General features: G+C 43.2%; 1 long non-coding RNA gene across 1 annotated transcript; it reads left to right on the top strand.

The window, feature by feature from the left end:
- The first annotated feature begins 231,586 nt into the window (after positions 1-231,586).
- On the top strand, positions 231,587-465,973 carry LOC141571362 (uncharacterized). The gene is made up of 4 exons (XR_012496120.1): positions 231,587-231,740; positions 238,036-238,163; positions 373,969-374,066; positions 465,869-465,973. It is a non-coding gene; the product is annotated as an uncharacterized LOC141571362 (long non-coding RNA).
- The last annotated feature ends 110,743 nt before the right edge of the window (positions 465,974-576,716 follow it).

The following is a 576,716-nucleotide window of genomic DNA, read 5'->3' as shown; positions in this document are numbered from 1 at the left end:
ACCCCAGATAGACATCAGCCTGGGCATTTTATACATATTTTCTTTAAAAAGCCTGGCTACCTCCTTGAGAAGTGGACATTATTATTATTATTTTTCCATTGTAGAGAGGTAAAAACTGGGACTCAGAGACTTAGAGTCTCTTTTCCAAAATCATCCAGTGGCTAAGTGACAAAAGCAGGATTTCAACTCAGTATATCTGGCTTCCTGTGGTTTAGCTGACCTAGACTGCATTTCATTGGGCAATTTTGTTCCAAACCATGGCCAGCTGTGCTTGGCTACAGACTCTGGGCTTCTTTTGGAGACGAGGATGAAGGACAGCAGCTACCTGGGACGCTCTCTCATGGTAGATCATGAGAACACATGAGTCCAGCCAATCCACCCAAGACATGCAAGGCCTGTGCTATCTTCACATCTGCTGGCATTCCTTTGGCCAAAGCAAGTCACGTGGTGCAGCCCAGCATCCCCTGGTCAGGAGGGGAGGAGAGTGAATATTTACTGAACACTAACCTGCACCATGACCTAGGCCTTCAAGGAATGTTGACTTAAGCTTTGGAACGTGACTTTGGGTAGAGGGCATCCCCATTCCTGGGCCAGGCGCCCAGAGACTAGGTTCTCTGATTCTTGAGAAACTAAGGATCACAGGTTAGGAGGAAGTCAGTCTCAAAGGACCGTCTCAGGACCATGCTTGGTGAGTGCCTGGCATGTGTCTGTGGGATTGTCCAGGCTTGTACCTGAGGGCAGCACAGGACTATGGGAAGAAGATGAGCTCTAGAGTCAGATGGACAGAGTCTTTCACATAAAAGAGAATCCAGACTCTCCTGTGACATCTAAGGGCCTCATGCCCTGGCTTTGCTCCCCTGTCTTATCTCACCTCTCCTTTCCTTCTCTCTCTGTCCCCTCATCCTGGACTTCCTCTGTCTGGTTCCTGGGACACAGCGAGCTTCTTCCTGCCTTAGCTTTCTACTTGCTGTTCTCTTTGTCCAGAAACTTCTCAGATGAAATGTTTACACGGCTGGTTCCTTCTTATCACCCAGATTCCAGCTCCAATATCACCTGTTCATGGAGGTCTTTCCTGACCACCTGATTTAAAATAGCACCCCCATCACATTCTCTTACCACTTGGCCTTAGTTTCTTTCTTGTCTTTGTCAGATCTAAAATAATCTTGTTTGTTTTCTTATTTATGATCTGTCTCCTCCTTCTAGAAAATAAGTTCTGTGAGGGGGAGGATCGAATTTGATTCAGTTATTTCTAGAGACTATAATAATAATAATGATAATAATAATAATAATAATAATAATAATTACTACCTTACCCCTGATGCCCTTTTCTCTCCCCAAGGCTTTCCTGGCAGATCTTGGCAGCTCCCATCTCTCCATCCTCAAGGAGCCGGGAAAGCCAAGAACATGGCTGCAGCAATGACAGGAGATGCTATTTGAAAGGATACTTAATTCTAAAGGATTGTCCCCAAACCCAGAAATGACATGTTACATCAGAGTTCTTCCCATAAGTCATAGTCTATCTCCATGGAAATGGGCACCATATGGAGTTAATTAGTAGAACAACAAAACAATCAATTAGTCCCTTAATTAGTTTTACTAAGAAATGATAACAAACAAATACAAACACTTTATTCCAACTAATGCCTGAGCTGCAGTGATAGTTTAATGGCCTTGGGAAGCCAGCGCAGGCACTGGGCTGCTGCGAATGGAGATTTATTCCCACGGTATTGACAGGTTCCCTGGTCTCTGTCCAGTTTGTGTGTTTCATCTTTATGATCAATTATTTACAATATCTGAACACAGCCAAAGGGTCGTCTGGGAGCTTTTCTTTCTAGAGAGGGGGGGAAATGCAATAACTCACATCATATGAAGCCAGCAGGCTCTGGAATGATCGTTCCCTGAATCGTTTATTTGACAAACATTTACTGAGCATTTTCTAGGTGCCAGGCAGGGTGCTGGGCCTGGGGTAGAGAGGGGAATAAGAAATGATTGGCCGAGGGGCTCCCATTAGGAGTGGGGGAGGCATCAGAAGCATAAATAAACACAGGTGCCACCCATCTGGTTATTGCTGGGGAAGGGGGCCCATGGAGCACAAGGGTGGGACTCGGGGCTGCGGGAGGCATCTGGGAAGGAGGAGGGAGGTGGTGGCCGAGCCTCCCAGGGGTGCATCAAATGAAGATCCTGCTCAGCCGGTGGCCTGATCGGTGGCAGGGGCACATGGCTGGGATTTGAGGACCTAGACTCTCCAGGCTCGCAGCTGCAGCAAAGCCCATCTCTTTCCTCATCTGTAAAATGGACAGAATGTCATGCAAGCTGCTTCTCTCAAAGGGTTGTTAGATGTGGAAGCATCTTGTAAACCACAAGGGGTTGCACAAAACCAGACGGATGATCTGAGCAGAAGACTGGAGGTGAAAGCTCGGTCCCAGAGATGCCCCACCTTCCTGAGGGATCTGTAAGAGAAAGGGACACTCCAGGGACACCTGGCATGTATCTATCTCTGTATCTGCAGCTCTATCTGTGCATGTGGATACATACATACATACATGTATGCATACGAGTCTATCTGGCCTACATGAATATATGAATATATCTCTATCATCTGCCTATCCATTTAGTTTTCTATCTATATATCTATCATCTATCAAGGAAAATTCATTTTTAAGCAATAATACATGAGAATGATAAAAATAATTGAAGCAGTGAAAATGAGCCTCCTCCTTCCTATTCCTGCCCCTCCCCCCAGTTGCAAAATCTCCAGAAACACCACTGTTACTTGTTTCTTCTGCCCCCCCTCAGAAGCACTCTGTTCAAGCAACACAGGTTCATGAACTCTTTTCCCTGAAACATACTGTTGTGTACTTTTGCTTTTTCACTTACTACGTCCTGGCCAAGGGTCCACATCAGGATCTTTGCACCTATAACATTTTTTTTAAATGGCTGGATGCTATTTCATCATATGGGTGTATCTTAATTTATTTAACCCATCTCCTGTTAAGGAACATTTATATTGTTTCCCACATCCTGCTACCATAGCAATGAGTTCTTCTGTTGATTACCTGTGAAACTTTGTATAATAGCTCTAATTTTCCATTTCTTGAGAGCATATCTGTTGACTCACTTGAAATTTTTTATTAGTATAATTTTATTTTATTTGTAAAAGATTGTTATTATGATATAGCTAACATACAATATTATATTAGTTTCAGGTGTACACTATGGTAATTCAGTATTTATAGACCTAAAGAAGTGATCACCGTGATAAGTCCAGCAACCGTCTGACACTGTGCGACCACAATATTACTGACTGTATCCCATGCTGTACATTACCTCCTCATGACTTACTTGTTTTATATCTGTAAGTTAGAACCTCTTATTCACCTTCTCCCCTTTTTTAATTTTTCAATTACAGTTGACATTCAATATTATTTTATATTAATTTCAGGTGTATAGCATAGTGATTAGATATTTATATAATTTAAGAAGTGACCCCCTGACTAGTCTAGTACCCACCTGGCACTATACACAGTTATTACCATGTTATTGACTATATTCCCTATGCTTTACTTTACATCCCATGACTATTTTGTAACTACCAATTTGTACTTCTTAATACCTTCACCTTTTTCACCCTGTCCACAAGCCCCCTCCCATCTATCACCCCAAAAAATCTAGTACCCATCTGACAGCATACATAGTTATTGCAATATTATTGACTATATTTCTTGTGCTATACCCTACATCCCCATGACTATTTTGTAACAACCAATTTGTACTTCTTAATCCCTTCCCCTTTACACTCACCTCCACCTGTCTGACAACCATCAAAATGTTCTCTGTATCTGAGTTTTTTTCTGTTTTGTTTGTTTATTGTGTTCTTTAGACTTCACATATAGGTGAAATCACATTGCATCTGTCTTTCTCTGTCTAACATCGCTCAGCAAAATACCCTTCGGGTCCATCCATGCCACTGCAGATGGCGAGTGCCTATTCCCCTCCATGGCCGAGCAATATTCCACTGTATATATGTACCACCTCCTCTTTATCCATTCTTTCATCGACGGACATCCCGGCTGCCTCCACATCTTGGCCATTGTAACCAATGCTGCAATGACAACATGGATGCACATGTCCCCTCGAAGTAGTGTTTTGGGTTTCTTCAGATAAATACCCAGAAGTGGGATTACTGCGTTCTTCCTTGTCACTTGTTATAGACTTTGTTTTAAAGTCTATTTTGTCTGGTATAAGTATTGCTACCACAGTTTTTTTTTCTTTTCTTTTCCCCGTTTCCATTTTCATGAAATAACTTTCTCCATCTCTTTACTTTCAGTCTGTGTGTTTTGATCAGTTGTGAGTCTCTTGTAAGCAGTATTTGGAAGGGTCTTGTTTCTTATCCATTCAACCAGTCTATCTTTTCATTGGAGCATTAATCCATTTATATTTAAAGTAATTGTTGATAGATATGTAGTTATTGCCATTTTATTATTCGTATTTTTGATCTTTTTTTTTCTCTTTGTTTGTTTTAAAGAAGTCCCTTTAACATTCCTTGTAATACTGGTTGGGTGGTGAGGAACTCCTGCAGCTTTTTCCTGTTGGGAAGCTCTTTATTTGTCCTTCAATTCTCAATGATAGCTTTGCTGGGTACAGTAACCTTAGTTGTAGGTCCTTGCTTTTCATTACTTTGAGTATTTCCCGCCAATGCCTTCTGGCCTTCAAAGTTTCTATTGAGAAATCAGCTGATAGTCCTATGGGAGCTCCCTTGTAGGTAACTAACTGCTTTTCTCTTGCTGCTTTTATGATTCTTTCTTTGTCTTTAATCTTTGGCGTTTTAATTATGATTTGACTTGGTGTGGGCCTCTTTGGGTTCATCTTGTTTGGGAGTCTCTGCACTTGCTGGGCTTGTATATCTATTTCCTTCACCAGGTTAGGAAAGTTTTTAGCCATTATTTCTTCAAATAGGCTTTCAATTCCTTCCTCTCTCTATTCTCTTTCTGGTACCCCTATGATGTGAACGTTGGTACACTTGATGTTGTCCCAGAGGCCCCTTAAACTCTCCTTACTTTTTTGGATTCTTTTTGCTGTACTGATTGGGTGTTTTCTACTATCTTCTAAATCACTGATTTGGTCCTCTGCTTCATCTAATCTACTGCTGATTCCCTCTAATGCAGGGGTGTCCAAACTGCGGCCCGCGGGCCAACTGCGGCCCACAATCCATTATTAATTGGCCTGCAGCAGATTCCAAAAATACATTTAGTTTACTTAAATAAACCAGGTGAGGCAATACGTACTTCACCTCGAGTGAGTGGCCCGGCTGTTTGTGTATTTTACCGCATATGTTCCTTGGTGAAAAACGAAAAAAGTTTGGACACCCTGCTCTAATGTATTCTTCATTTCAGTTATTGTAGTCTTTATTTCTGACTCGTTCTTTTTTATGTTTCCTATTTCTTCATTGAACTTCTCCCTGAGATCATTGAGCATCCTTATAACCAGTGTTTGGAACTTTGCATCTGGTAGAGTGCTTGTTTCCATTTTATGTTGTTCTTTTTTTGGAGCTTTGTTCTGTTCTTTTATTTGGGAAATGTTTCTTTGTCTCCCCACGTTGGCTGCCTGCCTGTGTTTGTTTCTGTATAGGGCCTCTATGCCTCCCTGTCTTAGTAGCGTGTCCTTGTGTAGTAGGTGTCCTGTGGCACCCAGTAGTGCCATCTCCCTGGTCACCAGAGCCATGTGCTCCAGCTGTGGGTTGTGTGTGCCCTCCTGCTGTAGTTGAGATTTGATTGCTGTTTGCATGATAATGGGAGGGATTGACCCTCAGGCTGATTGGTTGTGAGGACTGGCTGTGACTACAGTGGTGGAGGTGTGGTACAGAGGCTGACACTACAGAGCAGGGCTAACTTTAGCAGGCCTCTGGTGCCTTCCCAGTCTGCCCTTTGTGTATGTTATACTTGGAAGTGGCCAGGTAATGCTCCAGCCCAGTCCAAAGCTGGCCACTGGGGCTGCCAGCCCTGGGGACTCCTGAGTGGGGACCGCTGCAGGCCAAGTTCAGCCGCAGTCTGTTCCCTCCCTGGAGGCACCTGGCATGGGCCATAAAGAAATTCAGAGATAGCTATTGCCCATGCTGTGCTTGGAGGTGCTTTGAGAGGTCAAGCCATGAAATAAGGCTGGTTGTCATTAGTGCCGGGATTAGGGCTGCTCAGCCAGAAGTATGGGACACACAAAAGCCAGATGCTGCTTGTTTGGGTTTTGTGAAACTTGGAGAGATTTTAGGAAAGTCCAAAGCTTGAGCCAAGGCAGGCCGTTTATACGGAAAAACCACTGGAAGGAGCTTGGGTGTACCCGAAATTTGGGTGGGGCATGGTCTCAGGAAATCACGAGGGTGAGGCAGATGGAGACTCACAATTGGTGCCTGCACACAGGGAGGGGGAGGGCTCAACAAAGAAATAATGGCTTCTGTCAGCTCCTCTGTCCGGGGGAAAGCTGCCCCTCCAGCCCTCACCCTGCAGCCAGACAACGCAATTCCTCTCTGTATGTCCCTGGCGCCTTTCGAGCTGCTGCCTCAGCACTGGAGTTCACAGCAAGTGAGTCCATCAGTGAGTAAGTCCATGCATGGTCCCTGTAAGAGGAGCGCCTGGGAGTGCAGCTGCCCTCCATCTCACTCAGCCACATCTCTGCTGGTTTTCACAGCCAGAAGTTATGGAGACTTCTCTCCCTGACACTGGAACCCTGGAATGGGGAGGGCCTGGGGCCCTTCTAGCTCCTCAGGGTTGGGGAACTTCACAGCCAAGGTATCCCTCCTGATTTTTAATGGTCACACCGGGGTGTGGGACCAGTGCGTTCTGCGTCTCTGCTCCTTCTACCAGTCTCAAGGTGGCTTCTTCTGTATGTCCATAGTTGCAGCATTTTGGTTCAGCTAGACTTCAGGCAGTTCTCAGTAATGGTTTTTCTGTGGTTTAGTTGTAATTGATGTGGTCCATCTGAGAGGAGCTGAGCATAGCATTTACCTACTCTGCCATCTTGACCGGAAATCTTGACTCACTTGGTCTTGATTGACAGTCTGAGGAGTAATTGATACCTCTCCTTTATTTTTATTCCTTTTTTTGGTTTATTGTCAGTAAGAACTTAAACTGATCTGAAATCATTGATTAAAAAAATACACACATGACATTTAAGGCCAATGTTGCAGGTATCCTGGCTTAACTCGATACTATTGTAGGAACAGAAGCAGGTATTAACACACTTGAACAGAAACATTAAATAACAATCTAGTAAAGGGTGGACACAAGCCCTCTTTCTCTCCATCCCTCATTCCAACTCAGGACCTCACAGGTTTTGGGCCAAATTATCATCTTCTTGTTCCCCAATTGTCTGGCCTATGACCAATTCTCTCTTGGGACAATTTGAACAAAGAGAACCAGTCGTGGGCACGGGAGGGTAAGTGTTGTAGGCCATGGAGCTGCTGGCCACATTGGGCTGGGGAGAAGTGGAAGAACCTGGCTGAGAAAGGGAACAGGGAGAAGCAGAAGCCACATGGCCAGCCGTGTTGGCGTCTGGTACATTCCGGCTCTGCTACCCTGAACTTGTTGAACACTCTCCTTGTCTAAGCTAACGAGAGAGAGTGTGTCTGTTCCTTTGCTATCAAACAGCCACTAAGTCACACGGTATATAAAAATGCCATTCCTTTCCTATAAGATTGAAGAGACTGGAATCACATCTAGACACAATAGTTGATCACTAGTTAATTTGATCACTCGTCCTTCAGTGTTATCGGTTATGACTTAATCAAATGCTGGTTTTTCTCTCCAGGCTTGAGTAACACGTATCTTTCCATGTGGACATCTTTAGTTGAAGACGTTTTTTCTGGAGCTTGGCTATAAGGCTATAGGGTTTTTAGTCTCAAAACCTTTGAGAGGCAGTTTGACCCAAAGGTAGTAGCGTGGGTTCTTGTGCTAGGTGCCTGGGTTCAAATCCCAGCTATGCCAAGAGCTCTTGAGCAACTTATTTAATCCTTTTCAGTTTTCTTGTCTGTAAAGTGGAAATAAGAATAATAACCTTGCTGGGTTACAATGAGGCTCAACGTGCTCACATAGTAAATTACTTAGAAGAATGCTCTCCTGTGTAGAGAGTGGTGTGTTTGATTAGTTTCTCATACATGCTGGCTTCAGGATTGTTAGCAGAACTTCCCTTTGAATTATTAGTTTCTTGGTGAGCACAACAATCTTCCCTTCTCTCTCTGTTTGTTTCTCCCAGTTTCAGCTACCTTGAGGGAGAGTGTACTATGGAGAATGTAAAGCAAACATCTTTTCATGTGTTTTTAGCATCTCCAATTAAACAAAGAAAAGCAGTACAATCACAGCCTTTCTCCACCTCAGGAAGTGTGCACCTCTAGCCAGACCCCCAAGTTTTTCCCCAGTTTGAAGAAAATAATTTTACCTTCTCACATCCAATCAATATCTTTGGTGGGTCTATTGTGAGCTGATAATTTAAATACAATTGTCTCCTTAGCAACCATCCTTTCACAGTCTGTCTTCTTGCCTTTGAAAGAGCTTGCAGTTACAAAATTCAGTTTCAGCCAGAAACTTTTTTTTTCTCACAGGAACTAGCTACTCTTCTAAAATACACTCTTAAAACAATGGAAAAATGGAATGGGATTTCTAAAGTAAAAGTTTATTTATTTTTTAATTACAAAGGTAATTGAACAGGATTTTAAACAAAGCTGAAAGAGGTTTTATTGCCTCCACGGTTAGGTCCAGGATGGTTTATATGGGGCAGAGAGCAGAGGACAGGTGTGCCATCAGGCTCACAGAATGTTGGAGCTGGAGGAAGGTGTACAGACAATTGTCTCTGATCTCCACTTTCTCCCTCCTCTGCTTTACAGTTGAGGAAACAGGAGGCCTGACATTTGATAGCTGTGCCCAAGGGTACACAGCTTCTAGGATTAGAGGCCAAGCTGAGATGCAAGGCCTGTCCTCTGTCTCCAAACCCAAAGAGTTCTTGCCACCAAAATGTGCCCTCTGAGATTTCTGGGGGGAGGTGGCCATGTAAAAATACAGAAAGCACAGGACTTTGAAATCAGGTACCTGCATTTGAGTCATTGGGTATGGTGACCAACGGTCCCAGTTTGTCAACAAGGGAGGGAGTTTCCAGGACATGAGACTTCCAATGCTCAAACTAGGAAAGTCTGGACAAGTAGGTCACCTTATTACTAAGCCAATCTCCAAAGATTTGGGGAAATATGGGCCTTAATTTCCTCATCTGTGGTTAATCGTAATAGTTCACCTCTTGGGTTGTTGAGAGGATAAAAGAAAGTAACTACAGTGAATATCAGTTTCTATTCTTCCTTCCTCTCCTGATTTATTCTGTCCAGTAAGAAGCTCTTGAATTTCTTTAGCTGGAAAAAGCTGTACTCAGCTTAAAAGTGATAATGATGATTTTTCCCCAGGTTGGTTCAGGTTGGGGGAGGCAGAGAAATGAGACCTTCATTCCAGAAGGGCCGATATTCAGAGATACAGTCCTTGGAAACACCCCCAAATGCCACCCACAACGTGAAAAATCAAAATTAGCTTCTTGGCTGCTTTTGGCAGCTGTGATTAATCATTTTGTAATGAGATAGTCGAAGCAAAACTATTTATTTGCATTGGATCAGGAAGATTACGGAATATAACATTTTCATAAATTTGTTAGGATTCTAGATATACATTAGTGTGATGAATAGTTTAGGCTGCGATAGATGTTTTCGTTTCAATAAAGTTATTTTTGGGATATATTTACATGATGAAATAACCTATTATTTATTCAACTGCATTTTTATGAACTAATTTTTCTTTTTGTGCCGACTTGCAATCGTGATTCATTACTTTCTGCCCTTCAATTTTTCTTTCCTTATAAATGGTTTCTTGTTTATTATTTTAAAGTGTATGTCTCCCTCAGATCCATCGACCAGTTTTGCATGGGATCTTTGCCCTAAGGCAAACTGCTTCCAAGAACTTGAAGAATTCAAATAAAATGAGTCATTTTTATTTTAACTGTGTCTGGGTTATACCACTTTCTGGGTCTGTGACCTTGGGCTCTCTCTCTGAGATGCAGTTTCCTGATTCAGAGGGACTTTGGCACTAAACAGGTGCTCGATTAATATTTGTCAAAGGAATAAATGGGTGACTGAATGAGGTGAGAGTGAAGACATTTGTTTGGCTGTGGGAAAGGTTTAGGTTGGAAGGTTCCTATCAAGGCAGGCTTCTCTTGGTGGGAGTTTGTCTGTTATCTGCCAGACAGAAGGTAGACTGAAACATCTCTTTTCGTACTGGTCTGCGATTTTTCTTCAATGATAAGAAGAGGCAATGGATTATTTTTATTATTATTATTAAATGTATTTAGGTGACATTGGTTAATAAAATTATATAGGTTTCAAGTATACAATTCTATAATGTATCGCCTGTATATTGCATTGTGTGTTCACTACCCCAAATCAAATCTCTGTCTATTGCCATATATTTGACCTCCTTTACCCTTTTCTACATCCCCACCCCACCCCCGCTCCTTTCCCTCTGGTAACCACAAACGGTTGTCTGGGTTTATGAGTTTTTGTTTGTTTGTTTGTCTTGTTGTTTGTTGCTTTCAGTTTTATATTCCCACCTATGAGTGAAGTCATCTGGTTCTTGACTTTTTCTGTCTGGCATTTTTTATGTGGGGAGACATTTCATACCTACTTCCTTCAAATAAACCAAGCCAACCAGTAAAAACTGAAGTAGAAGAAGGTTGTAATTATATGCAGAGACTGTGATTAGGTAGGTTAGCTATCACGATAATTTGGAAGAGAAAGTAGATTCAAGAAGAACCAAGTGCCAGGAATTCCCGGTTCTGATCTGCATTGTGTATAACTTTGAGCAAGCCAGGCCACCCTCTAGGTCTCAGCTTCCTCATCTAGGTGACAAGGAAGCTGGACAAGGTGACCCTAGGTTACTTATATTATAGTTCTAACAGTTTAGTCCAGTGATTCTCAACCTGGGGTCATGAGACTTTGGGGTCTGCAAACATATTGTTGGGGTTCCTGGAGTTATGATAATTCTTTCTTTTATTTACCTCTTTATTTTTTACAAGATTTATAGCTAGAGCTTCTCTAGCAGTGCTAATTCATCATTCAAAGACGTTTCCATAGAATAAGACTGCATTTTATTAACTCAATGTTCTCCACACCCAGCTTAGAGGACCTGGGGAAACTGGGGTAGTCTGTAAGAAGTACTTTCCCTTAATGATTTCTATTTTCCTCAAATTCTAGAAATAGTAGTTAGCTTATAATATATCAACACAGAGTTTCCAAATCATGAGAAGGAAAGATGAAAAACTTGATTCATGGAAGGACCAAGAATGAGAATAAAATACTACAGGCAGGTGGTAGTGATGGGGTGATGGTGGATGTGTGTCTTTATTAGTGGTGGAAGGGAGATAGGAGACATCTTCAGTCACTCATTCATTCAACAAAGCGTCACCACGTGTTTACTGTGTGCTCAGCACTCACAAAGCACAAGCTCTGAGGAGACAGTAAAATTATTCCGTCCCTGCCTTTCAGACAGTCATGCTTCCGTGAGGCAGCTGGACTAGTAGAGCAAGTACTGCAGTCCAGTGTGATAAGGGCTGTGTGAGAACAAGCTGCGTTGCCATGGTGTCCACAGGATTTGGATGTGTGGAGAGAGTGTGGACAGCGGGAAGTAACTTCTGAGCCGAGTCGTGAAGGAAGAGTAAGAATGCTCTTCCTTCATGAGAAGGAAATGTGGGAGACAAAGCTGTAGGCAGAAGGAATTGCTTGTGCAAAGGGTGAAAATGAGAGAGAAGGAAGAGAAGAAGAGCCATCAGTAGTTCACTCTGACTGGAGTATAAGGGCTGAGATGGGAATATTCATAGGTCCGTATCTTGAAGGGCTGGGTAGACCAGATGGAGGAATTTGTTCCTTCTCCTAAGGCAATGGGAAGCCATGGAAGGTTTATAAATAAGACAGCGACATAGTCAGACATGTGTTTTAGAAACATCTCATTGGCAGCAGTCTGTATGGAGGATAGACTGGAGGGGGAGGGGAATGAGAGGGGGGCGTTGGGGATGGCTGCCATTGTCCGGGGAGAGATGATTTACGCTGGCCAGGGCTGTGGCAGAGGAGGTGGACAAGGAGCATGGGAGCTGGGCTGCGTAATAATTAGGGAGACTAAATGGAGATTAGATATGAGAGGTGAAGGAGCCGGAGACCGCAGGAAGACTCCTAGCTCCCTGGTGTGCACACTGTTTGTCATGTTGAGTCTGGAAGGCTGAAATAAGCTAATGCATATAGTAGGTGGACCAGAAGTAAGGGTAGTTCTCACCAACTTGCTTTGTGTTCGTACTCTAATGAGCTCTGCTCCTCCTCTACTTTTCTCAGTGTAGCAGAGCAAAATACTTAAAAGTTGGGGTGGAGGGGAGACTTGAATTTCTTTTGGGGAATATGTTGTCTTTGTTTAGGAAAATACCTTTGTGGGGTTTAGGAGCCACAGGAGGTAGCGCATTGGAAAGAGATGCAGTGCTCTGTTTTATGCAGGAAGAAGAGTTGAGAGGGAGGGGAGAGAGGGGCAAGGAGAAGAATCAAGAAAAAAAGGTAGAGGAGAGGAGGCATGGGGAAGAAGGTGTGAAGAGAAGAGAAAGAGAGATTGACGTGATAAGAAGGACGGGGGAATGGGGAAGTGGGTGGTGAAAATTCCTTGATGTGGGTGGGACCAGAGGAGATATTAAAAACTGGGATGTCTGATGTTTGATACAAAATTGTTTGTACTTATATAATATAAATTCCTTCTCTATCTCCTTATCCCAAGTGATCAGTAAAGTTGGCTACACCAACTAGAATGCTTTGTGCACATGAAATGTTTCTGGTGGAGACTGTGGAAGGATTTGAGTTTCTCCTTGGGTCTAGGTGATGTGGGATAAAGGCAAAACACCAGCGGAAGGGAACTGTTCCATTAATAGAGCAAATTCTGCAGAAGCAAGAGGTCAGAGTTAGGATGACTCTGGAGGGCTCTTGCTTCCACAGATGTGAAATGGAAGGTCAAGCTGATTATCATATTTGTTCATTGATTCATTCATTGATATCTTCAACAAATACTTACTAACTGCCTACTATGTGCCAGTCACTGTCATAGCACTGGGGATATCTTTGTAAGCATAACGAAGTTCTTACGCTTAAAGAGCTTGCATTGTTATCGAGGAGACCTACTAAACATTAATAGAAACGATGTGGTAAATGTCAGGTAATGATAAGAGTTATTAACAAAATAAAAGAGACTCAGGGAAAGACACAAGGGTGGCAATTTAGAAAGAGTGATACAGGAAGTTCTCCTTGAGGAGGTGGTGTTTGAACAGGTCCCGAAGTTAAGTGAAGGGGAAAGACATGGGAAGGCCCAGGGTAGAGCTTCGAGGCAGAAGAGTAAGGGCGTTCTCCTCGTCTTGCTTGTCACTTTGGACAAGGAACAGCCTCTCAGCCCTCAGTGTTCTCATCTGAGATTAGGGTGGATATCAACCTCCTATGGTGGAGGTATGGATTCCAAGAGATCATGGAGATTGTGGGGAGGTAGAAAACACAGCCCCCGTACAAGGAATTGTGGAAGACCCAGCCAAGGATGGTGTTAATTCTACTTTATTCTGGGGGGCCTGGTGTGGGCCATGCTCTGGGATGAGTTGTGTGAGTTCTCTTGGGGGATTTGCCAGGGATGGGGACTCAGCTCAAAGATGGCCCATGGATTAGAATATGAATGTCCAAACTCTGCTGAAGTGACCTGGGAGAAATGCCTTCATACAGCCTATTTCCAGAGGCTCATGAATTCTGTATTACAGTGAGTCGTCCCCTGATTTCGCAATTGTCTTGCTGATAATACAGTCCCTGATGTATTTATCATCACAACTCTGGCAGAAAGACCTGATAAATCTTGGCTGTGTAAGGACTTGACTACTTTGATCTCATTCCCCGCTTAACCCTTCACCCACTGCCCAATCCCTTTTGAAGAATTATGTAGACGCATTTGGCATTGTCTCCACCTTCCCCTGCCCTTGTGCATATTTTTCATTACTCTTGGCTGCTGTAGGGGACACTGTTTGTTGCCTATCCAGTAGCCATTATTCTTTCTCAGTACTGAGGCTGAAAATACCAGGTATTATTTTCCCAGTCTCCCTTGCCGTATGGATGTGTATATCAGTTATCTATTGCTGTAATAATGCTGTGTAACAAACCTCTCCAAAACTTGGTGGCTTAATACAATGAGCATTTATTTAGCTCATGAGTCTGTTGATTTAGTCAGAGCTCAGCTGTATGTTTCCTCTGGTCTTAGCTCGGCACACCCACATGTGTAATGGTTGGCTGGCTGCCACCAGGGGCAAGGGAGGTGACAGAGTTATATGTCTCTCCACCTCCATCAGGGTCTCCTAGCCATATTATCATGGCAATTGCAGAGGATTAATAAGTGGAAATAATATGGCTTCCTGAGGCCCAGGCTTAGATCTCACATATCATCATTTTGGCCACACTCAGCTGGCCAAAGTAAATTACAAATCCAGTCTAGATTCAAAGGATGGAGAAATGGACTCTACCTTTTAGGTAAGGAACAATATAAAGTGTCATGGTAAAGGGGACAAATACAGGGAAAAAAGAAGAACTGGGGCAGTTATGCAATCAACCAAACCCAGTATATGACCTAATCCTAGACGATGAGATGCCTTACAAGTGGAGACCATCTGGCAATCATGAAGGGATAAGCCTGGGGACCAAGCCAATATAATAAGAATAACAAAGCAGAAACTTGGGAAGAGCTCAATTTCTTGATGATGTAGTTGACCCTCCGGACAAACCCTAGAGTCACCTGTCCTTGCATATCTTGTTATGTGAAACAATTCATTTTTCTCACTGTTTAAGTCACTTAAAACTATTGAATAGTCTGTAATTTGCTGCTGAAAGCATTCCCAACTACTATGGCAACCAGTGGATTTTGGCCTCCCTTTTCTCTGTTAGAGGTTCCCCCACCTTATGAACAGAGATTGAATGCTATGACAGATGCTGAACTTGCTGGCTGCTTGTTTTCCCAGCCTCCTTTGCAGCAAGGTCATGGGCCAAAGAACCAAGTACTCACACTCACTCCAGATTTTGAACTAGAAAGCTGGAATATGAAGAAGCAGGGATTGACCATCAGTGCAGTGGTGGCCTTGATGGCAGCCGCCTCTTCTTTCCTGATACATCATTGCCACCTTAGAATAACCATGATGGCTGAAAACCCAGTGATGCACTAAATGAGATCTGAGAGGAGACTAATTTGAGCCAGAAAATGTTTTTCCAGAACCCAGAGAACCCCATCATGCTGGGCCAGCACCTACCCATATACCTGGCAGCTCTTACACACCTGTGGAGGACAAAGAGGACCTCTCCTCGTTGAAACTCATCATATGCATATTATTGAGCAGCAATGCCTTCCAGGGACTGGCTCCAAGAATCCCAGAACCCTTCTGACTCCTCTCTGCCTGCCCCCAAGGGCTGGTTTGATCCTTGGACTCCAATCTCTGCCTTTGGATAAAGACTGTCTTTAGTGTGGACTCTGGACATTTCAAAGCAGACTCTCTTACTGACCCTTGTTGACTGGTGAACCCCTAACTGTGGTTTCTTGTCCATATATTGCAATATCTGCCACATCACTCTAGCGCACCCTGTCCTGCTACCCATGACCCCACAGTGATAAGTAAAGGCATCGTCACGTGCTGTTGTGGTCACATGTACACTTGTCTTCACCTCTCACTAGACTCTGCCTTCTTTCAGGGAAGAAAGCAGTCTTCTCACATCACTGTATCCTTAGAGCCTAGAACAGCCTTTGGTACAGAGCAGATGTTCCACCAAAACGAGAGTCCAAACTAAGTTATGATAAAGTCAAACTAGAAAAGGAAACAGTGATCATTCAGACCCAAGGCAGCTTCGTTAAAAAGAAACTGGTTTTATTTATTTTTTCTTTCCTTTTCTTTCTTTTCTTTCCTTCCATCCTCCTGTCTTCTCCCTTCCCTTTCCTCTCCTTCCCTTCTCTTTTCATGTTTCCCTTTCTCCTAGAGAAACTAGCCTATCTGGGGGATACTTCCCGACTTTCAATCTTGACTTAAGGTATGAAGCAAGGCAGAAAGATACAGAAGCATTCTGTTTGAAGACGTTTCCCTAAACGTTAGTCCCACACTATCTCTGTTGTGATGCCATCACTCTTGGTTGGTGCCCTCTTCAGTGTCCTTTTCACTTGATGGTTTGTTCTTCAAAGGCAGAGAGAAGGTCTGTCATGTTATAGTATACGCAGACCCCAGAACAGGGAATGGCTCACAACAGGCACTTAACAATGAGTGAGAGCATGAATTGACACCATCCCTCTTGTAGTAATCAGAATAATGGTCCCCCAAAGATATCCATGTCCTAAGCCCAGGAACCTGTGAATATGTTAAATTATATGGCAAAGGGAAATTAGGGTAGCAGATTGAATTGAAGATGCTAATCAGCTGACTTTAAAGTGGGGAGATTATTGGGGGGGGGTCAAGGATCCTTAAAAGTGGAAGAAGGAAGCAGCAGAGGATATGAGAGTAAGGTCATATGAGACTGTCTCCACTTGCCATTGTTGGCTTTGAATGTGGAGAGAAAGGACCATGAGCCAAGGAATGCAGGTGCCCTTCAGAAGCTCAGGAGTAATACCTACTTTGCACTAAGCGCTATTCTAGGCATTGAGGATACAACCATGGGAGCTGGTGGCCTCTAGAACGGATTCTTCTCTAGAATCTCAGAAGAGAGGGCAGCCCTGCCAATACCTTGATTTCAGCCCATCAGATACCTACAGCTGTAGGACAAATACATTTCTTGTTGTTTAAGCCACTGAATTTGTGGCAGTTTGTTATGTCAGTCATAGGAAATGAAAACACTTCCTGCTATGGTCTGAATGTTTGTGCCGCCCCACCCCAATTTGTATATTGAAATCCTAATGCCCAGTGTGATTGTCTTAGGAGGTGGGGCCTTTGGGAGGTGATTAGGTCATGAGAGCAGAGCCCTCCTAAATGGGAATAGTGCCTTTACAAAGGAGCCTCCAGAGAACTCCCAGCCCCTGCTGCCATTGAAGATGCAATGAGAAGTCTGCAACCTAGAAGAGGGCCCTCACCCAACCAGGCTGGCACCTTGATCTCGGACTTCCAGCTTCCAGAAGTGTGAGAAAGAAATGTCTGTTGTTTGTTAGCTATCCAATCTGGTATTTCGTTAAAGCAGCCCAAATGGACTAAGCCGTCTCTTCTCACTTCATGCTCCAGGGCGATGCCCTGCTTAAGTTTAACGGCTACTCCCTGATGCGTGTGTGTGGGGGGGGCAACTGGGGCAGCTTGCCCCACCCTTTGGATCTCAAATCTGTTCTCCTAGTGGTTTTGACTTAAAAAAAAAATTCTTTATCTTTGTTAAGTTTTGTTACTTAAAAAACAAAATCCAGACCCAAACTGAAACTCGGGGAAATGTGTTAATGACGCCCAAGTTTGCTACTAATCAACTGGCAACAGATCAGTGTGTCTAATTAACACCTGGGACCTTAGTTTCTCCATCTGTGAAATAAGAGCCCTTTCAGCTATGAAGTCTCTGGATCTGTCTGGGATAGGCCCCCCCTTGTAGCCTGACAGTGGCCTTCTCTCCTCTAAGCCTAGTTCAAGTGTCATGGTCTCCTAGTGACCTCATTTATGTCACTACTTCCCCTCAGGCAGGGCTGGTCATGGTCTGTTTCATCTATCTATCAGCTATCATCTGTCTGTCTGTCTATCTATCTATCTATCTATCTATCTATCTATCCATCCATCCATCCATCCATCCATCCATCCATCCATCCATCCATCTATCTACCTTCTATCATCTACCTATCTATTTTCTGCCACTTTATATTATAGTCATTTATCTTCAAGCTCGTATTCTAAGTGCCTGGACTGACTTCTCTCTGCAGCCAGATGCCTGGCAAATAGTAGGTGCTTAGTAAACCTTTGTTGACTAGAATAGAATTCGATTTGAATTTCGTTGTTTAGAATCGTTTAGTCCTAAGCATTACAAACAGACTTCTAATCTCCTCATTTCACCAGCAGGAAAACTGAGACCCCGAGAGTAGGAAGGGCCTCACCCAGAGTCCCACACAGCACGTTTGAGGCAGAGAGTAGAACTCAGGTGTCCTGATTTATGATCCACGTTTTCTTCTTATCCTGCCGTGTGGTCTTGCATCTATCTGCCTTGGTTAAAGTGACACTAGCTGCTGCTAACGAGAAATCCGGAAACCTCTGTGGCTTCACACGAAAGAAGTTTATTTTGTGTTCACATACAGTCCTCTGGCAGTGGGCTTGACAAAGACTGCCATCTTCAACATGTGACCTCCAAGGTTACATGCTCAGCGTCTGTGTCCAGCTGGCAGCTGCAGAAAGAAAGAGAACAGAAGAACACATGGGGGCTTTTTATGGGCCAGGCCTAGAAGAGACACAGTCTGATTCTGCCCGCGTCCTGTTGGCTGGGACACAGCCTGGGGGATATAGTCCAGCTGTGAAAGCGGGAGCTCGTTTAAGGGACAGCTGCCACTCTCTGCCGTGTCATCTCAGTTCCTTGCATGGATTTTTATTCCTATCATTATGTATTAATTTTTTTTTTTGCACCTACTTAGATACCTCCCATAGGCCCCAAGTGAGCTAAAAGTATGTCAAGCAGTTTTGATATTATTATTATTGTTGTTACTTATACTGAGAGGGGAAGTGGCAGACGGGAACCAACTTGAACTACTTTGTAGTGTTTAACCCAAAGCACGTTCTGCCAGGCAATTTCCCCTTAATCTTTAAACCTATGTGTATTTCAAGGGAAATTTAATCCTTGTGTTTGATTCATTTGCACTTAACTCATCAAAATGTTGCTTTGTAAGTTGTGTTTGATGTACAAGAAGGCTCATAAGCCCTTTTATAAGCTTTTCAAATGCCTTTTCTCTTTGAAGCAGAAGTTTGCGCTCTTCCAGCGCTAAACAGAGTTAAAACCTGGAAAGTCTTCCGTTGCTGTCCCACCCCAGAGGCCACAAATTAGGTGGTTTGTACAGGTCAGCAGGGGAGGCTGCTCCCACTTCCTGGGTAGAGGGAAAACAACAGCCTGTGATTAAGTGCTGGTGGGGAGTGAAGACACACACTGCTCTATGCATCTGTGCCTCTAGGCCTTGGTGCCTGCTGGCCCCTGTCTGCAAAGCCTGAGCTCTTTCTTCACTGCTTACACATAGCAAAGGCCTCCTCCTCCTGCAGCTCTCAGGTTTCAGCACCTCGCTGATGACCTCTTAGGAAGAGCTGAGCACTCCTTCCTTCGGGTCTCATTATATTGTACCATAATAATAGTTAACATTAGCTGAGCACCTATTACGTGCCAGGCACTCTTCTAAGTGCTTTACATGTGTTAACTCATGTAATCCTCTCAGCAGCCCCATAAAGTAGATATTATTTTCAGCTTCCTTTTGCAGATGAGGAAACTGTAAAACAGAGTGAGTAGGTAACTGGCCCAAGGTCCCACAGTAGGAGAGCCAATGTAGCACCTACAGGACTGACTACATAGAACCATAGCGTCCCGTAGGCTCTCTGAAGGGAGGTGCCTATTCCTCTCTGTGTCTGCACCAATATCAGAGAGCCTGGCCCACAGTACACAGCTCTTAAAACACTGCCTGACCCATGGAACGTGCTCAGTTAATGTTAGACATTATAACTGAAGGAACAAAAAGCAATGCGATGTCAGGCATATCTCAGTTCTCCAGGGACAAGATGCTGGGAGGGTCAGTGAATTTGTGAAAGAGACTCAGCAAAGGTCTCAGCTTCTTACCACTTGAAATGGAACCTTACAAAGTGAATCATAGTGGGGATAACGACTGATCCTGTGTGTAGGTCTCACACATCCACAGCACAGGCTTAGGAGGGGGGCAGATGTGGCCAAGACCCAGCACTTGTTGGAGGGGTGCCGGTGCTAGTGTTACAGTCACCCCAAATCTGTGATGCGTTACCGTCCAGCTTAAACTCTGTCGTTAGGAATCCATTGTCTAGAACGGGGAGGAGACTGTCCTACTCTCTTATGTGTTCAATCCAGACCAGGAGAAATGCAGACATTTATGGGACTCCCACTGTATGACTTTTACTTCTAATATATCTTCTCCCAATTATAAATTGTCAGCGTTGACAGTTTAGAAACACTATAGAAAAATAAGCAAGAAAAATAAATCTTATCTGTAATTGTACAGCCACCTCTTAACAGCTTGGTGTATTTCCTTCTCTGTAGCCTTTTAGAGGTGTATTTATATCACAGATGTGAGTTGGAATTTCCGCAAATACCTTGGGAGCTTACATTGTTCTGCTATCTCTGACTTAGATGTCTTGTCTCTCACAAATTCTTGTTCTTGGATTTGTTTTTGGCTCTTTATCTTTGGAAGATGTCTTCCTGTCATGGACCAAGAGGATGGGTTGTCTTGCTTGTCCCCGCCAATGAAAACACATAGACATAGTTTGGCATCCGTGCAGAAGAGCCAATACTGAAGGAATGAGGACTCCTGGGAGGGGCAGTTGCGTGACATTGCACTTGGCAAACAACCCAAGAAATGACCAGAAAACTCCAAATCCACTTGTTTTTGTTTTCAGTTCTTTCAGCTGCCCTGTCCCACAGCTTTCTCACCTGCACGTCAGTGGGACTCAGACACCTCCCACCTCCCTGGTTTCCTCCTCTTCACACTCACACTTGACCTCCTCCTCTCCTAAACTTCAGCGTCTGACTCATGGTGGTGATGATGCTGGAGATGAAAACTCATGGGAATTGAGCACATACGAAGCACGGCACTGTTTTAAGTACTTTGTGTGCATTCATTGTGGTGAGGACTGTCATTATCCTCATCTTACAGGAGGACACTAAGGTAGGTAACTTACTCAAGGTAACTCAGTAGTTATTAGAGACAGGATTCAAAACCAGGGCTATTAATGATATTTATTAAGTGCTTATTATTTGACTTTCATATAACTTATTGAACCCTCAATTCAACTCTGGGAGGTATGCATCATTATCTCTATTTTATGGACGAGGAGATGAGTATTCCGAGTTATGGGAGTCCAAGGTCACTGAATTTTTAAATGGCAGAGCCTAGCTTTGAATTAGGTCAGCTCTGCCTTCAAATGAAGTCTCCATCTGCATTTCAGGGCTGCACGATATCGACAGATTCAAAGGAAATCATTAAGCACATAGCCTCTCCCGGCACCTACATCCAAGCATCACATGTGCTGGGAAATAGCTCTCCGTTCACTATGTGTGGCGGGTGAAGTTCATACATAAGGAACCGTGACACTAATGCCATTATATTAAAAGTGCGAAGATTCCAATAAGTTCCCGAGCACACGTGTTAAGTAGAGGCTGCTCTGTCTCCTCAAGCGAGTGTACAGTTTTCTGTTGATTTGCTTCACCTCACACAGTTATTACAGCAAGATCCCCCCCCTGTGTCTCAGCCTCCCTTTGGCTCTCATTTAGATTTTCCTCCTAGATGTGGCCATTTAAATGCATATTGGCAGTCATTGAGCCCACCAGATTTTTTTTTAACCCCCTGATTATCTGGGAAGATAGTCCTGTGAGCTGAGTGAAAAATCTGGCAGGCTGGGCAAAATTGCTTTGTGACCTGACCCGGTTTTGCCTGTGTTGGCAGAGGGATGCCTTTCAATGAGATCCTAGGTGATGTGGGAGAGAATCTATGAGAAGTGTGGGGGCTTGTTGAGGGGACACGGGGATGGAGGTAGGGAAGGAAATGGAGAGAGAGAGGGGGGTGTGGGTTTGGGTGTTTGGAGGATGGATGGGGTTAATATGTGGGATAGATTGTACATCGAATTAGATTTTAGATGAGGATGGAGATATGCACATAAAAGGTGGAGAATGGATGTAAATTGTTTGGATGGATGGATGAGTATGTTATTGGGGCCTCTGAGATACTTTGTGTCTCAGTGAGGGCCAATGGGCTCTGTTCACGGACGCTTAGCTTTAGGAAAACTTGCCCACCCAGATGAGGAGTGCTGGGTGGGAGATAAGCTTCCCAACATGGCAGCTCTCCTAGGCAAGATTTCGGGCAAGGAGGAGCAGAGAACTGTGCAGTTGGAGTTTAAGCTTGTTCCCAAGAAGGAGGGCTGAGCTGAGCATGCTCAGTTTCTCTTCCCCAATTCACAAATCAGATACCACAAGTCTCCCCATGACCCCTGGGCAGAGAGAGTAGAGATAGAGAGGACAGGCGTTACACTAATTGTGCTCTTACTCTTGAGAGGAAACATTGGGGCCCGGGAAGAAGGGTTCCCTGTTAGCACATATATATTGTGAGCTCTTCACTGTCATCCTCCCAGCACCCAGCACAGCGCCGGACCCCAATCAGGCGCTTCAAACACTCCATTGCGAGTGTTTGAAGAGAGTGACAGGGAGAGGGCAGTTACATGGGAGGGAGCCGTGGGCATGTGTGGATGTTGGTGCAGCATGTAGTATGTCGTGTGCAGTTCTCCTATGGAAGTGGTTGCCATGGGGGTAGACGGACAGTTGATCCTAGAGCTAGAAAACTGATACGGAGATTGGCTGAGCGGACAGGTGATTCAGTGATATGTGGTTTTGATAGTATCTGGGTCATGAGTGAGAGTTCAGGGCGCGAGGGAGGGTGACTGTTTGGAGAGGTCAAGGAGTGTCTAGAACAGGCTGTTCCTGCATGCAGGAGGGCTGTGTGCATGGGTGCACACTGGAGATGGTGGTGGTGGTGGTGGTGGTGGTGGTGTGTGTGTGTGTGTGTGTGACAGACACATACACACATACTCACACACGTATATAGACACACAGAGAGAGAAACAGCGAGTTTTATAGGTTTTTTCCTTTGTTTTTTCTGTCATTCCTTCAATTTTCCCTTTTCTCTTTCTGTACCCCTCACAGTTTTTCTCTTCCTCCCAAGGCTTTCTGAGGACGACAACACACTCACTTCAACATACACACTGGCAATTACTCTCCATGCTCACACATGACACTCATATTGACACGTACCTACACATAACACGCAAACACCGGCACGTGTGAATGAAAGACACACATGCTCTACTCCGAGCTCCTTGGGGCGGGTGTCCCCACCCAGGCGCTATTGGCATGCTACCACGGAGAGCACCTCTGCCTGCCAGGCTCTCTGCAGACCATGCTGCACCATCTCATCTAAGCCTGGTGAGTAGGTATTGTGAGCCCAAGTCTGAGAGGAAAGAGGTTCAGAGAGGAAGTGAATCAATTTGCTGACTCCTGTCTTGTGGATCTCAGATGTTACATTCCTTGACTATCTCCTCTCTCCCTCTTTCCCTCCCCAGGAGGCAGGGACCCTCTCTCCTTTCCCTACCTGCTCCTTTGGCCTCAGCTCTGGCCTGAACACCCCCCTGAAGGCCTGACAACAGGTGCCTATGGCATCACAGGCAGTCCAGGCCCGGCCTCAGACTTGGCCCCTGGCCTGAGATGCTGAAGGCAGCTGGTTGACCTGGCAGCCCAGCAGGCCATGGGAGGTGTGGAGAAGACCCAGGCTTTGTGGGCAGGTGGATTTGGGTTTGGATCCCGGTTTTATGACCTAGCGATGTGATTCTCTGCAGGGCACTCCACTTCTCTGATCTTTACGTGCTGCATCAGTGAAACAGATAATAAAACCTCCTTCCTGAGGTTGGTGAGGGGGTTGAACAGGGTGCAGCTCACAGAAGGCTTGGCTCAGAGAAAATGTCGAATAAAAGTCAGTTCCGTAGCTGTACACAGCTCCCTCCTGCCAGACCATCCCTCTACCTCCGTGGCACCTGTCACCTTTCTTCCGTTTGGGCACAGTTAGAGGCCAAAGTCTTGGCCCTCAGACAGGGTGGCTGAGGACATCAATTCACCTCTATCTCTGGTCTCAGTTTTCTTCAGGCTAAAGTTTATGTATTTATTTTTAAATTGTAATTGCCGACTCCGTCCCTAACATTTTTATCAAACCCCTAGACTCAGGATGTCTGAATTCAAACTCAAATCTTTGTCCCCAAGGCTGCTGTTATCTCACCTGTGCCTTACAAGAACCTTATGTAATAGGTACCATTATTTATTCTACAGAGGAGGAAACCAAGGCTCAGAGAAGGCAAACAACTCACCCAAGGTCACACAACTAGTTAAGTGTTGGAGCTGGAACTGAAGCTCGGGTCTCTCTGAACCTCAGCTCAGGCCTTCTCCCTACACCAGGCTGCCTGTCTTATGTGACAGTGCCAGTTGTAAAAGGGCACACAGATGGGAGAACATCACACAGATCTGCCCCTCCCCAGAGGGCCCAGCCCTTCTCTGGCCTAAGGTGATTGCTCTTGTAGAAGCTTGGAGGTTAAGCCAAGATCTTCTTCACTCCATCCTAGGTCATACCAGCAGCATAATCAGTCCATTAGCAAGTCACCCATAGTTCAGAGAAACCTTTCCTGACAAGCTGGCAGAGGCTGGCCTAGAGTGGGCAAGGCGGTCGGAGACTGGCCGGGGGAGGGAGCGGGCTTCAAGCCTGGCTCGATCCATAATTTACTACCAATGTGATATCTTTGACCAGCTTCATCTCTGCTAAACATTCAGTGCAGTTGTTTCTTTTCTTCTTACTTTGGAAATAACGGAGCATTACAAGGACAGGCAGCCTGTGGTCATGGTGAGAGCCTGGCGTTGGGGTCATCTACACCTGCTCTGCCTCTGGCTGGGCCACACAGGAGCGGAGCCACGTGGCCTAGAGCAAGCCCTTCACTTCACTGGGCTTCAGAGACCCTATATGCCGGGCGGGGATTCAAATCCGCACAACTGCAGTCCCGGTGTGAAGAAAACGTGCTCATCCTCCTGGGATGGGGGACCCTGATTGCCTTGCTTGGACTCAGGGCGTGGGGGAGAGCCGCCCTGAGCCAAGGGGTGGAGGGTATTTGTCTTCTCAGAGGAATTAAAGCAGAGGGCAGATTCCTCCCAGAGCTTGCAGGGTAACTTTGAGGGAGTTAGGAAATAGAATGGTGCAAAAGTCACGATTTACTGGTCAGGTAATTTCCACTAGGGGCAGTTCTGGGAGCCTGGTGCTCGGAGAAAGTGAGGTGTGGAGAGGTGAGCACACTGGACCTCTTACCTCACTGTACTAAAACTGCTGGGCATCCGCCTGTGCTTGCATTGAGTCTTGGTTCCCATCTGCACACCTCCCCAGACTCCTGTCAGCCTGTGGATGTGCCTTAGGCATGCACCGCACCTTGGCCTCTGACCCTGGCCCACCACGTGGCCACGGAGTCCCTGAGGCCCAGGGCAAGAGCCCGGGAGGGGAAGACATCCTTGGCTCCAGGTGTGCTCCTGAAAAGACCCCCCTAGCGATTTCCTCAGACAAATTCCCTCTGAAGGATGGCTCGCAACTGCCATGCGCAGAGTCAGTCTGCAGTGCTCAGGGAACCTGCTGCTCATTTTTGATCCTTCCTGCCAGGTTTGTCTGTGACAACCATCCCTCTTGAATCAGGGAAGGCAGAAGGGAGACCCCTCCCTGCCTAGGGCTGGGAGGGGCATGTCTTCTTAAAGGCAGTTCAGGCATCTGCTCTGCTCGCGTCTTCTCGCTAGTCTCCACTCAGGGCCTGCGCCTCTCCTTTCTTGGTTATGGGGACTTAAATTCCCAGGAAGTTAGACCAAGATGGAGGTTTGGAGATTGTCTTGCCCGTCTCCCTCACTTGCAGTGGGGCAACAGACTAGAGAGATGGGAGGATCTGTCCGAGCTCATGGAGGAAATCCAGGTTGCATTCAGGACCACAACCCATGCGTTTTATCATTCCACTCAGAGGGAGCCAGGGCCGAGGGCAAAAGCCACTGGGAGTCAGCTCTGAGCCCAGTAATCATCACTGTCCTTTCCCGTCCCCCTCACCCTCCTCCTCCTCCTCCTCCTCCTCCCTGTTTCCCCGAAAATAAGACCTAGACGGACAATCAGCTCTAATGCGTCTTTTGGAGCAAAAATTAATATAAGACCCAGTATTACATTATATTATTATATTATATTAAGACCCGGTCTTATATCATAGTAAAATAAACCTGGGTCTTATATTAATTTTTGCTCCAAAAGACGCATTAGAGCTGATTGTCCGGCTAGGTCTTATTTTCGGGGAAACACGGTACCATCTAAAAACATCACCAGCAGACAAAGCAATCCTTCAGGGGGAACTTACTGTGTATCAGGCATTGCACTAAATCCTTCTTATTGTTCATTTTAACCCCACAAGTCATAAGCTCACATGACAGATTTTATTTTCCCATTTCAGAGATGGGTAGAGTGAGACTTGGCAAGGCCAAGAAATTTGGCCCAAGTCACACAGCTAGCAAACCAGATCAGTCTGGTCAGACTTTTAATCACTCCGTTATGCTGCCAGCAACTATGATGGGAGGGTCACTTGAGAAGTTCTTTCATTTTTACCTACTGTGTGACCTTGGGTAAGAAGTCACTTAACCTCTAAGCCCCAGTCTCCCCATCTGTAAAATGGGCCTCTTAATGATAGCGTCTCTAGCTTGCTTCAGGGAGGCATTGGGAAGGTCTAGTGTGAGTGAAGGAGAAAGAGCTTTGCAAACTGTAAAGTGCAGTGGGTTTGATGAGAATGGGCACACAAGCAAGGTTTCTTTTGGCTGCATCTCTGTATGCCCAGGGCCTAGCCCAGCACCCAGCATGTATAAGTAGATGAATAATGCAGCCTTAAAGAATAAATGAATGATTTATCAATTGGTATCATTCATTCCTCTCCCCAGCAACCCTATCCCCCTGAAAACATGGGATTCTGGTCTATTGAAGAAGGCAGTGCTTTGTCAAACTGGAGGCAGGTGGAGGACCCTTTGTGCCTAAAACCTTTACATTTCTCTGCCCTGTTGCCTGTGGAAGGTCCAGGGTCTGGGAGGAGGTGTGGCTCTTGTCCTCCAGCCTCCGGGCTCAGCAGGCCCTGGGGGTTATCAGTGTGGGCTTAGAAAAAAGGCTGAAACTGTGGGTGAGGGAGGCAGGCAGGCTGTCCCTTCAAAGCTTTTCCTTCTTCCTTTTTTATTTTTTAATTTAATTTTTTTCTTTATCCAAGGGCTGCAGAGCTGAAATAATTTATTTTGGATTTGAATAGGATGCGATAAGCCGAAGAAGGGTGAGCCGGATGGACACGGTGGAGGCATTAGGTCTTACATTAGTCATTTGATGCTGGTTTGGGGACCAGAGCAAGGGCTCTGGCTGACACAGAGGCGCCTGAGTCCCCTTGGCTGACTGCAGTGGTGGCTGGGCGGAAAGGTATAGGGTGGTGCCAAAGGGGTGGCTGCAATGGATTTGGGGTCAGACATTCTGGGGCCACCTTCCTCATTTTACCTTATGATTGTCACAAGCCTTCTTGTCTACCTCCTTGCTTCCATTTACAAGCTGTGTGACCTTGGGCAAGTCACTTAACCTCTCAGAGCCTCAGTTTTCCTATGCATAAAATGGGGATAATAGTAGTTCCCTTTAACACAGGTATTGGCAAACTTTTTCTGTAAAGGGTAAGATAGTAAACCTTTCAAGATTTGCAGGCCACATAATCTCTGTTGCAGTCAGCTCTGCTATTACAGTATGAAAGCAACCATAGATAAGACATAAATAAATAAATGGGTGGAAACTGGGTTTTTAAAAAATGTTATTTACAAAAGGAGGCAGCAGTGACATTGGGCCCAGGGTTTGTAGTCGGCAGACTCCTGTTCTACCATCAGTAGGAGAGCTACAGGGGATACACGTGTGTAGTGCCCAGTCTGTTACCTGCCCTATAATAGGCCCTCCAAACGGAATTTTCCCTTAATATCTGCAGCCTCAAGTCAGTCTCCATAGACTGAGCTTTCTAAATCCCAGTTATGATTGTGTCACCTTATCTGCTGAAAACTCCCCTGTGGACCCCTGCTGAACAGAGGATGAAGCCCAAATGCCTTTTCCTGACACTCAAGGCCCTTCAAGATGACCCAGCCATTTCCGCAGTTCTAATCACTTTATCCTCTGGACTAAACAGATCCCTGACCCCTGGGGGATGAGCCAGAAGTGCTCCTGTTTCTGGTCCTTTGTATCTGCCGCATTGGTGCACCCTCTGTTCCTCTCCATGTGCTCTGTGAACTGCGTTACCCTTTAAAGCTCACTCAATGGTCCCTTATCCACCAAACCATCCCTGAGCCCCATGCAGGGCCACCTCGGCCTAGGAAGGGGATCCAGAGCGAAGGTCATATTTTATTCAGCTGAGACTGAGGACAGTGAGAGCATCATGCCGGGTCTGGGCACTGTGTGACCTCACTGGGGACAAAGAGAACGAAGGAAAGAGAACACAGGCTGTGACCATCTTTACCCTCCAGATGCCTCTTCCTGGGAGATCCTTTTTGCTTTTGCCTTGGAGAAAATTGGGTTTGTTGTATGAAAGACCACTTCCTTTATGCTCACCTTTATGCTTCTTGACCATCTGGGTCCAATGTTTAATCCCCTCATTGACTCCTAATGGACATAAGAAGTAGTGGGAGGTGGTCAAAAGTGTGGATGGTTTTGTGTCTGACAGACGAGGGTTTGAATCCTGGCTCTTCCTTCTTTTAACCTTGACTTCTCATCGGTAAAATGGGCATATCTGCCTTACAGTGTTGTTGTGCAGCTGAAATGAGATAAGGGTGCTGCACGTCTACCCTGGGCTTGGCACATGGTGGGTGCACAGCACGTAACCGCTGTTGTGGTGACTGAGGCGTCCTCCGGGCCAGATGGGGGAGGAAGGGCTCCTTCTGCCCCCCACCCTCATGGCTCATGGAGCTTTTCCTCTGTCTATTCTCTTCACCCCTCCTGTGCAGACATTAAAAGCCTCTGTTCTTCTCCTTTCCCTGTGCTCTGCAACTTAGCAGGGTCCTCCCTCTTTTCACTGGCCTCGGCATGTGACTTCTGATGGCCAACTCATGTCAGTGAATGTGACACAAGCAGAGTTTTGAAAAACACTTGTGCATTGCAGCTGGCTCTCACTCCTGTTCCTCTGTGACCTCCTGGACACCATCCCCAGAGGATGCTGGAGGATGGGAAGCATGTGGAGAAGGGCTGAGGTACCCACTTGTCCTGGTCCCTTCTGGACCATCTGGCCGCCAGCGGACACCAAGCTATGTAAAAGTTCCAGCCAAGACCACAGAACCACCCAGTCAAGCACAGACGCATGATTAAAGTGTGTGCTTATTGTGTTAAGCCACTAAGTTTGGGGGCGGCTTGGTGCCCAGCGGTTACTGTGGCATAAATAACCGATATACGACCCATCATGTTCTAGCCATCTTTCAAAGCTCAGTTCAGGTTCCCGCGCCTCTGGGAAGCCTCCCCAAGAACACCACCTGGAGGTGACCTCCGTCCTCCATCTCTTGAGGGCTCTATTCTGTAGCTACACTGAAGCCTGTGGGAGGTCTGTGGTTCTGTAAGGATCAGAGCAGGGTCTGACTCCCTTCTGTGGCTGCAGGGCCTAGCATAGGGCTTGAAGGAGAGCAAGGAGCGAGAACATTTAGGTGAATGAATGACTGTGCCCCACAGGGTGAGTGGATGATCACACTCGTGGTCCTCCTTGCCTCCCTTTTCCCCAAGCTGTCTGGAATAGGATGACGTTGGGGACTTGTGTTTCCTCTTGCATTCCCAGAGCAGCCACCGGGGGTCGCCCTTCAGGGTGGGCTAAGCCCTGTTTTGTGTGTTATGTGCTATTTACACGAACTCCATGAGGCAACACGAGCAGCAGTGAGTATTTAGGAAATGATTCCCATATGCCGGGCTCCATGCTTCACAGGCGTTATTTTGGTGAATAGCCAGATGCCCTGTGAGGGAGGGCTCATCATCACTCCCATTTCACAGCGGAGGAAGTAGAGGCTCAGAAGAGCAGAGTAGTGGATGGACATGATGAGTCCATGGGAGAGCCAGGGTTTGAACTGAGGTTTGCTGACGATGGCGCCCGTGATGGTGGGTGTGGTTCTTGGTTGGCTTTGTGTCCTGCAGAGTGACCAAGAGCAGAACTGGTGACAGTGGGTGGCTTTGAATGGAAGATGATTTCGGCTCCATAAAAAACAAACAAACATTCAAATCGATCGATTCAAACAATCACATGGGGTGGAACCAGGCTCCGCCTTCCCACGCTGCAGCTGGTGCCCTTTCCAGGACCTCAGACGTGTAAGGGAGGAAGCTTCCCCTGGGCTTTTGACTCTTGTTGGCCTTAGGGGGAGGGGTGAGTCCCCAACTGGGGAGAGGGTGAGACTGAATTCGTGGGTCCCTGCATAGCAGGTAGAGCAAGGGCCACATGCCACTCTCATAAGGCAGTGCTACATTTTTATGCCCTTTGGACTCAAGTGGGGCGTGAGGTAGTGAGGGTCGCCCAAGGAGCTGGGTGGCTGGGAGGTTGCTCTGAGACACACCTCTCACTGTCAGCTGGTCCTAGACTCTGGGAAGGCACAGAGAGCCCGTGATGGTCTCACACCCCGTCGGCACACTCAGGTTCTCCTTTAGGAGCAAGGAAGCTGGTATATTATCCCCCGCAGACTCACCAGTCTCATTGCTAATTGATTTAAAATAGGAGGGGAGAGAGGGGTGTGATTATTTCTCACCTCAAAGCCCCAAGAAAAAACTTTGGAGGAAGGAGACAGTGAGCTTACTGTTACGAGGGGTGTGCAGGGAGAGACTGAATCATGAGATCCTGGCTTTTTTTGAGGATGGATTAAATAGCTTTGGGTTCCTCTAAACTGCTGAAATTCTATGATTTTCCTTTGAAACCACCAATGGAAAAATGTTAGCTAGTACACAGGATTCAAACCAGCACAAATGCAGCAGCAGTTTTGGTTAAAGAATGGTTTTCCTGATTATATATACACTGCAGCCCAGGTATTATAATAAATAGCACATCAACGTGTTTTGTGTTTTTCTCCTTTCTTTGGTTCTGGCAGGATCATTAACAAGAGAAGAAAGGCTCTAATGACAAGTCTCTACATCTCTCTAAAAGGGCCTTTCATGTCTGGCCTCAAAGCAGATGCCGGGGAGGATGTCTAGCTGTGGTTCTTCGTGTGGCGTCCTCCCGCACACTCCCCGTCCTCTCTGCTCTGCTTGGTCCACAGCTGGAAAAATGCCTTTGCTGCCATGGGCATTGGCTGGTGGGCTGGTGCAGGGGGACATGTCATGGAGATAAAAGACAGACAGGGGAGAGATGAGTATGAAATCACAGTAGTGTGGACCCCTTGAGTTCAAATGAGAAAGAAGCCCCAAGTCACCGCCGTTCCTTGTGGGCAGATAAGGAAGGTCTAGCACTACATCCAGGAAAGAGCCAAGTCACATTAACAGCACCTCCTGGGGGCTCCACCCTTTACATACACGTTCATGTTTACTGTGACAACAACCCTGTGAGGTAGGATGATGACCCATTTTACAGATGGACTAATTGAGACTCAGAAAAAATGAAATGACACGCCACAAGTCACACAAGGACAGGTCTGAGGCGGAGTTTGAATATAAGCCATTGAGGAGCTAAAACCGATCCTCTTTTCATGGCATCAGGCCTGATGTGAGAAAAAAAAATCCAAAGGATGTGTGCTTTCCCTGTGTGATGGCTTTAACCTTTGATAGTCAAGGATCGTGTTATGCAAAGTATGGTCCACAGACTGGTGCTGGTCCATCAACTGTTGGGAAGAGAGCATTTACCTGGCCCTACCCCACCCACTGGTGCCACCACCCTCAGGGGAGGAGCAGTGATAAGCTCAGATAATTGGTGGAAGCAAGTGTTTAAAACTTTGCAGCAATTGTCATTGCTGAGACGACAGAGCATGTGCTCAGAGGGCTTCCCTTGTTGAACAGGGTACAGACCAGTTTGAGTGTGGTTGGAAGTGGGTGGTGAGTTGTAGGGAGAAGGAACAGGTCTTAGTCACATGCAGCAGTCCACACAATGGCCCAGGATGGAGTGAGAATCAATAACAGTCCTTTATCACAGAGAGTTTGAGAAGCATCAGCCTTATACATTTTATGGGCACAGAACAGAATCATACTAAAATTTGTACTCAGCTTTTGCTGACCTGAAGCCTCTAGATTGAGTTTCTCTTCTGGCTTGTAGTTGCTCATGGAAATTCTGCCCTTGTTTGTCTGTTCTGGTTTCTTCTACGAAGGTCTCTGTTTCTGTTTTCCATGCTCTTCTTGAGATTTCGGCTCCCTTGGCAACCCCACACCAAGGCACATGGCAGCCTTTGGTGGAGTTGGGGAAGAAAGGTTTTCTCCCTGATTCTGTGTCACACACAGTGACTGGACTCCCAAAGCCACACTGCTTGTGCCCTAAATCCCACGCAGCTTGTCACTAGAACTCCTTTGGCTTCTCTCCTAAGTCCAAACTCATCCAAGGCACTAGCGGGGAGGAGGACAGGGGCCACGCCACTGCCTCCATTGTTCCCATCATCTTCTTTGTTTCCACAGTCTCCTCCCTGGACACTGACGGAGGCAGTCATGCTCCAACCAGGACAATAAGACCTCTAGGACCTTGAGTGTAATCTTGAGGCAGAACAACAGGATTTGTGACAGGATTAAATGTCAGGAGGGTGGATTGGGAACTGGCAAGAGGCTGGGACGATGTCCATAATCTCACCTGGGTCCCCACGCGGAAGGTGGTTCCACTTACCAACGTGGGGAGCCCTGGAGAAGGGACACCTTTAAGGGGAAGACAGCAAAGTCAGCAGCGAACATTCCAAGAGCAGAATCCATGGCAGATACTCTACAAAACCGATGAGTTTGTATGGCTGTGAGAAAGTGAGGCGTGGCCTCTGAGACCTGGGAACTGGTCTGTCACTTACAGTTAGGCCTCAGTGCCCTTAGGAGCTGGCTCGGCACTCCCGTTGGGACGTGGCGTTTTCCCGTTGGACATAAACACCCGCATAGAACACGGGCATCAGACAGGGTCATTATCTGAGTGTAATGAAATGAGAAAATAAAATAAGATCCCCTTTATACTCTCGTCTGGGCACAGACCAAAACAAGGTCACTATGCAAATCACCAAGTGCCAAACCGCCCTCCCTTGCAGCTAATGTGAGAGACTGTTCTTTACCTATTTCAGTTTTAGCCTTGCTCTCTTCTTTTCTGCTTTTACATGAGATTTATTAAGTACCCAGTTGTAGAATGACACCCATTTCCCCAGCAGCCAGTCGAGTGCACTACACGTCCTTGAACCCTGCTCACATCACCTAACCGAGGCTCAGGTCCTACAACAAGTCACCCTCACACCCTCTCACTGACACGCCTCATGGTTCCCCTGTGGGCTGTGTTCTTCCTCATTGCAACGAGCTCTGAAGTCAACTTGGTTTGGCCACAGGTCCTGACAACCTTTTGGATGGGTGACATTGACAACTGAAGCAGCAAAAGCTATGGAAGGACAGCTAGGGACTGCATCTCCAGACAGCCTGACACCTGTTTCCCAGGGGTTCCAACTGGCCCTGACTGTGGGCCTTTCTCCAGCCATTCTGTTCTCCAGGCCATGACAACCCTACGGAGATTTGAAGGCAGTGGAATTGTCCCCCATTACTCAGCTCTCCGTTGCTTAAACTCCCCCAGCTCAGTCTCCCATCAACTCCTCATGCAGCTGTACCTCTCTCATTCCCCTTAGTCTGGTAGAATCTGAGATGTCTCAGGATAGTTTGTGGTTTTGCACAGGGGCTCAGGTGCTTCCCTTCACCCCAACTCTGTGGACAAGCTTTGTGGAACACATCAGTTCCAGGGAATAAGAAAAGCACACCCTTTGTCCGAATCCGTGTAGAACCAGGAAGCGGAGAGTCATGTCTCTAGGCCTCTCCCAGCAGCTCTGGCCATCCTGAGAATGCAGCTCACATCCCTGGGACCTGGGCTGCCATTGATCCTTTGCCGAAGTCTGGCAGTTCTGTTTGGCTATTAAAAAGAATCTGCCATGTTGATGAATTATTTAAACCTCGGCAGTACCCAATTTATGCAAATCCGATTATCTGTTTAAGGGCAGGTTGGCTTGGAACAGCTTGTAGTTGTGATACTTATTATTATTATTTTTTGGTTGAAAAAATGGCAAATTCAGTTGAAAGCAGAGTTTAATTTCACCCGAGGACTGTTTAGCCCAGAACTGCATCTTTGATGAGGGTGGGAGTTCCCTTGGTCTCCCGTGGGAATACTCTCCTTCCTGCTCTTTCCACATAACTCGAGGCTGGAGCAGAGCTTTAAGACCAGTTGATTCAATGCCTTTCTACTGTGAAGGAGGGAATGAAAGAAACATGACCTGCCCTTGTCACATGCAGGGTTTTCGTGGGACAAGGGCTCCAAGCCTTGCTGGAAATCTGGGCCACTTTCTCCCTAACCCACACTGCCTCTGTACTATGAGGACATGGAGATCCATACTAGCATTCCGTGTTTGGCATGTCAGCGGCCTTTCATCATGTCTGTGTGATTGAATGAGTGGCAGGTTTGTGGAGCAGTGCAGAAGAAAGAAGAACCCCTAATCTGGACACAAGAAGCCAACCCTGACTTTCTCTAGCTCTTGTGCATCTCTGAGTTTCAGACCCAACTCTCCAGTGAACAATGAAAGGGTTAGATTTGGTCTAAATAATCTCTATCCACTTTTCTAGCTCCAGCCATCTGAGAACTGGTTGTTAGTCGAAACACAATGCTCGGGCTGGCTTCATGGGTGTGTGGCCCGTGCCATCACTCAGAGCCCCACACTCAGAAGAGCCCATACTTGGCTTAATGCTCTGTTGTTGCCATCTTGAAATTCTTAATCAATTTTTAACAAGGGGACCTGAGTTTTCATTTTGTGGTGGGCCCCACAAATTATGTCGCTGATCCTGACAATACTATTTTTGGGCCTGGAACTGGAGAAGGTGAAGGACCAACTTCCTTTGCCCTGCATTTTCTCAGACAGAGACTGTGGCTTACTGTCCCAAGGAAGGAAGCACAGTTCACTCCCTCATCCCCACGACCCCAGAGGAACTGGGAGCCATTTGCTGTACCAAGCAGGTGTTCAGTGAAGGTTTAAATGGCTGAGCTAGAGATTTGGCATGGAGGAACTGACTAAATAGAGTTGGCTTTAGAAAGATCACTTTTGGTGACTGGGGTGGAGGATGGAACGTAAAGGATTGGACTGGAGGCAGAGAGGAGTGAGAAAAATGTTCCCAACACTTCCCGCAAGAAATGATGGGATTGAATTGAAGTGGCAGCAAGAGGAATTTATCACACAGGCAAAATTATAACAATGAAGGAAAATGCTCATTAAAATGGCATTTGGCTTCCAGGCCCTAGATGCAGCATCTTTAAATTCTTCACTAAATGCCTATGGAAACAAGAGATAAAGGCTCACAAAATGACCCAAAAAGTGGGACTGTTAACCAGCCTACTTCAGAATCCAAGAGGAATTTCCACTAACGCTAAAGCAGATGGAGTTGGACTAAGAGAAACCTGCCTTACTTTTCTTTTAAGAAACGGAGACCACTTGAAGAAAAGTAAGAAGGGATTTTGTATTCCTTGTCTCTGGGACCCTGGGACCGTAAAAATCAGAAAACGTGGCACCCATCTTTCTACTGTGAGGCAACCAGAATACTGGTCTTTCGCTCCCACTTATGACTTTTTCTGTCCTCCCTCCTCCCTCTCCCTTCTCTGTCTGCATTCAACAGAGGACAGGAACTTGAATTTTTAACAGATGATGAGTATGTGTGTGTGTTCACTAATCGTGCCATGTTCCAAACCATGGAGTTCAAGCCCTACAAATGGGATACTGTAGGCAAAAAACAAGCAAGCAAACAAACAAACAAATGAACACAGGATGTCCCACAATATGGCTGCATGCTGGGAATTGTAGTTCTTCTTTGGGTCCCACCTAATTGGAGAACTAGTCCTCAGTATAGGAGACGTCTCTCAGTCAAGCCAAGAACTGAGCTGTGAGCCGCTTACTTCAGTCCATCCTCCTGAATAAGACTGAAAAGGGGGTTTAGCCATTACTCAGGAGAAGAGAGTGGGGGACCAATATGTTTCTTACACCTGTATTTGTATAGGGTTTAGATAGACCAAATTTCTTGAAGATGCACAATAGGGAAAAAGCAATAAAAGTCTTATGAAAAAGTGTTACAGATCAAGCAAAGAGACCGATGAAGGAACATCTCTTTGAACTCCACGAACAAAAAAAAAAAAAAAAAAAAAAAAAAAGAAAGAAAAGAAAACCTCAGGAAACTATTTTGTATCCTTGGCAGACAGTAAAAAGACGTGGTCTGCTTGAAAAAAAAAATCAGAAAGCCAAAGGAAGCAAGTTGACCCGAGAAGAATGTTGGATGATATAAGGAAGAATTGCAATTACTCTTTATTCAATGATTGAATCAAACAAACTATAATTACAGACTCTAGAGAATGTACTAACAATGAGAATACAACATATAAACACTGATGGAATATCACCAAGGATTTACCCAAAGGAATATTCGTAGCCTTGAACAATTTTCTTATCAGACAGGAAAGAGAAAAAAATATATATATATATATGAAGTAGGCATTTAACTCAAGAAGTGGGGGAGATGACCATAAACTTAGCCCAAAGTAAGTAGAAAGAAGAACAGAATACATTTAAAACCAGAAATTAAAAATTAGAAAAGAGAAGAGTGGTCAAACTGGGAAAAAAATCTAAAAATTAACTTAAAAAAGAAGAATACTAAATAATCTTTGATATTCCTAACAGTTAAAAAAGAGAATAAAACATAAGCATTCAACACGAGATAGGACAAAAGGAATCTGAACTCTGATAAAGTGGAAATTAAAATAAAATACTATGTAAAACTTCTTGTTAAGGAATATGAAAAATCTGGATAAATTGAATGATTTTCTAGAAAAGGTAAAAATGATGTAAGTAGATGTGACATAATATGATAATAAATATGAGAGCTTTGGGCGGGAGAGGGGACCTCAAAGAACTACCTCCCCAAATGACGAAATCCTAGGTGGTTAGACAAATCCTTCTAAACCTTCATAACACAAATAACTCCTACTCTGCAAAATATTTCAGAGGATAGACAAATATGGAAAGCAAAACTATTAGAAGATGATGTAGCAAATTATACAGAATTCTGAGAGAAAAATTTGTGATTCAAGATTTTCATACCCAGCCAAACAGAAAGAACTTCATGGCTATGTAAGGCCTTATGAAATGCCACCCATGATAGAAGTGGCATGTCACTTTAGTGGAAAAAGTAGATCAGTCAATTAATGGTGTTGAGATGATAGGCTATTTGTAAAATACTTGGATTTAGATCATTACTTCATATAGATTACTCAATTTCAGGTAGACTGAAGATAAGAACATTTTTTTTTAGAAATGAAAGCACATTTGGTTAAAAATAATAAATATTTACATGATTGCAGAATGGGGAAAACCTTTCTAAGTATTAATTGCATATAATAAAATATTAACAGATTTAACTAAATAAAATGAAAACTACTCTGCTCCAAAATTGTCATAAACAAGTTTAAAAACTAAATACAAACCAAGGAAATACTTACAACATATATGGCAGACAAATGTCTGAAGTATACAAAGAAAATAAAAAAAGAAGCTCCAAGAAGAAAATGGGCAAAGTACCTGAATACGTAATTCATAAAAAATGAAATACAAAGTCCAATAGTTTGTAAGCAAAAGAAAATAATTAATCTCACTAGCGAGCAAAGAAACAAAAAACAATACTGATATGTCATTTCGCTCATTAAATTTGGCAAAGATGAAGGAAGATTACTATCCCCAGGGCTGAGTGAGCATGTCGAGGAAATGGGCATTTATTTTCATGTATGGCTGGTGGTGCAGTATCTGAAGACTGACATTTGCGCACATGTGATGAAAGCCTTAAATATATACCTATTTTTGACTCAGCAGTTTTATTTCTAGAAATGGATCCTGAAGAAATAGCCATGTAGACATGAGCAAAGGTTTAAGGACATGCATTGGGGCATTATTTACAATAGTGAATTTCAAAGTCAAGGGGTTGGTCAAATCAGTCACTCCCATAGTATGGAACAATACACAGCTATTAAACATGAAATAGAAGAACTTTCATGTCACGTGAAATGCTCATGTATGTGGTTGAGTAGAAAAAGTGGAGGGTGGAAAATCTGATGTATGTGACTTTGTATGTTTGAGTGTGTGTGTGCATGGGCAAGTGTGCAAGCCAACATGCATATGCGTGGGAGAAACACTCAGGCGACATACACCAAAATATTAGCAGTGTTTTTTTCTCCCTTACGCTTTTCTGTATTTTTTCAAATGTTCCGCAGTGCCCATGTATGACTTTATAAGTGGAAAAAAGTATTAGAAAATCAACCACAATTTTTTTCATGTAATATATCAGCCGTTTTGATTTTTTTCTTTATGTCTTTGTCCATGTATAAAAATCTAACCCAGATGTCAGCACTGGCCCCCTGATTCTCTGACTCAAAGCCTCAACAGTGTTTGAGCTGTTCTCATAACTTCTGACAGTTTCTGTGTTCCGCTGCTCGCTGGCCTTGCTCTGCTTCATGACCCTATGTCTGCACATATTATTTTTATTTATCTTTACATCAGTCTGAGCACAAAGTCCAACCACTTTCCTTGATACCCTAGCAAGCCTCCCATCACTAACTGTGCACGCCTTACTAAGTTGACCAAAGTGTGGGGGCTTGTGGGAAAGTGTAGCTTCCATAGCTTACTTCTTCCCCCCAAACTTACCCAAACAAATGCCATTCTCTTACCAGAAGGAATTCTGGAAGGGGTGGGAGGCAGGAGAGGTAAACATTTCCCTATCTTATTAGATGGACATATTGTACAAGCCTCATGCAAATGCAGTGTTATTCACTGTCTTCCCTGACCCCCTTTAATAAGATAAAATTTATCTTATTTTATTTTCACTGCCTTTTTACTTATATCAGAACATTTTTTATATTGTTACCTAGTTTCCAGAGTTATTATTTCTTTTATTCAAAGAATAGGTAATCTACTTACTACGACTACTTTTCTCTAAAAATATCTACATTTCCCTAATTCATTTTGGCCGCTGCATTCTCTCCACATTGAATTAGACAGAATTGCTGAGGTTTTCCTTAGGAAGGAAAGCTAACGTTGATTGAGGACCTATTACATGCTAAGCAGTGTGCAAAGTGCTGTGTCTACATTATTTCATAGGTGCTGCAAATCCTTTCTGGAACAAGGCAGGTGTGTAAATACGTTCTAAAAATACATTATTTCATTCAACCCTCATAGCTACCTGGATAGCATCCTAGTCATAGGTAAGGAAACTAAGGCAAACAGCGGTGGGCATTGCTGGAGACTGCACAGCAGGTAATTGTAGATTTAGGATTCATCTTAGACCAGCTAGCCCCTCCTGAGTGACTGCATTTTTCAGGCGCCAGGCAGCTCTCTCTCTCTTTCTCTCTCTCTCTCTCTCTCTCTCTCTCTCTCTCTCTCTCTCTCGTTCTCTCGTTTTGGGGACATGTGAACTCTCACCTGAAAGGAGTTGAGCTGAGTGTCCTGGAGCTGTCATTTTCTCCATCAACCTGGACTAACTCAAGGCTCACCTGAGCATCTTTGACATTCTCCAGCTCTGGAGACCACTTGACTCCCCTCTTTTCCCCAGTGGGCAGAGGCAAGGATCAAAACCAATGCACCTTGACTAGAAAAGGTTTTATAAATGCTGTATGAGACCACCTTCCCCTCTCCAACTCAAGATCATGGGTGTGACTCACTGCCAGGCTCCATGATAGGAGGTGGAACCATCTGGAAGCTGAGAAAACATTGTGTAGTCTCCCAGCCAGCGCTGGCGCTCGGCTCTGCCCGTACGGATGTAGCCCCAGGCCTCAGGCATATGCAGCACAGCGAAACCAACTCCTGCCTCCGTCATTCTCTCTGGGTCATTGGCGCTGTCCCCTAAGGGTCTCAATGTTTAGCCATGTGGAGACAACACACCTGTTTTCCTGCGGCAGTGTGGTGATGTGGAATGAGCCCCAACCTGGAGTCAGGGGACTCGGCTTCCAGACCCCTTGGAAAAGCCCCACTCGCTTCTCTCTGGGCCTGTTTCCTCAACCACATGAGCGGTGAAGGTCCCCTTTCCCACCACCCATGCGTTTCCTGACCTGTACTTCTTGTAGTGAAATTCACACAAAATAACCTGTGGTGAGGTCACTCAAGGTCAGGTAGGAGAATCTATTTTAGCATGATTAGGTACTGGAGAAATTCCAGCAAGAGCTTAATCTTCATAGTACAAATGTCTGATTTCTTTTTAATGCACTTCTCCAAAGAATCTCACCCCTTGTGTTGAAGAATCCCTCCTCCCCCACCCAATTCCTATCTACCTGCAACCTCAGAATGTGACATTCTCTGCAGATGAAATTAATTCATTTAAGGCAAGGTTGCACTGCACTTGGGTGGGGCCCTGAATGCAATGGCTGGTGTCCTTATAAGAAGAGGAGAGAACATAGACACACACACACACAGAAGGAGGAAGCCACATGAAGACAGAAATTGGAAGGATGCAGCTACAAGCCAAGGATTGCCAGGAGCCACCAGATGCTAGAAAGAGGCAAGGAAAGGTCCCCCCTAGTACCTTCGGAGGGAGCACGGCCCTGCTGACATCCTGATTTCAGATTGTTAGGCTGCAGAGCTGGGAGAGAATACATTTCTGTGATTTATGGTAATTTGTTACGGCAGCTCTGGAAATGGACGCCCCCTTCTCTTTTGCACTTGTGATCTAAATACCGTATCCTGCAGAAGAACCAGATGGGGCTGACAATTATTGACAATTCATGGACACAAGGTGGATAGGAATTATTTGGGGGAGCTGGGAGGGCATTGAGGAAAGACGTTTCAAAGGACCTAGGAAAAAGAGAAGATGCGAGGGTTGGGTCTGTGCCAAGACAGGGAGGTGGCCATGTAGAGTTCTCAGAATATTATAGGTCCATGGTTTCATGCTGAAGGACAGAGTTGGGGGCACACGATGAAGATGCCACAGAAGCACATCTGGATTCCTGAGTGGGGATCCTGTGGAGTCCTTATGAGTCGTTGTTTACTTGCTTAAACCTGAAGGACAGGACCACATTCAACAGTTCCCAGATCCCTCTCTTTCTCTCTGGCTCTGTCCTAGCACACAGTAAAACAGCTTTTGTAAGGACACTAATGCCTGTTCCTTTCACCACGGACAGTGCTGTTCTGTGATCTCTGAGACCGATTTGTGAAAGGAGGGTGTTCTCCCAAGGGTGATGCTCTTCCCTTTCTCTCGAGAGTTTTGCCATGAGCTCCGAGGTTGGGGGTCCCTTCTGTGTCCTGCTGGACACCATTCCTCATGGACTATTCAAGCCAATCTAGGAGCTGTGTTGTATGCAAGGGGCTTCATCAGTATTGCTGTGTGTTATGCTCTGAGAGAAATTCAATATGGCAGAATTTACGGCTGTGACAGCCACGTGCCTCTCTCCTCCCCTCATCCCACCACTTCTCCTATTTCAGCCTGGCTCTCTCGACAGGACTGCACTCAGATAGTGCCTCCGCAAAGGAGAGAAAATTGCTGTGTTTTGGATTAAGCTTGTAGATACAGGAGACCTGGTCGACAAGGGTGCTTTTTTGGACTTGTGTCCTCAGGGCCCTCGGACACCCAGGAGGTGTCAGAAGCAGAGATTGGTCTGCTTCCATTCTCTTCCCAGCCCCTGAGACTCTTTCTCCAGACGGCACTTGGATTCCAGCATCATCTATTCAAAACACATTCTGACCATGACCGCAAACTTCCCATGACTCCTCATTCCCTCGGGGACTGAGTCCAGCTCCTTGGCCGGCCTTCCCACCCTGCTGTGTGGGATCCTCTCCCTCACCCCCCACCTGCTCACTCCTGCTCCAGCCACCCCGTACTCTTTGCAGTTCCTCCATGCACCAGCCACATCTCCGTGCCACAGCACGGCCCTTTTTCTAGCTGGAATATTCTCCTCACTTCTCGAGCAGCAAACTCCTTTTCCTCATACGAGACTCAGTTTACCTTTTTCGATGTCTCCCCAACTCCCCTGGTCCCTTCCTCCCATTGGGTTCTGGGCACAACTGTACTCTACAGCCCTGCACGGTGCGGCCGTTGCTTTGTCGAGCTCATCTTCCCCACGGGTGGGAATTGCCTAAAGGACAGAGAGAACACTCTTCCTTTCTGTAGTCTCACAGCTTAGCACAGCTCTTAGTACATAAGTGCTTCTCAAATGAGCATTGAATGAATGAATAAATCATGTAATCTCAGAATTAGAGAAGTAGAAAAGATCAGCTGAGTCAATCCTCTCATTATTTACTAATAATGAAGAGTCTTAACTGGTTGGGATATAAACACGAACTGCTTCAATTTCCCCCCTCATAACTGCCAACAGCTGTGCCCGCTGCACCCCCACTTTCATGCTGCGTGGAGGGCTCTCCTAACGACAGCTCAGGCTGATTCCAAGACTTTCAGTTACTTTGGGCATCAAAATAGTCCTATTTTGATGATTAAGATTCAGGTCTGTGTATGTTTATAACTCCAGTTTCACGCTAGATTCAAAGCTCCCTTCACCACCCTGCAAAGTCTAGAGTTGAGACCTCAGTGGCTGGGGTGGGGTGTGTGAGAAGAGGTCCCCTCTCTCACATGTGTTCCCCTCCAGCACTGAGGCAGGAGGTGGGACGTGGGAAGGGAAGAGTGTGTTTCTTCACGTAACTGCCCGTGGAACTGAGTCTCCCTCACTTCAGTCGGTTATTAGTGATCCAGCTGGTGGCTTGTCAGCTCAGAGTGAACGTGGAGACTCCAACAGGTCCCCCTGTTGAAGCTGTCAATTTCAAACACGTCCGCTAGGCTTTGGGAGTACCTCGTGTGGCATGGCCAAATCCTCCAGCTGACCCCTCCAGGCAGCCTTGGCAGGACCCTCAGGTGGGAACCCCTCTCAGCTCCTCACCATGGTGGGCCCAGAGGAGTCTGCAGCCCCCAATTTTTCTCCATTGCAGGACCCCAACTCTGAGGTCTGTGACATACTCATGACCAATCAGTTACTAAGTTTTGGTACTAGGACTAAATCCCAAATCTCTTGTGTCCTGATCTTAAGTTCTTTCCATGAAATCACACTCTCTCCCAAGATAATGAGTCAAAATCAAGAAGGTGACTACAGCTAATAAATATATAGAAGTATGCTCAAAAAAAAAAAAAAGAATAACAACAGAAATGAAATCCCATTTTTCACTAAAGATGAAAGTGGTTCCTAATAGCCAGACCTGGTGAGAAAGTGGAAATGGGCATTCACAGGCGCTACGTGCAGGAGCTCAAATCGACAGCACCTTTTGGAGGGCAATTTGGAGAGATCTATCAGAATTACAGAGGCAAATGTTGTTTGCCTCTGTAATTCCACTTTGAGGAATTTATCTTACAGAGGTACTTGCCCAGTGCAGGGTAGACTGGAATGTTCTCTGTATGTTACTTGTAATGATGGAATACTGGAAATAAGCTAAGTGTCCATCAGTGGGGAAAGAGTTAAATAAATTATGACATAAGGTACTAAATAATATGCTACTCGTATGTATTTATTGTGTATTCCCCCCACCCCTACCTCCCAGATTGTGAAACTCAGTAAGGACAAGAACCTTAAGACAGTATGTGTTTACTTAAGAATCTGGGATCTGGAGTTAGACTGCCAGGAACTAATAGGGTGACCTTGGGTGAGTTACTTAACTTCCTTATACCTCTATTTCCTATCCTGAAAATGGGTATGTTCATAGTATCTATGTCGTAGGTTGTTCTAATAATAAGAGAAGGTCAATGTGAAGTGCTTATTTAGCACATGTCAGCTGCTCAGATGGAGGTGATGGTGATGGGAAGACCATTTCATCCGCCAGTGTATACTCAGCACCTCACATAAATATTTGAAGAATGAATGAATGAATGAATGAATGAAGTGTACGTAGTGGTATACGAGGATGTCTAAGGTATATTGTTAGAGGAAAAAAATCAAGCTGCGAAACAATTTGTCTAACTTAATCCTATTTGTATAAAACACATTAAAATTTCTGTTAGGTGTCAAGACAAATTATATATAGTGGTTACCTTTGAGAAATGGGTTTGGGAACCATATAAGAAGAGGGAAAGTATTCGCTTTATTCCCTTTTGTACCACTTAATATTATGACAATGACAGTGTATTAATGTTAAAATTAATATTTAAAAAATCTGTCAGGTTCAAAGGGCCATAGGATGAATTCTTTCCCAGGAATAGTTATTTTTATCATCTCAGGATTTTATCTTTTCATGTCAGTCATCAATGAGATTAAAAATAGACGTGAACCTCAGAGAAGAGATGTGGCAAGTGGGTGGGGAAGGCGTTTAAGAGAGGACGGGGCCTTCTATATGGTCATGGGGAATTGTGAGACCCAGTGTGTTGTATCTTCAGAGGCTGGCTGAGAACAAATCCATGTTTATTGTTTCATGGTAGAGGCCATGTGTGCTATTAAGAGCTACAACAGTGGACTTGTCTAGTAGGAATTAATGTGACATCACAGAAAGGGGCATGTGCTTTGGAGCCAGCAAACCTGGGCTCACATGGATGCATTCTCCCTTGACTTAAGCCCCAGTGTTCTCATCTGTGAAATGGGAATGTTAAGTACCGCGTTTCCCTGAAAATAAGCCCTAACAGGATCACCAGCTCTTTTGGAGCAAAAACTAATATACGACCCGGCATTGTATTATATTATATTATATTATATTATATTATATTATATTATATTATATTATATTATATTATACCCTATCTTATATTATAGTAAAATAAGACCAGGTCTTATATTAATTTTTGTTCCAAAAGATGCATTAGAGCTGATGGTCTGGCTAGGTCTTATTTTTGGGCAAACATGCTATCTCAAAGCGTTGCTGAGAGGATTAAACATGATGATACATTTTGGTCAAGAGGATGCTCAAGAGTCAGCACTCCATAAAAAGCAAATTTTGTTAATAATGATAACAGTGTGACCTTAGAAAAGCAAACCAGTCACAGCCTCTGAGCCACCATTTCCTCATCGACAAATGAAGATAATAATAGCTATTTTATGGGTAGATATGTAAACATATAAATGGTCCACCATGAGGTACATATATACATTTACTAAATTAGACAGTGTCCAAACATTGATGCACTGACATCCTCTTTGTCTGGAAGGTTCTCACTGAATGCTCACGTTGTTATCACCTTCTCCATAAGGGCAGCCCCTGCCTCCGACTGTTCCACGTAACCGTGAGAACGTGACAGGAGCTGAAGCAGAGGCTACAAGTTCACATATCGGTTTTGAGTGAACTGGCTTAGGCAAGGAGCTCCAAGGAAATGATAGCTGATCTCTGTTTTTGATCGGCTTCCATCCTGGTAATCCAATTTCACTTCTAATAGTCGGTTGAGAGAACTGATGTACAGGTCACGTTCCGAGCAGGAAAGAGAAATCACCCATGGTGAATTCTGGATGGTTCAGATGAAGAGTGTTTACTGGAGGGACCACTTACAAAGGGGTGAACAGGGATAAGGGAGTAAACACAGGAGGCTGAGGCACCCAGAGACCAGCATCAGTGGGAAACCATTAGCATCTCTGAGGATGAAGGAATAAGGGAGGAAGGACAGAGGGTTCTTGGGGCACCCTGGTGGAAGCAGCAATTGTGGAGGGGTATGGTTACTGCTACGGAGCTGGTGCTGAACCAGGGAGGGCAGGAGAAATGCCCCTGCCCTCTCTCCTTCCACCTGTGATCTCCTCGGGGGGCTCCGACTGGCTGAATGCAGGAAGGAGGAAGACTGGTGAAGAAATCCTCAGGAATGAGCTTCCTGGACCCTAGCGGAGAGCTGAGAATGGATCTGGAGAAGGGCAGGTGTGGGAGACGGAGAATCACCTGAACATTAGCTGTCTCCACCCTTCTTCCCTTCCCTCTCCCTTTATCACATCTTCCTGCTGGCCTGCCTCCCATCTTCCTCCCCTCCCTTTCTCTTGCCTTTTCTTTCCCACTTTCCTTTATCTGTTCACTAAACACTTACTGCAGTCCTCCTTCTTGTGCCTCAGTGAGCTCATCTGTAAAATGGGCAGACGTTCTCCTCCCTTGCAGAGTTACAGGGATCACTTGAGATAATGAATGAAAGTGCTTTGTAAACTCTATTATGCTGTGCAAAATGTAGCAAATTATTATTAATATTTTATCCTAGAAGTATCAATGTGAACAATGAATTAGGACGATTTTGCCTAAACTTCTTGCTTTGAAATTGCCACCAGAGATCCGGCAGGATAAAAGGGACAGCTTTCTGCTCTAATTTAGAAGTGATGTTAATGTGATGGTAAAGTTCTTTCTTCACCTGGGTCTTTTTTTTTTTCTTTTCTTTTTTTAATTACTGCTGAAGGGTGAAGACATATATTTTTTTCCTTCCTCTGGCTTGGAAGCCACAATAATATTTCATCGCCACTGCTTACCCTAAAAAATAGATTTCCTTTTCATCCTCAGCTGGTGATTTGGTTTGCATTAATGCCTTTCATAACTCATACTTTTTGCTATTAAAAATTAATGCTTGGCACTGACATAAACAAATGAAATTTGTATTATTAATGTTTTACATAGGTAAGGCTCTGTACTAACAGATTCATCATAGCAGACTTTTTTAATTAAAAGATTCACTGGTTCCTTGAACACATCTGAGAGACTGGTTTTGGGAGAACCAGGGATGTGAAAAATGATCGGTGGGGAGAGGGCATCTTGATTACTGGGAGATCAAGTAGTTTGATGCTATAGGTATTGAAAGTGACATCATATGTAAACACCTTCAGTAGGGCACTTAGCACAGGGTTTGGCTCATACTAAGCGTTCCATTAATGGCAGGACTTATTAAACTGCCCATTCATTCCTTCATTTAATGAGGCTTTAGTGAATGCCTAATATGTGTCGTTCTCGGTATTTGGGGATACAGTAGTGAACTAAAGATTGCTGCTCTCGTGAAGCCAACATTTTAGTGGGAAGAGGCAGACAACACATGTCAGATGGTGATAAGCCTTACAGAAAAAAATACAGCAGAGTCAAGAGTTAGGGAGGGATTGGCAGGCTGTGGGTAGGTTGGAAGAGAGGTTTGCAATTTTAAATAGAGTGGTCAGGTAAGGCCCTAAGAGAAGGTGACATTTGAGCACAGGCTTGGAGGAGATGAAGAAGCAAATTGCTATCTGGAGGAATGTTGCTCCAGAAAGAGAAGAGCAAGTGCAAAGGCCCTGAGGCAGGAGGGTGTGGGCAAAGCAGAGTGGCTGTGAGTAAGCATGGGAGGCGATGAAGTCCGAGAGGTGGGGTCATAGGACTTGATAGGCCAGGGTAAGGACTTTAGCTTTGATGCTTACAAGTGCCCTGTAAGGTTGGATATATTATTGCCATCTCAGGGATGGGAGCATTGAGGCACAAGGGGTTTCACCCACCGTGAAGGAGCCAGAACTGGGATTCTAACCCTGGCCTGTCTGACGCTCTTATATCCAGTGTGTTGCACTGGTTAAGGGCGTCAGATCAGTCATCTGTGTCCAGGAATAGACCCATACTTCTAACATCTTAGGTCAGGATGTGTAAATGGAAAACGGCTTTGGATTTCACCTAGTCAACACCGTAGTTTCACAGATGGGGCACCCGAGGCCTCAAATGTGAACTCTGCAAGTTAGTGGCAGAATTGGAACAAACATCTCAGAACATCAGGGCCACCTATACCTTTGGGGCTACCCGTGTCTCACCCCATCTTGATCAGGATGCAGGGTAGCAGGTGCTTATGATCCTGGGTTTTAATTGTTTTTCTGCCACTTACATGCTGGGTTGCCTAGGGCATGTTTCTTAACCTCTCTGAACCTCCAGTTCTCATCTGAATAAAGAGGATGGTAATAATCTGATTTGGAAAGACTTGTTGGGAAGACGTGGTGACAGGCCAAGCACTCAGCACTGTTTGTGACACATAATAAGCCTCCATTACTGGTCACTGTGATTAACATTATGAATATTAATCATAGGAGATTGGTGTCCTCATCTGTGGTTCATAGATGGGCAAACCGAGTCCCAGTAGGGGAAGTGGTTTACCCAACGGCTCTCAACCAATTGGGAGCCGTTGCTCCGGCTCCAGTCTCCCAGAACAGGGCTCCCATGAGATCACTTGAGCTTTAAAGAACACTTGGCCCTCTTCTTTGAATGGAAGCCTCTCGGTGGAAGTGATTTCTCCCTGCACTGCCTGCTGCAAGCACTGGGGACCCTGCAGTGGGGTTTGAGCACAACCCACGATAACATGGGTATTGGCGAATGTGGCGTGTTGAGGCAGTGTTGCCAGCTCAGCGCCCAGTGTGGAGGGGATGGCGCTAATGGGCTTTTCTCCTCTGTATGAAAATGTCAGTGACCCTGCACACATCCCATCAGGGCTGTTTCTGAAGCCCCCATTTTCTTGAGAGCAGAGGTGGCATCGTGCATGTGTGTGGGGGAGACTTTGCCTTGAAGTGCTCTTTAAATAATAATAACAAAAGCCCCCATTTATTAAGCAGCTATTACGTTGTCAGGCACTAAGTTAAGTGCTTCATATACCTTAGTTCTAATTCTCCCAGAAGCCCTGCAGAGTAGATATGGTAGTTGCCATTTTGCAAGGGAGAGATGAAGTATCAGAAAGTATGTTCCCTGATATCACACAGCTGATGAGAGCTCTTTATTTGGTCATTCATTCATTCAATCATTCAGTTGTTTGATAAATCCTCATTAAACACCTTTATGGGTCCAGCACTCTGCTAGATACGAGGATATGTGGGTGAACAAAGTCAGTGTGATCATGAAGCCTATGGTCTAATGGGGAAGTCAGAAAATAATGAATGACCACAGTGGGAAACCTGTACTAATGATTTGGGGGCTCTGAAGGATTCTCAGAGTGAGGCCCAGAGGGGAGCTAGTTAGGTGACTTGTGGGAGGTCCCCCAGTTAGGAAATGTCAGATCTGGAAACAGAAGCTCCCATGGAAAGAGCTGGTGAAGCGTCAGCTTTTCCCATTTCCCACCACAGCGCAGACAGGCTACCCAGGAGCCTCGATTCAAATCCAAACCCTTTAACTTCCTCGATGCATATCCTTGGGCCAGTTCGTCTCTTCAAGCCTCTGTTCCTTCCTTGAGAAATGGGAAGGATACACCCCTCACTGAGCAGTGTGAGAACCAGATGTGATAACACGTGAGAAAGTTTGGAAAAGTCAGAAGTGTTTTGCATCGCACAGCTATGGTGACATGAATGAAGGGCTTGCACAGCTCGGCCAAGAGACAGTTTTGCTGGCACTTTAGTCTTGTTTCCGCTGTGTAGGGAACAATCCCAGGCAGGGCCACCTTCTTGCTTTGCTTCAGGTTTCATAAAATGGGTTGAAGTCTGAGGTCTTATCTCTTGAATGTCAACAGCCGTGCCTAGAGGCCACAGAGAAGCCATTTGCCCAGGTGAGGGATGTGTACGGGATGACAGTGTCAGAAGTCCATGTGTATGTATCTCAAGATCTTGTCCCAACAAGATGAGGTGAGTTTTGTGATAGCGGAACATAGACGAGAAGGAAGGGATATTTTGACCTTCCCCCCTCCACTGTCCTCTGTCTGCCTTCAGGACGTCTGGAAGAGTCAGAGAGGGAAAATAACAGCAGCTTCTCAATTCCCCCCTCCACTTCACATTTCTTCCAAGAAAGTTGGGCGATTCCTCCAGTTGATAGGACGTCCTCGATGGGTGAGATGGTGACACTGCGGATTAGGGAGAGGGAAGTGGCTGTAATTATTGAGGACACTGCTTCATAAATGCACATTGTTCATTGATTTGAGAATTGCAGTGTAATTACATTAGTAAATGTACTGTACTCTACTTGGTAAAGGTAATGAAATTTTAATTGCATGCGACTTGACCGGCTTTGCTTGGGGTCCAGGCTCTGCAGGGATGTGTGACCAGTCAGTGGCATTTCTGGAGAGAAGGACCAGGACAGAATGGGAATGACTTGTTGGAAGTCCCACTATGCGCTAGCCACACTGCGATTCATGTTGTTTAGTCACCGCGATAGTTTCAGGAGGCAGCCCTCTGTTCTAGATGGGGACCCTTGGGGTCAGAAAGGGAAGTGTCTCATTTGAGTCCTCAAAAGCGAGATTAAACCATGTTGGTGGCGTCCAGGTCAAGAGTTCTTTCTTTCACGTTTGAAGCCAGGGAACTAAGGCATAGAATCTGTGTCTAATTTCCGTCAAATGTCCCATTTATCCAAAGGAAATAGATCCTTGGGGTATTACCCATTTGAGATCAGCAATGTTGAGTGCATAGAAGGGGGTAAAGGATAGTCATTTCTTCTCATCAAGGATCTATTGAATCATGTGACAGTGGAGGCTTCATAGGATAGAATTCAGGCTGCAAGGGTAATCTGGGAAGGCTTTCTGGGGGAGGTGATATCGGGGATGATGCCATCATGACGTGTGAGTGACTATCCCTGTGAGAAACTGCCACTCTGAGTTGTGTCCTTGTCTGTTTTCCAGTAGACTGTGGGCAGGGGGTGTCTTATGTATTTTTATAGGTGCCTATCACAGAGCCTGGCACATAGTAAGTGCTTAATAAATGTTGTTAAATCAAATTCAAATGTCACATGGGCTCTAGTAGATACTCCATAACTATGGCAGCCTGGGCAGGTGAGGGTTATATTGAGAGAGCGCCAGACTTTGGTGCGGATTTCTGCTGGAAGCACTTTCTTTGACAGGAGTAGGATGCAGTCTGAATTAAAAAGAATTATTAATACTATTATTATGATGACTAGTGATTATGATGATGTAGGTAATGATGACAACATAGCCAGTGATTATAGCTAATGTTTGTTGAGTATTTACTAAATGCCAGACACTATGCTAAATATTTTACATAGATTTTTCTTGTTTAATCTTCACAAAAGCTTATGAAGCAGGTGCTATTATTATTTCTATTTTACAGATGTGGAAACTGAGGCCCAGAGATGTTGGGATATTTGCCCTATCTCTCACAACTAGGACAGAATAAGGGCTTGACTCCAGATCTGTTGGATGCTAAACCTCACACTATTTCACTGCTCTTTACTATCTGCTCAGCTAGGAGGGCTCAAGAAATGGTCAGACCAATTTATGTTGACCTTCAGTGACATTGAGGGTCAAGGCAGGGTGTTCTAAGAGAAAAGCAAACGGAGGTTATCACCAGAGGGCATTGCTGTATGGATAGGAATGTACAGGTGGACCCAGTGCGAGGATCTGCCTAATTCAAAAGGACCAGGGAGTGCGACACTAACAAAGATGATTTGATTCCAGAACCCCTGCTGCCCAAGTGCAAATCCCAGAGTAGCTCCTTACATTTATTTGAGGCCAAGATATGAAACGAAGGCTGAGTCCATATGGGACAGTATTCACAGGCACATTCTTGTCACGTCCTCTAAGAGGCCACAAGACGATAAGAGGAGACCCGGAACTGAAAATGGGAGCTTGTGTCACACTGGCGCCTTGCTCCTCCAACCTCTCCTGAGAGTGCCCTAACGACGTGCTGTGGGTAGCTGGCCATTATGGTGATGGGAGGATAAGATAAGAAAGCCAGATAAGGAGAGGACCGAGCAAAGCTGAGAAAGGCTCAGGCAGGAGGTACCAAAACGGGACTCAAACCCAGCCTCCAAGTGGACTGCTCTTTCTCGTACAGCTTTATACATCAGAGAACTAATGGCCAGAAGTGGAATCCCGGTTTTGCCCAAAGTCCCTTGTATCTCAAATGTAAAGGAAATGGATTCAGTGAGCTTCAACTCTCTTGGGATCTGCAGAGTTGGTGAGCCCAGGAATGTAAGAATTTGTCAGCCTCTCTCCTCTAGGAATATGCTAAACCACAGATCGAGAGGGCAGCTCAGGATGGCCTGAACAAACCAGGAAGGCTTCCCGCAGGAGGTGATGTTTACTATACACGTTCCCCTGGGATGGGCCTGGGATGGCCATGGTCTGCTGCTGCAGTGATACTAGCCACCCAACCCTGTACATCCTGCCAGCCAGACCAGCCTCTCTTTTTGTTACCCAGAAACCTGAAGGAACAAGATGACCAGTGAGGGGATGGGGGTTCCTTGGTAGCTGAAACAGAAAGAGCACGGCCTGGGAGTCAAGGAGCCCGGGATGTAAGCCTGGCTCTGCTCCATCTCACGTGTCATGTGGGCTTGTTGGTTCTCCCCTGGAGCTCTCATGCCCTACGTGTGGGAAATAAAGACAGTGGGCCAGATTGCCTCCCAGGTCCCTTTCTGTGCTGAAAGTTCCCCTTTCTATGATGTGTTCTTATCAAAATACACGTACCAACATGCAAGTGGTGTAGTCTGTGGGGAGGGAAGAAGCTTGGTGAAGGGGGCAGTTGGCTGGGGAGAGATGGTCAGGGCAGACGCGGGACCATCTCAGGACAGGTGGTTTGGAGCAGGGCTCTGAACGATGAGGAGGGTTTTGTTAGATGAAGGGCAATCATGCAGAGAAAATGACCTGAGCCAAGGGGCAAGGGAAGAGAGTGCAAAATGTTGTTTTTTTTTGAAACAGTGAAGACTAAGCTGAGTAGAAGCCAGAGCACTAGGCAATCTTGGCCTCTGCGTCACTTCCGCATAACTGTACTTGACCACTGGACTCCGAGCTCCCCTGGGGAAGGGGCCACATTGTCACTTCTGATCCCCACAGCCTGGCATAGCAGCACATAAAAAAATACTTGTTTAATGAAGGAAGGGATTTCTCTGCATCCCAATTCCTAGCTGTATTTAACCAGATGTCTTTGTTTGAAGGAGTAAGTTGGCAAAAGCTGAATTCTGCTAACATTCCAAAACATTGACCCTGAGAGACAAACAGCATATCCTTTGGAAATTTGTGGGCCCCTGGGTATTCGGCATGATTTGGGAGAAAGTCCCTGGTTGTCAGCCTTCAAGCTGTTCTTCGATCCCATGGGCTTTGAGACTGAGGCTGGGGTGTGCTATATGTGCGTGAGAACTATTTTATTATATATTTCTTCTCCCATTTTAATTGTTGCTGAGCTCATGTTTTATTTTAATTAATGTTTTAATTTAGTTACATGCACCATGAGGCCCTTTCTCTCAGGGTATAATTAAGTTAGAAAAAAAATTGGCTACTCTGTTTGAAGCTGGGAAACCAAGGCTCAGAAAGGGTGGGTTTGTGGCCCAGAGTCGTTTGGAAAATTGAGGATGAATTCAGGGAGCCTGGTAGAACTTCGTCAGCCCCTTGCCATTTGCACAAACTCAGAGAGCAGGTGAGTGACATTGATGGAGTGCTGAGAAAGTGACACGCACTGTGCCACATGTATACAATGTGTATCATTTTATCTTCTCAACTACTCCACAGGCCAGTATTTCTTGTTCTCATGTCATAGATGGAGAAAGTAAGGCTCAGAGATTTAGTAGCCTCTTCAGATGCCAGCAAATGGGAAGGGATAGAGTCAGAATCTGAACCCACGTCAGTCTGTCCTCTAACTCTTGGTGTGTTTTACCTACCACCGTTTTTATATTTGGGGGTTACACAGGAAATAATAGACAGTCACACTGGAGCTTGGTAGAGGAACCCTCTAATCTAACTAAGAAGGAAGAGGCTCTTTGAAGCCTCTAGTACAGGGGTGTCCAAATTGCTGCCTGCGGGCCAAGTGCGTCCCACAATCCATTTTTAATTGGCCCACAGCAAATGCCAAAAATATATTTAGTTTACTTAAATAAACCAGGTGAGGCAATACGTACTTCACCTCGAGTGAGTGGCCCGGCTGTTTGTGTATTTTACTGCATATGGCCCTTGGTGAAAAACGTTGACAAAAGTTTGGACACCCCTGCTCTAGTAGAATGAGTTCATGTCTGGGGAGATGTTTGAAGTCCAGGTCAGTCACACACATTTTTGAGAGTCGCTTTAAAACTCTCACAACACTGTACCACCACCGTCACCACTCAATTATTAGCACTAACAACAACTTTGCCGACCTCTTTCTAGCACATTCTATAACAGCCCTAGGAGGTAGGTTCTATTATTGTTATCCTGATTTTACAGATATGATTCATGACAGGTCATGTTTTCAGAGATCACATTTCTTTCAAAGCTGGTCCCTGCTCATATCATTGTCTCTGAGGACATCCTGGATGGGGAGGCTCTGGGTTCAGATCTTGCTAGAATCACAGCCCCATTTCTTTCTGGCTATGCGTTTGTGTCCTTTACTGATTGGTACCATGTTTCTTGGCTCCTATTTTGGCTGTTTCAGAGGCTAGGAACACAGAGATGGCCCAAGCTCGAATGGAGGAAATATCAGATAATGATGCTTTGTGGAAAACAAAACAGGGTGATGTTAGAGAGTGCTCGAGGAATGTTCAGGAAAAGCTGTTCTAAGAGGATGACATCTAAGGTGAGGTCTAGTTGTCGAGAAGAGCTGGGGAAGGCACCCCAGGCAGGGAAAACAGCAGGCAAAGGCCCCAGGGTGGGAAGGCTTCTCACAGCCATTTTCTGAAATTTCCCACATTTTTTTTGCATTTGTTTCAGAACACGCTTACCACACTGGGTGTTTTCATATTCACTAATGGGACTGTTTTGTTAGTATCCACCTCTCTACTGATCATGAAGTTCAAGGGGCTAGGAGCCAGGTCTGTTTTGTTCACTATTGTAACATAGGGTGCAAAGATAGCACGTAGCTCATAAATATTTGCTGAATAAATGAATGAATGAATGAATGATTAGTAAATTCTATTCCCAACCCCCATTCCCTTTTGTAAACTGTAAAGCACTGTCAGTTGACTCTTGACAAATGAGGAGACTGAGAACTTGAGAGCATGATACCTCCTATATTGCATGGTGCTTTTCACTTGACCAAGAACTTTGGCCATGTTTTATTCATTCAAGGCATGTGTTGAGTGCCTACCATGTACCCGACCTTTTACATTTGAATCTGTGAGACACCTGATAGCTAAACAGCATGCGTTGCATTTATGCCCATTTCCCAGATGGGGAAAATGCCTCAGGCAATGATATGGCCAAGGTCATTGATCCTCCAATGCTCTATTGATACTTTTTCCTCTCAGTTGACCTGCTCCAGGCTTCGTCCCCTCATACTGGTCTGTGTGGGGATGCATTTCCTAGAACTCGTAGGCCTGATGTTTGCCTGGGGGGCAAGGCAGAAGTGCTTGGGGAGAGTGGGACAGGGAGTGTGACATCTTGTCTCTTGCAGTATTCCCAACACTTTCACGCTGTCTTCTCAACCTTTCCTCTCCCCCGAGGGACTGCCATCCACTCAGGATAATGTCCAGGCACTCATACCCCTTTGCCCTGCAGGCCTGCCCCAGCACCCCTAGCTGAGCTTTCCTAGGAACACACGGAGGACACGAGCACGTAAGTCATCGTCTGTTTGCTCCTTTGTGTTCCCAGGAGACTCTGGGTCCCTTAATGGCAAGGTCATCTCTTTCACCTCTGTGTTTCTAATGGCCTGGTGCATAGTATTTCCTCCCTAAATGTCTGTCTGAGGAATGGTTGAAGAGAGTTGGTCCATCTCAGGAGACTGTAGGGCTGGAGCGTGTCCTTTTTGTTCAATTGTCTGGTGTGAACTCTCTCCCATGGCGGTAACTGGTCTTTGCTGCACCTTCCAGCGTGCGTTGTGTCACAGGTCTGCAGCTGTGTGTCTGGCATGGGCTCGCATCCATCGCTGCAGTTTGTGAGCGCTGAAGCCATTTAATTAAATGGACAAAATTGAATCTGCGAGGTTGTTATTGCTGATATTGTTTTCTGCGCACGGCCGGCTGCTAGGGAACCCACGGGAAGCCTGGGAGCGAGCTCCCTGCTCATATTGGGCCTGCTCTCCCACCCCCAGCCCAGATGGCTTCAGGAAGTGGCTGAGATTCTGGGTGCAGATCTGAAGTCAGAGGTTCAAAGCCCCTCCGTGTGCATCCCCATTGGTGTGTCTGAGACGCTGACAGGTGCATGCCTCTCTCCAGGAGCCAGACAGAGCTGCATAAGCTAATTTTGCTGAAGGGAACCTTGCCAAGCCAAAGCAAGCTTTCATTTGCCCAAGTTTGCATCAATAATTAATCCAACCTGGTTTTACACAAGACTTGACATAAAATTATTAGCTTTGAGAGCATTCCTTGAGCTAGTCCCAGAAGAGGGCTATCATGAGCCCAAGAACAGACGACTCATGAGAGATTGGATGGGCAGCTCAGAAAGTCATTTTCGCCTTCCCCATTTCAAGATCCATTGGGGCCTCTGTCATTGTCAGCCATGACTTTCTAAGTCCAGGGTCCTTGCTGCTCAGAAACCTGCAATGGCCTTCTTCCATGCTCCTCATTCAGCACCGATTCCCACTGGCATTTCCAATATTTCCTACTTTCTCTCTCACCACTCCTTCCATCCTTCCTCTGTTTCTGCCCAGCTGCCTTCAGCCACAGTCCCTTGCTGCTGTCGTGTGTGCTCCTCACCTACATTTCTGTGGTTTGAACTCTTACTCATCCTTCAAGGCTGAAATTCAATGCCACCTCCTCTAGGCAGCCTCTTTTGATTTCTCCTATAAGGTACCCCAGTCTGTGTTGGACTACATTATCTATGCACAGCCTTCATTTGTAAGACAGTGTACGTTTCGAGTGGTCTGGTAACAATAATTCATAATGGAGAACCCACCTGACGTAGGGCACTAGTGGCTCTAACCAAGGGAAGGGGACAGAGATGCACTTCCTATTTGTTCCCCTGAACTGGATTCTCAGTCTTATTTCCAAATTTGGCTAACAGCACCAGTAGCTTCTCCGTTATATAAACTTGAAACCTCATTATTTTCACCACGTTTTTTTTTCCTTCTTTTTCCGTCCAAATGGACAGTAAGTCTTATCATGTTTCCATGGACAACTCCTGAATCTAGCCTTGCTTCCCAGTCCCTTTGTTATGGCAGCAGGCCTCCAAATCTCTTCCCAAGTGAAGTCCTCTCCCCAGACGTCTACCAGGGACCTGTCCTGTTCACAACCACCTCTCCCCTGCTGCCCAAGGCTGAAACCTCAACTACCCAACCAGGCGCTTACAGCCTCATTGCCCACTAGCGCCCAACCTCCCACTGAACTTCCGGCTCAAACCTCCTGCTCTTCAAGGACTCTCTGCAGTTTCTCCTATCTGGAAGGCCCTTCCAGCTCCGTGGTTCGCTCCACAACCCTCTATCCATCTTTCAAGGCCCAACTCAAAGGCCATCTCCTCGGTCAAGCTGACCCCATTCCTCCCTTTGCAGAGTGAAGGGACCTCCCCTTTGCTCCAACAGCGCTTTGCTGAGACCTTGTGGTGTCAGTGGTTGCACTGCTTATTTTCATTCACACATCTGTCCCTGCACTCTGCCTTTGAGGAAGGGCAGAGACCACATCTTCTGTTTTTACATTCCCTTCCCCAAAGGTCGACACCCATATTTGGTCTATAGCAGGTGTTCGATCAATATTTGTTGAATTATTAAATAAGCATTGGAGAAGGTGGAAATGAAGGAAGGCGGTCATGACCTACCAGGCAAGAAGGCATCTGCTGTCGTCATTGTCATTGTTTTAGTTGCGATTACTTCTCAGCCATCAAATCACACAGATGTCTTGCGTACATGTCCCAGGTTCTCAGGCAAGTTCATATTTCAAACATTCCATCTTGTCCCCCAAAGGACATTTAGACTTCTAGATCAGTTGTCTCAATATTTTGTTTTTAAATAAAATCCCTTCAAAAATAAATGCCTGCTGTGTTCTCAGCGGTGGGTTAGATGCTTGGGGGGGGGGGGGGCTAAAACAACATAGCTCCTAAACGAGCAGGTCACCATCTGCTTTTGGGACAGGCCCAACACGGACTAGTAGGATGAGAGTATGGGTGACCATGACATTTCTGATTATAGAGTCGGTCACCAAAAGTCTGCCTCTATGGTAACAGAGCTATAATGGCACTCTCTTTTTTGGCGGTCAGGGGTAGCAAGGAGCCTTAAGGAGGGAGAAGTAAATCATTCTTTTGGAAAGCCATCATGGAGGCGTAGTTTGTTGAGCAAGATGGATCGAAAAGGTCTGTGTTTTCTTTGTTGTTGGCCAGCACACTTTTTACCAGAACCGTTGTCTTTTCTCACTTCCACTTTTCATATTATTCCAACTGTCTTCTCTTTTCTTTCCAATAAATCTTCTTTTGTTTCTCTTGAGACTCTCCTGCCAGCCTGTCAGGAACTCTGCACAAAATAGTGTATTTCTGTCAAAAGTTCCATGTGAAGTGTTAACTATCTTTTGAACACTGGAGGCAGCTGAGGCGGTGTGTGGGGACACCCACGTCCCAATGCCTGTTTACTTCCTTTCTGGCAAGCTCAGAGCCAACTCCCGCCTGCTGATTCAGCTGCAGAGAGAGAGAGAAAGGGTTTCCGAATGCTCCCTCAGAAGGAGCTTGGAGCTGAGAGGGAGCCTGAGGTCCTGCCCGTCTGTGACTTCCAGCCGTATTCCCACCTCAGAGCCACTGGACAGCACTGTGCAAACCGGTCAGGTGAAGGGCTTAAGCTAACTTGCTATGTGTCCTTAGGCTGGATACTCACCTCGGTCTTTTGTTTCCCCATCTGCATGAAAGTGGGAATAGATAATCCCTAGGGTGCCTTCCAGGTCTGTCATTCCATCATTTTGTGAATCTATAGCAGCTAAAACTTGTTGAAAATATGGTTCTCTCTTGGGGATCCAAAGTCAATAGACAACGAAATGGTCTAGGTAATTCAAAGACCCAGGAGAGACATTCTTTTAGGACAGTAAAAGAACAATAATAATAAAATCTAAGATCGAAGTGCTTTTCCATCTCTTATCTTATTTGATTCTGACAACAGCCTTGTGAGGAAAGAGCCAGATACACAGGACTTTTTGCTAGACCATCAAAGCCACTATGTACAGATGTTCAGGTTGTGCACTGCACATCTGAGGAAACACCATCCATATTAGAAGTATAGACTCACTTCTATGAGAGGGTGTGCATGGTCATGAAGAACCCAAGCCTCCCTGCTGACACACAGGATTATATATACACCCAAGGGAGCCCACAAACAACACACTCACTGGTGAATATCCACCTGCACCTTGCTCTGTCCTGACCACACTTTGGATGACTTCTGAGATCATCTACCTACTCTCTTGGAGACCTAATTCCTACTTTCTCTCTCTCTGAACCTGACACCATTGCCTCATCTGAAGGATGGGTTTGGGGTCTCAGATAGCGTGTTCTGCAAATGGCATGTGGGCCTGTGCCAGGCAGGTGGGAGAGGATGAATGTGAGTGTATTTGCTCACTGACCTCTGAAACCTCCCCTGGGCAGAGCCAGGCCAAGCCAATGGGTACAACCACACAGTATCACCTGATTCTTAATAAGACACACATTCTGGCCATCAGTGTAAAAAGAAGCTGGAGCTATGGAGTTTCTGTGCCGGTGAATTTTAGCTGATAGGGTACATTCAAGTCTGGCCAGAGCTTTCTCCACCCTGTCTCTGTCCCCACACTTCCCTTCTTCCACCTCCCCCTGTCTTTACCTGAGGGCACCTAACAGAGTCACAAGGGCCATCTGCCCACATCCCTGCTGTGTCAAAGCTAGGCTGCTTGTGGTTTTTCAGGTTAATATGCCAACTTTAAAAAATATTGCTGGATGTAGGGCACCTTTTCCTTGCCAAAAGGCACCCTATAGGCTAGCAGCGGGCGTGCAAACTGCAGTGCATGTATGGGGCTCTCCTTGGTTCATCCTTTGCTGTAGATACCAAAGGTAGCTTCCCAAGATACAGGTTGGATTTTGCCCCTTCCTCCCTCAAACACATTCTATGGCTCCCCAGTGTCTGTGAGAGGGCTTGGCAAGAGTGGATAAGGAAAGCCTGTGCCAGAATTGCATGGTGCATAGTATGAAAATACACATTTCCACATTCCACACCATATATGAAATGTTGGAAATGACGTGGAGTGGGGAAGGAGGTGGAGAAAAAGGTATGAGTTCACGTATTACAAAAAGGTCTTCTTGAAGATCTGAGACAACACCCTGACTAAGAAGCACCATCCTTAAGGATATTGTTTAGACCCTGCCATGGCATTCAAGGCTTTCTAAGACTAGTCCTAGCTTGATTTTCCAGCTCTCCTTCACACATCCCATGCTTCAGATCACTCAGGCTTTCCCCCATTAACTAGATACCACAGTCTAGATGCTGCCACCTCTGTGAAGCCCTCCTTGATTCTCCAGTGCAAAGGGCTCCCTTCTTTCTTTTGTGCCTCCGCATCCTGACTAGACCAGGGTTGAGACGTGGGTACATCTGGGGTGTAGACGATACTACCACATTGCCCCACCTGGTATCTCCAGGGCTTCAGCTTTTTGGAGGATGGAAAAGAGAGGTGTGTGTGTGTGTGTGTGTGTGTGTGTGTGTGTGTGTGTGTCTGAGTGGGAGGGAAGAGGAAGGGGAAAGAGGAGTGGCAGGATTCCATGGCCTCTGTCCCTTGCTGTCAGCAGAGGCTACTGGTTTTGTGCATTGAAGGAGGGATGGCAGCTGGAACTCCAGAGGACCTGGATCTCTGCCTTGTGAGACCCAAGAGAAGGAGCAGCCCAGCTTCAGGTTCAGGGCGCAGTGCCATGTAGAGGCGGGTAAAGGATTTCTCTTGCTCCTGCCCATTCAGCCCCAGACCCCACCAACGCTCAGGTCCCCTAAGCAGAGTTTGGCATCACCAGCCGCTTGGTGGGTTGGTGTGCTCCTGGTGAAAGGTGAAGAACTGAGCAGACAGACTGATTCTGTAAACTGGTTTGTGGACTCCAAACAGACTCTGCGATAGGTGCTTTCCTTCCATAGATGTCACACTGCCTGTGGCAAGTGGCGGGGATGTTAAGAGGTGGCCCTCGATCTCACACACAACTTGAGATACTTCTTAATCTTGAAAATCTGGCTGTTGTCTCAATTTATCCGGCCATTATTCATTCTGTACATGCCTTGGTCACTCCTACTCACAAACATTTATTAAACACCTACCATGTACCCATTCTTTATATATATCACCCTGTTTAGTGCTTATGATAGCCCTGCATTATCATTCAGCCCCTTTTACAGAGGAGGAAAATAAGGATCAGAAACTTAGGAACTCCTGTGGGGATCATCCAGTTGGAAGAAATGACATCTAAACCCAAGTCTGTTGGACCCCGGGTATGCGCTGCTTCTTCCATGTTAATCAGGCAGCTGATCTCCTCTGCCTCCAGGTCATTTCCGAGTTCTTAGCCTCTACCTACTTGGCTCCAGGCAGAACTCACACCCAGGCCCAGATTTGTTAGGCTCCATGCACTTGTACCAGCTGGTTAAGAACACAAACTTTGCCACTGGACACACCTGTGATGCATCATGTGTTAGCCGAGTGACTTTGGACAAGTAGTTCAACTTCCCTGAGCCCATTTCCTCACAGAGTTACGATGGGGATTAACTAAGAAGATACATTTGAGAATTTAGCAGAATGCCTGGCACACAGCAAGTGTTCACTAAGTGATGGCTACTAAAGTTACTATTATCTATTCAGCAAACATTCATGGAGGACACACTATGGGCTATCCATTCTGTGGATGGATACTGTATTGCAATGCATGTATCCTAAAGAATTAAACTCTGCCCTGCCTCTTTGCCCGTCTTTCCCAGAGCCTGCACTGCATAGGAGTGGAGACCTTCCCCTCCCCCGACACCTGTGGGGAGCTGAAGCTCTTATTTATCGTTTAGGAAGCATCTGCTCTTTGGTGAAATATCACCCTCGCAAACAAACACAGTGCGGGCATTTGACCTTTCTTGATGAGCGCTCGCTTCTTTGCTCACCATCAGGAATGAAACACATTCGAAGAGGAGACATGCGTCAAAGGACCTTTCAAAGGAGTCGCCAGATGGGTGCCTGGTGATGACCCTGGGGCTGAGAGCAGCAGTTGAGACGGATTGGAGGCTGCAAATTAATAAACCTGATCCTGTTATTCCGATAGGCCAACAAATCTCCTCAGCATCTGCAGGTGCTACATCTGAAAATGAAGTCAGCCTGGCAGGTGCCAAGTATGCACGGCGGGCACCGGTTGCTGTGGCCCCAGCTGCCTCGCTTTGGTCTCCCTCTCGTGCCCTCTCAGGAGCAGCTGGCGCCTGGCAGGCAGAACCCCGAAGGCACAGCTGGCTGGGGCCTCCAGATGAGTCCACAGGTGGCATCGGTGAGCCCTCTGGAGTTTGCAGTGGCATCTCTGAGAAGCCTCCAGGTCCTGCCAGGGCCTGTGACCAGGAGCAGTCTGGGCAGAGGCTGGAACCACCGGAAGGGACAAAAGCGATTCTTAAAATAGAAAGCTCCAGACACAGCACTTGAACATGAGATTGAAGTTGTAGTCCTGACATCACCGCCAAGGGGTGATCTCTCCTCCCGGGGTCTTCGTGGGGCTCTCCTGGAGAATGGCTCATTCATGCAAACTGCTGTTCTAACATAAGGAGCCATTATTAAATGGCTTCTGGGATTCACAAGCATTTACTGAGACCTACTGTGTTCCAGCTTCTTCTTCAGGCACAGAGATATAGAAATGAACTAAATAATGAACTAAATTGCCTCTGCGGAGCTCAGTCTTTAGTGGGGTCAGGGTCAGGGTCAGGGTCAGGGTAGAGGTGGGAGAGGAGACATACAGAGAAAGTGAGAGAGGGATAAAGCCATTCGCACAAAATGAGAGGCTCGTGGTTCTCCATGCTATCCGTGAGATGACCCTGTGGTAGACTCAGGACCTGCAGGATGGGTCGGTTTGGGAACTGGGAACAAAGGGCATGAAGCAGGCATGGAGTAGGAAAACACTGTCCCTTTACAGAGAATGGAATACGCTCACATTCCTGGGAAGCAGGGTACAGGAGGCAGGGGGATCTAAGATTTGAGAGGCAGCTTGTGGCTGACCCATGGACACCATGGGGGAATTTCTTCTGAAGGTAGTCAGGGGCCACTGAAGATTTTCAGGTGGTGCTTGAGGGCATTTCCTATTGTAGCATTTTCTAGGCTGTGTTGGGAGGGGCTGCGAGACTAGAAGCAGGAAAATTAGTTAAGTGGCTATGGCACTCCGGCAGGAGGGCTGGAAATTAGTATCTCAGAATCTACCAATTTCTGTGGTCACCTTCATGACCCATCACCAACCAGGGCTTTGAAAATGGATGGGCTAAACATGTGGCTGGCATATTACAGTAGAGGAATTACGGAGGCGACAAGCAAGAGAGTGGAGACAGCAGGAAATATTTTCAATACTGGGAGCTGCTGAAAAGAGTCCGCCTTCTCATCCTCTGACCTCTCTTCTCATCTGCCTTATTTGCAGCGGGGATCTCAGATTCTGCAAATGCATCAAGAACAAACAAACACATGAAAATCAATGCAAACTAGATAAAAGACCTTTCTGGGCTGGAGAGTGGAGATGGCAGGAGGTCTCCATTAATCCCCTTTCCCATGGGTGGATGGGCTGGGTGGGAGGCAGGATGCACTGGGCTGGGATGGAGCCATCAGTTCTCTCTGCCACTTGGTTATTGGGTAACTTCCACCAAGTGCCTTACCACCTCTGGCCTTAGTCTCCCTGTCTGAAAATGGGGTGGTCGCCATCTTGGGATGTGGTGAGGGTTGTGATTTTCTGAGGGGACTATACATACATGGCCCTGACGACCAGGATCCTGATGACCAGGGCTTGTGGTGGGTAAAACACTGCCCGAGGAGTCACCTTGCTTTAGTTGAACTTTAACTCACGATGTTGATCTTTGTTAGGGGACAGTTCTCATGACAGAGGTTGAGTTTTTCAGCGGTGAGTAGTCATTTATACCATAGTATAAATACATCTTAATGTACAAGGTGTTCTGGTTGGAAGGGTCTTTACAGATGATCCCTTACAGACAACTCACGTGTTTGAGTACGGGGGCCCCTGTAGACTGGAGAGGGGGAAGAGAGGTTCTCAGGTTCTTAGAGGGAGGTAGAGAAAGAACCAGGATTAGAGCACAGGTCTCCTGTGGCTTAATTGCTACTCTTTCAGTTGTTCGTGATGCAATGTGCTCATTTTGTTCATTGTTTTAATAGCAAGCAGGTACTGGAGCCTGAGCGAGAAGGACAGAGATGGCTGAGAAGAGAACGATTTAACTCAAAGAGGTGAGGTGTGCTACCATTAATTTTCAGGGTTTCCTCTTGGATTTTGGGAACCGTGGAGACAGGCGTGCTCTGTGTGGTGCAGGATGGCAGTCCAGGCTCCTCAGCAGCAGAAGAAATGAGGTGCTCCTGAGCCCTTCAGACAGCGAGCTGAGATGTAAGACCCTCGGCAAATTGTTTTGTCACTCTGAACCTCAGTATCTTCCTCTGTATGGTAGGAGCATTTTGTAACCCTTACATCCCGGTCTTCTCAAGCATGTTGCCACATTAACTCTGCTGTTTGATAGCGCCAAGCCTTCACTGACAAGGCATCAGGACCTCAGCCCCAGCACAGTGTCTTCCCCAGTTTGGAGGAGTCCTCCGATCTGGAGTGTCCCCCACATCCTCAGGAAGAAATCTGTGGCTTTTGCCCTTGGCCTCTGGGCCTCACCACCATTTCTGCAGTGAAAATTCTGGTTTCTTTCCACGGGTGCTGCCTCCGAGTGTCCCCACGTCTTCTTCCACGTCTGCATGTCTTAGTTCTTCATCTTAGTTCTTCATGTCGCCGTGTCACCTGACCCCAGAACAATGCTCCTGTGCCCCATTTCATCCGATAACAGCTCATACAGTGGCAGAGTCTTCCCCTCCCCCTGGGGGCCCCAATCCACCCAAGGGTGCAATGGGGTCGGCTACCGTGCGTCCCTCCTCTGTCCTTAGCTTTCCCCACCCCTTAAGCTCTGTCCATGCCAAGCCCTTGCTCCTCAGCGCAAAGGACAGGCTCCAAAGGTAGGGTAGTGCGTGCGAGTGAGCCAGACTGCCTGGCTTCAAGTCCTACCTCCACCACACGCTAGCTCTGTGATCTTGGGCAGATCACGTACCCTCTCTGTGCCTCAGTTTCCTCATCTCTACAAGGAGATGATGGTACCTGCCTGCTGAGGCTGGAGTTGAGATTAAATCAGTGATACAGACCACCCTGTGATAGCTGGTCAATAGATGTAAGTGATTAATACGCATATTACATCACAGTGCATTGTGGAAAGAAGCGGGTGTTTTGTTCTACCCACTGTGAGCCCCTGACTCCACCTATGATCACATGGTCAGTCACGTGTCCTACACTCGGCCGGGGTCAGGACAGTGTTCCCGTCTCTTGTCAGTGGTGCGTCACTCGCAGGCTGCAGGATTCTTGGGACCGGACGAGGGTGGGAAGGAATGAGGACACCTGGGCTGGATTTCCTGGGAGGCAGACAGCGATTAGAAGGATGTTTATGAGGGGGTGCGCGTGGGAAGGAAGCAGGAATGGGCAGCGGGAGAAGCTGTGCTGTAGTCCCCATGAAAGCCGTCACCAAGCCACAGAGCACTCTGGATCCCGGCTGCCCCTTTAGAATTGTCTGAGTGAGAGTGAGGGCCATGGGCCTTCCTTCCCCGCCACTGACCAGTGGCTGGACACAGCCCACACCTGGGAAGGCAAGCTCTGTTTAGCAGAGGGCAATTTCAAGCTCATTCAGCCGCTGTGACAGACTGGACACGGAGGTCACAGGGACATTGGTTGAGGTTTTGCTTTGTGTCTAACATGGTGTTTCTGGCTGATAGTGTGGCACTTAATGCCTCGTTACCCCATCAGGCAGATATTCTTATCTCTACTCAGAGAGGCCAAGTGACTTATCCAGGGTCACACCAGTAGGAAACCGCAGGGTTGGGATTTGGATCTAGGCCGCGGCCCATCTAACTCCAGCGTCCATGCTTTGCCCGCAGTCTGCTCCCACACTGTAACAAGGTTTCTTCTGACAAAAGCTTCCAAGCTCTATACATACAGCAACCCCGTGCTGAGCTCTGCGTGTGGCCTCAGATTCCCAATTCCTCCCTTCCCCCACTGGTGGGAGCCCAGCTTCCAATGGTCTCTTTTACTTCTACTTTTAGAGAAGCCCCCTCTCCCACATGGGCTAAGAACGAAAAAGGGCTGTGACCCCTAAAACACCTCCCCCCATACCTCCCTTGACTTATTTCTGTCCCTCTGAAGCCCCTCACCGCATTGCCGGGGTGGAGAAATGCTTTCATAACAGAAGGCTTTGTTCCAGCCTCGCTGCCTTATTATTTGCCCAGGGTGGAGCGGTCCTATTTCAGGGGAAGGAGAGCAGACACATACTAAGTTACAAGGCAGATTAAAGCTCCATTTGGCTGGAAACAAAGTTGTTTTTGCAAAAATCTTCCCTTGAGTTCTGCATTGTCAGAGGCTGTTTTTAAATTTTATGTGTTCCGGTCTTTTAGCATTCTGCCTGGTTTGCTCTCACACTTTTCTGGGCAATTTTCAAACATTACACCTCACTTGTGCTAGACTTTGGGGGATGGGGGAGGTCAAAACTTCCAGGCTCTGATGGATGTAGAGTTGAGGAAATGGGCTGGAGTTAAGGAGAACCCAGGAGCTGCACACCTCCAACCCCGCCAGAAGCCTGACTATACCACGTAGGTGGCATTCAGTTCTCTTGGCTCTGCCCTGGAACGTGCCTAGCACATAGTAGGTGCTCAGTAAATGTCAACTCAAACAATCCTAACAGCTCTCCTTTATTGAGCACTTGCTGTTTATTTTATGTGTATCAACTTGTTTAATTCCTGTAAACAATACTGGTCTAGGGGTTGAGTCCATTTGACAGATGGAGAAAATGCAACTCAGAAAGGTTGAGTAACTTACCCAACATCACACAGCTGATCTGAGGGGACCAAGAATTGAACCCAGGTCTGATGGACTCCCATGTGCAGGCACTCGCACTTCCTACCTCCTGTTAGAGACATTTGAGTAAATGTTTTCTGTCCCCTGTGAGGATTTGGGTTTCTAGAGAGCAGAATCCTATTCCAGTTCACCTTTTTAATCCCCATAACACCTCTAATGGGACATTCTCTACAGATACTTGTGGAATAAGTTAATGGCCACAGGCAGAAAGGAAGCTAACATTCACCGAGTCCCTACTATGTGCCAGACGTTTTGCCAGGCCTCTCCTTAAAGTCGCATGGGCAGGTATTATCATTGTTTTACAGCTGAGAAAATGCCAGAGAACTCTCTTAGGTTCAAAGTTAAGAAAAGAGATTAGATGCTGGATGAACTTTTAATGGCCTTTGCAAAGATGGAAGAAAATGGAATTTTAATACTGAAAGGAATTGCAGAAGGCAAAGACAGTGCACTTAGCCACCGCTGTCTAGGATCAGGCAGTGCATTGAGGGAAGAATAGAGGCTTCAGAATAAACAAAACATTTCCCAACCTTGACTCTGTTACTTTGCAGCTGTGTGTCACTGGATGAGTTCCTTGACATCTCTGAGCCTTACTTTTCTATAAAACGAAGATGGTAATGTCCTACCCCCAGCTTACAAATATTTACTGAGTGTCTGCCATGAGCCAAGCCCAGCTGTAGGTACTGTAGATAGAGTAGTAAACCAGCCCCTACTGTCAACTGGGCTGGCACAGTTACAGGAGAGGGACATCAACCGCCACTACCAATACTCACATTTGTAAAGTAGTTTCAAGTAATGATTAGCACTTGAGACCACTTGATTCGAGTGAGCGTGCCTCGGGTGTCTGGAGAGGTTCCCTTTACAGAGGTGATGCTTGGCTTGGTCCCTAGATGATGAGAAAGAGCCAGCCATGCACAGTTCTGAGGTGAGAGGGCTCTGAGAGGGAGACACAACAAGTGAAAGACCCTGGGCTGGAAGAGCCTGGCGTTAGATGGCCAGCCAGGTCAGGGTGGCTGCAGTGGGATGAGTAAGGGGGGAGGGAAAGACTGAGGTTGCAGAGGGGGTGCCCTAGTAGACCTCAGGGGGGCATGTGTATTTCATTGGGATGCTGTGGGAAGGCCATCCAAGAGTTTCAAGGTAAATCAGGAGGCTGTGGTAACTTTCTAGGTAAAGGCTGGTTGTGGCTTGGAAAAGAGTTAAAAATAATGACAAGCGGTTGGATTCATCCCCCATCATAATAGTGGGGTGAGGGGGAGCCAAGAACATTTACCATCGGATTGGATGTGGGGTGTAAGGAAGAGAGAGCAATTCAAGGTGACCTCTCGTTCTTGGGCAACTAGGGAGATAGTGCTGTTCTTTATTAAGATGAGAAAGGCTTGGGGTGGAGGCAGGATGTAGGAATCAATAGTCCTGATTTGAGGATGTTAAGTTTCAGATACCAAATGGAGATGCCGGAAGGGAAGCAGATTGGGCAAGATGTACTGGGGATGTGTAAGATATGGCAGTTTAAGCCATGGGAGTGCTAAGGTCCTCTAGAGAGCGAGGCAAAGAGGAGAGCTGGACAGGATCCTACAGTGTGACAGCGTTTGCAGGTCTGGCAGAGTGGAGGGACCAGCAAAGGAGATTGAGCAGGTCAGACGGGAGAGGAAAACAAGGAGAGTGAGGTGTCACGGATGTCTAGAGAAGAAATATCTCAAGTGAGGGAGTCAACCGTGTCAAAGCTGGTGGAAGTTCAAGAGGCGGACAGAGACCTCACTACTGGTGTGGCAGGCGTGAGCCACAGCTGACCTTGAGAAGAGTCGCAATGAGGTGGTAGGACGTAAGCCTGATTGGAGTGGGATGAGGTTCGGACTGGAGGGAAGCAAGTGGGCATAACGTGTAGGCAGACCTTCCAGGTAATTTTGCTGAGGAACTTTGTAATAGCAGTAAGGGGCTTTGGAGCCAACAGGTTTGATGAAGGCAGGTGATATTATGACCATGGGCCCCTGATGAAGAAGAAATGGATTCGTATTTCAGTTAAACGATTAGCACACGGTACCTGAAACAAAGTGCTTGATAAATAGAAGCTATTATTATCATCATTCAACACACATTGATGGGCCATTTATTGTGCTGCAGGAGTTACTTCTTTGGTAGCTATTAGTGCTGTACCCCAATACCAGGAAGTCTGCACTTTTTGGCTGTGTTGTGTGGTCATGGGACTACATGACTAGTTCTGGTCAACGTTTTGTGAGTGGAGGTGATGTGTGACATGATCAGGCTGGGACATTTAACTACCAGAGTGAGACACCTCTTCCCCTGGTGGAAGGGGAAGACACCTCTGCCCCTTGAAGCACACATCAAGATAGAACTTCCATCAGCCTGAACTACTGATGGAAGAGTCCCCTGAAGACCCATGTATTGTAAATGAGAAATAACTCATTTTCCTGTGAAACCACTGCATCGTGGGTGATGCTCGTTTCAGGAGCATATCCTCACCTCTCCTGACTGAATCAGCAGTGCCCACCAGGGAATTAGACTGAGATATTCCTGTGCTAATGAGGCTGACTGCCCAGCAGTCAGTCCAGCAGCATTCACAGAAGTTTTGTGAGGGGTACTGAGTGTCACTCTGGGGAAGAGGCATAGGGTGCTATGGGAATGGATGGCAGGGCGACCTACCCTGTGTTGCAAATTTAGGAGAACTTCCCTGAGGAAGGATGAGCAAGCTGAGACACAAGGGGTGAGCAGCAGTTAGCCAGGTGACGGAGAAGCTGGGGTGAGGGAGCATTCCGAGAAGAGGGAATTGATGTGTTTGAGGGTCAAGAGGCAAGAGAAAGTCTGGCCCAATTTAGAGATGAAAAGAACGATATATCTGGAATGTGTAGGGAGTGAGGGCCAGAGTAACTCAAGGTGAGTGTGTAGGCATAGGTGGGGCTTAGATGGTAGAGGGCTTTGTCATTTTATGCATTTTGTACTTTGTTCTAGTCTCAGAACTGGGTTGAACATCTAACTCTGCCTACTTCCTAGGTTGAGTCAAGGAGGTATCTGGAGCTGAAGTGTTTAATGGGAACCACTTTCAAAGCAAACCCACTACAGGCCTCCAGATCCCCGGCACACGAAGGAGCCTTGGATTTTATGGTAAGTGAGCGAAGGCTGATTCTTCACCTTCATGGAGACCTTTGGAACTTATCCTCATGTTCTTAGGGGACTGCCACCAAAACCCTGGTAGCAGGAAGTTGGACATTATCATGCCCATTCTAAGTCTGGCAGCCTAAAGCGTTTCATGGATTTGAAATCCACCTTCTTCCCCTCTGGGATTTTGAGGGAATGCTGCACAAACATCAACAGACAAATGGAAAGTCAAGTTTGACTTTTTATAGTGTGAAATGGTTCCCCATACCCGGTGCAAAGTGCTGGTCAAACTGAACTGAAGAATATGGAAGGGGGTCTCCTACAGGAGGCCTGAGTGAGGCTCCCCTCAATCTCCTCCCAACCTCACCCCAAAATTACTCTGAATCTCTGCCTAGATCATCTCCAACTATACCCCTCCAGAAAACTGATGGCTGGATATTCATCATGGGAAGAAAGGCCAATTGGAAGCGTAAGTAGAACAAGCATGTTTACCCCTAAAGTGTTGATGCACTGAGCTGGTCCAGTTGCCTAGCCCTTGGCTGGGGCAGTCACCCTGGCCAGGTTGCCACCTGGAAGAAAAGACCACAGAAAGGAGATGACTGGGGATTGAGTGCTTTCCTGAGCCTTGGCACTCATGTCATTCCATAAAGCAGGAAGTACGCTGGAATGGGAAACAGTCCTCCTGCATATGAACATAAGTGAAATACTGGACAAGAGGGCAGGTCTTTATGCTGGGACCCAATCTGCCCATTAGCAAAACATGGCCTAGAGCTACAGGTTCCTGCCAATCAGATAAACAACTCCTCCTTCTATGGGCGGAGCTCGCAAGGGGTATCCAAAACCCCAAGTGCTCCTTCAATGCTGTCCCAGCAAGCCTAGGCTGATGTCCTGTCCTTAACATAATTGGCCTTTCAAGGCCATGTGGAGGGTGTGACATTCCCCTTTATGAACTGGCACAAACATACTCAAAGCTCTGCCCTCTTTCTTCTGACGCCTCTTTTCTATCTCTTTCTGCTGCCATTAACTTCCATGCCCAAGTCCCAAAAGATGGTGGGAAGATGGGCCCCAGGCTACGAGTGCTGGTTAAATAACTGCTCCACGTACATGTTTGGCTCCCACCTCAAGGCCTGGATGAGGTGCAAAATGGGGCAGTGCATTTCAAGCCCACATGATCCAAAATGTATCTCTTGTATTTAAATTGGGATGATTTATATATTCAACAGGTACTTTTTATAAATGCAAATGGAATGCCAATGGAAGTCCTCTTTTTATATTTTACACGGATGCCTCGACGTGTTGTATACCCTCTGGTTCTCCCATCCCAACACTTTGACCAGATTGTTCCAGTGTCTGAAGAAGGGGCGATGGGTCGGTCTTTACAAAGGCCTGTGGCATGGTGGCCTGTTAAATTTTCAGCACTTGGAGATCATGTTGACTCTGAAAACTTTCATAAAATGTCTGAGCAAGTTTATACACTTTGAACTTGAGAAGGTGAGGGATGTGGACTTGGATTAGGCCAGCATTCTACCCACCCAAGGTTAATGCAATATGCCACTCAAGGTCAATTGAGGTCAGAGTGTCTCAGGGTACTTCACGTATTCATTCATTTCAGCACGTATACTCAGGTGATACCAAGTGCAAGGAGTCTAACGTTACCCAAGGCAGGCTGGATCCTGGAGTGCATGAGTCTTGCATTCTAGTGGGTCATAGGCCCACCCAATGAAGACTCAGCCACTCAATGTCATTAAAGTCAAGGTCGTTCTATTCTGATACTGCAGAAGGTACTTGCGGAAACACAAAGAGAGTATTTGCTTTGGTGCATGTCATGGATTTATTCACAGGCCTGAACTCTGTGTGGAAGAGAGCAGTCGAGTGTAGAGATGGAATTGAGACTTTGAAATCCGTCAGACCCGAGTTTGAATGCTTGACTCACCACAAATGAGTTGGGTGAATGTTCGCAAGCTGTTTCACTGCCTTGCATGCCAGTTTGCTCATCTCTAAAGGGGGACATGAAAATACCAGTTTTGTGGGGTTATTGCTAAGATGAAATACAAGAGAATAAGTATAGTTTCTTGCATTCAATAAACGTTAGCCCCACCTGTCTTCCCATAGTCCCGTGCTGAGAAGTGCTTAAGAACTGCTGTCCTCAACAGCTCCCAGCCTGGACTGTAAGCTTTGAGAAGACAGATATGAGGTCTCTCTATTCTCTCGTGTCCTCAGGATTAAGCGCCACACCTGGTCCATGGTCCGTACTTGATACATATTTGTTACTGACTCAGTGGACTTTTTAAAAAAGAATATAAATCCAATCTTTTGGAGGAGGTACTTAGGGCAGCTACTGCCTTAGTGCTGGAGTTTCCATGTTGATCAGAATATAGGAAGAGGGAACAGTATTGCAGGGAACAGCTACATGAGATTGCTGGAACATAAAGTGCAAGGCCTCCGGTAGGGGGTGGGGGAGACGAGGCTGAGGAGGTAGGCAGGGCTAGGGCATGGAGGACCGAATTTGACTGTGCTGGAACCCTTTCAGGGCTCTACTCAGGGGTGTGACATGGTCAGACTTGCGTTTTGGTCAGATCACCTCAGATAGATGGGAGGGACACAAAACAGAGGCAAGGAGACCAGTTTGGGACCTGTTGCAATGGGCTGGGAAGATAAGTGTGACTTAAGGACATGGCAGTGGGCTTGTGTAGAAGATCCAGGAGAAGTCCATTGGATGCAGTCATCATGCAATGTCCAGTGCAAGTCATGGGGCCCAGGGCCTGCTTGGGGCAAAAGGTAAAAGCTTTAGATTTCTGTCCCCATCCGTGTGAGGGAGGTCTCTTGTATTTCCCATTAAGGCCTGGGCAAGTCCTGCTGGAAGGTCCTTCTCAGAACTCTCTGTTCAGGGGAGAGGAATCACTCTGCTATTTCTTTACTCACTGGCGCTGTCAATCTGATAAACAAAGGTGTTGTCACATGGCCTTATTGAGAAGTAGTTTAAATTAACCTTGACAGGTGGATTAATAAATAATAAGGCCTGAATGGCTTATAAAGAAATCAATTACACTATAAATTAAAAAAAAAGAAAAAAGGATGTGCTCAGCTCCAACCTAGTGAAGCTGCGGCATTCTCAAGCAATTTCAAATGTGCCCACACTCACTTCCAGGCAATTTCCTCATTCGGGGGATTAGGCAGGATGCATTCATTCAGTGATGTAGATTATTGTATCTCCTGGGATAGCTGAGGGACATTCAGTGGGTGAGGACAATTTGCAAAAAACAAGATAATTTATCCTCATTCTCTGTCTGCCTGTAATGTGTGGCATGTGATCTCGGCATGCCTCTCTTTGCATAATACCCCTACTTTGCTGGGGCTGGAAGGGACCCAGGGGTCATGTGACTCGGTGGTTCTCAACCCTTCCAGACTAATATTTTGTGATGCTCCCTTTATTATCCTGAAATGGATTTCATAAATTACCTAACCCACCTAGACATCTCATTTTAAAAATCTATATAATGCCCACACAGCAAAGTAAATGAAAAATAAAAGGCAAAGTAATTTATAATAAAATAATAAGTATGTTGATATGAGAATGAGAGGATATGACTAGACTGCTTTCATAATTGCAGTCAGATGATTGTTTGACGGAAACTGAAATGAATGTGTGAAACTGGCCACTCAGGTACATGAATAGCATGGCCTTCAGAGCTGTGATTTTCTGAAATAGTGGAGGTCTGAACAAAACAAAGTACAGTCCCTCCCTTATTTGCCTGGTAGTTTCATTCCTGGAAAATCCAGTGTCTGTTAAAATCATGCAAAAATTCTTTGTGTTTATATGTGAAATGGAACTAGGATCTACATTACAGCAGGGAGTTTTCATGTATATGTCGGGTGGGACATTCCAGAATTGAGTCAGGTGTGGTCAAATTCTTTACTGGGCAGGGCCTTCCCATGTGCTGCACGCTGCCTAGCATCCAATCTGTCTATTATAACAACCAAAAAGGCCCCCTGGAAATGCCCAAACCAGTCTTTGGAGGCACAACTGCCCAGATCGAGATCCACACGTCTTCCCCAACCTTCTCTTGGTTGGGATGGAGATAAGGAAGGCTGGCAAAGGGAAGGGACTGGCATAAGGGCATGCAGAAGGTTTCTGGTAAAGGGAGGCTGGCACCCTGTTTTCCTGATGACCAGGCCAGTGCCTTCCCATTGACCTTTCACCTGCAAAGTGGGTGTAGATTGGGCCCTCTTCCAAAGCCTTTGCAACCTGACCTGTGGAGAAATCCTTTTCCTGAGTGGATGGCCATCCCTTCACCTGCCTGGTGTAAATTCTAGGCTTCGGTTCTGTGTGCCTATTCTTAAAGTGAGATTCACCTGACTTTTAAGGTATTACCATGTTTCTCTCTGTCTCTTTTTTCTATGTCTTATTCTAAGCAAAGATGGGTAAAGGACTATGGATAACAACGTGTGTCTTGTGATTGACATTGAAAGCACTCTTTCTGCATCAAAATGTCTTCCCACCAGAGGGCTAAGATGCCGAAAATCCCCCCATACCTTTGAGTGAAGGCGTTTAAAATTCTCCTTTAAAAATGCAAGCATTTTTTATTTACTCATATGAGTTATTCAGTAACCTCTCAAAGTCCTCAATTTCAAAAATCTATCCTAGGGATAATCACACCTATTTCCAGGGTTGTAATGAGGATAAAACATGATTAATACACACAATTAAAACACTTGCCATGTAATAGGCAGCAAAATGTTGTTTATCTTCCCACTTCTTCATGTGGAGTTCTCCTAGATACAAGGCATACATTTTACTCCCCTTTAATGCTAATCTCAGGGCAGACATCACTAATCTATCTCAGCACTCATACCCGTGGACATCAGTGTGGCCTCAGATACCTTCTTGATTTAGAACTCCCGCCAGCAAATACTAATCCGAACCAGCACAGAAACTGACAGCTTTGCCCGTCTTTGCCTTAACTAATTACTGGACAAATTAACTGATGACAATTAGATCGGAGAATTTATTATTCTATAATTCCATGATTCCTAGATTCTAGAATTCAAAGATTCTCTGATCTATAACTTGGAGTGTCTAAGGTTCTGTGATCTCACACATCATTTTATTGTGCACAGAGTCAGACGCAGACAGGCTTTCCTGCGTTCTCCTTGGTGGTTCTGGGCAACTACTACGGCTTTCCTTGTCTTCTTGGTGTTGCAGCTGGTGCCCTCTAGATGGCGCCCAGTCCTCTGGCCAATACGCGGCACAACACTGGGCCCTTGAGATGGCACAGTTCCAGAGGGCTTTGAGGACCAACTCTGTGCTCCGTAACTTTATCCAGAAATCAAGGTAGACGTCCCCAAAACATGGGGAGAATGCTTCAACCCAGAAGGGAGTACTGTGGGAAGCGTTCACAGGAAGCATGGAAGGTGGCTTGGGAAGTGTCACACCAGAGAAGCACTCTGAGGGAGGGATTGGCATTACCATATTGCAAATGTGGAAACAGAGGCACTGAGGTGAAGTGACTTAGTCCAGCCCTCAGAGTTAGTAAATGGTAGAGAAGCTTTGAAGTCCAGCTCTTTTCTAGCCCAGAGCTTTCTCCTGCACAGGATGCCTCAGGAAGGACACAAGGAAGTGGGGAGAGAGCAGGGCAGCCCCACCAGCCATCCCTGGATGCAGGGGTCCCAGTAGTCCTGAGGGCTTGGAGGAGGTGGCTCACTCCACCCCCAGCTCAGCATCTCTCACCAGGACAATTGTGATCTCCCGCCATCAGGTTCACCCCTCCAGTTCTTCTAAATTAGCTGGGGAAAACTTTGTAATGGAAATCTGATCACATCACTTTCTTCTCACAGTCCTTCATGGCTGTGCATTTCAAAATCTCTACCTTGGAATTTAAGACTCTGCAGTCATGGACCAACCCATGTCGGCAGCCTCGTTTCAAATTGCACACTCATGACGAGCTTTCATCTCTGTATTAGTTTGTAACAAATCACCACACGCTTAGTGTCTTTAACCACACACTTATTTATTTATAACACAAATTATTACCTCCCAGTTTTGGAGGTCAGAAGTCTAAAATGGGTCTCGCTGGACTGAAATCAAAGTGTAAGCAGGGCTGCATCCTTTTCTGGAAGACTGGGGAAATCTGCTTTCTTGCCTGTAGCTTTTAGAGGCTACCTGCATTTCTTGGCTTAGGGCCCCTTTCTTCCATCTTCAAAACCAGCAATGGCCAGTGGAGTCTCTCTGACATTGTATCACTGACTCTCCTGCCTCCCCCTTAAGGATGCCTGTGATTAGTTTGGCCCACTTAGATAATTGGGGATATTCTCCTCATCTCAAGGTCAGCTGATTAGCAACCTTGATTCCATCTGTAATCTTAATTCCAATTTGCCATGTAACATTTATTCACAGGTTTTGGGAATTGGGACATGGTTATTTTGGGGGATGTTATTGTGCCTTTCACATGCTCTCTGTCCTCTCTGGCTTCCATGATTTTTCATGAGCTGTTCCTTCTGCAGGAAATGCAATTTCCCCATCCACAACTCACAAAATTCTAGTCTTTCTTTAAGACCCAGTTTCAATGGTATCTTCCTTGTGAAGTCTTCCCTGAGCCCTGAGTTGGTTGCTCCTTCCTCTTTTGTGTTCCTAAACACACACACGAACATACAATACATATTAAATATGTAATTTTATTATTTGTTCTCTCGAACATGAGCTGACAAGAGCAACTATGATTTACTCAGCTCTGTTTACTCAGCACCTGTTTACTGTCTGACACAGTGTGTTCAGGAAAAGTGTATTGAATAGGAAAACGAGTGTCGTGGAAGCTGGAGGTGGGGAAGCCTGCTATTTTAAATTATCTAATGATCTAATTTGATTGTGGACATCCCCTCAGCCCCTCTCCAGCACTCAGTTCTCCTGCCCTACAGCATTAATACCAGGAATCAGAGAAACTTGGTCTTTTCTCCCGTTAGGCTCAGCCGAGAGTACCTAAGCAGCAGCTTCAATGAGGTGGGAGCTTATTTCTCACTGATGTTAAGAGCCAGGGTTGTGAGGGGGTGCTACGCATATGCTATAGAGTTCTCGGGACCTAAGTTCCTTCCAATTCACCCCTCCATCACCACTATGGTGTGCCCTGTGACTTCAGGGTCCAAGGAGAAACACTAACCATCACATCCACGTCACAGAAATGTGGTGGAAGGTAGAGTAGAAAGGACAAGGGATACCCAACAGCTGTACTTGCAGAGAGGTTCCTGGAAGTTTCCACTCAACACCCATGCTTACATCCATTAACTAGAATGAAGTCACATGGCCACTCCTGATGCAAGGGAAGCTGGGTAACGTCGGCCATATTCTGGGCAGCTAAATTCAGTTGTTATGAAAGAATGGCAGCCTCCCCCATAAACTCTAATTTCCCTTCACACTCTGACATTTGGGGATTTTAAGATAAGACTATAGTTCAAAGGTTAAGAAGGTCCAGATAGGCAGGCTGGCATCTGTTTCTGCGGCATTGTGAAGCATCATAAAGAAATCTAGTATTAACACAGAACCACAGTGAATCTGGAGGAAGGCAGAAGGTTTTCATCTTAAGTCTCAATGATTGGCCACTATTGACATAATGACCTTCCTTTGTTCCTCTCCATCCTAGCTAATTGATCTGGGATAGTCCTGTTAAATAACTGAGCTTGGAGCCCATTAAGGCCCCCTATAAATAGAGTGACCATGCACCTGGCTTCCCTTGGACAGTCCTGGTTTAAGCCTGTGGTCCTGGTGTAATTATCAAGAATGCCCCCTCCCCACTTAAAGTTGTTCCAGTTTGACTGATAAATGACACAGTGACCTACCTATAGACAGCATAGCATACAGGTAGGAAAGGGGAATAGTGGCTCATATTTGAACCTCAGGAATATAAAATCCATCATTCAGGGTTTTTCTTAAGGTTTGGTCCAGCAGGGAGGCGGAGGGCATGACGTCAGGATATAAACTATCTGAGACAAGTCTTCTCACGATGGAGCGCCTCCTGGATAATAACATCCATTTGTCTTTTTGTTTGTTTGTTTGTTTGTTTTTGGTAAGGTTCTATCCATCTGCCTCAACTCTCACTTCCTCAGTGTGGCCTTCCATGAGAATCCCATCTGAAGTTGCCTCCCCCATCTCCATCCCTTCTTGTTCTCTTAACCTGGTTTTTCTACATAGCACTTTTCAATATCTAAAATTATCTTCTTTATTCATTAGCTTGCATGTTTATTTTATGTTTCTCCCCACAGCTCCCGCTACTGCAAATCTAAGCTACATATGATCCCAAGACTTATCTTCATTACTTTTGTGACCCAAGTGTTTAGTTATATATAGGACAGCTGGATGGTTGGGTGAATGTAGCTGGTTAAGATAGTTTGTTGGAAGGTAGAGGAATTGGGAAGAGGTCTGGAAGTCACTGAAATGTAAAACCTACACCATATTCCTGAAAACCCTCTGTGCGATGGACTGAGAGGTGGCTTCGCCTGATTTCCACGACATGGGACAGATCACATGGGTAGTAAAATCCACAAAGACTTTATCAGTAAGAAGGCGCCAGAGCTTCAGGGGAAGATGGACACTGGTGGATGTAACACCTGCCACTCATTTTTGGTTCTGCCAATGCTACTGTGTTCGTTTCCTGGGGCTGCTGTGATGCAGTACCACACACTGGGTGGCTCAAAGGAACAGAAATGTATTCTCTTATAGTCTGGACGCTGGACGTCCCAAATCAATGTATCAGCAGGGCCACGCTCCCTCTGAAGGCTCTAGTGGGTAACTGTCCCCGACCTCTCTCTGGCTTCCGGTGGTTTCTGGCAGTCCTTGGTGTTTCTTGGCTTGTAGACACATCATTCAGTCTCTGCCTCTGTCATCACATAGTGATCTTCCTGTGAAAGTCTCTGTGCCCACATTTTCCTGTTATAAGGACATCAATCATTGGATTAGAGTCCACACTAATCCAGTATGACCTCACCTTGAGCTTGAGTTTTCTAATCTCTAAAATGAGAAACCGAACTTGTACTACTTCCCTCCCAAGTGTGCTGTAAGGATTGATTACAAGAATAGATATAGATGAGGTTTATAAGCTCAAAAATTCCCTTCAGGGGAATATGAGTTGTGACTATTAAGACAGGAGAAACAAGGCCCAGTGGTTTTTCATTTTTTACAAAAAGTATCTACGTGAGCAATGTGGTGTGTAAGATCTGAAGCTCAGAGAGGTTAACTGCTATATTTAAGTTTGCACAGCACTTCGTTGGCACAGGAAAATCATCACACTGCCTCCATTTCCTCTTGAGATTTTGATCCTGCTGTTTGTCCCCTCAAAGTGAGGCAACTGAGCCCTTCTGTCTCCCCCACCTGCCTCTTCCCACCCTTCCTTGGGTTCGTACTGAGGACACGCAGGAGGCTTTGCCTTCCAGGAAGCAAGGCTCTCATGAGTTCATGGGAAATCTGATTGTGGTTGGCTTTATCTCACAGGAATGGGAGAACTGGCCTGTATGGAACGTGAGGCTGTGAGCAGGGACCCAGATCCTGCCCAGCTCAGGGGATGCAGCTGAGGTCAGGGACGGCAGGCAGGGGTGAGGACCAAGGTGAGATCTCTTGGGATCACACACCACAAAGCAGAAGGAGATCTTGAGTTACTGATGTGTGTGTGTGTGTGTGTGTGTGTGTGTGTGTGTTTTCACTGCTTTGTCTGTTTTCTCCCTAATGACTGGGATGCTTCTCCACATGACCACGAGTTTTAGTTTTCAAAGCATTTCCAGACGTTTCACTCAGTGTGATGTTCATTACGAGCCCACGAGGAGACTGGTTTTACAGTCCCCATTTTGTAGACGGGGAAACTGAGGCCCAACGTGGGAAGGGACTTGCTCAAGGTCATACAGCAGAGCTGGGAGAGTCCAGGGCTTTCTTTACCATGTGGCGGCTTATGCTGCAGTCCCCATGGCTTCCCTGGGAGTGGCCTGCAAGCCAATCAACAAGACGCTTCCCTGTCCCCTCCCCGACCCTCATCCTTGGTGCCCTCTAGGCTGCTTGAGCTCTCCTTCCAGACCAGTCTCCTGAGGTCCCCAGTCTGCTTTTGTGTCCCCCCCTCTAAACTAGGCACTACACAATCTTCATTAGCTACAGAATCATTCTCAACTTTTGTCATTCTGATTTTTAAAACTAGAGCTTAAAGTGCTGGTAGAGTAGATATTTTTCTAATCATGAGATGATGCATTTTTCCAAAGCACCTATTACAGGGCTAAGAACGTGGTAGATGCTCAGTAAAGGTCTGGGGATCGGTAATAATAGCAATAGTAATGGCCTTTTACTGAATGCTTATGGGAGCAGGGGAGGGAGATGCTAAGAAGCAAGGAGCCCCGAGGATGGGCAATGGCTGAGGGAGAACGAAACAAAACGCTTGCTTGCTGTAAATAGCTCCCACAAGCTCCGGGGAATAGCATTCAGGAACAGCTAGGCGAATCACCCAAGCTATCATATTTAATCCTTAGAATTGTGTGATGTAGATGCTGTTATTCCCACACTAGAGGGGAAGAAACCGAGTTTCAAGGAGGCTAAGTAACTTACCCAAGACCCCACAGTCTGAGCGGGGCAGAGTCAGGATTTAAACTCAATTCTGTCGGACTGCAAAGCATTTTTCAGAGAATTTTCTCAGGTATCAGTTTAAGAATATCTTCTTGCATACAGTAGGTGCTTAATCAATGCTAACTTATTAAGTGACATTGAATCTTGCAGCAGTTCTTAGAGAGACAATGCAGCTGGTGGGAGCATGTGTATTTGCATTCAGTCTCAAGCCTCTGACGCGTATTTAGGGCTCCATAAACTCACTTTAGAGTAGAGGAAACCCAGACTCCAGGGAAGGTCTGCAGATAGTGTCACTGGGGCTCCGACCAATGCCCGTCCTCTTTGGCCTGCTGACGATTCACAGACAGAGGTGTGTCTGATAGGATGGCACCTGGGGAAGCGAGGGGGCAGTGGAGGGAGGGCTGATTTCATCTCAGCGTTTATATTTCCCCGGAGTTGATCGCACTGCATTTCAGGGACAACATAACGCGCTCAATTGATATCTGTAATCCCAGTCTTCATTAATATCCAATCTCGGGAAGCAGAGAGCTCCATGACCAGTAGTGATGAGCAGGAGGCAGACGCAGGCCTTTAGAAGGGAACAGCAAGTCCCCAGTTCATTTTACAGTTGATTAGCATGAGTTAAACTTTGCCTTGCTTGTAAGTTGTATATTTAATATGAGAAGTTGGCAATATGTGAAGTTATCAACATACCACAGGTCCGCTGGCGGGCCTCCAGTCTGCATCACTCATCCTAAACAGCGTGGTGACCCCACCGAAATGGGTCAGGGACGCCATCGCACAAGATGGATAATGTGATTGATCCTAATCAGTCCCAAGAAAATGAGAGACCTTCATTAACTCACTACAGAGTCTCAAGGATCATGCATGGTAGGTGAGCTGGCCTCAGTGCCCCAGGCTGGCACAATCTGCCACGATCCATGGGTATGGCAGGATTTAGGGTCCCGGAGTCTCTGCTACTGATATGCCCCTATAGCCGTGGGCAAGGTTTCCTTCTTGTTGAGGCCTCAGTTTTGCCATCTGTGCAATGAGATAACTAGGCTTGATGAGATCAGACTTGTTATGATTGTGTATATTGCTCCTGGAATCCACTTTTGTAGGAGTTCTACTCTTCAGACCTTGTGGGAGGTGATTGAGAACAAATGCAGGCTTCTTTGCTTTCCCTCAGCTATTGCCCACCCTCTGGACTCCTTTCTTTAACATTTTCTTTCCTAGTTATCCTCTTCTCAAACTTCCTTGCACCTAATTATTCACATTGTACAAATATATTCATGTCCTGCATACTTTGTTCCAGTTCTTTCATCTATGTTTAGGTACCCTTTTCATCCTTTGGACACTCCCTCTATCTGGAAGACTCCTATTCATCCTTCAATACCTCAAATGTACTCTCTGATTGTATTAGTTTGCCTAGGATAGTAAAAAGGGCCTCAGTCACTAGGCAGAGTCATTAGGCCCAGATTTGAATCTGCTTCTACCACTTCTTTATGGCTCAGAGCCATTTGTTAAAACTTTTAGAACCTCAAGTCCATTAACTGGAAAAAACATGTGTTCACCTATTTAGAGGACTCAACACATATTAGGGACTCAAAATTTCTCTCCTTTCTTGACATCTAAGACAGAGTAAACCTCTTCCTCTACAATACATTGGCAAAAATGTTCTGTACAGGGCCACATAATAAATATTTTAGACCTTGGAGGCCATATAATTGCGGTTGCAGTGACACAAGTCTATAGTTGTAGTGTGAAAGCAGCCATAAACAATATCTCAATGAATGAGTGTGACTGCATTCCAATAAAACTTTATTTATAAAAACAGGTAGCAGGCTATACGGGGTTTATGGGTTATAGTTTGCTGACCTCTGCCCCACCACATCTCAGGGACAGGCTCGGCGTATTGACAAGCCCTGGTGGGTTATGTGTCAATCTCTCCTGCTAGGCTGTGTCTTCCTTAGGAACAGAAATTGCTTTATTTTTCTTTGCATCTCTATTACAGGGCCAATGCATTGTGCCATTTAATTCTCTCAGCAACCCTGTAAAGTAGACACTATTATATCTCTATTTTCTAAATGGGAACACAGAGGCACGGAGAGGTAAATAATTGAGCTGGTAAGTGGTGGAAGCAGGCTGGCTCCAGAGCGCCTATCTTAACCATGACCCCGCAGTAACTGGGACACAGAGGCCTGAGAGCAATCAGCTGACTGAACACAGAGGCCAGTCATACCATTATCCTGCTTTTATGTGTCTGGGTTTTAGAACCCAGACACAGGACTTAACTTTCTTCCAAACCCGCATTTTTAGAGCATCTGTCCCTGTTAAATGTTACCCTATTTGGCTCACCTCGCAGACCTGTTCAGATCTTTTTGGATCTCGATCCCTCTGTTTAAGGTGCTTATTCCCTCTGTCTTTTTCGGTGGAGCTGACCACCCTTTCCTTTGGAGTTGACCCAGCCAGAGATGACGGTTAAATTAATTTTGCATCAGTGAATAAGGACCCGGACAGAGATTGAGTTGGAAGTTGTGCTGGTTCTCACAGTGCTTTGCCAAGCCAATTTCCTATGGATTAACTCCTAAATCCTTAGAGTTGAAAAATGAAAATCTGTTACCTTGGCACCTCGGGGACTAAACGTCCTTGAAATTCTGGTCCTGTCCTCGAACGCTCAGGGTTGGAGTCAATGGGAATGTGAGGTATAAAATATGGGCAATGGAAACAGATGTGAACTTGTGCATTTCAGTTTTTCACGTACTTCGCGCTTCGTATGAACCAGGGTCTGTGCTAAACGTGTTATATGCGCAGCCTCCTTTGTTTCATGTTTGCTGGAGTATATGGTGTCAGCCCCACTTCACAGGTAGGGAAACTGAGGGTCAGCCACTTGCCCAAGGTAACAAAGGTATTAAGAGGTAAAGCCAGAATTCACACCTAAAACCCTCACTTCAACTGCAGCCATGACTTATCGGAGTGGAAGAGCGAGGAGCATGTAGGAATACAGTTACTGGAGTAGAGGGGCGGGGATGTGTGAGGTTTAGTGAATGTCTATTATGTGGCCGTGCTCTGTCAGCCATGTCACATGTAGGTCATCTAACATCTCTACAAGCCCCAAATTTTCTTCCCGCCCGATAGATTGGGAAATGGCTGTTCAGAGAGGTTGCTCGTTTCCCTCAAGGTCACAGGATTGGTAGTGGAGGAGCAACACAGAATTCAGGGATCTGACTGAACAGAAAGCTCTGCTTCTTGGAGCAGGGTTCTTGTTCTTGGCAAGTAGAGGGATCTGTCCTTTTTAATAGAGATGTCTGAGTTGGACCCTAGTAAATTTCTGATTTAGTGTGTGGGGGGTGGGGGTGGGCAGAGGTGGGGCCCAGGCATCGGCATGTTTACAAAATCCCAGTGTACAAGCAGAGTATGAGCCATACTCACTGGGTTAGGATGGGGCTGACTAGGGGAGCCCCTAGTCCCTTTTTACCTCCCAGGGTTTACCTGTCCAGTATCACAGGGAAGTGAAGCAGTCATTATGCTTAGGGTCAAGGATAAAGATCAAAGAATATAAATGCTTAGAGCAGAGTTTTATAATCTCAGAGTTACAACGAGACACAAAGTATGAAATCAAGGAGGTGTGGGGGCCCAGGATGCCGAAGGTCCTGGGGGAGAGGGGTCTGGATGGGATGGCTGAGCGAGGCAGCCGAACGTGGCACTGAGTTCAGACCTGGTCCCACCCACGTAGGTTCAAACCCTCACTAGCTGTGCAGCTGCCATCGAATCCCGCACCCTCTGGGCTTTTCGTTTCCACACCTGCAAAGTGAGGATGGAGATGGTGTCCACCGCACGGGGCTGTTAGGAAGATGGAGAGGGTGCAGAGCACTGGACCAACGCCCGTGTGCAGAATGCATGCTGTCCATGCCAGCGGTGGCTGCACCTGATTGCCAGCCTGGTGTTCTCTGCTATGACTCTAATACATGGTCACTCAAGGGCAAGCCTTCCTCTGTCTTTGACAAACAAGTTCAACTGGCTCGCTCATCCGAGGAGGGATTAAACACAAGTGAAACCAGTACCCCTTTTTACGCTCCTGCGATGTGTCCTGTGCTGGACACTGAGGGTCCGAGTGAGGGAACAGCGGTATCTACCCTGGACCTGCACCCTTGGGCCTGCCAAGGTCAGGAAGGGAGGAATGACAAAGGGCTGTGGGCCCCACGGACGGTGGCTGACGCTGGGGACCACCAACCTGTGAGGAGGATGATAGCCAGTGAATGTCCAGCCTCACTGCAGGGGCGGCAGGCAGGCACCGTGCTAAGGGCTCTTTGTGTGCAGGGTTCCATTTCACCCTTTCCTCACACACTGTCTGTCTGTGTTGGAGGCCATAACCTCCCCTCTCTGAGCTTCGATGCTTTCCCCTGCACAGCAGGCTTTTAAGACTCGATGATCTCTAGGGGAGCTAGGGGTGGGGTGGGGGGCACGGCTCTTTTATTTTCATTAGCTGTTGTACTTTCCTGAATAAAAATAATAAATGCAAAAAGAAACCTAATTTATACATGCACCAGCTGATCCCTGAGACCCCTTCTGGTCTCAGATGGACAGTGAAAACTGTAGGGCACAATGTTTATTTATCCACATCCCCCAAATATTGACTGAGCAAGAATTCTGTAACAGACACTGTGATCAGTGTTGGCAAAACAGTGGTAAGTCATGACAGCAGCTAATACTTATTGTGTACTTTCTGTGTGCCAGATTTAGTTCTAAGCTTTTTGCATGTATTAATATTTAATCCATGTAAAAGTCCTATGTCATTGTCTCCGGTTTACAGATAAGGAAACACAGAGAGGACCTGAGCCCCCTGTTGGGGCAGGGGTCAGACCTCAAGGTCTCCTGATTCTCCAAGGCCCATTGGGTTCTTGTTTAGTTTCAGAAACCCTCCAATTACATCAGTTCACTTCTGTATTGGTTCTGGGCTATTCATAAAACTTCAGACAAAGAAAAGAAAAGAAAAAGAAAGAAAAAACCCAATTCCAATAAAGAATCAAATTAGATGTGATTCAGAAGAGAGAATCAAAGACAACTGGATTTTATTTCTGAAGGATAAAATAAATTGCTTTGTAAAACAGAACAAGCCAGAACCATTGCTGAGTACAAGTCCCTTTTGTAGGAATGTGGAGCTATTGCGCTGTATAACCTTGATGCTGGGGAACGGCTGGAGAGTAGACTTCCTGGATAGATGAATTGCCCATGTAACCGAGGTATTAAACACTTCTCACTTAACAAAACAGTCTATGCAATGGTCTAGTCCATCGTGTGCTATTAATCTGAAAGCAATGACTATCATTCAGCAATTTTTTTTTTTTAAAATGATGTCCTCCATTCTTGCAATGGGGACTGCATTACCATGTATCTTCCTTTGGAATGAATCCTCACATTCTTGGCTCCCATGAAAAACACCCCACCTCTTCCTCTATCAAACACTAATTTTTGCCTGTCCTCTCTTGGAGCTGTATATTTCATCTGTCTTTTTGTAGGCGACTGTACGTGTCTCAAAAACAAAGACTGTGTCTTATTTTATTTTTCTTTATATGCTCTGTAGCATATAAAGAAAAGCGTCCTTAGAGACCACTTAGTCAAACTTTTCGACTCGCTGCTGAGAACTTAAGTGCTTTGGGGAACCAGACGGACTGGAAGGAAAACCCAGACGTCCTCATTCCCAAACCTGTGATCAGCCCCCATTTCCCTGGCTGTTGCTGGAGTCTGCAGCTTCCTTCTGCAGGGCTGCTTCTAGGAGGTTAGACTTGTGTTGTGAAGTTGGTGTAAATGAACCACAAGCAAGAATAGTGTTGCTTGCCCTGGAGAAGAACAGTCTAGCTGGCGACTCGCTCTTTGGGATGTATAGCTGTGGAGGTTATCCTTGTTTTCCATCTAAGAAGGTTATTAAGAACAAGCAGGCCCGTACACAGACCAGCCTTACCACTTACAGGCTGTGTGTCCCTGAGCAAGTTACTCAGGCTCTCTGAGCTCCTGTTTCCTCCTCAGCTAAAAGGGAAGGTTGTGAGGATTAAATGAGATGAAGCATTCAAGTGCTTGGCTGGACCTGCGTCTTTGGAGGTTGTAGCAGCAGATCAGGTTCTGAACAGGTGAGAATGTCCATTTATCTAATCCTTAAATAGGTGAGGGGTCACCAAATCAAAACATACATACACTTGCAGTCCTGGGATAGCACGTAATAAATGCTACCGTTTCTATGCCAAGCTCTCTGCTTGTCTTTTCCCCATAGAACATTGGGCAAGCCGCTGCAGCCATTTCACATGAGCAGGACCCAGGATGACAATTTTTATTATCTAAACATATAACCCAAGGCTTTTGGAAGGAGGCCAGAGTCAGGGAATTTAAAAGTAAGAAAAGATCTTAGAAAATAAAAGTGATTGTTGCTTACAGCTTTTAACATAGATTCCAAGGCTTTAAACATCTCAATTCACTCTGCAACCAGACTACAGCTGCCATATTGCTCAGAAGCCCCCAACTCACTCTGCCCCACACTCCCTGGGCGCATATATATATATATATATATATATATATATATATATATATCCTTTTGGAGGTGGTATTGCTTGCTGGCTAAAAGTGTAGAATTGAGTTCCAACTCAGCTATGTGCTTGCTGTGTGACCTTGGGAACGTTACTTAATATCTCTGAGACTCAATTTCTCTATCTGTAATATGGGGCTGAGTGTCTATGGCATGCAGTGTATGAATGAATTAGGATCAAGCTTTTTTCTTTTCTGATAGAAGATAGTTCAATTTACATCAGCTCAGAAAAGAGATTAAAAATGCCCTCCAAAGAACAAAATTTCCGGCTTCCAGAAAATTATAGATCATTATAGGTTTAAGGGACAGAACTCATTTGCATTATCCAAGTGGCAGTAAGATAGCAAAACAATCTACAGAGAAATTTTGCACTTTAATACTTTTTAATAAAAACACAGTGGGGCTAAATGTATGTTTATGTATCTTTGACCCTTCTCCAAGGAGCTTAAAGAGCATTAGAGACACAATGAAATACTCCCTCATAATAAGTGGGCAGGACCTGGACATCACTGTCGCCATTTTAGAACCATTAAGGTCCAGAGAGGTTAAAGACTTGCTCAAGGTCACACAGTGAGTCCCGTTGAAATCCCAGGCCCACTGACTTAGTGATGACCCATTAAAGCACTGTACCCTGTCCACCAAATAAAGAAGCCCGAGTGAAACACTGATTGTTAAGGAAGGAAATAGCTATTGAGCTACGGAAGTTGACATTTAGCCAGCCAGAAATCATTAATGTGGCCAGGTTTAAGGAGAGCTCTATTAAACTGTCCATCAAACACTTTACTCTTAAATTGATTTATTGAGAAAGGGAAAAGACCAGAGTAGAGAGAACATATTATAGGTGGCCTTTTCTTTGTCTGCTGGAGGTTTGCAATGAGTGGCAGGGAGCGAGGATGCCTTAGAGGAGAAGATTTTGCAAGAGTACAGGGAGGAATTTCTCAGCACTGCGGAACCAAAGAAAAGCAGGTGGGAATGCTAGCAATTAAACGGATTCGCTGTAGGTCATCCGAAAAATGTTGCGAGGCTCCAACGTGACTGTAATGCATGTAAAATATGGAGCCTGGCTCACGGTAAGCCCTGTGCAATGTGTAGCTACTTGATATCATTATTGCTATAGTTAGTGGAAAATAGAAGAAGCGAAGGGGTTGAGTCCCAGAAGCTGAAGAGACGTGGAGCCCGCCCAGCCCACTAAGGCGACCATGAACACAGGAGAGGAAAGGGAAAGGGAAACGAGTGTGCTAGCTTCAGTCTCACCCTCAGAGAGGTCCGGAAATAGAGACAACGTGTGTCTCATCAGGTGTGAGCAGCCCACAGATTTGGGAGTGAGGGCGACATCCATAGTTTTCTTTTCAAATGGGGTTACAAATTCTAACCCTCTTCCTTGCACAAGGTGGCCAGCGGATGAAGCTGGGCCTCCCGTCGGCATGCTCGCCCCTATGACATGTGCTGGCAACCCATAGAAACCAAGCTCCAGACCAAATTGCCATCATGGTGTCACTTCTGAACCCATTGGCCCTAACCCACTCCTCAACATAGACATCCATTCTGAATCCAAACCTTTCAGCCACTGACTTTTCATTCATCCAACATGGCCTGTGCTCTGAGCTGCCAGTCGCTGTGCTAGGCGCTAGCCTCCGAGGTGCACAGGTAAGGCAAGTGCTGTGGCTGAGGCAGGGGCCCTGGGCACACGGGTTCCCTGACCTAATCTGGGCAGCAGGAGAAGATGGTGCCAGAGCTGTCATAGAGAATGAGGAGGAGCGACCCAGGAAGGAGGTGGTCATTCTAGAAAGAGAGACTAGCATGAGCGAAGGCCCAGGCACAGAAATCACCTGGCTCCTATAGAGATTCCAACCACTCAAGTGACGGAGATGTCAGGGGTGGATTGGAAAGGGACAGGAGAAGGTTTGGAGATGATAGTTGGGTTCAGATCGTGAAGGGCTTTGTGTGCCATGTTAAAAAGTTTGAGCTCTTTTCCTGGAGGCAATGGGGAGCTGTGGAAGGGGGGAGGGGAGGGCAGAGCGATAGAACCAGATGTTTGTCTGAAAAAGCTAACCCGAGGTCTGTGGAGAGGAGAGTTAAAAGAAGGGGTGGAGACCAATGAGAATGCTGCCACATCCGTCCATCATTTCTCTGGCCTGGTCTTTCGGAGCTGACGTGTCCTGGCTGAGACGTTAACTCTGCTGGTCAAAGGTTCTCGGTCTCCACACTGGGTGTGTTTCCTTGGGTGGCCTCAATTAATTCTGTCTTCATGTTTGAATAGGTCCCCAGATCCTCCTGCCTGGGCAGGATGGAAAACCAAAGTACCTGATACCCTGGCAAATGGGTGGCAGAAATAGCCACAGAGTTACCGGAGGACTGAAAAGTCCACAACCCATCCCTGAGGGTCTGAGGTCCAGGGCTTGCATTCATTCATTCATTTATGCTTTCAGCATAGACGTGGTATAAAAGAATCAATATTGCTTAGACCCTGCTTTCAATAGGAACTTTAAAGGTGAGAATCCAGTAGAGTGTTGAAACACTGGAGTGGGGAGGTAAAGAAGGATGGGGCTAGTTTTATCCAAGTCAGGAAGGGTTTTCTAGAGGATGCAATGCCTGTGGTGCTTGTTCTCTGGAGATAAGAAGGTTTCCACCAGCTGGAAAGGGTGAAGGGCAGTCTGGGAAAATGTAGTTGTGGAAGCAAAGGACTTAGGATATGAAATAGCATGGCATGTTAGGGACAAATAAGCTACAGGACCTGGTGTATTGTTGCAGAAATCATAACCCCAGGGGCATCAACATTTAATAGAACTAGATTCTCACTAGTTTCCATTTCCACTACTTCCCAGATGTGTGAGCTTGTGCAAGTTGCTTAACCTCTCTGAGCTCCAGTTTTCTTATCCATAAAATGGGTGAACATGATGCTTAATTTGGAACAAATATGATGATATTTGAAAAACATCTAGCACAGTGCTTGTTCGACCAATGGTAGCTATTATTATAATACTTATTTTTACTTTCAGTGCCTAGAGGTTCAAAATAGAATCTCAAATCTGGTACTCCAAAGCTGTTTCACTTTAACTGCCAATTCTCGTTGATCAGTACTAGCTGCCTGGAGCAGAGAATTGTAAAGTTATGTGTGAAATCAGCAGAAAGAAGTGCTGTGATCAATTAGTAATGTCTGTACAGGGCAGAGAATGGAAGCGATGACATCTGTGACGTCGATCCTAAAATAAATGTTGCTTAAAGTCTTGAAGGCATAAGTACAGTCTGATGTGTTATGTGAGGATGCATGGAGGGGGTGTAAGACTGAATCGGCCCCTTAAGGATAGGTAGGTATGGGGCAGGTAGAAAGGAACAACCTAACCCAGCTGAATTCTAATTTCATCCTGTTGGTAACATGACATTCTATTTTGGGGCCTCAGCATCAAAAGCCGAAGTGTTAGAAACTCATCTCTTATTGACTGGCTACAAAGCAAACATATGTCCGTTTCCTTGGCAATGCAGGGGCTGCTCGAGCAGAATCTAAGAGAGGAGGGCAAGAGGTATGTGCTTCATTTACCAAACCCCCAGGTCTCTGGTAACTTTCCAGAACGCTAAGCTGTTTATTTTGGGAGTCTTTAAGCTTCGTCAGTTGGTATTTAGAGACAGATAGGAATTTTGGATTTCACTCTCATTCCAATAGAAAAGAGAAAAACTTAAATGCCTTCCAAATACGGGTAAGTCAAATAAGGACAGCCTGGTTCCAATCTGGCCTCACCATCCCCCCCACGCCCCACCCACTTCCAGAAACACAGAAGGAAAAGGAAAAGCAACATCATCAATGCACTGAGCCGCAAGTTACAACTTCCCCTGGAGAATGCTAGACAACCAGACTCCCTCCACATCAGCTGATGCAAAAAAAAGCATCCGCCAATGTTTGTGAGAGCTCCAGGAAAAGGAGGGAGCTAAGGAAGACAGCAAGGTCAATGCACAGCTTGAATCTCCATAAGGTTGGTTCTTCTGTCCTTCGCATGGGGCTTTGGTACAAGCTTTTAAAAGGCTTCCATTAGCAATGTAATTGATCTTCTGATGAAAAGCAATAAGAAGTCCAGAAAAAAAAAAAAAAAAAAAAAAAGTGTGATTACAATGTACAGAAGTGGGCACATATTAAGTAGCAGTTTTAAGGTTTACAGTCACCACCATCTACAAACCATGCTTAGATGTAACTTTCATTGTTTCTTTGTAACTGTCCTTAGCTCATGAGTCCATATTTCTGCCAGGGGCAGGAAACTTCATCTTGAACATTCAAAGAACTCAGTGACTTTCAGATTTATTTAAATATGATCGATTTGGGATTTCAATGAAGGCATGCTAAGATTTTATCTCCCTCCTCCTCCTCTTCTCCCTGAAGTGGGAGGGGCGAGCTAATTTCCAGTGGCCCTTGTTTTTTATCTGCCTGTTATTGGCAGTAGGGCATTTGGTCCTTGTAGATCTCCCTGAGGTGTGGCTTGTCCCCTGGTGGGTCACTGGTCTCCTTCCAGATGCATCTATTGTTGGTGGTCTCTCTCTGACCCCACAGTTGTCAGGCCCTCATACTTCCTCTCCTACAACCTGACTGTCAATCTCTCCAGGTCCCCCAGCACTTCCAGACCCTGCATGTTTGCTTTCTCAGCATCCCTTAGGGTCATGGCATTTATGAGTCTGACCCTGGCTCATCCACCTGGACATCGCCACAGCTATGGCTGCTGACCTAACTTTTATTAATTACTTACTATGAATTAAGCATTGTTGTGAGAGCTTTTGTGGACTACCCTCAACCATCACAAAAACTCTGATGGGAAGGTAATCTTACCCCCATCTTTACAGATTAATGAACTCTAACCCCTCCCCAACCTCAGCATTTTTACTGCTCAGAAAGTATTTATTTCTTATTTGATGTAGTGAATTCTATGTCGTGGAAGGTCTTTGAACAGTCACTGGAAGAATGCTTCTTACGGATTTTGTGTACTGGGCTTTTACCCACTGACCACTCTGGTGTCTAACCCACCCTGACATCCCTTTTTCTCTCTCTCATTCTCACCCCCATCCATCCATGTTCTTGGGCCAAGAAAGAAGGAGTCCCTTCCACTTACTGGGTTCCTGCTATGAGCCAGACACTTAACTATATCTTGTATTATCATACTGTCATTTAAAGCTCACCCCAAACCCCAGAGCAGCCTGCCATTCATTTGTTTGCCTGACAATTGTCTTCCCCACTAGACCACCATCTCAGGGGAGGTAGCCACTCTGCTTATTTTATTACTCTCTATCGCCGATGAACCTAAGAATCCTTCACTAAGCCAGTGGCCAATGAATGGGATCCACGTTCAGGGAGGCATGGCTGTTTTCAAAGGCAGCCACGTATAGTGGATAAGACAAGGCTCTGAAGCCAGAGACCTGGGTTCATATCCCAGCTCTGCCATTTACTGGCTGTGTGAACTTTGTGAAGTGAGCAGCCCCTCTGAGCCTCAAGGTTCCTTATATTTAAAAGGAGAATTACATTTTTACTGTACTGAGGAAGTTGAGACTCGTGATAAAAGCAGGGATTCTGCAGACAGACTGACTAGGTTCGTATCCCCCTCTGCTCCTGACCCCTGGGGCCTCTGGGGCAAAGAATGTTATGCCTCTGTTTCTCCCCCAAAATGAAAATAGGGATAATAATGGCAGCTCCCATCTCATGCTGTTGTAGAGGCTGAATGATCTAGTCCTTCTCACGCACTCAGAACAGGCTCTGACGCCGAGTAAACTGGCAGAATCAAGGTCACCAGCTAACATGCTAGTCAGAATTGGAGTCCCAGCTCACCTCTAAGTTCAATGCTCTTTAGAATACCCCCAAGTTTTGAGAAATGTTCTTTGCTTAAGTTGCTTTCAGCTGGCACCTCTAAGAGATCAGACTCTTCCCTCACACTATTTCTCTAATTGACATCTTGAAACATTTTCTTTTTTGTTGTTTTCTATTTGTTTTATTTCTTAAAGGTTTTTATTAAAATATAGCTAATGTAAAACATTACATTAGTTGCAGGTGTACACCATAGGCGTTCAACATTTATATACCTAGAGAAGTGATCACTACGATAAGTCCAGTGACCATCTGACACCATACTCTGCAATCACAATACTATTGACTATATTCCCCATGCTGTACATTACCTCACCACGACTTATTTGTTTTATACCTGGAGATTTGAACCTCTTATTCTCCTTCACCCTTCCCTCTCTTTCTTAAATTTTCAATTACAGTTGACATTAAATATTATTTTATATTAATTTCAGGTGTACAGCGTAGTGGTTAGACATTTATATAATTTAAGAAGTGACCCCCTTGACTAGTCTAGTACCCACCTGGCATTATACATAGTTATTACCATATTATTGACTATATTTCCTATGCTTTACTTTACATCCTCATAACTATTTTGTAACTACCAGTTTGTACTTCTTACTCCCTTCACCTTTTTCACCCACTCCCAACCCCCTCCCGTCTATCACCCCAATAAATCTAGTACTCATCTGACACCATACACAGTTATTACAGTATTATTGACTATATTCCTTATACTATATCCTACTTCCCCATGACTACTGTGTAACAACCGATTTGTACTTCTTAATCCCTTCGCCTTTTTTCACCCACTCCCCCAACTCCCCTCTCATCTGGCAACTATCAAAACGTTCTCTGTATCTATGAGTTTCTTTCTGTTTTGTTTGTTTATTTTATTGTTTAGATGCCACATATGAGCAAAATCTCATCTGTCTTTCAGTGTCTGACATACTCCACTCAGCATGATTCTCTCCAGGTCCATCTATGTCACCAGATGGCAAGAACGCATTCCTTTCCATGGCCGAGCAATATTCCATTGTATATAGGTACCACCTCCTCTTTATCCATTCTTTCATTGACAGACACCCAAGCTGCCTCCACAATTTGGCCATTGTAAACAATGCAGCAATGAACATATGGAGGCACACATCTCCTCTAAGTAGCATTTTGGGGTTTCTTCAGATAAATACCCTGAAGTGGGATTACTGGGTCCTTCTTTGTCACTTATTATAGCCTTTGTTTTAAGGTCTATTTTGTCTGATATAAGTATTGCTACTCCAGATTTTTGTTAGTTTGTTTTTTGTTTTCATTTCCATTTTCATGAAATATCTTTTTCCACCCCTTTACTTGAAATCTGTGTGCGTCTTTCAACCTGAAGTGAGTTTCTTGTAGGCAGCATATGTAAAGGTCTTGTTTTCTTATCCTTTCAGCTCTCTTATGTCTCTTGAGCAGAGCATTTAATCTGTTTACATTGAAAGTAATTGTTGATAGATATGTAGCTATTGCCATTTTATTATTCATAGTTTTTATCTTTTTTTTTTCCCCCATCTTAAAGAAGTCCCTCTAAGATTCCATGTAATACTGGTTTAGTGGTGATAAACTCCTTTCGCTTTTTCTTGTCTGGGAGGCTCTTTATCTGTTCTTTGATTCTAAATGATAGTTTTGCTGGGTAGAGTAACCTCTGTTGTAGGTCCTGGCATTTCATCACCTTGAATATTTTGTGCCAAACCCTTCTGGCCTGCAAAGTTTCTGTTAAGAAATCATCTGACAATCTTATGGGAGCTCCCTTATGAGTTACTAGTTGCCTTTTTCTTGCTGCTTTCAGGATTTTCTCTGTCTTTAACCTTTGCCGTTCTAATTATAATGGGTCTTGGTGTGGGTCTGTTTGGGTTCATCTTGTTTGGGACTCTCTGCACTTCCTGGACTTGTATGTCTATTTCCTTCACCAAGTTAGGAAGTTTTCCATCATTGTTTCTTCAAATAGGTTCTCAATCACTTGTTTTCTCTCTTCTCCTTCTTGTACTCCTATGATATGAAAGTTGTTACACTTGATGTTGTCCCAGGGGTCTCTTAAACTAACCTCATTTTTTATATTTTTGATTCTTTTTTCTTTTTGCTGTTCTAATTGGATATTTTCTGCTACCTTGTCTTCCAAATCATTGATTCAATCCTCTGCTTCATCTAGTCTGCTAGTGATTTCTTCTAGTGCATTCTTCATTTCAGTTATTCATCACATCTGACTGGTTCTTTTTTTATGGTTTCTATATTCTTTTTTATGCTTGTAATCTCTTTGTTGAAATTCTCACTAAGTTCCTTGAGCATCCTTATAACCATTGTTTTGAACTCCGTATCTGGTAGTTTGCTTGCCTCCATTGTTTAGTTCTTTTTCTGGAGTTTTCCCCTGTTCTTTCACTGGGATGTATTTCTTTCTTTCCTCATTCTGGCTGCCTCTGTTTGTTTCTATGTGTTAGGTCGATCTGCTTCATCCCTCGTCTTGGCCGGGTGGCCTTGTGTAGTAGGCGTCCTGTGGAGCCCGTGGCACAGTCTCCCTGGTCACCTGCTCTGGGTGCTCCAGGAGTGTGTCCCTTCTGTCGGTTTCATGTGCCTTCCTATTATAGTTGAACCTTCATTGCTATTGGCACATGGTGGATGGGATTGCCCCTCAGGCTGATAGGCTGTGGGGTTTGGCCACAGCTTATGTGCTGCTGTGCTGGAGGCTTATCCCACTGAGTGGGATTTGCCCCAGTGGGCTCTGGTGGCTGACCTGGGCCTGTTGAGACCACCCTTTGTGTATGCCACTTGTGGGGCTAATTGGGTGGTGCTCTGCTGTGGTCTGAAGCCAACCTCCGAGTATGTTTGTTCTGGGGTCTCTTGGGAGGCTCTCTGGAGCAGGCCCAGGTGAGCCACTGCCTGTGACCAGCCAGGGGCTACTGGATAGTAGCTACAAAGTGATCTGCAGTTGTTTGCTTCTTGTGCTAACCCTGGAGGTGTGTGGGAGAGGCCACACTGTGAGCCGAGGATGGCTGCCACCAGTACCAGGTCTGGGGTAACTCTGCAAAAAGCCAGGACACCTGGAGGCCTACTGCCACCTCCTGGCTCCCTTAAGGTTTAGCCACTGATAAAGCCTTGTGCAGTATGTGAGTTAAGTGAGGCAGGGTCTCAGGGAATCACTAGAGTGGGAAGAGTTGTGGCCAGCAGGTTAATGTAGATTCTGTTTTAGTGCCAGTGCTGAGCCTGGAGTGACTCAGCAAAAATCTCAGAGCACACTGAGGCCAGTCGCCACCTGCCTGGGGCCTGTGAATTCCGAATGTTTTCCTAGAAAGAATGCAATGTGGATGGTGCTGACTGCTCTCAGAGAAAGTGCCTCCAGGTGGGTGAGTTGGATAGCATGGGATCCCAGCTTAGTCAGCAGGGTGGAGCAGTGGAGCTCACCAGGCCAATCAGATTCAGATTTGCCTGGAGGTGGGTGGGGCTCAACATAAAAAAGATGGTGCCTGCCTGCCTGCCGGCTGCACAAGAAGAGGACGCCTCACTGGGAAAATGCTGACTGTCCCCTAGTGCTACCCCTGAAGCCACACTCCTCAGTCTGCCCTCCATATATCTCCGAGGCCCACTGAGTCCCCGTCCCTCTGCTGGAGCCCAAGGTGCGTTCCTACGAGCGAGTGTGTCTGTGCGTGGGCTGTTTAACAGGACGTCTGGGTTTCTCGCAGCCTTTTATCCCACCCAAACGGTTGCAATTCTCACTGTTTTTCACAGCCAGATGTGGGGGCTCCTCTTCCCAGCACCAGTACTCTGGGCTGGGGAGGCCGGTGTGGGGCCTGGGTCCCTGACTCCTTTGGGGGGAACCTCTGAGGCCGAGGTATCCCTCCCAGTTCTCAACCACCACACGGAGGTTGGGGTCACCCAGTTTCGTGTCTCCGCCCCTCCTACCAGTCTTGACGTGGCTCCTTCTTTGTAGCTTTAGTTTTAAAACTTCTGTTCAGCCAAACTTCAGATGATTCTCCAGGCTGATTGTCCTGTAATTTAGTTGTAATTTTAATGTGTTCATAGAAGGAAGCAGGCACGGTGTTTATCTGCTCCTCCATCTTGGATCTTTAGAAGGCATTATGTTTTTCACAATAATTCCATGTTATACACTGGCTAAAGTTTCAAAAATAAAAGCAATACTTAAACAGCAGAAGATTTTATTTTTTGAAAAAGGTTGCTTCTTTATAGAACAAGTGGTATTGGTTGGATTATCTGTTGAATGCCCCAAATTCAATTAACTATCCTGATGTAACAGTAATGCCTGGCCTGTGTTGCCAGAACACAAGACACGGCTGTTACCTGGTGTTAAGTCCTACCAGAACCTTAGGCACTTTGCCACTTGAATCATTTTCTACATCAGTAGAGACAAGCATATTTTCCACCCAGGGAGTGAGTGGGGCCTGCTTCTAGAAGGGAATGAGAAGAGTCATCATAAAACAGAGACCAGCCAATGAAGATGCAGAAATAATTAAAATAGGAAACGTGCTGCCATCTTCACAGGATTTCAATTTTGCCATTGCCTGAGGGGAGGGGTGGCAGACGTTCACTTTCTCATACTGATACACATTTTGATAAAGTGTGATAAAGACTTAGAAAAATTGACAGATTAAACTGCAGTAAGAGCTCAGGACGTTTGCAGCTTGTGAGGAAAGGCATCTGGTGGAGCTGGGGGCTCCATGAAAATGGTGCTGCTCTTTCCTGCTGTTGTAAGTAGAGGCCCCTGTGTGCCCTCCCTCCCCTTCGCCTGCTAATTCCCATGCTTCCGTGGGACCTCGACTCAGACCCCACTTCCTCAGGGAAATCTGCCCTGATCCCACAGGCTAGACTAGGCACCTCGAAATACATCCTCCGTGCTCGCTGCACTTTGCTCCATGGTACTTAGCATTCATTGTTGTGAGTACTGTACAGGTTTACTTGTGTGGTTATTCAAATTATGTCTGGGTCTTGTTGGAGATATTGGCATCAAAAGAACAGAGGGTGGCTTTCTTTAGTTCACCACGAATTACTGGTGTCTAGTACAGTGCTTGGTGCATTGCAGGCACTTCATAAACACATATTGAAAGAAGAAATGGGGACCAGCCTGGTGGCTCAGGTGGTTGGAGCGCCATCCTCTTAATGCGGAGGTTGCCAGTTGGATTCCCACATGGGCCAGTGAGCTGCGCCCTCTACAGCTAAGATTGTGAACAATGGCTTTCCCTGGAGCTAGGCTGCTGTGAGCAGCCGGAGGTCGGTATGAGCTGCCACCAGCTGCTGTGTGCTGCCATGGGCTTCTGGTGTGCTGTTATGTGCTGCCAGGAGCGGCTGGTGGCCAGTGTGAGTGGCTGGCAGCCAGAGTACCGATGACTGGCGACCGACTGCCTCAGATGTGGGGAACGCAAGGCTCATAATACCAGCATGGGCCAGGGAGCTGTGTCCTACACAACTAGACTGAGAAACAACGGCTTGAACTGGAGGGGGTGGGAGAGAAGAAGGTGGAAAAAAAAAAAAGAAAGAAGGAATGAAAAAGGATAGAGACATGGGATTTGAGCCAGCAGGACCAACAGTACTTCATGACAGAGGAACCCAATGTGGGTACTTGTTCCATACTGTGCTTTTCTGCATAGTGATTGATTCTGAGCCTGAGGAGTCCCATTGAAAAACACCTTAGCTGACAGGATTTGGTGGAAAAGGACTCCTCCTGCATTGCCCACGAGAATCAATGTAGACATTCTCATGTCGGGGCTGGGAGGGATGCAAAGTGATTGCGTCATGGGATCACAATAGGCGTTTTCAGCATGTTTGAGGATGCTACCTTAATCCTGCTGCACTGCATCATAAAGGGGTTTCCTGGCTCCCCCCAAACCACACAGCAAGGCAGCTGGGGTGCTTAGAGTTCTGGAACCGTGCTTTTCTGACTCTGGGTCTAGGTCCGGATTTAGTGATGAAGGCATGGAGTTTAAAGGGAATAAGTGCTCTCCTGTGGGTAGAGGGTATGTTTCCGGTGTGGCTGAGCTGGGATTACAACCGAGGCTTCCTGATCGCTGGTCCAGAGGTCCTCTCAGCCACCATTCATGCATCCCTCCCTCCATCCATTCATTTATTTAATCACTAAGTATTAGTGGTCCTCTGCTAGGTCCTAGGCGCTTGGTGTGAAAGAATTGGGTTTGAGACCAGCAACCACCAATGGCAGTTTGTCTTTATTTGTTTTGCTTTTCCTTGTTCCACTGAGAACGTTTCTCCTCCCCAGCCCTTTGCAATTCGCTGTCTCATGTGAGCACCAGGGCAAGGTGGCAGGGGTTGGCTGAGACTTCTCTTCATGTCCTAAACTGTCAGTCGGGCCTTAATAAAGTCCTTTACCCACCACTCTGTGGCTTTTATCCCCTTCCTGAGGGCCAGGAGGAGGCAGGACTGTGCTGGCACCCTCCAGGGCCCCATCCACCAGTCTCAGGTATAGGGAGTATAGCGTCCCTGGGTGCCAATTAGCTCCCTGAGTCAGACTGGGCATTTTCAAATTCCCAGAGGGCTGAGGCTAACAGACAAGTTGGATGTTGATATCTTTGGCTACTACATCATTAGTTCTAAAAACATGTTTATTGAGCAACTACTATATGTCAGGACCTGTGCTAGGTGGCTGGAGATGCAGTCTTTAGGAGCTTCCAGACTATTGGGGGAGGTGTTCTCAACAGATAATAATAACACAGAGTTCAGGAAGACAGATGACCTACACCTTTACAATTCAGGACTCAGTGCAGAGCCTGAGAAGGTGTTGTTTAGAGTGAACTGGACTTGAGTCTAAAACCCAGTTCTTCTAATAAAGACCTGTTTCACTTACTCTACATGAATCCCAATTTCCTGTTCTAGGAACTAAGGTGATGATACCCAACTCACTGAGTGGTTGTGAGACATCACGAGGTCATGTTTGTGAGCAGGAACATGGTAAGCCCTTGTCAACACTGATTTCTTTTCCCTTTCTTACTGGGACATGAGCTGGTTTTGTGCCTGTGAACTGAACCAGGCTTCTCTCCAGGGTGAAATTTCACAGCTGGCTGTGTGACCGTGAGCATCTCATCTGGGAGCGCCGCATAATCCAGACTCCTTCACAGGGTTGCTGTGAGTGGACTGGGATTAGAGGTACCTAGGGCCCAAAATGTAAGACGGTGGTCACTGTCAAGGTTGCACTTGTCAGTGCAGGGTTGGCACTTGCTCTGATGCTGACCACTAAATCCGTTCACTGATGCAAAGTGGGTGCTCCAGGTCAGGTACAAAGTGCTTTTGTCTGGGGTTATTTGCTGGAAAGAGACAGAACCCCCCTCAAACTATTTCAAAGAAAAGGAATTTATTTTAAAGAAATATGAGTATAGCAAGTGGTGGAACTGAATAGAAACAACGGGCTTTGTGCTTAACATGGAAAAGGCCATAATACGCTGTAGTTTAGGAGAAAAAGCTGATGGCAGATTGACCTCCTTGGGGCTACAAGGGCTTTGAATGAACCTCTCTCCAGGCTGAGGCTTCTTGTATCTTGGCCACTGAAAAAAGGGAGGCAGGAAACACACTGCTGTTTGTGACCATAGATGGTCGTGGGGTTTCCCAGGCAGGTTGGAGGCCCTGCCTGTACAGACCCTACAGGACATCCAATTAGCCATCCTCAGTTCTGCCTCTAATTTCATGGTGGTCCAGCTGGAGACATGCTCACATGCTCCCAGAGCACATGGGGTGGTAACCACATGGGGATCTTGTCAACTGGGAGGATGCACAGCCCTGCCAGGTGAAGACCATCACCTTAGAATTTAAGAGTGTGGGAAATCCTTTAGAGCCAATAGGGATTACCTGTCTCTATCTATCTGTCTGTCTGTCTGTCTGTCTGTCTGTCTGTCTCTCTCTCTCTCTCTCTCTCTCTCTCTCTCTCTCTCTCTCATAATATAGTACCGAATGCCAAGCAAATTCCGACTTATGTTTACTGAAAAGGTGTGGAACTTCTATCAATTTTCTGTTTAATTATCCTTTTCCCTCTCAAATGCAATTCATAGTACAGAATTATCTTTGTATAATAACACTTCCTTTTTTTATTTAGTGGGGTGACAATTGTTAGTAAAATTATATAGATTTCAGGTGTACAATTCTGTATTACATCATCTATAAATCCCGTTGTGTGTTCACTACCCAGAGTCAGTTCTCCTTCCATCACCATATATTTGATCCCCCTTACCCTCATCTCCCACCCCCCACTCCCTTTACCCTCTGGTAACCACTAAACTATTGTCTGTGTCTATGAGTTTTTGTTTCTCATTTGTTTGTCTTGTTGTTTTGTTGTTTTGGGTTTATATACCACATATCAGTGAAATCACATGGTTCTCTGCTTTTTCTGTCTGACTTATTTCACTTAGCATTATGTTCTCAAGATCCATCCATGTTGTCACAAATGTTCCTATATCATCTTTTCTTACTGCCAAATAGTATTCCATTGTGTATATATACCACAACTTCTTTATCCATTCATCTATCGAAGGACATTTTGGTTGTTTCCATGTCTTGACCACCGTAAACAAAGCTGCAATGAACATTGGAGCACACGTGTCTTTATGTATAAATGTTTTCAGATTTTTTGGGTAGATACCCAGGAGAGGGATTGCTGGGTCATATAGTAATTCTATTCGTAATTTTTTGAGGAACCTCCACACTGCCTTCCATGATGACTGCACCAGTCTGCATTCCCACCAACAAACATTTCCTTTTTAAAATAGCTTTTTGATAAATAGCAAAGGGCACATATTTAACCTGTACAGTGCCATGAATTTGGACGTATGCATACACCTATGACCCCATCACAGTAATCAAGGTATTAAGCATATCCATTACCTACAAAAGTTGCTTCCTATCTTTTTTGTTTTTGCGGTAGGAACACTTAGTATAAGATCTACCCTCTTCATGCAACGTTTAAGTGCACAACGGCTCCTGGAACTCATTCATCTTGCATAACTGACAATTCATACCCATTGGAAATAACTCCCCATTTCCACTGATGATGACAGACAACTAGTGTTGACCTCATGTTCACAGAGCACTTGGCAGTCTCTCACCTTATTCAGTACCTGCAAGTCCCTTGTTGTGAATGACAAAGCTGAGGCTTATGGCTAAGGGCCAGATCTCAAATCCATACCTTGAGGAGCCCTCTCTTACCCCAAATCCCACCAAGTTTTGCAGGACAATTTTGAACCATTGAACAATAATGAAGACAGTAGCATATACTGCATGCACATTGCAGGCCATAAGCTGTTTTATACACCTCATGTGGACTAATTCATTTAAACCTCTCCATACTCCTAACAGGTAGAAATGAGCATCATTCCCATTTCACAGAAAAGGAAACTGAGGCTCAGAGAAGTTAGGGCACTTATCAGGGTCACACAGCTTACAGATGGGAAAAGGAGGGATCTGAACAGGCTTCACAGGCTTAGCCACTGTGCACACCAGCCCCTCCATACGGCACAATGTGAACGGCACCCCACCCTTCCCGTTCTCCATATGGGGAACTGAGGGCTAGAAAAGTAAACCGGCTAAGCTGGAGATGGAACACAGGTATCCTGTTTCCCAGGCCACTGGTCCTTCGCGCCACCAGCTTCATCTTTCAGAGCTAATGACCTTCAAATATCCGTGGGCATTCTGCCCCTCCGCAGGAAGGATGCAGGATAATTAAAATCCCTCTTTCCCACCCTTCTCTCCCTTTCAACACTTTGTAAACTATTTTTTTTTCCAGTTCTATCTTTTTAGCCTTTCACAGCTGCTCATTTGGATAAGATCTCTACCCGGGGTTTCTCTGATGAGCAACATCACAGCTCAGTCCCCTTCCCATGGGAAGCCAGAGAGGGGACAGGGAGAACAGGGACCATTTCCCATTAAATTGGCTTCCTGCAATCTGCGGGGTTTAATCTTAACTTGAAAGTGCTTTTGATCAGCTTTCAGGACTCTTCCTCCTCCCGGACCCACCCCTGTCTTTGGGCCCAGCACCCTTACTCGCCCCTACATTCAGAGGCATTCAAAGTTGTGTGTGACTGGGGGCAGGGCAGGGTGGGGGGAGGAATTGAGTGGCCATTCTTTTATCTTCATCTTCCAGCTGCCTGTCTGGCCAGACAGAAGTGCTAACTCCAGTTCCTTTTCTGGAAGCTTAGGATCAGCTGCTATATTGAGATCTGACCTGGTGTCTGCATTTCAAAGGCATTTTCTGCCTGGTGCTCAGAGGAGCTGCCTCCTCTTTCCTAACTCCTTCATCCTCCCTCTTCCTTCCACCCCCTCATTCCCCTTTCACCCCTGACCTTGTCTTCTTCTCTTGGCTCTTATTCTTTTCTTCCAGTGACTGTTTCTGTACTATCCCTTTATGCTTTGGAATGAATCACTAACACACCGCCCCTGTCAAGCAAAGCAAGGTCTGATTTCCTTCTAAATGGTCCAGGATTTGTGGGGAAAATAATGTCTCAATGTTCTGAAGGCCTCATTATATATTCATTTGGTGGAAAGCAGGTTTACAGAGAGGGAGACTGTTTGCTTATTCCATAAATGAACTCCTGGCAAGGCAATAGCCATCCAGTCGAAGGTAGGTACCCTTACTGTTCTTCTGCCCAGGGGAGCTGGAAGGCATTATTATTCCAAAGAAACCAAATGCATTTTCATGACTCTGGGGTGTGAAAACTCTAGACTGGGAAAAACTAGAGGAGTCTAGTTTCCTCTAAGATCTGGCCCTGCCACCTCCTCACTGTGTGACCTTGGGTAGGTTCCTGACCTTTCTGAACCTCAGCTGCCTCATCAGTATAGTGGGGATAATGATACTACCTGCTTCCTACGTTTGTTCTGGGCATCACACGAAGTGACGCTCACAAGTTTTCCTTGACCATGGAAAGTGCTCAGTAAATATCAGTTCTGTAATCCTTTCCTTGGGCTCAGTCACAAGGAAGGACCCAATACCCTACCTCTTGAAAAGTAGCTACAGTTTCTGGAAGGGCATTGCCTTGGTCTAGTTGCTTTTTGAGGCTTTGTTTCCTCTTCTGTAAAACAAAGATAATTCTAGCTTGATTTGTGGGGAAGACTCATTTGCAATACACTCAATGCACCGTGAGAACAAGTCCATTTCGAATACTCATGCGGTGTTCAAGAAAACATGTCTGCAGTGTTTTCTAATGCTTAAAGCATTAGTTTCATGAACTCCATCTTATTTTGATCTAAGCATCAGACAAAGACCCATTCCCAAATCTTCTGCTAATTATAACCCATTCCTACGTATTCACTTAAAGCAGATCCCTTGGACACACACGCTTGCTCTCCTGTGCTATGAGTCCCATTTATCCTATTGTATTGTTTGAGAAGTAATCCTTCACATTTTTCTGCATTGTTTTATTATGCAAGAGTTTCATGAATTTGGATCTTCTGACACACACGCACATGCGTGCACACACACAGAGATTTTTGCTAGGAGAAAGGGGGACAACCATGCTTCTTTCTCATGCGAGCATCCTCAGAGAAGGAAAGAGTTCTGACGAAGTCAGTAGCAATGTGAAGCCCCAGTGACTCGGGCGTGTCTCCATCCTCAGGTTGATGTGTGAAATTCGGCCATCACCACTGCATCAGTTTATGTCTTGGATCCCTACATGAATACAACTGTCACTGGCCATCCGCACTGTTAGCAGTCCTTCATACCTTATCGATGCATAGTCTCAAATAGTGGGGATTGCAACGAGGGATGTCGAGACTGGGGACATAGGCTATTTTGGAGCAGATGAGGAAATGGTACCAAGAGCAGGAAAATGATTCAGAAGCTTGATGTTTTGGAAGCTTCATTGATATTTGCTTGGTTCATCTCTATTCTTTACAGATTTACTGGTATTTAGCCCAGGACCTTGGTATTCTTTATCTGGACAGTTGAAGTGGTCTATGTACCGTACTCTTCGCCTCCAGAATCAACTGCAATGGCACCAGCATGGTCTTTGTAACGCAAGTCAAACTAGAAGAAATGAGAACCATGTCTGTCTTTAGTGTTGGCTGGAGTGATGCATGACCTCTCAGGTCCCTTGCATGTCTCATAACCTGGGAGTCTAGATTGTTGGTGTCCCCCGTGACAGACATCATTGACCAGAGTGTCTCCTTACTGTGTAGGAGGAGGGAACAGAGGTTTGAGCTGAGTCCCCTTGGGGTCCCAGCCACCAGCTGTTGCTGTATCACCTCAATCTTCTGTGTTTCAGAAGTCTCCTGCCCACGGTTCTTGGCGGCCTCCTGGAGTTCTCCACAGCCTCCTGGTGTTCTCCACGGCCTCCTGGTGCTCTCCAACTCCTTCAGAGTTGCTCACCAAGGCGTAGGCCTTGTAACATGTGAGCAGAGCATGAATTTTCTGGGAGATTGGTTTCCGTCATCTTCTGTGACTGCTGAGTCCATTTGTATGGGAGGGGTAAGGTCTTTTGTCTCTGCCTATTCAGTGCCACATCTCTTAGAGGGAGAAACAGGAACAGGTGGTTGATTAAATGTTACTCTCAGTCAAGGGTACATGAACAAAAATTTGGTATCTGTTGGGACCTGTTAAAGGGCTCTTGATATGCAGTTAAGATTCTCATCTCGGTTCCATTGCTGAACGTGGACAAGTCACTGCCCCTTGCTGGGCCTCAGTTTTCTTTTCTTTAAAATAGGATGGAAGGATGGTTTGGTTTGATGAACTTTACATGTAAACCCTGTGCTTCGCTAAATTCCCAATGCATGTAATTCATGGGGCTTTCTCCCCCTCACATTTTAACATTTCTGAAACTGATTTGCATCTTATAATCAGTGGCATGTCAGAGTTGAATTGGCAACATGTTTTCTTTGTTCTTGATGCCTGTGATAGTGTGTCATACAGTTGATGGTGTCCAGAGTTGGATGAATTATATGATGTCCGTTATTCCTTCCTTCCTCGTGGGATCATGTGAACCAAATGAAGGAACCAGGTCTCATAGTGGATAAGGTCTTCTTTCTATATCACTCCTCAAAGTAAGCTGTCTGGTTGTAACAATTGGGATTAAGGTTAGCTGCATGTAAAAGAAGCCACCCAAATAATAATGGCTGTACAAAAATCACTTACTTCTTTTTCACATACAAGAAGCCCAGAGGAAGCCAGCCAGGGTGGGTGGGGCAGCCTCAGGGTGCCCGGGCAGCCAGCCCCCACCATTATTTTGGCTCTTCCATCCCAATGCCCAGCTTTTGTCCTCAAGGTCACATATAGCCCAAGATGGTGAATGGAGCTTCAGCTTTTCATGGCCAGGGAGCGGGAAGAAAGAAGGGGAGAGGGGCACAAATGGTCCACTCTGGTTGATTCAAGTCCCTTTTAACGGTCTTCTTGGAAGGGTCCACAAAAGTCTACTTACTGTCTCGCTAAAACTTGGTCACATGATCAACCTTCACTGAAAAGGAAGCTTGGAAATGATATCTTTGTGCTTGATGATTTGATGCTCCAAATAAAACGAGAGTCTGCTAGTGAGGGAAAAAACGGAAACCACATGGCTATCGGCTAGGCAACCAGCAGTCTCTGCCGTATCAGTGAGTGACGAAGACTGTGAATGTGGAGATGAGGAGGAAATTTGTCTAACAATTTTTTCTTGCTTGGCCTCAGTTTTCTTATGTACACCGTGTGGCTAATAATGTTTGTATCTAATAGAAATCATTTTTGTGCAAATCGTAGAAGACATAGTAATGAAGCCGGTTCTTAAACAAAAGATACTCTCTAAAACGAAGGGCTTGGGGATTTTAGTTTATCAAGAAAACCTTTAAGAAGATAAAGATCCTCATGGATAGTTCTGCTTCTCATTCTGCAGCTCTTCATTTCCAAACTTGACTCTTTTCCTCAAACATGGAAAGAGGTTCCCAAGCCTCCTCATCCATGCCTCCCCCAGTGTCCAGCCTAAACCAGATTCCAACACGGGCATCTATGTCTTTAAAAATGAGCCTGTCCTTGTTTGTGCTCTGGTACCTAGATACTTCCAGGCCATTTTTCCTTCTACTCCAATTTAAATTTCTCATTTAGCAGCTTAATTCCCTTTCCTTCCTTCCTTGTGCTAGTGAAAGACACAGGCCACTCGGTGGGTTCCGGTGGCAGGGGTGCTTTCATATAAATGTGAAGATGATTTTTGAGGTCAAGGGAGATGTCACGAGAGTCACGCCACTTGGGTTTAATCTCAGTTCTGCCTTTGATATCTATGTGACTTCAGACAATCACCCCCCACCCCCCCCCACCCATCACATTGCAGTTTCCTTGCCGGGAGCATAAGGACCATGTATCGGGAACATAGAAACCTACAGAGATGTGAGGATAAAATAGGTCACATATGTGAAAGGACCCAGCACAGTTCCTGGCCCAGTGAAGGTGCTTTCTATTGACTCTACAATGGGAGAGCCTAGAATGTCAGAACCAGGTGAGACCTTAGAAATCATCGGTTCCTACCTTATCACACTGGAACATAGTGACATGAAGGTCAGACAGGGAAGAGTGACTAGCCTGTGGTCACCCAGCTGGTGTGCGTGTCAGAGCTCTCAATCAAATGTGTACCTTCTTATGCATGAAAGACAACTTTTACGCCACTCCTACTCGGAACACCATCAAGCATATACATTTCTATTTTTAAATTTTGCATTATAAAACTAAATGTTTTGCTGCTTTGATCTCTTAAAAATGGCTAAAAACACAATTTTAAGGATAGTGCAATAAATCAAATATTTAAAAACCACACAACTAAATGCTTTCACTAGAAAAGAGGATCGGCTCCTTTTTTATCATATGGGATGCGCCTGATGGAAGGGAAGCAGGTGCTTGTGCCTGGTTCCATTCATCTCTCTTACGGCATTGGAAGGATTCTCCAGTGGTGACAGAAGCTACAGAGCACCCACGACATCAGCCTGACTCCCTGGACCGGGGGGTCAGAGTGGGGTTGTCCCCTAACAAGACTCAGAACAAAGCAGATGTTCTCTGGACCTGGTAGTCTCCGGGTGCCAGCAGCTGCCACTGTTGGGAAGTGCCTGGCTGGCAGCTGATGACAGGGTGAGGCTATGTGACAGCTGTGGATCTCACTTGTGGCTTTGGTTGGGAAATGCTTGTGACAAAAATGAAATCCCCTGAGACGCTGTTACCATGAAATAGGCATGTTGTGTAGGCTGTCTAACCAATGTCCATACGCTTACAGACAGCATTGGCTGGTAAATGTCCAAATTGGCCAATGGCCACTGCTGCTGCTCAGGTCCTCCTTCCAGAAAGAACTGGTGGCCCAGCAGCAAGGACTGCCGTTCGGTGACAGCTTTCAACTGCTAGATCCTTGGGCCGACTTCAGCCATGTTCTTCTTGGGGCAGCCCCAGTTTCTTAATAAATTCAATAGACATTTGCTAGCTCCTACTAGGTGTGTGGCACAATAAAAGGAACCAAAGGTAGAGATTCAAGGTGTTGTTATACCAGGAGAACAGGTGTGTAGTCACAGCCCCTGTCCTCCGCGAGCCCCATGTGCGTAGAGGGGTGCGGATGTCACGTGTGTCCGCTTATGGCAGTGATGCAAGCAAGAAGGAGGGTGAGGGGTGTCAGCTCCTTCCAAGAATAGGGCAGGTTTCCTGGAGGTGTTGGCATTCGCTTTGAACTTTGAAGTAAAGACTGCGTACACCAGAAGTGAGCAATCAAGCACCAATGTTTATATGAAGAAAAGCAAGGAGGCAGGAAACGATGTCTGGTGCTCAGTGAACTGTGAGTTGTTCCCTCTGTCACTTTGCCCAGAACTACCTCTCTAGCCTAGTCCACGCTGTCTCATCCTTGCTCTTTTCTTCTAGCCTCAAAGGCCTTTCAATTCCTTGGTGGCCCAGGCTCATCTTCACTTTTCAGTCTCACCTGTGTTGATCCCCATGTCCAGAACCTTCTCTTCCCCCTCCATCTCTTAGCTAACTATGACTGGACTGAAATGTCATTTGCTTGAGGAGATCCTTCCAATCCTCTAGCAGAAGTTGTGACCCCACATCAGACATGCCAGTTGCACCATGCAGCTGACTGCTGTGTCAGCCACCACTCGTGTGTACTCATCCTTCAAGCTCTGCTTGCCTTGCGTTAAAATCAAGCCCCGAGAGGTCCACCACGGTGTGTCCAGTAGCTAGCACAGGCCCTGGAACACAGTAGGTCCTCAATTATTATTAGCTGAATGGGTGAACAACAAGGATAACATTGGACGGGGGGTTGGGTAGTAACTCTTGGAAGTTCCTAAAAGCGGAGTCAGCGTGTTTGGGTTTTATTGTTAAGCAAAATGAGGACTCCTGTACGTATTTATGAAAACATAGTCCAGCAAACCTCCTTTGTGAGCATTAATGGTATTTCTTGTTTCTATGGTACTGTTCTACACCCATTATCTCACCGATCTTTTTGGTGATTCCTTGAGAATGTCTAGGAAACCCCTTTCATTCCCCTGAGAATAAGTCTGAAGCTCAGGGACATTGAGCGAGGTAACAAGGTCCCTAGCTGAGTGCATTGTCAACTCAACACCAGCTTTAACGATTCCACCTTCCTGCTCCTTCTTTCCTGGAATAAACATTTTGTACAATTGAAATAATTGGGAGACCGCAGTAGTCAGTAACTATGGATAAAAATTCTTGTATATTCTCAGGGGTCCACGGCATAGGGCAGACCAAAATTACTAAGAAGCTGGTAGCTTCATGGAAAGACTTAACTAGTTGGTCCGGTCAGTCCTAAGCCAAATAATGAGTAAGATTTGAATAGTCAATGAAAAGAAGAAGGTGGCACTTTATGTCTTTACAAATAGTTTTCGGGAGATTCCTCTTAGCTCCTGCTGCTGCTATGTTTTCACTCATTTCTCTGGCCATTCTGGTTTGCTGGAGACACAAAAGGAAACACAGGACAAGCACAGAGCCATCCCTTCCTAGTGAAAATGAAAGATTTCTCTGTGCAAATTCTAGTTCTACTCTATAAGCACCTTTTGAAATCCCCAAATCCATCCAAAGGCAGAGGTGGTGTTCTCCAGGTATGCTTTTTATTAAGAGGGAGTAGCAGCACTGATTATAGTTTTGGGGGGACAACAAGGGAGTGGGATACAGGATAGGGGTTCCAAACTGGCTCATCATTTATAATTATTTGGAAGTAGTATTTTAAAAGACAGGGGCCTCACCCTTGGAGACTTAGCTCCTATAGATCTGCGGCAGGGCACTGGGAATCTATCTTTAAACACCTCCTCAAGTGATTCTGATGGTCGCCAGATCTGAGCTCCCAGTTATAAGGAAGGAGCAATGAGATGATGTCCTTTTTCAGATACATCGATGTGTAAGAAGAACTATACGTGCTGGTAAATGAGTTCTATTGCAGGTAGGAAATGCTGTTTCAACATTTAAAATATATCAGTGTAATCCACTATATCAACAAACTAAAGAAGAAAAACCCTATCATATCAATTGACACTGGAAAATATGTGAAAAATCCAGGGCTCATTCATTATAAAAACTTTCAGCCAACCAGGAATAGAGAGGACTATCCTCAACTTGATAAAGAGCATCTACAAAACACCTACAGTTAACATAACACTGAATAGTGACAGACTGAAAGCCTCCCTCCCGAAATTGAGACCAAGGCAAGGTTTTCCATGCAATAGCGTTGTTAACTATAATCGCCATGCTTCATTAGGTCTCTCTATTCATCTTATAACTGGAAGTTGGTACCTTTTGACCAGCATCTCCGCATTCCCCCCATTCTACTCTCTGTTTTTGACTTCAGGGTTTTGGATCACACCTATAAGTGAGATCATACACAAATTGTCTTTCTCTGCCTGACTTATTTCACTTGGCATAATACCTTCTAGTCTATCCCTGTTGTTGCAGATGACAAGATTTCCTTCTTTCTCACGGCTGAATAGTATTCCATCGAATATATATATATATATATATATATATATATATATATATATATATATATATATCACATCTTTTTTATCCATTCAGCTGTTGATTAACACTTAGGTTTTTTTTTTTCATATCTTGGCTATTATGAATAATGCTACACGGCGGTGGGGGGGAGGGCGGGTGCAGATATCTCTTCAAGAACGTGTTTTCATTTCCTTTGGATATATACTCAGAAGGAGGATTGCTGAATCCTGTGGTAGTTCTAGTTGTAATTTTTTTTATTATTAGTTTCAGGTATACAAAACAATCTAATAATAGTTAGACATTTATACCTCTCACAAAGTGATAACCTCCTCTCCCAATCTACTAACCCTCTGACATATATAGCTGTTACAGTTCCACTAACTCTATTCCTCCTGCTATACTCCACATCCCGTGACTATATATATATTAAATTACAGTTGACATTCATTATTGTTCAGCTTCAACTTCAGGTGTACACTGCAGTGGTCAGGCATCTACACCATCCATGACGTGCTCTCCCTAATAAGACAAGTGTCCATCAAATACCCTACCAAATCTTTACAACATTATTGATTGTATTCCCCAAACTGTCTTTCGTATCTCTGTGGCAATTTTGTGGTTACCAATTGTGCTTTCTAATCCCCTCACTTTCTCCTTATCTATAATTTTTTGAAGAAGCTCCATACTGTTTTTCCATAGTGGCTGCACCGATGTACCTACCCACTAACTGTACACCGAGGTTCCCTTTTGTCCACAATCTCACCAGCTCCTGTTATCTCTTATCTTTTTGATGATAGCAATTCCAGGAGGTATCAGGTGATATCTCATTGTGGTTTAATTTGCATTTCCCTGACAATGAGTGACGTTGCACACATTTTTCTATACCTGTTGACCATTAATATGTCTTCTTTGGAAATATGTCTATTCAGTTCCTCTACCCATTTTAAAAATCAGATTGTTTGTTTTCTTTATTTTTTTAGTTCTTTGTATACTTTGGCTATTACCCTCTTAGCAGATATATCATTTGCAAATATTTTTTCCTATTTTATAGGTTGTCTTTTATTGTTGGTTTCTTTTGCTGTGAAGAAGATTTTTAGTTTGATATCGTCCCACTTGTTAATTTGTACTATCACCATGGATAAAATAAAAAACAGTTACAACACAAAATGCTGGCAAGGTTACAGAGAAACTGAATCGTATGACCCAGCAAATGCTCTCATAGGCATTTATCCCAAAGAACTGGAAGCTTGTGTTCACATAGAAACCTGTACACAAATGTTCATAACAGCTTCATTCATTATCACCCCAAACCTGGAAACAGCCTAGATGTCCTTCAACAGGTAAATGGTTAAACTCTAACTGTGGTACATCTATACCATGAAATTTTACTCAGCAAGAAAAAGGGACACTCTAGTGGTACATGTAACCACCTGGATGAATATCCAGGGAATTGTGCCAAGTGAAGAAAGCCAATTCAAAATGGTTATACAGTGTATAATTCCAGTTACATAACACTTTTGAAATCAGAAAGTTGTATAAATTGAGAAGAGATTAGTGATTGCCAAGGGTTCAGGATGGTGCGGGCAGGGTGTAGTAGGTGTGGTTATGAAAGAGCACCATGAGAGAACCTTGAGATCTTAGAAATGTTCATTACCTTGACTGAAGTGGTGGGGCCGTGAACCTACACAGGTGACAAAATTAAAACTGTATAGAGTGCAACACACACACACCACACACACACACACACACACACACACACACAAGTGAAATGGGGAGATAGGAATTAGATCAGTGGATTGCATCGATGTCAGTGTCATGGCTGTGAGGTTATACTATAGCTTTACAAAATCTCATCATTGGGTAAACTGGACAATAATACAAAGGATCTCTTTGTATTATTTCTTATAACTGCATGTGAATTAGAATTTTCTTAAAAAATATGTCAATGAAAGATGTAGCATATCTGTTTTTTGTTTTCCTGACTGGACTCAGATGATACCCAGTCTTGGAATAAAGCCAACATCCCAGAATGCAGAGCAGAAAGATTAAAAAATCAGGTTTATCATGACTTTGCTGAGCCCCAGATCAAACCAGCTCTGATGTCCATCGTAAGTCTGTGCTTCCCAAAGAGAAATGCGATGAAATGTGGAAGGTGGCGATGAGGTCGCAGAACTATAGTACTTAGAAGATGACCTCAGCTTGACATTCTTTGATTGAGGGGTGACCTTGGTCAAGTACTTATCTTCTCTGAAAACTACTGATACTGCTATAGTTTTTCTGGTAAGTCGTCACTCATGAAACACATGTTTACTGAGTGTCTTTTCTAGGTCTTGGAACAGCAAGAGAAATGCATCAAGTCCCCACCTCATGGAGGTTGCGTTCTAGCACAGGGAGACAAGCACTACACACATAACCAAATAAATATATAATAAATATAACCAAATAAATATGCAAAAATATAATCCGAGGTGGTAAGTGCTAAAGAGAAAAACTAAGCAAGTGCTAGAGCACTGTGGGGGTGAGTGGGAGGGTGGAGGTGGGTATTTCACTGTCTGGTCAGGGGAGGTGTGAATTATAATGTGAATACAGATTTGAGGAAAGTGAGAGAGCGCGTCCTGTGGCTGTCTGGATGAAGAACATTCCAGGCAAAGAGAAGAAAACATGGTTAGCTCTTTGGACATCTGTTTGTAGAGCTATTCAAGATGGACTTGATAATGTCTTGAATTTTTATTCTCTGTTGGAAATATTATATGAACTTTGTGGGGAGTAAAAAAATCTAAAATTCTGATTCAAAGGGTTACTTTTCAGTTGCCTGAGTTGGTTTCAGATGCATAACCTGTATGTGACCTCACGGCTCAGGTAGGAGGAGAAAACGTGTGAAATTCTGTAGCGAAGGCAATGGGCTCAGATGTCAGTTCTTCTCCTTTTTCCATCACGGAAGAGTGGCAGGTGGGGGAAAAAAATGAGTGGGTGTTGGTGGATGTGAGCTTAGAGTTGTCTGTGCTCTGTGTCTTCATCTATCAAGAAATCATAATTGCAAGGTGAACTTCACTGGGTTGCAGATGTGTGAATAAGTAAGGAAAAGGAGGAAAAGCTACTTTGTGAACTTTGTATAGATTGGTATATATCTCTGGTTAATGCGGTCATCCCCCAAACTTGGTGGTCCGAAACCTTTCTTGGGAAGAAGGGGCATAAGCATGAAATCTATGGACCGTAACATTCCATGGGGAAAAAATGTATGCATATCCCGTTTTAGGGGAGGTCAGAGACCCTCCGAAACCCATCCTATCAGGTTCAGGTTAATGACTCCTATTGAACCGTTGGGTTGGTTGACATCTCTTTTTTTTTTTTTTTTTCTTGTTTTAATCAAATGACACATGAGTTACTATGGGAGTAAAGTGGGGGAATGGACATAAAAGGACTGTATGTTGCAAACTGTATTGGTGTGGGTTATAATTAAACATTTAGGAGGATGCATTTGTGTGCAGAGATGTGTGAATTAGTGCCTTTGTGATGCTATGAGTGCCATTGTGGTGAAGGAAACAACGTACCGCTAGTCTGTGAAAACATCATGAGCACATTTGTGAGCTTTGGTGGTTTATCTTTCAGTTCAAACGCAACTTCGTGTGTGCAGGTGTGGGTGTGCTTCTGTGTCTACCTGCTTTTGTGAGAGCTTGTTGGTTGTAAAGTCTTTTGGATCAATGCACCAAAAGATGAATCTTGCACAGAGCAGGACCTAGCGCCAGGGGCTAACAGCCTGCGAGGTTGTCTGAAAACCCCTTTTGCAGGCAGATGCTATTTAGCAGAGTTTAGAAAACATTGACCATGTCCAGAATCGTGGCTGCTGATTTTCTGCAGTTTTAAAGAGAACAAGGAAAACATAATCTTCTTTTTAGTTTTCAGTCATTTTTACTTCTTTTGTTCCTTCTAGTGATGGAGAGCCAGCAAGCAGAAAAAATTTTCCATCGGAAAATAAATTCCTTCTGCATCCCTGTGATTTTCAGGAGGGAGAGTACAGAGCACAGTGGCAAGAATTTGAAATTGGAAGTTAACGTATTTGAGTTCTAATCCCGCCTCTACCATTCCTGGCCGACACATGTTGGACAAGTCATTGAAGCTTATCACTAGGATGGGGATATTATCTATTTGGCCAGGTTTTGGCGTTGTGGAGACTATTATATGAGATAACATATGGAATGGTTTGCAAAGAGTAAACATTTTATTAAAAAGTAACATTTCATGTCTAGTCTGTAAAATTTAAAATACTTGAAAGAATTAAATAGTGCTTCATTTTTTGGTGATTAATGTTGAAGAGGCAGGGAACATCTCATCGTGTACTTATTGAAAACAGATGTTTGCTCAGCATCTACTTTACGCTAGGCTCTATGTGAGGGGTCAGAGATACAGTGGAAAGCAAATACCGTCAGGATCCCTCTGTAAAGGAATTTGCAGTCTGCTGAGGAACACAGGCATTAAGCAGGCAAACAAACAAATACATATATTTGTGGCAAGAGCATTTTAGCTGTGACAAGAGCAATAAAAGTAATAACAGGAAACAGAGACCAAAGGGATGGTTACCAGAAGGGAGGGGGATGGGTGTAAGGGGGAAGGGGAACATAGTCCATAATATTGGGGTAAGCTTGCACGGTGGCAGATGTTTACTTGATTAGTGGGGCGATCACATTGTGAGGTATAAAAATGTCAAATCACTGTGTTGTACACCTGGAACTAATATATTGCGTACTAACTATACTTTTAACAAAAGCAATAACACGTACTATGGGAGTGACTAATAAGAAGGATCTAGTATAGCCTAAGACATCATGGGAGGCTTCTCTGAGGGAGTGACTTTCAATCTGAGACCTGAACAAGATTGATTGAATTGATATGGAACTCAAGTATTCTCTAAATTCTCCCTCTGAAGATCTGCTTTTTCCTCTGTGATTCTGTGGAACAAACATGAAATTGAATTCCTACGCCATGCTGAAAAGTGAGTCAGGGAAAGGGGTGGAGGGATATATGTAAGGAGACTATTAAGAGATAAATCTTATTTTTATGTTGTAATCTCTTTCCTCCAACTGTTCCTAATCCCCTGACTTTGGATTCATAAATAGATAGAATTTCCCCCACGTGATAGCCTTGCCTAAAGACAATGAGAGGTTTCACAACAAATGATTTATGTACTGAAATCTGCAGAGATTTTACTCAGAAAAATACTCCAGCCGTTTATCTTGATCATTTGATACAGCGGAATCTGGCTTGCATGCCTTGGAAGTAACTGCAGACGAGATGATTCAAGCCAGTTGGAAAAGTACAAAGGCGGAAGCAGGGTACATGGAAGGAGGCTGATCACCACTGCGATTGTATCATTATTTAGAAGGTGGAGAGCATGCGCTGTTCATGGCAGGATTAGAAGCAGGAGAGGTGCAAGTGAATGCTGGGGCCTTGGGGAGTTGCTGGGTGGGTGAACACATTTCCTGAGCCCTTGCTATGCGTGAAGCAGTGAGGATGTGGTGAGCACCATAGATATGGGTGCTGTTCTCGGGAAACTTACAGCCTGGGGAGGGAAGGAAATAATGAAGCAAACAAGATATCTACTAATGTATCGTGATCACAGGGTCAGACCATGTTGCAACCTTCCAGAAACCGTGGCTTTATTCCCTCTGCCAAGTAATTCTCACTCTCCTTGCATTCCTGTGTTCATTCAATCATCTACCTGCTATTCAACAAGTATATTTAATGAGCTTCTCTCCTGCTTTTTATTCTGTGCAACCAGCAGGAGCCCCAGAAGTTGGATGAAATGGGAACCCCACCTTTAGAAGAGCTCGCAGTCTCATGGGAGGAAGCAACCTTTCTTGCAAATCATGACAGTGCCAGGCAGAAACTAGGGAAGTGCGTCAAAAGTTTCATCCAAGAAGTTGTGAGTGTTCAGAGGGAGCAGCCATCTTATTTAGCTGGGTAATGACTTTACGGAAGCAAAGGACTCAGCCAGTATATACTCAGTGCTTTACTCTGATACAGGCTCTGTGCTAGACTCTGGAGTTACTGAGGATGATCGAACAGCAGTGCTGCCCAAGGGCACATTCCAGTGTTCCAGATGGGACAGCCGTTTAGATAATAATTTCAGTAAAATGAGGGTTTTTCATCACTTAAACATCTTCCAAGAATATACCCTGTGTCAGCCTTTGTGCTACTGTCTGTGGATCCAAGGTGAGCAGGACAGATATTTTTTGCCCTGCTGTACTTACATTCAGCCTTATAGTCTTGCAGATGTATTTTGTTATTTCGCTGGCATCACCAGTTTTAGTTATTGCCAGATGGGGCAGTCACTGATGAAGGGCCCATGGAAACTAACTCGTCTACTGGTCAACACATCGGATATCTGGTGACCAAGGTTAGAGCTGGGGGTGATTCAACAAACAGCCTTCCAAAAAATTTCCAAAGAAAAGGTGGGCTAGCAGGGCCAATGCAAAAGATTGGAGAAACTTGGAGGTCAGGTAGTCGGTGAGCAAATGGGAGGTCTACTGAGAGGGAGAGGGAAGAAAACTAACATTTTCTGGGCACATACTAGGTGCAGGCATTTTGCTAACTGTTGTCCCATGCATAGTTTCTTTCTGTTTTAACAATGGATAAATTACAAGAGAAAGTGAAGGCCCAGACTTATGTAGGATCTGGACATGTTATTAAAAAAACACTGACCTAAATTTCTAGGAAGTCATGCACACAGAGCTAGAGGAGAGAGAGAGGATGGGGCTTTAAGAAGGAGAAGGTGAGGTACCGTGATGCGAAATGCATCAAGGTCTTAAGGTTAAAAACGAGTGACATGTCACAAGATCAGCTGAAGATGCTGAGAGCCATGTCCCACCTCATGTTGGAATGGCCTCTCGAACCATCTGCAGGTGAGGGCCAATGGTGGCCTCTGCAGACAGAGGAGGGAGAGCAGAACTGGGAACCTCTAAGGCCTGGCTGGCATAGAGGAGCAGAGCCAGACTGTTTCTAATATGTTTCACCTCCCAGGATCTCTGTTCCTGATGTCTATATCCTCCATGTCCAGATTTGATGCTTGTAAAGGTAACTGAGACATAGACTCTCATGGCCCCCAGGGTTTTTATTCATAGCAATTATATTAGAAAGCACTCAGTTGCAAGTAACTAAAACCCAACTCCAAACTGACTTAAATAATAAGGGCAATTTATTCATTTTTAACAGCTTTATTAAAATATAATCCACATACCACACAATTCACCCACTTCAAGTACACCTACAATTCAATGTTTTTTAGTATTAATATATTCACAATCATCACTACAGTCAATTACAGTCAATGTTGGACTATTTTCATCACTGCAAAAAGAAATCCCATACCTTTTTAGCTATCACTCCCCTGTGCCCCCATCCCTCCCAGCCCTAGGCAACCACTGATACACTTTCTGTCTCTAGATTGCCTGTTTTGGACACTTTCTATGAATGGAATTATATAATATGCAGTGTTTTGTGACTGGCTTCTTTCACTTAGCATAATGTTTTTGAGGTCATAACATGTATCATTACTTCATTTCTTTGACAGCTGAATAATATCCCATTGTATGAAGTATTTAATTGTATATCATATTTTGTTTATCTGTTCATCATCAACTGACCGACATTTGGGTTGTTTCACCTGTTGGATGTTATGAATAATGCTGCTGTAAACATTCACGTACAAGTCTTTGGGTAGACAGGTGTTTTCACTTCTCTTGAGTAAATACCAAAGAGTGGAACTGCTAGGTCATATGGAAACTACATTTAGTCATTTCTCTTGCCAGACTCTTTTCCAAAGTGACTACAACACATTTCATTCCCACCAATGGTGTAGAAGGATCCTGGTTTCTCCATGTTCTCACCAGCATTTATTTGTATCTGACTTTTTGATTCTAGCCATGACAGTGGGTGTGCAGTGACATCTCATTGAGGTTTCGATTTGCATTTCCATGAGGACTAGTGATGCTGAGTACCGTTTTATGTGCTTATTGGTCATTTGTAGCTCTTCCTTAAAGTAATGTCTATTTAGATCCTTTGCCCATTTTTTAATTGGTTCTTTTTCTCTGTATTATTGAAGACCACTTTTTGTCTGGATATTCTCAAGGTATTGCAGGTTTCAGGTGAGGTCAGACCCAGTGGCTCCACAATATTACCAAAGACCCATTATCTTTATGTATTTCACTTCTGCGCTCCACAGTATTGGTTTCCTCCTAAGCTTGGCTCCTTTAGTGGTTGAAAAATGGCGGCTAACTGCTGCTGGGTCAAACATTTCCTCTGTCACATTTAGTGATAGAGAAAGGAAATTCTCTTCCTCACTCTAAAGGTCCTGCGTTTCCTTTTGATTAGACAGCTTTAAGTCAAGTGACCACCTGTGAGTCAATCGTAGTGGCAACAGACTGGACGTTACACAATTGGATTGGGCCATTTAGAAGGTATCTGTAGAGCTGAGATTGGGTTTATTTCCTACTCCCACCCCAAAAGCACATGGTTAGTACACAATGGAGGAGGGTTGGGACAGATGTTGGAAGGGCCACTAACATAACACACTGTAGCACTTTTGCAATTATAAGTTTATGTAGCTATTATTTGATTAACGTCTATGCTCTTCATTAGAGTATGAAGACGGGGTTCATGTTACTTTTGCTTACTGTCATTTAGAAAACCATCCTTATCCTCATCATATCAATGCACAGTCATGGACCAGGTACTGTATTATGTGTTCTGTGAGAATTAAAACACCATATGGCTGGTACTGTGCTGTTGTTATCATCTCGCTTTACACATGAAGAAATTCAGGCTCAGACAGATGAAGAGACTTGACTAACATCTGACATCCAGTGAGTGGTGGAGCTGGGATTTGAACCCAGGCGGTCTGGGTCCTGGTGTTCTTGACCTCCTTTCCCAGGATGAATAATTTTCATCTTTATAGCTCTTAGCCCAATGTGTGGCACAAAATAGACACGGGTGCTCAATAAGCATCTGTTGAATTGAAATGGAATCAAATTCTAATACTTTAAAATAAAGGAATGCGTTTCTTTTTCATGGCAGAAATGTAGTAGAGGTCAGAGTCCAAACTGAAGAGTCAGGTGGCTGAAAGACCTTCTCAGCCGCCCCTTCCATCACGTTGATGCTGCTGCGTCCCCTGCCCCTGTCCTCGCAGCTTGGAGACATAGATCTGGGTCAGAATGTCTGAGGTCCCATGTGTCAATGAGACACATCTTTTGACCTTCACTAAGCTTTCCTCCCAAGAGGTCAGGCCAGCTTCCCGACATGCATGAGTCAGTGTAGAAATCCAGAAGTCAACTTTGAAACCAAGCCTTACATGCCCTTCTGTAATAAATAAATGAAAAATCCCGTGGGTTCCCCACCCCCACCCCCACCCTTTGAATCAAAAGAGAAATAATGTGAGATCAAACTCCCAGAAGAATATGAAGAAAATATTCTGAAAAGATATGGGTGCTTGGAATAGAAAACATCTTTTTTCTATGCATCAAAAGAAGCTCCCAGTTTATCAGACATTTTCATGTGGGCTGCAGCACAGTGGGATGAGAATAAAAGCAAAGCAGTGAATTTTAGGTCATTAGACTAGAAAGTCCGCTGAAATGAAGCTAGATCTTGCCTTTCCTTTGAGACAGACACATTTGCACAAGATTTATTCAATTTATGACTATTTACTAATTTGTTTTCCCCACATTTGGGACTGAGAGGTACCTTATAAGTGTACAGCCTGCAAAATAAAGTCTTTAGGTGAATGGTATTCTGTACTCCTTACGGTGCTTTCATTTGCATTATCTCATATGATCCTCGTCAGAAGGATCATACATCCCTTTTGAGGTAGGAAAGGTTGGTATGGTTGGTCCCATTTCACAGAGGGTATAACTGAGGCTTATATTTATATGCTAACAAATAATTATACTAGAAGTAATGGATAGTACAGTGACCCACAGACTAAGAGCTTTAAGTAATAAGGGCTAGAGACTTGAGGGTTTGTGGATGACAGGCACAGAGAGGTGGCAGGGACTAATGGTATCAGCTTCAATTTTAATGTGTGTGTGTGTGTGTGTGTGGGGGTGTGTGTATAGGAGGAAAACAGGATGATCTAGAAAAGGTGATGAGGAAAAAGTTGAGCATCAACCCCAGCTTCCTCAGGCACAGTGGAAAAGAGGACTCAGAGAAGAATTTCCTCGGGGATCAGCTGGCGTCCATGGGGACCAAGGCAGTTGAAGGGACCTTCAGGAAGTGGCTGAAGTTCCAGCAGCTCTTGCTGCGGGAAGACTCTGATTTGTGGTGGGCACTGTGGAAGGGTCTGGGGAGGTGAGGGGAGGAGTGAGACTTGGGGATATCCAGAGCAGCGTGAGGATGAGAGTCTGGCTTTGCGAGACCACTTCCAAGTCCTGGCTTTTGTGCGGATTGATACAAACAGGGCTGCAGTGCACGGTGGGATTTATCCTGAAGGTCTCCGAGGCAGACTGTGATGAAGAGTCTTGAGTCTTCCAGGGAGAAGTCTTGTCCCCTCTTCACTCTCGTTAATGATGGTGTCAAGACAGAGGCAAGGGTGGCCTTACCGGGGAACAAAGTTATTTATAGTTCAGAACTGATGTGTGTTTTGATAGAGGAGAAGAACGTGAGTGATGACAGAGGGCTGCTTTGACGTGACACTCTACGTGCACGTGCAGTCTATGTCGATGACACCTCTGGGATTTGGGTGGCACAGTGGTCCTCCATGGAGAAAGGACTCACTCCCCGTGCAACCTTGGAAAAGTCATTCGCTGTAAAATGGGCAGGGCTAGGTGGTTTCTAAGGGATGTGGGACTCTCCCTGGCCTGTATTTTTCGTTCACTTGGGGTAGATGGGGCTGTCTGTTGGCGCCTTGACTTCTTAATTTGGGGGCCCCCAGAACAGTAAGATGGAAACAGTAAAGGGGATATAGATGCCATCTCTTTCCTTTGAGTTTGAGTTGACATGGGCCACCTGCCTGCAGGAGCTGCTTCCAGCCGTGGATCCATGCCATTCCCATGGGTGAGATTTCTACGGCAGCAGAGGCCAGCTGCAGGAATTAGTGGGGTTGATGTCTAAGGCAACGGCAGAGTTAGAAGACAATTGCCCAGAAAATGGAAACAGGGTCCAAATGCTCTCACACCCTCTGATACTACAGGATATGTTTGGCACTGGCAGATGTGTTGATGGTGTGAGCTGGGACTATTAGGCTGGGTTGCATGGCCGTGGTGGAGCTCTCAAAGGCAATCATCTAACAACAGGAGGAGGAAGAGCACAACCCAACAGTCCTCACAGACACATACCAAGTGTGTGTGTCTGACGCTTTACTATGCACTTGCCATGCTTTTCCTTTTTACAGTAAACCCGTGGGGCGGTACTGTTAGACCCATCGCATGTGCCAGGAGCTTCGGAGTGGTGAGAACACTTGCTGCTTTGCTCTTGCTGGTAGAGGAGGAGTGGAGACTCAACTCTAAGTAATTTTACTCCAGCGACTATGTACTTAACCACCACAAAATATAAATCTCCCGTCATACGTGGTCACCAACTCAGTTCAGCTCTGCAGGGGTCTTATTGAGCACCTCCTGTGCTAAGGAAGGATAAAGGGAACCAATAGTTTTGAGCCCCTTCTATAATCAGGCACTGTTCTAGGGATATTATTCTGTTTTTAATTAAAAGCATTATTTTTTCAACTTTACTGAGTTACAATTGACAAAAATTGTATGTATTTGAGGTGTACAACTTGGTGTTTTGATATACATATACATTGTGAAATGGTCACTGCAATCAAGCTAAGAATTCAAATATTCATCACATCCCATAGTGATGTCTCCTTTTTTGTTTGTGTGATGAGATTTTCCCTCTTAGCAATAGAGTATTATTAGCTATAGTCACCATGCCATGTGTTATTTCTCCAGAAATTATTTGTCCCGCATAAGTGAAACTTTGCACCCTTTGACCAGCGTCTCCCCATTTCCTCCTCCCCTCCGCCCCTGGAGTCCACCATTCTACTCTCTGCTTTTGTGAGTCTCTCTTGAATAATGCTGCAGTGAACATGGGACTGCAGACATTTCTTCGAGATCCTGATTTCATTTCCTTTGGTCATATACCCAGAAGTGGGATTTCTGGATCATATGGTAGTTCTATTTTAAAGTTTTTGAGATATCTCCATACTGTTTTCACAGTGACGGTACCAGTTTACATTCCATTCCCACCAACAGTTTACAAGGGTTCCCTTTTTTCAGTATCCTTGACAACATTTGTCATCTTTCGTCTTTTTGAGTTACATGTACGGAACAATGAGAGACTCTACAAGAGTCTCCTCTCTCAAGGAAAAGCTTTCTGATAAGTTAGATTCAAGTACATGGCTTGGACCAGAGGCCCACACAGAGGTCCCGATCCCTCTACATTATCTGTATTGAACCTACCCCTTGAGGCCAGGATGCTGAGGAGAGAGAGACGGCCAAAACTTGAGACCCACCATGCTTCAGCTTGTAGAGTTTTCTGAGTGGTGGAGAAGCTGGCATGGCCAGAGACTGGCTGGTCTGCCCCAAGAGACAGCCTTGCCTGGGTTTGAGGCTGGATATGCAATACATGAGCAGAACATGGGGCATGCTTTGGAGGCTCAGTACCCTCCCTCCTTAGTAAAATGTGACCCAAGTAGTTCCCTGGGCTCAGATAGCTCTCCTTTTACTCTGTGAGATCTGCAAAGGGGACTATCAGAGGGGACTCGCACATGGAAAGGGGGCCTCCCCTGTTCCCACACTCAGTATTCATATTTCCCATGGGGATCGTTTAAGCTGGTGCTTTGGTTGTTCTCTTCCCCTTCAAGATGGCACTTGTGTCTGGATTTCATCTTCCTTCCTATAGAATTTGAACAAACCTAGGAAATGGATGAATTCACTTTGAGCCTCTGCGTCAGGCTCTGGTTCTCTCTCCCTTGGGCTGATGCCACGGTTTCCTTACTCACCTCCTGACCTCCAGCTTCGCCGATCGCCTCCTGTTTAGTCTTCCCATAGCCACAGGTGGCTTTCCTAAAATATACTCCCCAGCTCAAAAGCTTCACTGGCTGTTGACCAGGATCACATCTGTCAGCATGACACCGTAGACCACGACATACCGACTTCGTCTACTCTCTTTATTCATGGAATGGTCAACTCAATGCATTCACCACATATCCTATTGTCATTATATAATCGTGCCTATTTGTTTCTCTCATTAGAATATAAACACTTTGAGATGGGGACTATGGTTTTTTAATCTTTGTAGTTTCTACAACACCTACTGCAGTGCTTAGCACACTGCAGGTGTTTAGTATATTGGAATAGACCTCTGAAGCCAGACTTTCAGTTTCAGATATGGTCTCTACCACTTACTATGTGGCTTTAGAAAAATCATTCAACATCGCCTTACCTTAGTACCCTCCTTTTAAAAATGGAGGTGAGCATAACACCTGACCCATAGGGCTAAGTTGAATATTACATGGGGTAGTATTTACAATTTCCTTTGACAAGTGCATAGAATAAATAAGTGTTAATAAGTTAGGTTAATAAGTTAAGGCTAGCTATTATTACTATCACCATTACTCCCAACTTTCTCAGAGTGGAAGGTTTACAGCAATTACCATGAGTTATATCCATCACAGTCCATCACTTTTATTTGGGGCTTTACTCTTTCATCACATTTCACATTGACAGTTTTCAATAATTCTCACAACCAATTCTGTGAAATCCTTTCCTTCAGATGAGGAAACTGAAATAGATAAGGGTTTAATGTCCTCTCCAAGTGATACAGAAAAGATCAAAAAATCAATCTTTGGAGATCTGGCTTATTATGACTTCCATTACATTGTGAGCATCCTACGAATTCCAGAAGAAATCAAGTGTAAGTCCTACGATAAACTGATTTCATTTACTCACATTTACATTGGAAAAATGAGATTGTGAATTTTGTGAATGTTAAGGCCATGTTTCATTTGCCTTCTTCTCCCAATCTCATGTAATACCAGGGACAAGGCACACACTCAAAATGTTTTTGAAAGAAAAATAGAGAGAAAACAATAAAGAAGAAAATATCTTAGGCGATCTAAAAAATCTCCCCTCCCATTTTTTCAGATACCTGTAAAATCACTTCTATTAACTACTCCTTCTCAGAAGTGAGGGTTCTTTTTTTTTTTTTCTTTAGTGGACAAGTAGGCATGACCAACCATCACTGACCCAATTCCCCTTCAGAAAATGCAGAGTGAGTAGAATAATTATTCTGTGTAAGAGCCCTCCTACAATTTCCCTGACATCGTGAAGACATCCATAGTACAGCTCAATATGAGTGAAACATTAATTATATTCAGAATTCTTGAGTATGTTTCTTAGGAGTTGCTTGAGATGGAATTAGCAAACTCCTTTATTTTAACAAAAATCCTAAATTCACAGAAGAGATTTATTCAGCTGCCTTTCTCTGCCTTGCAGTCGTCTTAGCTAAACTCTAGGAAATGAGAATGTCTAAATTATGTGTCGTTAGCATAAATGCTGCACAAGAGCAGAGCTTGCATGTCTGTGCCCTGGGGGTTCCCAGTGCCTAGAACAGTGCCTGACATATGAGTATATTCAGAGCACAGCAATTATTTGCTGGGTGAATTAAATGGTTCCAGTAAGGACATGTGAATGAGACTGCCATTGTTTTATTTGCTCAGTTTCAGTCAGAGGCACTGGCATTTGTATGATTATAATTCTTTAAAAATAAGTCGACCCCAATTCCTCGAATGATTCTGTGAAATCAGGTAGATCTGGCTGGATATTCATGCTTACCATACCAGTGAGCAAATAAATAGGCTTCTAAATACAAACTGCACTACCCGACTTGTGTATACTGCAAATCCAAATGTATTCAAAATGTTCACAGCACCACCATGTACTGAGCACCACACGAGGGAACTGCCTTCTTTTGAGCAATGCTTGATGTAACCACACCTCAAACTGCTTTCACAAAGCCCACCAGTTCCTTTTCTTCAGGGCCCAGGACAAGGAAAGGTATTGTCTTCAATTCTAATTGAAGGCTTCAATTCTGGGACATCTCAGATATTGCAGGTGACACATGCTGTCTCTTTCAAGGCCACATTTTGAAGGGTTTTCTAACAAGGAAGCAGGCAGATTTGAATACGGTGACATTAGACCTTGTCAGACAAAAACATCAATATTGGTGCATAATTAATGCTTGGAGCTTATCCGACATGGACAGAGCAGGCCCAGAGTGCTTTCAAAAATCAATTTGGTACCCGAATTACAAACATCGTGGATACAACCTGACAGGCTGATGCTATTAGAACATGGGACATCTAGAGAAACACTTGAGCAAATCAAAGATCTGATCTTTTTCATTCCTGATATAAAAAGAGATTGAACAGGGTTGAGCAAAAAAGAAATAACCTTTATTAAGGATCCATAACAATTGGGTGAAATAAGGGTCAAAATACTAATAATAAAGAGGGGAAACTAAGGCCCAAAGAGATTAAAGAAGGTGATCAAGATCACATTGCTAGTAAGTGACACAGGTGAAATCTGAACACAAATATGACCCCAAAATCATGTTTTTCCTTTACTTTCTTTCCCGAGGCTATAGCATGTCTATATTTCTGTCTTCTCTATAGTTCTTTCAAAGCTGTGTTCCGGGGAATGGTGGATGCTTCCGGACAAAAGCAATTGTGACAACACAAGTGTGTGTAAGTTAACTTAAAAAACTTACTGTAAAAACTATAATTAAAAATAATGTACACACTTCATTATATCATATAACCAACTTACATACAATGGCTATCAAAGAATTAACTTATTTTGTGCGTGTGTGTGTGTGTGTGTGTGTGCGTGTGCGTGCATCTTCTCCCAAAGCCTCTCCCTCTCTCTCTCTCTCTTTCTCTCTCTCTAAAACGTGAATGTGTCATTAATTAAAAGCCATGAACTCTGTACCCTGTAGTGGGATTTTGTTTTAATCCCAGGGTAGCACTTTTCCACTTCTGTAAAATTCTATAAGCGAGTATTACTACTTATCTATGTGAAAGAAGATTTTTCTCAATACTGCACAACGCAAACAAAATAACAAAATATATTAGATGCTCAAGCTGTTTTAAGATCATAACTCTTATCCCTAACTTCAGAGTTACTACTTTATCAGAATAGCCTCATTATTTTAATGATAGATTTTTAAGTAAGTGTTATAAAGAGGAACTTAGGAAGTAAATGCATATTGTTAAGATGTGCTCTCATCTGCTTTCCATATTAGGGTTCTATGCAAAATTTCATTTTTACCAAACAGCTCTGCTATAAAAGAAAGTTGAAAATCATTGAGATAAAGGAATTGACATCTACAAGCTCTATTTCTTTTGGCCTCAATGATTTCAGTTAATTCTGTATCTAAGAATTAAGTATGATGTTAACATAACACCGTCAGTGCTTAAAGCACTTGTGTATTTTGTGTATAGAAATCTACTTCTATTTCAAGACCTAATTAAACAACCTTTTGATGAATCCCCCCCCCCCCCCCCCCCCCCCCCCGAGATAACAGCCTTTCCACAATGTGGAAATGGCAAAGGAGTGGGGTTGCAACAAGAGACCTTGAGATAAAAGGTGGGAGGGGCTGCATACAGAGCCACAGGAGGCACTGTTCTGGAGAGCATCAGCAGCGTCCTCTCTTTGCATATGTATGAAGTTGGTTCTGGACCTCTTGCCTAACCCTTTCCTCAAGCCTCATCCGCTTACTCCTCTTGGCTTCTCCTTCCATTGCCGAGTCTCCCCTTTTCTCTATTGCATTCTTCAAATTTAACATATTTTTGTCTCCTTGACTGCAATCTTGCCCTCTATCACCCACCGCTTGATTTCTCCCTCCAGTTGAAATGCTTTACACTTCTCTAATTAAGCAACTGTGGTATATTGATTATGCTGAAAACACCAATTACTGGCCTCTTTGAATTCTCGTCCTTTTACCTTGTAACTTGGTCATTTCCACTCTCTGACTCTGGGCCGTGATTTGCTTTAGCCAATAGAACACAACAGAAGGGACAGTGCACGGAGTTGGAGCTGAGGCCTCAGGACGCCTTGTCTCCTTCCCCGTAGTCTCTTGCATAATTGGCTTTCCTATGCTTACACTATGGCCTTGACTTGAGAACATGCTAGAAGGATATGAGAGATAGATGGAGGTTGAGCCTCATGGAGAGCAGAGGAACTCCAGCTGACAGCCAAGCCAAGACCAAAGGAATTGTCCAACTGGATCCAGCATACACTAACAACCCTCAGAATTGTGGGATGCATAGCGGCCGTTTTAAATCACTAAGTTATAGGGTGGTTTGCTATGTACCAGGGTTAACTGATAAAGTAATCCTCTTAGATTTAGCTCAGCCCCATTTTTCCCATTGGCCTCAACTGAGTCTTGCCACACGTCTGGACATGCAGCCGTCAGTCTGTTCTTTTCCCATAGGAATTTAGTCCCTTTTTAAGCATTTTACTTTAAATTATCTTTGCTTCTATTTTTTTCTCTTGTCTACTAGATGATCAGTATCTTGAGGATGAGATTTGTGTCTAAATCACTCTCCAACTTGCTCTGTAAGCTCCAACCGCATTGTCCGTCTGACAGTTACTGGAATGTTCCCTGCTATGTCTTGCCTTGGGGTTTGGCACTAAAAAGCTTTCCCAGGACCCCTGCCTTGGGTTTGATTGATGTCCTAGAATGACTCACAGAACTTAACAACTCATTCACTCACGAGATTACTGATTTATTACAAAGGATATTAAAGAATACAAATCAATAGCCAGTTGAAGAAATACGTTAGTGCAAGGTCCTGAATGAAGGGACTTTTATCCTTCTGGAGCTTGGGACCTGGCACGTGGCGTGTGGAAGCGTTCTGGGCTCCCAACATGGAAGCTATCCAGAAAACAGGCTGAGGAGCTGTCCTTTGGGTTTTTATGGGCTTCATTGTGTAGTCATGATTGACTAAATCATGGGCCATTGATTGGTGACTGACTCAACCTCGACCCCTCACCGCTCCAGGAAATCAAGGGGTAGGATTGCAAATTCCAATCCTCTAACCAGGTGGTTGGCTCCTATTAGCAACCAGCTCCCACCCCTTGGGTGGGGTCCAAAAATCACTTCATTAACATAACCAAAGATAGTTTGATCACTCTCAGCACTTAGGAAATTTCAAGGGATTTGGTAGTTGAGAGCCAGGAATGGTGGCTATAGACTAAATATATCTGAGAAATACATTTCGGTCATCTGAATGTATATATGTTTCTTATATATCACAATATCACAGGCACTTACTATTTATGTTGCTGAAAACACTTCTCCCGGAGCATTTCCCATTCTTCTCTTGGCCAGCTTCTTTGCACCTTTTAAGGTTCAGTTTAAATGTCACCTCCTTGTAGAGTCTTCCCAGACTCCTCATTCTAAATCACGTCGCCTTCCTCAACCTTGGCATTCTCTACCATGGTGCTACGTTTCCCTCACAGGATCTGACCATGCACGGTTATTTTCTGTATTTACTAATTTTCTTGTTAATGATCAAGTTCCTTCACTAGAATATAAACTCTATGAGCACAGCCACCATGCCTGTCTTGATTTCCTCACTGCATCCCAAATGCTTAGCTTGGCGCTTGGGATATAGGAGATGTGCTGTTCATATTCATTGAATGAACGAGTGAATGAATGATGCTTTTCTATATCCCCCAAAGGGCCTTGTGCATTGTAGATATTCAGTGTATGGGTTCATTGATTGCTTGATTGAATGATTTCGTTCTGTCACTCAAAGTCTAATGAGGTCAATCCAACCTACAGTAGTGTCTTTATTTTCTGGATGAGGGAGTCCTGGTGAGGTTAATTACTTACCCTGACTCACTGCGCAAGGGACGAGGCATTATGCTGAGAATCCAGATTTTCTGAGCACCTGCCTGAACCTCTGTCTGAACTACTCCACAGTGCTTTTGCAGAGCAAGTTCAGTGGAAGGTTTGTTCACTTAAAAACACTCAGAAGTGCTTGTAAATGCCCAAAGTCTCAATTATAATTTAATGACAAAGAGAGTTAATAATTCTCAGGTACACAGCACAACTCAAACTGGGCTCATGCAATTGTATTTGGTATTGCTCCTCAGAGATCCTTTAAAGGGGGATAGATGAGAATGGTTTTGTAATTAGCCTGGTGATTTTATATGAATGGGTATCTGAATCCGACCTTAAGCCTTGACCCTCAGGACACATGACTCCTGTGTTATATTGGTCCAGAGAAGTTGTTTCATTTAAGGCAGTTTAGTCGTCTTCCTCCCTGTCTTGTTTAACAAAACTTTTAAAGCCTTGGTTGAATTGATAAAAAGATGAAATTAATGGATCTGGAGTTGTGAAGTCTGATTATTCCTGGAATGTTGGAGGTTGGCTGAGAAATGAGGCAAGCTTTTTAGGGACAGGGGAAGCTAGCCAAGAACCCCAAGGCAGGCGGTTGGGGGTGGTGTGGCAGTTCATGGACAGGATGTCACTCAGGCTGTGTCCAAGGGCACTGGGGAGGGCTTTGACAACCATTTCATCAAATTGACACTCACCCCGCCCTGCAGCTTTAATTCTGTCCCTGGAAGTCAGATGCTTAAGCAAACCAAGCAAAGTGTTTGCTCACTTGCAATGGGGTGATTCAAGGACAGGCAAGAAAAGCAAGTCTGAGTCACAGACTGTTTCACCTGGAGGGGCCCTTAGCCATCACCTAGTCAGGAAAACAAGTCTGGACCAAAATAAAGGAGGCAAAGAAAATGAAGTGTTTTGAATGTGAGAAAACCCGAGATGGACACAGATGGCGCCCTGCCTTCTGGTTGGCAGCATGCCTGGCTAAGAGCCAGGGAGTCCGGGCAACATCCAGGAATGTCCACTGCTAGCCTTGTCCCTGTGGGTGGGCACCTCCCCCGTGTGGACTTCACCTCGAAAACAGCGTAGGGGTGTGTGTGGAATATCGATTCAGACTCTCAACTCTGCGTCCTTGGAGCAAATGAAGACGATCCAAACCAAACGGCGAGAGGCTGAGAGAACCTGGATGCCAACAGGTAGAAGACCCCCCTTCCCAATCTGGATTTTTATGTCTGACTTCACCTCCCTCCCCTCAGAGGTTTTCAGAGAATCACAACTATCCTGGGGTGAATAATCTATCAGACAAGACTCAAGGTTAAAAAAAAAAAATCCCCAAAGTGTCTCATTAATTTCTCCTTAAAGTGCATGTCGCGTTAGCCTTCAACCTGATTGGCAGGAAGGGGTGAGAAAGGGAGACATTACAATTTGGCCTAAAAAGAGAGAATACAGGGTCTCCCATCTTTAAATCCAGCTTCTTGCAGGTACATGCTCTCCCTTCCTCTCTCTCCTTCCCAAGATGGTGGCAAGATGCAGGGAAAAGCTGGGTTTTACTTGTGGTGACACACAGGGGATTTGGACTCAGCAGCTGGCCCTTTGTCTTGCTGGGTCAGGAGTCTTGCCACACTTGTTTCTGGCACTTGTCTCTGTCCTTGCTTGACTCCCAGTGATGTAACAGGTCCCTCAGGTCCTTGGGGCCTCAGGGCCTGGGATGGCTTTGGCTGTTGACCTGGGAGTCTCTGTGTGACAGGTCCTCACAGGCAAGCCCCAGGGAGTCAATTGCATTCACTCTGCCAGGACTGGGTTCCTGCTCCGTGCTCATTGGTGCATTCAGTGAGGAAGTCACCACACCTGTGTTCTAATGGAGATTTCACTGTGCTATGCCCTCTCCTTGACTCTTCTATGGGCTCTGGCCCCCCGGGGGTGGGTGGGGCTCTGAGTCTCTTCTCAAGGACCCAGGCTTCCTCTCTACCTTGGTCTCATCCCTCCCAAATCTCAGTCCCTTGACAAACACTCCCCATATTCCTCTTGTCTGATGGAAACTTGAATTGCGTCATACCCCAAGTTCTTCTGCCTATGGCGTTGAAGTTAACTTGAAGCTAAGAGTGGCTTGGCTAGGTTCTTGATGCGCACTTTAGGAATTTCAAAATGCTTTTTCTTTCTAAACCAAATCTGAAGACTACTATTTCATGTTGTATGTAAAACATTTAAATGTGAGAGTCTAAGTTGAGGGGTAACTTCATTACTGTGGCTAGCAGCTGTCCTCCCCGGGATCTCTGCGACATGCTGATGCCATAGCTTGGACGATATAGTGCATCCCACATTGGGAAGAGTGGAAAACACATTGCTTTGTATTCTCAGAAACATTTTATGTTTTACATGAAGGCAAAAGTAAGAAAAGAGGAGCATGGTATAGTGTGGTATAAAGAGCAGTCGTCCCTGAACCTCTCTGAACCTCAGTTTTCCTACCTGTAAAATGGAGGTGTTGAAACTTCCTAAGTTTGTTGTGAGAATTAAATGATATGATTGGTCTCCCTCACTATGAGGGCAGGAATGTGTCTAATTTTACTCACTGTTGTACCTCTAGCCTATGAGAACATAATCAGTTCTCATAAATACGTATCTGTTCAATAAATAAAAGAGTGGATGATATATTTAAAATACATAGCACAGAGTTTGGGCATGGTGGGTCACAAGGTCTTTCTTCCCTTTCCCCTTCCCAGATCCTTCCCCCTCCCCTCCCCTCCCCTCCCCCCCATCCTTCTCTCTGTCTCTGTCTCTTTTTCTCTCTTCCTCACTTCTTTCTCCTTATTCCCTCAATCCTTCTCTTGAACTAAAATTCTCTCTACCAACTGCAGGAAATCCTGAGGTGAGGGGGCATCTAGCTATAGACGTGAGGGGACACATTCAGGCTGCCCTGGGTAGGGGTGTGTGGGTTGCTGGGCATCAGAGAGAAAGAGCAGCAGAGGGGGGCTGTGGGTGCCTGCCACCCGGGCAGCGAGCTGCACTGCGGGTAAAAATAGGCAGCATGAGCAGAGAGCGTTAGAACTGCCACGTCAGGATCAGTTCTCAGCATAAACAAAGCAGCATATGGTGAGCCTGAGTGGGTGGGGATGGGTAGGGAGGGAGGGGGGCGTACAGAGGGAACCAGGACGCAGGAGGAAGGAGGCAGGGCAGGAAACTCAACGAACCTTGTTCAGGCTGCCCAAGCGGCCTGTTCACGTTCCTTTGCGTGATTTTAGACCCCAAATCACAAACAATCCCGGAGCCTGACTTGCTCATTTTATAGGTGGAACTGCAGAGACTCAGTGAGGAACTTTACCTGCTGATGTCACAGAGTGAGGTCATCCATTCCTGAAGGGCCAGCAGGATCATAGAAGCAGTCAGTTGGAAGGCAGGGCTGGCCTGGGCATCAGGAATCATTCATTTCCGAGAAAGCACACACAACAAATGGGCAAGCTTGTAAAAGGGCACACAGATCATGGCACATCCCTGGATACTCCAAATATACAATTCCACTCCCCTAGAATACCTCAAAGACTTAGAAAGCTGCAGAATGCACCCAACGCAGGCTGCAAACAGCCCAAGAGGATATAATAATGATATCCCACCAGGGGTCCTGGGTCTGAAATGCTATGGCTAAATCCTCCTGCTTCTGGGGTGCATGCCCCACTGCAGAGATGGAAGCTGCAGGGTAGGAGTGGTGGGTAGGGGAGGCAGGACATTTAAAATTGAACCAGGAAGCCCAGGTACCTCATTTTTCTCTCTTTGACTCACTTGTTAGTAACATGGGATCCATATTGATTCATGGACACTGTCACTAGTCCCAAGACATGAGCTCTATGGAGACAGACATTTCTATCTTTTGTTTTATATAGTACTGTGTTTCCCCGAAAGTAAGACCTAGCCAATCAGCTCTAATGTGTCTTTTGGAGCAAATATTAATATAAGACCCAGTATTACATTATATTGTATTGTATTGTATTATATTATATTATAAGACCGGGTCTTATATTAATTTTTGCTCCAAAAGACGCATTAGAGCTGATTGTCTGGGTAGGTCTTATTTTCGGGGAAACACTGTATAAGACCTAGAACAGTAGTCTCATCATATAGTAGATGCTCAGTAAATGTGTGTGGCATAAATGAATATGGTTTGGAATTAGGTACAGGTGAATTCTAACCTCACTTTCAATCTCACCAGCTGTGTCACCTTCCCTTTCTGAACCCTCGTTCTTTGATCAGGAAATGGGATCGTCAAATCCAGTTTATAGACGTGTTGAGAAGATTAAATGAGATGGGTTACGGCAGGGATTTAGTAGAATGGTTGGTACACAGTTACATAACCATGACCAATATTCAGGTGTTGTCACCAACATCCCTGTTGAGGGGACTTTTCATGGGATAGGGAGAGGGCTCCCCACTTGGGTAAGGAAACTCTCCAGGAGTTGAATCTACTTTGGTTAGCATCACGTTCCCCTCATGCTCTTGTTACAGGCTTCTCTCAATGTGTGTTTTTATTTCCTATTCAACAGGGACGCTTGGTAATGACCTGGACCTCCTTTTATCTTCGAACTTCTCACTTTTCTCTCGGTGACTTGTACTGGTCACCAGAGCCGATCAGGAGGTATGATATTCCATGAGAACTCAGTCTATCTAGGCGAGTTCCCAGAGCTCATGGGTGCGTGGTCTATGCCACAACCTGCAAAGAGCCACCCAAGGAAAGACCAGTGCCTGGGTGTGACGTCTGAGGACAGACTCCTCAGAATGGAGCCAAGGGTTCTTTAGCAAGACCTTTCATCCTGCCTCCTGAAAACCCATCTCCAATTCTGGTGGGTTTTCCTGAAGATGGGTTGGTCTGCTGGTCAAACAAGGGTTCGGCAACATTGAAATTTGTAAAAGACTTTTGTAGTTGATGTTATTGTGGTCTTGACTTACACATGAAGTGACCAAAGTGTACTCTTTTGAGATTAACAGGTGACATTCATTCTGATAGCGGTGAAATCTCCTAAAATACAGCAAGCTAGAGTAATTTCCACCTTCCCTATGTTATTCAGAATCTAAAACGTCTTTTTGGTAGGGTTCTAGTTGGCTACACCACTTGCTCACCCACTCAGGCAACAAGTGATTTTCTGGTCTGTGGCAGAGACATGCATTGAACAAATAAATCTATAACTATACAAAAATTTCAAATTTTGAATCAGTGTCATGAAGTAAAAGGACAGGGTGCTATGAAAGAAAATTACACGGAAGAAAATTTAGGTGTGGGTCTTATGGGGAGCATCTTTGAGGAAGTGACATGTCAGCTGAGACCTGAGGGATGAAGAACTAGCCAAGAAAAGAATGGGGTGGAATGTGTGGGGGGGCAGGTGGGTGGGTGACTAAGTGTTCCAGGCTCAAGGTAAAAAAGAGTTTGCTGTGTCTCAGTACCCAAAACAGGGCTGCCTTCCAGAGAACAGTCCTGGCCAACTGTATATATTAGCACTGCAGCAATGTAGTGCTTACCTCCTGGAAGACTTGGGCTCTCATACGCCATGAAGTGTTGGAACGGCCCTGCTCTCCTTAAGCATCACCCTCCCGTAACATGCAGTTCTACTGCGTGATCGCTGACAAGCCTTTCTCTTTTAGTCATGACCTGGGATGGAGGAGCTTTCTTCACAATAGATGTGTCTGCCACCTTCAGAAGGTTGCTCTCAGGACCATTTTGGTGTCAAGGAGAGAAGCCATTTACCCTTCACTAACCTCAGCTGCTCAATGAAACAATAGCTTTTCTGGTTGTGAGTTGTCACCTGTCAGTGTCTCTCAGAGGTTCAGCATGGAGTTTGGTTCACATAAAAAAAAAAAAAAAAAATCTTTTGATTAAGGGAGAGGATGAATTGTATGGATGAAAAAGGAGTGCCTGAACTCTTGAGAGGAACAAGAATCTGTCCATAGGGGAGAGGACTGCCCTTTTAAGTAGATGCCAGATGTGCCATAAACCTCTGGATGCATCTCTGGTCTGAGCAGAAGCTGACACTCGAGCCAGTGGAAAGACCTGTGGGAACCCACAAGTGTCGGGAAGCAGATGGCTCCAAGTCGATTTGCAACGGCCATAAAATGGCCCAGAGGAGGGCCTGCCAGTGGGAATGGGCTCCGTCTATACAGCTGGGGATTTACACCCTTGCCTTCTGAGACCTGCACACACATCCCAGGCTTCCTGTTTAGTTCTTGGCTGGACCTTCGTACAGACTGGATGCTGCCATTCTCGCTTGGGTTTCCCTGGAAGGAAGCATCTATTGGTATTAAAATCTTCAACATTCCACTTCTTATTTAGCCCCTGGTCAGTTCTCCTTGCCAAGGGAGTCTGAATTCCCTCTCTCCACTTATTCTTAGATTCTAGCTACCAAATTCTTAACGTCCCTATGGGGGAGGTGCCATCATTCTTAATTTACTAGGAAAAAGAAGAGGCTTAGAAAAGATAAGCAAGTTGTTCAATGCGTGTAGTTAGCAACTGTTCATGCTAAGGAGGGTTAAGGCCAGGATTTGCACCCAAGTCTGCCTAGTTCTAAGCCTGGGCATTAGCCATCATGCTACACTGCCTCCCAATGGCCTAGACTTCCTCCCATCCCTTCCTCTTGGGTGAGTCCAAACCCTTGCCCCAGCCTTTCTCATTTTCCCATGTACTCTTCTCCAAATTTTCCACTTTTCCCCAGAAACCACTAACGTGAGGCTGAGGACGTGTCGCAGGGTAGAAAACCAGAGCTGTTAAGTCACTTTCTCAGCCTCTCCCAGCCACCAAGTGGTGAGCTGTGGACCTCAGCTCTCTCTCCCTCTCTTCCCCTGGTGGCAGTCATTATGCCAATTGCCTTTCTCTGTCAATGGCTGACAAACAGGAAACCGCATATTGCATCCTCCAAAATGTCACACATACAGTCTGCATGACGCTGAGGTTCAAAGAGCGGTGGGTGCCTGTGACACTAACAGTACTGCTTCCCCGCCTGTGGAAAGCACAGAGTCAGGGAAATTGCTGGGTATTTTCAAAGGGCGAGATAATTCGAATGACCAACAATAACATTTACAGTTATTTAAGCTTAGATAAGGGTAATTAAACCTCACGCTTCATAGGCTAAGCTGATTGCCTGCAGGGGTCAAGGAGGCCCCCCTGCCCAGCTCAGCACCAAGAGCGATTATCCAGATGCATTGTGGGTCCTCACAAACAGCACAGGTTTGCTCTAAGGTTGAGGCACCTGGGAGGGCAGCTGCCACCTCAGCATCTCAAGGGAAGCTCTCAACGGTTCCCACTCAGTACTTTGCTGCGTTGGGTAATTCAGTCTCTGGAGTCCAAGAGCCCTGGGTTTGAATCCCGGCACTTCAAGGTGCAGAGTGACTGTCATTTGATTTCTATTAGAATTAGTGTCCTTGCTTGTAAAATCGCGGGAGCATCGGGCCTTTAATAATATGACAAACTAGTATTTTGGGGGTGTTTTCTAGAAGCCAGACACTTGAAGGGCTTTTCCTCACTTCATTTTCACAACAGACATGTACCTCCCTTTCCTCATCCTGCTGTTATCACCTTCTTTAGGCAGGTGAGGGGACTCAGGTGTAGGCGAGGTGTGACTTGCCCAGGATCCTGTCCTTCCCTCCCCACCCTCCCTTTACTTTTCCCTTTTTTCTTCCCTCCCTCCCCCCCTTGCTCTCTTTCCCCCTGTGTCTTCCTAGCTAGCTATAACTGACGTAGAACATGGTGTAAACTTCAGTTGTACAATGTGCCCATTTGGTACACGTGTACACTGCAGTGTGGTCGCCACCGTAGCATTAGCTAACACCTCTATCCCCTCACGTTATTATCTGTTCCTTTTTGTGATGAGAACATTTCAGATCTAGTCTCAGCAACCCTGGGGTATGGGTACAGTCCTGTTGTCTCTCACCACACTGCGGGGCATTAGAGCTCCAGGACTTAGTCACCTTCTAACCATAAGTTTGTATCCGATGACCAGAAGCTCCCCAGGTCCCCCATTCTGGAAGTCAGAGTGTAGCGGGACACAGATGACACACGCAAATGGGAGTAACTGAGGCAGCTTAGGCTGGGCCTACTAACAAAGTGTGGCTGGGAATGTGGGCAGTGAGCCACCCCAGTCTATGGGGCGAGGGCAGGAGCAGTTACCAGAACTTGGAGAGGGTAGCTGTGACCGAGGAGAGGGCTGCTTCAAAGGAGCTGTGGTCTTGGCCAGGTGGGGCGTGAACTAAGCTGGGGCAGGGCAGGGGCCCTCACTCACCCTCAAGGAACTGGCTGAACCCATGCCCAACCAGGCCATAGAGGTCAGCTCCCAGGGCACAGAGCAGGCTAGAGAAAGGTGAAAAGGATCTGAAGGAGCAAACCAAAATGTCTAGTCCTCTGGCTCATAGGTGATGGAGCCAGGAGACGTCTCCGTGGGTGTTGCTTCCTCGGAGTGTATATAGTAAGTGTGGAATAAAGGATAGCCTTCCATGTTTGTCTGCATCTTTCCCTATCCCAGAGGAGAAGGGGAATGCATTGTCTCATCTCAGGTGCAGCTAGGAGCCTTTTCCCCACCTCCAGTTAAGAAGAGAGACTTCTTATTCCAGCTGGGGAGTGGCCCACTCCGTGAAGAAGATGGATAGTTGTCATCTTACCTCGGGACAGACAGGCCACTCTGGATATAGTGTGAAGTCTGGACAGTCACCAAGTGGAGGAATGGTGGGGAGGGCAGCTAGAACCATGATCCAAGCTTAGAATCCAAGGGCCTGACCCAGTCAGAAGCAGGAGGGATGCAGAGGAAGCAGCCGAGCTGAGCACGGTTTCAGGAAGTGATAACTGGATGCAGGGAGCAAAGGGGTCTGGAGTGAATGAATGCAGAGAAGTGGAATTGTGTCCCACTCTGGGATCAGAAAAGACGGGTAGAGAGAAGTGGACCCCCTTCGAGTGACCTAATGGCTGAGGACCAGAGAGATGGAAGCTGTCAGACAGCAGCTAATTGTTTCAGGAGGATGGCACAGTTAAGGGATCAATTTATAAAGCTAGGTTTTCCAGCTCCGGCAGGTAAAGGCAATTCAGTCCAATTTATGTCTGGTGAAAATGGACACTTAAGAGGAAAATATTTGCAGATCAGTATAAATTCAATCTTGCCCCTCACGCCAGCCCCAAGCTGAGGAGGAGGAGCGATTTCCTTTGTTTCCTTCTTTTTTGAAAAAAAATCTCAGGGCTCTAGCCCATGCTATGTCTGCGTAGAAAGGAAACTCAAAGTGCTTGTATTCTTTCTTCATCTGCAAAATGGGAGAATTAGCTACGTCCTCCCAGTGCCAGGGGCTGCTGTGAAGATCAAATGAGTGGTTGAGAAAGCCCTTTGTCAACTGCAATGGGACATATTCACCTGATGGATATATCGTTTGACTTTTGATATTCTTACTGTATTGCGTGTTGTAAAAGAAAACAGGAATCAGTGACTTAGGTTTCAAATGAACCTGATTTGAATCTTAGCTCTTCTACTTATTAGCTGTGTGTCTTTGGGCAAGTACTTTCACCGCTCTGAAACTCTACTGCCTCATCTGTAAAATGGGAACAACAGCACCTTCTGTGCAGGATTGTCTTACCATATGACGAGCTGTATGTAAGCAGGCGAAGACAGGGTCTGGCACAAAGTTACAGCGAAGTGTAGGCAGTGAGGCTGAGAGTTATTCATTGACTGATAAATCAAGGAAAGCATTCATTAAAGAAAGCTCCCTAAAGTGTCAGCTAGTTTGCTTCCTCTGAACACTGTAGCTTAGGGTTGGCTTCAGAGAAGTTTTTCAAGAAACATAAAATGAGTTAGTCTGTCGGGGAAGATAAAAACTGTCAGATGAGTAGATTCTGGGTAGGAGTGGAAGAGAAGAAAATCATACATTTTAGGATAGAGGCCAAAATGGGAGTAGGCATGAGGATAGAAATGAAGACGATGCGTTTGGACCACTGAATTTAGAATTTCTGGGCTGGAAAAGTCATTGAGATGAATTAGTCAGGAAGTCAGAGGGCCAAACACACAGGGGGACCAGGTGAGTGATGTACACGAGTTAAGATGGGGAGACTTCAGGGAATGGTGAGGATTGTGGTCACCCGTAGAGCAGAACATATGTTATACCTAAAAGTATCCACATTCAAATGTTACAAAACCCTATGAAGACAGACAAAGCACATGTGCCCTAAATCACAGGTTTCAGACCAATGATTTAGTCCAAACCTTCTCATCTTACAGAAAACAAGGACACGCCAAGAAACAGTGAATTCCCATGACTGGTGGCTGAGTGGGCACTTCTCCAGCCGCAGTGAGAAGATGTGCTATTATAAGTGGGGACCTCCACCCACCCAGGGAAGCCCTGAACAGATTTAGTGGAACAAGACACTTTTTAGAGGGGGCTGGGAGTTAAGCTTCACTAGTGGGATGAGTTAACAGGCATGAAACCCAAGTAGTCACCAAGGATCAGAATCTATGCTTCAGTTACGTTGTTTTGACTTAATATTCACAATAATTCTGTGATCCCCACTGTATAGATGAGGACACTGCAGCTCAGAAAGGGGAAGTGACTTTTTTGTGGCCACACGGCCTGAGTGGTGTAGGAGCCGAGGTTGGATCCAAGTCTGCTGGGCTCCCACACTCAGTTCTTTCTTCTGTCCCGCTCCTGATCAAACGGCCTCTTGCTGTACACAGTCACCAGTTGTCCTTTCTTTGTGCTAGTGAGAGCCGCGTGTTCCTTGGGCAGCCTCCTCTCAGTGCTATAAAAAGACTGGAACCCAAAGTGTTCTCTTGAATCTGTTCCCTGGTGGCTCCCTGCCTTTGTACCTTCAGGTTGGGCATGGACTGTGGGCCACCCACTGACACTTTTAATGAAGTGGAATAAGAACTAAGGCCAGTGAGTCAGGTGCTGTGGGAAACGTTGTGTCACCATCTAAAATAGGCCACAGGGCAGCGGGGCCCATGGGAAACTGTCACAGCCCCAGGAGGTGTCTGAGCTATTCAGGCCCTTCGCTCCGCCTTCTCTGTGTTCTTGGAAGTTCTTATTTCTCCAGAATATGGTGAACTCTGAAGACCTCACGATGCCTGCAGAGCTCCCTGCTGGTGGGCTCTGAATGTTTTAGGATTCCAGGACGGGTTTTCTATCACCAGCCTCATGGCTGAAGACCCAGCCCTGCAGGGTATGTCACTGAATCCTCGGACTCCAGCTTGCCCGTCCAGCCTCAACACCTGCCAGCTCCTGCGCCCCCTCACCAGACTCCAACACACACGCATGGCCACGCACACATACAAATGCGCCTATACACACACACACACACACACACACACACACACACACACACACACACATGCATTCATACACACATCCATATACACATGGGTACATGTGTGCACATACACAAATACACATCTGCACATACCCATATACACACGAACACACATGCACACATCACTTTATGCTGTAGCAAGAACAGATTCCTTCTGCTTTTTACATACCAGGCTTCCCCAAGCCACCCCACTGTATCCACTCTTCCTTCCTCCCAGAGCCATCAGCATAGTGGGCACCCCGCAGCTGTTTCTGTCCCTCACTTCTGTCTTTGGGGAACAGACCCTCTTCCACTCCTCATGAATCTGAGCAGGCTGTCAGTCATGTGGCCCTGACGAGGTGCCTTGGGAAACCTAACAGAGCACCTCACTTCCCTCCCCTTTCCCCAGGTGTGCACCAGATTGGTTTTGGGGCAGAGAGTCTTTTGTTCTTGAGCCCTGATGTACACGTCGGAGGAAAATCTCTTTTTTGCTATGTAGTCCCGTGAGCGTGGAGCTGCCCACAGCTGTCAGCCCACCTGTGGAAGATACCTGTCTGAGAATGAAGCCAAGCAGAGTCACGCTGGGTTGAGAGAAAGACAGAGACCTGAGAGAGACTTTCCTTGGGTGGAGCCATTGTGGAAGCCAGCTCTGTCCCCCAGACCTCCAGGTACATAAGCTGAGTGAGTCCCAGCATTTTCAGCTGAAGGTGTTTTAAGATTTTCTTGTTGTTGTTACTTGTAACCCAGAGTCCTGGTAAGATAAATAATACAGTGCTAATTGTTTTGTTATCCTCCCAACTGTCCTTTGAGGTACATAATATGGCCATTTTGGTGATTAGGAAGTTGAGGCACAGAGAGGTAAAGTCACCTGGCCAGGCCCTACCTTCTGACAGCCTCCATCATTTTAAAGGCTCTTGACTGGCAGTGACATGTGTCACTTCCACTCCTGTCTTGCTGGCTCAGGTGAGTCAAATCACCCTGCAAGGGTTCAGGCAGGTGAGGAAGGGGACTATCACCATGTGCTTGGAGGTAGAAAACCTGATATTTATGAGTAGACTTAATGATGCACCAGCCACAGTGACACAGTGAGCTCCATGAGGGAAGGATTTTGTCTTGTTTATCCCCCAAACCCTGGCACGTGGCATAGAAGCTGCTACAAACAGGACGCTTTCGGGATGTGTTCAGTGGATCACAGAACTTATCACATAGCGCCAACGTGCATCTCAATGACAGAAGCCTCTCGGGCACCGTTATCATTGCCGTCGCACCGCAGAACCTGGCGCCGTGCCTGGCCCTAAGTAGATGCTCACTAAATACTTACCAAAGGAATTGCAATGGAATTAGCAATATGTGATACCGGCTCACAGTGGTGGCTCTTGTTTCTTTTCACCTGGCTGGGTGTCATCTAAATGGACAGTATCAAGGCCAGAGCTGCAAATCCAGAAATGGGAATGCACTGAGATCAGATTCCAAAGACAGGATGGACAGCTCAGGCCAGCCAGCCTGGAGCAACAGGAAAGCTTGGGCAAGTGCAGTAGGAACCATACCAAATACCAAGAGACTCCAAGACTGCGTTGGACTGAGGTTAGGAATCCAAGTTTGCTGTCTCAAGTTTACAGATGATGGAGAATAAGGAAGCCATGATCAAGGGTACCAAAAATATGTGGGAAAATTACCCATTTTTTATGGTGGGCGGCTTATTTATTTTTGGCTTGTTCCATGGTATGTCTTTTTAATTTTCGATGAAACTAGTCTTTCTGCATAGTAAGAAAAAAAATATAGTTCTTGACTCCTGTCAGCATCTGACTCTCTCCCAGGTTGTAAAATCTGGAGTTTGCAAACAAAACCACTGTTATTTATTGCCAGTCCCGCATTACAGTATTACCCAGCTCAGGGCAGTACAGACAGCAGTAATTGAGTAAATGTTAGTTGATTTGTATTGAATGTGCATATATGAATCCACAGAGAACAGGCAGACGATTCCCAGCCAAGTAAGAAGATACAGAGGAGCAGATAAAACAGAGAGGTCTCACTGCAACGTGGTTGTGATACAGAAAAACTACTCGCTCTTCATTATCCTCAGGGGATAGGTGATTCTGCAGAGTGGGGATAGTTAGATAAATAAGGCTGAACTATTCAAACACAGAAAATGAAGGAAGGAAGGAAGGAAGGAGGACGGAAGGAAGGAAGGAAGGAAGGAAGGAAGGAAGGAAGAAGGACGGAAGGAAGGAAGGAAGGAAGGAAGGAAGGAAGGAAGGAAGGAAGATAATTGAGGCTGGGTAACCATCTAATCCCATCACATACATCCCTGGTTTTTAAGCAGAGCGTCAGTTCTACCATTTTGTGAAGGCTCAGCGTTGCCCCAGTGCTCTTGGGGACACTGGCTCATACAGGGCCACCAGGCTCTACCCTAAATGGCACTAGACTTGTGTGCTTTGCTTTGTTTTTCCGCTGTCCTCTCTTAAAGTCAGATTGTCAGCTAGCATTTGCATTTCCCCTGGTTTCAGAGTACTTGTCTGCTACTAGTACGCTGGGCTTCTTAAGCTTTAACATGCATTTGAACAAATACATAGTGAGAACTCCTATTGTGAGATACGGGGCAGTATGCAACCTGGAAGGTCTAAGGTCTCCTCTCAGGCAGCCTAACCTCAGGGTCAAGAGTGTGGGCTGCGCCGGAAGCAGGAGGCATAGTCCTTCTGCCTTTTTGTCGCTGGGCAACCTCTGGCAAATTAACAGCCTTCTTTTAGATACAATTCCCATGTCTGTAAAGTAGGGATAATAGCATGCCTACCTCAGAGGCTTGTTGTAGGGAATTAATTGCAGGATGAATGTAACTGTTGGATATTGTTTTATTTATAGGTAGCTCAGAGTCTGGAACTGGAGATAAGACTCTTCGATAAAGTTTGTGTGGGAAGGCCACTTCTTGGCGGTGGGGTGGGGCACCAAGCAAGAGGTGATGAATTGGAGGCTTGAAGAACAGGGAGGATGTTTGGGGAGGGAAGAGAAAGATAATCGAGGCAGAAAGCACAGGCAGGTGGTAACAGATTCTGGCAATGAAGGGGCTTGTGCATGGAAAAACTAGCCATTCATTCATACTGAAGGAGCCAGAGAAGCAGCTAGAGGTGGGCGAGATATGTAAGCTGAGGCTAGACCAGGGGTTTGCAAACTACTGTCTGAGGCCCACATTGGCCTGCTGCCTGTTTTCATACTGCCTGAGAACTGACAGCTTTTTTTCCCTTCATTTTTAAATGATCGGAAACAAAATCAAAAGAAGGACAATATTTTGTGATGCATGAAAATGATATGAAAGGCAAGTCTGTGTCCACAAATAAAGTTTTATTGAAACACAGTCCTTCTCTTTCAGTTATAATATGTATTATTTATGGCTGTTTTCTGGCTACAAAGGCAGAGTTGAGTCGTGGAGCCAGAGACCTAGGGCAAAGCTTAAAATATTTTCCGTTTTGCCCTTTACAGAGAAAGTTTGCTGATCCGCAGTCTAGACACTAAAATGACTTAAATGCCTAGCTGAGGTATTAGACGTTAACCTGGAGAGTTGGAGAGCTGGAGAAATGGCAGGGTCAGAAACGGTTATCACAGTCTCTCCATCCCCCCATTTAAGCACCCATCTTCTCTATGATATCCTCCAAATAGGCTTCCGACAAACTTCTTATCTTTTGAAGAGACAAATGCATGCTTCTCCATTTTCATGTTGGGAATTTTTTTTTTTTTAAAAGAATATTCAAATGAGCTTTTCTACCTTACATACGAAGAACCGTGAGCTCTGGGCCCCACACTAATCAGACTGGGTGCCATTCTGTAAGTCATTTTGTGCAATTTCGTGTTCTCTCTCCCTGGAAGGAGAATTACATTGATAGATTAAAGCCGTTTCCTTATTGAAATGGGCATTTTGTCTCTTTCTCTAGGCTCTTCTCCACAGTCTCTCCATGCCTCCCAGGTAGGGAGGCCCTAATTTCCTCCAGTCGCTTTTGGTGAAGCAATTTCCTGTCTCCACCGGCCCTACAGGGTTTCATGTGTAGAACGAGGGAGACTCTGGCTGGAGTAGAAAATGGAAGGCACTGGAAGGTTACCTGATCCTTTCTGCTGTGGTTTTGTGTTTCAAATATTTTCTACTGACATGTAGATGCTGCTGGTTTTGGGTCAAAGGGGTTTCTTTTAAATCTGGACTTGGCAAGGGCTATAGCAGGGCATATAGAGACTAAGTGGGCCCTGCTGTGGAATAAACTGGACACTGAGCTCAGTGAATTTAAACCTAAATAGCGACATTTACAACCCCGCATGATATACAGACATAATAGGCTGGTTTTAATCGCTAATTCCTCTTCACAAGGATTTTGATAAACTTGGTGCTGGTTATACTTCAGTGCTTTTAAGAATCACCTGAGGAGCATGTGAAGGTACAGATTCCTGGGCCCCAGCTCCAGAGATTCTGATTTAGTAGGTTTGAGGTGAGGAGGGAATCTGTATTTTAACATAATTCTTAGATGATTCCGAGGCTAGTTGTCTAAGAATGCCCCTTGAGAAATGCTGTCTCGAGATACCACTTTGTCCAGGTTACTTTTCTAAGCTTCCTTGAGGTACCCTAAGTGCCTGGCACATAGGGGGAGCATGCTAAATGGTGACCCGTGTCATTACTGTTGCAGGTTTTGGTATCCTATTGTCATTACTGCTATTATTATTATTGTTATTATTATTATTACTATAATTATTACTATTACTATTATTATTACTATTATTTTGTACTTTTGATCCATGCTTAACTTTTTGGGACTTTTGTTTCTTCCCTTATAGAACAGAAAGACACGTATACCTAACTTCCAGAAAAGGTCTGTTGTTGCGCTAAATGCTAGGAATTCTCAAGTAATCAGAAGCATTTCTATTGCTTTATTCCAGTTTCTAATTACCTTTGCATAAGTCCACGAACATGGACGCAGTTTATTTGGATGGGCCTCTCTCTGAGGCCTTCAGATGGAAATATGGTTTGCCTGGTAATGCTCTCTGCTAAGGAAGGGCTTGTTTCTGGGACCTCTCATGATGAAACACACACAATGTCATTCATCGCTTTCTGCTGCAAGCTTGGAGTGGAGGAGGAGAAAGAAGACTGTGCGAGGAATCAGGAAACCTGGGTCTGCCCAGGCGTTACACCTGGTGCTGCCATTCGTTTCCACAGACATGAAACACAGATAACATACGCCTTTATTTTTCTGTTCATACTATTTTCTATTCATACCATTCATTTATTTTTCTGTTCATACTAGTTTCCCTTCACACTATTCGGTGTTACAAAACTGTATTCTTAAAAGAAACAATTAGAGCTAGATTTTAAATATCCACCTAGGCACGTTGTTATGCCTTTCACGCTAATGTAACCATTAACTGTTGCAAAGACCACTTTATCTAGTCTTTGTTCCCAAATGGAGAGAAGTAACTCCCTCTGAGTCTTTCCTTGAGAGTGTAACTTCTCCAAGGTGTGCTCAGGGTTATAATACAGTTCTTTTTAGAATCACAAGCCCTTGGAACTTCATGTTAAGAGTTCTTTATACTTGAAGGAGTTCATCTACTGCTACCACGTTGCTTTAAAAAAATTTTTTTTTCAGTTACAGTTGACATTCAATATTGTTTTATATTAGTTTCAGGTGTACAGCACAGTGGTTAGACATTTATATAATTTATGCAGTGATTCCCCTCCCCCATTAGTCTAGTACCCACCTGGCACTATACATAATTATTACCATATTATTGACTATATTCCCTGTGCTGTACTTTACATCCCTGTGACTATTTTGTAACTACCAATTTGTACTTCTTAATCCCTTCACCTTTTTCACCCATCACCCCAAACCCCCTCTCATCTGGCAACTATCAGTTTGTTCTCTGTATCTATGAGTCTGTTTCTGTTTTGTTTGTTCGTTTATTTTGTTCTTTACATTCTACATATAAAACACTACAATATTATCCTGGGCATTGTCAGGCCACACAAAAATGAACAGGGCCACATCTCTGGCGTTGAGACGCTTACAGAACAGTGAGAAAGACAGACACATCTAAAAGAAAACAGGAGTTCTACGGGCTAAGCTAAAGGTTTATGAAAAACATCGGGGGCCATACAAATTAGCAGGTGTGATGAGGGCCTGGGGAAGGGAGTGAAGGGAAAAGCCATCCAGAGAAGATTCTACCCAGAATCAGGCTTGGAGCGGGAGAGGCACTTCTACATGAACTCTGGGACTACGGGAGAGTCCAGGCACGGCAGGAGTACGTGCAAAGGCCCTGAGGCAACGCATTCACTTATTCATGTACTCAGCCATTCAAACAAACCAAAAAAGCCAACCCGTTTTTGTGGGGACTAACTAGATCAGGCACGATGCTGTAGGTTTGCGTGGAGACAAATTATATGTTTGTTGTGTGGGGCGGCCTGCAGGGTCTCTGCTCCCGCTCCCCACATAAGAACGCAGGACATGGTGAGGCCAAAAAGGAACACCCACGGAGCCATAGGTAGGGGAGTCGTACCCCTATAGTCTCACTGGAGGCTGGATTCACATGATGTGCGACCTGTTGTCCGCTTTTCTGCCAACTGACCAACTCCCTTGCTGGCTCAGCCACCATCTTCTTGCTAGCCCCCATTTTCTATTAGCGTAGCCACAGCAGTCATATTAGTGGCCAATGGCTCACTGGTTACAGCTGACGGCCAACTAGCCACAGCTGATGGCCATCCAATCACAGTTGATGGCCATTTACTACCTGAGCCAGCACCTTTCTATGTGAGGACGAGAGCCTGGAAACTGCACCCTGGGGCTCTGTCCCCACAATGTTTGAGGAAATCGGATGAGTCTTATGTAGGGGGTGTCTGCAAAAAAAAAAAAAAAAAAAGAAAGAAACTGGAAAAGTGCTTTAGGGCATGTTATATAGAGAATTTTACGTGAGTAGAAGATATTTTTGGGCAGTGTAGACAGTGTAGAGACCCAAAGTGTGGCAGAAAAGGAGGGATTCAATCCAAGTATTGCAATGGGTAGTCAGAGAGAGGGTACTGAGAGATGAAGCAAGACCTAAGTAGGACCCCTGACATCCTCAGGCCTCACCCCCACCCTGCTTTTGTCAACAAAAGACCACTCACGAAAGCACCCACTGTGTCCTGGCTTTGAAGATCTCCCCAGAGGCTGGAGTCACATCAGCCTTCCTTTGGTGTCTTTGCTGTGATTGATCATTTGTACCAAGTCCATTTCGGGAGGTTGTTTTTCTTCCCCGACATACATCATAGGATATTTTTATAGCTTGATGAATCTAACAAATCTGTGTAATCACACAGTTTCCAGAAATCCAGATGTTCCCCAGAGCACCTCTGGCTCCCGTGTTCTTCCAAACATTTGCTGTAAACACCAAAGGCTGTTTGTTGGTTTTCACATTCTAGCTCATCTCATTACCCAGCGAAGGTGAAAGATTGACTCCAGATAGTGTTGCCAGTAAACGTTTTCGTCCCTAATGCTTCTATTTCTAGTGACTGATTAGTATGCACTGGGGCCCACCGACTGAGGCTGTCTAAATGGCCAATCGTGTTCTGCTTGCTGTGGTACAGAGAGGGAAGGCAGGCGGGGTGTGCAGCGCCCCTCCTGTTTTCTGGCCTGAGGTCCTCAACTGCACAGAGGGCTGAGCCAGCTGAGATGAGACAGAGAGAGCAACAAGGGTCCAATATCAAGTCCTGTACCACTGGGTTACTGACTAGCTAATGAGTGTAAACTGTTTAACCCTACCTGGAATATGGACAAATCTTTAACAAAAGGAGGCTGTTATTAATTATGATTATAACCATTGGTTTATAATGGAAGACGCACACCGTGTCTTTGAGAAGCTCTGAGGTACTGAAATTTAACTGCAAAGCTGGGGAAAGAGCACTGGAATGGGAGTCAAGCCTTGGGCTGGAGTTTCCTCAGGTCTTAGGCAACCCTGCCCCTTCTTTAGGCACCTGGTTGTCCATTTGTAAAGCGAAGAGCTTACCCCACTTGATGCAGGTAAGGGCCCTCCCCGTTCCACTGCAGATGATTCTCTTATCCTGAGAAACTGCTGCAATGTAGAGCAAGAGGAAGCATCTCTAACTTGAGAGGCTGTTAACTGATCACCTGAAACACAGCGTGTAGACGCTTGTCCTCCGAGAGCTTTAACTAGTAGGTAGGAGATAGTTTTGGGAGAAGAGCCTCCCCTCTATCTGTTCCTTCTGCTGGGAGGACCCTTCTAAACTTCCTTCTCTGTTCAACTCCTACACATGAATGAGGCCTTTCTTTGACCCCTGCCCTATGATTCCCACCAATGGGATGAATTAGACCCCCTCTGTTATTATGTTGTTTAGCATCACAGATCGAGACTATGTATTTTGTAATTATTCTATTTATGTTGATCTTTCCTTCTCCATGAGAGCCTGGACCGTGTCTGTTTTGACCGTCACTGTATCGCCCATGCCTGGTGACGTTCAATCAGTATTTACTGAATGAGTGAATAAATAAATGCACGAAGTCTTGCCTGGGGGAAGGGGGCTGGATTAGATAGCTGCTTTTGGAGAACGCAGAGCCCTGGGATCTTTTACAAAGCAAATATGGGGATGTGAAGTGATGAGCAAATGTGAAGACTGGCAACAAAAGCAGATTGGCAGAAAGGGGCCACCTATTGTCAAGGACAAAATTCAGCGTTAGACAGAGAGAATAGACAGCAGAAGGAAAGGGATGAATGTACTATTACATTGAGGAAAAACAACAAGAAGAGCAAAGAAAAACATATGCGGGGAGTAACGTTTGAGTGAGGGAAGGGCAGGGAATGATTTTTCTGACGGAAGCCTGAAGATCAAGGATGGCAACCGGCACATTAAATATTTCACAGTGATTATCAACTTATTAAGACAGAAAGATTGATTTATTCTTACGTTCTTGAGAGAGAATTGTGAAAAGCAATAACCCATCTTGAGCACAATAAGCTTGCCTTAATCGGAACAGATAAGGTTTAGAGGATTGAGGGAGATTAAATGATGAAAGAATGAGTCCCCTGGGTTTCTTGGGGAGACAGTACAGTGAAGAAGAGAGAACAGGTGGGGGTGTCCTACAGATGCAGATTAAAGACAGATGTGGCTTTATCGCTTGGCAGCTGGGTGACCTTCCACCAGTCCCTGTCTCTCTCTTAACCCCAATTTCCTTTTCTCTGGAACAAAGGTCAGCAAACCCCAAAAGGTTTTGGTGGTTGGTATGCTGACCTCAGCCTTTCTTCCTCAAAGGGGAGTGAGAAGTTTTACTTAACTTGACTCTGATCAATAATATTTGCAGTTGTGATAAAACAGTAACCACTATGGAGTGTTTGTTTTTTCAAAGTGCCAAACACTATGCTATGTACTTCCCAAACATTTTTCTATTTAATCCTCACAATAACCAAAGCGGTGAGGATTATTTTATCATTCTCATTTTGCTGCTGATGAAACTTCAGCGTGGTTCAGCGACGTTAGATAGCTTGTCTAAGGTCTCAGAGCTGGTAACCAGCAGACCTGGGACTCAAATCCCAGCCTAGCCAGGCTCAAAGACTATACTCTTCCACCATTACACCATCCCACCCCTATCTCTGCAATCAGCCACGCCTGTGGGGTCTCCTTTGCTGCATTAAACAGACCTGAAGGCTTTCTGATTCCACAGGGGTACTGCGCGCTGATTGTTTCTCATTAGCAGTTTTTTCCTTCTCTCCGCGGGCACTTGGTTACATAATACCTGAAAATATTGAATTAGTTTTCCTTTACAGGAAATTATGTTCCATTAGGGCCACTGACATAGCTATTCCGAGACCTCCAAGAGAGTTGTGTGCTGTTTGGAAATGTCTGACAAATCCGATTGCTCTCTGGCAAGAGGCTCTCTGAAGGCCTCGTGGCTGGTTGAGTAATTAGGCATTAAGTGGCTTTAATAATAGAACTAGGAGGCCCAGACAGGACAGTTGTACCTGTGATCATCAGAGCTGTCTTGGGTCCTGCTTCTGGTAGAGAAAAGGAAGGGGCCAGAGGCACGTGGTAATCTGCAAAACCATCCTCTGATGTCACCTCCCATCACTACGCTAGTCAGTCACTCAGCAAAGGTGGGAGAACGGCCCCAGGGAAGACACCCAGCCAAGGAGCCTCGTCTGCTCCAGCCCGTTCCTCTAGGGGGCGCTGCTGTGCTCAATTGCTCAAGGACTCGGCTTTGCTTGTCATACCTCTCCCTGTTCAAATACCTTCTCAAACTCCAGGGCAAAGTCCACCTTGGTTTGACATAAAAATCCTGCAAGATTTGGCTTCCACATATTTTTCAGAATGCTTCCATGCATGGAGCTAGTGGCCCTCGTGATTTCCTGTTCCTCCCCACGTTCTTTGTCAGACTCTTGGCCTTGCCTGTTATGCGTCATCCATCAGGGAGGCCCTCCTTCTATCTCTACATTTTCAAATCCTAGAGTTCAGACCTCAGCTTCAAGACCATCTCTTCCAGGAAACATTCTCTAAACTCTCTTGCCAAAAAACTCCCTCCTTTGCATACGCACAGCACTTTACAGCATGTAATCTAATCATCTTATTTCCTCTCACCTTGTATTATAATTCTGTTATACAAATCTCATCTCTTGCTATATGGTGACTTCTTAAAACGGAAGGAATATGTTTAATCCCTCTGCCTAGTTTCCCTGACTTCTCTTTAAAAACCTTGCATGTAGTAAGAATTTAATAAACACCTGCTACACCTATGTATCACTTTGATGATGGATAACATAACTAGAGACTCGTGTCCCTTCATTCATTGTCCCTCCAGTGGCACTTATAAACACCCTCCAACCTTTCTCCACTCTCATGCATCATATGTTTAGTACCAAGATGGTATTGGCGCAGGTGGGGAAGTGGGGTATGGGACGTAGAAACCCAGGATATGGACATACTTTTGGCACAAGTCTCAACACACAGATTAATAGGCAGGCCCCTTAAGACTGGATCCCCCTTTCCCTAAAGGAAGGGTGCATTTCACACTTCAGATAGATTTGATATTTTGCCTGGGAGAAAGGGCACTGAAATTGTGTGATAACTTGGAACTCACCTCCCTGTTTCCTAAGGCACTAGTTCAGTTTCCCAGCCTCATCTCCCACCGTCCACAACTTGTCCTGTGACCTAAGCACAGCCAACCACGCACTGACCCTGCACCACATGACGGAGGGCCTAGGGCTGCCACTCCCTGGTTCTTACCCCCTCTAGGTTAGACTCAATTAAAGATAAACACAGTGATTCAGGTAGGACATAAAATCCGATATCAGATTCACTAATGGCAGAACTGCACTTGGACCTTCTTTCCTAGATCTGAACTGTAGACCCCATCCACTCTGACAGATAGACAAGTTGGCACAGCAAAAAGAAGCCCATCTGAACCTGTAGGAGCAAGTCCCTGTGCCCAGCACCCACCACTCCTGGGCAGAGGCAGGTGAAGGGAGGCCAAGAGAGACATCTTTCCCAGGCCCGGAAGACACCGCCTGTCTCGGTCTTCCCTGTGTAAGAGTGAGATGACAGAAAACCTGCTCTTCAGTCTCACCAATCAAACCCATTGCTCCTCTCGCAGGGAGAGAGGAGGGTAGGAGAGGACAGATGACCCCCAGGTATCCCCAGTTCTCCTTCCAGGAGGGGACAAGAAATCTCTGCTTCTCTATAGATCTGCCACAGCAGAGCTTCAACTGATGTCCTCTGAACGTATATTGTGTATCTGTTTGCTATGCTGCCTTTGCCCAGGCTGGTCCTTTTTCGTAAAATGTCCCCATCTTCTATCTCTACGCTGCAAGTCCTTAACTCAAATGCTGCCTCTCTCGGGAAGTCTCCCCAGATCTGTCTCCATTCTTCTTAGATGGTAGTCAATAGCCTCCTCCAGCTTCCTTTACCACAGCACTTACCACGTCCTGCCATCTCCACAAAGGATGGCGCTGTCCCTCCTGTGACCACTGTGAACCTGGCACAGGGTCGGTGCTCACTAACTTTGAATGAATCTGCTCAGAGCATCAACTGTCCGGCAGGTCAGGGCCAAGCGCTGCGATGTGTGACCCTGGGCCAAACATGTCCCTCTCCTGCTGATGAGAACAAGGCTTTTGGTTGTCATTCCAGTTCCCACAACGAAACCCGTTGGGCATTTTTGCCGTAAACATGTTTGCTGCGTTTTCATGCAAACATTTTCAATGCATATCTAATGGCCATAAGGCAATTTTGCCATAAAAAATAAAATAACTAGTTAACTGTTTGGATTATGTCTGGCAGACTTACTGTGTTTAAGCTGGTTGTCAGTTCGGTTTCATTTGTCCATTGATGAAGTTTTGAAGTTACGCCCATTTTTATATTGTATAAGTCTTAGCCCTCATGATGCTCTACACAGTGAAGGAACATGGTGATTGCAAAATAGTGGATGACAAGTGCATAGAAAGCCAGATTGCAAACAACAGTAGACAATGATACAATCGTTTTGCAAAACCTTTGATGAGCAGAGTCATCGCCCCAATAGTCAAAACCAGAAGTTTACCAAGCTGTGGCAAGTACAAGTGCGGCAGCTACTAATTCACAACAGTGTTTGAGGGCATTCGTGATCGATTCTTCAGTTGGAAACTGATAACTCTTAAGGAAGGAAGACATATTAGAGAAAAAGAAATCGTAGCGATGCTGAACGAGGAGACGAATCAACAAGCAAAAAACACTGTAATATTATGAACAAAAGACTTCGAATGCAACGTATTTTTCATTTTTTTGCAATAACGTTTTCTTAATGTTATTATTTTTTCGTGTTTCGTTAGGTCCTTTTTAATGTTCCTTTTTAATTGTTTCTTATTTGATCTTTTACGGCGAAATTGCCTGGTGGCCAATTAGTACGATGGAAGCGCTTACAGCAAAGAGGCTTACAGGGAAAACACCTAGAACCCTCGAGACCCTGGACCACAGGACGCAGGAGAAGCTGCTGCGCTGGGCCAGCGCTGAAGTCTGTTTCACAATGGCCTGCCCCGCACCTTCCCTGGCTTCGCTCAGGATTGACGATCCTCTGGCAAAACTCCACTCTGGCCCTTCTGCAGGGAAAGCAGATCAGGGGGTGACCCCATGTCCTCCAGAGAGCACGTCTGTGGTCGCAGCCTTTCAGCAAGAGCTGGTTCCCTCATAATGGAAATGGCGGCCACTGTCATTTAGTGGGTGGATGTTCTTAACAGGGGTTCACACTTGGTGTCTGACAGCTCCAGGCTCGTGTAAAGTTCTTGGTGCAAACAAGTGGTCCATAATTGTCTCTTCAGCTTGAAAAGGGGCATCATCTCAGTTGATCCTCACAACAACCCTGAGAGAGTTGTTATTTTTGTCATGATTAATATTCATCTTTTCATTGCCTGGTTTAATCGGATGCAGGAGAAAAGAAAAATCTTTGCTTTAAAACAAATAAAAACGAATGTGGTTAGAAACAGAAAGACATTAGATGTATGGAAAGTTCATAACTGAGCTCATGGTAAGTGGACAATAAATGGCAGCCCCTATTATTATCATTATTATCTGAGAGAGGGAGTGACACACTCAAGGTCACACAGCTGGTTAATGACACAGCTGGATCTGGAATTCACACCTGTTATTTTAGGCTTTGAGTTCCCTGCTTTTCTCTTGCCTACCCACTTCTCCTATGGATCTGTGTGTATAACCTTATGACCTTTCAGATCCCTTTTAGGCTTTGGTCAGATTCATTCTGCCACTCAGTAAATAAATAAATAAATAAATAAATAAATAAATAAATAAATAAATAACCAAACCGAAAAAAAAAAAAAAAAGAAAGAAAAGAAACGAAACGTTCCACCACGATGCAGGGAAAATAATTACTGGGGCTTCTCTACAATTATAGGATGTGCATTTGAACTTTGAAGGGTCCTCTCCTGAGGATAACCTTTATTTGCCTGATTGCGTCTGTTCAGTTAATTCTGGCTAATTATTATTTTCTTCCTATTAGATTCTAATTATATACAGTGTTTTCATTATAAAGTGTAGTGTTTGCCAGAGAACCATGTCAATTACACAGGCAATATTACCGGAGGTCTGGTTTATCTCATTAAGCCCAAGTGATGAAGGCTTGCATCTGATTAAACCCACGGTTTTTGGGGTGGACTTTCACTCTATGTGGGTACCTAGAACTCTCACCTTGGACTCACTGGTGTGGGCAAGGGTTAGAGAGAGGTTTGGAGAAGCCCCTCAAAGGAGGTAGGGGTCCATTTGGAAGTCTTGGGTATTTTTCAGGAGCCACAAGCACTGACCCATAGTGTCCTTGGTGTTTGTGGATTTATGTCCACAGTTTTGTCTGTTTCTAAGCACCCTATGATTTTAGTTGGGCTGAGGCATGAATTTAAGGTGGTGATAGAAAAACAAGTCTTACCCTTGATTCAAAGACTTCTGGTGGGCCACCTGGCCACCCCTTAGTATGTTAACAACTTAGCATTCCTCTGAATGTTTGGTATCTCTCCCCAAAACAGCATTCTTGATTTTTGCCTTTCCTGAACCTAGAACCCAGCCTTCCTCATATTACTTCCATCTCAGTAAATGTCGTAACGATCCACTCAGATGTTCAGCTGAAATGCCAAGAGGTCATACTGATTCCTTTCTTTCCTTCGTCTCTCGTATTCAGTCCCTAAGTCCTGTGAACTCTAGGTCCCAGCTGTATCTTAGATCCATCTTCTTCCCATCACCACTGTTCCCCCTAGTCCAGGCCATCATCGTCCCTACTATGTGGTGGCCTCCTACTTTATATCCTTGTTCCATTCCCTCCCTCCCCCCCAGGCACCTGTATCCCTCCTCCTGACAGTGTATCAAGGTGATTTTTAAAAATCCAATCAGACCATGTTACTCTCCTGTCTCAAGTTCTTAGACAGTTTTTTGAGTTAAAGCCAAACTTCTTACCATGTTTCTAAGACACTCCATGATTCTTCTTTTGCCTGCTTACTCAACAAGTATTTACTGAGGGCCTACGATGCATCAGTTACTGTTCTGGAACAAATGGTTCCTGTTTGCTTGGGAATAAAATAGACAAAGATCACCCTCATTGTACCACTTTTTATATCATGTTGACAATACGTCATATTTCACAGTTTGTCTTGTCTAACAGGATTGTCTAAGAGGTCTGGGCCCATATCTCTCCCCCGTGCTCCTGACCCAGCTCCTGTACCTGGAAGTTTCCCAAGAAATTGATTTGACACATGGGCAGAAGTTGGAAAACAAAGTTGATTAAAAAACACACTTTTTATTGGATTCTAAAGGAATTAATAAAATTCTCCCTTTGGGGATTAATAAAGCAGGATTTTTTAATATTAGCTTTATTTTTTCTACTTTATAAAAGTATTTTAATCAATGTTCTAGGCTTTCAAGGATGGACTCAAGCTATGTTCTCTACTTGGGGTGGGGGTGGGGATTTCCTCAGCTCATCTGTAGATGCATCAACATTTTTTTGTATATTGGCTGCCCTGTCTGAAAAATGTTGTCATTGTTGTTTCCCTAATAAAAACCCCTGAAAACTATGAAGTTCAAGCAAAAAAATAAGTAGCCCTTCTTGAATATCTTATCCTCTAGGAGTTAATTTTTCCTATCAACTGCAGGCCATGGTAGCATTGCTTTTGTTCAGAGAGCTTCAGTGCACTGTCTAAATTCCTTAGTGAATTAGTTGTAATAAGACCGACTACGTGAGAGCCAGGATGCCTGGGTTCAAATTCCAGATCTTCTATTTATTACCTGTGTATGACCTTGAAGACACATGCTTAACCTTGTGCTTTACTTTCCCGTTTATACAATGGGGATGATAATAGTTCCCGCTTCCTAGCGTTGTTTTAAGACTTAAATCAGAGAATCCACTTAGAATCGTGCCTGGCATATTCATGCTCCACAAATGCTGGCTGTTCCTATCTAGGTCTAAACCTAAACAGATCTTACCCCAAATTACCATTCTTGCCAGCAATCAATACCACCAGCGGCATCAGTACCATTCATTGTGTGCTCTCTATCACTCAATCTCTAATCCTACCAAGACTTGTAATCCAAATTTACCTCCATTTACAGATGAGTAAAACTGAGGGTCCCTAAGGTCGTGTGTCCAAGGTCAAGCAGCAGGTGAGTGGGAGATATGGAAGTCACACCTAGTGATGCCTGTCCCCAAAGCCCATGTTCTTGAAAGTAGTTAAAATGGTTTTTTAACCTTCAAAAGATAACATGCTTTATACATGGAAGGTGTTACAGACTGAACTGTGTCTACCCCCCGCCCCATTCATAGGTCGAAGCCCTAAACTCCAATGTGACTATATTTGGAGATAGGGCCTTTGAGGAGGTGATTAAGTTAAAATGAGGCTGTTAGGGTGTGCTGCGATCCCAGCTGACTGTTGTTCCTCTAAGAAGAGAATGAGGCAGTAGGGATGCTTATACACAGAGAAAAGGCAGAGGACCCAGTGAGAAGGCAGTTGTCTGTAAGCCAACAAGAGAGGCTTCAGGAGACACCAGACCAGCTGACACCTTAAGCTTGAACTTCCAGCTTCCAGAATGGTAAGAAAATAACTTTCTATTGTGTAAGCCCCCCAGGCTCTGGCATTTTGTTATATGGCCACCCTAGCCTACGAATACAGAAGGAGACATTGTTAGTGACAAACAGAAAGAGATATCAGTCAGCCTGTATCTTATTTATCAGGCTGTTTCCAGAGCTTAATTCCATGCCGGGCTCAGTAGGGCCTTAGTTAGTGCAAGGACCAATGTATCGTAGAGTGCCTTCCTTTTCAAGATTGAGGGGGGTGCCTCTCGTGTGGGCCCCATGAGGTCCTAGCTCCTTGTCCTCTTAACACCCTGCATGGCAGTGACCCACCTTTCCCCCAGACTGTATGCTCCATGAAGACTAGAACCATGTGTGTCGTTTTGTTCGGCCCAGACATGGCACATGATAGCTTCCTGATAATTCCATGTTGGTTGCATGTCTGAAGGAGTGCTGAGCTCCGTGGCATGACTTCCAGCTCTGCAGACCTCTTCTCTAAGGAGCTGCCCTTGCTTGAGCAAGATGCTCAGGTGCAGGGAGTGGGTGTGCTGGAGCAGCCCTGCTGGGCCCCTGCCAGCGCGCCTGGAGTCACTGAGTCTGGGACACGCAGTTTATGGGAGCATTAGGGACCATTACTGGGATATGGTGGAGACGCGGGGCAGGCTGGCAGTGCTGTGCTTTTTTCTTCATTATCTTGGTGAGATCTCAGGTCTGAGGCAGGCATGGGAGCCCCTGGCAAATAGAACTGGAGCCTGCGAGGGGGCCATGATCCTCCCAAGTCTGGGTTCTCTGCAGGAGCACAGCTCCTGAGGAAGAGCTTGACATGCAGCCATACAGCAGAGGCACTGAGCCGAGTCAGCCCCCACTCCACTTCGGGTCTCGAATCAGGGAGAGAGAGAGACTAATTTGTTACAGGGGAAAAGAAAGTTAAAGAGGAAAAGTTCAAAAGCTTTTCCCCTTAAAAATATAGAGTGGGTTCAAGGTTATTGCTCTAATATCAGCCTCACTGTATTCCAGCTGCTTTTTTGAATGGGAATGATCTAGCTGTCTCCAGCATTGGGCCCCCTTTTTTATGTGTTACAAGTGAAGAGGCAGAAGAAGGGCTGAGAACCATTGAATTAATAGAAAAGACCATGTAGAATTATTAAATGAGCTTTTTGAAGGTTTCTTTCTCCCCAGTAATTCCCTCTTGGAGGCCTGAATGCCTTCTCTTTGAACTGTTTGGCTCTCAGAAATTTATCACGAGTAACAAGCATCCTGACTGGTAAGTTCCACGACAGATGTAAAATAAATAGGTGTTGACAGAATGAATAGATTAATATACAAATGGACTTACACTCTTTGAGCCTCATTATTACCATCTTTAGAATGGGCGTAATACCACCTGTATCCTGGAGTTTTAGTAAAGGTGAACTGAGATCATGTATACAATGTCCAACCTAGCATAGTACCGGGCATACGACAGCCCTGCGATGTTAGTTCCCTTCTGCCTTGATGGATAAGCAGTTTGTCAGGCTGAGAAGAAGGAAAAGAGCTGTTGCAGTAGAGGAAACAGAGTTGTACAGAGGCACAGTGGTGCATGTTATTTGTGGAGCCTGGCTAGGGAGGTAGGCATTACCTGTGAGGGTCTGGTGCATTTGGTGCAGAAGAAATAGAAAAGCGTCGTAATTGTGCCTTAAAGCCGTCATTAAGTGATGAGATTATAGACATTTAGCCAATAAAAGACACATGCTCATTATTATGAATTCATATGATGATGACCTGTGATGACGGAGAAGGCCCATAGGGGGCAGGAGTTTGCACGGAGGCTTACAAATTTCATGTTGCAGAAGAGCAGGGAGAAAGTCATTCCAAGTGGGAATCCCAGCACGGACAGGTGGGTGGAGGTTGGGAGACAAGGGGACATACCAGTTTGGCTGCAGAGGACTTTGTGTTGGGGGTTAACAGGATACTAGGCAGCACTGAACCAGATCGTTGGGGATCTCAGATGCCCTGTTAAAAGGCTTAGATTTCATCTGGGTTCCACTACATGGAGGAGAGAGCCGTCGAGGGCTTTAAGTGTTGTGAGTATCAGACGGTCATCCTTTTTTTGCCCGAACGTCCTTAGGAGGCAGGGGACTGGATCAGATGATCTCTGGAAGTTTCTTCCAACCTCAGGGCTCTGTGGTAGTCATAAGACAGATAGAGAGAAACAGAAACCAGGGACTTTGGCCTGGATTTCTCTCCCTCATAAATCTCCTGCACTGTTGGGTGTCATCTCTCTGGCCACAGATTAATTTTTTCTGGCTTCCTGCAGGAACAGAAGACCCTAGTGACCTCATCATGCTCTCCAGGCTGGGAGTGAGACATGGAGTTCTCAGACTGGCAAAGGCCTGGGCGTCGGCAGAGGGCAGCTGAGCCTGAGGCATGAGACCCAGGGGAAAGCAGAGCAAGCAGGTAGATCATGTTCCAGAAGGTCTCTCTACCAGGACTGGCCTAAGAGGCCAAACCAGATTAGGAAATATGCCTTGTCCTTTTGCATGAATATCTTTGACCTAAGATGGGCAAATGTTGGAGAGATCACAAACTCTTAGCAGATAATTTGCCAGTGCAAATAGTGATCTGGGCCAAATGTAATTTTTATGCAATTCTTTTTCTTGGTCATTTCTTTCTCCCATTGGCGGCTCAGTGAGGCTCAATAGTTGGGTAGAAAGAGCAGGCGTTTTTAAACAGGAAATCCTGTGCTCTGGCCTCAGCTGTGTGTTCTTGGTGCCTCAGTTTCCTCACATGTAAAATAGGAATAAGAATAGTGCTGATCTTAGGTGATTGTAGTGAGTACTAAAGCTTAGAATTGTACCAGACTCATAATAAGTATGGAAGAAGTGTTAACTCTTACTGATTTCCTCATTTATTAGAAATGAGGATAAAAATACCCGTCAGCCAGGGTTGTCGTGGGTCACGTTTATGCATTTATTTGTTCAACAGATATATGCTGAGCACCCATTCGGTGCCAGGCAATGTACTAGGCACAGGGGTGAGGTGTTGAAAACAAAATGAAACAGTTCCTCACTCTTTGGAGCTAACAGACTGGTGGGGGAGACAGACACTACAAGAAATGCACTAGCATAAATGTATAGGTTTGCAATAATGCTGTGAAGGATGGGTGGTGGGGGGTGGGAGGTGCTGCGGAGAGAATAATAAGGGGGCTACCTGAGGTTTGGTGGTGACGACGTCTTCTCTGAGGAGGCAATCTGTGAGCTCCCATATGAAGGATGGGTAGCAGTAAGTGTGCCAGGTACTCCTGGAAATAATACGCTAAGACTTTCAGGGGAAACAGGGTGTGGCACTACTGAGGGTGTGAATGAGGTGGTGGGGTTAGCAGGGATCAGGGGGGACAGTGGCAGAGGTTTATTCTGAGCACGGACTGCAAAAGCAATGGAGGTAAATGCTTTTGGAAAATGTAATGTCCATGCACCTATAACTTCCCGTGTTTTCCATCATAAAACAGTAGGAGTTGGAATTAATCGAATGGAAGCCAGTTGAGTAATGACTTTTACCCCCCCCCCTTGCCTTTTCAGGTTACACTCAGATTAAAATAATTGCCTAACAACTACAAATGCTACACCACAAAGTGTGTCTGTGCATGTGTGTGCACGCGTGTGCATGTCATTCTAACCCCAAAGTGGTGTTTGGAGACCTGCCATTGAACCCCATCTTCTGAATGTGCATTAGCTATGTAGAACCCTAGTTTCCTCCTCTGTAATCATGGGGCTGTTTCCTCCGCTTTGCTTTGCTTAATGGGGCTGTTCTCTCAAAAGGTTGTTATGAGGAAAGCACTAATCAATGTTGGTTCCTTTTCCTCTTCTTTCATCTATGGCTTAAGCTTCACTGTCTGGTGCGTCTTGATGACAGTCTGCATTTGAGAGAAGGCATTAAACATTCATAGCTGGCTTTTCATCAATATGGGTCCTGCCCACCACACAATCTGGGCAAACCCACTGGGGTCTGACCACTCTGGAAATTGCCCCTTTCTTGAAAGGTCCTGCTCTGACCTCCCCCGCTCAGTCTAAAATCCATCAAATTCATACACCATTGCTGTGGAAGTACGTCCCTCTTTTAATACTGATCAAATGAGCAAAAGGGAAAATAAGAAGGGATCCATCAGGACACCTCATGAAAAATATGGATGTTCTTTAAAGGAAGGTGGCATACAAATGGGATATACATTTTTTCCAAAAGGGAGGAAAAGAAAATGCAGGCTTTTAAACAGCAGATTCTAAGCAGGGAGTGAGAGGAAAAATATGTCTCTTAACTGCATTCAACGCCATTGCCACAAGGCTGCCGAACTAGGATTGTTTATTAGAAGATAAGATAGTGAAAAATGTATTTTGCAGAAAGAAAATAGTAAAGTCAGGTCTGCGGCAGATAAGAAGCCAAATTTCTATTTTATGCTCAATTGAGTGACTCAGTTACATTATCTGAGAAGCAGGGGTGAAATAACACCCTTCAGAAACGAGGCCTGGGTTGCTTCGGGTCTCCTTCCAGCTTTGGCCAAGCTGAACCCAGCCCAGCTGCAATGCCGCCTCCTCACAACAGTGCATTTGCAGGCTGGGAAGGAGGGAGAGAAAGGTTCTGATCTTTTCTCTTCAGCTCCTCGATTTCTGCATCGTGTTATATAAATGCTTCAGTTCAGCTTCATACCTCCCCTTCTGCCGTGAAGGTAGGAAAATAAAAACACACATGCATGCAAGATGAGGCTCTGCAAAGGCCAGTGGATATTAGAGCTAGAAGCAGTATCCCTGGAGATCCGTGGGTGTAGGGCATATAGACTCCTGGCTTGTGGTCGGTACTTTATTTGGCAAGTACAGACACGTCATTTGAATGCTTTTTAAGTAAGGCGTTGTTCTCCAGTTCGCCAAAAATCTCACCTCTTTCTTATTATGTGCCTGGTCTCTGGAGAAATGTAAGATGGGTATGTTATGCCAGAGGTGTTCCAAAATGCTCAGTGCAAAGATGGGGAACTTTGATCCAGAGATTTCAAGCGGCTCACCTAAAGTCACACAGCTAGGGAATTGCGTCCTTACGAACAGAACCCAGGATTCTGGGCTCCACGTCCTGTCATCCTGGCCCTTTCCGCATGTTCAACCCTGGGTCTTTTCTCCCTATAGGAATTCTTAGTTTATTAGGCAGCTGGAGGTTAGAGGGACTGGGAAAAGGAAGATTAATTTAATTCAACAAATATTTATGGGGCCAGCCAAGAGCTTAACAACTCACCCAGTTGTCGAACAGGCAGAATAACGGACGGCCCCAGAAGATAGCCTCATCCCAGAAACCCGTAAGTAATTTCGTAGCTATGATTAAATTAAGGACGTTTCTCTGCCTGTGGAGAGCTGCTAGGTGAAGTGGAAAGAACTGTCCGATGGGGTTGTAGTCAGGTGCCCTCTGGTCTGGCCCCTGCTCAGCCACTTTTCTGGTTTGCCCTGTGGGAGGCAAGAAACAGAAACTCCCTCAGGCTAACTCAAGGAAGGAAGATTTATTGTCTGGGTGAGTGTGGTGTCCTGCCCGGTACATAGTAAGCATTGTGATGATGGTTGTTTCCTTTCTTTTTAAAAAATATAATTAAGGTGGTTTGTTTCTTCAGCATCCGTGTTGTGCTACTGTGATTTGTAATATGAAATAGAGTAAGTCCTCATGGCATAGATAGGTTCTGTGATTTGAAGCGAACAGATATAAAACAAAACCAATTCACCATAGACTGACTGATACAAACAAGAGTTAAGTTTCTAGGTATCTCATCAACATTACACCACAAGGGTGTTGCAATGAAGTGACAGGACATTATTGGAGGATTTCCTGTATTTGGTCTTCCTCCCAGTTTCTGACACAGAGCTCCTAAAACCCTTGGAATTTCCTAAGTGATGAGCGCCAGACCTGTTATCTTTTGTTGTGTTAATGAGGTGGCTTTTGGAAAGCACCGGGAGGATGGGGGCTGATTGCTAGGGGACCCAACCTTGTGATAAAGAGTTGGAACTTTCAGTCCCACCCCCTGACCTTTGAGGCAGGGGGAGGGCCTGGAGATTAAACAGTGGCCAGTGATTTAATCCTGTATGCCTATGTACTGAGGCCTCCATAAAAACTGTGAAGGACAGGCTTCAGAGAGCTTCCAGGTAGGTGAGCACCTGGAGAGGCAGGAAGGGTTACAGGCCTGGAGAGCAAATGGAAGCTCTATGCCCTTTCCCCAGGCCTTGCTCTACGTATTCCTTCCATCTGGCTGTTCCTGAGTTATATCCTTTTATAATAAACCAGTGATCTAGGAAGTAAAGTGTTTCTCTGAGTTCTGTGAGTCACTCTAGCAAATTCATCAAATCCAAGAAGGGGGTCTTGGGAACCTTTGATTTACAGCCTGTGAGTCAGAAGTGCAGGCACCAACCTGGATTTAGGATTGACTTCCTGAGTTGAAGGAGGTCCTTAGAGCACCCAATCTATAGCCATTGGTGAGAATCACATGTGGCAACCTTGGGCTTGCTACTGGCCTCTGAAGTGTTGGGGGAGGGGCAGTCTTGTAGGCTTGAGCCTTCAATCTATGGAATCTGACGCTAATGTCAGAATTGAGTTGAACTGTAGGACACCCCGCTGGTGTCTGGAGTATTGCTTGTGGTTGGTGTGTAGACCAAGCCCCCCTTTTCCCCTCACACACCCCCATTGGAATTGGGTCCAAGGAACCCCAAATACCTTTTCTCTTCTTTGCTGTCTTTCTCTAAAGAGGAGGTTTTTAAGTGTGGTCCCTGGGCCCACAGGATCTGCACCCCCCGGGAAAATGTTATCTGCAAATTCTAAGACTGCACCTCTCATCTACTGAATCAGAAACCTGGGGTGGGCTCAGCAGCATGTCTTTTATGAAGCCTTCCTATGGTTCCGACGCACACTCAAGTTTGAGAACCACTGGCCTATGCTTTGATGACTGTTTCCTCTCCTCTGCGGGTCCCTCCCAGCTTCTACATTCTCATGTTACAATGGTCCTTGTGGTCTGGCTTCTCTCCTTACCCCTATCATCTGTTCTATACATAGCTTACTTTTTAAAAAATCCTACAATGGCTTCCCAATCGCCCTTAGAAGAAAACCCACATTTTAGACACATCTCAAAGGTCCTGTGGGATCTGAACTTGGCTTTCCCCTAATTTCCTCTCTCCCTTTAATCTCACTTAGTCACTGTCCATCCCCACACCCCTGTTTACCTTCCTGGTTGTTTTTCTCTTCCTCCAATACACTAAGGGCTTATGAGTGCTTCTGCCTAGAATGGATTGGTCTCCCTTCCAGACCCTTACATGTCTGGGGTCTTTTTATTATTTAGGCCTCAGCTTACATATTCCCTTTCAGAGAGCCTTCCCTGCTCTCCCTCCTTCAGTCTAAAGAATTTCCGCTGCTTCCCACAATCAAATGATCTTGTTTCACTGCTATCAAGGGTCTTATTACTACCCCACATTTTCTTGTTTGTCTGTTTATACGTTTGCTGACTGTCTTCCCTACTAGAATACAAGGTTCTTCAGAACACAGGCCTGGCTTACACTTTTCTGTCTATCCCAATGCTTAGAAAAATACCTGGCACAGAGTAGATGCTCAATAAATATTTATTTGTTAGAAGAATAGCTAGATGAATGGGTGGATGAATCAATGAGTTAAATGTGGCAGAGTGTTCTCCCAGCACAGTGACAGAAGGCTGTCATTGAAGTCCTTTCTAATCTAATTTGGCACTTTCATAGTTTTTTTTTTTTTTTAGCTCAGTGGTTTGCAAGAGAGTGGCACTGCTCCTCCTTTCTCCAGGGGGAACTTGGAAATGTGGACCCTTTTGCCAATATAATGACTGAGGACACCAAAGGCATCAGGCATCAGGTGGGTGGGGCTGGGTGAGCTAAGCTCCCTGCACTATGCTGAAGTCTTACCCAGTCATGCGTGGGGCCCTGCACGCCTCCCTGCAAACGCCAGTTGCACTCCATCTGGGAACAGTGTTGGAGCCTAATATTATTTTACAGTAGTGGAAGGCTGGGGTTTGTAGGTATCTCGAAGCTCCTAGTCCCTCTAGTCCCTCGTGTTCTAGCAGGGCCCGTGCAATATTACAGTTTCACTGAAGTAAACCTCAAATTGGTTCAGAAAGGGTTAACCGCAGCTGAGACAGCAGCTATTTTGCTTGTGAGCCTTCAGTTTGAGTGACTAATAGGTAAAAGGGACACACAGTTCTCCGGGTCTGTGGAGGATGCAGCATAAACGATGTCTCTGAGGTCCATTCCTGCGATTACTGAACTGAGTCTGAGCAATAGGATATTTTGAGGAGATAAAAATGTCTGACCAACTAATGACTACCAGACGCCAGCAGAGAGAGGGTTGGGGGGAAGGTAACTCCCTCCGAGACAGAGAGGCCTGGTGAGGAAGTCATGCCTGGCGTATACACGTGTGTGTATGTGTGCACACACACACATCAGACACACACACAATCCAGACACTAAGAGATGCAGCATGAACCTCACATCACACGTGGATGTAGAAAACAGCCTCCAGACAGCACTGACCACACCTAGACACAGACACGTCATATTTTAACCTGCAGGACACAGACTATACATGCCGGCTCACGCACACATGCAGTATACATGTATGTAGAACACACCCTCCTTAGACACACTGCACGGGCACAGGCAACACACAGCCTTCACCACTGAGACACGCCCAGACAGCAGAGGCACACACAACACACCTGACTCAACTGGCTCACGCAATCGATGGGAACACATATACAGCACATGACAGATGCACACCAATCACTGCTGTGACAGTGTCCGTTCATACACCGTCTGCACAAATAAGCACAATGCACAGACGTAGATGCACACAATCACACATAGTACGTAGAGACATGTGTATATAAGTGCAGGCCCAGCTAACACAGATGGAAACACAGGTATAACACATACATACACGCATACACACACCTGTATACACTCCACCGAAGCACACATACCATAGAAGTACAGAAACACAGAAGCACAACACACCCATACACACACACGCACCTCTTAGAGATACATAACCCTAAGATACAAACATCACACAAGACCTATACCTTCCATATGTGTATATTTATCCTTTGTGAACAATTGCTTTTTAAAAATTAGCTCTCAGATCCCTGCTCCAACAACAATACCCAATCGACACAATACACAAACATTATTTGGAAACTGTCGGGTTAAAAAATAATCATGTACAGAGAATTAATGGGTCATTCGACCCTCTCTCACTGTTACGGATGTTAAGGTTTGTGATAATCATCCTTACGAAAGGCAGAAAAATCAGCCCTTAGCACAGCTGAGATGGGGCTTGTTCATCTGATCTTCTCCTGCTGCAGGAAGAGGAGAGGACGGAGAAAAGGAGAGGCCAAGGACCTCTAAGAAGCTGTGGAGACCGTGCCGGCGTTGGTAGCAGGAGACCTGGGTTAGGGCTCTACAGTCTGGTACTATCCTGCTGTGTCACCTGGGGCAGGCTGTTTCCCATTTCTGAACTTTGGTTTTCTTCATCTGTGAAATGGGTATGAACCTACTTCAAAGAGTTAAGTCAGACAAACTATAGGATATAATCCAAATGTGAGTTGTGGACTTGACCTCTTCATATTTCTGAAAGAAGATGAACAGGCCGGTGAAAACCCAACAAAAGCTTCAATTGTCAGTTTCACATTCTCTTCCTCCCCCACCCCCCTTGCTTTTCCTCCCAAAGGAAATTCTGCATGGCCTAAGTAACTAGTCTAGCTGGGCTTGTCAACAAAGAAGGGTTATAGCTTATTTTATTATCTTTATTGAGTCTTTATTAGATGCCAGGTCCTGTGCCAAGTGATTTACTTGTATTTTCTAAGTTAATCCTCAAACAACCTTTGAAGTGGGTTCTGTTATTATCCCCATTTTACAGATGAGGAAATAGAGGTGCAGTTGGTCTATGTAACCTTGAACATACATTGAACTTTTCTGTATCTCAGTTTATTTCTATGTAAATTGGGGTTTAAGCACATAGCCTTTATGGGGTTGCCGTACAGTTGAAATGAGTTCATATTTGTGAAGTAGTTAGAATAGGGTCTGGCCCATAAATATTAGCCATTGTCATTGTCCGTACAGGCCTGTGGCTCCTTGCCTGGTTTCAGTGGCCTCTGCTCTTTGCTCTTTATTTCAGCTTTGGGTTTGGGTCACTCCTCTGGGGGGACCTTTCTCCAGCCAGCTTTGTCTTCTTGATCCCTATCCCCGACATCTCATTTCCTGAAAATAATAGGTCTCCAGCCCACCTTGACTTTCTCTGTCTCAGGATTCAGTGCAAACTGTTCTCTATGGAATGGCCTTGACTCCTTCTTGTTGAGGGTGATGCAACAGACCCAAATCCTGACCTTAGAGGTGCACGGTTACCCACCTATGGTGGTAGGAAGGTGACACCGGAGGTGGCATGGTTAGTTTTAGTGACAAGGTGCATGGGGACCTTTCAGCGACTGGAACGCATGTTGCTGTTCCCATGTAACCACGCTTCCTGAAGCCTTTCCCACCTTGCTCCAACCAGAGAGCTTGATTTCCATTCTCTTTGCTTTTTCTAAATTACCAACTTCTCTTTCCTTTCATTTACAGAATCCTCCCACCAACTTTGATATATCATGCAATATTTTGTCACAACAAGCCGTGTGTTTAAATGACTATGTAGTCCAAAGATTTAGCAACTTTGGTTTTTCTCTTCGATAACATTAGATCTTATCCAAGTTTACCTTTGGTGAAAAATTCACTGTTCTCGTAGTCATCTGCTGCACTATTCTGGTGTTCAGAGAAGTAATGTGACTTGGCTCAGGTCACGTGTGTTCGTGTATGTATGTATATGTACAAGCATGTGTGCACAATATAGTTCAGAAACAGTCCAATACTGGCCACTCACTATGGTTCAACCTCATAAGTTTTGCCCCCAAACAGATATAACAACTTTCCACTACCCCCAGGAGAGTACTCAGAGTTCAGGAATGTGGGGTTTCTAGCATCATAAATAGTCTACTCTTAAAATTCTTATCTTTGCTTTTTTTTTTTGACACTGGTTCCACAGCTTGTGTCTTTGTCACAGGCCATCTCAGGCTGAACTCCAACTTGCTAGAAATCCTGTCCACATACACATACCCATATCACTCTAAAACTACCTAAGATCAATAGAGACTATTAAGAAATTTAAGTGAATTGATAACGTGGATGATTACAATCAGACATCATACTTGATGCTAGAGAACATCACTGTCTTTCTCTGAGTTTCACATTCGTTGTCTGTAAAATGGGGACAGTCTATGGCTTGGTTAGTCATTGTGAGGCTTGAAAGAAGCTGGGTGAAAATGTACATGTCAGAGGTCATAGTTCTGAGGCTGGAACTAGAGCCGGACCGAGCAGGGCTTTGGAGGACAGGATAGGGAGTTTGGGATTTTATTCGGTAGATGATGGGCAGTGATACTCACTTACTCATGGACCCTTTCATTCAGCTTCTGTTCCCTGGAAAGGGGATGATGAATAAGACAAACAAGGTCCCTATACTTTTGGAGCTTAGAGTGTCTAGTGTGCAACAGACAAGAATCATATAATCACACAAATAAACATATACATTGATAGAATTTGAGGAAGGAGGGGGCTGATGAAGACTCGGGGTTGGGTTTAGGGAAGATTGTCTTGAAGAAGCAACTGTCTAGCTGAGGCAATAAGGTGGGTAGGTGAGAGGTGGAGGATCACTCCTGCAAAAGCAAACAACAGTTATGGGTAAGAGGGAGCGTGGCCCATTCACAGGAAGGGCTAGGATGTTTGGAGCCTGGGATGGAGGTAAGGGGCTGTATGGGAGAAGGCTGGAGAGGTAGGTGGGGCTAGACCAAGCAGGACCTTGTAAGACAACATAGGATTTGGTCTTTTCCTTGAGAGCAATGGGACACATGTGGAGGCTTGTAAGCAGGGGAATGGCAACCTTATATTTTGTTTATAAGAGAATCTCTTTTGCTGCTGAGAGTGGATTGGAGCAGGGCAAGTAGGGAAGATGGAGACCAGTTAGGAGGTGACTACAGTCGTCCAGGTGAGGAGTGGATGATTGTAGTCCCACCTGGAGCCATAATGGTCGAGCTAGAAAGAAGTGGATGGATCCAGCACAAATAGGAGATGAAATTGGCCATGTTGGAATAGATGCTGGGGTGGTCGTGAAGGAGAGAAAGGTAATGAGATGATTCCCAGAGGAAAGGGGCAGTGTTCACTGACGCTTTATTGAGAGTCGGAGAATGGCGTTTACCGGTCTTGTTGAGACTTTTCTCCAAGTAGCTATCCTCTGGGGATGCAGTGTCTCTCTCCACCTCCCTTTCCCTCCAGCCCCCTCGGTGTTTCTGGGCTCACAAGAGGACCTCTGGCAATGGCAAAGGGAGGGGTGCCCCAGAAACCAACCATCTCAGCACCCTCATTTTACAGAGAGACAAAGAGATCTGTGATGGAAGGCCCCAAAATGAAGGCTCCCCAGGGCTGGGCTTACAAAACCTTTCAGCCCGAGGCCTGCCGCCACCTCACTGCCTCTGCTGTTGTGTGCCACTTGACCAGACGACCAGAGTGCCACCAAGTGCTGCCCCCCAGCCCTCTTTTCCAGAACCCTCCGTACTCATCATATGCCAGTTAAAGGCCTTATTCTTTGAGTAAGTGCTCAGTCCTGGCTTTCAAGTTGGTTGTGAGGATAAACTGGGTTAATACAGATAAAGCGCTTAGAAAGTGCCAGGAAGAGACAAAGCGTTCTATAACCGCTTTTGGTACGTTATAATCCTATATGGCCCTGTGAGAAATCCCAGCATCCATTTACCTCTCTTTTAATGATCTCTTTCAAACTCCACTCCCCACCACCCCCCAAGTGGCTGCTCAGCTAGACGCTGTATTTCCCATTTAACCTTAAAGGTAGATGTGGCCATGTGACTAGGTTCCGGCCAGGTTCAGGCCAGTGAAGACTGAGTGGCAACAAAGTCAGTGCTATTCCCATTTATAGTAAAGGCCATTTCCTACAAAAGTCAACCCTGCCTTCCCTGGACTCCATGTCTCCATTTCCTTCTGGCTCAGGAATGGCAACACCTGGGCCAGCTGCCTTGGACCAGGGATGGAAGCCCCATTTTAAGGACCGCAGGGCAGACTCAGCAGCCCGGGTCACTGGGGACTAGGGCATCAGAGCTGCCCCTACCCTGTCGCCTGAGGCCCTGATCACTCATGTGAGGGAGACATAAACTACTATCTTATATAAGCACCTGCATTTTGGTGGTTTCTTTGTAATAGCAGCTTAATCTGAACCCCAACCAAGGGAGGCCAACCTCCCTTTCCTACCCCTTTCTCATGACTGCCTTTCACTTACTCTCTGCTCTTGCTGTACTATTGTTACGCTACTGTCACTGCCATTTCTCTACCATCAGCTTTTCCTCCTCTAGCACTTTGCTCAGGTTGTTCTTTAACTGGATTGTCCCTCCGTCACACATAGGAATGTCTAGAAAGTGTTGTTTAGTAAGAAGCATACAGACACTTAAATTACACAAGATTGGGTTTGAATCCTGGTTCTGGCAAGTTCCAGTTTGTGACTTTGAGCAAATCCTTTCAATTTCCTGAATCTCGGTTTCTCATCTGCTAAATGGGTCTAGTGATACTGTCTATCTCATGGGAATGTTTATGATTGATGTGGTGTAAGCACAATGGTTAGCTCTTGAACAAAGTTGGAGATTACTATTATATTGTCACCTGCTGACGAGTCCCAGCTTTTATGCCATTCACTTCAGAGTTTTCCAGATTTCTTCTTGATACAGATCCTTGGGTTCTTGTTACACATACAGCTTCCAGCTCATTTCCCAGTCCTTTCTGTGCCCACAGATCGGGTATGGGCTATGGCTGATGAACTTGTATTTAACAAGGCTGCCAAGTGATTCTTATTAGGAAATTTGGGGAGATGCTGACCCTGTTTGCTCAACTGGAAGCCGCTGCCTTTCTCTCCTTTGATCTGGCTGAGAACTCCTTGGATTCTTCTGCTTAATTCATTGCAACTTGGCATTATTGTTATTTTTGTAATGTGCATATCTTCATCTCCACTAATAAAAGGCAACACTTCTGGAGCCCTCATTAGGTGCCAGAGATGATGTGAAGTCCTTTATATATATTATCTTACCCAATCCCCTACCCACACTTTCATCAGCTGTTGATGAAGAAATTAATAGTAGCTATTCTCAGTTGTGCCTTTAAAGTGTTCCAGGCGTGAAGCTAGGACTCTGTCATACATTACCTCATCTGTTCCTCACGGCAGCCAAGCCCCTCTGGGACAGGAATGAGGAGCCCCGTTTCACTGGCGAGAAAGCTAGGTTCACAGAGGCAGAGTAACTTGTCCAAGGATGTTCAGCCTGAGGGGCAGAGAAGGAGAACAGGATAAATATCCCGACTTGTGCAGGGAGAACATAGCTTCTCCCGCAAGCTGGTGCCACGCATGACAACTTCATAGACTGTCCCCACCCAGAGGCCGTAACCAGAGACAGTGTACTGCTGTTCTTCTTGCGTGGCTAGAGGAGCAGACAGCTGTGGCACCCATCTAGGCACCTGGGGAGGGGAGTGGGAGAAGGGAAAGCAGTTCCTACACACTTCTGTTGGTCAGTGTTGGATTCAGGACATGACCTTCGGATGGCCTGTCTCACAGGGTGTGCGGTCAGGATTGACTCCCACACGAAGTTAGGGATGCCTTTGGGGAACTGGATGTACTTGGAAATTCTTCATACGATTCTAATGGTGTCTAGTTAGAGCATTCATTAATCAGATAGAAAGAGATGAATCGGGTACAGATTCCATCTTTCAGGAAGAAAGGAGAAGAGTCAACTGTCATCCCTTTTCCTCTTCAGTTAAAGAAAGTGAGTAAAAGGAAGTCCAACCCCCTGGCCGCCCCACCCCAAATTTCTCCATGCCTCAAAGACTAATGAGTGGCAGCTCTGTGCGCTGAACCCCATTTTACAGAATAAGACCTTGACTCTTCATTCCATTCTCCACCTCCTCTACATTGGGCCCCGAGGTTTGAGCCTTCACCGCCAGCCCCCGACCCACCCAGGGAACCAGCCCTCCTTTGGAGGGAGGCAGCATTGCTGTGGGATTATTCCATACTAGAAAGAAACGCAATCTAAATACATGAGCGTTTGCAGAATGTGGAATTTAGGAGGCTTGTCAGTCCTGTATGAGCGAAGAGAATAACTGATGAGCGGCAACGTTCTCTTTAAAAACACTTCACCTCCTAAAAGAGAACATCATTTACATGTGAACCGGCGCTTCGGAGTTTCTGCGCACTTACTGGGTGCCCATTATCCCGTTGAGCCATCCAGTAGTGGTGAGATGGATTAGGGGAGCTTCTGGGAGAGGTTCCCTCGTCACCCAGCGGCTCCGGAGCCTGGGAATTCATTGCGCCTTTCGCTAGCTAGCCAAGCCGCGCCTCTAATCAAATCACCCTTCAGATTTCTGTTTGCTTGACTGAAAACCCACATTTCTCATAGGAATATTTCCCCCTGCCTTCAATCATCTCTGATGTGGGGTAGAAAGGCAGCTATATTAAAGAATGATTCCATCAAATTCCGGAGCAGGAGCCCAGCACGAGATGAAGTGTTTCTGGTTGAGAGCTCCTCATTCTTCCGAGTTAATGCCAAGTACCGGAGGCTTCTTGTACCACAGTCAGGGAGGAGAAGTCACCTCAAGAAGAGACCTCTGAGGCGACCAAGCTCCAGACTGTGCCGCTGATTAGTCACCACCAGAACCGTTGACTTCCTAGCAAGCAGCTCACATTTAAGTCGCACAAATGGTAGGTATGTTTGGAAATAGATCTTCCTAGGATTTTCTCTGAACCCAGGTCCTAAGAAGCCACGCATGCAGCTGAGTCGTCTTATCAGCTTGGCTGTGTAGGCTGCCAATCTGAGTAGTGCAGCGTTAGGACCCCTGTCATGTCTGATTGACCAGTGGACCAGGAGTAGGTGGAAGACACAGGGCCTCAAAGATGCCATGAGGACAGCTGTGTCAGGACACTTCAGAGCCAGGGCAGGGAGAGGGAAAGGCAATGGGATTCCTGGTCAAGGCTGTGTAGACCTTTCCCTGATGGATGGGGAGAGATAGCAGATGGGGAGAGAGGGCAGAGTGTCCCCCGTGACCAGCTCATGAGAGCACCATGGAGATGCAAGGAGCTACCGTATAATGTCTGTCCCTCTTTTCTGTTTTCATGTGTCTATCACGGTCCTGCTTCCTCCCTGATCCCCTGCATTCCATTGAAGAGGCCCTTCTATGGGGTCCCAGTACTCAGGTATCTCCGAGACCTGAGCAGGATCAGCTCTCGGCAGCAGACTTTGCCACAAAACATTAGAGTAGGAAAGCCTCTTAGAAATGATGTTGCAGTCTCAGCGTTTGGTAGTGGGTGTTCTTGTCTGGGAGATCCCACAGCCAAGTTGGTATCTGTGGTCATGGAATAATTGTTAGTAGCATTGCTATTCATTCTTACAAGTGTCCCAGTTGGGGTCCTAAATTCGGGGCCACCATCCTGGAAGAGAAATGTGGCCGCAGAGAGGGTTGAGTATCCTGCTCGAGTCACACAGCAGCTTGGTGATGGAGCTGGGATGGGAACCAGTTCTCCCACTGCACCATTCCTTAGGCATTTATTTATTTACACCTTGCTTCATGCCAGAGAGGATTTCAGGCAGTCACTCCCCCACAAAGTTTAATACCTCATCGTTACCTTTGAATCGTAGAAGTTTAGAGCTTCCCCTCATAAAACCAACTTGGAAATGTGGCATGCTTGTACATCAGGAGCATACATTAATTCCAGCTCCTCCGGGGATTTCAAAGTTTTTCCGGAGCAGTCATTGTTTATGCTGGAGTTTTACAATGACTTTGGTCAGAGGCAGTAACGCTCTTAGCAGGATTCTAGTTGTTGGAAGGTTCTTCAGAGGCATGTGGAGCACCAGTTAGAAGCACTGGGTAGGGGATATAATTTTCCCAGGTTAAATCCCAGCCTTACCATTTATTAGATGTGTTACCTGAAGCAAGTTTTCGTCCCCTCTCTGAGCTTCAACTGTGCTGTCTGCAAAATGGGTGTTTAACAATAGCTGACATTTATTGGTAGGTGCTCAGGTCCAAGAGTTAAAAAATTTTACAAAAATTATCTCTTGTGATTCTTCAAACAACCCAATGAAGTAGACACCATTGGGATCCCCAGTTTATAGACAAGGAAATGGAGTGGTTAGGTAACTTGCTCGAAGTCACACAGCAAGAATGTGGCAGAGCTGAGACTTAACTCCAGGCAGTTTGTTTTCTAGAGCCTTTGATGTTGACTGTCACCCTCAGGGTTACTCTGACAATGAACTGAAATGACACCAGCAATAGCCAGGACTAGTGTTACTGAGCACTTGCTATGCACCAGGCACTAGTCACTTTATATGTATTAGCCTATTCAATCCTCACACGAAATCCATGAGGCAACTGACTCCTAGTGTAGATAGGTACTCAATATACAGAAATTCCTGCCATCTTGCCTTACACTTTCGGTTTATAGAGGGGCAAACTGAAGCCCAGAGTGGGCAAGTGATCTAATTTCCTAAAACCATACAGCAGGGAATCAAAGCTGGGATCAGAAGCGAGGTTTTCACTTCATCTAGAGTGACACTGTTCTCTCAGGGCCAGCTGAGAGCTGGCCTCCGTGGAGATGGGCGGCAGACGGGCCCCAGGAGGTGGCCTCTCCTTGCAGCTTTCATTGGCTCCCGTCACCTGGCCCAGGCTGGCCTCATCACTGCCCCTCACACCCTCTTCTTTCTGGTCACTCTTGCTGCCTCCCACACCTCTGCCTCGGTTCACTCTGTGCTCATCCTGGAATGCCGGTCCTGATTTGTTCACATGGGGAATCCTTGTTCTTCCTTCTAGAATGAACATACTTGCCAAACCTTTTCTGACACATGCTGCCCTTGTCTTCTCACACCGATGAATACCTCCTCTGTACATCTCTGCTGGGCAAACATGGCAGAGCGAAATGTGGTTAAGCTGGATTTGAGTCTGGCTCTATCCCACTGGGCAAGTCATATAACTGCTCCGTGCCTCAGTTTTCTCATCCACATAAATGTCTTCCTCCTGTGGTTGTTATGAAGGAAACACTCTGTAATGTGCCGGGAACAAAGTAAGTGCACAATGAGCAGGAGAGGATGTTGCATTTATTTATGTCCCTGTCACCAGACAGTGAACACATTCGAGGGAGAGAATACAGAGAGTGTCAAAAGTATGTGTACACATTTTAAGAAAGGAAAAAAAACTATATTCAAATTGTAATACTCCATATATACCGATCACAAAAGATGAATACAAGTCATGTGTATACGTTTTGTTGGCATTTTGGCAGCCCTGGTATATCTTTACCCTTTGTCCTCACTGTTTAATATTATGCCCACCTAGCACATGGCAGCCAGCTCTAAAGGTTGAATATGAATTTGGTTTCCCTCAGAAGTGTCTGCCTCTCAGCTGCTAATAAATGGGAAGGGGAGAAAAGTCCGCAGGCTAGTACAGAAGGTCTTCCCCAGGAGAAACCAAATACTAGTCATTCATTTCATTTATTCATTCACGTATTCAATGCATACTCGTTGAGTGTCTACTATTTGCCTGGGGTTATAGTGGTGGTAACTAAGATGATACGGTCTTACCCCCCATTAACTTATGGTCTGTGGAGAGAAAACAGACATAAACGTTCATATACCAGTAAGCCAAACCGCCTCCAAAATTTAATGACGCCCATTTATTTAGCTCACAATTCTCTGGGTTGGCTGGGCAGTTCAGGTCTAGGCATGCTCAGCCGATCTCTGCTGGGCTTGTTTATGGATCTGCAATGAGCTGGCTGGTTGGTCGGCAGCTGGAGGAGCCAGGATGGCAACACACGTCTGGCAATTTGCAGGATGTTAGCTAGGGAGTCGAGGCGACTGCTGCACATGTCTCTCACCCTCCAGCAGGCTTGCCTGGTGATCACACGGTCCCAAAAACTGCAAGGAAGAGTAATTCCCAATGCTTTTCAAGTCCCTGTTTGCGCCATGTTTGCTCTCGTCCTATTGGCCAAAGAAAGTCTCTTGTCCAAGCCCAGCAGCCCTGTGTCAGGGGACACACGGAGGGGAAGAAGTTGTGCCCATTTTTTTGCAATTGATGACGTCATCAAAGATATACCCTAGAATCTGTCACTTCACTCTCTTGTCACCACTACCTCCGCTGGGGCCCAAGCTGTCATCTCTTGTCTGGCTTGCTCTGTCCTTCCTGCTTTGATCCAGTCTATTCTCTACTCCATGGCCAGAGTAGCTTTTCCAAACCATAAACCTGACATGTCACTCTTTCTCTTAAAATCCTTCAGCCTTGGTCTGAGGATAAAACCCAAGAGCCTTACCTTGGCTGCAGGTCCCTGCATGATGTCATCCTGCCTGCATCACCAGACTCACCCCTCTCCCTGTCACTCTGGGTATCCGAGAACACGTGCTTCCTCCGGCCCCCGGGGGCTTTGCTCATACTGTTCCTTCTTTCTGGAAGACTTTTCTCTCCTCCTCAGCTGGCTGACCACGACTCATCATCCTCAGGTCCCAGAGTTAATGTCACGTTGTTGTGGAGTCTCCCTTGACCCCCAACTGGGGGTCTTAATTCCATGCTTTCCCAGCACCACACGCTTTTCCTCTGGAGCAGGTGCTTCAGGTTGTAATTGTAAATGTGGCTGGTTATTTGCTCACATCTGTCTCCTTTACTACATTTCAACTCCAGGGGAGACACAGTATCCATTTTGTTTGCCGTGGTATCCCTGGCACCCAGCACAGGATCCAGCACATAGTAGGTGCTCACTTAATGGCCGTTTAATGGTGAACTCTTAGGCACAACACACACTGCTGCCCTTATCGCCCTCTCACCTCTCCTCCATGCTGGTATGGAATTTGTCAGCCAAAGAGCCAAGAATTTGTCCTGAATTTTAAATAACATTTAATTCCAAAATGGAAAATTTAGCAGACAAAGCTCTTTCTTTCTTTCTTTCTTTCTTTCTTTCTTTCTTTCTTTCTTTCTTTCTTTCTTTCTTTCTTTCTTTCTTTCTTTCTTTCTTTCTTTCTTTCTTTCTTTCTTTCTTTCTTTCCTTTATTTTTTTTTTTAAACTAAGGCTGACATACTGCTCACCGTCTGGGGGCATTTCCACCCCCCTCTCTCCCCACAAAATGGGCGCTGTGAACTGCTCTCTTGGAAATCTCATGAAAAGGGCAGGGTATTGGAATTTGAGACAAAGGGAAGAAAAATGAGCTGGCTTGAAAAGTCTGCCGGCATCGTAATGAGCGAGATTATTCTGGGAAATGCAGGAGTCTGCTGTAAAGTCCCTGGAAAGAGGCAGTTTATAACCAGCGTTGGTCAGTCCCACAGCCCGCTCACGTACACACAGACGCGGCCACCCAGCCAGCCTCCCTGTGCTGGCGGTGGTCACATGCCTTACTGCAGCCTGGGAACAATGCTCAGCGTGGCTGGGGACCTCACCTGATGGGCAAAGGGGCAAGAGAGCTAGGTCTGGACCTAAGCTTACCTGCAGTCACTTGGCACCACCGAATTTAGGAATGGGGCCCTAGTTATTCTGATGCTCAGGTTCTTCCAGTCTCTGGGTTTATCTTTGGGCTACAATAGAGGGGTTAGTTCAGGGGGTCTAAGTCTGCTGGACTCAGCCAGGGACTTAGGTTCAGGTGTTTGCTCATTGTGAACGTGCTATGGGCTCTGTGCATGCCTTTCTCCTGGCCTCGGTGTCTGCATCTGTTTATTACTGCTATCTATATGTTTATCGAATACTCGCACATTACCTATATGTCAGTGTTGTGGGCTGAATGCTCGTGTCCCACCGATTCATAAGTGGAAGCCCTGACTCTTGGTGCAGTTGTATGTGGAGGTGGGGTCTCTAAGGAAGGAATTAAGGTTAAGTGAGGTCATAAAGGTGGGGCCCTGATCCGATAGGAGTAGTGTCCTTAGAAGAAGAGACACCAGAGAGCTCACTCTCTCCCACCCTGTGAGGTTACGGGGAGGAGGTGGGCATCTGCCAGCCAGGAAGACAGCTCCCCGAGGGCTTGACCGTGGGCATGCTGACACCCTGAATGAACTTAGACTTCCAGCTTCCAGAACTGTGAGGAATCAATTTCCATGTTTAAACCACACAGGCTGTAATATCTCGTTACAGCAGCCTGAGCAGACGCATACAGCCAGGCACAGGTGTTTTGAACATGCTTCATTCTCAACAATTTATACTGTAGACATTATTATTTTCATTTATACATGCAGACACCAAACCTCAGAGAGATCGAAATACTTGTCCTAGTAAGTAAGAGGGAGTGCTGAGATTCCGACCCAGGACTCTGTGCCTCCAATGTTGGAGCCCATGTGTCGACAGGGAGGCTTTGTGTCCTCCTATTAAAAGTCCTGAGTCATCCTCCTGGTTCACTTTCTTATCCACATTCAAGCAGAGTAGCGTGGACCTTCAGACATGCCTGCTTCTTGCTTAGACTTTGGATTGGTGCCTGGATTATTTCCATGGTCTGGAAACCATGCCATCTGATTGGCCCACAGTGGACAGCAGTATTATCCCTATCTTACAGGTAAGGAAGCAGAAGCTCAGAGAAGTGAGGTAACCTCAATTGAGATTTCATAGGACAGCCAGGATTCTAATCTCTGTTGGTCTTATCCCAAGATCTATGCTCTAATCCACACACTGGGCTTTAAAATTAGGAGACGGTTGAGCTAGGGGTCCTCTGAGGTCCTCTGTGGGACATGCACGAGCCTGTGAGCCTAGTGGCCTTGAGTGTCTGGACCGAGGGTGGACTCCTAGAAGGATGCAGCATTCTCTGGACTCTAGACCAGGGTGATGCAAATGAAGCACTCGCCTCATGAGCACAATTTGAGGGTGCACCAAAAAACTCAGTAATTATGATAGACAATACTTAATTCAATATTTTTAAAGTCAAAATTAATGTAAAATATCTCTGGATTGTTGAAGATAGAATCCGACCCTTTACTTGCACAACTCACCTCTCTCGCCTCCCACTAACCCTGCCCTGCCCTGAACAGGCAGAGGCCGTGTGCTCTGGGGTCTGGCTTCCTGTGGTTTGTGGTAGTGTGGAGGTCCCTGTGGCTGTGACCAGAGCAGAAACAACCTGGCCACAAGGGACTGGGCTATCTGGTGGCCATAACTTGGGCCACTGTGGGAGGGCAGTGGTGAAGAATGGGAACACATGGAGCTTGGAGACCATATCTCACTCAGCTTTCTTCTCTGGGAAAAAAAAAAAGGGTGGATAGACAAAGATGTCCAGCCTATGGACCTCCTTGGGCCACCAGGTAAACACCCCATGCCCTCAGGGGTTCCACTACCCCTAGTGGTTTTTTAACATCTTAGGGATTTCAATCCACAACTGAGAGAGTTGCAGCTGCATTGAATTTACTGCACAGAAAAAAATACCCATACATGAGCACATACAAAATTTTCACTCAAGGTCAGGAAGTTCAAGAATACCCTGAACCCCACTAATGGAATTCTAATAACCGCCATTTAGGGAGCTTTGGTGAAGTGAAAAGTGCATTGCCTTTGCATGGAGAAAAACAGAATGCACCGATTATAATTGGAGCAGGCCACTACTTTCTGAGCCTGTTTTCCTCAGCTGGTAAATAGAGGTGTTAGTAATACACCTCCTGGTAAAATATTGCAAGGCTCAAACAAGTTAATGAATGTGAAAGTGCCTTGTAAACTCCACGGTGTTTTCTTCCCAGTGGGCTGTCAGTTTGAACGTCATTGTTATCTCTGCTGGTCTTTGAAAACTTAGCTGGCCAGACAATCTACTGAGCTGGAAAGCAGGAAGCCGCTGCTGCTCAGATTGGGAGGGTGGGTTGGGCCTGGCTCCCCTTTGCCTGCGTCTGCCCCCCTCACCAAGCGCCCAGAGCCCCTTGGAGAGCTCTTTCATACAGACGTGAGCCTCTCTCTCTGCAGATTAGTCACACTAGCAGATAAAGAGGGTTGAGTGACTGACTGAGGCCACAAATGAGCTCCCATTAGTGCAGTCTGCATGTCTCTGGTGGAAGGGGCTGGTAAATAGTTTGTACTTATCTCGCTTTTCAGCATTTAGCTGATTTCCATAATGAGCTCCATTGAACTGAGAGGCTCCAGAGGTGTCCCCAGGCTTCTGAAATGTACTGTGTTCCGTAAATCTGATTTATAGAGAGGTGGAGACCATTGTGTTAACAAAGGGGGGAGTACATCAGTGCCAGGCTGCAGCACCTGGGGACACTGAGGCATGCAGGGCCTCCGCCAACTCTAGTGGTAGAGATATGGCTGTGAGGTTCTGTCATGGCCCCTCCTGGGCACAAGGGAGCTGAGTTTGGGACCTGCAGGCATGGCTGGTTAGGCGTGGGTCACCGACTCTGACCACACCCTGGACTGCCAACTTCTCTGCATGTTTCAAGGGCATATGACGTAAAGGAGATCAAGTGTCTCGACTCTTCCTGCATCAGTGCAGCTGGGACCAGCTTAGAATTTAAGGGCAAAGAGCATTTGTCCCATGCATTTTCCCTCCCCTCTCCCTCGCTCCCTCCCTTCCTTCTTTCCCTTTTTCTTTCATTCATTCAACAAATATTTATTTAGGGCCTACAATGAGCCAGGCACTGTGACACGTACTAAGGATAAGATGATGAGCTGTGACAGCTCTGTACCCTCCTCCCTTGGAATTTACAGTCTGGTGGGAGAGGTGGAAATTAATAAAATAAAAAAATAAATAAAGGTAAAATTGCCACTTTGAGAAGAGCTATAAAGAAGAGCTACTTAATAAAATGAGAGCCTCAGACAGGGGAGAATGACATAATTAGGGAACACTTCCCTGAAGAAGAAATGCTTGAGTTGTGAGACGGAAGGAGTTATTTGAATGGAGAGGGAAGAGACTTCCAGGCAGAGAGGTCAGCCTGAGTAAAGACCCTGTGGCTGAAGGGAGAATGGTTAGTGTGTTAGTCAGAACAGGCCAGCGTCTGCTGCAGTAACAAACAGCTCCCAGATATTAGAAGCTGAACATAATGAAGGGTTATTTTTCACTTTGTGCTACATGTCCATCCTTCGTTAGTGTGTTTTGTTTCAAATCATCCCCCTTCAGGAAACTAGGCTGCCAGAGCTCACGTCCCTGGGAACTTTGCAAGCTGCTATGAAGAAGGAGGACAGAAATCCTTGGTGAGCAGCACTGGTGACTGTGCACTGACCTGGTGGGAAGCAGGTCAATGCGACAGGACTGCAGGAACAAGGGGAAGTGTGATGTGAGCTGATGCTGGAGAGACCGACGGGTGGGGGCCTGCACGACTGGCAGGTCATTGGAAGGATTTGGAGTATTACACTAAGAACAATGGGCAGCTGTGGAAATGTGGTGAGCACAGAGATCTTACTAAGAGGAAGCCACCAGTATTCTCGTTTTGCAGACGATGACGTTGATATTGAGGGTAATCAGTCATTGAGTCCCTACCCTGCACCAGGCGCTCATTTGTCGTGCTCCCTACCCCCACCCGGAACTGAGATATTTGCTGTTTTTCTCTATTTAACCAGGAGGAGACTAAAACCTAGAGAAAGGAAACCACTTTCTCAAAGTCGCAACTACTAAGTGGGCTGGGCTTTTCCCAGTCCGTCATTCTAATCTGAGCCAAAGTCAGGCATCACGTAGGCTGCTGAGACTGGAGGTCACTAGGGGACGAACAGGCATCCAGGCCACACACCATTGACAGCCAGCAAGGGGGACCCAGGGAGGTGTCACATAGGGCAGCCATGTGTCCTGCCTGTCCTGAGAGCTGCTGCATCACTAGTCCCAGCACAGCGATGGCAGCGTCAGGAAGCTGACTAACGGACGGCAGCTTCCCAGACTCGCGATTAGGTACTTTCATGGAGAGCGTATCAGTTTTGCCAGTGGGAGGTGGGCGCTGAGAAGAACGAGAGTTGGTCTGCATGTGGGGGGGCCAGGGAAACCAGTCAGAACAGGCCTGAAATTTGGAGTACCCCATGTGTGCTAGGTGTTTTGAAACATTATCTTGTTTAATCTGTGAGTTAGGGGCTCATAGGGTAAAAAGAGACCTACATTCCCAAGAAAACTGGTATCAGACATTTTTTCCATGACAGGTGCTGAATTATCAGATTTTAGCACCATTGCAACACCAAATGCAGGCAAGAGGAAGCTTCAGCTCTGCTCTCTGAGGTCATGGTCAGCAGGATCCTTCCCGCAAATGAGTCTGCAAACAAAGTGTTCACCCGAAGGCTGCAACTCACGTTGTCCGGAGCCTTGTATCACTCACATCTTGTTTTAGTGGCTCTTGATGGGGTTACTGTTCCATAACACCCTTCTGGAATACACACCTAGACATCCTGCATGATTTCTATCTCTGGCAGGAAAGTAACACTAAAATGTGTCATTGGCGTGTAGCCTCTTCAGTAATCAACACATTGCTTTCTGAGCGACGTCCTTCATGCATCTTGCCCCAGTGTGCATCGCCTGCCAGGGAAACATGAAAGTCAGTCTGATTCCCTGGGCTGTGGGGGAAAGCACGAAGGGTGAAGAGAAGGGAGGAGGGCCTGGCTACGGCCTTTTCCATTACCCACTTCATCTAAGTCTTGGCCAAATCATTCCCAGCATCACAGCGTCACTAAGCCTAGCTCATAGTACCCAGTGGCACCCCAATATCTGCCCTCTTCCTCATTCACTTGTTTATTTACCTATTTATTCATCCAGCCACTCACTTTCACACTTAAGTGCCTAGTACGTACTAAGCCCACCACAAGGCTGGGGCTCCCCTTTACAAAGTCCTTCTGTGTTCTGTGTATAGATTCGTCTTTTTTAAATATGCTTTTTTATCATGGCTTTGCTTAGCGCAGGGACCTGCAGTGTTGCCTGTCTGTCCAGGGGTGTTTGGGGCACCCTGCAATCTTATCCCCCATGAGTACAATCCCGTCTTCTGATTGGCTGCTTTTGTTCTGGCCTCACTGTTCCTGACCCCCATCTTTACTCATACAATATCCCCCGGTGCCAAGGTCGCCGTGTAAATCCTGCCAGGCCTTTGAGACCTGAGACGCTTTTCTACTTTCTTCACAAAATGTTTTCTACCTACCAGGTAAGCTTTTCTCCCTGTGACCCCCAGTAGCAGTGATTTTTGCTTATCGCTATAGACTCGATGACTCTCTCCTGGAGTGTTATCCTGATTTATTAACTAGAAGGAAGCACTTTTGAGACTATACTTTTTAAATTTTATTCATTGATGGTATACTAGAAAGAACTCTGCTTTCAGAGCCTGAGAATGTAGGTAGTATTTGGCTTTTTTACTTACTAGCTGGGGACACCCTGGCAAATTATTAAATGTCTCAGAGACGGTTTCTTCTTCTGGAAAACCAAAATAGTAATACTCATCTTAAAACATTTGGGGCTACCAGTGAGTTGGTTCAAAGAACCTGGGACGTAGTAGGTGTTTACTGAATGTCAGCTGCTCTGGAATACAGTAAGTCCTCACTTAATGTCATCAGTAGGTTTTGTGACTTTAAGTGAAACGATGTATCATAAAGGCAGTTTCATCATAAGTTAATTGATATAAAGAAGAAATAAGTTCCTGTGGCATCTCATGAATGTTGTAAAGAAACGACCTTGAATGAAACGGTGTTATTCAAGGGCCTGCTGTAGATTCTTACGGTGAGTGCTTCCTGTGTGCCAGGTTCTGTGCAGAGCCAGCCTCCAGGCTTGCCACCAGGAAACCTACCGTCGTCTTGGGATGATGACACAGGCAAAAAGAAGATTAAATGAGATACTGAATGGAAGGTGCTTAGCACGGTGCGTGCTCAGTATGTGGTGCTGTGGTTTACTGATGTGCATTTACTCCTGTGTAACGGTTAACATACAGCATGTGTGAGAGGGTGTGGTGTGGTTATGCTCATAAATGGTTGCTCTTCAATCATAGAATGGTCCTGAGTTGGGGCTGATCTCAGAATATAAAGTCTATTAATGCAATATTTGCAGCTCTGTGCTATTAATGGACAGAAATGGTGTGAGAGAAGAGGCTGCCAGATTAAAATACAATGCCTCCAGGAATAGGGTTTAGCTGACAAAGGAATGGAGAGTGGTGGACAGAAAGGTGCCTGTGGGAATGAGGGAGCTGGCACCTTGTGCCCCAAGATCGAGCTTGTGGAGAGTTTTCTCTCTTGAGCTTCCTCCAATCAGAATGGGTTCCCAGAGGCAAGGCACTTGAGTGTTCCCTGAAATGGCACCAGAATCCTGGGCTAGGTGGAGTTTCCAGTGACTCAGAGCCATCTGCTGATGGCCAGGAGAGGGCCCTGCAGCAGACTGGGAAGGCTATGAGTTCCCAAGTCTCTTCCCAGCTGAGTAATCTTGACTGAGTCACTTCACTCTGTGAATCTCAGTCTTTTAGCTGTGGAATTGGGGCAGACTCACCCACCCACGTGGTCACAAAGCTCACATGCAGTAGAGTAAGTGGAATGGTTTTGTGGACTATCGATAAAACTATAGATAAGCTACCCGCCATTATTTTTGTACAAAGGGATGGGAGGAGCTATTTGTAAATCATATATCTGATAAAAGTTTAATGTTCAGAATATATAAAGAACTCCGAAAACTCAACAACAGAAAGACAAAGAAAATTTAAAAAGGCGAAAGATTTGAATAGACGTTTCTGCAAAGAAGATACACAAATGGCTGATAAGCACATGGAAAGATGGTCAGCATCATTAGTTATTAGGGAAATGCAAATCAATACCACAGTGGGCTATCACTTTACATTTACTAGCATGGCTGTAACCAACCAACCAACCAATCAAGAAAACCCCAGAAAATAACAAACGCTGGAGAGGATGTGGAGAAATTAGAACCCTTGTACATTGCTGGTGGGAATGGAAAGTGGTATAACCACTGTGGAAAACTGTTTAGTGGTTCCTCAAAAAACTATACAGAGAATTACCATAAGACTTAGCAATTCCACTCTTAGATAGATACTTACGAGAAATGAAAACATATGTTCACACAAAAACTAATGTCCATAGCAGCATTATTTATAATAGCCAAAAGAGGGAAACAACCCAAGTGCCCATGAGTGGATAATGTATAAACAAAATGTGGCATATACATACATTATTATTCAGCCATGAACAGGAATGAAATTCTGATACATGCTACAACATGTGCAAACTTCGAAAACATCATGTTAAGTGAAAGAAGCCAGATACAAAAGGGCAAATATTGTATGATTTCACTTTTATGAAATATTATTTATACAGTAAACAATAATGGCAGCTATTGTGATCCTCACCATTATAAAATAATTTACAATAAGCGTCTTAGAGTAATAACTATTGAAATAGGCAGAGAAGATATATTTTTATTTATTCAATTTATTTGGATGACATTGATTAGTAAAATTATATAGGTTGCAAGTGTACAATTCTATAATACATCATCTGCATATTGCATTGTGTGTTCTCCACCCAGAGTCAGTTCTCCTTCCATTACCATATATTTGACAATCCTACCTCCCCCTCTCCCCTTTTAATCTCTGGTAACCACTAAATTGTTGTCTGTGTCTATGAGCTTTTGTTTCTTTGTCTTGTTCGTTTGTTGCTTTCAGTTTTATATCCCACATATGAGTGAAGTTATATGGTTCTTGACTTTCTCTCTCTGACTTATTTCGCTTAGCATTATAATCTCAAGATTCATCCCTGTTGTTGCAAATGGCACTATTTCATCTTTTCTTATGGCCGAGTGGCATTTCATTGTGTATATATACTACAGCTTCTTTATCCAATCATCTATTGAAGGACACTTTGGTTATTTCCACGTCTTGGCCACCATGAATAATGCTGCAATGAACATAGAGGTACATATATCTTTACGGATAAATGTTTTCAGATTCTAAGCATTAATTATTAGATTTTAGACATTAATTAGGACCTACTATGTGTAAGACAGGAGTAGACACTGTGAAAGTTAACAACAATGGATCTGCAGGGGGCTGGGGGAGGAGAAAGGGAGAGTGACTACGTAGTGGCTATGGGGCTTCGTTTTGGGGTGATGAAAAAGTTCGGGAACTAGATAGTGGTAATGGTTGCCCAACATTGTGAATGTACTTAATGCCACTGAATTGTACACTTTAAAATGGTTAAAGTGTTAAATTGTTTTGTGTGTTTTACCAAATTAAACAACAGCACCAACGACAGATCAGATAGGCTCCATGTTCTCGAGGAGCTGACGTAAAAAGGAAGAGAAAGCAATTTTGTTGTCATATAAGCTGTTGTACCAGGGTTGGGAGATTCAGAACAGGATGGACCATTATTTCTGTTGCTGAAGGCAAGTGGCTCGGGACTCTGAATAACCAGGACGAGCAGTAGGTGAGGGGAATTGCTGGGCCTGGACCAGCATCTCTTAGACTCAGGCTGTTCCTTTTTCTGAAGAAAAAACTAAGAGTTGTTTTAAGAGATGAGCAACTCTACAAGGAAAACAGGAAGGATGCCTGCTTTTCCCACTCTGCTGCAGCCTCCGATCTGTAGGGTAATGGAATTGATGGTATGTGTGTGCCTGGAGGAGAGGGAGGCAGTGATGGGCTGCTTGGGTGTAATTGTGTATTTTGGAGTTTGTGGAAAGTGTAGCATGAGCTTTTCTTCCCACCCTCATTTAATATTCCACAAACACTCACCACATAAACAACATGTCTTTTCTCAACCCTTATTGTCATTCCCAGAAACACTTGCAGGCTTTCAGAAACCCATTATTATAATTATAATCAAGAATCTTAGGACAGAGCCATTTGTGCCAAAAATACATTTACACTTGGAATTGTTTGCAGAGGAACAAGAGTGAGAGATGTCGTTTTATAGCTCTGGAATCTATTGGTAGGAACTCCTATGCCGTTTGATTTTTTTCCCCTCCATTTAATTTCTTAATTTAATTTTTTGTTGTCAAATTCCTAACTAATATTTGCTTTAGTCTCTTTGTTTTTTTTTACCCCCTTTGAGTCTTAATTTTCAAAGCCTAAAAAAATGCACTTATTATCTTCACCCTCTTGGCTTTTCCATCAGGGACAGCCACAGGCAAAGGCGAAATGGGGCTGATTTCAAAACTATCAGCGGGGGTTCCTATAACCCCCTCTCCCACAAAAATAACTGCCTACACCCTTGATGCTTTTATATTAGAACAAAGCCTTTCATTCCATAATTAGAGATAAATCGATGTAGAATTACTTTAATTTAGTTCACATTTAGGGTTTTTTTTTTTTTTCCGTTTTTTTTTTTTTTGGTCTGTAGGCATATAGAGATGAATCAAACATAGTTCTTATCCTCAGAAAGAACATGGTTCATTACAGGACACAGACTGTGCATAAATATTCGTGATGGGAGGCAGGATGTAATGAGAGCCATAGAAAAAGCAAAAATAAAGAAAAAGCAAAACAAAAAAAATTCCGTGCTGTGGGAATGAAAGGAGGGGAATCTTTATGAGGCTGGGTTTGATGGAAAAGAGAACACAGGAGTGGGTTCTTTTATTATTATGGGTATCTGAGGTGGTTACTATGTGGCCAGATCAAACATCAAATCACGACCTCATGTTTACCACATGAATTAGATCACCAGCCAAAGTCTCAGTTTCCCCACCTGCAAAATGGGGACATAATGTCTACTTGATACCTACAAACATTGAGAGGTATACTTTGCCTAAAATCTCAGGAGTCCCTCCAACCACTGGAAGTCCAAAGGCCTTCTGGGTGCCGTAGGTCAGGTTCTCCAGGAAGCAGATTCTCATGGAGGATGCTTATTAGGAAGTGCCCTTGGGGTCAACAACACCACCCAAGGCCGGGGAAGGAAGCAGGATTGGGCAGAGAGAGAAGCTGAGCTGTGAAGCAGCCCCAGTGACAACCTCAGCTGACTCCACGGTGAGCTCTGCCGCTGAAAGAGCTCAGAGATGTCCCACCTGGGCCCAGATGGCTTGGCTTTAGACTTCTGACCCCATCAGTCACTGCATGGGGATGGTTTCGGACAAGGGAGCCCTGCAAAGGGGCAGTACCTGAAGGGGCTGACTGCTTCAGGCTGTCCTGATAGCTGGGATGACATGCCCTTCCCTGAAGGGAGATGCAGACAGTACATCCCCAAGCCCATCACGCTGGTAGACTAGTATCCTTAGTTTCATAAAGTGAGACTTACTTTTTAGTCTTACATCTAAAAGTACTTACTTTCCTCTGACCTCCCTGATTCCTGGATTCCTGGCTCCAGGTCAAATTTTCCTTTTCACAGGATTCCATGAGAAATACACATGCATTAAGCATGCTATAAGGTTGGTAGATTTCACTGATGGCTTGGAAGTCCAGGGGAAGGATCACGTCACAGAAGATGGGCTCCCACCACAGACTGGTGCCTTCTCCTCACGCTGGCCTTCCCTTTCCTTTTCTCTCTGTCTGGTACATGACAGTGCAGCAGGTAACTTATTTCTAGTACAGACCCTGCATCTGAAGATTTATCCAAAACACAGTGTTCTCACTTCTCCAGAATCTTGGAAAATAAAACTTTCTCTTCTGCTACACAGGTAAAGCTTTAAGCACACAATAAGTATTAGTTACTATCATGATTTATTATTATGAATCTCTGTGTTATGAGGTCAGATTCACCCATCGGTGGGCGGTCTCAGCCCCTCTTTCTGCACCTTTTGGTCCCCGTGCCTTTTTCCTTCTCTAGTTAGTCATCTGTGAACTCGTAGTTCCCAGAAGCGGTAAATCCAAGTCGGTGTGTTTTGGTTTAGTGAGATGAGCACAGGAGTTAGATCCACAACTGAGGGTGACGTGCCCTCTGTTAGGTCATTCTTTGATCTTGACAGCTTCTGTTTATTCACTTTGAAAGGGCGATGATAATGTTGCATGTTTTTCTGAAGACTGAGTCATCAAAGCAGTTCATTCATTCGTTCGTTCGTTCGTTCGTTCGTTCGTTCGTTCGTTAAGTCACTCGTTTATTCCTTCCTTCATTCAGTAATTATCAAACATCTGTGCCAGCACTGATGCTACCAGAGTGACTGGGACAGATGCATTTCTGTGCCTGTGGAGCTTTTGTACGATTGCAGCAGAAAGACAGGAATCGAGTAAATGAGTTGGTGACCACAGATTGCAAACAGTGCTGTAAAAAAAAATACAGAAAACAAAACACACACACACACACACACACACACACACACACACACCAGAGCACAACAATAGAGAAACACACAAGCAGAATAGATGGCAGGGACAGGGAGGGCTGTTGGAGGGGAGATCGTCTGCAGCAGAGTTTCTCCAAAGCCACACCACTTTGTAGCTATCTTTATTGCAGCACTTGTCACCTTCTGTAATTATCACATGGGAAACTTAATTATTGACCTGGGATGTTCCTCTTCACTCCTCCAAGATTCGGAAATCTATTAGAGGCAGCATGTAATGGTAGAAAAAATATGTCTTTCTAATCAACTAGATCTGGATTAAATGTGTATCCATCATGTCTAAGCCATGTGGCTGAGTGTAAATAAGGTACATAGGTAAAACTAGAGGTTAATGGCATCTGCTTAATGAATGGGACTTTCTGTGAGGATGAAATAACTTGAGTCTGTGGAAACGCACATAGTAGGCACCCAAGATATGTTAACTGAACCTGTTACTTTTAATCCTTAGCATGTATCCCAGGATTTCCTAGTCTAAACCTACCTTACAGGATAAGGTGAGAATTAAGCGAGTTGACGTTTGTAGTAACTACAGTGTCTGGCACCTAGTAGGTACTCAACAAATGCCACCGCATGATCTGGTTGGAGAGGATGGTAGAGCTGAAGCCCCAGGGGCTATTGCAGTGGTTGTTGAGAAGTTTGGGGTGGAAGAGACTTTGTGGGAAAACACAAATGCAAGCTGTTCCTGGGTTTTATTAGTCTGTCACCCACGTCTTCCCTCTCGAAACACTTTGCAATCAAAAGAGTTTGGAGTGGACTATTTTCAGCCCTCAGCCTTCACCCTGAGCTGCACTAAGAGGAAAAGCTGATTAGGGAAGCTCTGCGGTGTGCACATAACTCAGAATCACCAATATCCATCCTCTGCAGGATCAGACCGTTGATTTCCCCCCCAGAAACATTACAATCATGTTTTCAATACCCTAGTGTCACTCTTTTTAGGATTCATTATGGCAAAGACCCTGAAATCTATGACTCCTTTTAGCCAACTTCAAACTTCTTTCCAGACCTGGTTCCAAAACTCTTCTGGCCTAAGATGCCTTCTCTCAGTGACCCCTCCCTCCCTGGCAAGCTCCTGTCATCTTCCTGCCACCCAGAACCTCCGACTTACACCTGCAGCTCATACCATGAAAACTTGTATTTGATTGAATGTTTCCTCTTAGATCTCTATAAATAAGAGAACCTTGGCTTTGCAATTGTACCGCCTATCATTACTTCATCTCATCGAACCTCTGTTTCAACAGAAAAAATTATGTCATGATGCTTGTATGTCATCGTGAATGTCAATATTCTCAGGGAACTGTTGAGGACTCCGTAAGTTTGATAGTATTTTTTTTTATGTGAATATGGCTCGTCTTCGTAAATTATATTGTTGGATTCATGAGGTAAGAGACCAAATATTCTGTCACCGACTTTCTGTGTGACTTTCTGAAAGGTCCTTGCTATGGGCTTTGGTTTTCCCATTGTGCAATTCCGATTTTGAATTTGATAGGTACTTTTCAAATTCTAGTGCACATGAGAGGACATGGGGGGTGGGGGTGGGGGTGGGGGAGGTGGTGATTAAAAATGCATGTTCCTAGGCACCACTCTCAACAATTCTGATTGAGTAGGACAAGTGGGAAACCCGGAATGTATTTTTGCAGGCACCTTGGGAGATTCTGACATGTCTTGTCTGCAGACACACCTTGAGTAACACCGTAGTTGGGTGACCCCTAGCACTAGCCTTCCCCTCAGATGAGAGGTAAATGTGAACTTGTCCAAGACGGATCCCTGGCAGGCTGGTCTCTCAGAAAAGGAGCAGGCAAAGTCTCTTGGAAGCCAGTTATTACTCAGTGTCTAATCAGTCAATTCAGGTCAACCCCAGAGACTCCTAATCACAACGGAAGAGGGACGATGCTCCCGGGAGCCACGAATGCAGAACTAGCTGTTGTGTCCCAGCCCCAGTTACACCAGCAGCCACACTGTGCTTCTTTGATGGGACAACTTGAAGACGCATTAGGGAAATGCAAATCAAAGCCACAGTGAGATACCGCCTTACAACTGATAGGATGGCTGCCATCAAAACGAAATGAAACAAAACAAAAGACAGTAAGTGCCAGAGAGGATGTGGGAGAAATTGGAACCTCTGCATACTGTTGGTGGGAATGCAAATTAGTGCCGCCACTGAGGAAACAGTATGAAGCTTCCTCAGATAAGAAAAAAATAGAACTACCTTATGATCCTGTAGTCCCACTTCTGGCTATTTGATCCAAAAGAATTGAAGGCAGGATCTCAAAAGAGATATCAACACTCCTACGTTCGTTGTCACACTGATCACAATAGCCAAGATGTGGAAACATGTAAAGGACCCTCAGTGGATGAACAGATACAAAATGTGGCTTATCCATACAATGGAATATTATTTGGTCTTAATAAAGGAGTGTCTGCAGTATGTGACAGCGTGAGTGAATCTTGAGGACATTATGTTATGTGAAATAAGCTGGTCCTAGAAGGACAGATACTGCGTGACTCCCCTTAGACGAGGGAGCTAAACTAGCCAGACTCACAGAAGCAGAGAACAGAATGGTGGTTGCCCGGGGCTGGGTGGAGGAGGACAGGAGCTGCTAATCAATGGAGACAAATGTTCAGTGATGCAGGATGAATGAGTTTTAGAGATCCGCTGTGCAGAACTCTGCCTGGTGACGATAATACTGTGCTGTGCACTTACAAATCTGGGAAAAGGGTAGATCTCACCTTAAATGTTCTTACCACATTCAAATAAAATGAAACGAAAAACAAACAGAACAGTTTGGGGGCTGTCCTCTGAGTCCAATGTCTGGCCCTGCCGGACAGCTGTGTGTTGCCATCCAGTACTGTTTAAAGTGGGAGGCTGTCCGTCTGCTACTGCTCCTGATTCCGTGAGATTGTCCCCAATTAATGTTTCAGCAGGTCTGGGGTGTGTGCTGCAGGACTGCTTGCCTTTGTGTGCATGGCAGATACCTTGAAACTCGGCATTCCTTGAGTAATTATGTAAAAAGACACTCCAAACTGTGAAGAGTAATTTTTGTATTGTTACTGATATTCCTTTAGGTCTGGAACCTGGTTCTGACCATGCTGTTCCCTATGATTTCCCCTAATACTGAACTCAGAATAGTTCTTTATCATTCACTGTAGGAGTTTCCTATGGCTGTTGTAACAAATCGTCACAAACCATATGGCGAAAAACATCAAAAGAATGTTCTTTGACATTCTGGAGGTCAGAAGTCTGAAATGGGTCTTTTGGGTTAAGCTTAGGATATTGCAGAGCTGTTTTCCTTTCTGGAGGCTCTAAGGGAAAGTCTAGTTCCTGCTTTTCTGAGTTTCTAGAGGCCTTCTCTCCGTCGTCAAAGTACATCAGACTAACCTGTTTCCATGGCCCCATCTCTTTCTCTGATTCTCCTGCACCCCGACTATAAGGGTCATGGCGATTACATTGGATTTACCTGGATGAGCCAGAATAATCCCACCATCAGAAAACCCTTAACTTAATCTCCTCTGCAGAGTCCCTTTTGCCACATAGGGTAACATATTCATAGGTTCTGGGATTCAGATGTGGGGATCCTTGGGGTGGGGGGGCTTATTCAGTCTACGACATTCAGCAGATGTCTAACGAGCAGTCGTCAAGTGTCAGGTGACTGTCACTGAGATAAACATGGTCCTTGCCTTTAAGAGACTTAGTATCTGGCCTGGAAGATAGAATAGCAAACAGGTAATGAGAATACAGGGCAAGGAAGGCTTTGAAAGAGGAGATAAAGAAAACTCGTTTGGAACGTGATGAGTAGCAGAAGGGCTCCTGGGTGCTAACTACTTATCTAGACTGAGTCACGCTTCCAGGTCTGTGTTTTACATGTGTGGAGAGCTCTCCACAATCACGTATGGAAACTCCTGGCTGATTTGGGTCGCCATCCTTTCGCCACTCTGCCAGTGGGACGTCATGTCCAGCTGCCGGACTGGACAAGGAATACTGGGTCCCCTCTACCTGCATGATACCAGGGGTTGAATCCTGGTTCATTTTAGGGTCTGCCCTCATCCCACTCCAGGAAACTGGGTCATGTCCAGTCTAGTTCTAAGCCATAGCAGAGCTAAAATGAGGTAATCAGTGCAGGATAGATTGAAAACAGACACACACTTACAAGAGAGCCTTGTCATCCCATCTAGGGGTGATTATGTCTCACTCCCACCTCATCATGGCTCCTTGTCAGCTACTGTCACATCTCAGTTTCTTACCACAACATTCAAGGTCCTTCCTGAGCAGACACCTGCCTTCCTCTGCAGCTTCATTCCCCACCCCACACACCTTCAAAACTAATACTCTAATAATGCATTAATGGCTTGCACCATGAAAGACCTTACTCCTTCACGTCTAAATAGCTTTGTCCGTGCTCTTTTCTCCTCTTGGAACTGCAGTCCCCACCCTAGTTCTCCCATTGAGAGCTGCCTAGTGGACCCAAATCAGACATGACTACCTTTCGGAAGTCTTCCCTGACCCTCCCAGCGACCATTTTGCGTGGCTTTGCAATGCCTGTCTGCCCCGAATGAGCTTCTGTTGTACTCCTGCTGCAGGGCTGGTAATTCATGTGCCTATAAGTATTACTCTCCTACTTGACTGTGAGCTTGGGGGAAGGAGCCCGCATCTCACTCATTTCTGCATGTGCGACTGTCCCTTCCTAGGCTACTGTGTCTGGGGGCTCAGTCCTTAGATGGTGCTCAACCATCCCACAGACTATGAATGAATGAATGATGGCCCTGGAATTGTGCCTCCTGGGTGTCTGGCCACAGAGTCGATTCTCAGTCCTCATTTGATGAGTGACTGAGTGAACAAATGAATGACTAAAAGCACAGTTGGTAAGCGTCGCATGCAGTCCGGAAATGAGCTGTGTGAAGACAGTGACGTGTACTCTCAGCCCCAGCGTCACCTCCATAATCCCGACAGACTGTCGCTACCTTAGGGGTGGGCTTCCAAGCACCACTGCCTTGCGGGGGCCGTTCTGCACCAGTCCCAGGCAGACACTCTTCGGAGCAGTGTGCCTATCTCTGCCGACACCATTAGTGCAGACAAATAGGCACATAAAACAGTCATGTTGGCTTCTGCTTCATTAGAAACTCAAGGAGAAGGGGAAGAAAATCCATCCGTGTTTGCCACTCCGGGATCGCATCAAGAGGGGAAGGAATTTTAATTTTTTGCGTCAGTGAGAGGTTATGAGAGTAGCGCAAAGAAAACACAAGGTGGGATGTCACTGAGTGACAGTGTCTCTTCTGACTCAGAGTGACGTCCATGGAGCACTTCACTTGAGTCCTCCCCGCTGGGATGAGCCACCAGTTCTCCCTTCTGACCTCGAGGGCTTCAAACAGGTTTAGTCATTCATTTAGTCATCCGTTAAATATTCAACCAACACTGCAGTAGGTGGGCAGGGAGTTCAGAGATGAGTAAAAGCAAATCCCAGAGCTTAAGAAACTTGCAGTTCAGGGTAGGAGACAGGTGGAGACTCTGGTGTTAAGTTACACATTTCAAGTGATGGATGGTCAACACTTGCTGAGCACTCAGTTTGGAGCATGAAGTACATTCTTCACTTGGCGCACATGAACTCTTTGTTCTGTGAGATAAGCGCTGTGGTTATCTCAGCTTTGCAGATGAGGCAGTGGAGGTACAGAGAGGCTGAGTTGCTTGCCCAAGATCACACAGCCGCTGAGTAGCAGAGGAGGATTTGCATCCCGGCTGCCTGTCTCCAGAATCTGTGCTCTTAACCCTCCTGCTATTTTGCTGGAATGCTGATCAATGCATTTTGCTCTGTGATTCATGCAGTTTGGAGAGTTGGGGACAGCTTCTCAAAGATGATGATTGTGGAGGCAGGTTTTAAACAGTAAACCAGGGTCACCCAGTGGACATGGTACATAGGGAGCTGTGAGTATAACCAAAGGCTCCAAAGCAGGTGTGTGCAGGGTGTGTTCACCAAGTACTCATAGCTCTGTGACTAAAGCAGGAATTATCACCAAAGCAGCCTTGTCCCCATGCCACCTACTGTCACAGCTAGGGCAGCCATTGCCAGTCACACTCAACACTCTTTCTGAAGTAATGTCTAGGCAAAGAAGGAAAGATGCCCATTACTAATGATTTGTTAGTAACATCTGGGGATGGGCTGGGAGTCAGGGCCTCAGGACCATTTGCCCTTCCCGCTCTAGGATGCTTGAGAGGGGCTGGGGAAGGATAAGGCTGGACAGGTTGGCTGAATAAACTACAACAGGTGCTAAGGGCCGTGGGAAGAATTGGGGGCTCTGTCATGTCGGTGATGGGAATTCAGGAAAGGTTTGCAGAGGTTGAGAGGAGAATGATGTGCACACTGAGGGATTAGTGATCTCAGTTGTTGCCTCTCTGTTCTGTCTTTCTCCACCTTGAACTCTGGCAGGGTTCAAAATCAGTGGACACCACTCAGAAGAAAGGTTGTTGGACCCTCACTGAGAAAGACTCAAAGTCATGACAAGACTCCGGAATCCGCTAATTGTAGGTAAACTTGTTTGGGGAATATTTGGGATTGGTAGAACAACGCTCCAGCCTGGTGTAGCGAAGGAGACGAAAACTGGGAAAGAGGGGTGAGAGGATAATAGCCTCTTAAAATGGGCTAAGGATATTTGATTAATTCTCTTTGGGAGTTTAGGAGATTTGCTTCTTTATCATTGGGGTGGGACTTGCATTCTGCTCTGTCTGAACTGTCGGCTCCTTGATCCTGCCCACGTGCCTTACCCTCTTTCCTTAGACCTCCTCCATCATGGAAAGAGCACCAAACTAGGGGTCAGGAGGATTACATTTTGGTTTTGACTCTGTTGCTTATGCATTGTGTGACTTTGTGAAAGTCTCTCCCTCTCTATGTGCCTCAGTTTTTACATCTGTAAAACGAAGGGTTTGGATTAAAACATGAAAGCATGTAGACTCCCACTCCGCCAACCAAGACCATGGCAGACATTGTTCGTCAGTCATGGCGTTCATTACTCAGTGACCCTCGAACTGGCCTCGGGATCCTTCCCAACCCAGTGCTCTAAGATGCCAATCAGAGTTGGCATATGATTCCAGTTCTTCTTGCCCGACTGGAACAGATGCTCTCAAAACTCTCGTTTACTTCTGGTATTCTTGGATTCTATGAAAGATCATTCATGGGTGTGGAATTAGAACATTCTGGAAAGATATGTTGCTGCAGTTATTTTAGAAAGGCCCTGAATGCCAGTCTGAGTGTCAACATCTTTGTCAGTTCAAGCAGAGCCACTATTCAGTATGCTCAAAGCAACACAAAAGATGACAGCCCAGTGGCTTCATTTTAATCAGCCAGGGCGCAAGAGGCCATGTTTCTATTATAAGGCGATCTATAAGGAATCACACCCATTAATGGTTTCCATTAAATTCAGGGCATGTAGGGAAAATTGTAGGTTGATTTAGTTTAGCAACATGAAGATATTGGCAAGATAATGATAAAAGCGACACCTTTTATGGCTGGGTGATTTGATTTTATGTCAGCAGGTTTTAATTTCCCACATTTTTATGATGGCATATAGGTTCCCCTACCTAATGTATGCATTAACCAGAGTAAAGGTTAAATAGATGGTTTTAACACTCAGGATTCAAACCTGATAATAATGATAAAATAATAATGTCCCTTGTTATAGAATCCCCTTCCTATGTCCCATCTATCACCCCTCCTAAGTCACCCTCATGCTGAGGTGCAGCGGGCATAGGCTAAGCCAGTGGGGCAGAGAAGGAAAAGACATGGGCTGTGTGCTCAGAAGCCCCAGTTCAAGCCAGGTGGGGTGACGGCAGGTGTTTCCTCTCTGTGACATGACTCGTCTGTAAAATGGATACTGTGCGGTCTGTGTGCTAGGACTCCTGTGAGGAGTGAGTGGGACAGCGTATAGCACGCACAGTACAGTGCTGGGGTGCAGACTAAATCCCGATAAATACACACCCCTGCACTGCAAGCTGGGAAGGGGAGCAACAGTGAGAGACCGTCTTCTCAAATTAAATTTCTTATTTAGAAAGAAATGTGAAAGGGCCATTATTTCTTCCTTGGAACTTAGTTCTAAAGGCCCTGATGGTTTCTTGCAGTGTATCGGGAGATAACAGTGGGGCCAGGTCATCTGACCTCTTGGGGACTGCCAGAAATGAATTCCTCAGCAACAGAGACCAAGGCAATGGAGTTATTTAACGGGCATTGTTTTGGGGCCCAAAGGGAGGGAGGCCAGAGGGGAAGCCTATACAGCCATTCTCTTTTACCGTCCCTGCAGGTTCTGGGGACATTTAAGTCCTTAATTCATCTCTTTGTACCCCTTCCTTTCCCTGATAAGTTTTTGAGGAGTCTTTGAAAGAAAGACTAATATTACCCAGGCTGAATGTAATTGGCAGCCCCTCCCCTGCCGTTGTTGAAAATCTCACCCTCAAAAGCCTTGGTCTCTATCAGGGACTGAATCTCCAGCGATTATTTAGTGGGCTCCTTGAAGAGAATGCGAGCTGTCCCTTTAAATCCCTTCCTCTGACTTTTAGTTTGGCCCTGTTTAAATATTCCAGACAATTTCAAGACTTAATAATGATGAATACGATTAAGATTAGGGTTTAATAGGAGTGTTAAGAAAAGATTTTTCATTCCAATGGAGGTGGGCTGCTATGAAAATTGAATTGGCTGAGGCCTCCCAGGCCACGCTGACCAGGATGGTTCCTCACCTGTCCCTGTGTGTTAACTCTCTCCGTCCAGAATCCTAGAGGAATCCAATGCATGTATTCATGTTCCTTATAGAGAAGAGGTCCCATCCCACTGAGTTGGCCCCAGCCCACTCTCTCATCCCTCCCAGGTCACCCTTAAACTGGGCAAGAGTGAGGTCTCTCTGGGCACAAATCTTACCTGGCCACTCCCTCCACTCCCTTTGTTACAGTTTGTGTGCAGGCTTGGAGAGAGAGGCTTTGGAAACGACACATTTCAAACAATTTCTGTCCCAAACCAGGAACTGCTCCCTCCTACCCCCGCATAAGGGGGCTGGATGAGACGTAGCAAAGTTAGCAATGATGGATGGGAAGTAAAATCATTTGAAATCCTGGTACCTTGAGCTGCCTCTAAGTCTAAACCTGAGTTTGGGGATGTTTCTGGGCCTGGCATATGGGAGAGAAGTGGAAACAAATGAAGAGGCAAGCCCTGAGCTCAGAGAAAGGTCTAAAGGAAGGCGAGCAAATGTTTCCCTAAAAAATCAGGGCACGTATTTTAGGCTTGGTGGGCCACGTGGTCTCTGAGGCAACCACTTGACTCTGTCCTTGTTGCTGGAAAGCTGGCCACACACTTTATTTATGGACTCTGAAATTTAAATTGCATGTGTCACAAAATATTCTTTTTTTAACATTTTTATTGAGGACTATTGGGGCACAGTGTGTTTTTCCAGGATCCGTCAGTTATTGTCCTTCAATCTAGTTGTGGAGGGCGCAGCTCAGCTCCAAGTCCAGTCACCATTTTCAATCTTAGTTGCAGGGGGTGCAGCCCACCATCCCATGCGGGAATCAAACCAGCAATCTTGTTGTTGAGAGCTCGTGCTCTAACCAACTGAGCTATCGGGCCGCCCCACAAAATATTGTTCTTTTGATTTGTTTTCTTCCCCTCAAAAATGTAAAAACTATCCTTGGAAGGGTTGGACTTGGACTGTCAGCCGTAGTTTTCAGACCTCTGGTCTGGACCTTTTTAGTGTAGAGTTACCCCCACCCACTGGTCAGTGTGGTTCATTCATTGTCCTGAAATCTCAACAATCCAACTTGAAACTACCCTCCCTAAGGTTTGGGAGCTGGAGTGGGGGACTGTGACACACTAGGACTCTTTGATCTGGTCTTTAACTGCTTTTTATTGAGTTTCCTGCCCCTTCTTAATACCTAACATAAAGCCATCCATTCTGACCTACTCTTTGTTCCCTTGGCAATGCACCTGGCTGACAACAGCCCCTTCTTGCTGGTCCTTCCCTCGCTTTCTGCATTCCCGACATCCAGCCTACTGCCTCCGACTCATGGTGTTCCTCAGGCTTCTTCCTTTCTCTGGAATCTGCAACGACTCCCTGGGTCAGCCACAAGTCCTCATTCTGTCTTTCAGGAATCCCGTACGAAGAACCACCTTATCTACCCACCTACTTCCCTGACAGCTCCTGGGAACACATCCTCCACTCCTGTCTAGGCAGGCTCCCCACCTTTCTCACTTTCATGGCATGTGCTGGTGACTTTGTCAGATGACCACACCTTTTGCTGTCATTCATCCACTGCTTACCTCTGTGCTAAGCATTGTGCCAGCTCTCCCGACAAAATCAGATACGTCTCCTGCCTTCCAGGGCCCTGAAATTACCCCATATTTTGAAGCCCAGTTTAGGAATAGCCTGGTCCTGCTCACAGGGACATCGTAGTCATGCTGCGTTCGTACTCTCCCCTCCTCCCTCGCCCTAGGAGAGGTGCCTGCGAGAGGGTTGAACACATGGAAAGCATTAAATAAGTACACAGTATATTGGACGAATGGCTATTCTATGCATACAAATACGTGGCTTCCCACCGAGCTTAGGAAAAAGCCCCCACTCTCTAAAATGACCAGTTTGAGACCTTTCGTGATCTAACCCTTCCTCACTTCTCTGGCCTCTTCTCTCTCACATCTTCCTTCTCTCGCTCTCCATTCCAGGGAGGCTGGACTTCCTCTAATTCCTTCCACTCGCCACTCTTTTCTCCAAGGCTTCGCATGTCCTCTTCCTCCTGCCTTTCCCTCTGTCTCCAGTTCACCTGCCTAATCCTGCTCATCCTGCTGGTGTCAGGTTAAGAGTCTCCTTTGTGCGTGAAGTCTTGCCCTCGTGACAGTCACGAGACCACGTCTCTTGTGGGTGTCTGTTGGCTACACTTCCCTTCTGTTGTAGCCGTAACAAGCACCCAGAGGGCAGCGGCTTTGTCTGCCTGTTCCTATATCTGAATGTCTGGCAGAGGGCCTGGTACGTTTGTGGTTCACGCTTAACAAATGGATTTTTTTTTTCTAACTGAATGAATGTATAATTCAGGATTAATAGACTGGAAGGTTTTTCTTTGTTACGTTCCTTCTGGAGCCAGATGAACGTGTATTAAATATGAGTGCTATTAAGTTATGTGACTGTCGGTAATACGCAGAAGGGGTAAATGGGAATCAGGAGGAGAGAAGGGCTATAAAGCTGATGGTCACCCAGGGGGTAAAGAGTTTTGTGAATGAGTCCTGAGAGGGCCCAGGAGACTGACGTGGAATATGCCAGGATGAGGCCCAGGTTCCTGGTCTTCGTTTATGGAGAAGAAGCTGAGTCAGGGAGAAGGTCTGGCATGACCCGGTCTGTGAGGGTTACTGCACTCTGGCCTAGAATTACATGTCTGAAGGGAGGTAGTATATGTCATGTGTAATAAACATGTAATAGGTTCAGGTAGAGCTTCCTTATGTAGTTGAAGACAGGCTGACAGTAATGATTCCAGGAGCTTCTTTCACCTCAGGAATCCAAGTTATTACTTATGTCCAGGATAGCAATGGCCTCACTGGGCAGAGTTCACAAAGAAATCCATCCTCCGTTGTTTCCCCCACCCTCCGTCACAAACCAATTTAGCAGGTGGACTCCACGTGCAGTGAAAGTACAGTGGAAGGAAGGTTGGGTTCTCCAGGGGAAAGGCATCTGTAGACGTCATTTCCTGTGGTGGCACCTGCTCTTAGTCCCGGAAGGATGGCCATCTTTTCAGACATCATCGCAGCCCCTACCTGCTGGGTATGTCCCATTGCCATGCCTCGTGCTCTTTATGTGCATAATTATCTCAAAAACCCCATGTGGCCGGAACTCTAATCGGCTTCTCTTTACAGATGAATAAACTAAGGCTCAGAGGGGTAAAATCCAAGGTCATGATGCTGGTAGTGGTGGGGCTCGATTTGAACTCCAGTCTGATTTCAGGGCCACGTCCAGCCTCCACCACACAGCTCCGAGGCTCCAGGGTGGGAAGATGGTCTTCTAGTGCCTTCTTACAGCTCTCCTGGGGGAGTCTGAAAGCATAAAGAGCTTATCTACCAAGCCTCTGGGTAGGAGCGGAGGTGGAGAGTTCACAAGTGATCTGTAGAGCATGAAGAGCGCCACTGTGGCAGTTTGGCTGGGAAAGGGAGACAGACGGCAGGCAGAGGCAAGGAGCCATTTGGGTTCTCGAGATCAAAGATTTGAAGATATCTAGCTTTGGGAGTCAGGAAAACTGGATGCTACCTACTGACTGGGTCTGAGACCCTAGACACAGCACAGCTCCTTTCTAGACTTAGCTTATACACTTGGACTTCAGCACGTGAACTCCAAGGTCCCTTCTTGTTTAACCTCTGATCCATTGTGATGGTGGAAGAGCAGTATTGTCACGCAATCCCTTCACAAGTCGTTCCCACCTGGTTTTAGTGGCCACACCTCCCATGAATCTTTGCACCAGTGAGCTGAATGCCATAGTGGGGGATTTCTAGGGAAAAGGTTGGGCCTTTTCCTATAGCTGTAGGGCAGGGTTTCTCAAGCTCGGGACTACTGACATTTTGAGCTAGATAATTCTTTATTGTGAGGGGCTGTCTTATGCATTGTTAGATGTTTAGTAGCATCCCTGAACTCTACCCACTAGAGGCCGGTTGCATCCCCCTCCTTCCTACGGTTCTGACAACTGAAAATGACTGTAGATATTGCCAAGTATCTCCTGGGGGAAGAGACGGTCACTCTGTGTCAAGAATAGGCATTCTCTTCAAATCCAAAGATTCTGATTCTCCAGGTCATTTATTCACACCCCCTCACGTCAGTGATAAAGAAGCTGCCTTGCTCAAAGATTCTGCCACCTGTGGCCTCATTGCCCACCATCTCCCATGCCTCCCAAACTTGAACCCCACTCAAAATATGCTTGAACCGTCCTCCTTCCTTCAGGCCTGCATGCCTTTGCATGTAATGTTACCCCCATTTTCTCCTTTTCCCCCCTACAGCTAAAGAATGCTTACACAGCCTACAGGATGATGCAGCAGATACTGTGCTCTCATTCCTCTGCGAATGGGCTCATCTTGATGCCTCTGAACAACTCTCTCATTCTCTCTTCCCTCTCACCTATGAGCTTCCATGGGAGAGGGACCATGTCTGACTCAGCTTTGGTATGGTTCAGAGGCTGGCATGTAGCAGACACTTGGTAGCTATTTATTGATGAAATAAATTAAAGGTCATCTAGTTCAGTTGTTTTCAGGCTTTTTAAGCTAGAGTATTCTTTGTTTAAATGCATCTTGCATGGAAGCATAAATGAACAAAAGAGCTAAAAGTAGGCTGGTCTGATTAAAACTGGGAGGTGGGATCTAGACGCTCCACTTCCTTCCCATCACCCCTCCCTTCCCATGCCCCCCGTCCTCACCACCATCATGCAGCTGCTCCAAAGGAGCTTTAGGGAAGAGCTCGGTTTAAAAATCACTAATCTGGTCCAACCTCAACTTGATGTTGGAATTCTTGGCAATGAAGTTTATGATTCTCAAACTTGTCTGTTCAACAAAATCACCTGGATGGTGAAAGGTGCAGACTCACACACCTCGTAGTTAAAGATTCAAATTCAATAGGTCCATGGCTGGGCCTGGGAGTATGTATTTTAAATAATCTCAACAGCTAACTCGACAACGCAGGTAGGTTATGAGATCCTGTGGTGAACATATCCTATGGTGAACACTTCCTGTAGCCCATTTCTTTTGAAATTGCTCTGATGGTTAGAAGGTTGTTACTCTTAAGCTTCTCTTAAGTTTTCAGCATCCTCCATGGCCCCTTGGAGTTGACATATTCTAGAAAATATTATCTGGATGGTTGAACCTTGACTGTAAGCAATTTTCAAAAGGAAAGAACAGAAGGTAGGGCAGGATGTCATTGGATGTTATTGTTGTTATCCTTTCACATTATCCTTGCCTCATCCAGAAAATGAAATAGGCTTTCAGGTTTGGGACAGAACTGTCAGCTCTGGAGTCTGCCCATGGAAGGGAGAAGCTCCAGTGACATCCAAGGCTCCATGTCTCTCCCAAAGGCGGTGGCTTCCTTTGACATCTCCACTCACCCTGAGGGCTGGGGAAACTTCTTCAGAGGAATAAGGACCCAGGAAGAAAGAGATGCTAGTCAACATGGTCCTGTACCCAGGTTAAGCTGAAGAGAGGGTGTTCGTGTAGGAGAAAGGAAACCGGTGATTGAGGTTGGAAACTGGGTTCTAGCTCTAATTCCATCATCAGCTGGCTGTGTGATCTTGGACTCATCACTTCACCTCTCTTAGTCTGTGTCCTCATCTGTGAACAAGTCACAGTTACTTTAGGTTTTGTATCACATGCAGGCAAACCTCAACTGAACTAATATTGGCAAGTTGCTTATTTTCTCTAAACTTCAGTTTCTCCCTCTATAAAATGAAGACAATTACATAGAGATGTTCTGAGCAGTAAATAATGTCATGCATGTAAAGAGCATGGCACAAAACTGGGCTCATAGGAAGCACTTGATACATTTTGAGTTGTTATTACCCCCATTTTACAGATGGTAAAACTGAGCCAGGTGACAAAGCGGAAGGCTTGAACACACATTTCTCCTCAAAACCTGTTTTAACTGTGATGATACAGTGAGGTGCTCTTTCGGTAGAGGGAGGGGCTAGGTGAAAGTAAGGCTAGAAACTGGGTGAGTCTGATATTACATTTCAAATAGGGAGCCTGAGTCTGGGGCCATGGGGCGTCCTCAGATGCTCTTTGAAAAAGACAGGCAAGATTAGAGCCGTAATAATGAAGGCTCCGTGTCTTCCCTTAGGAGCTCCTCACCAAGCCCAGCTTCATAATCCTGGAGTGTTCAGAGGACTTCTTTTTCCTTGTTGTTGTGTTCTTGGTTCTGCCCCCCAAACACCCTTCTAGGGCAGGATGTGGGAAAGACACCAAAGCAGTAACTTGGATGTGACATACTTTTGACGTGACTCTTTGCCCGCGCTCATAACCAACACTGAAATCAGCCTTTTCACCCTGTTTTGTACGATCAGGTGTAAATATACATTTTAATTATTTACATAATTAAGTCAGTGATTTGCTGCTGATCCGATGTGTTTGACAATATTTCGGTGCCATCTGTTTCCTAATTGGACTTAATCTCCAAAAGATGTTACCAAAATAGCCACCAAATAATAACAACAAAAAATAAATAAATAAATCAAGTGACAAAACGACCTCCACTCCCCTTCACTGCATGCATAGATATTCATGAACACACAACACTATTGATCTGAACACCTGTAGTAGTTTTAGGCATTACATGCATGTGATCTGGTGGCTTCCATCATCGATCGAAGGCATCTAGGTGACAGAGAAAAAGTACATTGGCCCTGGAAGGCCAGTTCAAGAGCTGAGTCTCCATGTGACCTTGGCCAGGTCGATTTCCTTCTCTGAACCTCAGCTCTGATGTGCACATAACGTTCGACTCCATCTGGTGCTCAGATATCTTCTTCATTGGATGATGTCCTCATCATATGGATGCTATTCCATTGTTGGGTAAATTTTATTACTGAAAAGTTCTTGAAATAGGGTCTGGAGACCCCGGGTGAGGGCTGACCTTTGCTCTCTGAACTTGGGTGATTGATCCTCTTCCCTTCTTTGAGAATGAGCTTTATTGTTCCATAAAATGGAAGTGATATATCCAATATTGACTCTGTAACCTTCCCTTGCTGGCCAGGGTCATGCAAAAGAGTATTTTGGTCAAAAGAATAGGCTATGAAATCAAAATGTCTGGGTTGGAATTCCCACTTTCCACTTATTTAGCCATAAGTCCTTGAGAAAGTTACTTAATGTCTCCCAGCCTCAGTTTCCCCATCTAGAAAATGGGGTTCATGAAATAGTATGTTCCTCCTAGAAATATTGGAGGTTTAGGTCCCTGGCTTGCAGTTAACATTTTCATTATTACCAGGTGGCTGTAAGGGTTTCATGTGAAAATTTGCTTTGAAGGACAATGAAAAATAAGGATTGTAAAGAGTTTCTCAAAGTATGTGATACTTGTACATCAGTTTAGAAACATTGTCCTATGGACTTAAAAAAATGTATCCACATTTTATAGTTGAAAAATGAGGCAAGAGTCAGACGATGTTATAGGGAGTGGTTTTGAAAACTGTGTTTTTTCTACAAACTGAGAGAGTGAGCTCACGAAGACCTCATTTTTCTCTGCCAGAAAATCGTTGTCACAGAGCTGCCTTGTTTTCAGCTTTTTTATTTTTTTCTAATTTCAGATTGTTTTTTTTTTGAGAGTGGTAAATTATTTTTCCTGTGTGCCTCTCTCACCTGCTCTTCTGATTTCATCAAGAATTCAGCACATTTTTTTGAGCACCTACTACATACCTGAGAGCACAGCAGTGAATAAGACAGCCAAAGCCTCCTTCTCCGTTTCCGCTGTGCACCTTCTAATGAGGGAAGCACACGCGTGCAGCGCCCACCGCCACGGGAGGTCCAGCAGTGGGTCAGGGCATGGGAAGAGAGCGTGACGGCGGGAGTTAAATTTTCAGTAGGTCAGTGAGGGAAGACCACGAAATGGTGCTTTTTGAGAAACTTGATTGAAGCAAGGACATAACCTTGTGGATTGCAGGGAGAAGGGTGAGCCAGGCTGAGGCTACAGCCAGTGAAGTGCCCCAAGTTCATGCCTGCTTGCTTGTTAGAGAACGTCAAGGCCAGTGCAGCTGGAGCTGAGCAAGGGGAACAGTGGGAGGAGGTGAGGTCCCAGTGACAGCCAGGGACTGCACTCGGGGCCATCGTGAGGACTTAGGCAGCTATAATATGGGGGTGGAAGCCTTTGGAGGGCCCTTAACATGGGAAAGGCATGGGTACATTTGTGGTTTAATGTGATGACTGTGGTTCCTGTGTCAAGAATAGACAGTAAGGCTGTGAACAGAAGCAGAGAGACCAGGAGGGAGCTACTGCAGTCCATTCATGGAAGCAAGATGGTGGTGACAAGCGGTGTGGGGGAGATGGAGGCGGTGAACATGATTCATTTCTGGATGTGCTTTAAAACCAGATCCAATGGCATTTGCCAGCGGATTGGTGGGAGGTGTTGAGGACATGAGAGGACCCACGGGTGACTCCTAGGCTTTTGACCTGAGGAACTGGGGGGGGGGGAAAGGGGGACGATTTCTCATTCCTGAGTAGAAGGAAGCTAGGGGAGGACCAGAGCTTTTAAAGTTTCTTCTTTGTTTGTTTAGGGTGCGATCAAGGCTTCCATTTGGGATACACTAGGTACGTCTTAAATATGCAATGTGGACCCCTCAGCACATGGATGGTGTAGAAGCTGAGGTCCTGTCTGTGATCATTATGTAACAACTATGTGCTACAAGAGAGTTAGGAAAGGGGCCACGGTTTTCCCCTGGGCACTCCAACATGTAATGGTCAGGAAGGGAGACTGAGGAGCAACTAGTAAGTAGTGTAGGAGAAAAGTCTGGTAGCCCAGTAAGTGTATTTGGTTGCCTGAGCCGCTGTAACAAAGTTCCACCAACTGGGTAGCCTAAAACAGCAGAAATTTATTCTCTCACAGTTCTGGAGGCCAGAATTCTGAAATCAAGTTATTGGCAGAGTCCCCGTGTCCCTTTGAAACCCCCAGGATGATTCTTCCTGGCCTCTTCCAGCTTCCGGCCCTGGGTGTTCCCTGGCTTGTGTGGCAGCAGGACTCTTAGCTTCTGTTTTCCCCATTGCTTTCTTCCCAGCGTATGCTCTGCATGTCTCCAAATTTCTCTCTCCTTATCAGGACACCTGTCATTGGATTTAGGGTCCTTCCTAATCCGTGATGACTCCATCTGAACTCCCCCCTATTTCCAAATAAGGCTCACGTTCACAGGTACCAGAGGTTAGGACTTAAATCTCTTTCTTCGGGGACATAACTCATCCCACGACAGGAGGTAATATGGTCTCTGGTTGCTCTGTATTTTGTGTCCCCTGTCAGCAAAGCCTGATAATCGTCCTGAATATTCAGATTTTAACTCTTCCTTCATTGGTCATTTTGGGGACCCCAAACACAACAGCATTCTTCAAACAGTACTTCTGTGGGATGTTAAAAAAGTGTTAATCTGAACAAAGTTTTCTGGAGTCAGGTACATTAGTGAAATACTGTGATAAACACACATAGTTTTAAAATTGTGGGACTTTTCAGTCCTTTATCTGAATGAGCATTGGGGATCTCCAGGAACGGGTAGGGGAGCACGCAGCATCATTTCATTTCCGAACCTTTAGGTCACAGAGCAGACTATGTGCAGATGGAGGGGAAAGCCTGGGTGACTGGATGGGATTCTGTGGGAGAGTTGAGATACTGAGAAATCAGGGGAGACGGTCTTACAAATGATATATAAATAACCTTGCGTCCTTTACCCTCCATGACTGCTCCTGTGCACATTGCACCATCTATTCAAAATCGCCCAATTCCATTACGCAGATGAAATCCTGTGGAAACAAATCTGACATGAGGAGAAAGAGTGTGCGTGTGAGAGAAAAAGTTTAATCTACCTCTGACATTTGATTTCATTTTAACCTTCTCACAAAGATGTTTCCTCTGTAATGTTTCCAATGGATTTGAGTTGGTCCTGTTATGCCCTATATTGATTCGTTCTTTTCCAACTAATATTTGAACGTTGATTGGAGCCCACATTATGTATGGTATCCCATGTGATCCTTTCCATGTCCTAAAAGGCTTTCTTTCTTTTATAAATGGGGAAACTGAGGCTGAAAGGCTTGGAACAGCTTGCTCAAGGTCACACAAGTAAGAATGACAGTAATGGTATTCAATCTTAGGGCTGTCTTTAAAACCCATGATTTTTCTGCATGCTTCTGAGTGTTGTTGGCTTATTTTTCTGTTTTTTTAGATGGAGGGAGGGGAGAAGTTAATCTTACTAGGAACATCAAATAAGGGGAAGCAAGTTTCTAATGATAATAATAATAGCTAATAGTGATTGTGTTTTGACTATTGAGTAAGTGTTTTCTGGTTGAAGCATTGCGGCTCTCCTATGAAGCAGACATTTCAATTACCATTCTGCAGATAAGGAAACAGAAGCTGACAGTTGTTCTCTGGCGAGGAAGGGCTATGGTTGCAATTAGAATCCACGTCTAACTCCAGAATTCAGAATTTTAGCCCATTTATTTTCACTTTTGGTATCTTTAAAAGGAGTCTTTCATTTGATGGCAGTGGGAGGTAGTGAGCGTGGATGGTGGTGGTTAGTTGGAGCCCTGTGTTAAGAAGGATCCTGAAGCCCTGTCTAGGTTTAGTGAGAGAGAGTGATGTTTAGTGTGGTGATATCTCCCCTGGGCACAGAGACCACAGGTGTGGATGCCATCATCGTTACTCTGGCTTACCTCCCCCACTGTTCTGGGCATCTTTTGTCTTCTTTTCCCTTTTTCTCTTTTCTCTGAAGTGCAAAATAGAGAATAGGGAGTTTGCAGAGGCAGGGCTAGGTTAGAACCATTCTGAGAGCAGTGTTGCTTTAAAGATGCAAACATATGATTAAAGATATGATTAAAGTGGGTTTCTGCAGTAATTGTAATGCTGTCAGTATACTTTCTAATGGCCCTTTCATATCCATTTGAGTTGTTTGAGTCCCCCAATGGGCTTGCAAGTTAGACAGGATAGAGTTAATCTTCCCACTTTATAAATGGGGAGCTCAGGGAGGCACAGAAGCTTCCTGCTGCTGTCCCAGTTCCTAAGTAGCAGGAACAGGTTTGGGTGCAGGCCTTCCACCTTCGAATCCAGCCATCTTGCTGCTATACTAACACTTCTCTTGGTTAGGTCTGGTCATTACTGTAGGTGTGGTCGCTGTTGGGGTAAGACCGAGAGAGAGCTGAAGTTAGCCATGGGGGTGTAGTGTGGATGCAAGGAATGGTGAGCACTGTCAGGGTGGAGTCAAGTTTGGAGATGAAACCATTTCAGTACCTTCCCTTTTCTTCACAGCCACCAATTCTTTTCTGTATTGAATTATAATGTAATAGGAAGAACCAACAGTTATAGGGTGCTTACTCTGAACCAGGCAGTGGGCTAAATGTCTTAACTAGCTGATGAAATGTAATCCTAAAAACAACCCTGCAAATTAGGCCCAATGCATACCCATCCACCAGTCTACAGACGACAAAACTGAGTCTCACTGAGGTTTCATCTTTGCACCAGCTGGGAAGTTTCTGAACTGTGATCAGAATGCAGGGGATTCCGGAGGCTGCTCCCTTCTGCAGTATGCTTCTCTATCTCTGTTAGCTGTGCTGTCAGACAAGCTGGGAACCATGGACGCCCTTTTGGTATCTATTTTAAGATCTCAAAGCTGTTGTTTGCTTATAAACATCAGATCTGCAGCTGATGTAACGCACCGCACAGGCTCGCAGCTCGTCACAGAGCTGACTGCACCAGGCCGGGCCGGGACCCAGCCACATAGTCACGCGCCTGCTATAAATACAGCCGGAGATGCAGGCGGAGACTCAGAGTTCCCCCCTTCCAGAATTCTGACTTCAAATACATTTTTTTTCACAGGCTCTCTGTCTTTTCTCAAATACCCACATAAATCCTCAAATTTGTCGTTACCCTTCCTTGGATCTATTTCCCCCCCCCCCCCTTTGTATTGTTTTAAATAGAAAGAAAACTGCTTTTTAAACCCAATTTAATATCCCGTTTAGGGTTGTCTTGCCAATCAGGAAATGAAATACAATCACATCAGCCAAGGCTTTAAATTCAGCCCTGTCTTCATTTTTTGCCATTTGAGTCCTGAAATTTACACAGCCTCGCTCTCGCTCTAATTGATTCTTCTAACCTGACCATGACTTTTACCACCCCATGGTTAGAACACTCAACTGGCCCTATTTCTCTGCAGTCAGGGTATATATCACCTTTAAAGGGACCCGCGCTGTCAAGAAGTTTATGTCTCAAATTTAAGATTTCTTAAATGAAACAAGAACTGCTGGGCAGTTTAAAGAGCTTAATATGAATAATAAAACATTCAAACATCGGGGGTTTTTCCTGAAAGCTTTATCAAAAAAGACATACCATTTCCCCGTATCACGGGCACAACAAATGTAGTCAATTTCTTTCAGCCCCTGAAAGGACCGAAATAAGACTTTTACTGTATCAATAAAACTTGTAACTACAGAATCCATCCTAGCTCGGATGATGGTATCGTTAGACTTGGGATTGCAAAGGGCGACCCTTGCCCTGTCTGTTAAAACAAGAAGAAATTGGCTAAGTGGATTGAAGCTCTAAGAGATGATGGTTAGTATATTTAATCTGCTTTAGAAATCACACTGCTTAGACTCAGAGAATGTTCTGCATTATGTTATGCCATTACGTATGCAGATATGACCGAAACTGGCAAAGAGACTTGAGTATCTTGTTGGAACACACATCAGGCTGGCAGACGAGTCCTGGACTCTAGATTTAGTTGTGTCACTAAGAGCCACCACTGAGTACGCGATAGGCAGTTTTAATCTTGAGTTAAACCTTCACAAAAATCTATGGTCAGTATTATTATCTCCATTTGGCAGACAAGCAAACTGTACCCTTTAATAGAAGAATTGAAGAAAGCTTCGTGTGGACATGCAGCCTGTAAATGGCAAAGTTGGGATTTAGCACAAGTCAGTCTGATGACCAAGTCTCTCCTTTTAGCCACTGTGCGTCTTTGAACTAGTAGTCACTATCCACCTGGGCCTCAGTTTCCTTATAGTGGAATAAGGAAATGGACCTCGGTAATCTTACTGTTTCTCACAAAACTAAAATGTACTTGGAATCAGAAGACCTGATTCTTGAGCTCCAGATCCCTTTTACAGGTCGTTTAGCCTTAGGGAAGTTGTTCAACTCTTCTGAGCCTTAGTTTTTACATCTATGAAATGGGGGTAAAATGCTCAACTAGAGATCAAATTAAATAATGAAAATAAGAGTATTGTACACAGGTGTGGGCTTGTTTTTGTTTATTAAAAACAGTTGCAATAGGACCTAACCTGAAAAAAAACCACATGTTGATCATGTGGGTAGTTAGCTTGAAAATATCTATCATCTATCATCTATCTATCTTCTTCCACTTCCATCTAATACACAGCTGGGTGGCAGGGGAGTATTGTAGAGCAGTTAAAAGCAAGGGCTTTAAGATCAGACAGACTTATCTGCTCTATCATGTACGGGTGACATCTCAGGCAAGGGCGAAACCTCTCGAAGGCTTGGTATCCTCTGTGAATCGGAATCATAGTGGGGCAGCCCCATGTGGTTGATGTGAGAATTACATGCGATAATACCTGTGAGGCCCTTAGGCCAGTGCCAGTGGCTGGCTCGCAGAATCCGTGCTCAGCATTGGGAATCAGACAACATCTCGCTTGGTGGCCCACGGAGCTCCCTGGACTGCATCACAAAACTTGGGAGCTCTTGTGATACTTTCCACCAGTTTCTTTATGAAGTTACATAATCCACTTAACCTCCCAGGGCTCTTTCATCACGTGGGCCTCCCTGTTGCTGTCCCAGGGGGCAGTAACGTTACAACTGCATGACTTGAATCTTTCTGCAGGGAGGAACCAGGACAGGGCAGCTGGATCGTGCCAAAACAGGGATGATTTAAATTTCAAATTCAGAGATAATTAATTCTTCGCTAATTAATTCTTAGCTTCATCCAGTCGAATGCTCTCTACCGGGTTCTTCCATGCGCACGATACCATTTGTCTATAGAGAATCCTGTAAGTTACAGGACTGACACTGTGGACCCGATCTGAGAGGCCAGAGACTGAGCCTCAGGGGAGGATGAATGATTTGTTCAAGAGAACACGGATAATCAGTGTTGGAACCAGGGTGAAAGTTCAAGCATTCAACTCTGTGCGTGTGTGTGTCCCAAGTATTCAATTGTACACATATACATGCACATATGTGTATATAGGTAAATATATGAATATATGTATATGCAATATGCACACACATACACACATACATATATGTGCGTGTGCAAAATGTCACTTTCCCCCTGTTTGCTTGCCATTGAGTGATTGCTCCTCTCACTTTTAAAAGAGGGTGATTTGCCTTTAGGGGACTATAATGTAAGAAATACTTGGAACTTGTGGAAGAGACACTCTGGAAAAGTGCCTGGAATGTAGCACACAGAGGCTATCCCTCTAAAATACATACAAAAGCTATCCTTTCCATTGTTTCTGCCTGTCGCATGCAGAATAATCATCTTCCCTGTCTGTGGACCGTATGAATGTGTTCCCCTGTGTGGCAAAGGATATTGCAGGTGTGATTAAGTTAAAGGTCTTGAGATGGGCAATTACTCTGGATCATCTGTGTGGGTCCATGTGATCATGAGTCCTTATAAGAGAGCCTGAACGGGGGGTTCAGAGCCTGAGAGAGATGTAAAGATGCTGCACTGTTGGCTTTGAGAATGGAGGAAGGGGCTACAAGCCACAGGATGCATGCAGGCTTTAGAAGCGAGAAAAGAGAAAGGACATGGATTCTCTCCTAGAGCCTCTAGGAGGAATGCAGTCTGGCCGATACCTTGATTTTAGCCCATACTGGACTTCTGATATTCAGAGTTGTAAGATATAAATTTGTCTTGTTTTAAGCCACTAAATTTGTAGTAATTTGTTACGGCAGCCATTGGTAACTAATTAATACACCACCACCATCTCTTACCCGGATCAAGAGATGCCTGGCCAGTCTCCTTCCACTCTGCCCAACAACCACCCACTAAATCTATTTTTCCATGCGGCAGCCAGAGGGATCATTTCCGCCCTTTACCTGCTGATGTTTCTTGTATGTTTAAAACCCTCTACAGCTTCCTGTCACACTTGGAATAAAATCCAGACCCCTTATCGTGGCCTCATTTTTTCAGCTGAAGCTGAAAGGCTAATGGACATGCCCAACCAGTCCTGGGCAGTTAGCGGGGAGAGCTGAGCTTAGGACCCCCAGCTCTGGCCTAAATTCCCCTAATCTGAGATACATAAGCACATTTTTTGATCTGGAACTATCTCCCTAAAAGAAAGGAAGTGAAAAGCTTTCCCCAAAGAAATGTCAGGGCAATTGCTGCGTTGTTTGAAGCGTTTAGAAGGGAGGCTGGAAGAAACTGGAAAACTCCTTTTGGAATCTTCTCCCTCCTACAATCAGGATTTCCTGTACTCAGAGGTACAGCAAGTGCTGGAAAATCGTCCTTGGGGAATTCTCCAGGAAAAACAGGGGCCATCTTAACAAACTATGTGCTCCCTTATTACATAAATAGTAAACAAACAATAACAATAAAATACATACTTATTTATTCATATAAGGTTGTAACCTCAAATGCCTGCAGGCGCAGACTGGAAACATGTGAGTGAGAGGGAATTCAGGCCAAGTTTTGCTAGATCTTCTGATTTTTCAAGAAAAAATAGAAATCTGGAATTTTATGTGAAAAACTCCCCATTTTTAAATATAGGTAACGGGTTGCAACAATTCTTTGAACCATGTGAAGCCCTGTGGGCTTGACCGGGCCTGTGGCCATGGACCTGCAATGCCTTGTGCATCTCTGAGAACCACATCACCTCTCCTATACTGGGCTTCTGTGGTCAGATATGGCCTCGCTCCACTTAAATGTTTTTCTGCCTTTTGGATTTCATTGGAAAATGGGAATCCAGCAGCGCAGCCTAGAGTTGGGTGTCGGGGATCTCAGAGCACAGCACCGAAGTACCATGTCTCTGAGTCAGCTCCTGTCTAAGGAGTGTGTCACAATCATACTGGGCACTGAGAGGACAGTGATTGTGAAGAGCCATACCCTTTCCTCAGTTTCATTCAATTTCTAAAATATCTGATGGGCCTACTAATGCTCTAGGATCTAAGAGGTCTGACAATTAAGTTCGCAAACTCATCCTAGAAAAAGCGCTACATGCCTCATTACTGAATATCACTACGGTCACCTCCAAAGTACTCCCCTTGGGAAGCTATGCACCAACGCCAGCACCTAGTCCACCGTTCAAAGCGATTTTGGAAGTATTTTTCTGGAATGGCCATCAGAGCTGTCATCGTATTATACTTGATGTCCTGAATGTCATCAAAATGTCTTCCTTTCAATATTTCCTTTATCTTTGGGTAAAGAAAGAAGTCATTGGGGGTCAGATCAGGTGAGTAGGGAGGGTGTTCCAATACAGTTACTTGTTTACTGGCTGAAAACTCCCTCCCAGACAGTGCCGTGTGAGCTGGTGCATTGTTGTGATGCAAGAACCATAAATTGATGGGAAAACGTTCTGGTTGTCTAACTTTTTCATGCAGCCTTTTCAGCACTTCCAAATAGTAAACTTGGTTAACTGTTTGTCCTGTTGATACAAACTCATAAGGAATAATCCCTCTGATAGCAAAAAAGATTAGCAACAGTGTTGCAACAAGTTCACGAAGTTAACTGTCAGACCTCATATATTGGAGGCTTCAGTCTCTGAGCTAAGGAAAAGATGGGATCCTTGCATGCGTTGGATTCATGGTGGGACTGTGGGCTGGTTGAGAGACGCACAGATCAACAGGTAACCTTCAGAATTTGATCCGTGTTAAATGTGGATTTATAAGAATTGTATCTAAAACTACACAGCCCTTCCTTGGGGGGCTGGTAGTCCTGGTAGATTTCTTAGAGTAGGTGACTTGAGATGAGTCTTTACAATTTTTTTTTTTTTTAAATTGAGATGTAATTGATGTATAACATTATAGCAGTTCCGTTGTGCAGCATAATGATATGATATTTGTATATATGTACTGGAAATGATCACTAGTATAAGTCTAGTTACCAGTCATGAATCTTAAAAGACAATGGAGTGGGTTTTTTGCAAGGTAAAGGTGGGGAAGTCTGCTCCTGGAAGAGGGAACCTCTTGAGCAAAGGTCTTTGCTCAAAGTACAGCAGATATAAAGCCTAGTTAGGAAGAATGAATGTGCATTTGAGGAAATGAGATGATAAGATAGACAATAAGGTAATAAGATAAGTGGAAATAGACAAGATAAGATAAGACACCAGGAAGAGCATGGCAGAGGAAACATGCAAAAGAGATAGGGTGGTGTGCCCGAGTGAGGGTCACAGGTCCTCAAGCTAGTCGTCCTGGCTTTGCACTGGTCTTGCTGAGGGTCTTTGTCATTTCCCCGGACAAGTCCTATGCTCATCGTCAATGGGGCTCCAAGGGAAGGGACCTGTGTGGGCTCTTTGCTCCTGTCAAGTGCGCACAAATCATCCACCAGGGCACAGAAAGTGTCCCTGTTGGTGGCCTGGGGTCAGATACTGGTGACCAGTGTATGGATGGCATCCATAGTCAGGTCAGCAAGAACATGAAACGTGGGTCACATTGGTCTGTACTGGCAAGAAGGGGACCCTGTAAGGGGAAACCCAGACCCACATTTTTTTCTCCGTGATCCACCTGGCTCGGACATTCAGATCCGAGGTTGGCTGTCTTGAAATTCTGGATGATCTTCGTTCCAGCTGTCCTCAGAGTGGAGAAGGACCATTCTGTCTGGCTTTACACTGTCTTACTGCGTTTTCTCAGTCTCCTGACCCCCTAAAGATCATGTGCACTGGTTTACCATTGTCCACAAGGAAGCCCTACTCTTTCTGAACCTATCTTTCACGTTTCATTAGTAATTCTTTTTTCAAATGGCACCTTGGCAAGGTCCGTTTTGACCATCATATTTAAAATTGTAGCCCCTACTCTACCCCGTAACGCCCTATCTTCCTAATCTATTGTATTTTCACGAGAATACATACTCTAAGAGGGCCAGTATTTTTTATTGTTGTATTTACTGCTCTATTTCAGCACACACAACAGTGCCTGGCACATAGGAGGCTGTCAGTAATTACTTGCTGAAAGAATGAAATGCGATATTTACTGAGTCCCTATTATGTGTCTGAGGTCTGTACTTTCATGGGACTTACAACCTATCTGCTGTGGGAATGTCAGACGTCCTCCAGGATAATGACTACAGCTTATCCATCTTTGTATCTCTGGATACAGGATGAAGTATAGCACAGGGACGACGCTCAATGAGTTCTTGTCTAGTAAATGAATCTTCTCAACATAACCCCCTACAGTCCGGCCAAATTGAGAACTAATAATCTTTGGGGATTTCCATGCCTCCTGAGACCTATTGACCATTTTCTGCCCACTGTGCAAATTCTACCTCGAATATCACTCACTCATCTGCAGTGATGCATTGAAATTAGAAAGGTAAGCACTGAAGTGAGATAGATGTGGCTGCAGAATCTAGTACCTTCATTTACTGCCTCTGTAAGTGTGGCTGCCTCGCTTACCTTCTCTGATCTTTGCTTTCCTCACCTTCATGCAGAATTAAACAGTTGTGCCTTCTCACTGTACTGCTGTGGGGATTAAGTGAGGGTCATTCCGTATGAAGCACTTGGTACACCACAAAATTAATGAAGATTAACCATTAAACATATGTTTTCCCAAAACTCTATGTGCACGCTTATTGTACGTTTCCAGTGCCTCTCTAATAGTGCTTGGCTCAGTTTGTCTTGCAGTATAAATGCTTGCACATCTGTCTTCTTTCTGAGTGGTATTTTCCCCTGTACAGGACATGTTTATGACAGAGGGGTGAGGTGGTAAGAGTGAAAGATGGAAGCTAGGCAGGTAAGGGGTCAGACCTGAACTGTGCTGTAGGTGAACTCTGCAAATGGGAGCAGGTCACTGCATTTCTCTGACCTCTGCTTCCTCATCTGATAAATGGGTGTGACAATATTGACAGCACAGAGTTTACAAGTAAGTACATGCAACAGAATCCCATTTGGAAAGAGTCTGGAACATATTTGGTGGTTAGTACTATTAATACCCATCTTGATGGATGATGGGGTGTCCATCAAAACCAATGACCCTCCCCCTGCTTCCCTCTGCCATCCTGAACCTTTTACTCTAAGCCCTTTTGTCGTTCACGCAATCCTTCAGCAAAGGGAAAGTTGGATGGAAACATCTCCTTGCCTCTTGTGGGTGATTGGTTTACACCCAAATCACAAAATCTGATTATAAGTTTGTAAATGTCTTTGCTTACAGAAAGAGACCCATATTATTAATGGCCATAAAATTAAATTACCCAGTGCATTTCTATTCTGAAAGAAAAACCGGTCCATGATCACCAATCAGCCTGCATAGCGTGGACGGGTAAACAAAAATGGGGGGAGAACTCCAACCATGTTATTTATTCAGTTCCAAAACATTTGCCACACACCATATGGCAGGATTTTTTTTTTCCTTCTCGAGCTTTTTTCACAGATGTAATTATAATTCTTTTCACCTTCCCCAGAGAGATCATCTTGAGTATTGTAAGGAATGTGTGAAACTTGAGACCTTACAGGGAACTTTTTTACTCTTGCTCTCAATCTCTTTCTCCTTTGCCAAATTCAGCCACTGGCCCGTGGACAGTTGCTCTACAGAGCCTCCAGCCTGAGATTTTCCCTGGGGACTCTGAATGATGGATAAAGGTTAACTGCTTTCATGATCAATTTCTCACATGCATCACCGTCTTGCAGTAGGCATGCAGTTCAGCTGGACGAGTGGGTCCACTATCAGCCTGAAACCCACCAGCCCTCTTTTTCTGTGGCTTCTTTATCATCTTTGGGGTATTTTCTGATCCCATTGGATGCAGACCTTAGCAACATTTCCACCCATATTTGTTTATTTATTTATTTATTTATTCATTCATTCATTCATTCATTCATTCATTCATTCATTTATTTATTGGGGAACAGTGTGGTTTTCCCAGGAGCCATCAGCTCCAAGTCAAGTCGTTGTCCTTCAGTGTAATTGTGGAGGGTGCAGCTCAGTTCGAAGTCCAGTCGACATTTTCAATCTAGTTGTAGGGGGCACAGCCCACCATCCCATGTGGGAATCGAACCGGCAACTTTGTTGTTCAGAGCTCATGCTCTAACCAACTGAGACATCCAGCAGCCCACCACCCTTATTCTTAGCATGAGGGATCTCTTTTATGTCACTCAGAACCAAGCAAGGTATTGAACATGAGCCAGACATCTGCTAAACACTTGGTAATTTTAATTTTCTTAGTACATATTAATAATGATTGATTCAGGTCAGCCCAGAAAGTGTTTGCAGATACGACCAAGCATCCCTGAGATGGCAAGACCTTCCCCCCATTTATCAAACAGTCTGTGTTAGACTTTGTACTAAGTGCTTTCTGTACATGGTCTCATTCATGTTTGTAATAACCCTGTGAGGTAAATGTTCTCACATTCTTACAGAGACGGAAACTGGGGCTTACGTGCTGTGGTCAAGGTCATATGTGTTTCCTCTGCCACATGTTATAATAATAACTATAGCCACAGTGATCTAGTGTTGGACCCTGTGTACACATATCACCTCACAGTAGTCCCCAGCATGCCTATAAAAAGATCACTCTGAGTGACCTCCCCCTTTTGAAATAGGACTCAGGCAGCATAAGGAACGTATATGTTAGTTCCCACAACTAGCAAATGTATCCTCGCCCAGTTTTTACTCAGTTCATGATGCAAATACAGTGTGTCACACACCCTCTGAGTTTTGAAACATGAAAAACTAACCTCCATTTATATCCTTGTTTCTATGGAGTGATGTGTTTCAAACTCCAAACATCTGAGTTACAAAGGAACTTTTGGCAGCAGGACCTGTTTATGTGTTGAAGACTGTCTGTATCTTCCATATTGATAGGGCGCGTCTGGCAAGAACAAAAATTGTCTTGTGATTTACCAGATGGCAATTCTGTTCTCCAGCTGGATTGGGAATCCCAGAGGACTCATCTCTTCCTGTAGGAGTCCAGCAGTGCCACCTCTGCATTGCGGCTTCACCACCATACACAGGTCTCCTTAGGCCCCCTGGACTGGGTTCACAGCTCCAGGAGGAGGAGAGGGAGATAACCCAGGTCTAGGAGATCTCACACTTGACGTGCTCCTCAGGAACTGCATTAGTGGATATTCCCTGAAGCAGAATAATCACAGCCATGTGCATCCTCCAAAGTTTCAGATTTACAAACCATTGTGCTAAAAGGTGGGAAAAGCTCGTTCTATAAAATTCATCCAGGGAAGAGCTATGCTCAGTGGTTTACAGTAGTGTTTTTCAATTGTTTCTGACCACAGCTTCCAGAAAGATAAACACTCTTCATTGTAATCCAGTGCATATGCATGTATGCATGTAATTAAAATATCTGTTAGGTTGGTGCAAACGTAATTGCGGTTTTTGCAATTATTTTCAACCTTTTAAACCGCAATTACGTATGCACCAACCAAATAGTATCCATATAATGTGTTTGGTGTGTATAAGTGAAATGAAAATTTCATGTAATAATACCTGCCCTTATTGCATAAGATTCACTCTTATTTTCCTGTTCTAATCCGTTTCAATTCATTTCTTTCCGTTAAAAAATGTGCTGGTTACCAACCTCTAAATTGTCTGACAGCCTGCAGTTTGAAAATCAGTGTTTTAGTACGAGTGTCTGTTATAGCTCTAGACATAGTTTCTCTTAGCCTCAGTTTTCGCATTTGTAAAATGGACCTCATACCACTCGTTTTCTCTTGTGATTGTTGTGAGGGTTTAAATAAGATAACGCTTGTCTGTACATCCTTAATAAGTGATCCCTTTTGCAATACAATGATGAGTTATTATCTAACCCATATTCTTCACTTTAAAGATGGGAAACAGAGCCACTGGAGGGACGATGTTCACCAGCGGTCACTCTGGCCAGACCTGTGTATGGTGGTGAAGCTGCAATGCAGAGGTGGCACTGCTGGACTCCTACAGGAAGAGATGAGTCTTCTGGGATTCCCAATCCACCTGGGGAACAGGGTTTGGGACCAGAATCTAATCTTCTGTCACGTGCTATTACTTTAGGCCACTTGAAAAGTGTCCCACTTTTAGAAACCGCATTCGCTTCTCAAGATGACCAGCGTATCTTCAAATGTATGACTCCTTCCATGCCTTTCCCAGCCTCTTTGCAACCCATTCTCACCATGTGTCCTGCTGAGAGTTTTCAAAATGCCAGTGCCCCAGGGAGACCATGTGTTTCCCCACCTGCTGAGTGCAACAGCCCATAAATGGCTCTGTTGGTCAGAGAATGAGATCATGGGGGTGTTCAAGTGAGAGGAAAAGGACTCCCAGAGGGCCTTGCCATCTCCTTCTAACAGAGAGAAGGCCCTGGGAATGTAAGAGCGCAGAGTGTACTCTGGTCTCTAAGAACTGCAGTGGTGTAAGCTCAGGGTTTTGTGTGGAGGCTGGTAGCAGGGAGTAAGGAATGTTCCAGCATCTTTGCATAGGTGTAGGATGGGCAATGAGACCAGCTCTTCAGCCTGGTCGTTCCTCATGGTCATCCAATGCTTCCCCACCTCCCTGACTTTGCTCCGGCCGTTCTTCCGACCTAGAACACCCTCGTTTCTTTCACCACACAGTCAAATCCTTCCTGTCCTAACTAATGCCTTTCTGTGACACCTGCTCTTGTTCTGACTGTCGACTTCATGGCAGCTGGCACCTGTGGGGGCGCGTGTGGCACTCCCTGCCTGTGCATGGATTAGTATAGAAAATCGTTCTCTTCTGCTAATATAGAGGCTCCTTAAAGGTCAGAATCTGTATCTGAGGTATCTTTGTGTCTCTCACGGCACCAAGCAGAGTGGTTTGTTTGTGTATGTAGGACACTGAAATGAGTGTTGGGTGAATGAATGAGAGTATGGTGAGGTGCATGTTATAAGACCGCCTAGTATCACCAGGATGAATAATTGAGGATACGTGTGTGTGTGTGTGTGTGTGTGTGTGTGTTCCATAACTAAACTGTAAGCCAGAGGTTCTCACCCTTGGGTGCTCATGAGTGTTCCCTTGGGAGTTCACATAAACTCCTGAGGCCTCACCACCAGAAATTCTGTTTAAACTGGTCTGCACTAGGACCAGAGGAATGCATATCTTTAACATCCTCTCTTGGTGGTTCTAATGTGCAGCCGTGGTTCATAGCCAACGCTGTTAGCTTTTCGATTAATAGGAAGATGGTACATGAAAGTGCTTAGTACAGTAGCTGGTCTGAGGAGGCGCTCTTTAAATACGTCTGAACACTTTCTGTCCTCCTTCCTCTTGAAGGTGGGGATTTTATATTATAGTAGTACCTCGGTTTTTGAACGTCTCCGTTGACGAGCGCTTGGGTTTACGAATGCCATAAACCCAGAAGTAAATGCTTCGGTTTTCGAACACACCTCGGAAGTCGAACATGTCACATGGCTTCCGCTGAGTGCAAGATCCTGAGGCCGAGCTGTCGGCTGTTTTTGAATGTTTCAGAACTCGAACGGTCTTCTGGAACAGATTATGTTAAAAAATCGAGGTACCGCTGTATGCCTTTTTCCATTGTGCATGGAGCTGAGCCTGAGGGACAAGAGAGGACAGCAGATGTTTCAGTGGAGAATATGAGCTGGTCTCCAATGATCCAGTCTGGAGAACGGGTGCTATCTGCTCACAGAACTCGGGCAAAATTGGGCCAAAGTTGTAGACTTGGGCATATGGGAAAACTTGGTGAATAAGGTTAGATTTGAGTTGGGCTTCAGTGAATGGGCAGAATTTCACAAATTGTTGAAGAGCAAGCTGAAGGAAGGACATTCTAGAAAAGTGACACACAGCACTATCAAAGATAGGAAGAATGGAAAAGACTGTCACGTTATGTACATGACCTTATTTAAGACTCACAGGAATTACTACTGTCCCCACTTTCCATGTGAGGGAACAAGATTCAGAGAGGGCAAGCAGTTAGCTCAAAGTCATATAGATAGTAAGTGGTGGCACAGTGATTTAAAGAGGGGTTTGTCCGAGATGTTATGTTCTGGAAAATGGTAGGGGGGTGCTCTGTGTGCAGACAGGTCTGTCTGAGTAGGTGGACGTGGAGAGGGAAGAAGTAGCTAGCTTAGAAAGGCATGTTTGGGCTAAAATGTGGACACCGATATACCTGCAGATTTTGAACTTTACCTTGGGAGCCATAGGGAGTTGTACATTTTTGAGTGACACAATGAGTGTGGCTCAAAGTACAGAGAGACTCGTGAGTTAGCAGCGTTGACAGGAGCCTTGGGGTAAATTATTTAATCTACAACTAGCCTAATGAGAAAATTGATTTTACCTTTCCTAAATTATTCTTGCTGGGGATCAAACGCAACAATTCAACCCTTCTGAGACCAAGAGATTTGTAAGCATCAGCATGAGCAGGTTTAGCCACCTCATTTCAGTGTTTTCCTCTAGGGGGCATTGAGCGAGGACGTTTTTTACTGAACACCTACTACATGCCAGACCCATGCTGGGAGCTGCAGAGACAGAGCTCAGAAAAGATTGACTCCCTTCCCCTTTTCCTCTCCTTGGTGACGTCCTCAGGGACCAAGTCGGAATTGACTCATCAGATGCTTTGCATTATCTCCCAGCCATCTTTTCACTGAGCTGAAAATGCACAGAATTACCTTAAGATTCCCAACTGGGTCTTATTTTCCAAGCTGCTTTCATCCGTTGTCTTGCTATCCTTTGAAGTACATCCAATTTATCACTTTTTTTCTTTTCTTTCTGGAAACATGATACTCAAAATTGAACACAGCCGTCCAATTAAGTCTTACCCACAGCCAACTAGGGCATAGTAATTGTCTGGCTTGTTTTACATGGAGAAATATTATTAATAGGTAGATGGGGAGGTGGATGCGAGTATACTGGGGCCACTTGGATTTTTTTGAAGCAGCACATACAAAGGTGGACAGTAGAAACTAATAAGCCACCAGCTGCCTAGAAAAACTCTTCATATTTTTGGCATGTTTTATTTGGGAGGGCCTTATATTCACTTATTTTATTACCCTGACATTTTTGTAACACTGGTAACAATTTTATATATATATATATATGTTTAAGCTTTTACTTAGGTACAGTGTAAAGCTGTTCTTGAGATGAAAGCTGTTATCTGATTCAGAGCTTAATGGTTAAAAGTTCTCAAGCTGGTGAATCTAAAGACATTCCCTGCATAATTGTGTACTTAGAATTCAGTGGCAGCGTAAAAGAGAGAGAGAGAGATCTTCATGTTCTGTCTGGAATTACGAAAAAAGACAATTTATTTTTAAGTGAACTGGGGGAGAAGGGGGAAAAGACTGCGGCGGAAGATGTTTAGCTGAGTGACTGCAATACCATCTGGAGGCTCGGCGAGAAAGGAAGAGAAACCCTAGAAGGGACAAAAAGTGGGACACCTCAGCCTGGAAGGGACCGACACGCTCTGGCAGATGCAGTCTTAACCAGTGATGTGAATTTGTCCAGAGCAAAGCGTGAGGGAGGGGGCTAATTTGCCCCTGAATGGGAAGGCAGCAATTATTTAAATTAAAATTGTGGTCTAGTGTACGTAATACAAAATTTACCATTGTAACCATTTTTAAGTGTATCATTCAGTGGCATTGAGTATATTCACATTAGGGAACCAATACGCCACCCATCAGCGTAACTTTTTAAGTGGGAACTCTGTACCCGTGAAACAGTAACTACTGGTTCTCCCTCTCCGTGGTCTCCAGCAAACACCACTGTATAAAGGGAGTTATTTTATGATTAATATTTTACTAAAGCAGAGTTGACATACAATGGCAGTTATTTTTTAAAGAGGAGAAGGGTCTTTCTGTCAGGGTTCACCTAGTCATACACATTTTCTGCGACATCTTCAGACGCCTCCAGCTTCACCATGTCCCTCCAGCCTAGGGTCAGTCCTATCTTGTATGGTGGCTGCAGTTCTCCTGTCCTATGCTGTCTGTGGGCCAGGCTGTCATCTCCATGGGAGCAGAAGCCTCCAGGGCACCACCCTCCCCAGAGCTCAGGGAGGGATGATAACAGCTCACTCTTTTTTTTTTTTTTTTTAAATTGATTGGGGTGACAATTGTTAGTAAAATTACACAGATTTGAGGTGTACAATTCTGTATTACATCATCTATAAATCCCATTCTGTGTTCACCACCCAGAGTCAGTTCTCCTTCCATCACCATATATTTGATCCCCCTTACCCTCATCTCCCACCCCCCATCCCCCTTACCCTCTGGTAACCACTAAACTATTGTCTGTGTCTATGAGTTTCTGTTTCTCATTTGTTTGTCTTGTTCTTTTGTTGTTTTGGGTTTATATACCACATATCAGTGAAATCACATGGTTCTCTGCTTTTTCTGTCTGACTTATTTCGCTCAGCATTATACTCTCAAGATCCATCCATGTTGTCACAAATACTATTCTTATCATCGAATAGTATTCCATTGTGTATATATGCCACAACTTCTTTATCCATTCATCTATCGAAGGACATTTTGGTTGTTTCCATGTCTTGGCCACCGTAAACAAAGCTGCAATGAACATTGGAGCACACGTGTCTTTATGGATAAATGTTTTCAGATTTTTTGGGTAGATACCCAGGAGAGGGATTGCTGGGTCATATAGTAATTCTATTCGTAATTTTTTGAGGAACCTCCACACTGCCTTCCATAATGGTAACAGCTCACTCTTACTGTTTGCCAGCTGCCTGGCGCTGTGATCAATACTTTACGTCTTTGTCTCCAGGATCCTCACAGCAACCCTGCAAAGGAGACAATGCTAAACCCGTCTTAATAGATGAAGAAACGGAGCATATGACGGTTTAAGTCATTTTTCGAGGGCAGGTGGAGGAACAAGAATTTCAGTATAAGTCAATTTCTTCACCATTTTTCAATACCTTTCCTTCCCCAAACTGGTCTTTATCAGCACCTTCAAAGGAAGATGAGACTTTCAGACACAGGTGCCATTGAGAAGTTAGGAATCCATTTCCTTTCCAAGGCTGTGTTTCCAGAACACTAATTTTATAGGATGATAGTAGGGATTTCTTAAAACTGAAATGAGTTCGGGGGAGCGGGGAGGGGGGGGGCACTGGTGCTGTACAGCCTAATAAGTTTGGGAACATTGAGTTAAACACAGTTTAACAGAATTTTCCTCAAAGGAAATCTCAGAGGCTGGATTATTCATCCAGTCTGCAAACTTATCTTTCCTCTTTTTATGACAACCTTGTGAATCTGTTACTGCATAGACAAACTTTGGCAAATGCCAAAGAGGGATGACATTCAAAATATTTAACGACTGTTACAGCCTGGACATTGTCCAATCAGTCTGGATAGCTGCCCATACCGAAAGCACAGGAGCCAGCAGCTGGTGGGGGCACACCACTGTGTCCTAATGGGAAGTGTACCCTGCAAGGCATTGGGACTCACCTCAGCCAGTCAAGGCTCTTGGAAGATGGGCAATTCATGGCCTGGGAAATGACCAAGCAGGCCCACTGTCCCAAGAAAAGAAGGACACCCATTTCCTGGAATGCTTTTTGGGCTGTCTAGGGTGCATGGATTGGAAATGAGTTTTGTCTGACTGATGCAACCCCTACCTAACCTGTAAGTTAAGTAGAAGTTGGGAGGCCTCAGCTCTCCCAGGAGTGGCTGTCTTCTAAGCTCCATTTTATTTTGAGTGGAGGCAGCATAGGTCATTGGAAGGAGTGCTGGACAGGAGCCAGAGGGACTGGGCTCTGCCTGGGATGCATGGTGACTAGAGGCCAGTTTCCATCCCTTGATGGGTTTCAGTTGTCTGTCTTTGTATTAGAGGGTGTGGGCTAGGTTATCAGATGCTCTTTCTGCTCTAACATCTTACAACTCCATCTTCTGGGCACCACTTAGGTTTGCTGATTCCCATTTTTAGTAAATAACTAGACTCCCCTCCCCCTTCAAGTAAAGACAATGCATGTTTGTTCCTTACCTGACAGAGGATGCTGCTACAAAGATAAAGACCCCTGACTTTCAAATTCCATGTCTGTCTGACTTTCTTCCATGCTTGATACACTGCCAGGAGTGGAGTGGGGGAATGTATCTTTAATATTTATTAAAGGGCTCCAAATCTCTAATCTTCCCACTTTGATCCTGTTAAATATTCTAAACTCCTTTTTCATTTAAACATGTTTGACTGGTGTAATCATGGGCTGACTTGCTTCCTTAGCTTTCTCTGCATCTTCTCTAGTGAGCTGGGTAAGTAAGGACGCGGCTTATGGGAGATGTTTAATGCTTCTGTCAATTCCATTTCTACTTTGTCCAAGTTGAAGCAATCTAACTGTCCCCCACCCCCTCAAACAAGCAAACAAAAAAACACAAAAAAACCACCACTGAGATTGATGCTCAGGGAATTATCACAAAGGAATCCAAGCTATTTATTTGAAGGTATCTGTTGCCATATTATTTATAAGGGTGCAGTATTGGAGATATACTTACCGTATACTACAAAGAAGATGTTTTAGTCAATTATATCAAAATAATCATTTTATGCAGTTACTGAAATTTTAGTCCAGACTATGACATAGAATTTTACAGAAACTCTAGGGCTATAATTACATATAATCCACAAGTTCCTGTGTACTGGATGGAGGGGAATGTGGACAGATAAGCATGGTTGATTCATTAGGGTAGTAGAATTATGGGAATATGGAGATCATTTTTTTTTTTCCTGTTGGTTTCTGTTATTTTGGATGCAACATTGTTTATACAATATATAAGACATGGGAAATCATGTTCCATAAAGTGGAATGAGCATTGATGTTAGAACCAGACAAATCAACATTCAGACCCAGATTTTTGTTACTTCTCTATGTAGGAATTTGGGCAAATCTCTTATTGTTGCAGAGGCCAGTGTGTGGAAAGCAAGTTCTTTCCTTCTTTTAAAGTCAAGTCAAGTAAAATTAAGTGACGCTACGAGATTATTATAAAAGCATCTAGTATTGTAAAGCCAGAGTTTGACCTTGGCTCTCTCCTGACCATCTATATTTTAAAGCTACCCTGTTCTAGAATTAGTAGGAAACACTACAGCATTGTTGTAGGTTTGAACACCAGTTCCTCCACGTCTTATCTCTGTGACCCTGGGCTAGGGACCTCCCGGAGCTGTCGTTTTGTCCTTTGTTTTGGGTTTCACGTGGTTAGTGAGCATCATTCCTCTTTTTCTTGCCTGAGTTCAGAACCAACTAAGAGACACCTGAGTCAGAAAGATTGCGATCAGAATATTACCTTTATTCCTGTTCTTAAAGCTGTACCTTAAAGCTATACCTTAAAGCTGTTCAGAGAAGGCGACAAGGATGCATAGCAGCAGTGGGTTTCCTCCTCCAGATTTTCTCTGATCGGCCTCAGCTGTGAGCAGCACTGTCCAACCACAGGGGCTCCAGCCCCACAGGAGAACAGAATACAGACCTGTGCAGCTGGCAGATACCAAGAGAAACAAGACTTGCTGACGTAGCTCCCTCTTCCAAATGTGCCTTTAGACATTCAGCGGGATTGTGCATATTATTTATTATTTATTTATATTTAAGCATAGTTGGTATACAATCTTGTATTAGTTACATTCGTTTCAGGGGTGCAGTATAGTGATTCGACATTTTTATACCTTACAGTGTGGTCACCTGTGGGGGCAGAGCCCCAGAAAGTAGTTTACAGGCTCTCAGCCTCACGTGGAGGAGTGCTGGCTCGGGTAGTGGATGGCCGTCAGCTGTGGCTGATTGGCTGTCAGCTGTAGCCAGTTAGCCAATTAGCCGCTAATATAACTGCTGCGGCTACAAAGGAGAGCCGAGGAGAGTGGAGAGTGAAAGAGAGTCGTCGGTGGGTTGCAGACAAAACGGACAGCAGGCCGCACGTCCAGTGAACCCAGCCTCCAGTGAGACCGTAGTGGTATGACTCCCCTGCCTATGGCTCCGTGGGTGTTCCTTTTTGGCCTCGCCATGTCCTGTGTTATGTGGGGAGCGGGACCAGAGACCCTGCAGGCCGCCCCGCACGACATCACCCCACTACGATGGGGGGATTGTTGGAAAGGGTAAGGGGAATGCAGTCAATAATATTGTGATAGGTCCATGTTATTTTTTTTAAACAGTAGCTGGCATATAATTAGGGTTCAATAAATAGGGGTTTCTACTGTCCCTCCACTAGCTTCCTCAGGTAAAACCCTCCTGGATGTCTCCATGGATGAATTACCAGACCAGTGTAGCCACAGGAGAGGAACATGGCATGGGCTCTAGAGCACATGGCCTCTGAAACCGGAATGATCTGGGTATGAATCCTGGCCCCACCACTTCCTGGTTGCATGACCTTGGCAATTTCCTTAACCTGTGTGTATCTTAGTTTCTCCATCTGTAAAATGGGGATAGGAGTAGTAACTACTCGTGGGTCTTTATGGGAATTAAATAGGCTAATACTTGTAGATCACTTAGAGTAGTCTCTGGCACTTAGTAAAAAATTTTGCTAAATATAAATAAGTAATGAAGACCTAGGCTATAGGGCCTTCCCACCTCACAGCAAATCAGTGGATGCAGGGCACAGTGATGACATACTAGACCATCTCTATTAATGAGCATATTGGAGGGATTTCTCATTCCTCCTAAATCTTCCATCCCTTTACATTTTGTGGGGAAAAAAAGAACTCCGTGGCTGGCAAAGGAAATGATTCTGAGTTCAACTGCCCTCATTAGTACATGCAGTTTGAGACTCTGGGTCCACAGCCGTCTTTCTCCCTCCCACCACCCTAAATTTCTTGGTTAAATTCCCAACAAGATGAGTACTATTTATAATTTGGCCCTAACTGCAGCCCAGCAGGGGAACATGTTAATGAGCTCATTAATTAATTAGCTCGCATTTGCATAGTGCTTAAGCATTTGCAAAGCCCTTTCGGATTCATTATTTCATTTTATAATCACAATACCCCAGTGAGGAACAAGGCGGGGTTATCCAGATTTTCAGACAAGGATACTCTGGTCCTGTGAGGTTAACTGCTCAGTCTCAGAAAACTAGTTCTGTGTCAGAGCTGGGATCAAACTCAGCTCTCCACTCATTATGGGCAGGGACTGTAGACTTTTCCAGATTCTCATTTAAATTCTAGCTCCAATCTATACTAGTTGTGTGATCTTAATCAAGTTACTCAGCCTCTGTAAGTTTCCTCATCTGTAAAACAATGTGAAAAATATTGTCAACCCCGTTAGGATGAATATAGATGTTACCCAAAATAATATGCAGAAAGCACACACTATGGCGGCTTGGTCAGTGGTGCGGCTGTTACTAGACAGAATGACAATAAGCTTCCATTAAGTATAACGTGGTGTGGGCTATGGAAGCATCACACTCAGAGTGCAATGGGAGAAGGAAGCAGGAGGAAGTTGCAGCCACTTTATGGGGGGTGGGGGGGATTGGGAAAGTCTTCTCCGAGGCATGGGAGTTGAACTTTGACAAGTGAATATAAATTTTTCCAGGCAGAGAAAGATGAAAGAAAATTCCAGAGGACAGAACCGATTGACCCAAATCACAGTGTGGTAGACTTAATTGCTATCTGTAGGAAAGGACAGCAGTCTGGCTGGGGTGATGGCAGAAGGTATCCAGTGGTGAAGGTGACGATGGATGTGTTGATATGGACATATCATAAGATACCTAGTGATGGAGGTGATGGTGGGGGTGTGAGTGTAGGGATGGCATAGGGAATGCTTCGTTGTTGAGATGGTGGTGGTGTTACCACAGACTCAAAGGGGTCCACTTGCCTGCACGCATCCAAGCAAAAAACAACAACAACAACAACAACAACAACAAAACACACCACACACAAGCAGGAGTTTGCAGCAAAGGAAGTAAGGGTTTATTTAAGGAGTTGGAGCCAAGTCCAAAGACACAGGTGAGCTAGTGGTCTCAAAAACCTGGCTCTCCATGGCCTCTAGTGACTAGGTTATATAAGGGAAAAATCATTCATCATGGTTGCTTTGGGAGTTGGGGCAGGGGGCTCCACTGATTGGTCGGGGCTAAGGCAGGGGGCAATCGATCATGGCTTCAGGACCTGGTGTCAGTCATAGCATTGTTCCCAGGGGACACAGTCCGTGGGGCTGTTCTGCTCTCATGAGTCCAGAGCTGAAACATAACTGAGGCCAAAGTGTTAGCTTTGTCCTATTAACCCCTCACTCACTGTTTGGGGTTTAGTAATTATATCCTGATCATGCTTGATAGACCTGAAGCTTTATTTTTAAATGATTTTGGTGTTGACCAGAACTTAATGTCCCAAGGACTTAATGATTAAAAGGGGTGGACATATAGTATAGGTACAGAAGGAGGGTCTGGGGAAAGAATGCAAGTGAGTCATAGTTCCATCAGACTAAACAAAGCGGGCCTGGACTAAAGCAGAATGCATGCTAAAAAAAAAAGAAGTTCACAAGTACGGTTACAGTGGGAGTGTGGGCCTAGGGGTGGATAGACTCTAGTGACAAAAATGGCCCGCATGGCAAGGATTAAATTGCGAAGGTCTCGGAGTCCATGACAGTAGGTCTATACTTTTATGGGAAATCATATGAATGATGCTTATCTATTTTTTTGTAAGAAGAGAAAACAATTTTATCTGATCCTTGTTTCAGAAAGATTACACTGACGGCAAGTGCATGGGATGGGTTGAAAATGAATCTTTCTATCATAGAAACAATATTCCTAGCTTATCCTGGAATAGCTTTTAAAGAACATGTTTTCTTTTTCTTTTTCCCTCTCTTCCTCCCTGACCCCCTTCCTCCCCTCTTCCTTCCTTCCTTCCTTTTAAATTTCACACTATTTTCCAAGGATCTGTTTGATATCTAGGCCTCCTGGGTAAGGTTTACAAATGTAGACTTGAAAACACAGAATGTCTTTCCATCACCAAAATGCTTCGATTTATAAATTCATAGAAATTTAGACCAGCATGGGACCTTAGAGACCTCTAATTCCAAATTCTCATGGGACAACTTGGGTAACAAGAGTCTTTGCATGTTTTCCCCAGGCCTCTGCCTCTGTACACATGTGAATTGGAGACTCAGACTTGGAGTTACCTGGCTACCCAGGGACAAATCACACCCATGGATCACCAACTAGAAGATACATGAAAGGCATTAGAGCCTATGCATCCCAACATCTCCTACTATAAAATAGTCCCTGGGCAGGTAAGTTTGAGGAATGCTACATATCAAAGCCCTAAATCTGTCACACTCCCAGCACACATGCATGCATGTACTTGCACGTGTACATGCACACACACACACACACACACACACACACACTTTTATACTTTGAACAGTCACAATTCACACTGGAATATTAATGGCTCTGCAGGAAAAACAATGAAAACAGTAATAAAAATGGAACTTTAACACAGTGTTTCCAAAACTTAATCGACCATAGAAACAATATCATTTTTTTTTTAAGAATATTTTTTTACATCCCACTTTGGGACATTAGTCAATCCAGTCTCTCAGAATCAGATAAGATCAGTTTGCTGGAGCTACAGAAATAGTCGCTGCTAAAGCTCAGACTAGGATCCAGGTTCAATGCCTGGATAGTCTCATTTTTGTTAAAAATATTCTAAGTTCTGAGTCTCCTGGCCTGAGTCTCTATTATAAAGATATATTTGGGAGAGTATCAGGCCTCACGCAAACACAGCTATCTATCAGTTACGACTGTATAAATTGCTGGAGAGTTTTTCTCTCTCTAAGTAACTGATCTGTATTGAGACTCTCTTGTTATCAAATGTCTTAAGGAGTGAGGATTTTATTTCTATCTCATCTTCTCACCTGTTTCTTGCATTCGTAGTTTATGTTTTGTCCAAACAAATTATTCTTTCAGAGGATGGACTACTGGTTTGATTTTTTTTTTTTTTTTTTAGTAACGTGTTGTTTGTGTTTTAGTAAAGTCCAGGGGAGGAGTTCAAAAATAGTTTGCCCTTTTTGAAAACAAAGGTATAATGGGAACGTCACCACTTTCTTCTCTAATTTTGAGTACAATCAATAGACACAACGTGGACATCAGTAGTTTGGCAGAGACAGGCTGGATGTTAACCAATTCCACTTCTTCTTGGACACAAGGGAAGACTACATTTCCCAGCCTCCCTTGAAGTTCATTTGGGACCATGTAATTTGGTTCTGGCCAATAGGACGTGGGATTGAAGTGATTGTACTCAACTTTTAGTCTGGATCCTAAAATCTTCTATGCAATTTTCCTTTCTCTCTTCTCTTGGTGCCCATGAAGGTCTTGTGTTGAAGATGGAGGCCCTCCTGGGTGGAAATTCCTGAGTCAGTTTTGGAGGAGAGCCACCAAGAGAGTTACCCAACCTGTACACACGGTGGCTAAACAAGGAGAGGACATTTGCAGTGTGAAACCACTGAAATTCCAGAGTTTATTACTTACTTCAGCCGAGACTAGTCAATTCTGACTAATACAAGTAGCACGCCACTGACTTTGATTTTCCCTAACAGATTTGATTCACTAACAGTATAGCCTATTGGAAGAAAGCATTTATTCCTTGAACTCCAAACATTTGTACAGCACCTCACAAAGAGTTCCTTGTCTCTTCACTGCCTTGAGCCTTCTAACACCCCTTGAGGAAAATCAAGAGATGTTCATCATGCCTAATTTATAGGTGCAGCAGGCATGGTTAAAGATAATTGTTCAAAATAAGCAGCTCAGTGTCTCATCTCAATTCTCAACTCAGGCTTTCTATATCCAACTCCAGTACTCACTCACCACACACTTTCTGAAAACTGGAATGATGGCAAAACCAGCCTGGGACATCCAGAATGGCTCATTTAAAATTATCTGGATTATGAATCTAGGAGGAATTTAATTGTCACAACTTTAGAGCCAATGGCATTTGCAAGCTAAGGAAAACAAAATTATTCTAACCAATTTCTTGTATTTCACTTTTCCTGCTAGTTATACATTATTTTCCTATATTTTTAGTGTTACTCTAGAAATTATTCTAAGGTATTTTTGCCTTATTTAAAGACTAGTATGTTTGTACTTCTTCATTTCCTGGAAAATTCAAGGACCTTAGATCACTTTACTTACTGTTACTCATTTCACTCCTAGTCCTGTTTCATTGTGTGTTCTCACTTTATACATATTAAACCTCAAAAAGCATTATTATTGTTATTATTACTCTTGTTTTATGCTGTTAATGTTTGTATAGATTTACCCCTATCTATGCTTCAAGGGTTTAATAGGTATACTTTTCTTTCAGCCTGAAGTATATCCTTTAGTATTTTCTATAGCGAAGATCTACTGTTGAATTATTTAAGTTTTGTTTATCTGAAGTTATTATTTTGCTTTCATCTTTTTCACTGGATATAGAATTTTAGATTGACAGCTATTTTCTTTTAGTCTTTGAAGATATTCCATTTTCTTCTAGTCTCAATTACTTCGGCGGAGAGGTCAGCTGTAATTCTTATTGATGTTTCTTTGAAGATAATATGCATTTATTTCCCACTGACTGCTTTATGTCTTTTTCTTTGGATTACTTGTCTGCATGTGGTTTCCTTTGTGTTTATGCTGATGGGGTTCGTGACTTGATGTCATTGATCAGCTTAGATACTTCTCAGTCATTATTATTATTATTTTTAAAGATTTTATTGGGGAAGGGGAACAGGACTTTATTGGGGAACAGTGTGTACTTCCAGGACTTTTGTCCAAGTCAAGTTGTCCTTTCAATCTTAGTTGTGGAGGGCGCAGCTCAGCTCCAGGTCCAGTTGCCGTTGTTAATTGCAGGGGGCGCAGCCCACCATCCCTTGTGGGAGTCGAGGAATCGAACTGGCAACCTTGTGGTTGAAAGCCCGTACTCCAACCAATTGAGCCATCTGGGAGGCAGTGCAGCTCAGCTCAAGGACCGTGTTCAATCTTAGTTACAGGGGGCGCTGCCCACCATCCCTTGTGGGACTCAAGGAATCAAACTGGCAACCTTGTGGTTGAGAGCCCCACTGGCCCATGTGGGAATCGAACCGGCAGCCTTTGGAGTTAGGAGCATGGAGCTCCAACCGCCTGAGCCACCGGGCCGGCCCCTCGGTCATTATTTTTTTAAATATTATTTCTATCTATTCTCTCTTTCCTCTTCTTTTAGGACTCAAAATGTATATAATTTGTCATACCTTTTCAGGATGTCTCATTGTGTCTCACTTTCTTTTCTATTGTTTTGTCTCTTTGTGCCTTAGGCTAGATATTTTCATCTGTCGTGTCTTCCAGTTCAACAGTTCTCTCTTGTGCTCTCTCTAGTCTCTGTTAACCTATCCATTGTGTTCCAATTTCAGTTACTGTGTTTTGCCATTCTAGAATTCCCATTTGATTCCATTTAATGGCTTTAGTCCTCTGCTGAAATTATCCATCTTGGCATCAAATTTCTTAAAGGTATAGATCTTCTAGAAAGGATTTATATTTGCTTCTGATAGACAGTTAGATTTGAGGAAGATTAAACAAACTGAATCAGAGATTGAGCTAGTTTGAAGCTGGGTTTTAGTATTTTTAAGAGCTTTTTTTTTTTCAATTATAGTTGACATTCAATATTATATTATATTTATTTCAGGTGTACAGTATAATAGTTAAACATTTATATAATTTAAAAAGCGATCCGCCTGACTAGTCTAATACCCTCCTGGCACTATACATAGTTATTGCCGTATTATTGACTATATTCCCTATGCTTTGCATTACATCCCCATGACTGTTTTGTGACTACCAATTTGTACTTCTTAATCCCTTCACATTTTCACCCTGGCCCCCAAACCCCTCTCCCATCTATCACCCCAATAAATATAGTGCTCATCTGATACATACATAGTTATTACAATATTACTGACTATATTCCTTATGTTACACCCTACATCCCATGACGACTGTGCAACAGCCAATTTGTGCTTAATCCCTGCCCCTTTCTCACCCACCCCCAAACCATCTCCAATCTGGCAACCATCAAAATGTTCTCTGTATCTATGTGATTTTTTTTCTGTTTATTTTTTATTTTTATTTTTTATTTTGTCCTTTAGATTCCACATATAAGAGAAATCACATTACATCAGTCTTTCTCTGTCTCACATACTCCACTCAGCACAATACTCTCCAAGTCCATCCAAGAGGCTGCAGATGGAAAAACCCATTCCCTTGCATGGCCAAGCAATATGCCATTGTATATACTCGTATGTACCACCTCCTCTGTATCCAGTCATCCACCGATGGATACCCAGGCTGCTTTTACATCTTGGCCATTGTGAACAATGCTGCAGTGAGCATATGGATCTACACATCCCCTCCAAGTAGCATTTTGGTTTTTTTTCATATAAATACCCAAAAGTGGGATTACTGGGTCCTTCTTTGTTTCTTGTTATAGGCTTTGTTTTAAAGTCTATTTTGTCTGGCATAAGTATTGCTACCTCAGCTTTTTTGTTTGTTTGTTTCCATTTTCATGAAATGTCTTTTCCCCATCCCTTTACTGTCAGTCTGTGTGTGTCTTTTTATCTGAAGTGAGTCTCTTGCAGGCAGCATATGAGTATGTAAAGATCTTATTTTCTTATCCATTCAGCTACCCTGTTTTTTGATTGGAGAATTTAATTCATTTACATTTAAAGTAATTGTTGATAGATATGCAGTTATTGCCATTTTATTATTCATATTATTTATTTATTTATTTGTCTTAATGAAGTTTCTCTAAAGTTCCTTGTAATACAGGTTTGATGGTGAGGAACTCCTTTAGCTTTTTCTTATCTGGGAAGCTCTTTATCTGTCCTTCGATATTAAATGATAGCTTTGCTTGGCAATGTAATCTTGGTTATAGATCCTTGCTTTCTCATCACTTTGAATATTTCCTTCCAATCCCTTCTGGCCTGCAGTTGCTGTTGAGAAATGAGCTGATAGTCTGTCTTATGGGAGTTCCCTTGTAGGTAGCTAACTGTCTTTCTCTTGTTACTTAGATACTTTCTTTGTCTTTAACCTTTGGTGTTCTAACTATGATGTGTCTTGGTGTGGGCCTGTTTGGGTTCATTTTGTTTGGGACTCTCTGAGTTTCCTTGGCTTGTATGTCTATTTCTTTTACCAGGGTAAGGAAGTTTTTCATCATTATTTCTTCAAATAGGTTTTCAATTTTTTGCTCTCTCTCGTCTCCTTCTGGTACCCCCTATGATGCAAATGTTGGAATGCTTGATGTTGTCCCAGAGGCCCCTTAGACTATCCTCATTTTTAAAAAATTTTTTTTATTTTGGATTCTTTTTCTTGTTGCTGTTCTATTTGGGTGTTTTCTGCTACCCTGTATTCCAAATTGCTGATTTGATTCTCTGCTTCATCTAATCTACTGTTGATTTCCTCTAATGTATTCTTCATTTCAGTTATTGTATTTTGTATTTCTGGCTGCTTCTTTTTCATGTTTTATATCTCCATTTTTATATGTCTTATCTCGTTGTTCAAGTTTTCACCTAGATCACTGAGCATCCTTATAACCACTGTTTTGAACTCTGCATCTGGTAGTTTCTTATCTCAATTTTGTTTAGTTCTTTTTCTGGAGCTTTGTTCCATTCTTTTATTTGGGACATATTTCTTTGTCTCCCCATTTTGGCTGCCTCCCTGTGTTTGTTTCTATGTGTTAGGCTGCTCTGTGTCCCAGTCTTAGTAGAGTGGCCTCATGTAGTAGGTGTCCTGTGGGGCCCAGTGGTGTAGTCTCCCTAGTCACTACAGCTGGGTGCTCCAGGTGTGGCCCTTGTTTGGGTTGTGTGTCCCTTGTGTGGGTTATAGTTGAGTCTTGGTTGCTGTTGGCATGTTAATGGGGGGGGGGGATTGAGCCTCAGTCTAATTGATTGTGAATTCTGGACATCACTACAGGGGAGGAGCTGTGGTACAGAAGCTGAACCTACAGAGCACAGTATGCTTTAGTAGGGCTCTGGTGCCTGCCCAGTCTGCCCTTTGGGTGTGTTGTTTTTGGAGATGGCCAGGTGATGCTTTGGCTTAGTCCAAAGCTGGCCCCAGGGCTTCCTGGGAGAAAACCTGCTGCAGGTCAAATTTAGCTGCAGCCTGGGGCCACCTGGCATGAACCACAAAGCAATCCACAGATGGCTGCCACACACACTAGGCTTGGAGGTGTCTTGAGAGGCCAAGCTATGAACCGAAGCCAACTGTCAGTAGAGCCGGGCTTAGGGTTGCTTAACCAGAGCTTTGGGACACACCAAAGCCAGATGCTGCTTGTTTGAGTTTTATGAACCTTTGAGAGCTTTTAGGAAAGTCCACCACATGAGCCAAGACAGACCATTTGTATGGAAAAGCTACTGGAAGCGGCTTGGGTTGGCTGAAATTTGGGTGGCACAGGGTTTGAGGCAATCACCAGGGTGGGGTGAACAAATGGTGTTAGCCAGGTTCATGGAGACTTAGATATGGTGGCTACCTGCCTCTGCAGACTGGGGGAGGGCTCAACAAAGAAACAATTGCTTTTTTCAGCTCCCCTGTCTGGGAGAAAGCTGTTCCTCCAGCCCTCGCCCTGCAGCCAGACCACTCAGTTCCTCCCCTGGTGACTTTCAAGCTACTGCTCCAGCACTGGAACTCAAAGAGAGTTTGTTCATCAGTAGGTAAGTCCATGCACAGGCCCTTTAAGAGGAGCACCTGGAACTCCAGCCGCTCTCTGTTTCACTCAGCCACAATCTCTGCTGGTTTTCACAGCCAGAAGTTATGGGACGTCTCTCCCTGGCACTGAAACTCTGGACTCTTTTGAGCTCATCTGGGGGGTATCTTTGCAGCTGAGATATCCCTCCTGATTTGTAATGGTCACATGAGGGTGTGGGACCAGCCCATTTCGCATCTCTGCCTTTCCTATCAGTTTCAAGGTGGCTTCTTCTGTATGTCCTTACTTGTAGAGCTTCACTTCAGCTAGATTTCAGGCAATTCTCACTGATGGTTGTTCTGTAGATTAGTTGTAATTTTGATATGGTTGTGAGAGGAGGTAAGCACAGAGTTTACCTACTCCACCATCTTGACTGGAAAATCATGTGATTTTTTAAATATATTTTTTTATAATTGATCTAATTTTCTGGTTGTTCTCCATGGGGTTGTTGGTCTAAAACAAATTAGTCCACCATCGCCAGGAGCAGAATTCCCCTGCTAAGCAGTTTCTGGTAAATCTTTAGATTTCTTTCATTTAGTCATTTTCTTTTGCAGAGTCTCTGGTTGCATTTAAATGTAAATGTGTATGTTCACAACAAATTGGGTACTTATGGCCCCAGAATAGAATTTCTGAGGATTGGTATAATTAAGGGAATACATTGGCCCTTAAAACAACAAGAATATAACATAGTTCAAAAAAATGTTTCGGATCTGGGAAAGTAAAATGAACTTGGGAATATGAGAGGCAGAATCATAAGCTCAATATTGGAGTCTTGGTCTAACCCATGTCTGCCAGGTGTTCTTCCACTCTCCCCTTAGAAACCATCTCCTTACTTAGTGAAAAGGAGCCAGACTTGCCTTTTCACTTGGTATGGAGATTGGAAACATTCATTAAGAAATACATCATGCTAGAATTTAAAGAGATGAAGGATGGAATAAATGGAAGGGAAGCAATGGCTTTGGTTGCTACCTTCCAGACACAGAACTTAAAGAGTATCAACTGAGACATTTTAGTATAAACATGGTAGTATGACTTTCATAACAGCATCAAATACTAAGGAAATAAAACCTAGTCTTCAGAGTCTATGAGAACATGAGCTTTGGCTACTTTTCTTTCATAATACATATCCAGTGCTAACATCATGCCTGACACGTGGTGGGTTCTCATCATATTTTATGCAAGGAACAATGGTTGAAACTTGGAACCCTATAGTGTTTTAACCTTTTTTAAAGCTGGCAGTAGAAATTTTATACATTACCAGTTTAACATTCTTATTTTACAAATAAGGAAACTGTGGTTCATATTTGTTGGGTTATTGCTGAAATCAGTTTATCATAGCAAACAATAAAATCCTTATGACTTAGACTTTGTCATAAAGTTACAAATATAAAAATAGGTACACAGTACTCTAGGTACATAAGTACAACAGGTTCTGGAATAATGTTGTTTTATTCAACTTTGTTTTGTTATAACCTTGATGAGATTCGTTAGGAACTTAACTCTTATTTATATCAATGAGCCTATGGTAAAATTGGTTTCATTGTACATCATTTCACTTAAAGTTGCAGAACCTGTCAACAATGTTGAAGACTTACTGTATACGGAAACACAAATAGACACCCATGCATGTAATTTTACCTAAGAACCTTGGTGCAGGACACTAGGAGTTGTTGAAAGAAACTTTAAGTAAATCATCCAGGAGGTAGAGTGAGCTATATCCCATAATGTGGAAGATTATAAGAGTGAACTCTTCTATATCTCTATCTATCTATCTATCTATCTATCTATCTATCTATCTATCTATCTATCTATCTATCTATCTATATTTTTTTTGGAATGGGTTTAAGTGATGTAGCACAGGCAAACCCTGTATTCCCGTATTGGATGGTTGCCTTCCATTGTTTTGCTAACACTGTCTCTATCTCTGCCTTTCAAGGGAGAATTATCTTCTGTCAGTGTTTGGCTATTGCTATTTAAGTGCATGGAAACTTGGGCTTAAAAAAAGAAGACTATATTTAAGTCAAATGCCAAGCCTTATTTTTGAAATAGAAATTCCTATTGTTGTCTGAGATAGTTATCAAAATATGACTCGGAACAAAGTAATTTTATTTCCCCCAGTGCCCTATAAGTTCCTATCAGTAGTGGGTTAAGACTGACTTTTTATTTTTCTTTATTAGATTCTCTATAGAGAAAAAATAAAACCCCTCATTTTTAAATTGTAATAAATGACGCTTTGCTGACACGTTATCTGCTGACATCAGTGCAGCACCCTGGCTAATTTGGAGTGGAGTTGTTTTGCAACAATTTAGAACATAGCTTGGAAATTAGCGATTCAGCAAGCCTACATTAAAATTAACTTGATAAAGTATACATTAGCATCCTTGACAACTTCTCTGAGCACAGACTTTAATAGATTAGTGTATGGGGGGCTTGGCCAGTAAAATTAAAACCTCCCTCTATGCGATGAAGAGAGGAATTCTCCATCTCACCCTCCCACACTATGGGACTAAACCCTTCAGCTATCGGCACAGTACATCAAATTTAAGAGTCTTTAAATATTAAATATCAGTGTGCACCATGGAATGTAATAAACCCACTTTTCAAATAATGTTTCATTCCCCGACATCAAAATGTGTGAGGAGTTTTCTTTTAAATATACTGTAGAAGTTAATTAAGTTCACTCAAGTTTATTGCACGGATTCACTAAGCCTACACTGGGATATTTACGACCCACCCAGAATGCAACTCAGTGAAACTTTTGATATGTTGATAAGTGATAAGGATGTCATTTGAGGTTTATTTTTTAATAATAATTTAATTGTCATTGTAAAATGCCTCATAGTTAGGACAGATTAAATTGCCACCAAAACCATTACTAAAATTCATAACCTCTATAAATGTAAAGTGTTTGCTGCTGTGTCATAAATAACGGCACTTGTTCCAGGAAAATGAGGTCCCTGAAATAAATTAAGAAAACCAAAACATATAAATGCATTAGATTGCAACAATTTCTGGTCGCTGATGGGAATGCAGCTGAGTGGGGAGGTGAATTCTTTTACTGAGCTAGGATTACTTATGATTTCAATAAATCTTGGGTCCTGGAGGATTTCTACCTTGGTGTTTTTTGTTTGTTTGTTTGTTTTTGTTTTTGTTTTTGACCTTATTGGAACATTAGGAGGGTGCTTCCTCTCCTGACTGAGGAGGAGAAGAAGAATCTGGGAACTTTAGAAGAAATCACATCATTAGCAAGGTGACCTTGTCCACTTGCATGGTCTTCTTGAGTTTCATTTCTCGTCTGCAAAATGGGATCATGTTTTCCAATTGATTTGAGGACAGGGAGTCAAGCTGGGTTTCCTCATGGGGTCCTTTCTGTTTTAATATCAACTAGACTTGTCTGCATAGTCACCTTCCTTAGGAAGAATTTTCTGATTTCTCAAGTAAGACTGGACCTTCTCTCTCTGTCATTCATCTAATGATGTTTATCATGTTTCTGTTATTACCGTGTTTCCCCAAAAATAAGACCTAGCCCTACCATCATAACTTTTACTCCAAAAGACGCATTAGAGCTGATTGTCTGGCTAGGTCTTATTTTCGGAGAAACACAGTATGTGCTCAGAGACTGGTTTTGCTCATCAGGGTAGGAGCCACTTAAGGTCAGAGTCTGTGCTGTTCATCTTTGTATCTGCTGTACCACCAGACATATGCTAGATGCACAATTGACCTTAATGGGATATATATATATATATCTCAATATATCATTTGGTATATTTGAAAAAGAATGTTTTCATATATTTAAGGGGAGTGCACAAAACTGTCTTAAATTCTCTAATTTCACCTTTTTGACATAAGGCAATTCAGTGTCAGGGGCAAGGCTGAGCTGGTATTGGAATGGTTGCTTGTAGGAATCGCTGGGGAAGGAAAGGAGTGGCTGATTTATCCACAGAACTGGCATCTGTCTTAAACATATTGAACTGATAAGCAATGCAGCTGCTATGGAACTCACACAGAGAAGTAAACATGGAGGCCATATGTAATTCATTCTCTGCTAATTAGAAATTGAAAAAATATTATAGGAGAAGCAGGAAGGGTTTCAAGACACGGATCACTCGAGGCATGTAGCAGTTGAGAGGTTTGGTGCTCATCCTGGCTAAGACGTGTTACTTGGGATGATATCTGTTCTTGAAAGAACGCTAGGGTTTTATGCAGTGGGAAAAAAGAACCAACACCGAGTTGAGAGCTAAAAGATTTGGATTACATTCCTGACTCTGCCACTTTTTTTCTCTGTGACTTTGAGCAAATGACTTTCTATCTAGGCCTCAGTTTCCTCACATATGAAACAAAGGGGATTGTGATTGTCCACATCTTTCCTTCCATATCACATAGACCATGACTCATCTCTGGATGGCCAGATGGTCAAGGCGATGGGGGAACTGTCAGGTCAGAGATGTGGAGAGCTGCAATTTCCATTTTTGGGAAAATGGAATATGAGGTCATCAAAGTCAGGGGGTGAGGATGGCCCAGACTTTCCACTTCCTCATAGCTGAGTGCTTATTATTCTTTTGAAGTCAGAAGCAAACTAGAGAATGATTGGAAACTTGCAAGACACTCAGGATAAAAGGAGACTGAGAAAGTTCAACTTCCTGACCCTTACAGCCAATTACATACATAGCCTCCAAGTTGGGTGTCCCCACTGCATTTAACAACCCAGCAGGAAGTGGCCCTGGAGAGACTTCATAATTCCTCTCTCAGACATGAAATAAAACACAAGGTTCCTTATTATGAATTGAAAACTTAGGGACAGTAACCAGAAAAAAAAAAGTTATAAAAATTCTTTCCTTTTTAATAGAACTTTTTGTTTGTATTGTAAATTAATGTAACTGTCACTTTAAAAGAGAATACAGAATAAAATCCTAATAAAGTTGGATAGCATTGCAGGGGTGGTGAATAAATTGAGAGGATATCTGATTAGATTTCAAATGCCGCTTTTTAATTTGTGGGCCTTCTCTTCTCCCAGTTTATTAGATGTGCTGGTTCAGAGTGAATTTCCTGGGCTAAAAGGGGCTGCATCTCACTTACAATTCCATATTAACTAGTAGATCACAGAGATACTGTTTAGCATTTGTGTAGGTTCTGTTTCTGCAAGTGTTTTGACTTATTAAGTCAATTCCCTTGAGAAAGTCAAGGAGAAGTTTTAGCCAAGAATCTGAGGCCTAGAGAGTTGAAGTAAATGGGATCACACAACAAATTGAGAGTTGGGCCAGTTCCTGCGTTGTGTCTGTCAGAGCTGGTCCAGAAGCTGGACGGTGGAGCTGGACACTCACTTATATACCTGATCAGGCAGGACACGCAATAAATGCTGATTGAGTTGCAGGTTCTGCCAGTGTTAGGGTATAGAAACATCGTTTACTAGGAGCTTTTTAAAAGCAGAGAGACCCACATAACACCTTACAATTGAGACTTTGCTAATCCCGTCCTCACATCTCTTCAGAGCCACCCAACGACCAGGAGCCTTGGGAGGGAGACTTCTTCATAACTCATGGAAAACATACCTGCCAGCAGAGTCAGGCTATCAGGGGTAATTCTGACTTAGCCGTGCAGTACTGGGTGGCCTGGGGCAAGTCCCCCCTTTGCTCTCATCCCCATTGTTCTCTTTTGGACCAAATCCAGTGTATTCCACCCAACACCAGCCCAAAGAGATGCTTCTTGATAATGGCTGTGTGGTTAAGTATGTTTGATAAAGATGTGACCCACACCCACCTCTAAGAGATGCACAGAATACTAATACTCCGGTATGTTAAAGGCTCTGAACAGGCCTGACGTAAAGAACTCTGTTGAATATTAAGTCATTGCTACCAAATTGTGTCTGATTTAAGGACTCTGTTTCCGAGAAAAGCGCATTGGCATCCTTTAGATATTTTGTGGCGCATTCTTTGGCAGATATCAGACGAGACGATCTCAAAGAACCCTTCCAGCTCTAATGTTAGTGTTTGTAAGTGACAATTTCTTTTTTACATATGAGAAAATCTGAGACTCAGAACAAATAACCAAATCAAAGTGACACCTGAACAGGTAGTTAAACACCTCTTTTAAAATCTTAATATGAGTTCCTTTCTTTGGCAGCCTTTATCCTACAAACTGTGGGGACTCACATGGTCTGTGTATTCCACATGACCACATTTATGGTGAAAACTGTAATCCAACGTCTGATAGGTCCAAGGCTTCCTCCAAGAGCCTTCACGGAGGAAGGCCATCTTGGAAATAGGATAGGATGAGGGCAAGGATGGCTGCCAGAGTTAGGATGGAAGGCAGCCCTGAGGCAGAGCAGACTCTCCCAGGCTGAGTTAGGGAGAGTTTTTGTACACGTATCTCTGTTGTGACTCTTTCTGCATTTTCTTTTTAAGTTATGTATTTCAAACATATATATTCGCTAGAAATCCCTTTTGAATTCAGTGTTCCTAGTATAGTATCTGGGACATAGTTGGTACTCAGCATCATTTTGACACTGGATGAGGGAAGGAAGGAAGGAAGGAAGGAAGGAAGGAAGGAAGGAAGGAAGGAAGGAAGGAAGGAAAGAAGAAATGGTGGAAGGGAGGGAGGGAGGGAAGGAGGGTGGGAGGGAGGGGATGGAAAGAAGGAAGGAAAGAATGAATCAAATGCTAATTGAAACTAGACATTTTAAAGCTATGTCTCCACTGTCCCTGCTTTATGGAACAGGACTAAAGAATCCTTGGCAGAGAATCTGAGCCCAAGCTAACTTCTTTTATCTCATGTGTCCGCCTCTGGATCCCACAGTCTTCTGTTATTTTTCCAGGTTTGTTTTTAACTTTACCTGCAGCCATATTTTACCTTGGAGATCTTTTCCATTAACACAACACATCGATCCTAAGAACAGACAAGGTGTTTCTTGGCTGTGTCTTCTTCTTTTCTAAGGAAGGATTTATTTGTTTTTAAGTAATTGAAGCTACCCAAAACAATTTTCTGATGGGATGGCATTTTGTCAGAAAATGATACTGCGTACCAGGAATATGGTGATTAGTGAAAGGAAGAGGAAGGAGAAGAATTGGAATGCAAACTCAGTCTTGGAGGTAAGGGAAGGATTGGTGATGGAAATGGGAGCTAAACTGAGATCTGGAGAATAAATAGGAGTTAGCAATGGTCAGTGGAAGTGCTTCAGACAGAAAGCACAGCAGGTGAAACGCCTGGATGTGAGAAAAAACAACAACAAGCTACATTTGGGAAACTGAAAGGTGTTCTGTATGGCTGGAGTGGAGCCAGTGAGGGAGGAGGTGAGAAGGAGGTGGCTGGAGCTCTGAGCCCTGAGCAGATAACGGGATGAAATGCATGCCATGTTGAGTGTATTGGTGGGCGATGGTGGGGGCACTGGAGAGTTTCAAGCAGGTATATGATGAGAACAGATCGGCACTTTAGAACAGATTGACCAGGTCTCCATTCTGGCCACAGAGGGGAGAATAGGTTAAGGCAAGATGAAACTCAAGGAGCCTAATTGGGAGCTTGCTATGGTCATTGAAGAAATGGTTGCTTCATGAGCTAGGATAGTGACAGTGGGAATAATAATAATAAACTGTTTGGCTTTGAAGTTTGTTTTTTTTTGAAGTTGAATCAATTTGATGATTAAATGTGAGAGATGAGTAAGAAAGATAGATGAATTAAATATGAGTTCCACTTTTGTGGTCTGCCAACCAGGTGAGAATTGATAGCTATCATTCATTGATAATGGAAAAACAAGGAGTAGGCTTTGAATGTTGGCAGTTGCATGAGCTGGGACCTAAGTCATAGGTTCTTTTCCTTTTCAAAACTGTTTGCCAAGGACTGTCACCACTTATTTGTTTAATGAATTTACAGTCAGTATACAAAGTGTGATGTATAAATTTTCTTTTTAGATTCCATAGGTAGAAAAGAACCCATTTATTCAACTGTAAAGCTATCTACAAATGGGTTGGTGGGATCTAGCCAATTCAAGCAAAGCATTAGCAATATTTTGAAACAACTAATGGTTCATCATGTTTTATAAGTGAGGTCACTTGTACCTTTGGGCAGTAGAATAAACAAAATAAAAAAGCTTTAGAAAGTACTTGTGAACTATTTGGATTGTACGTACTTTTGGTGAGTTGGAAAAGCAGTGGAATAACTGCTGCTTCAGTATTTTACTTCACAACTAGTACTGGTTTCAGGGAGGGACTCCTTAACCCAAGTGGAAATGGGTTGTTTGAAATGCATTTGGACAAGGGTGACCAGAAGGCTGAAGGAATTCAGAGTTGGTGACATAAGGCACCACTGAAGCAATTTGCAATATTTTCTCTTGGAAAATAGAAGCTACAGAGAGGGAGGAATATGTGTTCACAAACGTACAGGCGACTTTTGCAGGAAGGGCATGGTTGAGGTAAAGTGGTGGGAAAAATTGTGTTGTAACGTTGGACACGGATGGGCTCCTAGCTCAGACATTAAGTGAGTTGTGTGACCTTGGCAAGTCCTTCAACTACCCCGAGGCCAGTTTCTTCATCTATAAAATGGAGATAATAATTACTTCCATTGCAAAGCTGAATTAGATAATAAGGAGAATGTGATCACTTGTCAACTCCATAATTTTATACTTCTACCTCATTAATCTAATTTATGTCATCTATCTGTCTTCTGACCTCATTGCAAACACCCTTATGACATCTTATAGTATTTATGATTCAGTCCTACCCTAGCTGAGCTCTTGGCCTCTTGTCTTGCTCTCTCCAACCACCAACTATGCTGTTCACAGAATGATCTTTCTAAATTCCAAATATGATCACATTTTCCACTGGTTAAAAATCCTCCAATAGCTCCCTTTTAGCGATACAGGAAAGTCCAAGCTCCTTGGTATATGTTCCAAGTCGCTAAATGATCTGGTCCCTCAACTTATTGTTCAAACCACTGATTTGGGCTTCTGCCATATAAAATTATGTGTGATTCCCCAGATTTGACTAGTATTTTTCAGATCACTATGCTTTTGCTCCAGTTTCTCCCTTTACTTGACATTTCTTTATTCCTTCTCTTTTCCCCTTTCACACCGACATCAAATACTGTGGTGGCGTGCTGGTTCACCACACCCACTTCATTTTACTCCTGGGGGACTACATTTCCCAGCCTCCTCTGCATTTACACAGGGTCATGTGATTGAATTCTAGCCAATAGAATGTGCAGGTAAGGTGGCTAGAAATATGTCAGGACCCTAAAGCCTTCTATGGAAACCTCACTAAAATTCTCTCTTCCTTGTCCATGGACAGAATGAAGGTAAGTTAGAGGAGAACTCTAAGGCTTTAGAAGATGGTAGAGTCTTTCAATGGAAGGTGTTTGGGCTCTTGAATGATTATATGGAGACCAGACCCTGGTCAGCCATCAACGAACTATGAGGGGAGTAAGTGGTAAACCTTTATCAAGCCAATCAGATTTGAGGGTGATTTGTACAGCTTTTAGCCAGGTTTAAATAATTATACCTACTCGGCTTTCAAAGGGTCACTGATTGGGCACAAATTCCTGATCTAACACCTTCCCCAACTGTTGCAAGTCTCTCAGCCCCTCTACATCTTGCTTTTCCCATTTGCCCATTGGTGATAACAATATCTTCTAGTTTATGGTGTTGACGGATGGTTAAATGAGATAACCTATGCAAAGCATCCAGACCAGAGTGAATACAGAACTCATACCAGCTTTCATTAGGATCTCTAATATCATTCCACCTTTGAGACTCTGGGTAATGATTTTCAAAACTCAGAGCCAGCAATCCTGAGATATGGCCTTAAGTGTTTTCCCCACAGTTCTGATGAAACAGTTTTAGAACATAGGCTGTAAGAAATCCACGGAATGTTAGCGAATACAAAAATCATCTGGAATGCCTTCCATAAAATCAGTCTGATGAAAAGACAGTTTCCTTTGAGTGACCATTAGGGTGTGACCTTCGAGGAGAAGCTGAAGCAGCATTTATGAGGAAGAGCCAGGGACTGATGACAAACATCATGAGACCAAGTTTTATTGTTATCTTTAGTCTGCTCAAAACTTTGTCACTGAAATAACACAGACCACTAACCATCTGTTCCCTAACAGCCATAATGCATGCGTTTCATGCTCTTCAAATCTAGTTCTTAAAAAATCATCAAGTTTGCAAAGTTGTTCCAAGAAATTCCTACCTGCTAATTGTATCCAGCGTTACTATTTGTTGTATATTCTTCCAACACTTATTGGGATGTTTTGCTAGCTGTCCAACCAAGGCTGTAATTAACTCAGTTTCCATGGTATCATGGAAAGGATGTGGCCTTTGGCATAAGGCAGACTTGTTTGGAATCCTGGGTCCATCCCTTATTATCTATTTGAAATTGAGCCTCAGTGTCACTACCTACAAAATGGAGGTAATGATATACATATCTTGCTATATATTTTTTTAATAATTTGAGATAATTAATGCAGAATAGCTCGCACATGATAAGCACCTGATAAATAATGATATTATGATAAGCACCTAATATATTATGATATTATGATAATGGTATTATGATACCAAATATATAGATATGTATAGATAGATATTTTTTCTCTTCTATTTAGATTATAGAGGGAAATGCTAAGATGACTAAATATTACAAGGCTTGCGCTATAAACAATTATGCAGTGTTTTATCTACAATATCTTCAAAATACTTCAGAACAATATTCTGTGTGTTAAGTGTTTCAATATGAATACCAGTATACGCTTTCCTTTTACTTATTCCCCAAGAAAAACAGGCTGAGTTGGCTTATGTATGAGTTAGGCACTGGATTTAGCTACGAGTTGCAGAGATTCAAAAAGTAGTGGTTTAAATTAAGTTATTGTCTTCCACGTAAAAGAAGTCTGGAAACAGATGGTTTTCATGGCTGGTATGATGGCTCCAAGGTGTGTTCAAGGATGTAGGCTTCCGTTCTTCCACTTTCCCATCTTAGGTATTAATTTCATCTTCAGGCAACTCCATGATGTCTAGGTCTTCAACAGTTACATTCATAACGTAAGTTGTAAAAACTGGAAAGGCAGAAGGGCTGAAAGGACAGCCCGCAAAATGAATCAGCTCTCCTTAGGTAGCCTCTCTGGAAGTTCCATGTGACATTCACTTGCATCTAATGGGTAGAACTTGACTGCATGGCTACAAATAGCTGCAAGGGAGTCTAAGACATGTCGGCTTTTATTTCTGGGTGTCAAAGTTCCAAACTAAAAAGTTGGGTTTCTGTTACTAAAAAGAAATAAGAGAAGGCATGTTGGGGGGATATGGTGAACAAGACCGGAAGACACTGGAAGCATAATTCCAACTAGACACTGGAAGCATAAACAGTTGTTAAGAGATTTTAACCCGTAAAATCTGATTCATAAAGACTCCTCAGAGCAGAGGGTTGAATGGGATGCTAGCCATGAGTAAGGACCCTGGGGAAAGAGTGCCATGATTTGGTGGGTGCAGGTTGGAAATGGGTGACAGCAGTCACTCATTATGGGTTTGCTATCCTTGACTTACTTAACCCAGAGCAGTAATGGGATTCAAGCCCGAGTGCTATTAGAAGAGTATTTTCACACAATAAGGATGGCAAATATTTGTGTTTTTTGCTACATTTTGAAGAATGCCTTCCAAATCATTTTCTTATTTGATCCCCCAGGCCCTCAGAAACATGGAATGGGCAGGGATTATTACCATCTGCATTTGGAAGTTGAGAAAATAAACTCAGTTGGGTGAAGCAAAATGCATAAGGTCACATAGTTATCAAGAGGCAGAGCTGGGATTTAAACTTCAGCCTCCTGATGGTAAGGGTGGAGCCATTTATATTGGATTTGGCAAACACTTAGAAGCAGTGTGGCTTTGGGGTCAGACAAAGGTGGGTTGGAATCCATGCTCTACCCTCGTGAGATCTTTTTGGTTTTAAATGTAGTGGTAATCACTGTATTGTTTTGTTTTGGTATGCAGTTCTATGAGCGTTAATACATGCATAGGTTCTTGTAAACACTGCCCTCAACAGGATATAGTGCACTGCAGACGTCTCAAATAGTCCCCTAGTCTGGGCCCTTGGTAGGCCCTACTGTGAAACTACCGGGGTATTTCTGCCTGTGTTGCTACTGATAAAAGTGACAATGAGGAGCAGACTCAGATATCTGAGGGTATGGTAGGTACACTGGTGAGGAAGGTTTCTCTGAAAGTCACAGAGAATGCCAATAGTGATGGCCGAGGCCAAAGGATACCGCTTTTCTCACCTCACGAGAAGTCTAAAGGTAGAGGGGTGGCACATGCTCCTGGCCCACTTCTCTGTGAGGCTCTTGGCTCCATATATTGGCTTCATTCTCAGAATGTTAACAGAATGCTATAGAGGTTCCTCCAGGTGTGACTTGCAAACATAATGTATCCAGAGGCATAAAGGTGCTGTCTTCTGCCCTTTCCTTCCTAGGAATAAAGTATCCTTGTCTAGAAGCCCCAGAGTAGAACATCCTTCTCATTATTAATGACCAATTTTGGGTCACATGCCTCTCGATTAACTAATCCTGGGCAAAGGGAATAGGATTCCCCTGATTGGCTTATGCAGCATGGATACAGCAAGTAGGCCTGGGATGTTGCCAATTTCTCATAAAGCCCTGGATTGGATAGTGGGTTCTGTTAAGTTGTGGGGAGTGGTGTTATGGATAAAGCATATCAAAAAACAGGAAATTTACAGGAGGAATCCTGCTGACAGCTCACTTCCCCTTGCCTGAGACCATTGCACCCCTCTCCAACAGGAGTCTTGCATCATGTTAGAGAGTGTGTGTGTGTGTTTGAGAGAGAGAGAGTGAGAAAGAGACAGAGAGAGACAGAGAACTAACTACTGGAAATATTATATGGCAGGTATGTTGCCCTATAGTGACAATAGTATCTTGTTTTTTTTCAATTGGAAATAAAATAAAAATTCCACCAAAAATACATTAGTTGCAAATCTCTGTATCTCTCTATTTTGCATTTCCAGTAAGACAATGCTTCCAAATCCAAGCAAGATCAGAAAGAAATAATTAGTCGATCTGGATAAAATAATATAATTTATTCAAGTATTTCCTTTTTCACTGTGTAAGTTGCAGGATAAAGTAGCTGTATAATCAGTGCCTAAGTGACTCATCTGAGAGGCTGAAAGTTGTTTTTGTTTCATTTTTTATTAGGACTTTCCAGTCGCTGGTTGGTAGGAGGCAAACATTTCCAATAAGTTTTAAAACAATGGTTTATGGGTTTTCATTTAGTGCTGACAAAGGATGGGCACAAAGCAGTAAAATGTCTTAACAGAGGTCAACTAGCAAGTCAACATCAGCTCTAGGACTGGGGTAGTTATCTTGATTCACAATCCATTTAATCTAGTCCATTCTCTTGGTCACTTTCACAGGGTGTTCCTCAACACGAGGGCTCCTGGAGGACACAAGCTATGTCTCATTCACCTCTGTGTCCCCAAGCATTGCCTACCGATCGGCTCTGGTCCATAGTAAGTGCTCAGTGGACAGAGGCTGACTGAACGTATTAATGTCAGTAGCTGTTCCTGGTACTTAGGATTCCATGTTTGTATCGTCCTCAGTGTGTCTTTGTATAAATCAAAATACATTTATTTTCCACATCTGTTCTTTTCACTGGGTCTGCCTCAGGTAATATAGAAAGTGAAAGCAATGGGAGATCTTGCTATTTGATCTCAACAAATAGGGAAATAAATGCTTTTTTATGTGGCAGGGTAACGTACAGCTTACCAACCATTTATGCTGATAGGGTAACTGAAGGAAGGGATTGAGTGATCTTGCCCAAGGCCACAATGGCCCCAGAATTTCAGTTAACTCAAGAAGCGTGTTCTGTTATCAGTGCTTTGTGGTACTGTTTGAGATACCAAGAAAAGTTTTCAACTAAAGGATGCATTCTGCCTATTGATGCTTGAAATTTCACCATGAGTATTTGGTTTCTTTACACTAAGTTTCGATGTCAAATATAATTTGACATTATATTTACATAACACTTTTGAGTTTACAAACTACTTTATGCATGATCTCATTTGATCCTCACAGCAGCCAGGGAGAAATGGGCAGGGCAGGCATAATTAACCCAGTCTTGCAGATGAGGAGACCAAAGCTCAGAAAGGCTAAATAACTTGGGAAACCAAGGGGCCTTGAAAGCTACGAGGATGTTGGCTGCAAAGTAACTAGCCTTTTGTTCACTGCCCCCCAAACCCTGTGAAACTTTCCTGTCTCTGCTAGTTGGAATTAATTCTTCCATGATTTGTGTGGTAGTGCATCTGACAGATCCTGTTACAGCATTTGACTGGTTCTGCTTTGTTTTTTATAGTATCCCAATTCTTCTAGGGAACTTGAAGTTAGTCTGGTCCAAACAGAGCTCTGCTGCTTGAATTCCATCTGTGTCATCCTTTCCAAGGAGTTAGCTAGGCTCCTTGAATGCTTCCACTGATAGGGATCTCACTACCTGTCAAGGCAGCCTACTTCTCTTAGCAGCCGTCTTATAAAATTCTCCATTTTAGATAGGTTTCTGCCTTCCTGGGAGAATGTGAGCACTTTATGGACAAGCCTGGGTGCCCTAATGCAAATATTTTTGAAATACAAAGTACAAGCCATTGGTCTGGCCCCTCATAAACTGGATGCATATCATAACTGAGTGTAAGGAGATGCGAGATATGAAAGCATAATAATATACGGAACAGCCAGCAGCAGGGAGATATAAACTAACTGGCTGCAGGGAGATAACAGCTAAGCTAAGTCAGGGGGAAAACAGGGATCTTGTTTTTTACTGGAAAGGTGCAAAGGCCAGAATGATTGGCTGGAGGCAGCAAAACGTGGTAAGAAAGCAGAGGTAGGACAGCCTGGTGGTTCAGCTCCTGAACATTCGCATACATGCATGCGTTTCCATCCTGGCTTTATTATTAGCAGCGTGTCCCTGAGAAAGCCACTTAATCCTCTGTCACCCAGCTTCCTATATAGAAAAGAGAGAGTAAATAAATGAATTAATGCATGAATAGCACGAAGAACAGCACATGGTATATCAGTTATCTTTATGACGGAATTGGTGGACTGGAAGCCTGGGTTCTAGCCCTGGGTCTGCCTCTAATGAGCTGTTTGAAGTGATCTCCACGTATGCTGTTCTTGAGTCATCGTCAATAATATGGGGATGAGTACGTTTACTGCACAGAGTGCTTATGGTGATTAAATGAGATAAATATATTATCCCGTTCCTTAGTTAGTTGCCCACTGCTCTGAGATTCGGGTGAAGTTGGTGGGAACCCTGCACATTCTGAGTCCTGTGCATACCCAAAGCCTTTCCCAAGATAGCAGGGAATTCCTGGGACACTGACCTCCCTGGCCCCACCTGGGACTTGCCAGTCTTGTCCTGTGGCCTCATGTGTACCGTGACACTAGACTGAGTCTCTTCTTCAGCTTTTGCAGCAATCACCAATAGTTCTCACTTTAGGTACTTGTGAATTAGGTGGTCGCTGCTGATGACTTGAAGGGAGCGTGTGTGTGTGCGTGCGTGTGTGCGTGATGGGGAAAAGCCACATCTACCGCGCCCAGACTCTCACCGTGAGTATATGTATATAGCCTTCCTCTGCTATCTTCTCTGTATCTCTTCACACCCAGATTGTCCAGGAAACCCCAAATTGTTCTCTCTTTTATAAAAAGCAATTGACCTCAGATGTTTTGGCACCATCTGCTATTCAAGTCTTAGGTCCCATCTTCTATCCTAAGCATTTATTAAAATAGTTTTTCCAAATAAAGACAGCCTCCTTCCCACTGTCTTTCAAGTGAACTGGTAAGGCTATAAAATTTGACTACGTTTCCAATAACTGTTACTTCTCCCACATTCACTTTCAATTGAATAACTCGTCCTCAGTCCCCTTCTTTCTTTCACCTGGTGAGACGTCCCCACATCGGTGAATTCTGCTCCCTGGAGAATAGAGACACATTGTCCTAAACACTGAAAACACAGTTTAGCCATTTCCCACAGGAAGCCAGGATAAAAGTCATCCAAACTTGTACTAAATTCTGACTCAGGCCCAGCTGACATTGATAACAAGGGGACTCGCTCTGAACTGAGGGTCTAAGTGTTCAAGGACAAAGGAACCAATCAGGCAATAAATACATAAAGAGGAGCGATCCAAGTGCAGAGGAAAAAAAGGAGGAAACAAAGTGGTCTGAACATTTTTGTCCAGACTTCGACACCACCTCTCTTATGCTCTGATAGGTCCCCGAAGGCCAAGCTTCCTGTTCACACAGGGAAAAATGCAACCGACCAGCCTTTTTTTCCCCCCTAAGAAGGAAACAAGATTTCTCCCAATCTGTTTTGTAAAAATTTCGGAAAGTGTTGAGTACATTTAAAAATGTAGAAAGATATTAAAATGATAGAGCCCTGTGCATTCATTGCTAAATTGCCACCATGTCCTCTGGAGAACAATTTTCCAAAAAGGTGAACTTTCATGCATTCAATTAAATGCACTGAGAACCCGGCACTGCACTAGGCTTCGTGAGTCCTGAAGACAGAAACAGTCCCTGCTATAATGGTGCTTATTCATTAAGCAAATGAGAATGCAAATGATGATTATTTGAATGCACATCTTGAAGGAGAACCCTACAGGCTCCCCTCAGAGAGCTATAGGAGGCCTGGCCTGGTTTGAGGGGCCAGGGTACCTGTGCTCAAGGAAGGCATATCTGAATTGACACCTGCGATGGTTAGTTTAATGGATCAACTTGGCTAGGCAACAGTAACCAGTTACTTAAACACACACTAATCTAGGTGTTGCTGTAAAGGGATTTTGTAGGTGTGGTTAACATCTATTAATATCATCTAAAGTTGACTTTAAGTGGTTACTCTTGAATAATGTGGGTGGGCCGCACCAAATCAGTTGAAAGCTTTAAGAGCAAAAACTGAGGTTTCCCAGAAAGGAAGACATTCTCCTTCAAGACTACAGCATCAACTTCTGCCACATGTTCCAGTCTATCAGCCTGCCTTGTGGATTTCTCAGTTGCCAACCCCACAGCTGCATGAACCAATTCTATGAAATACAGATAGGTAGGTAGATAGGTAGAAAGAAGAAAGAAAGAAAGAAGGAATTAAGGAAGAAAGGAAGGAAGAAAGGAAGAAAGGAAGAAAGGAAGAAAGAAAGAAAGAAAGAAAGAAAAGAACGGAAAGAAAGAAAAAGAAAAAGAAAAGAAAAGAATACATACACACACACACACACACACACACACACACACACACACAGAGTCTCCCATCAGTTCTGTTTCTTTGGTGACCTAGACTGACACATCTAAAGGATTTGTAGTATTTAGGCAGGCGAAGAGTGAAGATAAGAAGTTGGAGAAGGTGTTCCAGGCAGAGGGAAGAGCCTGTGTGGAGTCCTGCTCACCATTTCTCACTTCATGTTTTTCGTGCCTTCAATGACTCCTGGTTCTGCCTTTTGGATTACTTGCAGGATTTCCTCTACTTACCTTCCTTGCAGTTACCTTGATACCTTGATGCAACTCCAAGCCCTGCTGGTGTTGAGTGTCCCACTGACAACTGCATCAGTGGGGAGTCCAGGGAGACGCTTGTACAGGCAAAAAGGCCCTTGAGCTTGGAGTGTGGTGTCCTGGGTTTGAGCCCAGATCCCCACTTCTTCCTGGGAACGCTTGGGCATGTACCAAAGTCTCTCTGGGACTCAGCATTTTGTTTGTTTGTTTGTTTTTGTTTTTGCTGTTCTGTAGTATGAGACAAATAGTAACGGGTTAATATTTATTGCGCTCTTAGTATATTCCATGCACTGTTCTATGCTAGTAAGTATTAATTCAGATAATCCCCTCCATAGTCTTATGAGGCGGGAACTATTGTGGTCCACACTTCATGATGAGATGCTGAAGGGGTGAGGGGATGGTCAAGGCCTCACAGCTTGCAGGTCTCAGGTGCAGGTGTTGAGCTCAGGTGGAGTCCAGCTGTGCACCCTTTGCTCACAATCATCACGTTAACGATGATCCCCGTGTCCCCTACCTTCCAAGCCGGTTGCAAGCACTAGCTCTCAAATGGCTGTTTTAAAGCCCATAAAGCTTCATGAATGGAGATTATTATTATACTGTTTTCCTTACATCTCTGCAGAAGGCTCTGAGATGTTTTCCCAAATTGTTTTAAGTTTTGCCTTATTTTTACTGAGCGTTTATTTTCTGAGTGTCAGGCATTGCAAGATCTCATTGAATTCCAGCATCAGTTCTCTGAGGAAGACATTTGATCTTTGTTTTAGACCGAGGCACACTCAGCCAGGTAGGTAACGTGAGAAGCCAGTAATGTGTCCTTGGTCACACAGCTGCAATTTGGAGCCAAGTTGGTGGGAGAGGAAAGTCCGAGCCGATAACTACTTCCGATGTTTCAGGCACCCACCAGCCTCTGTCATTCATGCTTTGATGGGTGGGGTGGTGCCAGTCCCAACGCTAAATTTCTTCCTCCCTGGACATTTCATTTTGAGGGAAGAAACAGTTTCACTAGCTTTTTAAGAAATTTACGTTAATCACTTTTTAACACACACTCCCCAAGTTATGATTTTGATTTACAACTTGGAGCTGCCTTATTTCCTCAGCAATGTCTGCGGCTTGCTCAGATGTGGCAACGCAGGGAAACTCACCTCTGTCCCCTCCTTCATCCTCCTGCACAACCTGGGGTCCCTTCTTTCACGTGTGTTCGCTCTTCTCTGGATCGGTTGTTGCCTCCTCCCACTCACACACACCCCTGCTTGCCTGTTCATTATTTTACTGCTGAAGCTCCTGCGGCAGTGGGCTCGGAAGCTGTTTTGATGTTCTGCTTGTTGTGGAAATAAGCTCTTCCTCACACACTCACACACAGCTTGTGTTCTCCTAATGGAGTACGTGGTATACGTTCCTATGCAGATCTGGTGCAAAAAGGACTGTGGACTCCAGGGGAGACCGAGGCAGACGTTCCAGTAGCAGAGGTGTTTTCATGGAGAGGGCATCTCGCAATTCATTTTTTGTTTTAATGCAGTACCAGTTGACTGCCTACTGTGTGTGTAGATGATACTGATTTTGTTTTAAGCATAAATATTGTGTAGCTTTCTCCATATCAGAATCAATAAGGAGACTTGGGCAAGGGTGACAAGATCAGGGGATGAGGAGAACAGAGGTAAAGGAGATGTGTGTTGCAGTGCATTCTGGGAAAAATTAAGGCAGCCGCAGCACAGAACACCCCAGGTTGTGTCTGTAAGTTCCAGAGAGTGTGGGGTGGTTCTGGGGAAGTGTAAAGGTATGAAAAGGAACTGGTGGAGAGCGAAGATCTATTGAGGGTAATAAATCCCACAGGCTGGAGAAGAGGATTGAAAAATGAACATACGACACTTTGATGTGACTATTTTGATGTTATGGGTTTGCAAACATTTTGATGCGGCCTGAAACAGAAACTTTTAAACCTTCTGTTTTTCTTTCTAGTGCACAGTAATGTGAGTAGACATTGTCCTCGGCCCCTTCCTTATTTTTTCCTTAAGCCACAATCCTTGCATGAGGTATATTATCCTTTCCATGGTGTCTTTCTGTCTTTCTGTATATTGTGGTTCATCCCTAAGCCTGTGGCTGCCAAACCTCCAACTGGCTGTGCCCAAACGTCCTGCTCAGGGATCAACACGTGCGTGAGCAGAGAGTTCTTTTATAGCCAAGCTGAGATGAATAAGGTAAATAAAAATCTCCCAAAGCTTTTCTCTATGGGAAGCAACTGCATTACTCTGTATCTCTGAGCACTCTGTGAACCTTGCAAGGAAGGCATGAGCAGGGAAGCTGTGCTGGTTTTCGACTTAAAGTCTATTTTGTCGGATACAAGTATAGTCACTCCTACTCTCTTTTGGTAACCATTTACATGAAATGTCTTGTTCTAGCCTTTTACTTTCAGCCTATGTATATCCTTACATCGAAAATCTTGTAAACAGCCTTTAGTTGAATCTTGTTGTTTTTTTTAAATCCATTCAGCCACTCTATATTTTTTGATTGGGTAGTTTAATCCATTTGCATTTAAAGTAATTATTGGTAGGGAAGGACTTACTATTGACATTTCGTTAATTGTTTTCTGTCTGCCTTGCAGTTATTTTGTCTTTCTTTCCTCTCTTGCTGTATTCCTTTGTGTTTTATTAATTTTTTTGAATTGATATGTTTTGATTTTTTTCTCTTTTTCTTTTGTGTATTTTCTACAGGTATTTTCTTTGGGGTTACCATGGCACTTACATATGACATGGTATGGTTATAATAGCCTATTTTAAGATGATAAGAACTTGACTTTGCAAGAGCAAAAAGGAACATTATATAATGATAAAAGGGTCAATTCACCAAGAATATGTAGCAATGATAAATATATGTGCACCCAACATCAGAGCACCTAAATGTATAAAGCAAACATTGGCAGAATTGAAAGGAGAAATAGACAGCAAAACAATAATAGTAGGAGACTTTAATATCCCATTTTTAATCATGGATAGACTATCCGGAGAGAAAATTAATAAGGAAACAGTGGACTTAAATAGACTGAGTGGTCCTAACAGACATATACTAACACACACCAGCAACAGAACATATATTCTTCTCAATGCACACGAATCATTCTCCAGGGTAGATTACACGTTCGCTTCCAAAATGAGTGAACAAAATTAAGAAGATTGAAATCATACCAAGGATTTTGACCATGATGGAATAAAATTGGAAATCAGTAGCAGAAGGCACACTTGAAAATTCACAAATATGTGAATTTAAACAACATACTCCTAAACAACCATTGGTCAAAGAAGAAATCAAAAGAGAAAACAGAAAGTGTCTTGAGACAAACAAAAATAAGACCACCACACAGCAAAACCTAGAGGATGAAGCAAAAGCAGTACTAGGAGGGAAGTTTAAAGCAATAAATGTCTACATTAAAAAAGAAGAATGACCTGAAATAAGCAACCTGGCTTTAACTTCAAGGGTCTAGAAAAAGAAGAACAAACTGATCCCAAGGTTAGCAGAAAGAAGGAAATAATAAAAACTAAAACAGAAATAAATGAAATAGAGAATTAAAAACCGTAGGAAAGATCAACAAAACAAGGAGTTGGTTAAAAATTAAGAAGGAAATCGTACCATATGTGACAACATGGATGGACCTTGAGGGTATTAGGCTAAATGGAATAAACCAGTCAGAGAAGGACGAATACCATATGATTCCACTTATAGCAGGTTTCTAAAATAGTCAAATGCATAGGAGCAGAGAGTAAAATGGTGGTGGCCAGAGCCTGAGGTGAGGGGGAAATGGAGGAAGCTGTCATTCAACGGTATAAAATGTCAGTTATGCAAAATGAGTAAGTGCTAGAGCTCTGCTGTCCAACCCTGTGTGTGTATTTAACCATACTGTATTGTATGCTTAAAATTTTGTGGGGAGTAGGTTTCATGTTAAATACTCTTATCACATTGAAAACAAAACAAGTAACACAAAAACAAGAAAGTCGCATTGCAGTTAACTTGTTCCTTTTGTGCGAGAAAGGCTGCATGCTACAATGCAAAGATCTTCAAAAGGGACCCAGGGTGCGTGGTTCCAAGTCTCATTTCTGTCTCTTGCTAGTTCTGAATCATTTGAAAACCAATTTTATCTTTCTGACCTTCTATTTCCTCAGTCTGTAAATGAGAATAAGACGATCTGCCTGAACTGGGTCATCACAAGATTATTACTAATCTAGTGTACTTCCTAAGTTCCAAAGCCTTTTGAAAGATCCACCATTTAATTGGGTTCAGAAATTGTTTTCTCACCTTCCTCATGAAAATTCCAAGGCTCAGCGAGGTTCGGTGCCTTGCTCAAGGACACACAGCTAGCAAATCATAGAACCGAAATTTGAATGTAGGTCTTCTGCTTTCTAGTAGAAAGCTTTTCTTGGTATGGAGCTTTCACATTGTGTGACTTAAGGAAGAACCTTGCCCTCTTCAAAGATGTTTTCTTATTATCCTACGATTATTTCTTAAATTTCTAAAATTAGTGTTGAATCTTGATCAGTTTTCCGGAGACGAGCTTTCTTCCTGGGTTAAGGCATTTGAGAGAGGATGAAAGTTGGGTTCCGACTTAATGAAGCCCCCTAGAAAGCTGTGTGTGTGTGTGTGTGTGTGTGTGTGTGTGTGTGTGTGTGTGTGTGTGTGCATGCGCGCACACGTGTGTAATGCTATTGTTATTTAAGGGGAGGATGCAAGAGAAGTGGGAGGGTTTGATTTTTTTTCCCTTCCCAGTTTTCGTCAAGGAATGAACAAGATTATTGAGAAATATTCTACATGCAATTGACCACTTTTGCTTGGACATAGTCTTCTGAGCAGTTCCTAACATCTGATACATGAGTCAAAAACTAGCCTATCCACAGAGAGCCCACATGCAATAAGAGAACAAATTCCATCCTTAACAGGAACAGAGAAACTTGACTCATAGAGACTCTTGAAATTATCACCTTGGCTAGCACCCATCTTTTAGACTTGCTTATTCTGCGGAGCTCTCAGAAATAGGATCTTCTGGCTTAGGACCCAAAACTTTGCTGTTATTAAAAAAGCACATGCCTACGTAAAAGTAACAATCTTGTCAGGGAAACAGTCCATTTATTTCATCCCTTCATCCTGGAAAATCACACAGAATTCACAACTTTCCATTTATAAAGCTCTCGACAATATTCTTAACAATTTTACCATCAGCTGGTCCTGCTACAAGGGTCCCTTTTTATTCCTCAGTGTGGACATCCAGTTCTGTAGTGTCTGCAGCTAAGGGATAGGTGGGAATGGATGAAGAAATTCATACATTTTCATAGAGAGCTTCGGGGAGCTGGTGGGACATCAAAAAGCTCTTAGAGAGCAGTTGACAGATGACTTCGGAATAAACAAATCCCTTAAAACATTCAGGGTGTAAAATATTAATGGAACCAGTGCTCGGCCCCAAAAGCATTTGAGATATTTTAGTGACGCCAAAACGTTTAAAAAATAGTTAAGCAATGTTTAATGACCTAGAAAAGCTGAGCTGTTCACCCAGTCCTGTGTTATTTGTGAAGTGCTCGGAAGAGCCCCTGGCAGAACAGCCCATCTGCAGGGACTCCATTAAGGCAGGCCCCTTGGAGGTTCTCGTCAAGGGGGTGGGAATGAAAAGCTGACTGAGAAGCTCATCAGGGAAATGAAAAGATTGAGGAAGTGTTTCCATATTGAATTGAGTGGCATTAGTCACTCTCCTGGAAAAGGCTCCAGTGTCACCAGCAGAACAAAGGAAGAGTGTCTAAAATATCAAGATTCCAGTCTGCATTATAATGACTAGCGCACAGAGGGAGTTGCCCATCTGCTGTAATATAGGAATGAAAGGGTGGAGTTGTTTGGAGTTGCAGAGACAATTATTAACGTTAGGACATACTGAATCTGCTCCCCACCCCCCCTGAAATGATCAAATGCAATGACCTAAAGAGGATAGGGCAAGGAAAGAGAGATGAGCTTGGAGAACTTGCTGTGTGCCAGGCACTGTGCTGAATGTTTGCATTAATTTTTTCGTCTTACTATCACAAAACATTAGTGTATCTATTTTACAGACTAGAAAACTGAAGATACAGATGTTGAATAATTTGCATAAGGCCACACAGCTGATAAATGCAAGTACCTGGATTTGCATCCAGGTCTATTTGATTCTAAAGCCCATACTTAAAAAAAAAAAAATGCATGATGGATTCTTCTTTTCTGAAAATCAAAGATCTTCTAAGTCCAAGTCTTCTGTTGGGCTTGGTTTAGGTCTAGTTCCAGAAGGGTTGTAGACCAGTCTCTTTCTCTTTAATACCTTCTGTAGACACCAGAAGATATAAAGTAAAAATACCTACATTGGAAAGTTGTAACACAGGTTTTTTTTTTTGGTAATGCAGTTTTCTAGAGGTGCAGATGTCTTACCTTTTTTCTCAACTATTGTCTCTTTTTCTTTTTCCAAGATAAAGGAGAAAACCTCTGGTCTGGGATCCACTTGGTTTTTTTTTTGTTTTTTTTCATATATGTGGGGTGGAGATTTATTTATTTATTTTTTAAATTTATTGGGGTGACAATTGTTAGTAAAATTACATAGATTTCAGGTGTACAATTCTGTATTACATCATCTATAAATCCCATTGTGTGTTCATCACCCAGAGTCAGTTCTCCTTCCATCACCATATATTCGATCCCCCTTACCCTCACCTCCCACCCCCACCCCCACCCCCCTTACCCTCTGGCAACCACTAAACTATTGTCTGTGTCTATGAGTTTCTGTTTCTCATTTGTTTGTCTTGTTCTTTTGTTGTTTTTGGTTTATATACCACATATCAGTGCAATCACATGGTTCAAAGAAGTTGTGGTATATATACACAATGGAATACTATTCGGCAGTAAGAAAAGATGATATAGGAACATTTGTGACAACATGGATGGATCTTGAGAGAACCATGTGATCCACTTGTTTTTAATTCTAATACTGGCTCAGCCATTTCTTGTCTCATGAGTATGAGGAGTTCACATGACGTTTCTCAGGTAGAATTTTATAAACTATAAACTAGAATAACGTTTGCTGTGCTTTGCTTATGTAATTATCATGAAGATCAAATAAGATAGTGCAAAGTGATCCATCAAAGTATGAAATTAACTGTTGTTACTCATTTGTAAAGGTCCTGATATAGTTTTTTGAATATGGAATTTGGGGTGTATGCCTAAGTAAATGTTACACTGGAAATTAAGAATGATTGTTTTAACATTTTTCATGCCCTTCTGGACACCTTCATTTCTCTATGATTGGGTGTAACCTGGAAATTAATGGAGGGCACTGTAGGGAATCCACAAAATCTTTTGCTGCTACATTCAAAATTTTGTGAAAATATGGTTTCCGGGAAGAGATTTCTTAAGAGTCATCAGATTTCCAAAATGAGCTCGTGATCATAAAAATGTTTAAAAAGTACTCAGGGTCTAGTTGCACAAACTTAGAGACTTGGATGTTGGGTTTGAAAGGACTGGTGATTCCATTCACTTCATCAGTCAAGACCCAGTCAGGAAAGCGGAAACCACACAATGTACTTCAACGTAGGGAATTTAACATAGGAAATTAGTTGTACTGGTTTTAAGAGCTATGAGAGAAAAAAAAGCAAACATGGAGAATATGTCAGAGACAATAAATGCTGAGAGAAGCTACTACTCCTAGGGATGGGGGTGGGAGAAGCCAAAGGTGAGAGAAGTTAGGGTAACCAGAATTTTGGAATTTATAGGAGGGGCCCAATAGAGCTGGTGGTTAGACCTCTGACAATGGAAGTACCACACAGCCTCTGAAGAGGTATGACAAAAATGCCCTGGGGAGTGAAGGAAGAAGCGTGATGCTGGTGGAAACTGCCACTGAGATGGCTTTGACTACAACACACAGAGGGAAGGGCTCCTTTCCTCATTTCTTCTAATCTCCCTCCAGCGTTTCCTATTGACAGATCCTAGCAGGAAGCCAGGATGTTGACAAACGAGTTGAGGAAATGCAGTTTGTGTAGTTCTAGAACCAACTTCACAGGGCACAGAAAGTTAGCTTTGGGTACATAATTTCCATACTGTGCCTTTTAGTGCTGTCTATAAGGAGCACATAGCAGGAATTCCTTTGTATGTCTGAAAGGACCTCCTCAATATCCTTGAACTAGTTTGTCCGTGATCCTGCTGTTTCAGAGAAAGTGGAAACCACACACATCCAAACTTAATTGCACTAAAATCCTACGCCTATTCCAGACATCTTCCTGATGGTTTCTTCAGGATCCATGTCAGGACAAGTGTTACTGTTACTGCTTAGGTGATGTGATGGGACTTAGGAATGGGGAGGCATTGCCATCTTTCTGGTTGGCTTATCCAAAGACGTGAGTGTTGAGAATGAAGTACAGGACACAGTTCCGGTATCCATGTGGTCAAGATGAAGGTGGAAGAGTAAGATTTTCTGAGTAAGAAAGAGAGACGGAGTAAAGAATCTGGAGATTCAAGACAAGACCAAACAATAAGCAATTTTTCTTCTAAACCACATACCAAGACTTCAAAGGAAGCAGATATACTAGTGATTTACGAGGTCTGACAATTAAGTTTGCAAACTTTTGTTGCAATGATGTTGCTAACCTTTTTTGTTATCAGAGGGATTATTCATATGAGTTTGTACCAACTGGACAAACAGTTAACCAAGTTGACTATTTGGAAGTGCTGAAAAGGCTGAGTGAAAAAGTTAGACGACCTGAACTTTTGGCCAACAACTCATGGCTCTTGCATCACGACAATGCACCAGCTCACACGGCACTGTCTGTGAGGGAGTTTTTAGCCAGTAAACACATAATTGTATTGGAAGACCCTCCCTACTCACCTGATCTGGCCCCCAATGTCTTCTTTCTTTACCCAAAGATAAAGGAAATATTGAAAGGGAGACATTTTGATGATATTCAGGACATCAAGTGTAATACGATGACAGCTCTGATGACCATTCCAGAAAAAAGTTCCAAAATTGCTTTGAAGGGTACACCAGGCACTGGCTTCCCAAGGGGAGTACTTCAAAGGTGACCATAGTGATATTCAGCAATGAGGTATGCAGTACTTTATCTAGGATGAGGTTGTGAACTTAATTGTCAGGCTGCGTATATGGGTAGAGGTGCAAATACCAGGTTGGAAAACTCAATCACCAGACTCAACCAGATCCTTAGAGATTCCCAATAGGCCTTCTAAGCATTTTGTTCTTTTAAGTAGACTTGACCTTCCACGTAAGCCATGGTAGTTCCTTGTTGGATAAATCTCAGCGCCTATTAAGGCCAGAAGAGTGAATGAGTAGGTAGGTATGGGCTCAGCAGAGGGATTGGAGACCAGGAGAGCAGTAGCCCGCAGTTGGAGCTCTTTATTGTTCTGACATGAGTATCACACATGAGTCTATGTGCTGGTAACTCTAATGCTACCTTGCTGATTTCTAGGTTCTACCTTAAAGCTCCCCACTCTGGCAAGCTTGCTATTATCTTCCTCCGGATACTTAGGCTTTATATTAAACTTTATTAATAATAAAAACAAAAATTATATGGTGCTTACACCTCTTAAAAGGCCTTTCATGTCTATTAACATATTTAATCATCCCATTAAGCCATGAATTTGGAACTGATGATTTCACTTTTCTTTAAAGAAATGGAAGCTTCAAGGTTAAGTGACAGGCTTAAGGACATATTTTTAAGTGACTCATCAGGGACTTGAACCCAGGGCTTCTAATCCAAAGCCCCCGTGATGTTACCACTTCATGTGGTTACTTTGGGGACTGAAATACTCAGGCCCTGTGGCTGCTCAAGTCATTATTTTAAGTCGTTATGGTAGACACACATTGAAAAAGTAATTTGCAGTTCAAATAGATTTGGGAAACGTTAAATACTATATCCTCATCTATGTAATTCATAATGCACATTACAATATTAAAGACTCTTAAAAGCCTTACGGGAAAATAATTCTAGTTTTTGTTTGAATTAGAATTTTGCCATTGTTTTAGACCATAGATCATTTGTTGACATAAAGCATCCATTTATATCAAATGTGATGCCATTGTTTAATAAAACACTGGGGAAATACTGTCTCATTCCATATTCTGACACTTGACCTTTCAGAATCAAAACGTATCTTCTCCCGAGACTGTCACACAGGCATCGGTAATGTTCAGGCAAGGCCCAGTGGCTAGCTGGAGGGATTTTTCAATACTGGCTACACGTTGCCACACCACAGCTGTCCTCTCCCGAGGCTCAGAGACTGAAGAAAATGATTTTAATATTCACGAGAACTACCTTATAGAAAGAGATCCAGGGCTGATGATCCGAGGTGATTCCATCTATCTTATCGCCCATATTTTGTTTCTAAATTACAAGCTTCTAAAAGCCCTGTGGTCATTCATTATTTATCAAACTTCAGTGCACTCAATGTCTCTCTCCTGTGAAATGGCCAGCTTTGAATCAAGTTATTTGTGGTACGGTGGTTATTAGTAACTGCTCAGATTGAGAAATGTGAATAAGATATTAATTAGGCAACACAGCTGGAAAGAAAACAGACAAATAATGATGAGCAATGATAAGGAAACATGGGACATATTTAACCCCATAAGCGTGGCAGAACGAATCTACACTATTTTAAAAATTACCTCTCTATGTTCTAAGTCATTTGGGCTTTGACATTGTATGTCAAAAAGAAATGCATTGGACAGTCCTTTTGTCCTGGGTGTTGTGCAGGAGGGAGTGGAGGACGCAGAGATGAATAAGATTAATTCCTTGCCTTAACTTCTGTGTGCTCTAGTAATGGGGAGATAGTCAGGTACAACAGTGCCTATACACGCTATAAAAACAAACAAACAAACAAACAAACAAACAAACAAAACTGAGATAAACTACAGAAGAGGGAGAATAAGTTCTTACGGGGTGGTAGCCTGGGAAAGCTTCACAGAGGAAGTGACATTCAAATTGTGTTTTGAAGGCGAATAGGAAATCTCTCCCTGCATTTCTCCTCAGTGTCTTCTTCTGCCACTATGCCCTCTGCCTGCCACTTTCTAGCCTCAGTGTCTTTTCACTGGCTCAATCCTTGGGGCCTTTGCACACGCTGTTTCTTCTGCTTGAAGCCCTTGCCTCCTTCTCTCACCTATTTAACTCTACTTGCCTTTCACAATCCAGCTTACACTGGCTTTCCCTGATAAACCTCTATTATACATTACGTCTCCCATGTTGTTCTTCTCGTGGTGTATTGATAATTTCATTTATAGCAGATATCATACTTTTTACCTTTGTATTTTTTTTTTAATTTTATTTTATTAAATTTATTGGGGTGACAATTGTTAGTAAATTTTCACGTTAATCTGTCTTAGACATTGCTTTGCAACCTCCGTGAGATCAGTCACTGTGTCTGTTTTGTTCAGTGCTGTATCTCCATATCTCTTTCAGTGCCTTATACCCAGTTGGGTGCTCAATAACTATTTGTTAAGTGAACTCATGAAAGAAAGTGGGGCATCTCAAGGTGAATGAGATTCTCCAGCAAAGGCTTGTTGACATTACCTGAATGGTACATACTCCTATGTTAGTGGCAGGTTCTAAACGGTGTGTTTGGGGGGATGGGGAGATCCAGCCCTCTTTCTACCCAGGAACAAGAGAAGTTCAGATGTGGGTAAAGGTAAAGGCATTATTAGGTCACATACCAGAAAGTGAAGCACTCTTTGGGGCAAACAGAGGCTCCTGACAACATATTGGATTTGGGGATTTATCTTCTTGTGGTTCACACAGCTAACGTGGAAAGCCAGGCTTGGTCTTTCTTCCTATAGAGAGGTACCTTCGTTCTGGTGCCTTTACATCTCAGGAAGTACCTTTCTCCTCCTTTACATGGTGTCATTTTGGGGGGCTTAGCTTTCCATGCCTCCCAGTGCCATCCAAACGTAGGATGTCAAGGGAAAGGATGAGAGTGTGGGCCTAGGGGAAGGGTGAAGGATGAACTTGAATCTGCTTTGACTTAATACCTTAGGCCCGAATTAGACTAGAAATCTTCATGCTTTACATCGAGTCCAGCACAGCTCACCAGAATTAAGAGTCCACAGAGGATGTGGGAGAAAAGTTTTGCAGGAGGAAGATAACCACAGCTCACCTGTACTGCGCTCTAACCGTATGTCAGGCACTGTGCTAAACACTTTCTATGCATTTTTCTAAGTTAATCCTTGCAATGAGAGCCTATGAGTTAGGTCCTATTATTATTCCCATTTTATTGAGGAAAAAAGTTAGGCATTGAGCGTGAGGCCATCTGAGTCTCATCCAGCCGGAGGGCAGACGGATTATCGGACTGTTGCCTGGGTCCTTATAGGCCGTACATCTACCTCTGGAATCTGCAGTCATATTAGGCAGCTGCTCAAAGCTTCTGGGCTTGTGATCCCAGCCATCATTTCCTCTCCCTCCAGACCTTAGGGACAGGACCACAGGCCGGTGCACAGAGGGTGAGTGAGCTAAGGGGCAGGATACACGGTAGGACTGGTTGTGAAGTATTTTGAATGCTATGCTAAGAACCTGGATTTCATTCTGGGAAAAATGGAACCAAAGGAGTTGTTTGAACAAGGAACAGGCGTGCAAGAGACCAAAGAGACCAAAGAGAGTGCCAGTTGGGAGTTGGGAGCTACGGTGACGAGGCACAGAGAGCTCAACGAAGGCTGAAGTCAAGTTATGGTGATGAAGATGGACCGGAGAGTCATTTCAGGGTAGAATTGATAGAACTTGGCCGCCAGTTCATATGGAAAGAGCTGCCTCTTGTCACTTCATGATGAAATACACATTCTCACATTTCCCGCCACACACTGCATCTCAGCAAATACAGTTTAATGATCAGTTGGTATTTACTTAATGTCCTCACTTTACTAAGAAATATGAATTGGTTCCGTCTCTGAAGAAGGATGAGTTCCTGGGCTTCTTTGACTTATAAGACTGCTGTTAAAAAACGGCCACTGATGTTAAAAAATGAAATCCCGTATGTAGGATGCTATGCATTGCTTCTGTCACAGTAGGACTTAGGAGGTCAAACTGTTTTTACTTCTGTGTTATTACAACATAATATAACATTATGACTTCGCTCACTTAGGGTTGATGGTCTACCAACTTCTAAGTATTTTAGGGACACATTTAAGAAATAGAGAATAGGTAAAATAAATGTAAAGACAGATTTAAACAAATTAAAATGAGCAGAGGATAAATGCCAGGCTTCTGAGTTGACCCATTTTGCTAACACAGTTGACATGTACGTTACAGCATTAACAAATTAACACACACACACACACACACACATCTATACATCTATGTTTAGCTGTTGCTTTTTGTTGTTATTGAACTAATGAATGAATGAGTGAAAGAATGCACTTTCTGTGATCAGGTATTGAGTTTAGTTCTGAGTTCCCTGGTACCCAGGGGAAAAGAGGAAATATGATAGACAATATAGTCCATATTAAGTGACTAAAGAAAAATATATTTGTCTGAACAAACCGGTGTGACATTCAATGATGAATGTCTCTACATAAGACACCTTGAAGTAAATAATGTTAATTCCTCCTCCTCCTCCTTCCTTCTAAAACAAATTTTTTGATTGGTGCATTTCTTTTTTGTGTGTGCTTAAAATTTGGAATGTGGTCCAACAGTGATACAGAACTGCTGAGCTAGGATAGAAGAGCTCAGCAGGCAGAAGAAGCAGTGTGGACTTGTTGTTAATGCAATGGGTTTTAAAAGTGAGGGACTCACTTTTTTTACCAAAACAGTGGACATGATGATGATGATGGTGATGATGATGGTGATGATGATGATGGTGATGATGATGATGATTATGATGGTGATGATGATGATGATGATGGTGATGATGATGGTAATGATGATGATGCTGATGGTGATGATGATGATGGTGATGGTGATGGTGATGGTGATGATGGTGATGGTGATGATGTGATGGTGATGATGGTGATGGTGATGGTGATGATGATGATGGTGATGATGATGGTAATGATGATGATGGTGATGGTGATGATGATGATGATGGTGATGGTGATGGTGATGATGGTGATGGTGGTGGTGGTGGTGATGATGGTGATGGTGATGATGGTGATGATGGTGATGGTGATGGTGATGATGGTGATGGTGGTGATGATGGTGATGATGATGGTGATGATGGTGATGATGATGGTACCTACATCACGGGGATATGGTGAGGCTTAAATGCGATAATGGATAAAAATGTGCTTAGCATAGCAGCTGCCACAGAACAAATGTCCAATAAGTGATAGCCTCACATTGGAGGCTATCTGACCGGGTGCGTGTGACATAGGTAACACTCTTCCATTTGCATCACCTCCCTTTCCTCCTCTGTTTATGTCCAATTAAATGTGCGTAGCACTGCGGGTATTGAAGAACTAGTCTTGGTCCAATCCTTTTTTTCTTGGTCTTTTTTTTTCTTCCTCTTGGGCCCTCTCTTCTAAATGCAAAAAGACTGTGACTGCAGAAGTTCTACAGGACAGTGATGCTTAGACAAATAGGATGTCACGCATTTCCCATTGCATCGGATCATACATCCTTTCATTTGAGTATATCTTAGGACCTCATCTAGATTGCAAGTTTGTCCAGGGAAACTCCCAGGGAACTGCCCAACTCAGTTCCTTCAACACCCGTATTTGGAGCAAGTTCTAGGCACTGAGGCAGAACTGTGAATAAGCAAACAAAGTTTCTGCCCTCATGAAGCTTAACTTTCAGTGGGAGAGACCCATAAAACAAGTAACCAAACGAGTAAACATGACAGGTTCAGATACTAAGTGCCGTGCAGAAAGTTAAAAAGGAGAACAGAAAATAATTGGGAGATTATTGACTTGGGCATCAGAGACAGATGTTCAAGGAGGTGATAATTGGACCAGGCTCTAGAAGGAAGGAGCTAGAATGTCATGAGCTGGGGGAAGGTGTTCCCAACAGTGAAATAAGAGCCAGTGCAACAGCCCTGAAGTAGAGAGAGCCAGAAGTGTTCAAAGAGTAGGAAAAAGGCCATGTGACTGGTGTGTGCCCAGGGAGAGGGGCAGTGGGATGCTCTGAGGTCAGTATCCAGCGCTAACTCTAAAGGGAACCGGACAGACGTCAACGAAGAGATCGAGTGGCTACAGATTAGTCGGGACAGAGTGAAGTTTTAATCTGCATGGTGCTTCCCATACTTCTTACATCCAGACAGAGTTCCCTCTGTGTCTGCTACAAGTAAGGTCTTGAAAGATGTAACTCTCAATGCAAAGATTTCAAAATCATCTAACTTGGCAACTTATTGGGATTCTAGCTTTCGGAGTGATGGATCTATAATTTAGAGAATTTAATAGAAGCCTTGTAACTTTTAAGTGGTTGTGTTAGGATTTGAACCTTCTATTTCCAGGCCTGTGTTTCTGCCACTTAACTGAGGACACCTCTCAATTCTCCTGTGCCCTTCTCTCCTCCTGTCATTTTAAACCAATTTTAAAAATGGGTCTGCAGAGTCATGGGGTGTCGGTGGCAACACTTTGAATCAATTCAGTGAGTATACACCGTCGCCATCATCATCGTGGTCCAGAGAACAGTACTGAAAATAGACATAATTTATTTAGCACTTACTATGTCCCAGAAACAAGCTAAGCATTTAGCATACACCATTAGATTTTTTTCTCCCAATCCTAAGAGGTACGTACAATTATTATTGATACTTTATAGGTGAAAATAAAACGACTGCTCAGAAAGTTTAAGTAACTTGGCCAAGGTCACACAGCAGCTTAGTTGAAAATAAACTCAGACTCATTGCTGAAGAGTCTCTGAACAACGCTGTTGTTTACCTCCACCTGCATGAACCAGAGCCTGGCTCAGCCACTAGGGGCCACAGGATGGAACAGGATTTAGTTCATGACCTTCAGAAGGTCAAAGAATAGATGGAGAATCTACGTGAAGAGAGCGCAGGATTTTTTCCCTTGCCCAGCCCTCCCGGGCGACGTGAGAACAGAGCCTGGCTCTGTCTGACAACTCGGCCAGTTAGCATCTGGTCCTGAAGGCCGGAGAGGAGGAAGAGCAGGGCAGGAGGGAGGCATGCAGTACCGATCAGCACTAGCGTCTTGGGAGGGAGAGGGTGAGAATCCCGTGAGCAGTTAAGAGTCTCCGCCTTGGCGAGGGAGACAAGTGGAAATTCTAATTTCCCCAGGCCAGACTATTGAACCACAATCCAGGCTGTGGTTATTTATATTCCCCGAACAGCCTTGTTTACACAACCTGCCTGGATGCAAATCCGCGTGTGGAAGCAGTGGAGGCGGTGAGGTGTGCAGCCTGAAGGGCCTGGGGGATCGGTTTTACTCATGTAGTGTTAACACAGCTACACATGGCTGCCCACACTTCTGTGGCTGAGGGAGAGAATGCGAACACGGAGTCCCCAGGACACTTGCCCAGTCTTTCTGCCTGAGCGAGAGCTAACAAAAGAAGTGGAGTGGACTTCGATTATCCCAGTCCTTTCCTTCACAATCCACCCGACCTTTCTTTTCCAGCCCTATCATCCATTCCATCTCCCACCTACCCCTCCACCTTCCACTCCAGTCTCTCTTGACTGAATACGTCATGCTCTTCATGCTTTTGTGCTTTAGCTCAGGCAGTTCCCTCTGCTCAGAACGCCCTTTGTTCTCTCTCTGTCTCTCTCTGTGTCTGTTTTTCTCTCTCTCTTTAGTGTGTTATATGTATGACTAATGGGGTACCAGATGGCTTTAGGTAGTACACAGACAGAATTCTTATTTATGCAAATATTTGTTGTCTCAGACCCGAGTCAATTTGAACAAAGACACTGACTACATAATAGCAGAGGTAGAATATAGACAGGGCAAATATCCTGATGATCGTGTAAGGCTAACCGTCGTTTGAGAAACACTACTCTTGTTTACTGGACGTGGTCTGCCTCTTACAACATGGGAGGCAGGCTTGGAATTCTCTTTTGCTTTAAGGCACCTTCTCCAGCCTATGGAGTTCATACCATCTTGTTACATAACCTCCCTTCACTCTCCAGGGTGACACCTGCCATGGTCCCTGAAGGCTGTGTCCCTCAGAACTCTGTCTTTTCCCCAAACTCAAATCCTTCCATCACCAGTGGAACATACCAATCTCCAAAGAAAACTCTCCACAAACCTCACCTCTGTCCCTTCATCCTTCCATCTCTCCCTCCATCCTTCGCTTCTCCCCAATTTCTGGCAACCCTTAGTCTATTCTCCACTGCTGTGTTTTTGTCATTTTGTGTTGTGTAAATAGAATCATGCAGTATGTAATCTTGAAAGGCTGACTTTTTTCCCACAGCACTATTCCCCTGAGATCTATACAAGCTGTTGTGTGAACCAATAGTTTGTTCCTTTTCATTGCCACGTCGTATTCCACGGTATGGCTATACCAGAGTTTTCTTAATAATTCACCTATTGAAGGACATTTGAGTTGTTTCCAGGTTTGGACTATTATGGATATATAATAATACCATGAATGAAGCTGATTGAACATTTATGTATAGGTTTTGTGTAAACTAAAGTTTTCATTTCTCTGAGGTAAATGTTCAATTGCTTGGTTCTTTCTTTCTTTCTTTCTTTCTTTATTTTTTGCTAAATACCTGGTTAACATTAAAGAAAAATGTCATATTTACTTCCAGAGTGGCTATACAATTGTCATTTTCACCAGCAAGGTACAAGCGATCTAGTTTCTCCATATCTTTCCTAGTATTTGGTGTTATCACTATTTTTATTTTAGCCATTCTGATAAGTGTGTAAGTATATCTCATTCTGGTTTTAATTTGCATTTCCTTTATAATTAATGGCTGAACATTTTTTCATGTGTTTATTTGCACTCTTCAGTGAAATGTCTGTGTGTGTCTTTTGGCTACTTTCTAATTGGATCATTTGTATTGTTTTAACTATTGTATTTTGAGAGTTCCTGATATAGTCTAGATACAAGTCGTTTACTGGATACGTGGCTTGCAAATATTCTTTTTCCTGGTCTGTACCTTGTGATTTCATCCTCCTCAGTGAATATTTCACAGAGCACTATGTCTCTCTAGTCATTTAGATCCAGACTTCTTTCAGCAGCACTTTATAATTTTCAGTATACAGATTATATACTCATACATGTTTATACCTAATTCTTTGATTTTCCTTGGAACAACTGTAGTTTTTTTTTTTTGTTTCCACAAGTTCATTATTAATCATAGAAATTGAAGTGACTTTGTGTTTTGATCTTGTCTCCTCTAATTGTACTGAATTCATTTGTTTTTTTCTAGTGTTTTGTAGGTTCCTTGAGATTTTCTCTGTAGACCACCATGTCATTTGCAAATAGGGACAGTTTGTTTTATCTGTTCCTTTCCAATCTGTATGCCTTTGATTTTTTTTTCTTGCCTTATAGCGCTGGCTAGAACTTTCAGTACTGTTTTGAATAAGAATGGTGAAAGTAGACAACATTTCCCTGTTCCAGTCTTAAGGGACAAAGCATTCAGTGTTTCACCATTAAGTACAGTATCAGCTATACATATTTGTAGATGTTCTTTATCAAGTTTATAGAAGTCCCCTCTATTCTTAGTTTTCTGAGAGCTTTTTGTCATGAATGGGTGTTGGATTTTGTGAAATTTTTTTGTGTCTGATCATATGACATTTTTCTTTAACCTGTCGATGTATGATATAGTGTGTGTGTGTGTGTGTGTGTGTGTGTGTGTGTGTGTGTATAATCTCCATGAATGCCTTTCCTGACCCTTTAGAATTAGGCAGATTCTCATTGGAATTAAGGCCAGATGATGAATTAGGGGCCCTTCCCATCAGGATTGGATTTCAGAACCAAAGTAGGGTGATGTAGGCTTGTGCCATTGTGCTTACTTCTCTCATCTCTTTCTCCATCACCTGTTTCTCCTTTCCCCTCCTTCCTAAATAGAAGCACTGAGGTCTTACTTTGGGCAGTCAGATCTGTGGCCAAGATTCATTTATAGTTGTTGAGTCCCGTCACTGCCCACAAGCCCTGTGATCCACTGTGAACGTCAGCCGCTGATCCGGAATTCTCTGATCCAGGTTCAGTCCCTCCACTGAACCAGAGAAGGGGCTTTGCTTTGCCTCTGGGACCCAACCCGGCCTTCTCTCCATTGTTAAGACCCACCATTGTTCCTGAATTCCAAATTCAGAGTATTTCCTGCCCCCCTCTCACCCAGCCTAGGTTTCCTAAAGAAAAATAATGCAAAGTGGTACAAATTTACAAGTGTGGCACGGAATAATGAATTGGGAGTATAGTGACATACAAGCAATGAGGTTTGCTATATAGTCTTCATTTCAGCCTGCAATTCTTCTATACTGTTATTCACAGATATGCAGTTACTCTTGACATTCCTCACTATTTACCCTGAGCTCTTTTTAGCATAAAGCATCTCACAGCTTACCTGTGATTCAATAAATAAGTATGAAAAGAGTCTATCTTATTCAGCAAACCTATTCTCTGAGGTGTTTTTTTCCCCCATAGAAAATAAAATGTGCATTGTTGCATAGGAGTAAATTGGACCAGAAACCTTTTAGAATGTTGCAGTTTTTGAGTATGTCTTATGAACATTCATGTGTTTATATCTAAGCTAGCCCCATACACATTGTGCTGTGTTAGCTAAATGTTAAAGTCACCCCCAAGTCTCCCCAACAAGAGTGGTGTTTTTGAGGCAACTTGAACTTAGTATAAGCTTTATATATCGAATCAATTCTAAGGAAGCAGAGGCAGAGCCATGCTTCCTGCCAAAGGGAGGAAAGTAGGTTTATCGGAGCGGCTCAACCTGTAAAAAGCTGTTACTTTTACCTTCTCTCCCCAGGACTGGTTAACCAAGCAGGAGTTGATACAGAGTGTATAGGGGTAGTAGACTGCCGAAAAAATAGTGGAGCTCAGAAAACCCATTCATTTGTAGAAATTAGAAAATTGAAGCCCAGAGAATGAAATGACTTCCCCAAAGGAGACACAGCTTCCCTTGAACGAGCCCCCAGAGGGAAGGGCTCAAGCACATGAGCTCTGTCTGCCTCTGGGTTTGTGTGAAAACCTGACTCTACGCCCCCACTAGCAAAGGGGCCAGAGGCTATCCAACTTCTTAAAGGTGCAGTGTTGATCATAGATGAACACACAACTGAGACTAGATCTGAACTTGAGAAAACACCCATTTTCAAAAAAGATAATAATCAAGACATTGGACTGGATTAAACAGAATAAAAATTAGTCATAATGGGTCACAGCGATGGCCTTCAGGTCCAGAAAGGAGCTTGAGTTGAATCCTTCTGTTTTCCACTGGAATAGAGAAGGTTTCAGGCTCTGGGGATGGTGAGGAGGAAGAGGGATGCCCCACACCTTTTTGCTGTTACGGCCCACGAGATGGGAAATAAACATTGTATTACTGCCTTTGCATGAATAAGTGGACCATGTAAGACAGAAGCTTTGGGGAAGCAGGTCGGAAGAGGGTATACTTGGTGGAGAAGCTCTTTATTCCAGGTGTGTGTGTTGAGAAAATGTCGCAGTATCAGGTCATGGAATCCATGAATAAAAACCCTTCTTTAGCTTGACTCAAAAGGAATAAAGATTTATTACCATCCTAATCAGGAAAACAGTATTGACCCACTGGCTATTTGAGATTTGTAGCATTGTGGGCAAGAATATTTATTGCTTTCAATTACCATAAAGAAGCAAGGATCTTGTTTTTAATAGATCTTCTCCCATTCCCCTGATCTTGGTTTGCAATTCCAGGTGCAGGAAAGCATGGGGGAAATGCTATGTCAGTGGTAAGTAAAAGCTCTCAGACAAAGATGATAAATTAAAAATGACCAAGGCTTGTTTTCAGTCTCTCTCTATTCTCTCTTCAATCCCTGAAAATCAAAATAGGATTGTGTATGTGGTGGGGAACTGGCCGGGGCTTGCCGCGTGACCTTCAACAACTCAATTAATGTCTCTGAATCACAAGACTCTACACTGAAATAGGGGCAAGAACACAAAGGGCACCAAGGGTGGTCTCCTAGCTCGAGGAAAAGCTTTCCCGCTGGTGGCCTTTGGGGCAGGAAAGAAGAAGAGTGGCAGGACAGGCTGTCCCTGCGACCCAGTGAGTACCTACTTGGCCTGTGGAGCGTTCCTTCACCTCCGATGCCTCAGTTTTATCAACTGTAAAATGGGGAGAATAATGCTTCCTTTGCAGGGTCATCTAATGATAAAATGTGATAATGAATTTTTTAAAAATCCTGGCAGGGTTCTCATTCAGTAAATGATAGTCATTTAAAAAAATAGTTTTTCAATTACAGTTGACATACAGTATTATATTAGTTTCAGGTGTACAGCACAGTGATTAGACATTTTTATAATTTACGAAATGATCACCCCATAAGTCTAGTACCCATTTGACACTATACACAGTTATTAAAATATTATTGACTATATTCTCTATGCTGTACTTTACATCCCATGACTGTTTTTATAACTGGCAGTTTGTACTTCTCAATCCCTTCCCCTTTTTCACCCATCCCCCAAAACCCTCCCATCTGGCAACCAATAATAGTCAGTTTTTACATTAGAAGTTTGGATGCCTGATGCTCTGTTCTCTCTCTCTCTCTCTCTCTATCCCTCTCTCTCTCTCTCTCTCTCTCTCTCTCTCTCAGAGAAGATTCAGTCTCCAGGCAGACATTGTTGGATTCTGCCAGTTCCAAGAGTTCTTCAGTTGTTGGCCCAATCTGAACTCACCTGTGGGTATTCTGTGGCTAACGGAAGGAACTTCTAGTCGTTTCAGGCCGTGTGTTAACAGCTAACACTCAGTGTTATCATGGGGTTGGATCAGCTCTCCTTACTTCATATCCCCAATGAAAAACTAAATCCTGCAGAGGCAAATGGGCCCCACCTGAAAGAAGAGCACAATTAAGCTGTATGGCCCCTTGGGGACAGGATTCACAGGGAGGGCCACTAGACTCAATTTAAACACTGTTCCAGGTGTGCTTGGTCCCACCTGTGTGAGTGACCATCTCTTTGTTCTCTCATCCCCCCAACTGTTTGACCCTCAGGCAAGTTTTTAACCTCCTCAAGTGGTAGTTTGGTCATCTGTAAAATGGGAATTATAAGTATATCTATTCAGGGGATAATCCTGAGGGTTAAATACAATAATTTGTATGATGCTTACTTATCGGTCTCTACCCCCGAGTACATCAATAGATAGAAGCTATCATATGAAATCTCTGGATCATCACTTTCCTTTTCTGGAAAATTCTGGAGTCAAGATGCTCCCAAACTAATTTTCCAGAAAGAAAATAGCAACTTCAGCATGCATTTGCATACCATTGCCCACAATTAAAGTAGTAATTGGAGACCAGGTTAATATTTCCTAATTGGAGAACACCTCAACTTCCCTCCTGCCTTGGGAGACTCGATGTGGCTGTATTTTATGGAATGTCTGCGTTCACAAAGTGTGATATATACACACTGAGAGTGACAGAAGATGTTTGTGTGTAAAGGAGAGTGAAGAAGCTTTAGCATTGTGCAATTTTATGGAATGGAAACATCTCAGGGAACACAAAGGGTGCTGGTTAAAATATCAATACAGGAAATACTTTCTAACAAATTACGGTATTGACTCACTGATTGCCATGAGTGATAAGTGTCTTAGGTTAAGCGTCACTTAAAAAATGCAGCAGTGTAATAGACAGCATCAATTATATTTAAGGGATGGAGAGCAGGAAAGAAGACAATGGCAACTTGCGAATGAGGGGACTGAGAAATGGGAAATAAAAAAGGAGAAGGATAGAGATGCAAAGTTCAGGGAGAGAAGAGAGGGAGGGAGAGACCAGAAGAGAGAAGGGAAGCAGGAAGAGAGAAGGGTACCATAAAGGACAGTGAGAGGAAACACAAGACATAGCAAGCAGGCAGCAGAGCAGGGACTTAAAGGAGGGGCGCTGACAAGAAGGAGAATGGGTAGAGAAAGAAAAGAGGAGGGAAGGGGACCTGGACTTGTTGATTCCTGCAATAACGTGGTGTGCAGTTTGCCTGGTCCACCTTAACCAATGAAGTCAGTAACGATTTTGTGAAGTAAGGTGGTCCAGCTGTGCTCCCCTCACCTACCTGCTTCTTCTGGTACCTGCTGGGTACAAGATAGAAAGCTCTCTGCAGGTCGGGACAGGTGAGAGATAACTTTTCTTCCTTGCCTGACAACGCTCCCCTGGAAATGCTGCTTCTTGGTTTTGCCTTTCAGTTCTTTGGGAAGAAAGAAATTCTTTTATATTCTTTGATATTTTTACTGAAAATGACCACAGACAGGAAACTTTTCCAAGTCAATGTCTCTTGTTGGGGGCTTTACAATCCCTCTGTACCTCCGGACTATCTTCTTTATCTCAGGGACCCCTTTAGGGCTTGGCGTGGTACCATTTTAGTAATGGTGACAAATAGATATGTGTGTTTCAGGTTAAATAGAAATCGGCAGAATGACTTGGTATGTTGTGCAGAACTCTGACCTGAGCAAGCATTCAACCCAATAACAGATGCAAGGACTGATGTTCAGAGAGGCAGAGTGATTTGCTCCAAGTCACACAGTTGGTTAGGAGCAGAACCAAGTTGCCCTCTAGCCCATGGCTCTTTCTCTGGCATCCCTCTCTCCTTCGAACCCTGCTGGTCAGTCTGTATAACCAAGGAAAACATAATTTCCTTCCCTTAAAGCAGTTATAGCTCACTTATAAATTGGATATTTTTCCTATGAGTTAAATGTTTTAAAAATTTATTTAACAATACCTACATGCAATTTCTCTTCCTCCAGGAGCCATTACTGATATTACTTAATGACCATTATAGAAAGCCTTTCAAAGGATTTTCTAATTTATCCTCAAAACGTACATACAAACACAATTTTCTCTGTCAATCTTTTTCTTAGTGAAGTGTGCCCAGAAATATTGCAGAATAATAACAGGGATGGTTAAAGGTCCCATTGATGTCACATCCCATCTACCTATAAATATTTTGACACTCACGGTCTCATTCTTATCTTCACAGCATCCATTTAAGAGATAGGGAAACTGAGACACAGACTTTTTGAGTCTTCGCCAAGAATGGAATGGTTTGTAAAAACTGGCCTTCGAGTTAAAAGACAAAGGGGTGCATGACTGTTGATTTGGAAGCTGTTCAAATGACTGGGGTTTTGGAAATCAGGCTGACCTGGTTTCAGACCTTCCTCTGGTATCCATTAGCTTTGTGACTTTGGTCCAGTTTCTGAGCTTTAGTTTTCTCCTCTGCGAAATGGGGATATTAAGGACGTACACACAACAGGATTAAAGGTCCTGTATATAGAGTTCTCAGCACACTTTAGTCATTACTATGTACCACCTCCCCTCCCCACTCAGTTACTGACAGGTTCTCTGTATTTCTCCACTGCCTCTTAGATGCGCAGGCAGGATGCCATTTTGTTCAGCAGACCACAAACACCCGTCCACTTCTCAGTTTAAGAACGATCACTGCTGATTCATGCCTTTGCCTCGTCACTTGTTTAATCCCATTTCCTCTTCAGGGGAATGAATTTTCTGCCAGAGAGTCTCCTTTATAAAAGCTGTTATATTTGTGATTTTTAAATTTTTATGTTTCAGCAAGTTGGGCTCTCTCTTTGAAAGAAACGTAAAACATCAGCATCTCTACTTCATCCTGGAGGCAGTTGGGGCACCAAAAATAGTCAAAGAACAAGCTGAAGGTCTGACTTTCCCGGGGCTGAATGCAGACGGAGTCTTCTCTCAGGTTCTGGGGACCTCTGGGCATCAGGAAAGCTGTTTGGTCAGGAAGAATCTTGCCAGTCCGGATACCAAGAGACTAGATGTTTAGACGGGGCTGGGTTCCGAATTTAGCATTTGACCTTGGAGAGAAGGAAAGACCTTCCTGTAGGGCCTCATCTTTCTCACCTATAAAATAAGGAAGTTGGATCAAATGATCTCTAAGGTACTTTCAGCTCTTGCATTTTATTACTTCTGTCACTGAAATCCTGTCAAGGCCCAAAGGAATTCATTTTAATGATTAAATTCCAGACACTGTATAACGATGGGAGGCATAATTGGGGAACATGGTCAGTGCCTTTCCATCTATTCACACGGTGACCCCCAATTCTGCCTAATTGTCAAAAAAAGGCCCTTCAACCAATCTTCAAATAGACAGAATAATAAATTAGACTTGTGCATACCTAGAGGTACATATTAAGTAGAGATATTTTATAGACTATAGTAATTGCACATGGACATTAAAGTAAAAGCCAGTGCACCTGCCATTCTATAACCTAAACCCTTTATTACCTGGCAGGAATGCATTTGCCCTGTCTACATTCTGCTTTTACATCAAAAGGGAAAAAAAAAAGGTTACAAGTCAACAAGCTGATAACCTGGATTTGTCTTGAGAAAATAGACGCCATGATGTGCCCTGGGGTTAGTGTGGCTTAACTCAATTGTATAAACCTCCTATAGCTACTTCTACAGTACAGCTGTGCTATGGCAACAGACTAAAAGAACCACAAAATTCTGGATGCTTAGTTGTTTGCTTAAAAAAAAAAAAAATGGTGAGGAGGCTCAGTTCTGGTATTTATCTATAAAATAATAGCATAACAATACTGATAAGGATGGATCACTCATAGTTTCTTTAAAAATTATAAAACTTTTCACATGCATTCGCTTTTAGGACAGTTACAACCTCTTGAAGTAGGAAAAATAGTACTATCTTCAGCATACAGATGAGAAAACAAAACTCATAGAAATATAATTTAGAGGTAAGTTGCTCAGCACTTCACATGTCTGATTTCATTTAATGGTCACGAGAAGTGGGCAGTTACAGCTTCATTTCACAGAGAGATTACTACAGTTAACTGTCAAAGGAGTTAAGGTACAGGCTCAGGCTCACACCCTCATAAAATTGGAGCAGGATTTCACACCCACAACCATTTTTAAAAATTAAATTTGTCGGGATAACATTGGTTAATAACGTTGCATGAATTTCAGGGGTACAGCTTTATAAAACAACATCTGTACACTCTATTGTGTGCTCACCACTTGAAGTCTAGTCTCCTTCTGTCACTGTACATTTGACCCCCTTTACCCTCTTTGTCCTCGCCTGAACTCCCCTTCCCACAATGGAATACTACTCAGCTGTAAAAAAGGTGAAATATTGCCATTTGCGACTACATGGATGGATCTTGAGAGCATTATATTAGGTTGGTGCAAAAGTAATTGTGGTTCCTGCAATTAATATTTTTAACCTTTTAAACCACAATTACTTTTGCGCCAACCTAATACTAAGTGAAATAAGTCAGATGGAAAAGGACAAGAATTGTGTAATTTCACTCGTATGTGGGATACAAAACAAAAAGCAGCAAATGGACCAACAAAACAAACAAGATGTACGGTCCTTTGACTCCACAAATCCATGTTCTCAACTGCTCTCTTACCTGAAAATCTGGTGACTTGTCCAAGGTCTCACATCCGGCACCATGACTGGGCTATAGACAGAGCCCCATCGCCCTGCCTCCCTCTGCTATTTCATACTTTGCTCTCTTACATCTATGTTGTTGCCACATCTATGAAAACCAGAAAGCATCATATGGCTTGCTTATGCCATTTCTGTGAACCAGAGCTTTGTATTTCCTGGCCATTCCTGATAACAGCGAGTTGACTTTTAATGTACAAACTAAGAAAAGCAAAAGCAAATTGAAAGTGAGTTATTATTTAGTGTGTTGAGTATCTGCCTCCTGGTATGTTAAGGTGGCAGGTGTGCAGAATAACTTGCTTGGTGTGGGTACAACTCATTAGAATGTTCCGTTTCCAAAGGAAAACCTACTTCTACTTCTGGGAGAATGGAACACGGTGGAGGTGGGGGCTCTTCCAACCCTTCACTGGCCCCAGGTCCCAAATCCCTCTTTGTGTCTCCCCCATCTTTCTGCTTGCCTCCATCCCTCTTGCCATTTACTTTCCACGTAACCATCGTCTCTCTCCTGGATCATGCAGCAACCTCCTAAGCAGCTTTTTCATAAGAGTGATTGCTCCCTGAGATTCATTGTTTGCACTGCAACCAGAGAATTCTTTTCAACACTCAAATATGAGTATGTCCCTCTACTGCTTAAATCCCCCCAAAGTCTCCAAATTCCAAATCCTTATCCTGACTGACCTACAGGCCCTTGCATTCTTGGGCCCACCTACGTCTCAGACTCCTTCTCATCCCACTCCCTTCACTTTCTTTCTTCCACCTCCTGGATTTCCCATATATAAGGTTCTTTTCTGCCTCATGGCCTCTGCATGGATTCCCAACCCCCACACATATATCCATACACTCAGTCATACTTAAGAACCCTCGACCTCCAATTACAGTCACTTCCTCAGAGAAGCATTCGCAATGTCGGTATTAGGCCAGGCCACCCTGGTCCGTGTGCTCATACAGTTTCTTCACTTCTCTGTTGCACTCATCATAATGGTTAGTATTTTATAGTACATTCAGTTATTTAATTTCCGCGTTCTCCACTAAACTGTAAGCGGTAGGCTGTCAACCAGGGGCCAGATCTGTTTTCCTCAGCTAAGTATCCTTCGTATGGCTTGCTTGTGCCATTTCTGTGAACCAGAGCTTTCAGGTCCAGCGTGGGGCTTAGCGTACACTAGCTGTTTAATGATGCTCCATTTATTTGTTGGTGGAATGAACACATATTCAGGATTTTGCAGCTTTACCTCCACCTTGGTCAACTCCATCCCAGAACACAGATCACTTGACCTTCCTCTAGCACCCCGTTTTCCCCTCTCCCCCATAGTGCCTTCTCTTCCAACATACACAAATTCAGTTCCAAGACCCTACTGATTTGGACTTAGCTTTAGCTATTGTAAAGGTTGAGATGCAAAAATAAAATCACTTTTATTATTTCATCCACTTCTATTCCTTCCCTCTTCTCAACCCACAATTTTCTCCTTTGCTCAGCCATTATTAACATAATGTGTCTGGCTTACAGAGGAGAAAAACATGCAATTAAAAAGAACAGCTCTGTTAGTTAATATTTAGACTCTTGGGTTAATTTATATCTAGGTAGTGAATAAACCAAATAGGTCATGCCTCCAGAAAAACGCTGCGTTTTGAGGTGGTGCAAGCATTTACAGAAAGCTCTAAAAGACAGAATATTCCCTAATCGAAGAGTTGCTTTTCCTTTTCTATTTTTTTCCTTTGCAAAGAAAAATATTTTCAAAACATTTTTACCTTCCTAACAGCCAAAGGTTGTTAAGCAGCTTCACACATGTTTCCCTCTGGGGTGTTCATATCCACCAAAGTTAATGGATGGAAAATTAATGTTTCTCTCCAAATGTTTCCACAATCACAAAGCAAATAGTTGATTCTGCAAGATGAGAGTGTAAATCTGCCCTCAGGAAAAGGCTTCTGTCACCATTACCACACTAGTTAGCCTAAATCCAGAGACTGGCCTAATTGTCACGATAATTAAGGAAATGAGGATTTAGGTGTGTCTAAGGCCATACATACTAAGTATATACCTGGCCACACCCTTTGATTAATTGTCCACCCCACTGTTTTTAATGCCAGGTAGATTTAGTTCTTTTGCCTACAACACAATTTGTTTTTCTAAGTGGTGCTTTCCAAATATTGTGACTCAAGTCAACACAAGTTGAAATATTTTCTAGGCAAGTAAAATGGTTTAATTATGAATCACTTTCCAAGAAACAGTTTTCAACAAAGCCCATATGTCCACAGAATGGATGGAATGTTACCAATTTATGCATTAGGGTCCAGTTTATGCTTCTGTTTTCAAGGACCATCATTTAATTGGTGTTGATTATAAGGGAAATAACCTCAGCATGTCTCTTGAGTAAAATATAAGCTGTGCAGAGTCTAAAATTTGTAAATAAATTCTGATTTAATAAACCTATGGAAAAGTCATACTCACGTAATTTAATAAGGATAGTTCGAGCGTGGTAAGAACTGTTGGAGGATTGTTTTGTACCCCGATCTTGCTGAACTCCAACCAAATACATTCAAGGAACAAGGAGCAAGGGGATAACTAATAAAAGCAAACACTTCATTGAACATACTAAGGACCAGGTACTATGCCAAGTGACTTACATGAATTAACTTATTTAGTCCTCACAACTCACAAAAGTAGATTGCTGTTATTCTTTCCGTGTTACGGAAGAAGCAGAGAGGTTTCTTCCAGTGGTAGTACAGAGAGGTTAAATGACCTGATCAAGACCGCACAGCTCATTAGTGGCAGGTTCAGGATTCAAACCTCAGTGGGCTATCTTTTAACCATTAAGCTACACTGTTAGGCAAGTTCCAGGACAAAAACAAAACATTGAATAGTCTGTCTTACAGGGTCTGCTTTGAATTCCAGCTTTCTTTCCTAGAGACAGGTTTGGGCCACCTAGAGAGACTTTAAAAGTACGGTGCTCCCAGTAAGCCCAGCATGCAGGACCCTGTCTCTTCTACCCAAGCCTGCAATGTCTGGGCTTGTCCCTGCATTAAATGCATCTCTTAAGCCGAAGGTACTTTCTGGACCAAAATAAAGCAGGACAAAGACAAAGAACTGGCCTGTCCAGAGACCTTGAAGACCCATGGATTATCTAGCTGAAAATGTCTCAACAAAAGTGTTTCAGAATTTCTCATATGCTTTTCTCTTGCTGTCAGTCACTGTCTGGTAGTCCCTGCCTCTTGGTCTTTGTTGCCTGTCCCGGAGCAGGAAAGGAGAGAAGATTGGCTAAGCCTTGATCCCACGGGTGAGGTAACTACTCCCTTCTCCTCCTCCTCATCTTCCTCCTCCTGTAACTGTAGATACTGCCCTGCACATACTCGTTGGTTACGTCTGCCTTTCTTAATACCTTCTGATATAGCAACGAGGGCCCCCATTCCTTTGCGTGTGGACCTTTGGAAATCATGGGGTTACTTGAAAAATATGGACCAAATGTAATCCCATGGGATTTTATTGGCTACAGAATATCCCTCACTCTGTAGAGCCAGACTGAGTCTCAGTCTAAATTTGTCTCAAGAGGAATTTTTTTTTACCAAGATTTCATAAATCAAACTTACCCAGGCCCCTGGCCCAATTTAATCTTCTTCTCTCCCAAACAAATACTGTCACTATCCTTATAACAAACAACGGGGCAGGGGTGGAGAGGGGAAGATTATTGGGAGAGTTGGGATAATGAGTTTAATAACTTGGTACTTCATCCCTAGAGCTTTTTGTTTCTCTTGTGCCCAATGACATTTCCAAAATAAAGGCTATAATAAGCCTTTCCATGCTAAACAAAGCAATTCATTAGCTAGATTTCATTCCCCATAGGAGAAAGCAAGCATGCTTCTCCTTTACCACACTGTTATTCTCCACCGGGTTTGTAGCTGGCTTCGAGGTTGGGGAACATGACTATTGAATAGAAGAAGTCTAATTGAATTATCTGGGCAGCGAAGGAGCAGAGGGACGGTCTTATGTCTGTGGATGGCCAACCTGAGCCAGAACCATCCCAATGTGAGTAGGGCAGCAGCTGAGAGTGTATTCCTCAGTTATTAGACCTCCTTATAACGAACAGGGGTCTTAACGAGATAGCCAATGTTATACCTCAAATGCTTCATCGTTTGGACCCTTTTCTGATTGAAAGGGATTCTCACGAATGAGATGGTATGCATGAATAAATACGAAGATAATTGACACAATATTCATGTTATCCCAAATTTTTATTGAATAGTTATAATGGAGAAGGCATTGTGTTAGATACTATGGGTAATGTGGAGATGGTTATCATGTGCTTCCTGTTTTATTTAAAGTACATACTGGCCTATAGGGAATATGAAATAACTATCATAAATATAAGGTCAGTATCATAAAACCGATTCAGTGGCATGTGAAAAATATTTAAATTTCTATAGAAATTTTGAATAAAATATAGTATTTAGCCAAGGAATCCTAAATATAATAATAAAGGAGGTAGATTTTGAGCTGGGACTTAAAACATGGATTTAGAGAGGTGAAGGGCATTTCTGGTTTTAAGAAAACAAACAAAAACAGCATGAACAAGACCTGATATTAGGAAATGCAAGGTTTAGGATAGTAGTCACTGCAATTTCCATGAAATAGAGTGGGAAATTAGGCTGGAAGTATAGATTGGGGCCAGTTAACTGAAAACTTTGAGTGCTGAGTTAAGGACTTGGAACGTTATTTTACAGTCACTGCGGCCATAATAGGACTATTGGAAGAACAGTATGAAAAGATCCATTTGGTGGTTCCGCTTAATATGGATTCGAATGGAAATAGCTCCATGGGAAGACGGGAAAGGGAAGACAAGTAATATTCGTGGAAGTCCTACTGTGTGCTAGAAGCTTGGCTAATCACTTTGCTATGTCAACTCATTTCATTCTTACAACACACCTGTGATGGTTTTATTCCTATCCCCGTTTCTACACAACTTTGATGCCACCAGCATTCACAGAGGTAGTTAATGGGAAAGACAGGGCTAAAACTCAGATTTATGATGTGGGGTTTCTTGGCTTGAGTTCCTTCTGCTACACTGACTTAACTGCAAGAGAAACTGAGCCCTGAAATAGGGTAGAAGCATAGAAATGGGCATCTGGAACTTCTGTGAAATAGAGTTGCTTCCTGACCTTGGAGCCAGACACAACCCCCATTGAACAATAAACTGTGGGAAAGAGGACACATGTTTGCTCTCCCCTGTGGGGACTGGAATCTAGATGAGCAATGAATTGTTTGGGTTAGCATGGGCAGTCTTTGTATGGAGTCACATGAAGTGACTTGGCACTTGTTTAGAAGTCAAAGAAGAACTTCAAGGCACTCAAATGAGTTTATTAAAGCAGGAAAAAAACCCTCATAAATGCAAAACAGAGAAAGATATGCACGTTTTTGGAAGGGATATCCGTTTCATTTTAGACAGTTTGCAGTATCAGTCACACCGAGTTGAAAAGATCCAGCATGTTGTTGGAAACGTGACAGTGGCTCTTAGACGCTGGTCAAAGATAGAAACGGAGATTTCAGAGTCATCAGTATAGAGGTAATGATGGAAACCGTGAAACCGGAAGAGACTTCCATAGGCAAGAGTACCTTGAGTGAGGAAAATAATAAAAATGACATGCTTTGGGGAAGACAAATGCATTTAGGAGGTTAAAAATAAAAGGAGTAAAAGATGGGGAAGAGGCTGCAGATGAACAACGGAATATTAATGGCTGTGGGAGAAAAGAGCTAAAGGGAAACATTTTCCTCTATAAGGGACATAATTGTTAGTGCCAAAATTTCAGAGAGGTCACAAAATTTGAAGACCGGGAAAATGAATTCTGATATTGCAATCGGATGACTCTTGAAGGAGTGATAATAAAATACTTTTCAAACTTTTTATTAAAAAATATCACTAATTGCTGAGCATAGATATGAGGAGTATGCAATGCAGTGGACTTCAAGTACTAGCCAAATTTCTGTTGGAAAAGGGTAGCATTGAATTCATTTTAGACATTCCTGATGGAAGGCCAGCTGTTGTCCATGGTGCTAAAAGAGTCATCTGGCATTATAATATTGCAGCAATATGACCAGTATAGTTGGAGTGAATTAGGTGTTTCATTACGTGCCTCTATTTGGGGGATTTATTTTTCACCGAGATGAGATTTTTCATATATATTTCCCATCTGGAAGGTTTTTTTAAACTCCCCAATGGTTAATGTGTAGAAAGCAATTGCTTTCTTTCTTTCTTTTTTTTTTTTTTTTTTAAAGAAATCCCTTGAAACATGAGTATAAGAAATCGAGGTGAGGAAAAAACTGAAAATGGAAGACATGTTGAAAAGGTTATACAATTTTTTCTTCTTTCAAAATATTTGAAACCATAAACTTTCTACTCAATTCTACCCCTCCCAGTAGTACTCTCAAAGTAAAAAAAAAAATAAAAATAAAATAAAACTATATGGAATTCACACATTTTACTGAAGATCACAATTAAAAAGTAAAATAGAAGAAATATAATTGTTATAAAGTCATAAACTATTAAAATGGTTGTGGATGGAGTCATAGTAATATTTCTTGCATGTTCCTCCATAAAACACACTTTTTAATCACTGGAAAAATAGGCAATGCAGTAATATTCCTATAAAATTCCTGATCAAGTCAACATAGCTACTATTCAAGGTCGTCACATAGGTAGGATGTATTAGGCAGAGTTCCCAATTAACTCGTGGGTTTGGATTAAATCAATTGCCAAAATAGTTTCCTCCGATCAAAAATTCAGCAATTTGACTGATTGGAAGGCCAAGTTAATTGGGAAATCAAAGATCCAATTCTCATCTTGAAATTGTTGACAACAAAACGTAATCAGTAAGTCCATGATATGTTCGCGATGGAGGAAGAAGGAGAAACAGAACTCCCCGTGAACAGTTGAGGGATGGAGTTTTGGTTTATCCAAGAAAGAAGACTAATGGAATGCAATAGTCAACCACAGTTGTTCCATCAGCGCTGGGCACGGCGTGTTTAGCATGCTGTGAGGAGCTGTTGTAAGGAAGACTAGACATGGCTGTTTAGGAAGATAAATATTTAAAATTCTCTAAATAGCTACAGAAATCATTACGATTGTAAGTGAGTATGTTATAGAGTGCTAGCAAAAGACAGTTCCCTAATTCTACAGATTCTTTGGAGACTTCTCTGGGAAGTGATGTTTATGCTAAGATCTGAATGGTACAGAAGGTGACAAGAGAAAGACTATTTCAGGCAGAAAGAGCGCATGTGTAGAAAATGGAGGCCATTGAGGTATATCTATTGAAGGAAAATAAAAGGCCATTGTGGCTGAAAAAAAAGTGTGAGGGTAGAGAAGTGTGAAATGATGGGAGAGGGTAAGGAGGTCATAACACAGGCCCATCTCCAGAGCACATTCCAAACATTGGCCTTTATGCATTCAGGGAAACTGAGGGAGGGTATATCAGTCAAGGCTTGGCAAGAGAAGCAAGGTATTTAGTATAGGGACAGGACCTTACACAATCTTGGGAGCTCATTGAATAGCCTGTATGAGGCTCTTGTTTCTGTGTCTGCTTATGGAGCCTGAGGTCAGCTGGGCAGGCAGCTGGGAAGTGGAGAAGAACATAAAATGGAGGCAGGAAGAACAAACTGAACCTGTGAGCATGAGTGGGACTCCTGGAAGAGAGACTGGAAACCGTGTTAGATTTCTCACTGCCTGGCACTCTTTGTCTCAGCCAAACACACACCTGTCCCAGGATAGGAGAAGCTGAAGGAGGAGAATCATGAAAGGTGAAGGAGCCTGTGGCCTGGCTGCAACCCCATGCTATCCAGGTGAGCCGACAGATACGCACAGAGTGCAGGAGTGTGTATTAGTCAGGGTTCTCCAGAAAAACACAGCCAGCAGAATCTATAGACGTGGCATTGACTCATGGGATTACAGAGGCTGACAAATCCTCAGATGTGCAGTCGGCAAGCTGGAGACCCAGGGGAGCCGATGATAAGAGTTCCAGTCTGAATGCCAGCAGACTTGAGACCCAGGAAGGAAGAGCGGTGATGTTTCAGTTTAAGTCTGGAAGTAGGAAAAGCCTGATGTCCCAACTTGAAGACCATCAGGCAGGAGTTCCCCCTGACTCAAGGAGAGATCAGTCTTTATGCTTTAGTACATCTTCGCCTGATTGGATGAAGCCCACCCACATTGGGGAGGGCAATCTGCTTTACTCAGTCTACCGATTCAGATGTTAACCTCATCCAGAGACACCCTCCCAGATACACACGGAATAATGTTTGACCAAATATCTGAGCATCCTGTGGCCCAGTCAAGATGACAAAATTAACCGTCAAAAGCTGCAAGTGTCAGATGGGTAGTAGACTTATTGGGGTTATCACTTTGTTGTTTTGTACACCTGAAACTAATATATTGTATGTCAACTGTAATCGAAAAATAAATTTTTTAAAATTAAAAACGTCTGCAAGAGCACCTTGAGCTGTAATGACCCTCCAAATGTAAAAAGAATATGAATACTTCTTCAGTTTTGCCTTTCAAGTCATGCAAATATGTCTTCTGGCCGAAGCAGTCAGTGAAGGGAATTCTGGGAAGTATAATGCTGGTTCAGTTGGCATAATACAAATCCATCAGACAGGCGTTTATCAACACCGAGTGTAAGAAATACCACCCAACTATCAGTATGGAGGAAGAATTAGAGTGGGTAAAAAGTGGATATCTTCATCTTCTAGTGGGAGAAAGGATGAGAATGGCATTGTGTGAAAATATTCTTGTGTAATGCAATATGGCAGACACAGAACCATAACTGGCATGTTCCATTCAGAGATATCAGAGGTAGGAAGCATCCCATCACTGAGAAGTAGTTAAGCAGAGAAAACATAATCTCCTCTCTCACAAATGTTTCAAGGTCGTTTTTACATTTCATGGATATTTGGGCTAAATGATTGCTAAGTTGTTTTCTGACCAAAGCGTTAGTGGTTCCTGTTCTGAAGAAAATTTCACATCTCATAAAAAGGCAAGGCTATGACACTGGAAAAATAGCACAGTGTAAGACAATAATTTAAAGAATTGGGTTGTGGGCAAAAAGGAAAAAAAAAAAATAGGTACCATGTAAGGTGATAAAGTTGAGATGTGCATGTGAGAAGTTGTTGTTTCGGGGCTTCAGTGGGGAGGGGGAACCAAGTTGAGCATTAGAATAGACCTTGTTAAGAAGACATTCTGAAGCCCAAGTTTTGACCATGTCATCCTCCAGCTTAATTGCTTTAAATGCTCTATGGATAAGGTCCATGATCGTTGTCATGGGCTGTAATGCCAGGATGGATATGGTCTCTTCCTCACTACCCACCTCAGCTGGTGCCACTCCACCCAGCATCTATTATTGCAGCTATGCTGACTTTCTCTTATTTCTTGAAGTTGTCAAACTCCCTCCCACCTTTGAGTCTTTCTTTAATTGAAGTATGATTGGCATACAATATCTTATTAGTTTCAGGTCTACATTGGAGTGATTCAGTATTTATATACATTACGAAATGATCTGCCCAATAAGTCTAGTTATCATCTTTCACCGTACAAAGCTATTTCAGTATTATTGACTATATTCCCTATGCTGTACATTACATCTGCCTGACCTTATTTATTTTATAACCAGAAGTTTGTAACTCTTAAACCCCTTCACCTATTTTACCAACCTTCAACCCCTTCCCCCTCTGGTGACTACCAGATTGTTTCCTGTATCTGTTCTGTTGATGTTTTGTTTTTCAGATTCCATATGTAAGTGAAATCATATTTTTCTTGGTCTGACTTATTTCACTTGGCGCAATACCCTCTAGTCTATCCATGTTACAGCAAATGGTAGGATTTCATTCTTTTTATTTCTGAGTAATGTTCCATTGTGTGTGTGTGTGTGTGTTTACATACCACATCTTTTTCCATTCATCTATCTGTAGACACTCAGGTTGCTTCCCTATCTTGGCTATTGTAATCACCTTAGAGATTTTCTACATGCTACTATGATGACCTACAATACATTTGACCCCACTTTTGACCTGCCTGAATCTTCTCAGGCTTCAATGTCACATCCGGTATCGTTCCTGTACACTCTCTCCTGACCTGTGAACTGGGCTAATCCCTCAGGTATACATTCCTATTGTCCCCTGTACCTCTCTTTCATCACACTGATCATGACTGTAATTCCACGACTTATTTTTAAGATCATTAGTTTGTTTTTGACCCTACCCCTAAACTATAAGCTAAGCAAAGTCAAGTGCTGCATCTACCTACCTCACGTGACGTTCTAGAGTCGAATGGGTGAATGAAGGAAGGAGAGAGATTTTTTTGAACAGCTGACTCTTAGGATCTGTATCTTTGTAGATTAGTCATTTAACTCAAAGAGCAAGGTGATAACAGTTTTCAGGGCTGAAAGCATCATTATCTTGCACCGTTTTCAGCTTTCTTTTTGTTGAAGCCAAAGCAGTTTTTATTTTGGATTTGCTAAACATGGCCCAAGCGTCTGCAGCATCAGAATAAGCTGAGTACATCCCTTGGCATTTCATATCTTCCTTGGGTTGCCCAGGAATAGTTCATCATTTTCTTCTCTCATAATTGAAAAGAACTTTGAGAACATCTGCTGTGAGTCCAAATTCCTAGGGAAACAGGATTTAAGACAACATTGTGTCTCTATTTGTGTTTATCTCATTTCCTCTCAGAAGACCTTTTCCCTTGTGTTTCTGTGAAGCTAAGAACATTCTGCAAATCCTCATCTGGGAATTGGTCGCACAAGTTCAGGGGAGAATTCTCCTGTCAGGGGTCTTGGAAGTTTGGCGTTATCCCAAATGCATTCTGAATCTCTCTGGTTTAATCTGAAGAAAGGCAGGGAGTAAATCGAGCAATTAGTCGGTGAATTAAAATGTCTGTTTGGGTTTTTCAGGCTCGAATTTCTTTTCAGCCAAATAGAAATGTATGTAATATGAGCAAAGATCAAGGCAGGGCGTTTTTGACTCTGCGTGGGGGAGCCAGGGAAGAGACTGCTAAGGTGGTGCCATTTGAAATCCATCTTGAACGATAAGGAGTGTGTCAGACGGCTAAGAGGAAAAGGCATTCCCTTCAGGAGAAACGCCATGGAAAGACAGAGGACATAGGTGTGGTGAGATGGGTTGGGTGAGGTTTGGGGGATAGTGTAAGCAGTGAGGTAAAACATACGCATTTTTTCTTAGCTCCCTGCACTGGGGATGGTGAGGATCCTTTCCAGCCATTGGCAGACTGACTGGCCTTATGAGCTTCGTGGGTCTATAAACAGCCTCAGAAGTGAAATGCAAACTGAGACCACCCGGAGCTTTCTTTCCTGTCTCTGCTGAGTAAACATGGAACACCTACCTTAGGAACGTCATCCTTTTTCTCTCCTCACCTCCGAGGTGAGTTCATTTTCTGATTACTCAGACGCAGATTCTTCCAGCTTCTTTCCAGCTTGGACAGGCCAATGTCTCTTCTTTTGTTCTTTTCGATATGGGATTGGACTGATTTTTGCAAATGTAAAGAAATGCAGCTGATCCTTTTATGTTGATGTCACATCAGAAAACCTTGCTAAGCTCCCTTTTTATTAGTTCTAAGGACTAAGCTATTGACTGTTTTGGATTTTTCATGTAAATTAAGAAGATGACCATATTGTCTTAAGTAACAACAAGCACTTATGCAGAACTTACATGTTTTAAGCATTTTATAGACAGTAACTCATTTGATTTGCACACTTACTCCTATGAGTGGGTACAATTATTGTCTTCATCAAAATCTTAATTTTACAGGTAGAGCAGTTAAGGCAGAAATGTTAAGAAACTTGCACAGGGTTTCTCAGACAGTAAGTGGGAGAGCCAAGGTTTAAATCCAAGGTTTAAATCCAAGTTTAAATCATAGTTTAAATCCATACATTCTCTCTACCACTAGATCGCCTTGCCTCTCTCTTATTTTATCTCCTCCTTTCCAACATTTGCCTCTTATTTATTTTTCTCATATTATTGCATTGGCTAATATCTTTTAGGCTAATGTTGAATATTAGGGGTGCACTTAACTTTCAGGGCAATCCTTATAAAGTTTCATCATACAGTATGACATTTGTTATCCTAGTAGGACTTGCATGCATACTTAGACTTTTTTTGAAAAAATGAAACAAAACAGATAGTATTTTCAGCCTCACCCAGGAACTGCCATGGTTAAATCCACTCCACTTCCTACATGTCTCATGTTTTTCTGTTCCTCTGTGCCTTCTTTACAGCTTTCTTTATACTAAGTGAATATTTTCTAGTATAACATTTTAATTTTTAAAATACTTTTAACTATATATTTTTTCTTGTTTTAGTGTTTGCTCTAGGGCATACCATATGCATCTTACAGGTGGCATATTTTTATTTTTGTTTGTTTATTTTGTTCTTTACATTCCACATATGAGTGAGATCATATGGTATTTGTCTTTTTTCAGTCTGACTTATTTCACTTAGCATAATGTTCTCTAGGTCCATCCACGTTGTTTCAAATTGTAAGATTTCATTATTTTTTTATGGCCGAGTAATACTCCATTGTATAGATGTACCACATCTTCTTTATCCATTTGTCTATTGATGGACACTTAGGTTGCTTCCATATCTTGGCTGTTGTAAATAATGCTGCAATGAACATAGAGGTGCATATATTTTTTTCAAATTAGTGTTTTGGATTTCTTTGGTTAAATACCCAGAAATGGAATTGCTGAGTCATAAGGTAATTTTAGTTTTAATTTTTTGAGGCACTCCCAAACCATTTTCCTTAGTGGCTGCACCAATTTCCAATCCCGTCAACAGTTTACAATTGTTCCCTTTCTTCACATCCTCGCCCACACTTGTTGTTAGTTGATTTATTGATGATAGCCATTCGTACAGGTGTGAGGTGATACTTCATTGTGGTTTTAATTTACATTTCTCTGATGATTAGTGACGTTGAACATCTTTTCATATATCTGTTGGCCATCTGTATGTCATCTTTGGAGAAATGTCTCTTCAGGTCCTCTGCCCATTTTTAAATTAGATTATTTTTTTGGTGTTGAGTTGTATGAGTTCTTTATAAATTTTGGATATTAACCCCTTATCAGATATATCATCGGTGAATATCTTCTCCCATTCAATAGGTTGTCTTTTGTTTTGTTGGTGGATTCTTTTGCTGTGCAAAAACTTTTTAGTTTGATATAGCCCCATTTGTTTATTTTCCTTTTGTTTCCTGTGCCCAAGGAGATAGATCAGAAAAAATATTACTAAGAGCAGTGTCAGAGAGTTTACTGCCTATGTTTTCTTCTAAAAGTTTTATGGTTTCAGGTTTGATGGCAATTTTTAAAGCCCCTGTTTGGTTTAACATTTTCTGACTTTAAAACTAGCTCAGTTCTGAAGCAGCGGGTCTGCTGAGTACAAATCACAAGAGCTTCAGACTGACTGAAGTTCACTCTATGTGTAAAGTTCATCCTGATTTTGACCAAGAAAGTAGTCCCCCTTTTAGGTGGGATCTTTAGGTCTCACCCACAATCCTGAACTTGGACAAGGGACCCAACGCCAGTATTGCAGCAAGGCTGCAGTGGACATGGAAAAAGTTTCTTATTTTCACTTTGGTAACTTGGGGTTACACTCTCTATGAGTAGAAGGATTTGCTAAGCCAGTGTGTAAAGGAGGCAAGAGAGACGGTTCACCTACCTACAGAAGCCAATAGCTTTGAAGAAACAAAGTACATAATTAGAAAGTCAATGGATGTTCTTCGTTGAAAATGAGCCTTGTCTATCCATCATTCTCTATGCATCATATCTGTCACCTTGGTAACTGGGTGAGTTTGGGTAAGTCGTGAAGTCATTGTTACTCAAAGTGTAGTTCTCAGACCTCAGTATCACCTGGGAGTTTATTAGAGATTTTGAACTTCAGGTCCTGCCCAGACCTACTGTATTTTAAGAAGATGTCCAGTAATGATCCATTTGCACTTTGAAGTTTGAGAGGCAGTGACTTAAGCTCTTTCATTAGGGCGGTTGGGAAGATTAAATGGTACAACTATGTATAGCAGGTATGACAGAGGCTGGGCCAAAAGTAGCGGTTCTAACCAGCATTACTACAATGTCTGCTGTGGTCATTGCTGTCAGTCCTGGTTCTCCCCAACCCATGACCTGGAGGCATGCCCAGTGATTGGAACCTTGTCCACGCCATGGTCAGGGGACTCACAGCCTTCTCTGAGCCTATTTTCTAGTCTATAAAATGGGAAGATAGTCTCCACTGAGAGAGGGCTGCAGTGAGGATGAAATAAAGTGATGCACAGCGTTGTTTTCGGAGGTCAGGTGCGGTGCTCAGCACGCTATGCCCATTTTCTCCCGGAATCTTCACATCAGTGGCAAAACGTTCACAGAGATGATGGCATGTGCTCAGAGACACACAGCTAGTACTCATGTCTGGAGCCAATCTGAATCCAAAACCTTCAACTGCTTGATTCTGGGCCTCTCCTGCAGCATGAAAATTGTGCTGCCATCCTCCGGTGCTGCCATCATCAGGTGTCCCCTGCCACGAGGAACAATCAGCAGTGACTGAGTGATGGCTTTGACTTTCTACTCTGTTGTGCTGACCCCAGGTAGAGGCAGCTGTTTTGCTTTCCTGTCACTTGGCCACACTCGGATCAATCCAATTTCCTCCATTATCCCCCGCCCCCCTTTCTTTTCTCCAAGGGCTCTGATGTCCAGATTCAGTCAGTTGCCTGGGAGAGTCAGGTGTGAGCACTCTTGTTAAGGAGCCAGAGGCTGAGCTCATTATAGTGATGAAAGCTTCCTATTTACATAACACATCTCAGGCTAAGGAACACTGGGTTCTTCCAGGGCCACGGAGAAGGGGTGTCCAGCTCCCACACTGCTGCCCTGCTGCTTTCCTGGAGACCCGGAGCAGAGGCCTGGAAAGAGCACAGGCCTTTGTCACACGGGAACATCTCCAATGTGGGGAGGCAGGACGCACTGCTGGTCAAGATGAGCATCAGCCAGGCCTCGGAGGAGCCTAGAAGCTGGGCTCCTTCAAATCCACAGCCTGAAGCAATGTATTACCATGTCATTTAGCCGCTCTTATACAGTGAGTGTCTAACATTACAACCACCAGTATCAAGTACCCTGTCACTCCCATGTGTCTTACATCCATAATCCTTCCTCTTATGGGAGCCAGACGAGGTAGTGGTGCTTATCCCCATTTTACAGATAAGGAAAGTGAGGCTCAGAAAAGTTACCGAATTTAATCAGTGTCACACAGCTAGAGAGTGGTGTAGTTGACTTTTCCGCCTGAAGTATGAGGAATTGCAGACCCCAGGAAGGATCCACAAAATCATAGTGCCTCTTTCAAGAACTTTACCAGTTACCCAGCACTTTTCACTGTTAGTTACTCATTAGAACCTTATGACATGGGCAGATGTTATCTCCGCTTTGTAGATTGCACACACATGAACACACACACACACACACCCCAGATTCAGAGCCGTCTCACTTCTCTCCCGTAGTCATAACTGTGAAAGTGTGAAGCACAGCTTCCATATCTGAATTTATTTTCACCCTGGCTTGCTGCTTCTTTTGGCCTAACTTTTTATTCAATTAGTATGGTCTTTTCAAAAAAAATCAATAAATAGTTAGTGATGCCTTTAATAGATATTGAATGAATACAGATCTGGTGGTATTTATCACAGAAGGGATACTTTAATTATTTATTCCCATCAGAGTAACCCTGGCTACACCCGACAGGCTGGAGTTTCGTAAGTGGAACCCCATGACCTGATTCTGGGGTGGAGGCCAGTCTATGGTAATTTCTACCTTATCAGAAGAGTTATTTTTCACTCTGTCGCCAGTGGATCACTACTACTTGAAATAAACCTATTTGTTCAGAATCACATAGCTAACAAATGGCAAAAATGAGTCTTTGAATCCATTATCTTTCCACTTATCTGTTTCTGAAATAATTATCAAACTTGATGCTGACCTTCATTCAGGTGATAAATAAGGTGTTACAAGGCCGATTGTGCTCTGGGTACCATGCAGAGTTTGGAATACTGTCTAAAGGAAGCTGGCAGAGTTCAGATCTTCCTGAGAAAGACAGACAGTAAGCAAGTAACAAAACACACAAAGAATCCAAGTTGAAATAAAGACTGAAGGAATGAAGGAGGGTCAGTAACAGAGAGTACTGGAGACAGGATTATGGCTCCTATGGAGTGTGGTTAGGGAAGACTTTTCTAAGGAATTCTTAAGCTGACACGAAAGACTAAGAGGAGCCAGCCGTGCCAAGTGGAGGTAAAAACACCCCAGACTTAGGGAACTGTACATGGGATGTCACTCAGAAGAAGGATTTGGAAAGTTCTAGGAACTGCAATGAGGCCAGGGTGGCTGGAGCACAAGAGAAGCACAGAGTGGGACAAGATGAGGGAAGGCGGAGAGATTAAACAAGGGGGAAATGATGGAGGGCCCTAGAAACCATGCAATAATTTGGGGTTCTATTCAAAGTAAATGTAAATTCCAATTTGAAAAAGATTACTGTGGCTCCTTTTGTCTGGAAGAATGTAAATCTCTTTATGTTTTCAATTTCACAGTGAGGGAGAAACCAGACTTTAGAATCAGAACTATCCGGGTTTAATCCTACATTGGTCATGTTTGGCTGTCTATCCTTAGTGGGTTACCCATTCCCGGCTGAGTCTCTCCATCAGGGAGGCTAAGTTATGCTGCAGTAACAACACCAAACAGCTTCAGAATCTCAACAGCTCAATACAACAAATGTTAATTTTTCTCATTCGAAATCCACTGCAGACTTTATACAGCCCTCCAGTGTAGATCCTTCCTTGCTGGTTCAGAATTCCCAACTGCCTCCGTCTTGGGCACTTCATATCAGTTGGCGCTACAGAGTTGGCCACTGTGATAGAAAGTTTCCTTCCAGGAATGACATCCATCACATGTGCTCATATCTTGCTAGGTGAAGCAAGTCACACGGCCACCCTTGACCTAGGGACACTGCAGAGGCTTTTGGTTTACCAGGAGCTGCAGGCATGCAGACTTCAGTATATAATGGTAATAATACATTCCTTACTCATACGGTGGCAAATGCGAGAAATAGTATGTGCAAAGTGCCTATGCTGTATCTGGCAAATAATAAATGCTCAGTGAATGGTTATGATTATTAGCTCCCTGTCTTAAATTTCTGGTGCTGCTTCTCTGGGGGATTTCTTCCAGTGAGCCATACATTAGATATTGTGATGCTTTACACATGATAGAATAGCCGATGAGGGTAGGAGGGAAAATATGGATGTCACACTTCATTTTAGATCAGGGATCGGCTAACTAGGGCCTGTGGCCAAATCCAGCTGCCACCTGTTTTTTTAACTAAAGTTCTGTTGCAACACAGACATGCCCATTTATTTTTGTATTGTCTATGGTTGCTTTCACATAACAATGTGAGAGTTGAGTAGATGCAACTGAGGCTGTTTGGCCTGCAAAGCCCAAGGTACTTACTATCTGAACCTTTGCAGGGAAGGTCTGCTGACTGCTTGCTCTTGATCTAATTGCCTGGCCCTCCCTAGTCTTCAAATTCCGTTCTCTGGCATATTCTCCATCCTTTCCTTAGCTAAGGATAATAGTATTTTTTATCTGCAATTCACATCTTTATCCCTTAACTATATTTTCATGTTGATTCTCCACCGAATTAAAAAAAAAAAAAAAAAGAAAAGAAATCAATGATGAAGTTGAATTTGTCCTGGACTTCTAAGTTCTCTTTCCAGTGGTGCTGGCTGTGATTCAAAGACATGCGGGTAATCAAAGCCAACTTCCTCTAGAACCGAATCTCTGCTCCCTTGTGGGGATGGCTGCTATCGCTTCCCCTCCCTCTCTCTTATTTATCCATGGCACCATTTTCTCTCCTTTTATCTCTTGACATGAGCACTGTCTGATGGAGAATGGATCCTGCAAAGATCTGGGGAGTTTGTCAGCAACTGTGGTATTTTTTTTTTTTTTTGGAACCATGTTAGGGGAGAAAAACATGTTGTAAATTCTGTCCAAAAAATACTTTATAGAGTCCACCTGTCCACAATGGATAAATCAATTGCTCTAAATTAAATTCTCTAAACCTGAAAGGCCTGGGTCTGGTACTAGATTTATTCAGACACTAGGAAAATAGTAATTTTCTAAGTCAACATTCTGACCCCACTTGGGTTGGCGACCGATCATGATAAAGCCTTTCCTCACCACTTGCAGTTCCCTTTGAAGGAATTAGACACATGTCCTGGGGAGAAAAGTACCCAAGTCCAAGGGACAGAAACTAATTAAGATGTGTCAACCAAGGCAGCAGGCATGCTGTATCACAGACGCCCACTGCCTGGGTCAGTGGCTGCTGGCCCCTGCCCTGTGCGAGGATGGCACAGCCAGGAAGCTGCAGCTGTCCTGATGGCTCCTCTGCTTACCCAGTGCTGATGGGTCATTAATTAAGCCTCCTTCCTGCATCCTCTCCACTGGGTTTGAGGACATGATTGCTAGTCCTGTGGATCCCCTTGGAGGCCTGTTGTTTATTCTTTCCTTTAAACTTTGCAGGGCCCGGGATCTGTGACAGGTGTGGCAGCAACCTCCAATTCAGACTCTGAGCCATGATTCCAGAGGTAAACTTGGACACGAGTAGCCACCCGTGTGAAAGTATTGCAACCTCCTAAGGGCCCTGACCTGCCACACAAATCCACTTTTCCAGCATAGAAGCTCAGCTCAGTTGGTAGGTTTAATGTTTGAGCATCTATTTCTGTAGCTGGAAAAGAGCTTTCAAGACAATGTGGCTTGGGTCCTTTCCTTTACAGGGAAGAAGCTGCAGCTCGGAAAGCTAAGGTTGCGTAGTCAATGGTGGAACTACAGGTGGTCTTGTCTTCCTTTTCCTGTCTCTTCATCACAGTGAGTTTAAGTGTAACTGTTCCCCCATAGCTACAATTGTTTTAGCTCAGGGGTCTTGAAGAGTGAAAGACTTTCACAGTGATGGGGAATGAAATCATTACAAAGAACTTTTAAGAGCATCTGGGGCTATACTCTGCCATCTGGGAGATGTGCTCCCAGGTGGAGCCCACACCCAGGGCTGGGATTTATGCCCAGACTCCTGGGAGCTTCAGGGAGACCTGGAAGGTTTTCTATTTTTGAGGCCATCACCCGTAAGGCCATTTTGGCCTCCCATCTTCTGATTCAGGTAGTTTTAGGGATTGGTGAATTTCGTTTAGGAGCTACTCTTGTGATGAAGTCTCACCTTCATCTCCTGCGTAAATTGCCACTGCATGGCAAAAAAATTTGAGGCTCTCTGTACGTAACTTGAGCATTAGGTGAAATGGTTCTGCTTGTTCTTTCTCCCCTACTTTCTTTTTTTAAAATTAAATTTTATTGGGGTGACAATTGTTAGTAAAGTTACATAGGTTTCAGGTGTACAATTCTGTAACGCATCATCTATATATCACATTGTGTGTTCACCACCAGAGTCAGTCTCCTTCCATCACCATGTATTTGATCCGCTTTACCCTCATCTACCACCCCCCTTACCCTCTGGTAACCACTAAACTATTGTCTATGTCTAGGAGTTTTTGTTTCTTTGTTTGTCTTGTTCTTTTGTTGTTTTCAGTTTTATATCCCACATATCAGTGAAATCATATGGTTCCCTACTTTTTCTGTCTGACTTATTTCACTTAGTATTATAATCTCAAGATCCACCCATGTTGTTGCAAATGGCATTATTTCATCTTTTCTTACCACCGAATAGTATTCCATTGTATATATATACCACAACTTCTTTATCCATTCATCTATCGAAGGACACTTTGGTTGTTTTCGTGTCTTGACCACTGTAAATAAAGTTGCAATGAACATTGGAGCACATATGTCTTTATGAATAAATGTTTTCAGATTTTTGGGGTAGATACCCAGGAGAGGGATTGCTGGGTCATATGGTAATTCTACTCTTAATGTTTTTTTTTATTTTATTAAATATTTTATTGGGGAAGGGGAACAGGACTTTATTGTGGAACAGTGTGTACTTCCAGGACTTTTTTTCCAAGTCAAGTTTTTGTGCTTTCAATCTTAGTTGCGGAGGGTGCTGTTCAGCTTCAAGTTGTTGTCCTTTCAGTCTTAGTTGTGGAGGGCGCAGCTCGGCTCCAGGTCCAGTTGCCATTGCTAGTTGCAGGGGGCACAGCCCACCATCCCTTGCGGGACTTGAGGAGTTGAACTGGCAACCTTGTGGTTGAGAGCCCACTGGCCCATGTGGGAATCGAACTGGCAGCCTTCGGAGTTAGGAACACGGAGCTCCAACCGCCTGAGCCACTGGGCCAGCTCCTATTATTAATGTTTTGATTTCCCCTATTTTCATAGATTCTGGCCACCACTTCCGGAAGCATTAGTTTAATTCAATGCTTTGGGTGAAATAAACAAGTAATTTAACTCATATGCAATTTGACAGGTCTATATTTAAATAAGAATGTACTATACAGAAAACTGCAAGATTCTCAAGAATTTTTAATATAAGTAAAGCACAGGAATTCAAAGAAGCATCTGTTTGTGCCATGCCACTTTGTTTACTGACCCCTGCCCCAGACCCCCAACAGTAGCTTTTGCTTATTCCCTGCCTTTTGAGTTGTGTCTTTCTCAGCTGTGTGTCTTTGGGCAAAATTTTAAACTTCTTTCAGACATTTTCTCCAACCGTAAAATGGCTTACGATAAGATTCTCTGGATATTGAGTAAGATATTGTCTGTAAAATACCCAGCACTTAGGAGTTACTCTGTAAACTCCATTACCTTTCCCATGTGGCAGAGGCAGGAGTACAACTAAGCTTTTTAACTTCCTCTTCCTTTCACTAGGCCAAGTCTCTGGGTACATAGTTCTGTATTTTTATATCCCACTGCGCGTCTTCACATTTAGTTGTTACTGGTTATTAGAAGTGGTGGAGTTTCCATTTTTATTTACCATGTAAGCTTACTCCCTCTCTCTGCCTAAGAATTCTGCCACTGGTAAATTTCCACTCATTCATCCTTTAAATCCCTACTTGAATTCTAACTCCTTCGTGTAATGAATTCCCTCTTCCTCCCCGCCCCCAAGTCCTTATTTTTACCACTCTCTCAGAGCATTTTGTAAGTTCATCTGCTCGGATACTTAGCATATTGTGTTGTAAATGGTCTGCTCATGGGTCTGTCTTTCCGCTTGACTCTGAGCAAGACTGAACCTGTTTTTCTTCTGAATCTCCAGCCCCTAACAGCTGTGTGTAGGTGCTCAATAAACAGATGGATGCATGAATTGATGAACTGATGGGATATATCACTTTGCCCTCTCCCCCTACGAAGGAGACATTAAAGCCTTAAATGCCCTTAGAGTCTAAGAGAAAGTGGACCCTTGGCAGTAGGGGAAAACCTGGGGCCGAAAAGCGAATGTGCCTATGACTGGCCTCTCTGCCACCCTAGGAGCAAACAGCTCCATCATCACTATTCCTGTGATACATCCAGCTCCAAGTTCATTGCTATCCCCACCACACACAGACTTTCAAGGTTGTGGCTCCCAGGCTGCCTGGCCTCCCTATAACCTGCCACCCGCCACCCGCCAGTTCACCTCCCCTGCAATTAGCACCGCCAACTCCATCTCAGAATGCCAGGCCAGGACCTGCAGTAATTGCTGCTCGAGATTCCTCCTGACACAAATGTTGACATTCTGTTGGCATAACTTGCAATAATGTATGCAGATTGCATCCTTCCAGGGCCATAATTATTACTTCTCAGCAAGAAATAGGTTATTCCCTGGCTTGATTTCTAGGAGCCAGTTTCACTTTTGGAGGTGGCTTGTTTAGGGACATGAGGAAGGAAAGGAGAGAAGAGTCCTTGGGATGCACCCCAGGGATCAGAACTGTGAGTGGCCAGGTCTGGGCAGCAGGAAGCCGCTGGCTGAGCAGGGGACTAGGTCCTGGCCGACTCTGCCACCAGTTTGCCCTGATAACTAGCTGCATCCCAGGAATATGTATTTTATAAGATTCTCAGGTTATTCTTAAACACAGTAAAGGATCTTAAGTAAGTTCAAGGCCACCCCTAACCTTTCTTCACTTCTATGAATAAGGAAACTCTCATATGTGTTTAAGGTATAGTGGAATCCATAGACACACTGGGTTCACCTGCGTGGTGCCAGCTTAGAAATTTTTATAGGAGTGAAAAATTGGAAGCTGTTGGTTTTCATTGCTTACTCTGTATCCTGTAGATGGAAAAAATGTATCATCACATATTAGAAGATATTACCATCTGTTGACCTTTCCTTGTTCCAGTTAAATCACCAGCTCTTTGCATCTTTAGAATAAAGAAGTCTAGACCCGTGTGCTCTGTAATTAGAAATAGGCCCATGTTCTGTATTAAAATAAAAAGACCGAAACAGATTCCCAAACCTCTCACAAGGTCTATTAGCGTGTAAAATTGTATTCAGTCTATTTTATGACTTTTTCTGTCAATATATCATAGAATTGAAATTTTATTTGAACAGTTTGGACAATTTATTTATTCTGTTTGAGCTAAGCTTGGGATTCACTGAGATCTCCACATCTTTTTAAAATTCTTTTTTGCTTGCCCAAGCCTTCATTCTGTCTTTTTCTTTATGGGAGAGAAAGTATGTGATGACATCTCCCTTGGTGCCTGGCTTTATAATAGGTGCTCAAAAATAAAGCCATGAGTTGACATTGAGTGGAGTGTTAGCGGATTGGATGATCATTGTCTTAAAGGATGGGACTACTTTTCATTCTTGAATTTGCATCTCCCATCTTGGGGCCTCAGAGAAACAATCCATGGGTAGGCAATGGTGGTCAAACTGAATTATTCCCAGAGAAAGGGATACTTTGTCATCTATTTGTTTTTCTTCTTGGACTTTGGAGAAAGAAGTAGAGTCCGAGAAGTGAGAATGATAAATGGTGCTCGCCTGGCTCCCCATTCTGGAGAAGATTGTCCCCAGCTGAATGCTCGGGCCACTCTAGTCCCATAAAGACTTCATGGTTCCACCTGTAATGTGTGTGGCCGCTTCCAAATGGAGACCGAGGGATGGAAGTACACCGAATATTCTCTTCTCTTTCCCCTTTTCTTTTCCTTTTACAGGAAACCCACCGCATCATTAACTCTGCAGGCTATCTCCCTCGGGGCCTTTCCTTCTCTTGCCACCTCCTTCTTTACTCTGGCCTCCTGGGTTTCTGGCTGCCACTGCTGCTGACCCCTTGTCCAAATGTGTGAGGCAGCGGGGCCAGAAGCCCTTGCTCAAACTGCTCATTAATTTGCTTGATGGGCTGACTCCAGATGCAGCCAGACCCATTACGGGAGCATAGCTCATCGGGTGCCTCAGCCCCTCTGTGACGAAGTGAACATCCATGGGGTCCCGGGGCTGCCTGGGTGAAGGACAGGCTGTGGATGGCATGCCTTGCCCCTCCAAGCGTTGGCTCTCCTCTTGTTATAGAACTGGAGCCGAAGTGTTCAAATATCTCCTTTCTTATCAGACTTCCAGAAAGAAAGACAAGAGTATTTTCACCATCCATCCTCTGCCATGTCAGCCCCGTACTCAGACATACCTGGGGGCTCCCCACATCGTCCAGTGAATAAAATCTGAACTATGAAGCATGAGCTGCAAGAAACTTTATGTTCCACTGTAAACTTTCCTTCCAACTTAATTTGCCTTCCACTTCCAATTTCACTCCCTGCATTGCAGTCAAGGCAGACTGCTTCCCACACTAACACGTGCCCTTTGTGTTCTCAGCCACGTGCCTTTGCAAACCCAATTTCCTCAACCTAGAATACCCTCCCTCGACCTCACCATTTCAGTCTATCAAATTCCTGCATGAAAGGCCCAGGAAAATGTCATGTCCTCACTACAAAACATGCTTATTTCCTCTAATAGAAAGTAATTTCCCATTGTTATTTCCCCTCTTATTCTATTCAACCTGGACTTGGAGTTCTATAATTGTGTTTCCTAAAAGGCCCCCATTACGGGATTGTGAACTCCACGTATAGCCTAACTCCTGTCTTACTTATCTCACTCCTCCATGTGACTAATATGGAACCTTGACTATTTGAGGGGCTCAGGAAACATTTAAATTGAAAAGCATTTCTATTCTATATGGAAAGACCTATACGATATGACATACCAGCACTACTCTAAAAACGGACTCTCGAAGAATCCATATTTTCCTTAGGGTCATCACCTCCAAGGTTTGGAATGGGTTCAAGCCCTTTCCCGTTCACTGAATAATTCCACATGGATCACCAAATTGTCTTGAACTTTTGGTAGACCCAAACTGAAGTCTTCAGGGGATTTACATTTCATTAGTCACCATCTCTGCGGTTCTATACTTAGTGTGCTGTTGCCTAATGATTGAATTGGAAGGCAGTCCATGAGGCCTTTTCATTTATCCTGTAGCCTCTATCCTAAGCAGCAGCTAAGCCATCCCCAAAAGATGGCCCAGTCACGTTCACTTTCTAGAGCTTGAGCTACACTATCCACCCTTCCCGTTCCTTCCTGTCCCAGCAAGTAGATAAGAACATCAAACATGTTTTGTTACAAACAAATATTCCTGACATCTCATTTTTAGAAACTTATTTGCTCATGTATTCATTCTTACATTAAATAAATATGAGTTGAACACATGTCATGTGATTATTAAACATCTAATGTACTTATGCATTTCCCTGCAGACATCTAGCTGGTGTCTTTCAGTTCCCTACAGAATAAAATTAAAATTTCTGATCTTACCACTTCTTCTATCACAATATGTTTGCTGCTCTGTAATCCACCCTGGACTGCTCTCTGCACCCACATTTTCTTGTCTATGCGCCAATGCACCTGACATTGCCCATTCCTGAAATTTCTCCCCACCCCATCTCTCCCCAGTCTCATCATTCCTATGGCCGATTCCTATACTTTTGTATTATCTTATATGGAAAAATCCTCTAAAAGCCTTTTCTGAGTCTAAAGACTGGGTTCGTGCCTCCTCTGTACTGCCAGATACTTTTCTTTATCATAACACTTAAACACATGGTATTATACTTTCTGTTTACTTGCTTTTCTCTCCCGTTAGAGTGTAGGATTCCTGAGGCTAGCGATCATATTTTGTTTTCCCTGGCATTCTTAGAAGTGAGTAGCGTACCTGTAAATAGTAGATGCGTAAAACATTTATTTGCCAAATGGACGGATGGTTTTAGTGCTATTCTAGAAAAACAAATATGGTGAAAACATATCTCCTGTTTCAGGGAGTTCATATCTAGGGAGAAAGGCAGAATGTAAACAGAGCAATTATAATACATTTTTATAATTGCTGAAATGGAGTCTGAATGAACAGAGGGCTAGTATGTGTGTACCTGACAACTCTTCAGGGACAGGGTGGAGAATGGAGAGTGAGGTGCATTCTAGCTCAGTCAGGATTCAGTACCACGAACAGCAACAGCGTGTCCTTGTATGAAAGTCTGCCGAGAGCCCTGGTTCCTATAACAATTTATACATTGATCCACATCCACTGTTCTCATTCCTGTAGCCCAACTCTCCTTATGTGGTTACTGCGAGCTTTTGTAAAACCTTTCTACGCCCAAGGAATGGAATGATTTTTCCTGAATTCCAGTGTAAGTCCTCTGACCTCCCCGTCTCCTGTACGGACCTTCCACTTCTCAGTTGCCTACTTGTATTCTGACCACCCGCCTCTCGTAACGTCCAGGCACACAGAATGAGTCCCACCACTTTGTTCTGGCTTCAGATAGAGTTGTGGCGTTTGGGTGTTGTGTGCTGCCTACCTGGCTGTAGCTCCACCACTAGCATCAGTTCCCCCAGTGCTTGAATGGACATAGGAGACGATTTGGGAAAAGAGATCAATCTCTAAAGTAGCAGCCGAGGTTTCTGAATCATGGTCTTCCGGCTTATGCCCTTGACCGTGAGGCCTGTTGTGACCAACAGCTCCTGGTCATGAAGTGGGGATCTCCAGGGCATCCCAGATCCAGGTGACTGTGAGAAAGCTGATTCTAACTAAGACTAAACCAAAGAGTCAGATTTGTCAGTGTGACTGAAATAATAAATTAGTGTTAGGGATACTAATAAACATGTAGCATTCCCAGACCATTTTCTGTTCCGGGGCCACACAGGAAGTTGAAAAGCCAAAGATTTCTAGTGTCTGCCATATATCCTAGAGGGGAGATACAAAAATAGATCATTAAAATATAGTGGATTTATAACAATTAGGGGTTGCGCACAGGACATGGGGGAGTCATTGTCCTTTTTGTGTACAGGAAGTCTGGGAAACCAGGCCGAGCTGAGTCTTAACGGAGAAGATGAAGTGACTCAGGTTAAAAGGAGGTAAATGTTTCCCTGTGAAGCAGGAAGTACAGAAGTAAAGGCACAGAGGAAAAAAAGCAGTCAGGTGTGTGTGTGTGTGTGTGTGTGTGTGTGTGTGTGTGTGTGTGTGTGAAATCCGAGGAGATCTGTGATATTCGTGAGTAGAGTGTGGATCAAGACATGGTGAGAAATAGGCTGAAGAGGATGCTAGGGACCAGTTATTGGAGGGTCTTTAGTGTCAGGCTAATGAGTTTGGAATTCAGACCAAGGTTAGTGAGGAGCCCCTGAAGTGTTGTGAGCGCAGGGATACCACGGCCAGATTTGTCTTACAAAGGTAACTGGAGGGGGCCCTCTCTTCCTTCTCTGCCTCTTACAAACCACATCTCCCTAGAGCCAGTATAATCTCTCCTACACCTAGTCCCTAAATCTCCATGGTAGTTCCCCCCCCCCCAAGCAGAGAGGGAAACAGCTGGTCACCATCCCACTTGAAAACTATTTTTGAGATGTTTCCTAAAATGTGCTCTGTGTCTCATTCAAATGGGATCTATTCTGGTTTCCACAGTCAGTGCCCTAGTTTGCTATTTGATCAGAGGCCCCCAATAGATGCAGCACCGTCCCAAGAGCGTGGGATGCACTGGATGATGAGCTGTGTGTGGTCACTTTCCATTAGGAACTGAGTGCAATCATCCTGCTAGTTAATCAGTTAAAACTATCCCCATCATTGCCTCTTTAAGGTCTCACACAACTGCTTGTATTTATTTACTTTACACGGAACTTTCTTATTATACATGTAATATAGCTTCTCAGGGATGGTAGGATAGCGATATTGGACCCATTTAACAGATGAATAAAAAGAGACACACGAGATCACTGAGGTGGGGGGTGGTGGTAGAAAGAAAACCTAGTTGAAAAGCAGGTACCTAAGTGTTTGTCCTCGCTCAGTCATCAACTAGCTGTGAGCTATTGGTGAAGTGAGGGTATACGTTTATTCTAAGACTGCAAAACAAAGGAGTTTGGTTTGGTTCATTCATTCAATGCCTATTTATTGAGTACTTTGTTGCAGCAACTGTTCTAAATGGAAGTAAACCAAACAGAACTACCCCTATGGAGCACACATTTTAGCTAGGGAGTTAGATGATAAACAGATAAACAAGAGAAAATATAATATCAGACATATAAGTACAATGGAAACCACAGAGAATGGTGCCTGGGACATTATGTTAGATGGTGTTATTTTATATAGAGTGCTAAGAGATTGCCTCTCTGAAGAGGTAACTTTTGAACAGAGAACTGATTTGAAGACAAAGAATTGAGGCTTGCATATACCTGGTGGGAAGCATTCCAGGCTGAGCAAACAGCAAGTTCAAAGGTCTTGAGGTGGAAATGTGTTTGACATGCTCCAGGAACAGCAAGGTCCATATGACAGAGGCCAGACCATGTGAGGTCTTGCGGGCTAGTGTGGGAACTTTGGAATTTTCTCTAGGGTGATGGGATGCCATTGGAGGGATTTGAGAAGCAACTGACATGATCAGATTCAGCTCTTCAAAACACCACTCTGGCTGGTGTTGGATAATGGGGTATTCATCGGAACGGTGGCAAGAATGGCAACACAAACCCCCTTCTAAGGTGGCTGCATTACTCTGTGTCAGGGGTGTCAAAACTGCGGCCCGCAGGCCAACTGCGGTCCGCAATCCATTGTTAATTGGCCCGCAGCAAATTCAAAAAATATATTTAGTTTACTTTAATAAACCAGGTGAGGCAATACATACTTCACCTCGAGTGAGTGGCCCGGCTGTTTGTGTATTTTACCGCATATGGCCCTTGGTAAAAAGCGTTGGAAAAAGTTTTGACATCCCTGCTCTATGTGAACAACGAGGTGGTGGCCCCTTCAAGCCCTAAATTTCCCAATGTTGCTGCAGGCTACAGAGGGCCAAGCTAGGATTGGAATCCAGCTGTTTTGAATTGTGTTCTAATGTGCTCTCCCTTCCAATTTATTAGATATAGTTCAAATAAGCCAGTTTTATTCTCCAACCTGTCCTAAGCCACTCAGGGGCTCTTGTTACCAAGCTATAATTCAGTATTTTAGAAAAAAAAAATCCACGCATATATGCTGGAGTCCTCATGTGTATTTGTGATAAAATGAATGAAGGAGAGCATCAGAAAGCACTGCTCTGAGCAGAAGGCTTATTCTGAGCCTGCCAGTCTTTCGGGAGGCCTTTTCAGATCTTCAGATCCCACAGCCTTTTCTCTGCATCAAGCAACTTCTCTGTACCTGATTCTAGGTGCTGGACACTCAGCAGTGCAGGTAGGCGATTGGCATACTCCTTGCCTTCACAGGTTTATTTTTTATAATAACACTGATAATTAATGTGCAGACAAACAAGCCAGATAATGTGGGACAGCGATATGTGAGGACTGATGACTGTGCCATTACAGAAAGGACCTGTGACGATAATTCATTACAGAGAGACGGGTCAGGAAGGTCTGTTTCTGCCCAGGTTCCTTATCTGTTTAACGACAGTAATATCCACAAGGTTGCATTGATTGAGAAGCCATCCTAAAGCACCTGGCCAAATGCTTATACCGAGTGGACGGCTGAGCAATGTTATTAGGATCTGAGTGAAAGAGGGAAGAACAGATAGCCATAGAGGGAAGTCAACAAGGAAAGAGAGGAAGAAAGCAAGCATCCTTCTTGGTGCCGAAGGTAACTGAGAGGACGTGTGATCAAGCAAATGTATCCAATGTCTGCCTCTACAACATGTGTCTGTGCAGTTGAGTGACAATGGGACGCAGAGGGTGACCTGTGTATGGGGCTGTGGGAGAGGTTTTTAGTGTGTCCCCTCAGATGGGGTCCTTCTACATAGCACGGGGGACACAGGTCACCCTTTGGTGGGATACCCAAAGGTCATGTCAAAAGAGATGGGAAGAGGTGAAGGATGTATCCTCTGTCCCTCTAAATTATCTGGGGTCCTGTGTCTCATGCGCAATGTAGTGGAGGACTCTACTTTCCTCTAAAAGTGATTCCAGTTTCCAATTAATATGATGGGAAGAGAGAACAGACATAGGTTTCTGGGGAAGTTGTTACTACTCGGTGGCTTTTGTTAAAATTAGCTGAGGGGCAGCCTTCTTTACCCCGGAAGAGACCATGTAAAGCTCACGGCCACATTCACCCCTCTGACCCCCGCTCCCCATCATGGTTCCCAGCTGAATAAAATGTGACTTTTCTCCTAAGTAATTGATGTTCTGTCTCATTCCCTGAAGCAGTGTAGGTTTAGCCAAGGAGACCGTGTTTCATCTTCCTTGTTAGCTATTAAAATATCCTCTGGCTGGCAACCTAACAAAAAGGAGGGTAATGAGGCTGGGATTCTCATGTACCTTTTGCTTGCCCAGGCCTGGACCATGGTACTGATGACGCCTACTTAAAGAGTGGATATGAGAACCCAAGCTGTGGCCATATTCTCTCACTCACCCACCACCACCCATCTATTCACCCATTTATTTATTTATTACTAACTCACCTATTCACTCACTCACTCACTCACTCACTCACTCACTCACTCACTTTATCTACCAAAATTCTTTGGTTATAAGCAATCCAGCTCTGAATATTTTATGGAAACAAGAGGAGGTATTGGAATAATACCGAAATGACTCAGTCTCTAAGAGCTAAAAAGATTGTTATGGTTGAATTATGTCCCCCCAAATTCATACATTGAATTATTAATCCCCAGTACCTCAGAATGTGACCTTATTTGGAAAAAGGATTATTGCAGGTATTACTAATTAAGCTAAGAGGAAGTAGTCCAGTGGGCCCCTAATCTGACTGGTGTCCTTATGGAAAGGGGACATTTAACACAGAGACAGTCACGCATAGAGAAAATACAGTATGAAGAGACACAAGGAGAGGGTGGCCATCTACAAGCCAAGGAGAAAGGCCTAGAACAGACCCTCCCCTCACAGCCCTTAGGAGGAACTAGCCCTGTTGACTCCTTGATCTTGGACTTGTAGCCTCTTGAACTGTGAGGTAACACATTTCTGTTGCTTAAGCCACCCAGTTTGTGATACTTCGTAATGGCAGCCCTAGCAAATGAATACAAGGATACATATAAGAATAAGCAAAACCAAACCAAACCAAACCAACCAACAAAAAACCCACGAAGGAAAGGGCGGTTCCAGGCACTTCAGTAGTTAGATGTGTGTGATCTTCCTTGGGGCCTGCCGAGAGAGGACACTGCTCCAGTGGTCTTCCATCACTCTGGGTCCTTGTTTTGATTCCTACAGTGGAAATCTAGCTGGTCCACTTTGTCAGGTGCCTCTGCGTTTGTATCAGTTAACCTTGGCCAGCAGAGAATGGCATGGTGCACACACAGCCACTGGGGCTCTTGGGCCAACATCTGAGAGATCTACTGTGTTTACATTGGGCATCTGTTCTGGTCCCAGTTCTGGGCTGAGATCTGGGGAAATTTTACTTGGTCTGGTGGGAGAGACAAAACATGTGCTTGTCTAACTAGATGGAAAGGAAAACATGAGCGGTAAGTGATGCAGGCCTAGGGACAGGAGTTCACAGGTGACTTCCATAGGGATTCAAGTGGAAGTTTCCTGAAGAGGTGGTACCAGATTGAGACCTTGAGGTGTGGCTAAAATATGGACCTGAAGGTATTAAGAGAAGGGCTTTCGCATATGAAGAAGAGCACAAGCTGAGACATGGAAGCGACAAAGGATTATGCATAATGGAGGGCAGAGGTCAGTGTGGCAGGGCCTGGTGACAGGACAGTGCCAAACTCATCCAGAAATGCTGCGGCCAGATCCCAAAGGCTTAGGTTGCTGGCTTGGGGGCTTGAACTTTATCGAGCTGATAGTGGAAAGTCCACACATGCTCCTGACAAGGGCAGTGGCATGATTACAACTATGCTTTAGGATGACAGGATCCAGCCAGCAGTTGTGGGTGGGGTGGATCAGCTCTGGGGAAACTGAAGGCAGTGGCGTCCGTCAGGGGTCAGCTTAGTAAATAGGCAAGAGAAGCGGGGATGGGGCTATCAGAATGAGTCCTGTGCACTTGACCCACACTTCCCTGCCTCTGTGACACTGGCCTTGATGAGACCACCGTCAGGAGTGTTCTGTCTTCATCTTCTCTTCCTTCCAAGGCTCCTCGAGTCAGCTTTCTGCACAAAGCATTCTCTGAGTTTCTCATCTGGCAGGAAGGAATTTCTTCCTCCGTGGAACTCCTCTAGTGCTTTAACTATACTGCTCTTCATAAGCCCAGAAAAGTTTTGTTTAAAGTTCATTCATGAAACAGCGAATGCCTACTGTGTGCCACACACGACATTAGGAAGTGGGGCTCACGAGGTAAGTAGCCAATCTCTGTTGTTGGATGGATGTCTTTGTGCACAATTCCTACCCTTCCCACTAGACTGGAAGATCTCTGCAGAGAGAGACCACACCCACTTGTACCCTCTGGGCTTAGGAGGCCTCATGCAGTGCCAACTCCCTATACATTGGCAAATCAATGACTGATAGCAGCGCCTTTTTCTTTCAACCGGGTGCATTATTTCCTGTTAAACATATCAATCCACAAATATATACTCTATGACCTTGAACGCAGCCAGTTGTCATTTGCTTGTGCTGAGCTTATAAAGAAGAAAGCGTAGGTTGATTGATTCTTTATCTTAATTACAAATCTTTTTATGCTTTTCTATGCCCATAATATTATATTATGTACCCGAAATGTCTGCATATAAGTACCTCTCGATGGTGATTGAACATTCAACAGTGAGCTCGGAGGAGCGACAAATGGCCTTATTATTCCTTATGGCATCTTAGAGAGGCAGCTGAGAGACAGGCATCATTTTCTATGCCTCCTAAGTGAAAACACAGAGGTCCAGGTAGGTCTGGCGGTGGGACTGAAGGCACAGAACTCCTTCCACATTAGGACACAGAACCGTTTCACGGTAGGTATAGAAAGGTCCTGAAAGCCTGTCAAATGCAGCCTCCTGTTTACAGATAGGGATGGATGAGAACATAACTGAAGATCCAGAGTGAGTTAGCAGAAACCCTGGGACTGGAACTGCTTCTCCTCTTCCATCAACAATGATAAAATTTCACTCGAGATTCTTGCCATGCGAGTCAGAAGATAATAACTTCATTTCCTCCCATTATAAAGAACTAGTCAAAATTGCATTGACTTTAGCTACTACACTGCACTCTCTGTGCGTATTTTTATCTTTCAATATCTCTTTACCCCAGCCTCACCAGGGGTCTCTCACTGCCCCCAGCTCCTTGTGCCAGGGAAAGACATGGAATTAAATAGTTAATTTTAAAGTGTTAATGACTTCACATTCGTAGAACTTTAAACATTTGAAACTTTCATTCAGCCATCCATCTAGTGAAAGGATTCCTCCACAGTATATTTAAGAGGTGATCGCCTAAGGCGGTCAGCATGGTCTTGCTTGTATACCTCTAAGAAGGCGAACTTGTTACCTTTGAGTCAGCCCATTTCATTGGTGGACAACTCTTCCCTTTCAAAACATTTTAAAGCTAACGCTTACCTGACAGTAGCTTTTATCCATTGGACCTGCCTTCTGGGGACACACAGGAGGAGTTTGATTCCAATCCACATGGAAGCTTTAAGGTACTTGAAGACAACTGTCAAGCTATCCAGCCAGCTTTCGCCTTTCCAGGCTAAACATTCTCAATTCTGTCAAGAGATCTTCCTGTGATATGGGTTCTGGCCTCTCATCCAGTTCACTTGTCAAGAACGCCTTGTGGCCTTTGTTCCTTTCAAAATGTGGTTTCCAGAACAGAATCTGTAACTCCATTTGAGGTGTGCCTGTGGTTTCACCTCCTTTGTTCTAGGCCTTATGCCTGCATTAGTCTGGCCTAATGCCCACTTACTTTGTTTATATATGGATTCACGTTGGACCATTTATTCGGGACAACTACCAGCTCTGTTTCGTAAGGGCTATGCAAAGCCACATTTTCCATTGAATTACAAAGAACTTCTCCCAAGGATATTTACTTTCTGAGGGGCATCTGCATAGTTTGGATAACATTATACTCCAAGGAATGGCTTTCTAATGGCAGACATTTAGACACTGTGACCCCGAAGAGAGGCAACTATTTTGAGACAGGCGTTGTCTTTTACAACTCTTTCCCCTCCTTCTCTCTCCCACCCCCCCTCCCCGTTCACATCCCCTGTACACCAGAGGAATGATGGGCGCCCCAGCGGCATTGCAGCCTTTATTCAGGTCTTCTTCTCAAATGTGGAAATACTGACTCCAAAAATACATAATTAGCCATAAATCCAAGTAACTGTCTCCCAAGTGGCCGCAAATCCTGTATTGCCGGCGGTCATGGATTTTTACGGATATTTCATTAACACTGGAAGATGGCATTTCCTTGCTAATGATCGCCTAACATTTAATAAACACAGCCCAAGAGTTTTACAACCTGTTAACTTGCGAGTGGCAGTAATTAACCAAAAATGATAAATAATTAAGGCCTAATTACATGGTATCAGTCATTTCACTTTCCAGTCTGTGCAGCAAATGGGTTTGAGCTGCCGAATGGGGCTCTTTGCCTACCCCTGTGCCATTGTCAGAGCAGGGCTCGGGGAGTGCTGGGGCCACACATTCCTTTATGGGGGAGATTAGATGAAAATCGGCTCATTAGATCAGTAATTGGACGGCTTCCCTCACCAAGGCACAATCCCATGGAATTGTTTGCGTGCTGTGGGTTTGGAAGAAGAACAAAATGGCCATCCACGCGGTCCCTGGCTTCTCTGAAAGGAAGGCAAAGACTGCTTGGAGCACGCAGTCTGCGAGGCAGAGAAGAGAAGCACAGCCGTGAGAAGCAGCTGTCTGAGCTCTCCTCCAATCCCACAGAGGGCCTCAGGCCAGGGACCGCCCCTCCCTGGGTGCCGTACCCGGCGCATGTTTGAGTGTGTGTGGATGTGTGCGTGTGTTAAACAAAACATTGGGGGTCTATGTGTGTATCCTTTTCAAAATATTGAAAAGTCCGGAAGACAAATGTTTCCTCATTTGGCTGGTTATAGGCGCCCAAAGAATATCATCAGAATGTCTCTTTTCCTGTCTCCACGAGGCTTATTTTGTGCTGACCTCATTCACAGACTGAATGTCCCCTTGTAGTCACTGTTGGCTTCTATCACATTCTGGGGTTTCCAGGCTCATGTGAAGGTGGGGATCGAGGTCAGTTTTCTCACAATGAATTAAATGAAGATGATGGTGATGCTAATGATGGAGAAGATGAGATTGAAAACATTTCTCTGAGCACTTCCTCCAGTTCAAGCAGTTCAGTGAAACATGCTTCAGGCATTATCTCGCTGGAACCTCACAGTAAGACTATGAGATAGGTCCCATTATTGTCCCCATTTTATATATGGAGAAACTGATCTGGAGAGAGTTATTCCCACAGGTACAAAGTGGTGTAACTGGAGTTTGTGCACCACTGTGCTCCCTTACAGATATGCACAGCGGTTTGCAAGGCGCTTTCATATTCAGGACTTCATCAGGCCCTCCTGTAAAAGGAAGGGGTTCTGCCTTAATCTAAGGGGCCCTTCGCAGACTCCTGTCCTCCAGGACAGTGTTTGGACCCTCATCCTGTAGCATGGGCTTAAGTATATCCATCCGCAGTTCACAGGTGGCTCTGTAACTCACTTCTAAGAGCTTATACCCAGGCCCAAGGCTCAGCTGCTTAGAGCACATCATCAGTTTGCAGACTGTGGTCCTCAGGTTCTGAAGTTCCCCACAGTTGTCCTAGGGAAAGGGGACTGAGGGTCCACATGCCCCTTGGAGCCCTCACTTCTGACTTAAGTCAGGGCAGCCCAGCTTTGGTTCAATTTCCACACTGTGCTTTTGTTGATGACTGCTGTTTAAACTGTTGAAAGAAGAAGAGGGTGTGGCACTCCAAAAGAATAGATCCCTCCAAGCTCCTGACTGCTGCGACTCCACAGACAACTCTTGGGCCTGTCCTTCAGGGCAGACGCCCTGGACATTTGTCCCACCTGAGAAGCACAGGACAGGAATATCTATATCTGTGGCTTCCTCATTCAATAAGTGGCAGGCTGGCAGCAGAGTGGATTCTGAGCTTTGCCCAAGGGACAGGAGGGCTGAACTTGGGGGACTCCTGGGGCGGGACATCTTCCTTCAGGCATTCACATACATTACCACAGACTTGCTTTCTCTGAGGCTGTGTAGGGTAGTTACAGATAGCAGGTCTGAGTCCTGGCTCTGTTATAGGGTTCCTCTGGGACACTGAAGACATCGTGTTGTCCCTTGGGGTTTCCTTTGCATCATATTTAATTATTATGTATAGTCATTTCATGGAATGCATGCCTTCCCCTCCTAGACTATGTCGCACGAGACAGAGGGGGTCTTGGCCGTCCCAGCACTCGGTGCAGAGGCCACACCTAGGTGTTTGGAAGGCACGCATTGAATAGTTACGTAAAAGGAAGAGTTGTGCCATGATGCCTGGGGTCCTTCTTGGATTCTGCTCCTCCAGGAGCGTGTGTGGACTTCATTGAGTAGGGAGCAGTCTTGGGAGTGTTGTCTTTGGGTGAGCAGTTGGTGAGTGTCAGGTTGGGAGAAGGCAAACAACACGGAAGGTGAAACTTGGAGCTCCACCTCCTCACCAGAAGGAAGAGGAAGGGACTCGGACGCAGCCAGGATGGTGATGTTGGTACGTAGACCCCTGGGGGAGGCAGGAAAGGATCAGAGTTTTGGTCCAGAGAGAAGCAAGTTTGGGGTGCTCCCGAGACCGATTTCTACCCGCTCTCCCCATGTTCTAGATCAAGCTTGAGGCTGGGTGGCAGAAATTAGAAAGAAGAGAACAGCCTCCAGAGAGTGAGGCAGGCATCCATCTGTCCTCCCGCCTCCCTGGGGCCCTAGGGCCCGGGAGACGAAAGGCTCCATTGCCTATTATGCATCAGGGGTTGGAAGGATTCTGCTACTTGAAGTAAACAGCATCTGTTGCTGTGTTTATGTGAAGACTGCAGCTCGTGCCTGGGAGGAAGGTTAGGAAATACTTGGCTTACCAAGAAGCTGGGCACACCTACCACAGAGGTCTCCCCTGGTTCACCTCTCCAAAGCATCCACCAGCCCATCACCCCCTTAAGAAAGGAGGCTTGGACACCTCAGAGTGGGATGGTTGGAAGTGGAGCAGAGAATCCCAGATGGCCCCAGGAATCTGGCTCTAGGAAGACAGGGGTCAGGGAACCTGGGGGGACCTGCTGGATCTCTGTGGTGCAATATTTGTCAAGTGAGAAGACCAGGGCTCATTGTTGCTCTACCTTCCGGGAAGCTAATTAATAACTCAGCCTGGCAGAAAAAAAGAAAAGTTCCCCACCCACACCCCTGTTCCCTCACTCTGCTGCTGTCAGCCTTAGCTTCTCCCCAGGGGAGTGGGGCTGACAGATGGTGGAAAGGAACCGGGAGCAAGGGGGGCTTAAGTCTATTTTTGGTTCCTGTTTTAAAGTTCTTTGAGGAACTTGAGGAAGAGGCACGGCCTGCTCTGCTTGCAACCTGCTCTACAGGCCACACAGCCAAGAGAATGTCCTTTTCCAAGGCCTAGAAACATATATGCACTCACATACACACACAACATGTCCTGTCAGCATGTGTATTGTTGGCTTTAAGGATCATATAGTAAGTCACGTTAAAATTCCTTACCTTGGCATTCAAGACCCTTTTTTAAATTCTCGCCTGTGGATTCCCCTGTCATGCCCTGGGGTCTCTCTCTTCACAGGGTTTTTCACTGAATGGAAAGAGTCAGACAAGTAAAAAGCTGATTACAGTGTCAGCAAATCACCCATCAGGATGTGACCAGGAAGCGATTCCTCCAGCAAGTCTTCCCTGATTTAGCCTTGATTTAGCCTTGTACTCCCATAGCTATGTCCTCGTCCTGGTGCTGATGGCACTGCATGGTAGTTACCGAGTTACACCTTCTGTTGGGCAATGTGAGCTCTGTAATTCCAGGGCCACATCTCTCTCTATTTGCTCTGTGGTCACATAATCTTGACCCATTAAGGGTTCACGAAAATAGATGCTGTTCTTACAGCTTTCCCAAGAGTTGCACGCTCTGCTTCTTCTTTTTCTATGCAAGCTTCACCTTCCTAAATCCATACCCCTGTGAAAACATTTGTGACCTCTCAAGGGAATGCTCATTTTCTCCCACCTAAGTCTTTGTTTGGCGTGTTGTGCTCACTTCCTCAGTGGTTACCATTTTCCAGGTAGTCTAATGCTGCCCTTCAAACGAATATGGAAAGTGACAATAAAAATACTACCTCCTGTCCTTTCCACAGCAGTTTACATTTTGTAAAGCAGCTCATCTCTTCTCTTAGTTAAGCAACCAACCTGGGTTCAAAGGAAACCCAGGTCCCCTTAGAGAGACTGACACCTTTTGGATCTAGCTCTGCTTCTGTTCTCACTCAGTTGTCTCACTATCTGGAGCCTCCTTCCCTTAGCATACTCCCACCCTTGTATACCTTGATGTTGCTCCATTAAATATTTATGCCAAGATTCATTATTTATCCATTAAATATTTATCAGCTTGTGAGCCCGTATCAGACAATATGTATTTTCTTCTCCAGGAACAGTCTGGTAATTATGTCTGCAATCCATGAGTTTCTGGGCAGCCTATATTTTTTCCTCTGTCCTACCGCAGAAGATGGCCTGTCCTTTACAAAGCCAGTTTCCTACCTGACCTAGCTGTTCCTTTCTGCCAGGTTATTCGGCCACCTGTGGATGCTCTACTAAAGGTGGATTGTTCTCTTGTTCAAAGTGGAGTTTGGGAATAGGCTGACAGCCAGAGGTGCGATTCCTGGTGGTTTCTGAGGAAGGGAAGAGGTGAGCTTCCTGTTTGAGTGAGGTTTATGGTCCAAGCACACACTGCTTTCTATGGCATTTCAGGACAGAAACCAAAGGCAGGAGGGGGCTTTTCCATGGGGGAAGGGTGGTGCATAAAGGGAAAACATTAACTTGCCCAGTGATGGACTCTGCAGGGGAAAAAGGATTTCTCTTAAGGGAAGCCCTTTGGGTCCCTGCAAGAACCAGGATGCATTTCAAGTCATCATTCTAACTTGATGGTATGTGTCCCAGTCTTTCTATCACCTCCTTTCTCAAATGTTGCTTACTTTCATGGGGAGAGGCGAGCTGGACAGAGTCCTCTGTTGGATGCAGAAGCATAGCACTGTGAGATGTGCGTCAGGAAAGGGAGGCAGGAGAGTGGGGATTCGGGGCATGGGTTTGGGGCAATGATGCTGGGTTTGAGACCTAGTTTTCTCCTGTAGTGACTCAGTGACCTGTGTTATGCTATTGACATTCTCTACCTAAGGACTTGGGGCTTATTATGTCACGGACACTCTGGTAATCTCTCCACCTATATTATCTCGTGGAATCTTCACCGTGAGATGACTCTCCCCACCGCCCCTGTTTTACACATGATAAAACAGGTGCTTGGAGTTTCTGTGACTCATCCAAGTTCTAGGGCTTGTCAGAGGCAGAGCTGGGATTTGGACGTAAGCACTCTGATTCCAGAGCACCTGTGTCAACCAGACTCTGAGCCTGAGTTTGCTGGTCTGTATTGTAGATCAAGATAATCACACCTCCCTCACCGTCATGAGGACTAAATAAGGTTGGGTATTTATCATAGTTCATACCACGGCTGAGGCAGCGTTCCTACGAAATGGTAGCCTCTGCTATAAGAATTCATAATCATTAGCATAATACTAATGTTTTAATTGAATGGATTGTCCCTTGAAGGACTGGATTCCTGGCCTTCGGAATTGATTAGGGAATCTAGTCAAGAGGATCACAGTAATTGATGGAAGTTTGGCAAAAATATCTAAGTATTAATCAGAGGAAATTAAGGTCCCTCAGGTCCACAGTTGTGTGATTCTAAGAATGAAGCACCCAAAGAGCAAAACAGGGTGAGTGAAGTTACCTTGGATCCCCTTCGGCAGAGGCAGTCCTCCCGGGAGGAAGTTGGGCTCCTTAGCCCTCTCTTTCCTCTTCTCCCACCCAGGCTGCTTTGAGAACACAAGTTGTCCTTTCCTGACCCAGGACTTCCTCCTTCCCTGCCCCAACCAGCTCTGCCGCCCACCCCCTACCATGTGTATCAGGGATCTACCCCTCTGCCTCCATTCCTAAGAAAGAAGAGCCCTTCTGGATAGAGATGGAGGCTGAACCCTGAAGCCCATCTGATTTTGGACTAATTGGTGTAAAAATGTTAAGGAAGTGACAGAGTCCCTTCCAAGTACTATGCAGGGTTTTTAACAGGCATCCTGAAACATAAAAGAAATTGTTTGGGAAGGGGACCTTTAGACTACTTTAATCACGTGTGGACAGTGGCTGTATTTTGCACATCTGATGGGTCCATTTATTTAGCAGTATTTATTGAGCACCTGCGATATGCAAGGCACTGTGCTAAGTGCTGGGGCTACAGCTGTGGGAAATGAAGACTGAGCCTGTCCTCCAGGAAGCTTACAGTCTAAAGGGAGAGAAGCCACTCCAACAATTACGGAACCTCAGGTGTGTGGGTAACCATGGCCTTCACTCTGGGGACCCCAGAGACACTTCCGATGTATTAACTCACATTCTTACTTAGCCAAGTTGTAAGTGGTGACTTTTATAATTCTTGTAAGAGAGGAGATCCACCTCCTCCAGTTGCTCAGTGTAGAGTCTTGAGAAGCATTTAATACAAGTGTTAAAAACAAAACTTCTCACACAAATGGATAGTGAACATATGATATTTAACTTCTTAGTGAGGAAAACAGGTCTTTTTGGTTCCTGGGTGAACAAGTTGATCTTCACCTTGACCTGCTAATTTGCCAAATGTGTTGTGGGATTAAATGCGACAATGACATGATTCATAAATTCTCAAGGTCCTGGCTCTACTAGTAAGTTCTCAAAAATACCAGTTCTAGTCAGTCTAGCAAACTCCTTTACCCTCCCATCCAGAAATCGGTGCCAAAATATTTTCACTTACTAGTTGCCCTTCAGTTGAAACAACTTAAGTGACTGACAGCTTCCATGTCAGTGGAGAAGAATGGTCCTTGGGTCAACACCATTAGCGGCACCTGGGATCTTATTTAAAATGCAGCTTTTGGGGTCCCACCTCAGATCTACTGGATCGGAAACTCTGCTGTGTTTTAACAAGCCCTCCACATGGTTCTGACACAGTTCAAAGTAAATAAACTCTGGTCTACATTACAAAGAAAGAAGTTATTCCTTCTTAAAATAGATCTCATCCCTTCCCTCCTCCATCTCAATTACTTCAGTCCCTTAAAAAATCAGGAGGCAATAGTGTTATCGTGCCTCATGGAAGATGACTGATGCCTCTTGGGTCTTGGGTCATGGAGGCTGCTTGTCCATGCTCATCACGTTTAAGAGAACAGTTCTTGCTCGTGAGATGCAGAACCACCACTTGGAACCCTTGGCTATTCTCTGTCCTGCAATCTGTCCAGAAGACATTTGGCACTCAGACCCACTGTGTTTTCATTAGTGCCTCTGGCGCACAAAAATAGGAGCTGTGGTTTTAATACAATATGCTTTGCTTAAGGGTGGGGGTAGGGAGGGAGAGGGAGCACTCAGTGGGAGCTTCTTTCTATCCAGGCAAATGTCTTTAACTCCTCAAATTTCTGCACTCTCTTCAGCTGTGTTTCAGCAAAAATATCCGTCTCATCTCTCACAGACATGTAAGCATTGTCTTGATTACAATTGTACTCCAAGCCTCTAGCATGATGCCAGACACATAGTAGATGCTCAATAAATATTTGTGAATAAATGAATTACACTATGCTTTTTAACTGTTATCTTCAAGAAAAGACCAGTAGCACATCAAGAAGCTGCTCAAATTTTTCTTGAGATGAAAGGAATTCATGTGTAGTAACTGACCCTTAAGACGATCAACTGCTTTTAATAAATTCAACAGATGTCTATCACCCAAATAAAATACCAACTCCTGAACAGAAATGTCAGCATAGAACATCATTTGCCAAATGTTGATTTATATAGCTTATTGTACCTTCATTCTGCTAAGGTGGAATTTTATCAAAACTAAGAATCTAGCAAAGAGTTACAGATTCCATTATCACAAAAACTCGCTTCCTTAGGTTCTCTGAGAGCACAATAATTTAGTGGGTATAATCTGCCATACTTTAGAGAGAGGAAATGAGTGGTAGGAATAAACAGGAACTCTCCTAGCTTGAGAAGTAAAAGAAAGCATCCACCAGCATATGTACAAACATCCATGCACCCACACACAGACATACATGCAAAACCCTTTTTTTAAGACGAGGTTTTGTTCAGCAATCTAGAAATCATATACATTCACAGTAGAATCTCCAGCTGTGACACCACCAAGGGGAGGGGTTGGCATATGTAACCAGATGGGCTCCGTGATGAGTAAATGTAAGGACATGAAATTAGAGGGAGCACTGCAAGGGATATTCTTGAGATGATGGACTCACTCCTTACTCAGGATAGGGCTGATCAGCACGGTCCCAAATGTATTCTTGGGAGCACCTCACCTTTCTTGAGGTGATCTGCAGCAAAAGGTTTTCTGGTGGGTTGGATTTAGGGCGACCCATCCCCTGTTGGAGAGACACAATACACATGTGCCAACACAGGCTGATAAGTCCTGTAGTAAAGGGTCTTTTTTACCCAGTGATTTTCAAATGTAATCGATCAGCGAAACCTTTTGCTTGTGTATCAGCCTATTAACACTCTGCAGAACTAGCGTCCACCAGACGTACTCTGGGAAGCAAAGTACATCGCTGAGTGGTTGATCTTAGAGACTGTCCTTGGTAAGGACCACTTGTATCTGGAAATGTGGTAGAATTGCAAATGCACCTGCTTGTATCCTTCTTGTGCAGAGAACTTAGGGAGTCAGGGCAGGGCCTGTATCCTCTCTGTGTTTGGAATTTCAGCATGGATCTCACAGTTCTGACACACAGTAGGGATTCAGTAAAACTGGATATGTGTTTGGTAAGTGCTGGTCGTGAGACAGAGACCATGGAGTCGTCCTTTGCACAGCCGACGGCTCTGTTTCTGGAGCTCTGGCTTTTGCTCCTTGAAATGATAGGAAGATGGATTTATTTCAGAGAACAGTGAATAAAACGGCCAAAGGGAAGGAGGGCATCAATTATATCTTCTGGAGGGAGAATAACACTTTGTTTCAGAAAGATGAAGATTGATAGGGAATCACGATTCATAAATTTGGAGAACATGGAGCAGAGCTCTGTTGAGGCCCTGGGAGGCATAGCTAGATGAAAAGTTGAGTTCCTCGGGCCTCCAGCACATGCTATGCCCAGTGTCTCCAGACTGTCAAGATGAACAGAGGCCCACGCTGCAAATCTTGTGTTGTAGTACCTGCATAAATTTGCCTGAAACCAAAGCTTTGATTTAATAAAAGAAATCATAACTGCCATAAAATATTTAATACACCCATTGACTTTATTTCTCCAGCAAATACAGTGGGCAGAAAGGAGGTTCCCTATGAAAAGTTCATAGCAGATCATGAGAAGGATTTGGGGAAACAGTTCTGATTTTTTTTTTTTTTATGGTCCTATCAGAGAACTAACCTGTTATCTTCTTGGTGTGGACCCATCAAAGAAAGAACTCTAGAATGAAGAAAACATGGAACAATGGAACAGGTCCTATACTCTTCCCATTATTTGTCTAACGATAGCAATTGTCATGTCACACCTCTCATGTCACACCTCATTAAAACTTCCTATTACCAACAAGCAGGAGGTATACAAGACCCATTGACTTAATACCCAGAATCATCTCCTGGTACCATTCTCCCCTCTTTGTAGCTCTTTTTGATGATTTTGTGTCCGAGACCCATTGAGCTAATTCCATGTCATTATAGGGGCCGCTTTTCCTTGCACTGGTGTATGCGTTACTTATAAAGTCCGTCTGGGGAACTATGCCCTCTGTCTTTAAGACTTGGCCCAAGAGTTCCCGCCTCTGTGAAGCCATACCTATTTTGTAAGACTCACACCTCTCCAGCCAGAGGGGACTTTCTCCTCTCCATCCTACTGTAGCTCTTTGCATATGCCTCCCTTCTGGAGTTATCCCAAGCATTGACCAATGAGACAATGGTCACCAACTGTTGATCTGGAATGAGGTCCTGGGGTCCCCCTGCAGATCCATGAAGTCTGAGGGTCATAGAGGGCCTAAGGCTGGTAAGAGCAGTGAGAATGAGGCTAGTGGTCAGTCAGGGGCTCAGGAAAGCTGGTATTTATGAAAGGGTTCAGAGCATTTCAATATTTCATCAACCTGCAAGATCATACCAGTGCCGACCAGCTCAGTATGAGCTCTGCCTTTATTGTTTCTCATCATATAGATTTGGAATTATTTTCTTGTCTGCCTTACCCATCAGATGGAGAATTCTTCCAGGACGGAGACCTTGTTTATCTTTATGTCTCTAGAGCCTAGCATGGCGCCTGGCATGGAGCAGGCCTATTGATTTCTAGGAAGAACTTAAGGGCCATCCCTCATGAATCAAGATGAAAGCATTTTCTCCCATCCTCAAGGAGGAGGAGCCCTGTCCTCAATTGGTCATATGTAAATTAACCTATTGAGCTGTTTTGAATTTTTGTTTTGTTTTGAGTGGGTATTTTTTTTTCACAGTGAATTTTTAAAAAGTGAGTGATTATGGTCACAGCTTACTGTTTCTTTCCTCCCTTCCTGGAACACTGCAGGCCATTTCTTTAGTCATGGCAACAGCGGGTTGGATCGGCTTTTCTTTACCTCTTAGTGGTAAGGTTCAGGGATTGGCTTTAGCCTTCGCAGGTAATGAAATAGACAGAGCAAGCTCTATAGTCTGCTTTGATCTAAAACTATTTAGAGTAACACGATTAAAAAAAAGAAATGATTTGCCCCAGCTTACTAGAATTTTCAACATTGGGGTTTTGGGCTAAAGTCAGAGGTAACAATAGTGTCATTTTGCTTCATATTTTATCAGGCACTTTGTGGTGAGGGATTTAGGGCAGTATCATAGATCCCCAAGTCCCCTGGTCATGATACCAATTAAACACTATCTTAATAGCACCCAAGCCTCACCCCAGTTTCTAACACAGAGTAATATATATTGAGGGAACAAAGGAAGAAAAAAAGGAAAGAAGGAAGGAAGGAGGGAAGAGAGGAAGGAAGGAGGGAGAGAGGGAAGGGAATGGGAGGAAGGCAGGAAAAAAAGAAGGGAAAGAAAGAAAGGAAGGGAGGATGGAAATGAGGGGAAGAAAGCTATCTGTCGGTCATCAATCAGCTAATTAACAGACTGAAATGGTGGTAGTGGTGGGGAAATATGCTGCCTGAGAGTGTTCTAACAAGTACTAAGCCAGGTCTGATTTTAGAAAACAATAAAATCTGCAGTAGGGAACAAATAAATCCTTTTTTCCCTCTGAGAGACAGAACATTGGTATTCCTCTCAGAATCTAGGATCTTTTAGTTGTGTTACAGGGTAGTGTTTCTTTCACAAATAATATTTTTGACATCATAGCCCTTGGCTAACATTGACTGATCCAGATATCTCATTTTCAGGCAGGCAATGCGTCCCCTGCCATGAAGAGCTAAATGTGGAGCTATTGAAGGGACACTGCAAAGAAAACCCAGCCCTGTGGAGTCTGGCTAATCTGTTTACTTTGTGGGATTGGCTATTTGGCATGGGAGTGCCACAATTCCCTGGAGTTTCAAACGGGCATCACTTGTTGGGTCATTAATCATGGAGCAAAGTAGGAGAGAATCAGGGATCTGATAGCTCAGAGATGAGAAAGTCAGGCACTGGACTTGTGCTTAGAGAGTGTAAAGTTTCGTAAGAAATGTAGCCAGGCACACACATAATTCAAGGGAGGAGGGACTAAGTCAGATTATAAATCCAAATAATGTACTAGGGTGATACAGAGAAGAAGAAGGGTCTCAGACTTACGGAGCCTGAGAAGTGAGATTAAGAAAGGGCTTCAAAGAGGTGGAAGCATTTTGAATAGGGTTAGAAGTGTACAAGGTTTTCAGTGAGTGACGACTGGTGAAAAGGGCGTTCTAGGTGGAGGGGACAGCATGCGCTCATGCATGAAGTTTGAAAAGTGTGAAATGTGTTAAACATTCATAATGATGACTTTGATTTCTTCATAGAGTACATGGTGAAGAGAGCAGGAGCTATTCTGAATGGCTTTTTCTCAGAAGGTGATAAGATTAGAATTGTGTGTTGGAAGGTCTTTAAAAGTCTACTCAATGTATGGATCTGGAAACCATGATGACTCTAAGGCAATTACTTGGAATAATGAGATTAGAGATTTATATATCTATATATCTATCTCTATCTCTATGTCTATTGTCGACAGTAACAAAAGTCGGATATTCTGTCAGCAAGAAGAATTTGGGAGGGAAAAAGAAAGAACTTCAATGTGGTACAGGCAGCCCTGGAGAGCCCTGTGCAAGAGAGCAAGAGGAAACAGGAAGTTCTTTACAGAGGGAAGAGGAAGTTACGGGGAGGGCTGTTCCGACTGTAGAGCACTATTGTAACTGTGAAATTCTTCCCGTAAGCCTTTCATGACTGAGCCCCCCCAACCCTGTCTTGGTTAGCGTCTCTATCATACATTCTGACACTATATATAGAATCTATTACAACATAGGGAGGTGGACTGTTGAGAAAAATGGCAGGTTGCTGTAGTGGAGCACGAAGAGGAGTGATTTTAGAAGATTCGTATTTAAATCCCAACTCACTTAAACTTCTTAAGGTTCGGTTTTCTGATTAATAAAATACAAATTAAACAAATTATCTTGAGAATGTTGGTGTACGTTAAAGATGACACCTGGAACATAATAGATCATTGTTAAGTTTTGGGCTGCATCCGAGTCTAAACATCAGATGCTTAAATCTTACATGTCAAGGATTTCAGCATGAGTAAGAGTTACACAAAAATTACTCACTATCCAATTCATTTCATCCATTCTTTGTGAAATAATTGAAGACAAAGTGGGTGTTGAGTTCAGGTGTTCAGAGACTCAAAGTTCTCCACGAGATGAACACCATAAGGCAGATAGAGTTCTTGGAGGGAAGTAAACTCATGGGAAGAAGAGGCCTGAAAAATCCCTTTTCAGCCTTTTTCACCAAGACTGAACAGACACACTCCTTTAAGAAATGACCAAACTTACGCTGACACCCAAGAGCCCCAGTTTTACAATGAACGTATCTGGGACCCTTTAAGTATTATTCAGAATGTCTTAGACTGGATGATTCCATTTGATTTCCTTTCAGGTCCAGGCGTTAGACCTTTTAGCTCTTAACCAACAAAGACCCAAATGCGTACTTTCTTAATTAGTGTAATGAGGCTTTTGGCTCCTGCTTTGTGACAAGTAAATGAATTTGCCCTTTTGGTGACAGGTCCTTCAGGGAATGATCTGAAGACTTGTGTAACAATATCTCCCGCATACTAGGTCATTAAAAATAGTTGTCCAACTATGAAATTAGTTATTGATTAATATTGCAACAGGAAGATCATTACATTATGAAAGAAAGGGAAGTAACATTTATGCCTTTGGCCGTATCTTACTGAGAGCTTGAAACATGGAAGGTGTGAAATTATTGCTACTTGGCAAGAAAAATGATAGTTCAAATACTCACATAAATTTTAGGGGACTAAATGGTCATCTCGAAGAATGAGCATCTGGAATCTCAGAAGGGTGTGTGTGTGTGTGTGTGTGTGTGTGTGTGTGTGTACATCTAAAATACCTAGCCCTATTCTGTACTATCCTAGAGCTAAGTCTTGGCATGTATTGCAGTAAAAAATTATTTTAGAACCTGAGGTTTTCTATCATTCTCTTCATCACTACCAAGTAGTGTATCTCTCTGTGGTATATTATGAAATGGTCTCTGGACTGATGTTCTAATTTCCAATAATAGTATTTGTTGTGACAAACAGGGCTCCTCAGGGATGTCCATGAGAGCCATGCATGAGGAGTGAGAAATAGCCTTGTGGAATCAGGAAAGCTTTTCCCAAGGTGGTAACGTTTGAGTTGGGCTTTGACAACAAGTAAACATTTTTCCGGGGCAGGGGGACTACAGGGCACTTAAGTAAAAGAAATAGCATGAATCTGTTCAATAGATAGTTGTAATTTATGGAAGTATTACAATAGGAACAATGTAAGAGCCATGAGGGCACACAGCCAGGGGACTGAATTTAGCCTTGGTGATAAGGGAAGTCCTCGGTATGTAGAAGTCAGGTGGGCGAGGGGTGGTGAGACAGTAAAATTGCAGGCAGAGGGGTCAGCATGTGGGGGTCCAGAGGGGAGAGAGAATTTATTTTGTTGGGGAAAATGAAATTTTGACAGCAAAGCATGAGCATGCCATGTGAGGAAACAGATGATGCAGGATGACTTGGGAGCAGGAGCCGAAAGGTAGAGCATGGAAAGCCTTGTAGGCCGTATCAAAGAAAATCTGGATTTTGTCTTAAAGCAATGAGATAACAGTGCAGAAGTGTAAGCAAGGGAGACAGGCTGGGTTGCGTGATGATGAAAAATACTCTGGCAGCTGTAAGGACAATGGATTAGAATGAACAAAGATTAAGCTGCAGGTTGACCAGGCAAGAAATCTCTGAGTAATCCTGCAAGGGGAGTGATGGTGACCTGGAATAGATGGAAACAGTGGGATGGAGAGACATGAAACACGGAGGTGGAAGCAATAGAACTTGTGTGCCTGGGAAGCAGGAGAGCCTGCTGTGTATGGAGAATGTCAAATGGCTCATCATGGATTGAACACGGGGTGCATGGGGGTGTGTGAGGAGAGACGAGCTTGAAAAGACAAGTAATTGTCTTGAATCAGACTGTAAAAGGCCTTGAATGTTCTGAGGAGTTTGGCCTTATCATGAGGATTTACGAGTTGTGCACTCTTACCTCCCATGTCTTGGTAACCTAAACTGTTCTAAACATCTATTATAGGATTCCAATTTCATTAACATTTTAACACATTACCACATTTTCACCCTTGAGCAGCCAAGCATGGTTATATCTTCATATTGGAGAGTAAGTCATAATCAGACAATCCAATACTTTCCACTCCATAAGGTTATTTTCTCGACATTTCCCATTGCGTAATCGTCAGCTCTCTGCCCCGTTCATGTTGAGGTTTCAGTTACCCGCACTGGCAATTTCCATATTGTATCTCTGCGCACCAGAGCACTCAGCGTCGGAGCTGGACGTGATCACTGAGAACAGTCTAGTTCAATCTCTTCATTTCACAGTTGGGGCTCAGGGTGTTGAAATGATTGGTCCAGACAAATGCAACTATTTCAAGCCCAGGTGAGACTCATTCCAGTCTTTCTTCCAGCCACTCACCAATCCTGGGAAAGATAATACATCCTAGGTCCTGCTTGGGACAGCTGTCCACTCCTTGTTTAGTTACCTAGAAATGTGGCATAATTCTGGTTGAATTTTCTTTGGGCAGTTTTCACCACTCCACTTTGTCATCTACCTTTCTGCCTTAAGTATGTAGCTTACAAACTATGCTTCGATCTGTTGGGATGGGGGAATTTTAAATGAGCTATTGGCCCTTTCTGGGAAAGTACAGGGAGAGCTGTTAAAGAACAACAATTGTCATTAACATGTATTAGGGTAGTAAATGTGCCAGGCACTGAACTAAGTAGCTGTTACTAACCCTATGAGTTAGGTACTATTATGTACCCACGTTACAGATATGGAAACTGAAACCTTACCAACTGACCCCGTATCAAATTGTGACTAAGTGATGGTGCTAGGATTAGAACTTAGAGAGTTGGACAGTGGAGCCTTAACCACTTTTAACCACCAACTGTAGTGCTCTCACAATTAAGTTGCAAAGCATTCAAATTGAACAAAACATTAAAAACTCAAATGCCGATTTCATCTCATCACATGTTTGTATTAACATTTGCCAATGTGTTGACGTTTGAAGCTCCTTAGGGTAGTACGTATTGTCTGCAATACCACCTTTGGAATAGTTGACCTCTGTGAGCCCACAATAACCAATGGAAGATCTTGTTAAGCTGGGGCTGGAGAGGCTGTGCCTGGGCCCTTGACAAGCCATGAAGATGAAAGCCGTCCACGAAGAAAGAGGCAAAGGAAGCTAACCTGAAGCTTGGCCTGGGGGAGGGCAGCTGCCCTGATTGCCGATGGCTTTTCCGTCTGGGTCACTCCTTTGTGAAGCCCGGTTGAGCTTCATCTTTGTAGCTTCCATGGGGTAGCTCAGCATATTTCCTCTTTGTTCTAGAAAGGTTTACCAGCTCATCTGAAACAGCCCCGTTTCTGAACAATGGAGTCACATGGGACAAAATTGTCATCAAGAGTCAGTGGCTCAGGGAAGGAACCAGTGTTCAGAGAAGGAATTTGGAGTGAGGCATCCCACAGTGCCTGCCCCACCTCACACGAGAGTGGAAATGGAAAAGAGCTGACATTTAGCTTACTGCCAACTGCTGCTGGAAACATACGTATGGATAATTAATCTACAGATAAGATTAAAAAATGGTAGGCCTCCCTTTTAAGGCAATACTCTGAATATGGAGGAGGTTGATAATAATATTCAATTATCTTTTCTGGTAGTGTTTCTGATGTGTTTTTTCAGACCTTGTTTTCTCTCACAGTAATCTTGTGACATAGATAGGTAGTATTTTTATTTTATACATGAAGAAACCAAGGCTCATAGAGATAAAGTAACCACTCAAAAGACATGAAAATATTGAGAATGATAAATACTCTCCTAATAAGCTTCAAAATCAATACATTGATAAACAATTCCTATGTTAATACGGATGTGTAATGACATTGGTATTTCCGTATGGAATGCTACGTTCTTGGGAACTAGTAGCATAGCAAATTTTGTCCATGCTTTATGCATGAAGATAATTACTTCTATATTATAATCTCAACTTCCTATCTGTTTTCACCTAGAGAAATGGAATTAATAGATGGCAAGTGGATGCTTTATAGAGTCACGTTATTTGTGGTCTGGCCATGACTACCAGAATTCCAAGACTTTCTGGTAATCCATTCCCTCCAAATCTCATGTCCCTTGAATAGGACAGTGGCCAATGTGTACAGGATATTTATGTGCTATACACTCTTCATTAGTTCTGAGTCTCAAGCTGATTTAATCCCCTCACCCAAAACCATTCCACCAAATTCCTCCCCTGGGCCATAGGGTACTCCTCATCTCTGCCTCAGAACCTCCCTTATATCCATAATTTTTTTTTTGGAACATTTCTTTCATCCATTTGCCTTACTTGAAATGTGTCTGTACCCTGAGGGTGATGGATCCTTCACAGCTTTATCGAGAGCCTTTTCTCACCTGTCACATATCTCCAGATTCATAGTTAGTGTAAGTGGATTCTTTCCACCCATTGCTGCTCCCTTGCCTTTTGCAAAAGTTTATGTTCTTTGAAATACACTAACTGCTTCCTGCTTCCTCATCATGGTTATCTACCAACACTCTCATCACTCTCCCGTACAGCTCCTGTCTCTCTCTCGTCCTGTACCATTGCCTGTTCTCATTCTTGGCAATGTCAAAATCCAGATGGCTGACTCATCCAGTATTCAGATCTCTTAGTTTCTTGATGTTAATACTTCCACTCTACCGCAGCCACATGTTTCCATGGCCACACATTAGATCCGTATCACTTGAAACCATGTCATTTTCATGACCTTTGCTGCAAACATGATGCAATAATGAATCTTCATGTCTCTCAGTCCGTTGACCCCACACCACTTTAACACTACCCAACACTTCCCGTCTTTGCTTCCTTCCTTATTCTGCTGGATCCTGTGGGCCATCATTATAATTACCGTGTCATAAAAGCTCTCAGTGCCTTTGCTTCTTACGCCCTCGTATTATCTGATATCTAGATGAAATTGATCTTAAATACCTCCTCAGCGCCTGCACACAGGCACCTGAACAAATCCAGGGAAAACCATAGTCTCAGACTTCAAATGTGCTCCAGATGCTGTGCTTCAATCCTGTTTCTCTAGTCAGCTTGGTTCTGCAGACATGGAGAGTCACTCTGCCGTCCATCTAAGCGTCACAGATACTTCATCGATAAAGTAGACAACATCCAACAATCTATAAACCCATCTCTGCATGTACTTGTCTTCTCCATCCCTCCTATTACATCTGAGGAAGACTTCACTTTTTTCACATTAGAGGAAATTCTTTCCACAAGGTCCCTGATTTGATCTCTCCTCACTGCCTACCAGCACTGCATCCACCGAGATCCTATTTCATCAGCCTCTCCTCAAGGGATCCATCCTCCCTGTACACAGGTACCCTGTCTTTCTCAGTTAGCTTTCTCCTGGATTCCGCATCTCTCACAAGCTGCCACCTCACTTCTTATTTTAGTCTCATAGCCGGCTTCAGAAAACAGTTGTCTGATCATGCCAACTCTACTTCTTCAACTCCCAAACACTGCTCAGGGTACTCCAATCTGATTTTCCCCAACGAGCCACTACATCTGCTCTTGCCAAGATCAATAATAATCTCAGTTTTGTCAAGTCCAATGACCACTTTTCTGTCCATGTCTCATTCAATCTCTTAGTAGCTTTTATCAAAGTTATTCACTCCTTTCTCCTCAAACCACTCTTAATGATTCTTCTCTCTAGCTACTTTTACTTGGTTTTCTTTGTCTATTTTTCCCTCTACCTGATCTCTACATGTTGGATTCCTTCTTTCTCCATATACTTTCCTTAGAAAATCAACCATTTTCATTGTTTTAAATGTCATACTCACTGAGCACTCCTAAATGTAAATCTCCAGCACAAATTACTCCTTGAACTCCCAATTTGTATCTGTCCACCTGACAGCTCTTTTTTAACATGTTCAAACCTTAAAGAAGCTTCCTTTTTTCTCTGTCCTTCTACCTCATTAAATGGTGCTACCATCATTTAGTTACTCAAACCCAAAACCTGAAGTTATACTTACGTCTGCTCTCTCTTTAACATCCCTTTTCAAGGGTTGTATCATTTCTGTTAATGAAAAGTATTGCAGATCCATAGACTTCTGCCTACCTTTTTTCTCCTCCACATTTCCCCAGGCCTCTGTCATCTCTTTCCTGGACTGCTGCAGTGGCCTCTTTCCTACTGTTACCTTTACCAAATCTCCTCCTCAGAGAAGAGCCATAGGGATGCTTTAGGCACATAAATCATATGAAATCAGTCTCCTGCTTTAAATGCTCCAGTGGCTTTCCTTCTATTTAATATAAAGCTCAGCACCTACCAAGCCTGGAGACTATACATAATCTGGCCCCTACTGACTTATCTGACATTACCTTGTGTCCTTCCCCTCCTGCCCCAGGACCACAAAGAAAGGGTTGGGTCCCAGAATGAGTTTAGGGGGCTCATCTGGTAAAAATGAACCGTTTTATTATCCCCCTTCGTAAACCTTGTCTGTTTTGCCACAGTATTTTCAAATTATGATTTTAAATTAACCACGTGTTTCTGTCCTTCCTGTCTTCCTCTGTCACTAAATTGTGAACTCCATGACTTCAATGTTTATGTCTCTTTTAATCACTAATATATACCAGCAGGCAGTTGACACTTGGTAAATAATCCCTGAATGAATGAGTGTTCATGGACAATAATTATCAGACAGCGAGAAAGATAAACAGCATATCTGGTGTTTAAAGCATCAGTTTTTAGATTGTACTTTGGGTAACTTCAACATACATTTCAAGTGAATTCTAAGTTCCATGTGGCCCACACCATAGTAAACCATCTAACAATACATTAAAAACACAAACACTGTGACTGGTGGATTAGTATTAATATAACATCATCGTCATGTCGCGGTTACCACCACCGTTATCAGCAGTTTGTTGAGTATATTTAAAGAGTGTAATGCTAAGCGAAATAAGTCAGACAGAAAAAGCAGAGAACCATGTGATTTCACTGATATGTGGTATATAAACCAAAAACAACAAAAGAACAAGACAAACAAATGAGAAACAGAAACTCATAGACACAGACAATAGTTTAGTGGTTACCAGAGGGTAAGGGGGGTGGGGGATGGGAGATGAGGGTAAGGGGGATCAAATATATGGTGATGGAAGGAGAACTGACTCTGGGTGATGAACACACAATGGGATTTATAGATGATGTAATACAGAATTGTACACCTGAAATCTATGTAATTTTACTAACAATTGTCACCCCAATAAATTTAATAAAATAAAATTAAAAAAAAAAAAAGAATTCCAAGAACTATGCTAGGTAGAAAGTTGAAAAAGGAGGGGGCGACCCATTCCTTGTCTCAGTTATATGCACGGAAGAGAAAGTAGAGAGATGTTAAAAGGCAGACATGTACATGCAGAGAAAGCTCTGTGACTTGGACTTTTAATCAGGTTCCTTTTGATGAAATAGGAATCAGGACAAGTGGCTGCAGGTACTTTTACATGCAAATATTATCTTGTACTCAAAGCAGCACTTTAAAACCAGAAAATAGAAATATAAGTCATAGTCTTTTGTCTCAAGGAATTCATATCCTGGAGAAATTAACTCCAACATTCTTATTATATTAATCTACACTCCAAATAGAGGATGTATTTCTGTTTTTATCCATAACATTGCTGCCAGATTAATAAGAATTTTTAAGATGTTAATGGACTGATTTCAGCACAATTGTAACTATATTAATTCAGTGCAATTACCTCTCAGTAAAATTTAAATGAAGTTAAATTGAATAAATTAGAAATATTTGAAATCTTCAGTTGGAAGCCTGGAGGCATTGTAACCTTGTCTATTCTCATCTCAGAGTATTCGTAGTTAAGCTCCAGGAAAATGACAAAGTACCTTGCTTGCAAGGTGAAGAGTTTCAAACCCTATCAGCACTTTAGAACTTGGATTTAGCAAAACAATCAAGAGAGGAGGAAAAAAAGAAAAAGGAAAAAGAAAAAAAAAACAAACTCCTGAGCTGCTCGTTGAGACAAATATGCCCAATCATTTAATACATTTGTAAGAGCCATATTACACGTAGACACCTGCAGCGAAGTACCCACACATAGGGAAGCTGATAGGGAGCAAAATTGGAGGTACAGGGAAAAAGCCGTCACAATGCAACATCTTAATAAAAACTCTTACTTAGAGGCATCAACATAATGTGGTGAAAAACGCCCTGGGCCCAGACTTAGAGGATGAGCTCTGCCATTTATTAGTAGTTCAACTTTGGACATATCACTTGGTCCCTGGCTTCAGTTTTCTATTGATTCCTGCTCTTCTAACTTTGCAGTGCAATTGTGAAGATCAGATGGCTGTGGAAGCCCTTTGTCAACTAGTAAAAGCTTTACAAATGTAACTACAGGGGATGATTGGACAAGCTCTTCAGAATTGTAATTAAACAAGTAGAAGGACTCTGTTAGCAGAAACTCCTTGAAGACAATGTCCAATTTGTAAAGATGGGCTCAAAAATATCTCAACAGTCTTTGTTCCTGTAAATACGCTTGTGCATTTCTTTCGACTACTTAAAAAAGAAAGTTACTTAACTCTTTTATTTCACATCCACCATGTTCAAGGCTCTCTGATAGGGTCCATGAGGGCTGGAAAGAGGGTATTGACATTGCGTGTTCTATATGAGTTCAGAATCAAATCGCAAAAGAGGGGGAAGGTAAAGTAAATGTTAGCATTGTGGTAGATGCTCTTTATACTATATCTCATATAAATGTTGCAATAAATTAGGGAGAAGTTTTTTTTTTCCATTTTAAGGATGCAAATGGGTCCACAGATGCTAAGTGAATGTCCAAGATTGGGGTTCTAGAAGTGGAAAAAACCTAGACGATAAAAAAGTCACAGTGACTTTATTTTTAAGTCACATACTTTCTATTATACTCAGTGCCCTTCTGTTAAGTTAAAAACAAAGAATTATAAATAAAAGTATTTTAAAAATAGGCATTCACTGTCAAGGTCGTGGTATAAGCAATAAGCTCTCTGAATCTCTTGCACCCTCTCCAGTCCCTTGCATGGCTATTTTCCAGGTTTCTGCTCAAACATCACATTTGCACACAGACCTTCCTACCCACCCTATCTAATGACAGGTGTACACCCACTCGCTTATAGACATGTTCTATTACATCACTGTGTTATTAATACCATAATGCTCATCATTCTCCTCATTATCTTTTTTTATTTATCTCTTCGTTGAGGAGGTAATACAGCATAACGGTTAGGAGTGCAGAGTGCAGACCAGTACTGTTCCACAGATATATAATCCAACTCACCTGCAATTTTAAGTTTCCCACTACCCACATCCAAAAAAAGTGAAAAGAAATAGGTAAAACAAATTTTAATAATGTACTTTATTTAGCCCATTATTTACAAAGTATTATTACTTCAACACATAACATATACACATAAGCAAGATGGTATTTCACATTTTTCAACTGTCTTCAAAATTTTGTGTGATTCTACATTTACAGCACAAACCAGTTTGGACGAGCTACACATCAAGGGCTCAAAAGCCATATGAGTCAGTGTCCAGGGGCTTTCACAGTGGACAGTGCAGCTTATAGAGTAAAACGGCTTGGGTTCCCCGCCAGCTCTGCCACTCCTTAGCTGTTTAACCTAGAAATTAAACCCCATTAGAAAAGGGACCTTATCTGCGCTGTACATCTCTGTAACTCCATCACCTAGAATAGAGATTGACATGCAGTAGGAGTTACCAATTAAAGCAAATGCTGCTGGTTGACATGCTGGAATAAGCCAGCTTGGAGACTAATCTTGTAGTGAAAGTAGGATGGGGAGACATGCGTAGAGGACAGTGAAGACAGATCTAGGAAATTCAAGATTCGTGGCAAATGGCCTGATTCTTATTTAGAGAACAATATACGGAACCTTTTATATGAAGAAATGTAGGGGCAGGAGGCTGAATGGAATGGCTGTTTACAGTTGATACTGAAAATTCTGCGGAGTGATTATGATTCTGAAAAGGGGATTGGGAATCCGACAGACCAGAGTTGGAATCTCTCTTCTACCTGGGTGGACAGCGTATCTGTGCCTGAGTTTCTGCCTGTGCAATGGGGAGACTGTTAATCCTTAAATGTTTAAGGATTAAATAAAATAGTCTATGCAAATCATTGGACATATAGCATCCATTCAGCAATTTTCATCGATGTTGCTGATCTAACTGTCGTTATTGCTATTTTATTCCTATTTCTGTGTAGACGGAGGGATAATTTGAAGCTTTGAGCACTAGACTGCACAGTCTGTACTGCAGCCTCAGTGGCCCCAGTGCTGGGAATGCTTATGCGCCCCTGTGGCTCCCCTGATGAAACTCTTCAGAAACTCTCCATCGCCGGTGGAGAAGCCCACATTCCTTGCCAGAGCACCTCCACCTTCCCACATCTTGGGCCTCGCCGACCTCATCTCCCTCTCCTCCTTTCCACATTACAGTCTAGTCAAACCGAGTCGTTTAGAATGTTCCAATAGGCTACACTATGTCTTGCAACTTGGTTCAGCCATCTTGTTCCTCTGCTCTGTCATTTGCTTGTCTGTCTGGAAAACTTCATGCACTCCAAAATCCAGCCCCCCTCCCGCCCCCCAGATTTCTCATTCTGAGAAAACACAGGGATATTAGGCCACCTCTTCACAGAGCATTTGGTAATGCTCTTTCTTGTTTGCACGTCAGTTTCCCTCACCAGATTGCCATAGGCTCTAGGGAAGAAGCCGCCCTCTATTTATGTGTGTACCACCAGTGTGCAGCACAAAATAGATGTTCAGTAAATAGAGGTTCACTTGTTAAGTGAACGAATGTTTGTGCTCCAGGCAACGGGAAACTTGAAGACTGCTGGGCTCCCAAGGTTTTTGTGAATGTCTGCACTACTATATCTCAATTCCTATTTGCATAACTCTTGAACTGATTATCCGGGAACCCCACTCTCTCTGCAGCAACGACTGTCGGTGCCTCACATATGAGAAAAAGATTAAAACCCGAACCAGCTTTCCCATATTCATCTTCCTCAGCAAAGCTTTAACGGCTCCTTACTTATAAGGTGGGGTTTCCTAATTGTGTTTAAATCTCCTGTCTACTGCTGGCCTTACGCGCGCTAACAAATGAAAGTTTCTGCGTGGGGGAGAAAAAGAAAGTTTTGCCCATTATAGCAGGGAAATAGTTTGAGGCTATGTTTTAATTAAAATGAATATCTGCGCTATCTTAATGTTATTGCCAGTTAAGTGTAGCAGGATGATTTAGACTTCTATAACACAATTATGCTCTCGTAATGAAGCTCTGCAGAATTATCCTCGGAATTTAGAATGCAGAAGGGAGCAGTAGCTCTCATTTGTAACCGTGTTACGGCCTTTATTGTTACAGTATTTTCTGTTTTCTTCAAAGATTAACTCAGTCGTATTTAAGTCTCTGGCTACATTACAGAGAGAGAGAAAACGGGCAATGGGAACTGTTTTACTGTCCCTGCAGCCCAGTCGTAATGTTCTATGGTGAGGACAAAATCGCAGAGAAATTTCTCCATAACACCTCCCTTCTTACTGTGCTTGCTGTAGCCCTCCTGACTAAAGCTCCCCTCGGGCTGGTTGTGCTTCCCCGCTGATCTCACTTGAGATTGCGGGACGGTGGAAACAGAGCTTAGACAGTGAGCCAGGGATGGGGGGGCTGTGTTCCAGGAGGAATGGACACAAGGACAGGAGGCTGTGGGGTCCTTGGTCCTGATTTCCCCTAAGACGTTGGGGGGGACGGGGTGAGGGCTGCTCTGGCTCTCAAGCAGTATTAATCGTGGTTAAAAGTGTGAATTCTAGGAACAAACCCAGAATCCATCACATATTAGCAGCTGTGGGATGTCAGACAAGTCATTCAGACTCTCCAGGTCTCAGTTTCTTAATCTGTAACGTGGGGTAATAGTATTACAGAAACTACCTCATTGAATTTTTTTGAGAGTTCACATCTGAGAGATGTTATACCTATAACTTAGAACAGTGACTGCAATATTGTATGTGTTCAGCAAGTAGTAATTAACTTAATTACTAGGGAAATTCTAAGTCTGGAGTAACTAATTTGGAGCTCAGTTTCTCCCAGGTGACATCATCTGAACGTTGGCAGAACCCAAATCATGCATGTGTACGTTCCCTACAACTCACACTTCTTTGAACAGCTCAACAATAGCTTTTGATTCAGGTTAACCAATATTTAATACCTATTATATGTAAGACCTTACCCTAAGCATTTCCAGTTATACGGACAAGAAACATATGTTGGTTCCATCTCCAAGGAAGGATCTCCAGCACAGTAGGGAAACACAGGCAGAGGGAGATGTTCTAAATAAAGGAACACGGTGAATCGTAATGCAAGGTAAGACATCATTTACCCCAATTAAGGACTATTTTAGTGATGGAGTGACATTTGAACTGAAACTTGGGGACAAATAAGATGTTCATAGGCAGAAAATATTGGGAAGGGACTCCATGCAGGTTGAGAGATAATCTGACCCAAATTCAGATTTAGAGACGGAGAGGGCATGATGAGAGAACGGGGGAAATCTATTGTGATAGTAGCATAATACAATGTGTCTATTTGGGGAAGGGCTGTAACATGGGCGATTTTGCAGAGTTAAAAGTCCAATCATTTTTTTTTATTTCTGAAAGTCAGGTGAAGGAGTTTTAATATAACTGTGTAGGGAGTTGAGTGCTTCTGAGTGGGACCACCCCGTGATGTAACCTTTCTATATTTGTTTCTGGGTTGACTTCTGCTCAAGGATACAAGATGCCATAATCCTGTAATGCTGTCCTTACATCATCAGACTCAACTTGGAGAGATGTAGCAACCTCACCTTCCCCTCGTTCCCCAGAAAACTTTTAGGCTAAACTTTAAGGTTACGAAAAATAATTCCTTTTTCTCCTCCTCCAAACCTCCACTTCTTTCTTTTCCTCCTCCATCATAATAAATAATGTTTATTTAGCATTTACTGTATTCCAAGCACCCCACTTAACTGTTTATATGCTTTAGTTCATAGAGTTGCTATGAGCTTCCTGTTATTACTGTTTTTCAGATGAGAAAATTGATGTTTCTAAAGATTAAATAGCTGGCGTACCATTAACTCAGCTAGTAAGCAGTACCACTTGAGACAATGACCGCATTCAAACCCTGTAAGCAGCTACCATGAATAGGATCCGGTAACTGACAGGTTGTTAGTGTCTTGAAGGTAAAGGTAGCATTTTGTTGGCTTTGAACTTGAGATTGAAGAGATATGAATTTTACAACCAGATGACACCAACCAGTTATGTGACATTTCCCAAGTTGCTTGATATGATCCAGGCCCTCACTTTCTCCAAAAGTAAAGTGAGATGATGGATCTAAAACTTTTCACATCTGTGTAGAATTCAGCTGTTTGTTCTTTCATACCTGTTCACTTATTAGCTTTGGTTCTCACAATTATCTATGAGAAAAGCGTTGCTCCATTTCACACAGGATAAAACTCTGGCTTAGAGACGTGACTTTCTCAAGTCCCCTTAGATAGGAAATATCAGAGCCAAGACGAGCACAGGTCTTCTGCCAACCAGCTCGTGCTTTCCCTACCACTTAACTCTCCTGTGGAACCATATTTGGAAAACTCTGAATCTTAAATTATCTCTTAAATTATTTTTTAAACCTTCGCTGACCCTTTTAAAATCAGCATATAGCACCATTCCTTCAAGTTATCTTTGCATAAGCAAAATAAAGACCCTCTAATGAGTTTGTGCAGAATGCTTTTCTTCAATATGTATGCTCTGGGAAGAGAGTTATAGCACACGTATTTTTGTGCCACTGAATGGATGGTGATAATAGTAATGCCCCTAGATATTTATATCACAAATCACCCCGTGTCCACCTTCCAGTCAAATGCTATTAAGCCAAGACTCCCATTCCTGGTTCACAATGATGTCAGAGAGTACAGTCAAGACATAGTCAAATCCTGAGCCCTAGAATGTCACCGCAGAACCCCCAGGGCCATGGCTGGGTGGAGCATCTCAGCCACAGAGCCATTAGCAGTTCGTGTGAGTCTCTTTTCTTGGGTGGGGGAACCTTATCATTTGTCTGGAAAAACCTCCCTGGGCTCTAAAATAGACACACTGTAAATAATTGGTGCATTAATGAATTACAGTGAGAATCTACCTAGCTTGTCAGGATTCCATCCCTTGTTTTCTGCCTGAAAATCATTTCCTTTATGGTGATTTAAATGATTTAATCAGGTGTGTCTAAGTTGACATGTAGAAATATATGGTGGCTTACCCTACTTGGGGTACCCGAAACTTGCTCCTTTTCTACAGGAGTAGTCCTTTCTGCCTGCCCAATACTGACCTGACTGCCTATGCCCAAAGCTGATTGGACAGTCAGGAATATGCCTGGGGAACCAACCCCGAGGGTGGTCTGCGCCATTCTGGTTCTTTCTACCAGAAATTTGGAATTGGGATACAGACTGGGTTGATGACCTAGGAACTGGCAGGTCCTGGTGGCTGGAGGGCTCAGACTGCCATTGTGTGGTGAGGTCACGATGAGTGTGGCACAAGTGCAAGCGTTGACCAAAGAAGATGGACTCAGGGAGAAGAGAATAAAACAAACAAGCAGGAAGGGGAAGACATGAGACTCCATGTGGCCTTGAAGAGAAGATGTGAGAAAATACGTTACGTAGTTTTTGGCCCTGCTCTTTTGGGAACCAGATATACTTCTCGTTCCTCGGTGGAGAGGTACCTTCCAAAGTTTTCCAATGCTTTTCAGTAGTTTATTTACGCTAGCTTGAGGGGTTGGCTTTTGCTTCTTGAAACCTTACAGATCCTGAAAATACAAGTTGTTTAAGATCATAAAAATTAAGCACTATTAATATGCGTGACATTTCATGACTTACAAAGAAACAGATGTCTCACTGGTGACGGAGACTCACTGCCTTATTTCTACACAATACTCATTTGGGGCAAGTGGCTGCCACCGTTTGTTATTGCTTTAGTTATTAGGCTTTGTGTGGTGTTCTCTGTTAATAGTAATAGAAAAATTTAAGTTAATAATGGTATGTCCTGTTTATGAAATACTTACTCTTTTGCAGCAATTAGCTAAGTGCTTATATGAATTTGTTCACTTATTTATCAAATTCACCCAATGGAGTAGGTGTTATTATTACTCCAGTGTACAAATTAACAAAGTGAGGCTTAGAGGTTAAGTGAATTGCCTAAAAATTCACATTTAACAAAGGGTCAGGGTGTGGGACAGTGAGGCAAACTTGCCCAGACCCTGAGTCTGTGTTCTTAATACCTCTACTGAATTCCTTAAATATATAGACTGGGGTTCTATGTTTGGGGGGAAAAAAAAAGAAACAAATGAAGTCTCTGCTTTGAAGTGGTGGCCCAAACTATGTCCAATATGGATGCTTTATTTTTAATATTGAAAAATAATCCAGTGAAATTCTTGGGGGGAGCATAAATAGAGGGTTTAACACAGAGAGGAAATTTGCAAGCAAGTGACTATTCCAAGTGATTTTCATCCGCTTTCTAAGAAGCCTGCAGTTCATAGTGGTTAAGGGTATGTATTTTTTCTGTCTAGAGAGAACTGTGTTTGAGTATTAGAACGGACATATGTTAGCTATAGACTTTGGGGCGAGTTTCCCTGCCTGCACTCCAGTTTCCTCATTTATGAAGTAGAAATGATTATATATCTACTTCAGAAGGTAATAGTAAAGATAAAAGAACAGTATAAATACAATATGTGGTACATAGTAAAGTACTTAATAATGAGAATTCTTGTTATTCGATCCTTCATAAGTGATGGTTATTGATATGGCTGGGGTCCAGATAATGGTGCTGCTAAGATATTTTCTCTTTTTATTGAATGCTCACATATGCTCTTATACTCCTTCTAATAAACCCTCATTTTAATAAATAACCTAATTGTACCACTAGCGTGAGTCCCTGACAAACCAGATCAAGAAAACCTAGTCCAACACCCATAATTCCATTTGAATCTTGGAGACAAAGGTCATGTGAATCAGAAACCATAATCACCATTTTACAGAGGAGGGATCTGAGGCTTAGAGGTCAAATGACTTGTCAAAGGTTATACAACAAGAAAGAGCCAAAAGGAAGACTTGAATCTAGCTGTTCAGATGCTTTACAGTCTTGACAGCTTGCTGAGCAATAAAACATGGAAGCCTGGTGAGATCTGGCCATGGAATGAGTGTTCAGAGGAAGAGGGGAGCGAACAAATCAGGTGCTGAGAGAGTGTGTAGCGATGACAGCGACACACTTTGTTTCCTGCCTAGAGAGATTTGGAGATATTGTCATGAAGGGAATAGTTATTAGCACTTGAGGCTGTCAGGAAAATTGTGAAAGATTTGGAAATGAGCTAAAAAGAAAGATGATTGGAAGTCCTGTCTGGCCCACCCTTCTGGGTTACATCTGCCTTTCATTGCCTTTGAGCTATTTTAGCACTTTGTAATTTAAAGAAAACTGATAATAATGCAAATGATTATTATCCAAAGGAATGCAAATGGTGTCCAGTGGAGATGAACTGATTATTGCCCTATGGATATTAACCAGTTTTGCATCTATTTGTCGTCTATGTCGGCTTCCTGGTTGCCTGTGTGTGTTCTTTAAATCCACCTTTGAATGGGTTGTAACGTCTTACTGGATCCTTCATTAATTCATGAGTTAAATAAAATGTTTGGCGTGTGTTTGTTTTATATTTATCTGAGAGTCGTGATTTTATCTTTTGCTAAAATTGTCCCTAAGTAGGACAAAGCTGTTCATTGCATTATACGGCAGATCCAATCAAGTACAAGCAACTGTTTTAGAGGGAAGTCAAAAGCTATCCTTTGCTTAGCAGATGCAGTTGGACCAGAAGCATCCTGCTCATTAGAGGGAAGGGAATGAGAGGTGAGAACTGTGAGGGACAGGGAACAAAGGCTTCCCTATCTGTTTCTGGGGGTTGGTTACTGAGAAGCAAATGCTACAGCTGCTTTGGTGATGGCTGGGAAGTCTGGGGAGGCAGCTTGAGGAGCAGACAGACTATGGAACCAGGAGTCTGGTGAACTGGGGCCCAGGTCCAGCTCTGCCATTAACCAGCTGTGTGACCTTGAGCAAGTCACTTAACACTCTGTCTCTCCATCTGCAAAATGATAGGCCAGAGCTAAATTATCTCCAAGGCCCCTTCCAATGCTAACTGGCCATGGTCCATTGATTCTGAAGACACTAGGTTGTCATGGCTCAATGCCTCCTGAGCAATTTTTAGTCTGGAAATTAGCGGGCTTGTGGCAGAAGCCAAGGATTCGATGGTTTGTGGAATCTGGAATGAACTTCTCCCCTGTCGTCTTTCCTTCCATCACAAGTAACGGCCTCTGGCTAGCAGAAGAACATTAGGTGGGAGACACAGAATCATCTTCGCAAAAGAACTTAAACTTCAAAACTAGGCTTATTACAAGAGATATCTTTGAATCACTTCAGCCTACTATTGTAGGGGATATATATTAATTGCTTCTAAAAGTGGGATTGAAAGTCATAGTTGAGAGAAACACAATACTTCTGAGAGGTTTTACTACACACTGTTTGATTTTACCTATAGTTACTTGTAATCCCCCATACCTAGTGTTTTCCTAGAGTTTGGGTAATGTCAGCTGAAAAGGTGACAAAAGATTAAGCGTCAGTTGGGGAGCTGGATGAGATGACCTCTAATTTTTTTCTCTACCATACCTAGATCCAACTATTAAGATTGGAAATAATTACTCTTTGTTTCTTTTCATTTCACCGTCAAATGGCTGTGCTTTATATAAGGTCTGACAGTTAAGTTTGCGAACTCATCCTAGAAAAAATGCTACATACCTCATTGCTGAATATTACCACAGTCATCTTTGAAGTACTCCACTTGGGAAGCTATGCACCGATGCGATATCTAGTCTACCCTTTAAAGCAATTTTGGAACTCTTTCTGGAATGGCCATCAGAGCTGTCATCATGTTACCCTTGATGACCTGAAATCATCGAAATGTCTTCCTTTCAATATTTCCTTTAGTTTTGGGTAAAGAAAGAAGCCATTGGGGGCCAGATAAGGTGACTAGGGAGGGTGTGCCAATTCAGTTATTTGTTTACTGGCTAAAAACTCCCTCACAGACAGTGCCGTGTGAGCTGGTGCATCGTCGTGGTGTAAGAGCCATGAATTGTTGGCGAAAAGTTCAGGTCATTTTCGTCTAACTTTTTCATGCAGCATTTTCAGAACTTCCAAATAGTCAAATTGGTTAACTGTTTGTCCAATTGGTACAAATCTGTAATGAATAATCCCTCTGATATTACAAAAGAAAATGGTTAGCACTATCCTTCTGATTCTTGATTTGGACTGATGGAACATTTTTAGTCATGGAGAATTGGCTGACTTCCATTGTGCACTTTGATGCTTTGTTTCAGGCTCATATTGGCACACCCATGTTTCAATTCCACTGATAACATGGTCCAAAATATCACCTTGCCTCTCCAAAAGGTCTTGGCAAACTTCGACTCTCCTTTGCTTTTGTTCATCGGTGAGCTCCTTTGGGAGCATTTTTGCACACACCTTTCTCAGGCCAAGACTTTCAGTTAAGATTTTCCTAACTTTTTTCTATGTTTACTTGGTCTGCTATGCTTCTCACAGTCAGCCGACGATTTTGACACACAATTCGATGAATTTTTGCAATATTTTCATCAGTTCTACTCGTTACTAGCCACCCTGATCTTTCTTCATCAGTGACGTGTTCTGTCCCCTCAGAAAAACGTTTAATCCATTTTTACACTGCCGTTTTCTTCATGGCATTATCCTTATAAACTTGGACTAACGTGTCCCTGATTTCCCTTCCACTCTTGCCAAGTTTAACACGAAATTTAATGTTTGTTCATTGCTCTAATTCAAGCTCAGACATTCTCAAGGCAGCACACCAAAACACGCAACAATAGTAAACACCACTCAGCAAGACACCGCCACATGTCAACACGAACACAGCTGTGAAACACTGACATACCAAGGTTATGACACCTTACCGAGCTGTTTGTACAGTGCTGTCAATGTAAGTGCACGGTGGCAAGTTTGCGAACTCAATCGTCAGGCCTCGTATGCAGTGTGCACTGGGTGTGGCATTAGGAGACTTTTATTTGAAATGTCACTTCATCTTGCTAAGCCTTGTTTTCATACCTATAGAATGAGGGTACTGGCTTAGATATCATTAGGGCCCTTTAATTTCTGACGTGAGAGTCCTCGTTAGCACTGGCAGTGTGCCTATCGTCTGATAGGAGGGCAGAAAACAGAATTTAGAAAAAAGACTCTTGGCCTCAAAGGGTTTACACTTTAATTTTCCAGGAATATTTGTGTCCATTAATTTCTGCCTATGAATTGAAAATATGTGCAGGGTTTTTTATTGCCTCTCAGAATAGGTTCCAAATTTCTGGATTGCCTTGAAATTTTCCTCCCCAATCCCAGGCAGGCATTTTTTCAGATATGCAATTGATACATTTCTCCAGCTGTTTCCTCCACATGACATTGGAATTGTCAAGGTTCAGAGTTGCATTTTATTCCATTCTGGGAAGTTCAGTGGGGTGAAACTTCAGACTTCTCAGGGTACAGACAGTGATGAAAAAATTTATAAAGTAACTGCAAATCTCTGGTTTCCTCTCAATCAGAAGCAGTCCCATGATTTTAGTGACAGCAGGCCCTTATCATCCAGTGTTGCCCGGTAGTTACCCCCAGGAAGGTTTGGAGTCAGCCAGAAGCTGACCACAGTCTCTCCTCCTCCACTTCCTACTTATGTGACCTTGGCCCGTTCCCTAACTTCTCTGAGCCTCAGTTTTCTCGTCTTAGAATTTTCTGTGAATTAAATGAGAACATGCATGAAAAAAAAAATGAGATGAATTAAAAATGCATGAATTAAATGAGAGAAAGCGTTTAACACAGTATCTGACTTACAATGAGCAGTCAATAAATGGTAGCTATTATGAGGGTTGGAACCAATAGCATAATTGAAGAGTCACCAGAATGACTTTATTTGCCACTAACCGTATTTTCAAAATATGTGGATCCTAGACAAACCACTTCACTTTTCTTGACCTCAGATCCCTCATCTATAAAAATGGGGATAGATGAGGTGTCCCCACAAAGTACCTTCAAGCAATAATGTTCTATAGTCCTATAGCCAGAGAAAATAGGTTTCATCACTTTCATCTCTTTTGTCAACTCCAACAGCTGATAAGTGGTTTTCTGGAATGTTCTCTTAGAATAGCATAGTGATTAAGAGCACAGATTCTGTGGCTAAATTGCCTACGTCTTTGCCCAAGTTTTCTAGTTGGTTTGCTCTGTGGCCTTAAGCCACCTATGTACTCTTGCTGTGCTTAAGTTTTCTCATCTACAAAATAAGCATCGTAAGAACACCTGCCTCATAAGACTGCCGTGAGGGCTGAGTTCGTCTGTAATAAGCCTTGAGTGTCTCACACAGAGTGAGAGCTACATCAGTGTTAGTTATCACTGTATTATTGTTCTGATTGTCGCTGTTAGGCACTGAGGCCACTTCTGGATTCAGGAGAACAGAGCACTGTGAGTGGCCAGCTATGTTCACCAAAGGCCTGGAAGGGGGAATAGCAAACATTCCTTTTCTCTGGGACCATGACATCATATGTGATTAAAACAGGAACGTTACTGGCAGGCCTTTAGGTAGGTTATTCGCTCTGAAGGAGAGAGAAACAGCCTGACCTGCTGTTATCAAAAGCTGATTTCACTGAAAGAAAGGAAATTGGGATTTGGGCCGTGAAGGTCAGCTAAGAGTTGGAGGGAGAGGCAGAGTGAGAGAGAACTTTCTCTGTTTTGGATGTGTGGACTTGAATTACATGTGGCAGGACATGGCATGCAAAGCAGGGACAGACGCACAGAGAGGTGGCATTTGTGGCAGAGAATGTGGTAGAAGTGTTTGTATTTTCAGGTGACTCTGAAAATTTCCAGATAAATATATACTGGAGCATTGTTATAGATCTTGTTTCTGGCATAGACTATTCCTTTGCAGAGGATCAAAAGGCTTCAGCCTCTCAAGTCACCAATTATCAAATTTGGCGCAGTGTAAAACTCTCATCTTAGTTCTGTACTGAGAACAATGCTGTGCTTCATTTTGCCCCACTTTTCTCTCAGAGAAATGGGGATTCTCATTTTTATTAGCCACTTTCTGATGATGTTGGTGTTTACTTTAATACAATAACTACCAGGTAGTTGGTGAAACCCTGAATTTACAGTGCAGCTTCCTTATATTGGTGTTGTGTGTGAGTAAGTGTGGTTGGAGTATGTGGAGAGGGCATTTGGAAAGTGTGACACTCTAGAATCACGGGATACTTTCAAAGAAATACAACTCCAGCACATCTTCCTAAGTTGGATTATTTTGATAAGAGCAGCCATTAATGGAATACTCACTAGAGTTCTGTGTGGTGCTAATATTATTATTCCCATTTTGCACATGAGGGACCAAAGGGTCAAGGCGCAGAAAGCTCTTTAACTTGCTCTAGGTCTGTATTGGTTAAATATTGCTCCATGTAAAAACACCTTCCAGAGCTCGGTGACTTAAACAATAGTATTTATTATTTCTTATAAGTTATTAGGTCAGTTGGGTGGTTCTAGTGATCTGAGTAAGGCTTGGCTAATCCTGATTAAGCTCAATCATGCATGTGGTGGGTCAGCTTGGAGTTGAATGGTCGAGGGTGGCCCTGTTCACATGTCTGGCTTTGTCTGGTTGTCAGCTGGGGTGATGAGGGTGACGAGACCACATGCGCTTCATCTTCTAGTGGGACATTCCAGGATTGTCCCTGTGACAGTGGCAGGATTCTGCACATGAGGGAGAGTGTGCCAAGAGGAGGAGGAGAATGAAGAAGAAGGAGGGGGGAAAGAAGGGAAAAGGGAAGGAGAGGAATTTTCTTCAAGGTCTCTTGAGGCCTTTGCTTGGAATTGGCAATGTCACTTTTGATGCATTCTATTGGTTAGTCCAGTCACAAGGACAGTCCAGATTCAAGCAGTGGGGAAACAGACTCTTCCTAGTCATGAGAAACGCCTGAAAGTCACATTGCAGAGGGCACGGATATAGGCAGAAGTGAAGAATTGCAGCTTTTTTTTTTCCCTTTTGTAGTCAGTTGACTATTAGGTCCCATATAGAAAACAAGTTAATCCCAGACTGAGAATCACTCCAAAGCCCATGCTTTTATTCACTCTGCTGTATTCATTTAACACGTTTATCATTAGAACTTGAATTGCTGGCAAGCTTCTTCCCTTCTGGGAAGGTTTAATCTCAGTCTTAAATTTAAACCATCCACAGAGGGTTAACTGTGAGCTCCAGCTACCCCAGTATAAGCAATCTGCTCGCACTGATACACTCTCCTCTATGTCTTTATTCTTTCCAAAGTAAGAACAAACACAGCAAAACCAATTGACAAGAACCCGTTGTCTGGCAGAGCTCTGTGCAGGAGGACACGTAACATTAAACTAGGATTCAGTAATCAGTTGGGGAGGAAAGGCACATGTGTCCTCTTTCTTGACCTTTTGATTGAGAAACCAATTATCAATCAATCTTTAACTTCACCCAATGAACCAACCTGTCTTGAACCAGCATTTATGGGAAATAGAAGAAACTATTACCGGAAAAAAACCCTCATTTTTCCCCTTACGGTGGAACTAAGTCATTAGAAAGCACAGTAAGGATGGTAACAGATGCCTCTGCTCTGTGAAACTAGGTTTTGAAGCCTTCAGTCTGCAAGTGTTTTGTTCTTTTCAAGGCAATTTCACTTTTATTATCTCATTTAATTTTTTTTTAAGCTGAGGTTTCTTTTTAAATTTTATTTATTTTTTATGTTAGCTTCAGGTGTATCAAACAACATACTGATTAGACCTTTCTACCCCTCACAAAGTGATAGCCGCCGCCCCACAAGTCTACTACCCCTCCGACAGTATATATAGCTGTTAGAATATCTCATTTGATTTTCACAAACCTTCGAGGAACAGAATAGAAATTGAGACTCCCACATGACAGTTGAAGAAACTGAGGTATGGGAAAACTGAAAGGCTGTGCTCAATCACATATGATTAGAGATAAACTGAAAAAAAAAAAAGAAACTTGTGATCTTAAACCCTACTGGGGGCATTTCTTCTTTGCTCCACATCACCGGAGTATTGAGATGAGTGACCTATTCTCACTTATTCTGGTGCCAGTAGAAGCAGCCAGGTGAGTAACAGACAGGCTAAAATACCAGCATAGAAAAGATTTTGAACAGAGGTTGCAAAATAGCAAGCTCTGAGCCATATCTTCACTGCAGATATTGTATTTGTGCCATACAATGTTTAAAAGTAAACACTTTTAAAATATTTGAAAATTACGCGATTCCTTATAAAAAACCTAGATTTTGTATTCTTTTCAAAAATAAGATCTAGAAACACTGGTTTCACATTTCTATACAAACGGTAACAATATGGCAGAGTGCGAAAGAGGCCGCACTTGGCAATGGCATCCCTTCTCCGGTTTCCCACCGTCTCCACCTGGCCAGGTGCACCTTTATGGTGCCTGTCGGCCTCCTACAGGCATTTCCATATACACTGTCTTTAACAAGTGACACTTCAAGAAACAAAGCACACACACACACACACACACACACACACACACATCCTATCCTGAGGTGCCATTGTATCTTCTTGGGAATATTTTACCTCATCCTGTAGTTGAGAACAACTTCACTTTCCACCTGAATATGAAGATATCAGGGAAAATTCACTCATCTGTGAAGAACAGACTCTGTGCTTTTTCATTTTGATCCGAACCTGACGTATCAGGGAGGGCTTCCTCTAAGAGCTATCCCCTGAACTGGGTCTCGAGAGGTAGGTAAGAGATAGCTGGGTAGAGAATAAAGGTAAAGAAATGCCAGGTAGACAACATACGCTCAGCAATACTTGTAATACACAGACTATTGAATAAGAGGAAATCCGAGCCAGCCCTTCCAGTGGAGGAAAGAAGTAGCGGGAATTGAGATCTGTGAGATTGTGGTGTTGAGGACATAGAGCCTTTGCATGCCAGAGAACAACAATTATTTTACAGACAACAGGAAAACAGTTAAGTGTATTAAGCAGAAGATGAATTTAACCACAGGATGACAGTAATATTTGCATTTCAAATAGGTTATCTGGCAGCCACGGAAAGGATGGATTTAATGGCAGGTGAAACTGGAAGCAAGGAGACCGGATCAGAAGCTACTGCAAAAGCCAAGTAAGAGGTCATGAGGGACTCATTTGAGAAATCCTATGGGAAGTAAGATCAGGGAATCGGGAAATATATTATTTTGACATTTATTGAACGCTAATTGTGTGCAGAATGCTATGGGAGAAATTAACTATCTGGTCCAACTTTCTATGTAATGCTTTAATCTGCTTTACAACCTTCCCAGTAAGCGGTTCCCCAGTCTCTGATTGAATACTACCTAATGACAGAGAATTAACTCCCTCAGGCCTCAGCCAATTCCCACTTTAATTATTAGAAATGACTTCCTTATATATTACTTCCCTATATAGAGTCAGAATTGCCCACCACCACCCCCAACTTCTGTCTCTGTCCTGTGGAGCTGCAGTGACAAAACTTAATCCCTGTTCTGCATGACAACATTTCAGGTATTTGATGACAGGAATCATGTTTCTCAAAAATCCTCTACTTTTCAGCTAAAAAAAACCCTCCTTAGTTCCTTGTAGGAGGCATTGTCCTCCATCTGTCCCCAGCACATAGCATGTTCAAATTCTACCCATTGTTTAAGGTCCAGGTTCAGTGTTACGAGAACGCCTTCAGCTCATGTAACTACGGATGGACTCCAGCTTCCCATGGGCTTCTAAAAATGTAACACTCAGCATTGCACCATCTTTCTGAGCAATCTAACTGACACAAATTTAAACAAGGTTCCCTTGTCAAATTTGAACAAGGTTCCCTCCTCTTCGATCGTTTCCATTTTGAGATACAATGCCATGGCCAATGCACTTGTGTATGAGAAAGTTTCAGTAGGTTCAGTTGGGACAGGATCATAGAGCAGGAGTGCTCCAAGGTCCTGTGCTGGGACCAGCAGCATCAGCATCATCTGAGAGTTTACTCAAAATGCAAATTCTCGGGCCCTACCCTGATCTGATTCAGAAACTCCAGGGCATGAGCCCAGGAATCTGTGTTTTTAGTTTTCAAGGTGATTCTGACACATGCTGAAGTTTGTGATTCATTTTTATAGAGAGTCTTTGACTATGCAAATGAGGAGTTTAAAAAGCCCAGTTACTTAGCTTTAAACAAAATCCTGCTCCTTCTCTCACATGGGGGCTTAAACAACCTTTCTGGGACCCTGGACAGTGTCGGGACCCTGGACAGTGTCAGGACCCTGGACAGTGTCGGCGTAATACCCTCATCTTTAAATGCTGAGGGAGGAAACCTCAATTAGGCTAATCAAATTTTACAATCAAGTGGTTGTGAGAAAGATTTAAAAAAAAAAATCAAAAGAAAGAAAAAAGAAAGGAAAAAGAAAACAAAACACAACAATATGCCTCTGGTCAATCCATTACAAAGAGAACTGAGCTGCTGACCTTTTCATTCTGCCTGTGCTGTGTGCGTAGCAACTCTGTAACCTTTTCCAGCTGGAATAGAAAGTTCAATTAAGTTTGTTGGCTCAGAAATCTGCCCGTGTCCCGGAGAGCAGATTAGGCACTTAGGGGCTGCAATTATCCATCTGCTGTTTCTGCAAAACTGAAAAGCAGGCACCCGTGCTATACCTATCGCGGGCGTACGCAGAGGCAGTTATGTGTGTATCTGTAGGCATGTGCGCACATGGGAGATACACACAGGCAATGGCTGCAGCTGAGAAATTTCATACGTTTCCAAATTTGGGTTCTTTATGCATCGCTGGTGATGGTTTAAGTTAGACAAGAGCCTGAGAGTTGGGACCTGCCCCGTTCTTGGCCAGCACATGCATTCTCTCATCCTTTCTTCCTACCTGGGTCTTCCAACCAGCATCTCAGTCCTCTCCCAGGTTTGAGGGCAGAGCGTGACCTCGGCCGTGGATAGGGGTCTTTAAGGAAGCTGCTTTCAATATTCAGGTGACTAGACATCAAGTCTGCCTTGTTTGGGGAAGCCCTATGTGTAGTGGTTGAGAATACCAGCTGTGGGATTGTGTCTGAGTCTAGTGCAGGGAGAACAAGCTGTGTACACTTGTACAGGTCCCTTTAACTCTCTGAGCTTCAGTCTAGCCATCTGTAAAATGGGATAAGAGTATGAAGCTCATAAAGTGGTTGTGAAGATTCAACAAGCCAGTGTATTTGGTTGTCTGTCGCATAGTTTATGTTTAGTAAGTGCAGCTGTGGTTTTAAGAACATCGTTGAGAGTCACTCTGACATTAGTCTGTGATTTTGGCGCTTGGGTCTTTAAGTTTCCCCTCTTTTAAAAGTGTGAGACATAAAAATCAGTCTCCCCATTCTTATCCCATCCCCCAGCGTAAAGCTCTCCAGTGGTTTTACATAATATTTAAATACAATCCAGACTCCTCCCAGAGGCGTACATGGCCCACTAGGACCTGGCTCTAGCCTAACCTCATTTCACCTTCCTCCACTTCTGGCTGACAATGCTTAGTCCTTTGAATGTACTCAGATCCTTCTGGCCTTGGGGCTCTCGTGTGGCTGTTCTGTCTGCGTGATGTGCTCTTTCCCTGGGACATAGCATGGTTGGCTCTTTCTCACCATTCACTGGCACCTCCTTGGAGGCCCTTCCTCGCCTGCCCTTTCTAAATCAATCCACACAGCCTCCCCACTCTCAGTCACTTGCTTTCCAGCCCTATGCTTTATTTTCTTCGCAGTTTGTTAGTTACGTGTTACATATATGTTAGTTACGTGTTACATATATGTTATTTATCTCCTGGCCACTAGACTGTGGACTTGATTTGTTTTCTTCAACACTGTATCTCCAGCACTAGAACAGCCAAACCCTGATGTAAAAAAAAAAAGAAAAGGTCAGTAAGGATTTGTTGAATTAATAAGTTAATGGCTCCAAGTCTGGAGCCTGACATCCTTCTTTGATGGTTTTCCTTGGGTCTTTGATTGTCCTTTCCTTCTGGATTCTCTTGCTTGGCCCAAAACCCAATGATCAAGGCATATCAGCACTTTTTGCTCAACCTCCTCAATCCCTTCTGTCTCACTAGTTCACTTCTAGTTATCTGTCATCATTGTTTCTGGATACCATGTGTTACGTGATAGCTTTAACCTCACCTCTCTTCCATGCACGTGTCTGTATGCCAAGCACAAGGTCAACTCCAAATGGCATGCATGGAACAAAATTCTTAATGAAATCTAAAATGCTTACTGAAGGAGGTGAGATTTGCTTCCTGTTTCCTCCTGCAGCCTCACTTGGTACCATGCTGCCCGAGATACTGAATATATAAAAGGAAAGTGGCCAGACCATAAATGACAATAGAACTCTAGGTGACCAAACCAACTCCGCAGTAATTGGCCCCAAATAGTCAGGCTTGAATCAATCACTGCCAGCTTCCTTAATTTTTGTATGTGCCTCCAAGTCAAGACCAACCAGAGAAAGCCAAATACGGTTCCCAAACAAATCACATAGGATATCCTTTTTTTCCATCATAAACCTTTCCCACTTTCCTGCCTGCCTTTGTGTCTCTGCCAAACACAAGTGATTGGTGGCTGAGTCCCTTGCTAGAGCAAGTTCTGAATAAACAGCCTCTGTTTCTTCTCCCTTGGTTGTCTCCAGTTATTTCCACATGCATATTCTGATTATGGCTTCAAAACGAATTGTCCTAAAACTTAATGGCTGCAAATGGACACTTAATTTTTATCATAAGTTTGGAGTTAAGGATTTAGGAAGGGCTCAGCTGGATAGTTTCTCGCTGGCCCACATGGCATTATCTGGGGAGCTGAGTCTGGAGGCTTCCCTTCAACATGGTTTCTTCTTGGTCATGGTGAGGTGTGCCTTACACGTCAGTGTGGTTTGGCTTCTGTCCCATCCACGACGTCTCACCCTTCAGGGCCCCAACATGTGTTATTCTTAGGGTAACCACACTGTTTGGCTTCCAAGAGGCAAGAAGCATAATGACTCTCTGTCCTCGCCACCATATTTAATTGGTCAGATCAAACACAGGGTCACTCATATTCCAGGGGGTAAAGAACATCAGATTATGGAACGGGGGAGTGGAGTGAGCACATCATAGAAGGGCATATGGGATAGGAGATATTGTCATGACCATCTTTGAAAATACAATCCATGTCTCCCGTTCCTTTCTGTTCTCCAGCCATGCTGACCTTGTTTTGTTATCACAGATGCGTGATGTGTCTTGAATGCCCAAGGTTTGGGATCTTTGCAAGCACTGCTCTCTGGCTGGAGTGCCTTCCGTCCTGATACCTGTCTAGTTAAACTTGACTCCCACTGGAAATTTTAACTACCATGTCACTTCCTCTTATGTCCTCAGGGGAAACATTTCTTGATACCCCAACCCAACACCCACACATAGAAACTAAATTAGATCTTTCTCATTTTCTTCCATCACAGCATTGGTCAAAGTTTGGAATTATATTCTTATACTGTCCTTAAATTAATCTCTGTCCTGTCCCCGCTGCCCAATCCCACGATGTACGCAGGGGGCAGTGTCTGGGTGTGCGGGTCACTATTGTACCTCCAGTGCCAAGGACAGCTACTGACACATAGTAGGTGTTTAATACATTTTTATTAAATAAATCAATGCATGTATTTAAACTTTCCCATCCTAGCAAATGCCTCTAACAAGAGCTTAGTATTTGAACTTGCTGTTAGGGTCTTGAGCTTACTGAAGAAATCAATTCATGTGGAATTTATTACTTATGACATTAAAACACAAAGATCTTTTACTAGTAATTTTCATTTAGCTCCTAGTGAATGCTACTGACAGTACCCGCTAAAGGCCTCAGTTCAGCCTACGATAGTGAAAATAGCCTTGACTTTGGTGTCAGGCAGCCCTGGGTTTGCCTTTCTACACTTATGACTAATTGTGTGTAGATTTAAGGATTTATTTAGCATTTTTGATTATCCTATTTTCTCCATTTGTAAAGTAGGGGTAATGATCCATGCTTTATCGAATCTTAAAGAGTATGCTAGCTAATAATCACAAAATAGTTAGCCCAACGTTTCACCCAATACTCACTCCAGTAATTTAAAGCTTATACACACAATTACAAATACAAGCTTTAGCATAACCCATTACTCTTCTTTCTTGATACCCTCTATGCCACTGGATGATGTAGTTTTTGTTTAAATTAATCCCTGGCCTCCAGCGTTAGTGTGATCTAAATGTACTTTTTAAGGTAACTAGAAAATAATTCATTATTAAACTTTAAAAAAAACAACAAAAAACTTCAAATTGACTTCTATTAAAATCAACCTAACTGATTTATTGACTTTAAGATGAAAAATACAAAACTTGTTCTCTGTGGTTATTCTATGTAGTTGTAAGATATTCATCAACTTGATGTGTAGTCATTGGGTGAAGCAACAGAGATAAAAATTGTTTTCAAAGGCATTCCCTTATTTGAGGGGAACAGAATATATATGGGGGAATGACTGCAATTTAGGAAAACTAAGGTGTTTATGCCAGAGACCTAATTCTTTGAAAAAAAAAATCTCCTACCACCAGTGACTTAGGTTGCCTCCAATTCCCCTAAAGCGAGCTTTGCGTACGTGCCAGGAAACTTTAATTACATGACCTGTCAGTATGTCCCCATTTTAAAGTGGGGGGGGGACTGAGGGTCAGAAAAAAAACATGGCGCAGCCAGTAAGTAGAAGGAATCGGATATAGTTCTGTGTTTGCATTCGCAGGCGCTCTTTCTGCTCTGGATCCCTGCACTCCTTGTAGCAGCCGTGAAGAGATAGGCCAAGCAATAGAGAGCCATCACAGCAGAGAAATGAATTTCAGGTTGCCGTAGTCATTGCTGTCAGACTCCAAAGCCCTGACATGGATTAGCGGCCTGTCCACTTCCTCCTCTGAAAGGAAACACCAGTCATGCTCGTGTGTGACCAGGGTGGCACCCCCAGAGCCTCTGCCAGTCCCGCCATCAGACAGGATGTGTCTGGGAAAAAGAATTTGCAGCCAACTGTTCTGCCATTCAGGTCCCCATCTGTGTCAATTGAGTAATTTATGGATGCACTTTTTTCCTGCACTGCAAAAGAGATGCACAGGACCTTTGGAAATAATTCAATCTCTTTCAAGGGAACACATTTGGGGAAATTATTGTTAATGCATCTGAGTAAGAGGTGCTCAACCCCGACAAATATTTCATGCAATTATAGCAAAGATGAGACAGTGACAACCAGTGACCATCAATCATTCCCCAGATCAATAATAACCATGGAACATGCAATCAAACCTAATCAACACCCGGTGATTAAGGAACAGGGCCTCTCTTCTTTGCTCTCAGGGTCATTGTCTCTTGAAACGATTGGCTCAGCGTCCTCGAGACAGCACATAATACAGATACAAACACACAAATACGGGCTTTAGAATCTAGCAGATCGGGGTCAGATCCTAGAAATACTTGCTTCTCAATCTTGGACACGATTATATAATAATAATCATTAACATTGATTGCACATGGTTTTGGGGTGCCATACAGTGTGCTAAGGCTTTCATGGGTATTATCTCATTTAACTTGATAATAGATGTGTGACGTTTGCATTATATACCCTCTCTACAGTGAGGGAACTGAGTCTCAGAGAGATGGATTGGCTTGCTCAAAGTCACATTCACAGCAAATGACAGCTGTGACACAAATCCAGTCCTGTCTGAACAAAGCTTTAGTAATTTTCAAGTTGGCCCCACATTAAAATCCTCTGGGGAGCTTTTTAAAATAATCAGTGACTGGGCCCCACCTACCCCATAACACCTGAATCGTAATCTTTGAGGGTGAGAAACAGGCATGTATTATTTTAAGTAAACACTTTAATACATTATAGCAGATGTATATAGCAAAGTGAAAAAATGGAGTATAGCACGGTGTATTTTCACAAAGTAAGCATTCCATGTATACAGAACAAAATCAGCCCCCACCCCCGCGAGGCCTCCTTCTGTCCTTTTCTAGTCACTATCACTCTATTCTGCCCAAGAATAATTGTCTTCCTGACAAAGCAGAGATTCATTTGCCCTGTCTTTGACCTTTATATAAATGGAGTCGCATAGCTGACATACTTCTGTGTATATACTTCATGTTATATTTGTGGGATTCACCCACACTGTGGAGGACAGCAATACTTCATCCATGTTTGTGGCTGTAGAGTATTCCGTTGTGTGAATATACCACAATGCATCTGGCCGATCTGCCGTTGATGGGCATCTTTCCCATTCTGGGTGTTACAAATGCTGCTGCTGCTAACAGTCTTGGGTAAATCTTTTCGTTAGCAAAAGTGTATGCCTTTCCTTTGAATATCTCCCTACGAGTGGAACTGTTGGGTCACAGGTTCAGCTCTAGTACATCCAGGCCTGCATTTTTTAAAAAGTTCCCAGGTGATCTGACACACAGTGAGGGTTGAGAAACCCTGCCTAATCCTGTGTCACCTCCCTGAGGTAGAACTTAATTGTTGTTGCTTTCTGGAACAACATCATAAGGTCATACTAAAGTTCTCGATGGAATATTTTACCTTCTACTGAAGACAGGCCTCTCTTTCTACCTCTAGTCCTTCATTCCATTGCCCTGAACCAAGGCATTCCAACTTTTTAATATCTAAGCCCCAAAGGCTAGTTAGTCCTGGAGGAAGAAAAAGCCTGAATGCGTGTGCCTCTTAATCTTGGAAACGGGAAGATTTTGTCACTGCAAAGAATAGAATAATGTAAAACTATCATTTTTTTTTCTTTTCTTTCTTTTTTTTTTTGCACAAAATCTCTTAGTTGCTAAGGGCCCACAAAAGGAACTGATGATGCTAGGAGAGATAGTAAGCACACAAAATGTATAGTCCATAGCCCGACACTCAGTAAATGGTCCTGTTATTTTGATTATAATTGCTGTTATAAATAGCAGCAATGGCAAATAAATGAAAATGTACTGGTGCTGTGGGTTCAAGAAGCAGGTCTGTTCTGTCATTTCTGAATACTTACAGTGTGTACCATGGACCAGACTCCATTTACGGTGCAGTGAATTCATGGAGGAGCAAGCCGGGTTGTCTTGAAGACACTGTCCAGGGGAGAGGGTCACTGCATCTCTCAGCTTGTTCTATCCATGCATGTTCAATGTGGTGTGGGAGGGGGCAGACACTTCAAGAGGTGGAAGTTTCAGAAGAAGCCCATATTTGCTGTTCTAGAAATGTGAGGCAGCAGATACCTGCTGGGGGTGGGACAACAGCTTTGTTTCATGCATGAAGGAATCTGTACACAGAGGCCACCTTCTGAGAGACTGTATACTTTAGCTGGGGTGATTTTAGCCTCGAATAAGAGAGAATAACTCAATTTGGCTCAAGGAGAAAAGGGTGGAAAACATTTTGGTTGAAAGTTTTTACATGTACAAGAGCCTCGGCAAAACTGAACCACTGGGCTGCAGGTAGAGGAAGCGGGCAGCTGCAGTGATGGATGGGCCTGTGTTTTGGTCTCTCTGATCTGTTTGATTTTAGCTCTGACTATCTTTTTCTCTGTGTCTCTCTCACACTCTCCTCTCTCTCTCCAGTTCACAGGCCCTCTTCATCTCCCTATGCCTCTCTGCTCTTTCCTCCTCTCTTCTATCCAGTCTCCTTTGTTTACTCAGTTTCTGTTTCCCAGAACTTCAGCTTTCACAGGACTTTGGCTCGTTAATGTCCTTAAATCTCTCAACTCAGCCTCAGGTTCTCTGTGTCACTTCATTCAAGCTCCCAAGAGTATCTGAATTAAACTTTTGTGCTAGCCACTTGAATCACAGGTTGATCTCCAATGTATAGAATGGTATCCCCTGAGTTAGGGGCTCAGTTCTGATACAGACAGCTGTGGCTAAGAAAAGAGGGCTACTTGGCCTAATGCTTAAACTTCAGCTACAATAGGGGAAATTCTCTTAAGAGAATGTGGTGAGTGCCACAGGCAATGAAACATGTTAAGAAACCTCTTACACTTCAGAGTCCTAACATCTGACATTTTCTGGGTGGGTGACCAGAGGCTCCTGGGGCAAGAAATTTTGTCTTAGGCCTCTTTGCATACTCTGCAACTGATTCTTAAGGCTCAATCGCATATTTTGGAATGAATGAATTCACTTCTCTGTACTCTACTATAAAAGTGGCCTCACTTCATTCCCCAAGACTTGGGGTTTCACTCCTTCACTTACTAATTCAGCAAATATTTACTGCGCATCTGCTTTGTGCCAGACACTATTTTATACACTTGAGATTTGCCAATGAGTAAAATAGGCAAAAACCCTGCCTCTGTGGAGTATAGTAACAAGTATTACGAAGAAGAATAAAGTGATAGGATGGTGATAGGGACAGTATTTTACATAAGGTGATCAGGTGATCAGGGAAGTCTGGTTTGTAGAAGTCACACTGAGTGGTTGATTGAATAACACGAGGGAGCAAACTTCGCACAAATCTAGGGAAAGATTCCTTTCCATTGAGAAGGAACAAGCAACAAGTACAAAGCCCAAAGTTGACCATAAGCTCCGTAGGTTTGTAGGACAGCAAGATGGTGGAATAGCCAGCTTCTCAAGATGACCCCCAATGACCTTTGCCACAGAGCATTTCTTCTCTTGTGTCCCCCCACCCCAAATTGATTCAGAGCTGGTTTGTGTGACCAATAGAGTATGCAGAGGTGATGGTGTGACTTCCAACAATAGGTCATAAATGACATTGGCAGTTCTGCCTTGGTCTCTTGGATTACCCACTCTGGGGGTAGTCATCTCCTGTGTCATGGGGACACACAAGAGCACTGTAGAGTGGCTCATGTGGAGAAGAATGAAGGCCTTCAGCCAACAGCCTTCACCAACCATGTGGTGAGCAGCCTTGCAAGTGGGTGTCCAGCCCCAGTCAAGCCTTCAGATGACAGCAGCCTCAGCAGATATCTTGACTGCAACTCCATGAGACCCTAGACCAGAACAGTCCAGCTAATCTTCTCCCAAACTTCTGATCCATAGAAACTATGAAATACTACATCTCTACAGTTGTTTTAAGTTTCTAAATTTGGGGATAATTTATTAGGCAGCAACAGATGATTACTGCAGATGGCCAGAGTTTAGAACAGACTTAACGTGTTTCCTTGAAAATAAGACCTAGCTGGACCATCAGCTCTAATGCGTCCTTTGGAGCAAAAATTAAGACCTGGTCTTATTTTAAAATAAGGTCTTGTTAAAATAAGACCTGGTCTTATTTTACTATAAGAACGGGTATAATATAATATAATATAATATAATATAATATAATATAATATAATGCCAGGTCTTATATTAATTTTTTTCTCCAAAAGATGCATTAGAGCTAATGGTCCAGCTAGGTCTTATTTTTGGGGAAACATGGTAGCTATGGGGGGAGATGCTGTAGATTAGGTCAGAGAGGGAGCACAAGTTGATTTCATGTAAGACTTTATAGTTCATGATAAGGAATTTGAGTTCATTTTGAATTTGATGGAAAACTATTGGAGGCTTTGAATCACGAGAGTATGGCGAGCAGGATTAAGGGTGGGTGAATGCAACATTTAGAGGTCAGTAAGAGGAAGAGGAGCCAGCCATGAAGACTGAGTAGGAACAGCCAGGGAGGTCGGAGGAAAACCAGGGGAGTCCTAGAAGTCCTGGGCAGAAAGTGCTGAAAGAAGCAAGGAGGGAACAACTGGACCAAACTCTGTTGAGTGTGTCAGTAAGATGAGCGCTAAGAGCTGACTACTGAATTTGGCCTGACGGAGTGTTGCTCACCTGGGGAACAAAAATCACAGCCTTGCTGATGTGCTTATGCATTTATCAGCCCCAAAGTGTGGTCTGCTAGCATTCCTCTTTCTTGGGCTATGATAAACATCAGTGTGGTCAGTCCCATTCGTCCCCACCTGTCGCGTTTACCCAGTGGTCTTCATTTTGTGACTCTCATCTGCACACTCACCTATGAACAGTGTCTCAACGTTCACCCTTGGAGGCTGATAGTTAGAATCCAGCCTGCATTGGGAGTTGAGAGGCCTGAGCATATATTAGCAGCAGCGAGAGCTGGAGATGAGAGGGCCAGCTGGGGCTGGGGTGAGATACTGAACCCTTACTCTAGTCTGCGGGCCACAGGGAACCACTGAAAGTTGTCCTGCAGGTACTTGGCGTGTCCACTTCGTACACTGTCAATCTGCCAGTCAGCAGAACAGAAAGTAGTGGAGGTGGGAGAAAGGGGATATTAACTGAAATTAGGAGGCTAAGAAGGATTAGAGTCATACAATTATCACTAAAGATGAAGAAAAAGTTTTTGCTGCGTTTTAGAGATCGATGAAAACCCAGGAAATAGGGAATAGAGACGGTGTCGTCAGAGGATTTGTATGATGAAGTAAAGCATCACAGTTCCTTCTGGACTAGAAAATTAAAAACATCAGGCCTCTTGGAAATTCTTTGCCTCAGTCTCCCCACCTGGAAGCAAGTATTGCCCCACACCTGGTGTTTGAACACAGGCTTCTCTGAAAGAGGCTGGGAGAACGCCTGCCTCCTGCCTTGTCAGCAAATAGCCATTCACTCCCAGAGAGAGCAGCTGTTTATGCAGGTGAGCAAAGCGAACAAAGCAGGCGAAGGATGCCTCCTCCTTCTCTGTGATTGTACAGCCTTTGCATCTCTCCTTCAGCACTTGGAAATAAGATCACATATGTTTGGTGTTGGCCCTTAGACGGAGCCCAGCCAATGGCACTTATCATTATTGGTATTGCTTTCTTTATATCCCAGGTATCAGTGTACACAATTTATTTCCCTACCAGGCTGAGTAGCACCTTGAGAGGAGGACTGCTTTTTATTCACCTTTTACCCCCATTGCCAAGTGCAGTCTCTCTTACATAGTAAGTGCCCAGAATAGTGCTGAATTTAAATTTGAACTTAATGAGTGTCTGTCTTCACAGTTTTTGCCCTGCTCCCCAAAGCCCACTGGCCCCTAATTAATTTCTGACTTCCCATAGAATGCTAAGGCATTGTGGTCACTCCTTCATGGACACATGCATTCACCCAATAGATATGAATTATTTAGTCATGCCAGATGTTGCACCCAAGTGAATAAGACAGAGGTCCCTACCCTTACAGAGCTTACAGTTTAATGTCGTAGTTTCTCCATCACTTTGGGAACTTTTAAAAAAAACTCTGACTGCCACATTTCCACCTTATTGGTTAGTAAGAATTCAGAATAGAGTCTGGGGATTGGCATTTTCCAACAGATCCCATTGATTCTGTGGGTGGGACACAAGGGGTTATGTCAGAAGTCATGGTGTGTATATTATTCCTGATTCTTGAACTTAGTTTGGGACCTTGGCAGAGTCTCTTAACCTATCTAACCCCCAGTCTCTCCAGCTGCAAAGTGGAAAACAATGTCTCTCCTGCCTACCTCTAAGGGCCAGTGTGGGGAGAATATCAGACTATAAATAGCAGTGTTCTTAGTATATTTTACCTTCCGTTATACTCAAACTACATACATTGTTGTTATTTGGCATTAGCCAACGTTTGGGACTTCTACGTAGCTGATTCTTACTTACAAATATGTAATTGGAGCACCTGCCATATACAAATTAGGGTCTTTTATCTTCCTTTGACTCTTGATAAGGATTCACTAAATTGGCTGTAAAATTAGTAGCTGATGGCATTTTAATGTACTGCCTCTCTGAATCTGTTGCATTTAACATCTTGAAGAAAATCATAAAATAATATAATTGATAATAATCGCAATAGTTTTATTGAAATCTTATGATGTACCAGTGCTGTGATAAGCACTTCACTTAGAGCTGTAAAGGACTTTTGGAACTGTCTACTAGAGGCCACAAATCAATGTATATCTGATCACTTTTTAAAACTTAATAGGGTTTTAAAAGGCAGTGTAACTAAGCATGAGACGCATTTAATAGAAGTGTAAAAATCATAATCCCTATTGTTTCGTAGCAGATTCATGGCTCACGTGCTTGAGCCCCAGACTAAGCACAATCCCCCCATTTCGCAGATTGAGAATGTGATGCTCAGGGAAGTTATGTGGCTCCCATAGGATCATTTGGGTCTGTCTGAGTGCTCTGGCTTTTAACAAAATCGCTTCATCAGTGTAGCAGTTGTCAGATTCTCGGGTTCAGTCAATTAAGTTGGTGCCTCAGCTTCTACTCAGGTACCCACCGCAGGCTCAGCAAGCGCTTTCCTTCATAGCCATGACCCGCCATGATCTCCAGCCCTTGCTGTCTCTCTGGAGGCTCCTTCAAACCCTCTGTCTTTCACATGTTCTCTCTCCTGCTCCCGTGCACATCACAGAGAAATGTGCCATCAGGCATAAGCTCCTGGCGTTTCCTCTCATGATCTCCTCCTCACCTCATTAGTCACTTAGTACCCGTCGTCCGGAAGATGGGTTTCTGGCACGGCGATTTAAGCAGTCAATTTAATTGGAAGATTAGAAAAGACCTGGTGTCCGGGCCATCATTGGAGACTAGACTGAAGTGGAAGTCCATTTTAAAGCATATTTCCTGCTCTCAATTCTTGCATATTTTCCACAGTTCCCAAACTCTAAAAATTCCAAATGATTTTTGACCCACTCGTTTCTTTATCGGTTCACATCCCTGCCCAAATGTCACTTCCAGAGAGAGAGCTTCCTGTCTGTCCTCTTCTAATGTGGCCCTCCATGGTTTCCTGCCACTCTACAATACAATGGTGCACTGACTGTTGGCCTCAGATCTCGCTCCGAATGGGCTGTGGCAGACAGGCTGGAAGGTGGCCTCACAAGAGCTCACTGCCTAGACGTCACGCCTTTGTATAATTCCCTTCTGTTAAGTGTGGGCAGGACTTGTGGCATGTTTCTCACCAACAGAATGTGGCAATGGTGAGGAATGTGCTTATGTGATTACGTTACATTATATATACTTGACCTTGCCAGCAACTTGCTCTCTCTGCCTTGCTGGCATTGAACAGCAAGCTACCATGAAGGAAGTAGGTGCCCCATTGGAGAAGTCCATTTGACAAGGGACTGTGGGCAGCATCTCGGAGCCGAGCAAGACACTGAAGTTCATGGACTTACAGCCACCAAAAGAATAGAATTGCCCAACAACCTAAGGAAGCTTGGAAGTTGATCCATTGCTATTTGAGCCTCCAGATGAGAACTAAGCCTTGGCCGACATTTTAATTACAGCCTTTCAAATTACGCAGCTAAGCCTTGTCCAGGCATTTGAACCACGGGAACTATGAGATAATAAATATGTGTTGTTTTAAGCTGTAGGTTGTGGCCATTTGTTGCAAAGCATAGCAAACAAATATGGCCTATTTCCCCACTCCTTTACCTTGGGTTTGGCTGTGTGACTTGCTTTGCCCTGTACAACATGGCGGAAGTGTCATTATACTGAGGACTAGAGATTCCCCAGTGAAATCAGCTTAGACTGTCCATTTCTCAGTTGACCTTCAGATATGCAAGAAACAATGCTGTTATTGTAAGCCACTGACTTTGGGTCAGTAGGATTCAGTGGGTACCTGGGCAGAATTGAGACAGGAGCCAAGATTTTCTGATTCTTAGTGTGGTGAGTTTTCAGTAAAAAGCAACCTAAACTACATACCAATACTTCTATTGGCATAATACTTTGGGGTCTGGAATTTTAATAGGAGCCTTGGGGGAGTTATTTAAGACACTTGAAATTGCACACTAAATTTTATATTTTATGGGTGAGACAGTCTTTCATGGCCTCATATTTTAAAAGAGACCCATAACACCTCACCTGTTTAAGAATCACTGATACTAATAGAAATCACTTTCTCCCTTGTTAAGTCCGGGGAATGGTGTTGTTCACTTAAGAAATCCAATTTCCAGGCTCAATTCATTCTTCTTAGTTATTTGTCTTAAAATTTTATGGATTGGTTCTTGTGGCTTTCAGACAAGGCACTATTTCTTTATACACATACATTTTCTTATCAGTCAAAAAATATCAATATTTCCCTAAGGAGAGTGATAATAAAGATCTTTGTAAAAATTTCAACACCAAGACATATTAAGAATGCTAATTCCCTTAAATTATTTCAGTTCTATGTCTCCTAAAGAGATTACTTTCGTTTCTGTGAGTATGACACATTGATGGGAAGTAGGGTAGGGTGTTTTTAAGTACCAAGAATAACATATCAGGGAACCCAAAGGAGTATGGGGTTCAGATCCCCCCTTTGCTCCCACTTCCTAGCTGTACAGGTTTACAAAAGTCACTCCACCTCTGCACTTTAGTTTTCTTAGCCTCTAGGTTCAGATGGTCATATCTGTATTTACAGGTTTGCTGTGGGAGTTAAATGAACTAATGTGTAAAATGTGGTTGGCACATAGTAAGTGCTCAGTAATGTTGAAGATTCAAATAATAGTCAAATGTTGAAGATTCAAATAATATGCTTTCTGTGTTTCTGCTCAACTCGCAACTCTTCAAAGTGGGAAGAGCAACTTCTTTGTCTCACAGTGATCACATGGGGAATAGAAATGGGTTGTTTATTGATTGTTCAGCCATGCTCCTCCCTTCCAGAGACAAGGGCTATGTAAATACCAATGTTATTATATTGTCCAACTGGCACTGTGACTTTGGAGTATAATTAGCTATTGTGGTAAATACACAGAAGAAACAAGGATCCAGGATGGTTTAACAATAGTAGCAATTAGCATTTTTCTTGTTTTGTTAAGAACATAGAGTTTTTCCAAATATTAAAGAGACTTAAAGATAATACACTTTTCTCCCCTCCCATTGCTATGGCCCCAGTCTAGCTATCAGTCTATGTCTCATCAAGATTATTCCAACAGGTCCTAACTGGTCTCCCTCTGTCTAACCTTGTTCCCCGCCCCTTTTTTTACTCTCGTGCCTTTCTTTTTTTATTATTAGTTTCCAGTGCACAAAACAATGTAATAGTTAGACATTTATCATTTATATCTCTTTTAATTCACTGAGTATGCTGAAGTCAGAATGATCTTTCTAACATACATGTCAGATATGTTCTCTTCAAGGCCCTTTGGTGGCTTTTCAATGACTCAAACATAAAGCCCAGATTTTGTCATGTTGTGTCCACAGCTTTTCTGGGCTGGCCCTTGCCTCATCTCTCATCATCACTCTTCTCATTCACTGTACCTGCCAGATCAAATTTCCTCTCCTCCTTCCAACCATTCACAGCGCTGATGCTGGTGGCTGAGGGAGTTGGGTGCATTGTATCTCTCTAGTCCATGCCTGGCTCTGGGGTAAAGTGAGTCACCATGGGACCTGATCATGCTGTGAGAGAACATGGCGGTAGGTCCATTAGCCAAGGGGCCTTCCACTCCTTCATCCCTGAGTTATATACACTCACCTGCTCCTGTTCCCCGTAGAGCTGAGCAACTACATGCCTTTAACAGTGAGAAATTGCCCCTGTGAACACTGGGGCATGGAGGACCAGAAAATCTTTGGTACTCTAGAGATTTCTTAGATAGGACACAAGAAGCTCAAGTCACAACAGAAAATAAATCATGAGTTGAACTTTATGGAAATCACTGTTCTTTAAAAAAAAAAAAAAAACCATTAAAAAAAATGAAAAGAGGAGCCACAGACAAGGAGATATCTGATAGAGAAAGTGTATCTAGAAGACATACAAAGAAAAAAGAAAAGAAAGAAAAAACTTGCAAAACTCATTAGTAAGAAAAAAAAAGAATTAAAAAAATTGACAAAAACTCGAACAGACATTTCACCAAAGAAGAGATATGGTAATAACAACAAAAGGCCACATGAAAAGAAGCTTAATGTCATTAAATAAATACATATTAAAACCATGATTAGATATCACTGTACAAGTATTAAAATGGGGAGAAAAAAAACGAATACCAGTAGGACAGGAAGTGGGAAAACTGAGACTTTTGCATTGTTTATGGAAACGTAAATCATGTGTATTCGTTTTCTAGGGCTGCCATAATAAAATACCACAGACTGAGTAGCTTAAACAACCGAAGTTTATTTTCTTACAGTTCTAGAGATTAGAAGTCCATGATCAAGGTGTCTGGTAGTTTGGTTTCTCCTGAGGCGTCTCTCCTGGGCTTCTAAATTGACCACTTCCCCTCTGTGTGTGCACACTGCTGATGTCTCTTTGTGTGTCCAAATTTCCTTTTTCAGTAAGGACACCAATCAGATTAAATTCGCGTGCACCCTGACAGCCTCATTTTACCTTAATCACCTCTTTGAAGGCCTTATCTCCAAATACAGTCCCATTGTGAGGTACCGGAGATTCAGGTTCAGCATACGAATTATGGGAGGTGCAATTCAGTCCATAACACCCTACACGACTCTGATGTTCCCACTTCTGGTGTTTATCCAAGAGAAATAAAACCATAACATCCACCCAAAGGCGTGTATGGGAATGATTATAGTAGGTTTATTCAGAATCACCAAAAACTGGAAACAACCCTGACGTCCACCCACTAGTGAATGGAGAGACAAATTGTGATATAGTCATACAATGGAATGCTACTCAGTGATAAAAAACAAACAAACAAACAAAGCCCGAATACAAGCAAAAACAGGAATGAATCTCAAAAGCATGACGCTAAGTGAAAGAAGTCAGAAACAAAAAGCTACATATTATATGATTCCATTTATATGGCGTTCTGGAAAGGGCAATGCTGTGGGAAGAGAAATCTGATCAGTGCTTGCCTGGCACTGGGAGTTGGGGGAGGGAATTGAATGCAGAGGGGGTTGAGGGAACTTCTGAGGGTGGTGGGAATAGCTACATCTTGATGGCAGTGGTCTTTATATGACTTCAAATGTTTGTCAAAACTCATAAAAAATGTATATACCTAAAAATGAATCCTATTGAATGTAAATTTTATTTAAATAAATCATGCTTAAAAAGAAAGGAGAAACTAATCAGTCTCAAAGAGACTCATGAGCTTGCTCAAAATCCCCCCGGAAGTTACTTACTGCAGGTTCAGCTAAGACCCAGCATCTTGTTCTAAGTAAAATAATTGTGTGTGGAGAAAACTAATTGCCCCACCATATAAACCAAGTAAACTCGTTAGCCACTCTCTCTGAGAAGAGAGTGACGAGAATCCATGGATGACATCACTGCCCATCAGGGTCTCCATCTGCCCTGGTGACAGTCTTGCTCAACTGTGATCTCAAGTAGCGCAGGGCCTTTGCACGTTGATCTAAGGACTTCTGTGACCTTTGATTCCACTTCTGGGAGAGTCACATGTGTTCCACTGCTAAGTTGTCTTATTTCTCTAAAGGAGTCACTGGGTATTTCTGGGCCTCTGTCTCCCCACTCGTAGGAAGTATAAGTGCCTTGAGTTACTCAGACACAGATCCAGTGTTTGTTATAAAAGAAATAATGACAGCCCACTTTTTTTAGTGGCTTAAGATGTGCCACCCACTGTGTTAGCGACTTACTCGTGTGATGGGTGCTCATTTAATTTCAACAACCTCCGTTTGGTGGCTCAGATATCTGACCCTTAGAGACAGGCTGGAGAGGCAGGCACGTGGGAGATGAGGTTGGTGTCCTGCCCATTTCCCCTCGCCCTGACCACTTTTCTGCTCCTGGCGTGACTTGCAATGCCCTGAGATCTTTCTCTATTGAAACCTACTTTTCCCACATGTGCAACAGGCTGGAGACAACCCCAATGCACGATACTTCACAGGAGTTGGTATATATTAATATGTGCAGCTCTTCTGCCCCGTTGGTGGGATAACTCTGAAGTCTATGCTAGCTTCCTGAATTTCCACAGGGAGTTTACTCTGCGGGCATGCATCTTTCATTGGCTGCCTTCCTTTCCCCCATCTCACTTCTCCTTTGTCCTACTGGTGTTTACTTCCCCATACAAATGAACTACTCACACTCCAGCCCTGACCTCTTGGTCTGCATCTTGATTAACCCAAACTTATAGTCATAATGGCACCTTGGAAAGTTACTGCTGAAATGAGCATGAGAACCGCTTCCTAAAGAAGGCTCAGAGACCACACGTAGAATTAAAATATATTAAAAAAAAAAAAAAAAAAAAAAAAGTGGAGCTAATGTCCTAGAATGTCAGAAGGAAGAGAGTTCATGAGAGTTGTCAAGCTGAGGAACTGCTTTCTGAAAGTGGTGGGAACTGAGTTCAGCATTTAACCACGAGTGAGCATTTAGGTGTCTCTTTACTTGCTGAGGACAAACATGTGGGTGGATTGTCATGGGTGAGGAAAGAACGCAGCAGTGACATTAGGGCCCAATGTGAACAGGTTGACTCTACCTGGCTGTTTAGCTTCCTTCCACGATGCCACCCCTTTAAAAGCCAGTCCTCTTCCAGGAAGCGGAAAGAAAGCAAATGCATTATGTGGCCAACTCATGTGCTGACATCTCACAGATGGTTCCAGATCCTTGAAAGTCTCTGAGCTCCTGGCCCCCGAGCCAGAGCTGGATGAGCTGCAGTATGTGGAAAAGGTAGTGGCCCAGATTCTAGGAACAGCTTCTTCATTCTGATTCCAAGGAGACAAGCTGGAGTGATGACATGGCACATGTGACAACCTTGGTGATCCTCTTTCACATACACATCATAACGCCCACGTCCTGAGACTGTCACAAGTCGTAAATGACGCACTGCCTGTAAAGCTCATGTCAGTGCCTGGCACATAACACATGACCAGTTAATGTGACCCCAACGAGCAAAGTGGCTGAGCAGTAGAAAAGTGATCTTGTCCTTGGTGTCTAGGTCGTGCTAGAGCTGGTCCTTGGAGAAGTGACTTGACTCCAATGTCTCCATAAAGTGGAAACCATGATCTCCACTCCCAGCGTTTATGAGCTGAGGCATGTGGAGTACCAGACGGATGCTCAGTAAGTACCGTTAGATCTCAGTCCAGAGACAGAGAAGGAGGTACCAGTGTTGGAGAGAACTGGACCAAACCTTCTCCAGAGTGGTCTCTCTCACTTCTCCTATCCAGTGTGGAACAGAATTTACCCTGAAGCGAATGATCTTGTACTTCACAGCTCCTCACTTACACAGCCTTCCCAAGGCTCAGCAGGTTTTATTCATACTTTGGCTTATTTTAAGTAGAGCTCCCTCCCCCAACTGCATAGGCTTCAACCCCCACTACGAGGATTCCCCACAGCCCAGGGGCCAAAGTTCTTGATGGGAACATTCTCTGGGCTCACAGGGGAAATCCAGGCGAAGCTACAGGAGTGAGTCCAACCAGGACCAGCCTCATCGGCCCATTGTGCCTTCTCTCAGGTCTTTGCTTCCATCTTTCATCCTTCTCTCCTCCGTGCCTCCTTCCCATAACACAGTCACAGAACGTCCACACATAGGAAGCTATGAGTTTTACCTCCCTGTCTCTGAAACAAAGGAAGGAATTTGCTTAGTGACTGAGTTAGACAAGAACTTAGCTTTCCTGTCTTCCAGTTTACAATGCCTTTTCTCATACTGTACCCTTCCTTCCCTTCCTTCCTTCCTTCCTTCCTTCCTTCCTTCCCTTCCTTCCTTCCTTCCTTCCTTCCTTCCTTCCTTCCTTCCTTCCTTCCTTCCATGCTTCCATTTACTTCCTAGAAATAAAGGAGTTTTATCTTTTCTCTAAAACGAAGTCACTTTATGAAAGTGGCCAACAAGGGACAAAGAGCTGTCTAATTTTTTTGGCGTCCTGCTCTGGGATTCAATTGTTTTCACTGGCCTTTTGTGCTCTTAGTTTATGAAAAATCAATAGTTTAATATAGAAAGAAAGTCCCCTGGCTATCTATTTAGAGTTGTATTACCTTCATTGCAGGGCTCTGACTCTGCCTGCCTGCCTGCCAAGAATTTCTAAGTTAGATTATTTAGTGCCGGCCCAGCTGTCTGGAGCCATCCACCAGACACAGGACGATTACGATAATAATACCAGTAGCAGAACTCAGACAAGTGTCCAGGGCTGAGCACTTCTCGGAGACACTTCATGTATGATGGCACTCATGCTCATAGTCGACACTCAATAAATGTTTAAATTGCTTCAAAGTAGTAATTATACTACCCAAATAGATAGAACAGACAGCATGATCCTTATAGTGGTAAGAGAAGCAGTTATGTAGTGAGTATCTACTGTATTTCCTACTGTCTATATTAATTTTTCACCAGCATCGTCACTTAAAGAAAAAAAATATTATCCCCATTTTATAGATGATGAAACTAAAGCTTAGGGAGTTTATATGACTGACCAAAGTCATTGAGGGAAAGCACAGCTGGGTGATAGTACCCCTTCGTTTTGAGAAAGCCCATATATTTGTTTGTTGTTTTGCTCAACCTTACCATCTCTTGGCACAAGGGGTAATACAACCCAGAGAGACTTAATGATGATCTCCTAAACATCCATGTCTTGGAGTTAACCATTCCCTTTGTTCTCTTCCCACCTCCAGGCCACAGAAGATTGGATTGAGCAATGTGGATCTTGAATGGAAGGCAACAAATCTTTATGTTCCACAGTGACCCGCCATCCATGCTGACTCCAGATGAGGTAGGCCAACCGGATTCTCTCCAGAGGATGTTAGTCGTGAGAAACTCGGGGACTGAACCAGTGGGGAGTGACTTCTGGTGCAGGAAAGTCTTGCAGACACTATGACGGGGGCAGTCCTCATGGGTTATGCTCAAGAGGAGAGAGCAGAGGAAGCTTGGGGGCTGGGAGAGGAGAGACAGGGAGCAAAAAAGAGAGGGTGAGATTGTTCTGCACGTGTGGAGGAGAAAGAGAGAGAGAGAGCTAGCCAGCTCCCCAGCTGCCTGCCCACTTCTTGCTCCTTCTGAAACCTGGTGGTGTGTAATCTCCTAAAATCTGAAGGAGATACACTCTTTCAGCGTAATCTCCTCCCCTTACTTCCTGGTAAAAGAACCAAGTCCAAAGAAGTGACTTGGCTAGATTCATGGAATATGTTAGTTATGGGCCCAGGACAACTCTGGCACAGTGTCCTGAAACCAGGACAGTTTCCCTGTCACTAAAGCTGGGGGTCAGCAAACTACAACCTGCAAGCACAGTCTCACCAACTGCTGACTTTTGTAAAGTTTGAGTCGAACACCAGCATAACCTTTCATTGGCATATTGTCTATGGCTGCTTTCAGGGTAAAAGGACAGAGTTGAAGAGTTGCAATAAAGATCAGATGGCCCACAAAGCCTAAAATATTTACAGGTTGAACTTTTCCAGGAAAAGTTTGCTGACCTCTGCACTATGCTCAAGAAATTCATGGACTTGGGCTGGACTCTGTTTATAACTCGGGGGGTTTTCAGGCTGTGCAGACCTTGGACCTCTTACTTTGGGAAAATCTGTGAAGTATTCGCATACTCCACATTAAGTATATTTCCTTAAAATTGTCAAGACAGAACCATAGTTGCCATAGTTGATATAATGTTACATTTTAGAGGCATTTAATTAAGCAATTGATTGTGATTATACAGATCGTACTGGTGTGTATTTTGAACCTAATAGTTCCTCCCTCCCCCACCTCCCCAGGGTTCATGGGCCCTTGCAAATCTCATAGGCTTTGGCCTTTTATCTATAGACTCTTGTGGATAAAGTGGCCCAGCTCATAGTAACTTCATTGCCACCATCTCCCTTTATTCTTTCCATCCTATTGTTTTTAACAGCTTTATCGGGATATAATGTACATGCCATAAAATTCACTCATTTTAAGTGTACAGTTTAACGATTTTTAGTAAATTTACAGAGGTGTGCAACCATCACTGTAATCAATTTTCCATCTAATTTTAAGGCAGCTTTTGGTCGTATCTTACAGTGAACTTTGCCTTCCAAACGGCATATCACCTTCCAAGATGTGTTCCTTGAGGGTACGCCAGTGTTTTGTACAGCTTCAGCAGCTAACACTTGCTCTTTGCCTGGTTTCAAGATTTACACTTAATCTGCATTATTTCATTGCATTCTCACAGGCCTCTAATGTGGTAGGCATGATCATTCACAACTCACAGATGAGACATGCTTTGTGTTTAATCATTCACCTGGTATTGACTGTCCAGCTGACAAGTGTTAGACACATTCCTAGGCAACATGAGAAGGTCATCAACATGGCCACCTCTTGAGAAGTTTGAGGAGAGATCAGATGTAGACATACGAGTTAATAACAAGTAACTGAAAGGAGAAACCTATGCTTTTTAGGAGTATAGCATTGTTATAGTTAAACCTGGGTTAGAATCTTTGCTTTGCCTCCCATTAGCTGTACAATGTTGGGCAAGACATCTAGTTTCCTCAACTATAAAAATGGGCAATAACAGGTATATGGTTTCTGTGAAGACTGAACTAGTTAATCCATGTAAAACATGTGTAGTGATGCTCAGAACATAGTAAATTGCGATAAACTAAGAGAAAGCTCTTAGTGACTGATAGATTTCTTCTTAGCATGTACCCAAAATTATTTGGGAGAATAGTTGATGAGTGAGCTTGACTGAAAGGCTGAGGTGTTCAGAGCTGGCAGAAAGGCTTCAACCAGAGGTGATAAGAGAACGGAGGAAGATGGTGGGGTGCTCTGCAGTATGTGATACTGCCCCCTCATGGTTTGGAGGAGAGCAGATCTTGAACAAACCCTTGAGAAAAACAATGAAAGGTCTAAGTCAACAAGGACAGAAAAGAAAAATTGAGATAGCATATGTGATGTAGGGGCTGTGTTAAATTCCTTAGATTTGAGATTATGGGACTTCCCCATGCTGGGAAATTGAAGGTGTTCAAGGACATTTTGGTTAAAAAATAAAGAAAAGACTCCCTCAGCTGACATCCAGATTAAGGAAGTAACAACATAGACAGGAAGTACAGGTGCCGTTTAAGGGAAGGGCTTATAAATGGCCCTGTCTTTTCAGAAGAGGGAGAGGCCACTTCCAAATGAGAGATCTTGGGAGGCTCCCTGGAAGAGGAAGCTTTTAAACTTGGTCTTGGATCATATGTAGGGTTGTCATATGCAGAGATGAGGGGCAAAGGCATTTCAGAAGATGAAATAGTGGGTGTAAAGGGGGAAAATTGGGACATTACCAAGGCAATTGAGTAAAAGCAAATTCATTTTTGGTTGAATAATAATACAAATATTAACTGCTATGTATTGTGTTATGTCATAAACTTCATGTATCTCATTATTTGTTATAGTAATGCTGTAAGAAAGATACTGCTATCCTTATTTTGTAGACGAGGGAGTTGAGGTTCAGAGAGACTAAGTAATTTGTTCAAGCTCACATTTCTGGGATGCCAAGATCTTTTGGATCTATGCCTAAAACCTGTGATCTCTGTTACTTCATGAAGAGCTGAGGTGGGAGTTCCATTTGGCAACGCGGGCTGGGGCTGGGCAGAGGACCACTAAACTCCAGGTTGAAGAGTTTGCTTAATGCAAACTCTGTTTTGACTGCTTGGTGAAGATAACTCAATCATCTGTGAGCCTTAGGCAAGTCGACTCACTTCTCGGATGTGTGTCGTTTCCTCATCCACAAAAGTGAGGGATGGGCTAACCACTTTTCAGATTTAATATGAGGATTGAAGGGGACCATGTGAAGTTCTCATATAGTGCTGTCTGGAGAACATACTCAAGAAAGGACAGCTAACATCATTGTACTCATTGACTAGGGTGTCGTTACAAATTAAAACAGCAATGGATTCTCTCACAGTTCTAGAGGCTAGAAGTCCAAAATCAAGGTGTCCGCAGGGCCATGCTGCCTTCAGGGCTCTAGGGGAGAATCCTTCCCTGCTTCCTTCTGGCTTCAAGTGGTCCCCGGCAATCCTTGGTGTTCTTTGGCTGGTAGTTGCATCTCCTCAGTCCCTGCATCTGTCTTCACATGATGTTCTCCCTTTGTGTCTGTCTTCATGTGGCATTCTGTTCTCTATATGTGTCCAAATGTCCCTCTTCTTATAAGGGATCCCCGTGATTAGGTTTGGTCTCACCCTAATCCAGTATGACTCCATCTTAACCTGATTACATCTACAAAGACCCTATTTCGAAATAAGATCATGTTCTGAGATGCTGAGTGAGCTGGGAGAGGGTGCTACTCAACTCTTTGCAATCACCATCATCAGTATATAAGAAGTGCAGAGTGCCTGGTAAAATTCTGGCACAGCATAAATGCTCAGTAAACGGTAGCCTTGAATAATAACAATGGCAGTGGCAATACGGATAATAAAAAAGATAATGTGTATAAGGTATTAGTATCGTGCTTAGCATGTACTAGGACTGTCCGTTCTCTTCGTCCCCAAAGGCTCTCGCACATATAAGTACACACAGCTTGGAGCTCAATAAATATTGGTTGAACAAACAGCACATCTTAGTTTCTTGGAAAAAGTCCCACTATTTGTCTCCAAGAAATTGTCATCAGAGGTGGTCTGGCACTGCCGGTGGGGCTGTCACCTGTGAGCAGGAGGTGTGAGCAGATGACGGGCAAGCTCCCTGCTGCAGGCGCTGATGGCCACTCCTCATGAGACAGAGTGAGAAACGAGCTCAGTCCGTGAAGCTGTGGTTTAATCTTTCCCAAGCCCACAGGGTCCCAGCACAGTGACACCAGCTGTTTTCAGAGTCTTTTCTGGAAAAAATACAAGCTGTTCCTGGTTTAATAGTGCACAGGGGACCGTCAGGACCTGTCCTGGCACTCAGCATGGTTTCCAGTACCGCAAGGCAGAGAGGGACATGGGGAGGCCTGGCTTCCAAATCTGGCTCTGCACCAGGATCTGAATGGCTTCAGGCCGGTTCTTTTGTCTCTGTGACCCTCAGTCTTCTCATCTGTGAAGTGGGCATGACACACATACCACACTGGGCTGTCTTAAAGATTAATGAGGTAATGGTCTGAAGAGACCTTTCCAAACTGGAGAGAAAAGGAAACATGTCATCTGTGTAGCAGCCCACCCGGTCAGATCTAAGTTTTTTTACTCACCTGATTCTCTATGTTGATGTGGATTGCTTGTCCTCTGTTCATCCAATCACATACTTAGGGAAACATTTGAAACTGATTTGAACTCCGATATTCAGGAGCAAAGACAACTTCAAGTTTTACCTCCCTAGAGGTTTCTTCCCAATTGGGACCAAAACCTTAAACGAGATAAATTTATTAATTCATTCACCCATTTATTCGTTCATCTATGCATTTATTCATTTGTTCTTTGATCCATCATCCATTTAACTATAATTTATTGAGCATTGGCTCCGTGCCAGTCATTTCCTAGGTATGAATATGCATCCGGCAAGGACTATCATATTTTCATGGCATTCCCAGGCTCAGGAGGAAAGTATATGAACAGAAATCACCCAGGCAGGTCATGTGCTGTGATTTGGGGCACGTCTTTTCCTCTCTTTGGACCTCAGTTTCCCATCTATGAGACAACTGGACCAATTCTTCTTAATTGTTTCCCTAGCAACCTTAGAAACAACTGTACTATCGGAAAGGACACAAAACTGGGATTCAGCAAATCCCGATTGTGGTCCTAACTCTGCGACCAACTCAGAAAGGTTCTAAGCCCCTTCCACTGTGTGTGCCTGATCTTATCATCTTATAGATGTGTGTATATAATGGGACAGGGTGAAATAACCCCCAAGGCCCTGGAGGCATTAGAGACTTTCACTTCACGAGATCACTCAGCTCCGTGTCTGGAGGCCAGTGACACAGCAACAGCAGCGAAGCAAAGATTCAGAGGAAGATACCAAAGGGAGTTGCAGGAACGGGGCTCCTAGGAGCCCTTCCCGATGGTCAGTAGGCGTTTTCCTGGGGTGCTTGGCATCCTGCTGAGGCTGGTGGCCTCTAGCTTCTGCTCTCACAGGCTGAGCATGGAAATGTCAGAGGCAGAGCACAGACATCTCCTTTTCCTCTTGAGCCATCCTACCCCATCTCTATATCCTAACTCATGTAGTGTGAGTCTGTGGGAGGCATGCTGGGACCTCTGCAGCTGGGGGGTAAGGCACTGGGCAGTGGACAGGCCAAGGTCTGCTGGACTCAGACTTTCAGGGGAGGAGGTTCTGTGGGGGTCATTCCACCACTGATTTGTGTTTTGTTCTGGCTGCTTTGGTAGCACAGGGTGCCCAGTCCGAGAGGAGCAGTTGGCTCTGCAGAGGTGGGTGCCATGGGTTGGCGATGCTGGTCGATCAGCAGACACACAGCTGCCTACAATAAGGGCTAACACAGCAGTTCCCCACCCAGTGTCTGAAAGCTTCCAGAGTAAAATCTCAAAGACCTTCAGAGATTCAGAAGACTTTTTCCGTTTATACAAGTTGTGACAATTAAGTTCGCGAACTTTGTTGTTACGATGTCGCTAATCTTTTTTGATATCAGAGACATTATTCATTATGAACATGTACCAACTAGACAAACAGTTAACCGAGTTTACTATTTGGAAGTGCTGAAAAGGCTGCGTGAAAAAGTTAGTCGACCTGAACTGTTCACTAACAATTCATGGCTCTTGCATCACGACAATGCACCAGCTCACACGGCACTGTCTGTGAGGGAGTTTTTAGCCAGTAAACTAATAACTGTATTGGAATACCCTCCCTACTCACCTGATCTGGTTCCCCAATGACTTCTTTCTTTACCTGAAGATAAAGGAAATATTGAAAAGAAGATATTTTGATGACATTCAGGACATCAAGGGTAATACGACGACAGCTCTGATGGCCATTCCAGAAAAAGAGTTCCAACATTGCTTTGAAGGGTGGACTAGGCATAAGCATTGGTGCACAGCTTCCCAAGGGGAGTACTTCAAAGGTGACCATAGTGATATTCAGCAATGAGGTATGTAGCACTTTTTCTAGGATGAGTTCATGAACTTAATTGTCAGACCTTGTACATGCTCCATGGAATGCTAATTCTTGAAAATATCTTGGCACAATCCAGTGGGTAAGAGAACTGGCATATGACCCAACCTGTCTGCATTGAATTTCAACTCTCCTGCTTTCCAGCTGTGTGACCTTGGGAAATGTCTTCACCTCTCCATGCCTTATTATCCTCATCTAGAAAATCACAGCGATAATTCATTCCATTTGTTAATGCCATTAAATGGCTTGATGCTTAGAAAGCATTTCGAATAGTGAATGGCATCTGGTGCATAGTACGCAACACGAAAGTATAACTTCCTTATAAAGTGGAGAGGGAAAAATACAAATACCAACAATACCAATAAAAACTCCCTCTTGGAGCTTCCCAGGACATAAGAGCATTGTCAAGGTTTTGGGAAGTGGTTTTACAACACAGAAACTCAAGTTTCTTTAACCCAGTGTTTCTCAGGTAAGAATCTTTTTTCCTTATATAACATGTACGAACACTTCCGAAAATGTTGTAGCCCAGCCCGCTCATTTTAGAGATGGAAAACCTGACGCCCAGAAAAGGGAAGAGATTGCCAAAGGGGGTTGTGCTCAACTTTTTCTCAAAGATCCATGGCAAAGCTGATATGAGCGTGTCCCTTAGGTTGAGGCAGGTGAAGCCCAGAACTGGTCAAACCAAGAGTGTTTATGGGAGGAGCAAGGACAGGGGCAGCCCTGGGCCTGGAGGAAGGAGGCCTCCTCCTACTTGGTGGGTTCAGGAGGGCTTCCTGGAGGAAGGGCACCTCCAACCTGAGATCTGAAGGACATTGGGTGATGGGGGTTGGAGGGGTGGAATTGAGAGAGAACAAGGTGTGCTCTAGGAACCGATAGAAGTTCAATGTGGCTGGAGCATTAAGTGCTGAGACAGACACACCTAGATCTTGAAAAGATCTCAGGAAACAGATGAGCAAAGTTCCCAGCTCAGCAAAGCGGTGAGCTCACAGAGTAACCTGAGACACACTTTGGAGTCTCTCTAAGCCCTGGTTCCTCCCATATAAAACAAAGAATACCTTCTCTAAATGAGAAGTCCTTTTGAGTTCTCTGATTTGATGGAAGCCTCTCTATACTATTTTCAAGATCTCTGCATCTATTTGGCCTTTACTTGCTCTGCAGCCTTCAGGCACTGAAGACTGATTCTTGACTTGAGCTCAGTCAACCACCCATCTGGGTGAACAAAAGAAAAGCTGATTGGATGTGGCTATCCGGGGTTCTTTTCTCTTAGGTCTTCTGCATTTGTGACGTCCATTTTTTCCCAAGTGCATTTCAAAAAGATGTGATGAGTGGAGCCACTGAGAGGAAGAGGCTGAACGGATGGCCAGAGAGATTAGATTAGAGAAAGAACAGTCCACGTTACTTTTAAGGTTAATGTGAGCAGACAAAAAAGGGTTAGTCTGGAAAATCAGGTTAAGAGTGAGGAGAGGGAAGAGGGATGCATATTAATGGGGACAGGTGGAGAGCTGTAAAGGACATTTAAAGAAGAGGAGGCAGAGGAGAGGAGCTGGGAGGATTAGATGGAGGCCCTTGAGATCCTGCAGGAGAGAGGTCTGCTTTCAGGCTGCATGGTGTGGGAGCTGCTACTGGAATGTCCCCAGCTCCACGGAAGGGTCTTTTCAGAAGCCACCTTGAGGAGAAATGGAAAGAGCTTTGTCTTTAGCGCACTCGTAGGTCAGGCCAACTAGGTCATTGCTCACCTGGCCTCTAAGTTACCTCCCTTTGTCTGCTGAGTTTCCTCCCATGCATCTCCACAATGCAGCCAGAGGATCATTTAAAACACAGACTGGACTGTGCTACTCCCTGGATGAAAAAATAGTCTCTCTACCATCTACAGTGTGAGGTCTAAATTCTCTTAGTTGGGCAGTGAAGATGCCGTATAAGCTGCCCTCTAGCTGCCTCCTCTCCCTGTTATCCCAGGATGCCGCTCTCATACACATACACATCTAGCTGCTTCCTGAGGATTTTGCACCAGCAGTCCTATCTCTCTACTTGATTGCTCTTGGGGGCTGGATGTGTCCCTCAAAAAGATGTTGAAGTCCTGACCCTCCCATATTTGTGAATGTGACCTTATTTAGAAATAAGTTTTTTGCCAATGTAATTAAGTTAAGACGAGGTCATACTGGATTAGGGTGGGTCATTATAAGGAGAGAGAAGACTGCAGACCCACAGGGATGAAAGCCCCGTGACAATGAAGGCAGAGATTTGTTGGAGTGATGTAGCTACAAGCTAAGGGACACCCAAAACTGCTGGCAACCACCAGAAACTAGGAAGAGTCAAAGAAAAGTTTCTTCCCTAGAGCCTTCAGAGAGAGCGTGGTCCTGTCGACAGCTGGGTTTTAAGGTTCTAGCCTCCAGATCTGTGAGAGAATAAATTTCTGTTGTTTGAAGCCACCTGCTTTGTGATACTTAGCATCAGCAGCCCTAGGAAACTAATATAGTTGCTTTTCTGTTTGTTTGGTTTTTTTAAGTGAACAGCTGTCATTTTTGCCTGCTCAGCGTTTCTTCTCATCCGGACTAGGGCACCTGATTTCTCTATTTCTAACTAACTCTGCCCCATTGTATATGCTCTGTTTCAGCCAGAGGGTGGGTGGACTCTTGACCTACCGGGCCATTCAGACACTCCCTGAAAATCTGAATCTATACAGAGTGGTATTCTCTGGATAAGTGGCTGGCGCTATGTTCTCTCTACGGCATTGTTCTGATGAGAATGTCCATTTGTTCCTCCTCCCTCTGTCCCTGGAACAGCCTCTGTTTCCCCCTTTGCAAGGCCAGGAATCAATCCAGTAATTCTTGCTTGTTTTTTGCTTGTGTTCTTTTCTTGAGTTTCGCTTGATCTGAATCCTGACGGTTGCAGTGAAAGAAGCCTAACATATTGCTGGCCCTCCCCCCCTACACTCAGGCACAGAGGGGGACTCCTCTTTGCATCCCAGGCACCCTACACACATCTCCACTCTAGTGCCCATGTGGTGATCAGCATATGATGCCTCCAGAGAAGGGACTGGGTTTCTCTTTGTGTCACTAGTGCTGGGGAAATTAGAGACAATCTGTGTGCTGAACGGCCAAAGGAAAGGTTCTTTCTCAGACGCCTCCACAGTGTTGTGTGTGCTTGTGGTTCTGTGCAATGGTAGGTTGATATGTTTAAGGATATTTCCCATCACAACTCCCACAGGACTTGTTTCATGACCCTCATGAGACCAACATTAATATGCTTCAAAGCCAAAGTGAAGGGAGTAAGGCTCCTGGGGTTGGGGGTGGGGAGCCAGCAAAGTTTAAGGAGGTGCTTCCTCTCATCATCAGGGTCGTGCAAGTGCTATCCCTAGAAGTTAGTGCTTTATTAAATGTTGCACGTTAGTTCTGGTCCAAATAAGCTCTTTTCTTAATGAAACTACGCAGCACCCCAGAGCTTCGATATGAAGTCCTCAAGCCGCCGGCCTAATAACTCACCTGCACGACTCCGTTTCTTTAGTAAAGGACAGACGTGTGATAAAATGTGGTGGGTGCAGTGGAAAACAACTCTAGACTAGGAGGCAGGAGGAACGGGTCTTATTTTTGAGCTGCCATGTAATAGTTGTGTGATTTTAGTGAATCAGTCTTCTGTGTCAATTCCATCATCTCTACAATGGGGATAATAATAAGACTTACTATTATTATTATGTTATATTGTGAAAATTAAGTAATATATTTAAAGTAGTAAATACAATATGAACATTAACTGTTATTGCCATCATTTGATGGGCTGGGTGGTTCTGAGTTAGTCTCTTTTCGGTCTTTTAAAGTAGAGGTAATACTATTCATGCACATAACTTATAAGATTGTTTTACCTCTTCACATTTTTTAAAAAAGGTACAAAAGTGAAAAATATGGAGCATTATGTCTTTGCCAATGATAATGGTTTATCTGTGATGTAAGTGTTTGGGTTCAAACTTCAAATAGAGAAATCCCAACTTCAACACCTATTTGCATTATGATCTTGAGCCAATCAGGCTAATTTGCCAAGACTCCATTCAGTCATCTTTCAATTAGAAATACTAACAGTCCATAACTGCACAGAGTTTTGTGAGAGTTAAATGGGATTATAGATACAAGCATTTTACATATAGATTCTAATACAACAGGTAGTGGTCAGTGAAACATAGCTGGTAGAGTTGTTGTTGTTGTTGCTGAAGGTCTGTCGCAGTGAGGGTTGAGATGGCAGTCGACTATGACTTTGGAAGATGATTTATGGAAGCCAACGCTTCTCTTCAGCGGACAAGAGAAGGATATCAATCCACGAAAGTAAGCTGCAAGTGAAAATTGAAACTGTCAGATGGTGTGGACTCCCTGCTCTGTCTCTGGCAGTTTTCTCTCTCTTCTTTTAATTAAAAGTTTTGTCTTCTGATGCAGAAATGAAATAGATCACTCTTAACCTTAGCACACTCAGTGCCTACCTAGAACTGAAACCCACCTTTGTGGGCACAGATACCTTCCTTCTGGGGAGTCCAGCAATGGGACCGGCTCCTGAAATTCACTCAGTTCGCAGGTCACCCAGGACGGTGGTCGTGATGGCTTCGGACGCTGACCTGAGTTTAAAACCCAACTCTATGACTTCCTGGATGTTGAACTTTGGTACATTGTTCTGAAACAAGCTTTTCTTTTTCTTTTATTGAATGAAATGGAAGTAATAATGCCTGCTTTAAAGGTTTTTGTTGTTGTTGTTGTTTTTCAGGAATTAAATCAGAAAAAAGTATTTCTAGCACAATGACTATGTACAAAAAGTCCATGATCACTCTTCCTCTTCTCCCTTCCTCACTCTGGGCATTTGACTTTTTTAACTCTACCAACCCACATTCTCCACTTAAAGAAACAGCATGGCCCCATAGTGAATTGTGCAGGCTGTGGGATCATATCACCTGGCGTTGCCGCTTAGTTTCAACATCTACTATATGACTTTATCAAGTGTTTAGGTTATCTATTTTGGCATTAAAAAAAATCTCAAAATTTAGTGGTTTGCAATAGCCATTTTATTTTGTGCACAATCTATTGGGTCAAGAATTCAAAGTTTAGCTGGGCAGTTCCTCTTGGATCCGTGTGGCATCAACTGGTCAGTCCACTTCGAGGATGGCTTCTTCAATCACATGCCTGAAGGCTCAGTGTTCCTTGGCCTGTGTCTGTCTCCATATTGCATCCCATGTTCTAGGACCTCTACCCACGGCTTAGGCTTCTCGTAGGATGACAGCTTCAAGGTTGTTGGACGTTTCATAGTTTCTCAAGGCTTTTAGAGAGAGGATATTCCAAGAAAGTCTTCTTCTGACCCAGCCTCAGAAGTTCCAGAACACTGCTTCTGCTGCGTTCTCTTAGTTGAACAAGTTTTTAAGGCAGCCTAGATTCAAGGAAAGGGGAACTGGACTCCATTTCTCAGCAGGAGGAGCAACAGAAAATGTACAGCCATCTTTAATCTACCACACCCCCTTGTGGAGACCTAAATGAGATAATGAACAGGAAGCATTTAGTGCAGCACCTAATATATAACAATCCCTCAGTAAAAAGTTACCTGTTATTGTTATTTGCCTCTTCCCTAGCCAAGCCTTCTTTCTCATGGCCACGCCGTTCCTCCCCCCCACTTTCCTCCAGCACACACACACAAATCAGTTTTTCCCATTTTGAAAATGAATGTGAACGATGGATTTAGGGGAGAAATGGGAGCGCTCTGGGATCAGAGTTATGTTCAGGCTATGGTTTAGGACCGGACAATGGTAGTCGTGGAGAGAACGGGAAAGGTGGACATGTTCAAGAGTTCAGTAAGAGTTACGTTGATAAGAGCTTATTTGATGGAATGGGTGTGTTAGGAAGAAAAGAGATGAATCAACGATAAAGCCCAGGTTGCTGACCATGGTGACTGGTTGGACAGCAATGGGTTTTCCAATGACAGGAAATGCAGCCTTTCCGTTCTGTTGGCGACTGCCTCGTTTTTCGTACACTAGTCTTCCCCATATCTGGGCAGCATGCAGACATCCTAGGAATTTAGACATTGTTCTTTCAGTTACAGGGAGTCCGTGAAGCTTAGTGATCAGAGGACGGACACGGAACAAGTTGTTCCTCAGGGACAGTACATGGATGATACCAATGCGAGACAGATGGCCCCTTGTATCAGTATTGGTCTATTTATGTTTAAGACCCGTTATGGTATTCCTACGGCCTCATATTTTGCACAGATAAGTTACAGTCCTCTAGTGGAAAGTTGTAACTGTAGGAGAATGTGGAAACAAACACAAACAAACCCTGCTTTGTCGGCTGTCCAACTTAACGAGAACACAGGCTTCCCAAATTCCCAGGACGAGGGTTATCTGTCAAGTTGATTATTATTATCCTGAGGTCCTAGCTCTTACGTCTGCATCAGCCTGAGGTGCCATCCCATATGACGTCTGTCTGTCACAACGCATTGTGTACTCCCTCCAGATCCTTCTTTACGGTCTTTCACTCAAGTCATTGCTCCTAGCTTCTCCAAATGCCCACTGCCAAGGACGGCTCTTCTGTGATTCTTAATCTGCCTTGTGTGACTCCAACTGGTGCCAAACAGGTCTAGTTTTTCTGTAAAGTAAATGCACTGCAGTGAAACCCTATAAAAAGAGGTATCATGATGATCTGAATTCAGATATAATGTGGTAGCCAATTTTATCTTTCTCCATAGTAGCGTTACTTTAGTTTTTTTTCCTTAAATTTTATAATAATGTAATCCTACATTTTATGCAATTGAATTTTTGGACCCTATTTGGAGCATTATAGTGGAGCATTCTTCTATAAAATGACAGCAACAATAACAATAGCCGTCAAACCAATAACAATTAAACTAACAACAGCCAACTTTAAAGTGTGCTTCTTACACACCAGGCATTGTGCTAAGCACTTTGTACATGCTTATCTCATTTAATCATCGTGAGAATCCTGTGTGACAGACTATTTTTATGTCCATACTATAAACAAGATTTAGAAAGGTCAGGTAATTTGCCCAAACAGCTAAATTAAGTAGTGAAGCTGAACTTCAGATCCAGATTTTTCTGACGCGGTGTCCTGGTGAGCAGGGATATTCAAATTGTACTGGAAAGTCATATCGTACGGCCCTAGAAGGTTCTTGGATGTGTTGGGTTTGACCTGAGCTTCGTCACAGTGAAGAAGTGGCAGTCTAGACTGGTTTACTTTATTGAGCGCTGTGCAGGAAAATGATAGAAACATATTAGGCAATCAAAATGTAAACGTTTCCACTTAAAGAGCAAATTGTGGAACTCGTCAGGGACTTGAGATGCATCACACTGGAATTCAGCAGCATGGGTAAGAGACCCAGGGCATGGTAATAAGTCGCAGACCCAGGAAATGTCTGAAGGGTGGTGATTTAATTAAAGATAGTGGGATAAGTTTCATCCCCTACTGCTACTGACACAGGCAAGTGGCCAGGGCTCTAGAGGACAGATGACAATCAGTGCCATTCTCTGGGGCTCCAGGGGAGATTTGCAGAGACTTCTTGTCTGAACTCTCTTCCGGCTAAAATCTTAGACCCTATTCATGCATTTATTATGCCGTAGATGCCAGGCAGGGAATGTAAAGAATGAAGAGTGCCAGGTCTAAGAGTGCTGGGAAATAGGGCAACCAGAGAACACATGTGCCCATGGAAGGAGCGGCCACCATTGAATTCTAGCTCACGGTGGCATATGGCTCTTTTCATCTTTTAAGGTAAGTTGGACATCAGAACGTCTATGTGAAATATGCAGATTTGTAAATACTGAAAAAAAAAAAAAAGAAAGAAATCCTCTGGTCCACATCTGTTGGGCAAATAAATCCCATGTTTCTGCCTGGAAATACAGAATGTACTCAAATGTCACTTCTTCCAGGAAGCCTCTGTATTACTTTGCGAGGACTACCATAACAAAGTACTACCGACTGGGTGGGTAGAAAAAATATACCTTTCCTCTTGCAGTTTTGGAGGCGAGAAGTTCAAAATCAAGGTATGGGTAGGGCCATGCTCCTTCTGAGACCTGTGGAGGAGTTCTCCCTTCCCCCTTCCTACCTTCTAGTGCTTTTCTGGCAATCTCGAGGCAGGACTGAAAGTTGCAGTCCTCTAATCTAATCCTCTTGGTTGGCTCCAGGGGCAGCCAGACCCCATCTTTAGAAGCAGTCCAAAAGTAACTCATTAACATAACAAAAGACACCTTGTTGCTCTCATCACAGGAAATTCCAAGAGTTTTAGGAGCTGTGAGTCAGGAACCATAGACAAAGACCAAATACATATATCTTGTTATAAATCACAGTACCTTGGGAGAAGGGCTCTGAAAGTCTTCACAGAAGACTCCTTATGCTGGAGGAGTGACGTCATGATGGCTAAACAGCATTCAATAGGTGGGGAGGAAAGCTGAGGAATGGAGCATATTCCTGGCCAAAGCAAAGCCTGGGAAGCGTTGTAAGCGTTGGTAAGAAGTTGGGGAAACATTCTAGGTGGAGAACAAGGTACAGGCAAAACAATGGGAGTGTCAGAGAGCAGAGTGGCTTGAGAAGCATGACTGAAAGTGATGGGGGCGTGTCTGGGAGGGATGAGAGATGAGACTAGGAAATCAGGGGGAGCCCCATGTTGAAGTGCCTTGAACCCCAGGGTAAGGAGTCAGAATTAATGAATCGGCCATGGATGGAGAGGAAGAGATAAGACTTAGGAGATTTTCTCCGGAGGAATAAATTAGATGTACCCTTTAGTCCACAAACTTAGTGTAAAAGATACAGGACTTTTTTTTTCTCCTATAACTGAAAGTAAGTCTATTTTAAGCTACCCTTTTATGTGAACAGATATTTATTCACCAGTGACGTGAGCAAATTTTTCCCCTTCTGTGTAGTTGTGTCTAAGATCTGGGGGACTTACCCAGGGTACAGGCATCCTGTGTGGAGTCTGTCAAGATCTACACTCGGTTTTTTTTTGGCTGCTGGAATGAGTTTATCAGGCCATTGATGAATCCCCCATCTTTTCACCACAGACCTCTCTTCACACCACATGAAGAGAGCATATGGCTCTCTTCATATGCGTCCAGGAAACATTTTCTTGACTTTTGGGTAACTCCAGGAGACTGTCTCAGTCCTGTCTGCCCAGACTTGGTGGTCTTGTAAACTTCTAAGCTTCTACCCAAGAAATAGGAGCATGTTTACTCCCTATGCTAAGAGTCCCTCAATCTACGTGGGGTTTCTCTAATTTCTTCGTTACAGTGGGGGAGAGAGAGCAAAGGGCTCCTTCCTCAGATAGCTCAATAATGTCGACCACATTTAATTTATATTACTTCTCATCTTTCCTGTTCTTCCAATTTGAGTTATCAGTTTTTATCTCAACATTAAGAGTGAAGGGGATTTTTTAAAAAAATTAATTCAGAGATTCTTAATACGGGGTTTGATAGAATTCTAAAGGTCCGTGAACTTGGATGGGGGAAAAATGCGTCTTTATTTTTACTAACTTCTAACTGAAATGTATCATTTGCTTCCCTTATGAAAGTAAGCAACACATCACATTAGTTTTAACAATCCTTGTAGCTTTGTCACCTACAGAAATAACAGTTTTATATCATTTTATAGTCATGGCAGATATCCTGAAATATTATTGATGCACATGCCTCCTTCAAAATTTTAGCAGTCATTACGATACCATGTTTAATGAATATGTCAATAAAAAGCACATATATTACTATATCACACAATTTTAAACTGTTTTAATGAGTATATTTCCATATAATTGGCTTCATCTGTGTTTGTATATATTTTGGCAGGAAAAGTTATTTTAAAAATGTTTGAAAAGGCAGAAAATGATGATGAGTTTCCTATAGAATGTTACACAACCGCCAGCACATCCTTTGGTTGTCTGATTCTATAGTTTTTACCTGTCGTTGCCTTTGAGCTTTTTTGCAACTCTGAAAGTTGAAGAAAACAGAGAGTATTGGAAATAACTCTTGTCCTCAAAGGTGAAATTTGTCTCATAGAGATACAATTAAATCCAGCTCCCTCCCTGACCTCTGTGCTTCCAGACTGTCCCAGCTACAGGCAAGCGATGCATATATTAACACATTCATTTCAGCATCTCAAATTGCCTATATATGTTTCTGCTCTTTGAATTCCCCTTTGAACAGGTTCATAACTCCCTCCTGATTTCTTCATTCATTGAATTAAATAGACGGTTTAAAACGTGTTCATTTTATAGTTGTATGAGAGACATGGTTTTACCTCATAAAATTATTTTGCAGTATAATTTATGCATGCAGCAACATTATTCTGAGAAAGAGTCTGTAGGCATCAGCGAGATGCCAAAGGGATGCCCGGTACAAAAGAAGGCTAAGGAACCCGTGTAATCCCGCATCCTTGGGTACCTTCGGTCCCAGACAGTTGACACTCAGAAAGCCTTTTCTCTTCTTCAGTAGCATCCCTTTGTTGAACCAACGCGAGCCAAGTGGTCTAGCTGCTGCTTGAAAGAGGAAAGGTCATGTTAACAAGAAAGAGCGAGGTGGGAATGGAGGAAGCAGAAGCATCCGCTAAGACTTCAAAACCATCTCACAACCAGAAATGAAGTGTTATTATTATAGTTCCATGTGACAGAGAAGGAAGGGTCTAGAGGGATGTGAAGAGCTGTGTCTAAGTCGCTCTAGAATCCCAGTCACCATTTTCACAGACTGCATTTCTGGGGCATTCTGGCAGGGGGTGGGGGGAGTCACTGTCCACAGTTTTCCATGCAGGAAGAGCCAGGGAAACACTGGTTACAGTCAGCAGCTTTGAGCACACCGTTGTTTGGGCTGAGCAGGCGTTTGGCTTTTTATTGTAGCTGTCAGTTTTCTCGGCAGGGAAGTGTCAAGCTGGTTCCCCATTGTACACATCAATGTAGCTGTGTTGTTGCTGGTGTATTTTTTTTTTTTTTTTTTATCAAAAGTCTGGGCCTCCTGGTAATAGACTAAACACGAGCTGCCGCTTACCTTCTTCCCTCCGTGGCTGCCATCAGTGTAATCAGAGAACAGGTGGGTACAGGAGATTAATAGGGTGGAAGGGAGGAGGAGGAGAGGGGATCTACTCAAGGGCGGGGGGAGTTAATTTGACCCCAAAGCTCAGATGCACTGTCCCCTCCAGCAAGACTGCCACAGCACTTATCGGTGGGAACAGCCTTTCACCAGCCTCATAGTCTCATTTCCAGTCGGGGCACGCTTGAGAAGCCATTACCATATTTATAGAGCTACCTGGCCCCACAGCACACGCATGAGAGGGTTAGAAAGACCTATCTATTTTTCCAGCTGTGCTGCTATCCTCAGAGGCCAGGCTGGTGGGGGAGAAGGGGGGGTATGATCCCAGCATTAGACGGACAGAAGAGGATTCGGATGCAGGGGCTGGCCCCAGAGAAAGTACGCGCTGGCCTCTTGCTTGTGTCCTCCAGCTGGTTGGGCCGAGCCTGTGTGGCTAGCCTTGGATCCATGGGCCCTGAGAAAGAAGCATGGTGGACCACTGGTTAGGTAGAGATTTGCTGGGGAGCCAGTGTCAGTGTCTGCTCCCTCTTCACCCTCAGCCTGGTTCCCTTATTGAAATGCAAAGCTGTCAGTGGATGGGGGGGAGGGGGCTCTGGAAGCAGTGCTGGAAAGTGGACTGAGCATGAACTCAAGAGTCAAAGAGATCTTGTTTGTTGTATAAGATGATCTATTTCTCTGAGCCTCATTTCAGTCATCTGCACAAAGGAGATAATAATGGATTATTGGGAGGATTTAATTACAGACACAGTTAAATGTATCTTAATAAATGTTCCTCTTCCTTGATCAGGCTATTATAGCACTGCACTATATAGTAATGCTTTGTAGTAGTAGCCAGAAATGCCTGTCTCAATGTATCCACCCCTCACTAGCCCACCCCATTAGTACTTGTGTTCTCTCTCTCTCTCTCTCTCTCTCTCTCTCTCTCTCTCACACACACACACACACACACACACACTTCACATACGTTTGTTCTGATCATCGCTGTGGCACATCTACCCTGTTCTTTATACAAGGCAGTGGGCCTTGCAACCGGGAGAGTAGCTTTGAGTCTCAGGGTTGTAGTACTGTGACACGTCTGATTTGCTGTGTCTCCTGGCACCCCATGTCTCCATGCCTATCTGGTTACAATATCAAGGTTGCAATGACAGCAATTGACAGTATACTTGACTCTCTGCCTTCCATCCCGCTAAAAGCCAACTCAATTGGTAGCAATTGGCGAATATCTTTTTCCACAGGTTCTGACTGGCTAATGGGAAAGGGAGCTCAGGCATCTTGAAGCAAACTCTTAGTTCTACAGAACTTGAAAACTGAGCCACAGAAGAAACTGTGGGTTGGGACCACCTTTTAGTGATATTTACAACCTCCCTTTTCTCTTTCCCTTTTATGAGAACTGGATTCTAGCTGGAAGCCTTTAGTTTGCTGATTAGAAATGTTGGGTGAGGAAGCAAAATGGAGAAACCAAGCTGAGGGAAGGCTAAATACATTCCCAGAAGGAAGGGAATGGTGAAACCTGGAGGGAAAACACACATGGGGAAAGGAAGAGGAGGCAACCAGAAGGCGTACGAGAGGCTAATGGTGGTGGGTTGATGTGCCAACTACTGCTGGGGAGAGGGAGATGATAAAGGGGCTTCTGGAAATTGTTTTGTGCAGTATGAGATGTAACGTCTCATTTCTGTCTCCCCATAATCAGTAGTGTGTGTGTGTGTGTGTGTGTGTGTGTGTGTGTGTGCGCTGCAGAGACTGAGGAGGTTGGGTTGTAGTTGGGTCATAGGTACCTATTAATAGGTCAGCAGAACCCTAGCCTTTGACAGCTTATCTGGATGGACTCTAGAAGTGTGAGGCCACAACCAATATTCACAGAAACAGGAGCTGGAGAAATATCATTAAAAGGCAGCAGCAGAGAGACCTCTGCCTCCAGCTCACAAAAACTGTATCTCTGCTGCAATGTAGTATTTTGTTCAACAGAATGTTTAGGTTGGTAAACAGGAGAGGTGGCAAATGCTGCGTTTGCTTCTGGAGCTCCAAATCAAACATGACTCCATCTCTCAGCAGCCAAGTAGGAATAAAGCAGGAGACCTGTGCTTGGAGAATCCCTCTAATGGCCACAAATCCACCTCTATCCACTTCCATAATATACGCATGCAGCTATAATGGCCTGTCGATCCAGATAGATTTCTTTTCTCAGGCTCTAAGGAAATGCTCCCTCCTCCACGAAGGATGTCTTAGGTACCAAGTTCTCACCAAGCTTTCACTTCTCTGCAAAGCTGCAGAAATGATGGTTGTCAATACAGCTCACTTGAGTCTCATGTAGACTGACACTCTTTTGTGTCCCTCTAGGTCATAGCTTCAGTCTTAACTTCTCAGCCTCTCGTCCAGTGAGTACATTGTACGCAGGTGATACTGTTTCCTCCACGTGATACTTCCCTAGGGAGGAAGTCTGCTTATCTCTTTGTCTTTACACAAAGTCTCTTCCTAGTTTATTTCAAATATGAATTAGTGTTTGAGTAAGACACATTTGTCTAAAATAAATTCAAATAACATTAATTGTGCATGTTTATAGAGGTTTATAGAGGTCATGTGACAGAATCAGTAACAAATGAGGCAAAGACCTTTACCATAGATTGGTGATTATTCATGGGGCTATGGCAGTTGCACATGTTGGATGTTATTGTAATGAGTCTTTTAAAGATCACTCCAAAAGGCAATACAACAAATTCTGGGAAGATGACATTGATGACAGAGTTTTTACATCTCTCTAAATCTTACCCCCATAAAAACAGCTAGGATATCAAAACCAAAAACCACTGACAACATCTATTAAAGGAAAAACTGAATTGTTAAGGTTCCTCCAAACCTCAAATTATGAGCAGATGTGGATGACACACCATCACTTTGAGATCTACATTGCATCAGAACATGCAAGGGAGGAAACCAAAGGGGACAACAGGTTCTCTGATAATGCTAAAAGTAGGTCAAGAGCCAAATGTCCACCTGATATTCAAGAGGAAGCAGGTAGAAGGATTTGAGAGCAGCAAGTGTGCTGGGTGTTTGTACACGCCCACATGCAGGGAGCTGAATTCCTCAGCAGGTCTGAAAGAACTGGAATAGCCTGAATTCAATGAACACTTAAAAGGATCTAGTTATGCTCCATTCTAGGACAAAGTCCCACCTGGATGCAAAACTTCTGGAAACAGAATCCAGATAAAGCTGGACAGAGATGACAGGGCAAAAGAAAGAGAAGACGAGGTAAAAGTGGGAGAGAAACAAGAAGATGGCAGAAAGTACAGGTCATATTATGAAGCGAAAAAGAATGTTCTAGAGCCGTGAAGCTAGAAAATCAGGCCTAACCCTCTTATTCCTCCCAAAAGTTCAAGAAAATGAATTTCACAAAAGAATAGGTAATAGAAAAAGATCAAGTTTGAACGCCATATGAATTTATTAATAAAGAAAATGGAGAGAAAGGGGACAGTAATATCTCTATTGGCAATGAAAACACACCACAAGGATGTATCTATAAAAAAAAGGAAAACTGTAGGCTAAAGTTTCAAAAGGTACTAAAAGAAATTAAGGTGATCATGGAGAAATGAAAAAGAACAAAAGAACATGAATCTGTAAAAGAAAAACTTAGTAATGAAGTTATAGAACTCAAGAAAGAATTAGAAATAAAAGAAAAAAAACTCATTTCAGAAATAAAGATTTAAACTGGTAAGAACACAAGAATGAATGAAAACAGCAAAAACAGCAGAAAATGCCTCAAAAAGTAAGAGTGGAAAGGGGTAAAATTATAACATCAAAACAAATGACAGAGGAAAAAAAGGGTTTAAGAGAAAGTGACAAATAAAAGATAGGTAAAGAACAACTTATATATTATAAGAATTCACAAAGAAGAAAACAAAAGGGATAATAAAAAAGAATAGTTTAAAAAAACTTTCTTAGAAATAATTAATAAAAAATGATTTGAAATGACATACTGAAAAGGAACACCATGGACCCAAGAAAAATGACCCAGGACAACCAATAATGAAATGTTCTGAAAAATCCTTTGGGCGCCTAGGCAAAAGGACTAAGTCACTTAAAAAGGGAAAGAAACTCTGATGGTCATGAGACTTCTTGACAGCAGCGCTTTATATCAGGAGACAATCGAGTGACATATGTAAGATACTCAAGGAAAGAAAATATGAGCCTTAGATTATAAATCCAGCCAAACTTACTTTCAAGTATAAAGACTGCAGAAAAGCTGCTATCCACAAGCAACCACTCAGGAAATAAGGTTCCCAGGAGCCTTTCCTGAGTAAACTACCAGAGAATTAAAATGACTAGAGAGACATTGACATAAGGCCTGGTGGTGGGTATTAAATATATAACTACCTGTACAACTAAGTGTAAATGGTGGTTATAAGGGAGAAAGTATAGGCTATAACAACTATATGCTCTGAAATTGTAGGAACAATGCATCTACTTTTGAAAAGGGCGAGAGCATATGAACAGTAGATTAAGCTTATGATTGCTTTGTAGTTATTACCTGGGATTAAAAGAATATTGTTTCAAATCAATTCCTAGGATAGAATGTGGTGAAGAAGAGATTAACAGCAAATTTCAACATTATTCATATTAGTAAACCAATAGTAATCGCCCAAGGAGGACACTAGAAGCATTATAAAAAAGTATTAACATAAACGAGGCAATTTGAACAAACTTAAAACTTTCCTAAGTACTCCATCCCTCCTAAAAAACTTAAAAACCTATAAATAGGTAAAATAGACCAAATTATGAAAGACCACTTGTATGAAAGATAGAATATTTATAAATATAATACAAAACAATATGACAAAGCAGAAGGAAACCTATTGAATAGGTTTCACCTATTGAAACCATTTAGATTTATTAACAAAACAAATTCTACACTCTGATATAAATAAGAGATATAGACTCTGGAACTATGAAATATGGACAGGTTAAAAATAAAAGGATGGAAGAACATGTAACAGGCAAATGAAATAAAAATAAATCAGAGCACACTGGTATTATCCCCAAAAGAAACACATACGCATTAGCCGCCAACTCCCATTTCCTTCAAACCCTCTAGACTTAGGCAAGTACTAATGTACTTTTGGTCTTTATAGAGTTGCCTATCCTATGCATTTCGTATCAAAGGAATCATATGCTAGGTGCTCTTTTGTCTCACATCCTGGGAAATCCCTGAGTAAACTGGGATGTTGGTCACTCTAAACTTATGCCAATGCAATTTGAAAGAGACAAAGAAAGTTATATATAACATTACATTCTGTCTTCTTTCACTTAGCATGACACTTTCAAGACTCATTCATCTATATAAATAATAACATGTATTATCCTTGGCCCTTTTGATTGCCAAGTAATATTCCATTGTGTGGATAATTCATTGCATGGATGGTTGCACAATTCTGTGAATATACTAAAAACCACTGAATTCTTTTTTTTTTTAAATTAAAGTTTACTGGGGTCACAATGGTTAGTAAAGTTACATAGGTTTCAGGTGTACAAAACCATTGAATTCTATACTTTAAATGGTATAGGAATTGTATCGCAATAAAGATGTTACCAAAAAAATAAATTAAAACATTAAATGAAGTTCACAATCTTTATGTCAGAAAAGCTAGAATGTAGATAGGAAGATCGACTTTTTCAGTTTGCCGGGGACTTGTCTGCTTTCAGCACCAAACTTCTCACATTCTGGGAAGTCCCTGGGTGAACTTAGATGTTGGTCACTCTAAATTTATACCAATGCAATTTAAGAGAGACAAAGAAAGATATTTATAAAGTTACATTCTGCAAAGCACAATAATGATAGCACTGTTATTAATAGTTGTGCATCCAAACACACAGCAAGAACATAAAAGAAACTACAGAAGATACAAGAAAGAACAGAAACTCATAGCAGTGTCCATCGGACCTGACTCAATCCAAGACACACAAAGTGGACAAGTTTGATAAAATTTAGAAGACCTAAACAACACAATCACTAAAATAGGTATCTGAATCTTAATAATTCAGAATACCAATTATTTTCAAGTGTGCATAAAATATTCATACAATTGTCCGTATTTTAGAAAACATACACACAGATATGACCCTCAATAAATTCCAGATAATAGAAATAATGAAAATGTATGATGATAGTCAAGAAAAGTAGAAACTATATAAAAAGCTTTCTCTACCAAGAAATTTTTTAATGTGGTTATTAAATGAACCTTGGGGAAAGTGAAACAAAATTATAAAAGTATTTGAAAATAACGATGATTAACATATAGCATGCAAAATCTATGGGATAAAATTAAAGCATTTGTCAGAGAAAAGAAATCATAGCATCAGATACCAATATCAATAAATTTAAAAAGATAAAAATAAATGAATAAAATACCCAAGTCAATAACACTAGAAAAACTAGAACAAAACTTAAACTAATAAGTGGAGAATGTCAATAAAATAAGCCATTAGCAAACCTAATCAAGAAAGTGATGGGAGACAATATAGATATACAAAATTAGAAATAACAAGAGGGAAATAACTATTAAAAGAAAAGGAAAAATTCCAAGGGACAGCTTTGCATGATTTTATGGAATAAATTTGAAAATCAGATGAAATTTATATTTTTAAAAGAAAACTACAAGTTACTAAAATCCAGAAAGTCCAAGCAGACCATTTGTCTCAGAAAACTAAAGTATTGGGTTAGTGCAAAAGTAATTGCGGTTTTTGCAATTATTTTTAACCTTTTAAACCGCAATTACTTTTGCATTGACCTACTAGTTACAAAGTTCCTTGTACAATATCACTAGGACAGGTGGTTTCACATTTGACTTCTACCAAACCTTGCAAATCAGATTATGTCAATGCTACTTAGATTATTGCGAAGTACAAAAACATAAGAGACTTTTCCAAATTCATTTGATAAGATGAGCATAATGCTTGCTCCAAAACCTAGCAAAGATTCCACCAAAAAATAAAAATATAAATCAATATTATTTAAGAATATCAATGCAAAAATATTAACATCAGCGTATTAAAAAGACATGTATCACCATCAAGTGTGTTTTATTCCAAAAATGCATGAGTGGTTCAATATTAAGAAATCTATTAATATTATCCAGCATATTAATAGAACTAAGGAGAAAAACGTCATATGACTTCTCTATAGATGGATGAGTCATTTAACAAACTCCAACACTTTACACTTATTGAATATACTAAGTGAATAGGAAATATCAGAGGATGCTTCTTTAGTCTGTGCCAATATTTGCATTCATTATCCAAATTATTCCTAATGAGAACCTTACAAGGTAGGTAACATTCCCATTTTACTAATAAGAAAACTGAGGCTTTGAGAGGTAAAATAAATTATCCAAAGACACATAAAATTAAGGGGTGGAAAAGCTGGTATTTTAATTTATGCTCACCTGACTCTAAATTCTATAAGCATCTATACCTACATGATTTTTCTGTCTACTGCCCCTTCACACTTTTCCTTGATCACCATAGATCCCATATTCTACTTCTCGTGGCCTGCCTTCCCTTCCTCCTTTCCCTTTTTCCTTCCTTCCTTCCTTCCTTCCTTCCTTCCTTCCTTCCTTCCTTCCTTCCTTCCTTCCTTCCTTCCTTCCTTCCCTCCCTCTCTGCTTCCTTCCTTCTTTTTTCCTTTCTCCCTCCCTTCCTTCCTCTTCCTTTCTTTCCTTCTTTCTTTCTTTCTTTCTTCTTTTTTTTAAAATCTCTTTTGTTTGTTTTCAATCATAAAGTTGGCATACAACACGATATTAGTTTCAGGTGTATAACATAGTGATCCAACATTTATGTAACTCGCAAAATGATCTCCTCAATAAATCTAATACCCATCAGGTACCGTATATAGTTATTACAATTTTATTGTCTATATTCCCTATGCTGTACTTTACATCCCCGTGACTATTTTATAACTACCAGTTTGTACTTCTTAATCCCTTCCCATTTTTCACCCATCCTCCCAAAACCCTCTCATCTGGCAACCACCAAAATGTTCTCTGTATCTATGAGTTTGTTTCTATTTTGTTTGTTCATTTATTGTGTTTTTTAGATTCCACATATAAATGAGACATGGTATTTGTCTTTCTTTATCTGATTTACTCCATTCAGCACCGTACCCTGGAGGTCCATCCATGTTTTTCCATATAGAAAGATTTCATTCTTTTTTATGGCTGAGTAATATTCTATTGTATATATGTACTGCCTCTTCTTTATCCGTTCCTCCATTGATGGACACCCAGGCTGCCTCCACATCTTGGCCATGTAACTAATGCTGTAACTACTCCATATATTTATGAATGCTCACGTCCCTTCCAAGCAGTGTTTTGGGTTGCTTTAGATAAATACTCAGAAGTGGGATTACTGGGTCCTTCTTTGTCTCTTGTGATAGACTTTATATCAAAGTATATTTTATCTGGCATAGATATTGCTACTTCAGCTTTTGGTTGTTTGTTTCTATTTCTATGAAATATCTCTCTCCATCCCTTTACTTTCAGTCTGTGTGTGTCTTTTGATCTGAAGTGAGTCTCTTGTAGGCAGCATATGTAAGGATCGTATTTTCTTATACATTCAGCCACCCTGTGTCTTTTGATTTTAGCACTTAATCCATTTTCATTTAAAGTACTTATTGATAGATATGTAGTTATTGCCATTTTATTCTTCAAATTTTTATTTTTTTTCTCCTTCTTAAAGATATCCCTTTAACATTTCTTGTAATACTGGGTTAGTGGTGATGAACTCCTTTAGCTTTTTCTTGTCTGGGGAGCTCTTTATCTGTCCTTTGATTCTAAATAGTAGCTTTGCAGGGTAGAGTAATCTTTGTTGTAGGTCCTTGCTTTTCATCACTGAATATTTTGTGCCAGTCCCTTCTGGCCTGCACAGTTTCTGTTGAGAAATCAGTTGACAGTCTTATGGGGCTCTCTTGTAGGTAACTAACTGGTTTTCTCTTGTTGTTTTTAAGATTCTCTTTGTCTTTAACCTTTGGCATTTTTATTATGATGTGTCTTGTCAAGGGCCTCTTTGGGTTCATCTCGTTTGGGACTCTCTGTGCTTCCTGGGCTTGTATGTCTATTTCCTTTACCAGGTTAGGGGAGTTTTCAGTCATTATTTCTTCAAATCGGTTTTCAATTCCCTTTTCTCCTTCTGGAACCCCTAGGATGCAAACATTGGTATGCTTGATGTTGTCCTAAAGACCCCTTAAACTATCCTTGTTTTTTGGATTCTGTTTTCTTTTTGCTGCTCTGATTGCATGTTTTCTGCTACCTTGTCTTCCAAATTGCTAATTCAATCTGCTGCTTCCTCTAATTTAATGTTGATTCCCTCTAATGTAGTCTTTATTTCAGTTATTGTCTTCTTCACTTCTGACTGATTCTTTTTTTATGGTGTCTATGTCCTTTTTTATGCTTGCAATCTCTTTATTGAAATTTTCACTAACTTCCTTGAGCATCCTTATAACCATTGTTTTGCACTCTATCTGGTAGGTTGCTTGCCTCCATTTTGTTTAGTTTGTTTGTTTTTGTGGAGCTTTCTCCTGTTCTTTCATTTTGAATGTATTTCTTTCTTCCCTCATTTTGGCTGCTTCTCCGTTTGTCACTTACTGGGTACTGAACACTGAGAAAGGCAGTGGTCAAGACAGGTGACAGGACAGATATGCTCTTTCTCTTGGAGGCTTGATAGTCCTCAAGGGAATTTAGAAGTAAGCACACAGTTCCAGGTACCAAGAGTTCTATGAGAAGGTAAACATGACAAGCCAAGGGGGCACCTCAGTGGGGACTCAGGAAATCTGAGGAGTCTCTTCCAAGGAAGTGACATCTCAGACAGATTTTGAAGGGTAAAGTGGGGTTTGACTAGGTGAAAAGAGCCAGAAGGGTATCCAGGCACCAGGGACTTTACCAGGTAAGCAGGACAAATGCTATCATTGCGGTTTTATAAATGAGGAAACTGAGGCTCAAGGACATGAAGTCACCTGCTCAAGATCACATTGGTGAAATGGCACCATTTAAGGGAAAACTCACAGAAGTTTGCTCTGTGAGAGCCTTCCAAGCAAACAGTTCTCCTCAAAATGAAATAGCATCTAATTACACTTGCATTAGATTTAAAACAGCTCCTGGCTAATTCAGCCGGGGGCCTGATTATGATATCAACAGCAGGGCACCTGGGTACAGCTCACCATCTGGGGCTAAATCTGGTGGGCGAGTCTACCAAGGTTTTGATTGAAATCCCTTGTCCTTGCTTTAGTTTCTGCTATCTCTATCCACTGGGAAGCCATTAGTAAAACACAATTGAATCTTCAGGAACTGAAATATTCCTGCACTGACCTCCAGGAGGCCACAGCTTCCCAGAAAATGTCCTGCCCATGGACATTTACTTCCCTTTCACGGCCATCAGTCCAAAAAAGGCCTCCTTATTGGAGAGCTAGTTCCTGGGTGAGAGAAACTGATGGTGAGAGTGCCCACAAAGAATGAGAAAGGCTCATGTTTCAAATGTAATGGTACAGGAGTCATGTTCAAATGTCCTTTTTAGAAAATTATAGCAGTGTGGAAGAAAGAGTGGGCTCATTCAGTGGGTCTCAGAGGCAGAATGAGACCAGTGGTTGGAGCTGCTGGGAAGTCGGTTTTGGCTTCGTGTACCTAGGGACTCATTGGAGCTGTTTCGTGCTGTCCCTGGCTGCTGCCTCCTGGGAGGCAGGCATGGAGAGTTCTCCATGCTGCAAGAGCTGTACAAGAGAATGGGTCATCGTCTTTCAAATACGTGTGAAGGAAAGTTTTATTCTGGGTAGAAAGTGAAACTCTAAATCCTTTAAGAAAATGTTAAAGCTGGGATTCATCTTGTTTTTGGAGTGAGTAGCCAAAAGACATAGAGGGTGTTATGCCCTCCATTCATTTTGTTCTCTCTCCAGACAAGCTCATTGTAACCTTCACATAGAGTGCCCAGGGCCCTTCTTAGGACATTTCATAAGTGCCTGTATTTCTGGAAATTTCTGCAGACTCCAGACATTTCTCTCCTGTGTACTAAAATGTGTATGTCCTATGTCACATCATCTAAAAATCTTTAAGGTATCCCTACATGGCAAAGAATGGTCTCACAGGTTAAACAAATGATAATATTTGTCCTCCCAGGTCCTATATGTTCACAGAGATCTTTACTGCCTTTATCCCCAAAGAGAGAAGCACAGAATGTTAGAAATCAAGCAGCTCAATGCTCTCGGTAAATATGTGGGAAAAATATTAAATGAATCCTCATAGGGAGTAGATATTGGGAATCACGATACCTGGATTTCAGCCCTAGATTTCCCCCTCTGAAATTGTGTGGTCCTGGGAAAAAATCAGCTCTGCCAGAGAAGGAGAAAGAGAAAAAGACAGGAGAGCAGTGAGAAAGATGTTAGGAATGAGAACTTCTCTCAGTGAGGGTGGAGGGGAGGGAGTGTCATCGAGACTTGCTGGGAACTCGGCTTGAGAGGTGATTTAGGGCCAGGCTGTGAAAAATGTCGAATGTCTTATAAAGGAATGTGACCTCGGTCTGGAATAAAATGTGTTTTCACTGACGATGTTCTAGCAAAAAAGTAGCATGATCAAAGCAGTATTTGACAAAAAAAGAAAAAGAACAATTACAGAGTGAAGGACGGATTGTCTTCGGCAAACACTGGGATCTGAGAAAACAGTTAGGAGGTCCCAGTCCAGGTGAGGCATGATGAGGACCTGACCTGAGATGGGGACAGTATAGGAGGCAACGTCAACGTGTTTGGGAGTGAGAGTCCGCAGAACTTCAAGTGATTGCCTGGAGGAGACAAGAGCTAGATGGTGGTTAAATGCCGCTCTGGCATGGCCAGCATAGATTTTCAGGAGCCTTTGAGGGAGAGAGTATACTTGCTAAGAACATAGAGTTGCCATCAAACTCATCCTTATTTAACTCCTCACTCTGCCGTTTTATAAACATATGAACTCATCTGAGTCTCCTCTCAGAGTCTCAATTTCCTCACCTAAACTGGGAATGACAATAATAGCAATTTCATAGGATTACTCTGAGAAGTCAGTTAGAAAATTCATAAAGAAATGTAGCAATGCAATCAGTACATGAAACAACAATCAATAAACATTACATGTAATTATTAATTATTATATAACATCCAGAGGACGTAAAGTAAAATGGGTTTGAAGGTGACATTTTCCAGAAGTCAAATTTGCTTAGGCAGAATCGGGGACTTTGTTTTTTTTTTTTGACAATTAAAACTCCCAAAGGGTGACAAAACCAAGGGTTTAAATATCACAAGGTGTTTCCGTCTATGTTTTTGCTTTTCTCTTTGTGAGGGTTTTGTTCTCTTGAACGTCTTTGTCCCTATGGTGAGAAGCAGAGTTGCAAGTGGCCTGTCACCAGGCATCTCAGCTTTACCAACAGTGGCAGACTGGCTCTCTGGACCATGCTTTAAGACTTTCTAGGAAAACTTTCTGATTGGCCTCATTTGGCCAGGTGCTCACTTCTGGGGCCACCAGCAATAGCCAGGGTATGGCTAGTGGGCTCAAACCCTCATTCTTATGACACGGTTTGAGTGGGGGAAGAAGCATTCCCAAAACAATGACTCTATTTAGAGACCTGTTGATTTTACTGAGCATATTTATAATTTTGGGGAAGGGCTTGTGTCGTGCCATGGTGCGCACATTTCCTTTGTCTAGGCTTTTTTTGCTGGGCATGGGAACTGGAAAAGATGGAGTCCTCTCTCCCCTACCTCCACCTTGCTTCTTTACAGTGTTCCCATTATAGGCTCAGTTGGCCGGCGAGGATGTGCTGGGTGGGCATGGCGTCTTTTCCTGGGCCAGTCACCCTACCACCACTTGAGATTCTAGGCAGAGCTGTGAATGAACACGTTTCAAATGCTATCAATATTTTATGAATTTCCATCCACTTACTTTAATGGGGAACTATAAAAGCATTTAACCATATTACACCCCATCTCTCAGGCACTGCATTATTCCACCAGAGCTATTTTATTAGAGCCAACCACCAGGGTAGTTGGAATGGCTTTATTCACCACCACCCCCCCATCTGTCCATCTGCATATGTGTCAGTCTGTTTGTCTGTCTACAAACCTATCTCCAATCTATGTATATGTATCAAATAAAGACAACCAATAGCAAAGTGGACATAGTGTTGGTAATGCATGTGTACACCCCCCCCCACATGTGCACACATTCATTCGCACACACACTAGTGCACTAAGAAGGGCTTCATCTCATGGCCTTGCTTGACTGGACTGGGTTTGAAAAGGACTTTTGGTTTTATGGACTCCCCTGGGTTCTCTTCTGAAGCATTCACTCCCTTGTCTGCTGGGAAAATCATCTTTGGGCAGCATCTTACAGAAGTTGGAGTATCTGAAATTAATGGTTAAGCGCGTCCAGGCATCAAAGTCAGAGGGACATTGGTTTCATAGCTCAACTCCAACACTCTCCTTATGGTACTGGGCAAATCACATGCCCTCGCAGAGCTTTCTCTGTAAAAGGGGAATTTCAGTAGCTACCCTTCGGGGAGTGGTATGGATCAAGTGAGGGAGCGTGTAAAAGTATGCAGCGCAGTACTGCACAGCAAGGGAACGTGGCAGCCACATGATTCCTGAAAATGAAGGGCTCAGGCTTTTCCCTTTCCATTTCCTGGATATGAAGAACTTCCAGGCTAGAACATGCATTTATACTGGAGATAGTTTCGGTTTGTGCCATATACCTGAGTGCGGCTTCCCTCCCATCACAGTTTACCCCCCACCCAAAACCCTACTCCACACCCCAGCTGGGCCAGCTCCTTCAGGACTTCACCCTACCCTCATCTGTTCTTAGAGGCCTCTCTCAGTCCCCCCAGAATGGGTTAGAGACCTTCCTCTGAGTTTCCCCATCACCACCACTCTCTCTCCATACTGCAGCGTTTATCTCCCTCTGTTATGATTGCCTTTCCTCTTTTGGATCATAAGCTCTTTATGGTCAGAGTTCAGGCATTATTTCTTCGCACAACTGAAAAAGCCCCTCAGGATCTGAGCTCTGCCAACCTCATCTCTCAGAAGGCTTCTAACGAGCCCCCTCTTCTCTGTCCATTGAGTCTAGCCCCCATTTTGTCCAGCATCCACTCTGCACCAGTCGGGTTCTATGTGGTATACACAATAACTCATTTAATCCTTACATCAGCCTTACGACATAGGGACCATTGCGATCCCCATTGTACAGATGAGGACACTGAGGCTCAGAGCGGATAGGTAACTTATACAGGTCCCCAGCAAATAAGGAGCAGAGCCAAGGTTGGCACTCTGGTGGTCTCATTCGGGAGACTGCAGTCACCATTCTGCTCCCCTCCTTATTTATACTCTGTTCTAGCCCATTGCTTAAACAAAACTGACCTCTGCACAATTCCTCTTATCCAGGCCATGTTCCGTTTCAACTCAGTGCCTTTGCACATGCTGCCCCTTCTCCCTGGAGTGCCTGTCTGCCTCCCTGACTTATCTCCCTCCCTCTTGTCCTTCAGGAGGACAAGACTTGCCTTCCTAAGTGCACTCTCTGTGTTTGTCCGTACATGGCACTTGCATGTATAGTGTATCAGAGTCTGTTTACTTGTCTTGTTGCCCATTAGACTGGAGGATTCTTGGGGTAGGAGCTGAGCCTTGTTCATGTTGAATTCTGGTACCTAATGTAGTTTCTGGCCCCTAATGGAAAATTAGTACCTATTTGTTGAATAAACTCTTTTGACATTTCTGGCATCTGAAAAGGCTTTTCCAATATTGTTATCTTTTTAACCCTGACTTCCACATAAATTGTTTATGCAAATCTCTATCTTTGATAACATGGTTATCTGCACACATAACTAACTAAGATGCCAGATCAAATGAAAACACTGCTAGGTAAAGGTAGCTGCCTGTAATGTGTGTCTGTCTGCATTGCTTCAAGACCAGCCACATGAGACCTAGGTTGGTGCATTTATGGTGTGTTTGGGATAAAGGTTTGGTGTTTCATCGCTAATCTCTCTGGGACTCTTTGAAGAGGAAACTGCTCACGAGGAAAATGGAGAAATGAAGGAACAAAGTACAGACTTTCTGCCTAAGCATCTGGACCCCTGTGTTGCTCTGTACATGCCAAACATCTTTGATAAGAGGTGCTGGTGTACAAAGTTTATGGTCATACACTTATGGATTTCCTAAACCACTGAATCTAAATGGTAGGGTCTGCAAGGCAGACTTTGAGTCCACTTACCCAGAAAGGCTCCTGGACAAGGAAGGCTGCCTGCTAATTCAGCAGAAGGGTGGGTAGGTGGGGGGAGATTGACAGTGGAGACTGAGCATAAGCTTCACCTTTTAGCATCTTTTCAGAAGGGTGTGTGTGTTGGGGGTGGTATATCCTTTGCAGGCTAAAGTACTGGACATGGGGCAGAAAAGTTCTCCTACTTAAAGCATTCAACTCACAGTGTCTAGGAGTGGAGAGTGCCAGAACAATGGGTCTGAGACAGAATTCTGACATGGGCATTGTCAAGAGTCACTGCTAGGAAAATCAAGCTAAGATATGACGTGGCAGAGTCAGAAGACATGTAGACTTGGAATAAAATGGTGGCAGATGAATCATGAAAAGAGGAAGGTTCTAGGTGTTTACTATCATTCGAAGTAGACCTTGCTTTGTCAACTTTCTAGTGGTCAGGGTCATTGACAAGTACAGGACTCACAAGGGTACCCCAGGAGAGCGATGATCTTTTGAGTTAATGGTCAAGGGGAACTGTGGCTACAGCAAATCTGCTTCTCTTTGAGTCCTGTTCTCATCTATCTCAGTGGGCCTGGTGCTGCCCTCTGGGTAGCTGCCTTCCCTCCCCCACCTCTCTAAGCCCCTCCATCCTTAGCACAAGAGTGAAGACCATTTCTGACAAAGAAATGAAATCAGCAGCCAACCCCCATCAGGAGCCTGTATTTCTCCCCTCCCCACTTCCAGCAAAACCTTTCTCCTGAGCAGACAGAAAACATCTCAGCCTCATGACAGCCCCCGTCACTCTGACACCCTGTGTCTCACTACTGACATGATAACCAAGCACATGAGACAGGCAGCATTTCTGTGGTGCTGGCGGCTTTGTAGTGGAATCCCAGGGCTGGGATGAGGGGGGCAGGTTAGCGGTGGGAGATCCGGGAGCCTGGATCTTTTCCTCTTCTGTCTATCACCTGCCCCGTACGCTGATGCAGCGGCAACAAGCCTTCTCAGTGGAGGAGAACCCCAGTCCATGTTCAAGGAGTCTTGAGCTGCACAACTCTGCTTCCAGATCCGATGGTTTTCAGTAAAAACTAGCTCAACTCAGGTCAACACACATTTGCTGAGCTCCTGCTGTGTGTCATGCAAAGGTGTTAGATGCTGAGGGACTATAAAGGTGAAAAAGAAAATGGGGAAGAAAAAAATTTATAATAACAGCTCCCATTGAGGTCATGCAATGTGCCAGATTCTGTGCTTACTGTTTAGGTAAATTTACATTTAATTATCTCAATAACATTGTGAGTAACGTATTAATAGCCCCTATATTACGGATGAAGGAACTCAAGTTCAGAGAGGGAAAACAATTTGCCAAGCTCACACCAGTAATGATCTAGAACTCTGGTTTAGGTTTCTTTGGTTCCAAATCTTCTATCTTACTGTTCACATTTACGTTCTGTTTTCTCTAGTGAGTCCTGTGTGACAGGCTAGAAAATTATATATGTGTCTGCAACTCAATGTAATACAATGCCTATATGGAAGCAAAGTCTCATTGTAATCAGTGGGAGGGAGCATGCCACATAGCTTTCACAGGTCCTGGAGTGAGACAGACTTGGGTGTGAGCTCCTCTTCCATTTCCTAATAGCTGTGTGACACATTAACCTCTCTGGACCCCAGCATCCTCATCTGTAACATGGAATAATCATATCTATGTTGTGGAATTATGGTGAAAGTTGAATAAGAAAATGTATGCAAAGTCTACATAGTTAACAAGTGTTGAATTTTACTTCGTACAAAGCCTTTTGATGAAATCTGAATTTGATCCTAACAACACTTTGAGCAAGACACGAATATTATTATTGTCATTATTATTACTATTAGTATTCTCTTTTTACAAATGAGGAAACTCAGGCTTAGGTAAGTTGTCTAATGCAGTTAATAAGTAGCAATGTGGGACTCGAATTCAGTCTGTCTGACCTCAAGAACTACTTGTAGGCAGACAAGTCAGGCTCCATTGGGAGACCTGGTATCTTAAGATCTGTCAAACACTACAGAACGGACTCTGGTACCACACCAGCTGTCTTCTTTGACAGGAGGGACTACTGGGGAGCCGAAACCATCCTGTTGACTCTGTAAGAACATTTTGTTATACATACGATGTTGTTTGGAAATTTTCCTAATATTCTCTTTTAGATGATGTGTGTATGTAGGTATGTGTGTATGTTTGTGTGGGTATACATATATGCATATAGTATATACACATACATATACCAGGGATGCCATAAAATGTTTACAAGTGGACACTTTGGTCAATGTGGCTCAAGCAGTAGTTCGCCGTAATCAGAAGTGTCTGGATGCTGATGGGAACCACTTTGAGCACCTCTTGTAATTGCAGAAGTCAAACGTGACTTGTATTCATCTTTTGTTATCAGTATGTATTGAATGTTACAATTTTAATACAGTTTTCCTTTCTTAAGATGTGTGTACATTTTTGGTACCCTCTGTATATATTTATACATACATATATTTATACATACTTACAAAGATATATATCAATTGCATGTATACATGGTGAATGAAAACAGAACTTTCTTTTCAGTATCCACGGATGTTTCCATAGCTGGCGCCTCAGAGTAGAGTGGGTTCAATTACTAAAGATGTTTTTCTAAAAGAGGTAGATTAATTCCAATTAACAGGTCGGGATAGGAGTTGAGACCTTAGCCTGTTCACAGAACGAGTTGTGATTTCCTGTCATCTGACACATGCATAATTACACACACCAGGAAGCATCCACCAGCGCTCACATCACAATAAATGTGTCCTTAATTACAAGTCACCATGCATATATGCTTAATTACACATCCTGCTACCTGCACGATTAATTACATGTCGTGTTACATGCACACAATCAGAAGAGGTGACATTTGATGACATTAAAAGAGCTAGGAGACCATAAAGGAGCCGTTTTTAAACAGTTGCATAACGTGTACACCTTTTTCCCCCTTCTCCACAGAAATCATCAGACATTAATTTCTACTCAATCAATCAAGAGGCACTTATTGAACAAGTCCTGTCAATTTTACTTTGACAGTGTCTCGTGCATCTATCCTTTCCTTTCACAATCATTAATGTCATCATCTCTCACCTGACAGTTCAAGGTAATGGGAAGGACACTGCATTAAAATCTTCTGTCTCCCTAACCCTTGGCCAGCACCTTGTCCAGGGCTCTGTCATCTTTTACCTGCATTGCTGCAGAGCTCCCTAACAGGGCCCCTAGCTCCTTCTGGGTCTTAAACCCATCAGCAGGGAATCCTCTAGAAACGCCATTCTCATCATCTCAATCCCTACCTCAATCCCTCAATCCTCATATAAATGACCGAATATATAGAATAAAGCCAGACATTCTGAGCTTGAACTCCAGGCCCCTGCCCACCTCTCCAGCCTCTTGTCCTCTTGACCTCTCTCTCCAAGGTCCTGAAACACTGTTTTCTCTCCCTTTCCCCAGCAGAAACATAATTTCTCCTCCCCCAGAATCATTACACATATATTGATCCTTCTGCCCAAAAAAGTTCTTCTTCCTGTTTATTTATCTAATTAAATCCTATGTAACTCTCAGATCTCAGCTCAAATATACCTTTCCTCGGAAAGCTTTCACCAGTGCCCCAGACCAGGTTAGACCCCAGTACTAAACTCTATACTTTTCCTTCACAAGAAATTATCACAATACACTTTAGGGTAATCTGTGCAGTATTTCTATGAATGCCTGCCTTGGTCACTGTTAGTTCCATAAAGATAATGGTTGAGTATATTTCATTTTCCATTATGTGCCCAGCAACTAGTATAGTGCCTGGTACATAGTAACCTGTCAAAAAAGGTTATCAGATTTTAAAAATAAAAATACAGAATGCTCAATTAAATGTGAATTTCAGATAAACAACATTTTGTTTAGTTTAAGTATGTCCCACACAACATTTGGGACATACTTGTACTAAATAGTATTTGTACATATCTGAAATTCAAATTGAACTTGACATCCTGTATTTTATCCGGCAACTCTATTTCTAAGCACTTAATATTTGAAGATTGAATGAATAAGTGAATGTGTAAATAAATTAATAATTAAATGAAGATTCAGAAGACCTTGGTTGTACTTCAACTCTGGTTACTGATTTCTCCTCACCGGTCATTTCATTTTTCCTCACATGTATAATGAGGGTCAATGACATATAGGAGATCTGACAATTAAGTTTGCAAACTCGTTGCAAAATGTTGCCATGTGTTTTTTATATCAGAGGGATTATTCATTATGAATTTGTACCAACTGGAAAAACAGTTAACCAATTTGACTATTTGGAAGTGCTGAAAAGGCTGCATGAAAAAGTTAGATGAAAATGACCTGAACTTTTCGCCAACAATTCATGGCTCTTGCATCACAACAATGCACCAGCTCACAAGGCACTGTCTGGGAAGGAGTTTTTAGCCAGTAAACAAATAACTGTATTGGAACACCCTCCCTACTCACCCGATCTGGCCCCCAGTGACTTCTTTCTTTACCTGAAGATAAAGGAAATATTGAAAGGAAGATATTTGGATGACATTCAGGACCTCAAGGATAATACAATGACAGCTCTGATGGCCATTCCAGAAAAAGAGTTCCAAAATTGCTTTGAAGGGTGAACTAGGTGCTGGCATCAGTGCATAGTTTCCCAAGGGGCGTACTTGGAAAGTGACTATAGTGATATTCAGCAATGAGGTATGTAGCACTTTTTTTAGGATGAATTCACGAACTTAACTGTGTGACCTCGTAACTCAGACTCCTATAACACTGGCATGCAGTGATGGGAAACTATGGCAGAGGCCAAATAATGATCTCTGTCAGCCACAGTTCTCTCCAGGTTGGTTTTTTGTTTCTAAAATGATCTCACTGATTGGATTAACCCCATTTTCCTCCTCCAAATTCTAACTCTCTTCAGTGGTCCCCTGAATTTAAAATTTCCCCATTTTGTATGCTCCTCTAGGTCTTTTGTAACCTGCGACAGTCACATTTTAGATCGAACAGGCAGGGCAAGGACCGGTGTTTAATATTAATGCTTAAGAAAATAAAAATCAATGCAAAAAAATCCATGATGAACAAAATATCAAAAGTTTAAATAAAAACTGAATCAGTATTACTGATTTTCCCTTTCGCCTCGGGCTCCTATAGGTCTTAGCACAGCAATTTTTATTTAAATTTTTGATATTTTGCTCATCATGGATTTTTTACATGTGATTTTTTAAAAAAATACATTGAATTAGAGTATCACTTTTCTTGATTACTAAGTATTTTGGCATACTTAGCACGCTTGAATTTAGCATCCAATTTGAGTGCCTCACCCTAGTTGCAGCCCTGATACACGGAGCCAACCTTTGGAAGGTAGTCAACCTTTGGAAGGTAGTCAGGAACAGATAAAGTAGGGTCTAACGTGCCGTGCTGAATTTACCCTGTGGGTCAAATGAAATAGGAAGATTTTGAGCACGAGAGAGACAGATTCTGATCTGAGTTTTAGAGAGAGATTCTGGCTTCTGGTCTGGTCCAGAGAATGGATGGAGGGATTGTGACTAATGCAGGGAGACCATCAAGGAAGGTAGCACAACGAGCGACATGTGAGATGGACCAGGGAGGAAGCGGTGAGGATGGAGGGAGACAGAAGCCAGTGTAATGAAAATAAACGAGATTTGCTTGGAAGGAACACCCTCTCATTTACCTTTACTTCTCCACGGCCTCTTCTCTGTTCAACGTAAGCCTGTTTTGTTGGAAAAGCGCAGGGAGGGAAGAGCACAGAGGGTGGGCCTGTTTGCTTGAGGACCTGGGACTCTGACCACAGGGATGCTTCCTGAGTTATCTGTAGATCTTCTGGGTATTTGCCCAGCCTCTCCATAAATTAGCTCCCCGGAGATCCATACATTGGCTATCCTACTCATTGTTCCCTGCATGGATGTTCCCACCGGTAGGCCAACAAACTCGCTCTCTGAAATGGTCTGGAAAGGGACTGTGTTATTGACACTCTCTCCCGTGGATTTTTGTATTTCATAACGCAACGTGCTCAGGAATTCATCATTTCAATTAAAACTCATCTAAGCCTCCTCTTAAAAAGAAATATCAATATTGCAGAGTCCCCAACCCAGGAGGATTCAGATTTGGCTTTCTGCCTGAAACCACCAGGGACTTGCTGTGCGGCCTTGAATACACAGTATGGTTTTCCTAAGCTTCAGCCTTCCCTTTGGGAGGCCGCTTGTAGTAGAAACATGATCCTGAACTAGAGAATTTAAATCCTACTGTTGCTGCTCACCAGTTATATGTCCTTGGTCAAGATATGTAGCCTTTCTGAACCACTCTTGCCTTCTCTTCCTGTCAAAGAGGGAGAATGATGCCCTTCCTTGTAGGGTTGTGATGAGGCTGGGAGGTGTCAAGGCTGGAAAGTGCTTAAAACTTAGCAGGCATTCAGTACAGTTAGCCATCCCTCCCTGCAATGGTTAATGAAGACCAGGAAAAGAAAAGAATGTGCCAAGAAAGACTGGAATGCTATTTCTTTCAGCTGGTGAAAACTAAACGCAATTACGTGCCAAGATTTGCTGATACAATGAATAATTTGAGAGTAATTTTACAGTTGTGTATACAGAATGCCAAAATTCAATACGAGAGTGAGTTTGGAGGAGGTGGAGTCACTCAAGCTAATTGTAGTGCCAGATAGAAAAATGCTGCTTGTGTTGGTGTCTTAGTAATATTTTTTTAACTGTGTACTTGAAAAATAATAATTTTCCATCGGCGATCTCTTTTGATAATTTTAGACACGAGAGAATGGAAACACAAGTATACTGTCTCCAGACCATTAGGTATTAATTATAATCCTAAAGTTAGGTCACAAGAATAGGCAGACATTTTAAGTCTTTGTTATTTCTTGGATATTCAACTTAGTTATTCCTTTAGTATGTTTTTAAGTTGTGTCTCAAGTCAAGATAAATGTAGTCCCGTACCACAGTGCCATATGACATTTTCAAGTTTGAGGATTTCCCCCTCCCCCCCCCCCATCCATAAAATGAAATCCATACCTGCTTCCCAGGTGTGGTATAAAGACTAAATGAGAAAATGCATGAAAAGAGTTTTTAGCTTAGTGTCTGATACAGAGCAAGAATTCAATGACTACTTGTAGGGACTGTCATCATTATTGTAATAGTGATGAATACATGAAACAATTTCTTTATTTTTTCAAACATTTTCTGACTTTATATTGAAAGATTTCTCCCAACAATGTAAGTGGGCCTCAGTTTTAACACTATGGCCTTGTAATATGACTTCTGCTTTATTTGTTTTTAATATGCCACAGAACAATTACTTTAAGTTTTATATATTGATCAAACAATAGAATAAAATCTTTTATCTTATTAAAAATGCACTTGTTCATGGCAAAGTGAGGTTCATAAGATTCTCACAACCTGGAATGCTTGTAAAAAGTTTATCGAATTATCTAATCACTAAGCAAGATCTTTGATCCAGAACACTTTCCATTATCCTCCCAATTTTTGAAATTAACATTATCTCTGTGGATTTTTTTCCAGAATATTTAAATTTAAATTTACTTTTATATCCTTTGGAAAATGGTTGAGATACTCCCTTCCTCCCGCCCCCCCCTCTTTCATTCTGCCATTAGTTGGCATGTTCTCAGTGAATGCAAATTCATTTTTACATCAGCAAAAGCAAAATTGAATAAGGAAGGCCATCTGATATGTAGTAAATCAAACAAAAGCACAATGAATTTCAAAGCCAAGAGTAAATTTAAGATGCAGAATGATGTGTAGGAAAGAGAAATGAGCTCAAATCAGGCGATTTGGAGTCCAGTTTAGACGCTATCCCTGACTCACTGCATGACCTTGGGAAAGTCACTTTGCTTCTCCAGGTTTTTAACTTGGTAAAATTAGGTGTAATGCTAGATAATCATGAATTAATCACTGATTTCAATTAAAAATAGTATATTCCCACTGGTGGATCTAAAAAAAAAATTAAGCCTGAACCCTATCAAGTGTGAGAAAATAATTTGAAATTTTACCAAGATTAAGTTATATATTAAAGTAACTTACTTGTCTTTTATTAAATTATAGATTCTCAAGTATAACATGTCTCAATTTCAGCAAAGGACTTGGTTTCTCTTTATACCCTCTGGACAAGTTAGAAAAATATGGACTAGATCAGTTGTAAATAAACCTGAGCCCTGACTATAATCTCCAGAGGAGTTATACCAAAATATATATTTCTGAGTCCCATCCTCAGATTCTGATTTGAGATGGTTCTGGGTGGGATCTGGGGATTACAGTGATTTCCAGTTCATTCTGCAGCCCATCTTGGTTTGGAAACCACTGGACTAGATTATACCTAGGTAGATTAGTTAGTAGTCGAATTACCAGGGTAACCTACCAGAGTAAGTTACAGGTTTCCTTCCTGGCCTGGCGCTTATAAACTCACGTACGCATGATTGGACGTCAAGATATAGAGGGACACTGATCGGGTAAGTAGGTATTGCAGACACACTGGATGACAAAACGAAGACTCAAAACCATCTCGATGGGTAGCATAATCAGTAGACACATCCAAAGTGAAATTTAAGGGATGCATAAACGCCTGTACTTTATTTACATTTAAAAAAATTTTTAAATGTAATATTGGATCAGGCGATTAACCTGTGAATGTCTCATATGGAATAGATACTGAGGTTTTAGAGGACTACAAGTATAGCATCTTTCTGGAAGTAAAATAGTTTACATATGAAAGCACTTTGTATGTGGGAGTTATGTTTTTAGTTATTTGAGGAACCTCTACACTATTTTCCATAGCAGGAGCACCATTTTGCATTCTCAACAGTGTACGTATTCCCTTTCTTCCACCTTCTCACAAACACTTGTGGTCTTTTATTATTTATTTATTTATTTATTTATTTATTTATTTATTTATTTATTTATTTTTTATAATAGCATGCTAAAAAACAAATGATGTCTCATTTTGGTCTATAGTTTCATTTCCTTGATTATTACCTGCCATAAGAGTCAATAATCCAACTTCTTGGTATTTACCCAAAAGGATTGAAATCAAGATCTTGAAGAGAGATTAGCACGCCTGTGTTTATTGCAGCATTAGTCACACACCCAAGATCTGGAAACAATCTAAATGGCCATTGACAGATGAATGTATACAGAAAATGTGGCATATACAAACACCAAAATATTATTATTCAGCTTCTAAAAGGAAGGAAATCCTGCCAGATGCAACCACATGGATGAACCTTGAGGACGTTATGCTAGGTGAAATAAGCCCATCACAGAAAGACAGATACTACATAATTCCACTTCCATGAGGTGTCTAAAATAGTCCAACTCATAGAATCAAAGGGTGGAAGGAGTGGTGGTTGTGAGGGGTTGGGGAGAGGGGGAAATGAAGCGCTTCTAATCGATGGGCATAAAGTTTCAATTAAGCAAGATGACTGGAGATCCGCTATCAATACTGGACTTATAGACAACAGTGCTGTATTGTATACTTTAAAATTTGTGAGAAGGGTAGATCTCATGTTAAGTGTTCTTGCCACCAATAAGAAAAAACAACAGTATAAACTATAAAGCAAATATTATAAACATTATAAAATGACAACAACTGATCTCAGGCAGAGGAAGAATAGAATGGTGGTTAAAAGTCAGGGTCCAAGATTCAAATCCTGACTTTACCTATAGACAGTCCTGTGGTCTTGGGAAAATTATTTAACTATTCCATATCTTGGCTTCCTCATCTATAATATGGGAATAATACCATCCTCGAAGGGTTGTGTTAAGGATGAAAACATTTAGCATATTGCCAGGCACATAGTGACACTCATTAAATGGTATCTATTATTTGCAATATTGTTATATGGTGTCTAGGATGAAGGATGAACTAGGCCAGCTGTACTCTGTAATTGCCAGGTGACACTTGAAGAATTCTGTCCTGTTTGGGATACCATACTTGTGGAGATTTATAGACCAAAAGGAACATGTTCAAAGACGGGTGGTGGAACATAAGGCCGGGAGGGTGAGTGGTTGGTAAGTACAATCAAATGCATTCGATGGTGTTTTCTCTTGCGAAGAGAAGCCAGAAGACAACATAAAACTATCTACAGGGCAAATGCAAAAAAGCTGTTTTGCTTTTTGACTCCACCAGGCAGGCTTCACTAGAGGGTGAATATACAGGTCTGGAGAGAATGTCTCAGGAGACACTTCCTGTAATTAGAAGAAGAGCATGAGTTGTCTGGGGTAGGAGGGGGTCCCTTAGTTCTTACTGTGTTCAAGCGCCATGGTCAGGATCTGTGTGATGGGCGCTCCTTCTCAGGTCAGAAGTTGCTTGCTTGGACTAAGACCTCGAAGCCCCTCTCAGATGTTAGGGTTGCCCAGTGGGCGGGATGCTGGCATTCCTGACGCCTTCATTCCTAAAGCTGTCATGTGCTGGGTGAGTGTACCTAGAGATGGGTGGGGTTGCCAAGGGCTGCCTGCTCCAAAGTTGGAAAGTGATTTGTGTTTCCATCTAGTTTAATGTATCTGTCTTTTCTCCCAGGGCATCAGCCAAGTGCCTACATATTGGGCCCATCCGTCTTTCCTGAACTACTGAATTGAGGGGGTACATTTGGCTAATGAACCTTTTCAGAAAAACATACTTCCCCAAATTAGGTTCTAATTGCATTGGGAAGGGGCGATTGCCTGTAACCTCTTACTGTTTTAGGAAGTTGCATCCACTTGAGTGATTTGAGAGTCAACAGCCTTGTGGAGGGCGGACTGATAGGCTTTCGGACTGACCCCCACCCCACCAGCCTACCCCTTCTTTCTACCTTCAACCTTCCAGCAAGGATCTGAGTCTGAGCCTGAAGCAGTTCTGCTTCATCAAAACTGGACACTGATGGAATCTTAGTATCAGAAAATATCACTTATAATCAAGTGATCTCAAGACTGTATCTCAAGACTTAGAATCTTAAGACTGGAATGGACTTAGGAAAATTGTGTAGTCCTACCCCTTATTTAGTTAGTTTTTCCACTTGACAACATCCCTGTGCAGTAGCCTTGCACTCCTCCTTAAATATCCCCCAAATTGGGCAACTCATACTGTCAGATATCTCGTTCTATTTTTGTACTATCTGGGAGCTGCACCAGGCTGGATGCCTTATGAGGCTAGTACCAGCTCAGCCAGCACCTGGCTTACACTGAGCTCACAACAAATATCTCTTAAATGAATGAATGAATGAATTTGACTTGTGTTCTCTGCCCTTTTGTCCTGCCTTTCTTCCCAGGAGAGCCAACACACACACACACACACACACACACACACACACACACACACACACCTTTACCTTAAAATGATATCTCTTTTTACCTACAGGCAAAAATATGCACTGAACAGCCCAGAGGACAGTATGCTAGAACTGAGTGGTAAAGGCAGAAGTTATTTTTTAACACAAGAAGGAGGTCTAAAAAATTGGATTTCAATTCAGGGAAAGGGAGAAAAAGCAGAAGAGAAAAAGAGGAGGAAGGAATGAGGGAGTTGAAAAAAATAGAAGAAAGGAGTGGAGAGAAAGAAGGCTGGGAGGAAGGAGGGAGAGAAAAATCAGTTGACTGACTGCTCTGACCAGGACTGAGTCCTTGTTGGGAGTGCTCTGGGAAGGTCAGCTACGGGACCTCATTCCATCAAATTTAACTTACTTCCCTATAAACTCTATCATTGCATAGTCAAGTTATTCTTGGACCATGGTCAGCATGTAGGGATAAGGCTTATCAAATGGCCCCTCTCTTTGTATTTGGATGCAAATTGCTGGAAAGACCCAAAAACGTGCTGATCTATCACCTTTGGGAACCATCCAGATGGGAACCCTTCTCTGTGCTATGCCCCCCCCCCCCCCCGTGCCTTGTTCCCCAGACTCCAGGGCAGTGCAGGTCTGGGCACCCCTATTGCCTTCCACTTCTTTCTCCCTATCTAAAGAAACATGACAGATAGGTACCAGCGCTGGATTAAAATGATTAGTGTGACCTATTGAAGCTCCACAAAGCAGATGACATTTGAACAATAGGTGAGCTTTCAGCATGCCGAATTGGGGCAGGGCAGAAGAGCTCTTCCATTCAGGAGAATCATAAAACATTCCAGGCTCTTCTCCCTATCTCTGCTGCTCTGGCATCCAGAAACTACTCCACCTGGCCTGTCCCTCGCTCCCTGGTGAGCTACCAGTAATTGCTACTTCCATAAAGATGTTTCTGGCCTCAGCACAGAATGGATAAGGGATCTGGGTCTCTCAGCCTGTCTGCCTCCTTGAATGGATGCATCACTCCCGTCTCTTTCTGACCCTTGTTTATCTCTTCTTTCTCTCAGTCCATGCTCCATTTTGTTGTAATTTCAGCAGAGGGAAACAAAAGTCAGATATGGAGATAACACTGGAGCAAATGGTATTTACTGTTAATGTGGCAGCAAATGGCCTCTTCCCTGACTTGTGCTGTTTTAACTCTCTATCAAGGAGGGGATACTGCACTTGTTCTCCAGGCCCAAAGGCCGGGGGAATGTTTTCATCTGGATCACTAATTCTGAGGCATGATTTTAGCAACCACACCATTCGGTAGAGCAGGTGAACTGTGGGGAAATTGTGATGCAGCAGCATTTGCCTGGCAGAGCCCGGGGCAGAGCGTCGGGACCTGGGGTCTTGTCCACATCTGCTGCTCCCAAGCTGTGCTTCTCTGGGTTAACTTTCTTGAGCCTCAGTTTTCTCATCTGTGAAATGTACATCATAGTCTGTGCCTTGGCTGCTTTGAGTGGTGATGGTGAGGGTATTATGATGAAGTGTGAATGCTGTTGGAAGCTCAATATTATTTATATGTATGGCTATTATTTTTTTGTTTGTATATCTACAGATTGCCCATTCTGCACTTTTTGTTTTCCTTTGCAGTACCAGCTGCACAACACTCTTCCATCTCTAGCTCTCCCTGGATGAAATCTTCCTCAGAAAGTTTCTGGTAACCGTCATTTCCACGTAACATCATTCCACCTCCTTGCCCCTGGTTTCTCCAGGTCCAAACCATTCTTCACCATGCCAGCAGAATTCATCTTTCTGATACACACACCGGACTCTGCCAACCTCCTCCTCCTAATGCATGATTCCAAATGCCTATGCGTTTACTTACTTAGATACAGTCGGCAGAACTTAGCCATCACCGCTCGTGAGTGCCACGCTCTGTTCTAGGTGAGAGAACTACAGCGATCGACGAGACAGGAAAGGCCTCTGTGCTCCTGAAGTTTACATTCAAGGAAAGGAGACAGAAAATAAACAAAAAGAGAGACAAAGAAAATCATTGTAGATAGTGATAAGTGTCATGAAGACAATGAAACCAGGGGATGAGACAGGAGTGATAGAGGACTGGGCAGCCTTGAATATTTGAGCTCCACCCAAGCACGGGAAGGAAGTGATGGTAGTGCTGGGGTGCGAGGGTTAACAGGATAAGAAAACAGCAATTATAGAGGCCTGACAATGGACAGGCTTGGCCTTGACAATGGGATGGAGGTTGGTGTGGTGAGCGAGGGGAGAATGGCAGGAGGTGGGATACATGAGGAAGGCAGGACCTTGCAGACTAGTATGATTCTCAACTGTATCTTAGTGCACAAGGAAGCCTTAGCAGGTTGTAAAGCAGTGAAATGACACGATCCGATTTACCTTTCAAGAAGATCACTCTGGCTGCGCTGCAGAGAATGGAATTTCTGTGGATGAAATTCCAAAATTGACATGCAGCGCCCTTCACCAGTTGGGTCCAACCTAACACTTCCAGCCACATTTCCTACCACAGTCATGCATGCCCTGTGCTCTTGGCGTGCTCGACGGTTACTGTTTCCTCTATGCCATGTCCTTTCACACTTCTAATTCAGCTATTTCTGTCCTTTCTTCTGATAATACCCTCCTTGCTGTCCCAGGCGTTCTAACATGCTGACCATCCATTCTGCATGCTTCGTTGCCAGGGGGTTCTCGAGGCATTAGAACAGATCAGAGAGATAATCTCGCAATAGATAAGGTAGCGCTTACCCGCCATGTACTTGGCACTGTGCTGGGCTCCTAGGGTTCAAGGGGGAATGAGACAGTCCTGCCCTCATGGAGTTTATAATCTGAAGGGCGAGACAGGATAACAAGGAAAATATGAAATATGTTCAGGAGCTTATGTCTTGAAAGATAACCCAGCATTGGGGGTGTGCATCTTGGAAGCACAGAATCACAGATTTTTAGTCTTATGGCATCTTAAGCTTACAGAATCAAATCATACCAGGAGGAAAAAAAATCCGGCATTAGAAATGAATATTTATCAAATTTCTGGAGGATGGGGTGGCTGTACAGGCTTAGAAGTGTTCAAGGAAGAAACCACAAAGGGAAAGACGTAAAGCAAACTAGAAAAACACCCACAGCAAATATGACAAAGGCTCACTATCTTTATCATGTAAAGAACACATGCAAATCAACTAAATTCACTAAGACCCCTGCCGATAAGTGAGCCAGGCACACAGAGAGACAATGCTTAAAAGAGGAAATACAACTGGTTAACAAACACGAGAAAAACATGTTCATGCTCTCTAATAATCAAAGAAACACTTATTAAAGCCATGAGATAACATGTTTCACCTATTGAATTAACAGAATTTAAATAAAAACAGGAAGAGGAAGGCCAGTGCTTTGAGAATGGGGTGATATATAGAGACTCACACATTGCTGGCAGACCACGCAAACTAGGGCAACCATTTTGGAAGACAATTTGGCAACATGCGTAGAGTCTTAAAATACGATTTAATTTTAGTAATTTAATTTCCGAGATTTTTTTTCTAGATAAAGATTGCAAATAGAGAGAAAAGATCTATGCATGAAGTCCCCTCCCCCCCCCCCAGTATTATTTGTACTAGGACAAAATAACTATCTAGAGAATAGAAGACCCATATACGGAAACATTCCTTGGTCATTTAAAAAGATGTTTATGACATGCTTGTGCTCTGTGCTCAAGTTAAGTGAAAAAGGTGAAGAGAAAAAGAAATTTCATGTTCAGTGTGATTGTGCTCATAGGGAGAAAATCATAGATTCCCACGTTGTTAAATAGATCAGAGCGTCCCTGGGGACGTGGTTTGGGGACAGGAACATGGAGTAATTCACCCAGTTTTTACTCCCTTTAAAGCAGGAGGCTTGGTAAAGGAAACGGGCAACGGTCCCAGGCTTCCTTGGGGGACCTTGTTTTCATTGTCCAACTTCTGAGTGAGTGTGTGCATGATTTTAAGAAACCAGGCTAGAGACCATTTCACAAATAAAGGAACCGAGGTACAGAATGGTTTGGTGATTGTTCAAGGTTGCACAGATTCGTGGCAGAGCTCATACTGGATTTCAGGTCTCCTGAATTCAAACCAGTGCACCTCTTATCTCTATATGCATGTGCATTTGTGGATATCTATTTGCATTTATTTGAGAGTGTTGTGTGTGTGTGTGACACATGCACCCACGTTTCGTCTACATGCACGCTTGTCAGTGGACAAGTAACTAAGCACCCCGGTCTGCCTGGAATGCTGTGGTTTTAACACTGCAAGTTGACCACTGCAGGCACCCCAAATGTTCCTGTGCTCCACCCTGCTGTGTTGTTATCTCTGGGTTGGTTTTCTACTACAGACAGGCTGCGACCCGTTGGCTCCCGTCACTCCAAGTTTGGCTTCACAGCATCTCTAGCCCTGGGGCCAGACTTTTCCTGTGCTGTTGGCTCTGGGAGGAGGGACTCGCCAGAAGCCCCTGGGCCTCTTTCCCATAGGCCAGTGTTCCGTTGCAGGCAGCCACCACGGCTCCATCCAGCTGGCTTCTTGGAAGCCGATAAACATCCCTCCTCTCTGATCCCACTGCTTGCTCAGCCCAGGAGTAGATCTGTTTGCTTTCATCACACAGAAATACACTAGCCTCTTGCCTCGCGCGGCTTAATTAGCTCTAATGCGGGGGGTGGAGGCTTGTCCTTGGACGGCTGCCCGCAGCTGCCCTCTGCTGGCCAGTCGCCGCATTGGCAACTGGAACCGGGGACTCAGAAGCTGTGGTTTCTGCCTCAGAGACTTTGGGGGCCAAGAGGCCTGTTTCCCAGAGCGACCTGAGATGAAGAGGTAGTTATGACCAAAGACCTTATTGCCAGTCCTGGAACACTGAACAGCCCCAATATCTCCCTCCTAGACTAAGAATGTACAAAATGCTTTCCTTGTATCCCCTAGGAAGGTGTGGTTATTAAAATTAGACTGTTGAAAGCACAGTTCTAACCTTTATGACTTTGAGCAAGCCGCTGTGCCTCTCTAAGCCTTGACTTGCTCATCTGTAAAATGGGCACCACGATGGCATCTGTCATCAGTTTCTTGAAAGCTTTAATTAAGAATGTCTGCAAAGAGCCCTGACCAGTGCCTGCCATACGGGAACACTGATAAACGGTGACAGTTATTGTTCATAATGACACTATTATCATTGCAATGGGAGCCAGCAATGGGACAGCGGAGTCATCTCTGCAGTGATGGGAAAAGGCTGTGTGGATCAAATGCTTTCCGAGCTGGCTCTTGACACATTGTTAGGATTGGACAAACTTTTTTTTCTTTTTATGACAATGTGCCAAGTGTTGTCCAAGAGATGAGACGGGTATAGAAATGAATAATTCACTGGACCCAAGGCAGAGTAACTGCACTAAATCTGAAATAAAATAGAGAATTCTTATATTCAATGGAAGCGTGTTTTTAAAAGAATAATGGTAATCATAACAATCTCATGTTTGTCTAGCATTTTTCACATTTCAGCGTCCCTTTCCACATCCTTCGGGGAGATAAGGGATGTGAGCACTTTAGAAAATAGACAGCTTTCTGCAAAATTAAGGTGATTTGTATTGAAGGATAAAGTTTGTCTATATCCTTCATTGACTAAACAAATCATTTGCTCTTGCTAGATTGACAAAGACGATCACAGAACCATGAGATCATGGACCCTCAGAGCTAGGAGAGACTTTATCTGTTCCTATCTCCACCCATTGCTGTCTACAGAGCAACTGTCAGGCAGGAATCTATATTCTGTTTGAATGCTTCTGGGGATGGGGCACTCACTTCCACTCTAAGTAGAGGTCAATCTATCATTGGATAAGCAGATACACTGAGTGTTCTGCCTGTCTTTCCCTCTTACTGCCTAAATCTAGACAACCAATTATGTTAATTTTACCCCTATGTATCTCAGTATCTTCATCACTGCTGCCCCTGCACAAATATCACTTCCGTCGCAATGTTAGTAATTTTCTAATTGGGCTGTCAACTTAAACTCACCCCTCCCTCTTCGTCGCCCAATCCGTGCTCCACTTTGCTTTGCCACATGCAAACCTGATACTGAATTCTCCTGTTTAAACCCCTGGCCTCGCCCCTGCCTGAAGAAGTCTCTAACAAAGCCGATGATACCTTTTCCAGCACAGACTCTAGCCTTCTCCTGGAACAGGGGTAGGCAAATGATAGCCCCCAGGCCAAATGCAGCCCACAGCCTGTGTGTATTGTGAACACAGGATGGTTTTCCATTTTTAAATGGAAAATGTGAAATAGACTGTTAGCCTTTTGGTGAGAATGGTGGCTTAAAGAGTTGAGGATATTTTATCTTGGCCTATAAAGCCTAAAATATTTACCATCTGACCCTTTCCTGAAAACGTTTGGTGACACCTTCTCTGGATGGTCAGCTCCTGACACCCCTGCACACTTTACTTTCCAGCCACCCAGGATAACTCACCTGACTCAAAGCATAACATGCTTTGACACACCTCTGTGCAGTTCCTTCTGACTGCAAAGTCTCACCCTGCCTGTAACATCCCACCCTGCCTGTCTCTTTGGTATGCCCTTATTAACCTTTTCGTGATGCTGCTGCTGAACTGACAGCTAATGAGTATTGGATACTTACTATGTGCCAAGCACAGTTTGAAGCACTTTACATGTATTAACTCACTCAAGCCACACAGCAAAGCTGTGAGGGAGTCACTATTATTATTCCCATTTTACAGAGGAAGAAACTGACACACCAGAGGTCAATTCACGTGCTCTAAGTTACCAAGCTATGAAGTCGCTGAGCCAATGAAAGACTCAGCTCTGGTGTCCTCTGTGCCAAGTTGTCCAAGAGATGAGAGGGGTATAGAAATGAATAATCCACTGGACCCAAGGCAGAGTGACTGCACTAAATCTGAAATAAAGTAGAGAATTCTTATATTCAATTGAATATAAGGACTCCTGGAGGTCATTTGCTGTTCCCTTTCCTCAGATAACATAGTGTTTACATGGGTGACAACACACTCTCTAGAAGGTTGATGGCATCCTTCCTAGCCAGAAGGTGACCACTGGGGGCGAGGAGTCTTATAGTTTGCATTTCTCATATCTTCCCCAGTACATGTCCCCAGACCCGGCTCACTGTTGAAAACTGTTAAAGTGAACAAATGGCAGGGCTTCCCACAGGCAGCCCAATGGGCTATTTTAGGGGTATGTTGTCAGTGGGGGCCCAGGTGACTTCCTGCTTCAGGAGGGGGAGTGTCGACTCAAGAGGCAAGGGGTCAGTGAGCCTTGAAACTCTTGCTCTAGGAGTGGTTGAGCTAGGGGTGGAGATGGGACAGAATCTTCTATGGTGAGGCTCCCTGAAGAAGACATTGAAGCCAGGAAGGATCAGAAGAATGCCAGCTTCTATAAGAACAGCAAAAAGAGTAGCATCTCCGGACAGAGGTCTTGTAAGACTCCTATATGACACCGGGCACTATTAAGTTGGAAATGCTATTTAATTGTAGGGAGCAATGTATTATTTGCGCTCTTGAGTTTAGAAGCGGGGGTTCAGTCAGAAGCGGGCGGCTATGAAGACTTATCAGAAATTCTCCTCTGGGCTATTATCCTGGAGTCTTGGACGTCGCAGGATGACGGTGCAGTAGGCACTTCAGTCCACACTTAAGAACTGCATGCAGCTGGTTAAAGAATATGGAAGCCTTACGACAACCCAGTTTAACCCCATGGCGAGAACGCCTTAGGCAGGAAGAGAATAATTCATTAGATGCGGGGGCATCTTGCAAGCCTTGGGGGGGGGGGTGTCTGGATCCCAAGGACCCGTGGAATCAGGAACTTCGCACAACTAGGACAGCGGCTCTCATGCATCTCTCTCATTTCTGCGTGTCACTTCCAGTCTCTACTGCTGGCCTCCTCTGTGAGGCACAGAGCACGGCTCCCTGGGGTTCTCATCACTCACATCCCACGACCTCCACCAGAGAAGGAGACTGATGAGCCTTTTCTTTCTGGCATAAGAAAAAAAAATCCCCGGGAAAACTCTGATTGACCTGGCTTATCTGCAAGACTTGTCTCTGGGCCAGCTGGCTTTGGCTTGGGCGTGGTACGGCCACCAGGGTCCCACCTCTGCCTATTGAGGACATTCCCCAAGTGGACGGGGTGGTGGTCTTGTGAGCTGGTGGCTGCTTCAATTGGTATCGACTGCACACGATGCACAACAGGGGCCCAGCGAGGCTGCTACATGCTCACCACCCCAAAATCTCAATTTTTCATAGCATCTGGGACTAAGGAGCACTGTTTTGAGTGTTGGGTCTTCCTGCGCGAAAGAAAAGTTATAGAAAGCCTCCCACATGCTAACTGTTTTATATTTAATCCTCAAGGCAAGCGTCTAAAGAGGTCATGTGTACTTCTGTCTTACCCACGAGGGAAGAGAGACTCGGGGAGGTTCAGTCCTCTCCCTGAGGAGGCTGGGCTGGTAAAGATCGAGCTGGGAGGAGAGTCTGGGTCTCTTGGTGTCCTAAGCCCTTGTTCCTTTCTTTATACAGCTTTATATCTTGCATTAGCTAGAAAGGTACCGTACACATTTGGGCATTGGTTTCTTCTTTGACGGAAGGCAATCCTTTTCCATTTAAAAATTAATCTTTTCTATTTAATTTTTTTTTTCTGTTTGTTCCAGTCTCAACAGACATACATGTCTGTAACTCTCTGATTAATGGACACGTCCCCTGGTATTACCGAGGCAAGACACTCTTGCCTTGTGAGTTTCTAGGTGGAAAAGTAGTGGGGCTTATCTTTTACTCCAGGTTCACGGGAATGAGAAGGTGTATGTGGCCAAAGTAAACAAGCAAACCAAACCAAACAAACAAACAATCTAAAACCCAGATTCTAAGTTTGGCTTTCAGGTTAACTTCTTGTGTGAATGTCAGTCAGGTGCTTCCTCTTCTGAACCTGAGTTTAATCATCTGTATAGATGATGCCTGTACTGCACAGACCCAGGACCTGTGTGGTTGGGCTGCTAAGGAATCTCTCTAAAACCAGTTTATGTAGGTGGACTTTCAGTTGTAGAAGCCTCCCCTTCCCCATTCCTCCAAATCCTCAGTTTTCTCATCTGTATAATGGTGGAACTTGGACGAAACACATTGCCTCTTTCCAGTTCTCTAATTCTAAGCCTTTAGTTTCTATGCCCATGAAAATGCATGCCCAACCCTTGCCTCTCCCCTTCTCACCCTTCTCCTAACCCCTAGTGGGCTTCCTGTCCCTTCACGGCCCCCTGAGCTGGTTGCCTCCCCTCCCCTTCTCTCTCTCCCAAGCATCCCCGTGACTCACTCACCCCCTGGTGCTCCACAGAGAACTCCCCGCAGAAGGCTCTCTCCTCCAGCTCTTAAGGTGGCCACACACTGGGCTAAGTAAGCTGCTTAGCAGCATGGAAAGGATGGCATTTAGAGTATCACATCTTTTTTTTTTTTTTTTTGCTTTGCTTTCAAAAGAAGCTGTTTTGGGAATGTGTTTGGAAGATGTCTCTCTAATTTGGTTAGCTTGGGGCTCTGGGAAGGTGGGGACACAGGGAGAGTTCTTTTGGGTCTCATTTGGTGCTTCCTAATGGCTAAAAAGATCAGCGATGGTTTCCTCACTCCCCAAGCTCTTTGTGACTTACTTGGTTTCACCCGGAGCTGGCCCTGTCCCTGGTGGCAAGGGTGTAAAGCTCTAGACATGAAATTAGGAAGTCTGATTGGTTGTGTGACCTTGGGGAAGTCATTTCACTTCTCAGAGCTTTGGTTTCCTCATTCATAAAGTATTAACATAATAACTGCATTTACTAAGACACTCAGTAATAATAATCAAAGCCGGTATTTACTGAGTGCTTGCTGTATACGAGGCACTGTCTAAGATTTTTTTCATGCATCTCACTTAATCTTCGTAATTCTCCGTGGATTGAAACACTGTCATTATTACTAATTTACAGATGAGGGAAGTAAGGCTCAAAGAAGTGAAATAACTTGCCCATTCTTGAAAATGGCGTAACCTAGAATTCAGACTCAGTTCTGTGGGACTCCAGAGCCTGTACACTTGACCAGTAGCTATGCTATCAGGAGAGACTACGTGTATGGCAGTCCAGTTCTCTGTTGCTATGTAACAGGGCACCCGGAAACTTAGTAGCATAAAACCACAACCATTCTATTGCGCTTGTGGGTTCTGTGAGTAAGGACAGTGGGCAGGGCACAGTGGGCACAGGACAGACTGCCTTGTCTCTGCCTCACAGTGTCTGGAGTCTGGGCTGGGGAGATGCAAAGTCTGGAGGGTTGTCTCTGGCATCTGAGCTGGGATGACCCCAAGGCTGGGCTCACTCTGAAACTGTTGACCAGAGCACCTACATTTAACTCTCCTTGTATCTTGGGCTTCAACACAGCATGGTGGCCTCTAAATATTTGAACTTTTTACATGTTGCCTCAGGGGCTCCAAGAATGAATGTCTCAGTAAAAACAGGTAGAACCCGTGTGGTCTTTTATGATCAAGTCTCAGAAGTCACATGTCATGTCACTACGTCTTCCTACTCTCTTGGTCGACGTAGTCATAACCCTACTCAGATTCAAGGGGTAGGGACACAGACTTACCTCTCAATAGATGGAGTTTTAAAGATGTTTGCAGTATGTTATACTGTTACCATCAGTCAGATCAGCTATGAGCTATGCTGGGGCATGAGGCTAGGTTGATGAGGAGACTAAACAAGCTGATGGGATCAGGGCCAAAGAGACCTCATTAGCTATGTGGTTGGCCTAGAAATGAGCTTTCCAAGAGTGCAGAGTACAGTGGCCTGAGTGCTGGAGAAAGCTCCGTTTTGATCTGCGCCAGAGCTGTTATCCCAGACAACCTAATCCAGTGTATCTTGTGATGCTGCAGCGGTTTCCAGGCAGTGGTGACGGGCGAAGCTGATCAGGGAGCAGATTATGATCATATCATCGTGTTTCCTGACGATGGGTCACAGTTGACATGGGCTTTGGAATCAGACAGATATGGTGCAAATGCAAGCTCGACTGTTCCCTTGCTTTGTGCACCTGAGCAAATAACTTGACCTTCTAAGTTTTGGTTCACTCTTATGTAAAATAGGGTAATAAAAATAGTACTTCTCTCATAGGGCTCTTGTGAGACTTAAATGAAAAAGAACTTCACATGGCACCAGGAGCACAGTTAACGCTTACAAAATGTGAGTTACAGCATCTCCCCTTACCACAAGGGACATGTTCCACGAACTCCGCTGGATGCCTGACACCAAAGATAGGACTGGACTTTCACCTTTTCACTTAAAGGAAGCACATTGCTGCTTTTTTAGGGCATCTCTGAATTGCCAGCATCACTCCTCTTATGCTTTGGGCCCCTGATGAAATAAAATAAGGGTGACTTGATCACAAACACTGTGACACTGACAGTCGATCTGCTAACAGCTACTAAATGACTAACGGGCAGGGAGCACACTCAGCATGGAGACCCTGGATACAGGGAGGATTGACTCCAGGTGAGATGGAGCAGAGATTTTGTCACACTACTCAGGACAGCACATGATTCACAATTGTTTACAAATTGTTTATTTCTGGAATTTTTCCATGTAATGTTTTCGGACTATGGTTGACCTCAGGTTAACTGAAATATGGGTAATGGGGGGCAACTGTGCAATTTTTTATCCATCCAACCCCTCATTAAACAAACATCTATTGAGTGCTTACTATGTGCAACCATTGTTCTGAGTGTTTATTATTATTGCTGTTATAACTGTTGCTGGTGTTATCAGCAGACATTGTCTGCCTGCTTGGAGAAACTCTTTAAGACAGAAGCTGAGAGTTCAGGGGAAGGGTTGAGCCAACAGGGAAGTAAATGAAGGCGGCTGGGTTTCAGGGAGGCAAGACCAATAGCCAGTTGTACAGACTGGGTAATGCAGGGGGATTGAGAAGGCCCCAACCATTTGGGTACATAAGTACCCAAGGGTCTCTCCAAGCATGTCAGCAAGACCGTTTCCTTTTTGGGGGCAGATGTACCTAACCTGGATGGACTTGGGTGGGGGGCTTGTGTGTATCTGCAGCGCTAGTCGTCAGTGCCTGGTACTGTGTGACTGGGGGGAGGGAAAGATGGAGGGGCCACACTTTCCTCTTCAATGTTGTGAGTCTCAGAGGAGACAAGGGGTGAGGCTGTGCTTTGCAGACAGGGAAGGTCAGACAACATTAGGGAGGATGGCCCTCTGACGCGGCCATGCTGGGTGCAGTGGTCACCATCACTTGACTTGTTGCATCTGGAAAAAAGTAGGTTCTGAAGTCAGTCGGTTTCTTGTTATTAGCTGTGATGACTTCGGCAAGCTCTGCTTTTCTCTGCGCCTCAGTTTCCCCATCTGTTAAATGCAAATAATAACAACAATACCATCTTAATTCATATTAAGTGAAATCTCCATGTATAGATTTTGATACAGAGTAAGCCAGTGTTTTTCAGTGTCCGTGGATTACTGCATTAGAATTCCTTGCTGTACCTGTTTAAAATACAGACCCTAGATCTACTCCTGTTAGGGTCCCTTCACCCCTTATTTGGCTCCATATTTTCCTGTAGCATTGGCCACCTGATACATTGTACACTTATTCATTTCTTAATTGCCTGTTTTCTCCAGTTTTTCCCCCGTGAACTCCATAAAGAGTGACTTTTTGCTGCTATGCCTGAAGCCCCTAAAGCAGATCTTGGTGAGTAGGCATGAATAAATGAATGAATGAATGAATGAATGAGAATATTTGGAAGTGAGTCCTCAAATTAGCCTTTTCTAAAGTCACCACAGGGGATTCTTATACACACTCAAGTTTGAGAACCACCATAGAAAGTACCTAATCAACATTGGTTGTTTGTTTCCCCTTCCTTCCTCCGTGTCTTAAATTTGTTTAACTTGCTTAAAGAACAAAATTACCGTGGAAGGATCACAGAGTGCGTAGCTCTAGGACAGGAAGGGTTATCTGGTGAACCCATTAGCCTCATCCTCTGTTGCAAATGTAAAGGTCTTGATGGAGGCGCTCTGGCTGAGTGTATTCTGATGGGAGAAGGGTACAAGTCCCGAAGATACTGATCCCTCACAGCTGGGTGCCTGGGGTAAGGATCCTGGGAGTTCCGGAGAAAGCAGCCTACCTGCTGACCCCACCTTCTGCTCCATGTGACTCAGGTCCTTGCTTGCCTGACTCTCATCGCATTAGAATTGGGAGGTGGCCCAACTCTGGATCAAATGGGGGCATGGCTTCAGCCCCAGCAGGATGGACCAAAGTTCAGAACTGCACCCTGCCTCCTGGGCTGATCTGGCTCTAGTTTGGAAGAAAAGCCAGAATGGCAGGCTGCCCAGCATTCAGAGGCTATGGGAACAGATGGAGGCTTAAGGTCTCACAGGGTGCACCACAGACGGAAGGAGACAGGGAAGGGAGCTGGCGTGCATGGTGTACATACCGCCCTGCTGTTCACATATCATCTCTTCTGGCTTTTAAGTTTCCAGCAGTTATTGGCTGTGTGACTTTGGGTCAGTGATTTCCCTCTCTGAGCCTTGGTTGTTCCATCCATAAACTAGGGGGTGGTAATAACACCATCTCATGGGGGTCGTCATGAGAATTTAATGAAGCGTAGAGGACTCCACTGGGTATAAAAAGCACTAGGTATATTTCTTCTTCCTTTTTTAACTTCTTAAAAACTGAGGTGTTTAAGGGAAAACAAAGAACATCAGATAGAGGAGGGTGGCTGCTGCCAGAAGCAGACCATGCAGCTCTGGGGACAAGAGCTGTGGGGAGGGACGTGCACACTGGGGAAGCACTCAGCTTAAGAAGTTGGAGCTAATCAGTCCCTCTCAGCTTATCATGGCCTCGAAATCAGGGCTCCCCCTGCTCACCTGCTGCTTTGCCCTGGGGAACGCTGCCAGGGCCAATCATGGGGTATTGTTCTCCCAGCTCTACTCCTTGGAGCAGCACTCTGGGGCTTGGCCAGGGAGAGCGGGACTCACAGAATCCCAGACCTGGGGTTTCGGTCTGGACTGCATAGTGCAGCACCTTGTTTCCTCATGAGAATAAGCAGGTAATGTGACTTGGCCAAGGTCATAGAGAAAGCCAGATCTGGAAAGAGGGGGGGCTTTTTATATTCATCCCCCTTTACATTCATTCACTCAAGAAAATGTATTCATTTCCTATTATGGCCCACACAGGCCACATTGCATTCCTAAGCCTACATTCTTTTCCGTGCTTCTTGCTTTCTTCTCTAAAGACCCAACGCATGCCCAGGGTGACTTTATGAAGACTGGATGGGAGCCACAGAGGAGTTCCTGTCTGTGCCTCAGTCCCCCTCCCCGCCCCCTGCCCCAGCTCAGTCCTAGGATCTCAAGCCCTAGAAATTGCTTAGGACACCCGGAAATCATGGATCCAATTGGAGTCAGTGGAATTTAGTTTATGTGAATTGATTTGAACCGAATGAAATAGAATTACTAAACTAAATGGAAATAATTGAATTGAAATATGGCAAATTGGATTGAGTCGAGAACAATTGAAATGAAATCATTTGAGAATGTATTGAATCATGGTGCTGGAAGATATTTGGACATCACCTCCCCAACCCTGCTCAATGCATAGAGGGGATTGAAGCTCAGGAAAGGGGTGGGAGGGGTGTAATGGAGGGTCAGTGACTTTGACAAGGTCAAGAAAGTAGCAGAGCCTGGCTTGAAAGCCAGGCCAGCATCTATCTTACTATACCATATTTGCAGAATTGGGAGGGTCTGTCTGAGGCTGGGTTTCTGAAAAATAGGTCAGAAGTCAATAGAAATCAGGAAGTGAAAAATATTTGGGGAAATAATTAGGTATCAAATTTTAAAAGCATTCCACACTTTTCAATACATAATCAAGCTTGTCGTTTCTCCTCTGAGGTTGGTTTTCCATGGTACTTCCTGCCTGGGAAGTGGTAGAAACATGAAGAAAGAGAAGCCCGAAAACTCTGAGCCTAGTGGTGGCAGAAAGGATGGCAAGAAAGTTCTTTGGGGGTGATCCTCTATGAAACTGCATTTGCTTTGAGGAATAAAGACAGGATACTCACCACTGACTACCCTCCTTGAATTCCAAATCGTAAGATCATTGCACCTGAAACTCTACTGTTAATAGCATTAGTCCTTGGGTAATGGTTTTTAAAAAACCAATTAAAATCTACATGTGGTAACAGAGAGAGATAGCACATTTGATATCCACATGTTGGTATGATAACCTTATTGGTATGAGCACCAGAATGAAGGCTTGTGTGGAGGATGGAAAGAAATATGGTTTGAAGGAGGGAAGTTGGATCAGGGGCCAATGTTAATTTTAAATACTGGCATAAATTACTCTACCCAGGAATTTAAATCTGAAAGTCTCTATAACGAGGAGGCATTATTCTTATGAGAAAGTGGTATGTAATGATACTAGCCTAGAGTCCTAAGAAGAAGGCAAATGGTAGCCCATTGACCTCTCATGACCTTCTTTCCTTGCAAATAGTTACAAATAATAATCAGTGCTCCACAGAGTATACAGAGTTTCACAAGTAAACTTCATGACAACGGGAGGAAGTCAGGCAGGCAGGCGTGACCTCATTTTACAGAGGAGAAACTGAGCCCGCTTTAATAATCACCGTAGCTCACACCGTAAATCAAAGGCAGAGGGAGGACCAGATCACCTAACGTGGCTTCCCAAAGCCCAAGCTCTTTCAGACGTATCCTAGGCCGGTGTCTACAACTGAAATCGATGTCCCCATTGTCATGCCTTGGTTGTGTGGGATGGGGGTAGGGCCCTCAGAAAGCTGCATGGGGCTCCAGTCCATTCGTAGACTTGGAGCCGCTGGCAGGGCAGCCTCTGGGTTGTGTAATCACCCTAATGAGCCTTGGGGCTTGTCAAGGTGTGTGGTCTGGAGCTTGTTGCTGTGATAGGGAGATAATTGGTCCTGCCACAGGAATGGCATGCTGGCCGACAGGCTCTTAGCAAACGGCAGGCAGGACAAAATGACACACAGTCAGCTGCCCTGGCTCTGGGTTTCTCTGATGTCTATGGTCCGTCATCTCTTACCTCCAGGCTCTGAAACCATAAGTAAGGGCCATTTAAGAGTAAATGGGTGGGGCACTAGGGATAGACTTTGGCGCTAGGGTACGAAGGTGGTTCTTCACTCCATCCCCCAAAGGTTTTAGATGAAAGTAAGTTGGACTCAGGAAGATCCACAAAGGAGAATTACAGTCGTGTACCTTAGACACACACAGTAGGGCCCTGTTCGGAGCTTGCTTGGCCCTACCCTGAGCTGTGCGTAAAAATCCATGAAAGAAGCCTCAGGCCAGCCACTAAGTGGTATTCCATTACTTTGGCCTAATTCCAGTTTCCAGATTTACTCCAGTTACAGTAACTGGGTAGTTTTTATGTTCCCTGGTGATCAAGCCCCTGCTTTGTACCATGTTTCTGCCACTTGACTCTAATAATCATTCATTCCACGAATATTTAATGAGCACTCTTTGTGTAATACTGTTCTAAATCCTGGGGATATAGAGGTGAAAAAGGTAGACAGTGTCTTTATGAAGATTATATTTACAGGGAGGCAAATAAAAAATAAACAAACGAGTGTATACTGTAATATCAGGCAGTGGTAAGTGTTATGAAGACAAAGAAACAAAGAAAAGCACCCACGGTGTTAATCTAGATGGGGGTGCCTTCAGGGTGGGCCTCTCTGAGAGTGTGGCATTTGAGCTGAGTCCTGTGGCTGTCTGGGACAAAGGGTTCCAAGTGACCATGGTCGAGGGCAAAGGCATTGGGACGGGGACATGTGGGGAATGTCAAGGAGTCATTAGGAGGCCGGCCAAGCTGCAGCACGATGAGGGCAGAAGAGACTGTGGGAAACGGAGTCATTTAGGGGCTTGGACCCAATTTCCTACAGAGTCTTGGAGGCCAAGTTGAGCTTGTTGGAGTTCTCAGTCCTGCCTGTGTTTTGCCAAACTCCTCCATTATGGGGACATCTGCCTGAAAGCAAAGATGGCTGCCTCTGTGCTTTTGCCCAGTGAAGCTGAGGTAGGCTGATTTCAACCATGACCTTCTTTCTCCAAACCCCGCCATGCAAGCCAGGAGCAGCAGCTAAGGCTGAAGGACTGTTTGTTGTATACAGGTCTCAGACTGTCGATAAGCAGTGTTGTGGCTGGACCAGCCCTTGTGGTTCTTATTATGACTGCAAGATGCTCTCAGCAATAACCTTCAGGGAACTCTGAAAAACAAACAAAAAAGGTTTATTACATAAAGCTTCTGGAAATTACATGGTGGCATCCCTGGGGCCACACAGCGAGGGAGAAGGTAAAGAAAGACTGAAAGATAGAGACAGAGATAAACATAGGCATAGACAGACATAGGGAGACAGAGAGAGAGCAAGAGATGAGAGAGAGAGAGAGAGAGAGAGAGAGAGAGAGAGAGAGAGATCTAAAACAAAGGACGGGGCATTGTGGGGGGGTGGGGGGTGGGGGGTGAGAGGGGGCAACGTCAGACTAGCTCTGTATCTAGTCCTGTGGCTGCCTACGGGTTTGTCTGAGATTGCCATCATCGAAGTGGATGCCTAGGCATTCAAAGCTTAAGTCAGGCACTTGTGTTACACAAATGAAAAGCCATCTGTCAGGTTTTATAGGACAAGGATGACTATGGGTTCATAAGACCCCTTGTTTTACTCCTGGATTCTCCCCTTTCATCCCCCCCCTCCCCCATGAGCGAGCTGAATTCCATTTCAGCTCAAGACTAGTCCCTGCTCCTGGCCTCTCTTTGTCCCAGTGGGTCTGTCTTACTGTTGCTGCTCCCTCTGAGGATTTCCAGAAGTACTCGGGAAGCTGGCTTTGCTCTAGCAAAATGAGAGGACTTGGTAATGGAGATTGTAATCAGAAAGAAGTTTGAATAATTGATGTGTTTTCTTCATTATTGTGGATGGGCAGACCTGGCCCCAACCAGACTTTCAGGCTCACTTCACTCACTCTCTCCAGCCACATGTCACCCTGTGAGTTTGCACACGTGGTTCCCTCTGCCAGGAATGTATATCCCCCACTCCCTCTCCACTTAACGAACGTCTCACAAGAGGACCTTTTGGGGGGACGTCTTTTGACCACCCCAGGGAGTGATGCAGTCTTCTGGTGAGTTCTTTGTACACTCTTGACCATTTATGTGAAACTCTAATCAGTTAATCCCAAACCCACTGTCCTCCACTAGAGAGGGTCTACCTCAAGGGCTGGGATGGGCAATATAACTCAGTCACTAAAAGTTTGCTGCCTCACCGCACTGCCTTGGTTCATGTTCTGGTCCTGCCATTTACTAGCTGTGTGATTTGGGGTACAATTATTGAACTCCTCTGTGTCTCCATTCATCTCTAAAACCGGGGTGGCAATAATGCTTCCCTGTTAAGGTTGCTGAAGGTGATAATCCCCGTCAATTGATCTCCTTGCTTCTTCTTTCATCCCTCTACATAGCAACCAGAGTGAGTTCAAAAAAAGAAAAAAAAGAAAAAGATGTGTTCTTTCCACATTTTTCACATGCTTATGACCTATTTTTCATCATTCAAGTCTCAGCCTCAATAACTGCTCAGAAAGGCCTTCTGTGGCCTTGAAATTTAAAGTAGCCCCTCCCCCTGGCAAGCCACTCTGTCCCTTCAGAGTAGAGAGCAGAGCTACAAGTCTTTACCAGATGTTTACGGTTCTGCCTCCTTCTGTGGACTAGATAGGCTGACGCTCTTGGTTCCTTTTTGTTAGATGGGAACATGTGCCTAGTCTGGTCAATAAGTTGAGAGCAAAGATAACATTAGTTATTGAGAGCATTTGATTGCCAGGTCAAGACCTTCCAGGGTCTCTTTTTCCCTCTGGCATGGTAACTGGAAGTAGTTAAGATGAGTCCGTACCTGATGATGAGAAGAGATTCTCTTGTCCTCCCGACCCATGACGAAGCATAAGCAACAACAAATCTCAAGCCACTAAAGATGGGGGAGGGGGGCGGGGGTTGTTAGTGCAGCATAATCTGGCCTAATGTGGCTGATACACCCTTTGTATTACTTATCATCGTCTGTGAAAGCGATTGATAGTTATTCCTCAATGTCTGCCCTCCCTTTCTTCAATAGTAACAGAAGTCTTCATTTGTAATGAAGGAATGGCTGCACAGAATAAAGACTACATTTTCCAGGCCTCCTGGAAGGTGGTATCATCATATGATAGCTCTGGTCAATGAGAAGTGAGCAGAAGTGAAGTTTGCCTCTTCTGAGCCTTAGTTTTAAAGAGAAAGGTGTGCCCTTTCCTGCCTACTGGCTCGAAGGTGGAAATAATGATTCCGTCTTTAACTAAGTAGACAGGGGAAATGCCCTAGAGATGCCAAAGCAACGAGAAGGAAGGAACCAGTTTTTCTGACCCTGTGGAATCATCATACCAGCCCTCGATTCCTTCTGTCGGGGCTGTTACATGATTAAAAATAAACTTTTTATCTTATATAACCTAAGGTTATTTGGGTTTCCTATTGTAGCAATCAAGTCTATTTGCTCACTAATACGCTGTTTCAACTCATCTTGCTTACTTATTCCATTGATTAGTGTCTATCCTACTGCCCCAACATGCGCGCGCACACACACACACACACACACACACACACACGGGGTCTACGAGAACAGGAATTGTTTCTGTCTTGTTCATTGCTATAGTCACAGAACTTAGTTAGCACAGTGTCTGTCATAGAGTAAGTGCTTAAAAATGTTTGTTGAATAATGGAGTGTAAATGACACGTGGTAATCACTGAATAAATCATTATTAGCTGTTCTTAGATATTACTCTTCATTATATCTCAGAACAGGCTTTTCTACTGTCCATCATGAAGATTTGATGATGTTCCTGAGGCTTCTGGTATTTCTTCTGCTTGTAAAGCATTTCTCCCCTTCCCTGTTTGCCGCAGTCCTATGAGACCACGTTTTGGACATATGTCAGAGGCGTGTATGTAGAATGCTACGGCTAGAAGGGACTTAGCGGCCATAGGACATGGCTCTAATTTTACAGGTGTTTGAACAAGCTCAGAGAGGGGAGTTAACTTGTCAAATCTTAGTCAGTTTGAGCTGTTATAACAGGATCATATAGATTGGGTTGCTTATCAACAACAGACAGTTGTTTCTCACAGTTCTGGAACCTGGAAGTCTGAGATCTGGTGTCTGGGGAGGACCACCTCCTGGGTGCAGACTGCCCACTGCTTGTTGTACCGTCACATGATGGGAAGAGGGCAAGAGCTCTCTGGGGTCTCTTCTAAGGACACTAATCTCTTTCCTGAGGGCTCCGCCCTTATGACCTAATTATCTCCTAAAGGCTCCACCTCCTAATAACATCACACTGGGGGTTAAGATTTCAATGTATGGATTTAGGGGTGACACAGACATCCAGTTTATAGCAATTTGTTACAAGTCACACAGTTCATTGGTGATAGAGAGAAAGGCCTAAAATACAGGGTTCTTACCCTTCTTTTAGTGTACCTGTTGTCATGAGACCTCCGAACTCCTCTTAGGCGAGACAGCCATTGATTAGGCTTAATGCATGTGGATAGACTGTCTTCTGAATATTTCTTATGTTAGGACTTTATAGCTATTATGCAGCAGTGTCCCCGATTTTACGCTTTAGGACTGGTTCACATTTGGAACACAAGAGGGCTGAGACCAGAAAAGCACTTAAAGGTGAGTTATCGTGTTTCCCCAAAAATAAGACCTAGCTGGAGAATCAGCTCTAATGCGTCTTTTGGAGCAAAAATTAGTATAAGACCCGGTCTTATATTACATTATATATATTATATTATATTATATTATATTATATTATATTATATTATATTATACCAGGTCTTATAATAAAATAAGACCGGGCATTATATTATATTACATTACATTACATTACATTACATTACATTATATTATAGACTCAGTCTTATATTATAGTAAAATAAGACAGGGTCTTAAATTAATTTTTGCTCCAAAAGATGCATTAGAGCTGATTGTCCGGCTAGGTCTTATTTTCGGGGAAACACGGTAGGTAGCTGCTTAGTTTTGCACATGAGAACACTGAGGCCCAGAATGATGAAGGAACTTTCCTGATCACACTTATTCCATTGAGAAGCACTGGGAGGAATCTCTGGCATTCTCTAAGGAAATGCTGCCCAAAGTGGGAGCTCGTAGTTTTGGAAGATTCCCGCTCCCCTGGAGGTAGCACAGCAGAGGCTGGACACCAGGTAATAGGGATCTGGGTAAAAGACTCAGGTATGATGTGAATTTCAATAAGATCTGCTGCTAACTCTGACAACGAACACAATTCAACACAATAAATACAATATACAGTAAAATCTAATACAATAAAGTCCATTAGGTAGCTTGAATCTCCTTTGTTCTCCAATTTTTTCTCCTTTGAGTCCAGGAGACGTGAAAGAGAAACGGAAAATAGAATGCCCAGCATAGAGCAGGTGCCTCGTACATGTCATTGAATCAGGTATCTGGCCCCATGCAGCTTTCCTCTTTCTCTGATTCCCACTGATCCCTTGCAGTTATAGGCAGTGAAGGCTTTGGAGTGATCTCCAACGTCATCTGGTCTAGAAGTTCCCAGGAGATTTGATCAATAAGATCCTTTGTTTTAAAAATGCTTGATTGATCAAATACTCACAATGCAAATGAACACATTAATGGTCTTAAGATGTCCAGTGGTAAACAAAGAAAAAAGACTTGTTGAACTTCTCCACCCCATATTTCTCCACAACATTTTATCATGAAATTGTTTTAGTGTTTGTTTGCACACCATGAATATGTCAGCACACTGTTTGGAAACAGCGGTCTCGCCCAAACCCCTCATTTTGTGCATGGAAAACTAGAAGTTGAGAGAAGAGAAGATTGTCAGAGTCAGGACATGAACCCAGGTGGTCTAACCCTAAATCCTCTGCTTGCACAGTGTCTCTCCGTGAGACCGCACGTTCCCGAAACAGTTCTGAATGGTCCAGGTTTCATTTTAATAGCTCATCTGCCAATGGATCGCATCACAGAAATATGTGACCAAGATGATGTGTCGTGAAATGAATGGATTTACAAACCAGGGGACCAGCCCTGTGGCCTGCTCATTAGGAGCAATTTGCATGTGGAACATCAGTATGACAGGCCCAGTGAGGGATTTGTGCAGCTCGTTTAGTGTAATGGAGACAAGAGATTAATCACTTGAGCACCGACGTGTTGTGCTCCTGCGGCCCCAGCGTGCATGGCCACCCAGCCGAACCTGATCGGATCCTATCTTGCCTCTGTTCCTGATGCCCTGGCCCCTGCTCTCACCTAATGGCTTTGGGGTCTGTCCCGAGGCTTCCGTCCACAGCACCTGGACCAACCACATGGACTGCAGGAGCAATTCGGAAGTCAGTCCCATCTGTCTTCAATTCTCCCACGCTTCCCTTCAAAATGTATGACTTTTCATACATACTGGATATGGAAGCACAGGTGGCCTCCAGGCCAGGTTTCTACTAACTCACATGGGAACCCTACCTGTATCTGCTCCCATCCTTGACTTCACTCCAATGCAGTAGGAACAGCTCCTCCTGCTGTCAAGGACCACTCCCCCTGCCTGGGCTCTGTACTCCCATTTCTGCCCACCATCTCTATTTGTCATCAACTTCCATTCTCCATTATCAACATTCCCACTCTATGGTTCTTCTCAACAGTTTACACATCTATTATTTTCCTTTTGCATGTATGTATAAACAGAGAGGTTAGTTAACTTGCCCAAGGTCACACAGCAAATGTAACCATAATAATAAACTAATTTCATATTTCTCTTTAGCCATCAGCAAATTTCTCTACCCTCGTTCACATCCAGACTCCTCAAAAACATTGTCTAGTACTTAGTTTCTATTCTTTACCACCTTGTTCAATTTTCAACTCATTCCAAACAGATGTCTGCCTTATCCCCCTATCCTAAATTCACCAGCCACCCTCATGTTACCAAATCTAAGGTATATTGTGAAGTCTTCATTTCACTTGACCTCTATACCATTTGAAAAACATTAACCATTCTTCTTAGAATCCTCTCTTGATTCTCCTCCCACTTGGCTGTTTACTTGTTTTCAGTATCTACTGCCAGCCCCTCCTTTTCTACCTAAACTGTTGAGGTCCCAGGGCTTGCGTCTCCTCTTCTGGATTCTCCGCTTTGCTTTATTGTGCTCTGCTCTTCTCACTGTTCCCCTCCTCCTTAGGCAATACAAGCCATTCCTGAGGCTTTAAGGGTCACCTGTATGCAGTGGTTGCCGAGTTTATCTCCACAGCCCAGACTCTCTTCTGAGATCTAAACTCATGACTGTCCTTGTGACCTAATATTGCCACATGTCCCAAACTAACTTTACTTCTCAGCTAGCCTCAGACACATGCCTTTCTGTTTCTTTTCCTCTCATGTTTCTCATTTTCATTAATCACTTATGCTGGAATGTTGGGAGTAATTGTTGACACCTTTTATATTCCTTTCCCTCTCCTATCATAAATCATCAATCACCAAACCTTATCGAGTTTACATCACTTTTTACCACTCTCACTGCCTCCACACTAGTCAAAGACAGCCATACTTTGCTTGGCGCCCTTCTGATCTGTTCTCTGCATTATAGGCAGCACGCTTTGTTTAATTTTTGAATCACAGATCTGATTATTTTGTTCAATCACCTAATGCCTTCAGCTGCTTCCTTTTACTCCAAGAATGAAGGTCGCAAGCCTTCTCCTAGCCTATAGAGTCCTGCGTGACCTGACCCTACCTAAGCCCCTCCTCACCTCACCTCACTCCACTCACCTCATCTTCCACACTCACTCGCTGGGCATTTTGTCTGCTACCCTAACACAACTTGCTCCTACCTATCACAGGGCATCTACCCCTCCCTGCTGGTCTCTTCCTCCCTTTATGGAACATTCATTTATTACCAGAACCCCTGACAGAAATGTTTCCTGACTTAGATCAAGTCAGTTATCCACCAACAAAATCAGAAACTCTTATGACCTGCTTTATTTTTCATTTCATTTTTCAGTATATTAATTATGTAATTATATAATTATAGACTTCATGTCTGCTCCCATGATGAGCATGTAACGTGCATGAGGGCAGTCACCAAGTCAGGTGTGCTTTATTATTCCAGCACCAAAATTGTAATTGGCCATAATCCCTATGCCACGTGTGCATGTAGGATAAATATAAACGAATCTCACCAAGCTTCCTTTGAAATGAAGGGGTTGGTTTCTCCATGATCTCTAGCAACTTACTCAGACCTAAGAGTATTTCAGTCCAATGCATTTTATTTCTCTGGTTGTCCATTGCCTTGTCTGGGAAATGGAAAAACAAAAACTGCCTTGTCTATCTCATAGGGCGAGACATAATGAGAAAGTGGGCCAAAAAGGGCTTGGTGAGTCTCTGTACATATGCAGCAAACTTTGTAAGTGCTTTGTGCTTCGCATTGGCTCTCTAGGGAGAACAGTGGACTGCTTTCATGCTGTGAAAACACAATTTAGGTTTCTGATGGTGCCGCACCTGCATGGCTTTGGGACCTCAGTTCTTCCAGGTCTAAAATGAAGCAACTGGGCCAGACGGTCTCTAAGGTCCGTTCCTTTCGTGTTATTCTATGACCCCCTCCTGTAGACCAAGATATAGAGCTGGTTTAATCAAATGCTTTGGCAGACAATTTATATTTTCCTCTAGTATCACTAGGAAAAGGCAACACTTATCTCCAAAGACACCCTATTAGTATGCAGCTCAGGCATTGCCACCATGTGGCAAGTCCTGTGTGACAAGTCCCTGACTTGGTTTCAGGAGCCAGGATTTCAAATCCAGGTCTGCTGGTTGTCAGCTGGAGAACCTGGAGCCCCTTTCTTATGCTCTTGGAGCCTCAGTTTCCTCCTCGGAAACACAGAGCTAATAAAACTGACCTCACTGAGCCGAAGGGAGGAGCGAATGAGACCATCATTGGAAGAGTCGGCCATGATTTCCAGCTGCTCTGCAGGCAGTGGCTTCTTCCTAATTGTGTTAAGCAGGCATAGGAACATCTCCTGAAAAGCGGAAGTGGGTCCTATTATCTTTCCAGGCAGTAGCCTGCTTGCTACAGGGCTTTAGAAACAGAGGGTGACACAAGAAGCCTGAACACTTTAAAGCAGCAAATTGTTGAGCCTGCAGTGCACAGCACGGTTTTTTATCCCGAGATGGCAAAATTGGCCCTGGGGTAACTTGATACCGCAGGCTATTGTCTCACAAATGATTAATTAGCTGAGGCTGCTCTGAGCTCAGAAGTTTGCATGCTGCCCAGGGCCCCTCTCCAGAAGGGAATCTTGGCTGCCCTAGGGAAAGACTCTCTGGAGACAGATATGAAAACTGTTTGTCCCCTGCCACTCTCCTGGCAGCTCCATTTTTGGCTCTGTCCTAAGGTCATTCTAGTGTCCACCCAGGTGGATTGGTTAGAGAGGAAAAGAACCTCCTGGTAAGAGGTATGAATTAGACTGTGTCTACTAAAGAAAGAGCATTTTTGTGTTTGTGTGTGTGTGGTAGGACATCAGCTACATTTTAAAATCCAAACTCTGCCATTTACCATCTTGATACACTTGGAGAGATTGTTTACTTGTTTGCGCCTCTGTTTCCTCTCTTATAAAAGGACTATATTAATGTCTCTGTGATAGGATCTTGTGCGAATCAAAAGATTAAATGCAGGTCAAACCTTTAGCTGTATGTGTGACACATTGCAGAGGTTTACCAGGTGTCAGTGATTTTTCTTCCTGTAAGAGAGAACAAGAGGTGGCCCAGGCCATGCAAGCTGAAAGGTAGTGCCTACATCAGATATTTCTCATTTTTGTTGCTATATCAGTCACCTATTGCTGCATAACAAGCAAACACAAGTTTCAGAAACCATGCGATGAGCATTTATTCATCGTAGATCTCTGCTGATCTTACCTGGGCCCCAAAAGGTGGCTCTATGCTGTAGATTGGACGAGGTCTGCTCCACGTACCTGTTATCCTTGGACCAACAGGTGAGCCAGAGATGTTTCTCCTGGAGAGAGTGCTGGTGCCAGAAAACAAACAGGAACATAAGATGACTTTTGAAGCCTAGATTCAGAGCTGACCCCTTGTCATTTCCACCTCTGTACTATGGTCCAAAGCAGTGTCATGTCGTTCAGCCCAAATTTAAAGGGTAGAAAATGGACTTGGCCTTCATGGAAGGAAGTAAAAACCACTTGGCAAGTGTTACGAATACAGGAAGGGGTAGATAACTGGGACCGCTACCACAGGTGCTACCTATGCACCTAGGTGCTCTTCATGTACGTGGAAGGGGAATGTACCATATTGTTCCCTATTTCTAAGCAGCGTAGGAAGACAAGTATTTTTTCCCCCTGCTTCCAGCAGCTTAAAACATGGAAAATAAATTAAGTAGACCTATCATGCATTCCAGCCCAGGATATTGATTCTTTCTATTCTATTTATTTTTATTTTAAAAAATAACTTTAAATCCATCTTTTTATTAGGTAATATATACACGTGGTGCAAAATTCTAAGGATCTAAACAGCCATATACAGCAAAGGGGATACCTCCTTTCGCCCTGTTTCCCAGTCTCAGTTTTCTTAACCATGACAGTCTATAGCTTTCCAGGGACACATATGTAGATACACGCATCAGTGTATGATGCACGCACTATTCTGTACCTTGAGTTTTCACTTAACAATATCTTGTGGATCTTGCCAAGGTATGAGCTACCACTTTCTTGTCTCAAAGAAGAGTTTGAATCTTGAAAGGGTAACGCCAAGGTTCGGGATTGGTTAGAAATCATGTGTGCAGTGAACGACCCATATCCTCCTGGTACATTTCTTCTCTGCTGAAGTTTTAAAGAAGTTGGTTTCTTTCATCTGCAATCAGGAACCCTAACTAATGCAGAGTGATAGCAGGCGGCTACTGTCACTGGGAGATGTGGGATTGGTGGGACCAATGAAGGGCTGAAAACTGTGAAAACCTGCTGGTGTTGAGTGATGGGGTTTTCAGAAGTTTGTGTGAGGATTTGAAGAGACAACGAATAGAAAGGCTCTAGAACGGTGTCCATGCAGCCGAGTGCCACACACTTTCTGAGCTCTTACATGTGCCTGCCATTATCCTAAATGCTGAAGGTCAAGTCAAAAGGACACAGGCCAGGTGTCTGGCCTCCTGGAATTCATCTTCTAGGGAAGCAGAGAGTCAGTAACGCAAACGAGTTTGTGGCACAATGTCAGGTAGTAATAAGTCCTATGAAAAGGTGGTAGCGAATGAAAGGGGTGCTGGTTTAGCTACAGAGAAGTAAAGATCTTTGGAAGAGGCCACAAGGCTTGGCTAGGACAAGATTCTGCTCAGTTGTTTCTTCTTCTGTCTTCCGGCCAACTGTCATCTGGCCCATGGAATTTGAGAGCTCTATTTCTTATTGTTTAGTCCCTAAAATTTTGCTACAGTGTTGGACCTTGCCACTATTGTTGAATCTTTCCAGTAAAGATGCTGCAGGGCGCAGTGCTCTCTACTCCAGGTGGGACCATTAGTTAACAGTGACTACTCACTAACACTCTGTTGTGAACTGATTAACAAAGGGGCTCTAAGGAGATGGGAGAGAATGGGTGACCTTCAGGCTTCACATTGAAAGCTTCCATGACTCCATGTAGCTTACAGAATCACACCCTCCTCATGGCACTGGGGGGACTCCCTAGTCAGACTGTAATTTGTCTTCTCACGTCTCATTCTCATTACTCCCCTTGGTAGATTCCACACCATAATGAAGACAGATAGGATATTTTTCAGCAAATAGGCATCTCCCTCCCATTCTCCCTGGGGTGGAGTGTAATTTCCTGCTCCAATGGGGGACTGGGGGACATAGGAGAGATATGGCACAATCAAAGCTTTAAAATGTGCATGTGCTCTATGGTTTGTTCTCTTGAGCGACTGTGAACCACCACGAGAAGAACAGGCCCAAGGATCTGCTAATCTAAGGAGAAGGTAGGCACGTGTGGGTAAGACAAGAACCAAGCAATCTCTGGAGTATGAGTGCAAAAACAATATGAAAGCTGCTTGTTGGAAATTTTTGGTTTTGGGGTGCTTTGTTATGCAGCATGTTTGCAGCAATAGCTAGCTCATACAGTGATCAGCTGGATAATTCTCTGCTACCTCTATAAGTCTTTTTTTAAAAAAATTTTTGGGGTGACAATTGTTAGTAAAATTACATAGATTTCAGGTATACAATTCTGTATTACATCATCTATAAATCCCATTGTGTGTTCACCACCCAGAGTCAGTTCTCCTTCCATCACCATATATTTGATTCCCCTTACCCTCTTCTCCCACCCCCTGCCCCCCTTACCCTCTGGTAACCACCAAACTATAAAAACAAAAACTCTATAGGTCTTATATATGGTATGCAGGTCTTATATAGGTCTTACATATGGAAGTTTTGCTCATAGTGTCACATCCGAGATAGCCTCTCTCCCCCTAAGCATTATATCTGCATGTCTAAACCATTATTGCTAAGAAGATGTGAACTGGAGACAAGAAAACTTGGGCTTTAATTCCTGTCCAGCCATTTACTAACTTTTGGGAATCATTTTTGATGGGAAACTTTTCTATCAATTGTCTCAATCTAAAATAGATTAATCACATTAACCTTTATAGGCCATTGCAAGGATTCAATATATCATTATGTATGTAAAACTTGACACAATATGCTCGGGAAATTTTTCTGATTTTTATTACGTATTTTCTTAGATAACTTTACAATAATCTTTTGAGACAAGTTCTATTATTAACACTACTTTACAGATAGGGAAACTGAGGCTCAGAAGTTAATTTATTCTTTTTACAGTTATTAAGGGGCACGAGGAGGATACATGCCAGGCTGCTGGAGCCAGAATCTGTACCTTTGCCGCTGTATTATGTTGCTTGGATGCTCACTGAGATTTCTTTCAGTTCCCCAGCTATATGGTTTCTTGGTCAGAAACATAAGTGTCAGAGGCCTAAATAACCAAGATATCTCATGCTAGGCCAGCATTTTCCAAAGTGTGAATCATGTACTGTTGATCGTCCAAGAGGTGATTTAGATGAAACAGGACACTGAAGACACAGAATCATATTGCGAGAAAGTCATTTCCTGTTCAATTATCTTTAAATGTCAAGGGAAAAAAAATCTAGTTGGGTGCTAACGTCTTTAACACTTCTAACTCGCTAATCTCCCCGCTTCCGTCCTTTATTTATAACAAAATAAAAGCAGGCTCCAGGCACAGAGCTTCTGATTAGTAACAGTATTCTGTTAGAATTTAATTAACAGTGATATGTTTTCATTATTAATTTGTTATTGTTGTTGCTGTTATTTTTTTCATTGTCTTCTATTTAAAACATGTACTTCTGGTATTCCATTTACTATGGTAATTTAAAATCCCCCTATAATATGCATTTATCTAACCAAAAAGGTTGATTTAAGAAAAACAAGTAAACTTGTAGTATAAATGGTCTATGAATTGTAAAAATCATGTAGATTGTAGTTGAATAATAGTAGTTTAGGAAATACTTTTTATGAAGAGTTTTACAGTTCACTTTTGTCTATATGTTTAGAAGCCTTTCTCTTGCTCCCCACCCAACCCTGTATGAGGTGTGATCAAAAACTACGGGGAACATTTAGATTTAAAATACATATATTACAGTAAAAGACACATTGCCATTAATCCCCCTCAAAATACTCCCTCTCATTTCAAACACACTTATCCCATCGTTCTCGCCACTTTCTGAAGCAGTTCTGGAAGTCCTCTTTCATGAGTGTCTTTAGTTGCGCTGTCATGGCTGCCTCGATGTCCTGAATTGATTCAAAATGTATACCTTTCATGGTTATTTTGACTTTGGGAAAGAGCCAGAAGTTGCCCGGTGCCAGATCCAGTGACTAAGGTGGATGAGGACACACCATAATGTTTCCATTTCACAGAAATTGCCATGTACCAGAAGCGATGTGTGACATGGAGCATTGTCATGATGGAGGATGATTTTAAGGCACTTTAAAGCACACCTTTTCTCAACTGTAGCTCACAACTGATTGACTGCACTGAACAAATTGAAACTTGTCACACACTGTTACTAAGGTTTAACACGCTGCTTCCCATATCAGAGATCCCTGACTTTCCATTGGATGGCACTCGGCAGCAGCATTCACTGTAGTTTTTGATCACACCCCCTGTTTTAGTTCCCACAGAAGTCCAAATAGCATTTGAAATACAAATATTAAGCTTGTTGGTTTGAGATAAGGTAGCCTAGTAAAAAATACACTAAACTGGACAGCAGTAACCCTTGGTTATCTTCTGGTATCCCCCACTGGTGAGCTGTGTGACCGTGAACAAATTGCTCCACTCTCTGAGCCCCCGTACTGACATTTATAAGATATAGAGTTTTAAGCAGATGATCTCTGAGGCCCTTTTCAATTCAAAAGTGTATGAATATTTTCAATATTATTTTTATTAAAAGAATCACTTTACCATTGAGAATTTCAAATGTTTTTATAATAAACCCCCCAAATCAAGGGCAACACATATTTGCAATAAAAAGTTCATTAGCATATTTTGATAGTTTTTGATCATTTTTGCATGTATTAAAATGAAACATTTGGTAAAAATTAAACATTATATGCAAATGAGTGCAACAAGCCTACTTCTGGAATAATAATTCATTATCTCCTTTATAATATATGTGAGTGGCTTCTTTTTTTTCTCCAGTACAGGGTTGCTATTAAGTCAGCATGTTGGAAGTTTACCAAGAAAGTATAACACAGGATCCAGTCGTTCATTTGCATAAATCCCAGAATTCTACCTGTTGAAAATTATACACTATTAATAGGTGACAAGACTGTCACTGGATGTTCATTTATAATGTTGTCTCTGGAACCTAATGAACATTTAGGGCATATTTCAGGAAGTGTAATTTTTTTCTCTCTCTCTCTCTCTCTTTTTTTTTTTTGCCAGAAAAAGGAAAGTGTATTTGTGCTGTGGCAAAAGGTTTTACACTGGAAAGGTACTACTAGCAGAGTATTGCATTTTTCTCTTGTGCATTTTCCCATTTTTGCTTTTTCAAATTCAGAATCATAAAATTATGTTAAGCTGAAAGGAACTTTGAGGATCTTCTGCTTCAATACCTTCAGGATACAGGTGAAGAAATTTGGGTCTAGAAATTCTAGCCCTTGCCCATGGTAGCAACATTAGTGATGGTGCTGAGACTAGAATTCAAGTCTCCTGACTTCTTGTTCAATGTGTTTATGTATCTTTACATGTGTTTGTGTGTAAGATAGAAATACAGAGACTATAAATATATACGAGTATGAAAATATGAGAACAATGAGGCATGTTGTTAGCTTTATCTCTAAGGTCAATTTAGAGAATCAGGAAGTTGGTCAAGTTTCTCATCACTATCATAGTTCTCCTTCTTCCCCAAACCTTTTCTGGACCAGCCACCACAGCCAAATGACCATCTTTTTTCCATACTGCTGTACTTACTGCCCAAGCCACATTGTATGGACATTAATTGGTGCTGCACTGTGACATTGTTTGCTTGAAATTTTAGTTCAGGTAGATTTTGTCCATTGCAGTAGATTGCACATTCCCTGAGGAGTAAGACAGTTCTCTCCTCGGGTTTCCATGTTTCGTGGCACCTAATCCAGGACCAGAATGAAGAATCACTAAAAGGCAAAGAAACTTCAGAATGAAATGGCCCAACCTGCTGCGTTTACTAAAACTGGAGATGTGTCTAAGATTCCTCAGCTGGTTGAAGATGGGGTTCTAACACTATAGACTCAACCTTCTGATGTTAATGGTGGGGAGCAATGAGGTGATACAAGGGATGCGTGGGTTGCACACGTGTGACTTTAAGGTCATTAAAAAAGTGTGCCCACTCTATTTCATTATAATAAACCTTAACATCAGGTGAATAGATGATGTATATATTTTACTGTGACCATGTGAAATATTGATGTTAACAAATAGACCGGGGGAAAATCCTGGTCACAATTCTCCAAGCAATGTAAATGAGGAGTTACTGGGACAAATCCCAAAGCTGGAGTCTCTCGATGGTCCAGAGTGTAGGCTCCAGGAGTACTGAAGACCCTCTAGGCCTGAACCCACATGAAGACAGGTGAACAATACCCACAACCTACCTAACCTGCCTAGCAGGCCACATAGAGAACACTGTACTCCTCAAAGGTGTACAATAGGACGTGGCAGGTTACAAGCAGGTTATAAGCTTTGGAATCAAAACTACCTGGGTTTGCCGCCTTGCCCCTCACTACTAGCTGTATGACTTTGGACAAACGAATACGTTTGTATAGGCTTTAGGCAATTTGTAACATGGATCTAATTATACTTACTTCATAGGCTTGTTGCTGATATTAAACTTACTATTTTAGACAAGTGACTTTCATGTGATAAGTGATCAATCACGAGTAGCTACTAACAATAACAGTGGTATTCCTAATTCTAGTGTTTAACCAATATACTAGAAAATCAAGACCTTTATGGCATCTAATAGCACTAATTATGAGCATCCTGACACTATTACCATAATAATAGTTTCATCCTCTCTGGACAATAAGTTCCTTGAGGGGAAATGCATCTTCATCACATTACAGCTATGAAAACTGAGGCTCAGAGAGAGTAGGGCTCCACATTCCAACTGTCATTCCCAAGAAATCCTCAACTTGGAGTAGCTCCAACAGACATTGATATTTTTGCATATTTTTAAGACAAAGAAGCTCTCATTACTCCTTTCTTATCAACTCATTGTGATGTTTCTTCCTACTGATTATGATATTTAAGGCCCTTCGCATATAAGCACAGTCGACCCCTCTAGTCTCATCTCAATCCACTCCTCAACATGAAGAATATATATTTCAGACCCTCTGGTTTTCTCACCATTTCCTGAAAATGCTCTGTTGTTTGGTTCTTCCATGCTGTCCTATTCACTCTCTTTTCTGCCTGGAGAAATACAACTTAATACTCAAGAATCAGCTGTGGAGCTTTCTCCAACCACATCAGTAAGATGGGACTGATAACAACGGTCACCATTCTTCGAGCCCCTGCCAATGCCAGACATGGTTCTCCTAGAAGTCACACTGTGTTTTGTGATTCCACTGACACTTGTCTTGTTGATTGTGCGTCTTGTAAATCTCCATCTACTTGTCATGCTCCCAATTTGACGTAACTACTTGAGGGCAGAGACCATGATCCATCCATGTGTGCAGACCTACCACAGTCCAGGCTGTCCAGTTCCCAGTGTAGGTTCTCCGTCACTACCTGTTGAGTTGATAGATGGTAAGGTTCGGGTTGTAATTAACATTCATTGAGTGAAAATACTGCAGAGGAAATTCAAATACCAGATTGGAGATTGGGCTAATGACTCTCAATTCCCTTCCGACTGTAAGATTTGGTGATTTAGCCACCCCCATGTTCAGATAAATCCCTCATGTTGAGAGTTAGGAATAAAAATAAAAAGCAGAGACACTGAGCTCTCACATGTGCTTGAGCTCCCAGACCTCTCTATTGAGCAAAGGCCCAGATGTGGATTTACCTGCAGTCATGTGTCTGGGCCTCTTCTCGCCCCCACCCCCACCCCGGCCTTGGCAGAATCCCTGTGGCTTTTCAGCAGACCATGCATGAGGGTATCTATAAATAATCACCCAAATGTAATGTCACCCAGCCCTCCGGGTTAAATATAGACATTGGACTAGCTCCAGGGAGGAGGGGACAAGTGATTCCCAACTCAAAGAAATTGTTATGAATTTCATTTACTGCATGGATATGTACAGTGGATGTTTCCTTCCATAAGGACACCAAAATAGCAATTAACTCAAGGCTAATGTTATAGCTGCCACTGTCTCCCCTGCTTCATCACTCCCCATCTGGATCCCAACACAGATGCTGATGTGTCTCAATGTGTATGTCAAATGACAGCTCTCTCCACACCTGTGCTAAGTATACCTGCCCTCCCCCTGCTTACCACCTCTGCTTCCCTTTGATGGGGGAAGGTGTTGCATGAGTTACAGCACGTCATCTTTCACTTTTATGTCTTGGATTTCAGTACGATAGTGGACAGGACTCATCTTTGACTTCAGTCAGAATAGGGTGAGTCCTTACTAGTTGTGCCGTCTTGGGAAAGCTACTTAACCTCTCGGAGTCTCATTGGTTTCTATATTTATAAAATGGAGATAATGTTGTTTACCTGATAGTGCACTGGGAAGATTTCACAAGACGCTCTATGTTAATTGTCTGGCCCACCAGTGGACTCTGGGTGAAATAATTCATCGTCTTCTCACCTCATAATCTCATTTTATAGATCTCTGGAGTTGAAATGGTCATTAGTGATTATGTGGTTCACTGCTTGCATTTAACATATGAGGAAATTGAGGGTTAGAGAGGTAAATAATGTATTTCAAAGGTGGCAGGTGGGTTAGAAATTGAGCTTGGACCAGTACTCGCGTGTATTGCCTTTAGAACCACGTTCTTCCCAACTGCATTCATTCATTCATTTAAACTATGCATGCAGATTTTAATATTTATTGAGCACCAACTATCAAGAAGAAGGTATTGAAGAACGAAAATGGACAAGCAAATGCCCCCCTCACCACCACCAAAGGCGTTCCCAAGTTGGCACAGAAAAGAGTTAATCATATTAGCTAACATCTCTGAGCTCTCTTTGCATTCCAATAAGTGCTGCGAATTGTTTTAAGTACTTTACATACTCAACTCCTTTCAGCCTCCCCAAACCATGTGAGGTATATCTATCTATCTCTATCTCTGTCTCTGTCTCTATCTCTATCTCTATCTCTGTCTCTTTCTCTATCTCCATTTGTATCTATATCTATATACGAAGGTCAGAAAATTAAGTTCGTGAACTTTCTACTGTGTAAGCGCATGGTGGAAAGTTCGCAAACTTAATTGTCCAAACTTATATACTGTATATACTATTATCTTACCAATTTTACTTATGAGAAAAAACTGAGGCACAGGGAGGTTAAATGGTTTCCACAAGTTTACACAGCTAGTAAGTGTTTGTTACAGGATTTGACCCCAGGCCGTGTTGTCCCCAAGGTCATGCTGTTAATCATTAAATTATACCATCTCTTGATGCAGAAATATGACTGGTGACTCTAACATGACGATCCAAGGGACTGTAGGAGTTCAGCCCTCAGCAACTCCAGCCATCCAGTGGGAGTCAGGGAAGGCTTCCTAAAAGGAATGACTTAGGGTTCCTGGATAGTGTTCACTGGATAATGATGTGGTTCACTGGATAGTGTTAATAACATATGATATGTTAGCGACAGAGGTGACAATGGGATAGAGTTACATGGGGCCAGGCAGAAGACTCCCAGTGAGTTACAGAAACACAAGACAGAAGAGAGCAGCCTTACGTCTGGTAGCACTTTATAATAGTAAAGCACTTTCACACGTATTATTTGTTTGAGCTGCACAGTACCACCTTTGTGATGAAGGCAGGGTATGGATTATAATTCCAATTTCATGAATAAGAAAACCTAGACTCTGAGATGGTAGCTTTGATCAAAGACGCTAAGTCAGATTCTAGAAGGACAGGGAATAAGATATGGTTCTCCTAGTTATTAGAGCACTTTTCCCTTTACACTTCTTTTCTCTCCTCCCCTTTTTTTTCTGGTTATTTAGCTTCAAAATGAAGAAAACCTCACTAATTTAGGGAAAAGGATAATTAGTCTGCCCATCAGACTGTTTCCCCAAACATCAGATGTTGTTGTAATCAGGGCTTGCTGTAGTTCTTAATCTCAGACAGATCTCGGTGAAATTCTCAAACAACAATCTGCAGGTTAGATATTCCGCATTGTTGGCTAAAGTGAGAGGCCTTTGTTGCCAGAAGAGCAAGGCTATAGGGAACGATAGACTTTTATTCTTGCCCTGAGAGAAAGATTTACCAGTCTTATAGTGGGTGTAAGCAAAAGTAAGACATTTTCGTTTTTTAAAGGAAATGTGCTTTGAATCGTACAGAGGTTCTGCTCTATATGACAAGGAAGTGATAACATTATATGTTGGGGGCTTTTTTAAACATAGCCATAACACTCTGATCTCTCAACACATCAACCCTAGTGGCCTCTGGCAGCATATCATTTTGAAGGCACCTTTCTGATTGGATGAGTGGGCAGTGAAATGTATCTCTAAATAGACTAGATGGCTCTGTGAGTATTGGGCAATGTGAACAGGTTTAGATTGTACCATCATCACATGGTTCTCAGCAATGTCTGGGTTACTTATCGCTTTGAGAACATGATGTAAAACCAGGGGCCTTCTCTTTCAAAATATACATAAACACATACCTGTAAAATTTTAATACATTTTGAAGGAGTCCACAGGCCACCCTGAGGCCTAAACTTAGGCATTCTAGTAATCCATAGACAAAAATGTTAAAATCTGAGTTTTCTAATTGCTTACACTTAAAGGCATTAGATTATAAGTTTCCATGAACAGGAACTGTGTCTTATTCATTATTATGCCTTCTGTGATCAGGAGCATAGTAGGTACTAAAAATCCTTTGGTTGACTTGAACTGATTTATATTATAGTTAAGTGCTGTATCAGTTAGCTATTACTGCGTAACAAACTACCCCAAAAGACAATGGCTTAACACAGTAGCCATTTATTTAGCTCATGAGTCAGCAGATTATCAGTTTGTACTAGGCTCAGCTGGGTAGTGCTTTGGTCTCAGCAAAGTTCTGCCATGTGTCTTTGGTCAGTTAGGAGTCAGCTACAAGTTGTTTTTGCTGATGTTAGCTAGGCTTTTTAACATGTTTGGGGCCTTGACTGGGACACCTGGGTGGACTATGGGCCACATGATCTGTCATCTTTAATCAGCAATATGAGCTAGTTCGCATGATGGAGACAGGGATAAACATACCTTCAGGCTCAGGATAACCGGGCTAGTTTCAGCCAGTTATGGCTCTCTGTCTGTCTCCCCAGAGGCATTTGGCACTATCCCTTTAGAAGACACAATGCTAGTTGACCCCTATTAAGTCTCGCATTTCTTGTATTGTCTTCCCTTTGTCCTTAGCTAGAAAAGAGCAGAATCATCAATTCACAGAAATATATCAATTACTCAGACCTTTAACAGTGTACCTTGCTATCAGGGGGTGACATCATGTAGGGGTGGCATGGAATTTAGCACTCCAGAGAAGCCTGGCAGTGGTAAGGCCAGTGTGGCAAAAAAGGAAGCTATGGATTGCAGAGGGACAGGGGTAAAGGGTGAAATATCAGGGAACTTCAAGCTAACCGATGTAGCTCCAACTACATGCGAGGGCAACTTTCTCACCTTCCCACTGTCACCATCAGGATTTCCCAGCAGAAATCACTGCGGGGGACAATAGCCTGGAATTCCTGAAAGCCAGGAGAGGAAGTCTGCAAGCATTGCTATTTGGGGTAATGCTATCAATGTGATGCATATGTACCGAAGAGAGAGAACACAGAGGAAGCCTTCTCCCCACCCCTCCTCCTGACCAGAGTAGCAGCTCCCACCTAGAGCTCTCACGGCCTCTGCACATGCCCCTCATCTGGACCACGATGGTCTATTTACTTGACCACGTGTTTCCAAGAATGTAAGTTCTATGAGGGCAGAGACCTCGTCTGTACCACTAGCATTCTCATACGCCTGGCATCTGCTGGGGGTTCAGGATGTACCTGTTAATCCAATTTACTTACAACTCTCATGGATAATATAAGAATTTGAGGGAAGAATAAAAGTGACAGGTCGAGGGTGCCACACAGCAAGATGCAATAGCTGGACCTTTTGCCCCACGATTCTACAATCACCCCTAAGACTTCCCCCGTCTCTAAAAGTGTGTGCATTCTCTGATATTACTTCAAGGCTAGGTGTTTTCAGGCAGGGTCAGGTTGCTTATGGAAGTTCTATTAAAATGCAAGAAATTTTAATGCAGTTGGAAAAGCAATGATGGTAATCATAATCATCGTTATAAAAGAGATATGTTGTTCTTTTCAACTCTTATTAACCTGGATTTTGTTTAAGAGGTTTCCAATTAGCTTCTTGTATCTGCACCGCTAACCTTTTCTGAGCTTTTCTCTTCAGGCTCTCTCTCCCCAAGCCCTCAGCCCTCATCGCTGCCCATGGAGTCTCGCAGGGATAGCTGGAATCCAGCCTCCTGCACAGCTCCTGAGCACAGGATAATTGCAATATAATTAATGAATTAAAAAGAATGAAATGTTTTAAGTGCTTTCAATATTCCCTTTCCTATAATTATCTACAGGAAACATGTTCATTAACAATCTTGTGCTGACAGGCCCCAGGCTCTGGATAAGCTAACTCAGCTTCCAATAACAAAATGAATTGATGACCTGTCTATCGCACGCCTTCAGTGTCAGTGGGGAGAGGGGAGGCCAAAGCAGGACCATCGTTTGGGAAATTGTTGACCAGGTCAGACTCTTCCCTCACCTTTAGTCACAGGTCACTTGACTAGTCTCATATGCCACCGGCGTTCTCTCTGCCTGTCTCCCCCAGATGTGTTGTACATTGCCTCTCAAGGAAACACAATGCTGGTTGGTCCCTGTGACGTTGGTCTCCCATGTCTCATATTGTCTTCCCTTTGCCCTCAGCGGGAAAGAGCGGACTCTTTAATTCACAGAAATATCTTAATGACTCAGATCTTTTAATGCTGTGCCTTGCAATCAGGGGTAACATCATCTCTGATGGGGAGCGCGAGAGTATGCAGAGCCAGAGGGTATACCTGCCATAGATGCATGGGGCTTAATTTAATTTGACCATTGGGAGGAAACAGTTATATTAAATGAAAAATTGACATCTTATGGAATACAATTCAACATACACATGGGTTTTAAAAGATAAAACATATATATATATATATATATATATATATATTTATTTATTTATTTATTTTTTAAAGTAGGCTTATGGGGAGCTTCTTCAGATTGGGTCCCCAACTGTTCCAGGAGCTCCTGGTCACTGATACCATCACTGAAAACATTCATTGTTAAGTATGGTCTGATGAGATACCCCAACTACGGGCACTTAGTGCCAGCCCACAGCAACTAATCTTACACTGTGTGATTTTCATCATGACTATGAGAGGGACACTTTGGGATAGGGTCCCATTCCAGAACCATATAGGTTTATTTATTTATTAGATACGTGAGTTTCCAATATGTGCAAGGTGCTAAGCAAGTCCCAGTGTGGAATACGTTGATGAATGACAGAGGGGCTATGCAGTCAAAGATTTTATAGACTAGTGGGGCAGATAAGATTTCTATCTATAAATAATGATAATAGAGACAGGACTACGAACTGTGAGATAGGAGCAATAAAAGTGCTATGGCTGTCCAGAGGACGGGGATATTCTCTTCAGATGAAGGGATCTGAGGACATGTCATGAAGGAGGAAGATTTTTGGCTGGAACTTGAAGGACAGGTAATGTTTTGATGAGCAAAGATGTTTGTCACCGTGTCAGGAAACAATTCTTAGCAGAGGTGCAGAGACGGAATCACGGAAGCAGGAATCTGGCCAGGATGGGCCATGGATGCGGCAGCTGCAACTAAATGTACAGTTAGGGGGTAGCTGCAGGAAACAAGGCTAGAATTGCAGGTCAGGAAGAGTCTGTGAAGACATTCACATGGCACACAGAGCCGTTGAATCAATAGCAAGTTTTTAGCTTACGAGTGAGAAGAATCTTTATGTTTTGTAAAGAGAGAAGTGCAGCCAGCAGGGGCATGGTTTATGTGTGTGGACTAAGAACAGAGGTAGGAATTCAGGTTAGGGAGTTGGTGAAATAGTTCATGCAGGCAATAAATAAAGATGGATTGATCAAACAACACCAGACCAAATCCCACCACCTCCATTGTATATGCAAGGGGACACCAGGCTGTCATACCTTGAAAACTAATACAAATGAAAGGAAATCAGGGAATGGAACAGTTGAAGTCATGTATAAAGGAGCCACGGAACACACTGAAAAGACCTGAAAGTTATGAAAATCAATCTGTTTATATAATGAAACCATCTGAGTATGTATTTTTGAGACAGGGAAATTGTCAACCAATAAAATATTTATTGGGGGTGTCTTTGGTGTACCTGCAAAATTCTGATTTGGAAACAGGCTCTGAGAGGCAGGCTTGTGAGGGACACTGACTAGATAAGTTGGTCAGGCAACAGATTTGAGTAGCTGTCGATGTAACAAAATGAATTGGGACGAGAGGACCATTTAAGCGTTTGTCAATGTCAGGGCAGGAAAGGACCTGGATGTACTGCCATCAGGTGTCTCTGAAGCAGGTGCTACACAGAGTTCAAGGCAAGCAAGGATGGTCAGTCAGACACTGAGACAGAGGAGGTTACCCCAGACCCTCCGACAGCTCCAGAAGGCTTACTCCACTCTGCAGTCAGCTGGAGTTTTTCAGTCCTCTGAGCCCAAGGCAAATTGTGTCTTAAGTATTCTTGTTTTTCAAAGGGGTTCATCCCTTTTATATTTCTTCCTTTGTTTGAACCAAGGACCATCCTCATATCCTCAAGACGATGTAGTCTCCGGATTGAAGTGGAAGGTCAAGACTTCCAATCTCACAAAGATGATAGAATATGGCTTCTGGTGTCAGGACAATTGAATTGACTTTTTTCTTCTTCCTCTTCTTTTCTTAGTGCTTTTTCCTGGGTGAGCAACCTTGGGCAAGTTTCTTAAAATCTCTGAGTTTCAGTTTCCTTATCCATGAGTTGACATTACTTGTCTCCAAGGGTCATTGTGTGGATTAAGTTAGAAAATGCATATATATCACTAAGCAGAGAGTCTGGTATTCATTACATACTCAGCAAAGATTCCTTCTTCTTCTTCTAATCATCAAGGTGTTTTTTGGTGTGTTGTTCTCAGGTTGTCTGGCAGGCTAGCCCTTAAGGAACTATATCACCATTTCATAATTTTCGTATCTGGTCATTGTCTCACCGTTACAACTTCTTGCATTTTGTTTTGTTGTTGTTGTTTTTAAAGGACTAAACTCCCACTCTGTTCTTGGGAAATGACATGTATCGTATTAGTCAGGATTATTTGGTTGCAAGTGACAGAAACCCAAGTGTCTCAAGCAAAAAAGGAGAATGTGTGGTCTCTTACCACATGCTTCAAGGATGTCTGCAGAAGGTCAAGTTGAATTTTAAGACTCTCTGTCTGAGCTCTGATTTTCTCTCTTGGTATACTCATCAGGAAATGCAAGATGGACCGCAGTGTTTTCAGACTTATATTCTACTAAATAAGCAACACTTGAAGAAGATATGTCCATTGGTTTGACATGGTTCTCCTGCCCTTCCCAAGTCATCCCCTATGGCTGGGTGCCAGGAATGAACAAGTCAGGCTTAATGTGTGTTCCCATCTTTTGAGCCAAGGGCTGAAATTAGCCTCTGAACTTCAGGAACGGAGAATAAGAAAGGAGTGGTTTTCTAGTGTAGTGGTTCTCAAAGTGTGCTCCCTGGACCAGTATCGTCAGCATCCCCTGACAAATACCTAGAATTCAAATTTTCAAACACTATCCCAGACCTACAAAATCAGAAACTCTGGAAAGAAGGTTCAGGAATCCGGGTTTTCACAAGCCCTCCACGTGATTTTGATGTCTACTCAAATTTGAGAATCATCATTCTGGAAGAAGAGGTGTGAACGATTTCCAGAAAAGGGTAGAAAGATGCCGAACAAAAAGAAACAACAAAGGCTTCCAGCACGGCTTGCACCCTAATAAGTCATTATGCCCACTTTGTAGAAGGGGCATCTGAGGGTCCAGGAAATAAGGGGACTAGACCAAGACCTCATGTCTCGTCAGCCCGGAGCCAGGTCTTGGACTCAGGTATTCTGGTTCAAATCCAGTAGTCCTTCCCCTAAAGCACTGCAAAAGAAAATGAGAAAAGAGACTCCTTGCTGCAAGGCAGCACACCTGATTGTGTAGTCTGTTCTTTTTTAAGGAGCTTTTTTCACCTAAATAACTGTTACCTAACAGTGGATTGCCCAAATGCATTTTCAAGGCACAAACTTCTCTACTGCGCTAGAGGGAATAAGCCCCTGAGAAGGGATGGGTACGTCAGGTAGCAGTTTCCACCCCATATCTGCTCACATCCCAGAAAGCTTCCCCATGCCTGGAGGTTCTGCATGGCCAGATGACATAATTATCTGCAGATGTTACTCACTCCAGGGCCAAGTTATTCATATTTTACATTAGGAAAGCATCTCCCAGCTAAGGCCAAATGAAATGGCCTTTGCAGAATGAACTAGACTGAAGTCAACAAGAATTTATTGAGCGGGGAGTATGTGGCCAGGCCCGTCAGTCATAGCCGAACTTATGAGGAAGAAAGCATGGGCACTTCCCCAAAGGAGATCCGAATTCAGTTTGGCAGATGAGATGAACACAATTAGAGAATTTTATGGGCACACTCGTCCTCCAGTTGTGCTATTGTGTGCCCAGCACCTGAACCTTTTTTCTATGTTTGGGGGGTTTTAAATCTTGATGAGAGGTAGTCTACATTCTGCTATAGAAGCTGAAAAAGCCAGATATAGACGTCCCTAGCTACCCAAGGAATGAGAGCATGGTCAGCCAATCAGAGGTGCCGGACTGGAGGGAGTGATATGGCAGGAGGGAGAAGACTGGGAAAATGTTCGTCATGACGGCAGCAGTGGCATCTGCCTATTCCCAGGGCACTGGCAACAAAGGTGTCAGAGGTGGTGGATGAAGCGAGGTATAGAGCCCAATGTTAAAACAATGGAACTGTCAGTATCCCTTCCAGATTGCGTATGAGCCATGATGTTTGTTATGGGTTTTGGTTGTGTCGATTCCTTTTGTTTCCTAGGCCTTCCTAGTGAAGCTGTTAACTTCTCAATATCCTTCCAATAATTTCCCACTGGGCTTAAATTTCACCAGCATCAGTTTCTGTTGCTCGTGCCTTTGTGTCCTGGCTGATGGACCCTGATTGCCTCCTTCCTGTTCCTCACTACCTCACGCCGTCTCCCACTGTGGGCTTTGTGCAGGGTGGTCCCTTAGCCAGGTCACGGGTCTCCCCTTGTCTCCCATTCTCTGTACCTAGTTAACCCCTGCGCACTGTCTATTCCTTCAGATCCCGGCTTGAACACAGTTTCCTCACAGCAGCTTCCCTGAGTTACTGGAGTGCTTCTCTGTTTATCCATTCTCACCACACCGTTTCTTCCTTCAAAACACTAAGTATGTAAATCCATGTCTATCCATTGCTGTCTGTCTCCTCAAACTAGATTTAAGCTCCGGGGGAGTAAAGGCTGTGTCTTTTGCTCACCGTTGTATCTCCGCTGCCTAGCATGGTGTCAGGCATCTGGAAGCTGTGTACCGTCTTGGATTGTTGTATGGGATGAAGGAATGAAGACTGTTAGGACAAGGGGTACACACCATGGATACTGTAGTCTTTCTGAAAGGACAATGGAAGCTAGAGTGACGAAGGAAATTTTCCCAGAGTAGGTGGAGCTGGAGTTAAATCTTGAAGTAGTTGTGGCATTTGGGCTGGAAGGACTGGGGTAGCACATCCCAGATTGCGAGAGCAGCATGGAGCCACGAGAGGGAAAGGGAGTTGTCAGGGTGCTCGGAGAACAAGTAAGTGATTTACCTGCTGGAACAAGGGGTCTGTGCAGGAGAGGAAGAAAAGTTAAATTACATAGGTAGCAGAGGGTAGATTTTGAGAGACTTTTGTTAAGAGAGTCTATTCCTGGCTCTGCTATTTAAAAATAAATTAAGTAGTTAGTATACAATATTATATTGGTTATATTAGTTTCAGGCGTACAATATAATGGTTCAACATTTTTATAACATACAGTGTGATCACCCACTAATCTAATCATCATCTGTCACTATGCAAACTTATCACAATATTATTGACAATGTTCCCCTCCCCTTTCTTACCCATTCTCCCATTCCCTCCCTTCTCATAAACATCCCTTTGGTTTCCATTTCTTTGAGTCTATTTTCGTTTTGTTTTGTTTGTTCATTTGTTTTTAGATTCCACATATAAGCGAAACCATATGGTATTTGTCTTTCTCTGCCTGACTTATTTTACTGAGTGTAATACCCTCTAGGTCCATCCATGTTGTTGCAAATGGTAAGCTTTCTTTTTTTTTTTTTTATGGCAAGTAATATTCCATTGTATGTAAGTACCACATCTTCTGCTATTTTAAAGCTATTTGGTTCTGGGCAGCTACCTTATCCCATCTAAATCTCAACTTCTCCTTTGCAATGCATGGATAACCTCTAGTCCATGCTTTCCTTGGAGTGAAGTATATGATAAACTAATTTATAATGTGTCTTGAAAATCAAATACGACCATCTCTTGTTCTGAACCCTTCAATGGCGCAGCTGCCTGTAAGACAAAGCCTGATATCCAGAGCCAGGTTTTGAGGTGCTGAAGCATGTGACTCACGCCCCCTTTTTCAGCCTGGCTTCCTTATGATCCATCCTCACACTTTATTCACATTTCCCCAAGCTCTTTTGCACCTTGGGTCTCTGTGCGTGCTCTTCCCACACACTGTAACACCTTCCCCTTTCCTATTATTTCCCTTCCCAGTCCATCTGGTAAACTCCTATTAATTATTCTTTAAATCCCACTTATGTCTCTCCTCCCAGAAGCCTCTACTGACTGAAAGTTATTCATGTCAGATCTCTGCACAGCTTAGATAGAAGTCAATGATTATCCTTTCCATATTCCATACATTTTTATACCCCCAGCACCATTTTTGTGCGTGGTACATAATAGGCACCCGCCAAATGAGTATTGAATCAAACCTAGTGTGCAAACTACTGGAAACTAGATACATTCATCTACTAAACCCATGGTGAGTATCCATGGTGTTGCAAGTTAAACAATAGATAGTGGGGGTGGTTTTGGGGGTGGTAGCAGAACACACGTGATATTTCACTGATGGAAGGGACTCGGGGAGCACGTAATCCAGTCACCTCTACAGTAAGAAAAGGCAACCAAGGCCCAGAGAAGTTACGAGTTTTGAGCCACACAGTAATGCATCGCAGGGCAAGAGAATAACCTACTTCTCGTGACCCTTAGCTCAGGAATATGTCCATAGCACGCCACTTGCTTTTATGCTTATTATGATAATAATTGCCCTGCCTCTTAGCCACACTGGTTAACTCTCATTTTTATAAAAGCCCTAGCAGACATGATGGAGGATTAATGTTCTGTTTTCCTCTCTCTTTTTTATTTTTTATTATTACATGATGGGGCTGCAACAAAGTCACACTCTACATCTCCCCCCCCTTTTTTTAAGAGTTACTTCCTAATATTTGAAGAGTTCATAAATTACAAATTCAGAAAATTTCCATTTCCGCCCACTTCCTTTCCTGCTGTAGCAATTCTAGAGCTATTTCGAGGTGGTTTGTAAATCTTTGAACCTGTAACAGGAGAATGGATAATTCGAAAGAGTGCATCTAAAAGAAATAGTTTGCATCGTTCAGAACAATGAACCATTCTGTAATTGAACACAAGACCTGAGACAGCATGAATGAGATCATGTCTGCAAAAAACGGTCTGAGCCCCTCCGAGACCGCCATCCATAAATACAAGGTATTGTTCCCGCATTTGTAACACCGCATAATATGAGCACCTCTCATTGTGAGAGGAAAATGGTCTATATGGGGTTTCATAAATAAAAGCGTGTGCTTGCTTACTCCTCTCTCATTGCTCCCGGCTCTGTTCCGGCCTCTGGGCCAGTATTTTACCCTGTTTTCCATCTTGCCACTTAAAATAGGTAACACAACGATGGAAAGAACTCTGCAAAAGGTGCCATTCACTCAGGAATTCAGCCAATGCTTACTGACAGCCTTCTGGGTACCAATCCTATGCTAGGTCCTTGGTAGCTTGATGAGGTCTCTGTTCTCAAAGTGTTATCGCCCAGTCCTCTGTTTAGCCCCAAGGAGCTCTGGCTTCAAGTGATTTCCACCACACTGAAACTGTTTCCTGGTGCCACGAGCCCTCAGAGTTCACAGGTGAGCAAACATTTCACAGGTGATTCTGTAAGATCCTTAAGGACAGGAATCATTTCTTTTTTGTTTTGTCGCCCCATAAAGTGCCTTCTTGATGATAAACTACTGTGATATAGGGATATAGGAAGACTATTCATTCAACAATATTTGCCAAGTGCCTATAATGTGGTGGATAAGCAATAAGGATAGGATATACAAGGTCGGACAATTAAGGTGGTGAACTTGTTGCAATGATGGTGCTAAACTTTCTGATATCAGAAGGATTATCCATTATGAATTTGTACCAACTGGACAAACCAAGCTTACTATTTGGAAGTGCTGAAAAGGCTCTGTGAAAAAGTTAGACGTCCTGAACTTTTCCCATCAATTCATGGCTCTTGCATCACGACAATGCACCAGCTCACAGGGCACTGTCTGTGAGGGAGTTTTTAGCCAGTAAACAAATAACTGTATTGGAACACCCTCCCTACTCACCTGATCAGGCCCCCAGTGACTTATTTATTTACCTGAAGATAAAGGAAATGTTGAAAGGAAGACATTTTGATAACATTCAGGACATCAAGGGTAATACGACGACAGCTCTGATGGCCATTCCAGAAAAGAGTTCCAAAATCGCTTTGCAGGGTGGACTGAGCGCTGGCATCAGTACAAAGCTTCCCAAGGGGAGTCCTTCGAAGGTGACCTAGTAATATTCAGCAATGAGGTATGTAACACTTTTCTAGAATGAGTTCACGAACTTAATTGTCCAACTGTGTGTAGATCATTGGGGAAGGATTATTACAGGCAGAGAGAAAAGCAGGTGCAAAGGCCCTGAGATTTAGATATGCCTGTGATCTTCCAGGATCGGGGTGGAGGCCAGTCCATCCGGAGTGCAGTGAGTAAGGGGTACAGTGATAGGGAAGGAGGAGGGAAGGGTAGGCGGGAGCCAGCTCATGGAGGGCATTTGTCTGTGATCAGGGATAGTGGGTGTTCCCTGGGATGCAGAGGCTATTACCTCTTGTCTAAACGACGATAGTACCTTCTCACCACTCTTCCTGATGCCAGAGTCTCCTCTTTCCATCATCCCTGTGCATCTGACTGAAATCACCATCCAGTCATGGCCAGACCATGTCTCCTCCATCCTCAGAACTTCTCAACAGCTCCCCGACATTAGAAAAATAAGTTCGAATTAGTCTTCGTGGTATTGAAACATCTCACAAGTGGATGCATCTACGTCTTCCAGTCCTATCCCCTTTATATTCATCTACCGTCCTGTATCTACCCTGACTGCACTGGAACACATGGCATTTTTTAAAAATACTTGGCCCTGTCTTAGTATTGATCACACCATTCACCCTCTGCCTCATTCTTCAGGAGCTGGCTCAGATGCCACCCCCTCTTCAAAGCCACAGTCACAATTAAGCTCTCTTCACTGTGTGCTTCACGTGGATGTCTCATTTGTGCTGTGTTGGAGTCTGCCTCAGTGAACGTCACGTGTCCATGTCACGTTCCAATGAGAGAGTCATGTTCTTGAGAACAGGGACTCTAATCCTCATTATTCCCAAATCCCTGGCATGGTGCACAATGCCTGCCATGCCTCCAGCTCTCAGAAGAGATTTGCTGAGTGTCTGATGCTCTTCATTGTGAGCAAATAACCACAGGAGCTCACATGTGTTGAGGACTCACCATGTGCATAGATGGGGTAGGAATCTTACATAGATTATCTCACTTAATCTTCACAGCAGCCTAGGACTTAGGATTGTCACCAACGTAATATGTAGAGGAAGGAACAGAAATTTATTTACAGAGGAGGGAATAGAAATTCAGAAAGTGAAGGACCTTTACCGTGTTCACTTTGACACCAAAGCCTGTGTTCTGAACCATCACATTGGACAAAAGTGCCAAGATCATTAAACTCCATTTCCATTTCTCAGTTCACAGAAGGATGGATAATTCCAGGTGACCATAAAGAGGGATTTACTGGAAATGAAGGTTCTTCAGCTTCTGGAACGGGTTGCCAAGGGCTGGATGAAGGTGAGATTGCCATGGCCCTGGCAGGAGCTGGCTATGGTGACCCTCGCAGAGACTTTCTCCTAAATTTACCCTAACAACCTATGTGTTACCCAGAGAGAAGAAAGGGCTCAGACCTGTACTCAGAAGTCCTTGATGAATCCTGGGTCTGACCTATAAGACACTTATAGTTTCTTAATCTTGAAGCGGTGGCAATATTACATCTTTAATTATGAAGCTTTACAGAGTTGTCATGACTAGTCATTCTGCCTTCCTTCTTCTAATAACATGTACTAAGTAATTATTTCACTTCCAGCAAACTTGTACATAGAAAATGTGAAGTAAGTTTTGTGCGTGACTGACTGACTGAGCTAATTAAATAATTCAAGAAATGTTTGTTAGACATTACTGACTTCCTGGCCTTGTATGCTGTAAAAATTTTAGGAAGATGGACCATTTCTGTCTGGGGTCACCGGAAAAGGCTTCACTGAGCAAGTGACATTTGAGAGCAATCTGGACATTCCAGGCTTCATGAGAGTGAGTCTTTGTTCCATTTGCTGCTATAACCCTGCACTGAGGACAGTGCTTGGCACACAGAGGCACCCTCTATGTATTTGTTCAATGAATAAATGAATGCAATTGCAATGGTCAGGTGCCAAGTGCAAGTGATGGTAGGAGCTCAGCCATCTTTCTCCTGACCCAGTGACACATGTGAACGTCGGAGCTCCACTCAGCTTTAGGACCACAAAGGCAGCCCTTCTCCTCACTGGCCTTCAGCATCACCTTCTGTAAACATTGCATCCAGCCTAGAGGCTGTCCTGACATGCCTTTCACGTTTCACGCCCTGTACTCAGTCTGGAGGATGGGGATGGAATGCAGGGTTCATGATTTCATCATGACCCCCCAGTCCAGTGTCTGTCAGCATTCATCCAGGACACCAATAGAACGCTGAAATGTGGTTCTTACTCTGAAACATGCCTGTACCACTCCAGTGGCTTCTGGCCACCTCCATCCTTCAGAGTTCCCTCGGCTTTGATCAGAGTGAGCAAATGCTATAACTCCTCTTTATCATGACTCAGTGGGTGGCCTTGGATGACTTGCTGCTCCCCACTGGGCCTCAGTTTCCTCATCAGAAAACTATTGGGGCTGGCCTGGACAATCCCCAGGGGCCTCTTCCCTCTGCTGTTGGGGGCTACATCCTACACTGCTTTGAGTCCCCAGTAGTCATCACCATGACTAATATGTTCTCAGGCTGGAACATTTCTGCCTCGCAAGGGCCTGCAGGATGGAGTGGGTTTGTCTGTGTGTTCCTATCAGAGTGGAATGCACCCTTCAGCTCCCAGAACTGGGCTTCAGCCTGGACACCTGCCCATACCAGGCATGGCGGTCTGGCCCCAAGAACTCATGAATTTCATGGCAGTTCCTGGAGCCCAAAGTCTGGGTCTGATCCAGGTTCTGGGTGAGGAGATGTCGTCACTCAGAAGTCAGTTTCACTCTGTACATGGAAAATTCCACTCCACCAGAGAGCTGCTGCTACTGGGATCCAGAACAGAGCTTTTGTTTCTGAAAATCTGGAAGCAGAGAGCATTTAGGGGGATTCTCCAAAGTCCTACCGATACAGGACTGAGAAATATTTTACGGTATGGCAAGACAAAAGTTACTGACCTTCCCTGCTCCTTTCTGCATTTCTCTCAAGAAAGATACCAGGGAGCTCTAAAAAATGTGAGATTGCCCCCCACACACTGGCGGGAGCTTTGGGTCACCTTTTAGACCTATAGCTGTGCCCGCAATACTGTTCTGTGACAGTGGATAATCATTGTTGTCTCTCTAAAGCTCTGTTCCTCCTATAACATGGGCACCTGCCTACCAAGGCTGGTTCAATAGTCACTGAATTAATACTTGAATAAAATATGAAAAGGGTAATGGACTGGCATCGAGGAGATCGGCCTGGGTTCAATACTTGTTCTACTCCTTCTATGACGTGTAACCTTGGACAAGTTACTTTACCTCTTGAGCTTTAATTTTCCAATCTGACAAATGGGAATATCTTGCAAGATTATCGCAGAGATTAAGTGAGATGCTATATGAAAAGTGTCTTACACAGACACAAAAGGGGGGTTATTAGAGTCCATGGAAGCTCCTGAGGCCTGCCAGGACCATAGGAACAAAAAAGCAGTATTTCCCGAGCTCCAAGAAGAAAACTTACTTTCCATGATTTTATTTATTTTTTTTTTTTTAATATTGAGCTTTTGGTCCTGTCTGGAGAGCAGCAATCATCTCAGTGCGAGGGGACTGACACCTAACAATTTAGTTGTTAGTTTATCAAGATCCGGCAGAAAGGTGAAGCTTCTGCTGTTTCCACCAGCTACTCCCGGCCTCTTGCTGTTGATGTCAACATTTTGCACATTCAGCCCCTGCCAAGTAGCTTCCCCAGGTGGAGAAAGCGGCCCCTGCAGTGCAGGCAACAAAGATGTCCCTGACACCACGTGTGTTTGCCTCAACAACCGCAAGCAAGCATCAAGGTAAAGAAGACCCCAGACACGTAAATCCCAAGCAAAAGCCCAAATTTTCATCTACCAGTGCTGACTCCCTCGCCAGACTCTTTTCTTACCCCCAAAGCCACGCTTTGCAGTAGGCGTTAGGACCCCCATTTTAGAGATGAGAACTTGAGCTGACAGAGGTCAAGTGCCAAAGTTCAACTCACTGCTGAAGCATGTGGTCGGGATCTGAACCCAGGCTGTCTGGCTGCAGAGCTTGTGACCATTCCCCAGTCCTGCTTCTGAATGACACAAATTGCTGTCCTGGGAGTCATCCCAAGGTCACACTAAAGCCCCCTGAGACAGTTCTTAGGTTGACTGCATTCTACTCTGAGCTTGCCTGACGTGGGAGCTGGACTATTTGACCAAGTCAACTCCTGCCCTGATGAGGGCTTTGGATCTGAATCCCATGGAGGAAGGCCGTGGAGATCTTCACGAGTGGGGGCCTGCCACCCAGGTAAGGAAGAGCATTTTATCACCGGCGTTATCTAGAGTTGTCTAATAAGAAGGTGACCAAATGTTAGCTGATCTTGTTCTTTTATGTTTATTGTTTGTTTGTATTATTGTTTTTAAATTCTCTACAGACAAGGTACCCCCTTATTGCTTATACCCGGAGTAGGCCATGCCCACCCTAGGGACACCACTAGTGGGGAGAAACCTAGGAATCTCTTCCCCTGTGCCCCCAGCTGCACACATTAGCCAGAGACTTTGCATGCTGGGGACTGGGGAGAGCTTTGCCCCGGAAACAGCTTCTACTAAAAAAGAATTTGAAACCACTGGCTGAGATGTTCTTTCTGGAGTTCTGTCCAGTCTTGACATTTTTATGGCTCTAAAAATTCTCTCCCCTGGGAGGAGTGATGTAAAGCCCTCATTTACATAATTGCACATTCCCCTGAGGGCACTTTGGAAGGAACCGTGGACATGTCACGCATTATGCCAGTTATTCCTGATGTGGGTCTCAGTGATTCTACATTCCTTTTCTAAAAACCAGAGAAAGCATCTTTTACTGTGTGTTCACTATTTGCCGGGCGCTGTGCTAGGCACTGGCATTTCAGGGAGGAAAAAGATAAACACGATTCTTGGTCTTATGGGGCTTGGGGGTGGGCCTGGAGAGAGAGAGAGACCCACAAGAAAATCCCAAACAAATATAAAACTATAAATTGAGGTCGGTGCTAAGAGGAAAAAGGTGATATTATTATGAGCAAGAGTATCAGAGGGGATCATAATTTAGATTGGGGAGGGTACGAAAAGCCTTTCTGCTAAAGTTATATTAAATCCTTGACCTGAAGAAGGACGAGGGCTGGATGGTGGAGTAGAAAGAACAGCATTCCCCCGGCAGGGATGGCAGAAGCAGAAGCAGGGAGGAGGGGATGAGCTAGCATCCTTTGGGGCAGGAGAAGGGTCCCTGAGGATGGAGTGAGGCAATGGTGGAGGAGGAGAGGGCTGGGAGGAGGCCAGGGTAGCAGCAGAGGACACATCTACACCCTCTAGAAGCCACGGCAAGGATCGCAGAAGTAAGTCCCTGAAAGGTTTTAAGCAAGAAAATGCCATGACCCAATTTTTATTTTAGAAAGACCCCTCTGGCTGTGCCGTGAAGAACTGAGTCACTAAAACTCACGGCAAAATCCTGAAATACCTTTGTCACAAAAATAGTGGCCTCCTTGAATATCAGTGAGAAAGCTGTGAGTTCAGGCTTTTGGGTCTGCCTGAGTCAGCTCCAGTCCTTTTGTGTCCGTGGGCCCAGGGCTTTGAAGATTGCAGACGTAGCCCTAGCGAAGTCCCATGCTGCTGACTGCCATGCCTCCCTCCTTCCCTTCCTCCACTGGGTGAATCATAGCTTTTGTCCATAGTGGGCGGATCCTCCTGCCAGCTCCCACCCTCCCCATCCCCATCAGAGGAGGAAGCTCTGCCAAGTCCCCCTCCGGAGTCAGGGACACCACCTGTCATAGTGAGTCTTCCTCCTACTCGGACATCTGACAGCCTCCGGGACTCGTGAGCTGGGGAAGCACAGACCATCAAAGCTAAAGGGACCTTAGAAACCATCCAGATCTGCTCCCCAATTTCCTACTTCAGGGAGGGAACATGCCGCTAAGGGCCACAGTTAGCTAGGGGCAGAGTCAGGATGGAAATAAGCTGCAAGGGAGCCATGTGGTAAATACCTCTGTCCCACGCTCGTCCTGGAGTTTGAACTGAGACATTGGAGGCATTGGAAGATGCTCTGGGGTGGGAGTCCAGTGACCTGAGTTCCAGGGCTGGCCTGCTGTGTGGCCGTGGACAAGCGCTCTTCCTCTCTGAGCTACATTGCTGCCCTGTGTGCCATGAAAACACCGGTGTTGCAGATGTCTGATGTCGGTTTGACATCACACTGCAGGACTCGGCAGAGACCTAGAAAGGGGCAGTGCTGGTGACCAAGGATGTTGGCGATGAGTTTAGCACTTACATCCCTTCACTTTAATCTCCCCACCAGCCTATAGCTAAAACAAAACAACAAAACAGAAAACACCAACCACAATGACCAAAAAACATTGGATAACTGAGAAGACAGAAGCAAAAGGAGGTAGAAGATATTGCCCCAAATCACCAGGTAGTCAGTGATGCAAACAGAATTCAGTCTCATCTCTGGGCCCCGTGATAAGTAATTCACTATACTGAGAGAGTTCATATGCAAATCTCCCCGCCCATCCCTGCTTTACAATGAGGACCTTGCCAGGACACAGTGAGTGACATGTGGGCGAAGCTCCAGCATGCTGAAGGAGTGCTGAGGGGAGGTTTTGGGGTAGAGGGCAGCTTTCAACCATGCCAGGCAGGCAGCTGCCCAATCTGCCTGTGCTCTCAGCCTGGCCTTGATGTTTCCTGTGGTGAAAGACATCCTGGCCCCCAGTCAACGAGGCTTTGCTTGCTGGCTGTCTCCCTCTTGCTCTCTCTCCTGTTTTCTATGCCACTCAATATTGCTAATTTGAGTTTTTAAGAAGTTCATTAGTTTCATGTACCGCTTCCAGAGAATCATTCTGATGGCTCCCCAGCACCCCACCTCTGCATTAATGTCCACTCATAGATGTATGCATGCACGCACACATCCACACGCATGTACACACACGTCCACATTCACACACACATACATACACATGCACGCGTGCACACATGCACGCATGCCTACACACACATGCACGCATACACAGGCATGTGCATGGAGGCACTAAATAAAAATCAGGCTATGCAAAAAAGAGTACGTGATAGAGCTGTGTACGATGCTGAGATTCTATGGCTGTGCATTTGTGTAGATAAAGGATGGACCTATTTTTGTGGGTTAATGAGCAGTGTCTGTGGAGATGGTTGTGGACGAAGCAAGCGTCTCTCCTTCTAGTAAGGTCTGTCTGTGTCCTGAGGGTGGAGGAAGTGTTAGAAGTCAGAAGAGGGAACAGGTCCTCAGTTTGTTGAGGTGTATGGTTGGTCCTAGGGCTTTCCTGGCCCCGTCTTTCCAAGGCACAGCTACTCCACAGGGCACTGAGATGTCTCGCTGAGTGGTCTTCTCCACCGAACACAGACGTGGCAGTCCCCTCTCGTTTCCCCGTGCAGGGAGTCCACCAGGCCAGGGCCTGCCTCCCAGCTGCGTCTCCTCCCCAGGGCGGAGCAGCTCAGGCTCAGTCTCTCTCAGCCCTGCGAAACTCTGTCTACCCTCTCCCCCCAGATAGACCACTTCCCTTCTTCCTGTGGTCTTCCTGGGTGATGTAGCGTGCGCCCCCTCAAAGGCCGAAATCATAGATGTCAGCTCCCTTCCTGGGGTCTTGGTGCAGAAAAAGAAGCCGATGCAACATAGTATCTTTTCTAAGTAACTTATCTTTTTTTGTAAATCTGTTTAAATGTAAGAAAAGAGTCTGGAAGAATCAAATGGAGGGTGAGGGTGAGGAGATCTGTATTTTTGGTCTATTGATAGGGAATATATAATAATTAAGAAATAATCATAAGGGGTAATTACAGAAACGAAAGGAAATAAGATAATGTAGACAAACGCTAAATGCCATGCTTGGCACATAATTAGTGCTGGGTAGAACGCGTGCATGTGTGTGCATGTGTGTGCGTGTGTGTGTGTGTGTGCGCGCGTGTTCATGCACTCCTGCAAGGCCCCTGTGAGCCAGTGAGAGATGGAACAGAATGGGTGACAATGTTCTCCTTTTCTCTGAGACAAGTGATTTTCGGAAGAAGCACGCCTCACCATTCTTAGGCCTGAGCTGAGATTATAATTAATAGTTCTTCCTCACTCAACCCAGATTTCTTTCTCTCGTGCTCCAAAATATTGGCAGCCTATGCACTTCATTTTTGTTTGGCCTGAGGGGCCATTTCCATCAGCTGAGGTGCCAAGTGCCCCTCTGCCGTGGCAGAGCTCATTAAATGCACGGCCGGTCCTGGACAGGTCCTGACAGAGGCCTGAGTGCTCAGGGTGCCCAGGGTGGCCTGACTCCAGCCACGTCCGGGCAGTGTGGGGGAGGGTTGCTGAGGTCTGCCAACCTTGGTTGATCTTATTCATACAGTACTTCACAGCTAAACCTCCAGTGGGATTTAGTCAAGAGGTGTCATGCGTTTTCAGAAAAGTTTACGATAAATCCTAAGTAATTGCTTGCATTTATGAAATATATGGTGACATGAAAAGCATGTGGGTTTCAGACTAAGGGACACCGACATAGATTTGAGATTTTGGCTCTGACACGCTCAGGTGATGAGGCCTGAGGGACGACTTCTCACCTGCCATGACAAGGATCGGTGTTTTGCCTTCACTCTTCCAAGCACTGTGAGCTTACCCGTACCATAGACATTTCTCTACTGAACTATAATCACCCGTTTACTTATCTGTCTCCATTACATGATGAACTCTCTGAGGGTAGGGCTTTGTTGACCAGTGTGACTTCTGTACCTCGCTAGGCATCTTCATTGCAGGTTCTCCATGAAACACTGGGTCAGTAACTAGGTAAGCTAATGGATATGGATGGATGAATGCGTGGATAGATGGATGGTTTTTTCCTAATGTACATAGTCCCTCATCTGTCAAAGGGCAGAAATACCATCTATTTCATAACGATTTCATGGAGATTAAATGAAATGGGAATCAATAAACTCTTGTCATAATTCCTGGCATATAAAAGCTACTAAGCAAAAGCTGGCTCCTTTCCAATGTCCATCCACACTTGCCCTCAGGGTGACATGTTAACTTCAGCAGATCTTACTAGACACCAATTATCCACTTGCGAGCTTTCAGCATTCTAGTTCTTGACGTGTGGCCAGGATAATCTTTAAAAACTGCAAATCTGTTCATTTCACTTGTCCACTCAAACCCAATCAATGGTGCCCAACAACGAGCAGTGAACAAAACAGGTTCCCAGTCAACCATCAAAATTCTCTGTGTGGCCCACAGAGTTCACTTGATTCCCACCCACCTCTCCAGCCCTGGGTCGTGCCACTCTGTCCCCCAGCCACAATGGTCTTATTTTCCATACTGGGCTCAGAGCTCACTGGATTGCTTCCTTCTCAGGACCTCCACACGTCCTGCCTCTCCTGCCTTTGGTGGCCTCCACCCGTAGACTGGGTCAAGACTCCTTCTGATACATGCTCCTAACTCCATGGACTATTTCCCTCATTCAACAGTTTTATAACTCGTATACATTTGTGTGATCACATGATTCATGCCAGCCCCCAACATGGATGCTGTCTGCTTAGCATCATCCGACACACAAAAAGGAGTCAGTGCATATCTACCGATGAACGAAAACTCTCATCTTCCCCCAAACCCTGTCCATGCCCTTCCCCCACCACATATACTCACCAGCGAAGGTGTTCACATCTTCCTTTTCACCCTGTGCGTAGGGATTTTCCACTGTGTTTTTGCTCCCCCCTGCCCCACCCCCAGCTGCTGTGTTCACTGGCCAGCTGTCCTGATGGAAGCTCAGTGTTCATAAGTCTTAGGAAATGTTCTGATACGCTTTCTTACTTAGATCCAGTCTCCTGCCGGCACACCTGCCATTTGCCCCAACCCACCTCTCCCTGCTCCTTTGCTTGCTTCCTCTCCCAGGTCATAGCAGTTACATCCCAGGAGTCTTTGGAAGTGCAGATAGGCAGCTGAGGTGGGAATTATGGAGACACCAATGATGGCCTTGCTGCATTTCAAAAAGTCACTAAGTCTGCGGCCTCTCAGGAGCTGCAGGTCAACAGGTGATGCTTTAAGAGGGAGGAGAAAGGCCAAGTGCCCTGAATCCAGCGATGAGCTGAGTCTGCAGCTGAAATCCCCTGGAATCTGTCAAAGCAGGGGTCAGATCACGCATCCACCAAGGCAATAAGTGAAGAAAGGTGGCTGAGGAACAGGCCATATGAGGCCTGGAAGAAAAGATGCGCCTATTCTTACCAACAGCCTTTGGAACAAAAGATCATTGTTAGACTTTATGTTGAATCAAGTCACACCAGAGAGAGGAGTCTTATCTCTACAGGGAACTTCCCGGTCATGTGATTTTTTTTTTATTTTGATTTTTTTTTACTGTTTTTTAAACATATAAAGACTGTTTTGGGCCTGGGCACTTGGAAAGAGTTATTTACAACATGTCACTTTGAATCCAAGAAGAAAAATGTCCTTGGGTTTGGAAGCATAGTCCCTGTGTAGTGTAGAGGGAACAGTGTGTTTAGAGATAGGCAGACAGGAACCCCGGAGCCTAAGGCTGGTCTACTTCTGGTGACTGTTTCTTTGTCATTAAGTGCGAAGAGTGAAGACTTGTGTGTCATATCAGCAGGGTTGATGAGAAGTTTAAATGCATAGAAAACACCTAAGGAGTCCCTCAGGAAAGGTCAGCAGCCCCTTTCTCATGTGATTCAGATTTGGTGAATTCCTTGATACATGTTGAGAAGATGGAGACTGCCACACTGGGTGAGAACCACTCCAAACAACTTCCTCATGGGTTTTGCTGGCATCCCTGCCATTGGCTGGAGCAAAAGCTTACATTGCAAAGTCAGTCTTTTAATCCTTGTTGCCTGAATTAGACCTGAAGTGAAATCTAATTCCACAGTGGAATTATATATTATTTTCCCAGAGAAAATTATACAGGAAGTCAGTTAAGGTAGACATGTACATCTAGAGAGCTTTCTTTAAATGATTCACCTGTGTATCCAATTTGTCGTTGAGACTTGACATCTATTCATTTGAATTGTCTCTGAGTTGACATTTTATCTCCATTCCTGCAGCCATTCCCCCAATCTAGGCTTCACCCATTCAGTTTATGGCTATTTTTGAGCAGCTAACCATATGCTGTAGGTCTTCAATACCTCTGGCTGGAATTCTGCAACAGTCTCCAAGCCAGCACCCCCCCTCCCAATGCCAATTCCTCTTTCATAAGCCATAAGAATTATCTTCTTAAAATCCTGCGCTTATATTGCCACTCCCCTGTTCCTTACTGCCTATCAATAAATCTTAATGTTAGCTTCTGACCTAAGTCCAAACTTCACTGATTTGAAGGCCCTCCAAAATCTGACTCCACACCTCCCCCACCCATCTAAACATCTCCTAATGTTTCCTGCTCACCAGTCAAATCAAAATTATCTTTCTCATCCCAAACAGTTCATGTTGAATCCAAGTTCTGCTTCTTTGCTTGTGTTATGTTTCCTGAAATGTATTTTATTTGCCTGATGTTGAAATGTATATACGTATTCACATCTTGCCCCCCTACTTACCTAATATCCCCTCCCATTCTTCAAGGTCAATTCAGATCCAGCCTCATTCAGGAGGTTGTTGATGATTTCTTCAACTCATACTGACCTTTGTTGTCTGAATTCCAAATACGTTTATAATTAGTCAAACTTATTATTCTCAAGTGATTCATGCAGTGCTTTGCTTTGGTTGTTGCTGTTCTGTGCTTTCAAAAAGAAGATGACTGCTGAGTTCAGCCCTGATATGCCAGGTTCTTTAGTCAGTCACTGGCTGGATCTCAGGAGTTTGGGGAGAAGTTCTAAAACTGACTAGTGGAGAGCGAGTTATCTCCTCTTCCTCTGCCTCTGCCCATCTGCTCGCTCCTTTTCTAGACCTGCCCAGAGGTGCATCACAGCATTTTCTGCTAGTGGGCAGGGTTACTATGTAGAAAACTCAATGGTGATGTGGCATTTTCTCTCTTTTGCATGTACTTTGCATCATGGTCAGTTACTTGCTTACCATTGCAGATGGTTCTTTCAGGGGTTACCTCCTGACTAGGACCAACCACATCTCACTGGATGAGTTGTCGGAGCTCCTGACTGGCCCAAGGAAGGTGACTTGAGGCAGCTTTCCAGATTCCAAGCTCTGGCCCTGCACACAGAGTCCCATAGTATCCCAGAGAGTCATTCTTTTTATAGGCATCATAGAAATTGATGTCAGAATAGCACATAGAGATAATCTTCTCCAACTCTGTCACAGGACACATGAAAAAATAATGACTCAGAGGAAATGTGATTTTTCTGGAGGTCCCAGAGCAAAGCAGAGAAAGGGTCTGAACCCATATCTCCTCTCCTTTTTGCTCAGCTCACTTTCAAGGATGCCATGTTCCAGTGCGCACCATGGGGAACCTAACTTGGCTGTCCTCCCACACCTGAATCCCACCAGACAGAGAGTCTCTGATGAAAAAAAAAAAAAAAAAAGACAAACTAAATTTGTAAATACCACTTTATTTCCAAATGATTTGTGTCACTTGTGAAAAGGAAAATGTCATGGTTCGAGAAGATAGTTAGCACTTGATGTCGTGGCAGAGGGTACATTATGAGCAAGTGGGAGTCCTCTTGTGTTCATGGAGCCTGGACGCGTCCCGAGCCCTGGAAGTGCTGTAGGATGGGTTGGTGGTGGGGTTGCACGTAGCATGAGCCGGGGCCCATAAATGTTGCCTTAAAGGAACTAGAGAAGGAAGGTGTTTGACATTAGCTTCCTCAAATCTAGTTATTCCAGACGTAAAACCCACAAAGTCACAAATGAAATGCTGGGTTTCAAAAGGAAAAAAGAAGTGACATAAAACTAGACGGCCAATAGCCGCTTGCAGTCGTAACTTGGACTTGGACTAGCAAATGATTTCATCCCATTTAAAGCCCAGCTCAGATTTTGCCACCTCTACAAGACCTTTCACAATCCTCGTTGCTAAGATAAATTACCCGCCCCCACAATGTCATTACTGAATTTGTAAATATTTCCCTGTTGGCTTGTGTGTCTTGTGATTTAGCTACTTACATATTTGTCTGTCTTTCCAATAGATTGAGAGACTCTCTGGGACAGGGGCTCCCTTAGTATGTATTTACATCTCTTACAGCCAGGTTGGCATGATGCAGTGTGTTGCCTCTCCCTTATTCCTTGCTCCAGGCAGACATTATTAATCAATCACAGCATTCCTTACCATAGTGCTTGGAAAAGGTCCCAGAATTTTTCATAACAAAGCTCCCTAAACTGCCTCAGTTGATTAATCAGAATTTTCATGCCAAAACAAACAAACAAAAAAACCTGCTTGCTGTATCTGTTTATAACAAGTAGCATAGTAGCTTGTACATTGTTGGTGTTTAGTTAATATTTGTGGATTTGAACTAACTCCTGATAAGTGCATCTAAAAAAGGACTTATGAGATTGGTAGGGGGAATAAGGACAGAGTGATCTAGGACAGAGAGGGGTCTCAGTCATTAGGACCTGGAACATGGGTTAGAAGGAGGAGACTGGTTGAGGACACACTTTTCGGATGGCATAGCAGTGTCAGGATATAGGATTACTGCACTGGGCAGGACAGAATCAGGTCCCAGGCAAAGCTCTTCAGATCACTCAGAGACAGTGCATTTGGCTGTCTAGTAGGACCACTGGTTTGCTCATAGTGGCAAAGACAACAGACACTCCAGGTGCATTTTTTATAGGCCTGCAAATGAATTTTGAGTGTTCTGCATCTGGCACAGATTAAATGAATGAATAATCCAAGGTGGCTCCAGGGATCTTCTCTCCAAGCCTCACATGGTCTCTATCATGTTGGCTTTTCATCTCTAAACCTACGCTTCATTCTTCTCTTTTTATGGATTAACTAATCCTTTCAATCCTTTCAATTTTCTTTCCTGGTGGTTTGTTTAGTTAATTAAGAGTATTCCTACTGGGCAGAAACTTGACTTCATAATAAATCAGACCTCATTGGCCATTTATGAAGGAACTGCCTTTGAGTCAGGAGTTCACTCTACGAACAGCATTTTGATGCAAAGAATCACCAATCACCACTTTCCTTGGTGACTTGATGTGGGGAGATTAATCTGAGCTAGGTAGATATAGAAGCATTGGCAGCTCCCATGCTGGAGTTCTTCAGTACAGTGAGGGTGTCATGAGAAAGTTTGAGAGTCACTCGAGTAGGGGGTAAAGTCAGGAGGTCTGTCCATGACAGCGAGCAGAGGGAAAACAGATCCTGGTGCAAGGGGAAATTAGAGTACCCAGTACTCATACCTGCCACCTTGAGATCAGTTAGGATTATCATCAACCCTGTTGAGTTTCAGAGATTTTCTTCAATCTGTGATTTGATCTCTTTCATCAATTTTGGAAAATCTTTGGCTATTAGCTTTTCCAATATTTCTTCTGTTCTATTCTCTCCTTCTGGGACTCCAATTACATTGTTTGATATTGTCTTACATGTACCCTTTATATTATTTTTTCTCTGTGTGCTTCAGGTTGTATAATTTCTATTGATTTATTTTGGAATTCACTGTTCTTTTATTCAAATGTGTCAGGTCTGCTTTTAGGCTTATCCAATCAATTCTTTCTTTCAGATATTTTACTTTTCAGTTTTAGAGTTTATTTTGAACTGTTTACAGATTCTCTTTCTCCATTAAATTTCTCCATTATTTTTATCTATTTTTCATTCTCCTAAATTATTTTACTGCATAATTATAATTTTTAAAACTCATCATCTGTTAATTCCAACATCTGGGTCACCTGTGCGTCTGCTTTTATTGACTATTTTTATTTTGTTTGTGGACAGCAGTTGCTTGTTTCTTTGCAGACCTTGAAATTTTATTGTATGCCAGATATTGTGTTTTAAACAACCATAGAAATTGGAGTAAATATTATTTTACCCTAGAGAAACAAACCCTTTACTTGGTGAGGAAGCTAGAATAAGGGGCTGGTGACTTCAATTAAATTCAGTCATGAGCTGGATGAGGTCATATTTCAGTTGCAGCGTTGTTTAGTTTCAGTTCTGGTTTCAAATATCGAAGGTCAAGATGTATCCTACGTGTATTACTGGCCTCTTTCTATAGTAGAACTTTGAGGTCTCAGGACCATTATGTGAAGGGACATTGTTCTCTTTCCAGCCCAGCCTTCAACCTCTTGCAATGCCACCATGCACTTAGCAGAAGTCCTGTGGGAAAGAATCAGTGGGCCGGGAGAGCTAGTGCTGTGTTTTCGGATGTGGAGTCCTACATATTTTAATTCATCATATGAGGTCACATGACAATGAAAAGCTTTGTTGGCTTGCCATTATCCTATAGAAGACCCTCTGCCTATGACAGACTTAACCTTCTACTTTCTCTTACCTACACATGGCAGATACTGCCAGAAAGGAAAGCAGCCGCTATGCTTGGCTCATGTAGGAAGGGCTCACCTCTCTCTGGAATTTAATTCTTTTAGACTTGTTAGTGTGTATAGTCCTCCAAAGTCTTTAAAAAATACATTACATTTTTTGATAGTTTTAGTTGTGGGAACAATAGTGTGTCTTGAACTTCTACATCCTAAGCAGAAGCAGAATTCTCTCTGCTTATCATTATGATTATATTCTAAGACCTCTTCATGGAGGGACTGAGATGCTTATATTTATTCTTCTCTTGTAAGGGTTGGCTGCAGTAGATATTTTTGGTAGGCTCTGAGACAGTCTCAGTGTATTAGTTATTGCTGATAACACACATCAACCTCTTAGTGCCTTAGAGCAAGCATTTTTTTCTTATTCATGAATCTTTGAGTTGGGTGTGGTTCAGCTAGGGTCATCTAGACTTGATTTTAGGCAAAAGATTGGATTCAAATATGATCCACATATTCCATCATTCTTTTTGGTTACCTGGGGCGTGCTGTTCTTATAATCAATTGAGATGTTCTGCATTAGCAAGTTTAAAGTCTCTGCTCATGTCACATGTTCTTACAAAATTCCATTGGTCAAACCAGGTCACTACGCCAAGGTCAACATCAATGCAAAGGGAACTAGATTCCATCAACAGAGGGGGCACTACAAAAGCCAAGTATGTGGATGGAATCATGTTATAGTGGGATAAAGAGTTTGAAAACATAATTCAATCTACTATGTCAGGGTCGGAAAATCAAGGTACAGTTGCATTCACAAAAGCTCTAAGCCTCTCATATCCATAAAAGAAATCCCTGAGAATTTTGCATTGCCCTTTTTATACCGAGAACCCATATGACAACTCTCACCCAAGAGAGAGGAGATGAATAGACTTGAGGCAGATAAGCCAAGATGCTGACCTTGCTCCAGCTGGAAATGGTCCTCTCACCTGTTCTTCCCAATTCAGATGCTAATAGACAAGTGAGTTTATTAAGAAACAGGAAAATTAGATGCCTCATGAAACAAATAACTCAACCACAGTAGCCCAGAAAACTCACAAAATGGCTGTGGTGACAATATTCATCTTGATCTTGGTCTTAGAATTTGCCCTCGTACATTAGTTCTGAAACCTTAGAAAACAGCATAATTACCTAGAAAGCTCATTAATCGGAGTCCTGGAACCCATCCCCAGAGGTCTTAATTTAGTTGGTCTTGGGTTTGTAATTTTCATTTGAAACCAATCATTTTCATTTCAAACACAGTGGTTTTCATTTCAAACAAGATTTCAGGTGATGCTGACGCTACTGGTCTGGGAACTACAGATTGAGAACTACTTCCATCCAAGGTTACAAATCCTCCATGGCAGAGACAGTTCACAAGTTCTGCTGAGAATTGTGGGAAGGTCCTTCATCCTCGAGTTGCCTTGATGCTCTGCCAGTGCTGTTGTTGGGCTAAGGATCTTATCAGGCAAAATGCATGAAGCTGTGATTTGCTATGGCGGACATAGCCCTGTGTTAGGATTATTGGGTTTTAACCCATTTGTGTTACTGACCTACTTTGTTACCAGCCATTTTAATCTCTCTAGGTCCGGGTTCCTCATATGCTAAAGAAAGTTCAAGCATTGAATAACTGGTTGAATTAGTTGACCTGTAAGAAATCCTTTATTCAAAAATTATATTAATTTCACGGTATTATTATCAATAACTTTGTGACCTTGGGTGATTTACTTAAACTCTACAAGTCTCAGTTTCTTTTTTTTTTTTTAATCTATAAAATAGATAAAACAATTGTATCGACCTCAGAGGACTGCTGGGTATGAGGATACAATGCAATGACACATGCACAAAATTTAGGACAGTGCCTGGCATAGAAAATGTTTAATACTATTTTGTGTCATCACTGTTATTTTTTAAATTATTCATCAGACAGAATTTTACACAATGCTATGGAATTTGATGAGAGGGAGAGAGATCACACCACAAGAAAGATAACGGGGAAAGAAGCAATAGAGCTAGGTCATAAGTATCAAGTAAGATTGGGTTTGTGGGTATTTCAGGTGGGGAAGGAGGGGTGTGGTAGGCAGAGGAAGCAATGTGAATCTGGACATAAAGTAGGGAAAATACAGTCTGTGCCTAGTGATCAGAAAGAAGCTAAATATGGTGGGAAGTTACATATGTGAAACAGCATAGTGGAAAATAATATTAATATAAGCCTGGAACCAATGCAAAATAAGGGACACGTTGGTTTATAATGCTCAGGACTTTGGACTTCACTTGGGAGACAATGAGGAATAATGATGCACAGAGAAGAAAATGACATTTGGACTTGGTTCAATCCTAGGTTCACCACTTTAGATATTTATGATTTTAGGTGACCATTTTGACATTCTGAAGGTCAGTTTCCTTAATGTAATATGAGAATATATATACACACACACATACACACACATATCATAGTGCTATTATGCAGATTAAAGAATATACACATCAATACACCTTTAGTGGTATTCCACACATAGTAGATCCTGAGTTAATGCTTTTCTTAACAGAAATTATTTTGAAATAATTTAGATTTATAGAAGAGTTACAAAGGTAGTACCTAGAGCTCATAGATCTGTCATCTGGCCATTTCCCCTAATGTTAACCTCTTATATACTGATGCTACATTTATCAAAACTATGCAATGAACATGAGTGGCTAATATGAGTGCTCTCAACTAAACCACAGGCTTTATTTGGATTTCACCAGATTTTCCACTGTCGATCTTTTCCTGTTCCAGGATGTGACCCCAGGCGCCATGTTGAAATAGGTCACCATGTCTTCTTAATGTCCTCCATTCTGTGACAGTGTTCTGGCCTTTTCTTCCCTTTTATGATCTGAACACATTTGAAGAACACTGTTTAGGTATTTTGAGAATGTCCCTGAATTTGCGCGTGTCTGACTCTTACTTAGGATTAGACTAGAGTTAAGTATTTGGGGGAAGAATATCTGAGGTGTTCACGTAATATCAGGGGTAGATGCAGGGTTGGCTAAATAATTTTCAGGGCCCAGTGAAAAATTAAAATGTGAAGCTTCTTGTTCAAAAACCAGGGGGAAAAAGTTAAAGGTGTTAAAATACAAAGATTTTTCTTTTTCTTCACAATTTCTCAACTTCTTACATTGCTTTTTATTTGTTTGTTTGCTATTTATTTAATGTCACTCTAAATAAAGAAAAAATAATATTATAAATTATGGCTGTGTATTTTATTGTTTTTAGTATGCAGTGACACTTTTAATTACAAATATGAGAACTTGTATGCCGAATCATCAAAATTACACAATTTGTATTTTCAAGCTTTCACATGCATGTGTTTTAGTCTTACCAAAACTAACTCAACTGTTTTTATTTCACTTCCTGATATATACACATTCTACCAACACTCTCTACTTTCTGCTTACTGATAAGAAAAAGACTAAAGGGAAAAGGAATATTGGTGGCCTTATATTTCTCTTTCCTTCTATTATCATTCTTACCATCAGTAGTTGGCTAAAACAAAACAGGAAATAACATGAGTAAGGAAGGATATGATAGGGTTTCTTGGTGATTTATGCTTCATAGAACTCCACTACCTTCCTTCTCTGTTCAAAGCAAATTCTGGTTCAGATGGGAAGTGTGGCTTCTAAAGGCACCAGTGTCCCTGGTTACTCTGTCGTAGATGCAGTACCTTACCTTGTACTTGCTTTGCGTCTTGCTGAACTTGCATGCATCATGGGTCCTCTGAATCTTGTGCTCATGGGGCATCCAAATGCTCTATGTAAACGGGGTGGCAAGGAACAGTGGACATAAATATTGCATGCATCTCCTCTGCTCACAAACATATTCCGTTGCCCATCAGACTTAACTTCAAAGATAAAATTGTTAAGAATTTCAATATGCCAAAAGTAGAGTACTGAAATAAGTGAGGAGCTCTTCCAAGAGTGGAGCCCTGTGTAGCTAAACAGGTTGCCTATCTGTAAAGACAGCTCTGGCTACATGATATCGACATTACTGTTAATCATTTGGTTAAGAAATTGTCTGCTGGTTTTCTCCATTATAAAGTAAGTGTTTTTCCCTTGCCACAATCTGTTTGTTAGAAGCGAATCGCTAAATCCAGCCCACACTTAAGGGGAGGGAAATGAAGCTCCACTTCCTGGAGGGAGGAGTCTCAAAAACATTATGGACATATGTTAACACCACCACAGCAGTTAGTGAGCCTTTTGGAGTAGCTGATGCTGTTTGAATCTCGTAACTCAAAGACCAGTTTTGGAATCTCATGACCCACATCTTGTCTCCAGATCTGTGATACTTGTAGTCTGGCAGAAATGTTGTAAAAGAACAAGTTAAATCTCCCTGCACTCTGAATGCTGGTCTCTCACTAGTAAGACACTCTAGGTCTTGGGACTGACCCAGATGATGGGTGAAGTGACCCTCTAACCAGGAACTGCACTGACCTACTTTCCTTGGAAAATCTTTCCCTTCGTAGGGTAAAGGCAGCATGTGGTGCGATGGAGTTCTATTCATAGCATCCTCTGCAAGTAGATAGTGGGGAGTAAGTAATTATCGGCCCTTGGTGCAGGGAGCTCCAAGCTCCCTCATCACCCTTGGCGAGCACAGCATCTCAGCTTGCCCGCAATTCCCCTAGTTTGGCAGATGCTGTCGGCACAAGACGCTGAGTGCAGGCGAATTATTTCCACTACTTCCTGCTAATTTCAGGACTGCATTCATCCAAGCCTCTCAAAACTCTTAATCAACAGGAATATGCTAACCTGAGACTGGGTCACAGAGGGACAGCCTAGAGATCTGGGTAGATTGGTGACAGCTGCTGCCCTCTCTCTGAAGAGGATTGGTGTAGATATCATCGTGCTTGGTGACAGGAGGAGGGATGAGACAGTCTTTTAAGGTCTCGTCCAATCTGGAAAGCTTATGAATATCGCAACCAGCTGTGATTCTCCATGCTTTATTCATTATGAAAATGATGCAAATCCAGAGCAGCAGCTCTCTGAAAGCTAGGTGGCCACTAAACCAGGCATCAAGACACTTACCACCCTGAACACGTGTTGAGGAAAGTCCTTTAGTTTAATAAAAGAAGAGGTCATTTCAGGTATAGATGGAAAAACATAGTGTACTTGATAATACACGGGAATAGACTCATGGGTTTTACGTTCCATTGTAGTGAGCTTTGGCTGCTGGGAAAAGCTATTGTAATTCTAGATTGTATTAATAGAAGTAACATGTTTTGGATGAGGGAGGATAATTCCTCTCTAATCCATGCTCATCAGGCCTTACCTGAACCACACTGCTTCATTCTTGGTATACCTAGGAAGTTAGGAAAAACTAAAGATTTTTCAGAGAAAGATACCCTGGATAGTGAAGGGTCTCAGAATCATGCAAATGGAAAAACAGCTGAAGGAACCAGGCTTACAAAGCCTGAAAAAACCAGAGACTCATAGATGTATGACTGTTATGGAATGAAATGGGAGAGAAATTTCAAAAAGCTAAGAACAAGTTCTAGTGAGCAGTGACAGGGATTTTTGTCTTGTTAGCATATAAGGAAGGTCTTTTAACATACAGAACTCTGCAGTGATGGAATAGTGGATCCTGTCACACATTTATCAGAGGTGCCCTGAGATCATAAATGTCAAGGATGCTGAAAAAGGATTTAAAGAGCAGGTGGTCTCTTCCTACGTGGAAAGACTCAATAGTGTACCGATATCAGTTTTGTTCATATTAATCTTTAAACTTAAGACAGTTCCTAGCAAGATTTTATTAAGATTGTTTTACTTGTAAAGTTTTCAAACATACAGCAAAGTTTAAATAACTTTAGAGTAAACACTTGTATATCCACCACCTATGATAGCCTTAGTGAAATATGATTCACATACCATACAATTCACCTAGTTAAAGTATACAATTCAATGCTTTTTAGTATATTCAGAGTTGTGCAACCATCACCATGATTGATTTTAGCATGTTTTTATCACTCCTTCCCAGAAACCATACCCATTGTCAGTCACTGCCCTTCCCACACCCCCTTCCCTTGTCATTTTCATCATCTTCCAGCTCTAGAAAACCAATAATCTACTTTCTGTCTCTATAGATTTGCCTATTTTGGAATTTCATATAAACAGAATCATGCAATATGTGACCTCCTGTGACTAGCTTCTTTCACTTAGTAGAATGTCTCCAAGATTCACGCATGTTGCAATGTATATTAGTACTTCATTGCTTTTAATTATCAAATGATATTCCATTTATCCATTCATCAGTTGATGGCCATATGGGTTGTTTCCACTCTTTGGCTATTAAGAATAATGCTGCTATGAATATTTGTATACAAGTTTTCATGTGGACATATGTTTTCATTTCTTTTGGGTATATATGCATACCTAGGAGTGGAGTTGCTGGGTCATATGGTAACTCGATGTTTAACCTTTTGAAGAACTGCCAAACTATTTATAAAGTACCATTAACATTTTACTATACGTGTTTTATAACATATCTATCCATCCATTAATTGATTTTTTTGCACTTCAAAGGAGACTGCAAGCATCTGTACACTCTAAAAATTTCAGCATTCATATCATTAATGAAACTCAATATTTGTTTATTCTTTTTTCATTTGTTGTGAAATTTACGTACAAAGCAATGCACAAATCTTGAGGTATGCACAGAGGTGTGACAAATGCATTTACCTGTGTAACCCAAACCCCTCTCAAGAGATAGAACATTCCTATTATCCCAGGAAGTTCCCTCATACCCATTCCCAGACAATCACTGAACTCACCCTTTCCTAAATGCAACTGCTATTCTGATTCTTTCCCACTATAGATTAGATTGCCTGTTCTAGAATTTCATGTACAATGACTCATAATCTCTACTTTTCAAAAATGGTCTTCTTTCACTAAGCCTGATGTTTTCAGCTATCAGTAGTTCAGTTCTTTTTTTTTCTTTTTAAGATTTTTATTAAAAATATAGTTAACGTACAATATTATATTAGTTTCAGCGGCATACCGTAGTTATTCAACATTTATATACCTAAAGAAGTGATCGCCATGATAAGTCCAGCAACCATCTGACACTGTATCATGCTATCACAATATTATTGACTATATTCCCCATGCTGTACATTGCATCCCCATGACTTATTTGTTTTATATCTGGAAACTTGGACCTCTTATTCCCCTTCCCCTTTTTTCTTCTTTTTAAATTTATCAATTACAGGTGACATTCAATACTATTTTATATTAATTTCAGGTGTACAGCATAGTGGTTAAACATTTATGTAATTTAAGAAATGATCCCCCTGACTAGTCTAGTACCCACCTGGCACTATACATAGTAATTACCATATTATTGACTATATTCCTTATGCTTTACTTTACATCCTTATGACTGTTTTGCAACTACCAATTTGTACTTTTAATCCCTTCACCTTTTTCCCCTGCCCCCAAACATCCTCCCAACTGTCACCCAAACAAAACTAGTACGCATCTGACACCATAACAATATTATGGACTCTATTCCTTATGCTATCCCCTACATCCCCATGACTACTTCCTTACAACCAATTTGTACTTAATCCCTTCCCCTTCATTCACCCACACCCCCAATCTCCCTCCCATCTGGCCACCACCAAAATGTTTTCTGTATCTATGAGTCTGTTTCTGTTTTTTCCTTAATTTTGTTCTTAGATTCCACATACAAGTGAAATCACATTGCATCTGTCTTTCTCTGTCTGATATATTCCACTCAGCTCAATACCCCCCTGGTCCATCCATGCCACCGCAGATGACAAGAACCCATTCCCTTCCATGGCCAAGCAATATTCCATTGTGTACATATGCCACCTCCTCTTTATCCGTTCTTCCATCGATGGACATCCGAGCTGCCTCCATATCTTGGCCATTGTAAACAATGCTGCAATAAACATATGGATGCACACGTCCCCTTGAAGTAGCTTCAGTTTCTTCAGATCAGGACCCTGAAGTAGGATTGCTGGGTCCTTCACTGTCTCTTCTTATAGCCTTTGTTTTACAGTCCATTTTGTCTGGTATAAGTATTGCTACTACAGCTTTTTTGTTTGGTTTTTTAATTTCCATTTTCATAAAATATCTTTTTCCATCCCTTTACTTTCTGTCTCTGTGCGTCTTTCAATATTAAGTCAGTCTCTTGTAGGCAGGACATGTGAGGGATTTGTTTTCTTATCCATTCAGCCCTCCTATGTCTTTTGATTGGAGCATTGAATCCATTTACATTGAAAGTAATTGTTAATAGACATGTGGCTTTGCCATTTTATTAGTCATAATTTTGATTTTATTATTTTCTGTCTTAAAGAAGTCCCTCTGACATTCCTTGTAATACTGATTTGGTGGTGATGAACTCCTTTAGCTTTTTCTTGTTTGGGAAGCTCTTTATCTGTCCTTCGATTTTTAATGCTAGCCTAGTCTTGATGGTAGGTCTTGCTTTTCATCACATTGAATATTTCCTGCTAATTCTTTCTGGCCTGCAAAGATTCTGTTGGAAAATCAGCTGACATCTTATGGAAGCTCCCTTATAAGTTCATAGTTGCCTTTCTCTCGCTGTTTTTAGGATTCTTTCTTTGCCTTTCACCTTTGCCATTCTAATTATAATGTGGCTCGGTGCAGACCTCTTTGGGTTCATCCTGCTTGGGACTTTGCACTTCCTGGACTTATATGTCTATTTCCTTCACCAGGTTAGGAAAGTTTTCAGTCATTATTTCTTCAAATAGTTCTAAACCTCTTGCTTTCTCTCTTCTCCTGCTGGTACCCCTATAATGCAAATGTTACACTTGACGTTGTCCTAGAGGTCTCTTAAACTATCTTCATTTAAAAACAAAAATATTCTTTTCTTTTTGCTGTTCAGGTTGGGTGCTTTCTGCTACCTTATCTTCCAAATAACTGATTCAATCCTGTTATTCCTCTACTGCATTCTTCATTTCAGTTATTTTATTCTTTACTTCTGACTGGTTCTTTTTTATGATTTCTATGTCCTTTTTTATGCTTGCCCTCTCTTTGTTGAAGTTCTCACTAAGTTCCTTGAACATCCTTATAACCATTGTTTTGAACTCTGTCTCTGGTAGATTGCTTGCCTCCATTTAATTTAGTTCTCTATTTAATTTAATTTTTATTCCTGTTCTTTCGTTTAGAATGCATTTCTTTGTTTCCTCATTTTGTCTGCCTCTCTGTGTTTGTTTCTATGTGTTAGGTAGATCTGCTATGTCTCCCAGTCTTAGCTGTGTGGCCCTATGTAGTAGGTGTCCTCTGGGGCCCTGGCACAGTCTTCCTGGTCACCTGAGCCGGGTGCTCCAGGAGTGTCCCTTGTGTGTGCCCTCCTGTTATAGTTGAGCCTTGATTGCTATTGGCCTGTCAGTGGGTGGCATTGACTCTCAGGTTGACTGGCTGTGGAGTTTGGCCACATCCACAGCTTATAGACTGCTGTGCAGGAGACTTACCCCACTGAGTGGGATTCACCCCAGTAGGTTCTGGTCTCTGTTGACACCACCCTTTGTGTGTGCTGTTTGTGTGGCTAATTGGGCAATGTTCTGCTGTGATCTGAAGCCAAGTTCCAAGTATATTTGTTCTGGGGCTTCTTGGGAAGAGCGCTGGTGCAGGCCCAGTTGAGCCACTGCCTGTGACTGGCCAGGGGCTACCTGGTAGGACCTACAAAGGGATCCACAGTTGTTTGGTCTCTGTGCTAAACCTGGAGATGCGTAGGAAAGGCCATGCTGCTAATTGAGAATGTCTCCCACCAGTACCAGGCCTGGGGTAACTGCAAAAAGCCAGGACACCTGGAGGCTGCTTCTACCTTCCAGCTCCCTTAACACTCAGTCACTGATAAAGCCTCAAGCGGTATGCAAGTTAAAGAGAGGAAGGGCCTCAGGGAGTCACTAGAGTGGGAAGAGTTGTGATCAACAGGTTAATGCAGACTCTGGTTTGGTGCCAATTTTGAGCCTGGAGCAACTCAGCAAAAGTCTCAGAGCCCACCTAGGCCATCAATGCCTGCCTGGGGCCCATGGACTCCAACAGTTTTCCTAGAAAGAGTGCAATTTGGGAGGGGCTGGCCGCTCTTGGAGAAAACGCTTCCAGCAGTGTGGGAGTTGGGTAGGGCGGGTTCCCAGCTGAGTCAACAGGGCGAGTAGCAGAGCCTGCCATGCCAGTCAGATTCAGATTTGGCCTCAGGGAGTGGGCTCAACATAGGAAAGATGGCACCCGCCTGCCGGCTGCATGAGAAGAAGACTCCTCACTGGGAAAATGCCGACTGTTCTGCAGTCCTCCTCCTGAAACCACACCGCTCAGTTTGCCCCCCATGTGTTTCTGAGGGCCCCTGAGTCACCTCCACTGGAGCCCAAGGTAAGTGCCTCTGTGTGAGTGAGTCTGTGCTCGGGCCATTTAAGAGGGCATCTGCGTTTCTTTCAGTCTACTGTCCCACCCGAATGGTTGCAGTCTCCACTGTTTTTCATAGTCAGATGTTATGGTGGCTTCTCTTCCTGGCACCGGTACTCTGGGCTGGGGAATCTGGTGTGGGGGCCTAGGGTCCCTCAGTCCTCTGGGCATTATCCCCATGGCTGAGATATCCCTCCTGATTCTCAACCACCACAGGGAGGTTTGGGGCCCGTTCTACATCTCTGCCCCTCCGACGAGTCTCGACGTGGCTTCTTTTTTATATTTTTAGTTATAGGATTTCTGTTTGGCTAGACTTCAGATGTTCCTCCAGGTTGATTGTTCTATAATTTAGTTATTATTTAGGACTTAGGCACAGTGTTTATCTACTCCTCCATCTTGGGTCCTAATGTAGTAGTTCAGTTCCTTTAATGGCTGCATTGTAGTCCACTATATGGATATCCATCATTTTGTTTATCTGTTGATCATTTGGTAGACATTTGGTTGGATTCCAGCTTTTGCCTATTAAGAATAATGTCATTATGAACATTCATGTAAAAGTCTTTGTGTGGACATAATCTTTGATTTCTTTGATTATTGGATTTGCTGGATGACAGGATAGGCACATACTTATCTTTATCAGAATCTGTCAGAACTTTTCCCCACAGTAGTTGTGACTTTGTATACTGCCATCAAGAATGTAAGAGAGTCTTGTTGCTTCACATCTTTGTTAATATCTAATGTTATCAGTATATTTAATTTTAGCCATTTTGGTAGGTGTGTAGTTATATCTCATTGTGGTTTTAGTTTGCATTTCCATGATGACTAATACATTGAACACTTTATCATTTGCTCATTTGTCACTTGTATATTTCTTTGTGAAGGGTATGTAAATATATTGCTTATTATTTATTGTTTGCCTTTTTATTGTTGAGTTATAGGAATTATGTATTTACTCTAGATGACAGTCCTTTTTGAGTATTTATGAGTATTTATTTATTCTCATAGTCTATCACTTGTCTATTCATTTTCTTAATGGTATCTTTTGTGGAGTAGAATTTTTATATTATGAGGTCTCATCTATCACATTATTTCTTTTGTGGTTATGCTTTCTATGACCTGTTTAAGAAACTGTTGCTTATTCTTGATCATGAAGATAATGCTTTTTTTTAATATTTATTATATACTTACTAATATTCTAAAAAGTTTTATGGTTTTAGCCTTTATGTTTAGGTCTATTATCCATCTCAAATACATTTGGGTTAAGTGTTGACATTCTTTTTTTGTTTTTTTCCCCCTATGAATATACAATTCCTACAGCACCATTTGTGGAAAAGACTTTCCTTTCACTATTGTATTGCTCTGGTACCTTTGTTAAAAAAACAGATTGCCATATAAGTGTGGGTCTATTTTTGGACCCTCTTTTGTACTGATCTGTCAATTTCAATACCAGTATCATAGGATTTGGTAATTAGGTCTTCTATATTTTTTCTTAGAATAGCTTTTAAGTTTTTAGGGTAGAGATCTTCTACATGTATTGGGAAAAAAATGCTAATTATTTTACATTTTGATGCTATTATAAAGGGAATTGTTTTTGAATTTTATTTCTTAATTGCATAGTTATGTGTATAACAATGCTATTGATTTTTAAAGAAAGCCTCAAATCCTATAACCTTGCTAAACGTACTTATTACCTGTTGTAATAATTTTTAGATTCCTTGTGATTATCTTTGTAAACAATCAATCATTTTTAAATAGACAGTTTGCTTCTTCCTTTCTGATTTTTATGCCTTTTACATCTTTCTTTTATTATTGAAAATGGTTAGGATTTCCTTTACAATGTTGAATAGAAGCAATGAGAGTGGGAATCCTTGCCTTGTTTTATATCTTAGTGTTCAATATGATACCATTAAGGATAATGTTATCTCTAAGTTTTATAGTTGCCCTTATTTGGATTGAAGAAGTTTCCTTGTATTCCTCATTTGCTCAGAAATTTTATCACAAATTGGTGCTGCATTTTGTAAAAAAATAAATAAATAAAATGTTTTCTGCATCTATTGAAATAATTATAGTGTTTTTCCCTTTATTCTGTTAATATGGTGAATTACATTCTTTGATTTTTTTATTGTGGTGAAATTTGCATATCATTAAATTAACCATTTTAAAGTGAACAGTTCAGTGAATGTGAAACTAACCTTGCACAGTGTTTATCTACTCATGCAATGTATTGGGTTGTGTTCCCTCCTCCTCTCTGATTTGAAAAACTTTGTTTAATACTGGTATTATTTCTTTTTAAAATATTTTGTAGAATTCACCAAAGAAAGACTTCTCTGAGTGAATAATGTCTTTGCGATAAGGTCTTAGATAAAAGTTTTAATTTTGATTTTGACTATTTATGTTTCATCTATGTTAATTTGGGTTAGTTGTATTATTTAAAGGATTTTTATTTATTTATTCCAAGTTGCTGAATTTGTTGATATTAAGTAATTGATATAATATTCTTTTACTACCTCTTTAATGTCCGTAAGATCTGTAGAGATAACCCCTTCATTCTTCACATTGGTAATTTGTGCTCTTGTACTTTCTTCTGAATCAGTCTAGGTAGAAGTTGATTAAAAGATCTGTTGATCTTTGAAAAGAATCAGCTTTTGGCTTGTAAATTTTCCCTATCTTTGTATTTCATTGTCTTCTGCTCTTTACTATTGCTTTTCCTCTATTTACATTGAGTTTACATGCTTTTTTTCTTCCCTGGCTTTTTAGGGTAATACTTAGGTCATTGATTCTAAGCATTGCATAGGAAATATATATGTCTATAGGGTTCTGTACTATCCATCGTTTCAGGCATCCACTGGGGGTCTTGGAACGTGTACCCCACAGATAAGGGATGGGGATTCTACTGTATCTGGAAGCATTGCAGTGATCATTAAAGGAACAAGTGTTAAATATATTCTGGTACATTCACACTTGGGAATACAAAAGATTTTAAAAGAATGAAATAGATTTACATAGACCAAAATGAAAAGACCAAGATACAGCAAAGTAAAAGAGCAAGCTACGATATGGAAGAATATGATCATGTGTGTGAGTAATACATGCATATACATAAAGTCATGAAAAGATGTAGAAAGATATAGGCAACATACCAACAATGATTTCCATTGTGAGGAGAATTGAATACGGAATCAGGTGTGAGGGTTTTAAAGGCAGTCTTTTATTTTTACTTATAATCTTAAAAAAGTATTTTAAAATGAGGGGATTTTTAAAATGACTAAATACAAGAGAGAAAACAAACCCACTTTTATTTCCAAGATGTGTTGACTATGGATTCCATATTTCTCCCTAAATCATAGAATCATTAAAAGATCAAATCCAATTGATCTTTCCCTATGGATAAGCATTATTATCCCCATTTTTGAAACAAAGCATGATGAACTGACTTAGCCAATAACCCACAGCTGCTTGGTAGCAGAGTCAGAACAGAAAGAGATCTCTCAGTTCATTCATAATTATATCTAGTTATGGCATGGCTTGTAAGCAATAGAAGCGGGGTTCTAGACACATTTTCTGAGCCACTATGTTTCAAGTGTGGCTTCAATTCTTTGCTCTGCAGCCATACCATTTCCCATGTACTTCTGTTCCGTCCACAAAAAGTGAGTGCACTTCCCTGCCTCTTAAGTTTGAACTTGGCCATGTGACTTGCTTTGGCCAAGCGGATGTTCGTAGACCTGATACATTTCAGGGTTTGAAATATGTTTGCTCAGTTGGGACTGCCCTGCTGAGATGCTGCCATCTCCAAGAATAGAGCTTCTCCCAGGTAGCTCCTGTGCCTTCACACTGGGCTCTAGAATAAACACAAGTGGAGCAAAGTCATCCCAGGTGACTATCAGACATGCTGCATGAAGAAGAATCACCCTAGCTGACTTTCAGATCCGTAAGTTGAATAAATAGTTATTCTTCTATGCCCCTGAGATTTTGTGATTTTTTTTTTTTTATATATCCTTTATACTGATCAGATTTCAACCAGAGAAGCAGTTCCAGGGCACGCACATGCACACACACACACACACACACACACACAAATACATGCACATTACACATACATATACATACAAGTCTCTGTTACAGGTATCTGACCTTGTGCAATTATGAGAACTAGTTAAGCGTCTCTATAAGGTGTTTTATCCACATCTGTTGCCAGAGCTCAAAGCCTAAAGGGCTGTAAGTCAGGAGAAGAATATAGATATAAATTGGGGGATATCAAGGGTAGGCTCAACTTTAAAGCATAAACTGGAACCCCATAAGGATGGACTGAAACTCATGTTAGTTCTTAACTGCCTTTGGCTTTGGTGGTGTAGATATTCTACAGACGGCATATGCATCCTTTGTCACTGAGGTAAACATATACACCTGGCCCAGGAGTGAGAGAAGTTGAAGGAGGTCCCAGTGGATGGTGGAACAATTGCAGATCAGCTGCTACTTCAAGGCAATAAGCTTATAAAATGGTGGCGGCTCCCTTTCCATCCTCCACTCCCAAGTGTCTCGCTTGTGCCATATCCTAACAAAAAACATACGAGAAAAAGAATTCTGGGAAATATAGTTCAGACTAGCCAAGTTGACACATTACAAAGCCATCGTAGCCTCTGAGATTCCCATTTAATAATTAAGGAAAGAGCATCCCCAGAGAGTGTGTGGGACCTGACTAATCTCTCATAGCTGGTAATTGGTAGAATTGGAACTTGAATTAAGCCTCGTGATTTTTGGCCCCATGTGATTCCCATTCTACACATTATGTATGAATCCTTCATATTACTTATCTCTGTGGTAGCTTCTGATGAAGCTGGAGAGCACTATCATGAGTGGGGGCATGGAAGGGTCATTGGGGGGCGTGGGGCATTTCGAGAAAGGCTGAACTAGGTGGAATGCAGGAAAGCAGGTTTCAAGGAGCAGCTTGAGCTCAGTGGCTTCCTGAGGAATGAGACAGGTTAATGGAGAACACACCTCTTGGTTTTGTCTCTGTGCTTCACCATTGTGTGTGATTGCTTTGAAGTCTGATCAACCTTAAGAGGCAAGTCGGCATGTGAAGGTGAAATGCAGCAGGATGGCACAAGCAGGCAGAGTGTGGGACAGGACCTGGAGGACCTCCCTAGGAATGAGGAAGAGTGAGAGGAAGTGCCAGAGGGGACACTCCACAGCAGCTGGAAAGACACTCAGTGTGGTAGAGCCAACACGGAGATAGTCAATGTCAATGAGACAGCCTTAACGAGGGCTCCCTGTAGGCATGGCTGGGGTAGTCTATGCCAATTTCCTGAGAGCCAGAAACATGGCCAGGGCAAGAGTTCGAAGATGGCAGGCATCCATGGATAGAACTCCCATCACCAAGCTGAGAGGGAGAGAGAAGAAGCTGGCACTGATGCCTGTAGTGTCCTGGAGGGGGAATGCCACTGCAGGGGGCAGTGTGTTCTCCAGGAGGGTGTCAGAGTCCTAGCTGTCTTGGTTACCACTCCAGCACTAGCATGGCCCATTGCATGACACGTGGCAGTCATTCAAAAAGCACCGATGAATATGAGAATGTGTTTCACAGGCTTTGGTACAAAATAGCTTCAGAGTCAACATTCTAGCTCCATTCCTAGTAGGTTATAAAACCTGGAGCCATTAGGTGGTCTGTCCTGGCCTCAGTCTCTTTATCTGTAATACAGGAATAATGATATAATTCAACTCATAGGTAAATGGTGGAAATGGAAGTGCTAGAGGACACATACAATGTCTGGCTCATAATGGATCAGGTTCTAGAAATGTGTTATTTTTCTGCCTTATTGTTTAGAATCGCTTGTCAGGGACCTGTATATAATCAAAAGATGCAGTAATCAAAGCTGAGATATGAAGCAAGGGCTTGGGTGCATGAAAAGCACCAAGGCGGAGGTGAAGGAAGGACCAGGAAGAGAGCTGAGCAGCCTGTGATACTCCTGAGGACTCACGTACACTCCCCATTCCCTCAGCCCGGGTCAGGCTGGCCCCAGAGATGGGAGCAGGCTTGGGAGCAGGCAGGTCTCTGTGGGTTCCATGCTCCAAAGCTGTCTGCCTCAGAGCCCTGGTGCGAGGGGAGGCGGCGGCAGCCGCAGGAGGCTGAGTGTAGGATGATGCAGTGAGACTCGGAGCAGAGAACAGCTAAGAGACTGCCCAGTGATTTACAGCCTTTAAATGGCTCTCCCCTTCTGCAAAACTCTTAATTTAATAGACAAACATCTTGGGATAAGGGCTCACTAGAGACAGAACTGATGGGATAAATGCTGGAAGATTAAAGACCTGCAGAGGGGAGTACATAACTCTATTATGAAAATGAGACAGAACCTTTTCTGGCAGGTAGCCTCCCATCCCCTCCCCCAGATGGCAAACCTGAGACAAGCTGCCAACAAGGGAGCTGGGCTAGTGAACGTTTCAGGGGAACAACTCAGTCTCCATGCTTGAAAGGGACCTTAATTTCGGCACTGCCCAGCATCTCTTCACCTGAACATTTTGCAGGGGAGGAAACTAAGTCACAGGGAGGCCAGGTGTCTCAGCAATGTGTTAACAGCAAAGTTAATACTAAGATTTTGGCATCTTGGCTTGCATTCTTCCATTTGTTCTACAATAGACAGTAAACTCCTATTTCTGGTTCTGTCTTGCACTCTGCTGTACCCTCAGTAACTAGCAGAGTCCGCACACATAGTAGGCTGTCCATGAAAACTTGATGAAGAAATAATTATCTGGGGGCTTTTAGAAACATCCCCTGGAAACTTATCACTTTCCCCTCAGTAAGGTGCCTGAGGTTACTGTCTGGGAGTTAACTGTTTTGGTCCTCATCTCCAGTGCTTGCTGTCCAGTCTGAATATCGCCCACCTCCAACCAGTCCTTTGCTAGTCTCAGTGTTATCTTTCCCAGTCCCAGTGTCCTTTTTGTAACACAGACATCAAGCCCTGGCTTTCACTGAAGTGGGAGAGCCAAAGGAGAGACAGGCTGGCTCAGGTAAGGCAAAGAGATGGAAGGTCATAAGCAGATCACCCGAGTTGACTCTGAGTGGGATCGATGTGGAGTTGGAAGGTGATCCAAAGCCATGGATTTGATGTCGTCAACTTAATTTTTCAATCTAAACATTAATTAGTATGCACACTGCAGATGAAATATATCAGAATTGCCAGGTGTGATGGAAGAAACAATATTAGGAAAACTGGATACATTAAACATATAGAAAGCCAGACCCGGCTCTGTGGAAAGAAATCTGACCTGGCTCAACACACATAGGAGTTCTTTACTTGTATTTAAGGAATGATACTTTGAGTCTTGATCTGACAACATCTTCCCTTTGCGTTTAACTATGGATTAACCGTAGCCAGTGTTTATAATGGGTAAGAGTATAGGAGGGAACTTCTTTGAGTTTGCAAACAGACATTTGTGAATGCTGGCAGCAGTGATACACCAAGGTTCAAGTTCTCCATCTAGTTTTGACTCTGTGCATGACGTAGAGCAATTCCTGTCACCTACTTATAAGGCTCAGTTTTCTATACAGTGAGTGTGACCACAGTATCAAGCCCAATGGGGTTTTGGGAGACTTTAATGAGACAGCAGAATGCCTGGCCCACCATGGGTGCTTAATGGGAGTTAGCTAATATTATTGTGTCTGTGTGTTGAGGGGCCGCTTTGCTTTTGTCTTGCTCATTCTCTCTCGCTCCTTAAAGCATTTTCAAAAGACCATTGATATTATCCGTCAGCTCAGGGCTATTTCAGGGGAAGTGCTTTGGGCACCCTCCCAGTTTTAGAATGGTTAGTTGAATAATACCGCAACTTCTGGCTTTTGACTTGCATCAAGAATTTAATTTATTTTTACAAATTTGTGTTCCCTCTCATCAACTTTTGTGTGGAGGATCCTCTTTTTATTTATTTTTTCTGTGTATTTTCTTTGATATTTTTTTTTTCCAAAATCAGGGTTTTTGTTGTTGTTGTTGATCCAATAAGTTATAGGCATGTATTGAACACCTGTTCTGTGCTAGATGTGGTAACCCTTACATACTTTACAGTGTCTTAGCTTTATACTCTACAGTGCTTTGTGAAGATTAGGAAAGGCAGTGCAAAATAACCAGGTTATAATTATGTGGTATATAAACTTCATTCTTCATCTCAATTTTACAACACTAACAACCAGAGTACATGGAAGGTTTATTGATTCCAACCTTCCACGGCATGAAGTTTGGAGGAACAGCCAACACACAAATAATAATCAGGATTCAACAACTTCTTGGGAAGTGAGAACACAACTCTGAATAGACACATTAAATCTGGGACCCGTATCAACTCTTTACTTGGGTCCAAAACCCCAACTCTATAAATGCAAGATAAGGAAGATATGGTTTAGAAGAAAGATAGGTTGAAAGTCTGAGGTTGTCTTTTTGTTTAATTGTGGCATGAGTCAAGAATGAGCTTGGATTGGCACAAAAATTCCTAATGCTATTACAGGCTGAGCTAAGAGTAAGCGGTAACTCTGTTCTACTTCACCGTATCTGCAATCCTGAATGTACGTCATCTCAGTGTAGGCTCAGAGATGACAAACCAGCATAGGACCAGAAGGGGGAGAGGAAGAGAAAATCAAATACCCAGAATGCATGGAGGAACTTCAGAGTCTTACCTGGAGAAGGGAAATTTGGGGAGAGATGACTTGGTAGCTCTCTGCAGACATCTGAACACTTGTGCAGGAAGATGCTGAATGTCAGAAACGTACAATAAGTGGAAATTGCAGGAAGACACAGATTAGCTCAACATGAAGAATCACTTCCTAAAAATTAAAGTTTCCTGCTTAAGCAGTTTCTGCCTTATCAGTTCACTAGCCTTCATCAGTTACACCCAGGGTACCCATCACAACCATCTGGTGTCACAGAGGGTATTGGAACAGCATTGTATAAAGTCAAAGACCACGTCTTAGAAATATTATAGGAATAATGTATGTTTGTTGAATGAAAAGTTAACATCTAGCAAACTCACTTCTTTTAGTAACTGATATGATTAATTTAAAAAGGGCAAATGTTCACTGCCATGGAGAGATGGACTTTGTGATTTGATTAAAGTTGTAGAATTGGAAGGGGGATGGATAAAGGAAGGGGGTTGCTAACCAAAGTTGAGGATGTGAGACATACCATGAGGTTTGAAAGAAATAATACTGATTATATACTTACACAGAGCATTTCAGAGTTTATACAACACTCAGCCCTCTGATTTGTGATCTACACCTCACCAACAAAAGTGATAAAAGAAGGTCCTCATACTGTTACTGTCCCCATTTAACAGATGAGGTAACTAAGGCTCAGTTAGGTCAATGAATTGGCTACGGTGTAGAATTGGGCTTTAAAGTAGATTTTTTAAAAAAAGATTAAGTTGGTTTTTTAAGCTGTCACATTGATAGGGGGCTTAAAATGGGAATAGACATAGGGAAATAGAGAAGTTATCATTCTAAATGTGGTGTAGGCTGGAAATATAAGTAATTTCAAGACGTGTATTTAATAAAGAAAATAATAATAAAAATGAAAGCATTATCATTCCAAGCGAGAAAAGCTGAGAAACCATGCAGAGAAAAATGGAAAGAACTTTCCAAAAAAAAAAAAAAAGACATTCAAATGGCATCTGTGCAGGGTAGGGAGTGAAGCCATGAGGTGGGCTGAATTCCGGTGTGTTTGTTCCTTCTGGACTTGATGTGGCTAAGCACACAAATTGCCTGGAAGGAAGGGGGACAGAGAACAATGCTTCCTTTGGGAAACGGGCATTACTGCTTTGCTGTAGTGAACAGGTAGTTTTGAAAATTACACACGATGGAGCCAGGTAATTTGTTTTTTATAAGTTGTGAGTCCTGAATTGAAATTGCAAGGGGGGTGGCGACATGTGAAATGATTAGGAAGGAGTCATATGGGTTTGCCTGCCTGCAGCCAGTGTCATTAGTACCCAGCGTTCACCTGGCCAGGACAATGTGCATCCCGCTCTGAGGAGCCAAGAGCTTCTATCTGGATGGTTTCTGTCTGAATTCCCGGGTGTGGCTGCTCCCCACCCTGCTCCCTAGCACCTTCTAACCCCATTATTGTAACACACTTCACAGTTTATTGTCATTACACCCCTCTTTGCTTGCCCGCTCTGCTTCACTGGAAGAACCAGCACTCAGGCCCAGCAGACTCTGGAGATCTAACAATGGTAAACGAAGACCAACGTTACACAAGATAGTTCGTGCTCGAAGAAACAAATCGTTGGTGCTCGTAAAAATGAATCCCTAACATTATAGGTGGAGACAGTCTAGTCCAGAGAAAAGAGCTGGTGATGTGAGGGAAATCAGGGGAAAATACCTACTATGTATACTGTTTCACTGTACAGTAGGGAGCCACATACACCTTGCCCTCTTGGAGCTTACCATCCAGTGGCAAAGACAGACGTTAAATCAATAATGCAAATCCTAATCCCAAATGTACAGCAGGCTGCAGGGAGAGTCCAGGGTGGGGTGGGAAAGTTTCCTACCGGCCTGAAGCATCAGGTTTATTCCTGATGCCACGCAATCTGTTAGTGGCAAATCCAAGGCTAGTTCCTAAATCTACTTATTGACATGTGGTCAGGTCTTCCTATATTTTTTGCAATAATTAAAAAAAATATTCTCTTTGCCCTCATCTAGGGGTTCTTTAGAATTCTGTGGCCCATAGAGCCTTCTGAGAACCTGATGAAAGCTATGAATCATCTTTCGAGTGTACATATATACCCAACATGTACATTTGCACATAATTTGGGGGACCATACGTGGATGTCTAGGTCTTGATTTTCTGTTGTGAGCTCATTCCTAGGTGACTTCATCTACCCCTAGTTCCTTTCTTTTGGATCCTTCCCAACCTGCATCTCCAGCTCTGCTGTCTCTCTTGTAATTCAAATGCATGGGCATAGTTTCACCAGGCTATACTACAATTAGAATGTAGCAAAAGCCACGCTTGGTAAACAGTTACGTGTGCTGGGGTTAGGGGTGGCAGTGGCATTGAGGGCCTAGGAAAGCAAACTTAAGTTGAGAAAAATCAGGTGGAGATAGTTAATAGACAGTTATAAAAAATGTCTCTGGTGCTCAGAAAAAGGCTAAGAAGAAAATGTCAAGCTAAGAATTTTTAGACTGTGAGTGCGAGGTCAAGCTTGAGTGTTATTGTCACAGGAGAGAGTATAACATGGGAAGAGAAGTGTAAGGGAAGAAAAATAAAGGGAAAGGAAGGAAAGAGAAGGAAATGGGAAGACAGGAGGGAAAAGAAGACAAGTAAATTGAAGGGAAAGAGGAAGGGTCAAAGAGTACCCTGGGGGAGCATCGATATTTACAAAGTCAGTGAAGGAGACGGAATCTTTGTAGGAACCTGAGCATCCTAGGAAGACACGTTGCAAGGAGGAAGTACCAGTACCCCATGGCATAGACATCAGTGCTCAGTACCCCATGGCATAGACATCAGTGCTCAGTACCCCATGGCATAGACATCAGTACTCAGTACCCCATGGCATAGACATCAGTGCTCAGTACCCCATGGCATAGACATCAGTGCTCAGTACCCCATGGCATAGACATCAGTGCTCAGTACCCCATGGCATAGACATCAAGTAAGACAAGAAGCTAAGAGTGTCCACTGACTTTGCAATTAGGAAATTGTTAGTGCTTTTGGCAGGAGAGGTGTGATTTGGGAGAGGAGATCTGCTTTTATTGGGTTGGGGAATTAATGGAAGATAAGAACGTACCCTCAGTCAAGGCTGAGAACCTCTTCAAAGCACTCATCTGTGAAGGACTGAAGAAAGATGAGCTGAAAGAAGGAGAGCATGGCACCCAGGGGGAGCTGCTATGGGAGAGAGATGATGACTGAAAGGAAGGTGGGGATAGAGAGGGACAGTTAGGCATCTCAGCAATGGAGGGCCCAACTGACAGAGTAAAATCTTAGAAGAGATGTAAAGAAAGAAGTTCAAAGACATGGAGCAGAGGGAAAAGTCTTAGGTAATACAAGACCCTGAAGCAGGAGAGAAGGCAGGTAGGAAGCACAGATACAGTCACGTTTGCAGGTAGGATAGGCAGGCAGTGAATTGAGGGGGCTGTCGCATGAGATCTTATGTTGTCTAAATGGTTGGCCCCACTTCCCTCTCTTTTTCCCCACTTTATATTACAACCAGTTTTCTCTGGGCCCCACCAGTGCCTTTTGTGGCGGAAGCACTAGAAGCCACAGGGCTGGTTTTAAATAAGCCTGCAGTCTGTCTTGGACTCAGTGACTCACCATGAACTCAACCTTTTTAGAATACAACCTTTAAAGAAAATTTAAACTTTAGACATCGAAAACAAAGGAAAAAAAATGTTTTCCCTGATGCTATTTCCAAATGTCATTTTAGAACTGATGAGTCTGGTTGGAAAACTGTAAACCCTGTTTTACTTTCTGTGGCCCACTCTAAAGCCTTAAGACTATGCAAACTTCTGGAACTTTCCTTCAGCCCTTGATGGGACTAAAAGAGCCATGTTTCTGATCCTGCATTTGCTGTCACTTCTTTTCTCTGGGTCTCAGTCTCCTCATTTGAGCAAAGTGAGACTGGGCGTGGCTATCTCCAAGGCCTCTTGTAACCTAGAGGAACATTCCAAGACTTGAAATCATAAAAAAATAAATTACTTAGTACACAAAGTTTTCGTGAAGTGACATATTTAGCTACGATATTTTACAAAATGAAGAAAGGAAACAAAATGGAGGGATAGAACCCTGAGTGGGGTACAAAAAAATGAAAAGCAGATATTGTGTCCTGATCTCATCTTTTCCAGGAAAGTTCAGCCCTTTTTCAAAGCTCTCAACACAGAGATATCCTGCCACGTGTCACTGACTGACAGGGCCAGGTCAAAGCCAGTCTTACATCTGTTTCTTCAACTTGACCTGAGAAATAAAGAAAGCTGAAGTCAAAAGGGATAAGTTCACCAAGGATCAGGCAGAGGTATTAGGACAAAATGCAGCTGAGAAACCTACAGATAATTTTTACATTTGCCGTCATTCCAGGGGGCTTGAGGTGGGGACCCAGAATCTCACTGCCCCTTCTCAGAGTTCTCATCTATGGCACTGCCTTTCTCTACGGAAGGAATTGTGAATCAGTTCATGGGGCTGTGAATTCGTTGTCTGAAGGTTTAGTTTGAAATCTGAGTTTGCAACAACAAACAGAATCTGGGGCCACATAAACTCTTGAAATTTCCATGTTGTTCATTCAGATTGGAATAAGATATATTTACCTTTCAAGATAATTTTTAAACTATATGGTATACGAGAAGTTTGCTGACATTGGAGCCTAGTGGACCTGAATTCAAATGCTACCACATTCCCCTAATTCATTTATCATGATTATTTTATTTCTTCTTTTTTCCCTCACATCTCCAGAAGCTCTCCCCCACTTCTCTTGTCTCTGACTTTGACACTTATGTCACTAGGAAGTCATTGAGAATGTCTGCCTACCCCACCACCACTACCAGCCTACTGGGATTTGCGCCTTCATACTTGCTGTAGATAAATTGTTCATATTTTTATCTAAGGTTGATCTGTCCACTTCTCCCTCTAGATACCACCCCTACTTCTCTCACACCCCCTCGTCCAATCTCTGCTCAAGGTCACTGATAATCTATAAATCATCCCAGCTTCTCTGAATCATGTTTCCCCTTCTCTGGATAATCTTACCAATTAACCTAAAAGTATGAAGCAATGTCTCCCATGCTTTAAAAAAGTTCCCTAGACCACAGACCCACCTAGATGCCCCCATTTGTAGTAAATGACAGCTCACTTCTTTCAGTTCTTCAGACCAGAACTCTGGCCTCATTCTTCACTCTTCTTTCTGATATCCTACCTCCCATCTGTCGGCAAATCCTGCTGACTCTCCTTCAAACCGTATCCTAGATGTGAACACTTCTCACAACTTGTGCTGCTAACCCATCATCTCTCCAGGAAAATGTAAGAGCCCTCCATTGGTCGCCCTACTGCCTCCCTTGCTCCCTCAGTCTTTTTTTTTCTTCCTTTTTCTCAGCACCCAAGTATTTCTTTCCGAATATAAACCACATTTGTCGTTTTTGTACTTAAAACTTTCTTTTGATTAATACCTTCCTACCTTATTCAGAGTAACAAGTCCTTGCAATGACCCACACTTTCCTGCCAATCTGGACTCCTCTGAACCTCATCGGGGTAAAATATTCTCCTGTTCTCTCACCTGCTCCAGCCAGATTTGTCTTCCTGCTGTTCATTGACCCCACCAATCTCACTCTCTCCTTAGAACTCTTGCTGTGACATGCTCTCCCCCTAGAATGTTCTTATCCCAAATGGCTTCATATACTGGTCTCTCACTTACTCAGTGCTTCTGTTCAATGATGACTTTGCTAGCCAGCCTATGTAAAATCGCATTCTACACACAATGTCTGAACACTCCATTTTTAAACTCCTTTATATTTTTTCCATGGCACTCATCACTTTTCACATGATTAATTACTTTATTTATTGATTTGATTATGATCGGTCTTTTTCTATGAGGAGGAAAGCATGCTACTCGGCTGTATTCCCAGCTCCTGGAACAGTACCTGATTTATAGTGGAAGCTTAAAAATTAAGTGATTAGATAACAAAGTGACTTTAGGTAATTTATTTAACTTTCCTCAATCTTGGTTTCTTCAACTCTAGGAGTGGATATAATATTGCCTACTTTGTAAGATTGTTCTAAGGAACAGAGATAACATATAGGAAATGCAGGGCACAGAGCAGGAGTATAATAAACAGCATGTATTATTATTATTCGTGTTGTGCAGATTAACTGGATAATGTATGCAAAAGCCCTGACATGCTTTCTGATGCTTAACAGGAGATCAAGAAGTGGTATTTCTCAGTACTCGAGGAAACACATTTTCTGATTATTTAGACAGACTCACTGTTGGCAGGAAGTCGAATGACAACAGCTCAGGTTTTGTAGTTGCACAACCTCGTTCAAATTCTGATTCTACACAAGGAGCTGGACTTGAGACAGGTTTCATAACCTCTTCTTTGTTTCCGAGTGTTCATCTATGAAGTGGAAATAATTGCATCCTATGATTACTAATACGATTAACAAGTTACTTTACACGTCAAAGGGGAATTAAAATTGCACATGGAATTAATATTGCGAATCAGCTGACATTAAGTAAGGATATTATTCTGGATTATCTGGGTGCATTCAGTGCAATCATGAGGGCCCTTACCAGTGGCAGAGGGAGACAGAAGAGTAGACCTGGAGAAATGGTGACAGGAGAAGAGCTCATCTGATGTTATCAGCTTTGGAGATGGTGGAAAAGGCCACCAATCAAGGAATGTGAGTGGCATAGTGTGATACTATTATTTTCAAGAATATATTTGGTCACTGAGATGACCAAAATACATTTCTTAGATATATTTTGTCTTTCTCCACTATTCCTGGCTCAGTTCCCAAAACCCTTGGAATATCCTGGGCAGTGAGAGCAGTGGGAGCGTCTTCTGTAATAATATTTGGTCTCGTCCTCAGTTCCTGAAAATGCTTCAGACATAAAGGTGAAATGGGTGTCTTGTTATTCCTAACAAACCCTTTTCCACCACAACTGGATTCCTGTTAATGAGGTGACTCTTGGAAAGAACCTAAGGATGGGGGCTGGTTATTAAGGGCAGCAACCATGAGTCAAGTGTTGGAACTTTCAGTCTCACCCCCTGATTTATGGGGAAGGGAAAAGGTCTGGGGTTTCATCAATCACCAATGGCCAATGATTTAATCAACCTCGTCTATGTAATGAAGCTTCCATAAAAACCCAAAAGGACGGGGTTCAGAGAAATTCTGTGTTGGTAAACATAGAAATGTGGGGAGAGTGGTGGACCTGAAGAAGGCATGGTAGCAACCAACCCTTTCACCATATCTTGTTCTATGTTTCTCTTCCATCTGGCTGTTCCTAAGTTAGATCCTTTTATAACAAACTGGTGATCTAGTGAGCCCATGGGTTTTCTGAGTTTGGTGAGCCGCTATAACAAATTAATAGAACCCAGGGAAGGGGTCATTGGAACGTCTGATTTATAGATAGTTAATCAAACATACAGATAATAACCTAGGCTTGCAATTGTCATCCTGAGTTGGAGGAGTCGTCGTAACGTCCAATTTGTAACTGGTCTGTCAGAAGCACAGGTAACAACCTGGGCTTGCAATTGGCATCTAAAGTGTGAGATGTTGGGGACTGTCTTGTGGGACTGAATCTTAACTTGTGGAAAATGATGTTATCTCCAGGTAGATAGCGTCAGAATTGAGTGGAATTGTAGGTCACCCAGTTGGTGTCTGGAGAATTGCTTGGTGCTGTGGAAAACCCTGCCCCCCAGACATTGGAATTAGGTACAGAACCCAAAAGACCTGGTTTCTCTAGAAACTAGAAAAGGCAAGGGAATGGTTCTCCCCTGGAATCTCTAGACAGGGATGCAGCCCTACTGACTTTGATTTTAACCCAGTGAGGCCCATTTTCAGCTTCTGACCATCAGAATGGTAAGGTAATCAATTTATATTGTTTAAGCCCCTAAGTTTGGTAAAACAATAGGAAACTGACACACTTACTATTCAGCTATACAGCAGATGTGATAAACAGGACTGCCTCTAACATTTGTTGGGTTCAAGACAAGATTAGAAATCTAGTTCTTGGCCTGGACCCTACCTTTCTTCTCTTTTCATCCCAGCTTTTGCTTGCATCAAGAGGGTCCTCACGTGCATGCATGTGCAAACCATCCCACACATCTACCCCTTGCATCTGGGAGGTGCTCCTTGGGCAGTTTTGGACAGAGGTGTGACACCAGCAATTGAGTCTGTTCTCAAAGGGGCAGATGCATGGGTGAGACTCTGTATGTAGCCTTGGAGCCATCCAAAGAGATCATTCTGGGTTTCTGGGTTCCTGACACAATGTCTGAAAGGTGAGCTATCAGCTCCAGGGGAGCCTGCTCCTTTGCCCCACAGAGTTCTCCCCTCGTTTCTCCAAAGAAGAGCCAGAAGGAGGCTCTCGAAATAGCACTCTCAGGAGATCTTTCGGTGATGATGGAAGTTCTCTGTATCGAAGCTGACACATGGTGAGTAAGCACTTGCAATGTGGCCAGTGTCACTGCAGAATTGAACTCTGTTATTTACTTTTAATTAATTCGAATTTAAATACCCTCGTGTGGCTTGTGGTTACCGTATTAGACAGCGCAGTGGTGAAGCATGGCGCTTGGAGCCCAGGACAGGGTCTGTCTAGTGGACCAGGTCTTCAGGCGGTGCTGATGAGAAAGTGCCTGAGAAGGAGGAAAAGAAAGGCAAAGTGTTGAAGACAAATAAAAAGGCTATTTATCCTTTAAGAAAAAACCCATCATGGCGTCTTAAAGGCAATTGGCCTTTCATTTAGGATCTGATAGGAATTCTGCTCTCTCTCTTCCCTTTGGATCTTTCTGTACATTCTGTCCTCTTCTCTGGGTTCACTCCTCTGACCCTCCAGAACTCAGCTCTGGCTTACTCTATCAGTCAGCCTTTGCTGAGTAGCATATTACGCCTACATTTGGTGGCTTACAACAACCACCCATTGTTTTGCTCAGTATTCTGCCACTTGTCAGTTTGGGATGGGCTTAGCTGGACAATTCTTCTGTGTCTGTGGTCTGCTGCTGGGCCAAGTTGAGATGACCTCAGCTAGGATAACTCACCTTTGTCCCACGTGGTCTCCCATTCTCCAGCTTGTTCAGTAGGGGTCACAGGCTTCCAGGAGAATGACTGGAAATACCCAAGGCCGCTTGAGGGCTAGGCTCAAACTAATATACTAAAGAACTTCAAAGTCACATTATGTAGGTGGGATGCACCGGCTTCATGAATTGTGTGCATTTTGTGTAATCTATCTCATTTACTTCTTGTCAGCAGTGTGCTTCTTCCTACAATCCCAGATTCAGCTGGATGTCCGGTGATTATCCCTATATGCCAAACACTGAATTTGTCCTCTCACTTAATTTTTACCAGACTTTGCAAATTAGGTACCTTTATGATTATCATCCCTGACTTAGGTAGGCAAGGACCAGAAACTGCCTAAGTTCACATAACTACATTTGGCAGAAAGCGGAGCTGGCCCAGTGCTGCCTAACTATAAACCAGGGTTTCTCAATCTTGGCACTACTGACATTTTGGACTAAATGATCCTTTGTTGTAAAGAGTTGTCCTGTGCATTTTAAGATATTTAGCCGCATCCCTGCACTTTACCCATAGATGTTATTAATGTACCTCCAGTAACGACAAAAATATCTCCAGATACTGCCAAATGTCCCATGGCGGGGCGGGCTGAGCAAAAACCACTTCTGGTTGAGAACCACTGCTCTAAATCATGCTTCGAACCCCACCTCATGATGCTGTCTCTCCTTGAGTGAGGGAGCTGAATCTTTTCCAGCGCCAACACTCAGCATACACTTTTAGCCTGGAGGAGAGTAGAATTAAGGCAGAACTGCGAGCTGGAACCGCCATTCCAGTAGGCTCTCTCAGAACCCACTCTCCAGCATTTAGCCTGTCCTCTGCCCCGATGCTTTCAACTTCTCTTTATGAACTCAGTATCCTCTACCAGGTTCCAGTATGTGAGAACCAGCCAGTTTTCCCAGGACATGAAATGATGGCCCCAGAACAGGCTCAAGAGAAAGCTCCAAGTTGGAATGGTTTTGCTGTTGATGGCGGGGAGCTAAATATTTCATCTTCATAAAATAAACATAGATCGTCTCGTCATGAAATATACATAAAAATGTTTAAACATGTTAATTATTAAACCAATATTGATTCATATTGGATGAGGCATTAAGGGAAAATTAGCTAATGTATTTAATATCTCCTCCACAGTTGACTAGTATCAGAATTCATCATATCTAACCACCAATAATCATAAAAGTGGCAGGCAGTATTTATGATTGGGGTGAGTGAGTACTGGGCAGGAAGTGATGGGAATGGAGGAAATATGAGAATCTAAAAGACAGAACCTTTCAGTTGTCACAGACCATCCTCAGAATTTCAGACACAAATCACTGGGTACAGTCATATCATCAAAGTTTGATAAACCTTTCATACTGGGACCGTTAATGAATGTCATTTGGACATGCCTTCCCTCTCAAAAATGAAATGGGATGGCAGATGCAATAGAGAGGTAGAAAGATAATGGGAACAGGGCTTAAAAACCATGGTTTTGAATTTTGTCTCACATATCTTACAGCTTTCGGCTATTTAGCCATCTGAAAAATGGGGTAATATCTACCAGGTGGCATTTTGCTCTTATCATTTTATAGATGTTTAATCTTGTCTTACTAGGTAGTTTTTAAATTCCTTAAGGGAAGAGACTTCCCTCCCTGTTGTTTCCTTCCTGTGTCTTGAAAGTAGGCTAATTTAGTCATTTAAAAACCTGCTCTGGAATCAGAAACATCTACATCTGAATTCCTGATGTCGAGTTATGTTTCTTTCCTTGTACCTGGATTTTCTCACCTGTAAAGTAATCCACTTACCTCATAGACCTGCTGTGAATATAAACTCTTATGATGTATCTATAAAGGGGTAAAACATAGCATGTAGAGACTATTCCATGCTGGGTGGTGGTTATTTCCCTATTTTCCTAGAGCAGCGATAAAGAATTAAACAGTTGGCAAATATTTGATGAAATTTCAATGGATTTTTTAAATTCGTAATTCATGAACTTTGCTAACAGTGGAAATTAACTTTCAATATGCGCTACTGTGGCTAAGTGTGACGTCATGCCAGCTAACTTCAGGCACAAACTCTGCCACTGATAGGAACAAACCATGGGAAGGAGCTCAGCTTGTTGTGCCTTCGAGTTCAGTGCCCTTCCACATCCCCATGGGTTCCAGAGCGAGGAAGGGAGAATTTCTCCTTAATGTGAAGACATGCTTAGGGAAAGCTGCTCCGAGTCCCACCTCTGCCATCAGATAGTCACTTAAGCTCTGAGACTCAGTTTTCTCATCTGTAAAAAGGAGATCAAAAGGTGGAAAAAATAAGATGCAACTCACAGTCTTATTTTGAGAATAAAAGGAAATGGAAAAAATTAACACAATCACATTTTGCCAATTTAGACCTATCAGATATCATATTTTCTAAATTTTGAGATATAGTATTTTCTTTTTCATTTTTAAAGCATTTCTAAAATTAGGTTATGTCTTACGGTTGACCTGTGCATGAATGTGGTGTTTCTCTCCTTTTCCTAAGGTGCTTTTCTTAAATAAGACATTTGGAAATGTCTTCAAAAAAAAGGTCAAGCAGTATTATTATCCACCTCACCATTACTGAATAGACCCTCCTAAGAAATAGTGCTAATTCAGCCTAGATCAACTATTCTGTGGTCAGGTAGTTGATACTGAGTGAAAACAAACAAACAAACAAACAAACAAACAAAAAAAAACAGTGGGAGAGACCTTGATGTATTCTCTTACAGTCTTCTGAGGTGAGATATATTGACTTGTGGAATATTGCATAGCCCAGAGGTGGGGAAAATGGTAGACACATGGACATTTCCCAAACATGTTTTCCTTAGATGCCTTGTGTCATCTGGGAAAAGCTGATGAGAAATGGCTGACTATTATGTATCAGGACCCATCACGCACTGAGATTGAAAACCTCTTCAGCAGCATCTCTCAGCTCCCAGATGTCACACAGCTGCACCGAAAATTGTTATCAGAGCTCAAAAGAGAATAAAAGAGAGGATTGTTGAAGCCATGCAGACATATGACACAGTAAACAGTGCATTTAATTTCAACTTAATGTGAGAGACAACGTGCATTAGATAAATATTATCCGATCATTAAAAACATATTTATGGAAGTTTTGCAACTTTGTCAGGGATGTGTGACTAATATTATAGAGTTGTGAGGCCTCAAAAACCTATTTGTCTTAATCGACTGGTGTTTAGTTTGGATTATTGACTGTTAAATCAAAATAAAATTTTTCACTTGAGAATTTGCATTTCATTTGTGATGGATTTGTCTTTATCCATATACTCATCCTGGATACCCACTTTGCCCATAAAAAAGCCCACTCTAATAGAATCATAGAATTTCCATGTTGGGAAAGTTCGGAGAAGTCCAATCTCCTTCCAGCTCTTTTTTGGTGCAAGTGGTGTCATCTGTTTTGAATTGCAACTATATTTTCTGAATAAATGCAGTATTGCCACACTGGGGAAAATTTGGAAGAGAAAACAGAGAAAAAATGTCAGCTATATTCTGCTCACCCTGACAATCCCTCCTCTATCATTTTCTGTGTATCTGTGTGTGCTTCGTACAGTGAAAACTGGGATATACATCCAGGAAAGTTAGTTTTAATCCTTCTTCATTGTTACTATATAACTTTCATGACCACTGTGTTTATTAACATAATAGTCTTCTAAGGAATGGCTGTGCTCTAATGTACTGAACTATTTCCCCATGTTGTGTCTAGTGGGTCCGGATTGCCTGAGTTTGAGTCCTGCTTCTCACTTACCCAAAGTGGGATCTTGGGTGAGTTACTTAATACGTCTCTGTCTCAGCTTCCTCATGTGTAAAATGCGGACAGTGTCAGAGTATGACCCCCATAGAGCAGCTCCAAGAGTTAACTGAATTAATCTATGTTAAGCATGTAAAACTGTCACACGGTGAGCGTTCCATAGTGTTAGTTATTATGTTGATAAGTGAGTCAATTATGAATATTCTGATACATATTCTTTCCCCAAAATGTTGAAACGTCCTTCGGTGTCATCCCCAAGCAATTTTCATAGAGTCTCCTACCGTGACCCAGATCCTTTTTGATCATTTCCAAAGTCAAAGAACCTATTACCACCGTAGACAGATTATTTCACTTTGGGATGACTTTAATTATTGGCAGTTTCTTCTTCACGTTTAATCCAGGTGGGCCTCCTAGTGAATTCCATGCAATGACTAAGTTCTATCCTTGTTTTAATGGAAATTATTTCAATACATTGAATCTCAAAGCACATTGCCTGGGACACTAGTAACCCCCATATCCAAGCCATCCAAGTTGTAATGATTCCACCTCCAAAATGCCTCTTGAAACCATTGACTTGTCTCAATTCATCGCCACCACCCCAGGCTAAGCCACCGTCACCTCTGGCCCTGTTTACAGCAAGAGCCTCTTAATTGGTTTTTCCATCTGTTCCTGGTACACGGCCATCAGTCTGGTCTTGCACCAAATGCTAATCTGATTACAACATTTCTCTATGCAAAACCTTTCTATAACATCCTGTTTCTTAGACTAAAAATCTGAAATCTTCATCATGATCTACAGAGCCCCACCTGAATAGTCCCGTCTTTCTCTCTTCTCATCTCTCCAGGTCACCAGGATGCAGCCACACTGGTCCTTCTCAAGTGTCCCAAGCTCTTTTAGGGCACAATGCATTTGCAACATTGTCCCCTTTTGCCTGGAAATCTGACCCCTTCTCTTATCTTCAGCCTGGCCAACCTCTCCTTAGCCTTCAGGCCTCCCCTGAAATGTTTCTTGCTTAAGGAGTCCTTCTATAGAAAGAAACTGCTGTTTAAAATATGCTTATCTGTTTTACTCTATCAGAGCACCTTGCTAATTTTCCCTCAAAGTACTAATTAAGAGTTTGAAATCATGTTTATTTGTGTGTTTATTTATACAATCCCTCATTGAAGTAATGATTTACCAACTCAGATGCACTTCTATTAGTCATACCTGAAAGCAAGTTTAGACAAACAGTGGTCATAGATATTTTACCAAAATATCTTCTATGTTCCTAGAGCTGGAATAAAATCATCACAGCGGTGTTTATTGAGCACTTGCCATGTTCCAGACCTTCTTCTAAGTGTTTCACACACATACTCTTATTGCCTAGGAGGTAAGCACTAATACTGTCCCATTCTATACCTAGAAGGGACAGCAGTGTGCCCAAGTTCCCATAGCAGGTAAGCGGCAGAGCCAGGATTTGAACCCAGCCTAGCTCTAGTGACCACGTTCCTACCACCACACTAGAGAATATGCTTTTGAGGACCTTAGCTTTGCTTTAGGACAGGGAAACTCACAAAATACATGAAGCATTCTACATTTTGCACAAAACCATGAAGATAAATCATTCAGTGATGCAATTAGAGACTAGAATATTGAAAGGGATGGTAAATGAACCTTTTCAAGGTGAAGCGTTGCATGATTTAAGGTGACATGATTGTTCCTCTAAAAAGAAAACATAAGGAAATCAACATGTCAGAAAGGAAGCACACAATGCTGAATGGTTTATGAATTGCATATATCTATGCGTACCTATCATATATACGTTAAAAGAGCGACGTAGAAAAGAAGAAAAGGGCAAATAAATATATATGCAGTACTTTCCCTTTTTCAATAGCTCATTCTTCTATTTACACAAATACTACATACTTATTGTTTAGTTGATCAAAATGTTTTCAAATCTTCGCTCCTCAGGTCCTGCCAATCTCTAGAATAAGGAAGAACTATTATTATTTTAGGACTAGACATTTGAGGCTCAGAGAGGTGAAGGAAGTTTGCCCTGAATAAGTTAAATGGGAGAATCAGTATGAGACTCTCAAGACAGAGAAGCAGAGAGAACTAAAACAAACAGTGTGGACTTTGGAATCAGAGAGATGTGGGTCTAAATCATTCATACGCCAAATCATAGGGCCTCTTTAACCCTTTTGACTAGTTTCTTCATCTGTACAACCGGTTTTTAATGCCTGCTTTGCAGGACTCTTGTGCAGATTGATCAGATAATGTCTGGAATGTAGCATACATCAGCTGTTTAACATGTGAGTTTTTTTCCTCCCCACCATCCTGGCCCCTTTCCCCTTTTCTTCTGGCTCCTCTTTCTAAAACAGTTCAATTGAGATGATGTAATGCTTCAGTTGCCTGACCCGGCCCTGCTGTGGGATCGTGGCCATGGCCTTCTTGATAAAAGCACTACATAAATACACCTCCTGGAAATGCTGACACAACCTCGGTTACCATCAGGTGACGCCTTGGAAGGAAAAATGATGGATGTCTTGGTCTCAGCGTATAACTCTAGAGAGAACTGGACACAGGCACAGCTTTTCATCCTGGGCAACTCTGAACTCGTGGGTGTTAGTTAAACCCAAGGCCCATTGCATCACATCCGCAGATAAAAGCTCTCTGTGGATGGATGTACCTTATGTTCACCCACAGTTCCTTCCTTTGCACCCTCTTTATTTGCTGGGCATGTTTGGAGAAGTATAGACAGAACAGGGTTTGCAGTGAAAGAACTGACGGTCAAGTCCCTGATTTGCAACTTGCTGGTTCAGTGACCACAGACAAATCACCTTCTTTCTCTAGGCTTCAGTTTGCTAAGAGAGGGAGAATGATTGCCTGTGGCATGGGCTTCAGTCAGAGTCAGACTCAAAGCTTCTTCTGGAAGAGTCAGTGGCCGTGGTATTTTCTTCCTCATGTGGTTTTATCAGGAGTGTGTCCAAGTTGTGTTGACCCTGTGAGTGTCCTGGTCCTCAGTCTCTCTGGGCAAGAACTAGGGGCCCCTGTTCCGAGAGCTTTGAGCATCCTTAGACGCTTCAGGAGGGGGTCTGCCGAGCCTCTGACTTTGGAGTCTACCTGCCTGAGGAGGCCTGGACTGAGTGATTCTGACACGGCCACCGCAAATCACACTACGTGGTTGCAGCTTCCTCTGCCTGGGACAGGAATCCTACGTACAGACATGGGGAGGCCTTAATCAAGACTCCTGAAGGCCTAAGGTGCCCCCTGATGGAATGCATCCTGTGCTGAGTGTCCCCACAGTGATAAGCCAGGAGCTCAGAGCTAGACCCAGTCAGGGCCTTCCGCTGTGGATGGGGGACAGGCTGGGATGAAGCAGAGGGGCAGACTGCACAGCAGGTGAGAGAATTGGCTCTGGAGTCAGCCTGATGGGATTTGAATCTTGACTCTCTCACTTCTATGTGCTTTGGGAGAGCTGTTTCACCTCTCTGATCCTCAGTTTGCATTCTGTAAAGTGGGATTAAAAATGCACCTTCCTCTTAAATTTATTAAGATCATGTGTTGATACATGTCAACCTTTAGAACAGTATTTGCACCTAGGTAACTCTCAATGAATAGTATCTCCTAACAAGGAGCTGCCACCTACTGGATGGGCCCTGGGTATCAATTTCTGGGCTGAGCCCTTTGCCCACATTTTTCTCTTTACCCCTCATAACAACTCTATGAAGTGGCTCTCATTAGCCCCATTTTGCAGATGAGGAAGCAGAGGATAAGACAAGAGAGACTGCATCGCCTGCCCAAGGTCGTGCAAACCCACTTTACCTTTGTCTGATTCCAAAGCCTTGGTGTCATGCCGGGCGGCCTGCGGGGTCTCTGCTCCCACTCCCCACAAGAGAATGCAGGACATGGTGAGGCTAAAAAGGAACACCCACGGAGCCATGGGTAGGGGAGTCATATCACTATATTCTCTCTGGCGGCATCCACCTCTCTGCAATCCGCTCTTGTTAGCTCAGCCACCATCTTCTTGCTAGCCCCCATTTTACTGCTAGCGTGGCCACAGCAGTTATATTAGTGGCCAATGGCTCACTGGTTACAGATGATGGCCAACTAGCCACAGCTGATGGCCATCCAATCACAGTTGATGGCCATTTACTACCTGAGTCAGCACCTGTCTATGTGAGGCCGAGAGCCTGGAAACTACTTTCTGGGGCTCTGTCCCCACACTTGGCTTTGAACCCCTAAGAGATATGCAGTAGGAACGGATATTTTCACCTATAAAATGGTGATAGTAAACATCTGTTGTTTTAAGTCCTTTAAATATATTCATTTATTTAATCTTTAGACAACTTTTTTAGGGTAGGTAGCATTATCATCCCCATTTTTCATATGAGGACAGTGAGGGGACTGGAAAAGATAATCTTGAAGGTTCTTTTTGACCTATATTTAATTAAATTCAATGTTTTCCAAGTGTTTTCAATGGCGTACTAATCTTGTAAGTTTCTATGTAAAATAAAGGCTTTTACGGCAAATATGTTTTGCAGATTCTGCCCAGGAAAGCCCCCTCTCAGAGAGTCATAACATACATTTGCATATCAAAGGGATGGAGGAGACCAAACCTGTTAAACTTTGTTTAACCCAGTGTTTCCCAAAAGATTTGACCAGGGATACCTGCCCACCCCTTCCCTCCTGCCTCACACACCTGCACATCTGTCAACACTCCTCAAATCCTTTTGGCAAAGTTCATTCTAATTCAACTCAACCTACATTCTGGGCTTTAAAGGCATGCGGTTTTCTGCAAGTTCATAATCTTATTGGTAGCAGGGAAATATTCATGAAAACGATGTAAAGAATAATCCAAATTATTAACTTAGATGTTTGATGGAAGCAATTAGGTTCCATGTAGAACTAGGCAGGATGGGAACCTCAGCCTGGTCTACAAAAACAAGGCAAAGAAACCTAATTATCAAACACTAATTTATCAATGGTGAGGATAGCCCATTCCTAGGACTAGATTCGTGCTTCACAATATTTTTCTTGCAAGAATTTCAGTAAAATCGGTTGGTTATTGTTATCACTATGATCGTAGTTGTTATTAAATTAGATGATGATAGGGTTAGAAAATCTAAATGCCTTGAGTAAATCTTGTGTTTGATTTGATCTTTTTCTAATACCACCTCAAGCTTCATGCCTCCTGCAGGCTTCTTACCTGTCCTCACCACTTTTATGAGCCACTGTTTTGATAAACAAACTCTAACAAAGGAGCTGTGTGAATCACAAGTCACCAACAACTCCCCCCTTTTCCTTTTCATTGTGTTTACTTGTCATCCATATTGCTTCTGAACCACCATCACTTTAGAACCAATGGCCATTTAATGGAAATCACGGTTCCTAATCAGTCCCTAACTCTTTCAATTTTCTTTTTGAAAACTCTGTAGGATAAGTTACTATATTTGGTTAGGTGATGCAGAGAGGGTGGGTGCACCAACCGATGAGGCTGGATGAGTAGAGACAAAGGCTGGGAGGTAAAAAATAAGCATGTGTATAAGAGACGTGAAAAGAAAGGCCAGACTGACATCTTGCGTGTGTGTTGGGATCCCCTCTTCGCTTTGATGAGCTGCTGAGTTCACAGCAACATCTCAGTCCCTTTCTCTGCTTCCCTGTCATTGCCCCCCCCACCCCCATTTCTGCCAAGTGGTCCCCATGCAACCACTTTCTCTGGAAATAGGTTCATCTCCCTGACTTTTCTGTGGGTGCTGGTGTCAGATCGGGTTTCATGAGGGAGCTCTTGCCACATCCTGTCTCATCTTTTCCTTATTAAGTTTACTGATTCCAGTAGTCTTGGGAACTTTGGGACTAAATGGTTATAACTTTGGGCCAAGCTGTATGGTTTAGAAGTCATAAAGCATTTTTATTTACTCAATAATTGTGGAGTGTTTAAAATACCACCTGTCTACTATATATCAATTACTGAGTGCTTAATATGTGCTCTGCTGGACACTGGAGGTATGCATGAGGGTTTCTACCTTAAAGAATCCACAATTAGAAGGTTAGCCCATGTTTCTGACTTGGTTTGCTACATATCCTGACAGCAGTGCATATAACAGGAAATTATAATGGGAAGGTAGCCAAGCAGGATTCTGTCAGGGATGGATGATGAAATTTGAGTAGGAGGTCACATGCGATTGGGCACAGAGAGCGAAGAGGGAGCGTGAGAGACAAGATAACGTACGTGGAAAGCCCAAAGCGCCTCCTTGTACAGGGAATGGAGAGTGGGGCACAGTGATTAAAACACGGGCCCTGTAGCTCACTGCCTGTGTTCAAAACTCTCGTCTGCTATTTACCAACTGTGAGAACTGTTAACTGCGGACCATCAAACTTAGGTTCTTGGCCTCAGTTTCCCCTCCACCCCTGTAAAGTGAGGATAGCAATAGTATTAACCTGAGTGTTGCTGCAGAAAATAAAAGTGAGTAAATGCCCATCGAGCAGTTAGAACAGTGCCTGATACACGAGTTTTGAATAAATTTTAGCTAATACCATTAAATTTAAGAATATAATAACAACTCTATGTGCCAGTCACACTCTAAGGGCTGGGGATGTTGCAATGAATACGATAGGGCACAAGGCCACTGGGCTTTAGGAGTATAGATGCCGTTGGGGAATGATGGCCAATAAAGAAAATGCCTTGAGGTACTTTCAGATGATGTTGAGTACTGTGAAGAAAAACGGGGTTCTGTGATGGAGCCCCTCTTTGGGTTGGTCAGGGGAGCGCTCCGTGAAGAGGTGGCATTTCAGCTAAGACCCCGATATTGAGAAGAACTAGCCACTTGAAGATTCTGAGTACAGAGGTTTTTAGGAAGACGAGGGCGAAGGCCTCAGGTGAGAACAACCTTTCCAGGTAGAGGAGTGGAGTAGGCCAGGGTGATTAAAGTGGAATGGAGGAAGGTGGGGAGGGTGTGGTAGGAGACAAGATTGGAGAAGGAGGCAAGAGCCCAGGAGGTAAGGCCTGTAGTATATACAGTAGGGATTTGGCATTTATTCCACCTCACAAAGTCAGCTCGTTGCAGAGCTGAATGAGAAATGAGGGAAAAGGGGGTCAAACGTATGGTGCTGGAAGGAGAACTGACTCTGGGTGCTGAACACATAATGCAATATATAACTGATGTATTACAGAATTGTACACTTGAAACCTATATAATTTTACTAACCAATGTCATCCCCAATAAATTTAATTTAAAAAGGAAAGAAAGAAGGAAAAAAAGAAAGAAAGAAACAAAGAAACAAAGAAAAGAAATAAAAGAAAGAAAAAGAAAAAAAAAGGAGACTGGAATGAGCAGAAGGTGTGGCTGTTTCTGAGTGTTAAAATTCACTAGACCTAAGAAATGGATACATTTTTCTCATTATTTGTCAGGCCACTTTGAACCAGAGGGAATTCTCTCTTCTGCTTTCCAAAACGGGCCCCTACATTAAAGTGAGAATATTAGTAGCCATTGCTGTCAGGTTAGCTCTGATTGTATGCCCTAGTCAGGGAAGAAAAAATAGGAAATAATTATTGAAATAGAACTATGTCTTTCCCTATTCTGTAGCCTGGGTTACTATCCCATTGATTTAGCCATGTATGGTGTCGGGGAAAGAGCTGGACTTGGAAGGTGTTTCCTTCATCCATCAGCCAGGGTCCTGGCAAGCAACAGAAGTCACACTTAAAGGAGTGATTGAAAATGCTTTAACAGGATTATTGACGAAGGTGTGGGGAAAATGAAGGGCATCACCAACGGCCATATAGGACAGCAGCAAAGGGAAGCTGTTCCCCCCACCCCAATCCTGATGGAACAGGACAATAAGCGTTTGTGGGACCCAAAGGAAGACTTAGCTTCAGGAAAGGACCACCTAACAGACCTGTGGCCTTAACAGAATGATGCAGCCTCTGAGGAAATGCAGCACAATCAGGAGAGAACAGGAGAAATAAATACCTGGACCTGTCTTTGCTTTCTGATCTCCTGCCGGTGTCCCATACACTCAACTCACTAGAGGCTAAAAAGCAAGAGAGCTGTGCTATGCCGCATGCTGGCTCCTCAAAGATGCCTTTGTCCTAATCTCAGAGTCTGCGAATGTGTTAGGTAGCAGGGCATAGGGAATTAAGTTGTATATGGAATTAAATTGTTAATCAGCTGACCTTGAGATAGGGAGATTATCCCTGTGTTGTGATCTGGGTAGACCTAATGTAGTCAGGAGGGTCCACACAAATGGAGGAGGGAGGCAGAAGAAGGGAACTGGAGAGATGGTAGCATGAGAAGGATTCCACCGGCCTTTAAGTCTTTGAAAGGTGCCAAGCAAGGACTGCCGCTAGAAGCTGGGAGAGGCAAGGGAATGGATTCTCCCCTAGAGCCTCCAGAAGGAACAGAGCCCTGGGGACACCTTGATTGTAACTCAGTGAGACCCATCTCAGAATTCTGTCCTCCAGAATGTAAGAGAATCCATTTTTGTTGTCTTTAGCTACCAAGTTTGTGGTAACTTGTTACAGCAGCCATAAAATAAATAAATAAATAAATAAATAAATAAATAAATAAATAAATAAATAAATAAATATAAGAGCCCACCTAATGCATTGCATACAAGAGAAGAGTCGGATGGGGGAGGGTAGCAAGAGTATCTGAGCGTTCAATGGAGAATGTTCTGCCCACCTGGGTTCACATGTTGTTTCTACCCTTCCTGTGTGGCTTTGGTCAAGCCACTTCATCTGCCTGGGTTTCAATGTCTTCATCTGCGAATTGAGGGCCATCCGACCTACTTCAATGTGTCATTGGGAGGGTCAAATGGCATAATGGATGTGAAAGTGTTTTATAAACTAATGTCACATGGAGGTAAGTCGTCGGCAGTCTAATGACCACAGGGAAAATGATGCAATGCAACATCTCTACTTAAGACATTCCTGAGTTTACAGCTTTATGCTTTTTGCTTACATGATTTTCCCATTATGACTTTTTTCAGTGTGAAAAATTAGGACATGTCTCTAATGCTTACTTTCCCATGGGGCCTGGAGCCATTGCTGGCTGGGCTGTAAATCTTTTCTTTCAATGTAAAGATTGATGGTGCTTGTTGGAAAAGATAGGTTGCAACATGCGTCTGGATAATCATGCATCCAGACCCGCGTTGCATGTTGTAGAAAATGAGGCTGCCCATGGGAGCCGTACAAAGGAGTTCATGGCTGTTTAATCACACTCTCCACGAGCAGACCTAACACCTTTGTGTGCATGCAGACACCACACAGCTTCACATTAATTTATATATTTCCCATAAAGGGCACCCAAATAATCGAAACTACCAGCTCCCTCTGAAACACATGCATGACACGTTCATACACGTACATATACCCTACACTTCTCTTGCCACCACTGGACCCACAATGAATTTTGAAGCCAAATAAATACTTAACAACAGCAGAAATATGTCTCCTGTATGACAGTCAAGAGGAAAAGTCAAATAACTTTTCATGACTTTCAAAATGGCTTGAGGAAGACAAGTTGGTTTACGTATTAAATTTATCTGAAATTTACATTTTGATTGGCCAACAGTCTGAGCAAATTCCACAATAACCTATCCATCTGACAGAGACATTTGACAGCTCTGAACAATTGCTGAAATGGCTTTTAAAACTCAGCTGGTGAGAGCTGGAGAAATTTTCCCAGAGGGACATCTCCTTCATCTTCTATGAGCTGCCCCACTTCCCCCACCAGCCTTGGGGTGGCTTTCAGTAAACCCAATGGAGACATAGTTCCAGAGATGCAAGATGAAAATCCTTCTGAAGTCTCTCTCCAGTGCTTCTCCTTCCCTTGGCCCCCCATTTCACCCTTGACCACACTTACAGGCTCTCTTCCTGTTTGTGAAATCCACAGTTGAATCTGGTCCTGCTGGCTTGAGACTGATGGAGACAGTAAGTATGTCTCCAGATTTCTAGCCTGGCATCTTTTGAAAATTCTCCTGTATCTCTGTGACCCCAGCTTCACATAGGAGCCAGAAATCATCCTGACCTCTGTCCTTCTCTCTGAAACACAATCTGTCACCTAAGAATTTTCATCATTCCAAACCAATTGAGCTTCTTACAGTGTGTGTCTGCACCAATCATTTCTCACTTATCATATCTGTCTTGGATTGCTGTGGTTTAATGCGATGAAAAATATGCACCTACTGTGTTCAGAATATTGCTAAAAGGAATGCATAGATCAAGATGAAGTTGAGACAGGTTTTCTAGGACAATGTAATGTGTGAGAGCAGTGGTTCTCAAATGTGGTACCCAGGCCAGCTACCATCAGTGTCACCTGGGAACTTTTTAGATACCCAAATTCTCAAGCCGTACCCCAGACCTACCAAATTGGAAATTCTGGATGTGTGTTTTTTGTTGTTGTTGGTTTTCTAAAAATTGTTACTGGGGAACATTGGGGGATAATGTGTTTCTCCAGGCAGTTGTTCTTCAATCTAGTTGTGGAGGGTGCAGCTCAGCTCCAAGTCCAGTTGCTTGCAGGGGGCACAGCCCACCATCCCATGTGGAAATTGAACCAGTACCCTTGTTGTTCAGAGCTCGTGCTCTAACCAACTGAGCCATCTGGCCACCCCCCTCCCCCAGAGGCTCAGTGGCAGGTGGTTATCTTCAATCTAGTTGTGGAGGGTGCAACTCACTGGCCCATGTGGGAATCGAACCAGCAACCCTGTTGTTCAGAGCTCACACTCTAACCAACTGAGCCATCCAGCCGCCCCGCCCCCCAGATGTGTGTTTTAACAATTCACCGCCCCCCATGTGATTCTAAGGCAAGCTAAAGTTTTAGAGTTGGTCATACATTATTTGAAGCATGTCTACAAAAGCTGATATTGATTTCTGTAGTAAAAGTGACAAGAGAGTGCTAATGGAGATGCAAGAGGAAAGCTTGATAAACTATATGAGGGGAAAATTTGGAGGGCAACAAGCGGGCTTCAGAGAGGAGAGCTCCCTATGTTGTGTTTTGAAGGATGATCTAGAGGACATTATGGACCAAGGGCACAGGGGGAGCAAAGGAATAACCTAGCAGTGGAACTGCCCTTTTCTATTTGCTGCCCATGGCCGACAGTTCTAGTAGGGCATGGTCCTTTTGCCTGTGGAGTGCTGTAATGGTCTCAGGATCTTTCTAAGCACATGTCACCAAGGAGCCAATAGCAAACAATTAGAGTTGGCAGATATTTGCCTGTTTTCTGTTTCTGGAGCAAAGTTGGCAAACTAAAGGGATGCTCTCGCAATAGACCTTCTATTGGGGAAGGCTCAGGGTTCAGTAGATACTGGATTACATAGGGCCATGAATGCCAACTAAATTTTAAACTTATTTCCACATGCAATAGAGAAGACATTAAGTATTTGATCCAGGAAAGTGATGTGATCAGGACCATTTAATGATTAGGCATTTTGTGTTCCCCTCCCTTTAGATCAAACTTTTTTCCACGTTTTTCACCAAGGGCCATATGCGGTAAAATACACAGTCGGGCCACTCACTCGAGGTGAATGAAGTACGTATTGCCTCACCTGCTTTATTTAAGTAAACTAGATATATTTTTGGAATTTGCTGCGGGCCAGTTAACAATGGATCATGGGCCGCAGTTGGCCCGCGGGCCGCAGTTTGGACACCCCTGCTTTAGATGGTGGTTTTCAAACTTGGCTGACCATCAGAATCACTTGGGGAGCTTTTAAAACTCCTTGTGCCCAGAACACACCTAGACCAATGAAATCAGAATCTCTGGGGACGTGATTTGAGCATCAGTGCTTTTTAAAGCTCCCTTGGTGATGACACTGGGCAGCCAGCTTTAAGATCCAATAGTTTAAATTATAAATGTATTGTAGTGGGGATTCTTTCTTAATCCCTCCATCCATTCTGGTATCCTGCATCCATCTAGCATGTCTTGCGTGGGAAAGAGGCTCTGTACCTCATTGCTGGTGCATTAATTTAGCATGCAATTAGCTGATGCAGTGTTCAGTGTTCTTCCATGTAGAAGTGCCTTCCTTGCTCAGGTGGGAATGTTTCAAAAAGGTACAAGCCAACTGTGAAATCATAGCAGCAGTCTCACCTTCAGTGTAGTAGTTGGGTGTCCTGCAGAGAAAACGCGTGTCCCCGGAGTTTTTACCAGAGTGTAAAAGGCCCTGATTCTCTTTCTATCCTTGTAGAAATGACTGGTAGAGAGTGAGAAATAAGGCAGACTTGGAGAAAGGGTCAGATAATTTGAATGTATGGACTGAATGAATGCACAAATCAGAAGGCGCAAAGACAGGACTCAACTGGAAACTCAGTTTTATTTCCTCTGAGTTCTGTTTTGCTTTGTTTTTCCCATACCCCAAATCGATCCCCACATCTCATCGTTTACTGATTAATTACTCATTTCTCCTTTAGCGTAAACTACCAGTTTTGTTTCATGCTTTTTTCCCCTAAACAGATGTTAATTCCCACCTTTGCATATCTTACAGTGGTGTTTATCTCCAAATTTGTATTCTCTTCTCTCCTCTTACCAAAGTTGGCCCTGCCAAGAATGCCCTTCTGTGCTCTTCCCCTAGAGCCCACTTCTCTAAGCTCCAACAGAAATGTTTCCTCCTGGACCCCTCCAGCCAGATTTGGTGCTCTCAAAGCAATGACCTTGATCAGAGCATTTGCTTCATTAGAGTCAGATGAGTCTTCCAATTTTCCTCTCCTTTTCTCGCTCCTGATTATAAAAGCAATATGTATTCCTTTGCATATATAATTTTAACATGCAGAAACAGAATTTTAAAATGTTGAAAATCCACTGTCATGCCTTCTCCCAGACGTGTCAGTCCCAGACAGTGGCTTCGTATTTGCAGTGTTTTTGCTGTGTGAACTTAGTGGAGGTCATAACTTATATGGAGGGGTGCTTCTATTTTTGAAAATGTAATATCAATAAAGACATGTTAAAGTTAAAAATCATTCCCAAGTCTCATTTGCAATGACTACATCAATTTCTATCATATGGAATGTACCACAATTTTAATCAATTCTTTCTTTTTGAGTACATTTTTGCTTCTAATTATGCTATTATTAAAATGTGCACAGATACGCACACACACACACATATACACACATCTCTGCAATATATATCTCAGTGCATTTTTTGGTCTGTATTGCAAATTAGTTTCTTCGGATCTTATAAATGGAATAATGCTTTGAAATATTGGAATGTATTTAATTCTAGATACAATATTTGAAGTGCTTGCTCAAAAGATATACAAATTTAAATTCCCAGAAGCAGAGAAGAGTGCTTATCTCAGAGGTCCCTGTTTATAGGAGAGTTTTGTTTCCCAGGTTTGCTAATTTGAGAGGTGAGGATAATAGCTCATTGTTCTAATTTGCATTTATTTAATTGCTGGTGAGGTTGCCTTTTTAAAACATGCTTATTTAGCTCTTGAATTTTCTCTTTTATAAATTGCCTCTTGTGACATTATATGGCCAGTTATTAGTTGGAATCTCAAAGTTTTGTATCAGTTTCCTTTATGTCTTAAGGATAACTCTTACTGTCTTATGCTTGCATGAAATTTTTCCAGTTTACCCCAGGGTATTTTGTCTTTGATGTTTAAGTACAGACTATTTTATATTTTTATCTAATAACATCTAGTTTTTCTTGTCGTGAGTCATTTCTTCCCTTTTTAAATTAAAATATTCTCTTTCCCTTTGCCACTCAATTTGATTCTTACTATGACTTACTTTATGTTTTAAAAAATTTTAAAGCATTTAATTTAATTCTTTTATAAATATCCGTACCTCATTAAAGAAGACCGGATTGATGAATGCTTCCCTGCACGCTAAGACTTTTAACCCCTTATAAAAGGCGTCCATAACCATGTATTAAAAATAATATTTCCCCTACATATTTATGTTCCCATTGATGACATGTTACATTTCTCTGTGTATGTGTGTGTGTGTGTAAACCCAATCTTATTTTCCAATACCTATTTTGTCCATTGCCATGTCTACTGTCACACCAGAAATATAAAAATTTTATGATTTTCGCTGTATAATATGGGAGGGTAAACCTTTCCAATAATTCTTCCTTTTCAAAAATGACGTGGCTACTGTCACCTATCAATATTGTAGATGAGCTTCAGAATCGTCTTGTTAAGTTTCCAAAAATCTTGTCAAGGTTTTGATTGAAAAATATGATAAACCTGTAAGTTCATTTAGGAAAAACTGATCCCTCCACATTTTTGGGTCTTCTGCCCAGAAACACTGTTTATCTTTTTATTTAGTCAAATATTTGTTACATCTCACAGTAAAGTTTTGTGGTTTTCTTCATAAGCATCTTGCGTATTTCTTGTTAAAGCTATTCATAGGCATTTTATGTTTTCTGTTGTTGTGAATAAGATATTTTAAAATCATATTTCCCAAGTAATTACTGCCACTAAAGAAAAACACTATTATTTTGGTGTATTTACCCCATAACCAGTCTCTCTGCTGAGATTTCTTATTAATTTTAATAGTTTTTTAGTTAATTCTCTTGAGTGTTCTAGGTATCAAAATACATCTTTTGCAAATAATGATAACTTTGTCTCTGTTTTAAGCCATGATTATTCTAGCAAAGCTGTCTTTATTGCAAAGAACAGAAACGTATCCAGTACAGCATAAGGAAGTGGTGAATCGTCTGGTGAGGGTGGTGAAGAGACTGTTACCAAAAGGACATAACCAGGAAAAGCCATGGAAATGGGGGCCTGCTACAGCGTGGTCTCATGGGCACTGGAGCTAGGCAACTTACTACCAACCAAAGGCACTCTCTGTCTCTTCCGAGCTATGTAACATTTTGCTTCCCTCCACTTCCTGAGTCTCTGATCTCTCCTTGTCTCTATGCTCTCTTTCTTAGAAAACTTTCTCTGCCAGCATATGCAGCTAAATGTGTACCTGCCCTCTTAGTATCAACATTGAACATGGACCCACTATTCTCTCTGATTCTAGTTCCCAACAGCTCAAGACAAAGACTCTATTAGGTGCTGGCCAGCCAGTGGATTAGCAGACGTTGGTTCAGGGCTCCATGCTGCACTGTGGAGGTTGGGGCTGCACCAGATGGTAGAAACGCAGCCTCTGGCATTTGTTTCTCCTCAGATCTGTGAATCCTGGTTTGGGCAAGCTTTGCTGGTGTCAGACGCTGAATGAAATAGCCGTTCAACTTCTTGGCTCTTGGAGCAGCTTATAAAATATGAGAATTATCTGTTTCTTGAAACTTTGAAAGAAATTATCTGGGGGAAAAACACTATTTGAGATCAGCAGCTTTCAGAGAAGTAATTCTTTGATAACTGTTTCAATTTCTCCCATAGCTATTGTTGCAGTGCGGTCATGAGTATTTGTTTGTTTCTTCACTAGACCGTGACCTCTTAAATAGTCAGAGCTGTGTTTCATTTATCGGTTTGAGCCCAGTTCCAGCCCAGGGCCTGGCCCTGAGCAGATGCTTGATTTGTTGAGTTGGAGTGATTTAAATCTCTCCATAATTCTCACAGATAATGAAAAGCGGGTTGGGGATAGAATCAGAGGACTAGAATGTAAGTATTACCTCTGGTTAGTTGGGAGGATTCAGGTCAGTTGCTTCACTGGAATTTTGCTTTTCAGATATATACAGTAGTGAAGTTTGGATGGGGCTATGTGTGGAGGGGGTCCTCTAAAGTCTCTACCCTGCTTTCACATTCCGACGTAAGCTTGGATGTAAAAACTAGATTTCTACCAGGGAAATTAAAAGAAAGAAAAACAAACAAACAAAAAACTTCTCAGAATTCTGCGTTAATCCTCGTGGAACCAGGGGAGTATTAATAACGGAGTAAATAAAGTAAACGCATGAATTAAATTTTATTTACCCTCACAGTGGAAGAAAATCGTTTGTTAGTTCAAGCCCCGAGGCACTGTGTTCTTGAGGTATGTGTGTGAAATCCAAACATTTTTATGAAAATTCCCGGCAAAGTATCATTGTATGTGACTGCTATTTTAATGGGGGCTAAAAGCCTTTCTCTAGCAATTTACTATATTTGAAAATATAAACTGGGACCCTAAGTCATGCATTTTCTGGAGATGCTGCCTCGGTGTTGACTCTTCTTAGTGTCAACTTCTTAGTGGGCTCTCGGTCCATGTTGACAGGAGTGTGTGTGTGCACATTCATAACCTCCTCCGATTTAAACCAGTTAGATGCAAGGCCTTATACACAGTTATGGATGTTTCCTCTGCCCTTTGTTTTCTTAGTCACATGGGCTATTTTGACTGATTATTTAATATATGGGAAAGAAGAAGGAAAATGACCTTCACACAGGGGTAATTGAGTGTCTTTCTTGTCCCCTGGTAATGACCAAGGGCTGTTCTCATCAAGAATAGTTGAATTCAGGTCGGCTGGTCAGCTCAATGGGTTAGAGCGTGGTGCTCTTAACAACAAGGTTGCCGGTTCGATCCCGCATGGGCCACTGTGAGCTGCGCCCTCCACAACTAGATTGAAACAACTACTTGACTTGGAACTGATGGGTCCTGGAAAAACACACCGAAAGTAAACGAAAGTTAAAAAAAAAAAAAAAAAGGAATACTCAAATTCACGGACATCAGCAGTGCCGTGAGTGGAGTCCCAAGATCAGGTCACACCAAACTCCAGTTTCTAACATGCATTTCACACCTGAAACACAAGCTCTGATTGCAAAATCTGAAGACATTTTCATTTCGCCCCAGGCCAGGATTTTTTATTTAAAATAAATAAATAAATAAACTGGTCAAGATCTGTAAGAAAAGCTCTTAGATATTCTGGCCAATGGTTTATTTAAAAATCCAATACTGCAATTTCCTCAGCAGCAAGAGTCAAGAGACTTTCTCTAGGCTGAATGTCCCTTAAGTGGATTGAAGTCAGATTCCTTGCCCATGAAACGATGGACTTTACAAAAGGGATTCTGCTTTGTGGGCCCAGGGCAGGGTATCTGGAATCTTTGTTGAAAATGACTATGTATACTGAGAGTAAGAAGACCTGGTGTTTAGTCTCACTCACTATCCATGTGAACTTGGCCATTCATGTGGATAATTTAAATATAAAATTTAAATTTTAAACACAAAATTTTAGATTTGTAATAGACCGGCCAATCATCTCCTCAACCTCAGCCATTTCTAGCCCACGAGCAGAGAAAGTGCCTCTCTATGTACTACATAACCCCAAACTCATGGTCATAACTGATTGGCCCAGAGAAGCATCACTGACCCACAGCCCAATCAGACTGTATCTCTCTAGAATTTGAAATCAATACCTGAAAAAGAGACTCAGTGAACTTTGGACACTAGAGGTGTAAAAGCCAACTATCTCCAGGACTAAAACAACTGTTTTCGACTAGCTATGATGGACTATGGTTAATCTGAAGAAGCTGGTCCTTAGAAGACTACAATACATGGTGAACAGAAGCAGAGATGGGAGGCCAGGTTCCCAGAGAGAAAGTTCTCGGAGAGTTTCTCACTTTCTTTTTCTTGAGTTTCTCTGAGTGAATGTTTATTACTGGAAAACAGCTGCAAGAGAATTCCATAACTTTGTATCCTAGCAGACTTTAGGTACCTCTTGTCTTACCCATTCATTCATTTCACAAATATTTATTAAATGTGTTTGATGAACCAGGGTCTATAACAGAAGCTGAGAACAATGAACATGCCAGTGACCTCAGGAAGTTTGCATTTCAACAGGGAAAAAAGACCAACAGGAAGATAGGAAAACAAAACTCATAAACAAGTAAATGACAGCACATTAACAAATGTACTAAAGGAACAAAGTAAGCAAATAGAATTCTGAGAACTAGAACAATGAGATGGACCTCTTTTGAAGAGTGATTAAAGAAAGCCACAGAAGAAGTAATATAGATTCTAAGACCCAAAGAATGAGAAGGCATTGACTCTGCAAAGAATAGGGAAAACAGAGTTTCAGGAAGGATTGATGTTGGAAATGAACTCAGGTGTAATGACTTCCAATTTCATGTTTTGTTCTTTCTCTATGTGGAGCAGAAACAGCACCAAGTTTGAGCCATCTAGAACTGGGTATAATTACTGGCTCTGCTATGTAGTCTTGGGCAACTCAATTTGTTCCTCTGAACCCAGTTGTCTTACTAGAAAAAGGGGGATAAGAATGCTTTGACTTGCAGGGTTTTTCTTAATGAAGTTTACCAATAATGTATGCAATTGTCTTAACACAACAGACACTCTATAAACAGTGGCTATTACTATTCTGACTATCTCTTAGCCTACACTCCTCAAAATGTAAGAGCAAGAAATAACCTAACTTTATACCTGAAGACATTGGAAAAAAGAAGAGAAAACTAAATCCAAAGTGAGGAGAAAGAAGGGAATATTAAAGATTAGAGAGGAAAAAAAGAAACATAAAGAATAGAAAACAGAGAAAATAAATGATACCAAAACTTTGTTCGTTGAAAGATCAACAAAATTGACAAATCTTTAGACTGGCCAAGAAAAAACAGAGGAATGAAAGAAGGAACATTACTACTGACCTTACAAAAATAAAGAGGACTATGAGGAAATACTATGAATCACTGTATATGTCACAAATTAATAACCTAGAATAAATGAGCACACTCCTAGAAAGACACAGGCTCCTGAAACTGATTCAAGAAGAAACAGGAAATCTAAATAACAAGGGATCAAATTAATATTTATAATAGGAACAACCCAAAGAAAAGCCCAGGGCCTGATTCACTGGTGAATTTTAGCAAACTTTTAAAGAAGAATTAGTATCAATTCTCTACAAAATCTTCCAAAAATATAAGGGGAGGAAATACTTCCCATCTCATTATGTAAGTCCCGTATTACTCTGATACCAAAATCATACAAAGATGTCACAAGAAAACAAAACTAAATACCAAGATCCTTTATGAATATAGATGCAAAAAACCTTTAAAAAAGTACTAGTAGACTGAGTCCAGCAAAATATAAACATGATTATTCACAAGACCAAGTAGGATTTATTCCAGGAATGCAAGATTGGTTTAACATACAAGAATCAATCAATGCAATATATGTACCATATTAATAGAATAAGAGCCCAAAAAACACATGATAATTTCAATAGACACAGCGAAAGCATTTCATAAAAATCTAACATTTTTTCTTGATAAAACTAGAAATAATTCCTCAACCTGATAAAGGGCACTTACAAAGGACCCCACAGCTAACAGGTTACTTCATGTTGAAAGACGAAAAGCTTTTATATATATATATATATATATATATATCATTCTAATTGGAGAGAAAGAAATAAACTATCTCTATTTGCAGATGTCATGATTTTGTATGTAGAAAACTCTAAGGAGTGAATAAAAAATTATTAGAGCTAATAAGCAAGTTCAACAATTTTTAGGATACAAGATCAACATACAAAAACAATTATATTTCTATAAACTGGCAATGAACAATTTGAAAATGAAAATAAGAAAACAATGCCATTTATAAGAGTATTGAAAATAAAATGTAAATAAATCTAACAAAAGAAGTTCAAAACCTATATCCTGAAAAAATATAAAACATTTTTTAAAGAAATTAAAGAAAATACAAATAAATGAAAAGACATCTTGTTCGTGGACCAGAAGACTTAATATTCTTAAGATTGATTAATGGATTCAAGTTATTCCCTATCAATATCCCATCTGACTTTTTTCTCAAAAATTGACAAACTGAACCTAAAATTGATATGGAAATAGAAGGGACTCAACATAACTGGAACCTGGTGGTGAGGGGAGAATCCTTAATTGGGGAGAACAAATCTGGAGAATTCAATTTCTGATTTCAAAACAACATAAAATTACAGTAAACAGGATACTATGGCACTGGCATAAGAATACAAATATAAAGAAATAGAATGAAATTGAGAGCCTGGAACCATCACATTTATGGTCAGTTGAGTTTCAATAAAGATGCCAAGACAATTCATCCAGTGAGCAAAAATGTTTATTTCAACAACTGGTGCTGGGACAGCTGAATAACCACATTGAAAAAGATGAAGTTGGGTGCCTTCTTTACAACACACACAAAACTTAACCAAAATGGATCATAGACCTGCATATCAGAACTAAAACTGTAAAACTCTTAGAATAAAATGTAAATCTCTGTCACCTTGGGTTAGGCAATGATTTCTTATTTAAGTCATTAAAAGTACAAGTGATAGAAGAACAAATAAATTGAACCTCATCAAAATTTAAAAATTTAATGCCTCCAAGGACATCATTAAGAATGTGAAAAGATAACCCACAGAATGGAAATAATATTTGCAAATATTTGCTGAGAGATTTGTATACAGAATATGTAAAAAAACAAACAAACAAATAAAACTCTTCAACTCAATAATAAAAAAGACAAATAACCACATTTTAAAAAATGGGTAACAGGTCTCAATAGACATTTCTCCAAAGAAGCTTTACAAATGGCCAAAAAACCTTAGAAAAGATTCTCAACATAATGAGTCATTAAATAAATGCAAATCAAAACCACAAGGAGATATACTACATACACCCTAGGATGGCTTAATTAAAAAGACAGATAACAACAAATGTTGACAAGAATGTAGATAAACTGGAACCCTCACACTTTGCTGTTGGAAATGTAAAATGGTGCAACCAGTTTAGAAAACACTCTGGCAGTTACTCAAAATGTTGGGAGGAAATGGAGAATGAGTGCTCATGGTTATGGAGGTTTCTTTGCGGGGTGATTAAAATGTTCTAAAATTGATCATGCTGATGGCTGCACAACTGCGAATATCCTAAAAACCACTGAATTTCGTACTTAAATTGGGTGAATTGTGTACATTGTGAATATTATCTTAAAGTTGTTAAAAAATTTGGGGTAACAATAGCCCATTAGTAAATTTGTGTGACCAGTTACTTAGTCTGAATTTATATTATTTTTATAAATCACCCTAAATAGTTCTTAATCAATAACAGCCATAGCTATTTTTAATTGGAAGGGAAATAGTCTCTAAATGGAATGGGACATCCTTACACATAATATCCAAGAATCAAGGAACATTTTTGGGATTGATATCAGGAACTTCTGAATACAAAGTGGATTTTTTTTTTTTGTCTTTTGTTTTTTTCCATTTTGATACATAATTTCTCAAAATCAGTTAAAGCATTTGATGGATGATGATCATAACCATTTGTTAACTATTGTGCAGTAAGTCTGTGCAAAGCCCTGCACAGACATTAGTTTCGTTAATCCATGTAACAACCTTCTATGATTTATTTCCCCCATTGTTAGATGATTAATTGAAGCTCAGGTAGGTTAAGTAACTTGCCCAAAATCACACAGTTCACAGGAACAGATCTGAAATTTGAAAGCCAGATATGTTTGATTCCCAAATCCGCAGTGTTAACCTCTAACTATGCCGCTTCTTAGCCAGTATACTTACATTTGGGGTTTGTCTTTCTGTTTTTCACATTTTGCAGTGCATGCTCGTAATTAATGCGTGCTCATTGCAGAAAACCTGAAAAACATAGAAATGTGTCATAAGGTGGCATTTGGCTAGTAACTAAGGATTTGAAATGAGGAAATAAAATTGCTAATAAAATTGATATGTATTTATATTTATTACTCTTAATGGATGCTTATGACATGTTAAGTGAAATGTGGGTTATAAAATAATTGACTCATACACCCTCTTTACATATATTATTTACATATATTACAAAATGCATTTGCATATATTAAATGACATATTGAAAATATTTTTGAAGAGAAACGTCTACAAGAACTTACATCCAAGAACTTACATCCAAATGCTAACTGTCTCTGAGTGAATTTGGGCAATTATCTTTCTTTCTGCTTTTCTGTATTTTCTAATTGTCTAAATAGGATCATCCTTGACTTCTGCACTAATCAATTCTCTGGATTAACTGATGCTTCCCATTTTCTTTGAAGATGTGACTGACGCCCCCTGCAAGTTAGAACCTCCTCGCCAGTAGACGGCTCTTTAATACGCCAGTTCGAGTCTGCTTTCACTGACTTTCCATTAACCTGCAATTACAGATCCTGATCTCAGCAGATAAGAGAGACTTTACTGTAATGGGAGCGGGAGGAGCACCCGATGTCAGACAATTAGTAAATGGACTCTAGTCACACAGTGGAGTTGCTTTTTGGACTGAAAGAACCTCACACATAAGCTTCAGAATGGCCATTCTGTTTCCAGGCAGTTACTACTTTTTTTTTTCTCTCCATTGTGTTAGTCTTTGAGAGCCTCCTCTTTATCATTGCCTCCATATTTTTAACTGTCACTCTCTGTAGGGGAATGACAGTGACAACAACCAACAAATCAACCTTTAGTCAGTTGAATCAGTTCAGTTAAGGTGGAATGGGGACTTAGCTACACTGAGTACAAACCCTACAAAGCGTTTATCTCTACAGAGAACAATATTAGGGTATTTTCATTTTCATTATTTGGAATAATTTGGGAATTCAGAAAAAGGCAAGAAGGCTGATGGCAGACTCATCAGGTTTTATTAATGATTATGAATGACATTTCTTAGAAAAGACAACACATACACATCCACCCCTCTCCAGGGAGTACAGAGAAAGACATTGCTTTTCCAAAGAAGGTCACTAGAGTGAGTTTTCCTCCTTATGATAATAGATCTCGGAACACTAGTGCAGAAAAGGCCCTTCAGTATTGAATCCTCATTTTATAGATAAGACACTGAGGCTGACACAGGGGAAGATGTTGACTGAAAGGGACAGAAATGACTGGCAGAGCTAGGAGCAGAACTCAGTCTCCTGACTTTTTGGTTTAGGGCCTCTTCCTTACAAGGTCAAGCAGTGAAAGTCAATGGGTAAAATTCACTAGCGTAGGTCGATAGGGAATGGTGTGGACTGTGGTGAATTAGGAAGAATATGACCTGCCACTGTGCTGGAAAACATACACCCACGTACAGAACGGATTTGGGTCCTGGCTCTCAGCGTGTATACCCTACTGCATTAAATATCTCATTTAGAAACTCCCAACACATTTCCAAATGGCTTACTTTATTTACATTGCATGGATGACTTCATGGTTTTATTGAAAGGGCTCTGGAGATCATTTCACTCGGTCTCCTGTTAAAATACCTTTTGCAGCCATCTCAACTCACATCTTTTCAGTGATGGGGAACTTGCTACCATGCAGTTTAGCACATTGGACTGGCAGACAGCCCCAGTCATTAGAATTCTCTTTATCAAAACAAAACAAACTTCTCTGTAACTTCCACTTACTGAAGAAATGTTTACCTTTGAAGCCAAACAAGGATGAGTCTTACCCATTTTAAAATGGATAGCTCTGGAAATACATGCAGATGGTTTGTGCATCCTTCCACATGTTCTCGTCTGCCTTAGCCATTCTTCATGTGATATTCAGCTGGATGGTGTGTTCAAAAAGGTGAGGGAAAGTCCCTCCAAACCAAAATAGCTTTTCTGATAGTCCATCATCATGCCTAAAATTAATCCAAGCTACTAAAGTATTCAAAAAGATGTCAAAAGAAGTGGAAAGAAGGTTCAGAAAGGAAACATGGGGAGTATATTTGAAGTTAATATTAATGACATCTAACATTTATCAAAATTTTACAACATGTTAAGAACTCTCTTGAAATCATTGCCTATATTATCACATTCAATTCTCACTATTACGCAAGTAGATAGGCATTTTGTCCCCATTTTATAGATGGAGCAACTGAGCCTCAGGGAGATTAATTGACCTGCCTGAGGTCATTTAGCCCAAATGTGGCAGAGCCAGGATTTAAATCACATCTATCTAAATTCCAGAATCAGTGCTCGTACCTGCCTTCCTGGTGCAAAGTATTGAAAACATGCTGGAATTTGAGTCCTAACCCTTAGGTATTGATCTACTGTTGCCTGCTGACCTGAGTGATTTACTTCACCTCTTGGAGCCTCTGTCTTCTCACCTATTCTGCATAATTGTTTCAGTTATCTCTCTTCTATTAATGATCCAATTTCCAGATGAGAACTGAATATTCTTCTACTAGGAATCTTTTGTGGTCCCATTGGCTAAGGGAAGGAAAAGGAAAATATGTGGATTTCTTTGCAAGAGGACCCTTCTCTCTAAGCTCCCACCCACCTTTCCAGCCTTTTTGGTACCTCTTCCTTCAAGCACCTTCTAAGCACACTAGATTGCTTGCATCCAGCAAACTTGCTATACACGTTCTTTCCTTGGTGCTTTTTCCCTCTGCTGTGAATGGCTTTTTCTTCCTGGAGAAATTATATCTAATTTTCAAATTGGAGCTCAAATTACCTCTCCATCCCTTTCACCTCTGGCCCCACCAGAACTAAACCATCTTCTTCTGGCTCCTTCACTGATTAGTTCATATCTTTATCATCATGGTCCCCTGTGCTATGGTTAGAATGTGTCCCCTAAATTTCACTTGTTGGACTCCTAAAATTGTCACCCCAATAAACTTTAATTGAAAAAAAAAAACCCCACAAAACAGCGATGTGATGGTGTTAGAGAGCAGGCCTTTCAGGAGTGATTGGGTCCTGAGGGTGACGCCCTCCTGAATGGAATTAGTGCTCTTAGAAAAGATGTCTCACAGAGCACCCTCACCCCTTCCCCCTGTGAGGATATAATGAGAGGTTTGCAGCCTGGAAGAAGGCTCTCAGCCACCCTGACCTCAGACTTCCTGCCTCCAGAACTGGGAGAAATAAATCAATTTCTCTTGTTTATGAGCTTTCCCGTCTCTGGTATTTGTTATAGCCGCCCAAACGGACTAAGATACTCTGTTTACATGTTACTTTTCGAATATGAATCCCTGGAAATTTTTCTTCACGACACATAACGGTGCCTTGCGCATTAAAAAAATGAAGTTAGCACCTACTATGTGCAAGATGCAAGGCATACTAGGTGCTATACTCTGAGAGTGCTTGAGTCTTTCTTTAATGAAGGAGCAAATGCACAAAACAGAAAGACTAGGCTTCCTTCCTCCACATCAATTAACATTTTATTAAATGTAATGAATTCTATTTGCCACAAAACAACGGCCCTTAAATGACTTTCATTTGGATATAGAGATGTACTTTCACGTTCAGAGAGCAGAAGATAAAATCAGGGGCCCTGTCATTATTACCACCACTGTCATTACAGTTATGATGATGATTATGAGATTATTATTATTTTTATTATCTTTAGCAAATGAGTTTTCTTTCTTCCCCCCAGAGCTTCCAGGAACATTTCTCATGTGTTTCCAGCTGCCCCATCTTGTTTTGACACTTCTGCCAGGGAGCTGTGTAGAGAGGGGAGAGGGGAGAGGGGAAAAGGATACAGAGGTTGACCTTGGGCTTGGGCTGGCCTGATGGCTACAGACTGGCCCGCGGCTGCCGCCACCACTTTGTCTCTCCCTCTGCTGCACGCAAGGCCATCATTGATCAGCTCGCTGAGCGCTTTACAGCTGCAGCCTCAGACAGGCCTTCGGAGAAATTGATCGCAGTCAATTCCCAGCAGATTGAGCCACATTGACTTGTCTTCTGGTCCCACCAATAAGCGCCTTGATTCCTCTTTTTAATTACTCCAGTAGGCCTTCTGCAGAGGGGCCTGGGCCTAATGTGGTGAGAGAGAGAGAAGGAATGAGGCTGGGGGATGGGGTAGAGAAGGGAGCAGGGGCGGGATGGCTAAAATAAAACTGCTTTCCCCAGGGTGGGGTACTTTCTTAACTTGTGCCAGGAAACCGGGTCACATTTGTTCATTGTGAATTTAGTATGCAGATTATTAGTGAATTTGTCAGGAGAATCACAAATCAATTTGAGTTCGAGACCCAACTCAGCCAACTAATTTGGTCAACTTGGCAAGGTATTTTACATAGCTGGGACTCAGTTTCACATCTATAAATGAGAAAATGAGTCGGACAAACCTTAATAACTATAAACAGGCATAAATATAAGTAAAACTATCGCTTTGGCTACAAATAGAATGAGGAGAAAGATGGTGATGAGTGCTGACATTTGTTGAGCATTTAGAGGAACTAAGCGCCATCATAAATGTTTTACGTAGTTCATTTCTTTCTTAGTGTTTTAGTTAATCACTCTATCATAGGCTAGAGGGAAGATATTTTCCTCCATTTCATATAAGTGGACACGGAGGCTAAAAAGTTTAGGCTACTGTCCAAATGTATAATGTTAGGGATCAAACCCAAGTGTCCCTGCACCCAGAGCTCTTGTTCTATGCTGTCTGTGTAACATACTGGGTCGCTCACAAGCCACCTTCACATCAATTCCCCGACTTCATGTTCAGCCTTGCAGCTCTGTGTGTATGTAGTAGGAGATATAGGCATCTTGGCTTGATAGTCTTGATTAAAAAGTCCCCAGTCCATTTCTTTCTCACAACAAAGGGAAGCGCTGAGCCCCCCAAATTTACGTATCTGCATCTTTGCTCTTAAGATAAACAGGAACTATGGAATGATGGCTTCAAAATCCGTGTAGTGAGTGATTGTCGTGGTGTGAGCAGCAGACTGCCTGCATCGAAGTCTCCTGGGGAGCTTGTTGGAAAGCATATTCCTAGTCTCATTTCAGCACTCTTCAATCAGAATTCCTAGGGCAGGGACCCAGGACACTACATTTTAACAAGGGCCCCTGGTGGTTCTTGGGAACACTAATGTTTGGGAACCACTGGGACTGAAAACCGTGGCTCAGCCAGAGATTGAATTCAAGATTGTAGATCACCCTCACCTTACCCCAGCAGGCTCTGCATGAGGCCACCTTCACAGAGGATTTTAGTATCTTCCTGGCATTTTATGTGATCTAAACTCTTGGTTTTCTACCCACCAACCATCCCCACAGCCCCTCCTCCCTCCAACACCTGCCTCCTTGCACATAATACTCAGGTTCATTGAGGAGAATATACCCCATCCTAGAGGATGAATCACGATTTTTCCAAGCCATCGGGCCCTTGCCATTCTTCTTCGCTAGGAACTGGCTGTGGATGAGAATGTGATCTAATTCTGGCTAAGGAGACGCAAAGTCTTTGCAGGGGGCGTCCTTGGGAAATATTTTTATTTCTCATAAAGGAAATCTACATAAGGGGAAGGTGCTTTGCTCAATCCTTTTCCTTCCTACTTTGGACGCAGACCTGTGATGAAGTGACGATTGAAGTACTAATCTGTCTATAGCTCTGAGCTGACGAACACAAGAATGCAGAGCCAACGTGGTGAGAGGGGCAGGGTAGAAATGCAAAGGGTCTATATTCTTGAAAACAAGTTTAGAGCCACTCAGTGAATCCTGAGATCACCCGAGTCTGGTTTAACTGTATGAATGTTTCAGGTACCTTGAGTTAAGCCGTTGTTAGGCAAGATTCTTTATGGCATCCAGAAACATGTTCACTTTCTCTTTACGCTATCTTACCCCTTAGCATGTCTTCCCTTCAGGATTGATGTAGGAAACTTATTTCGAGGCTTTATCAACCTAGCATGCTGTCTGTCCTGTGGGAGGGTTAGATGAAGAGAAATTCACGTGGTCATTGACTCTGCTGTCAAATATCTGATGTCAGAGCTAATTTTTGGCAGATTCGAGATTGCAGTAAATTGCCGGTAGGATCCTGGAACCAGAATTGTTTCTGCTGATCAGGGGTCAGCAAACTATGGCCCATAAGTTAATTTCGGGATACTGTTTATTTTGGTAAATTAAGGTTTATTGGAATATACAGTTATACTCATTTATTTACATATTATACATGGTTGCTTTTATGCTATAATCAGAGTTGGCACAGGAACCAAATGGCCCAAAAGCCTAAAATACTTACTATCTGGTCCTTTACAGGCAAAGTTTGCTGATTCCTCATGTAGATAATCCAGTCCCTGGTCAAATAGAAAATCTTGTGTTTTCTGCTAGGTGCTTTCTTTACTTGTCTGTGTTTTAAATGCCAGGTGAGGAGGGGACCACACAGTCTTCCCATCAGGAAGACTTTAAGAATCAGGCTTTTACTCTCTTCCAACCAGAAGTTTAACCCACTTCACCCCAGGTGGTGACGGGGCTGTGGGATGGGATATCTGTAAGCAGAATCAGTATCTCTTCACATAAAAGAACCTTGAATCTTCCCCAGCCTTTGGACAGGCAGAAGGGGATGGAGTAGAAAGATTGAAACCTGGATGCAAAGCAAGGAAGTGGTAACCCCGCCCCCCCACCCCCGGACACATGAACACAATCAAGAGTGAAGCTGGATTAACGACTGAGATTCAGAAGAGGGTGACAGCTTGAGCTGAGTAGGGTGGCTTCCAGAACTAGAAACCAGAAGTAATAGGTTTGGGGAGGAATGGAGAGTCAGGCAGTCCAGCCTAACTCTGGTGAACTACAGTTTGTAGGGTTGGTGTTGCCCTTTAACTTGCTGTTAAAGGGCTTTCTAGGGCTATCCTGGCATACAAGTAGCTGCTGAGAATTAATTTGGTAGCTTATGGAAGACCCACGTTTCTGTGTAGCAGGGCAGAGACTACTTGAACCCCATATTTTCTTTCTTGAAGGGAAGAACTGCCAGATAATCTCCTTACCTACAGAAAGATTCCGTAGACACCCAAATACCTTGTTTTAGGCAAAAGGGCAGGATGTCTTTAAAAGGGCATTTAAGGTCAACAGAGCCACATGTGAGACTTGGTTGAGCTGTGCAACCTGAGTAACAGTTGCACCTCTGCGCCTGTTCTCCTGTCTGTAAAATGCAGCCAAAGGGGGTACTGATGAAGCAGACCTGGGTATGCCCCTGGCCTTCAGGAACACATGTAAAAAGTGCTTTCTACATTACCAAATGCTGTGCAAATGTGAGGTGCCACGGTTATTATTGAATATGACCAAATCCTGATAGACCTACAGAGTGAGGTGGCCGTGAAGATCCCCTAAAATAGCTGTCTGGATTCACCTGTTGAACGTGGAGGATTCACGACTCTCTCTAAGATGTTAGAGAACACCTGCCAAACCGGGCTCGTTCTGCTTAGTGTCGTTGGCACTGAGGCAGTTCTTGTGACAGTAACTAGTCACCAGATTCAACCTCTTCCAAAGACTGCTCCTTGTCAGAGATAATAAAGCAATAAGATCTGTGTGGATGTGCAAGCTCATTTTTCTGCTTGTTAGAAGGAAAACATGCATGCGGCTTAGCCACCTAAGAGCTCCAACACACTAGTCTAGTTTAGTACAAAGCTATAGAGACAGAGATAGAACTGTACAAGCCAGAAAAGCATCCATGGGTACTGGGATGCTCATGGCAGCACCGTGGGTACCGGGACGCCCATGGCGGCACCATGGGTACCAGGATGCCTGTGGTGGCACCGTGGGTACCGGGATGCCCCTGGTGGCACCATGGGTACCGGAATGCTGATGGCAGCACTATATGGAAAACTGGGAACTACACCAATACCCCAAATAGTTGAAGGGACAAGTAAGTTGTGGGGCTGCTGAGCAGGACATACCTGGCAGAGGCCACGAGTTTTGGCTGCCCAGGGTATCATGCCCAGGGAGGTCAGCTCAGATAGAGGGAAGCAGGCAGTGCCGGATCATGGAGGTCAGAGAGTCAGTGAGACAAGAAGTGTGAACAGGGTTGAGAATTTTTGACTCTTGCATAGAAATAATTCATTGTATTCTCTATTTGGGGTTCATAGGTTTGTAACGAAATTCTCTGAAATTCCAAATTCTTAGTCATGCATGTAAGCCTGTGTGCTTGGGTTTAGACACAGTCTTTAAAAGAATACGTGAGTGGGTATTGAACTTGAAGGGTTTCAGCTGATCCTGTCTTGTTTCACTCTTGAACACACGCATGGCCTGCTCATATGCCGAGTGCCAACACTACCTTCCAATTGCTCAGTGCGGTGACGTTTATTCACATCCACAGACTGTTTTCTGTTGAAGCTTTGCACATGGCCAGGCCCAGCCAATGCTGAATTGTAGGTGATGCTATGTGAAACACTTACAGCTGTGAGAATGAATGATCTATAACTGTAGGCCAACAGGTGGATGGTTCTCACACATACATCTTCAGCTAAAGAACACAGGTACCAACGATTCCATTGTTATCAAGTACAAAAGTAGCAAAATAGCCCACGTCATTGAACACATGACTGATACGTCATGGGACCCACTGAATCACCGTAGTGGTTAGTCTCGGAAAGTAGTGGCTCGAAGGGAGCCTCAGAGGAGTTTGGGGGTATCATTCATGTTCTCTTTCTTGATTTTTTAGTTCACGGATTTATTCTGTTTATGAAACCATGTATTTACGATATTTCTACTTTTCTGTACAGATTATACTTACATAGAATATATTTTTTAAATGTGTAAGGAGCCAGGAATGTAAGACAATGAAACTCGAGAGCAACTCAGCCAGAGACTGACCGTAGCACCTTGGGGAAGTCATCTAACCTGCTGAGCCTCACGTGTTTCATTCCTAACAAGGGGTCAATAATTCCTGCCTCCCAAGGTCACTGTGCGTGTTAAGTTGAAAGGGAAGACTGCATGTGAAATGCTTAGCACAGTGCCTGGTACACAGCGGGCAGCTAGTGCCTGGTTGCTATTATGCTGTATGATCTTTACATCGTCCAGGCTGACACCATTTCAGACTGGATGGTCTAATGTTAATTGTCGTCTTGGGTCCATCAAGAGACAGGCACTCATTGTGTGCAGAGGGGGCACACAGATTGTGCAGTGATAGCAGGGAAGAGAGGAGGGATTGTACGAGACTAGAAATGAAACTAAAGATGCTCATTAAGGGAGAAATTATGGAGGTTAAAGAAGCCCAGAGGTTGGATTTTATTCAGCAAGTAGAAGTTACTAAAGACTTATTATTTTAACAAATAAGTCACATGGCGCTGAGACTCAGCCAGATTAATCTAGAAAATTAAAAGGGATTAAAACAGAGAAGACCTAAGGATGAATATTACCTTACGGAAAGTGTATTAGGTCTTCAGAAGTCAGAATATGATGATGTTATTCTTGTTGTTATTATTATTAATACTATCGTGTTTCCCTAAAAATAAGACCTAGCCGGACCATCAGCCCTAATGCGTCTTTTGGAGCAAAAATTAATATAAGACCCGGTCTTATTTTGCTACAATATAAGACTGGGTCTTACATTAATTTTTGCTCCAAAAGACGCATTAGAGCTGATGATCCGACTAGGTCTTATTTTAGGGGAAATGGGGTATACGCATTAGCAACCACTACAGTTGCTATTATTTTATTGTGCACCTGCTAGGCACCAGATACTTTAAAAGCATTATCTCATTTAATCCTTCCTCGGAGCACAATGAGCATCACGGTCGTTTATCAGGTTCTTACTAAGTGCTGGGCACTGTTCCAAGCTTTTATACATATTAATGCATTTAATCCTCATAAGAGCCCTGGGAGATAGGTACTACTGTTGTCTCCAGTTTATAAATAGGAAACTGCAGCAAGGAGAGATTAAATAACTTGTCTAAGGCCGCGCTGCTATCAGTGACCGTGCTGGGATTCGAACACTGGCAGCCTGACCGTCATGCCGTTCTCATACCCACTATGCTAGAACACCATCCTGGGCACTCGCATGCCCATTTTTACCTGAGCTAACTGAGGCAGCAGTCCGATCACTTGTTCAAAGTCAGCGAGGGCGAGGGAGAGACCCTGGTCTGCATGATGACAAGGTGTGTGCTCTGCATCACTTTCCTACCTGCCAACGACAGTTCCGATCTCCTACCTGCCAGTTCCGATCATGACTGAGAACAAATGAAACGTCCGTCAAATGTGTTAAGGATGAACAGGAAGAGCAGTAACAATAGCACACATTTATTGAGCACTTACCTGCCAGGAAATTTGTACACGTTACATGTATTACCTGTATTTAATGTGCTAAATAACCCTCCTGGAGACCTCCGAGGAAGGACTGTTTTTATCCTGGTTTTACAAATGAGGAAACTGAGTCTCAGAAAAGTCACCAAACTAGTAAGTGAGAAATCCAAAATTAAGCAGCTCAACCAGAAAGCATGCTGCTAGCACTCCACTCTACCACCTCTCAGGCATAAGGAAGCTGATCCCAGGAGCAGAACGCTCCTTTCTCCACCCCCATCCCCAGCTAATTCTGCACTCAGTGGTGTCCCAGGGCAGTTTTGAAAGCATTCCAAGTCTTTACCACGGCAAGGAATTTTCGGCTAACCTTTCCAGAGCAAGCTGCAGCAGCAAATTCCTTCCCAGGTGAGTAGAAAGCCCCGGGCCTCAGAAGAGCAGGTGCTTGCCTAACCCAAGTGTCACCTCCATCTGATATATCTCATTAGCCTTAGGGAGAAACACAGTCTGGCCTGTTCCTTCTCCCAGATTCAGCCTGGTGCAGCAGAAGTAAAAGCCAAGGGTCTGCTTGCCAAGGGGCCAGAGTGAGCTCCTCTTCCAATAGCATAGGAAGAAGGCATGGCTCCCCCTACCCACACCCCTCCATGAATGCATGGAGCTCTTATGATCTAGGGAGGCCTCCAGTACAGCAATGCAGCCATCACCAGCTCTAGACTTTAATGGCCAACAGTGAGAGGAGCTCAGAGTCTCCCTTTCCGTAAATGCCTGCACTGTCCGTCTTGTCTTGGAGTCTGACATCCTCCCCCCTCCCCACCCCATATAATCAGGTCTTTGGGTAAAGCATAAAGCTCCTTGTATTATTCAGGGTTCAAGCTGACAAACTGAAGCAGAAGCAGATGAGAAGCAGAGCCAGAGAGAGGGAGGGAGGGAGGGAGGGAGAGAGAGAGAGAGAGAGAGAGAGAGAGAGAGAGAGAATCAGTCTGTGTGTCTGTGTGTGTTGGGTCTGTGTGTCTGCTGTTGGGCAGGCCAGCCAACTGGAACTTCTAGAGCAGGAGCTACAGTCCATTGATAGGGTTTTTTCTTCCTCATTAAAACCTCACTATTGCTCTTAAGGCCTTCAACTGATTAGCTGAGGCCCATGCAGGTTATGGAAGATAATCTCCTTTGAAGTCAATGGATTATGCATATTAACCGCATCTATAGAACCTTCCTAGAAACACCTACATTAGTATTCGATTGCACGACATGGTCTAGTCAAGTTGGCACAGAAAGCGAACCGTCACACTCCTTGTGCTATAATGTCAAGGTCATCAGGACAGTGGTTATGGCTGCAACTCTGTTATCTTGTGTAAGTCTGTTTTTCTCTCTGAAACTCGTGTGAAGTTCTGTAGACTGGTGGAGTGAAGGAAGTAGAAAATGAGGGCGACATGAGAGTTGTCTTTAGATATTTGAAAGTGTTGGTCATGGAAAGAATATCTAGGCTTGTTCCAGAGGGCAGTACCAGGGCCACTGCATGGAAGGAAACATGCACATTTAAGCTTGATAAAGAAAGTTTGTCTCACAATGAGATTCTACCATAAGAAGGGCTGCCTTATGAGATAATGACCCCCTTGCTCCAGGAGGAGTTCAAACAATTGAAGGAGGATTTATTTGGGGGAGAACAACGTAGACAAATTTAAATATTGGACTAGATGTGCTCAAACATGCCTTTCAATGTGATTATTCTTCACAGCTAGCAGGGCTTGCCTTTTTTCTTTTTCTCCCCCTGGACCCTCCCCTGCCCTCAAAGTTTGTCAACTGGCTGTGCTAGGCAACATAAAATGTAAACAAATCCTGGAAGAAGTATTACTCATTAGCGCCCATCACATGCATTCTCTAGGTTTATTCGTAAGGTGAACTGTCTATCACCAAGGTGACCTCTAACACCAGTTTAGATGCTCTCGCCAGGAAAGCAATGAAAGAAGAAGCACAGTAGCATTTTTGATTTGGTGGATTAAACTGGATTTAGTAAAGCATACAGTGATGACTGCTGTATGCATATTGTTCTTTGCCTAATGATCCAACATGATGCAGGCATGGTTCCTGGTGTCAGACGGCATGGCTACAGAGTGAAATATGGCAGCCTGTAACGGGTGTGTTGTGGGAACTCCAGTTGGATGGGGCCATGGGGGAGGGACAAATTCATTGTGAAGAGGACAAGAGACTGCATTTTTGTGGATGGGTGATTTGAGCCGAGGTTGAAGATGGAAGTCTTGGACAAATAGGTGTTCTGGAGGAAAGCGTGATGGATGGAGAGGAGAGTACAGGTTGGTAGAGTCAGGGTAAGTAGGGATGTGTTGAGCTGAATCTGGACATGGGGACAAAGAAAGATATTGCAAGGGCTGTGGGAAGAACAATGATATGGTTCTTATAGAATTGGAAGAGAAGATGGGGTCTAAAATAAAGGGGGGGGATTAAAAGAGAAAAAAAGTGACAATTTCTACTTTCAAGAAATTACCAAGGGACAGCTTTTTATTAGGTTTTGTCCTTACTTCCCGTAAAAGCCTCTGATCTGGACATATAGCAGGGAGTTGCCAAGTGGCCAAAAGACCGCTGTCCTGGTGGTGAGCGTGCTGAGCCCACTGTGTGGCCTGGGGTGCCTCCCAGAGCATCGGTTTTCCAACCTGCGAGATGTGTATAATAGTCCCTGCTCGACAGACATGCATGGATGCTGCTTTGTAAGCTGTAAACCTCTGTGCAAACATGCATGTACTCTGGGACAGATTCTGTTTGTCCTGGGGGAATTCACAACAGCTTGAGACCAAGTCCACAGTCAGCTAAATTTTGCCATCAAAACAGAAGTGGTGGCAGAGTTGTCATGGACCGTGGTGACAGAGATGTACACCTTGCAGCCATCAAAGCCTTGTGCTGGGTGTGTGTGGAGCATGTCAGCTGCTCGGATTGTTCACTGTGAAATTTAATTTGGGCTCTGTGTGAGCAGGGAGGAGGGCGTGAAAGATATGACACTGGTTAATTTCATGTTTTACAGGCCCAACAACCCCGAAAGTACATTTCTCGGCGTAAACTGAGAATGTGCAGGCCACTGCATGCAATGATATGCAGTCCAGGGGGAAAATGAAGATAGTGAGAGAAAGAAAAAAAAAAAAACATAAAGAATATATCATTTCCTGAAATCAAATAAACTCAACAACTTTCCATCTCAATGGGTTAGATTGACAGGCAGAGAGAAAAAAGCAAAAGAGGGTTTCTTTTAACTCTTGCCAATACATTTTCACATAATTGCAAACACTCCTTAGCTTGGCATTCGAAGCCCCCAGCCTTTGCTCTAATCCATTTTCCCATGGGCAGACCTGTTTTCATCTTGGTCTTGCTCAAAATCTTTCTTGCCTCCATGTAGACTACAGCCCAGAACTCAAACTCCTCACTGGAGCAAAAAACGCCCTCGTGGTTGTAGTTCCCTTTGCTCCCGAGTCACGCCCATCTGTGCTCATCTCCACCCAATGCCTGCTCCACAAGCATCATTGACTGATGGGTTCCCAAATCTGCTGGCTCTTCTGTATCTCTGCCTTTGTGTGTGCAAGTTCCTTCTCCTAAATTTCCCTCTACTTTGGATCTTTCCTCGCTTTCAGAGAAATCCAGGCCATGCAGGGAAGACCTAAGAGCCAAGAGTGTGGCATCTAGGAGACCTGATACCAGCTACTTGGTATACTAAATGCTGGCTTCCATCACATCCTCCCTGCATGACCTTGACAAGTTACTCACCTTTTCTGCCAGTTTCCAGTTGTCTCCCTTGGCTGAAAGACAGAATGCTCTCTACCTTTCCTGGATATTATGGGGATTCAGTTGGCTAATGTATAAGAAATATGGAGACGATGCCTGCCACATGGAGAGTACTCAGTAAATGGCCTATTTTCATTACCATTTTAGCTCAAATATTACTTCCTCTATGAAACTTTCTTTTATTCCCACATGCAGACATAGATGCTATTTCCATCATTCCAAGAATGATTCAGTTGCACTTTGTGCATCAGTTACTGAAATCATGGAATTGACTATTGTATTTAATAGTCACTTGTGTGCCCTCCCCACCATTAGACTATCTTTGCGGGTGCATGAATCAAGTTTGGATACCTCTGTATGCCCAGTGCTTAGCCAAATGCCCAACAATAAGTGAATATTTACTACACATTGGCTGAACTCATGAATGATGGAATGCATGAATGACTGCATTCCTGGGTCATCCTGCAAGGCCTGGATCAAGTACCAGCTCTCCTGTGAAGTCTTCTCTGGCCCTCTCAGTAGAACCAAAGATCCCCTTCTGTGACATATCTCTTTGCCAAAACCCTCACCAAATCAGGATCATGCGGTGGGCACCACACAGGTGGTTCTATGTCTGTCTTACTCACCCCTGTCAAGCCAGTAGCCCAGGGCCTGGAACATGGTAAGATGTCAGTGTGTGTTCCCCTTCTCCATCATCATTCTCCTATTCCTCTGTGTGTTTCATATTCCCAGGGCAGCTGATATTTGGGACTTCATCAGGGTCAGGAGGAGGCAGCCACGTGGCTGGGTTTCACATTCAAACTCAGATTGTATCAGGAGCCTCTGGAAGACTGTCCATGGTGGCCACAGAAAATCAGTGCCCAGGAGAAGCTGTAAAAAAAGTAAGAAAACAAAAAGTCCTTTACCTAGGTGGCTATCCATGAGCAAGAGGGCCTCTGTTACCTCGTGAGAACAATATCATAGGCCATTTTCGTTGCTCTGCTTGGGAAGCGATCGATTAATTGAGAGTTTGGGAACAAAGAAAAGCTTTGAAACTATTCCAGATAAATAAGGCAGGAGGCAAAAAATAATTATTGGATTGATGCATGTGTATTTGGAACTATTTGTAGAACGTATTTGAATGTGAGAGAAAAGAAGCATAATGCATTTTAGTGGGCATTTATTCGGTGTGTCAAACACTGTCCTAAATATTTCATATGTATGAACTCAGTACACACAACAGCCCTATAAGGTAGATATGGTTATTCCCATTTTAAATAGGAGACTCAGGTATAGAGAGTAACTGGCTCAAGGTCAAATAGCCAGTAAGTGGTGAACCTGGATTTGTACCTAGGTAACTGACTCCAGAACTGACAGGGTCTGTGTGTACTAGGAAAAGCTGAGAGGCATGTGTATGTGTTGTGATTTTTAGAAACATACTCAACAGGTGTTGACCACCTACTATCTGTCAGGCCCTGTGCCAGGTTAATAAGGTGACACCAGACTAAGTAGGATGACACAGTCCTTCTTTCAAGGAGCTCACAAACTGTTGAGACAGCAGGCAGACCTAAATGTAGATATTAAGGAATTCAGGTCAGTTTAATAAACTCCTTTTACCATTGGTTCTGTGTTAGCTTCTATGTCGGGCCCTGGAAAATAACAATGGTAGGACACGATCCAGGCTTTCAAGATGCTCAGAGTGTCACACCCTGATAGGTATTGTAATAAACACACTGAATGCCACATACTTACTCAATGCTGACTTTCTCACAATAGAAACCCAAAGCCCACTGTGTTGAGCTCATTGCATATTATCCTGGCCTCTGTTTCATCCTTAGAAGGATTGCCCTTCCAAATGTGGGTTTGGGTCTTCAGGGTCTGCTCTGCCTGAGTGGGTGGGATTAGTCCAGGTTCTAGCCACCAAACCCACCTCTTCCTCTTGGGGTTAACCAGGCTGCTAGGAACACATCAGTTACTGTGTCTGCTATGTCCAACCTCCCCTTCTGGACAAAATGTCCCGCTTACGGTGCTCTGCTGTTTGGGGATAGATACTAATGGCACCAGTTTATAGTCACCTGACAGACGAGTTAATTTGTCTGCTGGTAGTGAAGTATGAAGTAGCTTGTCCTGGGAGGGTGAGCTGAATCTGTCAGATTTCTTCTTTGAGGATTCAACCTGGAAGGACGGAAGGAACTTGTTAGTTGGAGGCAGACAGAGAAGTAGACTTACTAGGTTAGTAGTGGAGCACTTGAGTAAGAATTCGGGTTTGAGTTGGTTGCATCGCTGCATTATCTGCCATCTTGCTGGGGTAATCAGCAGTCTCTGGACTTCCCATTTGGCTCACTGAAGAAAGACCCCTGATTTGATTTAACTGCAGTGGTGGACTCTCCCTAGAGGCAGAATCGGTGGACTGGACCACACCCTGTCCAGTTCTAGTGGGTGGAGACAGATCAAAGGAGGCGAGGTCTGTAGGGCATTCTGTGAAAAGCCTGTGTTGACTACCACTAATGAACATCCTCCCCCTGCACGCACACACACACACACACACACACACACACACACACACACACAAACACAAACACACACGCACCATTCCTCCTCCCTCTGTTCCAACCCTCACCCCATGCCATTCTCTCTAATGATTTTAACAGGTGACTAACCTGGAAGGCTTTACTGGGTGTTCCCTCTCCCAAAGATAGCAAAAGCACTTAAAGAGGGCTGTGTAGGAGTAGAATAATAAAGTATCTCTTGAGCATCTGCTGTGGGCTAAGGATACAGAGATCAAAGCTATGTCCTGGAGGACCTCCCAGACTTGTGGGAGAAACAGCAAACAGGCAGTTACAGCCCAGGGTGCCGGGAGCTTGGTGGAGGAAGCATCGTGTGTCCGGCAGGTAGTGAGAGTCAAGTAATTTGGGGGCGGGGTTGGGGGGTCGGGGAGAGGGGAAGTGGAGGGGAAAGGGGGGAGGGGTGTAAGTATGAGTACATGCTGGCGGCTGGTCAAGGAAGGCTCCAGAGGAGGTGACAAATGAGCTAAGCCTGTAGAGATAAGTAGGGATTCTTAAAGTAGAGGATGAAAGGAAAAGGGTCAGGCCATTCCTAGAGATGGGAACAGCGCATGCAAAGATGTGAAGTGTGAAGGGACACAGCTGTTGTGAGCGCAGCAGAGTTGAGGCTACAGAGATGGGCAGAAGAGTTTGTGAAGGAACATTGAGAGCCCTGTGAGGGGCCACCTGTTCTGGAGCACTGCTGGAGGGGGGCACTGATGGACTGTAGGCAGGGAAGTGGCTGGAAGGTGGGTGATAATAGGGGGACTGGGTCAGGAGTGGGCCCCTCGTAGCAGGAGCTCTAGCAACTCACTGCGGAGCAGCTGGAAGTTTATCAAAAGGACCGACTTGATCGGAGATGGGGTGTGTGCACTCTTCCCAAGGAGGCAGAGATGTGTGAGCAGGCGCCTTGAGGCCAGCCAGACGGAGTCACATCCCCGCTCTGTCATGGCCTGAAGGTGTGGCTGTGAGCAAGTCCTGTGAACTTCTCAGGACTCCCATTTCCTCATCTGTAATTTGAAGACAGGGCCTTGGGAACATCAATTGTGAAAGGCCTGGCTGTATGTCCAAAGGCAATTCATGTGCTGCCCATGATTTACTGGTTAGTGATAAGTAGGTGAAATTGTTTGAGGGAGTGAGTGTGCATATGTGCACACCAGTGGAGGAGGTTTTGTGCAGTTTTGTGGGTGAGCCTGAGAAATAGCTGGGATCCCAGGTGTATGTCCAAGGTAAGCGGAAACACTACTGGGAAAGCGTGCCTCTTGCTCTCCATAAAACTGAAACCACCTAGCTCTCTTGAGAGGATCTTCTCATAGACAAGCTGACACCATGCTGCCTCAAGGTCTCTTTGTTCAACAGAAGCCTCAGCTGTACGCAGGGTGTGCAACCTTTATCTGCACTCTCATCACCCTAATCACAAGATTCTTTCAATGACACAGAGCATCTCAGGACGGGAATGACACTTAGGGCACCACTGTCCCATGCCAACATCTCCTGACCTCTCCCCGTTTGCATATTCTGGTGACAAGGAGCTCACATCCCAGTCCAAGAGTTGGTCTCATCGGTCACTCTCCACTCTCCTACTCACTCCAGGCACACAGGCTCTCCTAGCATTTTCGTTTGGTGTGTTTTGAGTGATGAACTCCTTCCTTCTTTTATCAGGGCCTTTCTTCACTGACTGTTCCTTCTCTCTGGAACATCTGTGCCTGCTCACTTCACCCAGCGGAGCCATACTTGTCGCTCATGCACCACATATCCATCTATCCATCCCAGAGGCCTTTCTAACCCTTTACCCTGACTGTCTGGCCTGCTTACCCCAGTTGTAAGCTCTCATAACTCCCTGCCCTTCTCCCTCATAACATGTAGTTGCTTATATAATCAATTCTGTAATTTTAAAAATCTATCGTTCTCCATAAACCAGTGGTTGTCAACATATGGTGATTTTGCTCCCACGGGACACTTGGCAACATCTAAAGACAGCTTTGGTTGTCACAGCTAGTAGGTGCTATCTCTAGTTAGAAATCAGGGACATTGCTACATGCCCTGTAATGTACAGGACAGGCCCGCTCCCAACAAAGAAGCTTCTGGCCCAAAATGCCAGTAGGGCCAGGGTTGAGAAACCCGGCCACAGACTGTGGGCTTGATATGGATGGAGATCTTGGCTGTCATGTTCATAACCTCATGTCCTACATTGGGCCACAAGCACACTGACTGATTTGTGGTCAATGCTCAATAATGTCTGCACACTGATACCCACACACACTTTTGGATCAATCTTGTGAACAAACATATGGTTATACGTACGTCCTTCTCAATGGTCATGCCTATTCTTCCATATATGGGACCCTCCACCCTTAGATCGTGATTCGCATGCAATTCTCTCCTTTCTCATCAAATAAGTCCTCTTAGCAGCAGCTGCCACCTATCCCCACACCCGTCAAACCCCCACACCCACATACATGTACATGTGTATGTGCACCTGGGACAGGAGCCTGGAACACTCACACACTCTCCTGCACCAGTTCTCATGAGACACGCCAACTCTGCACCACAGGCTTTCTCTTTTATATCACATGGAACAGGTCTGCACACACACACACACACACGAACTCACACACTCATGAGTATGGACGATCAGAAGACAGGGCTGGGGGTGGGGGAGGCCCAGTGCACTTAACAAAACCTCCCTGTGGCCTCATTCAAGCCATGGGACTGTGAAATGTATGTCATTAAAACTAGATCTAAAAGCAGACTTCAAGCAGAGGTATCAAATCCAACTCCTATTAAACCCCCCTCCACACACACACACCTCTTTACAAATTTTCTCTTAAAAAAAAAAAAAGTCAAACTGCAGAAATAATTTTAATCAATGTCATGCCAGTGTGGGCTGAGGGTGAAATAGGATATTAATGCTTTTATCTCTGCTGGGGACATGGCTGACTTCACCACTGATTCCATTCGAAGTCACAGCCCAGGTGTGTTCCCATAGCATTTCTGCATTAAACAGCTGCGAGGCCAGGTCTAACATCCTTTATTATCGCGGCAAAGCTGCACACACTGAGTGGTGGGACCGTAATGAAAAGATCCAATACCCCATTAGCGCAGCTAAATATTTGACTTCGAAACTCAAGTGGAAAATGAAACTCAGTGCCTGGGGAGGAGTGGGCAAGGGGTTGCAACGTCAGGGAACTGAACCACAATTCCTTCTTGTTTATGGCACTTGTCAGTTTCCAAAGCCTTGCAGATGCATCTCTTGACTGAATTTTCAGCATCGTCATCCCTATTTCTTAGTGAGGGGACTGAGGCTTGGAGAGACGAAGTGACTTGTTCAGACCCCCTGCGACCCAACTCCTGGCACTTACGGTCTGTAAAGTATGGGCCACAGCAGCCTTTAATTCCTATTGGTTCCCTTTTCTTCCCTTCCCTTTGGCTTTCAGTGTTAATACTGAGAATTTTGTAAACCAAAAATATGATTTCAGTTTCACATTAGGAGGAACCTACTTCCCTTCTTCTCTTCGTGCCTTCCTGCCTTTTCTTCTCTCACTCCCTTCCAACAAAACTGTATCGAACCCCAAATACCTACAACGTACCAATCCTGTGCTGGGTGCTTGGAATGGAGCAGTAGCTAAGACCAATGCCGTCCCTCTCGTCAGGGAACTTCCCATCTAGCAGGAAACAGAAAGAGGATGCCATTTCTAAATTGTAACACAAAATGGAGGAACAGACATACAAGGGGCTAGAAGAATTGAGGGGAGGGGTAAGGGATGTCTTCCAGAGGAACTGGCATGAAAGCTGAAATTCAAGTGGGAATCACCCATGAGACGGGAGGCAGGGGAGATGCAGAGTTTCCTAGAAGAAACAACGTGTGTAAATGCTCAGATGTGTAACAGGACACGCTGACTTGAGTCCCTGAGAGCAGTGCATTGTGGCTGGGATGGGAAAGTGGGAAGAAGTTACTCAGCAAAGTAGGCAGTGGCTACATCTTCCTGGGTTAAGGGACTGAGTTAAGAGGCTTTTATGCTAATACAGGTGAGAATTGGTGGTCGTCAGAAAGGACAAGACTTTCTCAAATTTTAATGTATAGACAACTCACCTGAGGAGAGCAGATGCCAATTCAGTAGTTCTGGGATGGAGCCCCGAGATTCTGCCTTTCCAGCCAGCTCTCAGGTGATGCCCAAGGTGTGGTCCACTGTCCACCCTTGAGAAAGAAGACCTAGGTCTGTGCTAACTCGGGAATCACTAGCCCCTGTGACTATAGAGCAATTGAAATGTGGCTGGTTCAAATTGAGACGTAACCGGAGCGCAAGGTACATATCAATTCCAACTACTCTGACAGAAAAAAGAATGGAAATGTGTCATTTGTCCCTTTTTAGTGTGTGCATGTTGAAATCATGCTATTTTGACATGTTGGGTTAAACAAAATATATCATTCAGATGAAGTTCACTTGCTTTTACTTTTTGAATGTGGCTGAAAAAATTTAATTACATATATTAATTACATGTTTGCCTATTTGGGATACACTGATTTAAAATAAAATGGCTGTGTTTAAATTAATAGTGATTCTACCTTCTTAAAACTTTTTCTAAATGTGGATACTAGGGAATTTTAGGTAAAGACACGTGACTCACATCATATTTTTATTGGACGTCACTGCTCCATACCATCCTCCTGCTGTGGTTAATTTACTGACTGTTCTTTTAATACGTGGGCCACCTGTCTACCCTGAGACCTATCTCCACTGCTCCCTTCTTAGAGGGACCTCCTAACAATTAATATTAGCCAATTAGTTCATCAGAAAATGTTGGCTCACCTTGTGCAGAGTTTCCAATCTTTGAAATCATCAGAGGAACTGATGCCCTAACCCCAGTTGGTTCTGATTTACATGCTTCACCCCAGGTAATTCCAATGTGTATTCAAGGTGCAATACACGAAGTGAATATTAACACTGAAAGAGAATTTAGATTTTAGCCATGCTTATTTTGCAAGAGATTAAAACCAGGCTCAGAGATAGATATTTAGTTAAGGTCACAGAGCAACCCTTGTTTATTGATTCTTATCACTCATCAGTGTCTCCTTTGCAGCCTGGTGTGAATTCCATTCACACTGGCCTAGCCTGTGTTCCTCCTTCAATGGTATTTGCAATTGAATACCCTTATCATCCTTGAAGGAAACTGTAGCAGTGGGCTCCTGGAGAGGTGGAAAAATCGTCCTTCTAGGATCACCACCTCTGAGAGGTAGTGAGGAGCCAAGGCCATATGACAAGTAGATAAATGCCCAACAGTGTTAAAACAAAATGGTGGCCTATTTGTATGTGAAAACTGACGAAGTTAATGCCCCTGCGTTCAATGTTCAATCTCCATCTCTCTCTCTCTCTCTCTCTCTCTCTCTCTCTCTCTCTCTCACACACACACACACACACACACACACACACACGACTTTATGTATAACTTCATTTGTAGATTATGTAAAAAACCTGGGGCCCTTCATGAACACCACGCTTCTGGTTGAATGGCCCATTGGACCCCAGGGATTGGACCCTCCTGACACTGACACTACCGTGTTTTGCGGGCTGCCACCTGGTTGCTAAATCCCAGTTCTGGTGACAGCTCATACCCAAAGCCGGTCTCTGTGGAACGAGCAGGAATTTCCCTTTTTTATCTCTCTGATCTCTGAGGGGTTATCTTAATTATAATCTCCTAAGGAATTTCAGTAGGTCTCCTGGCAGCTTTGGTGGCCCTGCAGCTACTCATGCCTTCACTTGAAGGATTTACCCTTCCCCCTTCTCGGTGGGTTCATATTTTAAAGTTTGACACAATATGTTTAGAGGATTCTTCAGTAATTCTAATTTTTCCTAACACCCTTCTAGGCAGGAGAAGGGGTTTGTAGACATGTTGTCTAATGACTCTTAATAAATCAGAAGGTAGTTTAAGGCTGATATTTGGTGGGACAGTTTGTGCCTGGGCCTCATCATTCCAGTTTCATAAAATTTCAGACCTGAGAAGGGCTTTATTACAGAAGTCACTGTGTTTAATCCCCTTATTATATGGATGGGGAGACCTTGGCCCAGAGATGGAGTGACTTAGTCAAGGCTACAAAGGCAAGTAGTGGCAGAGCCCGAAAGAGATCCCAATGTCTGGCCCCCCCATTTGCCTTCATGACCCCAGGATGCAACGGTGTTGATATAAGGCCCTGCCAAAGATGAGTGCGGTGTTTCTCGACTGATCAGAGAAACCAACATGAGCGAAGTGTAACTCTTACCCGCAACAGGTTTAGGTTCAGTATGAATTCATAAGAGCATTTGGAGTGGTGATTCCCAGTGCTATTTCCCCCCCTCATCTTGTTATATGAGCTTTCATCCTTGAAGGACTTCTGCCTTTTTGGTTTACTGCTGTATCTCTATAGCACCTGTGTGCGAGAGAAAGATAATATGAGCCACATAGGCTAGCCACATTTGTAATTTTGAATTGTCTAGTAGCCACATTAAAAAAGTAAAAAGAACCAGGTGAATATAATTTTAATAATATCTTTTATTTGAATAAATATATCCAAAATGTTATTTCAACATGCAATCAGTAGAAAACAGTATTAATGAGGTACTGAGCATTCCTTTTTTCATACTGAGTTTTTGAATCCAGTGTGTGTTTCATATTTCCAGCACAATTCAGTTTAGAGTAGCTCCATTTCAATGCACCAAAGCCACATGAAGCTAGGGGCTACCATATTGGACAGGTCAGCCCTAGGGCTTAGAAAAGTGCCTGACACATAGTAGGAACTCACAGAAGTATCTATGAATGGATAAATAGAGTGGAAGAGCCTACCTCGTATATCACCTAATATCCACTAGTATCAGAGAAGGCTAAACAAGGCCAGAGAATGGCAGTGACTTCCTCTGTAGTAATTCAGTTAATTGCCTTCCCCCAGGGCGAGGAAGTAAGTGCAGTGCCCAGGCAGGGAGCAGGCCCAGTCTACCCTTGACCATGGTTACCCTAGTGCTCAGCACAGCACCTAATATATTACAGGTGTCCAGTAAATGCATGTTAAGGGAAAGGTCATCTCACTAATTGGTGAGAGAGCAGAATAGAGAACCTGGGGCTCCTGCCTCCTGCCCAGGGCTCTTTTCACTATATCCCGCTGTCATGAAAATTGATTTATATTCAGGACCTGGAAGAGTGTATAACAATCACATCAAGGACGAGCTAGTGGGGTACGGATGCCGAGGCATTGATTACCGTTTAAATTTCATTGCAAATAGGTGTCCAGTGGGCACAGTTGGAGCTCATTGTATGGGGATCTGAGTTTGCCTGCAGTTGGGATGCCGGTTGCCATTTACATAGCAGAAGACAGACGCCCGCTACCCGGATACCTTTTACACAAACATATGTTTTAGGATGTGCCTGGGGCTCACTGGACTCCAGATGTTCCGTCTTCATCCACAGGGTGTCAGAGCCGGAAAACACACCTCTGCAATACCCTGCCCCTTCATCGCTGCCTATCTCCGTTCTCCTCATCCTTCAGGGCCCAGACAAGGGCAATGCCTAGGTCTGTCCTGTGCAGCCGGGAACACCCTCTTCCTCCATGAGAGAGAGCAGAGTTCCCATCTCTCCATCTGTTCTTAGGGCGCCTCACCTTACCTCACAGCAAGACTACATTCTAAGGGAGAAGTTGTCTCTCAGAAGCAAGTAACACACAACTAAAAAGTCCCTGAATTCAAGGGGACCTTGCAAGTCTTCTAAAGCAATTTCTCAAACTTCAAATGTGTGCGTGCCACCTCAAGATCTTTTAGTTGCTAATGTTGCCCTCACAGTGCTTCATTTTCTTTAAACCTTTCTGCTTTCTAAAATTAAATGAATTCATTTCTGAAGGAAAACAGTAAAATCTTTGAAAACACAAGCATGATATGCACATTACATATATTCTCTATATAAAAATATATAGCTATTTTATTATAAGCCAAATATAGTTAATGTTTATATATAGCTGTAAGTCTCTGTGTGCCTCCTAAAACCAACTATGCCTCCACCAGTGACACACATGTCTCACTTTGAAAGCACGTGTTTTTTTTTTCAAGGGCACTATCCTAGTGACACAAAGAGAAAACTGAGTCTCAGCTAGAGGCTGGTTCTGTGCCTAGGCAGGTCTTTCAGAGATTTGGTGGCAGAGCTGCTTGGTACTCAGACCTGATGGTTCTAAGACCAGAATTCTATCTGCATAGTCTTCTTCCACTACAGTGGCCAGTGGTGAACTCTCTGCCTCAGTCTGGTGTTAGAAGAAAACAGAGACTTTCAGGTCACAGATTCAAATCCCAGCTGCACATTTGTGGCTGCATGTGTTTATGCCAAGTACTTAATCCTTCCCAGTCTGTCTCCTTTCAGAAAATGGAGATGACGCATGCAGATACCGGAGTTGTGGAAACATGGCTGACAGAAGACCCCGGCACTGCCCAATAGTAATAAAAACAAGACACTTTGGTCCCTTTGAATTGCACAGTAGCCACATTTTTTAAGAGTCAAAAGAAACCGGTGAAATACATTTCATTTAACCCATTATATCCAAAATATTTTCATTTCAATATGTGATCAATAGGAAACCATTTTAAAAAGTATCCCCCTTTTCCTATTAAATTTTCAAAATGCAGTATGTATTTTATACTTAAAGCATATCTCAATATGAACTCTAATTTTTCATCAAAATCTTGATCCAAATTCATATTTTGTAAGATTTATGCAGTTGGAAATGTAAATTCATATACCTGAGTTTTCCAAACATACTGAAACTTGTTCCATTAACTGAATTATCAGCTTTTGAGTTGAAATTTAAATTATATAAAATTAAATGTAAGTAAAAATTGAATTCCTCATCACATGGGCCATATTTCAAGCTCTCAGTAGCCACACATAGCTAGCAGCTATCATACTAGACAGCACTGTTCTAGCATTTTACCTTGTTTGTCTATTTTCTTGTAAAATAGTCATTATATGTGTGTTGAACTTAAGCAGCTTCAAAATACTTGCACCGCCGATCTTTCTTTTTTTTTTCTTCCTTTTTTTTTTTTTTGCTCGTTACAACCATTGATAAAACAAGCTGGATAGATATTAATATCCCCACTGTAGAAATGGCAGAACCAATGCTCCAAGAGGTTAAATGGCTAGCCTAGTGTCACACAAGTAGTAAATCGCAGAACCAGGTCTGGGACTCAGAGCGGCCACTTTTCTGAGCAGGGCTCTGCTAAGAAACCTTAATGAAAATTCCAAATTCACCTACATTTGAAGAGCAATCAGATTGGAAGACCAGCCTACCAATTTTATTCCTTCAAAATACCTGTTTTATCATATAATTGGTGTTATATGTTAATAGTTTAAGCCTCTCTCTCTCTCTCTCTCTCTCTCTCTCTCTCTCTTTCTCTCTCTCTAAGTGAAAAGAAAGGGAGATGAGGTTATTGCCAAAATGCTGAACTAATTAGCTCCACTGTAGGTTTCCTTAGAAGGCTCATTTTAGCAGGTATATTATTTAAACATCAGATAAATGATTTGTTAATAACTCTTTTTCTTCCTCTAGTGAGTGTAATTTTCTTTCTGGGGTTCAGAAAGGGAAAAATTTTGCCACACAGAGGCCTGATTGTAGTGTTCAGTCTTTGATAAGGTTTATTCTGATGCCAGGTTTTCTAGTTTTCCTGCTCTTCTTTTATTCCCCCCAGGTTGCAGCATGTGTGGGAGTGCTAATCTATATAGGATCTTTTTTTTTTTTTCTCCCTTTTTCTCTGTTTGTCTTCCTTTGACTCTTTTCTCTTATGAAGGCAAATACAATAATAACATCTTACTTTCTAAAGCTCTTTTCATCCTGATCGAATTCCGAGCGCCACAGAACACATTGCATTTCAAAACTTATGGAAATGCAGTCTTACAGGTTACAAATTTAGACAACATGAAAAGTCAGACACACAGGGCTCTTGAAGCCCATTAATTCACTCACAACATGTCCTGTCCTCCAAGCAGCTACAATTAATCGTCTCTGAGCTAAGCCAAGCCTTTTGCGAAAGGTAGCACAGACCTTGTTAAGAGAAAGGGAATGGTGTTTATTTATGTGTCTACATTTCCATGTGATCTCTGGGAGCCCACGCAGATCTGTTGGGTTTAAACCAGCAATGCTACAAGAGGAGCTTGTATTCTCACGGTGCTTTAACAGACACACCAAAAAACGTTTGCATCTTTTTAAAAGCTCACTTCTCCTGTCCCTTCTCTCCAGGGCTGAGGAGTCCATGTTGCTTGTGCAGACTATGAAACGCTGCCTATAATGATTTAGAAAACCACAACCCAAATGCCTTCCATCTTGTGCGAAGCCCTACTTAAATAGTAGCTTGCATCATGCCAAACTATGGATATCTCTTACCCACATCGTCCAACCCACCCACTTAGCTACTTGCACTCTCTTCCTTCAACCACACTGGGATTTTTGTCTGGACCAAGCTCCTTTCTGCCCTCAGGCCGTCTTCTTGCAGGGTTCTTTCAGCACTTCTGCTGCTGACCCCTTCAAATCTCCCAGGTCCTGGCTCAGATAGCATTTTCTCAAATGGGCCTGCCCTGTCCATCTGAAAAATTGTATCCATGTTTTCCTGTATTATTGTTTCTCATGCAACACCTCACTGTGTGCTTTTCTGTTGTTTATTTGTAGAATTGTGTAGCGTTTAGTCCTCCTCATCCGAGTGCATTTTTAGCCATAAAATTGAATGTATAGTGGAAGTCTCAGGAGGGTGTTTTCCTCAGATGCATCACCCTTGCAAAAAAGAGTTGGGGGTTACTCACAGGGGTCGTTACTTCCTGCAAATGTTGTGTTTTAGGGCTCAACTGTAATTTGTAAATCTATCATTCATGCCAGAAAGTACTTTAAAGAACAGCAACTATATCTATGTTTCCTCCAGCTCATGGCTGGAGAAAATTATTGCTCAGCTGGTCAGATTGATAACGGAATATGGCAGGAGGATTTTGAATCACTAACTTCTCCATACAACTACTTGACATTATTTTTTCCATCGGTATTCTCTTTGGGAGCATCTTACTCAGCCACCATATTTATAGTTAACTTTTTTTTTGTTTCACTGTACATAATGGAAAGGGAACCTTAAAATAAAAAGTAATCAACATAAATCCCTTTCACTACACTTTCGTCCTAAATCAAGACGCAAGCGGATTTCCGGCAGAATAAATGAACTTGTGCTACGCTACAGCCATATAAACTTTGGGGGGAGGAGGGAAATGGAGATCAGGAAATAGAGGCAATTTGCCAGTGTCCAATCTGAGAACTTTCAAAGTTCTTTCACATATTATGTCATCTATTCTTCAAGTCAAGCTAGAGTAGAAGTTATCATGTGCATTTTCCAGATGAAGACTGTGGGACACAGACAGGGAAGGAAAGACTTATTTGGGAAGACTGAGGGGTTGCTATATGTACATAAGGGATGTGTGTGTGTGTGTGTGTTTCACATGGGTTTCAACTCAAGTGTTTGTTCTGATCTATTCATCGTAACTGTGGGGAGAACTGTTAGGATGGATTCTGAGGCTGTGTTAGAGTTTAGCCAGATTGATTAATAATTGGTGGTGGTAAAAAGGCAGAACACATGCCGTATAATTTAAAACCTTTGTAAATTCCAAGTTCCAAAGTACTAGGCATCTATGTATTCTGGATTTTGGGTCATCGACACACGTGGATCCTATTTCTAACTTCTCCAATAATGAACAGTGTGGTCTTCAAAAGGTCATTTTATTTTCAAAGGTCATCATGAGTATGTAAAATTTGAATATTGTAGTAGACGATTAATAAGATTTGACTGGCTGAAATAATCTGTGATTTTTATAAAAACGTTATAGCGATTATATTATTAGAACTCATTATATTATATTACTAGAACTCATGTAATAGCACATTCCATCCTGATATACCAGTACATTTTTCTCCTATTTTTCACTTCTGCAGATTACTTAAATTGGGTATTTACTTATATAAACAATGCAACTATTTAAAATGACAGTATCAATTCATTTGGTGTAAAACTTGAAATATGTCATGTGTTTTCTCTAACATATTGGAAAACAGTCAGATTCTCATTTATTCTTATTTTTCATAGTGAAAACAGTTGACCTACGCAGTGCATTCTGTATACTGAATATATGCTAATGATTTTGAAAGTAACATAGTAAAGAATCAGAGAAGCAAATTTATGAGGTCTGACAATTACATTTGCGAACTTGTTGCAACGATGTTGCTAACTTTTTTTTATATCAGAGGGATTATTCATTATGAATTTGTACCAACCAAACAAGCAGTTAACCAAGTTTACTATTTGGAAGTGCTGAAAAGGCTGTGTGAAAACGTTAGATGACCTGAACTTTTCACCAGCAATTCATGGCTCTTGCATCACGACAATGCACCAGCTCACACAGCACTGTCTGTGAGGGGGTTTTTAGCCAGTGGAATACCCTCCCTATTCACCTGATCTGGCCCCCAATGACTCCTTTCTCTACCCAAAGATAAAGGAAATATTGAAAGGAAGATATTTGGGTGACATTCAAGACTTCAAGGGTAATACGACGACAGCTCTGATGGCCATTCCAGAAAGAGTTCCAAAATTGCTTTGAAGGGTGGGCTAGGTGCTGGCATCAGTGCATAGCTTCCCAAGGGGCATACTTGGAAGGTGACCTAAGTGATATTCAGCAATGAGGTATGTAGCACTTTTCCTAGAATGAGTTTGCAAACTTAATTGTCCGACCTCGTATATTAAAAGAGAATCAAAAGACACTATAATTCTGGAAATTATGAGGATTTTTTCTCCTGTCCTGTGACAAAAACAAAACATGTTCATCATAGAAAGATGAGGACACGCAGAGGAGAAACAGGTGACTTGTGTGTACAGTCCCTGATAGCAGGAACTATGTCTATCTCGTTACCCACTGTATCTCCAGTGATTTGTAGAATGTCTGGGACTAATTAATAAATAGATTCTGAATATATGAATAAGTAAATTAATGCCAGTGAGAAGAGAAACAAAAAAGCACACGTAATCCTGAACCACGGAGATAACCAATGTTAACATGAAGAGTACCTCCATCTAGACTTTTCACTAACATGTACATGTTTGTTTTTAATCATCAGCTTTATTGAGGTGTAATTTACATATAATAGTAGTCATCAAGTTTAGGCCTACAATTCAATGAGTTTTGACAAATATATACAACCATGCAGCCACTTCCTCGTCAAGATTAGAATATTTTCTTCACCTCCGATAAATCCCGTGTGACACCTTTGTAGTCAATCTCCTCTTCCCACCCCGTCCCTTAAACCACTGATCTGATTTCAAAGTGATCTGTAATCAAACAGTGTAGTCTTTCATGTCTGGCTTCTTTCACATAGCATAAAGCTTCTGAGATTCACCCATGCTGTTGTGTATTGTTTGTCCCATTCTTATGGTCATACAATTTGTTTACCCACTCACCAGTTGATGGACTTTTAGCTTTCCAGTTTTGCCTGGTGTTATGAAGCTCTTAACATTCCTGTTCAAGTCTTTGTGTGAACATACATCTTCCTTTTTGTTGGGTAGCTATCTAGGAATAGAAATACAGAGTTAAATTTTAACTTTATCTGAAACTGCTGACTGTCTTCCAAAGCGGTTGTATCATTTTGCATTCCCACCAGCAGTGTGGGAGAGCAAAACTTGCTGCCATCATTTTTAATTTTCATCATTCTGAATGGACATGTAGAAGGATCTCATTGTGGTTTCAGTTTGTATTTACCTAACAGCTAACAATATTGATTATCTTTCACCTGCTTATTTTTCCACCTATATATTATTTTTTGGTGAAGTATCTGTTCATATTATTTCTTTTTTCCCCTTCATTTTTATCTAGTTGTTTATTTACCTTTTGTTATGGAGTTGAATCAGCTGTTTATAGATGTTGGTATGAGTCCTTTATTAGATATATACTTATCGCATATTTTTGCCAGTGTGTAATTTGCCTTCTCATTTTTGTTAAAACGGCTTTTGAGGAGCAAAGAAGTTTCATTTTGATAAGGCCTGATTTGAAAATTCTTTATAGTTTCTTGTTTTGCTATCCCATATTTACTCATTCTTTCCCTAACCCAAGGTGACAAGGATTTTCATATATATTATCTTTGAAAATTATTTTACAGCTCTTACATTTAATTTTATGATCCATTTTGAGTTAGTTTTTTTTTTTTTTTTTGACTGGTATGAGGTAAAGGTTGAGGTTCATTGTTTAATATGTGCATATCCAATTGTGCCAGCACCATTTGTTTGAAGGGATGGTATGTTTCTCCATTGAATTTCCTTGGCTTCTTTGTCAAAAATCAATTAACCAATTATGTTTGAATCCATTTCTGATATTCTGTTCTGTTCCATTGATTTATATGGTATCCTTGCCAGCACATCCCTGCCTTAATTCTGTAGCTTTATAATAAGTCTTTCAATCAGATAGTTTATGTCTAACTTTGTTCTTTTTCAAAATTGTTTTGGTTATTGTAGGTTGCTTGAATTCTTATGTATGTTTTATAGTCTACCTTTTTATTTCTACGAAATGTGTTCATTGGGTTGTTATTAGGATTTATATGCATCTATTGATTAGTTTCAGGAGAATTGGCAGCTTAAAAATATAGTTTTCAAAACCAGGCAAAGACATTACAAGAAAAGAAAATTATAGGCCAATATCCTTTATGAACATAAATGCAAAAATCCTCAATAAAATATTAGCAAACCAAATTGAGCAATATATTAAAAAGATACTCCACATAAATTGAAGGATGAAAATCATATGATCATTTCAATAGATGCTGAAAAGGCTTTTAACAAAGTCCATTTATGATAAAAAAACAAAAAACAAAACAAAAAAAAACCCTCTCTGCAAAGTGGGAATAGAGGGAACATACTTCAATATAATGAAGGCCACATATAACAAACCCACATCATACTCAATGGGGAAAAGCTAAAGTGTTTCCTGAAGATCAGGAACAAGACAAGGATATCCACTTTCACCACTTTTATTCAACATAGTATTGGAAGTTCTAGCCACAGCAATCAGACAAGAAAAAGAAATAAAAAGCATCCAAATTGGAAAGGAAGAAGTAAAACTCATTATTTCCCATTGACATGATACCATATATACAGAACCCTAAAGAGTCCATCAAAATTATTAGAACTGATAAATGAAGTCAGTAAGAGTAGTAGGATACAAAATTAATATTCAGAAATCAATTGCATTTTTATACACCAATGATCTATCAGAAAGAGAAATTAAGGAAACAATCCCACTTACAACTGCATCCAAAAAAAAAAAAAAAAAAAAAATACTTAGGAATAAATTTAACCAAAGAGGTAAAAGACCTGTACTTGGAAAATTCTAAGACATTGAAGAAAGAAATTGAAGAAGATACAAAGAAATGGAAACATATACCATGCTCATGGACAGGAAGAATTAACATCTTTACTATGTTCATACTACCCAAAGCAATCTATAGATTCAGTGCAATCCCTATCAAAACACCAATGGCATTTTTCACAGAACTAGAACAAATAATTCTAAAATGTATATGGAACCACAAAAGGCCCTGAATGGCCACAGCAATCTTGAGAAAGAAGAACAAAGTTGGAGGTATCATGCCACCTGATATCAACCTATGTACTACAAGGCTATAGTAATCAAAACTGCATGGTACTGGCATGAAAACAGACACATAGATCAATGGAACAGAACAGAGAACTGAGAAATAAACCTATGCCTATATTGTTATTTAATCTATGACAAAAAAGGCAAAAACATAAGTGGGGTTAAGACAGTCTACTCAGTAAATGGTGTTGGGAAAACTGGACAGATATATGCAAAAAAAAAAAAAAAAAAAAAAAAAAAGAAACTGGGCCACCTTCTTATACCACATACAAAAATAAACTCAAAACGATTAAAGTTTCAAATGTAAGACCCAAACCATAAAAATTCTAAAAGAATACATAGTTAGTAAACTCTCTGACATTGCTCTTAGTAAAATCTCTTCTGATATATCTCTTTGGGAAGGAAAACAAAAGGGACTACATCAAATTAAAAAGCATTTGCACAGCAAAGGAAACCAACAAAATAAAAATACAACCTACCAATTGGGAGAAGATATTCACCAGATAAGGGGTTAATATCCAAAATTTATAAAGAACTCACACAACTTAACACCCGAAATACAAACAATCCAGTTAAAAAATGGGTATCGGACCTGAATAGACATTTCTCTAAAGAGGATTTAGAGCTCCTAAACCTTTGTAATTTCTCGATTGACGGGAGTGTCTTGTTATTCATGATGGGTTCTTAGTATCATGCCTGAGTTTATGCTACTGAGGTGATTCATGTTGGGCCCCTCGATAGTTTCAGGATGGGTTCTGGCTTTGCTAGAAAGACCAACTATGTTCTTAGAGGCTTGGTGTGTTGAACCAGATATCAGCCTAACATTTGGGGAGGCAATGGTGGCTGGAAATTCAATCATATGCCCAACAATCTAATCAATCATGCCTACATAATGAAACCCCTATAAAAATTCTGGACACCGAAGTTTATTTGAGCTTTCTGATTCAATAACATATTGACGTGCCAAGAGGATGGCATGCCTAGATTTAAGGGAGGGAGGACATGGAATCTTCATGTTCAGCACCCTTCCAGAGCTGCTCCTATGGGTTGCTTCTTTTGGCTGGTCCTGATTTGTATTCTTTATAATAAAACTATAATTATAAGAATAGAACTTCACTTAACTGAATTCTGTGAGTGATTCTAGTGAATTATTGAACCCAAGGGAATAGTGAAAAACCCTTAGTGTGCAGCCAGTTGGTCAGAAGTGTGGGTGGCCTGGGAACCCTGCATTTTGTGGCAAGAGTCTGAGTCATGGCAGTCTTACTGAGGACTGTACTCTCAACTTGTGACGTCTGTGCTGAGGTTAGTTTGTGTCACAATTGCTTTTCAATATTGCTGATGTTAAACCAACTTTGTATTCCTGAAAAAAAAAAGTCAACTACTCATAAAAATTTATCCTTTTGAAATATCACTGAATTCATTTTGTTAATTTTTTATTAAATAATTTTTCTTCTACATTCATGAGAGATATTTTTCTTCTATACTTTTCCTTTAATTTTTTAATGGTTTTAATATCAGGATATTGTTGTATTCATAAAACAGACCAGGAAATGTTATCTCTTTTTATATTTATCTGAAGTATCTGGGGTAGAATTGGTATTATTTCTTCCTTAAATGTTTAGTGGAATTCACCGTTGAAGTCACCTGGGAATTTTCTTTGTGGGATGGTTTCTAAGTATGAATTCAATAATTTTAATAGACACAGTATTCCAGTTACCTATTTCTTCTTCTGTGAACTTTGGTGGTTAGTGTTTTCAAGTATTTAATACATTTTATCTTAGTTATCCAAATTTTTGTCACAAAGATATTTATGATGTGATATTCTCTTATTATTCATTTAATGTCTATAGAGTCTGTTATGATGTCCCACTTTCATTCCTGATACTGGTAATTTGTGCCCTCCTCCATCCCTATTAAATCTGGTGAAGTTGTGTCAAATTTTGACTTTTTTTCGAAAAACAAGATTTTCATTTCATTGATTTTCTCAATTATTTGCTTGCTTTTCTATTTCTTTGCTCTCCATTCTTACCATGAGTGTTCCTTTTTTTTTTTTTTTTTACTTAAATTAGATTTCATTTGCTCTTCTTTTTCTAGCTTTTATTTAGAAGTGAGAGTATTGACTTGAGACTTTTTTCTTTTCTAAAATAAGTATATAATGCTATAAATTTTTGTCTAAGCACTGAGTGCCCTGAAAGCTACCATTTTGTCATGTTGTGTTTTTATCTTCTCTCAATTCCGAATGTTTTCTAACTTCCTTCGTGATTTCTTCTTAAACTCATAATTATTCAGATGTGTTGTTTAATTTTAAATATTTGAAGGTTTTTCCAAAAACATTTCTGTTTTCTGGTTTCTAATTTAATTCCATTTTAGCCAAAGAATGTACTCTGTAAATTTTTGATCATTTAAAATTTATTTAGATTTTAGGGGTTCTTAGAATGTTACCTATCACCACATGTTTATTTGAAAGAATATCGATTTCTGCTGTTGTCCTGTGCTAATATTTCTTTTCTAGGCCTATTTTATTTGATTATTAATATAAATACTCTAGATTTCTTTTACTTGGTGTTAGTGTGGTATACTTTTTTCCATTCTTTTACTTTTACTATATCTCTGGCTTTATATTTCAGTGGTTATACGCATCACACAACTAAATCTTTTCTTATTTATTTTCCTTTTTTCTCATCAATTGAGCATTTTTTACGACTCAACTTCATCTCTACTATTTGTTCATCAAGTAATCCTCTTTTTCTTTATTTTAGTGGTTGGTTACTATAGGGCTTATGGTAGACATCTTTAACTTATTACAGTTTATCTTCAAGTGATATTATATCAAATCACATGTTGTAGAAAAACCTTGCCACAGCATACTTCCAGTTCCCTTATTTTGGCCTCCATGTGATTGTTTTCATAATCTTTTACTTCTGTATATGTTAAACTCCACACAACACTGCCAACATGTTTTATTTTAAACAGTTATCCTTTAGCAATGTTTAAATTATGAGAAAAAGAAGGAGACATATAAAACTCTATGATTTATTAATTTTAAAATTTATCTTCTAAGGCATGATTTTGCATTATAATTAATTTAGTTCAGTTACCGTCACCTTTCTTATCTTCAACTTCCATGATTTAGAAAAAATGTAATGGGCCCTTTTAAAACAGTGGTCTTTATAGTACTTTTGATGCATCCCAGCAGTAAAAATATCATAAATATACACTCTCCATATATGTAATGTATTTATTCATAAATGTTGTGCACTGCTACACCTATATAGTATGTTTATCATCACCTACATACATAAGAAAAATAAACTCGGAAGGATGAGAAAAATAGAAATAAAATTCTAATAGTTTCTTCTCAAAAAAACTCATAATGGATTATTTTTATATATCTAAGATGTAACGCCACCCACCTTGGAGACCACTATTCTCAAATATAAAAGATGTGATAAACAGTCATGGTAACCAACTTATTGAGTTGATATGGGACAACTCAAAAAGGCACACATTTTATTGTTTACATTTTATACAGAAGGAAACTGAGGCTTAGATAGTAAGAGACCTAAGATCACATATAAGGTAAATAGAAGCATCCAATCTACATGTAATTCTCCTCATTCTGAATCTAATTAACTTTTCTTTGTGCTGCTGTGTTCCATCCTTTGAAAAATGATGCTTCATGCTTGATATATATGTACAATATTATCAAACAGCCTAATAACTACCACTAACTCAAAAAGGCTTCATAATATGATTAAAGCCTTCGTTTCCAAAGCAGATCACATAGATATTTTATTAAATTAATAGTGTTTAATGATGATAATAGTAACTATATTAGAATACACAGAGATGACTTTTAATCCTGTGTTGCTATATCATTTGCTCTTAATTCTTTCTCTCATTTCATGTATGAGAGGAAGTGAGGTGAGTGGGAATTAACTTTTCACTTCCAATTAATAAGGGGAGGTTTTTTGGAGAAAATTAGGCATAAAAGAATGGCAGGGAATTGGGTTGGAAGGAGGGAGGGAAAGCATTTGGAGAATAGAGAAATCTTTGGAGAATGTCCGAAATCCCAGCTTCTATCCACTAAGTAATCATATAGGGCAGACAGTGAAAGACTGGACTAGATTCAGTCACTGACCTGGAGATGAAGTTCTCCATTTTCCATTAACAACTCGGCCAGAAATCCACTCCCCCTGGAGCCATACTTAGCCAACTTTCTATCTCCTCTACCCTGCCTTGTTTATAAACACAGACTCAGGCATGGAGGCACACGGACCCAGCACTCTCTTCCCAGAGGGCAAACTATTTTTGAATAGCACCAAGCAAAGTGCAGGGGCCAGAAATGGTTGTAGTAAATAAAATAACAATATTAAATCCTGTTTGTGAGTCCTGTGAGTGATGGACAAAAGGAGATAAGGGAAGATGAAGAATCAAAACTAAAACTCTTCAGCCCACTGGCTATACTAAAGTAAATACATTTTAGAGATGTGCAGTTTGGTATAGAAGAAAGAGCATGGGTTTGACAGTAGAAAGGCCTGTGTTTATGCTCCCAGTTCTACCATTTCCTCTGGCTAGGTTTTTTGCCTACCACCTCCCCATCACTGCCTCAGTTAGTCGGTATTTCAAATGGGATCACAATTATTGATGTCACCATAGAATTGTTTTGGATATTAATAAGATTTGGATATTAATCCAAAGAAGAAATTGGAGATTTTTTTTAGCTGGCATTTATTATTTACTTTTACCCATTCTCCAGGGTCATGACTAAGTCACTCTCCTCTCTCAGGATCTGATCATTCTATTATCTTCATCTAAAGCGACCATCCCCTTTTCCAAAATTGTTTGCAATAGCTAGTACCCCCATTACAATGAGTAAAATGAAATTAATCATAATAATTCATTAAATTCCATGTATCAAATATACAATCATTTCAACATGTAACTTATATAAAAAACATAACATTAAGGAACCTTAGTTCCTTTTCCATATTAATAAATGGTAGACATTTTATGTCTGCAGCACATATCATTTCAGACTAACCATATGCTCATACTTCAGTTTCTCAATAACTACATGTGGCTAGCCCCTGCCACTTCCAAGAACTAGTCCAAGAGGAGACAATGTTTCTTCTTTCTGTGGACTGGACCCTTTTGGTATTCTTCAGTGTCAACAAACATTCAGTGACCTGGGGAACACTCCATAATAGCAACTCAGTTTTGGAGTTTTAATCATTTTGACTATTTTTCCTGAGAGTTGACATTCAAACATCAGATTGAAAATGGGATGGAGTAGAGTGCAAGACTTGACCTTTGGAGGTCATTTTAGCCTTAATTCAGGGCCCCATGAATACTTTTAAAGGCACCTCCAGTCCTTAGATAAATAAAGCTGGGGAGAGAGTGTGTCAGACTTGATTAGAACCCCATTGCCTTCCATTTCCTATCCAATGTTTGAGTCTAAATGCTGTTGGATTCCAAGCGATTTCATTTGTGCAGCATAAATGCAAATATTTCCAAAATGTGTAAGACTCTTGCTCAGTCTACCATGTCCTAAATTTGGCAAGCTCACTAAGGCATGGAGGATTATGCAGTTTAAATTGGATGAGAGGGGTGATGGTTGTGAAAAAATATCATCAACAACAAAAATAAAAAACAAAAATAAAACAGAGACTCCTTAATAGACCAATGAAATTATATTTTATCTCAACTCTCAAGACTAGACCAAGGTCTCTTGGAGCCAGACAGTCCCAACTGAATCTGCTCATCCTGAAATTTTGTAGCTATTAATGTGTAGAAAAGGTGCCCTTGGATTTTGAAAAGCACAGAAACCCTGGGAGAGATCTGGCCTCACCTGTGTTTCTGAAGAGGCTTGTGGGAGGGGTCTACACCTACACCTATGATAATTTAGAAGACAGTCAAGGCTTACTGATTTTTTGGAAGGTAGATGGCAACTTCCCAAGACACAGGTGTTTGCACAACGAATTCTGGGCACCGTCAAATAGGATCACCACTTAGAGGGGGATTTATTTGCAGAAGAGAAATGAAGTTCGTATTCCACTAGAGACTTGGAGAGCAGCGGAGTATCAACACAGCTCTCCAGGAGCACATTCAACCCAGTCTGAGCTTGTGATGAACAGACATAACTATTCCGACTTGAAAATAATGCATGCTGCATAGCTTGAAAATGGGCTGGAAAAACACCTCCCTGCCTCTTCCCAAGCTCGTTTCATGAAAACAGCAAAAGGAACAAGGAACAGGGTCTGATTCTAGCTCAAGGGACTTTGCAGCTAGTCTTGTCTATAAAATACCAATGGGAAATGAAGCGTCCCTTATTTGGGGGACCTTTTGGCTGCCTTCAAAGATTTGCAGAGTGAGCAGGATATATCCTAGCCCACCCTGGGTGGCCTGTCAGGGATTTGGTGAACCAGCCAGAGATTTTTCAGCTGCCAGGTTCATTTCAACATACCAGTAATTATTTTTTATAACAGAGTGGATGTAAGAAAACAAAAAGTGCCTTCTCTCTTTCATGTGCTTTACCTTCCTCACTGTATATGGTTTCAAAAAAAAAAAGGTAACATTGTATATATGAAGGGAATAGTTTTCATTGTTTCACTAGTTTATTATCCAGGTTAATGCAAGACGCAGAAAACATATTCTGGTTGCTCCTTGTGTGTTAGAATTTCTAATCTTTATATGAAGAAAAAAAATACGAGGAAATAGAAGATTGGATTAGGTGCTGATGGACGTAGGTGTTTTAATATTTTTCATTCCTTCACTCAATGGACCTTTACTGAATGCATGCTCTCTGCCAGATCATACCCTAGGTTCTGGGTGTTAATCTTGAATCTACCATTCACAAACCATGCGGTGTGGGCCACTTTGGGAACCCTAGTTCCCTTGACAATGAGATAACACAATCTGATTTCATCATACACTGGCCTGAGAATTAAACACGTCAGGCGTTTTGTCAAGCCGTAATAGTTTTAATCCTTCCTCAGTTCTCGAAACTAAATATTATTGGGCCAATTTTACATATGAGAAAAGTGAGACTCAGAGAATTGAAGCAATCTGGCTCAACGAAATGGCAGAGGTGGAATTTGAACCCACGCTTGCCTGGCTGCAAAGATGATACTCTTTACCCCGATGTGAAAGTCTTTATAACCACATAGAACTGTTCTCCTCTAATGTTTCCTTGGGATAGAACTGATTTCATATGTTGACCCTAAACATCTCTATGGGATGTCAGGGGATTTGTGACTGTTTCTGGCAGCCAGCTTTTAGAAGGTCAGCAATGAATTGACAGAATAGAATGCAGACCGTTGTCATCTCTATGCACAGTGCATCAGAGCAGTGTATCAGCTGAGACTCTGTTGCCATAGAGCTGAGACCTGGGCATCAGAGTTTGTGCTAAGCACAGGGTCACACTGTTGAATGAGTAGAAAAGCCACAAGGAGAACATAGGCCTCTGGATTTCATTCTTGGGTTGTTTCTTTTACATGCCGGTTTCGTAGACCTCTCAACATGCGGATTACACATGGCCATCCATGTGTTCTAAAAAAACCAATATATTCAAGCTACTGGTGGAGATCAAAGAGTGGGAAAATGCCATTTGCAGGTGATTGCTAACTGTTTTGATATTTTCAATACATAACCTGAATTATGTTCTGTGGTCTCTTGAGCCAGTAAAAAGGGGCAATTAAAAAAACAAAACAACAAAACAGCAACAACAACAACAACAACAAAACATTTCTAGTTTCCATTTTCTAATCACATGCACTTTCTTCTGTTCTTTGTAATGCTTGCAAGTTTGGGCATATAAATTAAAAAAAAAAGAAAAAATCAATTTTTACTATCTCTGGTGGTGTTTAATCATATCATTAAAATATTTCAAAATTAACTGTGATCACTGAATTGTAAAACATGGAAGGTTCAACATTTTTGAGACTCTCTGTGATAAAGTATTCTGGGATTCTGAACCAACCGTGAGAAAGATGTAAGAAAAATATGATCCCCACATTGAAGACAAAGGCACAGGTTCTAACAGCTTCCCGAGGGTGACACAATTAGTGGTGAAGGTGAATATCCTGAGCATCAGCCAGTGCTTTTCAGGTGAAAGTTTTAAAAAAACTATGAAAAATTAAAAATTATTTGTGTGTGTATTTTCCCAGGAGAGACTAATAGCCAGCTGTGATTCATGTCAAATGGGCTGGTGATGTGGACATTGTTGCTTTTGTAGTACTTGTCTCTTCTCCGTATTTCTGGTAATAGCACCCCCAGTCATCTTCCAAGGACCCATCTTGTCCCCTTCATCCATCTGGCTGAGGCGATATTGAGTCATTCCCCGGATTTGGAGTATGACGGAGGTTCAGTGATGGGGATGCAACCCTATTATCGCCATTTAGACACAATATTAGGAATTTTGTTGGGACTTCCGGGAGCAGTTAACGTTTGTCTTCTAGCTCCGTGTAGAGAAAGGCTGCCTGATTGTGTAGCCAACCCTAAGGGACAAGGAACAGAGACAGGCAGGATGGGTTCTGATGACACGAAGCCACACCTGAAGCAAGTGCTGTGTCTGTTTTTTTCAGTTACATGAACCGATCAATTTCTGTTTTTGCTGCAGCCAGTTTCATAGGAGTTTCTTGTCGCTTATAAGTAAGAGAGTGCTAATGGATATGCAAGTTTGATTAACTGCTCCCTTTCAAATCCTCTCTGAGGGTGTTGTAGTGCCCTGTAGTGGGTAGTGATCCGGTAAGATGACTGGCATGAAAAAGTAGATGGCTTGGTCGTATCCTGGTGTGATCCCTGAACAGTGTTATTAGCAGCAAAATCTAATACAGGCACATGTCCTAGTAGAGAAATACAAGGACCAAATTCATTAACCACGGCTCTGTTTCCCCTCTCAGTGTTTAATCAGTCATTAATTTGTTTTTTAGGATACCTGTCCCTAGAAAAGCCTGCAGTGCCACATATCAATGAAAGAGCATTTGATATCTACAAATCTGTCTGGATTTTATAAATACCGTATTTTACACAAGCAGCAGTAGGGACCCAGGCTCCGTAAACAATTTTCTGTGCTGACATCTGTAATAAAACATAGAGAGTGATAAAAGTTACATGGTGCTTGACCTTCAGGATGGAAAGATAAAGATATCTTTCTTATTTCACAACTTAGATAATTCTTTCTATTTGCTCTTGCCATCAGACAGGCCTGTTTTAATGTCTGACATCTACAGAGGGCTTTCACCTGTCCCAGGAAAAGAACATGCAGGTCTGACACTTAGCTTTCATCTCTCATGACAAATCTAATTGGTTGGTAGTTTTTGCCTAGAGGGTTGTGCTAAGAAATGTTTGGGGGTTTTGTGGGTGAGGGTTCTGTGATCCATTAGCAGTGGCTGCCCCAGGCAAAAGATAGGCAAGAGGTAACACTAAGGAGACACCAAGAGATACTGAAAATCTAAGACTATCTGGTGGTTTGAAACAAAATAAAAATTAGCTGGTCAAACTCAAGCTAATTACAATAGAAGTCAATTATAAACACTGACAAAAGGATGTATGTTATAAAATAACAAGCCAACCGTACCTTCTCAGAAATAGTGATGCTGAAGGTGAAAGAAAACGGGTTTATGTGCCAGTTTAATATCACTATGGACTCAAATAAACGAGACTTGCAGTCCTGTGGTACAGTGTGCAAGAGTGGGACCCAGCACGGCTGAGCATAGGAGAGCACGGCAATTAAGAACACAGACTCATGGGGTTGGGATTTCAAGCCAATTGTCAACTCTTGCTAGTTGTGAGTTCTTAAGCAAATCATTTTACTTCTTAGATCATCAGTTTCTGCTTCTATGATAGTAGAGCTAACCTGTGACCCATGGCTTTATTTGAAGTTTAAGTAATTTTTTATTTTAAATAATATCTGTGAAGCTCTTAGCAAACTTTCAGGCACATTATAAGCATGAAACATGAGGCAAATAAAAAGAATAAAGGAAAACAGCAGTGCTAGCGATATCATTTTGTGTAACGCAGTGAGTGATGGTAATTTGCTCAGAATTTGTCATGGATGTGATACCACATTGTATGCAATTGGGGTGTAGGGGAGGTTTCACTATTCAAAAAAAAAAAAAGTAAACAAAAACTCTTTCCCCTGTGTCATCCATTTTGCTTTAAAGGCATCAAATTAGAGGTGGTAGGAAATCATGCTTAAGTGCATTGAATTGTGAGCTCAACTATGTGAATTTAAATCTTTAGTTTAATACTTACTAACTCTTTTCTCTTTGGGGATGATAATCACAGCATGTACCTGTTGGGATTTTTTGTGAACATTAGATGAGTTAATACACGGAAAGCAGTTAGAGAAATGGCTAGCCCAAAGTAAGTGCTCATAAATGCTGTTATTAATAATTATATTAATAGGAAATTAATATTTCCTATTCAGAGGTATAACTCCTCTAAGCATGTCTCCCATTGACTGAGGCTTATTGCATGTCAGGCTTCATGTTAAGTGTTTATCTCTTTTAATCATTACAGCAGACTTGTTGGGATATGTGTTACTTCCTATTGAAACTATGTTCCCAAGAGGAATAGTCTGTTCACTGCTATAGACCAGATGTCTGGCTTAGAGAAGATACTCAATAAGTAAGTCCTGGATAAATCATTGGATACTCATTTGCCAAATGAATTCATTGAGGCATGAAGGGTTAATGTTACATGTGTACAGTTCCTGGTAAGGCTTACTGTGGGATGCGGTGATGCCAATTTTGGGCCCAGATATGTTTGATTCCAAATTCTATTTCTCATATCCACCATGCCTACTGACTTGAAAATAGCTAGTGTTTAGTCATAGCTCAGAAAAAAATGATGTCACTGGATTGGAAGACCATCTTATTGGGAGCAAGCTCTGGGGCAAATAGACACTCATTTTCACATCCCTCACTCCCAATAATCATGTTTATCCAGATGGAATTAACTTCAAAATCATACATCAACAGGGCAAGGCTTTGTATAGAGAATAAATCACTGGATGGGATAGCGTCACAAGCTGAG

This window comes from Rhinolophus sinicus, linkage group LG04 (assembly GCF_036562045.2).
Source record: "Rhinolophus sinicus isolate RSC01 linkage group LG04, ASM3656204v1, whole genome shotgun sequence".
NCBI lineage: Eukaryota > Metazoa > Chordata > Mammalia > Chiroptera > Rhinolophidae > Rhinolophus > Rhinolophus sinicus.
Note: the sequence above shows the minus strand (reverse complement) of the source record. Positions and strands in the feature narration are given on the sequence as shown.